The 529,076-nt window shown below is 42.6% G+C and overlaps 72 protein-coding genes and 1 long non-coding RNA gene across 117 annotated transcripts; 43 read left to right on the forward strand and 30 right to left on the reverse strand.

Moving 5' to 3' along the window:
• Positions 1-2,749: 2,749 nt before the first annotated feature.
• On the forward strand, positions 2,750-56,468 carry LOC117138012 (semaphorin-2A). Of its 2 annotated transcripts, XR_004459175.1 has the most exons (16): positions 2,750-2,962; positions 15,217-15,809; positions 36,499-36,586; positions 46,466-46,517; positions 47,478-47,546; positions 47,816-47,926; positions 48,238-48,375; positions 48,793-48,925; positions 49,027-49,383; positions 50,471-50,699; positions 51,267-51,770; positions 52,495-52,647; positions 53,166-53,274; positions 53,474-53,567; positions 54,069-54,200; positions 54,317-56,468. XR_004459175.1 is itself a non-coding variant. In XM_033299813.1 (15 exons), exons 2-14 carry the CDS (start codon positions 15,482-15,484, stop codon positions 53,558-53,560), a joined length of 2,358 nt encoding a protein of 785 aa, XP_033155704.1. In that variant the 5' UTR covers positions 2,750-2,962; positions 15,217-15,481; the 3' UTR covers positions 53,561-53,567; positions 54,317-56,468. The 2 variants fall into 2 exon arrangements, 1 of the variants encoding a protein (XP_033155704.1); XM_033299813.1 differs by lacking the exon at positions 54,069-54,200.
• Positions 30,995-33,334, reverse strand: LOC117138014 (NADP-dependent malic enzyme). The gene is made up of 4 exons (XM_033299815.1): positions 33,170-33,334; positions 31,912-33,108; positions 31,550-31,844; positions 30,995-31,473 (listed from the first exon to the last, which is right to left on the reverse strand). Exons 1-4 carry the CDS (start codon positions 33,314-33,316, stop codon positions 31,316-31,318), a joined length of 1,797 nt encoding a protein of 598 aa, XP_033155706.1. The 5' UTR covers positions 33,317-33,334; the 3' UTR covers positions 30,995-31,315.
• LOC117138013 (NADP-dependent malic enzyme) lies at positions 33,382-35,427 on the reverse strand. Its single transcript, XM_033299814.1, has 4 exons — positions 35,231-35,427; positions 33,978-35,177; positions 33,626-33,920; positions 33,382-33,569 (listed from the first exon to the last, which is right to left on the reverse strand). The coding sequence occupies exons 1-4, from the start codon at positions 35,399-35,401 to the stop codon at positions 33,403-33,405; spliced, it is 1,833 nt and encodes a 610-aa protein (XP_033155705.1). The 5' UTR covers positions 35,402-35,427; the 3' UTR covers positions 33,382-33,402.
• A 465-nt stretch (positions 56,469-56,933) lies between the features above and the next one.
• Positions 56,934-57,887, forward strand: LOC117136935. The gene is made up of 2 exons (XM_033298078.1): positions 56,934-57,618; positions 57,722-57,887. Exons 1-2 carry the CDS (start codon positions 57,025-57,027, stop codon positions 57,833-57,835), a joined length of 708 nt encoding a protein of 235 aa, XP_033153969.1. The 5' UTR covers positions 56,934-57,024; the 3' UTR covers positions 57,836-57,887.
• Positions 57,888-58,560: 673 nt separating this feature from the next.
• On the reverse strand, positions 58,561-60,627 carry LOC117136933 (NADP-dependent malic enzyme). Its single transcript, XM_033298077.1, has one exon. It carries the CDS (start codon positions 60,505-60,507, stop codon positions 58,606-58,608), a length of 1,902 nt encoding a protein of 633 aa, XP_033153968.1. The 5' UTR covers positions 60,508-60,627; the 3' UTR covers positions 58,561-58,605.
• A 7,349-nt stretch (positions 60,628-67,976) lies between these two features.
• Positions 67,977-71,383, forward strand: LOC117136936. Its single transcript, XM_033298079.1, has 3 exons — positions 67,977-68,594; positions 68,742-68,956; positions 71,227-71,383. Exons 1-3 carry the CDS (start codon positions 68,087-68,089, stop codon positions 71,332-71,334), a joined length of 831 nt encoding a protein of 276 aa, XP_033153970.1. The 5' UTR covers positions 67,977-68,086; the 3' UTR covers positions 71,335-71,383.
• A 1,135-nt stretch (positions 71,384-72,518) lies between these two features.
• LOC117136621 (protein mono-ADP-ribosyltransferase Parp16) lies at positions 72,519-74,031 on the forward strand. The gene has a single exon (XM_033297609.1). It carries the CDS (start codon positions 72,794-72,796, stop codon positions 73,871-73,873), a length of 1,080 nt encoding a protein of 359 aa, XP_033153500.1. The 5' UTR covers positions 72,519-72,793; the 3' UTR covers positions 73,874-74,031.
• An 18,895-nt stretch (positions 74,032-92,926) lies between these two features.
• Positions 92,927-93,769, forward strand: LOC117137724. Its single transcript, XM_033299298.1, has 4 exons — positions 92,927-93,163; positions 93,230-93,406; positions 93,461-93,625; positions 93,695-93,769. Exons 1-4 carry the CDS (start codon positions 92,927-92,929, stop codon positions 93,701-93,703), a joined length of 588 nt encoding a protein of 195 aa, XP_033155189.1. The 3' UTR covers positions 93,704-93,769.
• Positions 93,770-94,433: 664 nt separating this feature from the next.
• Positions 94,434-95,161, forward strand: LOC117137789. Its single transcript, XM_033299445.1, has 3 exons — positions 94,434-94,696; positions 94,751-94,927; positions 94,982-95,161. The coding sequence occupies exons 1-3, from the start codon at positions 94,439-94,441 to the stop codon at positions 95,159-95,161; spliced, it is 615 nt and encodes a 204-aa protein (XP_033155336.1). The 5' UTR covers positions 94,434-94,438.
• Positions 95,162-110,790: 15,629 nt separating this feature from the next.
• On the reverse strand, positions 110,791-111,490 carry LOC117136352 (protein G12). The gene is made up of 2 exons (XM_033297218.1): positions 110,960-111,490; positions 110,791-110,904 (listed from the first exon to the last, which is right to left on the reverse strand). Exons 1-2 carry the CDS (start codon positions 111,488-111,490, stop codon positions 110,791-110,793), a joined length of 645 nt encoding a protein of 214 aa, XP_033153109.1.
• A 1,107-nt stretch (positions 111,491-112,597) lies between these two features.
• Positions 112,598-113,749, forward strand: LOC117136351 (serine protease grass). Its single transcript, XM_033297217.1, has 4 exons — positions 112,598-112,829; positions 112,953-113,001; positions 113,060-113,235; positions 113,291-113,749. Exons 1-4 carry the CDS (start codon positions 112,613-112,615, stop codon positions 113,698-113,700), a joined length of 852 nt encoding a protein of 283 aa, XP_033153108.1. The 5' UTR covers positions 112,598-112,612; the 3' UTR covers positions 113,701-113,749.
• Positions 113,750-113,956: 207 nt separating this feature from the next.
• Positions 113,957-115,124, forward strand: LOC117136350 (chymotrypsin-like protease CTRL-1). The gene is made up of 4 exons (XM_033297216.1): positions 113,957-114,205; positions 114,265-114,313; positions 114,381-114,556; positions 114,617-115,124. The coding sequence occupies exons 1-4, from the start codon at positions 113,980-113,982 to the stop codon at positions 115,039-115,041; spliced, it is 876 nt and encodes a 291-aa protein (XP_033153107.1). The 5' UTR covers positions 113,957-113,979; the 3' UTR covers positions 115,042-115,124.
• Positions 115,125-116,978: 1,854 nt separating this feature from the next.
• Positions 116,979-119,092, forward strand: LOC117137896 (cytosol aminopeptidase). The gene is made up of 2 exons (XM_033299634.1): positions 116,979-117,259; positions 117,354-119,092. Exons 1-2 carry the CDS (start codon positions 117,158-117,160, stop codon positions 118,854-118,856), a joined length of 1,605 nt encoding a protein of 534 aa, XP_033155525.1. The 5' UTR covers positions 116,979-117,157; the 3' UTR covers positions 118,857-119,092.
• A 3,714-nt stretch (positions 119,093-122,806) lies between these two features.
• On the reverse strand, positions 122,807-125,374 carry LOC117137999 (protein piccolo). Its single transcript, XM_033299785.1, has 2 exons — positions 125,115-125,374; positions 122,807-124,925 (listed from the first exon to the last, which is right to left on the reverse strand). Exons 1-2 carry the CDS (start codon positions 125,276-125,278, stop codon positions 122,891-122,893), a joined length of 2,199 nt encoding a protein of 732 aa, XP_033155676.1. The 5' UTR covers positions 125,279-125,374; the 3' UTR covers positions 122,807-122,890.
• A 4,150-nt stretch (positions 125,375-129,524) lies between these two features.
• On the forward strand, positions 129,525-158,559 carry LOC117135944 (semaphorin-2A). 5 transcript variants are annotated; one of them, XM_033296529.1, is made up of 15 exons: positions 141,901-142,009; positions 142,776-143,098; positions 151,017-151,104; positions 151,352-151,403; positions 153,256-153,324; positions 154,162-154,269; positions 154,504-154,641; positions 154,713-154,845; positions 154,963-155,319; positions 155,855-156,083; positions 156,345-156,681; positions 156,851-157,014; positions 157,078-157,230; positions 157,435-157,543; positions 157,960-158,559. In XM_033296529.1, the coding sequence occupies exons 2-15, from the start codon at positions 142,933-142,935 to the stop codon at positions 158,029-158,031; spliced, it is 2,175 nt and encodes a 724-aa protein (XP_033152420.1). In that variant the 5' UTR covers positions 141,901-142,009; positions 142,776-142,932; the 3' UTR covers positions 158,032-158,559. The 5 variants fall into 5 exon arrangements, with proteins under 5 accessions (XP_033152421.1, XP_033152420.1, XP_033152419.1 ...); XM_033296528.1 differs by having other exon boundaries at positions 141,902-142,009; positions 142,709-143,098; XM_033296526.1 differs by having other exon boundaries at positions 141,905-142,009; positions 142,638-143,098.
• A 1,931-nt stretch (positions 158,560-160,490) lies between these two features.
• LOC117137846 (cytosol aminopeptidase) lies at positions 160,491-162,519 on the forward strand. Its single transcript, XM_033299548.1, has one exon. The coding sequence runs from the start codon at positions 160,712-160,714 to the stop codon at positions 162,290-162,292; it is 1,581 nt and encodes a 526-aa protein (XP_033155439.1). The 5' UTR covers positions 160,491-160,711; the 3' UTR covers positions 162,293-162,519.
• Positions 162,520-172,341: 9,822 nt separating this feature from the next.
• LOC117137552 (gamma-1-syntrophin) lies at positions 172,342-178,457 on the forward strand. 4 transcript variants are annotated; one of them, XM_033299051.1, is made up of 10 exons: positions 172,342-172,670; positions 174,648-174,712; positions 174,779-174,928; positions 174,987-175,272; positions 175,334-175,498; positions 175,620-175,804; positions 175,859-176,017; positions 176,081-176,305; positions 176,373-176,576; positions 176,634-178,457. In XM_033299051.1, the coding sequence occupies exons 2-10, from the start codon at positions 174,653-174,655 to the stop codon at positions 176,742-176,744; spliced, it is 1,545 nt and encodes a 514-aa protein (XP_033154942.1). In that variant the 5' UTR covers positions 172,342-172,670; positions 174,648-174,652; the 3' UTR covers positions 176,745-178,457. The 4 variants fall into 4 exon arrangements, with proteins under 4 accessions (XP_033154942.1, XP_033154943.1, XP_033154944.1 ...); XM_033299052.1 differs by having other exon boundaries at positions 172,342-172,478; XM_033299053.1 differs by lacking the exon at positions 172,342-172,670 and adding an exon at positions 174,319-174,337.
• Positions 178,458-178,547: 90 nt separating this feature from the next.
• LOC117136394 (sodium-dependent dopamine transporter) lies at positions 178,548-185,316 on the reverse strand. 2 transcript variants are annotated; one of them, XM_033297287.1, is made up of 8 exons: positions 184,898-185,316; positions 183,671-183,924; positions 181,211-181,345; positions 180,993-181,147; positions 180,759-180,931; positions 180,321-180,698; positions 180,020-180,257; positions 178,548-179,961 (listed from the first exon to the last, which is right to left on the reverse strand). In XM_033297287.1, the coding sequence occupies exons 2-8, from the start codon at positions 183,855-183,857 to the stop codon at positions 179,332-179,334; spliced, it is 1,896 nt and encodes a 631-aa protein (XP_033153178.1). In that variant the 5' UTR covers positions 183,858-183,924; positions 184,898-185,316; the 3' UTR covers positions 178,548-179,331. The 2 variants fall into 2 exon arrangements, with proteins under 2 accessions (XP_033153178.1, XP_033153179.1); XM_033297288.1 differs by having other exon boundaries at positions 183,671-183,941.
• Positions 185,317-186,014: 698 nt separating this feature from the next.
• Positions 186,015-190,273, forward strand: LOC117136395 (serine/threonine-protein kinase SBK1). 4 transcript variants are annotated; one of them, XM_033297289.1, is made up of 7 exons: positions 186,015-186,240; positions 186,748-186,998; positions 187,781-188,042; positions 188,102-188,201; positions 188,339-188,521; positions 188,583-189,069; positions 189,230-190,018. In XM_033297289.1, the coding sequence occupies exons 2-7, from the start codon at positions 186,942-186,944 to the stop codon at positions 189,872-189,874; spliced, it is 1,734 nt and encodes a 577-aa protein (XP_033153180.1). In that variant the 5' UTR covers positions 186,015-186,240; positions 186,748-186,941; the 3' UTR covers positions 189,875-190,018. The 4 variants fall into 4 exon arrangements, with proteins under 4 accessions (XP_033153180.1, XP_033153181.1, XP_033153182.1 ...); XM_033297290.1 differs by having other exon boundaries at positions 186,832-186,998; XM_033297291.1 differs by lacking the exon at positions 186,015-186,240 and having other exon boundaries at positions 186,584-186,998; positions 189,230-189,599; positions 189,925-190,273.
• On the reverse strand, positions 190,247-191,403 carry LOC117136396 (40S ribosomal protein S15). Its single transcript, XM_033297293.1, has 4 exons — positions 191,311-191,403; positions 191,041-191,129; positions 190,751-190,973; positions 190,247-190,442 (listed from the first exon to the last, which is right to left on the reverse strand). The coding sequence occupies exons 1-4, from the start codon at positions 191,317-191,319 to the stop codon at positions 190,317-190,319; spliced, it is 447 nt and encodes a 148-aa protein (XP_033153184.1). The 5' UTR covers positions 191,320-191,403; the 3' UTR covers positions 190,247-190,316.
• A 758-nt stretch (positions 191,404-192,161) lies between these two features.
• LOC117137978 (serine protease snake) lies at positions 192,162-194,245 on the forward strand. Its single transcript, XM_033299751.1, has 3 exons — positions 192,162-192,455; positions 192,533-192,740; positions 193,313-194,245. Exons 1-3 carry the CDS (start codon positions 192,398-192,400, stop codon positions 193,929-193,931), a joined length of 885 nt encoding a protein of 294 aa, XP_033155642.1. The 5' UTR covers positions 192,162-192,397; the 3' UTR covers positions 193,932-194,245.
• Positions 194,246-194,619: 374 nt separating this feature from the next.
• LOC117137721 lies at positions 194,620-196,603 on the reverse strand. The gene is made up of 2 exons (XM_033299293.1): positions 196,253-196,603; positions 194,620-195,335 (listed from the first exon to the last, which is right to left on the reverse strand). The coding sequence occupies exons 1-2, from the start codon at positions 196,274-196,276 to the stop codon at positions 194,940-194,942; spliced, it is 420 nt and encodes a 139-aa protein (XP_033155184.1). The 5' UTR covers positions 196,277-196,603; the 3' UTR covers positions 194,620-194,939.
• A 2,800-nt stretch (positions 196,604-199,403) lies between these two features.
• On the forward strand, positions 199,404-205,479 carry LOC117136855 (cyclin-dependent kinase 4). Of its 2 annotated transcripts, none has more exons than XM_033297954.1 (7): positions 199,404-199,492; positions 200,769-200,943; positions 202,974-203,139; positions 204,221-204,356; positions 204,416-204,744; positions 204,808-204,943; positions 205,011-205,479. In XM_033297954.1, exons 2-7 carry the CDS (start codon positions 200,841-200,843, stop codon positions 205,092-205,094), a joined length of 954 nt encoding a protein of 317 aa, XP_033153845.1. In that variant the 5' UTR covers positions 199,404-199,492; positions 200,769-200,840; the 3' UTR covers positions 205,095-205,479. The 2 variants fall into 2 exon arrangements, with proteins under 2 accessions (XP_033153845.1, XP_033153846.1); XM_033297955.1 differs by lacking the exon at positions 199,404-199,492 and adding an exon at positions 199,503-199,888.
• Positions 205,480-206,164: 685 nt separating this feature from the next.
• Positions 206,165-206,753, forward strand: LOC117136143 (60S acidic ribosomal protein P2). Its single transcript, XM_033296848.1, has one exon. It carries the CDS (start codon positions 206,261-206,263, stop codon positions 206,600-206,602), a length of 342 nt encoding a protein of 113 aa, XP_033152739.1. The 5' UTR covers positions 206,165-206,260; the 3' UTR covers positions 206,603-206,753.
• A 459-nt stretch (positions 206,754-207,212) lies between these two features.
• Positions 207,213-209,245, reverse strand: LOC117136141 (dolichol kinase). Its single transcript, XM_033296847.1, has 4 exons — positions 208,951-209,245; positions 208,386-208,875; positions 207,664-208,315; positions 207,213-207,556 (listed from the first exon to the last, which is right to left on the reverse strand). Exons 1-4 carry the CDS (start codon positions 209,100-209,102, stop codon positions 207,339-207,341), a joined length of 1,512 nt encoding a protein of 503 aa, XP_033152738.1. The 5' UTR covers positions 209,103-209,245; the 3' UTR covers positions 207,213-207,338.
• Positions 209,246-209,540: 295 nt separating this feature from the next.
• Positions 209,541-214,436, reverse strand: LOC117136140 (putative fatty acyl-CoA reductase CG8306). The gene is made up of 6 exons (XM_033296846.1): positions 214,038-214,436; positions 210,840-211,424; positions 210,675-210,784; positions 210,160-210,610; positions 209,841-210,098; positions 209,541-209,784 (listed from the first exon to the last, which is right to left on the reverse strand). The coding sequence occupies exons 1-6, from the start codon at positions 214,043-214,045 to the stop codon at positions 209,646-209,648; spliced, it is 1,551 nt and encodes a 516-aa protein (XP_033152737.1). The 5' UTR covers positions 214,046-214,436; the 3' UTR covers positions 209,541-209,645.
• A 587-nt stretch (positions 214,437-215,023) lies between these two features.
• Positions 215,024-224,206, reverse strand: LOC117137062 (putative fatty acyl-CoA reductase CG8303). Its single transcript, XM_033298275.1, has 6 exons — positions 224,089-224,206; positions 217,893-218,249; positions 216,440-216,944; positions 215,934-216,375; positions 215,617-215,874; positions 215,024-215,544 (listed from the first exon to the last, which is right to left on the reverse strand). The coding sequence occupies exons 2-6, from the start codon at positions 218,181-218,183 to the stop codon at positions 215,412-215,414; spliced, it is 1,629 nt and encodes a 542-aa protein (XP_033154166.1). The 5' UTR covers positions 218,184-218,249; positions 224,089-224,206; the 3' UTR covers positions 215,024-215,411.
• LOC117137061 lies at positions 218,747-220,396 on the forward strand. Its single transcript, XM_033298274.1, has one exon. It carries the CDS (start codon positions 218,957-218,959, stop codon positions 220,259-220,261), a length of 1,305 nt encoding a protein of 434 aa, XP_033154165.1. The 5' UTR covers positions 218,747-218,956; the 3' UTR covers positions 220,262-220,396.
• A 7,717-nt stretch (positions 224,207-231,923) lies between the features above and the next one.
• Positions 231,924-238,779, forward strand: LOC117136940. 2 transcript variants are annotated; one of them, XR_004459119.1, is made up of 3 exons: positions 231,924-232,007; positions 232,348-232,588; positions 238,698-238,779. It is a non-coding gene; the product is annotated as an uncharacterized LOC117136940 (long non-coding RNA). The 2 variants fall into 2 exon arrangements; XR_004459118.1 differs by having other exon boundaries at positions 231,927-232,272.
• Positions 238,780-238,788: 9 nt separating this feature from the next.
• Positions 238,789-243,717, forward strand: LOC117136939 (putative fatty acyl-CoA reductase CG5065). Its single transcript, XM_033298088.1, has 10 exons — positions 238,789-239,563; positions 241,156-241,272; positions 241,338-241,442; positions 241,510-241,653; positions 241,721-241,855; positions 241,919-242,039; positions 242,102-242,401; positions 242,474-242,606; positions 242,668-242,925; positions 242,991-243,717. The coding sequence occupies exons 1-10, from the start codon at positions 239,147-239,149 to the stop codon at positions 243,136-243,138; spliced, it is 1,878 nt and encodes a 625-aa protein (XP_033153979.1). The 5' UTR covers positions 238,789-239,146; the 3' UTR covers positions 243,139-243,717.
• A 4,683-nt stretch (positions 243,718-248,400) lies between these two features.
• LOC117136780 (ALK tyrosine kinase receptor) lies at positions 248,401-259,521 on the reverse strand. Of its 2 annotated transcripts, none has more exons than XM_033297830.1 (9): positions 259,272-259,521; positions 253,456-254,496; positions 252,664-253,357; positions 252,105-252,597; positions 251,851-252,038; positions 251,607-251,784; positions 250,506-251,539; positions 250,241-250,448; positions 248,401-250,175 (listed from the first exon to the last, which is right to left on the reverse strand). In XM_033297830.1, exons 2-9 carry the CDS (start codon positions 254,248-254,250, stop codon positions 248,660-248,662), a joined length of 5,106 nt encoding a protein of 1,701 aa, XP_033153721.1. In that variant the 5' UTR covers positions 254,251-254,496; positions 259,272-259,521; the 3' UTR covers positions 248,401-248,659. The 2 variants fall into 2 exon arrangements, with proteins under 2 accessions (XP_033153721.1, XP_033153722.1); XM_033297831.1 differs by lacking the exon at positions 259,272-259,521 and adding an exon at positions 257,280-257,350.
• Positions 259,522-259,611: 90 nt separating this feature from the next.
• Positions 259,612-271,003, forward strand: LOC117136967 (serine-enriched protein). 6 transcript variants are annotated; one of them, XM_033298136.1, is made up of 10 exons: positions 260,713-261,179; positions 261,552-261,687; positions 262,757-262,936; positions 263,309-263,467; positions 263,853-263,891; positions 264,602-264,719; positions 264,777-265,108; positions 265,172-265,312; positions 265,512-265,562; positions 265,737-271,003. In XM_033298136.1, exons 3-10 carry the CDS (start codon positions 262,766-262,768, stop codon positions 268,632-268,634), a joined length of 3,909 nt encoding a protein of 1,302 aa, XP_033154027.1. In that variant the 5' UTR covers positions 260,713-261,179; positions 261,552-261,687; positions 262,757-262,765; the 3' UTR covers positions 268,635-271,003. The 6 variants fall into 6 exon arrangements, with proteins under 6 accessions (XP_033154024.1, XP_033154027.1, XP_033154023.1 ...); XM_033298131.1 differs by having other exon boundaries at positions 260,727-260,801; positions 265,512-265,786; XM_033298133.1 differs by lacking the exons at positions 260,713-261,179; positions 261,552-261,687 and adding an exon at positions 259,612-259,640 and having other exon boundaries at positions 265,512-265,786.
• On the reverse strand, positions 270,969-272,544 carry LOC117136966 (alpha-amylase-related protein). The gene is made up of 2 exons (XM_033298130.1): positions 271,891-272,544; positions 270,969-271,832 (listed from the first exon to the last, which is right to left on the reverse strand). Exons 1-2 carry the CDS (start codon positions 272,542-272,544, stop codon positions 271,005-271,007), a joined length of 1,482 nt encoding a protein of 493 aa, XP_033154021.1. The 3' UTR covers positions 270,969-271,004.
• A 520-nt stretch (positions 272,545-273,064) lies between these two features.
• On the reverse strand, positions 273,065-274,894 carry LOC117137790 (sodium channel protein Nach). Its single transcript, XM_033299446.1, has 6 exons — positions 274,533-274,894; positions 274,183-274,473; positions 273,677-274,125; positions 273,499-273,625; positions 273,338-273,441; positions 273,065-273,282 (listed from the first exon to the last, which is right to left on the reverse strand). Exons 1-6 carry the CDS (start codon positions 274,892-274,894, stop codon positions 273,065-273,067), a joined length of 1,551 nt encoding a protein of 516 aa, XP_033155337.1.
• A 450-nt stretch (positions 274,895-275,344) lies between these two features.
• On the reverse strand, positions 275,345-287,435 carry LOC117137445 (putative inorganic phosphate cotransporter). Of its 2 annotated transcripts, XM_033298884.1 has the most exons (6): positions 287,315-287,435; positions 283,297-283,983; positions 277,084-277,259; positions 276,451-277,014; positions 275,856-276,386; positions 275,345-275,793 (listed from the first exon to the last, which is right to left on the reverse strand). In XM_033298884.1, exons 2-6 carry the CDS (start codon positions 283,358-283,360, stop codon positions 275,578-275,580), a joined length of 1,551 nt encoding a protein of 516 aa, XP_033154775.1. In that variant the 5' UTR covers positions 283,361-283,983; positions 287,315-287,435; the 3' UTR covers positions 275,345-275,577. The 2 variants fall into 2 exon arrangements, with proteins under 2 accessions (XP_033154775.1, XP_033154774.1); XM_033298883.1 differs by lacking the exons at positions 283,297-283,983; positions 287,315-287,435 and adding an exon at positions 278,531-278,905.
• Positions 287,436-290,174: 2,739 nt separating this feature from the next.
• On the forward strand, positions 290,175-291,614 carry LOC117136746 (cilia- and flagella-associated protein 161). Its single transcript, XM_033297777.1, has 4 exons — positions 290,175-290,377; positions 290,437-290,952; positions 291,011-291,115; positions 291,170-291,614. Exons 1-4 carry the CDS (start codon positions 290,282-290,284, stop codon positions 291,377-291,379), a joined length of 927 nt encoding a protein of 308 aa, XP_033153668.1. The 5' UTR covers positions 290,175-290,281; the 3' UTR covers positions 291,380-291,614.
• A 206-nt stretch (positions 291,615-291,820) lies between these two features.
• On the forward strand, positions 291,821-292,594 carry LOC117136843 (trypsin-1). The gene has a single exon (XM_033297927.1). The coding sequence runs from the start codon at positions 291,821-291,823 to the stop codon at positions 292,592-292,594; it is 774 nt and encodes a 257-aa protein (XP_033153818.1).
• A 914-nt stretch (positions 292,595-293,508) lies between these two features.
• On the reverse strand, positions 293,509-350,599 carry LOC117138561 (putative polypeptide N-acetylgalactosaminyltransferase 9). 2 transcript variants are annotated; one of them, XM_033300722.1, is made up of 12 exons: positions 350,137-350,599; positions 335,558-335,615; positions 325,059-325,831; positions 318,769-319,137; positions 318,540-318,704; positions 317,554-317,747; positions 300,777-300,995; positions 299,021-299,163; positions 298,869-298,959; positions 298,301-298,402; positions 295,036-295,143; positions 293,509-294,770 (listed from the first exon to the last, which is right to left on the reverse strand). In XM_033300722.1, exons 3-12 carry the CDS (start codon positions 325,447-325,449, stop codon positions 294,609-294,611), a joined length of 1,944 nt encoding a protein of 647 aa, XP_033156613.1. In that variant the 5' UTR covers positions 325,450-325,831; positions 335,558-335,615; positions 350,137-350,599; the 3' UTR covers positions 293,509-294,608. The 2 variants fall into 2 exon arrangements, with proteins under 2 accessions (XP_033156613.1, XP_033156611.1); XM_033300720.1 differs by lacking the exon at positions 298,301-298,402 and adding an exon at positions 298,637-298,747.
• On the forward strand, positions 311,311-313,339 carry LOC117138563 (imaginal disk growth factor 6). Its single transcript, XM_033300723.1, has 3 exons — positions 311,311-311,501; positions 311,948-312,523; positions 312,586-313,339. The coding sequence occupies exons 1-3, from the start codon at positions 311,372-311,374 to the stop codon at positions 313,236-313,238; spliced, it is 1,359 nt and encodes a 452-aa protein (XP_033156614.1). The 5' UTR covers positions 311,311-311,371; the 3' UTR covers positions 313,239-313,339.
• Positions 350,600-363,360: 12,761 nt separating the features above from the next.
• On the reverse strand, positions 363,361-363,956 carry LOC117137091. The gene has a single exon (XM_033298373.1). It carries the CDS (start codon positions 363,954-363,956, stop codon positions 363,483-363,485), a length of 474 nt encoding a protein of 157 aa, XP_033154264.1. The 3' UTR covers positions 363,361-363,482.
• Positions 363,957-364,155: 199 nt separating this feature from the next.
• LOC117135460 lies at positions 364,156-365,539 on the reverse strand. The gene is made up of 2 exons (XM_033295654.1): positions 365,006-365,539; positions 364,156-364,946 (listed from the first exon to the last, which is right to left on the reverse strand). Exons 1-2 carry the CDS (start codon positions 365,338-365,340, stop codon positions 364,613-364,615), a joined length of 669 nt encoding a protein of 222 aa, XP_033151545.1. The 5' UTR covers positions 365,341-365,539; the 3' UTR covers positions 364,156-364,612.
• Positions 365,540-366,936: 1,397 nt separating this feature from the next.
• On the reverse strand, positions 366,937-367,492 carry LOC117135465 (accessory gland protein Acp53Ea). Its single transcript, XM_033295661.1, has 2 exons — positions 367,393-367,492; positions 366,937-367,340 (listed from the first exon to the last, which is right to left on the reverse strand). The coding sequence occupies exons 1-2, from the start codon at positions 367,432-367,434 to the stop codon at positions 367,017-367,019; spliced, it is 366 nt and encodes a 121-aa protein (XP_033151552.1). The 5' UTR covers positions 367,435-367,492; the 3' UTR covers positions 366,937-367,016.
• A 268-nt stretch (positions 367,493-367,760) lies between these two features.
• Positions 367,761-368,347, reverse strand: LOC117135462. Its single transcript, XM_033295657.1, has 2 exons — positions 368,258-368,347; positions 367,761-368,186 (listed from the first exon to the last, which is right to left on the reverse strand). Exons 1-2 carry the CDS (start codon positions 368,297-368,299, stop codon positions 367,830-367,832), a joined length of 399 nt encoding a protein of 132 aa, XP_033151548.1. The 5' UTR covers positions 368,300-368,347; the 3' UTR covers positions 367,761-367,829.
• A 351-nt stretch (positions 368,348-368,698) lies between these two features.
• LOC117135466 (accessory gland protein Acp53Ea) lies at positions 368,699-369,249 on the reverse strand. The gene is made up of 2 exons (XM_033295662.1): positions 369,144-369,249; positions 368,699-369,081 (listed from the first exon to the last, which is right to left on the reverse strand). The coding sequence occupies exons 1-2, from the start codon at positions 369,183-369,185 to the stop codon at positions 368,761-368,763; spliced, it is 363 nt and encodes a 120-aa protein (XP_033151553.1). The 5' UTR covers positions 369,186-369,249; the 3' UTR covers positions 368,699-368,760.
• A 430-nt stretch (positions 369,250-369,679) lies between these two features.
• Positions 369,680-370,345, reverse strand: LOC117135463. 2 transcript variants are annotated; one of them, XM_033295658.1, is made up of 3 exons: positions 370,285-370,345; positions 370,097-370,177; positions 369,680-370,039 (listed from the first exon to the last, which is right to left on the reverse strand). In XM_033295658.1, exons 2-3 carry the CDS (start codon positions 370,136-370,138, stop codon positions 369,707-369,709), a joined length of 375 nt encoding a protein of 124 aa, XP_033151549.1. In that variant the 5' UTR covers positions 370,139-370,177; positions 370,285-370,345; the 3' UTR covers positions 369,680-369,706. The 2 variants fall into 2 exon arrangements, with proteins under 2 accessions (XP_033151549.1, XP_033151550.1); XM_033295659.1 differs by having other exon boundaries at positions 370,097-370,170; positions 370,285-370,302.
• Positions 370,326-391,218, reverse strand: LOC117135458 (kinesin-like protein unc-104). Of its 7 annotated transcripts, XM_033295643.1 has the most exons (28): positions 390,842-391,218; positions 381,985-382,124; positions 381,838-381,920; positions 381,540-381,779; positions 381,299-381,483; positions 380,972-381,227; positions 380,881-380,883; positions 380,654-380,817; positions 380,452-380,591; positions 380,198-380,239; positions 379,401-379,517; positions 378,539-379,321; positions 378,314-378,480; positions 378,048-378,238; positions 377,427-377,633; positions 376,795-377,204; positions 376,548-376,725; positions 376,397-376,487; positions 376,032-376,328; positions 375,601-375,963; positions 375,356-375,545; positions 374,858-375,250; positions 374,687-374,798; positions 373,067-373,093; positions 372,787-372,976; positions 372,590-372,726; positions 372,423-372,524; positions 370,326-372,363 (listed from the first exon to the last, which is right to left on the reverse strand). In XM_033295643.1, exons 2-28 carry the CDS (start codon positions 382,082-382,084, stop codon positions 372,267-372,269), a joined length of 5,265 nt encoding a protein of 1,754 aa, XP_033151534.1. In that variant the 5' UTR covers positions 382,085-382,124; positions 390,842-391,218; the 3' UTR covers positions 370,326-372,266. The 7 variants fall into 7 exon arrangements, with proteins under 7 accessions (XP_033151534.1, XP_033151535.1, XP_033151537.1 ...); XM_033295644.1 differs by lacking the exons at positions 380,198-380,239; positions 380,881-380,883; positions 390,842-391,218 and adding an exon at positions 382,906-382,993 and having other exon boundaries at positions 372,267-372,363; XM_033295646.1 differs by lacking the exons at positions 377,427-377,633; positions 380,881-380,883; positions 390,842-391,218 and adding an exon at positions 382,906-382,993 and having other exon boundaries at positions 372,267-372,363; positions 375,365-375,545.
• On the forward strand, positions 373,331-373,757 carry LOC117135464. Its single transcript, XM_033295660.1, has one exon. The coding sequence runs from the start codon at positions 373,331-373,333 to the stop codon at positions 373,697-373,699; it is 369 nt and encodes a 122-aa protein (XP_033151551.1). The 3' UTR covers positions 373,700-373,757.
• Positions 373,911-374,693, forward strand: LOC117135461. Its single transcript, XM_033295655.1, has one exon. It carries the CDS (start codon positions 373,911-373,913, stop codon positions 374,514-374,516), a length of 606 nt encoding a protein of 201 aa, XP_033151546.1. The 3' UTR covers positions 374,517-374,693.
• On the reverse strand, positions 383,067-384,664 carry LOC117135467. Its single transcript, XM_033295663.1, has 3 exons — positions 384,593-384,664; positions 384,079-384,392; positions 383,067-383,151 (listed from the first exon to the last, which is right to left on the reverse strand). The coding sequence occupies exon 2, from the start codon at positions 384,363-384,365 to the stop codon at positions 384,141-384,143; it is 225 nt and encodes a 74-aa protein (XP_033151554.1). The 5' UTR covers positions 384,366-384,392; positions 384,593-384,664; the 3' UTR covers positions 383,067-383,151; positions 384,079-384,140.
• Positions 385,550-387,837, forward strand: LOC117135459 (mitochondrial sodium/calcium exchanger protein). 3 transcript variants are annotated; one of them, XM_033295651.1, is made up of 7 exons: positions 385,552-385,895; positions 385,948-386,279; positions 386,348-386,422; positions 386,481-386,963; positions 387,015-387,163; positions 387,226-387,460; positions 387,513-387,837. In XM_033295651.1, the coding sequence occupies exons 1-7, from the start codon at positions 385,585-385,587 to the stop codon at positions 387,800-387,802; spliced, it is 1,875 nt and encodes a 624-aa protein (XP_033151542.1). In that variant the 5' UTR covers positions 385,552-385,584; the 3' UTR covers positions 387,803-387,837. The 3 variants fall into 3 exon arrangements, with proteins under 3 accessions (XP_033151544.1, XP_033151543.1, XP_033151542.1); XM_033295653.1 differs by lacking the exons at positions 387,226-387,460; positions 387,513-387,837 and having other exon boundaries at positions 385,550-385,895; positions 387,028-387,106; XM_033295652.1 differs by lacking the exons at positions 387,226-387,460; positions 387,513-387,837 and having other exon boundaries at positions 385,550-385,895; positions 386,481-386,961; positions 387,015-387,105.
• Positions 391,219-391,472: 254 nt separating the features above from the next.
• Positions 391,473-392,508, reverse strand: LOC117137597 (superoxide dismutase [Mn], mitochondrial). 2 transcript variants are annotated; one of them, XM_033299109.1, is made up of 3 exons: positions 392,434-392,508; positions 392,325-392,376; positions 391,473-392,197 (listed from the first exon to the last, which is right to left on the reverse strand). In XM_033299109.1, the coding sequence occupies exons 2-3, from the start codon at positions 392,357-392,359 to the stop codon at positions 391,579-391,581; spliced, it is 654 nt and encodes a 217-aa protein (XP_033155000.1). In that variant the 5' UTR covers positions 392,360-392,376; positions 392,434-392,508; the 3' UTR covers positions 391,473-391,578. The 2 variants fall into 2 exon arrangements, with proteins under 2 accessions (XP_033155000.1, XP_033154999.1); XM_033299108.1 differs by having other exon boundaries at positions 392,325-392,475.
• Positions 392,509-392,811: 303 nt separating this feature from the next.
• Positions 392,812-394,294, forward strand: LOC117137377 (actin-like protein 53D). The gene is made up of 2 exons (XM_033298789.1): positions 392,812-392,905; positions 392,959-394,294. Exons 1-2 carry the CDS (start codon positions 392,818-392,820, stop codon positions 394,104-394,106), a joined length of 1,236 nt encoding a protein of 411 aa, XP_033154680.1. The 5' UTR covers positions 392,812-392,817; the 3' UTR covers positions 394,107-394,294.
• A 1,445-nt stretch (positions 394,295-395,739) lies between these two features.
• Positions 395,740-398,057, forward strand: LOC117137835 (vitamin K epoxide reductase complex subunit 1). Of its 3 annotated transcripts, XR_004459170.1 has the most exons (5): positions 395,740-396,225; positions 396,281-396,687; positions 396,743-396,837; positions 396,890-397,158; positions 397,213-398,057. XR_004459170.1 is itself a non-coding variant. In XM_033299525.1 (4 exons), the coding sequence occupies exons 2-4, from the start codon at positions 396,518-396,520 to the stop codon at positions 397,081-397,083; spliced, it is 459 nt and encodes a 152-aa protein (XP_033155416.1). In that variant the 5' UTR covers positions 395,740-396,225; positions 396,281-396,517; the 3' UTR covers positions 397,084-398,057. The 3 variants fall into 3 exon arrangements, 2 of the variants coding, with proteins under 2 accessions (XP_033155416.1, XP_033155417.1); XM_033299525.1 differs by having other exon boundaries at positions 396,890-398,057; XM_033299526.1 differs by having other exon boundaries at positions 396,294-396,687; positions 396,890-398,057.
• Positions 398,058-398,219: 162 nt separating this feature from the next.
• LOC117137834 (pro-resilin) lies at positions 398,220-401,257 on the forward strand. 2 transcript variants are annotated; one of them, XM_033299523.1, is made up of 3 exons: positions 398,220-399,681; positions 400,022-400,156; positions 400,283-401,257. In XM_033299523.1, the coding sequence occupies exons 1-3, from the start codon at positions 398,662-398,664 to the stop codon at positions 400,997-400,999; spliced, it is 1,872 nt and encodes a 623-aa protein (XP_033155414.1). In that variant the 5' UTR covers positions 398,220-398,661; the 3' UTR covers positions 401,000-401,257. The 2 variants fall into 2 exon arrangements, with proteins under 2 accessions (XP_033155414.1, XP_033155415.1); XM_033299524.1 differs by lacking the exon at positions 400,022-400,156 and having other exon boundaries at positions 398,227-399,681.
• Positions 401,258-401,835: 578 nt separating this feature from the next.
• On the forward strand, positions 401,836-410,565 carry LOC117136347 (ras-specific guanine nucleotide-releasing factor RalGPS1). Of its 2 annotated transcripts, XM_033297211.1 has the most exons (8): positions 401,836-402,048; positions 406,268-406,373; positions 406,439-406,779; positions 406,915-407,242; positions 407,304-407,755; positions 407,825-408,028; positions 408,266-408,376; positions 408,848-410,565. In XM_033297211.1, the coding sequence occupies exons 2-8, from the start codon at positions 406,314-406,316 to the stop codon at positions 409,458-409,460; spliced, it is 2,109 nt and encodes a 702-aa protein (XP_033153102.1). In that variant the 5' UTR covers positions 401,836-402,048; positions 406,268-406,313; the 3' UTR covers positions 409,461-410,565. The 2 variants fall into 2 exon arrangements, with proteins under 2 accessions (XP_033153102.1, XP_033153104.1); XM_033297213.1 differs by lacking the exon at positions 408,266-408,376 and having other exon boundaries at positions 408,848-410,564.
• Positions 410,566-410,730: 165 nt separating this feature from the next.
• LOC117136349 lies at positions 410,731-411,285 on the forward strand. The gene is made up of 2 exons (XM_033297215.1): positions 410,731-410,883; positions 410,975-411,285. The coding sequence occupies exons 1-2, from the start codon at positions 410,759-410,761 to the stop codon at positions 411,186-411,188; spliced, it is 339 nt and encodes a 112-aa protein (XP_033153106.1). The 5' UTR covers positions 410,731-410,758; the 3' UTR covers positions 411,189-411,285.
• LOC117136348 lies at positions 411,219-414,521 on the reverse strand. Its single transcript, XM_033297214.1, has 7 exons — positions 414,354-414,521; positions 412,493-412,798; positions 412,340-412,411; positions 412,193-412,282; positions 412,057-412,134; positions 411,848-411,991; positions 411,219-411,788 (listed from the first exon to the last, which is right to left on the reverse strand). Exons 1-7 carry the CDS (start codon positions 414,375-414,377, stop codon positions 411,411-411,413), a joined length of 1,092 nt encoding a protein of 363 aa, XP_033153105.1. The 5' UTR covers positions 414,378-414,521; the 3' UTR covers positions 411,219-411,410.
• A 20,265-nt stretch (positions 414,522-434,786) lies between these two features.
• On the forward strand, positions 434,787-435,682 carry LOC117138082 (ficolin-1). Its single transcript, XM_033299907.1, has 2 exons — positions 434,787-435,418; positions 435,480-435,682. Exons 1-2 carry the CDS (start codon positions 434,811-434,813, stop codon positions 435,610-435,612), a joined length of 741 nt encoding a protein of 246 aa, XP_033155798.1. The 5' UTR covers positions 434,787-434,810; the 3' UTR covers positions 435,613-435,682.
• Positions 435,683-443,546: 7,864 nt separating this feature from the next.
• On the forward strand, positions 443,547-444,783 carry LOC117136517. Its single transcript, XM_033297461.1, has 2 exons — positions 443,547-443,815; positions 443,874-444,783. The coding sequence occupies exons 1-2, from the start codon at positions 443,738-443,740 to the stop codon at positions 444,708-444,710; spliced, it is 915 nt and encodes a 304-aa protein (XP_033153352.1). The 5' UTR covers positions 443,547-443,737; the 3' UTR covers positions 444,711-444,783.
• Positions 444,784-445,012: 229 nt separating this feature from the next.
• On the forward strand, positions 445,013-445,905 carry LOC117137195. The gene is made up of 3 exons (XM_033298522.1): positions 445,013-445,118; positions 445,175-445,292; positions 445,407-445,905. The coding sequence occupies exons 1-3, from the start codon at positions 445,031-445,033 to the stop codon at positions 445,801-445,803; spliced, it is 603 nt and encodes a 200-aa protein (XP_033154413.1). The 5' UTR covers positions 445,013-445,030; the 3' UTR covers positions 445,804-445,905.
• Positions 445,906-463,015: 17,110 nt separating this feature from the next.
• LOC117138566 (UDP-glucuronosyltransferase 2B15) lies at positions 463,016-463,940 on the reverse strand. Its single transcript, XM_033300726.1, is given in 2 exon segments — positions 463,016-463,250; positions 463,252-463,940. Coding segments are annotated over 2 exon segments (924 nt in total).
• A 5,271-nt stretch (positions 463,941-469,211) lies between these two features.
• LOC117136503 (integrator complex subunit 8) lies at positions 469,212-472,868 on the forward strand. Its single transcript, XM_033297447.1, has 7 exons — positions 469,212-469,408; positions 469,477-469,896; positions 469,955-470,072; positions 470,128-471,050; positions 471,113-471,977; positions 472,036-472,498; positions 472,567-472,868. The coding sequence occupies exons 1-7, from the start codon at positions 469,294-469,296 to the stop codon at positions 472,684-472,686; spliced, it is 3,024 nt and encodes a 1,007-aa protein (XP_033153338.1). The 5' UTR covers positions 469,212-469,293; the 3' UTR covers positions 472,687-472,868.
• On the reverse strand, positions 472,781-474,221 carry LOC117136504 (flap endonuclease 1). The gene is made up of 2 exons (XM_033297448.1): positions 474,018-474,221; positions 472,781-473,956 (listed from the first exon to the last, which is right to left on the reverse strand). Exons 1-2 carry the CDS (start codon positions 474,097-474,099, stop codon positions 472,881-472,883), a joined length of 1,158 nt encoding a protein of 385 aa, XP_033153339.1. The 5' UTR covers positions 474,100-474,221; the 3' UTR covers positions 472,781-472,880.
• Positions 474,222-475,007: 786 nt separating this feature from the next.
• On the forward strand, positions 475,008-479,372 carry LOC117137905 (protein DEK). Of its 3 annotated transcripts, none has more exons than XM_033299650.1 (11): positions 475,008-475,097; positions 475,600-475,846; positions 476,427-476,908; positions 476,972-477,392; positions 477,454-477,554; positions 477,617-477,790; positions 477,853-478,041; positions 478,104-478,188; positions 478,244-478,365; positions 478,425-478,577; positions 478,638-479,372. In XM_033299650.1, the coding sequence occupies exons 1-11, from the start codon at positions 475,095-475,097 to the stop codon at positions 478,650-478,652; spliced, it is 1,992 nt and encodes a 663-aa protein (XP_033155541.1). In that variant the 5' UTR covers positions 475,008-475,094; the 3' UTR covers positions 478,653-479,372. The 3 variants fall into 3 exon arrangements, with proteins under 3 accessions (XP_033155541.1, XP_033155540.1, XP_033155539.1); XM_033299649.1 differs by having other exon boundaries at positions 475,021-475,109; XM_033299648.1 differs by lacking the exon at positions 475,008-475,097 and having other exon boundaries at positions 475,454-475,846.
• Positions 479,373-481,488: 2,116 nt separating this feature from the next.
• On the reverse strand, positions 481,489-486,567 carry LOC117137904 (far upstream element-binding protein 3). Of its 4 annotated transcripts, none has more exons than XM_033299647.1 (8): positions 486,425-486,567; positions 486,184-486,368; positions 485,019-486,104; positions 484,808-484,960; positions 484,258-484,745; positions 483,947-484,193; positions 483,411-483,881; positions 481,489-482,951 (listed from the first exon to the last, which is right to left on the reverse strand). In XM_033299647.1, the coding sequence occupies exons 2-7, from the start codon at positions 486,256-486,258 to the stop codon at positions 483,528-483,530; spliced, it is 2,403 nt and encodes an 800-aa protein (XP_033155538.1). In that variant the 5' UTR covers positions 486,259-486,368; positions 486,425-486,567; the 3' UTR covers positions 481,489-482,951; positions 483,411-483,527. The 4 variants fall into 4 exon arrangements, with proteins under 4 accessions (XP_033155538.1, XP_033155536.1, XP_033155534.1 ...); XM_033299645.1 differs by having other exon boundaries at positions 481,489-482,900; positions 483,411-483,884; XM_033299643.1 differs by having other exon boundaries at positions 483,411-483,884.
• Positions 486,568-487,087: 520 nt separating this feature from the next.
• LOC117137907 (probable elongation factor 1-beta) lies at positions 487,088-487,996 on the forward strand. Its single transcript, XM_033299652.1, has 2 exons — positions 487,088-487,264; positions 487,355-487,996. Exons 1-2 carry the CDS (start codon positions 487,185-487,187, stop codon positions 487,941-487,943), a joined length of 669 nt encoding a protein of 222 aa, XP_033155543.1. The 5' UTR covers positions 487,088-487,184; the 3' UTR covers positions 487,944-487,996.
• A 236-nt stretch (positions 487,997-488,232) lies between these two features.
• On the forward strand, positions 488,233-490,666 carry LOC117137906 (lysozyme). Its single transcript, XM_033299651.1, has 3 exons — positions 488,233-488,443; positions 490,136-490,306; positions 490,378-490,666. Exons 1-3 carry the CDS (start codon positions 488,362-488,364, stop codon positions 490,608-490,610), a joined length of 486 nt encoding a protein of 161 aa, XP_033155542.1. The 5' UTR covers positions 488,233-488,361; the 3' UTR covers positions 490,611-490,666.
• A 614-nt stretch (positions 490,667-491,280) lies between these two features.
• Positions 491,281-491,938, forward strand: LOC117136920 (lysozyme). Its single transcript, XM_033298056.1, has 2 exons — positions 491,281-491,408; positions 491,467-491,938. Exons 1-2 carry the CDS (start codon positions 491,339-491,341, stop codon positions 491,880-491,882), a joined length of 486 nt encoding a protein of 161 aa, XP_033153947.1. The 5' UTR covers positions 491,281-491,338; the 3' UTR covers positions 491,883-491,938.
• Positions 491,939-492,038: 100 nt separating this feature from the next.
• Positions 492,039-492,775, forward strand: LOC117136921 (lysozyme 2). The gene is made up of 2 exons (XM_033298057.1): positions 492,039-492,357; positions 492,424-492,775. Exons 1-2 carry the CDS (start codon positions 492,114-492,116, stop codon positions 492,657-492,659), a joined length of 480 nt encoding a protein of 159 aa, XP_033153948.1. The 5' UTR covers positions 492,039-492,113; the 3' UTR covers positions 492,660-492,775.
• Positions 492,776-492,813: 38 nt separating this feature from the next.
• On the forward strand, positions 492,814-493,833 carry LOC117136919 (lysozyme). The gene is made up of 3 exons (XM_033298055.1): positions 492,814-492,897; positions 493,242-493,418; positions 493,476-493,833. The coding sequence occupies exons 1-3, from the start codon at positions 492,840-492,842 to the stop codon at positions 493,730-493,732; spliced, it is 492 nt and encodes a 163-aa protein (XP_033153946.1). The 5' UTR covers positions 492,814-492,839; the 3' UTR covers positions 493,733-493,833.
• Positions 493,834-493,890: 57 nt separating this feature from the next.
• On the reverse strand, positions 493,891-514,299 carry LOC117136917 (chromatin-remodeling ATPase INO80). Of its 3 annotated transcripts, none has more exons than XM_033298050.1 (6): positions 514,218-514,299; positions 512,799-513,378; positions 496,023-497,056; positions 495,530-495,951; positions 495,351-495,442; positions 493,891-494,992 (listed from the first exon to the last, which is right to left on the reverse strand). In XM_033298050.1, the coding sequence occupies exons 2-6, from the start codon at positions 512,946-512,948 to the stop codon at positions 494,867-494,869; spliced, it is 1,824 nt and encodes a 607-aa protein (XP_033153941.1). In that variant the 5' UTR covers positions 512,949-513,378; positions 514,218-514,299; the 3' UTR covers positions 493,891-494,866. The 3 variants fall into 3 exon arrangements, with proteins under 3 accessions (XP_033153941.1, XP_033153943.1, XP_033153942.1); XM_033298052.1 differs by having other exon boundaries at positions 512,799-513,307; positions 514,218-514,297; XM_033298051.1 differs by having other exon boundaries at positions 512,799-513,307; positions 513,548-514,291.
• On the forward strand, positions 499,695-503,629 carry LOC117136918 (pancreatic lipase-related protein 2). The gene is made up of 6 exons (XM_033298053.1): positions 499,695-499,982; positions 501,948-502,047; positions 502,131-502,285; positions 502,361-502,831; positions 502,974-503,130; positions 503,188-503,629. The coding sequence occupies exons 1-6, from the start codon at positions 499,931-499,933 to the stop codon at positions 503,420-503,422; spliced, it is 1,170 nt and encodes a 389-aa protein (XP_033153944.1). The 5' UTR covers positions 499,695-499,930; the 3' UTR covers positions 503,423-503,629.
• A 2,865-nt stretch (positions 514,300-517,164) lies between the features above and the next one.
• Positions 517,165-520,211, forward strand: LOC117137771 (protein kinase C, eye isozyme). Of its 2 annotated transcripts, XM_033299393.1 has the most exons (11): positions 517,166-517,523; positions 517,686-517,717; positions 517,792-517,986; positions 518,047-518,175; positions 518,237-518,393; positions 518,453-518,681; positions 518,736-519,133; positions 519,198-519,399; positions 519,459-519,647; positions 519,705-519,845; positions 519,907-520,211. In XM_033299393.1, exons 1-11 carry the CDS (start codon positions 517,246-517,248, stop codon positions 520,057-520,059), a joined length of 2,103 nt encoding a protein of 700 aa, XP_033155284.1. In that variant the 5' UTR covers positions 517,166-517,245; the 3' UTR covers positions 520,060-520,211. The 2 variants fall into 2 exon arrangements, with proteins under 2 accessions (XP_033155283.1, XP_033155284.1); XM_033299392.1 differs by having other exon boundaries at positions 517,165-517,523; positions 518,453-519,133.
• Positions 520,212-529,076: the final 8,865 nt, after the last annotated feature.

Consider the following 529,076-nt stretch of genomic DNA (forward strand, 5'->3'; position numbering starts at 1 on the left):
AATGCCGGAGCAGGCGCCGCCAAGTATGCAATGGAATTCGGCGCACGCAGCGGCAGGTGAGCTCGTGTGGCTGCTCCACTTGTTGTTGTGTTAATGCGAACGAGCGTGTGAGTGTGTGTGCCAACGCACAATTACATACAACAATTTGTGCTTTGTTTGGCCGCATGTGTATATGCGTGTGTGTTGGCAGGGAATCCAAATCACCAAAGAGCAATCGTGGAGCAGCAACATGGCCAGCGGAATCAAGATGGAGGTGGATACTGTAAATGCACTCGAAGAAATCACAAGGAACTCAAGGCAAAAAGTACAAAAATTACTTTGTACCTAGGAACTCAGATATCAAAACGAAATATTTCAGTAACATTGAATTACTCAACACTCTTTTTGTTGCACACAACACTAATACGTATTTTTCCAGTGCTCAGCGAACCCGAGTTGGCCTGCGGAAATCCAGTTGGCTTTGTGCCGCTGACACCTCCCACCGGAGGACCCATCCCACATCCCCTCTCCCCGTGGCCCCACTCAAATTGGAAGCCCAAATATGAAGTCGAAAAGTGTGTGGGGGGAGGGGGTTTAAAAGGGTTTGGCTAGGGACGGATGATACTATTGAGGGGCGGCTCTATCGTTCCTCCGCTTAGTTAGCGCTTAGTTTTCAATGTGAAAATTGAGAAAAATTGCCAAACGAGTTGGTAAGCGATATTCTCGGCTCCGCCTGCCGTTTGGTCCGATGCCAGGTGATGCAGTTGGGCCATTGTTGGCCCAAACCCACCTTGGCCCAAACCGACTCCATCTTTGCCAGCCGTAGAGATGTCTGCCTCTCCACTCACTTATTGTTAGTTTCGCTCGCTTTGTTTTGACAACTTCTGGAGGAATGCTCTGTGAACTGAACGCTTCGTCAAATAAAAACGAGAATTTTTGGCTTCAGTTTACTTCCGTTTGCTTTGACTGCCTGCTATGCCTTCACTTGGCCACCCCGGCAATTGGAGACCCAAGAAGCTGCTGGCAGCCATAAAATTACGATCCAGCAGAGAGCAAATGACGCGAAACAGTCGCACGGACATGGCCAAGAGCCTCCGAGCCAAAAGGGGCTGGGGCAGCAACAACACGTTCCTTGCATAAAAATCGTGCAGGCCATGCTAAAAACGTTTATCCCTTTTAGCCCCAAGTTCGGCTCTGGAGGAGTCCTGCCAGCTCCCGCAGAACAATGGCGGCGAAACACTGAGAAAAATAAAGTCAAATCCTTATGCATATTAGACTGTTAAGGAAAGTTGAAGTAGAATAGCAAAGTGAGTTATTCTGGAATATTTGTTGTTTCGAAAGAACTTGTTTACAAGATGTATAAATATTTTGTTATGTTTTGCAGTGCCTCGGATTTTTTCCAGTGCACTGAAAGAACAATTTCTTCGTCTTTAGTTTCAATGGGCCCCACGACGGACCGAAAACCATTTTAAATGGAACGTAAGCCGAGACTGATGGCCAGCAGTGGAATACGAGGAGCTGGCGGCAGGAGTGGGAGTGGCGGGCAGATAAATGCCGCATCATTGGTTATTTATATGCGTGCGGATCTCAGGTGGATGGCCCTGGCCTCAAACGATATATTTATTTGATTTTATTGATATACAAGCGGGCGTAAGTAGTGCATATCCATCTCGGCCAACGAGTGGCTTAAGTCCTGGCCCGTCCTGTCATTACGGAACGATACCAGTTTCAGGTGAATGTCGGCATGGGAAATTAATTAAATCGCATTCAAATGATTGGCTACGTGCCATTATTAATTCGAGCATAAATTATTCCACATGCCCTAATTCCAAGCGATTTTACCAACCCCCGCCCCCGCACAATCTGTGGTCAATCACTTGATTGGCTGGCCGCTCAACGAATGGATCTGAAAGTTTAATGCAACACGTATTGGCACTTCCAATTTATGGCAATTAAGTGAAAGTTCTATAATCGCCAAAGAAGGTGTTGGAGAAAGGACTCTTGCAGCTCACCACATCAATTACTAACCAGGGCTAATTGCGAATGTGCGGCAGTTGTCATTTTTCCTTGTGGATTTGCAATTTGGATTTTGACTCGAAATTGTCCGCGTACATGAAATACGTTTTAAGCAGCATTAGCAATATACATATGTATATGTATATTTCAAATAAAAACTGCTAAGAGCAAGTTATACTGTCAAAATCAATGCTTTAGTTACAATTCTTAAAATTTGAGATAAATCTGTACTAAAAGTATTAGCCTAGATAAAGAAGTTGTTAACACCTTACAAACATAGAAACAATAGTACTTTCTAAAAAAATCTTAAATATGGTCAGAAAACAGTATTTTGAAAATCACGTATGTAAATGGCTCTTAAAAAAATAAACAGGAGTAAGCAGACATTATGAAATAAATAAAAATCTATAGAAATTTCTATGTGATATTCATTTAATTTTTGTACAAAAGATTTCATCTTGAAACCAAAAATTTTTCAGGGACAATGTTAACATTTTTTAGACTGTTCCCACAGAGCAAGTCTGTAGGCTCAACAGCAAAACAAACTGTTAAAAATGCCGGTAGGCGCTGAGAAGTGTTCCCAGTAACAGTTGCAACGGCATTGCCAGCTCGAAACTCGTTGCTTCGACGAACTTCAGCGACTGCCAAACGAATGAGAGCAAAGCCGAAAGCCCAAAAAGCCGAAGTTACGAAGATACGAGAAAACTTCGGCGGCGGCGAAGCAACAGCGACAGATTGTTCAGTTTGTCTTTAAATCGCGACTCGAACGGTCATCGTGTGCGGATGTTGAGCGGGAAAGTGGAAAAGCGGAAAAGCGCAGTCAGAAAAACCCAGCTGAGAAAACTCGTGCAACTCGCTAGCAGTGCCCAGAAACAACAAACAAGAAGAATAAATGCGAAATATATATGAAAAACACAGGTTTCAGTTTCAGTGACAAGTGTGCAACATAACTCTCGGCAGCAGTGAGGTGAATATACAAATCTCGATCCCCAAAACGACTGTGCAACGCTCTCCTCCAATCCGAATCCAATCAGAATCCCACCTGAGCTGAGCGCTACCTGCCAAGCGTGTTTCACTTTGCATTACCCGCGCTGACCAGTTGATCCCAACTTGTTTGCAACCCGTTCTCTTTCGCGGCTCAGACTGCAGAAAAGAGTGCGGATGGCGGAGTGCGGAATGCAGCGTGTGGAAGACAAAGGAGTTATTTTTGGCCATCAGTTTGCCATTTGCATTTGTGCAGCCAGCCAAGTTGGCCCATTCAACACATAAATTGCGAATGCAAACGGCCAAATTGTTATTGCCACTTAGAACAGCTCTAAGCGCAATTCTCTCGCCTTTTTTTTCATACCGAGCAAAGTGTGCAATATCTTGGCCGTAACAGTAGCCACCTGGTCGCAACTTGCAGCAAGCGATTCGCGATTTGCGACTCGCGGCTACCAACAGAAAAAAAACAAAATTGAGAAAAAAACGCCACCAAGACACAAAAGCTGTTTGAAAAAAGTGCTGGCGATTGCATCGCATGTCGAGGTTGTTTCGCATGCCCTTGCCCCTCCACCGCCCCCTCCGTGACCCACCATGCCTCTTTTGCCACGCCTCTGCATACCCCCCTTGGGTTGCCCAAGAGCGAACAATGCGAACAGAAAGAACTTCAAAAGCACTCCGACCCTCCGTCTGTTTTTTGGTGATTATGAGCGCAGAACTGCAGCATAGGGTCAAGAAAAAGTGCAACCAAGTCGACAGTTGGATGACCTAACATTTTGAAAGCAAAATATATTTCAATACTAAAAGAAAATAGTTAGGTTGAGTTCTTGTTGTTCTTTATATATTTAATATATTAATATGATGGGTAAAGTTGTCTATATGATCGAAATAATTAAAGTTGGTTCTAACTATTGTTAGGCTATACAGACAAAAAACTATGTATTCGGTAGGACGCCATTAAAAAACTTACATACTTACAGAAGGACTTATGTTCATAATATTTGAATGTCTCAATTAAACATACCGCATTGTTTTTTTTATTTATTTTGTAATTGCATATAATTAAAGAGTTGCGCTTTTTAAAAGAGTGTGATACTATCAAAACCTTTTTAGAAATTCCCCGCTTAAAACAGAGGCATAATTATTTCACAAAGGGTTAAAAAACGCAATGGAATTTCTGCCGCAGTCAGTTAGGGTATTAAATGCAGGGGGCACAAAAAGCGTTTCAGCTCGTTTCGCGGCGCACAATGGAACCTGAGAAGATTGGCCAGAGCCGAAAAAAGTGGCCAAAGAACCTGGCCAAAAAGAAGAAAGTGCCTCGTTGGCCAAAGAAGAAGCGGGGCAGGCGGCAGGCTCAAAGCATTTAAGCGCCTTTGACACTCAGCTGGTGGCGTAAAAAGGGGGCATGGTCTTCTGGATTAGGGGTTTGGTGGGTCATGTGAGACAGCTGCCAATCAATGGCAGACTAGGCCCATCACTTTGCGGCCATTTTGCCTCGTGTGGCATGTTGCATGTGTGTTACAATCGACAAAATAAACGGATAAATAAAACAAGAGCCAAGAGAAAATCGAAAAAGGAAAATAGAAGAGGGAAAACGTTTTCAGAAATCGCTTCGAACTTCCCTTTTGGGCCAGGCAATGAGGAAATTATGCGCTAATGGCAGCCAAAGTTCAATTTCATAAATAGTTAACTTCAAAGTTGGTTACATTCTCCCAGGAAAAGTCAGTAAATTACACACACCGTGTGTACACACACTCAATTGCCGGATAGAGAGAGACATTTTCAGCTTATTAAATGGAATTAAGCAATTTCTGCGTTATTACCATGAATATTTGAAATCGGGGGCAAATACCTAAGCCAGGGGATTAGTTATGCCCTGACTTTACTTGCGCACTTTTATTCTTATTGATTCTTAGGCGGCAAATTAATGTTTTCATTGCGTTTTCCGTGCTCCGCCGCCTGTCCAACGGAAGTGTCGTGTGGCCCAATCAAACAAATACTCATACTCCGAGAAAGAAAAAACATGGCCGAGAAAAAGGAGCCTAAATTACGCCTAATGGTTTTTTAATTGTAACAATAATTGCCGTCGCCATTGCATGAACAGCAGCAGCAGCAGCAATCAGAGCCCTTAAGAAGGGTGAAAATGGCCGAGGGGGTAGGCATCTGACCCTCCTATTAATGAGAGCTCTTGGAAATCATTTAGATGCCTCTGCAAATTGCCAGGCACTCATACAGTACGGAAAAATGTTTTTATATATAAGGAAAATGGGTATTTATGTGATATAAATTGGCAGAATAATCAGAAATATGCGTAGTTTTTTACAATTCTTTCACGTTTTTTAACTAACCTTTTATGAGTTTTTCTTGTAGATTGAAAAACATAAATAAATGGCGTACTGATTTCTATTTCATGACTGCCTTGTAGGCACTTTTCTTTAAATATTCAATAAAATAATCAACATAAAAGTTTACCTAAAATCAATGTCCTAAAATTACTGATATTACTTAAATACTATAAACTTAAAAGATACTTAGATACTTGTGATTTTTGAATCTAATGAGTCTTGTCACAGATTGAGACTTTCCAAAGCCCTGACTTTTTGAATAATCAATTTTAGCTATTTACACATATTACACAAAATGCATTATTTCATAATTGAAATTAAAGAGTGTTTTCTTTCTGTGCATTACAACGAATTGGAGGCTCATGTTTCTGCTGCGCTCGACTGTTGCTGCTGTGCAGAAGGCAGCATAATTGTTCGCTTCATGTTTGCGACTGAGTGTGCTCGTGTGCGTGTCTATAATTAAGGCCAAAAAGGCGAAATGGGAAAAAAAGTGCTGGCCTAAGCTATGCCAACGACTAAACAAAAGCCAGCAATGAGACGCTGAACCTTGAACTTGCCGCCGCTGATGTGGTTGGTGCTGCTGAACTCGGCTGCTATTTGGGTTTGTTTGATTCTATTCATTGTTCACTCGCCGGCAGTTGATTATGAGTGTTATTTTTTTGCTTTTTGTTTCGTGTTTCTATTTGCTATTTGTTGGCTGTTTTTGCGAGCTGGCTTGTTGCTCTTTTGCTCTTTGGTCGTTTTCGGTTAGCCAACATAGCCTGAAATGGCCAAGCGTAGCATACTTCTGTGCGCCGAGGGTCTCTAATGTGCGCCATTTTGGTTTTATGCGGGGTCGGTGCCAGTGTGTGTGTGTGTGCGAGTGCGAGTGTGCGTGTTGGCCCATTTGCCCAGAGGTCATTATAGACGCTTCCTTGGTCCGCTCGGCACGTTGTGGCCGCCAACTTCCGGTCTTGTTGCTCTTGATGTTGCTGTTGTGGCATCTGCAAGTGTTGCTGATGTTGCTGTTGCCACTTTGAGCCTTTTGGCTTTTGGCCTGGTCCAGCTCTCTAAAGTGGCAATTTGTCTAGTTCTGTAAGCGCCTCTTTTAACGATAATGATGATTGCGCATTGTTGCGTTTTTATTTCAGTGCACAACCTGTTCACACACAGACAAATCTACTTGGAGTTATGCTTTTTTTTCTGTCCTTGTCTGTTTGCTTAGCATTTTCCGATTTTCATTCATAGCCGCACCGTTTCCCGTTTCATCCTTTTTCGACCGTGTTCTTTCATTCGGGACTTTTATTATTTTCATTGCCATTTCTTATTCCATTTGGCCGTCTGTCAGTTGTCTGTCTTTTGGTTTATGCCTTTTGCTTTCTCTCACTTTTCCCATTTTTTCCCACATTTTTCGCCCCCCCTTTTGGCCAAAACGTGTCGTCGCCGTTGTTAATTTTTAGTGTAGGACGAATGTTCGCATTTGCTTTATTGGCCATGGCCGAAATGCAATACCGTCTAGACGCCGCGTTTGTCCAGTGAGAGGCTTTTCGGGGGCCAGGCCAACAGCCCGAACCAATCGTTTGATGTTCCTATTTGTTTTGGCCGAACTATTTTGATTTGCTATTTGGCTACAGTCGGTTTTGTTTTGGCCAATTCGGCATGACTGCTTTCGGTTTGATTTATTTTACATATTTTTTCTATTTGCCATTTGTTGGGTAAATAAAATCTAAAAGTTTCCATACAGTTTTCGTCAATTTTTAACCACATAAAATGCATTTCACATCGCTCTGTGTGTGTGTGTGCGTGCGTGCGTTTGTGCCTCTGTGTCTGTGTGTGTGTCGTAAATAATCAATAAACATTTTGCGGTTACCGACGGTCAGTGTCGTGGCCCCAGTTGACATCCATCGATGGCTATCGCACTCTGGACTCTGGACTTTGGCCGACGGCATCAGCTGATTACTTTATCACAAAAGCGTAAAATGAGGGGCCGAACGGCAGAGGGCTAACACACACGCACACATGCATAACTTAGCCGGCATTCACGTGCTGCACCGAATGACTTTATCGACTGCTAAACGTCGCTTGGCCATTTGATGCGGACATCGATGTGCACACGTTTAACCCACTGGCAAGTATTCACACAAACGGAGCACTCGGAAAAAAAAGATTGTGCAAGAGATAAGGAATCAAAAATGGGAAATTTATATTATCATTTTGTAAACTGTCAATTTTAGTTGCAGGCTGAAATACCTCAAAAACTATAACATTCGAAACTGAACTTATCTGGAACTATCAAGAACTGAAACTATTCGCTATTAATGTATCTCAATAAACAGCTTAAATGGCTTAAAAAAAGATACTTCTCAAAAAGGAAGTACTTTTATTTCGAGTTGTAAAAAGTCCTGATAATTATCAAAGGATAGTCAAGTCAATATGCACATTAAGTACCATAAGGTATGTAAGATTCGGTATAGCTATCGCATTTTTTTCTAACAGTGTACTTTAGTGAGCAGCACACACACTCTGCGATAATTTTTCTGCTTTGTCGTGTGCCCTGGCTTTGCTCATGGCTCCAGTTCACATCGTCCTGGGCCCTGAGTCCTGAGTCCCGAGCTCCGAGTCCTGAGCCCCCTAAATGTTTATTGCTTCATTCTGTTCATTCTGTTGCGCAATTTAATCGATGTCTGGCTGCTGGGCTGACTGCGCTCCACTCCACGCCACTCCACTACACTTCACCCCGTTTCCTGATCCCTGATTTTAAAGAGCGGCTAATGTAAAGCGTTGAATTATGGCAATTTGCGATTTAATGAAACTTTATTCAGCCGGCAATCAGAAGTGCTCCATATATATGTATGTACATGCGCTGCCTGTCCATCTTGATGGGGCTGCTGGTGGTGTCGTTCGGAGCGGAGATTGCGACTCACTCCCCCCAAGGATTTTGATCCTTTTAAGCAATTATCTTATAACACAATCCTGTGGGGGTCAATCCGTGCCTCATTTTGCGCTCGAATGCGCCGCACAAAGTATTTAAGTAACTCAAGCCGTTACCAACAAAACAGATTTGGCTGAAGGAGAACGGATAGTGGCTATGGGATTTGGTAGCTCGGGATTGGACCAGAGGTGGGGACGGGGTTAACCCTTTTTGTTTGCCCTCCTGGATTATGTATTTGTGTTTATCTTCAGTTTTTGTCTGCTCTGTTTTGCTGCCGCTGCTGCGAAAGAGAGAGCTTACCGCAAAAAAAGGGGGGGAAAAAAATAGAAAGCCGTAATGAAATGCAAAATCGCTTAAGTTCGCCGGCAGGGGAAGCACACAGCTGCCCCGCCTCCCCAAAGCAGCCGCCCCTTTTTGTTGACAGCGTGTTAGTGGAAACTAAATGAAATTTTCTTCATGCTCTAGCTTTGTGGGTTTTTGTTTTTCCCCCCACCCTTTTTCATGGCTCTGTGTCGGCTGTGTGTTAATGTGTTTGGGGGTGTCTATTAAGGGTGCTACATGTACATCAGGACAGACATCATTCTCATCATCGTTACGTCCTTGTGATCATCATTACCATCGGTGTGGTGGCTGCATTTGTAGTTGTAGTTGTACTTGCCGCCGTTACCTTGGCCCCATTGCCATTGTCCTGTGCATAATTGAATGCTCAGACGCTTTTCAAATTCCACTTAATTCCCGGGGTGCAATATGTATGGTTACATTGTGAAAAATCAGCGATCTATATGCGGCACAGTAAAATATATTTAATAGAATATTCTATTAATATCTAAAACAAGGCAAAGTTAGCTTTGTTAAATGGATTTAAATGGAGCAAAGTAGCTTACCACTCACTACCTTATTTTTCTCTGTGCATATGTGTAGGAGTTACCTCCTCAATGACTTCCGCATAAGTGTTTAATTTCCTGTGTATTAACATGCTTAGCACAACAGAGAGAAGCGAATAAGCTACAAAACGCATTGCAGATATGAAAAAGGGGTTGCAAAAAATGAAAACCAGAAAAGGTGCGTTCTGTGAACCCCCCTCTGAGTGGGCTGGCATAACGATTTGTGCCAACAAATTTATTTAAAAAGGATTATCAGCAGCTAAGCGCCATGCTGGCACACTTCAAAGGCCGCCACGCTTTTCCATCGGAAAATTTTTGGGGGTGGGAAGTGGGGTGTGGGCCTGGGGAGCACAGAGAAACAAAGAGCAAACAAAACACGTAAGCGCCGCCATGGCATATGCAAATTTCAATGTCAGACTCAGTCTGAATTTGAATTTGAACTCGAGTATGAATTTGACATTCAATTTTGTTTTTTATGCGTTGGGGGGAAAGGATCGTGGGCTAAGTGGCTTTATTTTTGATGATTATGGCTGGGGACAGGGTTTAAATAATCAAAATTCCGACCATTTCAAGATTAAGTCCGAAGTTCCAGTAATTCGATGCGCTCACAAAAATCGAGTTCTAGGATGTCTTTTCATTTTATGAAATTCCTGCGATAACCTTTCGCTTAACATGAACTTGATGACATTTATATGCTTTTAAGGGGGTTCGCCGCCGGGTTCATATCGAGTTTAAAAATACCGAAAAAATTGTAGCAACCGAATGAGAAGGCGTGAGAAATTCAATTTGTTGTCACGTCCATCAGGTTAAAATGAAAGTGGCGGGAGTTATTTTGTGGAGCAGGGTTGGCATTTTCATGTTATTGAATACTTTAAAAGGTTTTGCGACTACCCCTCCCCCTTCCCCTCCTCATACAGCTCCGAAAATTCGAATCTTTCTCAATTTTCAGTCGTGTTCGCCGGGTCCTTTGTGGATTTCTGGGGTTGGTAAAATTCTAGTTGAAACATTTTATTTACTAATTGCTCAGAATTTGCTGTATATGTGCGTACATATTTTGGGGAAATTTGTTTCTCCTTCAATGAGTGCCTGTGCGCGTGTGTGTGTGTGTGCATGTGCGGAAGTTCACACACGCCTGAACACTCAGAGCCTGTCAAACGCACTGCTGGAAAATCCCCTTGCAGTTTTCCCTTTCGAAGTTGGCTGAAAATTTTCAAATTTCCGGCCCGCCCACTCCTCCGTGCCGAAGGAAATTGTCTACGCATGTTTCTGGCACTTTTAAGCGGATATAGTATATGTGGGAAACTATTCTGCCAGCTAAGTCTGCTCCTTATCCATTATTAATACACGGCCCAAAGTGTTCAACACAAATTTGCAATTTGCTCAAGATTCGCTGGGTGGCGGGGAGGGGGCGTGAATTAGCCCGGCCAGCCCGATAAGCATTTCCCTTCGCCAAATTCACCCTCCAACTTCGACTAAATGGCATATGGATTTCCGTTGTCCGTTCGTGCCTTATCTCATTGCCATTGGCAATGTCTGTCTGATGTGATAATCCGCAGGAATTAATAAATAAACCATTAACAAATAAACTAGAGCTCAGTCCATGCACACACAGCATTGCATTGTGATGGGGTGGTGGGTGGTTGGGTGGTTGGGTGGCTGTGTGGCTGGGTGGCAGTCGATGGTCGGTGGCCTTTGGGCAAATGTGCGTGCCGCTGGGAAACCCTTATCAAGGACTTACCAACAGCGCCAGGCAGGTCCAACCCTGACTTGACTTTCTGCAAACATCAGCAAACAAAAGCGGAAGGCTCACTCCAACACCTCACTCTTAGGATTTTTCCTTGGACAGTGGCACAAATCCTTTAATGTGGTCGAACAATTTGCAAGAATGGAAACCTTTACACTTTTTAATAATAGAATAATAAATGTTCACCCTCCTTCAACTTCCCTCTTATGCGTTAGCTATTATTTGATTTTTATACCCCCAAACTAAAGGTCAATGCTTTGGCAATAAATTTCATTTGAGGGCGTGCCTACAAAAAAATGGGAGTATCCAATGCAAATGGCATTTGTGCGTGTGTCGCCTGAAATTTCAGTCAATTAAATGAAAATAAATGAATTATTGATAGTTTTCATGGCTCTCGTACAACTTGAACTAAACCTTGGCCAAATGTAATTAGGGGATGAGTCGACGGCACAGCCAGTGGAAGAATGTCATTTGAATAATTTAAACTGTTAGACGCGCTGGCCGTTCGATTGCCAGGCACAGGACATAGGACATCGGAACATCAGGAGCACAGGACACCGGGCGGTGCATGGTGGGCGGTGGGCTCTGGAGTCCTGCTCCTGACCGGAGCCACAATGACGTTAATGACAGTGACGAGCGGTTGTTTGCTTCAGTTCTCGACCAAACATTCGGCGCAAACAAACAAACAAACAAATGCACGCACGTACGCCGTGTGACGCACACTCACACTCACTCATAAAAAACAATCAAAATGCAAAACGGAACCAGGCAGACGACACTCCATGGGGAAAGACTTTGTGTGTGCATGTGTGTGTAGGTACACTGCAAGAAAAATTGTATACAAGTTAAAGTTATAACTTGGCATGTTGGATTGCACTTGATTAGAACTTACAATAAGCTCAAGCTATTGACTTTCTTTTCAACAAGTAACTTCTTGTTCTTGTGTTGCATCTCCTTACTACCTGATCCTTTTCTCTCAGTGCACGTGCGTGAGCCTTGCACCAGGAGGATCAACGACAAACACAAATGGCTCCTGATTGCAGGCAGGAAGCAACAGCTAAGGGGATGTGGCGGTTGGACCGGGGATTGAGGGGTTTCTACGTCTGTCTGGCTATGCGACTAGAATTCAACATTTTGCCGCCATTAAAATCAAATTGCACTTTCGTGCAGCACAGGCCAGGATACTAAGCCGGAAAATCGGGTGGAGGGGGTATGGAATGGGTAGTGGGGTGGCGAAGCAACGGAGGTCACGAGCCGCGTCAACGTTTTTGGCAATTTTGGCGAAATATTGCTCTCGTTCCTCTGTAGCTATGCTTTTTTTATGATTAATAAAAGCAAATGTAAATAGTCGCAAATAAAAAGCAGCTAAACGAAATGAAAGCAAGCGTTGCAAAGGCGACCTTCAGCAGGGTGGTGCAGGTGGTTGCATTGGTTGGAGTGGGGGTGGCTGGTGGCTGATGGCTGGTTGGTTGGTTTGCTGGGAAAGCACTCTCTCCTCGCCCCTCTCTGGTCCCACAAACTTTCGCTTAATTTCTATTAGCATTGCTGTCGCTTCGTTTTCATTGCTGCGGCACGCTCCGCAGGTTGCTGAGGTTACCCAAGGGTTGGACGGGGTGGCGAAAGTTGCTGCAGGGGTGAATTAGTGGGTGAGGGGTGGCGCGGTGGCAAGGTGACCGGGGAACGCTGAGGGAATGCAACTGTCTGCCCGGCTTGATTGTTTGTATTTCTCATGGCACTCGATGTCAGTCAAAATCGCTTCGTTTTCCCCCACTTTCAAAACAGTCAAGCTGGCACAGATCGAACCACATTCCATTTGGGAGTTACAAAGCTAATTCTACGAAAAACATTATTTTTGACATTCTTTTCTTACTCAAAGAAGATTCACTTGTAATTTCATTAAATGGAATAAATGGATCACAAGCTTTCCACTTAAATTACGTTTGAAGGACATCTATACGCTGTACAAAAAGTCTGTAAAGTTTAGCTATAAAACGCTATTGCCACACAATTTTCGTTAGAGCTGCAGAGAATTCAACTTAGGGAACTTTGACTGTAAACCCATTCCATTTGTAACCCCAAAAAAGTATGCACCATCCCATCCACCGAACCCACCCACTTTGTACAGCTGTTTGTTTTACAACGTTTTTAACTTGTTTGCAAGGATTAGGTAAGCAACTCAAACAAGAGCGAGTGCCCAGGACATCCAGCCAGCCAGGATGCAATGCGAACTCATAAAAATAGACAAAGACATGGCCTGCCAATTTTCAGTGGGAAAATGATAGCTGGGGCGTATGGGGTGCGGTGGTTAGTTGGGGAAACTCCCCGACCAGTTGCCATAGACTGATTTCCATTCAGCAACCGTTGCCAACATTAAATGCATCGAATTACATTTTCTATTAACCAACTTTAAGAGGGACGGGGTGGTTGTTTGGGATCGTGTGGCTACTTTGTGTGTGGAAAGGGGGAGAGGGCTTGAGGCTAAATGGGGGTCCTGTTGTGCCAGCCCTGAGCGAATGTTGCTCGTTTGTTTGCTGCTTGTTTTACAATTCGCTTTTTTAACGCTTTCGCGCTGTGATTCCTTCGTCCTGCCAGCGGGTCCCTGACATTGTTGTGCGGCGCCTTGAACCTTTTGCAGTCCCTGGTCCTTGAGCCCCCGCATTCTCCATCCAAGCCGCAATCCCCAACCCGTGGCACACAGCCACCCCCTGCTAACCCGTCTTGATTGCAGAAGTTTTTGTACTGCGCTTTGGCTAAGAAGCCGCTGGCTGCACGCCGTTTAGACCAGCTTTTACTCCTACTCCACCTCCAGCTTTCTGGCTTTAAGTTATGAAAACTTTTGTCGTTGTTTTTCCTGCCCGCCTTTTCTTTTGCCGCTATGTTTCTCCACCTCGCTGTTCAGGTTTTTCCACGTATTTGGTTCCTCTTTAAGCGCACATTAATCAAAGTTTTTCGCCGGGCTTAGCCGAAGTTTGAGGGCATTTATAAGGCAATTGTGGAGCTCGTTTCGTTGGCCACGACAGGTGTGTGTGGGTGCCGGCTACTTGGCCCGTTTCTTTGACGGCTGCATTGGACATTGAAGCCATATGGCATTGTGGCCTTACATTCAGGAGCGCGATAAGAAAAGCGGAAGGTATAAGGCATAATGAATATTAGCTAGTTGTTCAACAAATACATCAAGAGAGTTGTGGGAAAGTTAAAGATCCCTTCCCTTCTTAAAACGCAGGAAATACTTTCATTATTTTACAGGGTGGTGATTCATTGAATGGTAAATACTATGTTATATTATGTGGATTTTGGAAGTATAAAATCTCTTTTATTACCAAATCGATAGTTTTGTAAGCCCAAATACATTGACTACTCCAATGATTCTATATTTGACTTTCCTTTAAGCTAATTCTTGCCACAGTGCAGCTGGACAAACCTGTCAAACAAAAGTCTCCGAAAATTCCTGAAAACTTTCTCGTTCCCCGAGAACTGACCAGAGTTCTGGTTTCCAACTCCCTCCCCTGCTAACTCCTATTTATGCTGCTCTGCCAGTGGAAGCAAGTCGAAGGGCTGGGACGGCAAAAGTAAGCTGCAAGACATTCCAAAGAGCCGACTGTCTGAAGGTTACCGCACACTCACACAATGCCTAATTGTCTTTGGGCTCGACTCTGTCTGGCCGACGGCCCCTGCCCCACCGCCGCCCCCCATTTTCCGCTTTTCCCGCACAGCACCGATTCGCCCCGCCCCCTCAGGGCCTGTCTGAGTGACTTATGTCTGGCTTTAGAGAACTTTTTGCAGCATACAATGTTGCATTGCAAATTGAAACACGCGACGCTACGCGATGCGGAGCATTGGGAAAAAAAGAAGAGAATTTCCCAGACACACACACACATACACACGAAACTACGGGCATATGCATAAATAATAATGCACGAGCATACTTTAAGTGCAGGCGTCTGCTAGGCTCAAAGCCCCGATTCTCTGTTATATTCCGGTTGAAGTTACCAAGCCCATACCCATTTCCATTTCCACTCCCGATCCCGGTCCCTTTCCATCTGAAAACCCTTCACTCGTCTAGCCGTCTGCTCTCGCTTTGGGCTGTCCGGTTTTACCAGGAGTTGGGCAGTGGGTGGCTTGTATGCACTTCAGTTGCTCGCTCGAAAGTGTCTGCTGCATTTACCCTTGAAAATGTAGCCGCTGCAGACTCCGCTGCACGTTGCACGTTGCACATTGCCCGTTGCAAATGAGTTCAATACACTTGGCATAAACACAAACATTACTGGGAAATCCACTCATCGCGCGGTACATTTCCCACTGCGCCGGCGTCGCATTTCCCAACTAATAATGCTCTCGACATTCTCGCTCTTTCAGGTTTTTACCGAACTCACAGCCGAACCATCGCTGCCAAGACGAGCGAAGCCCAAAGCGAGTGTGTTTATTTAACACACTTCCTCGTGGCGAAAGCCTTCAGTTCGTGTCTGCTGCTCGCGAAGTGCGCGCCACAGTGAAGAGGGAAAGCGGAAACGGAAGCGAGTGCGTCGCAAGCGATAACGGAAACGGAAGCGAAGGAACATGTGTGTGTGACGGGACGATCTCTGCTCCCTGAATTTAGAATAGATCGTATAGATCGCAGCCAATGCCGCTCAATGCCCAGTTAAAGATTGCTCAATCAGTGAACAAAGTGACATCCGCGAAAGTCAGTGACTTAAACTGCTGTGCTAAAAAACAACAAAAATACTCTATTGCCGACTTTAGCCAGGCCAAAAGGCAGGCAGGCAGCATGTGTGCCACGGGGAAGGGTAAGCACAGGCTCTGTAGCCTCAGTGTCCTGCTCCTCGTCCTGGTCGCCCAAACAGTGCACGTGGAATACGCCGGGGCGGATTATGAGAACACCTGGAATCTATATTACGAGCCGCCCTGCTGCACGGGCTCATCTGCTGCCCATCATCTGCGCCACCACAAAGGTAGGTCCCTCCAGTAACTCAGTGCCATCCTCCTTCACCCACCTCAACCCGCTGTTTCAGTCAAGGTAAGTCTAAGTGGTGGCCAAGGCTAAGGAGTCCCGACTAATTTGCTGCCGGATTAGGGTGGGTTTATATGGCAACTAAATTCACTTTGACTACGTGCTGCACTGCGAGATAAAAAGACACTCTCTGTGCTTAGTGTTTAGTTCTCCAGATCATAGTTTCTATAATATAATATATTACTAGGCAGTGTTTTTTTAAGATATTCTGTATAGTCCAAGGTGGTCGGGGAAAAAACAGTTATCTAAAGCACAACTACAAGGTATTAAGTAGTGACAAACATATTTTCTCTTGTTACAGTTTCCTAGAAACACATGCAAAATACTTTGGCGCAGGTTATAGTTGCTGTTCTTAGAATTCTTTATATTATGATACCATAGCAAAAGAAAATGCAACATCAAACAAGCAGTTTTCTTTTAAAAAAATCTTGTCAGAGCGTTAAAATGAGATATTTTTTCTAGTGCCCTCGTCCAGAGATATGCGAAATACAAATAGAATGGCTTAAACGTTTTCCTCACTTTGTTCGGCCTCGAATTCCCAGCCAGCTAAGCCCCGGCAAACAAAACTATTCACAACAATGGGCTGAGGGCCGAAATCGAAGTTTTGGGAAATAAGTCAACAGCTTACATAGCCGCGAATGCCAAGAAGCCGAAATAGATGTGGCTGCGAGTGTCTGTGTGTGTATGTATGTGTGTGGGACGCGGGGGTTTCCCTTTTTATGGCCGAAAGGAATAATTTTCACTTTAAGCGGATTTGCCGCCCACGCCCCACGCCCCATGCTCCTTTTCTTGATTTGCCATTTCGGTCCACTTCCGTCGGCGACGTCTGTTATCCTTTTTCACCCGGCTCTCTGGCCATTTGGCATCCAGAACTCGTTCGCATTGCCATTGTTTTGCCATTGTTTTATTTCATCGGCAAGACATTTCTCTTCCGCATTGTGTGAAGTCGATAGGGGCTTCCAGGGAATCGGCGAGATAGGGGGGGTTTTTCTCCAGAACTTATAGACTCATTCGCGCGCAGCAGCCTGTGCTTCCTTGTACTTTACTTTTCCGCCAGTACTCGAGCAAAATTAAAAACTTTTGCCCGGCTGCACGGACTTCGTTTCGTTGTTTGTTCAACGGCAGGACCTCTCAACCGCGCCACCACCTCACCACCGACTTACCCCCATCTTGACCGTCACTTCCGCCACTTAAGATGTGTTTTATTTTACCCGAGCTGTGCGGCGCTTTTTTTTTTCTGCACCCCAACTATTAGTGTTTAATTAGTTTTCAAGTGGACTTTATATGGACTGAAAGCCGAGCTAAGCCCAACACAGATTCCCGTTTTACTGAGCTGTCGCTGAATAATTAAAACTCATTTCGCATATCGGATGAATGTGAGTAAGTAATCCGCTTTAACCAACAAAGTGCAGGAAATACTATTCGCAGCAGCAATGCAAAACTTTTTAATGCTCATCAGAAATTATGACTAGCCGGGGCTATTATGTGTGAAAATTCGCCTTTGTCTCGCATTTTTATTTACATAAACAATTTGGACTTACGCAAAGATTCTCATCCTTACAATTATTGCAATCTGGGTAGGGATTTTCCAACCGCAGAAATGTAAACAGAAACGAGTTTTAAGCGCTCAAACTTTTCCGGCGACCCACAAAAATAAAAAAAAAAAGGGAAAGAAGGATATTTTCAACTTCATAAAGGTTTTCCGAGACGCCAAAGTAAGCAACAAAAACCAGACCAAATAAAAATAACCGAAAAGGGAAAACAAGAAGGAAAGTACGAGGCGAAAAGCGTTGGGATAGCATATCAGATGTTTGCGTTGTTAATTAAAGAAAAACAAGCAAAAGTTTAATGGCGAATATTAGCGCTCCCCCGCTGAAATGACCCCCAGAAAAGCCCCCAGACGCAACCTCGATATCCACCTGGTTTTTGGACCAAAGTTGCGGACATTGCGTAAATAGAAACAGCACAAAAGGGGTGCAAAGGCACACACACACACAAAAACTTTGCTCCTTATTTCCCTCACGCACGCAAAGCCGAAAAAAACAGCACAAAAAAACAGGAAAAGCGGGAAAACAGGAAAATGGCCGGGGGAGCCGTAAAGCAGGGAAATGAAAACTGTTCACAAATGTTCATTCCTCTCGTAAACTTAAAGAATTTCGAGCATTTAGCGCTGGCAGCCAACAAAAGTTTGTTGTTTCAGCCAGCACTTCCCTTTTTTTTTGGGGCTGAAAACGAGGAAACTTTTACGTTCGACCAGCAGGTGGATGTAGTACGCTGAGCTGTGGGCAGCCATCGTCGGCTAAATTAGCCAACCCAGCTCAGCAATTAAGCAGCAATTTTCAGCTGTAAGCGCCAAAGGAGGGCTAAAAGTTTTTGGCAAGATTTCTTGCCAGGCATTTCATAAGTCCATCAGCAAATTCACACAATTGAAGTCAAGTCAAAGGTACAATTGGCCAAAAGCGAACGAAAAGCACACACGCAAGCACAATCAATGAATGTGCCACCAACAGGGCGTATACGCAATTTGGGGGGATGATGTAGCTCGGGGCCGGAATTTAAGAAAATCAATACAGGTCTGCGCTCCCTTTCATGTGTGTAGCTGCCATAAATAGCAGATTCACCTGTGTGTTTGGGTTTTTGGGCCAAATCCAAAGCCGACTAAGCCATAATTTACAATCGCTTTGACCTGATTTCCGGCCTGAGGATTCATTAGCCAGCCAGTGCCAACTGTAACTGCAACTCCAAGTGCCATAATTCAGTTCGCTTGGCCGCAAGTACAAATGCTTGTTTGACACACAGAGTGTGTAATTTATCTTAATGCAAAAAGCAGAGTCGTAGCGCCTGTGACCTTCCCAAGGATCAGATGCGGCAGACCCAGATACAAAGATACAATGGTGCGGATATAAATACACCAGCACCCACACGGGTTGCGGTTTCTTGTTCCCTACGAACAAAAGCCAGACGAGTGTGTGTGTGTGCGTTTATGTGTTTCTGTTTGTGTGTGAATCGACACCTCGAAGGATAGGGCTCCTCGACCGCAAGCGAAAGGAGGAGCCAAGGATGCGCCTACTCGAGGACTTTTCCGGCCAGCTCTCCTCACGTTTCAAAGCCACTCGCATTTCGACTCGAGTTAATGACGACAAATTAATTAAACCAGAAATGTCTGCGCCACTAAATTTGATTATAAAAGTTTACGTTTTCCATTCCAATTTCCCTCCGACTGTGGCTGAGTGTGTGGCTTTTGCCATAAATTCGTTAACATAATGATGCTATACTTGTACGCATTAACACACAAAAAAAATAAAAAAAAAACAGCAAACAAACAAATACGCATTAAAACTTTGGTCTTTCAACTTTTCTTTGGGGCCTTTCAAACGACAATGGCAACTTGTTTATAGTTTTGGTTTAACAACTTACGGCAAGCCTATTAAAATTAATTTCGTTTTATGTTAATGCCGAGTTTATTCAATTTATTTAAAACACATGTCGCTTGATTTAATTAACTTTACATGACCGTTGCGGCTTTTGTTGCATGCACCATGTTGCTGCTGCGACCGACGTTGCTCCCGTGGCTGTTGCTGCTGCAACTTGTGCTGCTGCTGCTGCGGGTGACACATGATGGGCGAACGCCCGATGGCCATAACACGGACCTGACAATATTACGCCGCTATTGTTGTCAGCCGTGTGTTTTTATTTAAACACTTTAAACCACAAGGACGAGGCTTAAACAGCTTTTAATTATAAAGAATTAACAGAAGAGCCTATCATAAAATGCAATTATTAAGCAGAAACTCTAACTATTCTGGCTTGCCAATGTAATTATTATGCTTTGTATTAGCATGGAACAGAATTACACTCTTGAACATTTAAATATTAAGTTAGGCCCAATTTCTGGCTATTATCATGATGCATCTTGACCTCGCATGACCTCAACAAGTATCGCCCTTTACTCATTAGTGATGGCCATTACAAGCATACTGGAAACTTCAGTCCTCGCCAGGATGTCATAAACATAAATAATCATTAAAACTAGACATAAATTGCAAACTTTGATCTTCAGGCATGGCATTAACGTTTCGCTAAGCACTGTACACACTCGAACACACACGAACACCTCGCCGTGCACTTACTTACACTCGATTTCAATTATCTGCTCGTATTTAGATACACCAACCACAAGGATAACAACAAGGGAAAAGGCAAAGGCAAAGGAAATAATATGAACAGCCGAAATATGTTCATTCATTAAGAGAGAATGAGGGGATGAGGGTGTGTGTGTGTCCGTCAGAAATAATTCGTAGTGAAATATATTAAAGTTATGGCCTGACCCCCGGGCACATGTGGTGGTCTGGTGGTGGTTGGTCGAGTTGCCCCCTTTTCTGTTTTCTGGGGAATTTATATATGGAATAGCGTGAAATTGGGGGAAGACCCGCCGCACGAGTTCGTTTGTGCTGGATTTTTAGAGTGGACACCGAACTATTTTGACCGAAAGCATAAGGCTGGTAAAAGTTGTGGGGGGCTGGGCGGTCTGTCGGCATTTTCCCGGGGGTTGCTGCTGTCCAGCATATTGCAAAAGTTAAATTGGTTTATTGTCCATTTTTATGACACAGAAATAACTTTGTGCCATGCCAAATAATTGCATTAAGTGCAGCCTTCCTCCCTTTCGGACTCGACTTGCATGGGAATTGTCTGATTTAAATGGATGTATCGGAGCTTTTTTGCATGATATATATATGTATATTGCGGATGGAATGCCAGGGAGGGGTGAAAAATTAACACATCATTTAATCGACGCACAATGGAAAGCGATAACAAAGCAATCAGACGGATGAAGTTTCACTGCAGGGGTATGTGGGTGGAAAGCCCATTTCTAATTAATGCTCAGATAGCACAGCTTGTCCGTGTGTTTGTGTTTGAAAATTGTGTTCACAATGAAACGCCTACGAAGTGGCAGAGAAGACAGAAACGGGAGCACAAGGCAGGAAAAAAGAATGGAATCGATTGACCTGTTTCCCTTACAGATACAGCTACAGATACTCCCAACTGAAGGTTCTGAAACGGAGTCGGATCCCAACTCAATATCGGTATTTAAGCGGTATGCTCTGCCCTGTCCGTGTGTGCAGTCATTTATAATAAATAATAAACCTGAAACAAAGGACTCACACACACACTCGCACGCACAAAGCAGCAGACAAAGGAAAGTTATGGCCAAACAACTTCTTCATATGGATATTCAATATTTATTACGCATACGCCGTGTGGTACTGTGGCGTCCTGCAGTCACGCTATTTGAAATCAATGCGAGAAAATATACACTTCATCTGTATATATAGCACTTGCAGGGGAGAGAGAGAGAGAGCACGAGATAGCGAGCGCAAAAGAGAAAGACAAAGTATTTATGATAAACAAATACTTTTTACATTTTCTGCGTCAGGCTTCCAATGAATTGGGACATGTATAAGTTCTTATATGTACTGCACATGACGTAAATTTATGGAGAGTGGATTGATATCTTTAAATATAAATTAGTAACACAGAATAATTTCCACCCTCACAAGTTAAAAAACTTTCGGGCTTATACTTCAATTTTTGGAGAACTTCAAAACCATTCCAATAATTCAGTAAGCATCCATTGAAAGCGTCTTAATGCGGCGTCGCGCACCGTTCGCTTATAAGGACCGACACATATAATCATATAAAGTCATTTCCATGAAAAATGAACTTTCCCTCTGCGGTGAGCAGAGGTGTGTTTGTTTGCTGGGGGGAAAAGGGACGATGGCGACGCGCCTTGTTTGGCCCGGCAAATGTGGCTTAATAGCAAAATATAAATCTCAACTCGGTTCGTGGATATTTTGCATTCGCATTGCGAGTATTTCAATTGTTACGCAAAAATTATGCGTGGAGCATAAAACCGCACACGGAGCGCAGATGGCAAAAAGGACATGGGTGGGGGCACATTAAATTGCAATAGCGCACAAAAGTATGCAATAAAATTTGGCTAATGCGTACAACAAGCAGACTGTCTGTGGCTGTAAGTGTGCGTATGCCTCTGTAGTGGTGTGTTTGCGGGTGTGTGCAAATATTAGTCATGCCACAGCGCACACACCCACGCGAGCCATCCTGCATACATTGCCATTTCGAATTGCACATAAAACCGCCAATTTAAAAATGAAAACTGCCGGCCAGGCTGTCATGAGATGCGGCTGTGGGATGAGGGTTTTCCAACAGGGTGGAGGGGGAGGTAAAACTTCAGTCTGCCGCATAATTCACTTTTTGTGTGTGCGTTGTTTTTGTTGCTTCCCGCCGCGGTAACCGCTCAATTGCTGGCTGCTACCTTTTGGCGCAAAGCCCGAGCAAAAGTGAAATTTAGCGGCTACAATTACCGTGCAATTTTTGGGCCAAATTTCCTTCAGGGGTGGTGCGCGGCTTCTGTGGGCCAGAGGAGCGGGAGGCGGTCTCTTTGCGCCGTGCAATTTGCCACACTTTCGAATTAGTCGAGATACAAGGGGAGGCAGTGGCGCGGTGTTGCGCTGTGTGCAGCGAAGGTGGGTAGAATTTAAAATTCCCCACCATAAATAAGTGCTGAGGTGTTGGCCGATATTCCTCCCAGGGGGTGGATTCCGCCGGTCTGTCTTCTCCTGCTGCCCTTCTGCCTTTCTGCCAGCTGTCTACGGTCAACTGCAACCTTGCCATTACACTGAAACCACCCATTTCCCCATTCCCATGCCACCCCCTCGTCTAACTCTCTAATTTATGCACCCTTCTGAAAGCAGCGGCGCAACCTGCTGCGTTGCATGTGCTCCCCTCGGAGTTGCCTTTATGCGATTTTTTAGTGCTACACGAGTTTTATAGAAGAAGCTTTTATTTTTTCTGGTTTACCCAATTGAGGTGAAACGGAAATGAGCTGCCGGAAACGGCAAACCTACACATATACAGGCAGAGATACAGACACAAGCGCACACACATACACACGGCACAGTTGCGGATTAGGGCAGCAAGGTGCTGTCCTGTAATTTGAAACAATTTAGGCCACGCGTCGTCAAAGAAATGCGTCCAATTCATCCTCCTTATTCCGAGAAAAAAGACGAAGGCCCAAAGGAAGCTGCGTGTGATTGCTTTAAGGGAATTCTTTAAGTCCTGTTCAACAGGAAGAAAAAGATCTTAGCAAAAGGAGAAGCACACGAACAGTGTAGCTTTAAGTTCATTACATCGATTGGCAAAACCATAAATAATAATTATTAAAACAAATATTTATAAGTATAAAGCAATTTATTTATAGTCTCTGTTTTTATTTAATCGTTTTGCGATATGCGTCACACGGCCATAAAATCGAATTGCCAACCCTTTTGTATGATATTTTTTCGCTCTGTAAAAATGTGTGTCGCACGCACTTCGGCGGCGTCTGGTCGAGGTGCAAAGTTATGCGCATACCAAACGCAAAAAGGCTCAAAGGATACTCCACTTCGTCCTTAACACTCCACGACATGTGCGTGCTGCATGGCGTTAGCATACTTTTTTCCATCGTTTTTTTTTTTGCCAGGTGGTAGTCGTAGTCTTCTTGGTCCAAAGTGAAGTTATAGTGGGGAAAGTTAAAGTTGCCTTTTGTCACGAAATAGATACTCCTTTGTCGGAGCACCCGAAGGCAAAGGCGTGTCCGGAAAAGAAATGCCTCAAAGGGAAAGCGGCAAACGTGTTGAAAATTAAGAAAATAGCAGGCAACCAGCCGAAAAAACCCCCAAATTCAAGCTGCCAATCAACGTCGAGGCCAGTTGCTGTTGCTTCCATTTGGCCGGAGAAAATTCTGCTGACGCAGGAGGAGAGTAACCGAATCAGGGGACACTGTTGACACAAAAGGTGTAGGCTGGAAATAAGCATATTATTATGTCCTTTGTGTTATGAAAGCGAGAGAAAGCCGGGCGCCAACAGAGACACTGTGCGAATGGCCCAAATCTAATGAGTAAATGAAGAGAGGGCCGTGCTGGGCAGGGCAAACAAGTCAAATGATTTATGTGCTCACCCGGCAAAGGACACGAAGGACCCGCCAGCCGAAGAAAGGACATAAAAACTTAAATAATATCTACGATACAGAGGTGGAGGGGCTCACCTTGCGTGCCGAATGGCTTCTTGTTTGTCTTTTATGATGATTATTTTTCAACATTTTTACGATTTATATGATGGCAGTAGCCGGAGCAGCTGGAGCAGCAGTAGCAGCACAGCCAGTGGAAGTAGTTCGGTGCTCCGAATGCAATTATAGTGCACGCACGGACACCGAACACAATAAAACGATCGTAAAGGAGAATCGGACTTCTATATATCAAGCGGGCGGACCAACTGTGTCAGAGCGTGTCTGTCTAATTAGACGAGAGCTGCTGACCCCCGCCTCCTCCCTCCTGCGATTTCATGTCTCAGTTATGTGGGTAATTAAACTTACAGCTTGGTGCCATTGTATGTATATAGTGCCCATCTAAGGCTCCAGTTCCAGCTCCAGCTTCATCTCCATCCTCACTTTGTATTTGTGTTGCCAGCAGGAGAGCTTCAGGAGCTCACTCCCAGCCAGCTATCATTATGCCACACACACACACTAAAGGACGCTCGAAGTTTCGGCAAGGCGGTGTGGATTTATGGCTGTTACCCACTGTAACAGTGCGGCCCCGGTAACTGCCACCTCACCTGGCAGCTCACCTGCTACCCGAACATAATTCTTGCCGCATAATTGCAGCATTAACAGGGTTAATGGCGCCGCCACTGTCTTGGCATGTTTTTACGAAAATGTTGCCTATTATGATGAGCAAATGTGTTATAAACAATAACATGAAGTGGGCCACACGGGACATTGTGAAAAGGGTTGAGCAGGGTGCTCTGTCGGTTCTTGCCGGGCGAAGTTTCAACCGCATCTGCATTCGTTCAACTAATTAGCAAAACTTTCACGTGCGCTTATTAAGTGGATAGTTTATAAATTTATGTGCAAAAGAGGCTAAAGTCGCATAAATAAATATAATAAGGAAAAGTTAACATTTACATGGTCTCACTAGTGCCAATAGCAGAAGATTTTTGTTGTGGTATAAAAATATATTAAATGTATATACTTAACTGTAACGAAATTACTCACCTGTCCCACATTTCCGACCCCCATTGGCACATCTCTATTGGCACACCACCCTGTGGAAAATCCAGCTAGTCGTGTGTTTTTGTTTAGTTTTTCCTTTTCGCCACATAATTAACATGCAGACAGGCACACACCCGTTCTACAAACTCGTGACCCTCGTCCGCTTGCCTCTTGCCACGCCAACGACAGGGGTTAAGGCAACAATGTTGCAGTTATTAAACCAAGATGGGAAGCACTTCAAACCGGGTGAGAGTGCACCACCACCCAAATGCGGAGCCACCACCACGTCGCAATACGGACTACACATAATGGCCAATAAAATGCATGCAATTTCCTACGTTTCGAGAAACTTTTGACGCTGCATTAACATTTAAATGAGTTTATCAGTGCGTGTGCGATCGCAAATGGGGTGCGGGAAGCGGGAAGTGGGGTGTGGAAAGTGGAAAGTATTACAAATATTTATGTTGAGTCCCGCAAGGGCACTAAAAAGCCATCTGGCCCAAAGGACATGAACGCGTAGAGACAGCCGCAATGATTCAGACTGATTTATGTGTTTTTGAACTTTTTCCTCTGCGTAATTTAATTAATGGCCATCAGGGCAAGGGGTAGTAGTCCTGTATCCTGAACGCCGGGGGTGTGAGCACTCACTTCAGTCACTTCCAGTCACTTCATATCGCCGAAGTAGTGTGTACCTGGCCTAAGATTAATTAGCACTTGCAACGCACCGAAGGTGTCGAGGGAAAGCCCCCTTTAGCCCCAAATCCGCCGACTTGTTTAGCAGCTGAAAACAAATTGCGGCCAATTGCGCACTGGGCGCTTGAGTGGGTGAGTGATGGGCGTGGCTGCTGGGCGGCTTGGGCTGAGCTTTGGGGAAATCAAGGTAAAGTGCCGCCGCTCTGGTTACTTTCGGCTTTCCTTTTTTTATTCCCACCCGCCCGTTTCACTCATCCAGCTCACATGGCGTCCTTTGGCTCGGCATGCAAACGTGGCATTGCCTTCCAATGTCACGTGGCCGCAGGGATTTGGTGGGCAGCAGGGAAAGTGCTCTCTGGGCCACATTCATGGCCAGAGATATTCAGCTGGAAGCTTGCTCAACACGCTGACACACAGCCCCGGGGATAAGCTGGGCAAAATTTAGTGCCCTTCCCCTTCCCTCTTTAAAAAATTCAAATCACCTAAAAAATATGCAAGAGATTTATCCCCCATTCCATGTACATAGTAAAAGCTTATCCACTGCACTCGCAGCTTAATGTAAATATATTTGAGCACTGCACAAAATATTCAGTTCGCTACAATTTTAATTTTGGTTTATCTAATCAAGTTCGAAAGTAGATTAAAACTGCATTTTAGGCTCAAGTTTAGATCAAGATTTGTTTATTCTGGTATATATAAATAAATAGTATACCTTAAATATCATCATTATCATTTTGTGTTTCAGTGTACTTAGACGTGTGTGACTTGCAGCTATGCGAATGCCAAGCACCCACACTTTGTGTGGCTCTCACGTTTAGTTTTCATAAATTTTCGCCATAAATATTTATGCGGGCGCTTTGAAATATGGAAAATTGGTAATTGGAAAATTTTTATCATGGCGGTGGAAAGTTTTGCCACACACTCGAACCACAAGCCCCGGGGTGTAGCACTGGTATTTGTTGTAATTTCAGGTGGTGACCCCGACGTGGTTAGATATCGAATTCCAATTATGCGCTGTAATTAAAAACGCTTCAAAGCGCAGATCGCTTGATGAATTCCAGGGAAATTTTAGTCCGCCCACTCTTCGGCTTTTCTCGCCATTTTCCGCTCCTCCACACGCCCTCTCACGGTTTTCCCCTTAAGCTTTTACCACAAATACATGTGTCGTTACATTGAAATGGAAATGTAAAACTCGGAAATGCATTCCAAGTGGAAGGAAAGCTGCGCGGGCCAAGGGGAAGGCTGTGAAAATTCGGGCAGAAGTAAGTCGAGACGCGTATTTTTCAGCATATTAAAACAAGCCAAGAGGTTCAAATGCTCCTGGTGGTCGTGGTCCTGTTTCTGCTCCTTTTTTGGCTCAGATCCTTTTGGGAGTTCGCTGGCTGTCTGCCGGGCTGTCAGACCACGTCGACTTCATCGTCTGCTTGACGTCTCATTTTTTCCCAGTTTTCTCAGTTTTCCGGCTCCTTTCGTTCGAGTACATATCCTTTTGGTCCTGCTGCACGTTTTTTCGGCCTTCCCCGCCGCACCGCCTGCACTTCGCTGCCGCACTTGCCAGTGTTGCTGACGCATGACGTAGGTGTCTAGACTTGCTAATGTTTCCTCTCGCTGCTGCAGTTGCAACATGCAGCTTCCGATGGAGTCGTAAAACTCATCCGCTGAATTATGTTGCCTCAATTTTTGACCAGTTTCGGCATCCCAGCGCATATCCCTGGGATTTGGCTTTAAAAATGGTAGCTCGTTGAGTGCTTTAAGTTGGTATATCCTTGCTTTTCCCTTCGCTTCTCCCGAAGCCACTGACACACTTCCCTTGTAAACCAACTTGTAATATATTCCCACGCCATTTCGTGTCGAGAGTGTGCACACACACACATGGATATTACGTATACGTACTGGGTGCTCAACCACATTTGCAGTGAGCAGAGAATTGCACGTTTGTGTTTCTAGATTACAGCATTGTCTGGCTATCCAGGACATCGGAGAGTCCTGGTGAGCCTGCAGGGGACTCAAGTGCCGGTGCCAGCCATGTCTATGGCTTTATTTTTACTATACCACACCGTACTATATACACTTCTGTGTCGCGATTTCTTTTCTCTCTCTTTTTCTTTCTCTGTCTCCCTCGCGGTGCCCAATTTCTTTCCCGCTTTTTTACGGTGCTGCCATCATAAACTGGCATAAAGAAGGGCCTGAAGAGACACACGGAATGAAACCAAAAGCGCAGCCCAGTAAAATGAAGTCTAAGCTAAATCCCACATAAGGTACGAACGTGCTCAACACAAATGCCAGGTGCTTACACAAACACACACACACACACACACACACACTGTGGCATGGCAGGCTGTTTGCCGTTTACCTTATTGGGTTTTTACAGCCCACACCGAACAAAAAACTATGGTAGTAGTGCAGTAGCATTAATGTGGCATGCAACTTACGTGGTAATTGTATTGTTTATTTTGGTTGCCACAAATTTGGTAAGCTTATTAAGCATGGCTGCTTAACCAAAAACATAAAAATATGTGTGCTTGCTGAACACTTAAACAAAAGCATGCCGGAATGCGTGATACCTTGCAACTAATAATAAGTAAAATCACATAATTTGCTACACTTTTTCGCTCAGTGCTTCTGCTATTTGTTCGTGGCCTCCGGGCGAGTTCTGTGCGCAAACTTGCCCTAAAGCCTGAGCCAAATTTAAGCCTGGCCAACAGCGGCGGCAGTTCACTTTGCATACATATGTCTCGTCTGCATCGGCGACTCCGGGATCTCCTTCTACTCCTCCGCCGGCAGTCGCAGTCGCAGTCTGCTTGGCCGGCGCATTCGACTGGAAGCTGTTAAATATCGAACACATATTTATATGTAGCCAGGATGCAGGTGCTGTGGCCAGGACATTGGCAAATGGCTTCGAGATTTGTGCGACAGTTTCTGCTGCTGGAAGCGAGATAAGCTTGATGCATGGCCACGACCCCGAGCTTTACATTTCCGGATCCACAAAACTACATAATGCACACGAACGAAATTTAACGTACTTCCTGATGATTATTTTGCCTTTGAAGAAGGATGCTTTCTCCAACGTAAATAAAAAGAATATTTCATTTGTCTCAAGAGCAAAAAACAACTGACATAGCAGCACAGATTTGCTTTCCTTTCGGCTGTTGAAAAGCCAATCATTGTTAAATTAACGCCATAAAAAATTACGCACTGCCTGCCACTCGGCTTCCATCTACGGTGGAGTGAAGTGAAGCGTAGCGCAGTACAGTGAAGCCAAGTCAAGCAACCGCAACGCAACTGAGACAGAATCAAATAAAAATTAAGTGCTGACTCAGTTCGTCTGGAAAAAAAGCGAAAAGGAAACGGAGGCAAAACAGTGTGCGGCATGCAAAGTGGAGATAAGAAAAAATGCTCCACAATAACAACAACAATGCGGCGGCGTCACGGGGCGTGGGCGGGTGGTGGGCGTGGCAGGGCATTTACATGGCCGCAAAACACAACAATGGAAGTCGCAGCCAAACAAAACGTTTCACTGTGTGCGTGTGTGAGGGGGGGAAAGTACAACCACAATTTTCATATGGGTAGTGTGAAACAGAAGTTGGACCGAAAACTGTGACCATATGCAAGGCAGGTGTTTTCTGCGTATGTATGTGCTTATGTATGAGTGTGTGTGTGTGTGGGTGGCTGTTTGGTTGGTGTGGGTGAGATAGGAAAGGAGATCCTTAGCCTGGCTAAGACAAATGATGCAAAATACATTTGGACCCCGCGCACCACGAAAATGGAGGCAAATTTTTCATTTACCTGCTGCCAGGCTCAGACTTTCGTCCTTCGTCCTTGCCCCAGCTTCAAGCCCCCCTTCCAGCATCCTTGCCACCCCACCATTTGCCGTTGCCATTGGAAGTTAAGTATACGTAACGTAAACGCAAATTTAATGCTTGAAAAATTCGCTTAAATGGATTTAAGTGCCGCTTTCTCTTCCCATTTTTTTTGTACTTTCTGCCGATTTTTTTTCTTGCCTTACTTTTATTTCTGGCCTGCCTGCCTGTTTTATCTTGGCCAGCAGATAAATGAAAATCTTCAAAAAGATGAAGTAGCGGTCGGCGAAAAGCAACAGAGGCCGAGCTGAGTAGACTTTTGTGTTTATTGGGGCTACTTATCGACTGAGCACAGTCAAGTGAGCTTTGGCCCCCAACTTTGACCCATTTGGGTCTTAGTCTTGGCCAGATAGATAACACTGAGGCTTAGGCAAAACCAATTCCAATGGAGGCCTGAGCAAAAAAAAAACCTTCAATTAACCGCAAAGAAAGGCATTGAAAACGTTTATTGAACTAAACTAGGTTTGCACTTATCAGGAAAAGCCAAGCAAATATTTTGAGGCCAATGATTACAATGAAAGCATGGCAAATAAATATTTATCTTGTTGTTCAGCTGTAAATCACTCGATATCAAATATTATTCATTGCCTTTTGCAATTTATTTGTCATTTTATAACCGAGTTAAACGTGCTTATAAACATAAAACATAAAAACCTTAAGTTTCCCTTCAACTGACTTTGTTTAGCTGCCTTTTATCTGGCTTATCTGCCCTATAATTTATATGCTGACGCATCATATAATCTTTATCCCAGAGTTGAGGGGGAAAAAAAAGCAGGAAAACCCTTAACCTTTGCCGCTGGCATTTAAATTTAGAGCCCTATCGTGGGGCGTAAATCGATGCGGAAAACTGGCAGGAGGGAAATTTACGATTTACGGCTACAGCTTGCCACGTTCAACAAGCCGCATACATTTTTATGGCCAATTAAATTCCATAAGCCAGGCTAACCGAAACGAAACCGACCGACGCCTCAAGATCTCGTTTCGGCCTTAAGTTTTCCCGCTGCCATTAAAGAGTCGAATGTGGTCAACATGGATTTCCTTTGCCGAGTGTTAAGTGTGAAGTAATGAATATTAAAATGAAATTTACGGAGGACAAGGACACACGCAGCGGCAGAAGCCACGCAGCCATCGACAGAGAGCAAATATTTTGACAGCTGTCAGTCGAGGGAAATGATTTCGCATTTCTGTTGCTTCCACTTTTTCCCGGGGCTTCTTTGCATGGGGAAAGCGGCGGCTAGGGGCAAGTTTCCCGAGGAAAAGCTCTCCGCCCGTAGGGAGAATCGAGGGGGAGCCGAAGGAATGGGTGGGGCACATGCCAATGCCAAACTGATAGACAGGCAGACAACGTGCGACTGCCGCCTGACTGCTCTTTTAACACCAATTGCTTTTTAATGCATGCACGTTCTCTCGTCCTGCCCCCATCACCCCCCCCCCCCCCCACCTCACCAAAAAAAAAGGAGAAAAATGTCTAAAAGGAGCGCAAAGGAGGCTAAGAAATTGATTGACATTTTTGGTGAGCAGACATTTCGTCCTATTTTATATGCAAATCAGCTGGATACACAAACACACACACAGGCGCACGAGCATGTCAACTGGCTTCCCGTTGACAGGACAATAATAACGTTAAAATGTCGGGCATTTATCGTGCCAGCTTGTATATGTCTTTGTGTATGTAGGTCTTTGTACGCTTGCATCTGCAACTAATTACACGCAGGGCTCCTTTCTCGGCTGAGAATCAGGTCAAAAGGGTTCGATAAAAATGAATCCCGGCCAAGTTCACTTCGTGCTTTATTCCTTCGGCTTCGATTTGGGTTTGGGTTTCGGCGCTGGCGGTTCCTCGGGATAATCCCAAGTAGTTGGCAGGGAGTTTCTGTAATCGAAACTATACAGACTTCTCTTGACAAACTCACAGATATCATCGGGCTTTGGGTAAATATTTGAAAGATCTGCGAGAGCACAGTTAGCAATCAGAGGATAAGTAAGGACATTTAGGCGCAGTTTCTAGGAAAAAATATATCTTACCATTATCAATTAGATACTGAGTCATGGCAACGCCCACATTGAAGGCCACTCTGTTTGCATCCTTGATGGGCGGAAACAGAGTGCCCTCGTCGAGCAGTTCCTGCGGTGTATTCCTGGCCAGCTCGTGCGACACTACGGAAAACACTTCCTTTGGCAGATATCGCGCCTTGGCCGTAATGGCGGCCAATGCGATGCCCGGAAAAGTCAGACAGTTGTTGGCCTGGGCGGGGCGATATCTTTTGCCATTGATGACCACTGGTGGAAAAGGCGATCCGGAACCGAAAAGCACGCGACCCTGTATGAAATACAAAGCATAGGTCTTGCATAATTAAAGGACATACCCCTCAGATACTCAATCTAACCTCAGTGTGTGTGAAGGCCTGTTCGGCGGTGCATTCCGAGTTGGCAGTTGGATTCGAGAGCGGAAAAACTGCAGGACGTTCGTGATTTTTTGCCATGGTTTTCAGTACTTCTTCGTTGAAAATTCCACCCACGCCAGTGGCTCCAACAAGTACGGATGGCTTAAGTTTCTCCAGCACGGCCATAATATCCTTCATGGGCTCCATGGGCTTTATAAATATTTTACCCATCTCCGGTGGATTAGGTGACTCCGGGGTCAAAATACCATTGACATCCATTAGGTAGATGTTTTTGGTTGCCTCCTCAGCAGGAATACCGCGTACCTCCAGTTCCATTTCCAGCATATTGGCGATACCCAATGCCGCACTCCCAGCTCCCACGAAGAGGAATACTGTGTCCTCCAATTTACGGCCAGTGATGCGTTCCACATTGATGAACGCGGCCAGACCAGTGGCTCCCGTTCCCTGGATATCATCGTTGAAGCAACAGTACTTGTACTGGTATTTTTCCAAGAACCTCAAGGCATTTGGAGTGGCAAAGTCCTCGAAGTGGATAAAGGTGTTGTTCCCGAAGCATTTAACCGCCGACTCCATGAATTCATCCACCAGTTCATCGTACTCCGGTCCCGTGACCCGCGGTATTCGTGATCCAACATAAAGGGGATCCTGCAGTAGGGCCTGATTATCGGTACCCACGTCCAGGCAAACGGGCATTAGTGTGCTGGGCGGAATGCTACCCAAAGCCGTATACAGGATCATTTTGCCCAAACTAATGCCCATCGCATTGGCACCCATGTCCCCGAGACCCAGGACCCTTCCGCCATCCGTCACACAGATGGCCTTAACGCCCTCGTCCACCCAGTTGTGCATGAGATCCCGGATGTGGCCCTTGTCGTGAATGCTGATGAACAGGCTGATGGCCTGCTGGAAGTTCAGTCCATAGGTGGCCACCACATCGCCCACCGTTGGTGTATAAACAATGGGTAGCGATTTCTCGATGTTCTCCTTGATAAACCGGTAGTACAGTCGCCGGTGTCGATGGTGGACAGCGCTCAAGTATGTAAATCGGGCGATATCGGTGGGTCTGGCCTCAAAATTCGTCAGGGCGGCATTCATCTGGTCTTCCATGGAGCGCACGGAGCAGGGCATCAATCCCATGATGCCCAAACGTTGCCGTTCCTTAATGGTGAACGCAAGGCCCTAGAAGGCATATATATACAATTAGTTTTGGGCATTCCATGGCATAGGGATCCTTACCCACCTTATTATACTTTCCATTCATAACAACATGCCAGTCAGGTCTTGTTATTTGATCCATTTCGTCATCATAGACGCTGGCCCGCCTACAAGAACCCAAAAGAGGACGGGATGCAAGGCGCAGCAATGGATGCAACCGGCGAAATTCCATGGCTAAAATTTTTTTTGCAACTCCGAATTTTTTATGGAGACCTTTTCATTTGGGAATTTTGAGATGTTAAATTTTCACCGAAACGCCTACTTTTTCTTTTGATCTTTATTCTCATGGCCCGCTGTACTTGGATGCGGTTTCATCTTTGGATACGCCCAAGTCTCAGCCAGCGAACTGCCATAGGTCAGCTTATAGCTATTCTTTTCGATATACTCCTCAACATCTTCTGGCTCCAAAGTGCGCTTAGCATAACCTAAACAATTAAAAAGATATTAATAAAATGGATTATATGTAAGTGTAGGCTCTCACCGTTTTCTATCAGAAACTTGGCCACTTTCACGCCAATTTTGTAGGCCACTTCATTGGCCTGCTTCACCAGAGGATAGATACGTCCACTCTGTATCTCCTCATTTGTTGGAAATTCAGCGAGCTCGTGGGCGGCTAAAAGGAATATCTCGTCTGGCATTCGAGTGGCCAAAACAGTCATGGTGGCCAAAACCAAAGCGGGAAAAGCAAAACAGTTGTTAGCTTGACCAGGAGTTAGCCTCTTGCCATTGAATTCGACGGGCGGGAAAGGAGATCCTGCCGAAAATATAGCCTTTCCCTAGACAAATGCCGAAAATAAAATGGGAAGTATTCCACAAGTATTTAGGACACTTACATCTGAGAATTTGTAGGCCTGTTCGGCAGTGCACTCAGATTTGATGGTGGGATTGGAGAAGGCAAAGATGCCAGGACGCTCGTGACTCGCCGCCATCGTGCGTATTATTTTCTCTGAGAAAAGTCCTGGTGCCGAGGTGGCACCCATAATAATTGAGGGCTTCACTTGCTCGACCAACGTCTCCAGGGACTTGGTTTCCTTCATGTTCTTGGCGAAAACGCACAGAATGTCCGGTATGCTCTTCCTGGTTGTGGTCAATACACCGTCTTGATCGTAAAAATATATGTTTTTGGCAGCATCAGCCTCGGAGAGACCCCTGGACATCAGCTCCATTTTAAGCAAATAGGCGATGCCCATGGCAGCGCTTCCCGCTCCAGCGAAGAGAATGACATGCTCCTCCAGCGGCTTCTTGGTGATCCTCTGGATGCCAAGCAATCCACCCAAGCCCACAGCGGCAGTGCCCTGAATGTCGTCATTGAAATGGCAGTAGCAATTCTGATACCTATTCAGAAACATAAAGGCATTGGGTGTCGCAAAGTCCTCGAAGTGGATGAGCGTTTGATCTCCGAAGGTGGATACCACAGCCTCCATGAACTCATCCACAAAGCACACGTACTCATCGCCCTTTAAGCGCTCATCCCTTAGACCGATGTACAGGGGATCCTCGTGGAGCGCTTTGTTATTTGTGCCCACATCCAGGCAAATTGGCAACAACATGCTCGGCGGAATTCCGGCCAGGGCTGTGTACAGTTCCATTTTTCCCACTGCTATGCCCATGCCATTGGCACCCAGGTCACCCAACCCCAGGATACGTTGGCCGTCGGTCACACAGATGGCTTTCACCGATTTACGCATCGGCCAGTTGGACAGGATCTGCTGCATGTGTCCTCGATCATGCTTGGTAATGTGAATCCCGGTCATGCCACGGTACAACATGCCGTACACCGTGCAGGCCAAGCCCACAGTGGGCGTGTAGATAATGGGCAGCACCGCGTTAACGTTCTTCGACACGAATTGGAAGTACAGCCTCTCGTAACCCTGGCGCAGGGCCCTCAAATAGCGATATCTGCTCACATTCGATTCGAAGGAGTGAAAGTTGGACTCGATGGCCAGCATCTGCTCATCGTAGGTTCGCACGCAGGCCGGCATGAGTCCATGGATACACAAACGCTGGCGTTCCTCCAAAGTGAAGGCCAAGGCCTATCAGGAGCTATTGTCATGACTTAGTCAGCATGGAACTCAGCATAAGTTACCTTATTGCACTTGTCGGAAAACACCACCTCTATGGGAACTCGGATTGTGTCGTGGGATGAGAATGGACGAATTTTAATTAAATTGGGACTACATTCGCAATTTGATTGATGTGTCTTCGACATCGAAGCTCCTCGTGTAATGCCAAAGTTCAATAACCTGAAGAGACTCATCTTGAAAGGGACTACAAATTTAATAAAATTACAGGTAGTTTAGTTTCAGAAAATTAAATGATTTTTGATTCACAGCCGCTTTTGGTATTTTTAGCTATGGCAATAATTAATTTTAATTCTTTAGATGTGACCTTCTTAAAGCAGCAGATACACCAGATAAAACAGCCATTAAAACTAATGGAATAATTTGTGTTTAGGAAACAACAAAGAAAACATAACAAAACTCCTGGCTATTTCGGGGAAAATTGTGCCAAAAAAGCGACACAGTCGAAATGAGGGCTAATTTGCATGAGGTCACAGGCAGTTCCGTATCTATCACTCATTATGCATTATTATGGAAATCACTTTTGTAACTGCTATTGTTGTTGGCCGGCCATTAGGGTTGTCAATGACCAGAGCGAGAGGCCGGAGGACAAAGGAGCGGGCCAAGTCAGCACAAATGACTCTTAGCGCGGCCATCAAAGGATTTGCTCGGGCTTTGGCCCAAAAATAAAAACTTGTCCTTGCCCACTGTCCTTTCCTTTGTCCTAATGTTTGTGTGTGTGTGTGAGAGAGAGTTTATGCCTCTCTGTTTGTGTGTCTCACTGGGTTTGTTTGTGTGCACTGTGTTCTTGTTGTTTCACTAATTGTGCCAAATTAGTTGACAACTTAATGTCGTAAAAATTTCAGCTAAATGCCTCAATCTTTTGTTAATGACATTGACAGCGGTGCAACTTTTTCGACTTGTGTTTGTTTTTTTTTTTCTTCTTTTTTTTTGGGGTCCAAGCTCCGGCTTTGAGCACGTGACATCGCTGGCTGGAGTACGTGACACTGTCAGTGTCAAATGTGCAAGGACATGGATGAGAATGAGGACGAGGATGGGGACGAGATGCCGTGTCCTTATGCTCTGTTGTATTTACTCAGGCCCCCATAAATTAACTTTGTGTTTGTTGAGCCGAAATTATAATAGTTTAATTAGTTCATTTCGCTTTTTTGGCCCATCCAACTGCTGCTGACAGTTTCATTAGGCTTTAATTAACTGTCTCAACTTTTGTTAATCAATGTACAATGTACACGCTGCGTATACTCAATATCGTCTGTTTCCTCATCTTTTGCAGAACATGTGCAGGACTTCAGTTGCGGGCCGCTGCACTACAAGACTTTCTACATGGATGAGCGCAACAATGCGCTGTATGTGGGTGCCATGTAAGTACATCTAGAGTTTTTTGGGAAACTCGAAAATATATGAAATAATTATCAACCCGAAAGAACATTTAAAATGAAAATTAATTTGAAAGTTACACTTTGTTTTCAGTTGTAAGCCATTTACCTTGAAACAAGTCCATGTATTATTAACACAAATAGTTTTCAGCTGGCCGCAATAAATATTTAGGGCTTAGTGAGACCTTTTTAATGTTGAGAAATATGCCATAATTTGGGGAAACTTTCTTTTCCGGTTGCAGACAATTAGAAAGTTCCGCTTGGGGCAGCATGTGGCTCCCTACTTGGCAACCCGAACGCATTTGGGGCTGCATATTTCATTTTTCCAGCAAGCTCTTGGCCACACTGTCGGCATACATAATTATGAATTAATGCCACCGACGAGGGGGCAAAGTCTGAAGGTTCTGGGCTCTGCAATTTGACAGGGAGCGCACCCGTCTGCTCATTTGTCTGCGGCAAGTTGAACACGGCCGCATTTTCACAGTTTTGCGGCTGCCGAGAGAGGAGTTTTGGAAAAACGCAAGGAAAATGCGGGGGTGCGCCTAAAAGCGGGCAAACAAAGTAACCAAAATTACCACTTGACTTGAGAGGCACCGATCCCAACGAACCGGCGAACCACCGGCAATCCAGCAACGACGACGACCCCACGCAACCACAGCTGGCGGCTCTCGTCAGCGATTGTGGGGCTCCTAGAGCCGGCAGGGAAATGAAGATTAATGGTCTCGCAGTTTGTAAAATCCCAAATAAGAAGACTTTACTCGTTGAGTTTTTGTAAGAAACTGGTTTTATTTGGAAATATCTTCGGTTTAGATAGGTGACATGAGAATCGCATCTTAAAGTAAATGGCCTACGCAGAGGCCTAAGTAAATAGTCCCCGCCTTATCGAGGTCCCACGCTCGGGCACATCTGCCTATCTTGAGCGGCGAGGACCTTATCTGTGGTCTCCCACTAAGGGACTATTTTAGGAGGCGGGGAACGATCTCAAGTGACTGACTCATGTAGTGTGCACTTAAATTACATGTTTTTGAGCAATGCACCCATGTCGCCTTAGATAACAAAATCCTAAATATAATTTATCGCTCTCGATTCATTTACATAAGATATGAACGGAGCCCAAAATTGTAAGTCTTTAAATATATTCGTGTTCATGTGTGAACATTCTGCCAAAGGGCCAGCAAAGCTGAGATGTACATTAGTATATTAGTTGCATTTATAACAGTAGTGGACTGTATTTATTTGATATATGTTCATTTATTTTGCAACTAAGATTTCAATGGGCCTAGTTTTTCTGGCTTTTAATTTTATTGGATTACAATTATGGTTTATATTATTTTTAATTCAACAATTTGTACTCAATTAACTTATTTTAAACATTTTGCTTTTTCTATGTAGAAGTACATTTTCTATTAAACAACGATATAGTGGACTGTATATTTTTATTTGTTATATTATTTTATTGTTTAGTTACTATTGATATTTATAGTACTGGCAACGGACCTGCAAAGGTTATTGCTTGCATTCTTTGTTGCACAGCACATTCCGTATGAAATATATTATTAATATTATCATTAGTATTAAGGCAATAATTAATCCAGCATGTCCGGAAATATGATGGAAATGTAAATCTTTCAATTTTTGATGGTTCTCTTTCATAAATTTAATTTCATTATTCAATCGTTCAAATTCCTCAGTATGATTTAATATTGATAGTTTCAGCGGATCCCAAATAATCTTCGGCACTTCACTAACTTCTCCTATATAAGGTGTTGATAATAATTCTTCACTTTCGGACTGAATGTTATGGTGGGCAACTAGAATTTTATCGTCGGTTCTTGCCGTACAATATGGCGCAATGCTTAAAACTCCTTGCTGAGGCAAATCAAACAATTCAATTTGAGAGCCAGTACATTGCAGACGGACTTTTGAATTCGCAGGAACCTTACCTGAGAATATTTGTATTTAGCCTACCGTGATTAATATCAATCAACAGGCTTATAATGCCTGCTTGAATTTTTTCGCCTTCTTCAATCAATGAGTGTAGCTGTTTCGTAATCATAAAGAATTTTATTGATTCCTTATAAACATAATAATTTTCTTTAAGAACTTCTGTCATGTTCTCAATTCTTATTTGCATACTTCTAAAATTGGAGTTAACATCTTCTGTTGTTCTCTTTAATAGATTAGAAGTTGAATCAACCACAGATGTTTGTTTTTGAATTAGTTTATCAAGGTTGTTCTGGTTATCTAACAAATTCTTCATATTTTCTTCTAATTGCTCTCTATCATCTTCATCCATTATACCAAATAAAATATGATACAAGGAACCCATAAATTCGAAAGGAGCACGCTTGCTTCTAGATCTAGACTGCATCATAAACAATTTATTGTTTTCTTCAAGTTCCGATAACTGACTTTGCATATTATCTAAGACTAGACTACATTGCTCTTCAAAGCTATGAAGTCTTTCGCAAACTTTCCTCATACTTTGTATAAGCGCATTACCCTTTGTTAACATTTTAAAATATGGATCCATTTTATAATAGATAACCAAATTCCAAGAAGTACTCACAATCTCAACATCTCCTAGCGGGTCTAGATATATTGCTGAGGTTTTATTTATTTTGTCTATAGAATATCTTGGTGCTATATCTTTAGGTAATGCGCTAGAAACTTGACAACTTAACACAAACAACAACATTGCCATAATGATTCCGATCTTGGACATTCCCGATGTCGCTCTAGTTCGTCTTTTTTGGCTCTTGGTCAGCCTCATTTTTGTCAACAGACTTTATTCCTTCCAAGGGACAAATTTTAGTAATGGGTCTAGTGATATATCCTTCCTGCATCTTTACTTTAGCCACTCGGACCTTATCATCATTCCCCTTATGCACCTTTTCCACCCTTCCTAAAGGCCATCTTGCAGGATGACAATTCTCATCCTTTAATAAAACTATTTGCCCTTCTTCTATATTAGGAATTTCCTTTTTCCATTTATTCCTTTGCTGGAGCGTATGCAAATATTCACTTTTCCACTTAACCCAGAAATCTTTCTTCATTTTTTGGATAAGTCTCCACCTATCCAAATTTCCGATTTTTTCATCTTCCATTGGTTCGACTATTTCTAAAGGTGGTCTTCCAATTAAAAAATGACCTGGTGTTAAAACTTCTTGTTGGTCCTTCTCACTAACTATAGTGTATAATGGCCTTGAATTTAAGCATGCTTCTATTTGACATAAAAGAGTTGACATTTCTTCGTAAGTCAAAATAGTGTCGCCGATTATACGCTTTAAATGGTATTTCATTGACTTAACTCCAGCTTCCCAAATACCTCCGAAGTGAGGTCCTGCCGGGGGAATAAAATGCCAATCAATCCTGTCCTTTTCAAGCTGCGCTGCAATCGTTATATTTTCTTGTATTGCATTAAATAACTCTTGATCTAATTTTCTTGCAGCTCCTACAAAATTTGTTCCGTTGTCTGAATAGATATTGGAACATTTTCCCCGTCTAGCAATAAATCTTCTGAGTGCTGCTAAAAATGCGTCTGAAGTTAGATCGCTTACCATTTCTAAGTGTATGGCTTTGGTGGCCATGCAAACGAATACAGCAACGTATCCTTTAAATGTTTTTTGGCCACGATTTTTTGAACATTTAACATAATAAGGACCTGCGTAATCTATTCCAGTATTAAGAAACGGGAATGTCATCGTCACTCTATATTTTGGCAAGTTACCCATTATTTGCTGAGCTGTATTTTGTTTATACCTTGCACACGTTACACATTCTCTTAAATACTTTTTCAACGAATTTTTCAACCCGAAAATCCAATACTTTCTTTGGATATAGTTTCGCATTAGGTTTATCCCTCCATGCAATGTTTCCTTATGAGCATTTTTTATTAATAAGCTTGTTAGGTGGCATTTTTCTAAAATGATTGGATGTTTAACATTAAATTCTGCATTGGAATTTTGCAATCTTCCTCCAACTCTTAGAACCCCATCCTTGTCCAAAAATGGATTCAATGACAATATTTTATTATTTGTCTTGATTTCCTTTTTGATTTTAAGGCACTTTATCTCTTGCCTAAACTGGTATTCTTGTTGTTTCTTAATAACAATTGTTTCCGCTATTCTTATCTCCTTTACTGAAATAATTGATGAATAGGCTTTATTTCTTGTTTTCATCTGCACGAATCTATTTATGTATGCTATTATACGTATAAGTTTTTCTATACTGGAATACCTTTCTATTAATTCGTAAATAGGATCATCTATTTTGTCATTTAATACCGTATTTATTAAGACAGGTTCTTCTACAGACTGCTGCCGAGGCCAAAGTTCTTTTGGGTCTGCTAGCCATTTCGGACCTTTCCACCAAAAATCACAGTTGATCAACTGGTTAGAATCCACTCCCCTGGATGCTAAATCTGCTGGATTATCCTCTGACTTAACATGATTCCATTCAGTATTTTTTAATTTCCGAATGTCATCCGTTCTTCTTTTTATAAATTTGATCTTACTTTGACCACTGTTAATCCATGCTAAGGTAATCGTGGAATCACTCCAAGCATAGATCTCCATTATATTGTCAATTGATCCTTTTAGTCTTTGGATTAATTCACTAAGCAGGTGAGCTGCACACAGCTCGAGTTTGGGAATTGTCTTCCTATTTTTTATAGGGTTGACTCTACTTTTGCTAGCTATTATATTAACATGAGGTCCTACTTTAGCATAGACTACTGCAGCATATGCTTTTTCGGAGGCGTCCGCAAATCCGTGAATCTGAATGACTGAAGAACTGTTTGAATTAATCCACCTTGGGATTCGAATATTCTCTAACAATAATAAATTTTCTTTATATTTTTCCCAATAATTTTTATCTTCTATGGATAATTCCTGATCCCATTCACTTTTATTTATCCAAAGTTTTTGAATAAAAAGTTTTCCTGAAACCGTGACTGGTGCCAACCATCCTAACGGATCAAATATTTTTGCTAGCGTTGATAACACAACGCGCTTATTTATATTTTTTGATTCATCATTACAATTTACGCTGAACTTAAATAAATCATTTTGAGGTTCCCATTTTAGTCCTAAAGTTTTAACACATTCATTTTCGATAATATTGAGAACCTTATTGTCCCCTGTGTCCTCCACAGTGGTTAATATTTTGGAATTGTTGGAAATCCATTTCCTTAAGTTGAATCCAACTTTCTGCAATTCATGGAGAATTAATGTTATTAATTTATTAGCTTCTTCTACCGAATCAGCTCCAGTCATTAGGTCATCCATATAGAAATCATTCCTAATTATTGCACTAATAACTTGGTTTTTACATTTATCTGCAATATCTACCAGAACCCTGGTAGCCAAATATGGTGCAGATGCAGTTCCGTAAGTGACTGTGGTTAATTTATATGTTTTAATTTTTTCTTTTGGAGAATTTCTCCATAAAATATATTGATATTTTTGATCATTATTATCTATTTTAATTTGTCGGTACATCTTTTCAATGTCTGCCGAAACAACAAATTCCCATTTTCTCCATTTAATAATAATGTCAAAAATATCTTTTTGAACTCGTGGCCCAACCCACATTATGTCGTTCAAACTTTTGTTATTCGTAGTTTTTGCTGAAGCATCAAAAACTACTCTCAATTTGGTCGTAAGGCTTGAATCTCTAATCACTGCCTGGTGCGGTAAAAAATATTTGCCTTCATCACTCACTTCAATCATGTGTCCTAAATCCATGTATTCATTCATGAATTTAGTGTAGTCAACCTTAAGTTTTTCATTTCTTTTTAGTTTTTTCTCCAGATTCATGTAACGAGCTATCGCTTGTTTCTTTGAATCTCCTAAGGTGACATCCTCCTTGAATGGAATTGACACAATGTATCGCCCATCTGAATCTTTTTTTGTCGTTTTGATAAATTTATTTTCACAGATTTCAGACTCGATATCATCTTTTTCTTCTTCTTCCACTTCCCAGTAGCGATCTAACTCTTTTATTTCTATTGTTGTGGCTACAATGGTTTCTTTTCCTTTGGATTTTTTACATCCAGAAACTATCCACCCGAAATCAGTTTTTTGCCCAAGGAGACCGTCTATTTTTATAACTCCATTTTGCAGAATGTGAGTATATACGTCTGCTCCAATGATTAGATCAATGCGACCCGGTTTATTAAAATCGGGGTCGGCTAATCTAAAGTTCTTCCATTTTTTCTGATCAACATTAATCGTGTTGACTGGAAGTGCCTTCATAAGTTTTGGGAGAATAATTGCTTCAATTTCTAAATTTTTCGGAGAATTTCTTATCGAAATAACCGCTTTGTGCTTGGAGATGCACGTTCCTGTGGAAGATACTCCACTTATTTCAGTATGAGACCGAAATTTTTTCAATTTTAGAATCTGTGCAGACTCTTCTGAAATAATTGTGCTTTGAGAGCCACTATCAATCAATGCTCTTAATTGTTCAAAGCCTCCATACCTCGACTTTACTTGAATCAAGGCCGTGGCCAACAAGGCTTGACCTGTTGTTCTACACGTATTCACTTTTTCTGGATTATGACCTGCAAAGTGAAGTAACGTGTGGTGAGGTTTACGACAAGTCGAACAAAGCTGCTCGCTTATACATTTTTTACCAAACGGATGCCTCAGACATCTTAGGCAAATCCCATTTTTTCTTACCCAGTCAGACCGTTCTGCTGGATTCATTATTTTAAATTTATGGCATTGAATTAAATAATGCCCTGGTAGTTTGCAATATGCACAATTGTCACTATAATTTTTATTCTTGTTATTATTAATCATTTTCTTTACAGGTTTTACTTCCTGTGAGAATGATGATATAGAATTGAGCCTTTGCTCTAAAAAGTCCATGACATCAGAAAGTGCCTGTATTTCTTTTGTCTTTTTAACATGGCTTTCATATAAATTGAGTGATTCTTTATTGAATTTCCGAAGAATTATGTGAGCGAAAATTGCATCCACATCTTCTGGTAATTGTGCCTTTAATTTTATAATATAAATTGACTCGTTAATCGTGTCAATAAATGTCTTTATTTGCTTATTGGATTCTAAATTTAAATTTGGCATATCCATAAGCCTATTCATATGATCTGAGAATATGTTTCTTTTATTCTCATATCGCTTGGTCAAAAACTCCCAAGTGGCTTCATAATTTTCTCCAGAGCCGAGCAGTAAATGAGTAACCACATTTCTGGCTTCTCCTTTTAATGCTGACTTTAGATAATTAAATTTGAGAGAAGGACTGAGATCCTCTCTCACATGTATGAGCTCTGTAAAGAGTTCATTAAAAAGATCCCATTCTTTGGAATCACCAAAGAAAGTGGGAATCTGTATTTTAGGCAGGGTTGGTAACTCCTCCGCCTTAACAACCGTCGACATTTCAGCTTTATTTATTGTGCCACTGAGTCGACTATTAATGGCTGTAATAATATTTTGTTTGTCAAATTCAAGTTCGCTAATTTCTTCTTCGAATAGCGAGCTCTCAAAATGACTATTCACCTGTTCAATCAGGTTATCTATTTTATGCCATAAAAATTCAATTTTATTTTTCCTTATTTTAAGGAAATCTGGACTACTGTCTATTAGTTTAGACGTATCTTCTAGATATACTCGAAATTGGCCAACATTATTTCGAAATGCCTGCTCTACTGTTAAAGCGTTGTTTTGTGCTATACCCTCTTTTTCAGGGTGACCACACATTTCAAGGTTTAATGTAGGGGGAGGGTTTGATTTAGGGACAGTGTTTGATTTAGGGAAAGTGTTTTCTACCGACTCGCCCTTAATTTTTTCATTTTTATTTTTAATTTTTTCTAACACCATCATTATTAAATCATACTGCTTCGCGTTAAAATATTCATGATCGACAACGCCGATCTTTAACAAATTGCTATGATTAGCAATGAAACATTTTTGAAGCTCATTTAATTTTAGAATTTCTACATCTGTTAATGTTGGTTTTACTTCCAACTTTCTAATTTCCAAAATAATTTCGGACTGCTTCTTAAGGAATTGAATAGTCTTTTCTGACATCATTTTGAAAATTTTTTGTAATTTCTTAATATATATAGTACGTGTATATGTATTTTATATGTATTTATATATATATGTGTGTTTGGATAAACAGAAAATTCTTGTTTTGACTTAGCTGATGTCGTTGTTGTTGCTGCTGCTGTTGCTGCTGTTGTTGCTGCTGTTGCTACTGCTGTTGCTGCTTCTGCTGCTGCTGTTGTTGCTGCTTCTGCTGCTGGTAGAGGCTCCTTTGAATTTGACTTCCTTCTCTTCTTTAAGGCTCCGTCGATGTTTAAAGATGATTTTTTTTTTTTTTTTATTTGGCACGTTTTATTATTTTTGTAGTCCAGTCAGATTTTTTGTTTTTTAGCTATTTATTTCGGCATTTATGCTCTTTTGGCATATACACTGCACTCTATTTATGAGCTGATTTAATGCTATTAGAGCATTTATAAGGCACTGTTTTCAGGCACTTTTTATTTAATTTATGCTCTTATGGCATATACACTGCACTCTATTTATGAGCTGATTTAATGCTATTAGAGCATTTATAAGGCACTTTTGTTATGCACTTTTTAATTTCACAATTGCTGATGTATGGCCTCAAGCACGCCTTACCACAATTTATAATGGTACACAAAGCAACCTTTAGCTATAGACTATAAGGTGCTTGTTTTAAAACATAAAAGATTCTTTTGTATCTTTTTGCTTTTTATATTTATACTCTGTTCCTTACCTTTGGTAGGGGGAAACAAGAGTCACTTATTTTTGCTACCTTTAGCTGTAAGATGCTTAAAGGAGCTGGCCTTTCTCTGAGTTCCTTACCTTTGGTAGGGGGAAACTGCAGAGTCGATTAAAGGCTCGATTGACCAAATGTAAAATCCCAAATAAGAAGACTTTACTCGTTGAGTTTTTGTAAGAAACTGGTTTTATTTGGAAATATCTTCGGTTTAGATAGGTGACATGAGAATCGCATCTTAAAGTAAATGGCCTACGCAGAGGCCTAAGTAAATAGTCCCCGCCTTATCGAGGTCCCACGCTCGGGCACATCTGCCTATCTTGAGCGGCGAGGACCTTATCTGTGGTCTCCCACTAAGGGACTATTTTAGGAGGCGGGGAACGATCTCAAGTGACTGACTCATGTAGTGTGCACTTAAATTACATGTTTTTGAGCAATGCACCCATGTTGCCTTAGATAACAAAATCCTAAATATAATTTATCGCTCTCGATTCATTTACATAAGATATGAACGGAGCCCAAAATTGTAAGTCTTTAAATATATTCGTGTTCATGTGTGAACACAGTTGTCGAGGGAAAGCTACCAAAAACTCTGCCAGTAACTACATAAAACACACTTTAGACCGCCGCTGCCCCTTTGCGTTTTCCTTTTGTTTTCCACGGCGCCACAAAAGTTTCGAGTGGCCGGAAAATGGCGAGAGCTGGGCCGCCGTTGGGCCGCTTAAAGTTCCGTTCTGTTCTTTTCAGTTGTGTTCTGTCTGTGTGGCAGGCAATATTGCCACATTCGACGTATCAATCAATCAGGGCACACTGACTGCAATAAGTACGCTGGCAGGCCCCCTGACAGCTCAGTGCACAGCAGGTGTGTGCGGCTGACAACGATTTTTCAAGCCAGAAGAACACAGAGACGGGCACAGAAAAAATGTCAATGAGCTGAAGTTTACCGGGGCCAGACAGCTGGCAACTGGCAACTGGTGTGGCATTAACTTATCGCATGAGGGGGCACGACTCGGGGATTAACTCGAGTGCCGGGGGATGACAAAGTTTTCCTCTTTACCATGCTAATTCATTTATTTGCCCCTTCTCTTCCAGGGATCGCATATTTCGGCTCAATCTGCGCAACATCAGTCAATCGATTTGTGAGGTAAGAAATGCTGCATTTAACTACAAATATACATATTTAAAATAAGGACCTACAAAAGTATTTAGGAAGTTGCAAATTTATTTAATGCTAGTCAATTTGTTGGTAGTAAAGAAACTTTTCCATAAATGAACACTTACTTAGCCTGCTTACATTTGGATATTAAAATCGATAAATTCACGGGCCATTGATGGGAGATAAAAGAAGAAACGCCTTGAAACCCACCCTTTGCATTTCTGAGTGACCAACTTGTCACTGACAGCTCGCAATTGCTCTTTAATGATTCCATCTTCAACTATCAATATCCGCCTCTGTCCGTTCAACCGTTTTCCGCCGCTTTTTTTTCGTCCTTGGAAGCTGCAGTCCAGGATGGAGCCCAGTGCACTATCGCCACCTCCTGAGACGTAGCAAATGCTTTTAACAGCAATTATTTGTGCTGACTTCTGGGCGAGCGGCGGGCAAAAAGGAGGGCCATTTCAAGTCGATTCCCAGCACTTAGACCTTATACGCCGGCCAAAAGGAACTGACACTTGGGGCAAGTGGAAATAAAAGTGGAAAGTGCATCCACAGAGTCACCGGATATTGTGTCTATATGTCAAGCATAAAAATTGTCAGTCGATGGCTTTTGCTCCCCCGCCATTGATTTGTGGCTTTCACTTAGGCAAAAGTATGTGCAGCAATACAAACACCGAAAGCAGATTCCTTGTCGATTCAAGTGCCGACCAAAAAAAAAAAATAAATAAATAAAAAAAGGAAGAACGAATCGAATTAAATAAACAAATGTCCAACGTGAGCCACATACACAATACAATCGGGATGAAAACGCGACATGCGGGTATACCAAAAAATTGTGGCGCGTGCTCTCGGTTGAACATGCTCCATTGCCGGGGACGCATTCCAGCACGCTTTCAATAAACTTGGCCAACATAAATTTAAACCGAATGCCATTTCTCATGCTTCCAGCGCGATGTCCTCATACTGGAGCCCACCGGATCGGATATCCTGAATTGTGTGTCCAAGGGAAAACGGGAGGTGAGTGGCTCGTCAATTTCTATAACCATTAAAATCCTTTCAAAGCATGTGCAAAATTTTCTATCGATATCAACGAATTTGTGAACTTAACTCATGCCACCGTCCTGCCCACTTTATTTCCATTTGCATTTCGAAAACCACAAACCCACAAAAACCACCATATGATTTCCTTACGGCTATTATTTTCTAACATTTATTACAATTACACAAAACAAAACAAAACAAAAACTACAAATCGAATGCAATTGCATTTTCTGGCGCTTGACAAGAAGGTGGAATGCCGAAATCACATAAGGGTTATCCAGCCGATGAACTTCAATGGCCAGAAGCTATATGTTTGCGGGACCAACGCCCACAATCCCAAGGATTACGTAATAAACGTAAGTACACAGTAAAGATGGCTATAATGTCCTATTTTTAAAGACTGCTTTAATAGTCAAGAAATGAATTTCAAACCTTGAGGGCATTCTGAGTCCTTTGGCATAAATTAAAAATCCTTTTTTGTAGGAAAATGGGGTTCTCCAGCGACTTCATCAATGTGCCTAATTGTGAATGTCAGTCAAGTTTTTGAAGTTAATTTCAGCCCAGCGGGCGACCAAAATTAAAGTCAACTAATGCGCTTTTCGTTCGTTTGCTTTTTCTCTCTCCCTAACCCACCCGCTACTGAACCACCGCCTCATTTGACCCGCAGGCAAACTTAACACATTTACCCAGATCCCAGTACGTGCCCGGCATTGGCCTGGGCATTGGCAAGTGTCCCTACGATCCTGCTGACAACTCAACCGCCGTCTATGTGGAGAACGGAAATCCCTTCGGCCTGCCCGCCCTGGTAAGTTCGACCCGAAAAGCGGAAGTGGAATAAAAGTACGGATAAAGGAAGGCGCAAATAAAAAGAAAAATGTCAATTGTAATAAAATTACAAAAGTAAAGCGGGGCCCAAAGACGAAGGAAGTTGGCAAAGTTGTGTTTGGGACGAGGCAAGAAAATTTTAAAGACGGCAAAAACAGAGAAAGGCAGCAATAAAGCGGCTCAAATTAAATTAGAGCACAAGGCACACACACACACATACACATGAGCAGATGAGTTCACTCAGAGAGGGAGGCACGTGCGTACACTTTATGCGTAATTGTGTGCGTGCGTGCCCTGGCTTACTGGGCGTATGCGTGATGTTCGAGCCTTATCAACAGTTGCCCCCTTGCTAACAATGTCTGTCATTTCTCTCCCCCCGCGTTAACCCAAAATGCAGTACGCCGGCACAAATGCCGAGTTCACCAAAGCGGATTCCGTCATATTCCGCTCGGATCTGTACAACCTGACGAATGGACGCAAGGAGGCCAACTTCAAGAGAACCGTGAAGTACGACTCCAAGCTGCTGGACAGTAAGTAGTGGCCATAAAGCATATGTTGCTAAGAGTACTTTTAAATCTGTGAAATCCAAATAATATGTAAAAATCTCACACATTATTCGCTTCATTTTCAGAGCCCAACTTCGTCGGCTCCTTTGAGATTGGTGAATTTGTGTACTTCTTCTTCCGCGAACATGCCGTTGAGTACATAAATTGCGGAAAAGCCGTCTACTCCCGCGTGGCTCGGGTATGCAAGAACGACCGCGGTGGCAAGTACATGATCAGCCAGAATTGGGCCACGTATCTGAAGGCGCGGATGAACTGCAGCATCTCCAGCGAATTTCCCTTCTACTTCAACGAGATACAATCCGTCTACAAGATGCCAACGGACGATACCAAGTTCTACGCCACGTTCACAACGAATACGAATGGTCTGATTGGATCGGCAGTGTGCAGCTACGACATCCGGGACATCAATGCGGCCTTCGACGGTGAGTATTCACTGTGGATATAGGTCGTTGTCTGTGTGTGTGTGGGGGTGTGTGGGATGCTCGTGTGATTTATTGCAGTGTCCATAATTCTTCGGGGGATTCCTTTTCTCCGGCGACGGATGCGGATGGAATTACGCGCACAGGTGGAGGCCTTTTCCCTGGAATTTGAGCGTTAAATGGTGCGCATTGAATTGATGGTGGCAGTTGCAAACGCCCACCCTCGCCCACTTCTTTCATGGAAACCGCCTGGCAGCTGAATTTCTTTAACTGCAGGACCTCCGGTCCAAGTAATGAGTACAGTCAACACTCTCTGCCCAGCCCACTTGCCCCCGGAAAGTTCATTAACACCATAAAGTCGGGCTCTGGCTGCAAGTGTGGAGCGGTGCCAAGACTGACAGGCAGACAATCGGGCAGACAGATCCTGCCACACAGACACTGCCACCGGGCAAAGTGGTGCAAAAAATCTGGCATACACTTAAAATTCATTACGAAAAGTTTGCGGGCATGTTGCACAGACAGCGGCGAGTGTGATAAAAAAAATGTGGAAAGCCACAGCAATTAATTATGGCCACAAACGATTATGGAGCCGCTCTCGAAGGCCAGAATGTGATTCTTAAATTGTATTCCATGCTTGCCGGTAATCATGCTCTTGCGGGAATCTGAAAATAATAATATGCAAATATTCACAGGGAAACACTGCGAGATTTAACGTAAAAATGTGAACTTGTAGTGCCAGTAGAAAAAAACGATTTCTTTTTTATTTTATGCATATAAATGGGCTATCTATAATATATCAAATCCTCATGTTTTTATAGCTAAGAAAGTTTATAAAAAAAGCTTGGTTTCGTATGTGTGGCAGAAAAAGTTTTTAAATATTACAATCCGATTGCCGCGTTGTTGCACGAACATTAAAGCACTGTTCGTGTCTCTTAAATTGTATTTTTTATTTACCGACTGCGAGTGCGAGTGCCACAAATCAGCTGGCGCGCAGTACTGACACACATAAATTAAGAGCAGCATTCTCCGGCACTCAACACTGTACTGATGCGCCCATCTCCATTCTCCGTTTATTCCACTCCCCATCCAGGCAAATTCAAGGAGCAGGCCACCTCGAACAGCGCCTGGCTGCCCGTGCTGAACTCCAAAGTGCCGGAGCCACGTCCTGGCACTTGCCACAACGACACCGCCACGCTGCCGGACTCCGTGCTGAATTTCATTCGCAAACATCCGCTAATGGACAAGGCGGTCGATCATGAATTTGGCAATCCGGTCTTCTTCAAGCGGGACGTCATACTCACCAAGCTGGTGGTGGACAAGTAAGTGAGAACTCTATTCATTAGCGCCGCCAGCCAGCCAGTTGCCAGTTGACTGTCGGTCGGTCTGGCAAGGAGCCAGGAGCACGGGTACTCCGTATCCTTGTTGACATTCGTCCGACCAATGTATGTATGTGTGCACTGACAGCAAAAATTAATCGGTTCAATAACAAATTAATAATAATTTGCTAATAAGGAGCATGAGCCGTATGAACTTCAGGGCATTGCCTGTTTATCAAATATCAAATTTGTTTATTTATCAAATATATAATAGTTTATCAAAACGTAACTTAAATTTAAAACTTGGAAATGACCTAAAAGATACTTAGAAAGATACTAAGCTTCCTCTAGATTTATTTAGCTGGAAATGTTGAAACACCATTTGTTTTTCTCTCAGTGCACAGCATCCTGGGCTGGCTGTGTGCTGTCAGTTGTTCTGGCAGCGAAAAATGTTTTGTCTTGGCCGGAACTTGTGAACAAAGTGCCGCAGGATGTGTTTTCAGCTAAGCGCTTTCCACTGACGCTGCCATTCTTGTTTTTTTTTTTTCTCCTCGCTCTTTTTCGCCGCAGGATACGGATCGACAAGCTGAACCAGGAGTTCCTAGTGTACTTTGTGGCCACGACGTCTGGCCACATCTACAAGATAGTGCAGTTCATGCACTACGGCCAGCGGCACTCGAATCTGGTGGACATATTCGAGGCCTCGCCGCACAACGAACCCATCCGGGAGATGACCCTCAGCCACAAGACAGGATCCCTGTACGTGGCCACCGATCACCAGGTGAAGCAGATCGACATTGCCATGTGCGCCCGCCGCTACGACAGCTGCTTCCGGTGCGTCTCGGATCCCTACTGCGGCTGGGACAAGGACGTCAATGCCTGCCGACCCTACCAGCTGGGTCTGCTGCAGGATGTGGCCAACGAGACGTCCGGGATCTGCGACACCAGTGTGCTGCGCAAGAAGGTCACCTCCTCCTACGGCCAAACACTGCACCTCTCCTGCTTTGTCAAAATGCCGGAAGTGCTGCGGAAGAAGCAGACACGCTGGTACCATCACTCCACCGAAAAAGGACGGTGAGTATTGCGGAATGGCATCTTTCATATAGTATTGGTACTATATGTATACAAATGTATATGGTTATTAAAAATATACAGGATTTCCACTATCTAAATAGGATCTCTGTTATTTGAGGCACATTCTTTGATATCTATTGATATCCGTTGACTAAAAACACTAACATTTTTTTAGAAATATGATATGAGACAAATATAACACTGTTTCATGACGTGCAAGCCCATTAGTTTCAACAATAGGGAACATTTCAAACACAAATAACTTTAAAGCGCGAAGACCATCGTATTTGGAGCTATTTTTGGGGGAAACCCTACACCATTCGCGCTTATCCGAATCGCAGATCTCTGGGAAAATTGAAAGCGAATAACGGCGGGGAAAATGTGTAAGCGATACGCCGCTTCATCTCACTTAGCCGTGCCAATGCTGCGGTAAATTGACACTTTAAAATGCGCTCGAAGTCTGCTTTTTGGCGTTTTCGCCGCTGCCGGTGCCCAAGTAATGGAAAAACTTTCAACTTTCCAACTGAATAGTCGACGCAGTCGAAGTTGAAGTCGAAGTCTGTGTGTCTCGCGCACACACTTTATATTGATTTTTATTGTGCGTCCTCTCAATGCGAATAGAAATTGGAAAATCCCCTGCGCTATCGCAGCAGCCATCTGAAAAGCCATCTCTCTACATCTGTCCCTATCTCTTGTCTCCCATCTCTTTTTCTCTCTGTGTCAGCTACGAGGTGCGCTACACCCCCACCAAATACATCGACACCAACGAAGGCGGTCTGGTCCTCCTGGCGGTGAACGAGGGCGACGGCGGGCGGTACGACAGCTACTTGGACGGCACCCTGCTCTGCAGCTACGGCGTCACCGTGGACGCCCACAGGTGAGTCAGCTCGGGAATCGCAAGTGAGGTGGCCAGTGGTGCCAACTGGCGCTGGCCAAGACGGGGTTGGAAATGCCAATGATAAGATACTTTGGAGAAACTAACAAATTCATGAGTTCTCATGGCATATTACTAGCTTACATTAAAGATAATTGAACTTTAACTATCTAGTATAAAAACAGTAAAAATATCTACTTGTGAACTACTTCAATACAATTAATTTTATAACTAGATAGTTAGTTATAAACAAAAATAAATTAGCCCTATCTTGATATCATAAATATTTGAATATTCCAATTCAATAACTAGTTTTTAGTTGTAAAAAAGGTGACTGAATGAGTCACCACATTAAAACCATATTCCAAGCAGTTCCAACTCTATAAATATTAGAATAAAGCTATTTTCAAATCGGAAAATATCCAACTTGGCAACCCTGCCGACACGTGATTTCCCACTCCCTTATCCAAGCCTAATTTCCGCGAAATGTCAGAAACTTATTGTTCGCTTTTCCCATTCAGATGCTCGCCGCCGTCGCAGAAGCAGGACTACCAGAAAATCTACTCGCACTGGTGCAACGAGTTCGAGAAATACAAGTCGGCCATGAAGCAGTGGCAGGCCAAACAGGAGGTGAGTATCCTGGGAATATATATATGTATATACGTATATATTTGGGCTTGGGCGCTAGCTGCCGTTAATTGTTTTAATTAATTTTTCGGCGTCAGGTGCGGGGGTGCCTTTTGAGTTTTAATTATTTTGTAATTCGCTGGCAGAGATCTAAGTGTTTTTTCCCCTTCCTCTCACTCTCTTTCGATTTGCGCCTTATTAGCAATGCGGCCTCAAGGACAAAACAGGACCAGTCAGCAGCAATGGAAAGCATGTGAATGATGTGTTCAGCAACGATGCTTTGGTCTGACCCAGAAGTGAGTATCCTTGAGTCACAGAAAATAGGACAACACATGCTATCTTTGGTCCCTGCATAATCAGAGTACTGGAAAAAACATTTCTAAATCATGAATAGGTTCTTTTAAGATGTAAGGTAAAAAAATCAATAACAGAATTTTACATTTCGAGATAGAATGAAGACTTCCAAAATATGCACTACATACTTTTAGACACTCTTTTGAAATATTTTAAATAATTTCACTAAGAGATAATTGTTGTTTAAATTTTTAAATGAAAGTAAATATATTTTACATACATAACTTTTGAAATTCATGATATTAGCAGTGTTTTTTCGCAGTACACCCACCCATCATCGACTGTCCCCGCATAACCAACCAGTAGTTGTAGTTCTAGCAGTAGTAGACCCTGACGAAATCTAACCAAAAATGTCCTTTGTCCATCCCCCCCGCCACCCCCTTTTCGGCCGCTGCTCCTGCTGATGATGCGCCCCACAACTTGTTGTTGTTGCCGCTGCCCAGAGTACTTGTACAGCTTTGAGTTCTTGTCGTCGGCGACGGAGGGCGTGGCCAGCGCCCACCGCAAATTGTACATTTTCGTGTTCGTGCTTACCATATTTGCTCGCTTCTAAAGTTTCTAGTTAAAATGTAAATGTAAGTTGAGTGCCCATGTAAGACAACCCACACGAACCTCCTTTTCCTCCACTTTCCGATCTCACTTTCCATATATCTAAACATATTTGCTTTATTTGGACTTATTCTGATTGCAGGCGCAGAAAAGCAGTAAGCAACCGAGGAAAATGTGAAGAACAAGTATGAAAATGGGACAAGAGCCGGGCTGAGGAAAAACTATGAGTAAAGAAAATGATTATGGAATGGAAAAACAACCACTACAAAGACTGAAATTTTTAAGCTTTTAAAATCGACAATATTTCTGATAATTTCGATGCGTTTTTTGGTCATGCTTTCGTTTCGTTTTGAGATGTTGTCAGCGTCAAACTGAATAATTTTCGACATTAACTAACTGATATACAAAGATGGAGTAAACGAGAAAAGTTACTAGCAAAAGGATCCTGCCATACGTCAAATGGAAATTACGGTTTTACACTCACACAAAGACACACCTACAGAAGAAACTATTTCTATTTCGAGCTAAGGTTAAGCTAATCTAACGATACGGATACAGATATGGATACGCATACAGAAACCGAAAAAAGATACAGATACAGATACAGATTGAGATACAGACACAGATGGAACTGCAACCACCTAAGTGAGAATCTGACCTAAGGCAATGTATTTACCAAGCTCATGAGGCGCAACGCAACGATTCGATTATGTTTTCCATTTGCTTCAGTTTCCGGCAACTCGTCGCTTGGCCATTTCGGGTTTGGGGTTGGGAAGATCTTAAACGAATTTGTATATTACTTAGCCATATTTGTTCGACTAAACTAGCCTAAGATATACATATACACGATTAGCAGTCCCTGTTTAGGTCATAGACAAGTACCGAACCAACTCAATACGATAGCCAAAACCAGAAACGGAAATAAAGTTTCGGAAAACAAATGACGCACAGCATGAACGGCTACATGGATATGAAACTAATTAGCTTAGGGCGACTTGTACATAGAAGAGCTTTAGACGATAAGTATGAACCAGCGTTAGTTTTGATTTTTACTCGGCTCCGATTATGATTTGGAATTCTCTATTCGGCATTAACTCGCTCTTGTATAGATTGTGCGTTGGCCTAATGTTTACGATAAGCAATACATAGTTATATATGCATATGCGTAATTATAAATAAATATAGGACACATGAAGTTACTGCATTGAGACCAACATGCTCATGGTTACTTACCCGTACTTAGCGTAGGTAAGTTGGTGTGGCGCGTCATTTTTTTTAGTAATATTGCAGAAATTCATTCTTACAAAAGAAAAAGAAAAATTGAAAAAACTCAAACACGACTCGTTGCATTTAGTAAACATATTTATATCCGCGAAAACTGCCATAATAAAGCAAAAATCAAGGAAAACCCAAACGCTTCACTCAGCCCGAATCTAAAATAGGTTTGTTCAACAGAAAAATAAAATTAAATAAAATCATGGGGAATAATGGAACGAAAATCTTAAGCATTATTCTCACCCACACACACACTCTAAATATTTTTCTAAGGATTTTCTCTGCAAAAGTTTTTAATGTTTTCATCTTAGGACAACAAAAGGAAAAAAATAAACATTTTAGCATTGCAAACTGGCATTGCCATTGTAAATGAACTAAACGGAAACCACAGAAAAATAACTATTAAACAACAGATATTTAAAAGCTACTAATGCTCTGAGCTTCTAACTTTAATGGATGAAATGTTTTTGCGTTGCCTTTAGTAGTGTTTTTTTGTTTGGACGATTATTGTAAATAATTTAAAGATTATGTGAAATGTTTTGTATGACAATCACATGATGTTGAGTAAAAAATATAACAAAAACAAAGCAAAGGAGGAAATTGAATGAAAACTCTAAAAACAAAGGAAAAAAACACGGAAAAAATATGAATCCAATTGCCAGTGCGCAATTAAGAATGAAAATAAATATTAATTGAGTACTTAACGAAACATTCACTGTAAAAATATTAATACAAAGTAAATAAATATTCGCGGTAAATATATATATACATAAATAGATAAACGACTTTTACAAAGTATTCATACAATAAAAGAAGATTTGCGCTTAACCATCATTCGAATATACCAAGTTCAAGGTTCCATTTGAATCATTTCAAACGCAGATTCCCGAACTATTGAAATAATTTCGGAGAACCACAAATCAGAAAAAATGAAAGAAATTATGAAAACAAATTAGGTGTAAACACATAAAAAGTAAAATGCAGTAAATAAATGTGATAAGATTCTTTAATAAGCAAAACTGAAACTGGTGTGGACTTTAATTTCGGGAGGCGACTGTAGAAGGGGAAGCAAGGGAAACTGTTCTTAGTCGAATTCGACTTCGAACGCTCAAAAAACACAGCCTTTATTCATTTCGAACGAGCAATGTTTTCTGGAGAGCAGTAAGTCACAGCGATAGCAAGAGAGTCTTGAAATGAACATTGTGTTTCACTAGTCGACTTTCTGATGCCCTTTTACAAATATAGATTCCATTGGTAAGTAACAGTCAAAGGATTTTAAAGGAATTACTAGCGCAATCATTTCAACAAGCATTGCATTTGGTCATATATCATATAATATTGAGTTGATTAAAATTAATAATAAAAATTATTAGATTAATAAACCTTAGTATCCCCTGCGACAAACGCTTCATTATAGTAGGCTAATCCCAACTTCAACGAGTAAGAGCAATACTAAAACATATACATGCCGTATACAAATTTTAATCTCATTTTCAATTTTACTGTGTAGTATTAAACAAACCGCTGCGACGCATTGATCATAATTATATATGTACAAGTAAAAAATTCACAAATATGAGTACTTTGAGACTGGTGCTGCAATTCATGCTCCTCAGTTTGGTGCTGGTTTCGGGAAAGTTTCTCTATCACCGGAGATACAAATACTCCCCGGAGCTGATAGCCGAACTGAAAGACTTCGAAAAGCTGATTCCCACGGTTACCATCGACGAAGTGGTCGCCGAGCATATGATTACGGATTCCGGGTTCCGCAAGGCCATTAAGTTTTTGCGCAGCTCCGATTTCAAGAGGCTGCAACAGCGCATTGAATCTCTGCCAGAAGTTGTGGATCTGATTAATTTCGTGCACCTAAATGACACGACCCAAGGAACTGTGGAAAAGTACTGGTTTCGTAATAACACATACAACAGGCTTCGCAGGTCGGTTTATCACGACCTTAGGGAGCAGATTGTCTTGGTGCTTTTCGAATCGGGTTCAGAGGTCAGACAGTTGAGTTCGTTCACCAGTTTCGTGCAGGAAATACTGACGCATTTGCCCCGTGATCGATTTGTCGCCCTGATCAATGAAAAGCGCCAGAAGAGTGCCTTATTCGCCAAGTTCTATCAGGCACTGAAAAGTGCAGAGTTCAAGGCGAAATCCGAAGCGGCATGGGTAAGATAAGATAAAAAAAATAAGATATTGCTTGTATGAGCTTTAAGAATCTCTTCTTTTTGGAAGTTTTTTTTTTAAAATTCCTTCATTTTCCTTATTTTAGAAAACCAGCAATGTACAGAGCGTCATTCAAGAACTATCGCGACATTCCATCGATGCCCAGGATCTGAAAACCATCGGCTACGAAGTCATCTCTTGGGGTCCGAACATAGTATGAGAAATTCCCTTCGAGTTAAGGCCAATAAAACTTTGCGGTGAAGCTAAAACGACTTGGAAAACGGTCCAGTTCTATTGGCTAGTACAAAAACTATATACATATATGTGGCTATTGAAAACTCCAGCTGAACTCCGTTCTGGCCAAAGGGCCAACTGATAAACGCTAGCCAGAAAGTGGTGTAAAAAACCTAAGCAAATAATTCAATATGACAAAGAGCAAACCGACACAATGCCGGGTTGCATTTCATTTTCCGTATTGATAAATGGAATGGAATATCGCTGCTTTCGCTCAGACGCACACCTGTCAAAGCCAGACGCACACACTCGTGCAATTTAATTTGTCTGCATTTTTGCTGTGGCTATGTTTCCTGCCATTTCATGGTGGTTGTTTCAATTATTTTATTGTCGTACTGCGATAGTTTCGAATGCACTCCCCGGAGAATTCTGAAACCCAGCCCGAAACACCACCCACACATGCAACCGTAGACCATGTGCGTGCATACGTACATACATACATGTATGCATGTAGTATATGCGAGTATAGTCACACAGCATGAGTTGACACATGAAAATTGCATGCAATTAATTGCCCGCTGGCGTACTTGTACTCCGACTTTGGTTCGAATCGAAATCAATATGCAGACTGGGCAAACAACTGTTATTAGACATGATATGCCATGCAATTTGCCCCCAGTTACACTGGCCCATAATCCCAGCTTTCAGCCCTCTGGTTTAGTTCATTTAATAATGGCCTAAGCGTAAGTACAGGTCCTAGATATCAAGCGTGTAGTACTTGCGGGATTCCGTGGTGGCGATACTACGGTTTTGCATGCAGTAAACGTCAACGATGTTCATTCGGTACTCCGGGTTGTACATCGAGTTCTTGATGTATTCCATTGGGTTTTCCGGCTGCGGATACAAAGTGGCCAGGCCGCGTCCAAAGGCGTACGTGAATATGGCCTCGGCAATCTGCAGGCTGATGCACTGGATCTTCCTCATCGGCGGATACACATTCCGCTTCTCCAGGTCACAGGGCCAGACCAGGCTGGCCAAACGCTCGGCGGCCACGCAGAATGCCTCATCCGGAATGGTGGTGAATCCGGCCAAGATCACGCCGCAACTTATTCCAGCTACCAAATAGCTACTAGTGCAATGACCCGGCTGATACCATTTGTTGGCATACTTCAGAGGGGGGAGCTTCGAACCCGAGATGAAGATGCAATGACCCTTCGTGTAGGAGAAGGCATCCTCCGCAGAGCACTCGGCTTGCTCTAGGGGTCTTGATAATGCAAATATCACAGGTTGGTCGGCGCTCTTCTCCATGGCACGCAGGACATCGGGGGTAAAGGTATTCGGCAGCGATGACCCACCCACCAGGATGTTGGGCTTCAACTCCTGAATGGCCTCGACCAGGTCGAAGATCGGATCCCTTTGGTTGGCAAATTCCAGCAGCTCTTCGGGTATGTCCTTCCTGCCCAGTACTATCAATCCGTTGGCATCGAAGAACCAAATCTTCTCCCTGGCCTTCATTTCGATGAGACCCTCACGTTTCAGCAGGACCATACACAATCGAGCCATGCCAATGTTTATGGCTTCGGCGCCGTAGAACAGGAATACGTTGGATGAGAAGAAGACTCTCTTCAATCGGTTGCAGACAATCACACCGGCCAGAGCAACTGCAGCGAAGCACTGAAAGTCCAAGTCCACGATGCACTGGCGTGCGCGGTACAGCTCCAATTGCTTCTTGGCCTTCTGGGCCTCAAAGTCCTTGCACAGGATCAGGGCACGTGGTCCATACTGCTGCATCACGGACAGTGTGAATTCCTCGAACAGCTGGTCGTACAGTTTCTCTGAGCAACGGCGCTCCTTCAGGCCCGTATAAATCGGATCTTGCAACAGTTCCTCGTTGTTGGTGCCCACATCCAACATTACGGCCAAACAATAAGCCGGATGAATGCCGCCATAGACCACATTCTGGTGCAAGTTGGAGAACAGTATGGGCATCTCATCGACACCCAAGTCACCCACACTCAGAACAGAGGCACCATTGCTCACCAGCAGGCAGCGAACGCAGCGGTGTGGCCAATTGCACAGGATTTGCGACACGTGCCCCAGATCCTTAATGCAAATGTACAGACCCTGACCCATCGAGTGGAGCATCCTGTGGACCGTTAGCAGATCTAACGAGCCCGAGACATCCGTCATGGGCACATAGCGATCGGGATTGGACAGCAAAAGGGAGTAGAATAGTCGCCTATTTCGACGAGACAGATAGGTCAGATATATATACTGTTGCACGTTATTGGTAAATGTCGCGAGGAGATTTTTGCAGACCTCCACCTGTTCACCCATTGTTCGCACTGCCACCGGAAGTAGTCCGTGAATGGACAGCACACGTCTTTCGTTCAGCGTGAAGGCCAGTCCCTTGTTGTAGTTGGACTGGTTGAGCATCCATAGACCATTCACCTTCGATCCGCTCAGCCGCGTGTCCATTTTCCAGAAGGTGTCCATATATCGGGGCATATAGTCGAGTATCTCGGTCTTGTCATAGTTGCTCACGCACTTTAGCTCCTTGTTCTTCTCCAAGTCTACTTCCGCCTTCTCCTTCTTTTCATCCTCCTTAATTTTCTTTTTTCCGTCCGACAGGCGGCTCATCCTGGGCGACTTCTGCATGGTGTCCTTGGGCAGGACGATGTTTTCGGCTGGGATGTGTTATTGGATATGTACGCTCCAGAGAAAACGGGGAGGTGTCTGCGTGTGGGTTATTACTGTCCGAACAAGACCTGAACCAATACTGACTAAGATAGGGTCGCCTGCTTGTTCATCACCCGCTCATTTACATACACTGAGCAAATAAATGTACAAAGTATTTGGCAATGCCTTCGGGTGTCAGCATTTCTAATCAAAGGTATTCCAGAATGTCCTCATGTGAAGGGATATTAATTTTAAAATAACAGAAATAGTTCAGTTTTAAAAGTTTCATTTCAAAAGTGTATTAGTCAAACTAATCCTATTGTAGTTAAGATTATTAGAGCTTTACAGTAAATTATCTTGTTAGCAATATGAATTATTTAAAGCCAGATTAAGTGCAATCCACATACTTTACAAATGGTAGATTTAATAATGCACGCTCGTAATGGGATCACCACTTTAAATGTAATTAATTTATATTTTCCCCCAGTGCAGCAACCCGAAACGTAGACCGAATTCTAGACCGCATCCAGCATCGCCATTCCCCGCGCTTCGCCGCATCCACGTCCACATCCACATCCGCATCCACATCCAAATTCACATCCACATCCGCAGCCACATCCATCCGTCCCACCGGGCATTATGCAAATTGTGTTGCGCACTTTGCGGCGACCTCAAACTCGGAGTGACATCCTAAAATGTCGCCACTTCCGCTTCGGATCTATACCCCCATCCCTTTGCCACCCCCCTTCCCCGTGACGGACAAGTTTGTCAGAATTTTGATGCAAAATATCAACAATGTCGTGGGCTTTTGGGGGGGTGAGGAGGGGTTTGGGGTAACATCAAAAGCCCGCAGACCGTGCCAAAGTCTTGGCCGCACCTTTTATGCTAAATACGCGCGACAGACAACACAGCCATTGCCATTTGTGGCCATCAGAAGTGCACTTGGCCAGCGGAATCTTAAGTGGAATGGCAACCGAGTAATATTTTTTGGCCCCAAACGGAAGGGGGCGGCAGGGGGTTTTGAACAGAAACCGAGCTGGGGAGCATGGCTGAGCATTAAAAAACAAAAGGAACCGAATGGCCCGGCCATAAGCGGCTTAATTTCCTGGGAAAATGTCTGGATCTGGGGTTGTCCAGCCGCCCAGATGCCACCCATTCCCCCATTCACCGCACCCCACTTCCACATTCCGATAAGACTAACTGGGGGGAATACAAAAATTTAAATACAGCAAAATTCCATAACTAATTGGAAGTGGAAAAGCACAATACACACTACGGACTGGAGTCCTTCCGAAATCCAATTATCTACTGAGATGCACAAAACTCTGTGGGAAAGCAAAGGAAAGCCGGCTGGTGTTGAAGGATATGTGGTTGGGCCGTAGGTTGGGGGTGGCTCTGGTGGCTTTGGTGGTTTGGGTGGGTAGATGAATGTGCATCACAAGTTCATAATGAAATCAATTTTCAATCAATCGTTCGCATTGCAAAGTAGCAGGAGCAGCAGCAGCCAGGTTGTGTTCTTCCCAGCTCTCCTGGGGGATACTTTTGCTCCTGGCTTGTATCGGTTTATTTGACTGCCTGCTCCTTGCTCCTTCGTCCTTCTGCTTCCTGCGTCCTTGGTCCTTTGGCCAGTCGGACATTTGCACTTTTTTCGCATTTGCAGTTCCAGTGGCTTGCTTTTTTTTAGCCCTCCGCTTTCGGCCACGGATGTGCTACAAATTGAATTTCTGCCGCGGGACACATTAAGCGATCGCCTGCCTACGGCCTTTGGCATTTGAACATAAAAATTTATGCGATTCGAGCGGGATCGAAATGGGAATGGTTGGTGGGTGTGGGTGTGAGTTTGGGGACTTGGGATGTGGGGATGTGGGGAATGGGGCTGAAGGTGCAGGTCCTGCACAAAGAATGTTTATGCGTCGTTTATACCGAACAATTTGAATATTTTATGGACAAAATTCGATTTCGGCTCCCTCTCGTCCAGTACGTGCACTAAAAAAGTTTTGCATATGGAAATTGATTTCCTTTGACCACACATACCCGTAGTACCCGTGCATGCGATAGTCGATAGTCCTGCTATAAATACTTGTGCGTCCATTTCCATGTCCATGTCCAGTTTTTGGTCATTCACACGCACGCTTAGGCAATGCCAAAAACTCTGGTCAATTCGACGCTTGACAGTTGTCAGCCAAATAGAAAAAAAGGCAAATATACGCCGAGAGCAAACAAAAAAGAACAAAAGTAATTTGCACCTCTACGAAAAAGTTGCGAGACCTGGCAATTTATATGCACCACGTGGCACTTTTTTAGAGACACACTAGCTCACAAAATGCACACACAAAAAAAAGTGGTTATTTCAAATTATTAAGCAAATTTTGTTTCAATAAAAAAATATACCAATGAAAATATATTAGTGACTAATTGAAAAGATTTGCTTAGTTTATATGGTAATCATTATAGGTAATGACTTTTAAATAGTCTTCAAGATGTGGCATTTTAAATTGATAATATGTACATTTATTTCCATAAATTGATGAGGTAAAATTCTATTATTTTTTCTTAATTTTAATGTCATTTAATATTGAATCAGCTCTAATTTTCTCTACGTGTGCTTGCACACAAACAAAAGCTGGCCGGCATCTTATTATCGAAATGGTCGAAATTGGTAAAATTTTTACTTTGAAAACTTTAGCAGGCCACAAATCAAATCGAATAAACTCTATATGGATTTAGTCGCATTTCCAGCTAAAATATTCGCCAACCTAATACAGGCAAAAAAAAAAAACAGAAAAAAGTGGGAGGAGAAAAAAGTGGTAAGCCCTTGGGGAAATTGTTGCAGTTTATCAAATGTTTTCGCATCGCATGTCGTGGGCAGTGCATTTTGGCATTTTTATTGAAATTCCCATTTATCCAGCGCTCTGGGCATTTAATGAATGTGTCACACTATTTCACAATTTCGGCATTAACAATTTGGATAATTTATGGGCCTCGACGGGTTAGCGGTCGCAAGCGTTGGCTTAAAGTCTGGCGCTTAAATCATTTAACTAAAATGCGAAATTGAAATGCTCCTGGCGCAACACTCAAATAAATGTCACATGACTGTCGCTGCTGCTGCTCCTGTTTGCCTTTGGGCCCCCAGGACTCGCACCAAACGGCTCAAAGTGAAAAGTCTTAAATAAAAAATTTATAAGCTTAATAAAAGCGATGCAGCAAACTCCGATGCTCGGCGCGCAGTGCTGCGAATTTCTGTCGATTCCTTGTTGTTCCTATATATGTATATATATATATATATATATATAAACATATGTATATAAACATATACGCAGCACACACGACAAACTTTCAAATCGGGAGCTACGTGCGTCAAAGCCAAAAAGCCCCAACTTTATATCGCGCTATTTGCCCGCTTTTCCCAACCTCCTTTCCATTTTTACCCCTGCTTTTACTTTGGCAACTTCAAAAGACTTTTAGCTTATTTTTTAAGTCCCCTCTTTCTTTTCGATGCTGCTGCTGCCGCTTCTGCTTCTGCTATTTTATTTAATTTTATTTTATTTTATATACTTCTTTTGGCCAAGTTTCCGCTGCAACCGAGTGGCCGGGTGTCGTTGCCTATTAAGACGGAATTTAGTGTTTATTTGGTTTATATCGGAAGTCCCAATGCCCGCGCCATAAATATGGCGGGTGAAAGCAGGAAAGGCGAGTGCAGGCTGAATTATGTAATTAACTTGTTGCACGCTTGCAAAATGGAGAGCGAAAACTATTCGCAATCTGGGCAAAACTAATCGCATGTATCCGGCAAATAATTCCGCCGCAAACGGAGCCGCATTAGTGGCGAATTAAAGGACCCATAAACACGAAATCAGCGCATGCCAAGCGCTTCCAAGGAGCCAAGTCCGCATAAAAATTGTTAACGGAAGCGAAAATTAATTAAGCCACAGGCCAAGGGCAAAGCACGCACTGCCACGCGATGGAAGGGGTTGGGGAAAATCAGTGGTGGGAGGGGGGTTGAGTTGGCTGTGGCAAGCGGTGGAAATCGGTCATCTGAGGCTGCGGCGCTTGTCGTGGAAAATATTGAACGCCTGCCTGCGCTCTGGAGACCGAAACGCGCTTTTAGACGTGCTCAAATATTTGCCAAACGTGTCAAAAGCGCCGGAACACTCTGCTCTCCACTTCGAAGGACCTGGCCGGACCGAACTGGGATGCCATGGAATGGCATGGGGGGCATCCCCAGTTATCCACTTTGGCATAGCCCACTACCACCGAAAATAGCGAAAACCCCAATTGATTGAAGGTTGCGCAGGCGGGGTCGGCAGTCAGCAGTCATCAGTCGCCGCTGACCTGTGTGTAAGGACATAATTTCTGTTTTTGTTACGGTTTACTGACATCCTTCGCCGGGACAGGAGATGGAAATCAAAGCCAAGCCCGAAATATTGATTGACAAGTGACGGTGGGACAAGTCGGCGCGGATAAAGCGCATATCGATTGATCTGTCCGTCTATAAATAACCAATATCGTAATCAAAACGTCACGGTGCGGGGGAAAAATGTCACAGATAAATAGGCATTTATTAAAGTTAGCTACCGCGCCCGAAAATAAATACATTAATGCAATTGGTGGAGTTTAAGTTGCATGAACTCTGTTATTCATATGCATGACAAGGCATATGAATAATTATGAACCTTATTTAATTTACTGATATATATATAACATACTATAATGTAAGATTGAATAATTAGAAAAGCAAACTCTGAATTTAATATTAGCATTGTTGTTCGACTGTATATATGTATCTTTGTCTTGCTTTAAGTATCTTACTAATCTGCTGACGTTTCGATTTCGGGGACGTGTACCCAATTAAACAACGCTTTTTGCGACGTGCAACAAAAGTGGAAACCAGGCTGGCAAACGAAAACATTAAGTGTGAAACAGATTACAAGGCGCCCAAAATAAAAGAGGCATGCGGCTGCTCCAGCTGCTGAATGTGGCAAGAAGTTTTGGGGACAGGCCGCCGCCCGGCAAGGAATCGGGCCTAGACAAGTTAATTTATGGCAGTCAGTGAACCATCCCAGATACTACAGGCAACGTCTGCTGATGCCACAACTCAAAGTGCTCCCTGCAGCCCGGTTGGCTCCCCTCCATTTGCCTTGGGCCTTCCCACCATGCAATCCCTGCAATCGGATTTACCACTTTGCTCCGCCACTCTTCCCTGCTCTACGATTTTATTTCATTTTTTTCTTTTGTTTTCCTGCGCTGCGGCTGTTTGTGCGAAAACTTTTGCTAATTTGCGGTAATGTTAATGCTGAACTTTGCACAAAATTAGTCAAGTTCTTGGCGCGGCCAAGTCGACTTGGCGCTGCGGATTAAGCGCCATGTTACGCCAAAAGTGTTAAGTTGGAAATAAATGTTGACACTTGCGGTAAAGCGGCGCTCTTATGCCGCAACATAAACAAAGGGCGCCTGGCCAAGAAAATCACTTTAAAACACATGGCGTCGGGGGGCTAAAGCCAGGCAGCATGAAATTAACTGGCCTACGCGTCCGCATCCTGCCAGGATGCACTGCACCCTGGCCCCCATACCCATACCCATCGTACTCGGCGACGGCCCCAGGTGCGTGTGTACCGCTGACTTCGCCGGACTGCAGTTAATTAAGTCGCCGCCAACTTGGGCCGAAGCCACCTTTATGGCAGCTGAGGTATGCCAGGAGCTCGCTGAAGTATTCTGGTTGGGGCAAAATTAATTTATAAGTTCGGTCCGCTCGACACACTTGGGAAAAACTCCATTAAAGTGGCTCGGATATATACATATATGTTCAATTTACCAGATAAATACTTTAGCTTTTAAAATGGTATTGTTTTTTAAATCGGATTTTATTACCTTAAATTTCCAATTGGAAAAACGTTCTGTGCCTAATAAATTTAAAACAGCATTTATCGTTTACAAAGCCTCTTTAAGCCAATTAACATTTAAGCCACCAAAACAGTTTATCAGCAAGGAATTTGGGATTTTAAGTTATGATTTAAAAATCAACAATAATACATAAATTAACTTAATATGAAATATTTAAGCGGTAGTGTTCAAACTTGTAATTAAGATATGTGTTTTCCTTTGAATGCTTATTAAATTATACTGATTTGAGTATTTAATCATGTAACTTTTCCCTAGCTTAGGTGAAACATATTGAATTGGATCACGTTCACATGGTCTCAACTAATTAAACAATTATGAGCGACTTAAATCGAATTAGCTGCAATTTCTCGGAGTGCAGGATAACTGGCATGGCCAATTGTTTACGGCTCCCACCGACAAACCGACACCGGCAAAGTTTGAGCCCTCGAAACTTTGCGCTCCAAATTCATAAAGTGTCATACGTTACGCTGGAGTCGGTGGAGTGCCTTAGTCTGGGCCAAGTTTTAATCAAGTTGGGGGCTTAGTCAAATAATTTATGTAAAAAATTGCGGTGCAACTAAAGTTCGGCCGGCTGACGTTGACGACGATGGGATACAATTATTATTGGTTTGTAGGCAGAACAATTTACAGGCTGCGGCTGTTGGGATGGTTGTAATAAATCAAGCCAAGTGAATAAATCATATCTGAAAACGCGTTGCGACGAGTGTGGAGAGTGTGTCACAGTTGACACATACGGCAAACGGCGACGACGACATGAAATAATGACATGAAAATTGACAATTTTATTCCTACTTAACTTGCTGAATGAGCAAATGAATACATCAGCCGGAATGTGAGTGTGCGGGCACATATGCATGTATTCACATATTTTATGCACAGTTTGACAAGCGAGCGAGCTGGAAACGAGACCTGAATGGGCGCCTGAATGAGCGATTGACTGACTGACTGGCTGAATGACTAAATGACTGAATGGCTGGTTGACTGAGTGACACACACACACACAGTGACTAACCGGGTGACATTCCCGCCAGCTGTCAAAGTGTGAGTAGTATCACACTCAAACACCCGCTAAACAGGGGTGTGTTTCGGGTGCGCTTTTCTTTGATTTGCATCGGCGGAAATGCAGTGGTCCAAACCGCCCACAGGATACCCGCCCATTTCCATAATTTACGAGTCCGCGGGCTCCTAAGGCAGCAAGTCGTGTTTTATGGCCTATTCGAAGCGAACGATAAGCCACATAAATCAATATTTTATATACTTAAGCTATAGCATGCACTTAAAAAATTGCAAGTAACATTACATTTGATAGCAGTAAAAAATACATTAAAAAGTTAATTCTGTTTGCATTTTCCCTCTATCAGCTTTTATAACTTAAATATTCTTTCTATTAATAACTTTAAGCAGTACGCACTCACATTTTTTTCATTTTATTTTCCGAGTGTTGTGACCTCACTTAGCTGCACCTCGGTCATGAATTCCCCCAAACAACTGAGTGTTTTCGTTGAACGTTACTGATTAAATTAAATAATCGCTCGGACAAAACGATTGTCACAGTCTGGAATGGTCTCCAAAGTCTCCACAAATCTGCGGGCGAAAAAGTACCGTGAGAAGAGACTGTCAGAAGTTCAGAATCGGTACAGAAGCTCACATCGCCAGTATGAATCCCGGCCAGCTGTTAGTTTTGGCCATTTTTGCCACTGCAATTTCCCTTTCGATGGGTTTTCCCCAGGACGATCTAATTAAGCCGGGTAGTGACGAATCGGACGTGAGTGGCATTGGCTTCGTGACGCTCGACGGAACCGCCAGCGAAGAGAGTGACGAAAGCGACCAAGGCAATGCGTCCGATGATTTGATATTTTTGAGTCGCCAAAAGCCAAATCCGGCCAACAATTCCGTCGATTTGAGCGCCTTTGTGGCACTGATTCCTCTGCAAGAAGTCCAGTCCATTGCTGCCCACTATTATCACCACGATGCGGAGTTTCAAAGGGCCTATGCCTTCCTCGCCAGCAGCGATTTTGCGGACATCAAGCGGAAAATACTTCAGCTGCCGGAAGTGCTGGAGTTCACCAACTATCTGGGTGCCAATGGTCTAGATGTGGTCAAGGTGATGCATTCTGTGGCAGGCGTATTCAAACCGTCCATTCTGAGCGCCGCAGCGGTCAACGGTGCGTATGAGTATTGTTTTTTGTCTAGGTAAAGATTCCGTTTAATTATAGGTATTTTTGTTCATAAAATCCACAAAACAGGAAATGAATATTGAATTACCATTTATCCTTCTGAAATCTAATGAGTACTATTTCCGCATTTTTCAGAGCCAACTAAAGCCACAACCACCGAAGATGGCAGCTCCGGCGCTGGAGAAGCACAAACTGGACTCCATGGAATGGTGGAGAGGGTCCTGGAAATTCTGCCGCAGGACCAACTGTACGCCCTATTCTTCGACGAGTTTGAGAGCAACAAACAGTTCGCAGCATTTGTCGACAGCATTAGCAGTCCAAAGTTTGCCAAGATTTTGAGCGGTTTGCAGGTGAGCTGGGAAATCCGGGGTCCACCATGTGGTAATTGTATTTCAGCCAGGGGACACGCTTTGTTTGCTCGCTGGCCCCACTCCTGGCTACGCGTGTGTTGGGGGAAAATTGTTTAAAGGAATTCCAATCGACTGCCAGCACCATAATAATTTCCAAGAGGGACGTGAGAAAAATTCCCGATTGCTTTATTGAGTTTTGGCCAGAAAGGTATAGGTTAAAAGTGGGCAACCTTTATATGCGATTCCGTATACAAATCAACTTCCGTTGATGCCTACGAATTTTCAAGTGCCACCGCCTTTTCTTATGCTTTTTTCGGCCGCTTTTCCCAGTGCTTTCTTTTCCTTTCGCCTCGCTTCTAATTGGCAATTGAGCTGGCCTACGTGAGGCACATATTTATGAAATCAAATCGACAGCCAGCAGGCAATTTATATTTATTTTTCCCAGCCCCGTAACCATATACAGTCATGGTCAAAATTATTTTCACAAAGTGCATTTTTGTGCATGGGTCACAAACAGTTGCTTGTGCAGCAAGTGGGGGGAGGTGAAATGCAAAAAAACTTTTGCTTTTGCAAATTCAAACCTATGCAGAGTCAGATGAAAGAAGAATTGAAAAAATAACTGTTCCTATGCGCAAGGAAGAGGCAAATGAAGATTTCTTTATCAGTTGTCAGAAGTATTTGCACACGGTTTCGTCGCATCACAATTATTTTCACAACGCAATTTCTTCTTCAGTGATTGGTTTAGAGTGACAAGTGCCGGTTTGTTTGCTTAAATACATTTAAATTATTGAATAAAAATTAGATTTAATCATTTTCCTATTACAGTTATTAAATAAAATGCCCAAAACAAAAGAGTTAACAGTTGAGGCCCGGGCTGGTATTGTTGCTAGGTTTAAAGCCGGTACACCTGCGGCCAAAATAGCTGAAATATATCAAATTTCGCGTAGAACTGTCTACTACTTAATAAAAAAGTTTGATACAGTTGGCACATTAAAAAATAAAAAAAGATCAGGCCGAAAACCTGTGCTGGACCAAAGGCAATGCAGGCAAATACTTGGAGTTGTGGCGAAGAATCCTAGTGCCAGTCCGGTAAAAATTGCCTTAGAATCAAAAAATACAATTGGCAAACAAGTTAGTAGTTCTACAATTCGTCGCAGGCTAAAAGAAGCTGATTTTAAGACATACGTTGTTCGCAAAACGATTGAGATCACACCAACCAACAAAACAAAACGTCTTCGATTTGCGTTGGAATATGTTAAGAAGCCTCTTGACTTTTGGTTTAATATTTTATGGACTGATGAGTCTGCATTTCAGTACCAGGGGTCATACAGCAAGCATTTTATGCATTTGAAAAATAATCAAAAGCATTTGGCAGCCCAGCCAACCAATAGATTTGGTGGGGGCACAGTCATGTTTTGGGGATGTCTTTCCTATTATGGATTCGGAGACTTGGTACCGATAGAAGGAACTTTAAATCAGAACGGATACCTTCTTATCTTAAACAACCATGCTTTTACGTCTGGAAATAGACTTTTTCCAACTACTGAATGGATTCTTCAGCAGGACAATGCTCCATGCCATAAGGGTAGGATACCAACAAAATTTTTAAACGACCTTAATCTGGCGGTTCTTCCGTGGCCCCCCCAAAGCCCAGACCTTAATATCATTGAAAACGTTTGGGCTTTTATTAAAAACCAACGAACTATTGATAAAAATAGAAAACGAGAGGGAGCCATCATTGAAATAGCGGAGATTTGGTCCAAATTGACATTAGAATTTGCACAAACTTTGGTAAGGTCAATACCAAAAAGACTTCAAGCAGTTATTGATGCCAAAGGTGGTGTTACAAAATATTAGTATTGTATTTATATAAAATAAAGAAATTCTTATGTTGAAATTAGATGTTAAGCTGAAATTTACTAAATTAAGTTGAGTGAAAATACTTTTGAAGCGCAATAAACATGTGAAAATACTATTGACAACTTGCATGCATATTTTCTTTTGCTTTAAGCTTTGTACTATGAACCGTTATCTTTCGTATTTCTTTTCGACTACCTTCTGCATAGATCAAGCTAAGCGATAAGAACTATTTCAGGCAAATCGGACAACAACAAGAAGAAATATAACAAAAAGAAGTTGAAGTTTGCAAATATTGTGCGTTGTGAAAATACTTTTGACCACCTCTGTATATTTATCAGCAATTCCGATGGAGAGTGTTTCTGATAATTGATTTCGCCGCACTGATTCACGTCTCATTTTCATCATTTCAGAACTCAATGCCGCTGCGAAATCTGCTATTTGTCCTGCACAACAACAGTATCTATGTGGAGCGGATTGTGGAGTCCGTAAAATCGTATCTATCCATCTCCAGTTTTTAGTTTGCCTAAGTCTTAAATGTGGCAAATAAACTGTATGAATTAGACAAACCAACTCAAGTATATGACCTACTGAATATAAAATATCATTTCACCCTCATTTTGTTGACTAACAATTTGGTAAGTATCTTATCACTGAGTGTCCCGTTTATCTGCCACTTTTTGCCCACCACGAGCATATGAAAATGGGCCCCCCATTCAGTGTGTAATAAACGGAAGGGGAATCCTTTAAAGACATTCGTTTGTCCTGGTGGCGGGAAATCGATGGGAAGTGGAATTATTTAGCAGCAAGCGCGGCGGCCTCCGGGGAATTGACAACGCCAAAAGAAACTTGGGCATATTAATAACATTGCAGGCATCCCCGAAAAGGCAGGCAAAAACAAGAGGGTTAAATGACGTCAAAAGTTTATCTGCGAAAAAAGTTGCCACGGCTGTTGGCCCTGATTTATGCCGCCGAATGCCAGGAGACGCCTTCAACGGCGCAACGCAACAGTTGCAACTCTCTTAATGTCGGCGTTTATTTGAATAAACTCCAACTTTGATTTCACAGGCAGCGAGCACGGCAAAAAGTTGCAAACTTTTTCGGTTAACTGATTTCCACACAGACCCACACCTGCAGCCGCCTCGCGCTTTTCCGCTTTTCCGGGCGGCGCGAGAAGCGGAGCGGGTAAAACAAAAAATTATTTCCTTCTCGCGCCCCCCAGGAGACTCATAATTTAGCCCGAGTATATCAATAAATTACGCATGCAGCAGCAGGTGGAGTACCCAACCCAACCAATGGGGTTGCTGCCGGAGATAAAAGTATTGAAAAAGTATCCAATTAACTGCGTAGCTATGATGCAACTTTGACCATTCCATCTCTGCTCCGTTGGCGAGGCAGTGGGGGTTGTTGGTCGGTAGCTGGTGGGTGGTGGGTGTTCCCATCTCATCTCGGGTCGACCCAGGTTAAGTCACCCCCGACATAAGGTGAGCGTCAGCCATCAAGCGGCAGACAGCAGGCATCAGGCATTCGACATCAGGCTCCATTAATCAATTACAGACCAACCAGCCAGCCACCCAACCATAACCCATCCAGAGATCACACTTGCCAACTGTTACTATGCATGCACTCGAAAAAAATACTCATTGTTTCAGTATTTCGAAGCGAAGTTCCTCGAAGTGAGTACTATAAAATAGACTTTCTTGTCAAAATTAGCTGTATAAGTTTATTTTTCCAATATTATTTACAGCAAAAGTGAAATACAAAATCCCCTTGTTATTTTTTCGAGTGCATTCGAGGACGAAATTCAATCTCCTGCAACCAGTCCGGGGCAATCATCCGACCTGCGACCTGAGCGACACACTTCATTCGATTGTCGAGATTTTCGGAGGCTTAGGTTGATGCCCGACGGCTTGCCGAAAACTCTGCAGAACTACAATTTCCAAATTTCAGTCTCGGGAGGGAAATCGAAATCCAGGGGAAATGACTCGGCTGTCGAGCGCCACCTCGGTGGGGTATCCCAGTCAAATGCCGGCGAAAAGGATCAGCTGGCGGCGTTTGGCGGCACTACTGCCGAATTCCATAGGTCTGTCATTAAAGCCGGTGACGCCTCATTTGAGGGACCTACATCTCGTCCAGCGCCGCCTGCAGGAGGATTTTCTGGGCTGTGAGGCTCTGTGGACGATTTTTGTGGCAGCCGCCTGGAGTTATCGCTACAGAACGCGGCTGAGACCATTGCCCAGCCACTGGAATACCATAGATTTGGTTTTTAATACGCTGGCTGATGCACCCAGACTGGAGGTGCTACAGCAACAGCTCATGCACTGCGACTATCAGGCCTGCTCCCCCAATGTGGTTCGTTTGCTAACGGACATCCTGGTGGATCAGGCCGATCGCGTGTCCTTGAGCTCCCTGCGACCCTGCGAGTTCGAGGAGCTGTACGCCCACCTGGGCATGTCGCCTCCCAAGCGGTCACCCACCCAGATCTTTGAGGTGCGAACGGGCAAGGGCAACGAGAAAGGGGAGGCATATGCGCGTTTGCGGCAGGAGAACAAGGAATCCGTTCGCCTGGGCTTCTATGGCTGCAAGCTGGAGAAAGTCTATTCGCTTCTGAATTCCCAGGATTTCCTGGACAATGGAAAGTATCTGGAGCTAACCTGCGACATCAATGAAGCCCTGGCCAGAAGTAAGCCCCAGGCTGGTGTGGGTGGCTCCCGTTGCGGATCGATCCTGCGATGTGTGGCTCTGGTGGAGTTCGTCTTCCAGGACAATGAAACCAGCCGCGATAGGAAGCAAGTGATCATCAAGTATGCGAACACCATGCAGGTATCGTATCTACTAATGTATGGCCAAAGCTGCAAAGAATACGCAATGGAGCGGCAGATCAAGCTGATGGCGGAGCCAGCTCGAGAGCTGCTCATCTGGCTGGAGAGATACCACGAAAAAGCCATATCCTTGGGCGTTGGCCTGCTGATCGTTTCCTCGATGGCTCATTTCGGAAGCACTTTCTTTCGCCTGTTTGCTCGCACTGGCTTCCACGTATTCAAGCGAGGTCTTCTGTGAATGCAAAATGTGATAATCGTTATATAATCGTTTATCCTGTGACCTTGAACTGCAGCAGAGCTCTGTTGCCGACTTCAGTTTGATATCCCACTGCAGTCGGCAACAGAACTCAGTGACAGGCATCTGTAATGTGTGAAATGAAATCGATTTGTGTCTTAACTCCACTCAGAGATTCTATCTTCTCGGTGGGAATTTCAAGGGGTTGGAAGGGATAAAGTGGCGGACCTTGGTGTTTCAGTGCCCACATAAATAACAACAATTTAGCATTCACAAGTGACGCAGTAAAAATTTATGCGCTCTCGCACATTTTCAATTTTCTGCAATTTTTCTAGCAATTGTGTGAAATTCCTTGCGGCCATTGGGCAACAGCAGCAGCTTCAGCAGACGTTGCATGTGGCAAGGACACAGACAGATTTGTGTGTGTGCGTGTGAGTGGGCACTGCACTTGGAGAAATAACACACTATCTGTTGCAAGCACAAGTGCATTTAAAGTGCATTATATACCTGTACCAATGTGTTTAGCTTGTCTTATTAAAATGAGTTATCAAAGTTAGCTTACTATTTCCATATTTACACTATCTAAATTTAAGTTCACCCTCACTTTTGCTTTATGTGCACGTTCTGTGAGCATTATGTGCCGCTGGACACTTTTAGGGCCACACAATTTAGAGACTTGGCTGGGCTAGATTTTCCATTCCATTTTTTCTAGCACGCTTTTCCCACTTTTCTTTTTTTTTTGTGCCATGGAAACCCGCCAGCAATGTGTGTTCGTGTGTACTTATGTGTCGCTGGCTGGCTCCGCTTTTTACATATGCTCGTCTGCTCGTTGCTGCTAGAAGTTATGCCTGGAATTCCAAGCTGCCGTTCGATGGCCGGACTTTTCCGCCGCTGGTCAGATGGTCACATGGTCACATGGCCACATGGTCGTCCGTTCAGATGTTCAGATCGTCGGCGGGAGGAACGGACGGCGCATTGCTGGCATTTTGAGGCGTTGCTTGTGCGAGGCATTTTTGCAAGCCATATTTCATTGAATTTACATGCCCCCAGCTCGAAGGGAGTTTTCGCCCCTGTTTGTGCTGCAATTACCGTAAACTCTCAGCCGACGCTCTATCAGTGCTGATTTAGACCCCGTTTCTCCCAACCAAAGCCCACTTCAGCCGACAGTTCGCAGCTACCATTAATAAAGGCACACATCAAAGTTGGCATTCGCCACATAAAATTCAATTTAGTGGCAGCGACACCAAAATAAAAAGGACATCCCCTGAGCAGAAAGCTAAGCCGAGATGCACATTAGCATGAGAGCACAGAAAGAAAAGGTTGCAGCTTTATAAAAATAAGTAAGAGTAATAAGTAATGTACAACTTTGTCATTTAAAATATGATTATTTATAATAAATAAATGTATTTTCTGACATTATTAAAGAGCACGTTTTCTTATCTCGCAGACACTATAATTCGGCAATTTAAAAATATTTAAATAAAGGATTTTGGTTTTTGCTCAGTGTATCAAGGGGCTGGGGGGTGTTAAACAGGTTGGAGTGGATAACAGATGAAGGAAAATAGAAAGTTCACCCACTTAGGTTCTGCACTCGAAACTGAAATCAAAATAAATGTCAACGCTGCTGTCACACAAAGCCAAACCGATTTCTCCACCGCTTTCTCCATTTTCCGAGCTTTTCCGGAGCGAAAGGGAGTAGCATCCCCCGATTTTGCCCAGTTCACCGCTTGGGGTCGAAGTTTTTGACTTCCTTAATGACAGAGTGTGGTGACGTTGGCTTCCCTGCATCCAGACGATGGAGCTGATGATGGTGATGATGATGATGTCGATCACAATGCGGCAAGGACGTTGATGATGCAATTTCCCTGGCCGGAGTGGGTGGTGAACGGCCCACCCCATTGTTCGTTTTGTTAATCTAGCAAAATTGATAAGGTGTGAAATTCTTGATTTTATTTTCTGCGTCGTGCACAGCAAAATGTTTTTCTTTCTTCGAACCACCGTTTTTCCTTCGCCTCGCTTTTGATTTTCCTCCCCTCCTGGTTATTTTTGGGGTTTTTACTGTTTTTTATTTTCGGGGGGCGTCCTTTGATGTACTTTGATGAGGTGTTTGTTTAGTTTTCCCAGCGTTCGGTGATTCTTTTTCGTTTCTTTTTTTTTGATGTTACGCCGTTGTAAACGCAATTTGGATACGATTCAGGCGGCAAAAGCCCAACCTGTCTATCACGCTTTTTTCCATTTACATTTTAAACGAAATTTAATCCAGTTTGTGGCAGCGCAACAACACCTTCTGTCATTTGCTTTGAAATTTAAATAAGCAAGGAAATTGACTTTGCAACGACAGCAGAGTCATAAGAACAGGCCACATAAACGGGCCAGACAGCCGGTCTGCAGGGACAGTGGTACATTCCGTTTTCCGTGAGTTTTCCATGAGTTTTCCATGCGTTTTCCGAGCGTTTTCCCTGGGCTCCGGCTTAATTATTGGCCCGTCAATTGCACAAAGAGAACCAGAAACGGAAACCGAAACAGAAACAGAAATTGTTCAAACGTTGGCCGGGCATAAATTGATTTGTACCGGCGTGGCTAACGAAAAAAAAAAAGAAAAAAACATAAAGTGTGGCCACCGATAGTCAGTGGGCAGCGAGAAACCCCTGCCGGCGAAATCCGGGTAAAGTGCAACGTGCCCCGCGCAGGAAGCTCCCCCAACGAACTGCCAAGTTCTCCATTTCGATTCAATTCAATGGGATTCGGTCGGTGCGATTCAATGGATTCAAGTGGGGGAGTATCCAATTCCGTATTGGGGGATTGTTTAATTATTGGAAATACTCGCACCGAACTCAAAGGATACCCCACCTCCAGCGCGTGTGTGTGCACCTTGCTAATCAGTGCATTAGCTGCATCCGCCATTATGGCCAAATGCAAACTTCAAGTACTTGGTCCTTAATCAGGTGTCCATATCCATTGCTTAGTGACCACAACATGAAGAGCCCGATGGCCGAGCTCAATCAAGATTTCACTGGAATGAAGCACTGAAAAGTAAAATTTGATTCTATAGCTTAACAACAATAAATTATATGTATTTCCTTTAATTCACAATGCCTTACTAGTCGAGTGTAATCTTGATTACTTGATTTGATTATTATATTTATTATTAATCATGGAGTTCTTCAAATAGTTTAGTATTTTGCTCGGTGTCGTGCTGGGCCTGCGATTGGTTGAATCTCAGGTGGAAGGAAGTGTGGGGTGCTGAGATCAAAGTGCCCCTTTGAGTCGCTCAAGTGGCCACGCAGATAATGCCCGACACAAAGGGTCGTGGTCTTGTGATGGCCTGGGCCAACTAATCGCATCGCCAGCAGCATATGGACCAGCTGCCACAGCTGCAGATTGCGCATACGCAGTGTGGTCGTTCCGCTTAGGTTTATTTGTCACGCAGCTTGGCCACCCAATTGATTTAAAATCCGCCTGATGGCAGCATAATTCGCTGTCGGACGGAGGAGCTAACATTTTGGTGAATTTCATTTGCGCTGCAAAACCAGTTAGTTGGCAGAGTTGGGTTGAAAGTTTCGCTCTCTCAGTTTGTTGCATGTGCATTAATGCTGGCAGTTAACTTAATTTTGTCGCATTTACCCACACATTAAAGAGGCGGCGACGAACGAGGCAGCTGCCGAGCTTGCAGCGCTCCAAACTCGCAAGACAAACAATGCCACGCGAGACAAATAACTGATGGGCGGCGTCCGTGGCAGGTTGAAAAGTCTGCGCCGCGAAGTATGCAACGCACAGAGCTCATCAGCGCAGCCCGCTCGCAAACGCAATTTGCAACACACTGAGGGAAATTTCAAAGCCATAGTTGGTTTCAAATAATAATTACAAAATTAAAAGTATAAATAAAAAAAGCATACACTTCTTTTTGTGTTTTATCGTGGGAGTGGTTTGGAAACCAACAATCTAACATTATCCATGCTGATAGTATAGTTCCAGAGATTTCTGACAGAAGAACCAGAATATTTTCCTCAGTGAAAGCAAAGGTCCTGAAGAAGGGTGCGTGGGGTGCTAAGTGAGTGAGTGATGCATACCGTAGACGATGCAAGTTGAAGGAAAAATGGTAAATTACGTTGACAACGCGGGCAGTGGGCGGGGAAAATCCCATTGTGTCGCGGTTTGGTTCTTGGCCCCCAATTTGCATGCAAGTATTCTAGATGCGTGCTGTTTATTTATGATTGCATTCAGTGCCCTGTGCCCTTTGCCCCTTCCACACGCGTTTCTCAACCTCTCTGGCTTTATAGATATAGTTATACCCCTTCTCGCAAATGACATATATGTACAGCCGCCGTTGATGGTGCTCTTGAACCGATTAAATATAAATTATTGTACAGCATTTGCATATAGATTGCATGGTATTTAGTAGATTCCACCACATTTTAAATGTATACAAATATTTTACGTTTTAACTCTGGCGTATATCATTTAAAGATCTTTAAGCTAATTCAAAAGTATATAATTAACAATTTGCATAGCTTTAAGTTCCATATAAAAACTTTTCACTTTAGTGGAAATTCTGTTGATGTTTTTCACATGCTCCTGCTGTTGAAAACTCAAACGACCACCGGCGCTGTCATCGAGCATGTCAAAACAAACATTATAATCCATAAACTCCACCCCGAACCCATCCATCCCATTTTCCAACCACATAGCCCATGTGCGTTGCTCCATGGGGGTGGCATATTTTTAATGCGTTTATGCTAATCGAGCGGATTTCGATGCGGCTTGCCTTGTTAAATGTGCCAAGGCTGGACGTGTCCGTAGAATAGGAATTCCGATGGCAGGGGCTCGGCCTCAGATCAGTTCAGTTCAGTTCAGTTCGGTTCGGTTCAGTTGAGTTCAGTTCCGACCCGGCTGTCAACACACACATTCTGCTGATTGCCATGTGCGTTGTCTTTCCCAGCGAATTTGCATAAATTGCGTTCAAGTCGAATTTGGGGTTTTTGGCGTGGAAGCCACGGTCATGGGGACTCGAAAGTGATGAGTAAGGAGCCGGAAAAACGTCGCGTCATTCGGGAGAACCCTCGTCCTTGGCAATTACAGGGCCTCAGGTAATTACGTAACTGGCAGCCTCAAGTGTCCTTCACACTCACGCCAAGGCCCACAAAATTATGCACCGACATTGAAATTGAATGACTCTGCTGAATTTGACATCAAGTTTAAATTACTTTGGCAACACATACACACTCATCCACACACACACACACACAGACACAACCACTTTCGAAAGTTGCAGGGGTATAATCAAGTGCCACGTCAATGGTCAAACAAAATTTTCGCAATCAACGTGGCCTTTCCCCTTTTTTGGGCCACCAAAAATTTTCAATTATGCGAAATTTGGTTTCTTTTGTTGCACCCGCTGCTGCCGCCTCTGTGCCGAATTAGGCACAAAAATTCTCAATTGAATTGGCCTGATAATGACAACTTCATGCATTATGCCTGCCCCCGGGGCACGGGGAATACGGACATATGGACCATGCACCATGGGCCCAGACCCAGGACCAAGGACCAAGGACCTCGTCCACAGTTTGAACGACAGCGACAGCCGCTGAGCCACTGAAGCATTCAAAAACTTGACAATTTCGTTCACCGTCCTCCTGCCACAAATATGCGATTGCCTTGTTCTGGTGCAAATGAATGGACCCCCCGAATCTCCGGGACCGGGCTTGGGTCCGGAGCCCCCCAGAAAACCCCTACCCCGCGAATGCCCAGGCCCAGAGCCAACGAAACGCGCCAGTTTGTGCAGTTCGTTCATTTTTTCGTTAAGGGGGCATCCCCCTGGGGTGGACGAGGTGTACGGGGGATGGCGGGCGGCTGATGGCGCTATGTGGTGCAAATTTTCACAAAAATGTACCAAACATTTCGCTGTACATCGAGCATGGTGCTTGCAACCCGCTCCGCTCTGCACCTCCCCCCTTGTCAGTCCGATCCTGTGGCATGTGTGCAGGCGTTGCCGCTGACGGCTGGATGGCCCAGCAGCCCCCATTTCCACGCCCTTTCACCATTTCAGCCGTGCAAACCGACCAAATGCACGTCAGAAGGCTTTCCCTTTTACAGAGAGCTATATTACTATGCAAAAATATAGCAAAATATTTTAATAAACAAATTACAGTGTAAAGTGCTGCATCGCTCTTGAAAAAATTAGCTTAAATTAGACCTGCAAAATATAGTAAGGTCACATCATTTTGTCGAAAATAATCTAATTATATTAAAACTGTATGAGAATAAAATGCAAAGTTTGTTTTGAGAATATATGTTATGACTGATGAAAGTTATAGTGACAAATCGGAATATTTTCCCTCAGTGTATGTACCCCTTTTCCACGGCACTCGTGAGCGGCTGACTTATGCATTCATCCATCCAGCCAGCCGCCAGGATGCCCCGGCGTGCAAAAGAGCGGGCGAGTGTGTGTGGTTCACTTTTAATAAATTCATAAATATTTATGTATGCAAAATTCGGGCCAAAATGCTGCCAGCAAGCGACTGCGTCTGCGGCTGGTCCACCTAGCAATCTATTCAATTTGCCAGCAGGAGCAGGAGCAGGAGCATCGCAGTCCACATGGCTGGTAAAAGATCGAACAGGACTACTATATCCTGGCAGGCAGCATCACCACATCGAGGCCCAAACACGAGAGACAGCAAAATGGCGATGGATTGATGCGGCATGTCACAAAAACCGCAACAGCAACTGCAGGTGAGAAACGAGGTGGGACATGGTGACATGTCCTAGGCTGAGACATGAGCAATTTCCATATTTTGTGACTGAGCGAGTAAATCATGGGCCAGGATCCAGGCAACACTACACAGACTACTCTACACCGTCGAACTATGCAAAATGGCAAAATGCCTCTTGCCAAAGATTACAAGAATGTAAACGGGGTTGAGCACAGCTGACTTCCGCTGCACCCACTCACCCACTCCTCCTCCACACACACACACACACACAACTCCCAAAGTTGCGAATCAATTTTGGCCAAAGAGTGTGCAGCAACATGTTAATAATATCTTGAGCTACCCTGTCCAGCTGTGGGGGAATCCCCCGCAAAAAATTGAATACTTTCCTGCCCTTCTGGCTCGGGGCAACTCTGATGTGACATCATGAGGATGGATGATGGAGCTTGGAGGTTGGACGTCGGAGGATGGATGCCAAATGGGAACGAGGCGTATAAATCACAGCAGGCGGCACTCACGAAGCACTCCTATTTTAATCTCGTTTTTGAATACTCGTTAACTTGCCTTTTGTTATTCTTGCCTTATTTATTTTTTTTGATTTTCACGCGTATTTGCATACAAATGCGACGGACTGAGTTGGCAACCCTGGCAATGGCGTTTGCGCGCTGCCTACACGCTGCTGAAATGATTTAAAATCAATTTATTTTTTTCTATTATCCCTATGTAAATCATTTCACGACAGACAAACCGACGGACCGGGAATGAAGAAAGTTTCCATGCAAATAAATCAACTTGATGCGTGGCCATAGAAAAAGGAGCATGGCGATGCTAGAAAAAAGTCGAGTGAATGAATTTGGAATTATTTACAAATTCGCAAACAAATTTGCACATGACAAGCGATTGCGATAAGTGGGGATGGATTATGGTCGGGGAAAGTGGCTTTAAGGGCGACTCGATTCCGAGAATCTTCGATTGACTGCCCCAAATTGAAATATTAAATTAAAATGGAACTTAAGAAGCAGATAAGTGGCATTCAACTTACACTCGAATGCTTCTCTGAATTCTATTATCAACTTGGTAGTTTTGTTGCGGTGGCAATAATAACTAGTGATTTTGATAATTATATTATCAAGTATGTAGAGCTGTAAAATTAATAAAAATGATTAAGTATTTTTTTAAGAATATGGTTATGTTGTAAGCTGTTCGATTAATTTAAATTTACCCCTTCCATTTTATATGTGTTCAAAACATGATTTTATTTGGCACTTAGCCACGTTTATTGCTTTATAAGTACTTCCAAATTTACATAGCTTCGAATCAGTGCCACAAAATATGATAATGGTTGACATTATGCCATTACTGCATTCGCCAAAACAGATATGACATCCAGCTAATGACATTTAAATGAGCACTAAGTTTAAACAGACCAAGCGAAACTCATTAATATTTATGCGCAGAAATTATTCCATTCGGGTCAATGTGTGACAAATGGGCAATCAAATATTTATTTGCCACAGACAAAATGCAAAAAATCACAAATGCAGTACACATTTTTAATATGTATAACTGCATTTAATGGCCACTGAATATTTATAGAAAAAATTACGCACAAATGCAATAATAGCGAAACGAAAATTAAAGGCGTAAAAACAACTAATGCGCGCCCGAAAAAATATTCAACTCAATATGAATAACAAATCGTGATGAAATTTACATTGAAATGGCCGCAAAATGCAAACAAATAGAAAACAGCCTGCGAAAATATCAAATTGCATAAATAACTAATTAAATTTAAATTTGCAATTTAATGAGCGCAATTTGCGAACGTGCGAAGACTTCAAAATTCATTTTGGATGCCGTCATGTTTTGTTTCAACAATTCTGAGCTTTTCGTCCTTTCTATTACGCTCATTATACATACAAACAATTCCCTATATGAAGCCCTGTGATCTGTGTGACATTTTTATACCCGTACGTAAAAAGGTATACCAGATTCGTTAAGAAGTATGTCACAGGATCACTAGCCGTGTAAAGACGTTTGTCTGTTCGTCTGTCCGTTTTTCTGTCCGTATGAAGACAGTGACACAATAAAGGACATACTTTTGTTCAGGCTTAGCTGAGTGGATGTGAATTTTCTCTATATATCTAGCACTTGACTATCTGAGTAACGGGTATCTAATAGTCGCGACACTTACCTATGACGTCCTCTCTTGTTTTTGCTGTTTTTTTTTTTACGTTACTCGCTCTGGAAACTTTCCTTTCAAATAAGTTTTTCTTTGGCGTAAAGTTGGGCGTAATTAAAAATTTTCGCTTTTTATTCAAGATCAGGCTAATTAAAAAGTTTTGACCAAACCAAAGGGGATTGAGAGCAAGGTATTTAAAACTTATAAGAAGCTTGCCAAGGCCCTCGAAACCAAGGATATGAAATTCCCTGGGTGACAACAGAATAAACAAATAAAATGAAATAGAAATGTGAAATTATTGTAGAGTAAGAGAGTACCTTTGGCCAACGAGGGTATTGTCGAATGGACTCCGAGTAAATATCACAGCAATCGCAATTTTCATGAACAAATAAGAAGCCCTAAACTGGGCTGGCGAACTGGAGCATCTCGGCTGGAACAAAAATTAAATAAAAATAGCTTCGAGCCATATGCCAGCAAACTACTTGAGTTGGCAAGCAGTTGCTAACCCTCAACTAGCTAAACTCAGTTGAGTTCAGGGGTTGACGACGACCACGGAGACACTGCATCATTTCCAAATGAAATAAATCAAAATAGACAAACAAGCAAATAAATAAACAAACAAACAAAGCCAGCCAAGCGAACAAGGGGAGTACAGTGGAGACTGGACAGGCGGCACCACTCACTTGGAAGACAGTAAACAATCTGCACTTAACTAGAGTGCACTGTTAATGGATGTATCTGCAAGACAGGCACTAATCTAATTGAATTTTATAAGAATAGAATAAGCTACCAAAACTGTTCAAACTATTATGTTAAGCAAACATTGTTCTCTAGTCCATATTGAAAGTCAAAATTCCTTTTTTCATTTCAAAATTTGTCTAAAATTATCACATCTAGTGTTAAAATAATCATTCACAAAATGTAGGATTCTGTAAATATAAACTAGACAATCTAACTAGGTCAAGGAAATTAATTTTGAGTTTAATTGCGTCACTGACGTATTTTAATCAATTTAAGGATAAACGCTTTAATATCAGTTCTATAAAAATGTAATAATCATTTGGGGTTTCAGATTACAAGTGGAATTAGTCTGGACAATTACATTTTTTATTAGATAGGATTTTGTTGGCCCTTTGCAAGGCATAAAACTGTATAAGGACATCCACACAGAGCCACTCACACTTGAGGGTCCGAAAGGACTGAGAAGTTAAGCATTTTTATGGCTAGCGGCATTATGATAATGAAAGGCAACAAAGAAGCGGCGCCATTGACACTTAAAATTTAATGTGTGTGGCATTATGTTAAGCACCTGGCTCCGAATGCAACCCTTTTGGACGCGACCCACACTCGAAAAACACACATACATATACTGCAACGATCCGCAGCACATAAGCATATTAATAACGCCTTTATGCCGCAACAAAGGCAGCTGCGAGTTGGAAGTTGGGGCTGGGAGCTGGGTCAAAGTTGGGATGATGCGATGATGGGGCAGACGTGTGGCGCCGTGGCGGTTTAATTTAATTAAACAACATCAATCCGCTGTATACGGACGACCACCTTTGGCCCCTCTAATAATGTGACTGAGTAGATGCCACACTTAAAAAAAAAATATTCCAAATATTTTAAATTTTGAAAAAACGTATTTAAACCCACGTGCTTTAAGGTTTATATGTTGCTAAAATTGTAATCTAAATGTAAGGTCTCTTGGTTTTATTTGTGTTCCCTGCATGCTTTTTTCTCAGTGCACACTCCTTAATCCCCCACCAAATCACCCAACTCGCTTAATAAGAGGGATTTACAACTTTTCCGTAATAATTTTCAATTAAAAAACGCACTTCAACCCCGGGCAACGAAACAACAGCGAGTTTTGTTACTCATTTTTCGGGTACTGTGACGTGGCACTTGACAAACAAGATTTGCATGTCACACACATACGCACGCTTGAGCATGGTGTTCCTGTCATATTAACGGTACTCTGCACACACACACGTGCCTAAAAGGATTTGAGTCCTTCAGCGTACCTCGCACGAATGCCTTCTGTCATCGCTGCGCCCCTCGGAAAATGTTCCCTTTTTCCATCGCTCGCTGGCTGCAAATATTTGATTAGCTAGACAAAAGTTGCCAACTTTTTCCCACTCTTTAAAGCTCTTCGTTACTCTTCTTTTTTTGTGCGTTTTATGACAGATCCCGCCTGTCAGAGTTGCCACTCTTTGGCAGACATTTGATGAAGAGACTACGGATTGGATCCCGAAATGTTTGCTCGGATATCTGAGACACTCGGTGCGAGTTGCTGGCAAATTATTTTCGCAAAGTTGGACTCCTAAGCTGAGTTTGAGAGTTGGCAGTTGGGCGAACTAATGTGTAGTAGGCCGTTGTTCGCAAAGATCTCGAGTTTCAGTTGCGAAATGATTTCGAAAGTTTTCTTAAGACAACTTTTCAAGCGTTAAAGCCGCAATAAGTCTCCAGACGCCGCACTCTACACAGACATATATATTTAGGAAAGAAAGCCGCTTCTACGAATCCATTAGTTAGCATAAGTCTAACTGATATATTATAAACATTATGAAAGCAGGGAAAAATATTACGAACAGTGAAATCGGATTGTAGCAATTAAAGCAGTTATATGCATATATTACACAAAGATATTGCAGTATCGTATCCTTTTAGGATACCAACATCAAAATTATAAGTTTAAGCATGAGAGCTATGATATTTTTGAAAATTTCAAGGCTATATAAATCGTTGTTTATCCTCTTTTTTGAGGCATAACTGTTTTGTGCGGCAAGGCCTCGCACGCCGCAGTCTTTGCCACAGCAGCCGTAGCACTTTTAATTTTCGCCAATTTTTTTACTCGTTTTCCCATAAAGTGCTACAAAGTTGCCGCTGACGTTGACGCCACAGCAAATGCGTGTAACTTTTTAATCAAATTATGTGAAAATTTTCTTTGGCAGTAATTTTTAGTACAATTTTGCACAAAATTACTGGCGAGACAGTAGCTGCTGCAAGCTTGCTAGTCTTTTTAATGCTCGACTCTGGCTTGTATTTCATTTTGCATGCGGCCAGTCAGCTTATGCCATATGCCTCGGCTCCACGCTCTCCTGCCACATCGGAAAATCCCCCAATCTGCCAGAGAGCCCGCATTATTTTTAATTGAATTTTAAAGTTTTTCGCCAAGCCAAAAGACGAAATATTTTTGTTTTTCCGCCAAAGTTTTCTGCTCGTTGGGGCTCTGGCAATTTAATTAGAAAATCATTTTGACTGCCGCTGTCTTTGCCACTTTGCCAGAAATTTATAAAGTAAATTTTCCCAAGCACAAATCACATTGGGTTGTCTGCAGATTTAGTTTGGGTGTTGCCACATTAGTAGCCAAGTTTATTTCATTTCATTTCGTGGCGCCCAACGGGGGGCATCCGGTGGCTGCATGTGCGGATGCGAATGGGTTTGCATTTGCTAGCACGTATTGTCCGTCCTTCTGGTCGTTTTTTGTAATTTGCAACAGACACATTAATCAAAAAACTGCTACTCGCCACGAGGCCCAGCCTCTCTAGTCAGTCACACATGCCAAATGGCATTGGTCAACTGCCGCTGGACAGGCTTTGTCCACTCCTCCCCCACCACCGCACTCCTTTCCAGGGTTATTAAGTGGTGGAGGTAATTGAAATGTCAGCGGAAGTGTTGCTGGCCGCACACACAGCCTGCGGTTCCAGGGGATTCAGATGAGATGGGCCCAGCCGCCGCCAGGAGACAGTCTCTGAAAAAGTGATTCCACATTTCCACATGCCTGACCGAAGCGTTTCCATGGGGCCACCGGATATAGGAGACCGTAACGAGCATTAACGAGCCCAGTAGTGGTTAATTATGTTGGAATTGGGGCCTTTTGTGGTCGCGCAATTGCAAGACGCAGCAGTCGGTCCTGAGAAGCGATTATAATCCACGAATTTTGATCCCCAGTTTGATCATGTTTCTGCTATGGGAAAGTCGTAATTTGTCTAAGAAAATAAAATGTTGAACAAATTTACTGTGACTAAAAGCACATGATATAAGTATAGAAAAGTTGAAATATTTTATTGCACACATTTATAATTTTCTTTTCAGAAACTTCGCTCTACTTTCCAACTTTCATCAGTAATCACTTGTCGCATTTAGAACTGGCAACATTTTCCAACCAATTTCAATTTGATAATTTCCGCAGCAGTTGGCTTACTTGAATAACGCTAAACGAATTATCGAATCGCACATGTACACTGGGCTCCATTTTCCGCATAGCTATATAAGAACATATATATCTATATACCATATATATATACATATCGGAAGTAGGTGTGGGCGTTGCGGAACTTTTTTTCGGAAGGACAGGCGACAGGTTTTTGCGCTGCTTTCAGCTTACCTTCGAATTTCCTCAAACTTTTTCGCTGCCAGAACTTTTTCATTACATTTTGACTGGTACGATTCTCTATCTGCTGTTGTTTTTCTTGAATTTTTTTTTCGGCTGCAATTGCTGGACCTGCTTCTGTGTTGTTTATGAGCTAATTACATAAGCTCGTTATTAGGCGAATTACTTGTTTCTTCATTTGCAGCAGCAACAGCAGCAGCAGCAGCAGCATAAGCTACAGCAACAGCAAATAAGAAAACTTTTTTAATTATAACCTCATTTAGATTTGACGTTGCCGTCGCTCGCGCTTCCTTTTGGCCAAGTTGGCTTGTGGGTGGTAGTACTCGGAGATTGTGCTACTTTCACATCAGCCCAGCCATCTAATCAGCGGGCATATTTAATTTGATCTGATTTGGCCAGGTTCGGTAAGCGAAGCCAGTGCAGTGAGGCCTGGCTAACGTGGATGCACCTTAATCGCTTCCCTTTTTGGGATCAGTGGAATACCATACCTTCCAGCTCAGCGGAAATCGTTGTCAATGCATCCGGATATCCGTGTGCGCTGGCTCCTCCACTCAGCAGAATTTATATATTCTTTATTCCGATGAAGCGTAAAAATACGTCTTACCTCGCTCCTTTTGCTCCACAGAAATAAATATGCTGAATTTTGTTTATGCTGCATTTGCATACATCTTTGTGAGTTCAATTCTCGAGCGGGGAATCTCAGACGGAAGGCAAATAAGGAGGCAAAATGCTTTTTTAGTTGTTGACTGCAATTTCCTTGGCATGATTTCCACATTTCTTTTTTGCCTCCTCCTTGCATTTTCCTCCTCGAACTCCTTTCTCTTAGCTATTTGTGCAACTGTCTGTGTGTGTCTTGCTGAGTGTGTGTTGGGAAAATATTTGATTTACGTCAAATTGACACGCATGAGTTAATCAAAAAATGATTTGTTATTGCTTACAAATGCATCCGTAATTTCCATATTTTCCAAAACCAAAAGAAAGTTGCATTAAGTGTATATTTCAAGTAGCTTTCATTGCGGAAAGTTTTCCAGGCTTGTATAACTTTACAGCTGTAAAGTTCTTTTTATTGAAAATATATATTTTAACCTGGGGCTGCCCTAATTATATTTTTTATGCTTCTAACTTACCCTTCTCTTTTGAGGTATTATTTATATACCTTCGGAACTCTTTCTTTCTTTAGGGAGAGAAACCCCAGAGATCTGGCCATAGAGTTTTGAACACATATGGAGGATTAAAACTGGTTTTGGAAACGCAAGAGCAGTACATGATTTTAGCCCCCAGAGGTTTGGCGAACATTCCATTTGAGTTCAGATTAAGCTGGAGAATGCCTTCTCAGATGTTATTCATTTGAACACCTTGCCAGGCGGAGAGCTTGGCCACCTTGAGGCATCTTCTCGGTTAAACAAGATAAATGGGAAATGTGAAAATGAAACATCACCTTGCCGGCCTGCCCTTTTCAGCCCTAAGGACCACAGGACAGGGCCAAGATATATTCAGTATTTATATTTCATCCTGTTGCCCAACTACCCAAGTAGAAGATAACATTTTAATAGGGCAGCGCCACCTATTGGCGAGTGGGTAGGTGAGCGAGGTCCTTGGGGCCTCGCCCACTGCCACGCCCCTCCCAGGATGTCTGTCCATTAGGTTAATGTGCACTTCAAACGAAATTAAGATGAATTGATTAAAATTACCAGAGTGCAGAGTGTTTGCTTTGGCTTCGGTTTGAGTTCAGTTGAGTCGAGTCGAGCTGAGCTGAGCTGCGCCGAGTTGAGTTGAGTTGAGTCGAGTTTGTGGCAAAGTTCAGGGAGCAAGATTAAGTGCTTTCATTTGCCTTCGCTTGAAAAATGATGCAGCCCTGAAGTCCTGCAAACCGAACAGGCCAAGAGGAAACGGAAACCGATGGCAAATAATGAAAGTTTCGGTCGGCAAGTGCAGGTTGCAAAATAATGAATGGGGCCTGCATTTATTAATGTATTTGGAAAGCGTTCGCAAATTAATTGCCATTTAATTTGTTATGCTAACTACACTCACACACCGAACGACTAATTGGTTTAGCTGGCAACATTTTGCGTAGCTTTAATTAAATTGTAAATTTCCCGTTTAGCCAGCAGGAAGTCGAGTCGAGAGAGCAGCGAAAATTGCAATTAAGATAATTATCTGGCAAAAGCAAAAGTGTAAATCCTTTGCGCTCCAAGGATTATGCAACTGCAGTCTGCTGCGCAGCGCTGTTGCCTTTGCTGCTGTGTGCCGCACTTAATTTGCATAAATTTCAAATGAATCCAATGGCCAAGAAAGCGCAGCTAAACAATTGCCACTGATGAAGCAGCAGCAGAGCCAAAAATACACAGCGCAAAAATGTGGGTGCAACATTAAAACTGGTTGGAAAACCAGATAAAGAAGAGTTGATATCAAAATATGTCCATTACTTGAATGGCTTGCTTGAATAAAATTATCGGAGATAATTTTAAAAAATATTTAAAATATACGCTAAAAGACTATTTTTTTATGTACACCAAAATAGTTTTAGATCGAACTAATTTCCATAAAAATTATAGTCAAGAACAAACATTCTCAACATTTTTTCTCAGTGCAGATGCAGCTGAAAACTGCAGCTTGGGGCGCTTACTTTGTCTGTGCCACATGACGCCCCGCCTGCCCCTCGTTTTCAGGTGCCACAATCACCAGGAAAGACGTCGCAGGATAATCGAAGTACAGGGAGCGGGTCCAAAAGCACAGAGCCAGCGGAATGGAGAGAAGGAGCCGAGAATTTTGTGTTATTCTTACGGATTTTCTACTTTGTTGGCAATGTAAGCAAAGCAACCCCGCCCCTTCAACAATCCGGCTTTCCGCTTTCATTTGCTCTGCGCAAAGTTGACGCTTTTGTTTGATTCGTGTCACCCAGCTGACCAACGCCCTTGCCACCCAGTCCGATTTCCCATCGCCCATTTCCCACCCACTGCAACCGTAGTACTCCCACTCCCACTCAAGGTTCGCCCAAGCCCAAGGTTCCCTCTATCGTTCCACTCTGTTGGAGTTACTTTGCTTCGAATTATGCAAAACACAGAAGCGGGCAAACGGGAAAGAAACACAAAACAAATAGAAGAACGGAATTGTCAAATGAGATTCAATGTTCTGCTCAAGTGGCTCTCGTCTCCGGTTTTCCACCGAGCGGAGTGAATTTTAATAATAAATTTTCGTGTGACCACCGAGCAAAGTTGCAGCAGCTCACATGCAATTTTCCAGAATTTACTGCTGCGTGAAACTTTGGCAATTCGGCACCGAATGCTGAATACCGAATGCCGAATGGCGGGATGGCCAACAAAGTTGGCCAAAAGCGTAGCTAGTCTTGGCCAACTGGGAGCGCCTTGCGTGTCCAGGCACAAGCTGAAGGCAAATGAAGCTACAATTACGTCTACAAATACACATAAAAGGGGAAGTAATTTGCAATTAAATTACGACGAAATGGGCAATAGAAAAGGAATTAATTGTCCACGAAATGCAATTATGCTTCCCCTCGCTTATTCCGCCTTTTTTTATGCGCTGCAAACTGAATGTGCGAATAAATGAACGAATGAATGGCATCGCAAAGTGGGACAGCCCAGCAGTTCAACTTTGGTTGCAGCTTAATGGAATTGCATATTAAGAACTTGTCAAAATGATAACTTTCCTCGGTGCCATCGTCAAAACTGAAACGAGCAACATGGCAGTTCGCACTCGCAAAGTAAGTGGGTTTCTGCCGAAAACTTTAATATTGAATGGCCCAAATGGGGGAGGCTGGTTACCAACTGGTTCACCCTAATAAATTACGAATGTTCCTTTTATTGAACTTAATTTCCCCTTTTTTTTGTGAGAGCTTCCAGGAAAGCAAAGTAAAAGCCGCTGCAAAGGAGATATATGACCGCAGTCAAAGATTACATTTAGTGCAGACACTAAGAAAAAATTCGATTTATTTAGAAATGTTTAGATTTTAAATAGAAGTAGTAGTAGAATAATAAACCCCTTTGGGAATAGGAGTGAAAAAACTAAAGCATCATATTAATATGTGAAAATTGGGAGACCTCAGACTTCAATGAACTAATTTAAAATATTGAAAGGCTTCATTTAAGGCTTATAAATCTTTTGAGTAGGTATAGCAATTTGTTAATATAAAGAAATATATTTTTTCGAGTGCACACACACTCAGTGATTTTTAGTGCACTCGGAGCTGCAGCCCAAGGTTGAGTGCCTCAAGCAAGCCGCAAGCAGCCAAATGCGATGCCTTTCAAAGCTGGCTAACGATCGGCAAATAGACGAAAGACGGGTTGGCAGTGGAGGAGCGGGGGTCCTTTGGCAGGATTGAAGCAATGGAGATGGTCAGCATTTTCGGGTACCATGGGCTTTGGCTTTGAGCGTGGCACGCAGCAAATGCGTTTGCATTACGGTCAGATGTTTGCGGCGAGCCCCAGTCCGCAAACTTACAGGCACACCCAAACAAACTTGTTTGCGCCTTTATGGCAGCCAAAGTTTGACCACATTTTGCTAACAAAAATATTACAACAATGCCAGCCTTGAAGTCTGCTTGTGGCCAGAGGACCACAGACTCGCCCAACAGACCGTCAGCCCGCCAGCCCGCCCGTCCACTATGCCGCCCACAAAAAGGATGCAATTAATTTCGCAAAAGGACAACTTCATCTGACAGCAATAATGTATTGCAAATACCAGAAGCGCACAATGGCCGAAGAAATGCATAAATTGCCTGCTGAAGGCAACGAAATAAGTGCGGAAATTGGTAGGGGATTAAATGGCCTAAACAGTTGCCGCGGCATTAGGCTGATCGGTTGGGCTTGAACCCTTCACCCCTTTTCCCTTCACCCAAAAACCAGCAAGCCATTGGATTCGATGTCGTCCAGCAAACTTTTCACTTTGCATGAACATAAAATACATACCAAATAGAACAACAACACCAGCCATGCAGCTGCAAAAACAACACAAAAAAAAGGGGGGAAACTTTTTAATTTATATTTAAACTTTTTCAAAGTGTTGAGCAAGGGGCGTTATCTACTGGCGCTGCGACTTACCGCCTCGACTCCCAAATAGCCATAAAACACCAAATGTGCCTTTCCACGCAGAAGTGTGTAAACCAGGCTAACAAGCTCTGCAACCCGTTTAAAGCCGAGCGGTTGGTAGTTGAGGTCAGTCGGGGATTACCGCACATGAGTCGGCGGCAGGGGCTGCCTGTTCTGCTGGGGTAATCATTTATTAATAGTTGATTATGTTAATAAAGGTTTGGGTCTAAAGCCAGTTATATAGTATTTGAAACTTTCATCTGAGCGTTGCTTACAATTAAAAAGATTATAATAATAACTAAGTATCTTGCTTGCTCAACACATATGTGTGAGAAGTAATTGATTCAAGCGCATATTAGAAATATTAAATATAATGTGGCTAAGCAAAAAAGATGTAATAACTTTCCTGGTCATCTTGTAATATATTTAATAACTGATATAGCAACAGTTTAATCATCATCATAACATCTGCTTGTATAGAAAATAAGAATTAAATAATAAATATACCAGAAAATGTGTTTTCTACAGAAGTGATTGTAGTGATGGCCATTTAATCAATCTGCAAATTATACGTTTGGCTTTTATAAACCCAGAAAAATCGTGTTTTTTTTTTTAATCACAAGCTGTTTTATAACAAACGCAATGGAAATGTAATATAAAAACGGTTGAACATCGAAAATAGAAGCTTATTTGAAGATCAGTGGAAAAATGCAGTGGAAAACATGTTGGATGTTGCAACTAATGCTAATATTGAAAGTGGTCCACTTATCGATGCAAATCAGCTACGAATTCGAGATTGAAGACGAATCCATCTACTCCGAATGCAGCGACGTTCCACCCGGAACTCTCGACATAAGTGGGCTGTTCGACTTGACCAATTATACCACCACAGCGACACCGGATGGAATTGCCGTGTCGGGAAGCATGACATCCGTGTTTAAAGCCGAGCCAACGGATCGCATCGAGGTTTTTGCCTAGGGTAATATCAAAACCTATGTTCATAATTAATATTTTTGTTATTTTTCATTTCAGTTGACTGGAAACCTGCTCTATTTCGACCGAGGTGCCTGGCAACCGACCACATTGAATATGATGGTGCGCGATTTCTGCGCAGTTATGTACGACAAAAAGCAGCTTTGGTACTCAGATTGGTCCTCCCACGTTGCAAATAGCGATGAGATCAAGGACAACTGCATCAAGGTGCCCGGTGTAGGTAACATATCAAGGCCATATTTGCATTGTGTAATATGTTTTGCTTTTTAGACTCTATTCCTTATAGAAACCTATAACCTGAAGCTAGTTTTTGGCAGTGGTATACCATTAGGTACTGGCCGTTACAGCATTCGCGTGCAGGTATTTGCATATGACCAGAAGGGCAAAAAGCGACCCAATGATGTCTGCTACGAAGTTAAAGGCAGTTTCTATAAGGTGGAACCGAATTATTTGTATATTTAAATAAATAATTAATTATATTAATTACCATTAATGTACTTGCAGAGAACCTAAAAACATCGATGTCCTGTGCAAATCGTGTAAATATATATTTAAAAAAAATAAAATGTAAACTTGTTGCTTTAATAAAACTAAATGTTTAAATGTTTCTAAAAAAAAATATGTATACTAATAAATTAAAAACATGCAAAATATATTAAATGCTATTATTAAAACACAATTTAAAAGAATCATAGAGAACTCTGAACTACTTTTCCAGTTTAGTTGTTTTTGCCCACATGTGGCTGTACATGTTTTTTAGAATAAGTTACATATGAGTTTATAAAAAATATGTGTAAATTAAATTAAAGAAGTCAAATTTAAGATAAAGGAATATTTAAATTTTCACATACATTCGCATTTTATTCCACCGGCTCAAAACTTAAAATCAAACATTTTTTTCATGATCACCTCGTTAAGAAGTACATGTGCCTAATTTATATTTAGTTAAGCTGAAATTGTCAATTAACAAAGTTATATCAAGTATTTTCTTCCAAGGTTATCGGTAATCTTTTAGTTTATTTTTTATATATTGTAGGTACAATTAATTGGAAGATTGTTATCAGAAAATTGTACGTTGTCGGCTTATATAAATGAAAAGGGCGTTTAATTACAGGTTCGCCACTTCCGAAAACAATTTCGAACGGCGCTCATACAATAATAATAATTAAATTTACTTTGCTGGATTAAATAAATAGCGTTAAAAGTGACCCTATTCCAAATTACCCATTACTGTTTTCTAAAACCAAGATGAATCAACAGCTATTTAGGATATGGCAGCTTCTAGTCCTGATGGCATTTATCCCACATTCAATTGAAGTGAACTACGAGTTTTCATTGGAGGATGAGCGTGTTACCAGTGATTGCCAAAACGAACCACCCGAAACACTGAACATCGATGGATTGTTCGACATGTCAAATATGAACTTTGAAATGACTGAGGACGGAGTGACACTATCGGGATACAAGACCGTCGTGTGGGATATTCAGCCAACAGATCGAGTTGAAGTATAAATATCCGTCATATTACTATAATAGTACTCATAGAAGGTTGTCTTTTAGCTACAAGGAAGCGTTCTGTACTACGATCGTGGCACCTGGCAACCAACCACCCTCAACATGTTGGTCAAGGACATTTGCCACGTTTTGTTCGATAAGAAGCAGGTGTGGTACAATGCGTATAGTAAGCATATAACCAATTTCGCACACATAAATGACACCTGCTTTAGAGTGAAAGGAGTGAGTGATAATAGAAGATAATGTAATAGATACAACTAACACCTTTCGTTGCAGAGTGTCATCGAATTTGAAACCTATACGATCAGTTTGGAATTCGGCAGTGGAATGACATTGCAAAGAGGCCGCTATGCAATCCGTTTGAAGTTCAGGGCGTTTGATAAAAATGGAAAGATAAGGCCAAACGAAATTTGTTTTGAAATCAAGGGTCAGTTCTCTAAGAAAAGTTTTGGCTAAAACGAATATGATTAATAAAACGATTGCATAAACTTGGAACAACTTAGTATTTCTATTTTTGGGGCCTTTGTTCTATAATTAAGTAAATTACAAATTAGGTCACAGAGTTTAACAGCTTAGCACCCTAAATCTAATAGTAGATGTATTTTTTGTTTTAAGTACAAAACTGAAACTGTTCATTTCTGCGCACTGGTTGCCATTTTTCGCTGGCATTCCCGCAAATGGTGCGCATTCATTTATCAATATTTATTGCATTTAATGTGCAATTTGCATTTCTTAATGAAATTACACAGAAATTATATATAAATCAGCAGCATTTGAGCAACGTGCACCGTGGCACGTACCACTGCATGCCATGCGGCAAGTATCGATATCTCGCTGGCCATGTAATTTCCGCTTAATTTGCTGCCATTACCACAAAAATGCATTAAATGAGCATGTGTATGTGTGTGCAGGAGGGCGCGGCGATAGCCTTTAAATGCGCTGCAATTATTTGCATTGCCATTTTAATTGAGTGTTAAAATATTTGCGGCCACCTGGTGCCGGGACCCATGAAATATGCCATCTCCTGTTCTTTTGGGCCACAATCCAAAAATCTAAGCCGTGATTTCTGCCGGAAGCCTCGAAGGAGCTGCAAATTTTGGTCCACAACCCTTTTTGCCCGGCGATCAGCCGCCATTTGCTACCATGGTGATGCCACTTTCCTGGTCATCCTCCGTGAATGCAATCCCAGTGACTTAGCAGCGCTGCATCCAAAGGTCGGCTGTGCGGGTGCATTAATAAATTGAGTTGGGTCCATAGTGCAGCTTGCAACTGCAACCGACTTGCACACAGTGAAAAATGTGGAAAATTATGATATATATATTGTGATTTCTAATTTCCAAGATAAAACATTATCTTAACCGCTAATACTTAGCATTAATGTGCCAAAGTTTCATTTATCTTTCCATAAAAGCACTAGGCATTTCTTGCAGTGCACCCATGCACACATATGCACAATGGCTGGGAACGGGCCTGTCGATTTCATTTGATATGCGCCTTTGGGCCATAAAATTTGACACAAACGCAGGACACACACTGGGCCCAGTGCCGGATTACGAGAGGATGAGGAGCAGGTCCTTGGACCAGGACGACGATTGGTAGCGGGAGTGGGAGTGGCAGGGCTTGTGCGAGTGCTGGGCAAAGCGTTGCTCATTTGCAGTCGTTATTAAATTGCGTTTTTCAAATGGAACCGAACGGATGCTGCAAACTGGAGGACTGGACTTTGGCAGGGGGGCCATTGGCATTTTAATGAACTGATGCATTTGGCCAGCTGCATTCGGCCCGAATCTGCCCCTTTGTGCATTTATTTGTTTGCTCTGGCACTGATTGTATTTGCATTCGTGTGTGTGCGGGTGCGTGTGTGCGCGTGTGTGTGTGTGCCATTGGCAAACGTTCGATTTGGTGTAATGAAATTTTCTAATCAAAGCGTTTTGTTTATTTGCATTTGGTCATGCCGCTCCGCCTCCTGCCGCTCCTGCTGATCCTTCGGCTCCTGTTTGGTCGAATCGGTTTTGTTTGGCTTGTTGACTGCCCGCCGCACGCTGTTGTTGTTGTCCGCCATTGTTTACATTGGGTCAAAGGTTGTCACTTGTGCAAATACTAATTAGTTGTAATTAGGTTTTACATATGCACACCAACCGCAAAACAATTGCTCAGAAAGTGAGTGGGCCTTTTCTCATTAATCAATGGATTAATCTTCGGGCAAATCGCATTGCAATGGAGCTGAAATTAAATTACCCCAAAATAGGCAAATGCCTCGCTGAAAGCATTCATAAGCTGTTATAATATATCCTTTTATCCTTTTTTGAGATTGTGTTGATTTTCTTGGCATATAATAATACCGCCCTTTTAATTTCGCAATTAGTTGGCCGGTTGTCTTAGCCCTTCGATTTAATCTAGGCAGTACTTTTCATCCGGCTTAGCTGTGCTCACTTTGATCTGGTCTCAAATTAAATGGCATTTTGTGTGGCCAATTTGCATATTTTGGGCATGGCAGAAATGGAAACAATAAGCCATAATTTTTATATAATTAACTGTATTCCCAGCTTGGCGCCGCATAAAGTCTTTGAAAACTCATTTGAATATGAAATTCATATTCAAATTCAAATTTTCGCAGCTCCAGCTTCTCCCCTTGGCATCCTGGCGGCAGCCAGCGAGTTCAATGAGGTGTTAAACCATAATTTGCACAAACGCTTCGCTGAGCCAACCGCCCACCGCCTGCCGCCCATCAGGCAAAGAGCCACGCCCCCATTCCCAGCGACTCCCCCACCGCACATTTGCATTTTGCGCGCTTTAATTTTTACTTTATTTCATTTCAGTTTTTTGCCGCATCTTTTTTAGAAATATTTTCAAGCCCCATTGTTCCTTCGCCCCAAAGTGTTTGGCCACAATTACGCAATGAAGGCGAACCGGTGGTTTTGGCTGGGTTTGGGGAGCTTTGATGCATGCACCGCCATCACAGTTAATCGCCATGAAATTTGTGGGCCATAAAATGGACACTGGCCAAGCGTAATAGCCAAATTTTATTAGCTTCAATTTAACAATTTGTGGCCAAGGCCTCTCCACGGACTTTATTAATATTTAAACAAGGCAAACATTAGACTTATGACCGCTGTGCTCAACTGTGCCATGCCTCATGCCTCACCAGAAAAAAAAAAAAAAAAACAGGACCTCATTTCACCTGGCCCGGCTGCTGTTACTGATGAGGATTCAGCCCGAACAAAGGAGCCACACCATTTTAATTTTTCACTTGGCTGAGTGCAGAATTAAGACATTAAACGAATGCGTCGCACTGTCCCCCGCCCCTTGGCTTATAATGAAGTTGGGGCTGGCGCAGCTGTGCCAAATCCTCCACTTCCCAGCCTCCGACCAGCCGTACAGCCCATCACCATCCATGGCTGTCTGGCCAAAAGAAGACAGTACCCCCGAACAACTGATTTTAATAACAGTCATCCGCTGCCGCTGTGCATAACGATGCGTAACCGTCGAGCAAGGAGGAGGAGGAGGGGGCGGAGGAGCGGGGTGGTCCGTTTTAGCCACGTTATGACTTTGATTCATCAGGAGGGAAAGTGGCTGGGAACCTGCGACAGCCGCTGACCTGCACTGCCAAAGAAATGTGCGAGAATCGTAGCAGGATACAATCATCCACTAAAACATTTGTTAGCATACAAGTGATAAAAAAAATATAAGTAAAAAAGCATGTCCAAAAAAGTATCTTAATAACTAAATATAATATATAGATGTAATTATAAGAAGTGTATTTAATCTTAGAAATAACTAAATATTCAAAATATCTCCCTCTCAAAACTGAACATTTCCGACATCAATTATTAATGTAATAAGATAAGTTTTTTTGCCAAGTGCCTGCGCGCCATTTGCATACAAATGGGCGTTGGACTTTGACGCATAAGTTCGCTGGCAATTTGCTTATAAAACGTATTCTAATTGCCAGCAATTTCGACGCGGCGACAGGAGCAGGTGCAGGTGGAGCTCCTTCTCGTTGCGTCGGCGGCATTTGAGGGTTAATCGCTCAGCGGACTTAACCCAACCAAATCCCCAAGCATGCCGCACTCACTGGATTCTGCGGAAAAATGAAAGAGGCAGCCCGCCACCCTTGTCAGCGTTAGTAATAAAACTTTATTGAATTGTATTAATTTTAAAATTATTACCATTGAGGCGGAAGTAATGCAATGTAGCCGCGTGCATATGTGTGAGTGTGAGTATGTGTCTCGGTGGCTGCGTTTTACGTGTGTGTGTGTGTGTGTGAGCGCTGGAGTGTGTTCTAGCAACGGCTGTTGGAATTTAACAAACAACAACATTTTCATTATTGTGTGCAGCTCAGTGCAGAGAAAGAAAAAAAAACGAATAAACCGAACCCAAACAAAGGGCTCAGTGAAAGGGGGTCGTGTATTGTGCGATTTGGCAGGGGGGTGCAGGGGACCCACAACCACCCCTTCGGAAATCCCCTTTGTCGTCGTCTCAAGTGCTTAACTTTCCATTTCGCTGTGTGCGCTGCAAAGTAGGCAACGTTTTCTTGAAACGCAACACACACACGCAGGATTCCCTTTGCTTTTAATGAAAACCTAACGTTTATTGTAATTTTTCCTCTGTTTTTCTCTGGCACTTTTTCCCCTCAATTTTGTTTTGTTTTATTTTACCCGGCTTGCCGTCGATGTTGGGTATTATTCGAGTTTGGTTTGGCACGTGCACAAATGCAGCTAATCGAGTGTGAAAATCGTTCTGGGCTGCCCCAAGAATTCGCTTTTTAAAGTTTAGCTCCAATCTGTGCTTTAATATGCCGCGGTAGTTACAATATATGTGCATATATCTGGAAATCTAGAAGGATGTGGAGTTGAAGGAAACTAATAGTTCGACTAAACATTTTCCTTAATAATTGAAAATATTAGTTCTAGAATTTAATCTTATTAGGTCAATTCTAGCTTTATCTACCATTAAGTGTGATATAACTGGCAGTTGCAATGCATTGGTAAATACTCTTCGAGATTGTTTTGGGCACTGCCCACCACTCCACTTCCGGATATGCAAATCCATTCGTGGAACTAGTTCCGCTGGGCAGCCGCAAAAGCCAGCTCTCAGAGCCTGCCAATTCATTTCTATTCATGTTATGCAATTGAATTGCCCAAGTTGCCCGGTCGCAGGCAGCGCAAAGGCTTTCCTTGCCCGCTTATGCATATGCACACAGGACATGGCCTGGCCGGCGTTATCCTTTTCTTTTTTTTACCCGCACACTTGCTCACCTGTTCACCTGTTACGGCCAGCTAAACGTACCTGTGGTCGCCTCCAGCTGCTGCCTGTGGCGAAAGCCCCGTTTGCTGGCTCCTAACTGAGAGCTGAGCCACAGTTTCAGATGGTTGCATCCCCTGGCAGCCACACCGTGTTTCCCCCCAGACTTTCGAGCAGCTTTCCCCAGGATTTTCCTGTTGTGTCTTTCCCTCCAGCTTTTACCCTATTTTGCCCTTGTCGTGTAAAGACAGCACTTGCGGTTGAGTTGATCTGACCGCTTGTCCGGCAAGCCATAATTATGCAATTTCTTGTCAACATGCTCTGGACGGGAAATGCACAACGTGGCCGAAAGTGTGTGCGCCAGTATGTGTGTGTGTGGGTCGAAACAAAGACTTGAATGTTTTAGCTTCTTGAAATTGCCAGACATTTAAAGGCAATTATGCAGAGTGAGTGCTGTCTCCCTAACTCACAACTTTTTGCGGTGTTGTCGAATGGACACAAGAGGCATAAGCAAGGACATAAATTATTCATGGCTGCATTTTCGGGTCCCCAATCAGAAGCCTAATTTGCCATGCTTAGCCCAAAACGAAATGCTCCAATGAATCCTACACTCAGTTTAACACACTGCAGGAAAACTAAGATTGTTGATCTAAGATGAGCACATTGTGGTAATGTAACAAATTTGTAATTACACATTTTACAATAATTAAAATGTAATATTATACATCTGGCATGTCTGGAATGATGCATATAGACAAAGTATCTTTTATATTATGATATGTAAAATCGTTATAACCTCTCTCGAGATTTTTGTAATATCCAATATGAATTTATTCTTGTGAATCGCTTTTCCATTGATTTTGTGAAGTTTATCTTGATTTTAGAACGATTTATTTTCTGAGTGAGCTGCGCAACATGCATGTATTTATATTCCTCAGATTGGCAGTGTGTGTGTGTGAGTAAACATTGTAGGAAATTCGCTCTTTTTATGCTCATGAAACCTAATCACACACACCCGCCCACTGCCAAAAGCCCATTAAGAGGTGGCAGGCTAAGCCAGTGCGTTTGACTGTATTGGAGTGGAGAGTTGCTTGCATGGGTGTGGGTTTGTGGCAAGTGTCTTATCTACTTCCTGCTGATATGTTTATGATGCCAATGCCACTGATTATCAACTGCACAAGCCAGATGAAGATTCAGACCGGGAAGAGCTCTATAAGAAGAGCAGCCACCCGCCCAACCAGCAGCCAAGAAAACGAAAAGTTATTGCAATGCGTTCGTTGCCTCAGCGGAAAGTTGTCATGACAACGTCGTATTCGCAAGTAGGGGAGTGCCATTGCCCACAGATTATGATTGAGTTTGTTGCACACACATACACTTGGCCAAAAAAGGTGTGAGAATAAACAAAATTCTAGAAGTTGCATCATGACGCATGCTAGTACAATATCGCTGGCTCATTGTTCCTCTTTTGCAAATAGTGCAAATATTTCTTATGAATTTCCTAATCTACATATACTGTTTTTTGGCTGAGTGTACAAAGGACATCCGCGCTGAATAGCGTCATTTGTTTCCCTGCAATGTCGTGGAACAGGGAGACATGCAAAGTTATGGCGGTGAGGAAGGTTCCTCCGTTGTCGTCAAGCCATAACGCGCATCATTATTAGGCGAAAATTATTATGGCACCCGCTGGATATCAAACGGCATCTACATCCCATTTTCCCTGCCCCTGCCAAGCCATCGTCACTCCTCAAGTTTGATGGCATAACGACTTTGGCCAAAAAGGGCGCTTGGCGGGGAGGGGTGGTGCCGCGGCCAAATGCAAATCTCATCAGTTGGATTTATGACACGCATAATTTTTATTGTGTTTGAACTGCCAGCGCCGAACACATCAGAAATTGGCACATGTCCTGGCATTTTGGGCCCTGCTAATTCGGGTCTCCAAGATTTTGTACTTTTATGTGCTCCAGCACAAACATTGCAAATTCTGCATTTGCTCGGTGCCCTGGCGCTGCTCCTTAATGGCGCCATAAACAGAGCCGCCCGAAGGCAGTCTTTGATTATATAACATAATGGATGGGCGATAATGGGCGGTGGAGCATGGTGTGTGGTGTGTGAAGGCAGTTGCCCAGAGCATTCTGCGAGTGTAATTAACAGGCTTCCGACACGACGTGTTTCTAATGCGAATCCGAGTGCATGTATTTATGCCAGCGCCTGAGGTATTCACCTGATCCTGTGTGTGTGTGTGTTGGTGCTGCAGTTGCAGCTGCATTCGCATTAAGCCGCTTATTGTTACAGAGAGAAAAAAGGGTTAAGCCCGTAAGATCCTCGAACGCCACGCCCAAGGGGAACTCAACCACAGAGTATTTTTAAGGATTATAGATTTAAATTACGGTATCCGAGCTCATGAGATTCATTTATCCTTTATGTGCAATGCTTATTGTATTATAAAAAACTATTAATATAAATCCATTAAAAAAGATTTTTCCATACATATAAAAATATTAAATAATATTATTTCTTTAGCTATTATAGTTTGAAAATTGAGAAAACATCATTTGTAATTAAGTGGCACCTGTGTACGAGTGTATTGTACAGTGAAACATGTACAATGGCAGCCGCAGGCTCACCAAAAGACATTGGTTGTGTTCGGGGCAAGCTTTGTGGGTCGATTGGAAAGGGTCTCCTATCCCACTATCCCACTCCAGGCGGTATGCTAATTGTATTCGATAAAAGAGCAACGGACACTTCCGGGGTCTCCACTCGAGGAGGTGACAGCTCCGGATGCAGTGACGCAGCACCAGCTGATCGAACCGGGAGAGCCGTTTTCATGGCCGGCTAATAAGTTAACAGCGGCATAATGGCCTGTTTCCTGCATGAATTGCCAATTATAGTTGTACCCCGTCCAGTCCAAAAAAGTTTCTCTGCCCACCTGTCCGATTTTCGAACCCCCGGGGGGATTCGATGAAAAAAGTGCACTGTCAGCCGGCTGGGGGTTTCTGGTTCGCGTGCCACAGTGATTGATGATCATCAGGATATGTGTATATACAGGACATAGTGTTTGTGTGGGTGTGTGTGTGTGTGTGGGTTTGTGTGCCACCTAATAGAACAAGTGGCAATTGCCATATCAATGATGTTGCCATGCAAAACTAATTTTGGGGGGAGCTAGCTTAACGAAATATAGTTGTGAATTATTTAACAATGAAATCGGCCTCAATTAAATGCACAGATAATTGGATTGGACAGAGAACCAATTTGCTCGAAAATCGGAAATATGAAACTGGAAAGCCTTTAAGTTATCAACGTAGCAGAGAAGTTAATAATATGGAAATGGAATTTGTCATTTCAAACAAACCGTTTAAATACGTGCTTAAGTTATGCATTTAAATTGATTACAGTTTCAGTGCGTTTAGAATCACTTGAGTAGTCCACATTTTGATAGCATTTAGGTAAGTTAGATTGGGAAAAAAATATTCTTCAGCAATTTTAGATAATTCTTCAATTTATACTAAAGATAGTTTTTGACGCATAGAGTTCGAAAACTTTTTTAAGTAAAATCAAACACAATATTTTATACTGGTGAAGTTTTAAATAATTTCTTGAAAGGTAATTATCCACATTATTTCAACCATACCAAAACAACCTTTCAAAATGTAGTTATAATTTTTCAACAAATTTGCTTGAAATATTTAGTTCAAGAGGTTCATTAGGAGAGCCCAATAGAGAGGGATTCGTTTTAATTAAACACGAAATAAAACCATTTTTGGAGCACCGAAATACGTAGCCGCAGAAATAAATCACTCTTTTCGCCACTCACCTAGTTGTGAAACGTAGCGCAACATTTAAAAATCTTTTAAGCATGCAACTAAGCCCGTAAATTCCGATCGAATTGAATTAGTTACAGCTAAAAGCCCCCGTGGCACGCACGCACAAATTGCTGCCACCCCGCAGCAACATCGGCATCAACATCAGCAACATTCGCAGCAGCGGCAGCAGCAGCAGCAGCGGCAGCATGCCGCAGGCAAAGCCAGTAAAATCCATTAACAGCCTCCAAACTGGCCGCAGTGTTAATGATTGCCGCTTATCTGTTTCTCGAAACGATTTTGGGCGGCAAATGGCACGCCCCGCCGCCCACTACACGCTGGTGTTACTTATTAATTACAAGGTTTTAAATTAATTACGCAGCTTAAAATATTAACACCGCTGCCAGGGTAACCCCAGCTTACTTCATGCCGCAGCGTTTCGCAGGAGTAAGTAAAACTGTGGCAGATTGATTTGGCAGCACAACGGACTGCGGACTGAATACCAAAACGAATTTCCCAGCCAGTTGCTTCGTGGGTAACCATTAATCAGCGGAGCAAAAGAAAAACGCCGGAAAATGCGAGTACGAGTATCTACTGCGGATCGGCGGATAATACTGCTTGCTCCGTTTTCACACATCAACGGACACAGGAGTAAACTTTTGAAACTGTCAAATTGCTGTGTGATTTGCTGGCAAATAATAAACATGTTTAGCGAATAAATTCATCAAAACTAGCGCGCGAAAGGAGCGCCAGCAGTTGGGGCAAATCAACCGACAGGACTAACGAGGAGCCAACAACACACACACACACACACGCACACACCTTCGCGCATACGGAATGCAAACAAATGGAAAACGTCGACGGCACACGCAGGTGCCGCACGCAAGTCCCAGTGGGTGGTTGGGTGGTTTGCTGTGGGTGGTGCTTGGTGGCGGCTCCACAATAAACAGAACTAACGAAGAGTTGGCTTCAATCGCTGCCGCCGCCGCTGCTACTGTCACATAAAATGCAGCGATTTCAGCATTCCGAATAAACACACTTGCACAGCAACAAAAAATATAATTAATTATGTTAAATCTAAAAATGTTTTAAAATAAATAAGAAATCAGTACTCTTCAACAAGTATGGTATAAGTATATAAAGTATTTCAAATAATATGTTAAAAGTATCTCATCGGATAAATAAAATATAGCTTAAGAATTTAGTAAGTCATTTGATTTTTGCCTAAATTGCTTAAGAAAGTTAACTTTTTTCTTTGCGTGCCACTACTGTGTTTCGTTATGGATTTGCAAACAGTTTGTTATGGCGCAGTGTGTACTGTAGATGGGGTGATTAGTTCCTGCTGTTAGTATTGTTACTCCTGTTAGTCCTTTACACAGCTACTTTCGGTGTGTCCCTTTTCATTGGCTGATAACTTTGCCTGCCGGCCGGCCTTTAGTTTTCTCTTTGATTTTCTTTTTACCAGGGCTTTTGCCCGTCTGGATTTGGTGGCCTACAGATTGAGCGCTTAATTTGTTAAGCTCGAAAAGTAGAAACTCAAACAAATCAGAATATCTGACCGAGAGTCAAGGCGTATTTGCCTTTCTACCTATGTTTGTGTTCATTTTGCTTTTTTCTGGGCTATTTCGGGGGGATTCTGTGGGTGCCCAAATGTCTGGTGGCTTCCATCAGAGGAGCAGCTTCAATCAGGCGGCCCACAGGAGCACCCCCATTCGCATAGAGAAACGGAATTTGTGCGGCTGACATCGGGGGCACGTTGTTTGTTCGTTACGTTTTTACCCATTTTGAATCCTTTTTGCCCCGTCCGAAGCTGAAACTCACCTGTTCGACCCGCTGGCCTTTTGCGAACGCTTTGGCTGCTCTATTTTTGGCTTTTGATGTGCAGGAAGCTCATCATCAAAGGATCCCCCAGCGGACGTCGTGATAATTGTGCTTGTGTTTGTATGTGTGTGTGTGTGTGTTTTTTTTTTTTTACCCATTTATGCTACCTGCATGTCGCATTTTCTTCGGCCCCCCGTCGCTCGATTTTCCGGACATTTTTTTTATCCTGTTGTTTGCACTTGACTTTTTGCCGGTTTCTTTTGCCTTTTGGTCGTGGCCATGTGTGATTTTTCCCTTTTTTTTTTGTATTGGTGTTTCTGTTTACAACTGGCAAATATTGACCCGCATTGATTGTCGTTTTTCCGCTTGTAAATTACTGAACTGAGGGGAATGAATGATGATTTCGAGCTAAAGATCAAGGTGGGACCTGACCTATAAGATACTTTCACTATTTAAGCCTTAAGCGATGTAGTTTGATTTGACTTTGTTGATAATTGGTAATTAATTGGTCAGCGATTGATTTCGTTTATTTCCTTCGTAAGAAAAAAAACCAACAAAATAAACTAACTGCGTGGGATTAACTTATGTTATTACTTCTGGCCAGACTTTCGCTTTTCCGGCTGAAAAGAAAGTAATTGGCTGAAGCTGGAAGTTCGGTAGCCCACTAAGGCCATTTAACAGTTACAGTTATGACTGGCACTGCCACAATATTGAGCCATTTTATGTATATTTTTTGTGCGATTCGACTTTATTTCATTTTCGGCGTCATCGTTAAAATGGCTTTTATTATTTCCGTTGGCAGCGTTATTAATGTTGTTGTTCTGCTTTTGACTTCACTTCCGGCCCGCACACACACACGCTCATTTTCCCACGCATGTGGCCGTGTGTATGTGTGTGTGTGGGCCAACAATTTATATTTTTCAATTAAGCAGCAAAAATTTTACGCTTTGTTTCATACAAGTGTAATAAATTTCAACTACCCTTATTGCCTCCCTTTTTGCTCATGTTTCACTTCATTTGGCCGCATATGTACTGGCATTTCGATTGGGGTTTGTTGCCATTGTAGCCGCTGTTATTTTCCAGCTTTTCATCTTGTTCTTATTGTTGCTCGCACAATTTTCGCGTTATGGTTTAATTTTTGGAACACGCGTGTAATTGATAGCCGCCCTCGGCTTAATTAATATTATCGTGAAATTCGAACATGCAGGAAAGTTGTAGTTTTTAGGGAATAGTAAAGCATTTAGCTGATTTCAGCTGCGAAGGTTTAATTGCAAGGCAGATGGTGGGATTTGAGATGGAAATGGAAGCTAGAAAGGCAGATAGAGAGCATAAATCATCAAAATTAGACGAAGTAGTGATGCATTCCTGAGCTAATGTGGCTAAGAAGGCTGTCTTCTATAAACATACTAGATAAACTAAAGGTCCTGCTCAATCTCTCATCTTAGTATACTATCTTTAAGCTTATCCAATGAAATGAAATTCCTGCTCACCCCTGGACTTCTATGATTCACCACGGACAAACACAGCATGCAAAGATACACTGCTATATGTGCGGTGTCCACAAACACATCCCCAACCAACGGAGCTCCCCAACAGCCAGTTTCATTAAACAGCTCTTGTTGGCTGTAAAGTGCTCGTTTAGCACAACGCTTGGCTTTTTGTTTTTGTTGTGCAATCATCAAACGGTTTAGCTGTAAAACTAATTGCATTACATCAATTTTTCTGTTAAAAGTCAATAACCAATCAAACCCCAGACCCCGCAGTCACCAGGAAACGAATGGATGGAAGTACGAGCTCGACGGACGGACGGATGGACTTTCGGAATGGAGCGCGGTTCAAAGTTCGAAAACGTGCAGTTAAATGCACACAGACACGCACAAACCGACGAATGTGTGTACGTTGATATACAGAATGATATGGGGCTGGGTAGACAACCGGTCGGTGGTCAATTTAATGGCAGCGGGCTGGGGTTTTACGGGGTGCGGATCCATTGAAGAGACGGATGTAGCGACGAAATAATGACAGGAGTAATCACATTAGCCCCCAACAAATACTTTTGCAGGCGGCGCAGGGTTGCCAACGCCCCCGAATAATTGTTTCAAATGGAAGTGGTACGCTGGCAATCAAGAATGAGATTGCCATTTGCAGATTATCGAATTTCGCTTGGGGTTGCCTTCAATTCGCCCAATTCCGTGGGTGGACGAGCTAAGAGGATCTGCCAGCGAGATGACAGCCCTGTCACTATGCTCAGCTTACACACTGAGAAAAATACTAACTTAGAAGTCATGAGCATAGGTAATAATCTTTTGAAATATGTATATTTTGAATCTAATTTCAAAGACGAATATGTTGTATACAGAATAGGACTGGAATCAATATGCCCTATGCTAGGGTACACACAAAATCGGTAAAGTAGAAGTATCCTTATTATGTTTTTACTTAATAGGTATTTGAAAAAAGAATTGAAACTTAGAATTTATTTTGTTTCAGTGCACTTGCATACACAAAGACAAGCGCGAGTTTCCCCCCAAAACGCAGCCACGATGACGTGTCCATGCAGCCCCTGTCAACATGACCCCCAACCTTCGACCCCATACACAAACAAAACCTATCAGTGGGGGGGCGGAAATGGGGCGGCTGGGAAACGGGGCGCCAAATGCTGACGGCGCAGAGTGACCAGTTGACCAGCCCTAGACGAACGTTAAATCGTTAATTGATTACGGGACAACATTGATTGTTGTTGTTGATTTTTATTCTTCCTTTTTTTTTTGCCAATTTCGCTGGCAGTTTTTTTCGTGCACTTTTGACGCTTGGTTTGGAGTGGGAAGCTTTATTTGGCCGAAGGATTACGCCGCGGGCTCTGCAGGGAGTAGATGTAACCCCCAGCTCTAATGAGTACCAGGACGAGTCGGAGTACAAGAACTGGATATGTCCTGCAGCGTTTTAAAACTAATTGTTAAGCAAGCAGGCATCCCAGTCGAACGAACATCCATGTCACGTACGCACAAACCGCAAATACAGACAATCTGGTCGAAATATAACCGGCAGCCAGTGAACAGGATGGAATCGGGTTATGGGATGGCTGGGTGCTGGGGGTTTTTTGTGGGTGCCATAAGGATGCTTTGAAATAGAGAACGCCAGCACTGACTCCTGTAACTGATATTGCAGTTAAGGCGGTAACGAGTCTGCCGCCCAAGGAGCAAAAAAACAAATCGACCACTCCTGCTGCTGCTGCTACTGCTGCTGCCACTCAAAATTCTGGCCACCCGAAAAAAAGGCCAAAGGGCTGTTGGCCAAGCATGAAAACAAAATACGAATGAGGTAGCAGCGAGCGGTACTCCTGACGAGCATTTTAAGCAGCAATTATTTACTTTTACTTGATGCCGAATGACAACAACAGCAGCAGCAGCAACAGCAGCAGCAGCAGCATGGAGTTGGCATAACAAGAGCCTCGTAGCATAAAATTCAATTTAACTATTTTGCAAAATTCATTTCCAAAATTCGTAGCATAAATTCCAGTTGTATGAATGCATTTTGAGGAGCATGTCTAAGGGCTGGACATCGGGAAGGTAGGGAAGGGAGTGAGTCGAAGAGCCAGGGCACCACTAGCAGAAGTGGGACAACATTGTCTAGGTTACTAATTGATATACTAGAGTGCACTGTATAACACGTGTAGAACTAGTTTCCCAACAAATGCCAAGCCAGTAACTAACCAAGTCAATGCACTGAAAACAATTGCAGTCATAGTAGTTGCTAGAAAAAGGAGATTTAAAGTATCTTTGTTCACTTTGTAACTCTCACTCTCTATGTATGTATATTATAATGTTTTCAATAATGTAATAAATGCTTAAAAAATAATATTAATAACGACATGTTATATACATGTTTAACAAGCAAATAAGAAAGCCGCTCGTTTTTCTTGCCCGTGTAGTTGCCGCCACGTAGAGCTTGTTATTTTAATTTCCGCCTAAAAGTATGCAACAAATTGAAAGGATTACACAAAAGTTTATGCAATGCAGCAAGAGCAGCAGCAGCAGCAGCAGTAGCAGCAGTAGCAGCAACAGCCAACTTAAAACGGCAAGACAAATGCGACAATTTAAGCGCGTTTTGGACCGCTGGCACGCCAGCAACATGGCATAAAATTAATGTCAAGCAAAATGGGGAAACAGCAAAAGCAGCAGGAGGAGCAGCGGAAGTAGGAGGGGGAGCACGAGGAGCAGCAAGAGCAGCAAATAGGAGCCGCAGGGGGCCAAATGCCAGCTGAGGCATCGCATTCGTTCCCATTCGCCGCCTCTGCATCTCTGTCAGCCAAAAACTGCTGCAAAATGATGTGGGCCGTGCCGGATCGGCTTGGCTTCGCTTGGCTTTCCAGCTGGCCATATGTGTGTGTGTGTGGGTGTGTGTTGTGGGCGTTGCGAGTGCAACAACTTTTGTTGCATATTCAGCAGCAATGGCTGCAACATCAACGGCAACAACAGCAAACAGCGATGGCGGGCGCAATTTGGTTCATTCGAAATAAACTTGGCAACGCTTATATGGCCGCATTTTGTGGCAAATAAACTTGCAACTGCCAGCCATAAAAACTATGTCGATGTCGACAAATTATGCAGCAAACACGACAGCATAAAGTCCTCATTCTGCTGAAATTTATCACCGACTTGTCAGTGGGACTTTTAGGCATCCGATATCAGTCCATAACTGGGCCCAAAAGCCGAATCAATGAGGCATTCTCTGCAAATTGCGTCAGCAAGATGCATTGCCACCCCACCAGAAGATTCACCAGATTTTTGTCATCGTGAAACGACCTGGATTCCTGTTGCACTAATGATGGCATATTGTGCGTGTGTGCCAGCATATGACGACAAGGATTTTCCCTTTTGCTGATTTTCGACATTGTACTGACTGCACATCACGTGAAGAGGTTGCAGCTAAGTCCCAAAGGTCATGTCTATATGATGATTTTGCAATTGTCTATTTACACAAGGAAAATGGTACGAAGTTTTAAATAGGAGACTAAAATGTAAGAAATAATATAAAAATACAATATAATATATATTTACACATATTTCCATGAACCACACAGTAACATATTAGTAAAAAAAAAACCAATAGTTCATTTTCAAAAGATTTTTAAAATTACTTATTTTATAAAATAAAACAATCCTAATATTTCAAGAATTATTGCAAAATTTCAAGAACATGTTTTAATAGTCAAATCAACCGAACCTAGGAAGTCTTGGGACCCCAACTGATTACCTCAAACACGATTTGAAGTATTTCATCCACGTTGATGCTCTTCTGACTCAACTTTTTTATAGGATCCTGGAGATCTCTGGAAAGCTGAGATAAAGAGGAGCGTTAGAAATACTCGACAGGATACATTTAAAATACTTACTCTGGCCCGCTGCACCAGCTCCCTGAACTCCTTATCCCTCAAAGCCTTGTAGAGTTTGGCGAATTCAGGGCTCTGTTTCGACTTCTGTGCTATCAAGGAATAGATTCTGGTCCTGGGCAAACTATGCATAACCTCCCAAAGGAAGGTGGTCAAATCGCGTCGCAGCATCAGTTCCACGGGTACAGTGCGCGACAGCTGATAGGCTCGCAAACGAGTTGGCAAGCTGTCCACCAGTGTGGTAATATCGTAGCCCGACCCGTAATCGCTCACATAGTTAATAATATTCACAAAATCCGGAGCGGCACGAACTTGCTGCCAAGTGGCTATGAACTCATCGCTGCGCACAAACTCCACTGCCTGGCGAAACTTGGGATCGAAGATATAGTATCTGGCGGATATATAACCAATTCTGCGACGGGGAACCAAGGCTACGAAATCCTTGAGATCTTCTCGCAAGCCGCCAAAAGCTGTTGCCCAGCAACTGATTGCCGAGATGAAAAGAATAACCGACACGGAGGTGGAGAAAGTCATTATGAGACTCTTAGAGTTTTGGTAGCGGCCAAGCTTTTTATACTTTTGTGGGTACAATATTTACCAATGGCTTTGGCGGCGGGGGTGTGCCAGGTGCTAATTGTCAACTGTCACCAGTCTCATCAACTATTTGGACCGCACAAACTATTACACAGCCGAAAAATCTGGCCAAATATATAAACCTTTTAGATATTATTTGGATAGATATCATTCTAATATCATATCTTTATATAGATAGCTTTCATGAAAAATGTAACTCTTGCAAAAAATGTATTAAGAGGCATATGTGTATTAATGAATTATTTTAATGAAAACCATATTATTATTATTTTTTCCACTGCACACTTTCGCTTTCACCGGCACTGGGAATAAGTACACAAGCCACAATCTGTAGCCAGTATTCAAAGCAGCGACTTCGCACATGATAAACAAGATGCATGGTCAACAAACGTTGGCCAAACCTCGATAAATCAAGTGAGACATTCTTTTGTCTGGCCCAAACTGACTGTAATTGCTCCCATTTGTGCATTAAAAATAATGATTGATTCAGACTCGGAATGCATTTCCTATCCCAGTCCGCCACAGCACACAAGCTTGAATACATTGTTCTGTTGTGTCTGCAGAAGTCGAAAAATTAGAATTCAATTGCGTGATTTATGCATTCGGCAAATTTACGAGCCTTCTGAGAATTCCATGCCTATTCACCCACCACCACCTCGAACCGAAGAAAGCCAGACTTCATTGGAGTAAACCACAGAACATTTGCGTGGTCACACAATTTATTAAAGCGAAAGCTAATGTAGATTATAATTAATTGCTCAAATTTATGCTCGCACTGCCAAAATGCTGGAAGAACCAAATTGCACATGGCACATTTGAATGATAATCATTTTTACACATTAAATAGTAAGTTATTACATAAATTACAACACACTCTATAAATATAAAAAGATATTTGCAGCTATAAGTGTATAACGTTAGTACGAATATGCTTCCATTAAAACCTTTGACTCACAATCAGAGTTTACTCATAAGTATATTTCTGATAAGTGAATCGTTTTTACTGCAGAATTTTATTTACAGCATTGCAATCATTGGTCAGTTGCATTCGACAGCTTCGAGATGAAACAAACGCTTATTCCTGTACTGCTGGCTTTTCTTATCCTGGGACACCGAATATCTATAGGATATTCGTATCTTCTGGAATGGGATTGCGGCCTTTCGAAATACACCTACCGGATAACTGGCGGCAGAGATAGTCCGTTGATGCTCCATCCATGGGTGGCCTATTTGCATGTTAACTCCAAATTCATTTGTGGTGGCTCGCTTCTCAATCATTGTAAGTACCAGAGTGTAGAAATTATTCAACTGGAGGCAAGTTTTTGAATCCAGAATATAGAAATAAGTAAACTAAAGTAAGTTATTGAATCCATCGATTTAATAAGTTTTTTTCGATTTTTAGGGTTTGTGTTGACTGCTGCCCATTGTTTTAGAGATACGAATGCTAAGGTGTAAGTAATATCTTAATATGGAAAATTTAATTATTAATACCTAATAATATTATTAAAGCTTAGTTCGATTGGGCGAGAACGATGCTAGTCAGAAAGTTGATTGCAATGAGGTTGAATGTGCGGACCAACATTTAGAGTTTATGATTACGCAAAAGTTGATCCATCCGCTATACAGAACAGCACACTATTACGATATAGCGCTGGCAAAACTCAACCGATATGTTGCATACACAGGTAAATCCCTTGACTATGCCCCTAAACGGTATGACTAATTACTTAATTACCTTAGATAGCATACGTCCGATTTGCTTGATGCTGAATCCAAACTGGCAGGGATATCTGGACACCATCAAATACTTTATTATAACCGGCTGGGGTGCCACCAATGCATCCGAAGTGAGCGACAAGCTGCAACTGACAAGAATCCCCCAAATCGATCGATTCACATGTCGCTACCGGTTTGGATACATGGTTGATCGTACCCACATTTGTGCTGGCGAAAGTAAACATTATGTGGGCAAGGGCGATTCTGGAGGTCCGCTGGGAATCATGGTGGATTATAATTACGCCAAGCGTTTCTTTCAATTCGGAATCGTTAGCCATCTTCGGCAACCCTTTCAAGGTGTTTCTGTATTCACGAATATTTTGAGCTACTCGAATTGGATCCATCGAACCATAATCTCGAATAGCGGGTATTGAGAAAGGAAACAATCGAAACTAACTTCCTAAATAAAGAGAAATAAATAAATAATTAAAAAAATGTATATACTCGGGAACTTCAGTAGAAGTCAGTAGAAAGAAGGCTTTTATAGAGTTTCAAGCGATAGCTTTATACCCTCTGCAAGGGTATAAAAATTCCATGAATCTACATTTCTTATAATGGTCACTGATAATGGATCATTAAAAAACCCACTGAGCAGCCGAAACAACTGATAAGAACGTGGAATTACTTTGAAGCTAAATCTTCTCTCAGTTGCAATGTCGAGCCTGAAGATGAAGTACATGCCGTGCTTACTGGTTTCATTTATTATTGCCAACCAACTTCCCTATGGACTCACCTTTTTACTTGAACCCAATTGTGGCCAAAAAGCGTTTCAAATGCGCATCTTAGGCGGACAGGATGCTGTGCTAAGCTCAACACCATGGATGGCTTTTCTGCACAATCACTTGCAGTTCGTGTGCGGCGGTTCACTTATTACGAGAGGTGTGTGCTAATATTAAATATTATTAAATAAATTCAGACAAAATAAAAAATTCTTTCAGAATTCGTGCTCACCGCTGCGCATTGTGTGATGCCCACTCCCAAAAACTTGTTGGTATTCCCGAGAGCTTTTTGAAATATATATGGTGTATTAATGATTGTCGTTTTACGACTTTAGAATGGTTCGACTGGGAGAGTATGATTTGACCAGACAATGGGATTGCATTAATGACGTCTGTGCCCCGAAGTACAGGGAATACATGGTAACTAGGATCTACACGCACCCCAGTTATAGGTCGATTGCAGCCTATGATTTAGCATTACTGAAACTGAATCAGTCAGTTGAATATACAGGTAATAGACTCTTTAGCTTAAAGTTCTGCCAATAAATTGGGAAATAATTATATTTTGCAGGTGCCATTCGTCCAATATGCTTGGTAATGCCTGAAAAATTCCACGAATGGTATCGGTTTGTGGATTCTGTTAAAGAATTCACTCTTACCGGCTGGGGTGTGACCGAAACTGAGCCTGTTAGCCATGTACTCCAAACCGCCAATCTCACCCAGATCAATCGGGGAACCTGCCACGACCAGCACGGATTTTTCGTCGATCATACCCACATCTGTGCCGGAAGTAGCGATTCATTTGCCTGCGTCGGGGACTCTGGCAGCCCACTTGGAATGGAGGTGGAGCACAATGGAAGAAACGTCTACGCTCAAGTGGGGATTGTTAGCCGTGGGCCCAAGTATTGTGATGGGGTTACCGTCTTCACAAACGTTCTAAGCTTCACCGAGTGGATTTTCAGAACCATTTTATACGACGCGAAATACATGTCCTAAACAGAACACATGTCCCAGTGCCAGCACAACTATTTAACTTTAAACTATTAAATATACCCCTAAAATTCTTGTGTATTTCGTAATTTTGCGATTGAAATGACAATGCCTTTCAGTGTTATTAAATTTGTTTTTCAATGCCATAACTTTAAAGCAGCTTCTTGTAATCAATTCTAGCTCAAGAATTTATGCTTAAGTCCCAAATCAGTTTTAGAATCTCTTTTAATCTGAAAAGCCGCACAAAAGGCAGACGGCAATAAATTTGCATCAATATCGATGCTGCAACAATTGGCAATATTCTGTGGCCAAAGCAAACAAATAACCGAGCCGAAGGTGAGTGTTCGATTGTAAAAGGATCTTCCGCCCAGGACGAGGACGAGGCCAGCAAAGTTACGTGTGTTTTGCGGGGCATTTGCTGCTATTGAGGACAAAAAACGGAAATGGAAATGGCAACGAACGCGTTACGTGTGTTTTTTGGGCTGGGATGGGATGGGATGGGGGTGTTGGCCCAAAAGTCGACTGGAGGCCTCAGTCCGTAACGAATCGCACCACCCACGGAGCCATCAGGTCCCGTGGAGCTGAATTGCTGCGGTTGCCGGGTTGCCAGTTTAACCAGTTAACTGGCTATCGTGCGTAATAAGCTGCAAAACGCTTTTGGGCCCCGTCTTTTTGGCCATTGTCCACCTTTGAAGTTTGTTTATGATTTTCGGATGCTGCACGCACACGGCAAAAAGCGTTAACCGCATTAGATTTAGATTTGGCGCTTGTTGTGCGTACTAGTGAGATTTATGCATTTAGGAAATTAAACATCCTGTGCGGCTGGACATTTTTAAAGTTCGCTACCCTCGTTTCGCTGGCTTAAAGGTGTGTGTACACTGAGCGCTCCGCCGTTCGGCTGTCATTAATTTGAAATCATGCGTGAAATCGCGTAATGTCGCCAACACGCCCATACCCTTTGGCCACATCCACAATCCGGATCCAGATTCACCGCCATGGCTACATACAGTCGAACATATAACCATGGCAATGGCAATGGCCATGTCCCTCGCCATCCTCAACATCCTTCTGGCGCGCTCATTTGTATACAAAAAATGAATGTTTTTGCTTGTTTTTATGCGCCGCCTACTTGGCAGTGTACTCATGTGTGTGACTCTGCGAGCACTGAGCGAAAAACTGCAGACTATGCTAAAACTTATAGTTAATTAAAGTTAATTATATAAAGTATATATATAATATATATAGTTGTTAATTGAATTTAAAGTTAAAGTTTCGAATCGTCTTAAGTTTGTTGCCCTCGAACAAAACTATCTACCGCAAGTATCTCTAGTTTTGTTTCAGTGTATTTCTGCGTCTGTGACTGTGTGTTGACTGTTTTTTATTTGGCCCCATCAGCACGTTGGTTGGCCCGCTCGACTCGGCGGAAATGCGTCGACCACATCAATCACGCGACATTGACAAATGTGAATATTTTTGTTGAAAATTATATGCGGTGGGTGGTGGTGGGTGGTGGGTGGTGGACGGGTGTTGGCTGAAGGGGTCCTGCACCAGAAAAGCGGCCAAGTGGCTGTGCAAATTATTGGCTACAATAGTGCTTCAAATTGGGCAATTTATTGCTTTATTGCTTTTACGTGTTTCGTCTGCGGCTTGGTTGCAATTTTTATATATTTACCCCTTCTGCAATTCGCTTTTTCATTATGTCGCCTGCAGAAATGCACTTGTTGCCGATAATTGCAAATTTAATCATCACATAAAGTTTCAAGTGCGGCCAGGTTATTCGCGGGTTAATAAATAAGTAACCCACCGCTGTCAACTGAAAGGCAATTTACTATTCGGTTAAGAGTTCTCGTTTTTCTATAAAAGCAAAAGAAAAAAATTTGATCCTAGCAATCGTCTCTTAAAATTTTCAAAATGTCAGTAGCTTAACATATGGGTTTAGTTCAGTTTCTCGATTCCAGCTCAACGAAGCTAACACATTTTTTTTTTAAATAATAAGCACGATTTTTTTTATTTTCCACTTCAGTGTTTAGTTTTCCCCACTCGGTCGCCATACCAAATTGTTCTATAGTACAGAGCAAATAGTGAAAATCTTTAGCGAAGTTTACCCAAATTTCTACGCAAAATGACTCGATCGCAGATAATCTCCAGCCTGCGCCGTTCTACCCTGGGATTGTTCAGGTGCCACAAGGCGCTCATTTTTGCCAGAATTCCAGCTTTTCAGCAGGTAGGACGTGAATCTGTGAAATGGCCATTCCATTAATTTATATAATATTTTGACACTTACTTACACCTTACTAATTTTCTTGAAAAACTCACAGGTGAGATGCAAGAGTGAGGATGGCAGCTGCAACACCTGCAACTTGCAGGGAGTAGTGGTTGGCCTGTATGCCAAGGATGGTGATAAGGGGCTCAAGTTGTCCCCGGGTGGCGAGAAGTTCGACGACCGTGTCGGCGGCAAGATCACGGAACTAATCAAGGAATCTGGACTCAATGGTGAGCTCGGAGTGGGTCGACTATATCAGAATATCGATAAGGAGTACTGGGCCGTGGCGGTTGTGGGCCTGGGCAAGGAAGGAGCTGGCTTCAATGCCGAGGAAGTCATCGACGAGGGCATGGAGAACGTGAGGGTGTGCGCCGCTGTGGGTGCCCGAGCTCTTCAGCTGCAGGGCTGCACCACCTGCCATGTGGATGGCATGGAGTATCCGGAGCAGGCTGCCGAAGGCGCCGCCATGGCCGTGTGGCGTTACAATGTGAACAAGCGCAAGAAGAACCGCATTGCCATACCGAAACTGGAACTGTACGGATCCACAGATCAGGATGCCTGGACGAGGGGGCTGTTCAAGGCCGAATCGCAGAATTTGGCACGCCGTTTGTCGGACACGCCCGCCAACCAGATGACGCCATCCATTTTCGCCCAGGCCACCGTGGATGCATTGTGTCCCTGTGGTGTTTCAGTCGAAGTGCGTTCGATGGATTGGATTGAGACGCAGAACCTAAACTCCTTCCTCATGGTGGCCAAGGGCTCGTGCGAGCCACCCATTATCCTGGAAGTCAGCTATTGCGGCACCTCGCCGGAGGAGCGACCCATTCTTATGCTCGGCAAGGGACTGACCTTCAACAGCGGTGGCCTATGCCTGCATCCGAAAAGGGGAATGGACGAGTACCGTGGAGCAGTTTCCGGAGCTGCAGTCTGCGTGGCCGCCATTCGAGCGGCAGCCGCACTATCGCTGCCTATTAATGTGTCCGCCGTGTTACCCCTGTGTGAAAATATGCCATCGGGAATGGCCACCAAGCCGGGCGATGTGGTCACACTACTGAACGGCAAGACCATGCGCATCAAGGATATCTCACTGGCCGGCACTGTCCTCCTGGCGGATCCCCTGCTATACGCCCAGTCGACTTTTAAGCCCAAGTTGGTGGTGGAGGTGGGCTCGATGGCCAGCGGCATTCGCAAAGGACTGGGAGCCTCGGCCACTGGCCTGTGGACCAATAACTCCTTCCTCTGGAAGAACTTCCAAAAGGCCGGAGCTCTCACTGGCGATCGTTTGTGGCGCATGCCCCTGTGGAGGTACTTCCGCAAACTAGTGGCCCCCCGTGCATCCTACGATATATGCAGCACGGGAGAGGGACACGCATCCTCCTGCTTGGCGGCTGCTATCCTTTACGAACTGGTTCCCTGCTCCGACTGGGTGCACCTGGATACCCACGGCACCGGCATGCTGGCCAAGCACGGAGTTCCTCCGTATTTGCTCAAGGATTGCATGACTGGTCGTCCGACCCGATCGATCATCCAGTTCCTCTACCAGATGGCCTGCAAATAATGCATCTTTAATTTGCACTTGACAAGGGATACGCGGCATCCCGATAATACGTGTCTGTCTGAAAATTCAGTGTCCTTTATGTGCTCGGTCACTTGTTCTATATTATCCATTTGACGCGCCCATGTTCGGGTTAATTTCTAGTCGGTATAGTGATTATCCTGTACCTTAAAGATGTATTCCGTGATATCAGTATGGTTGTAAACTTAAATAGAATAAAATTCAGGTAGCGAATGTAATATTTCTTTTTCTTTTAAAGAGAGACTTCCATTGTCCGCATGGCAACCTGCTCCTCAGCCACCTTTATGGACCGACCTCCATTAGCCAGCACTAAGTGCTGACCGGCAGTACGCGCTTACATATGCCTAATTAGTGCCGGAGAAGAAAGCGTATTCGGTTATTTCGGCACAGGCCTAATTGCTCCAAGAAAACACTGGAAGCGTACGTGCCGAAAGGCGATGTGAGTCCTGGCGCACATTCCTTATTAATGCGCACATGTTTTGCATGGGCAATGGAAAGCGTGACGAAGGTTCTACCTCAATATTCTGCGCATCATGGCGGGCTAATATGTGCTCCAGCAACTTCAGATGCCAACCTCGTCTATTTTTACATTTTTAGAGACATGCAAAGGTAGACTTTTTTATCTAGGCGGAATTTGAAATTTTTGTAAAAATATTTACCTATTTAGGTTATATTCCAATATCTAAGGTCCAGCGAGACAGTTCCATCACTCTCCCAGCTTATCTGATAAAATGGCCCTCCCAAATTACACAAAGTAGAAAAGAACCACCTCAAATAGAACCGTCTTGCTTCGGCTTTTTTAATGAATTTTCCAGCATGGTCCTTGCGAATTGATTTAATTTTACCTCGGGTGGCTTCCTCCCTTTTTCTTTTGCCGATTCGTGCGCGTTTTTATCGCAACAACTGTGGACTGAGTTCGAGTCTCAGTTTCGTTTTTGGTATCTTGTTTGTTGCTTAATTGGAAGGAAATTAAAAAATAAACAAGCAGCGCCAAAAGCAAATACTACACGCTGGCGATTACCTGGACAGCAACGCCACCACCGCCGCCCACCTGAACAACAACCACCGCTTTTGGGTGGAAAATTACACCCCACCCGCCGACAGAGGCCCACGGGTGTTTGGAATTTAATTTTCATTTCCCCACCACCCCAGACTCCGCAAGAAGAGCGTTAATTTTATCTTGGAAATAGATTTTCAGGTTGTTTGTTATTTTAGGACCAGCTTGCGTAAGAATTCCTCGCGCCGAAAACTTTACAACCGCCTGGCTCTGGGCTCAGTATTTGCCTTGAATTAATTAAAATCGACAATGCCCACCAATTGGCAGCAGCCGCCGAAGAAGGACCATCAGCAATTGGCTAATTGAAGCGAATTGCAAGGATGAGGAATATTCCTGCAGCAACCGACAACCCACATATCAGTGGGCACACACGCGGGGCTCCGAATAACAAATTGAAATTCAGGGCAACAGTTGAGCCAGGCAAACAGAATTTGGCCATTGATGAGACGCCAGTCGGGAGACCAAGTTTCGGCTTGCCCCTGGCCATGGAAAGTGTCTCCCAGTCTAGCGGTGCGTGTCCTAAAACTGGGTTTGCCTTTGGCCAGGATGCCCAGGATCCCATACCTCCACTGGAAAAAATTTCCAAAAAATATGAATATAAGAAATCTGTGTAATAAAGCCATTGATAATATTTAAAAGGTGATAATACTTACGTAGTAAGAAAATTAACTTTTCAAAGCTTAAATTAAAATATTTTAAATAAATATCTACAATTTTAATAATTTTGATATTGTTTGAAATGTTTTAAAATTCAACCTTTTTATTCCAGAATATTTTGATTACTACTCTGGCTTTGTAAAGTTTACAAATATTTGTTACTAGCCAAATTTGTCAAACTGTAGAACGGTATAACTAATAAGACACTTATTATGCGATGGCGGTCTGGTAACGTTAGACCAAGTTTAACGATATCACGTACATACGTTAACTAACGCTAACTACGTCGTTAAGTGGGGGTACGAGTGAGCTGGTGAGCTGGTGTGTTTGCCAGTGTTTGTGGAGGGACACGCGCCGAGTACCAGGACACGGATACGGATCCGGACACGAGACGCCGCAGTGCCGGAGACTCGGAGAGCCGGAGTCGGTGGCATATACTAATCAAGCTTGCCAGCTATATTGCCTTCCCGCTGCGAGCGAGCAGAAAATTTACATTTTCAATGTCCTGGGTCGCGGGCACTCAGGTGAAGTTGGGTCCTTCATGCTCTCGTTGCTGTTGTTGTTGGTGTAATAATCAGGATCACGTCGCCAAAACATGAGGCTTAGTTAAATGCCGCTAATTAGGCCCTTTTGTGCGCATTCCTGGCCGGGCTATTAAAAACTGTGCTAGCCATAAAAGCCAACCGTTAATCAGCTGCACATACCGGAAACGGCGAGGGGGTGTCCATAAAAACACTCGTAATGCCCGTAAGGAAAAGTTATTGGCCGTCTGCGGGAAAATCGCGGTCGGGTGCGAGGATTTCTAATTATGTTTGGGTCAGTGCCAGTTGAACTCGCATGCGAGCGCGCTTGCCAAAAGAATCTATTTCGATTGAAAATTGCCAGAGACAGAAAACAATAAACATAAGCGCAATATTTTATATTTCCGCAACAAGAAACAGCGGGAAATTGTCAACGAGCACATGAAACTAGTCAGCAAAAGTTTCGCTGGGGGGGTGGGAGTGGAAAATGTCCAGATCCTGCCAAATGGCCAATTCCATCGATGTTGCCTTGGCTCTGACTTTAAGCCGTGCCCCCACCGGCACTTTGTAGCTCATGAATAATCCTTTTCAGCTTAATCGACTAACCTTTGCAGGGGTTAAAATCAGTTTGAAAATCCAAATAAATATGCAAATTCCGCAAGGGGCCAGAAAAGGTGTCCCAAAAGGTACATTAGGCCCTGAAAACCCCGCTTACCCCGCCTATCCCGAACTTCCCGTCGCACTTGGTAAAATGGGTTTTGTCACCTACGTAATCGATTAAGCGATAAGGTGGATACAATGAAAACTCACAAAAAGCGGCAGACAAAGCGCTTTCAAATTGAATTTATATGGCTTGTTTAACGTCGCTTAAGTTAACAAATATATAGGTATGCATTTATATACCTAGCTGTGTTGGCCAATGAATACACATAAATTAAAGCAGGGTTTAAGCGAAATGTTTACATTGCCCGCCAAAAAGCAGACCGAACCATTGTTAAGTGCGAACAAAAGGAATGTTTCAGCTTAAAGCTTATAACAAACTATCAAACTGGAATTAAACACGCACCAGCAGTAACAGTACTCACACACACACACAACACACACACCCACACACTTACACAAGCAGGACCAGCTAATTATGCAAATGTGTTTGATTGCAGAAACCCTGCGCCAAAATGTAGGCAACACTTTTCGAACGGCTGCTTTGAAATGCCAAACAAAATGGAGAAACTAAAAAGTGGAGATGTTTGACTGGGTTATACCCTGCTTTTTCACAGGTAAGAACGGAATAAGGTAGGGTATATAGGGTACATGGTATATATGAAACTCACTTTCAATTATTGTAAAATAATCAATATCAAATGCAGATACTTGTTAAAAATGTAAAAACATGTTTGATAATTCTGTAAACTCACCTTTCCATATCCGCACAGTATACCCTTTTTTCACTTGGCGGGTGGATAAACAACAAAATTAGCATAATTATGCAATCTACGAACGCCTCACACACATTTCGCTGGCAAAATCCAAATAGAAAAGTTTTTAGCCGCAGCAGCAAACCGAAGCTGGTGGAAAAGAATAAATTTATTGCCCATGCCCAGCAACAAACTTTTGGTCAGCAAAGCTGGCCTGGAAAAAAATTTGCATAAAAACAAACGTAACGATTCGAAATCAAATGAAAGCGAAACTTTGAACGGTAAACAAATGTAACATAAAATTTAATGCGAAAAACAACTAAACAAAAATTGGTAGAAAATCATTACGAAATGTGTTTGTGCTGATTACTCTTTCTTCTTAAGATCCTTGAGAACTCGAGCGATCTCGTCCTTCAAGGCCACTGCACGTCCGGCCAGCATTTTGGCCAAAATGGCATGCTTTTCGGCCATTTCCAAGGCCTCGCGGTCGCGGCTGCTCACTTCCCCAGTTTGTTCGGCAGATCTCTGGGCTAAATTGTTGGCGGCTTCCACGGCCTTCGATGCCTCGGCCAGAGCTCCTTGGGCCTGTCTTTGGGCCGAAGTGTAGGCCTGTTCCAGTGCCTCCAGACGAGCCTCCTTCTTCTTCTTTAAGTCCTCCAGTGTGTTGGTGGCTTCTGTCAGCAGAGTAGCAGCTCCCGAGGCCATTATGAACACCTGCTTGGCCATATCCTTGGGCGACTTTTGGGTTTCAGCGTCTTGCTTGACTTGATCGCCCTTCGGATTGGCTGATATCTCTAGCTTGGGATATATGGTAATTGGTTTGTCATCTTCGGGTTTCTGGGCTTCTTCAATTATAACTGGTTTTTCCTTTTTCTGCACTAGCAGCTCTGCCAGTTGATTGGGATCTGTATACACAGGACCAATTTCCTTTGCGCCTTCAATACTAGCTTTTTGATCCTTTTTAGAGTCCTTGGATTCTGTAATCTGCAAGCCAAGCACGGGTTTTTGATCTGATCCTTGTGGAATTTCTGACAGTGATGCCTTTTCCTTGGGCTTCCCCGAATCACCTGACTTCTTTTCTTCCTGCTTAGCGAGATTCTTGCTGCACTCGGATATGTTGATGAAGACCTGGTCCTGCTGCTTGGATTTTGTCGAACCGCCTTCATTGTCACCACCGAATTGGTAATCTCCATCGCATTTCGGCTTCTTCTTGCAAGGATCCTCCTCATCTTCACAGGAGCCTTCTTCGTCCTTCGGCTTACAAGGATCGGGCTTGCAAACGTCTTCTTCTTTCTCCTGCTGGCAAGGATCTGGCTTACAGACTGCTTCTTCTTTCGCTTTGCAAGGATCTGGCTTGCAAACGGGTTCCTCTTCCACGAGCTTGCAAGGATCAGTTTCCTTTTCGGCGGCACACGGATCTTTCTTGGTCTTGTATTTTTCCCATTCCTCCGCCTCTTTTAATTGTCTCTTGCGCTCCAATGTCCTAGCTATCTCCCTGGCTCTCTCCTCCTGGGCATCGCAAGGATCCGCCTCAATGGAGAGGTTAGTATGCCTGGCCTTAACCTCCGGATTGGCCTCTGCCTCCTCGCTGCGTATTATAGTTTGGTTGCAGATGTTCGGTCCAGACTCTCGTTCCGTAATGCTATCCAGTGACTTGGTTGGTGCGGATTTAGGCGTTGCGGATTTGCCGGCAGTTTCGGAACGCGCAGCTTTGGCGGCGTCTGCCTTTTTCTGAACGTTCTTGGCCAGACCCGACATCTTCTCTTTAAGACTGTTAAAAAGAACAATAGCTTTGGCGATCAAATCTTTGGCAATTGAAGTGGCCTTTTCGGCCAACTGAGAGGTGTCCACGACGGGTTCTGTTGGCTTCTTTGGAGCCGCAGCTGCCATAGGCTTTGCTTCTCCACTAGGCTTATCCGTTGGTTTTTCGGGAGTTGGTTTCTTTGGCGGTTCGGGCTCCTCTTCGTGATGCAATGCAGCTGCTGCCTCTGGATCCGATGGACCTGGCATTTGCTCTTCGGGAGTGTGTGGCCAGAAAGTGGGCTTGTTGATGAAATCGGGTGCCAAGTGCGGACGGGCAAAACAAAATTCCTCCATGGTCATTTCGTCGTAGGGACGCATGGCCTTAACGAACTCCAACTTTTCGGTTAGCTCCTTGATTCTTTTGTCGGACTCCGCCTTGTATTCGCTAATACACTGAGTTACCACCGTCTTTTCTTCATCTACAAGATCAAAGTATCGTTTGTGATCTACTATGGCATGTCGATTCTCGAACAAGGAATGCAGCTTATCATACTTGGTCTCGTATCCCTTCACCCAATCTACAAACTCTTCTCGCACATTCTGACGGTAGTACTCCCAGTCGATTGTCGGCATCGATTCCGGATATTTACGAACGCGGCTAGGAAAAATATTTATATTATTCTCTAAAAAAAAAAAAAAAAATGGGAAATATACGCATATAGAGCAACTTAAGCTGATAAATAAAATAATTAGAAAAGACCCTATCCTTCTAAGGTAGGTTTAATTCACGCTCCCCTATTTTTTTGCCTGGTGACCCCAATTCCCTGTCTTTGTTGACCCCACTTACTCCTTGTACTCCTCGTGTTTCTTGGCAAACATTTTGAACTTGTGCATCTGGTTCGGCGGCACCTGTTTCATCAGATCCGCCAGTTCGACAACTTGGCAGCTTACATTCTTGACGCCACCATTACCACCATTGCTCTTGATGCAGTTCACCAGCTTTTCCCACATCCTTCGGATTCTTTAGCAGTATTTTTATAGATTTGTATATGTATGTTCAAGTGTGTTCACATTGGCCTCTAGTCTGTTCTATAACTTGTACAAATATGTGAGTTCGTCGTGTGTGTGTGTTGAAAACTCCTAAGGAGCCAACTGAGAGCCATTAAAAGTGAAAATTCCAAAAGGCTATAAAAAAATAGGGGGGGCGTTCGGCGGAGAAATCGAGATTTCAATTTATAGCCCGAAATTGCATATTCATGCAGTTTCAATTAAATCAGAGTCAGGCGCAGCGACAGCTAAGCAAGTGGGTTTGACTAACTGACAATAAAATCGAAAATTAATTCCAACCCAGCAGACTGCTCAAGGAAAGTTAAATGTAATTGCATGGAGATGGGGGTGTTTTGGGGTGGTATTGCCAGCTGGGTGGGGTGGGTGGAAATGTAAAATCACACCCAGGATATGCGTGTGTGTTTGGGACCTCGAGTCTGCGAAAGCTCCAAAGTGACAAACGCAATTTATAACGCAACGAAAATGGGCTAATGCCAATTCTCCAGGTAATTGTCGTCTGCTCTCTCTCTCTCCCTCTCGCTCTACTCTCTTTCTCTAGAGAATCATAGTGCGAGAGGGGGTGTGCGAATTGCAACCCCTGCTGGAATCGCAGGATATGCTCCTTTAAACGTTTTGGAACGAAACGAAACAAGCGCCTGCGCTCTGCGAATGTTTCGCTGTCATTTTGACAGTTGCCAAAGTCCTCTCACCACCAAAAAGGACCTTTCCCTACAGGACTCGAACAGCTGCCTCGCTCTCGCAGGACGAAACGCATGGAAAGAGGAACGGCGAGAGAGAGACCAAGAGATTGTCTGCTCCGTTTGACAGCAAAATTCGAGCGTCTGTAAATTTGTATGCCTATTTTTCTGTGTTTTCGCATTTAAAATATTTAAAACTCGAGTGAAACTTAAGAATTATGAATCCAAATAGTGAACAATGGTTGTGATTACGTTGGCGCCCCTCTATAAACACAAATAAGCCCATAGTCAACTCATCTTCATCTGTGTTCATGTTCCTTTTCGCGTGTTTGTGTGTACCATACAAAAGTGTGTTTACATTTTTTCATTCATCCTAACCAACAACTAAACAATAGAATATATGGTTTAAAAACATTTTCGCAGGACTGGCACATTAACAATACCAAGTAAGTTGCCTAACTTAGATCTAAAGTCCATGTTATCTGAAATCCTATGTTCCTATGAAATATAAATAAAAATCATCGTGTATGTGATTGTTTGAGAGTGTATGTGTACATGTACACAATCACATCTATGTAAGTGTGTGTGGAAAAGGACATACCTGTGCAAGCTGGGCCAAGGATTCTATGTGGGCTGGCCTGAATGGGCTAAAGTAAAGAAAACAAATACAAGCGCCAAAATATACATTGTAATATTAAAACAGAATAAATGAATATGTTTGAGCAGCTAAAATATTTAAAAAAACATGATATTTTTAGACTTAAAAAGAAGGTAACAGAAATATAAAGAGACACTAAATTCTGACAGGCAACGCATTTAAAATATAAAATACTATATTCAATAACTTCCATATGTTTAAAACTGTTTTTTGTTTTTAAAATACCTTTAATCATATTGAAACTTGCAAAAAAAAAGTAATCACATAAATTAAGCCCAAAATAATGGCCATAAGAGCAGTGGTCATAGTAACACTCACCCACTTTTCGGCTCAAATTTATTTGAAAACTTAATGAAACTCATCAAAATTCCCTCGGACCGAAATGAAATTCTGCAAATGAACTAATTGACTCGAATGATACTTTACAACTTTGCCGGGGCTAAGCCCGGATCCCAACTCTTAACCCCACGAAGAAGAAAATAGAGTTTTGCGGCAAGCGGCGAATAATGTGGAAAAATAAATTTCCAAAGCTCGCTGGCTGATGGCTTAGAATTTTAATGTAATTTATTTTTGGTAGCAAGGGGGCGGTGCGAACTGGCTGAAAACCAAACGGAGGCCAGAAACAAATAAAGTATGGACCAACATAAAAATTTATATGCAGCGTAATGGCAATATATATATATATATATATATACAGCCTGCCATAGGCCATGTCGGTGCTTTGTTAAGCCCTTCTTCTCGCATTTCCCCTTGTTCTTTGGGGGTTGGGGAAAACTTTTAAAGTGTGCAATTTAAATGAAAATTTCCCGAGCTGAGGCCCGCATTTTCCGCAGAGCGTAGAGCGTGTCAGGCCACGCGGGCTGACTAGCAAGTAGTTACACACACCCGAACACACCCAAAACTACTTATTTATGAAGGGGGCTAGGGGTTGCGAACGGTGCAGGTTGCCAGGATCCTACCCCCTTTTCCACTGGGCCAAGTGATTTTATGCTAATATTATGGGTCATTGGGATTTGCGCAGAGCAAAGTGCTTGTTAAACATTTCATTAGACTTAGTGTAAATACCCGCGGTTAACAGGACCTCGTAAAACCTTGCCAATCCGCCACTCCCCCCACAAGCGCCACCCACTCGACCCCTTTTTCTCCGCCGCCCGTGTGTATGTGTGTGTGTGCTTGTATGTGTGGTGTAGGTGGCCCAAAAGTTTCCTTTTGAAATTGAAAGTGTTGATGGGAGCCACTGAGCCGCGTCTTGGGTCATATGCTAACATATGGTGCTTATGTATAGTCAGTTTCGCAACTGAATGTTTTCACAGGGATTAATCAATCGTAGGGACAAGGTTGTAAACTTAGGCTAAAAGGATGTAAGCGTTTTATTAATTTCTTCTGTGCAGAAATGATTGAAAATCGTAGATTATATTTGATATTCTTGAAACTTCGCCAGAAGTTGTGTATCTACTAATAGTCGCTTTCGAAAGTATAGAAACATTTCCAATATGTTTCATGGCTTTATGTCTTATAGTATATTCAAAAAGTTTCTAAACTTATGAACCGCACTGTCCACCTAACCCTAGCCTGTCCGCCACCTTTTGTGTATACGTAATTATTCAGCAGCTGCTGCCAGTCTAAAATAAAAGTGAATTTTGCCAACCAAAAGAATGTACAGACCTTAAATAAGCCAAAAACTGAAAGGGCTCACACACAGAAGCCGTCCGAAAAATGACTTTCGGTTTAATGCCAAAATCATGTCAGTCGCAGATGCGACCACATTACATATTGCACTACTTAGAATGTATATATTTTCGGTAGCGTTGGCGTTCTTTATTGGATTCGTGTCCACATGCGGCTGACAGAATGAGTTTTTGATCAACTGACTGACGACGACGTCACTCAAAATTTTGCAATTAGTTATTGATGATTCGGGGAATCTCGGTGCCTGAACGGAACCATGAATGAAATATGAGCATTGTCGCACTTTAAAGCGTTAAATGTTCCTTTTTCTTTTTTTTTTTGTGTGGTGTGCGTTCTGTTGACGCCGATGCTGCTGTTGCCGGCGGCAATAATTGGAAAAATTTCCATTTGTCCTTTTTTGCCCTTGTGCGGGAACCACGAAGCCGTACGTTGTCATGGCCCAACTGGACCAAGGATCAAGGATTCCTCTCCAGCAGCGGCGGACAAACGAGACCTTAGGCGCATTTGCCATCTGTCACTCTGGCACTCGTGATGAATGTGTTTGACGTGTGGCTCAGGGCACGCCCCCCAATCGCTCGCCTTTGCCCTTGGCGTTGCCTTTACGTAGTTTTCCACCCATTTTACGAACTCCAGACCAGAGAACTGCAGCAAGCCACTGGCACTCTAAGTGCACCCGCTAAACACTGGGTGTCTAGGCACCCGGGTGTTTTTTGACACTCTACTTGCGGCAATCAAAAATATCCGAGTCTTTTGGCACCCTGGTGTTTTGTGGTCAAGTACTGGTCCCGTACTGGTCTTGAACTGGAACCGTTCGGTAATATGCTCTTGTATAATAATGTGCGTCGGAGCTGCTGCCTGTCGATGGTGGTAATCTTAATGGCAAATTGCTGAGATGTAGCCATATAGCTGGTATATATGTACATATAAGTAATTACACCGCGCATAAATGTAGCAATTAAGCACTATATTTCTAGACGTATCAATAGAAGCAATATATATTATCCAAGGCAGCATAGATAGCATATGTTTAAAGTGTTATATTTCATATTAGTTTATTACAGTCAACTGTATTTCTTGTCTAAGCTTGTCTAGCCAGTATTCAATTAAAAATTAATTTATCCTTTTTTGCCATTCCAGATTGAATTCCAAGAAAGAAAGTCGAAACTAAAGTGTTGCCACAATGAACGGGGTACATTGGCTTCTGTTTGGCAGTTGCCTCATGCTAATTTCGCAAATAGAGGCAGTCACCGAAGAACTTTCACCAGGTGAGTTTCCCAACTGGGCAGAAGTGGGGTATTTCAATGTTTTCGTTGAACTGATGGGCTGATTAAACCCAGCTTTGCCGTCTGGGCACAAGTTGAACAGTCTCTTGCATTATGCAAAAAGAAATTGCAGCACGATTGTAGCATGCAGATGAACAGTAGGTCAAAACAACGTACCACCTTCTATGTATATACACAGTGAAAAAATATTAGTAAATATTTTTATTTCATTTGGATAAGAAATATTTTACATTTATTGTTTGAGATGCGAAATCTAAGGCATTTTAGAAGAGATTTTCCTATGAAAACCAAGAGGATTACTACTTTATTTGAATCACTTGATTTTCTAGCAGTGTAATCCCTCCACTCACTCGCTCCTACGATTCCTGTGTGTCGATCTATAATGCAAATTTATGCGCTCCTCAACTTGGGCAACTCAATCAGCGCACTAGTTGCTGGGATTATAAATAAACAATGGACAAGTCGGACAGCCCTTTCGATGGAGCTGCAAGTACACAAGTACACAAGTACGGTCTTCACTGGCAGCATTAACATCAATTTTAATTATGCAAATGTCCGAAGCGTCTTCTGACTTTGACTTCGACTTTGGGGCCCGAGCCCAACCCAAATCAGGGACATCCAATCCAATTGGCTTAGAGCTCATTATAACTGCATTAGCATTAGGCAAAAGTGTCAGTTGTTGTTGCCGCCCAGCCAGCAGCTCCATTATGAGTGGAGTAGTCCCTGGGACTACCCACAAAAAAAAAAGAAAAACCAAAATGAAAATGAAAACAAAATAATAAACGAACGACAGAGAGAAATTTTCAATTTCCCCGTGGCCCGTTGGAAATCCTCCTGCAAATGATGATGAATGCGCCCTGGCTGTGACCCAAATAAATTTGTCAATTTATCATTTGCCTAAAATAAGATGACATTGGTCTGGCTATGTCATTGGATTTATGAACCCACCCCCTCCCCACACACACACCACCCATGCCCAACCGAGTTTTCCGAGGAGTGGAGCAACAATTGTGTGTGCGTGTGGATCTGTATCTGAAGATGCAGATGAAGGCTTTCAGATATTTGAAAATTCTCCACACTCGAAAGGAGGAGGGCTTCTTCTTGTATCAACAATAGCAAAGCAGTCGGCTTGGGCGAGAATGTGGCTGTGAGTCGGGATAAGTGTCGGCTTATGCTTCTTGTTAAACAATAATAATTGCAAATCAAGTTAGGTTCCATCTCTCGTCTGGCACTTGATATTTTGAGGTTTTTGGTTTTGATTTGAATGGAGCCAACTTGTTTTAACCCCAAAGCTAATCGAATCACAAGCACACACACTCGCACACTCCTTGCTCTGAACTCTCAACTTTTGCATTTTGTGTGAATTTTCACCAGCCAGCACTTTTTGTCTTAGCCAAAAGCAAAGGCTTAGAAACTCGCCCTAACAAGCTGACAACTTGAAGTTCTACACCTTTGTGCCAAACTCACAATTCACAACTTAGAGCCAAAAACATCCGCACGGGAAACTGAACAATGAAATGTGATGTTAAAAGTTGTGAGCGCTTCTTTCGTTCAGAAGTTTTGCGGTTATCTATCAAATTAGTAAATAACTCACTTGACTGCATTAATATTACTTTGCCAGCGCATTTGTGGAATTTTTTACTCCTTATTAATGATCTATTACAAGGCGAACCGCAACGGGCAAATACTTAAGATTATTTGCCTGCAAAAAGAGGGATGCACACAGATGAAAATTAATGACTTAAAGAGAGCAAGCGAAGGGCCATGCACTGCGCGAAAAAAGGTGATTTCGCATTAATTACACCAGCTGATTAATGATGGCACATTTGGCTGTGGTAAAAGAAAATTATGAAAGATTAAATTAATTTTGCTTAACGATTAGAAAGCATGGCATTAAGCTTTACAACCGTTTTGTTCTCAGAGTAGGAAGGGTACCCAGAGTTTTGTTTCAGTGGACAATGCAGCACTCGAACATCTCCCAATTGGGCAAGGGTATACGCATCCCCCAGCCATTTCCCTTATATTATTATTAATGAGCGGAGCAAAAAAGGTGAACGCGCACACCTTTTTGCTGCTGCGATGGGAAATTATAAAAGTCGCTGGATAATGGAAAATGTTTCGGGATGATGGGGCGGTCATAGCAGACAGCTTATTATCATGGCGGCAATAATAAAAGGGAATTATTAATATGACAAAAGACAAATGACTGAAATCGAGTTTGAAATGACTGGCGTGGAGTGTGGGGCATTTTGGGTTGGATGGCTATGGCTTAAGGGTTGGGGTAGTGGGCTGACAAACAAGTGCCAAGGGGCAACACACACACAGATACACACACGCACATGGGCAGACCGCAAAGACAAACGAATGGATCCCTGGCCTTTGTGACTCCAAGTTGGCTCCTTTTACTGCTGACCCTTGTGGCAAAATTGAAAATGTGGTCTGTGCACTGTGGGTTGATGGTGGGGCAAGGGGGATCTAACCCTCTGGAATGACAAAAGGTCAGAAATACATTATGTGCTAATGCAAAGTCCATGTTAATAAATGTTGATTGAAATAATGATGATTAATATTTAGTATTTTGACATTTTGGCTTGCGGCGGCTTCCGCTGTCGCAAAAACACTTGGCCAACAATAGTTGGCCGGGCTATTATCATTTATTTTGTGCGCGCTCTGCTCTGATGTTTCGTTAGCAAATTGAAAAAATCCTTTTGTTCGCCATTTGCCGCTGCTCAAGTTGATTTATTGTGTGCACAATTATTCCCGGGAGGAAGTCTTCCATACACTTGCCGACTCCCTTTTTTTTATTTTTTTTTCTTTCTGTTTATTTTGCGACAACAATTTATAGCTGCAAATTCTTGGCTAGCAAGATTGAGAGCGGGAAATCGGTGGGTTGCGATGGGGTGTGCTGGCACCTGACATCCTTGTGCCGCTCACATGGTCGAATTTTTCGCAATTTCATGTTTTATTTAGTGCATTTTCCACTGCCAGCCCCCCCTCAGTTACCTGTGCCCCTCCTCCACCTGAGCCAATAATTCCCAGGCTATCCGCTCCTTCTCCTCAGCGTTTTTTTTTTTTTTTTCGCTCTGTGTGTGTGTACGCTGCATTGGCATTTTTCGATTATTGGTTTTCTTTCATTTGATTGCACATTTACACATTTTTGTTGTTTGCTTTTTATTTTTGCCATCGGTCCGGCTTTTACCACTTTTTGCACTCGGCTTTGCTTGCACCACAAAATTTCGAACGTGTCGATACCCTGTCGCATATCGGGCATGTTAGGCTATGTTAGAAAATGGTAAAAACAAGAAACTATATATAAAATACATACATGAAATAAAGCATGATAACTAGTATCTACAAAATGCAAGAACCTATTATGACAGGTAACTCACAACTCATATGAAGCTTTTCCTTTTTCGAGGTGCCTAAAAAAAGAACGTACTAATTTCTAAAACAATATTTTTCACCCAGTTGAGCCAACTTTCTCTTAGTTTATAAAGAATCTTCAAAACATAAACCATAAATCCCCGTTGCTGGGGTATTCAAGTTTTGATCAGCGAAAAGTTTGCTTGCGTGTTTATCTTTTGTTTCGATTTAACTTCTTTTGGAGTTTCTGCTGCTGGAAGCTGTGATTCTATTTGTTGTTGGCATTTTCTAGCCCACCTTTTCCCAAATTTTCCACCTTTTTTTTTGGCTCTGCTGACGCTGTCAAGTGTTTTGTCGCTTGTCAACGATTTTTCGCCGTACTTCCGCAAAAGCCAAAAATGCTTGCCAAATCGTTCGTTTCCGTGTATGTGTGTGTGTGTGTGTTTGGCAATTGCAATTTTGGATATTTATTGCAAAATGCAGTGACTGTAAAGGAGGGCGTAACAGGGTGCGGTGCGGGGGGATTGGGGTCTCTAAACCAGTCTGGGGCTAAAACATCAAGCCACACAGCCCCAAACTCCGCCCCCTAATTGGGCACTTTGTAGACCAACTGAGGACCTGATCCTGGCAAAATGTTACATGTTATTAAATTAACGGCAGACGTTCTGCGCTTTGCATATGAAAAGTGACAGTAAGTGCAGCAGTTTTCCCCGGGAAAAACGAGAGCATGTTAGTCTACCCCACAGATGGAAATGGTCGGGCTCTTTGGTGGGTAGCTCCATAAACTTAAAAGCCTTGTCATGTTTGCTTAACATTCATTTTTACCCCGGCAAAGCCCGTTTAATTGTGTTAGTGAGCGTTTTATTATGGCACGGAGTGCCTGGACCACCATAACCCCTAAACCCCCCCAATCCCTCCCCACTGCTTTTTCCAACCCCCCCACCGGCTTTTCCGGTGCCCACAGTCCTTTAAATTGTCGCTGGCATCTGTCCCGTGTAAGGAAATAAATTGAAAGCGAAATAAAGTGAAAATTTTTGCATAGAGAAAAGTGTTTCGTAATTTTTACGCCTGAAAGAGAGAAATAAAAAAAACAAGAATTTAATGAGTCATTTGAGCTACGCCCGAAGGCCTGAAATTTCCGGTAGAAACGAGCGAGTGAAAAGTTTTTCCCAGCTCCTCAGGCTTTTGCCCTTGCACTTCAAAGCGAGCCCAGCTGGATTTCAATTTGAACTTTGGAAATGCTCCAGGCCAGGCCGAAATAATAATTATTTTGATTTTGGTTTCTCCTCATTGCCGGTTCATAATTATTCATAGTTGATAATCAACGGCTATATGCATTGTTCTATATAAGTTCCCATGCAAAAAGGATTTAAAAGCAATTTTAAATTTAACTTGTAGCAACTTCTTTCTGAATTTACTCAGTTCGACAGTGATTCCTGATTGTGGCCTTAAAATATTGCAAAATAGCGCATAAATCCCATAGATACATGTTCGGAAAAATGCCTTGCAATCAAATTCTTCATGCAGGACACATTTCTCCTTTTAAGCATTCTAAAACTAAAGCAGCAGTGTGCTCCTTCCCCCCAAAAAAAAGGTTTTCCACTGGCAACAAATACTCCAAATAAACAAAGGCTATAGAAAGCCACTTGGGAGGGGGAAAATGGTGAAAATGCGGGGTGAGCGGAAAACGGGGACAGGGACACAGACAGTTTGATGGAAATTGTTAGGCAAGAACAAGCCAACAACAATGGAAAATACAAAATACTTTTGGGAATCAACACCAAAGCAAACAACACACAGATACAGATACAGATACGGCCGACAAGTGCATATGTCTTTTCGTTTGAGAGACATCCGAAAAAGGAAAGAAGCGTGTACTATAGCTTTGCAAAATTAGAGGAGCTACGAGAGCGAAGGCAAATGAGCCAGAGACACGTAGAGGATATAGGGATACATAAGGATAAGAGGGGGGTGTCAGCTGGGTGGCATAGACACAGTTACTTAGCACGTCAATTGCATGTGGCATGTGGATATACGCTCCCAAGTGGCCTTGCCAGCCGGAAAAGGAAAAGCCAAAAACCCGGTCTCGAACTTCAACTTCAAAGCTCGGCACTTGTGCACAGCGAACAATGGCACAATGGAGCTCCTCCTAATGCGAACATTATAAAATACTTAGAAAACTATAATATACAGGATATCAATATATTATATACATACTATCTTCAACAAGTTTTAAAGCTATAGCCAGTTCCATTCAACATTTTTAAAGCACTTATACTTTTCTTGAATAATATAATATGCACAAAATAAATCTATAATATATAATGCTTGCTTCATTTATTTGCATAATTTTATTAATTATAGTTTTATTATTATATAGTTTTTCTCTTTCCTTTTTGGAAGCTGGAATTATATGAAAAATGCACAGCACACACACAGCCAAACAACTGAGCAAACAGACGTTAAACGTATAGATACGTACATATATGCGAATGCAATGAGCCGGAAAAAAGATCCTGGCAAACGGCAGCTCAAGTGGCCAATTGGACCAAGTGTGTCCTTCGCAGGGAGTTGAGTTCCATTTTCGATTCAGGTTGCACCTTGCCTTGCCTTGCCGCTCCACCTTTTGTGTGCTGTTCGGCAATCAGGCGATGCTAGCTGTAAATTGATAATACTTAACGTGCAGCACATTTCCCCCCATCACCCCAGTTTTCACCGCCATCCACTTGCTTATTTGCACTTGACTTTGCAGTGGCAAGCAGTAGTGTCGAGCAGTACAGCCACTTGAGGCACGCAACATCGTTTAAAATTGCATTTTTAACCTTTGATGGTATAAAGTGCATCATGCATGGCACGATTACTAGGGCTTATCTTTAAATGTGTGTTATTAAAAATCAGATCAGGAAGTATTATAAAAGCATTGGCTATTCAATATAATTCCTAACCATCTTATTAAAAATATTGTTTGCCACGATTGTTGTTAATATTGTTTAACAATTTCAAGTTGAGCAGGATCAAAGTGTCTACAAAAATGTAGGATTAGATGTTTTCTATTCCATTCAAGATCGAATGCCGACTGCACTTGGGGCTGAAAGTGCGCTCCTTGTCTTTGGCAGCCAAAATCCCACCTTCGCATCGAACCAATTCTAATGCGCTTAATTTTGAACAAAAGAGCCAAATGGCAGAAATGGCGAGATGGCGAGATGGCAGCGGCTGCAACTTAGTAAGCCTACTTACTTAATGGCAACAAAGGAGCAATCCTTTGTTTGTTCAAAGGCGCAATCAGACGAGGGGGCGTGGCATGGCATTCAGTCTGGCGGCAACAATAACAAACGCTGAAGGAAGTCCTCTGGGTCTGAATCAGTGCCTGTTTGCACTTAGTATTTGTGTTTGTGCAATTAATAATGGCAAGACTGAAAGGAAGCGCCATGCCCCCTATCCCCCATCCACCACAAATGTATGCAAAGTCTTTTCCATAATTTTCCGACTTTTTCTCTTAATGAGGTGGGGGATGTGGGGGGCAGACAACGGTCAGTTATCTAGTTGAGAGCATCTCAAATATGCAAAACTAAACTCAATTCTTGGCTAATACAAATGTGCAGCTCGTAGCTGGGAATGTTTAACTTTTGCTCTAATCTGACATAATGAAAATGAAGTGCAGAAATGGTAGATGCATCTCAATCAATTAGGGATCGGACTTGGGTTAACTGCACAGTAAAAAAAAACTAAGCCACATTCAATTCGGTATTTCTATTTTATTAGCTCCAAGTGTTGGCAAAACATAAATTTTGTTCGGTGCACGGAAAATGTAATAAACTTAAGTATGCATGCTGGAATATGTATTTCGAATATATTTGCATAAATGCAACTACTGCACATGCAATCCAGGCAAACATGAACAACAATGGCTCAGCGGAAACAGGAAATGCAAATGTCTCACAAGGGCGGAAATCTATTTCAATAAACTTGCGACATTGATAAATTATTAAACTGACATTTTCCAGTTGTTGTTGTCGTTGTTGCGCCATGCTCTTGTTTCGCCTTTCTGCCCCACAGCAGTTGCAACTTTTGAAATTCAATTATCCCGATTCAGTTCTGACAAGCACATTTGCCAAGCATTTTCCTGAGGTCAGCCGAAATGGCTGGAAAAAAATCAGAAAGCCTCCAATGACTAACGAGTGGCAATCGGAAAAATGTTGCCATAACTGAAGCGAAGCTCCCATACTCGTGCAACTCGATGTGGCATCGACAGGACAGGGCTTTGTGATGTTTCCAACTGACAGCTGGAATTAAAATTTCTCCTCGACGAGCCGATTTATGCCTCCTGTGACTCCAGTGCCTCTCCTCCGATGGGCGGGGGCTGCAATCTGCTCCAGCCGAATCAAAAGCCGGTTTCCCCATCCAAAAGTCTGTTAATTGTTGTGTGGTTCTGCACCTGATGTCGCCAAAGAGAAAGGGCGGTGGAAAACTCTGGGCCAAAAGAGTTGACAGCGAGTGCGTTGCGGTGCGGGGGAAAACTTCGAGCCGGATTTTCCCAGACTTTGCTGACATGCGGCTTGGAGCTGCGGCTTCTGACCCATCAGAAAACTCAGCTTTGCTGCGGTCTCACCGTAGCTAAGCGATAAAATTATCCACCTTTTTTAAGCCTTTTAAACCTTTTAAGCCTTTAAACAAATGGCAGCTGACATCGCAGAGCACTTGGAAAATTAACCAGAAGTAGTTGCTTTCTTTTTGGGCCATCAAAGTGTTTACACATGCCAATAGAACGTTTAATATAATGGAAGTTTTGCATTTATTAACTTGATTGCCAGTAGTAATATATTTCGATTAAGTTTTTCTCTTTGTGCATTCGTTGAGTAGAAAGTTGTGGGGGTCAAAGTGTAGGTGTGGCCACACTTTAAAGTGCTTAATTTTGTCCCCAGTTCGGCAGGCACTTCTTCTAGTCTGTTGCACGCGATCAAAAGGCTTGCCGCTTTGTTTTCCCCCCAATTCAAAATGCAACGAATTCTGCACCGTCTGCTGCATTCGCATTTGCATTCGCATTTCGCAGTCGCATTGAGTGACACAATATAAATCCGAAAGTAGTTGAACCCCGTCTCGCTGGCGACCAAAATGCTTTTTTAATTATGCACATGGAAGGGAGACAAAACGAGCGGCGGAGGAGCAAAAACTGCCGGCAAGTTTTGTTTGCCGACGAGTTAGACTCTGAAGCTGCCAAGCCAACTTCCTGACTAGTCTGAAGTCTGTCTCTGTCTCTGGCTCTGGCTCTGGCTCTTATCCTCGTCGTTGTCCTCCATCCTGGTAGTACTATCGCCACTGGTACCCACTCCCTCAATCACTGTGGCCCTCTCCGGCTAGACAAGATTTGTTTATCTGGCTCTTTCTGCACTTGTTCTGCAATTCTTGTTGCTGCATTTTGCCGCAATCTGTCTGTTTGATGTGACACTAATCCCGGAAAATCCCAGCTGACTTCTGCGACACCCACTTGGAAGGCAGGTGATCTGATCTGTGGGATCTACGCTTAAGTTTAGTCAATCTAATCGTGGTCACAATATGGTCACCATCTATGCATTATTTCAATATAAATATATAAAGAATTATCAATGAATGCTACTCCTTATCGCTACTTTCAAGTTCGTCCTTACAGTAGGCCTAATACATCTTACAGATACGAAGTCTGCAACTTGCAGATACATTTGAGGTCAAGTAGGGTAAAAGGAAAAGCTTGTCCGCCATCGTTAAGGTGACGTCATAATGTCTGCAATACGAATACATGCAATTATGTTTTGTGTGCGATAACTTGTCATTATGCAAAATATGCTGCATTATTTATAGCATAAACACAGGCGCTGACATTGCATGTCAGGCCAAAGTTGAATCCGAATGGCGTAAAAAGGCAAAAACTGCAGAGCTTGGCCCAAAGGCAGGCAAAACACACACCGAGTGCAGAGTCGTTGTAAACAAACGAGTGGAGGCACAACAATGTGCAACACAATTGCTGCCGCACTTAAAATTAATTGAACTTGAAACAAGTGCAGCCGCAGCCGCAGCGCCAACTCATGAGAAATTCTGTGGTCGAGCCAAAAGGCAAAAACTTTTAGACCGCACACACACACACACACACACGCACACCATCACGCCTCACACTTGCAGAAAGCTTTCATTAGTTCTGGCCGGCCAAGTTTTCCTCGTAGTTTACTTTTTCTGGTCAAGTTCCAACGGCAAACTTAATATTTAGTGCCATTTGCTTGCTCTGACAGTTTCCAGAAGTCAAATCGTTCTTGTTCTTGTTCGTCGCCGATGCCACTGCCTCTGTACAGTCAACACACGGTAACAGGAACCTGTTTGCTTTTTTGGCAAGAGCACCTTGATAGTTGGGAGAACTTATTAAGTTAATTAAAGCAGTCCCTCAATGCTTGAAACAAAATACCGTTCTTAGTTGCAATTATATCTGTGAATTTATATAAATTTTAGGACAAAAAAACATATTCATAACATTTATAAAATCAAGCACAGAATTCCAAAAGAACGCAAAATTATAGTTTTTGCCGGAAATAAAACTCATTTCCTTAAATGTTCCATACTTTCAAAGAGATTCTTTTAAGTACTTATATTCTAAACTTATCTTATAAACTTTAGATTACAAAAGTAAATTACTTTTTCCTAGTAGAACCAAATCTTCCATAGGCTTATTTCACTGTAGTTGTTGTTGCTGCTCTTGTTGGTCAGTCCAGTTTTTATTTTTCTTTTGGCTTTTTGGCTTTCTGCGCGAACAAGTTGGTAGGAAGAAAGTGCATTGAAATCTTTGTAAGTAACTTGAGTAAGCCAACTTGGGACGACAACAACACAACAAAGGACAAGCAGCAGAACAACAAATAACAAAACAGGACATTCACAACAAATGGTTTTTATCGCTTCCCCAAGCTGTGTATGTGTGTGTGTGTGTGGTTGTCTGTCAGTGTGTTGGTGTGGTTCGCTGCTGGTTATTTGGCCAACTTTTTATATAATGCATGAAAGTTGCCGGCCGCTGACAAGTTGAGCGACCAACAATGTTTGGCGAGACAAGTTCCATGTATTATTTGGCATAATCAAAATGCTATTTAGGCACTCTCCCACGCTGTCAGCCCCCCTTTCTCCACCCTCCCCTTGAACATACTAGTATTAAGTAATAAATTGCATCACAAAATAATAAGCAAAAAGAATGCTCGTTTTTATGTTTATACGAAGGTTGATTGGCAACTATTTCACTTGAATTTTCCTTTTCGTCCTTTAAATTGTTGCATGACTTCTTAAGGAATGACATGTCCTTTTTAGATTTTGAAATTATTATTTAATTGACCGCAACTGAAGGATCAAGAGAAGAAGAAAGCGAAAGAACTGAGCACAACACACCCCATCCCTTTCACACACAAACATGTGTGTGAGTATGTGCTACGTGTGTGTGTGCGTTGTGCCTTTGTTTGTGTACGTGTTGGGGCATACGCGCTGTGCAAAGTGCGCTAAATTAAGCTGTCATTAAGGACTTAATTAAAGTCCTTTGTTGAAAGTTGACATTGTGTGAAAGAAACGTTTGCGAAAACAAATGACAATGGCGACGTTGTCGCTGCTGCACTTGAAAGGCTATCCCCCGAAAAAGGGAAAAAACCCAAAAATGGCACCCAACATCAAAGCAACTACAAAGCGGCAACAACAATGCGGGCTAGGAAGAGAGGGAGAGAGGGAGTGAAATAGGGGGATAGAGTGAGTGAACATGTGTCAAAAATTTTCAACAGTATCATGATGCAAGTGCTCCTTTGGTCGCACGGTCGGGTGCGAGGGGGACGACTAGTGTGGTGATTCTGCGAAAACTCATTAGCAGGCAAACAGAGAGAAAAGGCCAGGCAGACAATCAACCAGGGGCGTGGGCAAGGATTTCTTGCGGGGGTTAGCCAATTGCGATCAAAACTTTTGATTATTAAATTTTAGTTGGAGACGTTGTTACTATATTATATGTTTCTTATTTTATTTTTTGATGAGCACGTACTACCTGTGCTGATCAGTGCACCAAACAATCATCATTACCATCTCAGCTGCATAAATGAATAAACTACGCCCCTGACGGAAACGAAAGCACGCACAGGTGGCGCCCGTACAATAGAAAATATCAAGGAGATGCGAAAACATAACCGACTTGCTTTTTAATTAAATATTTTGCCAAGCAGACACTCAAATGCCAGAGACACTAGCAAACTGCGTTTAATTGCCGCTCGAGGCTGCTAAATGCAAGGATTCGTCTGCATACCTGCCATCCATCCACCCATCCATCCATCCTGCCGCCCGTTTTGTGTGTCTGGCTTGGCAAATGTTTGCCTATTGCCAAAATTGTCGTTGTCCTTGTTGTCCTTGCTAAAAATCACTTTGCCGCTTCCGCACGGTGGAGTACGAAAATTGAATACCGCCATTCTGCAACGGCATTTTGTGGCAAGGATTATTTCGACAAATGAAAATCCACGACGCTCCACGAATATTAAACAAAGTTTTGTGTCAACAGTTTTGACCTTTTTTTCAGAGGAATTTAACAAATGGTTAAAATCGGCTTGGATATGTCCAAGAAAACATTATTTTAAATATAATAAGACGAAAATAAGAAATCATTTCTAAAAGTTTACCAAACGAAAAACTAAAACACATTTATATCCCTTTTCTTATTGTGTTCTCAAGCATTTAAGGTATGAAAATAACTTTAAAGTGAAATTAGATATATTTTAAGTATTATTTTCAAACACGATCACCATTGTTGGTATATACCAAATACAAAACAAAACAAAACAGTGACTGCGATAGTCACGCGACTTAAACGCGCTAGTGCCTTTCTCACAACTGCGCGATCGGAGCGATCGTGCGTTGTTGTTGTTCTTCTCGATTCTACTTGTTGTCGGTTCTTCTTTTGTGTTTGGTGTTTCCGCTCGAGTTTCTTGGGCATTTTACAAGTGTTCAGTTTTGTGGCGGAACTTGTTTCGCATCGGTAAAATATCTAAAATGCATTAGGATCGCAACTATCTAATTGGCGTTTTGCAGTTCATTCAATTCGGAGTTCGATTTTCGAAATTCCAATAAACCGAAACTCCCAACAACAACAACTCAAGTGTGTATCTCTGGCTTTGTTGTTGCGTATGTGTGTGTGTGTGTGTGAGTGCGTGAGCAAGTGTGTGTGCGTGTGCTGGTTAAGGGCAAATTTTAAACTGAAAGCAAGGAAATATTTGCAGATTAATCATTTATTTATTGAGGCAGTGCCTTGTAAATTGTTTAAACTTTAAGAAACGCGCTCGTTCACCTTTCTTGTCTCTTTCCCACCCCTTCAGAGTAGAGGAATTTTCATTGTTTCCCAATATTGTTTCTTTTTTTTGTTTTTCCAATGCGTGGGCATGTAATAAACCAGTTTAAATTTTCCTTTTGCCTTTATCTTCATATCGCACATGCTTTCCGATGGCTAAATGCGTTGAAATCGAATTGAAAACCGAATTGAACACAGAACTGTGTAAAATGCATTACGCCTTTATGCGCCTGCAACGCATACATAATTAATCCGAAACGAAATTGGCACTACGACTGCGGGTCCAAAAAAAAAACATATATGTACATATATATAAAAGGAGAAAAAAATTGCAGAGGGGTGCTATAAATCGCCCGAGGAAAGAAGTTTATTTTAAAATCCATTTGCCAGTGAAATCAATTCCATTGCAATTGCCGCAAAAGTGTGTAAAAATAATACAAGTTAAATGTGTTAACAGTTATTCGTGGGAAAAAACGTGCCGGTTTTTATTCATCAAACGGTAAAATCAACAAGCAACCGCCTCTCGCTCGCTCTTGCACTTTAATCCAATTGAGGTTGTGGGGTCGCTTTCGCACCCCCCTTCGTCCACCTCTCTCGCTTGCACCGCCCTCGCAATGCCGCTCCTACAGCTAACGCCACTCCTCGCACTCCTGCTACTCCTCTGCAGCAGTGTGAGCGAGACGGCTGCGGACTACGAGAACACCTGGAACTTCTACTACGAGCGTCCCTGTTGCACTGGAAACGATCAGGGAAACAACAATTACGGGAAACACGGCGCAGGTAACTAGCCAACTAACGGGATAAAAAGGGGCGGGAACACGGATTAAAACACACTTGTTAAATAAATTTTCACTTTTTGTGCGCCTTTCTCGGGGGGCTTTAAAAATTAAAAAAAAAATGTTAACAAAATCTCTTACATCTATGTACATTTATTCGTAAAAACTATGGGAAATGCATGTTAATGTTCAATACACTTGAAAACTTAAAAATGCAAATATTATTATTATAAAACGCTATTTTAAAACTTGATCGTAATTTAAGCATTAAAATTGATTAGCATTACTTATATTTGGTACAGGGTACTTAAATCGTCGGCTTACACGAATAAGACAGCCTTTTCCCGTTTTTTAACTGCGGCCAATATTATTTTTCAATCTTTCAGGCAACAACAAATTTGTAATTTATTTGCCATAATATTCGCACATGTTCTTTGTGCCTTTATTATTTATCTCGTTTGGTTCGATTTCAATTGCAACTATATTTTTTTCGTTTCGGTTTGGGCCATTTTCCATTTCTGGCTCGGAGCATTGTTATTGTTGTTGTTTTTTATAATTTGCATATTAATGCGGTGCATTCATAGTGAATATTGCTGGTCTGCGCAATTGTGAATTGTTGCTATTCATATGCATATTTCATGTTTAAACAAATACCAATAATGTAATCATATTTTAACCATATGCAGCCCCATAATCCACAGAGATAAATCCTGAATGATATATAATTGACTGGGTTCCCTTAATTCCCACCCCCTCCCCTCAAAAGAATGTGAATGCTTTACCATTTAAATGTTCAATCTACCTTGATTTTCCTCTGTTTCATAGACCTGGCCACCTTTATTGAGTCATTAAGGCCTAAAAGTATTTAAAATTCATCTACGAGCGGCCACAAACAGGTTATTCACTTCTCTACCTCTGAGCTTGTTGGATTTTGCCTAATAATTTTGGGCAGCATTAATTTATCATCGTGCGGTTGATTGAAAAGTTCCCCAGCATCCATTGAATGTGGCTAGAGAACAGCAAAAAGCCATCAAGAACGCTGAAAATGTTGTATAAAAAATTTAAATCTCATTTAGCCGGGCTGGCCTGGCTAAACAACAACAACAACAGCAATCGGGTCAAGACCAGTAAACATTTTCTAATAGTCCACGTTCCGGAATGCCTGGCATGCCGGGGCCCCCTTGTCTCCACTATATCTTTAACTATAAGCCATAAGTGCAGCATAAAACTTCACGTGCCGACAACAAGTTTTTGGTCCTTGCCGCATGCGGCGCTGTAAACTCAATAGCTAAGCACTTGCCCTAAAGGAGAACGTGAGACGATTAGGGAATCGTTCAAGCTGCTTGCGCATACTTTTCCGGGAGCTATATAGCAAAATCATCTATATGGGATAAGTCCGAAAAACATGCAGAAGGAGCCACAAAGTTCGAAGGTTGCACCAGATGCACTGTATATAAACCGATCGGCGGGCCATAAATTAAGGTAGTTAAACCACAAAAGCCACCACCGAACTGACTAACAACAAAACTCTAAAATGTCAACTATAAATTCCCCCGTTGATGCGGAATATTTATTGCATGTTTTTTTTTCTTCTTTTGCCCGTCTGTAAATGAAAAAGCACTATTTTCATTGATTTAAATGAAATTAATTGCACTTTATTTTAGGGTAGTACTAAATTTATGCCTCTTCATGGCATTTGTGAGTGCCACTATGGCCGCACCGTCCTCTGTCGCCACCTCGCCCACTTCAATTGGTTGACTCAGCGGTTTGACAGATGTTTCCACCACTCTGTTCCCTAAAAATTCTATTTATATCTGCCGGATAGCTCTTCCCCTTTGTTTTCTCTCGCAAAAGATACACAGATACAAAGATACAAAGTTACAAAGATACGCACAAGGTGCTGCGACTTCATTATTAAGGCCAAACCCCTGATTATTGACTCATTTTTGACCGGCAGGTAGCCAAAGGTTGAATTGTTTTTGTAGTCAAAAAAAAAAGTGTAGGAAAAATAGAAACTGACTGATAAATTCACACATTTCACAGCACTTAGTGTTGTTCAAAGCATTTACAGCCAACTAACTAACTAATACAGTGTTAACAAGCTTGTAAGTACTGGAAACTCTTAAGATTCTTTCATTTTAAACAATACTTTCCATAGTTTTCTTTATGCTTAAAATACGTATCAAATATACAAAGCCAGTGGAGTAATGAACTCATTTGCTCTAAACTGCATCTCGCAAAAAGTGCAGCAAATAAAACTGAGCGCAGCGCACTTGGCCAAGTGAGACAGTTTAGAATTATAGCAGTCATTTCTTATTTATTTTCAACTCTTGGCATCTAGTTTTTATTGCCACAAATGGTGGATGGAGCCTGGGATTAATGGCTTTCGCGTTGTCTGATTTCTGGCCAAATGCAACAGCTTTAAGAGCTTCGCACTCGCTCGTGGTCTTTGTCAAGCTGTAGGCACACACTGCTGACCCATTAAAACGACAAAAGCGATAAAGGGATAGCCGAGTTCTTGCCCCCGGCTTTTATATTTCCTTCTTCTAGTATTTTTTTTTTTTTTTAGAGCCAGTAGCTAGGGTGGGGCTTCAGCTGTGCGTTCCACTTCATCATGACGGCAATGTCAAAAGCTGTTCACATAGCGGGTCGAATGGAGCCCACCCCTTTCCTGTTGAGCCGGGCGGTTGGCTGTTGGGTTGTTGGGTGGGGATTTACCTGGCTTTGAGCCGGGATTCTAGCCGAGCACCGGGGAACCACCCAAAGCATGTCGTCAGCACGGCGGAGCAACGTGGAGCTGCCTCACAATGGAAACTTTGCCGCGAAATTGAATTTCAATGCAATACAGTGCAGTGCAGTGCAGTGCAGCTCCCGACACCTCCAGTTGCAAGTGGGGCTTAATATTGCTTCCCTGCGAAAGGAGAAGCTACAAGCGGCGGCGGCAACATCATTAAAAGTGTGTTTAAAGCGGACCCTTTTGGCCAAGTTTTAGTTGGCCAGCGAACGAACGGAGGGAAAATCACGTTTCGCCTTGGACAAGTTTGCCAAGTCCACTTGGAGAAAGGGGCATTCTCGAAATAGTAGCTGAAATAAAAACTTTCTATAGTCGAGTGTTTCGACTCTAATTATTAATATTTAATGTTAAGTGCGAGAAGTACAAGTAGTGCTACTTTTTGAGTAACTAAGGGGTGTTTGCAGGGGTTTTTTAGATAAGCTAAATGAAGAACTTTTTCGCGCACCCCAAATCACTCAAAAATCCAACAGGAAGTTGCCATTTTTTGTCGCAGTGCTTTGGCAAATATGTGCATAGTTATGTAACATCCGATTGATAGAACCCACTTAATGTAGGCGTTGCTGATTACAGCTGAGGAAGTGCGCTTATCGCTCGCAGGGCGATGGAGAAACGCCGAGAACAGAGAGAGAAGAAAAGCGGGAAAGGAAAGCGGAAAACTGTGGCCGATAGCCGAGTGTCGCAAAATGTTGCAAAAGCAATTAGCACAGGCAACGGGGCCAAATGCAATCAATCAACTGCAAATGCAGTTAGGCCACAGATTTTGTCGTTTGCCATAATTCAATCACCTTAAATTGATGCAAATAACTCGCTTAACGTTAATTTCAATTTGCCCATCATTTTAAGGTGAAATTTAATTAAATTTTCATTCATTGCCTGCCTGGTGGCGTATGTTTGTATGTATGTATGTGAGCTAGTTCGTATTTGTGCTGGCCTAATTGACTCAGGCTAAGCATGCTAAAGACCAGAATTTGCATTCCCTTTTGTCTGGCCAAAATATGTTGCATATGGCAGGGAACTTGCGGCTTTGTGCGCACTTAAGTGGCAACAAGACGTGCAGCTCTGGACTCTGTGAAATCATGGAAAATTAAGCGAGCCGCAGAATGTTTTAGTTGCTGGGCAATTTGCCCATAAAGGTGGCCAAAACAAGAAAAAAATTAAATGAATACCAACTGGGTAAAAAGGGATAAGTGTAATAGAGCTGTAAATACTCTTACCTAATTGTGGACTTAAATAATAAATCATATATAATCAGATCATTCAAATATCTTTAATGAAATCCAAACTTTTTTAACGGAAATGCCAGATATTTTCAATCAATAAAAACAAAAGATTTATCTAATATGCCATACGACTTGGTGTTCGATTACAATAATTTGTGCAACTATCCACTAATATAATAATATTCAGTTGTTTTCTTTTACCTGTCCACATTTTTTCGCTCATTAAACTTCATTGTATATATACCCTGTACAAGGGTATAAAAAGTGTGGGTTTTAAAACTATTTGAAGCGTTTATGTGGCGCACTCACACATGAGCCATCAAATGAAGTTGCACTGGGTAGCAACTACCTCTGCTACCACCTCGTTTTTAACCAAAAATGAAACAAATACCGCATCCGCATTTTGTTGCGTTTTTGTTGGCAGCTTTTGGATGCGATGTCCAGGCCATATAACTAGGATACTCGGATGCTGGGCTACTGGGATGTCTAGTGCTGTTTTGACTGCTCTTTTGATGCTTTTTTATGAGTGCGCTCTTCGGGTTTTTCCTTTTTTTTTTTGTTGCATTTCGCTATTTTGCAACAAAATGAACTTGCGCAGCGCATTGCTGCTGCCATAAAATGAACTAAATTGAGTTGAAAATGTTTTGCACAACGCTCCGCCCCCCAAAAATTTCCTCTACAGTCTGAAACATTTTCCCTGCATTTCATTCATGGCTGCAGTGTGGAATTAAAGCTGCATCCCGATGCCCCGGGGCATTTCAGACGGCTTACAGTGCTGACAATAAGTGTATTTACCATGCATATGCGTTTTAATTATACACACAGACAATCAAAGGGAGACAACCACCTCTGGGTTGTGGGGCCATTGTGTTGTCTTGTGCAAATGAAATGGTAACCGCTTTGGCTAAGCATTTTGGCTTACTCCCCACACTCCACTTCACTGCCACCCCCCTCCTGCCATGCACTTCCTATTCTTCTTTGGCTTTCTCAGCCACGCCCCTGCCCCGCAACGCCCTTTTCGCATTCAGTTTGCAACACAGGTGCAGACGTCTAGACGGCTTTCGAGTGCTTAGAGCCGACGTGAATTTCTCATAATTAGCAGAGCACTGAAATAACTGGGAATTTTCAACAGGGAAATTCTGGTTGGGCAATGCAAAGCAGGGAAATTAAAAGCAGTAAAATATATTTATTTTTTAAGTATGCTTTTAACTAAGTTTTCTCTATTTTTCTTTTATTCTAAGTAACCTGCAGTCATTTTCTCTATTTTTTATTTCCATTTCTGCCGATTAGTCTGCCCTCTCCCCCTTTTTCACATCCTTGCAATCTCTTTATTGTCTAGACTTTCTACGGAATGTTTAGCTGCAAAAGACCGGAGAATTATCAAAGGAAATTTTGGGTTCTCCCAGTTTAAAGGCCATTTGCATAGCCAGCTGGATGAAGCTAAAAGCAGCTGCAGGGTATTGATTCGACATGAAAGCCTTGAGTACACGTTCCAGTCTGTGTGTCATCTTTTGCGACAAATTTGGAATATACCTTAACATTTCAAAGGTAAATGTCAGCCGGGGACCGTGCACCTGCAACTGACATGGTCGTGTATATTTGCGTATATATACATATGTGTGTGGTACCTTCATCTGCCCGGGGCACGGTCAAATGGGCGGCTTGAGTGGGTGGGGCACGACATTAAATGTACAATATGCTCATTGCCAACCCTTCGACCGCCCCTCGTGGCCAGCACTCGCATTTGATTTGATAATAACGTTTTCGAAAATGACATTTTCTCCCTGCCAGAAATTGATTTGACTGCCTCATCTTGGCTCTTTGCGCTCCGTTTTGCCACGTGGGGTTGCTCGTAAAAGGCAAACGCATATTTATGAAGAGCATAAAAATTATTGACATATATGGCGGAGTCATAAATGCTCATACACATAAGCACTCTTCCACTTCGCCCAGTGAAAATCCCAAAAGAAAATTGCCAAGCCAAAAAAAAAAGGGAATATAAAATTTGGCGTTTGTTGTTTTTTTTTTTACGTCACTCAAAGGCAGCTCGTAAATGCAATTTGATTTTGATTGGACTTGGATTAAAAGCAAATAAAGTTCACATCTTAAATGTCAAATTTGAAAAGGATTCTTACAGTTGCCTCTGGGTAAACTTTAGCCCATACGATGGGGAATTTCTATTGAAGACTTACAGATATGGCGAAATTTTTTAAATCACCTACTTAGTGTAAAGTTAATGGACATCTTAAAAATCAAGTTTCCTTTTCAAGACGAAAGGAATATATTTTAATTTTACCAACAACTTGAAAGGTTTTCTTTTCCCAGTCCCACAAAGCGCAAAAACCGATTGAATGACCTCGTTTCGCTAGAGTTCACGTCCCTTGGTGCCATCAATTTTATGTTAATATTTGCCATATTTTTATTGGCTTAATCCAGTCATGAAATCGTGGCAATATGTTTTTACTGGCTGCCGATGACAATTGGCCGCCATAAACAATTTCGCAAATCGTTGTGCGCCGTTGAGATTTAACCATTTCCGCAGACTCCATGAAACATTTATAGTTTTCTGGCTCAAAGGCCACATCGAATATATGTATGTGACTCAATGTGGTCAATTAAGTTGCTCAAATGCAAATTATTTATTAGTTCATTCGGTTCGTTGTTACTAAGCCTTAAAGAGTGAGTTTTTCTCGCTTCAAGATGCGAACGAGCGAAAAAAATAAACTTTGAAAAGGTTGTGCCAAAAAAATAAAAAAGGCAAAGGGAAAACTCGAAGAAAAAGCAGGAAAGTTCGACAGGCATTCACAATAAAAATATGTACAAAAGCATTTCAAGCGTACACAAGTCGACTTCCTGTTTGGCAAGGACATTCTATTCGAAATGTGCATGCAAACAAGGATACGCGCAAGTGTGTGTGTATGTGCGCACTTCTATTGTAGTTGGCCAATAGGTTGCTCCTTGTTTTCCCCCCATTTACCCAAAAAAAAAATATTCTCTCGAAATCGGAAATCAAAAATAGCTACATTTCTGCCGGTGGGGTCTTCGGTTTCCTTTCCGTATTTACATATCCCATTGTTGAGCATGAGCATAAATCGGATGCCAGTTTGGGTTTTGTTTGGGTTGGTTGCGCTTGGATTTGAGTTGGAGTTTTGGATGCCCTGCCCTTTGTTTGCTCCATTGCTGACCTCTGTCATACTTTCGCCCATTGTCCGGCTTCTGCTGAGGGGGATAATGCCTCGGTCATCCATATTACTTGAACGACATTTGACACTTTTGTGTGGCACAGCTTCCCGCACCACTGCAAATTCATAATTCCCATCAGCAGCTCCTTGGCGGCAAAATTAATTGCTGATGATATTGAAGCAGTGATGAGTGACAGGCGGCAAATACAAATTAGTTTAATTAAAGAATTGTGTGCTCAGCATTTAGCAATATAACCACATAGTAACCACACATGCACACATCATCCCGCTGGGCAAACAATTTGCAGACAAAGCGACGTCACTGAAATTAACATAATACAATACTTATAATTAATGGCTCTTGTTTGTCCGGGGGCTTTGGAAAGGCATTTCGTGTCCTAAACCCTCCTTATTTTCTGCTTTGCCACGCGGAAAACTTCAATGTAAATAAACAGGACCATTTTCAAGCTCTCTCTTCTTTTTATTTTTTGCACAAAAACGCCGTTTGATTGAAATGGGATATCTGTATCTGTATCTTTGGGGTGCCCGACTGGGCTTCGTGCTACTGTTTGTCTGTGGCCAAAACTGTCCGCCATTCTGTGCGGGAATGGAAACTTTGTTGACACTATCTAGACACTGTGTCCGGCGTCTGCGAACTCGGTTCACTTAGGGAAAATTTCTTGTGCAAATATTGAGTTTACTTAACGAAAATGTTTTCTTTTACAGATCATGTGCGGGAGTTCAACTGCGGCAAGCTGTACTATCGTACATTCCATATGAACGAAGATCGAGATACGCTCTATGTGGGAGCCATGTAAGTACAGATGCTATAGAACTTCAAAAGTTGAAACAAAATATTAATATTTAGGTTTATTTTTGATAGACAAGTACACCATTTGATTGCCACTTTGGGCATAAATGTCTAAATAAATAAAGACATTGATTGCCAACTATTACCTATCACTAACCAAATTCTAGTTAGAAACCCATCCTCTTAGCTGTAATTCAATAATGCCCTTCTGCAGCAGAACTACAATGAATTGTATATTTCTTAATTCCAGGGATCGCGTATTCCGTGTGAACCTGCAGAATATCTCCTCATCCAATTGTAATGTAAGTATGGCTGCCATGACTTCGGCTCTGGTTGTGCTAAATGCCTTAAATATGATAATCCTGGAGCACGCTTTTAGGCTAAGTCCTTTCGTCGCCAAAGGTCACCAATGGGAATGGAGGAGGATGTGGCAGGTTGTCGAGAGTCGGGCCACAAATCTAGATGACAGTAAGGGGGGAAAAAATCGTGAAAAGCTTTTGGGCTAAACAACTTTGCTTGCGGCCGTTGCTGTTGGTGCTCTGTGGCATATTGTTAAAAATTCATTATACGCCACGTTGCCACTGGGCAGGGTGTTGTTGTATATGTGTGTGTATATGTTTGCCATAGTTTCCAAATGGCCGCTAAGCTTCTTGCAGCCTTTTGTGGCCATAAAGCGCCATCTAAACGTTGTCAGCACAATACACCGGCTTAGCAGCCTTTTAGGCGCACTTCAAATGGCAACAACGACGTCGACAGCCACAAATCTTCGATTCCCACGGCGCAGCGGCTGAAAAAAAAAGAATGTTTATTTTAGTTAACCCAAAGGTTTCGCCCACGCCAAACTTCCAGCACGACAAAAAAAAAGAAGGACCAAAAAGCATATTTAATATGCACTCTCTTGTCCGGACATTATGTTCCTGGCGTATTCCCCGAACTGGTTCGGTTCTGCAGGCTCAGGTTTATGCGTTGCCCAGATATAAATTTTTGGGGAGACACGCCACATACGCGAACTTGCCACAACATTTGCGAGGCAATTCGATTACAGGAAGTGCTACCCCGTGTCTTGGGTCTCAAGCTTGGGCTCGGTCTTGGGCTGTTTATGAATTTATGACTTGCAAAAGTTTGTTTTATGAGCACCACACACCTGACTTGGTGTTCTCCTCACAGGACCCGTCCTCTATTCCACACCACACCAAACCAAACCATTCCATTTTGAGCCCTGCAAACGCATCTCCGGGCCGAATCGTAAAAGTCTAAGAGGTTATATTTCCTTGTAGCATGCTCGCCAGCCAGGATACGTCAATATATTTTATGCGGTTAAGTGCGAATACATTCGCCGTGGGCATCATTTGGTTCTGGCCTATACACATGGAGTTACACTGAGGAAAAGAACGAGCTAGGAAGCTCAACTAACCATAGAGAGATTGAACTCCAATACTTCAATTTGTTAACTCTGATATGCACAATGGATTAAAGATGTTCATATAGTCCATATGTCATTTTGTCCATATATAAAAATGTTGCATGGCGTAAACGTTCTCATTTTTGTCTCAGTGTACCCGTGTGCCTCGTTTGCTCCCAACTCCTGCACCTGTTCCTCCTCCGGTGCCTCGGCTCCTCGTAGCACTGCTCCCGCTGCTTTATGCGCCAAATGCAAATTCAACTAAATAATACATGATTTTGGTTTTATATGAACGCTCTGCTGCGACTGCCTGCCTCCCAAGTGGGCGGGAATAGGTGGTTGGGTGGCTGGGTGGCTAGGTGGTTGGGTTTGGAGCACGTTGGTGAAGATGGCTGGGTGGGTGGCTGCGCCGGCAATGGAGCAATGGAGGTTGGTGCGTGAAAATATTTCGTGTGTGCTCGGGTAACATTACGTGATTTATAAATAAATTTAGTTGAAAGCATTCTGAAGGTGCCACGGACGAACGCTAGTTGTAGTTTATGCCGCATGAGGCAGACGCAGCATCCTCCCCCCGTTCAGCATTTGCAATATACAATTTTTGTATTTTGGCTTTTTTGAGTAAATTGAATTTTTGAATTGATAGAAGCCACGGCACGTGAGCTTTTAACCTAATGGTTAATGGTTGCCAGGTGCACGCGATTTGATTTGGTATATATTTAGCTAATTTATCCCGGGCTTACTCTTCGTTCCAGCGGGATGTGATCAACTTGGAGCCAACACGGGATGATGTGGTTAGCTGCGTCTCCAAAGGAAAAAGTCAGGTGAGTAAAAAACGTATAGAAAATAAGTCATTTAAGATATGACACTCATTCATTATAATATTTTTATTCGAAACTTCCAAGAGAAATTCCACAAATTGTTCCATTCATAAAACCCCCTTTTTATACTGATTTCATAACAACTTTTCCGAATATCTTAACCACAATTGTTTTACCTTCTCCTGTTAAATTCCTTTGTGCATCTGCAACTACTTTATGTATTCTACATATGTATATACTCTCAAATAAATCACATCCCTGTGGAGGTATTTCAGTAACTCGATTGCAGTTTAAAACCAAGAAAATCCCATCGACTGGCAATGTGGCAGACGCTTCTGTTGCAACTCGTTTATAATGTGACAGCAAATCCTTTCATTCGAAATCAATTTCAAGTTATTCGTGGCAGGAACAGTAGAAGCAGTAGCAGCACCACCACCAGCAGCAGCAGCAGCATGTTGCATGTTGCACACACACACACACACGTGAGCAAGATGGGGGCCACATGGGCATCCTGCTTAAGTCATCATAAAGCTGACTGTGTGCCACTGGTGCAGGCAGTAATTTCTGCAGCGTTTCGTTGCATTGTTGCCAATTGATTTAGCTTCGGCAGCGACGCGTGCTATTGCAATTTGTCCACATTTCTGCCACAAATTCGCTGCTGCATTACGGAACACACTCGAAACTATTTCGATTTCGCTGTGTTTGGGGAGCAAAACAGATGATGCCGTTCGCCGTACCATAAATTGAAAAGAACAACCCACTACATTGTCAACCCGGCCAGCGTTCTTTTGTTTTTCCTGTATCCTCGTCTCTATAATCGATATGTGTGTGTTTTTGCAGATCTTCGACTGCAAGAACCATGTGCGTGTCATCCAGTCAATGGACGAGGGGGATAGGCTCTATGTGTGCGGCACCAACGCCCACAATCCCAAGGATTATGTTATCTATGTAAGTTGGCCAGATTGGGAAGCCGTACGCCGTACGCCGTATGGCATATGCTTCCATTCATGTCGCCCATGAAAAGATTGCCACCGACAGTTGACTTTAGATGCCAATCAACAGTTGCTCATTCAGCCTTTGACATCTGTTCATAGATAAAGCACCTAAACTAAAGTCAAACACTCGAAGGGTAATCTTTTGTGCCCAGCATTTCACTTATTCACCCATCTCTCCATCCTTAAGGCGAATCTAACCCACCTGCCGCGCTCGGAATATGTGATTGGCGTGGGTCTGGGCATCGCCAAGTGCCCCTACGATCCCCTCGACAACTCAACTGCTATTTATGTGGAGAATGGCAATCCGGGTGGTCTGCCCGGCCTGGTAAGCAAATTGCTCTCATAAACCAAAACTTTCTCGGACCTTAACTGAGGCTGTAAATTGCTCCTCCACAGTACTCCGGCACCAATGCGGAGTTCACCAAGGCGGATACGGTTATTTTCCGCACTGATCTGTATAATACTTCGGCTAAACGTTTGGAATATAAATTCAAGAGGACTCTGAAATACGACTCCAAGTGGTTGGACAGTAAGTATGAAATAAGCATATATCCTTCTGAGTGCAATTTACTCTTATACTTTTACAGAGCTGCAAGTAAATGGGTTTATCTTACTAACGTTTAATTTTCTCTTTTCCAATTCACAGAACCAAACTTTGTCGGCTCCTTCGACATTGGGGAGTACGTGTACTTCTTTTTCCGTGAAACCGCCGTGGAATACATCAACTGCGGCAAGGCTGTCTATTCGCGCATCGCACGGGTGTGCAAGAAGGATGTGGGTGGAAAGAACCTGCTGGCCCACAACTGGGCCACCTACCTGAAGGCCAGACTCAACTGCAGCATCTCCGGCGAATTTCCGTTCTATTTCAACGAGATCCAATCGGTCTACCAGCTGCCCTCCGATAAGAGTCGATTCTTCGCCACATTCACGACGAGCACTAATGGCCTGATTGGATCTGCCGTATGCAGTTTCCACATTAACGAGATTCAGGCTGCCTTCAATGGTAAGCCCACCGCCTTTCGGGGCGATCCGCACATCCCGTTGACATGCAATTTTCTGTGCTTGTCCATTGTCCCCCAAGTGGATTGGGTGGCACTGACTTGAAATTGGAAACGGAAACGGAAACGAAAATGGAAATGGCGCATGCAACTTATTGGCAAATTTTATTTGCAATCTATACATTTGTTTTATCCATTCGATAGCACCGCTACCCCACTGTGTGTGTTGAGTGTTTTGTAATTTCAGTCCAGTTCAGTTCAGTTCAGTTGGGTTCCGTTCGATTCGTTGCCGTGCGCAACATAAATCGCATTAGAAAATCCATTTGAATGGATTATGGCCACACACTCACACACTTGGTGGCTCTTTTTATTTTCCACTGGCTGACAGCTTAGAGGAGAACCAGCTGACACCTTTGGTCGTAGATTTAAGTCTTCAATTGCAGCTCAGCACTCCGAGCTTGATAAACTTTTTTCCATTCCCTGCCATCTCATATGAGCAATTGTTTTTGTGCTCTTTTACTTTTTATCCCGCGCGCGCAGGCAAATTCAAGGAGCAATCTTCATCGAATTCCGCATGGCTGCCGGTGCTTAACTCCCGGGTGCCGGAACCACGGCCGGGTACATGCGTCAACGATACATCAAACCTGCCCGATACCGTACTGAATTTCATCAGATCCCATCCACTTATGGACAAAGCCGTAAATCACGAGCACAACAATCCAGTCTATTATAAAAGGGATTTGGTCTTCACCAAGCTCGTCGTTGACAAGTGAGTTGGAAACAAATATATATTTCCTATTTGCAGGTGCGATACTTGACTGTTTGTATTACTAGTTTAATCCGTTCGTTATTCAGAAATGTAATCGAGTAAAATATAAGAACAATTTGGTGAATTATTAGCCAATTTAAATCAAGCTCATGTAAGCTCATTAAAATAATGCCTTTAAAATGAATGAATCACGTAATACGCTTTAAAAGTATAAAGTTAATTCTATGTACTCATATGCCTATTAAAACATCCTTATTTCAGAATCCGCATTGACATCCTCAATCAGGAATACATTGTGTACTATGTGGGCACCAATCTGGGTCGCATTTATAAAATCGTGCAGTATTACCGCAACGGCGAGTCGCTGTCCAAGCTGCTGGATATCTTCGAGGTGGCTCCGAACGAGGCCATCCAAGTGATGGAAATCAGCCAGACACGTAAGAGCCTCTACATTGGCACCGATCATCGCATCAAGCAAATCGACCTGGCCATGTGCAATCGCCGTTACGACAACTGCTTCCGCTGCGTCCGTGATCCCTACTGCGGCTGGGATAAGGAGGCCAATACGTGCCGACCATACGAGCTGGATTTACTGCAGGTGGGTGATTTAAAGCCAGCATATATACTAAATTCATGAAGCGAGTGGCTTCCTTATCATCCTAATACCAACTATGAAACGAATTGCCACAAACCCATCTCCTTATTATTTCAATTGACTCAAAATCAAAGCGAAAACGGATTGATTAATTTCACTTTTCATTCTGCAGGATGTGGCCAATGAAACGAGCGACATTTGCGATTCGAGTGTGCTGAAAAAGAAGATTGTGGTGACCTATGGCCAGAGTGTTCATCTGGGCTGTTTCGTCAAAATCCCCGAAGTGCTGAAGAATGAGCAAGTGACCTGGTATCATCATTCCAAGGACAAGGGACGGTGAGTGGAATATATAATTTGCTTTGATTCACCGACAACCAATCGAATGGATTTCTTTCGTAGCTACGAGATACGTTACTCGCCGACCAAATACATTGAGACCACCGAACGTGGCCTGGTTGTGGTTTCCGTGAACGAAGCGGATGGTGGTCGGTACGATTGCCATTTGGGGGGCTCGCTTTTGTGCAGCTACAACATTACGGTGGATGCCCACAGGTAAGCCAATAGACTCTGTCGATATTAAAAGCCTAACTCACAAGCACCACAATATATTACTCAAAGGCTTTGCGGCATTTTCTAGCAAGAAATACAAGTTTAACACATTTTGCCTTATCGATTAGCATAGTGTGAACCCATATACAACTCAATTACATTTAGATAATAATATCTAACAAACATTGTTTTCTATTTTTGGAACAGATGCACTCCGCCGAACAAGAGTAATGACTATCAGAAAATCTACTCGGACTGGTGCCACGAGTTCGAGAAGTACAAAACAGCAATGAAGTCCTGGGAAAAGAAGCAAGCGGTAAGTGATAATGAGGACCAACGCCCTTGGGGGTGGATTTGTGGTAAAATGAGGTTGGTGGAATGGTCGTGCTTGGTGGTTCCGGTGGGCCCGAGGGCAGACACACACCATAATAAACGATTTGAATGGCAATTATTTTAATAGCCTTCGAGCTGGGCGGCTGTCCAGGCTGACACCGCAGCGTCAAATCAAAGGGAAAATAATAATAAAAGCGGTGTAAGGTAGTTAAGTTGTCATTATCCAAGCACCCCACCTGTGGTGTGACCCAAATGCAAGGTAATTGCCCACCCGGGTGGGAGATGCAATGGAAATGTAATTAAAATGCAATCACTTTCGGCTGTGTATCTGTACCTTCGCAATCATATTTACTAATTGTGTGTGTCTTATGTTCATTTTTTCTTATTATTCGTTTCCAGCAATGCTCGACACGGCAGAACTTCAGCAGCAATCAGCATCCGAATGAGATTTTCCGCAAGCCCAATGTCTGATATCACGAAGAGAGTATCGCCCTAAAAATGCCGTCATCGTCGTCCAATCAGTTTTAGTTAATCGAAAGCGAAGAGGATAATAACAGTGCGGATTAGAAAGCCCAGCCCTGGGGATCGGACGAGAAGAACTCATTATAATCATTATTATCAGCGACATCATCATAGACATACTTTCTTCAGCAATGAACAGAAAACTCTTCCTAAAGGATTATGCATTTACCGAGGCATTTACAATGCATCCATTGACTTAGACTTAGACATTAGGGTATTATCGCATGACACAGCTCCTCCCATACGGTGCAATTCACCCACTTAAATCGATTCACATAAAATACGATAACAAAAGCCACAACCCATAGTTAGTTACGACAATTGAACAATGGAGATACTTAAACAACTGCCGCAGAATCGCACATTCATATCGTTATTTGAATCTAGACTTTGATCAGTTTCAGCATAACAACGTACGAGTAAATATACTTATATCCAAACTTTGAACTTTCAAGGCTTACATATAAATATGGCAAACTAAATGTAATCGAAGAAGCAATGTGATGTTAAGTTTTGATAAATTTATTAACAGCCTAACTACATAATCGCGATGAACTCGGTTTGAATGTACTATAGCGACACAATAATAAAGATTGTACACACATGCATGCACACCATACTGATATATGAATCAGCCCCAAATCGAATCTAATTCTAAAAGTTACAGGAGCGATCCTTAGATAAACCTCAATCACAAGCAATACTCGCCTAACGTGCATCTACATAAATAACTCGAATCGGTCCATAGCTTATATACTACACGATATCTAACAGTGTTCAGTTATATCTTATATGTAATGTGTACTTCAAATGCCAGTTTATATTGTAAAACCCATTCCCATCTTGCCCACAAAAAACGAATTTCGATTATGATTTTTAGTGACTTGCACTCTCTTCACACTAAATGTACTTAAGGTAATTTGCAAAAACCTTTAGTTCTTAAGCGTTTAGTTATAATAAAATGAGACAAAAACCATTTTAATAAAAAATATCTAAAATTAAAAACGAATTTGTGTGTTATATGTTTCATGAAGTTATTATACAATAAATGTTATTATTGGTTTGAGAATCCTTATGTAAGAACATGGAATACAGCCCTGCAAACACTTGGCAATAATAGAATGTGTATCAAAGGTGTGAGGAAGACCTGTCCAAATAATAATTTCAATTTCATTGCATCTCTCAGCTTATCTCTGAACACATTGCATAATTCCAACCGAGTGCGCAAAGACAAATGTTAATTTTAAATCAAATACTTTGAACTATTCAACTTGGACAAATATTTTATAACGAGGAAACCCAAGCCGGACATCGGCCAAAGTTAGCCACCCCGTCTGTGTGTGTGTGTGAGGGAGTATCTGTGTGTTGTTGGAGACAAAGTTTGTCGTGCCTGGGACTTCGGCCTTTCGGTCAGGTCAAGCGCAAAGGCGAGAAATAACCAAATTTCCAATTTGGTTTTCGGGCTGTGTGTTTGCCGACCCTTCGGTTCACCTTGCTCAAAGCCAAAAGGCAAACATTTGAGCTGAGTGTGTGTGTGAGTGGCTGGGAAAAGATTTGCATATTTCTGCGACACCGGGGCAACATTAAATTGAATTCCATATTCAAATAGTCGGGAGATAAGCGTGAGCATACTTTCCAATTATAGATGGCCCGCCCGCAGACAAATAGAATTAAAGTGCAACATTTTTGCATAATAATATCTTGGTTGTAAAATGCGCCTGCTGTTCGCACCTTAATTAGTTATGCAGCACCAAAAATTAAGCTTAATTAGCGTTGACTCACTGGTTTGGAAAATTAATTATTTCCACTCGCCGTTATTATTATCGCTGTGCACTTGGCCGAAGCATCAGGGGCTCAGCTTCCGCCCTGGACCCGCTTGTTGACTACTTAATTGAAATTCATATGATTTTTTTCCTTTGCACTCTCCACTTTTGTCATTATCATTTAAATAGCGTTGAGGGTGCTATAATCCTGGCCAGAATGCTGGGCCGGGTGGGTCTGACGTTGACAGGATTCCTTGCGAGGCTCAAGCTCGCAGCTTTGGGTCCGTTGTTTAAATGAAATTAATGCATATTAGTGGGCTGCGGTTGAGCCATTGTAAGGCGACTTAAAAACTAAATTATATTATCACAACTTAACTATTATCCTTGTGCGCCCAAACCCTTCATAATAAATACGACTAATTCTTAAGAAATTGAAACAACTTTTATTTTAATTCAATACAAAGGGTTTGGTGGTAATAATACAAAAGAAATTCATTATATAACTGAATTTTCAAAGCCTGCTCATTCGCAAATATATCTTTTGTACGAATAATACCCGAAAAAAGTACAGATCTAGGTAATCCATGAAATCCGACTGACAGGCTGTGATTCGAGTCACTAGCTCGGTGCCAGGAAAAGTTCAGTTTACTTTAGCATTTCGTACGGGTCACAGATCAGCTGGCAATAGAAATACGAAACAAAATTCTCAGTGTTAACAAAAAAAATTGTGGAAAAATACGCGTGACCAAATTTTAGAGTTACGTGGCTCGGTGACCAACTAATTAATATTATAGAAACATTGTTAGTTGAACAAAATTAGCTATTCGTGTTCATTGTAATTCTCAATTTGATATTGATATTGAAAAATGCCTTCGTACAAGAACATGTCCTTGGTGCGCGCTGGCCTGCGTTTGGTGCCCCAAAATCGTTCTGGACAATCTGTGATACCGTCATATCGCCGCTATGCGACATCCTGCAAGAGTCCCAAGGGCGTTGTGGTTGGTGTTTACTCCAAGGATGGCGACAAGCCACCAAAGACCACCGCAAATGCAGTGTCCTTGGATGATGCTCTGGGTGGCAAGTTGTTAACCCTGATCCGTGAACGTGGAATGGACGGAACACCCGGAAAGGGTCTGCTCTTCAGTGGCTTCGAGGGTGAATACCAGGCGGTAGCCGTTGTCGGAGTTGGCAAACAGGGAGCAGCCTACAATGAAAACGAGGAACTGGACGAGGGCATGGAGAATGTGCGAGTGGCAGCGGGCACTGGAGCCCGAGCCCTGCAGCTCCAGGGCATGTATGAGGTGCACGTGGATGCCATGGACTATCCGGAGCAGGCGGCCGAGGGAGCCGCGCTGGCCGTGTGGCGCTACAATGCCAACAAGAGGAAGAAGAATCGCATTCAGACCCCCAAGCTCGATATGTACGGCAAGGGCGACCGGGATGCCTGGGTGCGTGGTCTGTTCAAGGCGGAATCCCAGAATCTGGCCAGACGGTTGTCCGACACGCCTGCCAACATGATGACGCCCTCGATATTCGCACAGGCCGCCGTGGATGCCTTGTGCCCGTGCGGCGTTTCCGTGGAGGTGCGCTCCATGGACTGGATCGAGGACATGAACCTCAACTCCTTCCTGATGATCGCCAAGGGATCGTGTGAGCCGCCCCTCCTGCTGGAGTGCAGCTACTGCGGCACCACGCCCGAGGATCGTCCCGTTCTGCTGCTCGGCCAGGGTCTGACCTTCCACAGTGGTGGCTTGTGCCTGAAGCCCAAGACGGGTATGGACCAGTACCGCGGCGCCATGGCCGGAGCTGCTGTTTGTGTGGGTGTTCTCCGTGCCGCCGCCGCCCTATCGCTCCCGATGAACATCACGGCCGTGATGCCGCTCTGCGAGCACATGCCCTCTGGAATGGCCGTCAAGTGCGGCGATGTGGTGACCCTGCTCAATGGCACCACAATGGGCATCAAGAATGTGGACAAAGCACCGGTGGTGCAGCTGGCCGACCCGCTGCTTTACGCCCAGGCCACGTACAAGCCCAAACTGGTCATCGATATCGGAACCGTGGCCATGGGCGTTAACTATGGCCTTGGCGGCGGTGCCAGTGGCTTGTGGACCACCTCCAAGTCTGTGTGGCAAAACTTCCGCAAGTCCGGTGGTCTGACTGGCGATCGCGTCTGGCGGTTCCCCCTGTTCAAGTACTACAAGCAGATCGTGAACAAGAACATCACCTATGATCTGTGCAACACCGGCCGAGGTCCTGCCAGTTCCTGCCTGGCGGCTGCCATCCTTCACACCCTGGTTCCGTGCGCGGAATGGGCCCATCTGGACATCCGCGGCACCGGCATGACTACCACAATCAACCCCAGGCCCTACCTCCTCAAGGGCTCGATGACCGGACGCCCGACGCGCACTGTTATCCAGTTCATGTACCAGATGGCCTGCTCCAGCTAGTAGAGTCCATGCCATGTAGATACCTTTCTTGTGGGCCTCCATGTTGGCCCATGTATTCGATATTTGATTCTTTGGTACAGTGTTTGCACAGAAAAACATCCTGGTCTGGAGAAGCCATCCTCGTAAAGGTGCACTTTAATATCGTTGGCAATAAATTGTATAAATTATGAGAATTTCAAGTTGGAACCAAATTGTATTGATGTTTTTGGAAAATTAGCTATTATACATAGTACCAAATTTTAGCAAAATTGTAATATATTCACCGATTAAAAGTATTCAATCAAGCAAAATATGCAAACTTGAGTAATTTCACCTTGGTTTTGAGCTACCACCTTTGGAACCGACCTGTCGAATCAAAATTTGATTTTCAATCGTATAAATATGGCCTGATTTTCCAACTCGATTGATGGCAGCATTGCGGATTTTCCTGGCTTTGATGTGCGATGTGATTATGTTGACTATAAAATATTTACCTTTTGGCTGGAGTGACGGGAAAATTGCCTTTGATGTCTGAGGTGTGCGGTGGGGATGCCAATCAATGGAATTCGGCAAATGGCATTATGAGGTTGACTTGATTGTCCACATATACTTATTCATACTCCTACGAATGCAGGACGCACTTACTTACGTGCCAGCATTTATCCGGCAGAATGTTATGGCTAATTGCAAACGGAGCACGAAATGGCAAATGTCTCTCTCAATATTTAATTGGTCCCTGCCAGGCTTAGATGCTCAACTGCGTCCATTTCGTCCTGCCAAGGACCAGGTGAGCATGAGCATTTGACTGCAAGCCATGTAACTGCAGTTGGCAAATGTTGGCTAAACGATGCTGTTTTATGTGTGTGTGTGTGCCTTTGACTCGGATTGTTTGCGGGCGTTTGGCCAGTCAAATTTAATTTTGCCCTCTCGAATGCGAAATGGCATACTTCTGGATTATATATTACACACACAAACACACATACAGTGTCCCTGGGGCCTCGGTTCAGACCCTTAGCACTGCACTTAACGCATACAGCTGCGCACAATGTCCTATTTGCCCAAGGATTTGAGAACCCAGCCACCCACCCACCTGCCACCAGCTGCTTGGCCCTTCTTCTTGCCATTTATTACCTTGATTAGCTAATGCTAATTTGGGGATTTGCAATTTCCTCTGCTTGTTTATTTATGCCTCGGCTTGTATTTGTGTGTATTTCAAGTTGTAATACCGAAACTCGATTGAATTCCGTGTTCAGTTAGGTGGGCAAATATTTTATAAAATCTGTGGATACGCAAAACATTAAGCAGATAAATTATTATGAAATTATTGTATGAATTAATTTGAGTTATTGAATTTGCAATTTATTAAACTAATTTCAAATGATTTTGAACAAAAAGGTTACACGTGTAATGACTTTAACAAAGTATTTATAAATTGCATTTGAAATGCAAACTAACATTTCATGCCAAAAGTATTTGTTTTAAGCTAATCAGAGGCCATTTGATTTCGCAACTCCCCCATGAAAACAAAAGCCATTCACAACCATCCACCTCCAAGTCCCAGATGGCCAGATTGCCCTCAGCTGAACCCATTGACATTGGCCATTATCGGGAGCAGAATAAAAAAAAATTAAAAAACATAAACGTCTCATTTGAACACAGAATGGCAATTTGCTCAAGACAACACAGAAAAGGCTGCCCCCGTGGGCGGCTGGGGGTTAAGTGGGCGGGGCCAGGACTTGGACACGGACTAAGGAAATGCACGGATTTTATTGCTTATTTGTTAAATGGCTCGAAAAAGTTAATCAAGCGTGATTTTGATACGCCCCAGAGATAACGAATTATCCTAGGTGGAGGGACCTTACCCCCTGCATACACATACATATATGCATTTGGCTTTGTCTGTATTGCTGTTCGTTTGTTTGTGTGTGTGCGTTTTCCTGCACTGCTATTGTTTTTATTGGTAATTTGGGTACAGAAATTTTCAAATTTCACCGCCTGACTTTGAAGAACATAAAAAAGAAATCCCCAGTTCAGACATATCGTCAACGGCACCTGGCGTTTGTCGTTTTATGAATTAATAAAGACGTCAGGTCGGTGAAAAGTCGCTGTACCACATAGTCCTATACCCCTTAAACACCCGGAACTCGAAAACATAATGCGAGTGGGATAATACAAGCCGTCTTGTAGCTTATTAAACGTATTTTTACAGCATGCTTTGCAGGAATTCTCACTTTATATGCAAACATGTGAAACACTATAAACAAAGGACCCCAATTTGCACACGCACACACATACGCACCGTTGCCCCCCACGAAACTCACACATACGCAGCTGTTGTGGGGCAAAATTCGCTTTCTATTAAATTTTACAGTAAACTGAATTTACGCCCGCTGAACCGGGGGGGCGTGGCTGGGGCGGAAAAGCTGGAAAAGCAGCAGCACTTTTCTCATATAAACACAAAATTGCAGAAAATGGCGACACCTGCTGTTGCAAATTAGAAAAATAAGATGTTTCATAAAAATGAAATGTCAGTTTTGGGGGAAGCTAAGGCAAAATAAAAGTGGGGAAAACCGAGGCCCAGCACAGCAGGAAAATCATCAACAACAACAGGTGACAGGGTGGGGAAAGTGTGTTACCGAAACTCACGCAAATATGCCGTATTCTAATTGAACACTCGGAACAAATTGAAGGCCATACTTGCTAATATTACAAAAAAATTAGTTGATATAAAGCTAAGAAAGTGGGGATATGTATGTTTTGTTGGAGTTTTTTAATATTTTAATTATAATAAACATTAATGGGTAATATTTACGTAGTATTGTTTTTCTTCAATGTTTCTTATGTGTTTGCCAAATTCTGGATTTTAAGTTAAGATTTTACTTCTGTGCAACATCAAGAGTAAAATTTCCAAAACCTTACAAAACCTCACCCCGAGATGATGGGGCCAGTTTTCTTATGACTTATGCCTATACAAATTTATGGGGGGATAGCTACCATTTGAAGGTAACACGTCTCTTATCACACACTTTGCTCACAGCGATTGGGCACAAAAGTCATTTAAAGTTTGCCAAACAGTTCGATGCTGCAACAGTGGCGGGAAAATGCTGGAGAAACGGCAGCAGAAGCCGTAAACAAACACAGGGCCAAAAGGAAACAAATCTAATAAAATCAGCAGATGATGGTCATTAGACCGAAAAGTAATTTCATTTATTCGCAAACTCGATTTGTTGCTTTGTAGCACGAAGTGCGCACGAGTGCTGCTCCTGTTTCTGTTTCTGCTTCAGTTTCAGTTTGCCTTCTGTCCCGGCCAAGGACTCCGGCTGGAGTGTCCTGCAATGGCCAAGATAAAGGTCAGGGGATCCCGTTCCCGGCGGCCAGGGGAGTATTAGTCGGCTAAGCAAGGCAAATCAAAGCAGCGAAGCGTTCAACCAGCGTCGCGCATAAAAACCAAAAAGAAACAACAACAAACTGGCAAAACGAAGCACAAACAATGGCTGCAGCCAAAAGCAGACAATGTGAAAAATCACCGGCACTGAAAAAAAATATGTATATTAAGGTGTATTCCTAAGTGCTAGATGCCTGAAAACTTGAAAAGATTTAATTCCAATACCACAGAAATTGTATATGTTATTCCAAAATTAATTAAGCACAATCAACGAAAATAAAATATACAGTAACAGAAAAGTTATCCCAAAACCTATATTTTAAATAATTGCACTAACTATTTCTCTTATCCTTATTTCAAACCAGTTATATATATTTACCTAAATTGCCTTTTAATCAATCTTGCTCCATATAAAAGCCCCAAAAAGTATGCTATACATTTTTTGATTTGTATTTTACGCATGTATCGCGATGAGCCAAGAACTTCTTGTATAAAAACATTTCTTGAGGCACCTACAAAATATAATTCCCATCCGAGAAAGCTTACACCTGTGTACAATTTTATGCAGCAAAGATCACTAATTTTTTTCGGTGCACTCGAATGGCTGTAAAGGGGAGCCCCAAAAGCAATAAGAAAATGTGCTGCGCTCTTATAGATTTCTTAAACAAATTCCGAAGATGCGTCGTTAAAATTTGGCCGCCACTAAAAGCACAAACGGATTAGGAAGCCCATCAGGAGCCGAGACGGAGTATCCTGCGCGGATTGCCTTACCGTTGGGGTCATAAAAGTGTTTTTGGGGGCCCGCACACACAGACACACACAGACACACTCGCACCTGTAATAATGGCGAAACAATAAAATTTGCCGGCGGAAAAGTTTTTCGCTTCGAAATTTCAATGGCAAAATCAAATGGACAAAATGTAAATGAAAATGCTTTTAAAATGAAATTTAGCGTTACCCAAGCGCTTCATTGTTGCGCAGCATGGACCGCGTTTCCTGTCTCTGTCTTTCGCCATCGCTCTGCACTGCTCTCTCCCTCGCCCGTGCAAAACGAATGGCATTTGGAGCGGCACCTAAACGGAAATGAAATTAAGCACAAAATGTGCCATTTGCCAGCTGGCAGTTGTTGTTGCTCGCCCCTGTTTCAGTTTCAGCCATTACTTTCGCCCGGCCAGCAGTAATTGAAAAGTTGGTAGGAGCCACTCGAAGCGGAGGCCCAAATCCAGAGGACTCCCATGTTTGCCCTTCAGGCTCTCGGATTTTCCTTGGTCCAAGCTGATTTGTGGAATGCCATTAAGCCTTTAGTCCGTTTGTTAAGAAGATGGTGTCAGATATCAGTAAACTGGAAATTAGTCAAATGCAAGTGTAAGCTAAACTTGGCTTATCTATGTCGAGCTAAAAGCGATATAAGAAACTTGATCTATAACATCTATATATCTTCTTAAACTACCCATAACAAACACTAGATTACCTTTAACTGGAAAATACCTCCAGTTATTAAGGTTTTCCCACACATCTAGATACTCAAAATACTCTGTGTACTCATAGTGTCTGTGTTATCTCACACTTTCAGTTATCACGAATGTGGCAAATAGTCAGACACTTATGTTGGTCTACGAGTGCGATGGCCAAAAGGATCGCTCACAGCCTGCCACGCCCACTCGGCCAGCTGGTACTAGATGTTCGTACATCTCGGGGCATATGGTACTTCATAATTTTGATGGTCCAACGGAAAAGTTTACTTTCCATCTCCACTTTTCCTGCGGTCAGTGGACGACGAACTTCGGTGCTATAAAATGTGGCAAAGTGAACGTCTATTTGTCAGAGTTTTTATACACTTAGACCGAGTTTACTGTGCGCTGCCTTTTGCTTACATTATTTGATTAGCAATATTTAATCAAATTGTCATAGTTAGACAAACGTCCATATGTCCCCCGGATTGCGGCATCATAATTCCTGAGCAAACTTACGATGAAGTTAGATAATGAGGGAATCCCGGACAATAAGAGGAACTTTATGCTAACTTTGGCAAACTCTCCGACTTGCCATCAATTCATCGGTGCGATGGGGAATAGAACGTAATTGCATTGGCCGCATGAAAGGAAATCATTAATGACATACCGCCGCGCTGGTCGAGGGGGTGGTGAGAATGGGCGGGGTTGGTGTAAGTCGTCCTTGCAACGCATTTTATGAACAATTCACGCTTTTCCTACCGAGAAGAGAACAAAGTTTAGTCGGTTGGAAGTGCAAGTGCAAGGAGGAAATTAAGCTGAACAATAAATTTTCTTCGGCAAGTGCAGCGCCAGCATCCGCCCAACTTGGCCGCCCCCTCACCCCCTCCCCCCTCTGACTATCCACCGCCCGCGCTCTTATTAGCAGCGTTCTTGTTTGCCTTTTTCCATTTTTTGCTTGGTCCTTTTTTCGCGCTCTTGTTGTGGTTATGCTTGCACTGCTTGGCCCTGTGTAGGCAGCTACACTGAGAAAAACTTATGATTATGTTATTGGAAAAAAATAAACTTCAAGAAATGCCTGGAAAACAAATGATACCGTTCTAAAGTCAAGTGAAGCTCACCGTAGTATATGATGTAATCCTAAAAGCTATCTTTCATAGTTCAAATATGTTTTTTAATGTAAATTGAGCCATTGAAGCACAGGACCAAAGCGCGAATTACCGCCATTTTGTGCACTTTGAACGCCATGTTGCCGTTTTTATCGCTGCGGTCCTTCTCATCCTTCTTCGTCCTTGTGCCCTGCAGTCCGCCTTTCAGGACCTCTTGTCATTGCAGCTGCCAAGTAATTTTCGCAGCGCCAAAGAGTGCTGCGCGTCTCATTGAGGCGGGTAATTGATTTATGTATTTATACTGATTTTTTAATTAATTTATAAGCTTTGCTCTGGAGTGGCGGGAAGCCCAAAATGCTATTTAATGGCAAAGTGCGTAAATCAATTGGCGATGGATGCCTGCTGTAATAATAACCTCTTTCAGTGCTTATTACTGAAACTATTTCTATGGATCGTAAATCAGGCTGAGTGCCAGTGTAAGTGGGCATATTCAATTAAATCTTTCCAAGATAAATGCATTCAACTCAACTGGTAATTGATTTAACACTTCTCTGAATTAAAATGACATTGGGTAAAGTGATGGAAATATCATTGTAGTTAAATAGTTTGCTATCAAATGTATATAATATTGTATACAAACGTTCTTCTAGCTATATTGGGTTTTAAAAATATTTATTTACTTTTTGAATCAAAGAAACCCTGTTTATTCCGAGTGAATATAAATATTTTTTAAAATATTTTCAAATCAAATGCATCAATATTCATGTTTTATTAGCAAACCGCAGCGGTGTGCAAATGCTCAATATGTGCAAACAACATCTAATTTCTTTCATAAGCGAGTCTTAACAATATTCCGACCGCCACTGTGCGGTGGGCGTGGCATTGGCTGTCCACTCTTTATTAGCAATACAAATGCAAACATGCTGCACAAACATCGAGGCATGTGTGTGTGAGTTCATTTCCGGTGTGGGACGTTGCATTTTAATGCTTGTTGTTGCTGCTGTTGTAGAGGTCCTTGTTGCGTTTGCGTGCATATGAAAATTAAAATTGTTGACAATTGTCATTTTTTTCGCATTGCTGCTGTTGTTGTCATTGTGTTGTCAGCATTGTTACCGCGGTTGTTGCGGCTCAAGCCGCCCACTGTCGTATTTTCGCCCGGCTTTACCCCTTGCCTTTCCACAACCCGCGATGTTGCTGCTGCCACACGCAACTAACCGCATTTTGATTGCCATGCATTCGACCGAATCGTGCTCGTTGCTAAATTGAAAGCATTTTCCGTGCCGTGAATCTCGGTTGGCAGCGGCAAAAAATAACAACAAAAAATGCATTTTTGCAGAAACCGGAGAAAGAACGGAAGTTGTCGCTGGCGTGTTGCATGCGTGGTCTGCATCCAGTGGCACTGTGCCCCTGCCACGCCCAGCCACGCCCTCCGCAGATCCTCGGCCTGCTTATCCTTAGCGCCAACAGGCTGTGCGATTTGTTTGCTTGCTCAGCTCAGTTCATCTTATCGCTGCGCGGAGTGTGAAACTGCATTAAAATTGGTTATCCTGTAGGCGACAACCATCCAATCAATCGGAACATACATATATACATCTCATTTATGCATACACTTAGCGAAACCAAGTACAATCTTCACTAACATAAGTATTCAATTATTGAGAAAACTATCTACAAATCTATCTTAAGACTGAGATAACTGACACTAACTAACTAACACTCAATAGTAACTTAAATATTCACTACTCACTATGATTTTTATCTGTGTGCACATACCATGAGACTTTGCCTCCGCCTAACTCAATTGATTTGCTAATGTTCCGGAGGTGCTAAGACCAGAATCAGGCTTAATTAAATTTTTGTGTTGCTGCCGCTTCGGTAGATTGTGTGTATGTGTAGCCTTAAGGCGCTGACAGACGCGCACATCTTGTATCTGTATCGTGTACGAGTAGTATCTTGCAGATACCAAGCTGAATCTGGCCAGTGGTGGCAGCTGTCAGACGGAAATCTCGCAAGTTCATTCAGCCACACAATAACATAATTATTCAATTATACGATGTTGCTTGTTGATTTCGCTTGAGTTTAAAAAAAAAAATAGGAGGGAAATTCCGTAAGACGCCTAGGAACGTAATCGCTACGACCAAAATCAACAAGCAAACGGCTAATGCAATTACAGGAATCCAGGCGGATATTCGCAGAACGAAAAGGGCAAACTCTTGGCAAAATTGTGAATGGTAGACCAACATTTGCACAGGCCATAAATTTCCAACATTCGCCAATGCCAATAAGTTGGGGCCGGGGTCTAAAGTTTTACATTGGTAACCGAAAAATATGCAAAGCAGTCATAATTTTACTTTAGAACCGAAATATTTTCGAACGAAATTGTTAGCAAACAAACTTTTTTATGCATCAACTAATTTCAATCAGCTAACAAAAATGTGCTTGCTGCCCTTTTCCCGCAACCGCAGAGCGAGCAAGATGGAGAGACTGAGCAAAAGCGCCGAAAACAAACAGAAAACTTTTGTCAATAATGCCGACGACGTTGTTGTGGCTTCAGTTTTCCTTGTTGTCCCGGCTGCCCTTCTTATTGCAGTTGCCATCGCCGCCAATGTCTTAAATCCCAACTGATTGTGCTGAGTGGCAGTGACAATCGGTGGTTCGGGGGTCGCGGCTTAGACACTACCTGGGCAACTGCGAATGATCCGATGCACCTGACCCGCCTTTCGCCTTGGAAACCAGTTCCACAATCAACTTCTCCGTCTGAAGTCGGAAATACGCTGAAGGCACAGGGATGAACTGGCCATTTGCAAAAACCCCTTTACTTAAAACTGGTTTGTTTTAACTGGTTTAATGAAAATCCTAATTAGGAACAGAATTGTTACAGGCTGCATTTCAATCGGGCCCTAATGTAATCTGTGGTCCTATGAGCCGGATCTCGAAATATATAAATCTTATAAAATCTGAATTATTTATTAAAAAAGAGCATTTAACTAATAGACTGCCTTATTCGCAATAAATGCATTAATAATTTACCACAAAAGCGATGGCAAATTAAGGACTTCCCGGATATCTCTTTAATAACTAGCTAGAGCTGCTTACTCCAAAGCATCAACCACTATGCTTTAACTTGGCTAATACATTAATTAACTTTACCTCCGACCATTGTGTTTGAACGCCACTTATTCGTGGGCTTATCATTGAGCCCGGCGAAGGGTGGGGTTGAAAAACAAATACTCAAACGTTACCCTGACCCCATGTATTTTGGTTAACAATCACAACAAAAATAGGCGCGCAAAACTTTTAATGAGCTAACGCCGCTGATTCAGCGTTGTAATTAACATTTAACGAGCACTCCGTCCTACTTTCACAGGAATGGGACTTAATACGTCGACCTTACAGAATATTATTTGCAGGTGAGCAACAGATTTTTGTGCCGAACGCGGGGTTCCTGGAAATTATTTAATTTCGGCATTCATTTGCTAGATTTATGAGATCGTTTTTGGCTAAATTATTGCTTTGACGACAAACTAATTATTTGGGTCAGTTTTTATTAAAAATACTTTAGATTTTGAAACCGCTTTGGAATCTTGAAATGAAATGTTATTCTCAATTTGTTCCTACCCTTTTTTGAAAATACAAAATGTAGAGGTCGTTTGACTCATGTCCACTTATACCCATTTATAACTTTCAACTTGACTCATTTGCACTTTAAAACTTTCAATTCTTTATTATATCATATAATAATAATTACAAGGTCTTACAGATTATTTTACAAACATTCTACATAGCGCATACGCCACACATCACGTATACGTCGGATGCGAGAACTACAAGATATCAACCCCCATACAAAAGAGCGCCATCTAGAAGATATAATACTGAGTATGTAGCTTTCCAACACTAAAATTGACCCAAGCTTTTGGGGGTGGAACTCGGAAAGAAAGTGACACCGGCTGAAGCTCCGCATCTGGGGGCAACTCTGCGACCCAAAACATATGTCCCGCAGGCTGCACAAAGCTGCGCTGCTGAGAGCGCGGCGAGAGAGGACTGCGTGCCGCTTCGCTGTTTACTGTCCGCTGGCGAAGTGTTTATAACGGAACTCTCAGTTCACTCGCGCTGAGGCTCTGGGAACGTTGTGCTCTGGACCGCCGAAGGAGCAGCTCCACGCTGGGAGTACAGCCAGCCAGTTTATATATATATACATGTACATTTGGCCTGAAGTGGGCAAAAGTGTGACAAACAGAACGGAAAGTTAGCATACTTTTGTGAGTGACGACTTGGCCAAATCGCGAGTTCAAGCCCCTCTATTCAGGATATCGAATATGTGAAAATGTGACCCAATTGAAAACGCGAAAACGGGTCGCAACTACACATAAACTGCATATATTTATATACACGCATATACATATATCTGTATGTGTGCGGGCGAGCATAAGTACATCTGTCAATACAAGGAGGTAATCCCCCAAGTCGATCCGATATACTGGGTGCGGTAGAGTTGTTTAGCAAACACACATAAATTAATAATCAACGTTTTTGGGCCTCGGGCACAAAAGTATCGGTTATGCGAGGGTGTGCGTGTGTTTGTTTTACTCCACAGCCAGAGCTGCAAAAAAAGAAAGTTCAATCGCTGAAACTTCAGGCAAAACAGCCCGAAACGTTGCGCCTGCTGCTGCTGCTGCTTCTACTGCTCTTTTCGTGGCTCTGGCACAGCTGATTGTCCAAGGCCCCACGCCGAACATGTTGGCTTGTTTGGTTTGAAGCTAAGGACCTGCACTTCTCGACACCCCCCACCGAAAAAAAAACCAGAGTACTCTGGGCCTAGCTTCACGGTTTTACGGCTCTGAAGCACGCACCCAAAAGGGCAGCGCAGCGTGCACACGTAATAATAAAGCCATAATCAAAGGTAACCCGGGACAACGGAGCGTATGCGTGTTCCGCCAGGTCGGTGGCCTGACCAGCAGCTAATTGCTACGACACGCGGAATGCCAAGGATTCAGGGATTCGTGGGCCAAATATGCGACACTTTTTGCACTCTATTGCAACTATTGCAGGCACTATAGAACATTCTGGGTTGATAAAACTATTTTTTAGATTTTGGAATGTATAATTAACCTTAATTATAATTATTTTCTGTTAATTATGTTCAGTAAAGTAACTCAGTTTATATATATTTGCTTTTAATTTAATTTCAAAAACTTATTGTTGATAACAGATAAGCTCATGCCTCAACATTTTACTCAGATTATATTCCGTGCACCATTATATCATTTAATTATTATTATTTAAATATGTTTTTAATTAACAAGCATTAACAATCAAAACAATTGAATTTACTTTGACCATGAATCAAAGCACAGAAAGCGAGAAAAGTGAAAGTGTTTCCCCTCGAATTCGGAATTTCTCAATCTCAGATGGCACCATATGCACATATTTGGCGCTCAAATCGAAACCCCCCCTCTCCAAGAACTCTCAACCCCCCAGGCAAAACACCTATTTATGGAGCACAAGTGGTTATCCAAAATACATATGCCACTCTCCCATTCCGGAGGAGCAGTTGCGGCCACACTTCGGCACTCAGCACCAGGGAAAACCACAAACAACGTCTGCAGATGGGGCACACTTCAATGTGTTTTCACTCATATCTAGTTTTCCGGTAGCATATTTATTTTCCACTTTAATGGAAAACATATGCCGAGGCATCAGTTCAGTGGAAAAGGCACTTGGCCAAGGTATAACCATGTATCGTTTCCATCTAGATGCCTTCTATTACATTTTGCGGCAGCCTGATTACGCTTAATTGTTTCTAATTGCATGTGTAATTTAATTAAGGCAATTGCCACAGTTCACCTTGAACTATCGGCTCATCGGTGGGCCAGTGTGCAAACGTAATTCGATATGCGATGATTGCAATTGCGTTGCTTTCGCCTTACTGCTGTCTGCTCAGTGGAAAAATAAAATGGCAATCGATAAAGGCCACGGAGCCGGCTTCCCCGAATTGATTGCAGTTCTTTCGCAGTCCATTGCCATGGCCACCATTATGTTTAAAAAAAAGGAAAATAGCGGAAAGTTCTCAGAAATCGCCTGATTACTTGGCCAACTTGATTGGCGGCCATCCGATTTGGTAACAAGGGTAGACATCCCGTTATTGCCACAAATCAGGCAACACTTCAACCTTTTCAGACCCTTTGCTCTGAATTATTCATTCCTAGAAATCAATCAACGCATTTAATTTAACGCCTCTAGAAATATTGATAAAGCTCCAAGTATAGTCAAGATATCTAGAAGATACATTATGTTATGATTATAAGAAAATAATCTCTAAAGTCCCTGGATTTGTATTTTATATTGGTTCATAATTCATTTTTGAATGCTATCACTTTAAGCACGATCATAAATCACATTCAAGATCCCTCTTCTCTGAATGATTTTAGGAATTATGAAGCTCTCTGACACCATGGCCACGCCCATAGAAGAAAAACTCGACCAAAACCTGAAGGTAATGCTAAGATCTTCCATATTTAAAAATATACATCTATTAAACATTAAATGATTACAATTTTAGGTGCGAACTGGAATGGTGCACGTGAGCGATGGCAAGAGCAGACCAGAACCCCTTCGACTTAATCTTACCATGGAGTTGCTTTCGCTGCAGAAGCTGGAAGTGGTGACCCCAAGCAGTTGTCATCCCAATGGACCACCCATGGAATCAAAGGTATATTATACTCTACCCTATAATATATAGCTTATTTATGAAATAATTAATCTTTCAGGAACGCATGGTTCAAATAACGCGCCAAAAACAAGGCGGCCTAGGACTGAGCATAAAAGGCGGCGCCGAGCACAAACTACCCATTTTGATTTCGCGTATCTATAAGGATCAGGCTGCGGACATAACGGGCCAGCTATTTGTGGGCGATGCCATCATCAAGGTCAACGGAGAGTACATCACGGCATGTCCTCACGATGATGCCGTCAATATATTGAGAAACGCTGGCGATATTGTTGTGCTCACTGTTAAGCATTATCGCGCAGCCACGCCTTTCCTTCAGAAGCAACGTGAGTAGTAGTGGCATAGCACGGTAAATAAGTATTGAATAACCCTCCTCCAAAATCCCAGTGACCAAGGACACGCCCGACTCTGACAACGATGTCACATGTGCCGAGCTGAAGGCTGACGAGGGCTACAAGTCATCCGTCAATAGTGGAACCATCAGTCGCAGTTGTAGTCGCCCCATGTCAATCTGCTCGGAGCCGGAGAAGCGCTGGACCGACGTGGTTGCCGGTGAGCCTTATTTATAAATAGGTTAACTAATTGTTCATTGATTATGTCTTAAGATAAGAGATATGTATCTTATATCTCCATAAGGGAATTGCTAATGAATTCATATATTTATACCTTGCAGTACCTCTAATGATGGCATATGTGACGAGGTACATCTATGGCACCGACAAGCTGCGCCAAAATGCCTTCGAAGTTCGCGGTCTTAATGGAATTTCCACAGGTGTCATACACTGCGACGAACTGGCCATACTTAGTCAGTGGCTGAAATTGATAACGGACAATGTTGTGGGCCTAACGCATTTACAGGTAGGAGAATTAAATGCACATATATCTATAAATTAATAAGTTGTTTTCTCATAGATGAAACTATATAATAGAAACTTTGCTGTGGGCGAGCGCATTGAGTACATGGGCTGGGTGAATGAAGGTGTCATTAACAACAATATATCGTGGCAGAGTTATAAGCCCAGGTTTCTACTGCTCAAAGGCACTGAAGTGATGCTCTTTGAAACACCACCAGTGAGTAGCAATTAATTTTTATAAGTTTCAATTATCTTCATAGTTTTTCTTTTAAATTATTAGCTTAATGTGGCTGGCATTAGCAAGGCTTTGGTGGTCTACAAGGTCTACCAGACCATGTTCCGCATTGTCAAGGAATCCGAGACTGTGGATAGTCGTCAGCACTGTTTCCTGCTGCAAAGTTCGGGTCATGAACCGCGCTATTTGAGCGTGGAAACCCGCCAGGAGCTTTTGAGGATCGAGAATAGCTGGAATGCGGCCATTGTGACAAGTGTCATCAAACTGGGCGTAGGTTTCACTCATATCTCATACCGGCACTTTCTATTTATATGCTAATTTTCCTCATTTTCCACAGCGTAAGACCTTTGCCGTGTCACATCATGGAAAAAGTGGTGGACTCACGCTGGACTGGCAAGCTGGATTTTCACTAACTGAAGGAGCAGAATCCGCCACAGTTTGGCAGTATAAATTCTCACAGCTGAGGGGATCCAGTGATGATGGTAAATCGAAGCTGAAGCTGCATTTTCAGGATCACGATAGCCGTGCAATAGAAACCAAGGTAAGCTAAGATACAATTAATATATACAAATTTATTATACTATTTAATATCCTGCAGGAGCTGGAATGCCAAGTCCTGCAAAGTCTGCTGTTCTGCATGCACGCGTTTCTCACGGCCAAGGTGGCATCGGTGGATCCAGCATTTTTGAGCTCAATACAGCAGACTTAAATCAAAATATGGACAAGAATTCACATGGACTCACACTCAAAATGATATATAATGAATATTCGTAAAGTGCATAGCAAATAATTCGAATATGAATGTTGGACTATAGGTATCGCATACATGATTGTCTGCTTGGAGTTATTATAAACGAGTACGCGCATATACATATGTATGTTGATCTGAATGATTGTAATTGTAATTGGATACTGATATGGGTATATTTATAGCGCTGATAAAACTGAAAGTGAAATCTCTTGGTGCATTACAGTAAATTTTAAGCATACATAAGGCAATTACTTTAGGCATTTTTCCTATTACGTAGACTTGGTACTTACAAATTGACAACAAATTTATATTGTTTATAATCGATCGTTTCCGAATGTAGCCTTTAAAGTTAAATTACTTACCCCTACCTAACTTACGGATTGTTAAAACCACATAGGTCTGCCGATTCTGAATGTCAGAGCAACTAATCGCTTTTGCTATTAGCCGAAAAGATTATAATGAGTGGCCTTAAAGGCTTTATCCCGTGCTGTATCCTCTAGACATATATTTCTCCGGCGGTTTAACGAAAATTGATCGAAAAAGATGAAAACCGTGTTTTGTGTGCGCTCTAATGAAAATTTAATTTTCGAAAAAAACGAATGCTTTAAGGTCGGATTAACTGTTATTTTCTACTGAAGTAATAGCTGATGTCATAATAGATATATACATATATATAAAAATACCTTATAAATTAATATATATATAACATCCACCGAACAAATCTCAATGCACAGACGTAACATGAACTAGATTTTATAACTGTTATACATTTACTCAGAGCCAGTTAAGTGATTTCATCAGACACTCACTTAGGTCATTTGTCAATTCAGAACGTGTCTTTCGGTGGCAAGATCGCATTTGTTGCTAGCATATTGCATTGTACGTATTGATTTTAGGAGTTATTGCACAACATACAACTACACATTATCGAATTAGTTAGCGAATCATCGACGAGCACAAAAGATCATATATCTACACACAAATATCAAGTTGGCGCATACGCAAATTGCAAAATCCCAAACAGCATAAGCAGAATATCTCTAAAAATATGCAAGTATCTATAATCCATATACCACAGCTGAAAACAGAATCAAAAATATTTACTGTACATATGCTTAGCTCTATTGGGTTAGAATCCGCTCCTAGCTCCACAAAGTATATATGTATATGTATGCCATAGCCGCAGAAATAATATTTGCATACAAACCGATCCTAGTTGCACCCAAATCGCAATCCTAACACTCCAAACCCGACCAACATACGTAATCTGCAAACACCGCAACATGTTATACGAGTATCAATTACCAGGGAATTAGAGCTCCCTCATCAGAACTAACCTACATACCATACATACATACATATATTTTTAATGCGAAGCTTACATAGTGCTGTATGAAGTACACGACATACAGATATATACATACATATATATGCCACACACACACACATATGTTCCCCGAACTAAGGATACTACTCAAAAACTGCGATTCTGTAATAAAGTTCAATATTCATCCGGAACTGCGCTACTTGAACAAAAATTCAACGATATGAAAACCATTTGAGTTGGTTTAGTTATGGTTCCCTATTTACTTTTATGCGTTTGCTAATTGAAATTATTGTACAAGAAAACCAAAGCATTCGAATTGGAATAAAATCTGAATATCTATCATAATCAAGAACAACAATTTGTACTTCTTTCTTTCGACTTTATTCCGCCCCAATAAAACTTCACTTTTTAGTAACTCAAAGTATAATAATTTATTTCAACAAATTGAAACAGAACTCATGGCTGTTAGTTCCGCTTCATCGTGAAAGAAACTCTTAAAACAATGCTAAAATATCATACATCTATGTACAGAAATGAGTTTTTAAAAGGGAATGTGTTGCGATAACTCTCAGTTGTTTGCTCAAAATGGCTGCTTTAAGCAAACAATTGTAGTTTTTTGGATGGGGTTAATTAGTCTAGAACAAACCTTTGCATATGACAAAATCCCCTCATGGCTGTTTGAGCGGATTTTGTAGTTCAACTCTGGCAGCTTTTGCTTCAGTTCCATGAGATATCCTATAACGTGTTTAAAGCTTTTACATCATCGACTTGTGTATGTACAGATTCTGTGCCCAACAATTTGAGCCTCGATCGTGTCGTTAATTCCATTGGCATATGCAAACATTCTTTCACGGAGTTCTTGGTGGATTAACTGACGATTGTTTCGCACTTTCGGACTTGATATTATCTACACAGCATCGTAAATATGAGTATGCTATAACTGGCATTAACCATACGAACTACAAGCTAATCTTAACTTAGAACTTATGGTTTGAAGCTGCGTTAGCTTGTGGGTTTTCTCCTTTTTTTTTTTTTTTGGTGCCGAAACCTAAGTACGTTGTTTGCGAAATTTGCCGATCCTGCTGCGGACCTGCGCCAAATGTCGAACCAAAAACACAAACTCTCCTGCAATGCCACAATCTACATACGTGAACATCGGTTGTTGGTAAATTTCCAAATCTAAACGTAGTAAATTTGAAAACGGGCCACTGGTCGAACTCAGACATCGACGGGTTCTTTGGCGGTCTCCGTGTCGGTTAATCGCACCACGGTGACCTCGGTGGTGACCCCGTTCAGCACCATTGCCATCGATTGCTGATCCCGCCACGGTGTGGTCAAAATGGTGAACCGCTGACGCAGACTTCCCGGCGTGGAAAGGAGTTTGAATATCGCCACGGCAGGAATCATCACAACCGAGGAACCAGCTATGCACCAACCCAGCGCATTGGCCCAACTGGGATACACGTAGTCCGCATAGGTCAGTGGCTCGTAGCCAATCAACCCGTACACCGTGATGAAGAGCAGGAAAATGGGTGCCACAAATCGCCAGCACACCTGCCAGTATCTTCCCGGTGGAAAACCAATCATGTCCCGTATATCCTCGCTAAATCGATTGGTTCCGTAGATCCAGGACACGGCGATTGCCTCAAAGAACACGGCCACTAGAATCGAGTAGCCGGCAGCATATCGATCCAGCAGGTGGAAGAAATAGAAGCCACCCTGGGTGCAACTGGCCAAACCGACCACGAAGTACAGGGAAAACAGTCCAGCCACAAACAGCTCTCGGTTTCTTTTGATCTTGGGGAACTCGTCGCTCAAAGCTGTGATTATAGCCTCTGAACCACCAAACTGTAAGAGTTGTACAAATAAGTTTAAGACTTCCCTATAGTGTATAGGTTATAACTACCGAACTATCCAATCCCAAAGTGAGCAGCATCATAAAGAATATTAGAGCCCAGAAAGTGCTGGCCGGCATGGTGGCAATGGCAGCTGGATAGACCACGAAAACCAGACCAGGTCCTTCGGTGGCAACATCTTCAATTCTTACACCCAGAGTGTGGGCCATGTAACCCAGCACGGAGAATATCACAAAGCCGGCTATAAAGCTGGTAGCCGAGTTAATGAAACTGGTTAACAAGGCATCCCTGTAATAAAGTTTAGTTATAATTTAAGTGATGAGCTATAGAAGTATTAGACTTGCAACCTACTTGTATACATTATTATGGTATTTATTGTAGGATGCATAGGCCAGCAGCACTCCAAATCCTGGACCCAACGAGAAAAACACCTGAGTGGCTGCATCCACCCAGACTTCAGCCTTGTAGATGGCACTAAAGTTGGGCGTGAGATAATACTGAATGCCCAGAAACGATCCGGGCAGTGTGAGGCCTCTGATTAGAAGAATCAATAGCACTGCATAGGGAAAGAGGGCAGTAAACCACACAACCTTGCCCGAAGTGCTGATACCCTTCCACAGGGAGAAGTAACAGATTAAGTAGACAATTAGAAGGCACAGCGCCATGTCCCATTTAATGGCGCCCAAGTCATGGATTCCCTCGCTGCGGTTCAGCTCCAAAATGTAGCGGCTATACGAGAAATTAAATGTAACTACAAGTTTGAAAGCTTAAGATACTAATATAACTCACTTAAAATATTCTGATGCTGCGGACTGAAAACCCTCCACATGGCCAACTGCTGACGTATCCAAGCTCGAACCATTCATATAAGTCTCATTGTAGAGCAGGCTTTGATTTCCCATGACATACAAGTCACTATAGTTACCAATTACCGGAACACGAGATGCATTTTGGCTCTCAAACTGATAAGAATTTAAAGTTAATGAGTATTAATTTGATTTAATTGGTTATGTATCTAGTTACCGGTCTACAGTTTGGTGTATTCCAAATATTATTACACGACGTCCAAGGCAGCGAGTTGGTGAAGGATGCAAAAAAGAAACGCAACGACCAGGCAATAATCACATTGTAGTAGAAGTCCACATAGAAGGCTATCAGCACCACGGCATATCCAATTCCTGTAAGTTAGAGTGCTTATCCATAAAGTTCTTGTGATTAATTAGTTAGTAGTTAGTAATTACCTTTGAAGAGGGGCACCAAGCGACCCCAGCAGGTTATGGCTCCCTTACGATTGTGCTGACCCAGGGCCAATTCCATGTAGAACAGAGGAATGCCACCGACCACCAACATAATGCCGTAGGGCACAAGAAAAGCGCCTAAAATTTGCAGATATTTTTAAGTTAAATCTAGTCGAAGGACACACGGATACATTAGAATTGGATTATATTTGAATGAACCAGAAGATACAATTCCAAATCACAATCTTAGATATTATACTTTCACCTTCGCATTACTTCTCTTGCTATTTACCAACTTATTTGCGAGCTGTGGAAACAATCAATATGTTTTGTATGTTAATGATTGCATAACCGCCACATATTGAGACTGACCCGTGTCACAATCTCTGCATTGTTCGCGCTGCCCCCGGTCGACAAACATAATTACACACACATTTTCTACATAGACACACCCGACCTTTATGTATGTTCGATGGCACACAAAATCAAATTGTTTTACAAGTGCCACTCTAAGGACATTTTAAAAACATTAACAGCAGCAGCAGCAAGCTGGCGGATGAGAGGCGGAAAATGCGGGGAAGGCCCGACTCGGCTGTCTCCTGCAGTCATCGCCGTCATCTCCGTCACCTCCGGAAAAGCCGAGCCAAAGTTACACGCCCCTTTTGGGCCAGACAATTGGTAGAGTGCCATCGATACTTTGTCGAGTGGCAGGGGATGATGTTCTATGATTTGATTATGTCTATTAGCAGGCAAAGTGGCCGACGACAAAGTCGTCTAGGGCCAAAACCCACATTACACCCCACTGTATGCAAGGGCGTTCGGTGCAAAGTATATCTACAAAGGGTCTGCCAGCTACGGTGCTTCCTTCTGTCGTGTCAATTATGTCGGAAATTTAAAACAAAACCGTCTAAACTGAAGTCGGGGCATCCATGACGCTGGTCTCTGTTGTTGAAGCCATAATTTCCGTTGCTTCAAGTGCATTTCCCCCATTTTCCAGCAGCTCGTCGGGGACACTGTGCAAATATGTGCCTCTAATTCCATTCCCATCCCGTAATTCGGTCAAAATTTGTCCAATTTTAAACGGCCAAGTGTTGGTTATAGCTTGACTAGCAAATTGATATTCTATTGAATTATTGAAAGTTATGCCTACTTAAATGGTTGTGAATAACTTTTTAAATGTATTTGTTTAAGAACTGAGGCGCAAGATGAGGTGCAAAGTGCTCCTTCCCACCATTCCAAATAGTTTCAAATAGAAACCTTTATTTTTAAACAAATTTAAGACAGAAGTGAATATTATAATCAAATGCATAGTTAAGCCAAGTACATTCAAGTAAGCGCTGCGTATGTACGATCTTAGTTTGAAAAAGAAGAGAGGCAGCTCCTTGGGTTTTAGCCCTAATCCAGGACAATGTGGATGGCACAGCCTGTTGCTGCCACCAAAGCTTCCACTTCCGAGTTGCAGGCAGCGGGAAAATGGGAAACAGAATAAATAATACCGACTAAGCTGTGGTAATAATCGCAACCTGAGCGAGTTGCTGCCCCTGGCAACGGACATAAAATGGAACTTAAGCTGGAGATGGAGCTGGAACCACTGATTGAACGCAATGAAGCGTATAAATATAACAATTTATTATTATGATTTTAAAGCAGCAGCAGCAGCGACCGGGGGTGAGGAGGAGGAAAAAAAAACTCATAAAATAGTAATAACTATATCGAAGGCTCTGTGTGCCACATCCATTCACGACGCATCAGCGGGAAAGTGCCGCAATCAGTGGGAAAATGGGGAGGTGGAGCTGGAGACATGTTTCGCACATGAATTTCCCACAATGCGATGGTGGAAAGTGCTCCAGCAACAAAAGCCTAGAGAACTCCACATAAGCAGGCTGACATATTGCCAAGAAAATGGGGTGAAAAAGAGTGACAGAGGGTAAGCAGGCCAAATGCGATTATGACTGCCAGATTTAGTTGTCATACAGAAGCACTTAACTTTTGGAATTGTTTTGAATGATGGCGTTGGCAATGAGGATCAGGAAGCGAAGTAAGTGTTCGCCTGTGTGTCCTATGCCGCTCTTTTAGCGGGGAAAAGCCCTGCAATTTGACAAAGGAACCATTCCCATTCACCACCCAGCGACAGCACTTCGCACCACTTTGACAAAGTGTTAACAAGGCCGAAAGGGAAATTCAGGAAGCGGAAAGAGAAAAGCGACGGGTTCCGTGGCGAGCCCAATGATGTGTAAAGCCATATAAATTATATTCACTCAGCCAGAGCGATTGACGAAATGTCTTTAGCCCCTAATTGGCCAGTTCACACGGAGAAAAATCACCCCCATTGGATGAAAGTATCTTAAATAAAGTATAAAGAAAGTATCTTAAAGGCATGATATGGTTTAAAGATTATCATAAGCACATTTAATAGTGATCTTCTTCTGTTTAATAGTGTAGGATCTAAAAGAGTATACTTACCACCGCCATTTTTGTAGCACAAATAGGGAAATCTCCAGACGTTTGCTAAATCGACGGCGAATCCAATAACCGATAATAAAAAATCCACTTTGCCGCTCCATGTTTCGCGCTCGTCGCTGATGCTATTGTTATCGTTATCGTGTGGCGTGGGCGTCTTTGATTTGGATATATGTCCGGTTGGTGACATCTGCGACTATATAACCCGTCGTGTCCTTGACCCAAAATGTGGAGATCCCGCCGCCGCACTTTGAAATCTGTGAAAATCGCAGCACTTCAATGGGTCAGTTGTGCAGATATGCCAGAAATATGAACCATATTCAATGATTTAAATCCCAGTTGCCCACCACCCCAAAAAATCCAAAACCCTTCACCAATCAATGGGCTTCAATGAGTGTGTGTCCAGGGCACTTGAAACCTGTTTGGCAACGACATGTGCTTACCCAGCCCTTGAAGAGCTCGTTGGCACATTACGCATACGACAGGTGGCATGTTCAAACACACTGGGCAGCAAGCACTTGACCATCCACACCACAGAACAAGCACATACATATATCCGCCTATATGTGCCCAACTCTCGGGCATCTTTGCGTGTAATGAAACCACAAACACGTCAAACAATTAATCTGATCTACTTAATTCCTCCCCGCTGACTTTAATTGCCCTGAGTTGCGATCAATTAAGCGAAATGCAGATTGAGTGCTTAAAGTGTTCGGAGCTGCGCTGGGTTAATTTATGACTGGAATCCATCTTTTTATTCCAGATTCGATGGCAATCTTAGTTGGCCAGCTTACAAAGTATTACAGTAATAACTATTATTAACTAATATTAGGAACTGGGCTCTTTATTTCAATGTGTTCAAATGAACTACTTTAAATGATTGTTTGAAGTTTACATTCCTTCTTTATTGCTTTCTTATCAAACATACAACACATTTTGAAGTTATCAGTATTTCCATCTGTAATCATTCACATTTTAAATTTACTCTGTGCTTGGCCATATTTTGCATTTTACAACTATTTTTTAACACCACGCCTAACATGATACAGCTACTGAATATTTCATTTTTGATCTGTGTCAGCTGCACTTGAAAACTAGGTTCTTAAAAATATTATGTTGTTTATTTGTTGCTCGCTTTAAATTATTCAGTTATTCAACTCATTAGATTTTATAATTCCCATCGTAGTTATTTTAGTACATACCTAAAAACTGGTTTATATGCTTACTTACCTAATAAATACCAAGCTCAAATCATGTAGTTGCTCCAATCCATTGTTAAATAATCCTTGAGACTTTTGAAAAATATCCAGAAAACTTAGAAAAAAGCTCCACACAACCAATGCCGAATGCCAAACCCGAATTTCACTTCACATTCACATGGGCGGATGTGTTTAAATTTTTTGGAAAACTTTCAACTTGAGGGCCGTGTTGGGAATTTCAAAATCGGAGCTGTTGCGCCTTCGGTGACATGCGAGCGTTTGCAAATGGCTGCTGGCCAGCGGCTGCTTTTATAGCCCGCGACAAGTGGTTACCGTTACGTCGGCTGCATCTCTTATCACACACACACACACACCCCGAACACTCGCCAACACACACACACAGCAGCACCACTTATGTGCGGAAAAGTTTTGTGTGTGTGTCAAGCGCAGCGGTGAAGTTGAACCTCTAGAGCTGAAATCCCAATTCTGAAAGCCAGAAGTCGCATGCGCCAAGGAAACGTCGACGAAACCGGAACGGAAGTGACCAATTAGAGTTGCCTTATATATACAGCGACAACGTGGCGTATACGCGATGTGCGTGTACTGGTGCAGGCTGTCTCTGTGTGCGAGAGCATTCGCTGTACGTGTGCGCTGTTAACTGGGGATGCTGCTGTTAACTTGAGAGACTTTTCTGCTGGGCCATGTTTACCCGCTGTTTTCTTTGAATTGTTGGACAAAATTGTTTGTGAGCTTATTTATTAAATAAATTTAAATTTTATATTATTTTTTTTTATTTGAAAAAGACAACATTTATCTTCGTATTAAATAGCGCATTAAATATATGTTATATAAGTTACATACGTAGAAATGGAACATTGTATGGAAAAGTGTTTTAACAATAAGTAAGATTCCTTTTCCATTTTCTCATTTTAAGCGGAATGTATATCTTCTTGGCAACTAGAGGGTTAAGCACTGTTAGCACCGCTTCTGTTGGCCCCACTCTATTTTGGCTTTCATCTTGTGCAATCCCCTGCTCTGGTTCACACTCTTTCCCAATATTCCCACATCTGACTCGCAAACATATTTTGAAAACTTTTCGAAAACGCTCGCGTGCATTGCTCAGAATATCTTTTTTTAAATCCCAACCGAGAGCAGTTGGCAACGAGCGGTCGTGTACTACGGATGCGTGAACGACCAATCCGCGGATTTCGTCTAAAAGTGCAGCCGTATAAATACATACAAAATTACATATGTATGTAGAAAGCCAGGGCACTTAAGGATTTTCGCTAGAGTGCGTGTGGCTACGTTTCGCTGGACAAATTCTTCGCGAATCTACGCTGGCAGAAAAAAAGAAATTCCGACACTATCGCAAAGGTTTTTATATAAGAGGCAAGCGGGCATTATTTTTAATTTAGCTGTTGATATTATGCATAAAGCGAAGAGAGAAAACAAACATCAAAACAGAATAGAATCAGCGAAGCCGGGAGAGTGCCGAGAAGAATTCTACGGCCTGGTTCTGAAATCTTTTTTCCTCAAATTCCGTCCCGTGTGTGTACGTGTCAAAATATTTATACGCGCACACGCTCCTCGGATTATTTGTTTGGTGAATTTCCACCAGGCACAGTCCATCTACATATATCCACATATGTCCGTTTACCAGGAAGCGAATATACAAATCCGAATTCAGCCGATCAATTAATCTCTTAATTTACTTTAGCCGCGTGCAGGAACAGCAACAAAAGATACATCCATTAATGCAGATACTAGCGCGTACAAAATAAAGGAATCGTACAGATATAGAAATGCTTTCCTTTGGTGTTTCTGTTGCTCTTTCTGCTGCTGTCGCTATAAATATTTACAACGCCCGCCTTGTGTACAAAGTGTAAATATGTAGATACAATCTGGTAGATACATTCGCGTACATAAACTGTTTCAATTGTTTTATTGGCCCGCTCATGGACAAAGCTGCGCAGAATTGAAAGTGAATCAAGTGCTATGAACCAGTACATTAAATAAAAACTGAGTTGCAACCAAATTTTCGAAGCCAAAAATCGCCTATGTAAACAGCAGCCAAAATGTCTAAGAAGCCACGTGGAAACATTCACAAGATACGAGAGTTCGAATTGGAGAAGGTGAGTGATCGGATATGATTCAATCCCAAATCGAATTGTAATACTCATTCATTTCCGCGCGACTTGTGACCCATTATTTTTTTTATGTTTTACCGCGCCGCCATAAACAAATATGCAGATAGAGAAAGGTATTAAGACTTCGTCTTGGCCCAGTCGGTATGATGGGCAATCTGCCAATTGTCTCTTCCCCGGGAAATCGTCTACAATACAACTGGGAAAATGCCATGTTAACGATTAGATTTCTGATCATTAAACACAAACAGCAATGGGCAGCGTCTCGATCGCGAATACAGTAATGTTTAATAGGTCTAGGTAACGCATTCTATATAGTATCTATGCAGTATAGACACATGTCGCCCAGTGCATTTGCACACTTAATTGTTCAGATTTAGTTGAGGTGGGTCTTTAACGAGGCGAGGCACTTCGCAAGAAGCTCTCTTTGATTTTTCCGCATAGGAGGCAAAATGTATAAGTGAGTCAATTAGTTCGTTAATAATGGAATGCTGTTCATGAACACGTGTTGCATACTAAAACTATTTGAAAACAGCAAGTGCTGCAAGTCAAGAATATATACTTTGAGTTCCAGAACATAAGGTCTAAACTAACTATATATAGTAACTTCTACATAACCTATTTTCATTAGCAATATATGTGCCCACCAATAATCTTTATTTAATTATAAAGATATTATGATTCCATGAAGTTTCTTTATCCACATTGAATACATCTATGCATAGTTCCCCTCGCAATCGCAGCTGTTTTAATATGCCATCTATATATAGATCCAGCTTGTGGACGAGTTTGATATCATACAGATCGTTGGCGAAGGATGGTTCGGGAAGATTCTGCTGGTGGAGCATCGGGGATCACAGACGGAGATGGTCCTGAAAGCTGTGCCCAAACCATATGTGACACTGCGTGACTTTTACCGGGAATTCCACTACGGACTCCACCTAGGAGTTCATCGACACATTGTGACCACCTACGACGTGGCCTTCGAGACAGCGGGCTTCTACGTTTTTACCCAGGAGTATGCTCCACTAGGTGGGTATCCTTTGTAATGAATCTAGCTATATCTAATAACTAATATCTGTAAATTGCAGGGGATCTCACATCGAACGTGACCGATTCGGGCGTGGGTGAGGTTTACAGCAAGCGGGTGGCGAAACAGTTGGCCTCGGCCATTGACTACATGCATTCAAAGTAAGTTTCACTGTATCTCAAGTGGAGCAATCTCTGGCAAGAAAAGGATCTTTTTCTAGACTTCGCTAGATTATAAGAAAAGTGCTCCTTTACCCTACTCTTTAGGCATCTTAGTAATATTTCCCATTCCACCACAGAGACATAGTGCATCGGGACATAAAGCTAGACAATGTGCTCATCTATCGCTCGGACTTCCAGCGCATCAAGCTCTGCGATTTCGGCGAGTCCTTTCCCACAGGCTCCACTGTAGAGCGACGCAACGAGTGGCTGCCCTACAGTCCGCCAGAAGTATTAGAAATCAAGCCCGAGGGCAGTTACAAGTAACTACTACAAACCTTTCCAAAATCCTTCGATATGAGACCAATATTTACCCATTTCCAGAGCCGATCCCAGCCACGATGTTTGGCAGTTTGGCATTGTGATCTTTGTGTGTCTAACTGGCTGTTTGCCCTGGCAGAAGGCTGCCTCCGATGATCCGCGCTATGTGCGCTATCTGGCCTGGCAGGGCGGACTTATGATGATGCCGCTGCGGCGAACTCCACGACTCTTCAAGCTGCTCACCTCGAATGCGCAGCGGATGTTCAAGCGCTTCTTTGCCAGGATCTCCAACCGACCCAAGAGCCTGGCCGACGTTACCAAGTTCCTAGACGACCGCTGGCTGGCCAAGACCGCCCAGAAGGAGATGGCCGAGTACGAGACGGACGAGCTGTGCCCCTCCATGTACTCCTTCCACAGCAGCCCGGATGAGAAGAACAAGCTGCTCTACACCTTGGCCGACTGCGGTATCGAGACCAATGTGGACCGGCAGCAGAAGAAGAACCGCATCAAAGACTGGATAGAGTCGTCCATTATCACGGAGGAGGACGAGGTGAGAGTTGCCATTAGAAATGGGTTTCTTATTGGGGAGGTGAAGGAACTAGACAGAAATACCTTCATTTTAATTATGAGGAACAAGTTCCCAACCTCTTCAACTAAGCATTGTAGCATAATGATTGGTTATATGTTAATGGCTGCCAACTTCGTTGCAGGAGGAGAACGAGGAGACCAATTCGGCATCCCCATCCTCGTCGGTCTCGCGGGAGCCGCTGCCCGGTCACATATCCTCGCTGCGCAAGCCCACAAGTCCGGCGGAGAGCGCCAAGGAGATCAACAGCACCCTGAAGGACGCCACTCAGAAGCACTTTGATCCGCGCACTGGTGCACTGCAGCAGGGACCCAGCGAGATGGGTCAGGTGGCCATGGCGTATTCCAAGTCGGCCAGTCCCGCCTCCAACTACAGCACCACAGCGTCCACGCTGAACAACGCGGACAGCCTGATGACACTGGGCTCGCGGCAGGATCTGCTGGCCAGCAACCTGACCATGTACACGTCCATGGAGACCGAACTGAATCGTCTAGGTGAGGCTGATCCACGGCTGAACCAGCGCACCCAGAGCAACAATCCCCTGCTAACCACCTTCGATGTGAACACCAATCCCACCGCCAAGAACTCGATTGGAGTGGGCACCCGCGGCTCCAGTCGCAGCATCCTCAAATCCTCCATAGCCACCGCCGCTTATCCCGCTTTGGGCGCTTTTAACCACGGCCAGAGCCACAGCCTGCAGCAGCTGAACCAGCACCTCCAAACATCCACGGGCCTAACACCCAGCAAGAGCTCCTTCTTTCGGCGATGACAAGACCGCCGACTAATTGTCACTAATAGTCATCCTTGCCGCACTTTCAGAGCTTCGCGATGCCCGGCACTCGAGCTACGCTAATCTCCCATATGCTTCTCAAGTTAAAGACAGTGCCTACGGATCGGTCGATGTCAGCGAGATGGCGGCGGCGGCCAGCAGGAGTCCCTCGCTGATGAAGGACACCGCCTACGATCGCACCACCAGCTCCAGCAGCCACAACATCGCCCGGCGACAGCGCAGATAGCTTCCCAGGCGGACAGACGAGCAGCCACTGATTTAAAAGTTCCAATAAATAGATAACGTACATTTCTTAAGTGGCGACCACTCCTTTACTTTTCGAACGGCATTAGATGGAAAACGCAACGCAGATGTTCTTATAAAAGTACGTTTCATTTATTCACGCATCATTCATCTCAACAACCCAGAAGAGGAGCAGCGCTCACTTCAGAGGAATGAAACGGGAGCTGTGGGTGGCACCGATACCAGGACGACCGTGCTTGACGGGCTTGTAGGTCAGGGCGAACTCGCCCAGGTAGTGACCGATCATCTCGGGCTTGACCTCCACCTGTGGATGGGGAAAAATGGGTGTTAGTTGTTGATGGGTGCATTGAGAGGGGCCAATCTTTTAGAGCTTTCTACCTAGTTTGTCAATCTCTAATCCAACATTCCTGGTCTATGAAATCGATTTGGGAATACCCATGATGACTTTATATATGTGCACCTTATCCACTTTTGGATATCGAAGCTTAGAAGGCTGCTTCTGAACAAACTAACCAAGATGCATGTGGAGCATCTTGGCGGGAACAATGATTAGCGATTGACACACCATGTAGTGCTACAAAAACAGGTCCTCCTCCCCCGTTTCGCTCTTACCTGTCCAAAGTCCTTGCCGTTGTAGACACCAATGATGGAGCCGGTCATCTCGGGTACGATGATCATGTTCCTCAGGTGGGTCTTGACGATCTCGGGCTTCTCATTTGGCGGTGCCTCCTTCTTGGCCTTGCGCAGCTTCTTGATCAGAGCCATTGGCTTGCGCTTCAGTCCGCGGGAGAAACGCCTGCGGGCACGGCTGTGCATCAGCTCCACCAGCTGGTTGCTAAATTGGGCGAAGGAATCACGTTTATTTGGGGATTGCAGTTGGGGATGTGGGGCTGGCAACTCACTTGGGCATGTCCAGAAGCTGGTCCAAGTCGACACCGCGGTAGGTGAACTTCTTGAAGGTACGCTTCTTCTTCAGACTTTCATCGACTTGCTGCATAGAACGAAAAAAACACCGACATTAGTTTCCATTTAGCCGGTAAATCGCGCTGCGAAACTCCAGAATAACATCAGCAGCCGTGCAACGGAGTCTTCTAATTGTGTTTCGTTTGGCATTTTGTTTGATTCCCGCACGGATGCCGAGTTTTTCATTGGATTTTGTATTAGATATTTACATCGGCCATCTTTTTTGGTTGCGCACAAAAACGGAAAGAGATTTAAGGCAGTGTGACCGCGCAAACGTATATAAAAAATACCAGCTGAAACGTGAAAATATACTATTAATACCAGCGTGATATATTAGACATACCGACACAAAACATAAAATCAGATTCTACATATACAAATTTATTTATTATATATAACACAAGAAAGAGATTACTTTTATATATTTAGCAAGTCAAAAATCAAACACGATTGAATGCATTTAAGTTCTTTTTTATTTTCAATATTTATGCTATGAATTAATATTTCACGCTGCTTGCTAAGTTTGTAAAACTAGATATTTGCAGTGGCTTTCGGCTGCATATAAATTATATTAATTTCTTATTCTAAGATCATACTTGTTGGCAGTTATTAACTAATTCAATGGCTAGAAATGTGGGTAACAAAAATGTTTTTTTTAACATATATAAGTTATAAATATTTCAATTTATTTTGCATGCTTCTTTTGCCAATTATTTAATTTGCCACGAACGGTCTGCCTAATTTTAGGGTAGGGTGGAACAATAAGAATAGTTGTCGATTTCATCAATGTTTCCAACCATTCTGCTTGCCTGGCAAAAGGAGAGGCATCACTGGCAAGGGTGTGTGTATTCGCTAACTAAAAAGTTTAAAAATATTGTTAACATGTCAAATAAGCAGAATTAATAATACCATTAAAACAATGAAATCTTACTTTAGATTCTGCTACTATTTCATTTAATGGTTTTAGCGCTAAATAATTCCCTAACAAAAAATGGCAATATGGTTAGGTTGCTCAATTCATTTTATTGCTTATCAACAAACTTTCCAACTTTTTATTTTCGGAGCTCAGTTTTGAAATAGTCGTCGGCTGAAATGCAAGTGATATTCGGGATCCTGCTAATATTGGCAGTAATACGCAGTGTTTTATCCGAATTCTGCGATAATGGAACTGGAGAGTGCAAGGAACTGAGTGCCACGGATTGCCCGTCTGTATTCTTCGATCTGCACCTAATCTGAAGATTTGTGAAATATTGCGACAAATCCAACGGCATTGTTTGCTGTCCACTGCCCATCAATATGCAAGCTCAATCGCAGCAGTTCTCCGCAGATATTGGCCTCAGGAGATTCGAAAAGGGTCAGTTTCGAGCTGCACTGCAAAGAAATCTTGAAACAAATCATCAGTAAAAATATGATATTTATGCACCCAAACAGAATGCCGTCGCTTCAACGAGATAAGAACTTCCTGCCGCACCACCCCCTTCATTGTGGGTGGCGCCAAGGCCGCTGGCCGGGAATTTCCCTTCATGGCGCTGCTGGGTCAGCGCGGGAAAAACCCATCCCAAATCGACTGGGACTGCGGGGCCATCATCATCCATCCCAAGTTCGTGCTCACCGCCGCCCACTGCCTGGAAACTAGCGAGTGAGTGTTATTTATTTGAAAATCCCAATCAATCAGAAGAACATTTATATCACTTAGAAGTTGATTAAAATAACAGTGTAATCAAGACCAAACATAAATAGTAATAAAAATTCAACAAAAGCCAAATTAAATAAATTCCTTTCTTAAAAACATCTTTCTTTATTTAGCTACTAGCTTTAATTAATATAAAGCACTACTCTTTGTCATTTCATTTATTAAAATAATGTTAGACTAGTAGCCCAGCATATAACTCTAATTTATTTAGAGCAGCCTCTTATTTGTCGCTTGGAATTTAGTTCAGAAAAACAAAAAATCAGCATAAATTCGCATTTGATTATCTGAATATCTATTCGTCACTGCGGCATAAATTAATTCGCATAATGGTGTAGAAAATAATGGTCTAAACACAGAAAAAACATCATGTTTTAAACATTATGTTTCCGAAAATCTTTCCTACGTGGAAATCGGAATTTGTAATAATCCAGTTTTGACACTTTATCAATTAAAAAAGCATCAATCATTCATCCAACTCAAATAGTGATTTAATGACTCCTTTGGTTGATTAATCTCAGGACCAAGGAGCAGCGTCTGGATCCCAACTACGATTCCCCCAAGTACGTGGTCCGACTGGGCGAACTGGACTACAACAGCACCACGGATGATGCCCAGCCGCAGGACTTCCGGGTGGTCAACTATGTGCTGCATCCGGCGTACGGCGAAGATGATGACACGGGCAGTCGCAAGAACGACATTGCCGTGGTGGAGCTGGAAAAGGAGGCGACTTTCAGCGAGTATGTGGCACCTGCCTGCCTGCCGCTCGATGGCGGAAATGAGCAACTGCAAGTGGCTGCCGCAGGATGGGGCGCCACCTCGGAGGGTGGACACGCCTCGTCGCATCTGCTCAAGGTGAGCCTCGATAGATTCGATGTCAGCCAGTGCAGCCAGCGGCTGGAGCACCAGATCGATGAGCGCACCCAGTTGTGTGCGGGATCGCGGCACACCAGTGCGGATACTTGTTATGGCGACTCCGGCGGCCCGCTCTTCGTGCAGCATCCCACCTACTCGTGCCTGAAGCAGGTGATTGGCATCACCTCCTACGGCCTGGTCTGCGGTGTCCGCGGGCTGCCCAGTGTGTACACCAAGGTCCATCTGTACACCGACTGGATCGAGAATATCGTGTGGGGCGAGTAGGCGTCAAAATATTTGCCCAACTCATTCGCAACTCCAACTGATATTTACTTAATGAAGATTCGATATAAATGAAGATATTTCATGAATATACATTCTCGGCATTCGACATTCAATCAAGATACGCGATGATTGGTGGCAAGTAAACGTGTGCTTCATTGGATCATAAATATTTATAGTGAGTTGTGGCCATGCCATGTGGCACAACTCACTTCCTTGTTTTCTACAGCATAATACATTTTAAAATACAATTCAAAGTGCATAATTATAGAACATTAGTTACCATAGCAATAAAATCTATACTCATCTATCTACTAGCTATTTCAGCATGATTTCAATTTGTTTTATAACCAGCTGCAACTAACTGCAAGTGAGTTTTGAGTTTTTTTTTATATTAAAGATTATAATTTATGATGTTTTGCTGCTGACGCAAAAAAAAAAGGCGAAAGCCTCAAACATTTCGGAGGATCGAAGTACTTTTGACTGCAAAAGTCCAAATTTCATATGCTAAACGAATTCAGAAAGTAAAAACCTGAACGGTAGCGTGATTAAAAACCCAGTGAAGATCCGGTTAATAGCCTTTCCAAGTGCAATGCGACCAAAACTAGATCTCCAGCCGGTCACATGAGTTCATCTCACTCATACCGATGATTCGGATGAGTAAGTCCCCCAGAATGAAAGTAAGCAGCTATTGCATTTTGATATCAGTTTTGTTGGCTTTAATCAAACGTCGCGATAACAAGTGACATAACAAACAACTGGCCTTAATCTACGAGGATGTGGGTGGGTGGTTGGTGTGCTGGTGCGAATGTGTATATATATTATATAATATTTGATATGATGAGTGCTCCTCCTCTCTCCTTCTCTTTTCGTGCTGCAGTGCATTTGACTTAGGGCTAGGACGCATCGAAAGTGGCTAAGTGGCTAAGTGCTAGAGGACCCTGTAGAAGGCCAACCCAACCCGGGTTGGCTGGATGGACACTGGATTCGATTGGATTGCTCCTGCGAGTACTACACCCGCTGCAGGCGGTTCAGATCGTGGCGCCTCTGGGCGTTCCTGTCCCGGATCTCCTGCTTCCGGATCTCCTGCTGCTTGTACACGAACAGCGGCCGAAAGACGATGGCCCGGCGAGGACGTCTCAGCTTCTGGACATCCGCGTCCCTGCGCTGGCGCACCGAATACGGCCGGAACAGATTCGACTTGGCCGTGTCGTGGGCATACAGGGTGCTCAGGAAGTCGAAGTACGGCTTGGATCGCAGGCTATCCGGCTGGGCCAGCGGCGAGGGACTGTAGTTGAACTGATTGGGCGTCTCGATGTCCAGCAGGGCGTGGGGCACCTCCTGCTGCTGCGGTGCAGCCATCGTCGTCATCGTTGTCGCCAGGACGACCAGGACCAGTGGAGCGAGCTGCAAGGGAACAAGGAAGGAAGGGATGGGGCCCAAGTCAGTCAGAGGTGTGAATAGCTGGTGGAGGCCAGTGGCTGCGCCGGCCAGAACCTGTCTGCTCTTAGCGCTTATGCTGCGAATTAGCATACAATAATTAATTTAAATTAACCAACTGGCGGCGAAGGGGATGCGATCCATGATATAACCGCAATCAAATCTAATTTATAGTCGCACGTAAAATATTCATGAGCACGTCGTCGCGATTTTGGTGGGCGTCATCGGGCATGAGCCCGAGAATCCAGCTGATCTCTAGGCGCCACCCAACCGGATGCATCGCTGGCATAGCCCAATCCATTCCCGCCTGGATCACCCGTCTGCTGAGCCAAGTGTAATTGTGCTACGTTTTTCGGTGGTTTTTGAATTATGTAAAACCTTAATCGCAGTCAAAACAAATTAATTACAATCAGCAGCGAGGCAGAAGGAGAAGATCGAGATCGAAATCGAGACTGTAACCGGTTGCGTTTCATGTGGTTCAGGGTTAAGAGCTCGACTTTGTAAACGGTATCAAGGCTCCCAGCAGGATGGATGGTCATCTGCGGATGAGCCCAAGATCAAGTGCAAAGTGCCATGGGCACGAAATAAAGCCATTTTACGACACTTCCTCATCGAGATGATCACAAGATCGAATCGGAATGGAAATGGAAATAGAAACGGCTATAAGATATAGAAATAGAATAACTTGATTCGATAATGCGTTCGGCCTTGTCCGGCGGCGAAAAAATCAGAGTACGCTGTCCGTTTGCAGCCTTAATTTGTGAATTTTTGGTTTTTGGTTTTTGGTCGAAAATGAAAATGTTAATCGACGAAACTCGTTTCTTTGTTGGCCTGTGTTGTGTTTGGCTCATAAATTTCGAGCTGCGAGAAGCAATAATACTCACTTGCCAAGTGTGCGCAAACATCATTGCTGGGTATGCGGTAGTCGGGTTGCGTTCGGTAGCCTAAATGAGTGGAGTATCCTGTTTTTGAGGCTGCACTTTGTCACTTGTTCCGATTCGGATGGAAGATTGTAGATTGTAGATTGTAGATTGCAGATCGTAGATTGCAGATTGTAGATTGAGGATTGCACTCGCGTAAAGTCGAAACCGTTCTGATCGATCGTTAGTTAGCTAGTTTGTTATCAGAGATCGCTTAACACCTTGTTGGCCCCCGGGGCTGTGGATTAGCTTTTATCTGCTTCGATTCTCGATGCTGTCGCCGCTGAGCGTGCGCTTCGACTGTTCAGAATTTTTGTGACAATTCACTTTTATACGGCCCGATTCGATGCCCTCGCCCCGCGGAACTGGTTTGGACCCGGGTTTCGCTAAATATTGCCGATATCGCGGCGTGCGTAGCAGCCCCCAACCCAGGGTTCCAGTTCCAGTGTTTTGTGGCCAAGTTGCCAAATTGCTGGCACTGGCTGCATTTTGGCCGCTCCAGCTGGTCACGTAATTAACGCTTCTGCGGCTTCCCAGGGGTATCAATTCAATTCAATTCAAATCGAGTCACAGCGAATCACATATGCGTCACATAAGCCGTGTTTGTTTGCGCTTGGCATTAACCGATCTTCGATCTTCGGCGGGAACTAATTAAACTTTTTCCATGACGCACTTACTCATCAAGAAGACACTAATCCCGCGGAGAGCGGATAAAACGATCGCATCATCGCAGGATGAGTTTGAGACTGGGGATTAGGATGGGGAACTGGCGCCACACACACGGAAGCCACCATGGAGTCGTAAAGTTTTTCAAGATCTAGAGCTGTAGAGATCGCAAGATCTCGAGATCCCGCGCCGAGATCACGGCATCGGATCGGAACCAATTTGGAGATCATTATGCAAATCGCTGTGCGGTGCGGTGACGCATGTTTGGATGGATGCTTGGAAAACTGTCAACCCAGCACTTGAGCTTGGCTTTCATGCTTGACGGGGAACACGTAATCCCAAGGTCGCGAGTTCTTGTTTAATGCCAATGGTAATGAGCCGCGCTCGACTGGATCGGATCTCCGGATACCGCTGGCCAAAAAGAAAACCCCCTTCTTGCCGCACGTGATCAGTGGATCAGATCTCAGATCTCCGATCGAAGGGGTTCGGGTTTGGGACTAGTGTGTTCGATTCGTTGGGCCAGTGACGTTGTTGGCCAAGTGGCATTAGTTTGTCGATTTCGAGACCCGTCTTGGCCGTGTCAATGGCCAACCGGTTGCTGCGGCAGACTGCCGCGCTGCTGCTGGCTGATTTATTCAATTGGCTAACATTTAGCCAAATTGCCCGTCAACACCCCCGAACAAAAAAAAAAAAAAACGGGCTTAGAACGCGATTCATTTGGACTCTTTGTTTGGCTTGGCATTTTCTTGCGTATTTTTAGCCAGAACCAAGCCATTTTGACCATAATATTTGCACAATAAATTTAATTTAATTAGTTTTTTGGCTCGCAGCCGGTTTGAAACGCAATAAGATTAATCGCCAGCGCCGATAAGCGCCGTCGTCACTGGCCGACAAAATGTCAGAGAGTGAAAAACAAAATATAAATGCTTATCAGCGACTTGCGTCTATTCGCCGATCGCTGAATTTCAGATCCGACCGGATCCTAACGGTACACATAATCCCATTATTCCGGCAACGATCTAGACATTCAAACTAATGCAAATTAAGTGGCTAATTCGATGGCAGCTTCCTCGGGAATTATTGGTTGAAAGACAAAGCCGATTATGAAACCCAGAAATCCTGATAGCGCACTCATCATTATTCATTCATGTTTTCTAAGTTCAGATGAATCAGTTGGCTGGGAGTCGGAAATGCAGGTGTTCTAATTGGACGAGGTATGCTCCACGGCTGGGCGTTGACTTCCGCGGAGGAGTACGACTCATCGAGGTGCTAAGTGGCCAAGATGGGCTGCAGCAATTGAATCACAAATGCCAATCGCCGACTGGCGCCACCAAAGGTGAGAAAGGGGGCACGTTCCGGTTGTCTGGGAAAGTGATATTTCCATTTCCCACCAACCACTGCCATCCTGACCATTCGCATTCGCACTCGCTGTTTGCCCTTTCACTTTGAGCCGGAAAGGCGTACGTCATGCATAATTTAGGTGCCTGATACCCGCTGGTGGTAATTAACACTTGGCTGACTTCGTCACCGTGCTCTAATTTGATTTCGTTACTAATTAATCGCGCTTTTTCCCCAAAAGCCATGGAAATTTTCGCCAATCCAATTGGTAACATTATTGATAGGCGGTGTTAAAGGAGGTTGTTGGTTTCACAATGTTTTTGCAACATTGCTTTTAAATTTACGCGCCCCACTGGGAATGCCTTGATTCGATTTCGAAATTGGCAGTCCGGCCAGATCGCTGGAAATCGGTAAGCAAGCTTTCACTCAAAAAAAAAAGGTTGAGTGACTTTTGGCATTCAACTCATGTCAATAAATTATACAGAGGTGGTCAAAAGTATTTACACAACGAGCTTTTTTTTCAATTAGTTGACAATTGAAAAAAAAGCTCGTTGTGTAAATACTTTTGACCACCTCTGTACATTCCACGAGTGACTTTATCGCCGGATTGAGTTACAAATTGATTTATCAATCTAGAACATTAAAACAGTTTATTCAAGATTTTTTTTATTATTTTGCAGGTTTATAAAAATGTAAAACTAAAACTTATAAAAATGTAAAACAAATCCTAAAAATGCTAAAAGCCAATGACACACATGTTTGGACCAATTGTAGTTGACCACAACAGTTTTACATTTTCACATTTTATTATAAGTAATAAAATAAAATTGTTTAAATATTTTTTTCATTCACTTATTATACATATATTAATTCCTGAAATTCGCATGGCAAAAATAATAATTTTGGGCATTAATACAAGTTGAAAATATCAAGTTACCAGAAATCAATAACATTAGTATAACGCAATCCCACTAAGGATATCAAATTAGAATAACATTTCAATAACGATCGCTGACAGCAATTTCGGAATTAACCGGTTAACCGATTGGCCGTCTACAGCACACTGTTAGCGGCCGTCTGTTTGCTAACAGCGGGCGATAACAGGCGAAGAGAAACCGCTGTTAAGTAGACCATCTAAAACAGTTTCGAGAGCTGTGCCATCAACGAAAACACAAAATCACTCAGCTCTTACGAATATTGGTAAAAATTTATAAGACGTTTTAAAAACTTAATTAAAGTGCGACTGCCGGGCAACTGAACCGTGTTCGCACCAAAAATTCGCGTCGCGTTGCTCCTATCGTGCGGTTCTTGCTGGATTATCAACAAATGCCAAAATTTCGTCAAAGCGAATAAAAATCGTATATGTATTCATAATACCTGCGCCTGTGTGTGTGTACCACTCCGATGTGTGTGTGTGTGTGAGGTGTTGTGTGTGCAAGACCGATCTCTCAAGCGAAATCACTTAGCGTCGTTTTTGTGTGTGTGTTCGAGTCTCTGGGCAAATAAAAACCACATTTTCTTAATATTTAACTAATATTTCGCACAACGGTTGAGAGAAAAACGACAAAATTGGCATTGAAGCTCACCGAAAAAAAAGTAAAGTGAAGCCCAAATTTCCTTATCAGTAGAACGCAAATGTTGAGCGAGAGAGGGACGGAGAGAGGGGGCGAAAACTAGTGCAACAATAACTATGTACATATTTTAGACCTACATATACACCTCGCAATTCCTTTCCGAATTCCCATTTGTACCCACTCTCTTTCTATCCAGTTTGGTGTCTGTGTCGCTTATTATTGTTGTTTCGCTTGTCCCGCGATTAGAATTAATTGACAAATGGCAGCAACAAAACACATTGTATTCGGGTTCTTTTTTGCGGTGCCCATACTTTCTGCTGGCAGAAAAGTAGTAGTACTCTAGATAGGAGAGAATATCGTACCACGCCAACTACAGATCACCAGTACAGCGTCACAGGCAAGCTCGAGTAAGAGCAACAGGATGCACGAACGAAGCGGCAAAGGGGAGACGGCGAGCAGCGTCACGAAAGAACATGAATAAGTCATAACTAGTGTTGGCCTTTGCCGTTCTGCGATTGGTTAGACATAAAAACGGAGTATGTACGAAATGAAAGAAAATATTAAACGCGGTTCAACGACCGCCGCCATCTACATAAATGTATGTATGTAGTTGTCCATGTTTTCGGTTCTCGGAGATAGAAAAGCATAGCGGAGCATATAGCCAGACTTCTTACATTAGCGCACCTGTCACACCAGTCTTTATCGCGGGTTTTGGGGTTATCTAGAAAAGGCAACAGGTATGAAATCAGGTAAGGCCCTCCCTCTCTCTCACACTCTCCCTCTCTCGCTCGCGCCCTCTCACGCTGCGATCTGTGTGAACTATCGCTTGGGGCACAAGGACATATCGATACGCGACATGCAGATGATCGATAACCAAAAAAAAAACACCCCCTCACTTCCAGCTGGTGCAACTAACGGTGTCCATTACCCGGAATATTAGAGCAAAACGCAAATAACAGTGAAAATCCAGCTAAATGTCATATGTACGCCAGCTGAAGCGGCAGAAAATGTCCCAGGGGAAGAAGTTCGGCGATGGCGATCCGTTCAACTACCAGGAGCTCAACATCATCGGCGAAGGTGAGCAACTTGGGTATTTGATAATGGGTATGTGGATGCTTTGTTGTTGGGATAGGTCGGCTCTCTTCACACGGCTGGCTTCGTTCGCTGGCCGCTTGTTGTTAGCGTTTGATAACTTTAATTTGCTTACAAAGTCTGGGCTATTTGGTTTCACTACTGTTTACTTTTCTTTACGATCAATCGGGGGTTCCACCATTTTATGAAGCTGAAATGACAAGTGCACTTGGCCGAATGTCTTTTTACCCCCTTTACTAATTAAGCGTGGAAATTCCGCTAAAAGGGGAAATATTGGATGTCAGCATGGAATGCTCCTACCCACACCTTCCTGCATACTTTTAGGTCCACTCTCGCCGGACCACGTGTTTCAGCCGATCTCACATCCATAATGATCTGACAAGTGGCTCATGGTCTTTGTTTTTTTTTTTGTGGTCAGCAATTACGATCGCTTGTTTGCTGTAAATAAAGCCCAAATCAATTACGTCACCGATCTCTGGGCAGGCGAATGCTAATGATGGATATTGTTACTGGTTTTTGTGCGAGTCATGGGCTCAGCCCAGGCAATTGAAAGGGGGCGGGGAGGGGGTCAAAGCCTTAAAGCCGGAAGGTAAACCTTTCATGGAGCCCTTCCCCTCCGCGCAATTTCATCTGTTATACAACACACACTCTCAAACTTTCAGCTGTCTGCCTTTCTGTGCCCATTCATTCAATTATTATTCGCTTTCGCTCAAAGTTTCATTGTTGCTACTTTGCACTATGGGAAATTTGACCACTTTTTCTGGCCAAAATTAAGAACTTCAGAACGGAGCAAGATGCTAAGATAATTTTTGCATTTTGCATTGGCTTAAACTAGCTCATATCTTTAATGATGTATAATAAATATGTATATATATATATTTATTTAATAGTTAGTTAGGAGATAGTTATTTAATTAACTTTTTTCTATTGTCTTACACTAGTCACCGTTGTGGCGCCATATATATATATAATTGTGGTATGCAGAACTGGCAGAATTGACCCATTTTCAGAAAATTTCGGTTTTCGGCCAGAAAAAGTGTATAAATTTCCCATAGTGCATTGCTTTTTTGGTTTCTGTGCGCAATTTCGCGAGTTTATTTTGTTTGTAAATTTGTATATTTTTTTGACAATTCCAATTGGACAGACCGGTAGCCGACGTTCAAAAACGAGTCGAGCTCACGGCCTTGTGCTTGACTGTGGCAACAGCGGCACAGTTCACGAGCCAAAACCCACCCTCCACCTCCCCCCAATCCATTTCCATTTATTTCGGGTGTATCTGTATCTGCTGTTTCTATGTATGTCAGTGTCAACCGAAATAGCTGCTGCCTTCTCGCCTTTCTACCCCACGCATGTCTACTATGCACATAGGTATGTCTCTGTCCGTCCGTCTGTCCGCCGTCCGTCCGTCCGTCCGTCCGTTTGTCCGTTTGTCCGTACGGGTGATAAATTTTCGGTGACAACATTTAGTCTCTGGCATTTGATTCTGATTGGGAATTGCTCGTCTCTTGTCGCATTTCTCCGCCCGTGCAAATAGAGATCACTTTGTACCTGAAACAACAGCAGTTTCATGAGGAAATAAGTCGGAATTTCGTGCAATATTTTGACTAATTTTGAGTGCATATATCTGCTCAATTTATGCATGTATTGCATTGCCACTTGTTTATATATTTTATGATGTTGATCAATTTGTGTAAATCATTATGAACCAATAAATCAAGTCACTTCAATCGTAAGGGCTATAAATACGATGATGAATACGAAAAGTATAAATACACCATAATGATATGAAGGAGCTAAGTGGCCCCTTTCGATGCCAAATCGGCGATCCAAGAGAAAGGTTAATTTCTCTCTCTCGCCTCTCTGCATTTCTGCAATCAACCTATCTTATCGGCGCACAGCTGACTTTGGCCTAGCCTTTCGCTGTCTTTCGCTTATATTTCCCGTTGTTTTGGGCGGCCCCTCATTTTTGATATTCCGATAAGCATTTGATGTGCAATTTCGATCCCCTTTTGCAGGTGCCTATGGAACGGTTTACAGAGCCCGGGATGTGGTCACCGGCAACATAGTGGCGCTGAAGAAGGTGAGGATATCGCTGAACGAGAACGGAGTGCCCATGTCCACGCTGCGTGAGATCTCGCTGCTGAAGCAGCTGAATGCCAGCAATCATGCGAATATTGTTAAGTGAGTATGGCTAGTATAATCCGCCACAAGGGCTTCTAAATGGCCTTGGAGTTGAGTACTTTTTGTAGAACTATAGCTAGCTGTATACGAGGGTTGTTATCACGCGCCATTGGGGCCAAGTGGCGGCGCCACAATTATTTGCCAAACTCATTTGTAAAGAGCCGCCTTGCAATGTCAGCGCGCTTGTGTTTATCTGTGCACGCTATAGCCGCAATATTCCGACTATTTGCCCCCGGCGCACGCCCTCGCTTCTGACATATGCCAGTCAAGCAAGTCGCTCCGCTCCCGCTGATAACTGATCACTGCAGGCCGCAGATCCGGAAATTTTGTATTGGCATTAAGTCGCTTGCGGCGGCCGTTAAGAATTTGAATTAGCAGAGCAGCTCGATAACCACATGTTGCTGTCGCGCGTTATCGATGTGCGTGCTCGCTTGCACTTTAGCAGTGTGAGAGCGCGATCCGAATGTCATATGTACAGTACAAGAGCGCGAGAGAGTGAGAGCTCTCGCACAACAGAATGTTAAGTTAAGTTGCAGATGGCTACAAAGTTGCAGCTGTTATTTTGTTTGAAGCCAAAAGTATTTTTTAGCGGTTGGAGGGGTACAATAACTAAATCAATGGTAAATTTAGTTTCTTGTACTTGTGTGTATTTTTAAAAGTCCGACGTGCCAGCTGCTAAAACAAGTACAACTGTTGAAGGTTTCAATAGAAGTGCACCGCCTTAAGCAATTCAAAGGCAATGTTAAAATAACTGCCCGAAATGCTTCTAACATAATGCTAACATAACATAATGCTAGTCTGCTCTGCTAACGTTTACGTTTTGCCTCTGTCCGAAAACGATCTGTAGCCTCTCTTACTTGTTGCGCTCTTTGGCTCTTTGATCGCCGTGTGCGCATGTGTTTGTCTCGAGTGCTTCGCGTAGTTCCCGAAACGAGCTAAGTATGGCCAATGGCGCCACCGTAACCAGCAGCATTTTATGCCACTTTTTCTATATCTCTCAACATTTCCGCCATACATCGCGCTCTGTCGCACAAAGTCACACAATTTATACATACAAATTGCTCTTCCCCTACTTTTTCAGACTGTACGAAGTATGCCAGTTTCTGGAGCGCGACGGCCAACTGCTGATTCTGCTGGTTTTCGAGCATGTGGAGCAGGACCTGTCGGATCTTATAGACAGACTTCCCAAATCGGGCATGTCGCCGCCCACAATTCAGGTGGGTCTCAAAATGATAACAAATTTCATAGTATGCTATATAATTATTTATTATTGCAGCGCTTGTCGAGGGAACTACTGACCGGTGTGGACTTCTTACACTCACACCGCATCATCCATCGGGATCTGAAGCCGCAGAACCTGCTGGTCTCCTCGCAGGGCCACCTCAAGATCGCCGACTTTGGCCTGGCCAAGACCTACGGTTCGGAGATGAAGCTCACCTCCGTGGTGGTCACCTTGTGGTACCGCGCACCCGAGGTTCTGCTCGCCCAGCCCTACAACAGCACCGTGGACATCTGGAGCGCCGCCTGCATCATCTTCGAGATGTTCAATAGGCGCGCCCTGTTCCCGGGCACCTCCGAGAAGAATCAGCTGGACCGCATCTTCGAGTGAGCGCACAATCCTGCCGTTGAATTCGGAGATTTTAATTACATTTATCCGATTTCTCGCAGACTGACTGGCAGACCCACCGAGCAACAGTGGCCACAGACCATTTCCGTGGCCCTGGAACACTTTCCCCAGCGGCATCCAAAGAGACCAAAAGACTTTTGCCCACACCTGTGCAAGTACGCCGATGATCTGTTGAATGTGAGTATGAAACTGAATATATCTTGTTGCATGGTCTAGACTAACGCACACCCTTGTTCCTTCACAGAAAATGCTTTCCTACGACCTCCACTTGCGACCATCCGCCTTGGCCTGTTTGGAGCACGACTACTTCCAGCAGGAACCCCTATAGTCCCGATGCCCAGAATGGATAATGGATAATGGATTATGGATGTGGAAGTGGACTGATCATTGCGGCCGCGCTTCGTTCTTGTTACAATGTTCCTTTAAGTGTAGTGAAGCATTTTGTTTATTTTTTCGCGACAGTCCAGTTATTGTGTCCGGATACGGATCCGGAATAAAGAATACCTTAATATGTTTGTAGTCGTAAGCTAAGTGTGAATACTACTGCCGATCAACTATCTGATGACCATTACATGTGAAACGATTCTCGAGGGCGTTTTAAGGCCCTCCAAATCGAAATGTGATACACAAAGTTCAGGAATGCATTATACAATTTCAAAATTTTGTACAACAATCATTTATATATGCAATTATATATACAGCATACAATAAGAGTGGTCTCATGTTTTTTCTGAAATTTATTTTGGGTGGGGTGCAACTTAAATTTAAAGTGGAAGAATAACAAATATTTGTTAATATTTAAATATCTTATATATCAAAATTAACAAAATTTTCCAAAAGTAATTTAATTTTTACTTTTTTATGAAACAGTTTTTAAAATGTAGCTTATAAGAATTGTGTGTATATGTACATAAATACCAGTTAAGTTCTGCTGTTAAAGCCATTATCATGTAAACCATCGATAACCAGCTGTTAACTTTTGCGCATCCCTACTTCCGTCTCTTAACTTACGATCGCTCTCATTTTCCTCTCTTCCTATCATTTAACAGCATGTTAGGCCTCACTTAACAGAACCGTTTCAAATAGTGTGACCCAATACTGCAAAAGCAAAAAGCAGTCCACTATTACGTTAGTCAAGTTCGAAACCCAGTGTTGCAAATGATAAAATTTCCAAGCTGCATATATTTATATAGTTTTTGCTGTTGTAAATATAAAAAAACCCACAAAATTGTTTACAAATTATTAATATTGCTCCAACTTTTACTTAAAACCAAAATTGAAAATAATATTATTATTTATCGGTTCATTAGGGGTATTGCTAGATAAGGAATTGGTATATTTTGGTATATATACGTATGAGCTGGTATTTTCGAGCCTCGACCGCGCGGCCACACTGACTTCCGCCTCTTTTTCGACTACAACTTGCGAAGGAAAGTTGTGTTTTTCGTACATTTTGCCAATTCACGTTTCGTGTCAAGAACCCAAGACTTAAACATGCGTTACGTGGCTGCTTACCTTCTGGCCGTCCTCGGTGGCAAGGACTCGCCCGCCAACGGCGATCTGGAGAAGATCCTCAGCTCCGTGGGCGTTGAGGTTGACGCCGAGCGTCTGACCAAGGTCATCAAGGAGCTGGCTGGCAAGAGCATCGACGACCTGATCAAGGAGGGTCGCGAGAAGCTCTCCTCGATGCCGGTGGGCGGCGGTGGTGCCGTCGCAGCCGCTGATGCCGCACCCGCTGCCGCCGCCGGTGGCGACAAGAAGGAGGCCAAGAAGGAAGAGAAGAAGGAGGAGTCCGAGTCCGAGGACGACGACATGGGCTTCGCTCTCTTCGAATAAGCGGTTGAATGGGCGAATATACTGTGCAACACACTTGCGAGGCGAGAAAGCAGCGTTTTGGAGCAGCCAGTCTACACACTTGTGTAGCAGCCATCCGTTCACCATTTCTACGTAATAAAAATCAGCAGTGTTTGCACTTTATATAAACCAAGTGAAATTGTGTTTTTTGTGCCGTTTGCGCGGTTATTTTCATGGTTTTTGTGACGTTTTTTCACCCATAACAGTGGACCCACGTGTTGGCTAACATTCTGTTGGACGCCCGCGCAGTGGATTATGTTAACTTAACAGTCGGCGGGGTGCGCTGTTAAGTCGGCGCATTCTTATTGGATTTATAGATCTTCTTTAGTCTTTGTGAAATTGGATGAAAATTAGTAACTACCATTTCAGAAGGGTACAAATCCATCAGAAGACGAGATGTCATTGGTGATCAATAAAAAATAATATAAGGAATATATAATCACCTGCTGTCCGGTTCTAAAGATTTCGCATTTATACATGTTATTTAGACTAAACTAAATATCAAACTTAAAGTTTATGTGTTGGTTTAGAAAAGTAGTTTATACATTTTCAGAGAAGTATTTCTTTTTAGACCCATAAAAGTCCGTCTAAATGTGATATGGAATATACAGTTTTATAAACTTTCTTATTAAACACTTAGTTAAACCGCGCAATTTTATATATAAATACACCGAGGAATGCGTACACTACAACTAATTTACATCAATATGCATTCTATTTAGGCCAGGCCCACAATGGTATAGAATATCAGTGGTAGTACCAGGTTATCCACCTGGTCGGTGAATGCCTCCACCAGAGCCGAATTCAGTGCTGCGAATATGGTGGCGAACCACTTGGCCTGGCTCATGGCCACCAGGCCGGAAATCTCCAGCAGCCAGACGGCCGTGAGAATGGACACCACGAACGCAATGGTGCCTTCCAGGGATCGGGAAGATCCTAGAAGTATGACACATGTGTTAAGATAGAATCTTATATATGCGAATGAACTCATTGAGAGATTAGTATATCTCAAAATAGACATCCTTTTAGTTCATTTTACTTACTTCCCCACTTGTTGCGTCCCAGCTTGGAGCCCACTACACTGGCTGCAGTGTCTCCAACGCCGACTGCTAGAATCCCCGAAAGCAAGGCCAGAGTATTGTCGCCAGAGCACGGGCATGGTGTCATCCAAATGGGCATTGAGCAGCCGATGAGCAGGCAGAACGGAGTTAGAGCCAACTCTCCGGCGTCCTTTTCGTCCTTGAATGTGCTGAAGGCCACAGCTAGTCTATCGGCCAATGGCGGAATCTTCAGCAGACGCAGCAGCTCCAGGACCACGAAAGCAGCCAACGCCACGCCAGTGGCCAAGTAGAGCAGGGCGCACTCGAAGATCAATCCGGGTATATAGACCATAATAATGAGCAGGTGGAAGATCTTGCGCACACGTGTATTGGCCTTCGCGGAGCTTCCAATTTGCCAGGCGACTGTGAGGCAGGTTAGCACAACCAGCAGCATGTAGAAGACCAAGATGGCCAGTCTTTCCTGATCGCGGAGCAGGAACTGCACTAGTGCCAGCAGAGGAAGAGGTCGCGTCACCGGCATGCAGGTGACAGCCAAGAGGAGCATCACCGTCCACAAGTAGAAGCGGTAAGGCTTCCTCAGCGATGGGAAGAGGACGAGAGCCACGCAGAACACCAGCAGGCAAAATAGGGCATTCTGTAGATCCAATGCAAGCGGGTTAGTAAAAGTTTGTTCCATTCCATTCAACACTCCTAGCCTCACTTACCACCATGATTATGTCGAGCGTCTCAAATTCCTCGCTTGGCCAAGAACCGCCGCAGAAGAATCCACCTAGTCGGTGGATGGCACTCAAAGCGAAGAGCACCAGTCCCTGGACGAAAACCGAGGCTTCTCCATATGTAAAGGACCTCTGGAAGCCACGTAGCGTATAGATATAGATTTGCTGATACGCAGAGGTCATCACGAATCCCACGATGATGGCGAAGGTCAGCGAGGTGTCCACCAGCAGATAGAAGCTCATACTGGTGGCCACTCCGGGCAGCAGGCTCACCAGGCATTTAACCAAAATGCCCGTCTTCACAAAGGCATAGATGAAGAAACACAGTGTTTCGAGTGCCATTCCTCCGGCGGCCACCGTGAGGAGCCACTGCATCCTGGCCTGGTCCTTGCATGCTGGCGTGGCGTGGTGCAACAGGCGGACAGTCAAGGCCAGCGGCAGCAGTAGACATAACCAGCCGCCGGGTCCGGCATTGGGTCTTCGAAAGGGTCAGATTAGATTACAGATAAGCTGGAACTTTGGACTCTCCTCGGAGACTCAGCCACTGACTCACCTAGGCGCCATGGCCTTGAGGCTAAAGACATCCGGCCGCTGGGTGCTCCGTCGCTGGTGGCGCACCGCGCCCAATCCACTGGACTGACTGTCCGTGGTGGAGCCGACGGAGTCCGTTTCCGAGTGCTCACTGTCCGTTTCTGGGCTCCGCATCCTCGGTTGGCTCTCAGTACATGACTTCTCTGAGCTCGGCAAGCGTTTGTGTGTCCGCAAATGGGTCAAGTGCGGAGAAAAGCCCTCGCTTTTCCAGCACACTTCGGCCAATTGATGAAGTTTTGCATGCACTGGACCAGCTGGTCGTTTGCTGCTGTTGTTTTTGTTGGGAAACTGTTGATTCGGGTTTGGGATGCACTTGGGTATTAGATGGCGTCCGCTGGTGAGGTCACACTAAATTCGATGTGACCATGTTTAATGCAGTTTGGTGGGAAGTTCAAAAACTTACATGCGTGGAAATGTTACACTTTTTAAATATGGATAAAGTACTATAATTAGCATGCAAGATCTAATTGTAGACCAGATTTTAACAATCAATAGTATCCTCCTTATGTTTTTCCTATAATAAACATTTATTTTAAATCAAAGAAGAGCTGCGCTTGTTTTTGTATTTATATTGTAAAACCAAACCTCATACAAAGTGCATTAAGCATAAATAACATTGAGAAAATGTTGAACTATGTGGGTATATTCCTCGGCTTCTTAAAGCAGTCCAAACAGGTAGTAAAGGACGGGCAGGACCAGAGCTGCTTTAGCCGTCGAGATTCCGGTGAGGCACACGATCAACTTGAACACTCCATACCAGAATGAGAGCTGCAGCGCAACATGAAGACCCAGGAGACTATAAATGGTATGGGTTAGTATGGTATCTTACATAGAATTAATAAAGATATTCACATTTTGTCCTTGCGGCGTGCCTTCTCCAGGTTCTTGATGGGCTCCTTGCTGAGATACTGGCGCACGCCCAGGATCGTGTTGGAAAAGTACTCATCCCACGCCAGCTCCCCGATGTCGATGAAGAACTTCTTCTTGTCCACTATGTTCAAGGTCTTCGATAGCGCCAATAGACGCTTGCTGTCAAAGTGCCACTCGGTGAAGATGAACTTTTCCAGGGTATTCAGTGAGTTCCAGACGTTCTTGTGCAGACGAACCAAGCTAAAAGTTAATTGAAATCATGTAGGTTATGAGGGAATAGGTGTACCAATATTTTGCTTACATGGGCCTGCCGCCTCCAATTTTCGTGACCAGATCCAGGATAATAGCAGGTATGAAATGGAACAGAATGGCGCTCAGTCGGAAGACCCAGAGGCTCTTGACCAGACGCAGGTTGGGATACCAGACGGCACTGTTCAGAGGATAGTCGTGTAGGTAGCTGTTGATCTTGTCCGTCATCAGCTCGAATCGGAAGGGTTTGTATGTGCTGGAGGTCAGGTGGAAGATCTGCAGATCGGCCGGGCGTCCTCCGTTCTTCGCCTGCAGCGAGTTGACATAGTAGCCAGTGGATATGATGCCATTGACCACCACATCGATGGGTATGTAGTCCATGATGATGCTGGGATCCAGGGGAAGGCGACGCAGTACGCCCTTGGAGGCGCCCATGAAGAAGCCCTGGGGACCGTTCTTCGAAATGGTCCATCCGGGAATGGGTTCCTTCCAAGCGGCAGTGACTTTAGCACGTTACAAAGAATCATTAGTTTCTGCCAGAAAGTTATTAGTCTACCTAATACTCACTCATACTGGGACGAACGATGCCACAGGGGAACTTGCTGGCCACATTGGCCACCTCGTGCTCCGCCAGATGCTTCGTAAAGGTATAGGTATTGGGGTGATCCTTCAGAAGTCTGGAAGATGATAATTCATAAGCATAAACCCTTTAGTTTGTTAAGAGCCACTCACTTTGGTTCCAGTTCCTTGAGGGCATCATCGTTGAGCGTCTCCGAGAGCTGGATGATCTTCTCGGGATCTTCGGGCGCGGGATATAGCTTCTCCTCGACCTTGGTCAAATAGGCATTCACATAGGCGCTGGACACGTGGACCAAAGCATCCAGGTTCTTGATCTGCTGGCACAGCTCCACCACTCGCCGAGTGCCCCGCAAGTTGATGTTGGTGGTCTCCTTCAGAGATTGGAAGAAGTCCAAGGTGGCAGCCGAGTGAAAGACAACATTCACGTTGTCGATCAGGGTCTGGCGATCCTTCGGCGAGATGCCCAGATGCTCCAAGCCCACATCGCCCTCGATGGGCACGATCTTGGAGAGACGCGACTCCAGCTGCAGCTCCTTGAACTTGTCGAACACGGAGTTCTTCTTCAGCTCCTCCAGTCGCTCCTGCACACTCTTGCCCTTCTTGGCCCGCATCAGCAGGTACAGTGTGCCCACGTTGGGAACATCGCGCAGCAGTTTCTCCACAATGGTGACGCCCACGAAGCCAGTGGCGCCCGTGATGAAGACATTGCGACCCGCATAGAAGTCTGTGATGGGTGAGCTGAAATATGAAGGGTTTTCCAATCAGTTCACTGCCGTCCATTGTGCTTATATAACTTATGCGACCAAATTTACAGACGTCATAAAAGATGAAGCAAACTTTCTCTCGTCGCCCATTCAAATGGTCCAATGGAGCCACCATTGTGCTTACGACACTCGTTCACCCGTAAAAACCTTCGGGGGAGCGCATCTTGGCTGTTTGTCCCGCTAAAAACCCGTTTTACTCGTGGGCTCCCAGTTCTGAGTGCCCATTGTGTGTCTTCTAATATTGATACAACTAATGATTACTGAGCAGGTGCCGACTGGCGGGTCAATGCCGGAATGCAAAGCGATCTCGTGGATGTCTCTGGTTTCTTGGCACTTTGATTGGAATCAAGTCGTAAGCTCATAAATCAAATGCTTTGATCTCTAAAGATATTTTAGTTTCTAGCAATAAATAGCATTTTAGCCTACTTTTTTTGATTCATTATTCATCCAAGTCATATAGTCGAACTATTACCGATTCTTGAATATACATATCATGCTGCCTTTTAACAATAAATAAACTTTGTTTTTTCCTTCAAATCAGCTTAGTTAAGCTCCTTAGCTTTGGGGAATTCCCATTTCCACTTTGCTATCGCCTAATTTTCGAACAGTTTCGATCAAATTACAAAACGTATTGGAGCTCCAACAAACACGCAACATGTTCATTCAATTAGCCAAGTCTGGCGCATTTCTCTTTTAATGACCTCCAGTCGCTGTCTCCACTGTATTTTTTTTTATGCCAAATGATTTTATAATGACGAACATTGAAGATGATTTCTTTGGTTTTTACTACCCTCTAACGATGCGTGATATAATTTCTGCATAACAAATGTGTTGCATTTACATTTCCCATATTTGAATATGAAAAAAAAAAAAATAATATGCGAAATGCAAATTTTCTTTTGAGCAATTAAAGGAGACCCTCGAGTTTGCAGAGCCGTCACAAGTAAATAAAGTGCAGTTGAAGCCTTTGCAGGTGCTCGTATTTGCACACACGAATTGGCAAGTCATAGTTTTAGCCAGGCTCACAGTTCAAACGCTCGCTTGTTAGCCAAGTTGAGCTTTCACTTTGTGGACCAGCGAATTTGGGGTGAAAAGGGACAGGTGACCCAATCAACACAAATGGCTAATAACTCATCGAGCGTTTGGCTTAAGGTTTCCAATTCACCTCTTTCTTCGGCCAACTCTTCGAAATTAACTTTCTTATCAGCTGTAAATCAACTACTGAGATTAGATTTTCAGTTGGCCAGTTCGGTGCTTATCTGGTTTAATTAAGTGAGCCGATTTATGGTGGCAGTGCTACTTGAAATTTGTTTCAAATTATGGTTTTGCTTTGCCTTGGAACTGATATTACTATATTTAATGGAACTTAGCTGCAAGTGAGGAAATCAGTAATAAAGTGGGGTGTTATTTGAGAAATCCAGCTTAGTGCCTTAATGCCCTGCATAATGCGATATCATTTGCCACAGTTTACCGCATTCCGCTGAGACTGGCGTTAAGAACCCCCATATCATTAGCATTGCACATAAACTTAAATGCTTGCCCACCCCGGCAATTAAGCCACTCGACTTTGAGTAACTGACCCTACCAACTGCAATCAACCTTGTGAGCGGCCATAAATCTCTGGCATATTATTATTATTGATATTCGTCCCGAAAATGTTTCGAGCAACCTGTCAGGATGCGATGGCCACAATATGTAATGATCTTGTTTCCACTGCGGTTCCTTTTCATTCCGATAACCTGTAATTTTCCGCTCGATTTCCGGCATGCCCACGACTGCATCATTGACGTCATTTGGCTGAAAAGGCGGCTTTTGACTTGCAAAAGAGGGTATTCGAACGGGTCAAAGATTTATCGTGGAAACTGGAATGTCTAGCCCTGTTTGCATCTCCCTCTCCAATTGGCTAGCACTGCATAGCCACCTTCAACGGGTTGATGAAAAATTTCCATTGTTTTCCCATTGCAGGTGACTCTCAGGTGATGGATTCTCGCTGGCGAAAGTGTCCGGCCAAATGACCCACTGTCAGCTCGTAATGAAGTAGAATTAGCCGCCGACGCAAGTGTTAATTATAGTACAGTGTGACCTCAATAGTTTCAACTATTATGTTATGCATTAAACTTTTGCATTAAGTTCCAAAAGCAAAGGCTATATGAGATTATAGATCACTAATTCCATTTGAAGCAAATGTGCTTTAATGATGATCTAGTTTTAGAGGAGTTTAAAGTTCAAGTTTGGGAAAGTTGGAATGTGTTGATCCACTGGAATTTTGGCTTATATGGATGAAATGTGAAAATCAAAGCACACATATCCTTAATTTTAGGTAAGTAAGTGTTTTGAAAGAAGATTCTACATCTAATGGACAGTCTAGGTGATCTAGATGATCTTTAGCTCGATGGCTTGTGTTCTCTACGCCAGATTTTTGTCGCATTTCGAACTTTGCTCCGTCTTTCTAACCTCACAAAAGGCTTCGAAAGCGGGGAAAGAAAAAAAAGAAGCAGGTTGAAAGTTGTCAAACATGCTACCAAAATTAAATACAACCAAAATTGAGCAGAAGCCGTTGCTTAGAGCCAAATGTAGTGGAACTTACCTGGCCATGGTTTCTCAGCAGGTGTGGTAATCGCCAATAATAATAATGCCAGTTGCAGTCTATTCGCTCGTTCTGATTATTTGTTTAAGACTAAAACTCGGCTTAGAACGTCGAAATTTCTCTTTTCCACGTAGCTCTCTTTCTTTTTATCGGCCTCCTCTTCTTATTTATTCCGTCTTTCTATCTTTTACTCCACTGCTTTTGTTGTTGTTGCGATGCGACTGTAAACAAATTACCAACACCAGTGCAACTGCACGTGTGTGTGCCACAACGAACGTGCGTGTGTGTGTGTCGGCGTGTGCGAGCGAGGCAGCTGAATGGGCGAGTTTATCTTTATCTGCGTTTCTCCGATCCTCCGATTTTCGAACGTTAGCCGGCAACAGTAAAACTTCAACTGAATCTTTATGCCGTCAATGGCCACCGAAATGTGCTCGGCAGCAGGCCGACTGTTCGTGGATGATCATTTACTACGCTCCGCGGATCGTCATAATAACGATCACGATTGTCGGCCAAACCAGTTAGTCAGTGGCGTCTCAAAGGGGAGTGCCTACTTGGTTTGGTCCCCCACATATGTTTACTTTCTTATCTCAGCACATGCAATATGGTTAGCTCACTGAGTTTGCGGATACATATTTCGCTATCTTGCAGATACATTTTTCGCTATCTTGCTGATACTTTTTTCATTATTTCAGCTGCATATGTTTTCTCTTCTCGAAAGAGAATTCTCTTTAGCTAGCGCCCCTGTCGGTATATTACCGAACTTATTTATTTTACATCACCTAGATGTCGCCACTGAGCATTGTAGAAAACAAAGTGCATAACCAAGTTCAATTTAAATGTTATCTCATTAGCAAAGAATATTAAGAAACACAATATATAATGTCTAAAAAATGTAAAAATTCCATGTCCACATCCCCCATAAATCCGTTCCCACACAAACCATACCAATAAAAACACACACATCCTTTCCTTAATATAAAAATCATATTTATTTGAATAATAGTTACATATTTAATCATTTAAAGTTTAGTTCTCGTATTCTTCGACTATTTGACTATAAACCGGTTGATAATTACAACAATCTAGAATTGTTCATTACTTTTACATTACGTGTTTAGTTAAAGTGACTAAGTTTTGGGCTACTTTTGCATTGCTGTGTGAATAGATTCGTGTCTAGTGTTGCTTCGATTGTTGTTGATTCATATGATACATTTCGCTGACTTGTACTTGGCTTGTGTGAAAGAACTTAAAAGTAAAATACATGATACCCTACTAGAACAAACTACGGATGGAAACGAACAACCATGTGTGGTAGGATCGCACTTGGAGCGGAAATATTGCACAATCCAACAGTTGGCGATTCATATCCAGCCACTACAACCAGACGAGGAATCCCCAGATCAGAACCGCCAACGTAAGTCCGATCTGCAGGCCCAAAGTTAAAGTGAGGGCAAAGTAGAGGACGGCGAAGATGACCACATAGCCCGCATAGTACAGGAAGTTAAAGCTATAGACAGGGCGGAAATGAAATGAAAATTGATTCCATGTGCTTTAGATCGGTGGGATGAGTCACACTTACACCTTCCAGTAGTTGCGATGCCACTCCGTGGTCACTGCCGACTCCTTAAAGTAGAAACGCCGGATTCCTATCAGACACCGATCGATGAACTCCGACCAATCGCACTGACTGGCATCGAAGTTATAGCGCCGTCGATCGCTTTCCGGTATTAATGCCGATATACGCAGCGCGTTCTTTAAGGAGTACCGGAAGTCCTTGTCCAGGAAGTAGTCAAAGGCCTTGGTGCCTTTCTGGAACACCCGCATGTACTCGTAGGCTCTAAAGTAGATAAATATTATGGTTACAACTTAAGTAGATCCACCTTTTTTAGTACTTACGTGTGCTGTGGCATTCCGATTCCGAATAGCTTCTCTGGTATGATAAAGACCATCGCTGGCAGCAAATGGAACAGATAGAAGAACAGATTGTAACGCCATCCGTTGCGCAACTTCGTCACCGGCTTCCAAACAAAACTATTCGGCGGATGCCGCTCCACACTATCGTTGATGATCGTGCAGAACTCGGCGAGATTCAGAGGATTAACCTCTCCCGACGTGCAATGTATGATCTCCGGCTGCTCCACCTTCCGGGTGCCCACGTACCAGCCCATAACCAGTGATGAGTTGATCACATAGTCGCATGGTATGATGTCGATCACAGCATTAGCATTCCCGCACATGGTGCGGAAAATTCCCTTCACGAAACCGGCCAAGAAGCCCAGGTGACCAGAGTTTGCATTACCCACCCAGCCCTTCATCGGGTTCTCCAGGGTTCCATAAACTAGAAATGAAATGTTATTGATTAAGACATTTTCCTGCCGCTTGGAATCCCAATGGCATCTCACCAATCGATGGCCTAACTATGGCTGCTGGCAGTCCGGACATCTCGGCCATCAGCAGATTCTCCGACAGATTCTTGGTGAACGTATACGTATTGGGATGATCCCGGATATAGCCCTTGCACTTCTGATCGGTGAAATCCTCCCAGGCGGAGTCATCTTCGGCCATCTTCATCATCTCGTACGGATCGAACTGTGACTTGTACACCTCCTCGGCAATCAGACCACGATTGTTGCTGTTGCAGAAGGCCGTGGAGCAATAGATGTAGGCCGCCAGATGCTTCAATTGCTTGGCCAGCTCAATGGTGCGCATCGTTCCCGTGAGATTGGTGCGAATGGCGGTGCGCAGCGGGGAGCTGAACTTGATGGTGGCCGCACTGTGGTAGATCACATTGACCCGATCGATCAGCTCCTGCAGGAGCTCAGGGCCAAAGCCAAAGTTCGGTTCGCTCAGTTCGCCAACCACTGGGACCACCTTCGATAGAGTCTTCTCCGAGTACTTCTCGAAAATCTGTAATTAAATCATAATTTACATTTGCAACATTAAACAAACATTTTATTGAATATAATCTCATGCATCGTAAACTTTTGATAACTCTAACCAAAAGGATATGGTCATTAATTGGTAGCATAAAAACCTTCAAGCTATAAGTGATTTTATGACTTGCAACAGCAGCAAATAAAAGTTGTATATACATTACTTCGATATTTTTCAACAAGTTGGAGGAGACCTATTTTTTCCCCTCTAAAGACGGATGTTGAAAATTAATTTCACTACTGTTCGGAGGTTGGGTTGCTAACCATACACGCCCACATTATGGCCAACAAATTATGATTGTTAGCGATGAGTGCTTTTTTCGGTACTTTTACCTTTTTGGGAAACACTCGTAAGTAAGCAATTTTCAAAGCAAACAACATATGATGTTAGCTGCTTTTTGTTGTGCCATTAAAAATGCGTTTAAAAATAAAATAAATTAACGAGTTGTGAAGAGGGCCTAAAAAAATTAGGAAAAAACAAAAGACTTTTTGTTGAACCGAAAATTTAAGCACTCTCTAAATATAATTTATATGATTTAAAGGCATTACTTGTATAAACTTATGTTGATTGAATTGATTGAAAGAGCTAAATAATTCAAAAATATAATAATAAGTTACGTTATTCCAAAGTTTGTAATTAAAGAAAATAACTTTTTAAATATTTTCAAAAATCCCAAAAGAGTATTGCACACTGGTAGTTAAAAAAAAGATGAAAACAAAAGAAAATGAAAGCCCCACGGATCGCGGCTCGCAACGGAAGAGGTCGGCCAGGTTACGACTTTGACAAATTAACGCTCCATAAAGAGACTCGTAATTGGCTTTAATTATATACCTGCAGACGGCGCGTCGGGGGCAGGTTCGTGTCAGGGGGCGTGGCCGGTCGACCGGTCAAACAATCTAAAACAAATGCCACCAGACTTACCGGCTTCTGGAGCAGGCGACGAATCCGCTCGTTCGGATCGAACTTGCGCTTGCCCCGGACCAAGACGTAGATGGTTCCAATGTCGGGATGTGTGTCCAGCAGAGCCTCGATGAGAACGGTGCCCAGGAATCCAGTGCCGCCGGTGACGAAGATGTTCTTGTGGGCAAAGAACTCCGGTATGGTCAGCGAGGTGCTCAACTGGTGGCCATTGACCCGGAGCTTTCCGTTTCCGATGCTGTTGTTGTTTTCCGGGGAAGAGGTGGTGCCGCCATGTTCCGTGATGACAGCCATGGTGTAGGGCTCAAGATTCGTCGGCGGCGCCAATTTGCTGCTGAGATTCGAAGACGGTGCGGCAAGCTGTGGCAGAGAAATAAGAGGAAAGGAAACGCGCCGTGACATCGGTTAGTTCAAGTTCATTAGTCCAACTGGATCGCTGCGATTATGAAACCAAAGCCGGCGATCGAAAAACGAATCGAAAAAAACCAGACAAACTTCTCAGTGTGTCAAGTTTAGCTAGCGGCGGAAGTGCATCATAAATCTGTTATCAAAATTAGATGGAAGTGGAGTGCACGATGCGGAAGGCAGACAACCTCCAACGAAGACAAATGCTGCATATTTACGCTTTCCACACTTTCCCATTTGGGTGTGAAACCTAATGGATAGGTACTTCAAAGGTTAACCGCTTGGCATGGTCAGGAAACCTCCAAATGAGCACATCATTTCTGAGTGCATTTTCGAAGATTGTTTCTAGTATTGGGTTAACGAAAGTTGAAGGCCAAGTAGGTCATGAGTACCACCTCGATTTTTTGAGTTCAACTGGGATAGCATTGCTTTTTACTTCCTGGGAAAAAGTCATCAGCGTTATCATAATATTCCCAGTTTGCGAAGCGTTCAGTTCACAAAATTTCGGTCTTTAATTTTTGGAGTTAAAAATTTGTAGCTTACAAAATTGAAAATTCAAAAATTTGGTTCGGAATTTTATTTTCAGACAACACCCTCTCGTGCACGCATCAAAATTATTAGTTCTGATAAGGGAGTTCAATCCAAGACGAATCAATAGCAAGATGAATACCACTTTTAAAATGGCTCGAATGAGCCTGAATCATTCCTGGCGGTTTGTTAGTAACAAATCCAAGGGGCAATTTTCCAGTTTGCGGCGATTACCTGCAGTTAGCAGCCAAAACCGTCGTTACGCAGACCGATATACCTTCGATGACCAAACTCAAGCACAAATCCAGGGCATCAAGAAGATGAAGGAGATGGGCGAGGTGCCCCAGGAGTCTCCTTGGCGTGACAGCGAATGGTCTCCCGATTTTCCCGAGCGTTTGGATGAGATGGGCTATGAGTCCCACTGCAACGATCGCCTGTATATAGCCAAGAACAAATTACGTCACGAGCAACAAAAATATGAATTGGAACGTGAAGAGCGTCGCAAGAAGGCCCAAAGAAGAATCAGTAGTCACTTCGCTAAAGGTCAGGCAGAACCGGAAACATTGCGCCGGCGTACCATCTCACAGGATCCGGCCGAACACCAAAGGCGTCAGGAGGCGATTATCGAGCAGAATCGCCGACGGTGGCAAAATCGACCGGAATCTAGAAGGGAAACTAATACCTCCGGCATTACCTATCGTCCGGATAAGCGAAAGGAAACGTATACTGAGACCACTGAGAAAATGCAAAGGGAATCGGAGGACTACCAGCGCCAAAGACGCAATACAGAGAGCTCAGAGGAAGCTCAAGACAGCCAGACAGTGGTCTACGATTCCAATCGTCCCACGGCCGAGTGGTTGAGGAAGCGCCAGGAGGAGAACGAGGCGGAGTACTGGCATTCGTGGCAAACATGCCCATGCTCCCGGGAGTCGGAGACCACAGAGGAGGTGAAGCCCCACCTGAAGCGCAAGAAGGTAGTGGGCATTCCACCTGCATATCCAAGGGATTACCAACGACGCGGCTACCATCAGATATCCCCACCTGCGTATGCACTGAAGGCCAAGACTATAGTGATGATACCAAAGCGGCGACCCTCTGGCATCGATAAGCAGTACCACAAGTTTGCCAGGAAACAGGCGGCTCTATGGCAACAGGACTTCGACGAGATCCAGGGCAACGGGCAACCACTTCAGATGCCCAAGAAGGAGGAAAAGAAGAAGCCCAAGAGGAAGGAGGATCGTCGATCCGTAGAACCGCCCCGTTTCCGAATAGTCGTCAAGACCCGTGCTCCCGCTATCCGCCCCTCTACTCCCGTGTTCAATTACTCTGGCCAGATGGATATGCCGCCAGCCATCGCTGGACCCAGTGCCTACATGGGATCTCACCGCAAATCTGAAGGCGAATCCTGGCGCAACTTCTTCAGGGCCAGCAGCTCATAAATGGAGCTCATTTTACTACAGCGTTGTGAATTGCCTTTTTATCCAGAGTTATTATTTGAAAATGAATACTTGCTGAGCTCCTGGCAAAGTTCTGGGATATTATAGTAAAATTTAATATAATTGACGTTGAATGAATTCTTTTAACTAATCAGTGAATCACAATTGGGGGTTATAGTAAGAAAATTCCACTCGGGAATCTACAAAAAACCGACATATTTCCACAGTCAGCAAACCAATTAATATAGAAGTAGTTGGGTGATATGGACAAAATGTAGCAAATGAGCAACCTGCTTTTTATAAGTCAAGTAATTAATTCCGACTAGTAATGGCAATTAAAGTTGACGCGTATAGCTGTTGCCTATGACATGTGTTGGGGTTCCCATATTTCTGGAATAGTTTTGATAATTCCTATTAAACTCGTAATGGAATTTGCCTGTACTTATCCCAGCATTTACATTCCAACACTGAACTTGAAGAAAACCAACTGCACAATTTGAGGGCTAATTTACCCTTTAAACTTTCCCACACTTAAGGCCCATTAACCTTTTACTTTAATCACCAAGTGGATTAGAGTGGCTAAGCTTACGTTAATTAATACCCCCAAACTTTCGACTTGTCACACTGCCACAATCGGACCCATGGCCGTTGCCCAACACTGTTAACTGTACTTTCCCGGCCAACTGCAAAACCATTCACAAAGCCGCCTTTTGTTCGCTCCATCCGAGACCATCAATAGCTCGACTAATTAATGGCAAATGACGCGTATATCCGAAAAAAAAGAAACCGAAAAGCCTCGACAAGTTAAAAAAAGAAATCAAACCAAGGTATGTATAGCCAATGTAGTTAGATCTCACACGGCACATTGCCCAAGCATCGAGTACAGGTGGAAAACATAATTAACGAAATGCGTAACAATTTGTTGGAGGAGAGATTAATTTCGGACATTTTTCGTGTGATTCCAAATTTGTGTCAAGGCCGCCCAGGCGGAGATCTCGAGTGGAGTTGTCTGGTTCGAGGAGGTGGAGATCTATATAGGCCCACAAACACCATTAATATTCGGAGTTTGGCCAGCCAAACAAAAAAAGCTCAGCTCAATCAAAATGCACGGTCACGGTCAAATCTCGGTTGATCTCTAGAGATCGTCGTGCTGCGTTGTCTTCGTATGCATATGAGTCCAATGGATCGAACATCGAACAGATCTCTCGGATACAGATACAAAGTGGTTAAAATGGCGCGATTTCAGTGTTTTTCGGTGCCTAACACCCGGGTGCTAATTGATTCGCTTGTAATTGACCAACTGACAGATCGGACAACCTCCAAAAATCCGCACTGGCTTTTCCTGACTCAACACATTTTGTTCAATGGCATTTCGCTTTCGAAAATAATCCGACATGTGGCCCGATCCGAAACCCAGAATTATGCAAATTAAGTTCTCCGGATCAGAGACAGAATGCCGCCAGCTTGGCCAACATTGAATTGATCGTAGTTAACTGGTTTCGGTTGCTCTTGGCCTGGCCCCCATCCAAATGATTTGCATTTAGTTTCCTCGAACGCGGAGTCACAGAGATTCATCGCCATTTTGCCCTGGCCCAGCAACATTTTTGTCATATTTTCATCGCTGATTGGTAAGACCTTTGTTTGGACTCCCAAAGTTCTTCGCTAGATTGGGCCAACAGGTTTTAAGATCGTGCATTTGGGATTGACGGCTTGAGTAATTGATGGTCTGTGGTAGGGCTAACAGATCGTTGAACTTGTCATTTTCTTGGCTTATATAAAATGGGGCCACTAACTTGTTGAGAACATAAGGTTTTTGGGCCCTTGAACAAGACCTTACCTTGAAATAGTTTGAAAATTGATTTGTTTCAGAGATTTTTCTTGTAGTCATTCAGATTCTCATCAACAACATTAATTTGATAAGGATACAAAAGAATGTTTCTTATTTGAAAATTATATATGTATATACTAAATTGAAATATTTATATATTTTTTTTATATACCTTTTTTATTTATCACATCTGAAAAATGCAAGAGGGCACTTAGAAAAATGCTTGTTGTTATGGCGTTTGCGCATTGCTCATTTCCTATTTTGCATTTTTGATGGAGAAGCACATGGACAATACTATATATATATAGATAAACAGTATATATAAATATTTACAGATGTAGCTGTGGCTGTATGCGCCCTAAGATTTGCATAATTTTGCTACGTCTGCGTTTTGCTTTGTTCGTAATTTCTGTTTAGACAAATGACTGAAACCCAGCTGGGTCTTTAGTTCCCCCCGTATTGGTGAGTATCTCTGTGTGTGCCGCTGTATATACAAACTGTTTCTGCATATTAAATATTTGGAAATTTCTTTCCCAGTCCTAAAATGGCTAATATCGCATTTCGAGCCCTAGGCGAAAACAAAAACTAAGCAAAGCCCTAATGAACAAATTATCAGAAATTTGGCAAGTTAGCTGAGCAACTCTGGCTTGGACGTGAGGGTATCCTCTAACTGTGACGAATTTTTAGGTTTTGTTTATGAGCGAAGATCCATTTTGGTCACTTTCTATTTTACGACGAACAGATCTCTCTCATCTCGGTTCGCGCCATTGATTTCTCTTCATGTGCTGTTATGATTTTATTCCATTCAAATCGATTTTATTTGACAACCTTTTTGCTTTATTTAATTTCCGCCTTGGCAACCAAATGTGTAACAATAATTCTGTTTTGTTTATGCTAGGCATGAACATTTTGGCGACGGAGGAGCAAAGGGGGAATTCGATTCAATGCGCCATAAAAGACCGAATCAAAAAAAACGTCGAAAAAGTCGCACTTGTGCTGGGCATTAGCATTAAATGGCTGTGTAGACCTTAACATTGAAAGTTCCACAAAATAAACAGAAACAAAGCAGGCTGATTGATCCTCTTTTCGGTGGGGAATTTCAATAATTGAATTCCATTGAAAGGCAAACCAAAGATTCAAGAAACCAACTTGGCAGTAGAGCATCAATCAAAAGAATGAAGAAACAAACTTGCGTGTAGAGTTTCAATCAAATGACTGAAGAAACGAACTTCATCTGCGCTTGTTACTTTGCTTACAATTTTGGACAGTTGACATTTGCTCGCTTATTTGTTATGCCCATTAAGAAGTTCTACACAACTATTGTCTAAATTATTTGTGATTCCAGGAGTTTGGCAAACCGGTTTGCGGCTAAAAAATTCGATGTCAGCCACGCAAAAAAAAAAGTAATAAATTATGGAAGAAGTGCCTGACAGAAATTAGCCACGCGTCAAATCCAGAGACAATAAAACTAAACATTAACAAGAGCTTCTTGCGTTTAACAAATTCTTCAACGCATAACCATAACAACGATTTTTGTTTGTTTTGCTGCCCATGAATTTTCCAGCAAGCGCTGGAAAAACCGCATGGGAAAACTTACTCAATCGGTGTCGCGAAAATCTAAACCAACTCGAAACACATACACAAGTTAACTCACGCAAAGAGAGCGGCTGAGAGCGAGGAAACTGGAAAAGCTATGAAAACAAACATTTAAGTGAAAATCAAAGAGCTAAGTCAGCAGCTTTTCCAATGGTTTTTCCGCAAGCCGAGCCCAACAAAATAACAAAGGTTTATTTCGCACTTTTCTAACCAATCAGAATTATTTCATCACTTCCGCTTGTATTGTTTGGCAATCGATTTGCAATAACCGCGATTATTATTATTATTATTATTTTGTATTATCGATTGCACCACCCACCCAGTGGGGCGTTTCACTTTGCACTTGATTTAAAAGTTTTGGAGCACGACTTGGTGGGGCAGATGTTAAGGCGAAGTGCAAACTAACCAATAGTGTCGGGGGCGAAAGAGAGATCGGGGGATAAGTTGGCCACTGAGGAGGATCCGCTTTTAGCCAACTTGCTGCCAATGCCGACGCACGCTCACTTAAGACTGATTGCGGGCTCTGAAAGTAATGCGATCGCAGCTAGTGCTGAAAAGCACTCACTCGCCAGTTCCTGAGTTTCTGAGTTTCACAGTTTCACAGTTTCTGAGTTTCAGCGTTTCCGAGTTCAGCTCGCCAAGACTTCGGGGCACGTAATGAAAATCGGAACAGAAAATAATCAAGAGGCAGCCCGAGAAACAAAAACCCGCGAACTCAGCACACAGCAAAAATAATATTCATAAAAGAAGGCTGAGAGAGCTTTGAGTGGCCAGCGATGTTTGACTTTTTGGTAACTGAGAAAGCTGCCTCTCCAAATTGGATCTATTACGAGTGCGTGGTATCTGTTGAGTGGATCTGGCAATGCCATTGGCTCGGAGAGAGCGGGGGCTAGCTACTTGAGCGAAAATACTGGGGTAAAAGTAATCCAAGGAACCAAATAAAAGTAAAGCTTAGGATATAGAGTAATTTTTAGGTTAAATGAGATGAGTATGATCATTTTTATAAATATTTAAGATAGAGTCGTAGAAATGTGCAACTATGTAAAATATCTATGTGTTCAGTGCTTTACTTCGTTTGCCTATCAATTTAAAATTTTCGCTTTTGAAGCAAATAATACCCCAATTGGAGTTTATAGTCATGTTTAACAATACTATAATAAAACTATCATAATATTATTCGGTTATGGTCGCTGATAAAATTAATGTGCAGAAAAAGTTAAACATAGTATTATTTTAAATATGTACACGTGCACATCATGTAAAATCATTACGAGAATTGAAATATGCCAATATATAGAAAGCCTTACCCTCTAGTTTGAGCTCCACAGCAATTATTCTACAATTTTGAAAACAAAGTCTCTTGTTGAATTGCAGCAAATTTTGCGAAATTTCCACTTTGCTACCTTGCTTCCTGTTCTTTTATTTGCAGGCACACGAAAAAGTTTGCTGACATCTCGAATTTATTGCGGCCAGGTAATACATACGATACATACGATATTCTGCTGATTTTGATAATTTGATTTTGGTGTCAATGAGGGCATTATAAGGTAGGAAAATTACCGGTAAATCGCATGAGGTGTTGCCAATCACGATATTTATTGTCTAATTATGCAAACTGACTAATTGAGTGATGGCCCCTTGATAAATCCAGCGCGAAATGCAAATCAGTGGGCGGGGTATTACAAAACTGTCAGCCAAACGATAATTCATCTGTTTGCAGAGACAAACTTTCTAAGCTCTTTCCCCTCCGACGGGTTCAATTGCAGTTGACCTAGATGTTGGTAAAAAGCCAACATCATAAAATGGTAAATACTGAAACCAGAGTATTGGGCCTAAGCAGCCGAAAACTCCAAAGCCAAAGCGCCTCGGGTGTACACACACCTGAACACCTGTAATTACGACTCTTCGCCTAACTGAAAAAAAGAATTGTCAAAATTGGCAATAATTTGGGGGACACGCAAATGAAAAGCGGTCATATGTGGTCAAAATGAGTGAAGAAGGGTCGAAAGGGGAAAATTATAAGGAAGGGGAAACCGCAGCTGGAAACTGACAACGCAAAACAATCGTGTTGTTTTGATCTATCAGGGAAGAACCTCAACAACTACAATCTATTGAATTAACATAATACGTAATATATGTGCATATGTGTTGAAAGCACCGCTATAATATACTGTTACTAAATCTTTCTTTATTTGTGCGCTATAATTGGTTTTTTAATTTAACCTTTATTAATTTAAATTTTATTTAAAATTTATCAACTACATTTTTTTGAATTCCGTTCGTGAATTCTTCTCAACAGCTATGTAAAATATCATAAAAATATATTTTTTCTCTGTAGAAAAGAATGTCAATTACCCATTGTTGTCAATTTGAATGCTCATACGAAATACTTTTATTTGCCTTTGTACATTTTCCCTCAACTCTACGAGCATCTCAGCCGAAGCCTCATGCAAATCAATTAGGCTCATTAGCCATGCAATTTCCAATCATATCAATCTCAAGTGCCTGCCAACGTGTCTTCAATTTAATTTCCCTACAATAAACTTCAACACCCAACTTCGGTAGCAAAAAAGGCTCTTGTTAGTTAATCGCACTTAGTCAGCGCTACTTGGCTGCTAGTCATGACGACTAGCTGCTATTTTTCATGGCTCGCTCGCATTTTTTAATGCCCCGTCATCGCAACTCAGTTGCAGTGGAGCAGGTTAAGAAGTGGCGCTGAAGATGGGGGATCTTGGGCAGCAAGCGAGTTGGGGCTTGGTCAAAAGCCCCCTTTGGGCCACAAAAACGACGTCATCCAGTGCGCATGAGTAATGAGCTTGGCGTCGGTTTTCATTTCATATTCGTTTTTGTCTGTTTGTCTGTTTGCCGATGTCTCACCTATTTGTTATCGTTTTAAAGTCGCTTGTCTCCAGTAATACCCTCTTTTGGGAATCCGTTGAAGGGGTACGCTAAAATAATAATGGATTTGGCATATCCGTGAAGCTTCAAGCTGCTTACAACATTTTAATTTGACTTTTTTTGAATAAAACCTCTTGAAACCATTGTAATAAGATATTATGCCAATTTTTCTTTACTTACTCCTTATTTTTTTTCATAAGTTAACTAAGATTTTTAAAACATTTTTAATAATACGCTAATTTAACAAAGAAGGAGTTATTATATGTGTTAATTAATATAGTATTATGACTTAGATGCACGTATTAACCGTTTTCATTTATTGTTTTCGTGATATATCAATTATTTTCCCCCTAAGAGCATTGAACATTTCCACCTGAATATTTCCCTATTCATTTGTCTTAATGTATTTTAAAGTTGATTAATATGCAGAGTGGCAGGGCAGTCATCAACCCACACCCCTTTACCTATATATCCGACAACTTAAGGCCCCGCCGTCCCCAAATGACAATGCATTTTTGGTTTGTTTTTGTCCCCTTTATGTTTTGATTTTCACATTTATGTTGCGTGCACTGCAATCGGCTGGCGGCCTTGCTTATTGTCCAAATATTTGGTTCGCCGAAGGTTGTGACATCAAGATTCCTATAAAATAGAGATCTGTGATCAAATATATTCTTAGATAAATGTGGGAAAAACATATTTTTTTTAAATAATGCAAAATAATCATCAAATAAATTAATTCTACCTAATAATCTTTTTATATTAAAGTTTGTATGTTGGGTACATGTAGAACATGAACATTTTAATGTTTTTGTAATGTAGTAAAGACGTTTACATGTTATAAGTCAGAATAAAACATAATAAATAAAAGAAAATAACTTTTATGACTTTCGTAACCGAAAATTGTTTATTGATTTCTTCTAATTCCCATCAATTAAAAGTTTTAAAGGGAATTACGTTCCAAACTGTTCAGATGCTGAAATGCTTTTGTTTGAACTTCCCGCGCAATGGCAACGTCGCTTTAGCAGCAGGGTGGCAGCACTGGCGGTTGTTTGAAATCGCAGCAAGCAGTGATTTGAGTGCCTCTTTGACTATTTGTGCGGCACAAATGTGCGAAAGTGCAAGAAATCCGTTTCTGTGTTTGCTGCCCGACAATCGGCTATTTTAGTTGGCCAACGCAGGCGCAGGAAAAGCGGCAAGAAGAAGCACAGGAGCGGAAAGGAAGAAGAACTAGACCAAAGTGGATTTCATTCAATAGAAAAAACGGCCAAGGTGGTGGAAAAATCATAGCAATATCAGCCCCCAGAAACCGAAAGAGAGCGTGTTTGTATTGCCGTTAACGCACCACCGAAAAAAAAGGGAGAAGAACCGTTACCGCAGAGGGTGGAGAAAGGAGAAAGCATAGTGAGAGCTACAGTGAGAGGTGAGAGAGAGCGGTATTAATGGTGAGAATCGCAGGCGGCTCGGTCGCCAGAAGCTTCTTCTTTCTGCCTCAGTCACATTTCGCATTTCGAGCAGTGCTGCTCTCTTCTTTCCGCCGAAGGAAACGGTACATTTCCCCCACTAAACGACATAAGGCTGTTCAAAGGGAAAAATAAAATAGTTATTGTTAGAAAAAGGAAGCAATCGCGACGCGAAATGCCTGGTAACGTGTGTGAGTGAGTGTGATGCCAAATAGCAAGCAAATAATTACAGCCAGCAAATAGGAAATTCCCAGCCATCCCGGATAAATCCAGTTCAGTTCAAATCGCCGCAGCATCCGCACACGTTCCTAACCTCACTTTCGTTTTAGAGCCGGTACGTACACGCCCTAAAAAGGAAAAAAAAGAAACTGGGGTCTTTCCCGAACCCAAAAGACCCCATTTTCATTTCCTCCTTTATTTTTAGCGAATTTTTGTGGCCTAGTTTGAGCATATTTTCGTGTCCCATTTTTTTTGCTCGCCGTTTATTTTTAGCCCCCTTTTAGCAGCAGCCCCTGCCTTTGGGGACCCCCTCGCTCCCTATAAAAAAATGTATGTCGCTGGGTTTATTATCTCATCCGGAGAATGTCTCTGCTTTTTGGCGTCGATGGTTGTAAAAAATTTAGCAGAAAATCTGACATTTCCGTTTCGCGTTTCCGCCAAAGAGCAGACCAGCTTTCCGGAAAGAGAGCGTGTCAGGAGAAAGCCAGCGAAGAGCTAGTGAAAAGCCAGTGTTGCTGAGTTTTGATGCGCGGAAAACAGACATTCAGCCTGAAACTATGCCTAATATTGCAACGAGTTTTCCTAGAAAATTACTTAATTAACCACCGTTGTATGTGGCCCTAAAATTGAACTGATAGAGCCGACAGATAAAGCTCTATCTTATCGGAAAACCAATAGAGCTGTTGAGTCAGCTGGTTAGCCATTATATAAGCAACCAACAACCCCCCGGAAAAGCCGGCAGACGCCCAGGAAAATAGTAGCAGAAAATGGTAGCCAAAGAGTGAATTTCTCTCTTCTCCGGGACGAATTCTTCTCTTGAGACTCTGCCACAAATCTCTCTCGAAACGAGAGCAGGCGCGTGAAATAATCTTGGGGAGCTTGGCAGGAAAAAAATGAAACAGGCATTTTCCAATTGATTTTCAAGGCGGTCGACGCGAGTATTTCCCCCGAAAGTTTCATCATATATCTCAAAGAAAATTAAATAAAATTCAGATAACGCTAACATTATTCCCAAAACGTTGAAAATGTTTCCTAAAAAACGTGAAAAGTGCAGAAAAAATTCCAAAGACTGAGCTGCTATTGCATAAAAAAGAAACGATGTGTGAGTAGTGGCATCGCGCCCGGAAAACTTTTTGGGGAAATTCAGAAGGGGTGTTGGTGTGTGCTCGGCCCGAAAGTATGCCCCAAGATGAATAGAGCTGCTGACAACCTGCCCATTAATGGGTCTCATAAATAATCTGTATTTAATCCGAATTTTTCCGACCAGTGTGTGCAAGTGTGTGTATGTGTGTGTGTGTGCGAGTGTATTATTGCACTCGACAGCAAGGCGATAACATTTCAAGTGCATTATGTCATTTTCCCCGTTTTGTTGTCTACCTCCCCCTCGATTTTACTATTCCACCCCAAGCCCCGCTCCCCTTTGACCATGTGTGTGAGTGTTTGCCATTTCACAGCCGAGAAAATGGAAAAATAAAAAGGACGAGGACGAGCATGAGAATGAGCAGGTCCTGTCAACAGGGCGCCATCTAATGCCGTAACTTTGTGTAATTAAAAAAAATATAAAAATGAACAAAGCACTTGATGAGGGGTGCTGGATGGGCTGTATGTACATACATTAAGCCTCCAAAGTGTGGCATTTGAGTGACAACGATGAAAACCATGCTATTTACGAAAAATTATTATGTTTCATACCTGATTCATCTGAAATCAAAATAGACATTATGCAGCAATATTAATGATCCATAAATCTTACAATAAATTATACAACATTTAAATAGGAAGCATAAAAACTTTTATGGGCCATTAATTTTTCTGAATTTTCCATAAATACAATTTTGCGGAAATTCCCCTTTTTAATGTGAGTATTGCCTGTCACTGACGAAAGTTTTGTTTTATGCTGGCCCATTTCCGGTCAGATGAGAATTTATTAGCTCGGCCTAAAAGTAGGCAATCGATTGGTTTTCCGCCCAGCCTCTTCGTTTCCAGCCATTCCCATTTTCCCTTTTCATCTTCTGCAAGAAAGAAATTTCATGGGTTGGCCTCGGGTTTGGGTTTGGGTTTACCTCGCCGTGCGAAATCTACGATTTTGAGACTAGTTTCCGCTTTTAGTTGGCTTATTTTTGGGATGGTGCTTGAACAGAAACCGCAAAATGTGAGAAGTGTGTGCACAATCAATTAAAAACTCAAATGTTTGCCAGTGCACTTAGAGGGATTTTGGGGGCACGTGGCAGTCAAATCTACGAAACACACCCACCGCACACCAAAAAATTATTTCCGTGCGCCCTTTAATGTAGAAAACAAACACTTTTGTATGCCTTAGTCATGTAGTTATAAACACTCCGTCGTCTATGTAAGCATCTTAAACATATTATTTTGAAATTTTGAATATATATTATACCTGAGCTCGCTATTTCGCTAAAAGGTATTGATGACGTACGTAAATCGCTGATATTTTTCTCACTAAGTGATTCATTGTGGAGCTATTTTTTAAAGTGTTTGTTTGCATGGACTCTCTTAGCTTTCAATGAGCAAAATAGTAGGGCTGACTGTTGAATATGAATGAAAGTAGCTACGCCAATGCCAAAGTGCAAATGTTTCCTGGTAATTGGTAATGAAAGTGCTTAACCTTCAAATATTGGCTACTTTTTATATGTTGTCAAAGTCGTTAAACTCATATTAAGCTGTATATTAACTAATTACCCATATTACATATTTGGTAATTAAAATAAACAGATAAAGCATAATTGAATATTAATCACTTTACCCACTACAATTTCAAATACTTAATTATTCTACTCATCTTTTATAAATGATTATTGATTTTAGTACCTGGCAAAGAATTTCAGAGCACTAGCATATTGCTTAAAATTATTAATACATAAATATTGAACTTAATGTGAATTTAAAGAATTGCAAGAAAAGTTTTAAACTTGATGCCAGACTTAAAACTATTAATATGTATTCCACCTTAAAAACTTGCGCAAGGGTTAATGCCATTTTCTAGGAACACTTTAGAATTTCCTAACACTTGTTTTCCAGTGTAGTCGATTAGTTCTTGCCGTTAACTGTGGTGAATTAATCACCTCCCCGTCCCCTCGTTTACCCTTTTTCCAACCGCAAGTGTGACGTGCCTTTCAATTAGACACGAAAGTTTTTTTTGGTCAATTTGGCCGTTGGTGCGTGGTTATGTTTTTGTGTTAACTGTTACCTGGTGGCAAGTGCAAGATTATGCATGCACACGCACACGAAGGCAGTGGCAGATACCTGATACTGCTGAAGTGTACTTTGACCTCTTTTGGCTCTGCCAACGTCGCTGCCGGCGTCTGTGTGAGTGGTCAATGTCAGTGCCTGACCACATATCCAATTTCTTCTCTTTCTCCTCCGGTTTTCCGTTTTCCACGACTTGTTTTCCACACACACCGTTCTTTTGCGGCTTTTTCAATTAAAGCTTGTTGCACGCTGCCTCAGTCGACGTTGCTCTCTTTTTCGCTCTCTTCTGGCGATCTCAAATACATATGGCATCACACATCTCGCAACCGAAATCTACGTGTCCGCCGCTCTCTCTTCGCGCTGCTTTCTTTTGTGCGCCTTTCTTGGCAGCGCAGCTTTGGAGCCGACTGCATAAATCTTTCACTTCTTTGAGGGCCAAGTTTAGTTCAGTTCCAAACGGCCGACGAAGCGGACGCGTCGCTAAAGATCACACCTTGTATATATATATGTGTATATGTGTGTGAACATATAGTATATGGTAAAGAAAAGCAGTTAAAAAAGTTAAGAAAGCGATCAAAGAACGGTCAACTCTCTCACGCGCTCTCCCTCTCTCCGTCGCTGGATTTCTTTGCGCCTGCGCAACGGTCATTCTTCGTCTTTCCTCTCTTCGCACTCTCTCGCAAAAGTGAAAATATTTGGAGAAATTTCTTGGGGGCAACCAAAGAAGAAGAAGCAGCAGCAACAGAAGAAGCAGAATTTCGGTCTCGAGTTTTTTAGTGTGTCAGGAGTGGGCATAGTTATCGGTATCATCGTATCTTGCCTTGCCAGTAGTGTCAACAACGAAATAAAGAATTGTCTATATCAATTGTCGTTCTCAGTTTTTTTCAACGCGATCGAACGGCCCGCAAAAACAACGCAAGTGTCAAAAGTTCCGCAAAACCGGAAACCATAACAAACGAATTCGCAAGTCGCCCAATGTCAATGACCTAAATTCGGGGCTTTTCGGAAAAACAAAGTGGGAAAAATCAAATCCAGTCAATGCAAACACGAATTGCGGCTGCAGCATCTTCAGCGACTTCGATTAGAGCCAATAGCATCGGCTTTGTGTTTGCCTGACATGTAAGTGCAAGCCAGGCTTGGCCCACAAATATTTGAGCTGTTTCCTTTTTGGTCGGATTATGCAATTTCAGCTTTAGCTAATATTTGACCCACGTTAAAACGTTCAATTACAGTACTGCTTCGAAAATAAGTCGCGCGGTTCTCAGTCGTTTTATAATATGTTTCTTGAAATGTGTGAAGATATTCTCAGACAATGACCCAATTTGAAATTGGCGCCTAAATTAAGATGCGGTTTTGATATATACAAAAGCTCACTAGGTTAAAAGCCATTAATTTCATTTCATTAAATTAAATAACTATATAAGATTTGTCTCACATGAAATTGATTTATAGGTCATGGGTTCTTGAACTCCATAAGTTCAAAAAACGACAAGATTAGAAAATACCAGTCACGTGTAGGTTCAGTTTATAGAAGTTTGCCTGTAGTAATATGCAGGCTGTTGCTGCGAGAAAGTTTCAAGAGGCAACTAATATTTTCGAAATTTTTGTTGCTGTATATTTGTAAAATTAATCATTGCATATTTACAAATAAAATTTGCACACAGACGAGACAACGATTAGCGACAACGAAAACGAAAATGAAAACGATAACGACAGCAGAAAGACGATGGAGCATAATAAATAAACATGGATCATGGCCACACACACACATACACACACTTACTGCCACAAAGATACTACATCTCAGGTTGCAAAAAAGAAAAACCAAAAACCGAAATAAAAAACCAAATAGCCGAAAAGCCCTCCAAAAACACAGCAGTAAAATGAGTGGGGCAGCGTTCGGTCGATTGTTTATTTAATTTTTACATTTACAAATATCATTACACCGATTTCTGCTTTTTGTGGGCTAAATATCTGTCTCTCGGACGCGGACAATGTGTCATAATTGCGAACCCACATTGACTTGACCCACATTTCTGGCTGGGAGTGGAATGGAGCGAAGTGAAATGAGTGGACGCATGCGCAAATGCATCGACAGCAAGCGCTGAGCTCAGCCGAAATTGTTGCCACAGTCAATACGGCGTGGTCGAAAACGTTAATATACATATAGCCTATAGCACTGGCATATAGTATCGGTATTTTTCAGTATCGGCAATCGTATCTCCGACTTCGAGAAGGCGACATATTTCTATTGATTACGTGCCTGGCCTACCAGAGCGCCACATCGAATTTCTTTTTCACTTTCGCAACTTTGGGCTAGATTCATTCTACTTGGCCACCGGGGCTAATGGTCGTACTCAAAATGGGTTACGGAGCCATTAAGCCAGCCACTTGGCATTCAGATCGATTGTTTATTGAGCTCACACTTTCGCAGGCCTGTGACGTAAAGCAACGAGGTTTTTTAGGTGGGAATCTGGGGAGGAATCTTACTCGAAACCTCTTAATTTTGACGACTTCGTGTACCACAGATATTGTATTTCTCTGTAAATGAAGCCCGGAAATACCCATATTGTGTCAACCACTTCATTGTTTACCTGGTATATTTACCAATAGGTATACCAATAGGTTACATTTCTCGTATTTCTTTAACAAGTAAAAAATTCTTAAGAGATTATCATAAGTTCTTATATGTATATGAATCTTACATTTTTAGATAATTACCCAGGCTTGTTGTTATTAGCTATAAAGCTGAATTTTTGCTGTTACGATCTAGTTTAAACATCCGCATTTGTTTTGAGATTCCATCACCTAACACATGGCACGTGTACTGTGTGCCCTTCTAATTGCACTTTGGATTATCTACTAAGTTGTCACCTAATTGTTATGCATTTTGAAGCCGTGACTTGAACTCGCATGTGAATGGACCCAGTTTCACAACTCACAGCTTAAAAGAAATGGGTCTTATCTTAAGGTCTAGTCCTCCATAAATCTTCATCTTACAATTGCAAAGCCCAAATTGTTTTTGATTATTCAAATTGGCCGACTGCGACCACTTTTAATTACGGCCCGACTAAAAGAATGTTTTAATTGAGCCAGTAGACATTTCGTCTTAGCTCATGTGACCGGACTAAAAATAAGATGAACTGTATATTAAAATTGTGAATTATTTAATATCTAGCGAGCGCGTGGGTGCGAGCGGGATGGAGGCCGAGCTTTTAAATTGGGTAGATAATCTGCTGACTACCTCCGAATGGGGGGGTTCCACCGACAGGTGTGGGGCGGGGGAGCCCCCATTATATACACAGTTAAATTTAACTTTTATGCTGTAAACTGCGAGATCGCTTTTGTTTGTTAATCAAGCCACACGAATTATGGGCAGTGGGAGGGAGACAGATCCGAGATCCATTCTATCCAACCCCCTACAGATTTATTCAATTACACACAAAGCATAGATAGCTTACGATAACCATAAGAGCAGACATAGTCGACCACCGGCCAGTGACAACCGGACAGGCCACAATTCCAGAGCCTCACTCAAAGGTTCAATAGAATAGAGGGCACAGACCCATTATGCGCACTCACACACTAATGGGTCCATACATCCATATATCCACACATCTGTCCAGCATCCGCCGTGGCTCGAGGTCTACTGGGTTTACATAATGAGGGGCCTCCCATTGTTGAAAAGTGAAAATGCATATTTGAACTTTCGTTTGTGGTCAATTCAGTTCGATTCGATGCGGTCCGCGGCGAAAGAAACCCATCCGAAAACGAGACGAGCTACCAAATTGCCAAAACAAACAGGTTGACACCACCGCCAAGGGATACAAATACACCTCAGAATCGCACGGTTCGTACGACTATATCTTAGCGGCCATCCTATAGACGATAGTCCGCATGCGGAAGCATTCGATGCGGCTGTAGGTTTATATATGTGTTATATGGCGAAGGCCTGAGTGCTAAAGACTCGTAATCCGAAAGCAACAAGCTCCAAATGAGGAAACAGCAGGGCCCGAAGAGAGGAGACAGTGTAGAAAAGAGCAAAGAAGAAACGCGGCTAAAGACGGGTCTTCGACCATGGGAGAAGGCACATCATTACCACCGTGGATGTGGTCGAAACACGGAATACCCTTGAGGAAGTTCCAATCACGACAAGTGAAATCTAAGATTCTCAAAGTGTATCGCGTAATTTGTAGTAGGCGGTTAACAGACGCCCTCAAATTGAACAACACTTGTTTTCGCACGTTATAAGTGTGTTAAAGGTCAAATGAGTTGCTAATCTGTAAACAGAATGAGTGGTTTTTATAATCATTATCCATATTTGCCATCGTTGATTAGCTCATTGGATACTAATTAATTACGGGCGATAATGATTTATTGCTTGTTGACCTACTTAATTTTATAGATTTATTTAAGTTTATAATGGCTTTCATTGTAAAATAATACTTTTCGAACTTATTTTAAGTTCTCTCTCCCTTGCACAATTCTTTCCTATATTATACTTTACTATTTTTGAAGTTCCTTGACATGGTCAGCTATCCCTGGTCAGCCCCAAAAGGGGTAGGGTATGGGTAGGGTACAATTTGTGAAGCGGTCGCTTCCAAATGTCCGGCAAGTCGATGCTGATGACGATGACGAGGTTGCTGATGATGATAATGCGGCACGATTATAGGAAATGGGTCAGACAATACACGGGCAGCGAAGACTGGTGTGTAACTACCTTGTCAAGGCAGGTTGAATGTTGAATGTTTACCGTTTAACAGCACACACGCAGATACATTTCGGTCTTCATGTTTGGTTAACACGCTCCGTGGGGCGGTGGGCGGGAGGCGGGAGGCGGTCGGGTGTGAGGAGCGGCGGTGGGGCAGGGGCGTGGCTGGGCCAAAGCGATGGTTCGATGGTCGTCGGTTCATTTGCCTCTTGTCGCTGGCGCGCAAATTTTCGTTGCAGTTGGTAAGAGGAGCAGTGAAGAAGAGGAGGGTGAGCAGGGGGAGGGCGAGAAAAAGTTGATTTTCAAGAAATTTCACTTTAGAATGAAGAGGAACCAGTCGGCGAAGTTGGCCAGGTCTCAGCGTCTCGAGGCTTCATTGATAAATTTACAGTTACGTGATGAGGCCGCCGTGATTGCCGCGTCGCAAAGTGGTTTAAACTTTAATTATAGAGCCGCAACACAACTAGTTCAGCGGATATGGCCGGCCCTCTGCGATTTGATAACATCGCCGAACAACGATAATGCCCGGTCGAAAGACAAACAACCAATGTGCCAATTTCTTAACACATTTCTTGGCCACATGGGGTAACAGCAACAGGGCAGCGCCGTATTTTTTCCGAAATCCGCGAAAGAAACCCTCAAATGCAAATGACCGAAAAAGTATAAGTAGTGCCAGCCATCAGTGGCGGTAGATTTTGGTACAAACTAAAAAATTGAAAACGAAAGTTTAACCAAGAAAAAAAAATAGCCGACAACAACAAAAACAAATTTAAATACATGGACGGAAAAAAAATATTGCGGAATTTAGATATTTGAAAAAGAAGAAAAAAATCAGAGGAGACCTACAAAAGATTCGAAAAATAAAAAGTGAAAGTCATGGGCAGCCGCAGTTTGAACCCCCAAAAAATTCGTTCAAGAGACGACGACGCCACGCTTTAAGCCAACATCATCATCAACGTGACTATCATCGCAGAATGACGTCACACCCCATAAGTATATCCAACTACCAATCAATCTAGCCAGATACAAAGATACACACTCACTCCCCTGCTTCCTGGTTACGATCAATATTTGGTCAACAATAAATTTGAAATTCAATTAGCAAGGCCTTTGGCGAATTACATCGCAGAATGGGCTATACTATCTGATGCAGGGGGTTCGAAGGTCAAACCCTTCCCGGCCAAACAAATACTGCGATTTTTAGCGGCGAAACAAATACGATTTGTTGTTTATTTGATATGTTTTTTCTTTTTAGCCAGAGCCCTGTTGATTCACTTGTTACCCACGCTTGTTGACAAATTCATTAGGGATTTTTTTACAACCCTACAGTCAGGAACTACGTCGGTAGAACCGAGCCGTTTGTTTGGATTGGCTAAGTGTGCTGCCCCTTTTACGCGAAGGTTAATAATACCTATATAGGTTTATAAGTATTTCCTGGGAACCACCAGCAGCAGCACCACCCCAAGTACACCCAATCTTTCACCATTTAATGTGTCTCTCTGTCTTGGGGGCTGTAGATCTTTGATTTCACAACGCAGGGCTATTTTGGACCTGCGGAGATATTGTGACGTGTGAAACACACTTAAGTGGCACTTGATCATGCGGGTCGCCATATAGCAATAGAATCTCTCGGCTCAGCTCAGCGCAGCTAAGCGCAGCTCCACTCGGCTCATGTAAAAATCGTTTAATATAGAATGAAGTGTTCCCAGTGGGCATTCGCCAACTGTCACTGCTATCGACAGTATCGTCTCCTCGGTTCGTTTCGACGGGTCTTCAGTACTCAGTTCTCGGTTTTCCGTTTTCCGTTCTCAGTTGTCGCCTTGTAAGCCGATTTAAGCATTAAGCGGATTTCGTTTTCTTAGCTCTATTGTGCGTTAAATTCAATTGCGGCCCATTGGATAAACTTTATTCGAAATCTCGTTGGTTGTGGAGTGTTCCCTTACATACATCCTTCGACGTCATTTGCATATCCTTTTTCGTGATGGCCGATTGCCAAGCTCTTAGACGTCATAGCTCGGATTTAGGTTGCCAATCAGATGCGGCTCAAAATGATTGCTAATTTTAGCCCGGTCCCAAGGATAAATGACGTTTTGATAGAAGATAGATGGATATATAATTTGATAGGTGGATGGATGGAAGGCTGGGCGGATTATTGCTAGCACTTTGATTTGGTTTTGGAGGGATATTTTACTTTGACACAAATTTGTTGTTCGTAGCTTATTGGGTAAAGAAGCTAATAGGGAATGAAGAGGGTTAATGATTGTGTCAATGGATTACATGCTACACGTATGAGCACGGATAACAAAAAATCATTAAAGGATAATCGACCGGCCATAATTGAATTAAAATTTTGTGTGCTAAAGGATTTGGCATTTTTATTGTGCTCTAGTGCTAACTACTATTTTTATTCAGTAATTTATAACTATTCATTTTATAAAAACCTGCATAGACTGAAAAGCATTCAAATATGAAACACCTTCAATTAATATGTTAAATTTGTTTCGGTTTGTCTTACAGTTCAGAAGAGCACTAAACCTCGGAAGTTGTAAGAAATCGGTCTTGTTCACCCCCACCCAACCCACAGGATACACCTGCTGAACACTTTTTGTACAAAACTAACCGAAAGCAACCTCCAGGACAAGCGACTCATGGAAACATGGACAGACGCTCAACGGCGACAGAAGGATTTTCAACTAGCTTTTCGAAGGACTTAATTGAATAAATTTTTATGAACAATTCAGCAGCTTCCAAATAGGGAAAATCAGAGTAAGCACTTCCAAACCGAAAATATACCTATTAGACGGCAAGAAGGAATATAAGGGATCTACCGCCCTTGGAAACTTGAACGCACACTGCAAATGACAAAGAACTGCTTCCTACTTTAACATAAGCGCAGGATTATAGCACACAAAAAGGATAAAGAAGAGAAAACACACACAGACAAAACACACAGACAACAATCGAACATGTCACACGCGGCAGCCAACAAAACGGAAACGGAAGCAGCGCCAAACAGCAGCCTCAAACAGTCCGCAGCCCCCCAGCCCGCAAACAGTCACGATGCCAAGCTGCTCAACGGCACCTTGGCCCGAACCAACGGACTAACCCATGCCGCCAGCGTGGCCAACTCCTCCTCCGGCAGCTACGGCAGTTCGAGTGCGGCCGGGTCCAACGCGGGCTCCGGCGGAGCCGCCTCATCCGCGTCCTTATCCTTAGCGGCGGCGGTGGCGTCCTCGACGGCCCTGCCCTTGCCGCCCAGCAGCAACGGCCTTCAGATGCCCTACGAGCGTTTCCGGGCGGACGACACCAGCTACGTGCCCATCGCCCAGTTTTACGCGGGACGTAGTGTCTTCATCACTGGCGGAACTGGATTTATGGGCAAGGTGAGTTCTGAAATATTAGCCATTTCTAAACGTATGAAACAAACTGGTGAATCGGGGAAATTGAATTAATTTCTGTTTAGATATCTGATTAGTTGAGTACGTATTAAATAAGCACGTAAGTGCACATAACTAGCATTTCTAATTTGCGGATGATTACCATATTCAACTCATTTAATCATTTCTTAGATTGTTGCCAATTTAGTTTGTGTAAACGCCATTTAAATATTTTAGTTAAAATTGAATGTAATTTCGTGCGTCAGAGTAAATAGTTTTAAATTGGTAAATTATCTTTGTGATTTATTAAATGTAAATTGATTGAGATAACTTAACCTTGTAAGCATGAGATTTTCACATTATTTTCCCCAGTACATGTGAAGATTCTCGGCCCAACTAACCCACCTTTTACTCCATTATTCCATTTTTACGCCCAAAAACCCCACACGCCCACTTTCGTTGCATACTTTTGTGGGCCATTGGCTAGCCACTTTCATTCACGTCACGCATACGCCTCGTGTTTATTGACTCCGAATTGAACTATTGAACCCGACGACGGCCTGGTTGGGCTCGATTGAAAACTTCAAGTGTTTCTCAGTCATAAAATATGCACAAATATTTGTGTGCGCGCTGATAAACAAAAAGTCGTGGAATGGAGTGGAGTGCTGGGTGGGTGGTTTCGATGGTTAGCCACCCTGAATTTTAGATGCACTTTTTTTATTAGCTGTTTGCGTGCCATGTGCGTGTGAGCTTGACTTGGTTTGCTTGTTTTTTTTTTTAACATTTGATTTTTAAAGCCGTAATGCTTGAGTTACGTTGAGCTGGCTCCACTAGACGATGTTGACTCATCGTCGCCTGCCATGCGAAAACTTCATAATGCCGAGTATGCATTTGCGTCTATGCATCTGGTGTGGCTGGTTTTCCTACTCCGAGTTCCGCTTAATTGTTCTTAAAGTGGTGCAGCGGAATACCCGTTTCACTGTTCCGAATATATCCTCCGGCTGTTGTGCCAATTTTTGTGCCAGCTTTTGTTAAACACATGCACGGAGAGAAAAAGCGATGTGTAGTTTGTTAACAGAATTTTATACTTAAAAGTATTTAAATCTCAATTTTAAAACGTAAGAAGGTAAAGGTAGTTTCTGTTTTCATCTCAGTATGCAGAACTTGGTCCCCATTTTTTCCTCTGTAAATATTGCATGTCGGTGGCTCCTGGCTGCGTCATTATGACATGAAATCGCAGTGGCGCCGCCCAGACTCTGAGCTCGCAGTGGTGCTGTGTGTTGTTCATCGATTTTGTGCTCCTGCCGCGCCCACCACCCACCGAACCACCCACTTAACGGGCCACAGTTCCCACCCACTACCCCTTTTGTCTGCCTGCTTGATTCCAGTACAATTCTCACATCGTTTTCGGGGCGGGGTTCCCATTCCCTGCGCCCACGACCAACTGGAGTCAAGTAAAGCCAAACCGCAGACACCACTGAAGTGGGTCAAGTGTGCCCTTGTGGGTGTAACAATAATCGTTTACATGGTTAATGGCTATATTCAATGACTGAGGGGCTATTAATTATTCGATTTCTGATGTATGTACGCTTTTGCAGGTCCTGGTGGAGAAGTTGCTGCGCTCATGTCCGGAAATAAGGAATATATATCTACTGATACGACCGAAACGCGGTCAAGAAGTGTCAGCACGACTCACGGAACTACTGAATGCACCAGTGAGTAAAGGAGTTGTGGAGGAGTTTAATACATTGTATTAATATGTTTCATATATATTCCTAAGCTCTTCGAATCACTGCGTCAGGAGAAGCCCAAGGAACTCAGCAAAGTCATACCCATTTCGGGCGACATAACTTCCGAGGAACTGGGTATTTCAGAAAAGGATCAGGTGCGTAGTCTCTTCGCACTTCAAATTGAATGCACTTTCATAGAGAACCTACCTTCCGTTTTTTTAGAACCTACTGTGTCGCAATGTTTCCGTTGTCTTTCACTCGGCTGCCACAGTGAAATTCGATGAGAAGCTCAAACTGTCAGTCACAATCAATATGCTGGGCACGAAACGCCTCGTCGAGCTCTGCCATCGCATGCTGTCACTGGACGTAAGACTTGGATATATATAGAGAACGGCTACGGGGCGATTTCTAAATCAATTAACCCTTTTTACAGGCACTAATCCATGTATCCACTGCCTATTGCAATTGCGATAGAACCGATGTGTCCGAGGTTATCTACGCACCGCCCTACAACCCCGATGATATCATTTCACTAATCAACTGGCTTCCGGAGGATATACTCGATCAGGTCGGTTACACTGAGTATTATATTTTGGCATTATTTAATTGAATTGAATTTTATATATTTAAGCTTACACCGCGCCTGATTGGCAAGCGTCCCAATACGTACACGTTTACAAAAGCCTTAGCGGAGCATATGTTACTTAAGGAGGCTGGTAATCTGCCCGTTGCCATTGTGAGGCCATCGATTGGTGAGTGGAGCGATATATAGATATATAGATCCAATAACTTGATATACGATATTATTATGCAGTGACTGCCAGTCTGAATGAGCCGTTTGCCGGTTGGGTGGACAACTTCAATGGGCCAACGGGCCTGGTTTCGGCGCTGGCCAAGGGCATGTTCCGCACGATGATGTGCGAGAAGAACTATGTGGCTGATATGGTACCTGTCGATATTGTGATTAACCTGATGATCGCCGCCGCCTGGCGCACAGCGACCCGCAAGTCAAACAACCTACTCATCTACAATTGTTGCACCGGCCAGCGCAATCCCATCATCTGGTCGGAGTTTGTCAAACACGCCATGACGAGTGTGCGCAAGCATCCCCTGGGTGAGCACAGATAATATGCGCCTAATGTGACCATTATAATTACACGAAAATTGTTTTCTGTTTCTTCCCCAGAGGGCTGCCTGTGGTATCCGACTGGCGACCTGCGCATGAACCGCCCCATGAACACGCTGAATTGTATAGCCAAGCACTTTTTACCGGCCTACATACTGGACGGAGTGGCTAGAATCATGGGCAAGAAGCCATTGTAAGTTGGGCCGGCCACTCCCCCCATCGCTACTACTATTATATATATATGCATATTACAGCGTTGTCAACGTACAAAATAAAATTGCCAAAGCTGTGGAATGCCTCGAGTACTTTGCCACACGCCAATGGCGCTTCAAGGACGACAACGTTCACGCCCTGCTGCACACGCTGAGTCCCAAGGATCGCGAGATCTTCGTCTTCGACGTGCGCCACATCAACTGGGACAAGTATGTGGAGCGCTACGTTCTGGGCTTCAGGGAGTTCCTGTTCAAGCAGCGACCCGAATCGCTGCCGGCCAGCAGAAAACGCATGCTCAGGTGAGAAAATATGAAGAGTAGGTTGATCCAGAAAGGTTTTAAAATTCTATATATTTCCACCTCAGGCTCTACTATCTGCATCAGCTGACCAAACTGGTGGCGGTGCTGCTCACCTGGCGCTTTTTGATGTCGCGCTCGAAGCGCCTGAACGACTTGTGGAGCTCCTTCCTGGAGAACGCGCTCAGGATGGCACGCTTGATACCCTTTTTGTAATTAAATGCGTATGGCGACCGGTGTGGAAGCTTGGAGACAGCAGTTGCGTACATATGTATATGTGCTGTGATCTGGCGGTAACTGGCAGGAGCTGTCAGGATCGGCGAGGATCCACTTCTTTGCGATTGCTAAATGCTTTAACATGGCGTACATCTTAGAGGTTTTTAGCAAATAGTTATATTCATATTTTTTATATATGTTACAAATGCGTAAACAGCAGAAGCCCACAACAACACATCCAAACAACCACGAGACACAAGGAGCGTCAGCAAACTAACATTAAAATATTGACATTACGCAATGGGGTAACTAAATGGCATCCATCACATTTATTCAGGTGCAATTATGAGGTCACAGGTTGAGAGGGCCCGGTGTCGGTTGTTGTCTCCACTTATCTCTCTCCTTCTGCGAGATTGTACAATTTTTGTGAAATAATTTAAACGCGCAAGGAGAAAGCCCAAAGTCGAGGAGAATTCCACAATTTTGCAAATTGAGATAGAGAATCGAGTGAATTTATTGTCGGGACTCGTCGACGATGAAGCATGAATTAGTACATCCAAAACTATACGAAAAAACAAATTTGAAAAGACAAAAACAAAAACAAAACCGATTAATTCAGCAATGATTAGTGAGGAAAGATAAATGAAATTGAAATAAATGGCTTGTTATTGCTTTAAAAATTACATAAACGTAACGTAAACTATGCTAATTAATTAATATTAATTATAAATATTATTACGTAACGAGCGAAACATTGCATATAAATAATACGACAAGAGAAAAACCAACATTATTTATAATTGAATGTAGTTTTAACATTTTTACATTTACAATTAAGTTTTCAATTTATATAAAACAAAAAGCAGAAGGAGCGAAATTATATACGTCGGGAGACAAAATTCGAGATATACAAAATTCAATTTATGTATATGTATATGAAAAAAGCCGAAACACAAGCAAAAAACTACAAAAAAAAAAAATCATACCGATAATAAATTAATGAAAACAACAAATATATTTATATATAAACATCAGAAACATAATTTCTTAGCATTTGCAGCCTAAAAACTAAATCTAAGCGTAGCCAGAAATGGAGTTTCCAAAAAATAACAAACTATGAATGAAGTTTTTTGAGGGAAACGCAATTAGAGAATCATGATTATGAAATTTATATTTGAATGCGATAAATTGAAAAATAAAAGAACACAACACACACACTAATATACAGAAACCAAGACACATATAGTAAGAACATTCCATCCAGTCAGTAGGAAAATCGGGTCATCAACCAACTCTTCCTCCACTTTGGACTTTTGCTTCCCGTCTCGTTTGATCGATATGGGCCAGTTAATATTGGCCGGGTTACGGCCAGGATATATAGTTCGTTCTCGGGTTCGTTTTCGTGCAATTATGAAATATCTTATGTTATGCCTAGAATTTATTATGTTTTATTTCTAAAGCGATTTGTAAATTGCAGTGCATCAATAAAATACACTTCCAAAATAATAATACAAATATACCAACGCGTTCTCTCTTTATTTTTGCCCAAATAGAAACGTTTACTTAGCCAACTTAGGAAAATAGAAAAAAACTATCCAAAAATACAATTTCGTGACAGGGGCGAGAAACTAAAACTATACAAACCAAATGTAAGCTATATGAAGTTTTAGTTCTCATTGGCCATGGCAAGAATTTGACTTTAGTAATGAAATGAATGAAAATTAATTGAAAAAAGGAACGAATTCCGATCTAAAAAATGGATTTAATAAATGAAAATTACAAAGAAAATTCGACGGAAATGGCTTTTCAATAGCAGCGGAACAAGTGAAAACGCATTTTTTATTGTTTTTGTACACATGAATTTCATTTTTATTATTTCTCTCGGTTTCTCAGTTTTTGTCATTTCGCATTTCCAGCGCTTAAACGCTACCAACTTTAAAATTGTTATCCACTCCATAGCGCCAAATATATATATGCATTAAGATATACTTATACTTTTTTTCGATTTTGCTTTGTGAAATGTGTGTGCTTATGCTTAGATAATTCAAAACTAGTCCTCGCGACTCACAGCGGAGGAAAAGCAAAGAAAATGTGAAAATCCCAAGTTGAGAGTGGGTAGTGAGTTGGAGTAGTGAGGGGTGGGTGGGGGGTAAGTAGCGACGGGAAAGTGTGAGTTATACGTTTCTTAGCTGGTATTTTTCTATAGCTTAGACCGAATCGAAAATTATACTATGTGAGTGGAGTTCTCAAGTTCTGGTTCGCGTTCGCCATTTTTCTTCAGCAAGTTATGACATTGGATTCGTTTTGCTTTCGAGTGTGGTAGTTGCTCTAAATGGACATTTTGCTGTTTGGTTTGCTTATGCTGTTATGCTATTATATATATAACTTGCCACCAATCCATCACTCAATCGATCCAGCTTACAAAATGTGGTTCTAGTCTTTGCGTTTCTGTTTTTCTTTTTGTTTATTATTCACTTAATTCCTCTTCTTTACCCATTAAGTGTAACAAAATAATTTACGATTTTTAAATGAAAACCATTAATTTTGTATTTATTTTAGTTATACTTTATAGCTAGAGCTAAGTTTAAGCCTGTTTTGTTTGCATGCACTAAACTTGCATTCCATTTTTTTGTCCTTTGGTTTTTTTTCGTTTTTTTCTGGGTTTTTTTTGTAGTATATAAAAATACCATTTATTGTGTGATCGTTTTCTTATTTCTTCTTCTTAAGTTTTATTTTCTGTTTAAACATATATTTAGTACATATCATTTGCGTTTATTTCTCTAAACTTCGTTGCGAATTTGTTATTGTTGAGAAATGAAGTGTTTGCAAAGCTACTGATATTCCCATCAAAATCGTGTATGCCAGCAATTTATCTCTTCGGAAGTAAATGCCTTGACCTGGTTCTGAGCTTCAAAATCATTCAGATCCCCATCAGCATCTGAATCTACATCCTTTGAAAACATCTCAAGCTGTTGCCGAACTACCGAATCGTAACGATTCCACACATTCATTAAGTTCCTAACTTAGCAATCACAAACCGATCTGCAATGGAATTGCAGGAATTCCCTTGCCCGAATCAAAGACCCAAAATCTCGACCTGCTCCATGGGGCCAACAATCAATCAATCAACAACGATCCGTGGATATATGCATATGTAACTCTTCTCTTTCAGGTTGTGGGCTTTAGGTACACAAGGTAATGTCTTCAGGGTACAAAAATGTGTGGGAGTCCTGTGCGCAGGCGTCTGTGTTTTATACATATGTATGCATGTATACGGAAAGGATCTGAAGGAGATGTCTGTGTGAGTGTGTGTGTATGCACTTCGGTAAGATATATATTCATATATTCTTACTTTAGATGCCGCGGCACAACCATAATAGGTAAAAGTAAAAAAAGAAGTACTGATTAAGTGTTAAGACTAGGTGTAAAGCCGTGGATGCTGAGATATATATATTCGTTTATATTCGTACACTTATTGAGCCTTCGATTGTGAGCATTCATTGGTAGATTTGTATTTTTATTTCTGTCCTTTTTTTAAATTTGTTTTCCTCGTTTGTACATTTTTTGTTTGGGATCCGGTATTTCTTTGTGACAAGTCGCATGTAAAGTATAATGTAAATTGTATAGTCAGCCGTTCTTTTGTTTCTATCTTGTTAAGATACTTTGTAAAATAAAACGAACGAAATTTATAACTTAAGTTTGAGTGCAATACATGCACAAATTATGGTAATTTCAAATTCGGATTTTCAATACAAAATATATTTTTAAATATTTTTCTTGCTATGGATATTAGAATTAAAACAAAAGCTCGGCTGACTATTGATGTAATACCTATGCAATTATAATTGTAATATACACGATTTTTGATTCTCGCGTATTCAGCATTTTAATTTACGGTTCGCTATAGTCGCACATACATATCGGATATATAAGTTGATTATACATATGTTTATATACGAGAATATGTTTGCGTGTATATAGATGTATGCGCATTTAACAGTAGACTTGTACATAAAGCAAAACATAGACATAACGTTTATCCTCTTATATATTTTACGGTATCATTATCTAAATATGTATATATTTATATTTTTTTCGATTTGTTGTTTTAAACACACACTCAATTGTCTTAGAACTAATTATACATACATAAATGCATATGCATGTATACCTACCTCAATATATAGTAAATTAAATTTGGCTCTTGAGAGCCTCGTTCTTGTATAATTTATTTACTTCTGCTTGGTTAAATATTATGTTGTCGCCTCACTTGTATATCGTTAATATATCTTTATAAAAATTATATAATTTAAAGCTTGTTTGTTACGTTTCAACTAAATTTACATAATTTCGAATTCCGATCAACGCCTGATAAAAAAGAGCATTAATGATGATGAACAAATACAGGGCTGTGCTGAAAGAATATTGTACAACATTTTAAGCAACTCACGTCGAGCTGAAAGTCGTTGCGTCACCTTTTGTTTTGTTAATGCTAGTTTTTGTTTTTCAAACATACAACTGAATTTTCATAAAAATCACCCTGTAAATTGTAGTTTTTCATTAATCGCATTACACGCTACTGTTTTTTTTTCATTTATTTGCCTTAGGTCTAATCAAATACATACAATATACGTAATTCGCTACGACGGAAGCTTGTTATTTACACTAAATGTAATTTGTTCGGAGTAAACAATACGGGAATCGAGAATCCTAAATTAAAAAATATCCTATGTTAAAAACATATGTGTTGGCATATCTGTTTGACTACATTTGTGGTATTATTGCGAACTTTAAATGAGCAGCTTTGACACTTTGAACTACTTTGAGTTGGCATCTTGGTTCCCGATTCTGGACTGCGTTTTAAAAATAAGCTAACGTTTCGCACTTTCTTTTTTACTTTAGGAATATTGTTTGGCATTTCAGTCATCAGCTTAAAACGTTAACGAAGGGTATGGTAACTAAAGGTACAAAAAATAGTTAATTTAAATTATGGGTAATTGTAAAACTTAGATACAATTAATATATACAACCTCTCACAAAATGTGTAACTTCCGTAAATTTTTTTGTTTCTTGCAAAACTAATATTTGGTAAAAAACTAAACTATACATATATTCCAACTAAGTTTACGTGTTAGTTGCAGTTTTTTTTGTAGTCCGACGTTGGTTTTTCATTCTACGCAATACAAATTTAAGATTAAAATACAATACAATTTTTTTGAGAAGTTCTCACTCGTTTTTTGTTATCTCAATTTTCTTTTTTTCTCTTTGTGATTCGAGAGTAAATTTATTTAATGCGCCAGTGAGGCGCCAGCAAATTGTGATTGCTCCAACACAAGACGAATTTTTGGGGATCGCGAAGTGTTCTAAAATCAGTAATCTTACCCAGAAGTTTAGATTTGACTTACACCGTTTCGCTTTTTATAAAGATTTTAAAAATCTTTATAAAATATACGATACGGCTCTCTTCTGTTTTGAAATCCAAATGATTTATGTTCTTGATGTACCAAACTTTCGAGTGCTTTTAACAACTGATTTCGGAATGATTGTTGTTGTCCTTATATCGCTCCGCGTAACCCTGAATGGTGAAAGGTGAATCGGCACCACCCGATCCCGTCGAGACGTCCCCGTTCATCACCGTTCCATTGCCAACCACCCCATTGATGACCTTGGCCTCGGCTTCGCTTTTCACCTGAACATTGGCATACGACTGCTTGGCATTTCCGTTGGGCAAACTCTTGGTCAGTGCCGAGGGATCCAACGTGATGCCATCCAGCTGGGAGGCGAAGGACAGCGGTGGCTGGATGGTCGTTGGTGTGGGCTGTGGTGTGTCCAAGCTGATCAGTTTGGCCTCCTCGCCGCCGGCCAATGGAACATCGTGGCCACTTCCAGCCACTGGTGGTTCCACCTTCGAGTTCGGTAGTATAAATGACGTCTCCCAGCAATCTCCGCTGGTCGGTGCGATATTCTCCACCGGTCTTGGATGTGGTGCGGCGGGAGATGTGACCGCCGGCGGAGTGCAGGAGCTCATCTGCTGGCGTTGCAATTCGGGCACGTAGCCCGAACCACTGGCCACCGATGGATTGTTGCTGCCGCCGGGTGGCAAAGGTACCAGGTAATCCGGCACCGCCAAACAGAACTCTTCGCCATTGGGCGGCCGGATGACTGTGTCGTCCCGTTCGGAGGCTGTGGGTCCCAGAATATTGGGCAGAGGAGCGTTCATTATGCTGGCATCCTGGGTGCAGGCTGTCAAATGCTCCAGCAAGGTAATGAATGTGGGCCGATCCTCGGGCGTGGGATTCCAGCAGTCGGCCATAACCTTGTATATGGAGACGGGACATTCGGTGGGCGATCCCAATCGACCGCCACGCACCACCAGCTCCATTACCTGGGTGTTATGCTGGCCGGGATATGGTGAACGACCCAGACTGAAGACTTCCCACAGGAGAATGCCAAAGGACCAGACATCTGTCTTCGAGGTGAATATGCCATCGAGGAAGGCTTCCGGCGGCATCCATTTGATGGGTAGCATAGCCTTGCCTCCCTTGCGATAGTAGTCCGATCGGTAGATATCCCGGGACATGCCAAAATCGGCGATTTTCACAACGCGACCAGGACCCTTACTGCTCAGCAGACAGTTTCTGGCGGCGATATCCCGATGGATGAAGCGTTTACTCTCCATGTAACGGCATCCTTTGGCCACGTCGAGGGCACAGAAAAGCAGGTCCTTCATGGTCAAGAGGGAGGGACGCTCTGGAGTATTCCTGTTTTCTCTCAAAAACTTCTGTAGATCCCCTCCAGCAAGGAGTTCCAGCACAATATAGTACGGTTGACGGTCAAAGCAGACTCCTATTAAATGGACCATGTTCGGATGATTAAACTTGGCCATTATGGCCGCCTCCTTCAGGAAATCCTCCTCCTTTTCCCGCTTGGGATCTTCCCTCAGTGTTTTCACTGCCACGCCCATTTCCACAGCATCTCCGTCTCGATGGCGATATAATGCCATATATACCTCTCCGAAAGCACCTTTGCCCAGGGCACTGCAAATGAAATTGAATCACATTTGTAGATCACATTTGGTTATTTATTAGATTAAGTTACTCACTTGACCAATTGCAGACTATCGCGTGCCACCTGGGGCAAACTGTTGACATCAATGTGACCATTGAGAATGCCATCGCATCCATAGTTGGGGTTGAAGTTGTTCAGATTGGAGTCGTCGATATTGTTGCGCAAACGGGTAAGTTGAAGATCCTGCTCCACGAGCATCTTGTGGCGCTTCTTCGATTGTTTCTTCCGTTGGTAGCGATTATCTGATGTAAAAAATAATATAATTTCCATTCAGAAAACAGAATTTCTTGAATACTTACATAGCATAAAGATGAGCGCAGCTATGCAGATGAAGAGCACGGCAAGCGAGATCATTAGGATGGAAACGAGATACTGGAAGGAGGACTTGCCCGCCTCCTCGCGGATCTCGCAGGCGGTGTGATTGTCCCGTTTTAAGCTCCAGCCATCCGGGCAGATGCACCGCACCTTCGATCGGAACTCATCCAAGGCCACGCACCTATAGTCGCATCCACAGCCCTCAATCGCTGGAATAATGATGATGGCACCTGGTCCACTGCTGGCTCCGGCATGTATTTCACTAATTTCCCGGAGACTTCGACTGGGGCTGATGTACGAACTTCCACCCTCTCCATTCGACTCGGTGAGGTAGACATCTCCGCCAGCGTAGCCGCCACCGCCTCCTCCAGTATTGCAGCCACCTCCGCCACCACCAAATCCGCCTTGGCCATGTCTGTGAACAGAAGTTCCATTGTCCGCCAGTTCCACATAACAGGAGTGGCCACCTCGACCGCCCTGGAGAAGGGCAGCTCCATAGGTGGGACTCAGGGCCTGGTCCTCTTTAGCTCTCCATCCACCACCTGGACCAGCTGTCTTTTTATTCAAGGGCTCTCCGTTGATCTGTCCACTTTCTGGAGCCTGAAGGGGCTTCGCCTTTTGCCCATGCTGGAAGTCCTCGTCTATGTATTGGCCTATTCCCAGACCTCCTCCACCGCCAGCTACCAGAAGAGGGACTGCCTCGTTTTTGGCCTGATTGAGGAGGAACACGTAGGAGCCACCACCACCGCCGCCGGCACCATTTTCGATATAGATATTCTTGACCATATCCTGTTTGGAACGGAAGCTATATTGGGCTAAGTCCAAATCGTGATCGGTGCCGCAACCAGCTTCCTTCAGAACTCCCATGGACTTGATGCAGGCGTTCTCGCCCTGCTGACCCACGAGGAAATATAGTTCCTCATGCTTGTGCAGTTCCAGAATGGCCACAGCCACAGATCCTCGAGAGCTGCCTACGCCACCCGAACCCAGTCCTCCACTGGCGCCTTTGGCAATGATTCTGCAAAAGGAATGCGTTACATTAGATTTAGGATAAAGGTGAGAATTTAACAATGAGCTATGCTTACGTGTAGTGTCCTTCGTGGGGTACCTTCCACTTCTGCATGCCCTTATAGCTGCTCTGGTCCTCAACCACATGGACTTCCCGCAGTACATGCGTTTTATTTTGCTCCCTGTAGGCAGCTTCACATTGCGCCTGGGAAGGTCCTATCATGCCACGAGTGTCACAGCTGGTTAACTCAAGATCTGAAAAGAGGGGTGTACATTTCATTTGAAACTTCTCATCAATTGGTATCTGAATTCTCAACTTACAGTTGGTATATTCAAAGTCTTTATAGGTTGGACTCTTTAGATTCTGTCGGACATCCCAGTAGTTATAGCCACCTAAATGATCTTCTGGTATATTGAGGCCAAAACATTCGGGACTCAGTGAGAAGTCGTCCACAGCCACATCTGAGTAGATTCTCATGCCCATGCGAGCTTCAAACTGAAGATAGTATCTAAAGAAGTTTGACAATAAATTGATTAACTCAGTTCTAAAATGTGATTTGGATTATGACACTTACTTGGACGTTATGTTAGGCAGTACATATTCCGCTCTCATCCAATCACTGCCCTGGTTTTTAGTGCTCCACCACAGTGTGGTGGTGATGTTCTCCTTTTCCTTCATCTCCACCACGGAGAGATTGATACTGCCCGGATTCTTGCCGAATTGGTGGATGAAAAACCTCACAACACACGAGTTACGATAGGGAGAGTCCGGGTTTCCATGCACCGATGGCGGCGGATTGAAGGTCTTGCTAACCATGATCGCATTGCTGGCAAATCCAATAATGGAATTCTTTTCCGAGTTGTTCATATGCTGATTCATATTGACCAGCATATAGTATCCACTAGTGTTGTTCTGCAGGTGCTGCATTGTGTGATCCCCATCCGGTCCCGTATCGTGGGTGGGAGATGATCCCGTATGCCTTGACCACGTGAGCGTGGTCTTTCCCGAGTCCCGCCAACCGCACCAGTCATCCTCGAAGTCACAACGACCACCATAGGGTATTTTATCTGAAATATATCCAAGGCAATGACTTTTATATATAATTTTATGTATTAGTAATCATTTTTACGTACCACATGACTGCTGCTCGTCCTCCGCCTCATCACAGTCCCTGGTAATGTCGCAGATTCGTGGTAGATGGATGCACACGGGCACCTTGCTGGAGGTGCACTTCACCTGCGAGGTGCTGCACTTCTCCGACTTTGTACCCTCGGGAAAACAGTTAACCATGCGTAGGTTGTCCAACGCCACATGACCCTTCTGGCCTACTCTCAGATCGGGAACCACCTCGAAAACGATGCGGAAATCGCGCGAAACGCGACCCAGGCGATATACCTTCCTAGTCCATTGGCGCACATTATCGCCCAGAATCTCGGCCGGAACCCAACTGCTCTCCGCCGTGTGGAGTAGTTCCACCACCACCCGTGAAAGTCCGTGACTCATGTCGCTCTGGTGCATGTAGACCTCTAAAAAGCACTTCTCCATCGTGGTGCTGAACTCCGGCGAGGTGAGATTCAAGGGTCTTGAAGACGGGTTCACGCGGGCGTACAGGAAGTGCCCGTTCGCATCGTCGATACTATCGGCTGCAGGACCTGGCAGTAATCCTGTGAGATTCCTCTTCGACAATTCCGTGCCAGTTATAACTTGGAAGCCATCCGAATAGTTTCCCCAGGTCCAGCTGCACGGGGTCTCGAAGTTGCACTTTACGCCAAGTTCGTACTCGTACTCTGATGACGGTGTGGCATCCGTGTGGGGAGCATAGGTGTTCTAAAAATCAAAACAGAATGCATTGGTCAGTACTATTCATAAATTATAGCTATCAGATAAAAGCTATCTCAGCTAAAAACTTATTTAAAATAACTCACCGCATTTGGTGATGTATCTCGTATACGATCCTTGATTTCTTGCAGTGGATCCGCCGACGAGGGCTGTGGATCTCCTTCAAAGTTTCCATGCGTCACCCCGCCAGCAGGTTCATCCGCCTGATTGAGGGCTTTCTTCAGCTTGTAGAGCTCGCTGATTGAGTTCTTCCGATTTGAGCGCTTGGGCTGGTCGTCCACACCGGCGTACAAAGGAGGGAACCTTGTCGAGTAGGGTCCTCCAAGGGGACCGGCTGTCATGGCAGCCATTCCACTGGGTTGCCTCAGCTGGTCGTATATCGCTCCGTACCGATCCGCAGATCCAAGGCCCTGACCCAGGCCATCTATTCGTCCAATGGAAGAGGTCGCGGAGTACGAAGGATAGCCGGCTCCTCCGCCGGAAATACCTCCGCCCGGACCACCAACCGATGGATTCATAAGCTCCTTTCGAAGGGACTCCATGCCTCGCCGCCCGCCATTTCCGCTGCCTGGCCGTTGGGCCATCTGAGCCAGTCGCCGTTTGTTATCCCTTCGCGATCCTGGTGGTGCCGCCTCGTAGTCCTCGTACTGTGTGGCCACCGGCAAAGTGGGTTGTGGCAGGGGCAAAGGCTGCTCATGGAGCCTGCCATTGCGCAGTTGCTTTCCCCCGGATGCACTTGGCCAGCTGTTGAAACTGGGATGCTGGGACATCGGCAGGGAGCTGAAGGTGTGGTTCATGATCAGCGGCCGCTGGGCGAACGAGGGATCCACCAGAAGGGACAGGATGGCCAGGACCACCACCAGCTGCCTAAGCTGTGGCATATTTGAAGCCACTCCTTTTAAACGACTTTTTACAGAAGTTGGGTAAAGAATTCTTTCCGAGAAATCCCTTTAAATGTATGATTCGTTTTTATGGTATGATATTCCGCTGCTTAACTCCTCGATAAAGATTGCGACCACTTGGCGCATTTGAAGTTCTTCAAGTGCAGACAGCTCATTGCTAAAAACCCTTCACCCAAAGGTGGGTATTTCCTCTCGTCCTAATTAATTGCCTCCTCTGTCGTGATTCTGTCGATAAAATGTGAAATTTGTTAACTAAAATGTACAATTAATCAACCCTAATTGACTTTTGACTTTTGAGCAGAGATAAAGCAGCCCACGTAATGACATTTCATAATGCACGGGGTTTTAGGATTTGGCCAACCCACACATCCACATGCGTGCTCTTTCAAAGGACCAGCACACGAACCCCTCGTCCTGGCGACGGATCAATGAAAGTGCTGCCCCCTGCAGGCAAACATTTTGACAATAGAAGCCCAAGGCCCTAAAATCCAATAGGGAAGCCACCATGTGAAAATGTGTTTTTCGTGGAAAAACGAATTTTCCCTCTGGCTAAAAGGAACCAATCGATGGCAGGCCCTCTGATTACCTGGCGAAATTTGAAGTATATGCAATCTGTTGGCCCAAGTGCACATGCCGATTGCGGTATTCAATTAACTTTGCTCTAGTTGGCTTTCTAGTACATTTTGCGTGTATTGTTGTGCCGCTTGATTTTGCCAAAGTGCTTGGGAAATTCGTTGTAATGGATTCGCGGAATTGGCGTGGTACTTAAGCCAAAGTATAATTTTTCTTATGTGGCAGATAATATTCATTTCACTCAAAATTTAATGGAAAAGTATTCGATTATTGTATAAATTGGCTTATTGTTCGGGGTTCGAAAGTCGTTTTTTTAGTTGTCTGATTTATTTGAACGAAATAATTGGTTTACAGATTGCTGTTGTGATTTTAAAATGTTGCCAGCAGCCTGAATTACAATTTCTCTACATCCATATACCTTCAATTGCCTAAACCCACATATCCAAATGGATTTTCTCAGAATTATTTCTATTCCTGAGCGAATCAATCTACCTCGCTGTATAGACCCAGACATTTTCATCTGCTAAAGGGGCGTCATACAAAATCACTTTTAACATTTCGCTTTTCCACAAACACACAGACATAATGCTATTTAGCCACATTTTCTTTTTATGATTTATTTCACTTGCATTCATTTTGTTTGATTTTGTAGCTTAAATTTGTCTTTCTAATTTCCTTTAATTTCAAATATCTTTATAAGTATACCAGCGAGTAAAAGGAAAAAAAGAGAGATGCTAATGTGTAAGAGAGGAAGAGATAGGGAGATGAAAGAAAGTGATATTGTTGTGGCTGACTAGCCTTTCGTTTTTTCGCATTTTCTATTATTTTGGCCAAGCGAAGACCACGAGAAATAAGGCAAATATATATATTCCATATTGGGAAAGCGAAAAAGTCGGGAAATTTTCCACACAAATAAAAAGAAAGTTTCTTGGTATGTGTGTGTGTAACTTCATAGTACGCAAAGTATGCAATACAAAATGGCTGTCGCGAAAACAACAACAAAACAGAATTGTAAATACACGCTCAAAGAGAGCCAAAACACGCCTCGTAAAAAGCAAAAAAAAACGAAAATCGTAAAGTAGCGAGAGCTCGATGGCTTCCACCCCCCATCCACTCTCTTTGGAGATGTGCAGCGAGTGCAGAAAACGGAAACGCAACTGAAGCTGAAAGTCCTGCGAGTAACGGTAAAGCGGGAAAGCGGTAAGCCAACTAGCTGAAACTACACATGAAAAAGGACCTTCCCCTGCCACCGTTTCAACAGGAAGCCAACTCGAGTTGAGGCAAAAGTTCAAGACACGGACAAGTGGCAGAGTTACGGGGGTTACGATGCTGAGCGAAGCCCACTCGAAAACTAGAATTTGCGGGAATTTTGTCATCTGGAGTATAATTGGGCAAGCACCAAATAGATATATGTATGTACCTATAATAAAGATCAAGTTTAAACTATATATTGGGCCAACATTTTGAACAAATTTTGAGTTATAAACGTTATAAATGTTGATTTAAATAAGGTAAGAAGTCTGAAGTCTGTCATAACTTTTTAGTGCCGGATACTACACTCGGTCTAATCTTTGATTTTAATGTAACTAAATATAAAGAGCTTGCATATTTTATCTAAGAGGGTAATTCTTTAAGTTTGAATTATACTTATAAGGTAAACTTTATATAAGAGTTTTGGTAATCAAAAAATATTCTTATATAAAACATTGTAAAATATCTAATATTATGTTATTTCAGTGTAGGTGCACATTGAGTTATTACCCGAATTAATACAGATATTACTCGACTCCAGTAAAGGAAATAATAAAAATGTTATTGTGTTCTCAACCGAAGTTTTCCAGAAATAATAAAAAGAAAATTAAATGGAAGCCACAATAATATAGTCCGAATTTCGAAGTGAAGCAACAAAAGAGCGCTAGCACATGGACAGTATCCTTGGTCTGTATTTCGTATTTTGCAGATACACACACATTGCCGCCATAGGAGCAGGACCAGCAACAACAACAACAACTACATTAGAAGGAGCGAGTGGGGGCTGCGTCAACGTCGCAAATATTGCGCTGCCCTCTGTGCCCGACTCCAATTTAGATGGCGATGGTGGCAAGGATTTGCCAGGATGCGAGACGCAGCCTCGGTATCGTTGACTGCGCAGGATACACACACACATAGGACACTCTTCGCTACTAATGGCGCAGACAAATTGTTTTGCGTATCTCACAGATACAGAGCAGCCGAGGCGCACAAAAGATACTACACAAAAAAACACACCACACACACACACACACACGCGCATTCAAGCTTGGAAGTAACGAAATTTTTCCTGCAGCTCAACAAATTTTTCATTCGATTTTTTCACTGCTCATCATTATTTCAAATTGAAAGCAATGATTTCGCTTTTCAATTTCGAATATGTAATCACTTTTACCATTACGCACAGATTTGTGGCTCTTCCAAAATTTTCTGAAGCTCTGCTTCTCTTAAATTATGTATCGTTCGGGGAAAAATATGGTTTTTATTTGAAGAAAATGAAGTTTTCAGCTACACTTTTCACGTTTCCTTTTCTTTTTCATTTGCTGCTGCTTGTGTTTGCTCCCTTTTGTAGTATTAACTTTTCTAGCACTGTTGTTGGTGGTACTACATATATTGTTTTTCTTCAGATTTATCTTGTTTTTTTTGGGTATATCTTGTTGTTTTTTGGAGGCCGTCTATCCGCGTTTCTGAGGGATACTTGCGCGCACGACGCTCGGCAAACGAAGACTGAAATGTGGGGAAATTCGTTAAAGCCCGGCCAGCATCCTAGGCATCGGCATCGGCATCTCGCGTCGGTGGCTAAACGAATATCCTGCGCCTGAAATCGAGCCACAGGATACACGAGCGCACAGTTACAGATGCGTTTGGAAATTGAGGAAATTTCTTCTCCGACTCGCTGGATTTTCCACAGAGCTCACTCGTTCTCCCCACATTTCAGCCAGCGAAAGCTGTTGCTGTTTCAGATTGCATGTGAAAGTGAGAAAAATGTGATGGAAAGGGAAAGGGGGGAATGGCTGCGACAGTGGCGCACTCTGGCGGTCGGCATAAGCCGGGAAATTAATGCAAACTACTGGAAATTGAATTTAGCTCCATCAGCCGCTGCAGTGGCGAACCCCCCCTTTCCGAGGGGGCCGATGTGCCTGCTTGTGCGTCAGTTTCAGTCCTAGCTGCGTTTCCTCTTTCAATTTGCAGTGCATTAAGGACCCCATCCTGCGCCTCCTGCGTCTCCTTCGTCCGGCGATGTAATATCACCTAATCAGAGTCACGGATGCGACACAAATGCATTTATCTTGGTCCTGTTTCGCCCCTCGGAGATTGTGAAGTGCTGGCTTATAAGCCGGACACTTGTAATTTAAGTAAGCCTGGTCTTAACGCAAGGTGCGTTTGCCTCGCCACCAACAGGTGCCATTGGCCAGGTTTCCAACGGCCAGACTTGCACTTCGCGGGAACATAATTGAATTTTCTGCTTTTCAATGGTAATTTGTAAATGAAATCATGATGCATGAGGAAAGGTCAAATGGTTACTCGCTGAATATTGAAGGGTCTTTGGGGTCGTTTAAAAACTTGTGTACATAAGACTCGTAGATGTTTGAAAGAAATCGGAATCATATAATAAATGTTCATTGTATAAACACTAATTAGTGTTTTATAAACTGGAGTGGTATAAATATTTAAGTATTAAAGCAAGTACCAACATAATGTTTCATATACAACATATTTCTAAGAAAATTCGCTAATACAAAACCGTATTTTCTTTTGCAGAAATAATATTTTTATTTGGCATAAACAACATCAATTAATGACGACAACAAACGGAAATGGGCAACACAGACATAGCGACAAGTAAGCGAAAATTAATATAGAATCGCGCAGATAAGTGTACATGTGCAGATATATGTACATACGTATATCTGTAGAACACGCTAATATATGCAAATATATTTATAAGTGTCGTCGGCAGCTGTAGGAAATCGCAGACAACAAAAAGCAATCGAGAGAAGAGAGAAGAAAAGCGGGCATGATCAGATGAAAACTCAGCATCAACTTTGACGACTACGAGCGTGTTGAATTTTAAATTTAGTCCGAAAACGGCGGTAAAAAGTCTATATTGTGCCAAAGAATCAAGTAAATCAAATATACACAACATCTTGAACTAAATATTATTTGTTCATAAGCACAGCCGAGTAGGTTTCCTTCTATCATTTATAAAAATATAATTGCCATTCGTTGATGTTTTCCTTATTTTGCCAAAGCAAACGGGCCCGTAAAATGTTTAGGGATGCGTAAATTGGCACATAAAATATTCAGTATTCGCAGTTTGCATCTAGCAGATGCACTTCACCATAATATATATATATTTAAAAATAGTTTTTCGATTTTTAAGGGGTAAAACTCACTCAGTTCTTCGAAAGGGGAAAAGTGTGACCGGCACGTGTCGCGGCTGAAGAAAGAGTTTATCCAACTATTTATATCACTTGGTCTTCAATTATATTCACTTAAAGCTGCGCACACGAGCGTGTATCTTGCGGATACCACGGATTTCGCTTTCAGTTTCTCTATGGAATCGCGTGAATATCTGTGTAGTTCCTGTGCTGCAACATCCGCTGGGCGACTGAGAGATGCGACTGTTCGATGAATACTGAATACCAGCAGGCGGCTGAGATCGGCCAGAAGCTAAAGACCGATGCGGAGGCGTCGACCGAAGAACTGGCTACCCGAACTGAGTCCATCTCATCTGGCGTCTGCTGAACGAGATATATCTGCTGGTGCGTTCTTCGTGTTTATTTTTTCTCACGGCTGCCGCATCCTTGGGTTCGTGTGTGTTTGTTTATTTGTTTTCGTCGCGACGTGTCAAGTGGTAATGCAATTGGAATTGACTTGTGCGTTTCACCAATCGCCGCGGGGATGTGGCGTCACGGCCTGGACATTGTGCAGCCTTTAGTCTGACCCCTGACCTCCGGCTGGCCTACCTGCTGCCGCTGCGACTGCTGCTGCCGTTCGAGGTGGCTAGTCCGATCAGCCGGAAGATTTATGTTATGTGCGCTGTGCCGCAAGGGGAGATATTTTTAGCCGGCACTGCGACTGCTGCTTTTCGCTTGGGGTAGCTGCGAAAGTAATTAATGATTCTGCGGCTGAAGCTGCAATCTCTGAAGCAAAACGGAAGTTCGGAAAACGGAGCTCTGAAGATCACAGTGGGGCAAATCAGGCTATAATGGCACAAGTTAAAGCCGAAGGAGTATTTTTTTGTACAGGGTAATGACTTTCGATTTACATAGTTATTCATTTGTTAGAATAAAACAATCAGCTTCTCAGAAAGAAAGTAGTTCTTGCACTTATAGAAAAGGATTGCGACGCGATCAAAAAATAAACTTAGGAAAAAGTAGTGTACAATTGTTGCCCTCGTTTAATTCAAGGAATTTAATTGTTTTTAAGCTATGGAATTGTATGAATTTCGTAATTCATTGTATCTTCTGTGCGGTCTGTGGTCTTTTTTTCAAGTGCCTCGAGGGTTGCCACCGCACGCCGAAGTCCGAAGCCCTGGGCGGTCGACTGGAGGCGGCGGTGCAAGGAGCGCATGTCAAGTGTTTCGATAGCCCAACTGTCAACTGTCATGGGTTAACTGTCATCCATTAGGCTTGGACATTGTTTATGTTTGGCGGCGCCTGCGCGTTGGCGGGATAAACACGCGATGATGCAAACAAGTGGCTGTGGGCCACGTTGCGCTGGCCAGGATTAAGGTGGTCTGGGTAGCTGGTGGCCACCACCGTCGAGGCGGATCGATGGCCGTGAGACATGCGCAGAGGCTGCTGACTCGAAAAAGGACTCCTCCTCAGAGGTAGACACGAATATTTTGGCCAGAACGCTTCTGTGCCTCGTTCAAAACGGTTCATTTCTCGTCCAGCAAAACGCTTCTGCTTTCTGTGTGGGTGTGTGAGTGTGCGTGTTGGCCGAATGCCTGAGTAGAGAAAAATCTAATTATTGTTAACGGTCCTCAGCTTCAGCACAGCACTTTGTTTTTTGCGTTTAGAAATATTTACGGCCTGCGGCAAAGTCCAATTGCCCTTTTTTGGACAGAAACGTTTGTGTGACTGCAAGGACGAGTGATTGTGCTCGGTGTTGCTTCTGTTGCCTTGGTTGTGTCACCAATACATACACGCAAATAACACACAAGCACACATCATACACACACAAGCACACACACAGCGCAATCCTTGGAGAAAAGTGAAAGTGAGACGCCCCAGCGACCCGGAAATCGGACAGCTTGGTATTTTTCGCATTTGGCGCACAACTTGGCTGGGAAAAAAGTTAGTGGAAAACCCTCAGCTGCAAAAGTTTCAAACATTTTCCACACGTTAACCGAAATCCAATCAAATTTTACCCCCTCGCTCGACCTTCTCTTTTACTCTCTCTGATTTATGCGTGGCATTTTCGTATTCCCTTCTTACATTTTTTTTTTTTTGGCACACATTATACACAGCACAATTTTTTGGTATCCAAAAGCCCCGCGCCCTTCGTCTCTTTAACCTTCAGTTTCTGGCATGCTGTAAATTGTACTGTGAACACGAGAACTTTTCGTAATCCTTTATCCGTACAACTCTGTAAATATTTTTAAAAAGTGTCTTGGCAAGCGTTTCTTTATTCCATTTTTCTTAATTTACTCGATTTTGGAATTGCAGTCGAAATGATTTAATATTAAGCTAGCAAACGGATTTAACTAATCCGTTGCTAACAACAAAAACTGTATGTGTAAAATTCAACTTACAAAAAATTTCAAGAAGAGGTGCCAGAGAATCTGATTTCACCCTGCAACAGGTAAGTTGGCTATGTGGGTGAGTTGCACATATGAAAAGAAAACTTTACAAGTCATTTTATTTGATCGATATTTGTTAATGAGCGAACAGGTAAATTAATCTTTGCTTCGGGACAACTTTGACCCGAACAAAAGTTTTCCAATTTTCAATGCATGCTCTCCTCGCCGTTTCACGTAAAGTTTCCCCAAAGTATGCAGCAAATTTCTGCATTGTCTGGAGTCCGCCCACCACCCACAAACCACCGCCCACCACCCAACGCCCACGCAAGGCTGCTGCCACGCCCACTCGCTGTTCTTTGTTGTTGTTTTGTGCGTAGTTGATTGCGACAGGACCTTGTCTGCTGGCATTTGAGGTTGCCTTTTTACCTTTTTACCTTTAGCCCTTTCCTTTGCCATCCTCATGGTAATTGTAATTTAGTTGTGATTCAGCCATGTTCAAGGACACAATCTGTGACAGAGGCTGTGCGGTTTCTTTGCTCTTTGGATCAACGTGTTTTTTGCTTACCTCCAAAGGGGGAGGTGGCAAATATTGGCAGGCGCAGATGCGCGCCTGGGGGATGCCAGACTGTGTGTGGGGGCTTAAAGTTGAAGTGAATTACAATTTAATTACTGCCAGCTCTCAACGGCTCAGTGCTAAAAAATATTTATAGAAATTTCAATTACGCTTAGGATAGCTTATATCAATTCTTAAGACTTTTTAAAGATGCTTTAAAATAATTGTTAACTTAAAACAGAAGAACTCTGAATGAAGATTGCTCAATTAATTACTTTTTTGAAATATTTTCTTATATATATGTGTCTTAAAAGAGAAATACTAATTTACTACGAATATTTCGGCTCTGATATCTTTCAATTAGTTTTCTATCTAGTTAAAATTCAGAATGTTATACACAAAAAGGAAGTAGGAAAATAGGAAAAAGGTGCCGAGCCTTGCAATGCATGAAATATACTCCTTTAACCTTTTATTTATTTCAAAAATTAAAGAAGATTGTACTCCACAAACGAGATGAATAACATCGATAGATGCTTTCAATACCGTCATTATTTATAAATAACTACACATGATTGCAGTAAACCCAGATGCCCGAGGCATTGATTCTACCCGGCATGGCTGACGCAGAGCCGGACCTCTCGACGTTCGAGAACAAGACGGGGCTGGCGGAGGACATGAAGTTCCTGGCCTCCATGCCCGAGCTGTGTGACGTAACCTTCCTGGTGGGCGATACCCGCGAACCCGTCTGCGCCGTCAAGGTTTGTGCCATGTACTCCCCATTTTTTATTGTGTACCATCCTCTGGGTCCAGAAATCAGGTCACTGCGTAATCGACGTCCTGGCCGCCTAAATAATTGAGTCCTTTGTATAACGCAGGATGCGTTTCCTTTCATATTTTACTAGTGGCTACATAACATCACGCATTCAGCCGTGCAATAGCATTAAAATAGCAACATTCTTGTAGCGAAGTTTTTTAAAGTCTTTCATGTTTTAAGAAAATAGTAACTTATTCTTTTTTATTAGAAAACTATTATGTTAAATGAAAATGTATAGATCTTGTTACGAAAATATATAATATATGGCAATGGAGATGATTCTGAATATTGGTCTAATAGATTTCCCTCTATACAGGCTGTGTTGGCATCCCGATCCCGAGTGTTTGCCAAAATGCTCTATGCTGCCCCCTCGCCCCAGCGGAAGAGGGAAACCTCCACCAAGGAGAACAAGCTGCGCCTCTTCCTCAAACGCTCCTCGGAGCCCCTGCTCAATCTGCAGAATGCCGCACAACAGGTTCGTATTCGCAGATGTGTTCTATATTCATCCATAATCGATTACCCAGCGGGGGGATTACGTGCGTATGTATGTATGTATGTGATGTGTGTGGTGTGTGTGTGTGAGTGCCGGTGTGATTTTGCATTTTGCCGTGTGGGGTCTGCATCATTGGGGTTATTTTCGTAACCACCTTTTGAGTTCCCTTGAGTTCAATTCAGTTCGGTTCGGTATCATTATTTTCCGTATGGTTTTCATCCTCTTTTATGTGTAAATACGTCGTGAGCCAGCAAATGCCATTTAACTGATATCAATGTTCTCGTGCCTTTTCTGTTGTGACAACCACCATTCCTCATCGTACTCGTACTCGTCCTCGTTACCCCGCAACCCATATCCGTAATCATAGAGAACCGGTTATACCCAACAATTAGCTCCGATACCCGAGGTAACCAAGCATCAAATACTACCTCTGTGCGTGTATGTGTATCTGTAGTCGCTGTCGCTGTAACTCTAACTGTAACTGTGTGGGTGTCGTAATTGATGGATGTCCTTTTGATGTCCTTGCAGAGAGAAGCAGAGCAATGCAAACGTAGCAAAATAAATACAAGTAAACACTGCTGATGCTCTGAACGAAAAACAGTTGAATATCTTATGTAGAGCATTTCTTAAAAATATATCTGCAAGGATATTTAGAACTTCGGTCCTTCGAAGGTTGTGCTACGTTCGTATAAGAACTTTATGCATTTCCGTTGTAATTGGCTAAATGTAGATGTATTGCTGAGTGTGCATCTAATATTATTAATGTTTAAATAAAGGAATGTGATGCCCAGAATGATTGGGGTGGCTTAAAAACTAGTTGTGCTATTTTCTGACATTTTTCCCAACTAATCCTAGCTTCATTTCAAAGTAATTGTGCGCTGAACCTCTGTTGTTGAATCTATTTCTCCTATGCAAAACCTACAAATCGTTCTAAAACTTAACTTCGTTTAAAATACTATCTGACCTTTAAGCTTAAAAAACGAACTATCTGAAATAGTTAATCACAATTGGAATGGCTATGAGAAATTATGTACTTGCACCTGTTGTTGTTATGTTCTCCTCTAGCTGCTTCAACATTATCTTAGTTTTACCAATGCTGACATATTTTGAATTTAGCCCTCAGGTCAGCAGCATCAGACGCTAATTATTGAGGAGTTTGAGCCCGACGTGTTCCGTCAACTGATTGAGTATATTCACACGGGCTGTGTGACCCTCCAACCTCGCACTCTGCTGGGTAAATTTTAAAATGATATGTAATTGCATTTGGAATTTATAAGAGTGACTTTTTAAGGCGTCATGAATGCCGCTGATTACTACGGCCTCGAGGAACTGCGTCGTGCCTGTGCAGGATTTGTGCAGTGCTGCATCAATGTGGATACCGTATGCGCCCTGTTGGCCTCGGCCGAGCGTTACATTCAGTACAAGTGCACGAAGACCTTGGTTCAAAAGGTACTGGAGTTCGTGGATGAGCATGGAACCGAGGTACTGAACCTGGGCAGCTTCACGCTGCTGCCACAGCACGTGGTTCGCCTGATCCTGGCCAGGGAAGAGCTGCGGGCTGACGAATTCACCAAATTCCAAGCGGCACTAATGTGGAGCAAGAAGTATTATGATAACAATCCGGTAAGGGTTTTCGACCAAGGAGTTTTAAAGATATTTTTATTGACCTCTTTGCTTGCATCGCAGAACATCGACATTAAGGAGATCCTGGGCACTTTCTGCGAGTACATCCAGTTCCATAAGATACCGGCCAATGTGCTGATGCGGGAGATCCATCCGCTGAACCTCGTTCCGTATGCCATCATCATGAACGCGCTGGCTTACCAGGTGGGTTGCATTGTGCTTCTAGATTGCTTTGCGCTGCTTCCTTGGTGTTTAACTCAGTCACTCACGCCATCATCTGTCCATCTATCTGTCCGCCTGTCTTTCTCTCCGTCCATCCATCCAACCATCCGCCGCCACCCATGCGCTCCATTCCGTCCATCCATCCTGTTGTCCCCTTTATGTCTGATTCTACACATTGCAGGCAGACCCAGAAAGCATCGACCCCGGAAAGCTGTCTCCCAACTCTAGCCGAGTGAGGCGTGCGCGTCAGAACCAAGGTCGCTCGATGTCGGTCCAGAGCTCCCTAGATCCGTACGGATCGAACACCACCCTCAGTTCCAGCGGCAGCAGCGACCCGACGAGTGGACCGCACCACAGCAACTAACATAAGTTGAACGGCCCCTCCTCCTCCTCGTCGTCCCAGCAGCAACACCACCGCCACCGTCACCACCACCAGTCGCTGCCCAAGATCCGGAAAGCGAAGTCGCAGTCCTTCCGCACGCGACGCAGTCCCTCGGAGCGACGAAGTCCCAATAATGCACCCAATCTGACTCTGAATACCTCGTTGACCTCCGGAAATGGAGAGAAGAAGCGCAGCCCCCTGACGCCGAAGAGTCCGGTCATGCCAGTGCCGGAGTCCAAAAGTCCGGGCAGCAGTTCCCAGAAGACGCCCACATCGCTTTCGCGCCAGGGCACACTCCGGGCATCTAATCGCAGGAAGAATAGCGGACAGCTCTCCATATCGCTGGGCACCCAGGGCAGACGAAGTCCTGTGGGTCTCAACGATCGCAGTCCCCAAGGACGCCGGAGTCCGCTCTTCCCGAGCAGCGGATTGAGGTCACCGAACGATCCGCTGACTAGTCCCACAGTTAGAAGTCCAACTGGGGAGCCCCGAAGAAGTAGCCCCACATTCAGCGTGCACACACAGGAACGTCGATCGCCGTTGGGAGCAGTGGCTCCCACAGACTTCGGCTGCCAATTCGGAGTTCCGGGTACCCGAAGGAGTCCCACATCCACGGTTCACGTCCAAGACATGGCCACTGAACCAGAAGAAGCTGGTTTCGTCGGCCTCAAGCGGCCTTCGATAAGCCTCTTCACACCAATATATTTCGCCAGTGAGAAGCGTTCGCCCATGGGCCCGATACCCCCGATAACCGTATCCAATCCCGCCGAGACTTACAAGAGTGCGGAACGAGAACGGGAGGCGGCGGAGGCTGCTGCCCGGGAAAGGGAAAAGGAGAAGGAAAAGGAGGCAGCCCAGCCGCAGGAGAAGAAAAGCGTGATGCGTGAGATCCTGGCCTTTGTGAGGAAGCCCTCTAAGCATCTGAGCAGCCGAACCAACCGCTTTGCAAATGCCTTCACCCGAGCGGAATCCGGGTCCTCCGGTGGTCCTCTCATCCGGCAGAGCACCTTCTCAGCCAGTCCAGCGGCATCCTCTACGGCCGCCAAGAGCGCTGTCCAAAAGCAAATGTCCGAGGTGGGCTTTGAGCCGAAGATATCCCAGAAATTTACCCACTACGCCAAGATGTCCCTGCGGCTCAGGAGGTCGACGAAACGCGACGACGAGGAAAAGGAGAAGCAGAAGCAGAGTTCAGCTTCCGGATCCAAAAGACCCAGTGCTGACTTAAGTCAGACCAACGCGGATCAACAGGTAGGTGGATCGTCGGACGAACTGCCCTTCGAGCTGGCCAATGTCCACTTCGAGAAGGTAGGTGAGTCCTATATCAAGCATGAGAGGCTCCGCGAATTGCAAGAACCAGAGGTAGTAAAGGAAGAGGACACAGAAAAAGATGCGGAAGCGGAAACGGAGGTGGAACAAACCGATGCCGCCATGGCCCAGTTCGTGGAGGAGGTCACCAATTCCCTAAAAGTGGTGGCCCTCAACGGAGAAGGCGGAACAGTTGCAGGGCATCACTTCACACGACGATCGGAGAGCAGGGAACCCATAGAGCCGCGAATCAGCGAGGAACGGGAATCAGATTCCAACGACCTAATGATACCAGATGACATGCGCGCCGAGCTGGTAGAGATCTTGAAAGCCTATCCCCCAGAACCAGTTTATGTGAATCTGCAGGCACTGCGGCGGGAGACCGAAGATGCGGATCTGGCCATCGCCCAAGCTGAAGCCGCAGCTTTGGCGGCAGCCGAGCCCGCAAAGAAGCCGCTCCAGTGTCCTACCATTGAGTTTGAGCCGCCGTCGCGCCGCTCCTCCTTCGATCCGCCGCGTTCTCCTTTTTTGGAGCAGCTCCGCAGTCCCGGGGTGGACACGGAAACCGATCTCATAAACCTACAGCGTCTGGATTCGGGGGGCGACAGCTTCGAGCTGGTGGAAAGTAAGTGGAGCAAGTCCAGTCGGGGGGAGTCCAGTTTCGATTGCCCCTATTCGTCCAGAGATACCAGCTTTGACGTTTCCATTTCGCGGTATCAGTCCACTAGCTACGAGGATCAGACCTCCAGCTTTGAGATTGTAGATACCGATGAAAAAGGCCAGGGCAGACGAGCCGTTGATCTGAGGAAGAGCTCCATTGAGCTTGTGGATGCGGAGACCTTCCAAAGATCTGGCTCTTCCTGCGGAGGCCGCAAGTCCTCGCTGGAGACTCACTTTGACTACACACCCACCGAGGGCGGTGGTCGATCGCCCAGCCTTCCGTTTCCGGCGATGAGCAAGAAGCAGCGCACGGAGAATTTCCGCCAGCTGCACGTCTCCCAATTCAGTGCCTTCTCCCGGGCACGCAGTCCGCTGTCCCAGCAGACTTCCTCGAACTATAGCTCCAGGGATAGCTACGACTCCAGTGGGTCATATCCCCACGGCTATGGCTATCCCCCGGAACCCCAGAGAAGTCCATACGGGGATCCCAGTCGCAAACACTTTCCCCTGACTGTCCGGCAAAAAGGCGAGGAGGAGCGAGAGGTGCGCACCTTCCTCTGCACTGATCAGAGATGTGCCTCCATCTTCGAGCCGCGACCCAGTTCCGTGCTTACCCAGCAGCTGTCCACCGGGTCCATGTCCACCCCATCGGGCTATACAAACGGCACGCCCAGAGTTCCTGGTGCTGCTCCGGTCGGACCAGTTCCCCTGCCCCACCCCAGCGCTCCGCTATCCTCCTGCGGCTTCTCCAGCGGCAGTGAATTCGAGCCACCTTCACCGAGACGAGCAGCCAGCGCCTCGCCCAAGCACACCTTCACATTCCGCATCGTGATGAAGAAGGTGGACAGCTCGCCGGAGGCATTGTGCCCGGAAAGGCATCGCTCGAGGATTATAGATCGTTACAGGAGGCGCGACAGTCGCCGGAAGCGCATCCATGATGCGGGAAAGAGCTTCTAGGGGACAGGGGGAAATATTTATGGCAATAGTGGAAACCAGTGATGGGGCTAGTACTTAGATAGAAAACAATGCCAAAAGAGTGGCGTATACTTAGTAAAAAGTAATGTGCTGGAAATATATGGCATATAAATCTAATTTAATTAACTGATCAAATTAATTCTCAAACTCAACAATAACTGCCCTTTACATACTGATGTCTTAGTACGTTATTTCAAAAATACTTAATGTTTGTACCATAACGAGAATATCTCAAATTAAATCAAATGCTGTAAATTTAAAGCCGAATTGCCCTATAACGATAAAACATTACCTATTTTAATGTTCCATATGCATAAAATAGTCCTGATTAAGAAACATAGTAAATCAATATCAAGTACCTGTAATTGCATATATGTATTTTCTGAAGTAATAATCACAGCAGTATATGAATACAATATGACATGCCAGGTAATATTATAAACAGAATTTCTATAAAATATATGTGTATAATATTTTTTGTTTAGTTAGTCCATCGCCTCCCATCACTGGTACCAAAACAAAGCAAACCTCATAAACACTGGCGGCAATCTATTGATATCTGTACGATACGCATATATTTTTGACAATCTCGGTGTTGAATCTTTGTGGATCCCAATCGCAATCTCTTAGGCTTAAGGGTGTCACCGAACAGAGGGCGTTTGGTAATCAAACTTTATAAAATGGTTCTGGTTTTTAGGCCGTTTCAAAAGCTCTACCAAAGGCGCTCGCTTCGGGCCACCGAAGTTGATTAATCCAGTTCCCGTAACTTCGGGTGTTTGGTATGACTTATGATCTCTGCTGATTTGTGAAGCAACCCTCGTTCGAACCGTGGTTGCAAACTAATCGCTTGCCTAGGCAGCTAATGAAATACAGATGAAGTCAAAATGTATATTCTAAATCATTAACAAACTTATGCGCAACAATAATTCCTCCCACGATTTACCTGACTACTATTTAAACAACAATAGATCAAAAGTTTATATGTATACATGTGCATAAGAGCTCACACTTTGATGTTGTAATTAATGTGGAAACCGAAATCAGAAAGCGATAATGTTCTAAGTATTTGTGCATTTTTACGTGGTTCCTGTTATATAGCTATAATTATATGCGTTAGCAAACGCGAGTATTACAAATTTTTGATGGCATAATATAATCAATATACATTGTATGATTCTAAATAACCTAAGATGATGATTAAAATCTAAATGTAACCGAACTGCGCTGCTATTGCAAAAGGTGAGACAAGATTTTCTAGTTAGCTCCTAAGACTAAGATCAAAGCAAAATTATGCGCATCTGGGTGTGCGCACAAGTTTGTATATTAAAGCTGGACTTGGGGCCGTACTTAAATCTTAAAATTTAGGAAAAGCATTTGCTTTTGTGCCGCGCAAAGAGTGGAAAAATTGTATTACTAAATTAATTAATAATTATTGTTAAACTTTGAGCAACATTTTTGGACTCTGTGTTTGTTAGTCAAATAGTGTAACCCTGAGTAAAGCAAGCCTAAATTTAAGCCGAGTATCTAAAGAATCATAGTTTACAAAGTATACACAGATGTATGTTATATTCTAAGTGGAGTAAGAAACGTTTTAGCGCGATACTCCTAAGAAGCAAGATATCAGCATTTTACAGGTAATTACGCTTCATAAGCATTTAATTCCAATCAAATGGTAACTAATCGTACCGATAACCACACATCAATTGCCACCAGCCGACATCTTGGATCTGGGAGAGTCATCGATCCAGAACTACACACTCGTAACACTCGTAATCGGAATGCCAGTAGAAACGTTGCTATTTTGATTTGTAGTTGCTTGTTTTGAAACTAACCAAACAGTCGCTGACCAAATCGCTTACCAATTACATATTTTCGATCGATTTTCCATTGCGCCTCTGAATGCTTGTGAGAGGTGGTGGTCGCCAATGGAGCCAATTGTAGCGATTCGGATTCGATTCCGGCCAGAACACCCAACTACAATTTCACAATGCCAACTTCTTCTATTTGCAGAGCGGGCTTACGTTCACAGTGTGCCAGCTGGATCGGATGTGGATGTAGGCCCAATTGGCCCAGCTTATATACTGAATACTACATATGTATATATATTTAGTATTCCCATTTCCGGGTGTTTATTCAGAGGATGTCGTTGTCGTGGCATTTGTTAGACTAAGTCCAATTAAAATCGAATCGAATCGAATCGCGTTAAATACCTTACTTTGCATTTTTATTGCTATTGTTACCGCTCACAAACATACTCGAATAGTTAGAGCTAATACCTCCAAACATTATGTGCGTTCGTTTTTATTGTAATTTGAGACAAAAATAAAGCCCAGATTTCTGTGTTACCTTTACTTAAACTTTGGCATCCACATGCAGGGCCAGTACACCGTCAAAGTCATCGGATCCGATGTGGATATAGCCATAACCATTATCGTTCACAGTGACCGATTTGCCGGTGCAGGATCCGTCGATCAGGCTGCCGGAAATCACATCGCAGTAGGTTCCGGCGGGCAGGCAGGTGTTCAGATCCTGCGACAGATCGTAAAGGTTGTTGTTGAACGCCAGGAAGCCCTTGTTGCCGCGACAGAAGGAGATCTGGTTGTCTCCATTGTCCCACCAACCGGTGATCTCCGTATCCCGCACGGCGTTCTTGAAACCCACCATCGCGTAGATCTGACGCCAACGGTGCTCGCAAATCCAGCCGTTCACACAGGCTCCATCCTCATCGAACTCGGGCGAAATAATCCTCTCCTGCGCATCCTGCGGCGGCGGGGTATCGTGGTCATCGAAGGCGAACGAGCTCATCACCCGACTGATGCCGTAGGGATAGGCCAAATGGAAGGCGGTTGCCATCTTGTACTGCCTGGGCGACTTGTAGTTCAGCACGGCACCCGCATCTCTCTGGTTATCGTGGTTGTCCACAAAGGTCAAGGCCTGACCCGAGGGCAAGAATCCCCAACCCGTGCCCCAGCTCTGCAGCCACTTCAGTGCGTTGTTGCCACGGAAGGCGTTGCCAATCTCCTCGGAGAATCGGAACTCGGTGACGGCACCCAGATCCTTGTACTCATCACGAGACACGGTTTCGTGACCGTGATCAATTACCTCCTGGAAGATGAAGGGGCGGGAGTTGTGGGGAAATCCGTGATCGATGTTCAGGTTGCTCAGGCTGCTGTAGATGTACTGTGGAAAAAAAACACCATTAGCTCATAGTTCCACACCGGAAAAAGTCCCAACTCACCTCTAGATCCTCCGATGCCATGTGCTTGGCGGCATCCACCCGGAAACCAGCAACACCCAGTTCAATGAGGTGATCCAGGAACTCAATTAGCTTGCTTCTCACCCAGTCGCTGCTCTGGTCGAGATCCTTGAGGCCAACCAGTTCGCACTGTTGCACCTGGAAGCGATCGTTCCAGTCGGTAATCTCGCAGGTGGGATGGAAGTCCTGAGCGGTGTATGGAACTCCTGGGAAAGATTTCTTCCTGGGTTCCGCCTCTGTTCCGGCAGTGCCCACAGCCACACCGTCAAAATCTCCGGACATGTGATTCAACAGCACATCCACATAGATACGAACACCCACATCGTTGCAACGACGCACCATGTCACCGAATTCCTCCTCGTTACCAGACCGAGTGGTCAGCTTGTACGAGATGGGTTGGTATCGCTCCCACCATGGACGACCCGCCGCTATGATGTTCTCATTAACGGGGCTCACTTGCACGCCGGCGAATCCTCGGGGTCCCAGAAAACTCTCACACTCCTGGGCAATGTCCGACCACTTCCACTCGAACAAGTGGACGATGGTGTTGCGATTGCCCCACCAATGGGGATTGTGCTGGGCCAGCGAAAGGCTGCCCGCCAAGCAAAGCGTCAGGGTCAAAGCGAACTTGAACATGACCGTATATACTGTGAGTAATCTTCCCAGCAATTTCTCCTTTTATACCCCACGGACAATCTTATCGCGGATTTGCTTCGCTTGGGTCCAATTTACGACCAGCAGATGGTCGCCCCCAGATTGGGGCAGATTTACAATGGCCATCGGCTGACCTATGGCAATATGCGATAGTAGGATAGATATTTGCAACTCGCTGGTATCTTGGCTTTTCCAAAAGATCATGATTGGATTAGTTGGTAGTTAGGATACTCTACCAGGCTGCTTCATTACCATATATGTAATATTTATTGTTAGGCTAAGTTTTAATCATACTATATGAGGATTCAAAGGAAAATTCTTCAAGGCCATAGAATAAAAGTGTGTGTAATTTAGTAAATTTAATAGATTTAAGAAACACCCTTCCTATCGATGATTTTTAAGAGTATTACAAAGTTCATTCGGACCTCATATTCAGTTTGAAATCGATTTTATTGCTCTAATTTATGGCAATATTTTTTTTTGCATTCGCCCATCGTGCTGATTACGATTTGTGAATTATGAAAACAGATTTCTGCTGTTTACTGTGAGTGTCATTAGCTTTGGGCCACGCGAACTTCGGCTTCTTGCGAAGCATCTGACTGCGAGTTTCGCATTCCATTTTGTAGTTCTTGCGTAGAATTACTGAAAAATAGTAGATAATTTCCACCACCGAGAGCATGCTCATGCCCACAAAAAGACTGAAGGCGCTGCCTAGATTAGCTGGAAATTGACATTTTTAATACAAATTGATAAAGGAGTATTTTGATCAACTTACACACCAAAGTAACCATATTGGAAAGCAAGTCACGTCGCAATCGGCGGTAGCTAAACGAATTGATAAGAACATGCAATACACCATCGTTTTTGGCTAAGCCCGAACTGAAATAAAAAGTTGTTAATAAAAAGCTGAACCAGCATTTCTTTTACAATATTTACTAGAACTTATCGGCCACCGGCATGTTCAGTTCCAGGGGAAAATTGGATATCTGTACGTTGTAATCAATGTGTTCACAGGTAAGCGGACAGTAGCACTGGGTACTTTTCTTCCTTGTAATTATATTAGCTGAAAGCAAGTTATTAAAATCGCTACATTTTGAGCAAATCAATAACCCACCGAAATTATCCACCAGACAGGGTATATCTCTAAAAGTACAAATTCGATCGCTAGTGCGATTAAAGGCAAAAAAGTACGTGTGACAACCGCAGAACTTGACCATATTCGTTACTCTACAATTTAGCTCGCAGTTAGGGTATACGTAATCGGAAAAGTAACGCATGGGAAACTCATTTTGGAAAACGCAATTTCTCTCCTCGATGGTTAAAGCTTTCACAGCAGAAGAGCAAAAGGTTTCTTGAGGTCTAACTGCAGCAAATGTCTCCGAATTGAAGGCAATAAATTTAGCTGCAGAATGGGCACTGGGAAAGGCATCTGCTTCCTGGATCAATAGTTTTACGCCATATGAATACGATTGCAATGGATCGTAGCTGTCGTCTTTATACCGCAAAACCACTGACAGCCCATATCTAAGTCCACCTATTGCTCGTTGGGCAGTAAAGTTCAAACTGTTTAAAGGGAAAACTTTAGAACTCTTTCAATGATTTAGTTAGATCATTACCCACCCTTTTTGTCTCAAATTGAATGAACAGCAATGGCCAAAAAACGTCTTGGATAGCTGAAATATCTTGGAACAATCCATTATTTCACCATTAAACCTACAGCGATACAGAATTTCGTCACAATTCCAGCGTAAGTGTTCTACAAATTCTGGAATTGTGAGATTATTCAGGAACAGAAGGGCTTCCATTTGCTCGATGTCCTCCGCCGAATAGCGTTCATCATCTAGCATAAAACCGTAGAAAATGTGAAGTTTGCGTAGAATGCCCCTTAAGTCGGCTCCTTGCGGAAGTCGCCTGGCGGAATAAATCAAGTGGCACATCCTTGTACAGACCTTTAAATAATATCCACTTACATAGTGTTCAGAAAGGCCTCAGATTTTTGCATGTTGAAGAGTGCATCTGGACAAATTGTGACAGGTGGAAAGTAGAGTCTATTAACCGGCGTGTGATCACTTTCCACATTCATACGCGTCGGACTGCTGCGGTAGTCCATGTAGAAGGTGTGCGCCATAACAACAGCACAAATGAACATCACCAGCGATATCAAGAGCCACACCAGATGCACAATCTTATTCGTATCCTCATCGCGGGTGTATTTCAATCCATGGATACTGCTGGTGGCACAGAAGTCGCTCCAAGTGCGTCGCAGGGAGCCCACAAAGGGGGTTACTTTCAGATCCACTTGCTCCGGCTTCAGCTCCTCATGGTGACCCATTGTAACTGCTAACTAAATCCTTCTGCCTCGTAGCAGGCATTTAAGTACCTGATAGACGAGATGGCTTCACTTGATATCCTGACAACTGCTTATTATTTACGAATTAACCATCAAGGGTGAAAGAGTAACCAATGTTGTTAAGAAAGCTTATTGTTGGCTTTAAGAGAATACAGCAATGCTTCTTTAAGCTGAAAAATATAAGTTTTGAAGCTTAATATATTCCCATTAATAAATGCTTAGGTGTTTTTTGTTTCTTAAACTAGTAGTTTTTAATGGTTTTCATACATTTGGTTGTTTGCTTAACAATGTTCGCTTGAGCGGATCATTTAATTTCAAAACAAATCAGTGAGAGAAGTAAACTCTTTCGCTATCACAATAAGATAAGAAAACTACACATTTGCAATGGTAGACCTCGATTTACCTAACTAAAGTTGACGTTTTGTGCTCGACTTGGTGTGGGTTCGGTTTCAGTTCCCAATTTATTTACAATTGGAAGATTAGTGTCTTTTTAGCGGTGTTTATGCAGATGTAGGAATAAATCAAAGGCTAACTATCAATATTAACAACTTTTGGCTTATCAAATAATTAGACTAAAACAAGGACTAAGCTACGCATATCGTATAGTGTACGGATTAATGGTTAATGACGCACGACTACGGCTAATACTACTTCCATTTGGAGTCCTAGGAACTCGAGATGGCCGCTGGTGCCGTGCTGCCGTTGCTCAGCCTTGCTGGGGAGGTGGTGACGGTCGTCTGGAGGGCCGGCTTCTGCTCATCGTCCTCGGGATTGTCCCAGTACTGACGCTCACCGGATCCGAAGATGTTGTAGAAGGTACCGCAGATGATGTACACAAAGGCAGCGATGAAGAACACGATCTGCCACTGACCCATCATGGGCTGAAATGGAAATAAGTCGTTATAGTATCTGTTTTCCAACTCAAATAGATTTCCGAACTCACCTTGCTGGGATCAGAAATGAGGTGGCCCGCAGCAATGGGCGCCAAAAGACCAGCCAAATTGGCTGAGCAGTTCGTGATCGACATTAGGAAGCCGGCGAAACGCGGTGTGAGGTCCAAGTGGTTGATCTTGAAGCCGGAGTAGATACCTCCATTAAGACCCACTCCGATGGTGAGGATAGCCAGCGTCAGTGCTCTGTCGCAGCCCGTGTAGGAGGCGGCGATCAGGGCGACTCCTGGTCCATACTGGCCAATACTGTTGATCAGCTTCCTGGTGGCCGTGTGCGAGAATCTCTTCGAGCTAATCATCCAATCGGCGACCACCGAAATGAACATGGAGAAGAGCCACATGGCCAGGTAGGGCAGGGAGCTCAGCAGACCGTTCGACTTCAGGGAGAAGCGGAGCACCTGCTTCATGTAGGTGGGCAGCTCGGTCATCAGAGTCTCATAGCCGTAGTTGTGACCCATGTGGGCGAACAGAATGGCGTAGAAGGGCAGCGACTTGATGATGGCCTTGAAGGGAATGGGAGGGCTCTAAAAAGTAAGAATACCAAATTATAATTTCCGCCTAAAATTGTTAATTATTTCCAAATCCCACCTTAACAACATCAGTTCCCCAGAGGGAATCGTTAATGTACTTCTTCTCGCGCTCATCAATAGAGGGATGCGAAGAGGGATCCTCGTGCACGAAGATCAGGAAGGCGATGGACCAGACGGTTCCCACAACTCCAAAGACGTAGAAGATCGATGGCCAGCCGCCATCGAATCCGTATTCAGCCAGCAGGCCAGAAAGTGGCATCGAGATGATGGTTCCAAACTGAGCACCCGCATACACGGCGGCACCCATTCGTGATCTCTCGTTGGGCGGGATCCATTTGGCCAACATGGCGTGGGTGCAGGGCACGATGGGACCCTCACCCAGACCTTGGATGAAACGCACTGCACACAGACCCCAAACACCTCCACCGCGGGCAGCCACCGGTACCAGGAAGGCAAACACGGAGTTGATCAACATGCCGTAGCCGAGGAAGCGCATGGAACCGTACTTCTTGGCCAAGATGCCAAAGGGAATCTGTGTGATGACATAGCCGTAGAAGAAGGACGACAGGATGTAGCCCTGCAGAGCTGAGCTCCAGGGAAATTCCCCATCCTGGGAGTCATCCTGAAATTGCGAATTGAGAAGAATTCATCAGCATAAATTGAGTTTTCTTATTGTATAAAACCAACTTACAATGGGAATATCCCGATCTCCGCACTCATCGTCGTACTCCTCTGCCTCTCCAGACTTGATGGCCGTGTGGTTCACCATGGCCACAATGGCCACCGACATGTTGGTGCGCATCACATAGGCATTGGCCATGCCTAGGAAAAGCATAAAGGTCACAAAGTACCGGGTGGCAAAGCATCCTAGAAAAAGCCAAGAAAATCGAGAGCATTAGCAAAGGTACTACCAAAATATTCCTCTCAGAGAGTATGGCAAACTAAAATATTTCACTAAATCTGTAAATGCGTCAGAAAAAGCCAAAAGATATAATTTATCTGCGCCAAGCGGATGTCTTGTCGACAACTATTAATGCTAGCTAACCAATTATATGTTTCGGAAATGCAGAAATAAACCAAATATATCGCGGCTAAAAGCGAGATATGAAGATATAATCTTGTCTGCGGTTTGCTCAGCTCCAAGGTTCGTTGGTCGGAGATAAGATTCTCGGATTCTAGGTTTGCTAAGTGAATCATAGATAGAAGATATCGGGCCCTACAAATGTTTTTCTAGTTGCTTATTATTTTAAAAGTGATTACTTATCGCATTACAATAACTGAGAATCAACTGATTTCTTCTTAAATTTCACAATCAACTTTTTCAATTGAGAGTTCTACTCTCCTTATTTGATTCTATTGCCCAAGAGTCAATTTCGTGATCGCGTTTTGTAACTACGACGAAAGCAATTGTTTACATTTGGCTCGGTAAGTGTCATTTGTCAAACGTGAATTGCCGCAATTCCAGCAATTTTCACGGCCACTTGGGACACGTGAGCTTACCTAGAATTCCTAATTTTGAGTACAGTTGCGCTTACTTTCTAGGATTTGGTTTAATTAAGGGGTGACGCATAGAAAGTTCAAGGCTGGTAAGCGATCAGAAATAGTTGAGCCAATTTACTTTCAAAACCAATGAACTTTGCCCACCTGTAGCCAATTGAAAAAAGTGAATGATAAGCAATTTGTGTTCAATAACCCGGTGGATTCATTGGAATTCAGTTCCACATAAATTTGGAAATAAACAATTGTCCGAATCCGCAAATATGCTGATTCAAATTTGAATTTAAAAATATTTTTATTCGCTTGCTGTGTACTTTTGCTCACGCAGCACTAAATCGAACAGTCTGCTCGCTTTTCCCCCGATTTCCCCACATATTTCCACCAACGTCTCGTGTTGCACAATTGCCGAGTTTGCTTAAGTTGGCAGCTATCTGGCGATGAGGAGAAGCACGTGCATATCACGCGAAATGAGCACAAGGGGAAGAAAACCGGTCTAAATAGCAAAATTATCCCACTAATATAACGCATACGCAGCGTGGTCGCAAAGGAAAGCGACGAAATGGTGGAGAAAACAATTATATGCAACTAATTGGAAAAAGGACCAACTTGTGCTGGCTTATCCTTTTAGATTTCGGTCTTACTCTGCGGCTGTTGCTCCAGAGATTCGTGGAGATTCCTCTGGTTCCACACCAAAACATGGCCATCGCGATGCCGATGATTCAGACTGCTGCGTCGGAAGGGCATAGTGTTCGATTGTGGCCTTAACTTAAGCAAATTATCTAAATTTTATCTAGCACACGTTTCACTCGAGTTCAAGACTTTTTGCGCACACGCTTAAACCATTTCATTGTCTATCTGTCGACTTGGCCGGCTGAAGACCGTAACATATCGCGCGCTGGGAAAACTCAAAGGGTTCGCTTGAGGAAAAACTGGCGACAATTTATCGCTGTGTTCTGCCACCGACGTTGAACGGTCAACTGAGTGGGTACTTTTTGCAACCGCCAGCTGCTTTCAGCTTTTTCCTACTGAGCGCCAACTGTTGCGCCGCCTTCATTTATAAACTGCGGCCACGGCTGTGGGTATATCGCATATGAGTGTATCTGCGGCTATTGGGTTCGGATTCGGATATAGAACGACTGAGGTGCGGTGCGGTGCGGTACTATACTGCGCCGGCGTTGCTCTCTCCGCCGCCGTTGGGTGATTACATCAGTTTTAGTGTTCAGATTTCGACTAATTAAGTGAGACGATGGAAAATTCTCCCCTTGCACCATGCATCATTTTCGGACCCGGCGATTGATGTCAATTGATAGAGTGAACTTTTCAGTCGCTGCTAAGTCAAAGAGATTGGTCGAACCACCTCTCGATATAGTATATATGTCTAATTATATCGGATGGACGTAAGCATGCCACACATTCACATCTCGTGACTTTCGGCACATGGAAGGCGAAGTACACGCGCTGTCTAAAATATGCACAGCTAAGTGATTATGGTAACATCGCGAGTATCCGCTGCGGACTTTGAAAGATTGTCAAATAATTTTGGTATCTTATATGGAAGGGGTGTTGTTGGGCTACTGGGCTTCATACTATCATTAAGATAATCTCTACCCTAACCATACCCAACAAACGAAAATGGGACAGACACATGTCTGTGTAGCTAGACTAGGGATGAAGTCATACAAATGCGACGACACTAAGTGGAGGCGAACCCACTAGGTGCACACCATACATATATATTCTGAGTAGTTACTGGTCACGCCAAAATATATACCCTATTTTAATCACTTTGACATGTTGTTGCTAACTTTGACAAAATCCTAAAATGTGAACAAAACCCTTTGGAATTTTGTTCATTGTTTTGGATTAATAATCGCTGATAATCGTAAAGCGAAACCAAAGTTAAAACTGTACAAATAGCTACAGTCACGCTTGAATCGCACAAGTGATTGTTTATATATGTGTTGGAGCCCGCTCTGAAAATTGCCGCCGGCTGAGAAAAACACGTGTTTGTCGCCTGCCTTCGCTCGCAAGTTCCAATTACCCAACGATATGATCGCAACGACGTCTGAATGATCTACATATCGAAATTGGATATCGCTTTGGATTTTAAAAACGAAATGTTATGAAGGCAAGCTCATTCTATTATTATCATGGATATGTGCAAATATATAAAATATTATTTTATTTAGTTTGATCCTTTTTTAGCGTTCATGGCTCCTTGACCACATCCAGATTTTCGCAAACCCCTGCTCTATAAAATTTATTTCTTTTGTGTTAATTGCGGTTTGCCGCCATTGAGCGTGTCTGTCGAGCTCTCGTGACAATGAAGAGAAACCATTGACACTGTCTGTTTTGATGTGTGCCATATTCTAATTATTTAAGTGTATGTAGGGTGTATTTTTGGCAAATCCCCTAATGGAATACTTTATGGCTAGGCTGCGGTACAGTTGTGCGCGGCCAAAGCAATTAAGTGATTTTTCATTTTGTCTGCCAACTATTCCCATTCGCTTCCGTCTTCCGAATGGAATGAAAGCAATTCGTATTTATATTTATTAATTATTCATGGGTATTTGAAAGAGTTAACTATTTTACATACTCTCTACATGAGCTCTACAAGCTTCCATTACATTTTCATTGCATGCTTTTGGGGTGAGCTTTGCTGCGTAACGTCACACAGTTACGTAGTTACGTAAGCAACTTCAAATACGACTTTTACTGGGATTTCAATGGAAGATCGGCTTTCTTCTCCCATTAAGTTGCAAATAAACAATTGTATAGGAAGATTCTGGGGAATTCTGGATGTACTTAAACCCCCGATATGCTATTGCGAGACAGAATAATAAAGTACAATTGGCATTAGCTTGGCTTTCAAGTCAATTTGAACATAAACAACGAGTGCTTGTCGTTTGAGAGTTCGTTCCTGGTATCGGGTATCTTGAAAGGTGCAAAAGAGTAGCGCAAATATTTGCGGCCATTAAAGAGGCAGCATTGTTTTCCAGAAGGTCGCAGTCAGTCGGAGATTATTTGCCCAACTTTATTAGATACTTTATCAGATTGTTCGAATTCAGCTAGTCACAACTGTGGCATTGGGCTAATCGTTCTGTAATTTCTATTTCAATTTCCCCTTTGCAGGTAGGTCAGTAGATAGCACTCTCTGAATGAATGTCTCGGCTATTTTCGTGGTAAGTGTAATCTATAAAAATAGTAACATGCACGCCAAGAGATGAGATGAGTAATTTGCATGCCACTCACTGTCGCAAGAAAAAAAATATAAAAAATAAGCTACTATTCCGCGAAAAAGTTGCTAAAGTCACGATCTTACAAAAGTAAGGAATTTCAACTGTCCAAATTGAAAAGTTTATAGTGTTTGCCATCTCACTTGCTCGCATTAAAATTTCAACCTACTTTGTAAAGCAATTTTTCAATTTAGCAAGCCGCACTGAGATGGGTCGCAAATCGGATTACGCCAGTACCGCCCGAGACGTCAACGCCAACAATAAATACTATATAGTATGTTCTATATAGTAGATATATCCCATGGAAATATAGAGCGGATATGGTGCTCCAGTCGAGCGCATCGCTTATTTCGTACTCTGCCTCCCTATTGTTAAATTACTGGGGGTTTTTTTTTGAGCCACCCACCTCCACATACGATTCCAAACTGCGGGGGCGTTTCCTGGGAAATTGAATAGATAATGTATTCACTGTTCCATCCAATTAACCGATGGCATGTAGCAAGATGACAAAACCAGAGGGCCACCAATTCAAGTGTCAATATCAGGGCCAAAAGCCAAACAACTCGCTGAAAAAACTCGGCAATCTGCCAGACCGAAAATCGCCCCATTTTCGCAATTCTCGACACGAAAAGCTAACATTGCTCTGCAATCGCTAATGAAAGTAAAAAGTGAAAAGATCTCGTCGGAATCCCAAGGCGAGAGTGCTTTTCCCCAACTAACCTTAACCGCGAATTTTGGGCTAGAGATTCGAGTTTTGACTTCTTGCCTTGCAGAGTTCATTTGCACAGTTATACACGTACTGTATTTGGAATTTGTTGCGATTTATGGCTTTGTTTTTTCGGCCAGTTTGTTTTTGCCGGTAACCAGTTTTGGTTGCTTGAAACGGCGCTACTTGGCCACGAAAAAGGTAAAGCGGGAACTCAAACAAATTGTGTCAAGTGCTGAGCAGATGATGACTTCTGTGCAAGATATAATAAGGAAGCACTTAAAGCGTAAACAAAACACTTGTTCTATCCGAAAATGGAGTTCTTGACCTAACTGATTAAACAAATACAACTTAGCTTAACTATAATATCTGTTGAAGAAGGAGATCAGTAGGGGAAAGCTAGTTTGGGAAATAGAAAGGCAGTTGATAAACCAACATGACCTGAAACTGCTGAATTGATATAATTCCTGTTAATTCACATATAATACAAAATATGATTGTTTGTCACAATAAATTTTCCCTTGCTAAGTTCGAATTAATTGTGAATTTGGCTCACGCATTGGCGACTTTTGTCACTAATGGATTTTATTTTTCTCCTCATTTTCGTTGCATAACAAATAACTTCCGTTTAGCGGCAACCTTCTCATCCATTTTCGGGCGGATTTCGCTTATTTAAATCAAGTGGATCCCCAGTGAAGCAATGAGAAGCCCATTCAATCGACTTGAAACGTACTTTCTGAGTTTAACGATTGCAAAATAGGCGGGCGAGAACGTGTGTTCGCGTTTTTTTGTTCAGTTTCTGTTCTGCTAATTTGCTTAGTATTTCGAGCAACTGATAAATATAAATTATATGGCTCAGCACTCGGCTGAGTGAATTGTCATTTGCAATAAATGGGGCAATTACCCGGCAACTGAAATCATAGACTGGGTGGTGTGCATCATATGGAAAACAGCCGCAGCAAGTCAATTACTTGAAGAAAGGAAAGGTGAGACGTAAATGCATATAGCTGGGATCACCGATCATTATTGTGGGATCAGCATTAATTATGTGGTTTCTGAAGGTGCATTATTTCCTAAGACTACCTATATTCTACTTTCAATATAAATCTAAGAAATGTTTTGTATGATTCTTTTAAAAATAGCAAAGAGCTTGAACTGTTTATTCTATATAGATTTAAAAGAAAAATATTAAATATATAGTAAGAAATATATCTTTACTGCATAGTATTTATTTATATATTAGCCCTTCTATTTATGATGTTTTTGTCATTTGCCCTATCAAAACCTTAATAATTGGCGAGCAAAGAACGCAATTGCAAATGCAATTTATCTCGGCCATAAGTGTAATGACAATTGTGATATATCACGGCTATAATTAGTAAATATGACACCTTTTCACTGTGCTATCTGGCGCACTCCCACACATTTCTCCTGTTTCATATGATGCCCTCTTGCGGAAACTCACCCAATGCCGGCTTCTCCAGATCCTTCTCCGTGCTCCCGCAAATCGCCTCCTTCGACGCTGACATCTTGAGAATTGTTTTATTGGGCGGGCTTTGTGGCTTTGTGGCTTTAAGGGCCTTTTGTTAGGGTTAAACACAGAGTGTTAAAACAAATTGATTACGACGCTGAACGACGTTTAAATATCACAATACTGCATGTACAATGCAGGAAAATAAACTTTGTCGGTGGTGTAATTGCATGTAAGTGTTTGCAGTTGAACTGTTGTGTTTGTGCAAGATGTCCGGGAATTTTCCCCCACCGGTGGATATCGTATATGCTATTTGCACGACTATCTTATGCTATATCTTCAGAGACTTTCTTCTGGTTTCTTCGGATTTCTTCACTCGCGATCTGCTGCCGCCGGCAGCTTGAATAGTTCTGATTGACAGACAGCGGGTAGCGGACCTTTAAATAAGCCCCGATTCAGGTTCGGACCGTCTGCTGTCTGAGTTCTGCTATTTGCACGATTTATTCGCCGTTTTTGCCCGGCTTGTTGACACTCGGCTCTTCTCTTCGGGGCTACGGATGGGGGCGGGCGGACCCTTGGCGCTTCTCCAGCAGGTTCCTCACTCTTCTGGCGATCGGATAGCAGATAGCAGATAGCAGATCACTGATCACAGCTCGCAGATCGGCAGATCAAGTTGTTAATCTGAAAGCAGAGAGCGGTAAACAAATTAGTTTGATAAATTTAGCAGGCTATCGGCTTCAATTGGTTAGGCAAACGCTAAGTGTCGCCGAATGCGAAAAAGTCCACCGTCATTCCGTCGCGATTGGCATTTGATATCGAGATCTCACGAGTCCGTCTCCCTACGCACGTTTTCCCAGTTAACAACGACCGGCGATCAAATATTTGACACCGTGATTTGACGAATACCATATTGTATATATCTATACCCAGATCAGAGATCCGATCCAAGTGGGGTACAGTTTGCCAACCGATTTCTTAGCCAGTTCTGCGAGCAGACCTTGGCTGCTTTTTTCATGTGTCGCATGTGCAAGGCTAGCTTAATATTTGCATTTATATCGCACACTCGCAATGTAATTAACCTTACGACTCTACTTATCTCGCTCGAAGCCTATCCACTCACATATTGACAATTTCGGCTCCCTGATGATGTAATGTGTTTGTTGATTTTACGCTTGTTGTTTTGGTTTCTTGGCAAAACTACCAGAAATCAAGACAATGTTTCCCTTTTCACGAAACTGGTTACGTTGTTTTGCGCGGCGAAATTCCAAGTATTTTGATCATAACAGGGCTTTGATTCTACATGTAGTTAAATTTAAAAAGCCGAACTTCATATAACAAATAACACAGTTGCGCACTCGAATGCCTTTTGTGTGAGCCGAATTTCAATTGTTGTTCGAATTGTTTGCACGTCAGAGCAGTCCCAAAAAAAACGTTTTTGGAAAGTTTCATAAGCTGTTGACTGGGCAACCTGTTGATTTGTTTGCGCAGATTTCTTAGAAATTAAGCCCACACAAAGCCTTAATTGGGCTGTTTTGAATGTCAAAGTCGGGCAAACAAAAAAGTGACTATAAACCATGTCAAGTGGGCACCTCACTAATCACAGTAGAAATTCTTTATTTCTTAGTAAATATAAGATCGTGCTATTAAATAAATGAATATAAATTTTATCACTTAGCTCGCTTTATTTAAATATAATGGCTTCAAATATGCACATCCTATTTGCATTACTGCCTAACATTTTTATCACATTTAATATTCAATGCATTGTCTTCCAAATGAGGCTATTTATATGCCTTAATTTATATATTTATAAGCCGGTGATTGGAAATGAAAACGTGATCTCTATGATTACTCAATAAGATCACCCAATAAAGTAGCGCAAATCTCGAGTTTCCTCTGCCGTATTTCTGTCTCAAATATTGATCAATTTAAACAATTAGCAATCTGTCATTTGGGTAAACATTTGGTCTACCAGGCTTAGACGAAGTGATTTTGCATTTTCAGTCTGCTAAACAACCGCAGTTAGTCGGAATCAGTTGAAAGCGATGGTTGTCCTACTCCTAACTATTTTGTACACCCCGATGTCATATAACTTAAATAAATTCAATTCGACAAATACTAGTTATGTTGAATTTATGATAGTTATAAAAACCCCCTAAGGGTCTAGGGATCTCTAAAGTTCTATAAATAATGTAATAAATGAACATAGCAAGTTATTATGGCTAATTGTTGATTGCGCCGCAACTGTAAGTTGTCTGTAGTTTACAACTGCATTTGCCTGGCATTAAAAGTGCATTAGTAAATAATAGTAAAAACCCAAAAAATTTATAGAGGGCCACAAAACCATATTTAATGCACTGGAGGGGCCAACAAAAATTTATGAATCTAATCGCTATCGCTAACGCCTCTTAATCGGATTGAAGAGGTACTACCAATTCGCAGATTGTCGGAAATTTCGGCAAGATAAGTGGGCTAACAGTGGTAGAGAAGCTGCCAAAGTTCGTTTCGGCCAATAGAATACTTCTGTCGCAAAACCCAATGATCATAAATTCCCAGTCTGATAGATTTATTGCCAAATATCCCTTCGATCTCTTCTCCGAATCCACCGAATAGGTTGCCATGAGGAGCGCCAGTTGTCGTAAATCAAATTCGCTTATCTAAGCGTTCCCGTTGAGTGGGGGACCTCTCATAGATTGCACGGCAATACGAACTCCGGACTCGAAACCAGATACTTCCTCTCGGCTAAAGAAAACACGTGCTAATTACACTTCATTCACCCTTTTTTCGGCTGACTGGGAGATGCCGCCATAAAGGAGGCCAAGACGTCTGATATCAGATTGCCTTAATTATGTCATAATTGGGCAGTATCGCTGGCTCATAAAGCAGCTTTCGTCACTTATACGAGGGATCCGTGACAAGGCAGTGGCAAATTTTCCACCCGTGCTTCAGTTTCTACGACCGTAGATTGGCATTTTAATGGGAATGGGCTTCTCTTAATTTATGTTAATGTTATACGCTAGTTGTGCCAATTGTTGGCAACATTTCCACACCATTTCCAGTTCGAAATCAATTTTCATTTTTCACTGGCAGCCGCATGCAGTGTTTGCATTCAGCTTTTCAAGTTCAAGTTCAGGCCCGAGATTCAACCTCAACTCACATTCGATGCGGCCGAGTGGCTGTACACTCAGCGAAATTGTATACTGTGTGTTACAAGCTATTTTCGGGGTAAAACTTGTCTATGCTAGACCCAATAATCACTTATGTCTAAAATTTCAATTGAGATATCAAAACTGCTGACTAGAAAGTGCGTTAATCGATTAAGTGCCGTTTTGTAACAGTGTAGTGGCTATTATCAGATTCTTCACATTGTTTTCGCTATTCTAGAGCGATGGGAAACTGTTGGGATCCGTGGACTAGTGGGTCTCAAGGGGTATGTCTCTTGGCCAGGCTTATCTGCTTATCGGCGCGCATTTTTGCACTTGAGTTGGCCATTGAATTGGTATTGGGATTCGAAATGAAAGTAAATAGGTGTTGTAATCTCATTAATCACCCAACCACTTGTCTGCGTGGAAGTGAATGTTACGGTTACACAAAAAGCAATGCTTAATATGTGATCGTAAATCATTCGATTAAATCGAGTTCCTCGACAATAAAGAGCTGATCTCTTATTCTGTTTACTTAACTCGTATTCAGTTGCCTTTGTTTAATTTTTTCGCGAAAACATATTTTTTTTATTTTTGTGGATTTAATTGCAAGTGCGGTTTTAAGCAGAAACTCACTCACCTCACACACACACGCGCAACCGAACAGAAGAAACAACTTTTCAAAAATACAAATCAGCTGTTTTGAGTTCTGCTCACTTGAAAAGGCTATTCGCACTCGTTCATTTCTTACAGTGATGCGAATTAACTGCAGATCAGCGATTTTGCGGACAAAAACAAAGGGGACGAAATGCGTGAAACTGACTGCACAACGGAATTCTATCAACTTAAAGTCTATATTTACCACTCACATTCATGGACTGCCGTCGCAATTTGACGTGTTAGCTGAGTTTTCCACGCACTGCCAGCCGATGGAAAGCTTTTCACTGGAGTTTTTCACTCGCTCTTTTCGCCACGAGCGTTGGCACTGTAATGACTTACTACCTCGGCTAATTGAATGTTTTTATAATTCTGTTTCTGTTTCAGTTTCAGTTTTTTTTTCGCTCGCCGTGCGGCGCAGTCGACGAGGCAGCGACGTCGGCGCCAGAAAACACGAAGCGCTCGAATTTGATTCACCGGCCGAGCTTCGTTTGGCTGATAAATACCTGTGCGCCAGGTGATAATGGCCCAATTGTGATAATAAAACAGCGCTATAAACCACTGGCAACTGGTATACTGAAGCTGCCCTTCGAGGATCTCACTCCTTCTCGTTCACACCATCGGTTGGTTCGGTTTTGAGTTAGGGAAAAGAGAGTGGCAGTCCGCTCTATAGAGAGTATTCGCATATCGTGTGCCGCTCACGTGAGCACACTCGCACTTTCTGGCAAATTACTCTAAATTAATCTCTCGCCCGCATGAGAGACACATGGGCGATGGGCGAAAAAGACTTTACGATATTGACAAATTGACAAAGCCCCATAAGGAGATTTACGATGGGGGGATACTAAAGTTCCAGAATTGACGTCAGGTGGCGGCTATATGTAGGCTCAGGAGTCATAATCCATCTAACGTGTAGACAACCTTAACAATTTCGCACTTAAACGATATTTCCACCAGACTACCAATATATAGTTAGAAGTATCTCAGATTCATATCGAAAATATTCGCACAGGATAGCTGTACTAATTTTTATGACAATCGCATACAGTTCGCAGTGTACCAATGTTCCATAAACCGACTATGGTCAGCGATAAGACTAAGGCTGGTTCGTTTCTGTTCTTCAGGTAGCCAATATCAACTGATTTCGGGTCTATAAAGAGTTGTAAAACACAATCTTGACCAGCGGTAGTCAGGTCCGGTATATACTATATGTATATATAGACCCGGCCAATGAATGGGCCATCCACCTAAACCGGGAATTTCGTGGTCACATGACTCGGATTGTGGTTGGGCGGGCGGATTAGCCGAACAACCGACTCTGTATAACCTTTCAGAGATCTCTTATCACCGGTGCTATAAGTATGACAGCTTCGAGTGCGATACAATTGCCCATGCCAAATCATATTTAAGCGATCCGTTTCGGTTCGTATTGCCGGTATTATCTCGTAAATAATTGTATTTGAATCTTAAGATAGGACACAGCCCGTTTAGTGACGGAATTGGGCAATCGATGAAGATATTTCAGCGCCGCATTTGATCTGCAAAATCTTTCGAGGCTCGTCGTTTGACGCAACTGATCCGGGCATGGTATTTTTTTTACTTTTTGCCAAGATAACTATTAGTGTTTTGTGGCCTGCAAACAATTAGAGAATATATGGCATTTATTTCAGGTGCAAAACAAAGGTAAACGAATTTTTATTTGATTATTTGCAATTATCTTAGATGGGATTCCAAGTTATTTTCCACGAAATCAAAAGTTGAGTCACCCACTACATTGAAGAGATTGGAAATCAAGAAACATTTAAAATGAAACCAATTACCTTGCAATAATATCTTATCGGAATATAAGAGCAGACAATTTGGTAATACATAGACCAAAGTATATTTTTATGGGGCAATTTAATTAAAGTACTCAGTCTTTTTTAATAAATAAATAAAAAGGTTGACTTCATTTATGATAACACACAAAGCCACACGAAGCCACAAATTAAATTAACTGGCAGAAGCAATTCTTTATTATTTTTATATTTATAAGGACGTTTAATCTGATGGCAAGTGCTTTAAGCTTTAAAAATATAGTAAATCACAGTATTTATGGGCTTTATATATTTACATTTAAAATAATATCCTTTGATTCGCATGTGACATTTAATTTAAGATTAAGATTTATATTTTGTAGTATGGTTTTTTTTATATTTCGCTTACTTAGGTATAGGACTATAGAGGCAATCAAACACGATCCTTGCTACCAACTGTAGTCTGTTTTAACTCAACCATATGCTCGAAAATATCTATTAAATTCCCTAGTTGGCAAAAACGCGAAATAAATCAGAGTCAAGCTGAACGTTGGATGTCTCGATTAGAAGGTGTGCCCTGCAGCGGACGTAAATATGGTCATAAAACTTGGAGCCCCGGCGACAATATCGCGTATAGCCCCCAATGCAATCGAGTGGCTAGATAAGGAACGTGCCGCAAATCGGCCGAGCAGCTAGCGCACGTTCACGTGATGGGCACGCCGATCCACCCGGCCAGGTACATTTACCCACCGACAGGTAAATCACTAAACTGGTACAACCACAACAATCCACCGACGTGGGCGATAATGAATAACGAGCACAATTAACAGCGGGCGATGTGCTAAATGTTGATACAAATGGCTTATCTTGTCACCGATATTTGGCATCAGACAACCGGCAGATTTGCTAATGATCATGTTCTGCCCCAAGATTTCAGACTCCCTCAGACTTCTGGTATAAATGGACTTAGCAGGGTTGGCTGACAGCAAACATGGCCAATAACCGCTGTCTGAGTTGTCCGAGAGCGGCAAATAGATAACTTGGTGCCTGGAAATGTGTGCCAGTGAAAAATATTGAATCTGTCATTACTCATCCGCCATGTGTGCTTAGCAGAGCACTTCGAACAGAAGCGGTACAGATAACATTTGCTATGAATGCCCAAAAGTAGGCAACGTTTCGAAAAGTGGTGAAATTGTGGGATTGAGGGCTTGTTAACATTGTTGTGAATAAAAAGCCTTTGCTTTAGAAATATGTTTTTCTGGTCAGGGTATCTAGTAGCCATTAAATTTATAGACCAAGCACAAAATTTATTACATCATATACAAACTACACAACTGCTTTAGATATTAAACACCTTTATTTAGCTACCATCAACACAACAAAATGCCTTGCAGTGTCGGCGATATAGATTCTATTTCCGCTCGGTTTCAGCCCAGTGTTAGAATTGGCAATTGGGTGGAAGAAAATTGCCTTGAAGAGGTGAGTCACTGAATATGAAAAAGTAAGTAAATAGTTGGTAAGCATACCATATTTTTCAGGACAAAATAGTAAACTTTAAGAAACAACGCGATCGCGGTGAACTTTTGGTGGAAAAAGCACGCACTTTGTATGACAATTTCCACAAGGAGATCGTTTTGGCTGCTCCCAAGCAAACCATTATATTCGGAGCTATTGTGCAACTAATGCCCATCCATATAAACATCAGTGATATGGATACAACCGATCTGAATGCCGCCTTGTCGGTGGTGATCAACGAAAAGGTGGTGCGAAAAAGCCAGTCAATCAATGAGGACTGTGAGCTATCCGTGGCGCCTTCGAAGCGGCCTTGTGTGCGAAACTCCTTCAAAATAGTCAGTGGAGATGGTCGGGATCGCACTGGGGAGAACATCAAGTATGGGCAGCGATTCCAGCTGCAGTGCATGGCTTCGGAACACGATCCCATAGTACTGTACAGTGGGCCCAAGCGGTGCAATCTGCAGCAGGGTGTCCATGCCACCTATTTGTCGCACAAAAACGGGGAGCTCAATCTCAACCTGGGACTTGTGCACCGCAGTGTAACTAACTCCTAAAAATACCATAGTTTATTTATATCTAAATATGGTTTTCCTATAGAAATTGTCATGCCCGGACTACGATATACCCATAGCATACACGAATTGGTTCTGCAGACATGTAGATCCAAAGCAGCGTTTTGAAAGCGAAGGAGAAGATATACCTGTAATTATTAACTTTTATTTATTTAATAGCAATATTTATCAACTATAACCGCAGAGCAATTCCCCTTTGGTAATCGTGCATGCAACCACAAATCGAAATCTAGCTGCCGAAAATGTTCTAATCCAAACCCTTTTTGGCCCCGAATTTCTGGTGTCCGTGCAAAACTATCGCAATATCTACAGACATGAGATTTGGAAGAACGTATGGATGATTAGCAACGGACACCAGACTGGATCAAAGTCTGCAAATTCTACGTCTCATTAATTTAGCTTTCAAGCAGCTAGGTGTGTTATGTGAACTTGATTTTTATGTGGCGTACATTTAAATTTCGCACATTGACTTTGTCGAGCCGAGCCCCTACTGTTTGGCCTAGATAGAAATTGGCACTTCACAGCTAGTTAGGGGAGAAAAAGTGGGACGGCACTTAAGATTATTGGTTAATGAGCATTAAGGTTCTATGTATTCAAATCCTAGAAGTGTTATAAAATAAATGCTTGGAAATGCAATTTTGTTTTTGTTTTTCGCAGAATTAATAAAGTGAGTTGACAACCAAAATATCGACCCCCCACCTACGGCCCCACTTAACGGGGTCTCTTCCCCTGCAAAAGTGTGTCGTTTGGGCGATAAAACCACTCGAAAATAACACCATACCAGTCCTATAAATAGAGAACAACTGCAGCACAATCGACACACTCAACCTTTGCCATGTCTTCGGTTAACAATCTAGTGAAACTATCGATCCTGCTCCTAGCTGTGACTTTTGTTCACAGCGATATGGATGTGGCGGAAGAGTCACGCATTATTGGTGGCCAGTTTGCTGCTCCGGGACAATTTCCCCATCAGGTGTCCCTCCAGCTAAATGGACGCCATCACTGCGGTGGTTCCCTGATCTCCGACACGATGATCGTGACAGCTGCCCACTGCACTGTAGGCCAGAATCCCGGTCAGATGAAGGCGATTGTGGGAACAAACGATCTGAGCGCCGGAAATGGTCAGACCTTCAACATTGCCCAGTTCATCATACATCCTCGCTACAATCCGCAGAGTCAAGACTTTGATATGTCGCTGATTAAGTTGAGCAGCCCGGTTCCGATGGGAGGAGCTGTCCAAACCATTCAACTGGCAGATTCGGACTCCAACTATGCCGCAGATACGATGGCTATGATTAGCGGATTCGGTGCCATCAATCAAAACTTGCAGCTGCCCAACCGTTTGAAGTTCGCCCAGGTGCAATTGTGGAGCCGTGATTACTGCAATTCCCAAAACATTCCCGGCCTCACGGATCGCATGGTATGTGCAGGACATCCCAGTGGCCAAGTAAGCTCCTGCCAGGGTGACTCCGGTGGTCCACTGACCGTAGATGGCAAGCTCTTCGGTGTGGTGTCTTGGGGATTCGGTTGCGGAGCCAAGGGACGTCCGGCCATGTACACCTATGTGGGTGCCCTCAGGTCCTGGATCAAACAGAATGCCAATGTGTAAATGGAAAATGATTTTGTCAAGAAAATAAACCCGCTATACAGCTTGAGTAAACATCTGCAATGTTACACAACTGCGTTTTATAATTTATATAACCCTTTAAAAAGTTTATTTTGTTTCAGTATATTAATATTTCTTAAAAGTTTATATGCATGCTTTGCACTATTTTGTTGCATATGCCCAATCTTCCAAAACAATCAAAAATTGTGTAAGATTCAAAAATATTTCAGGTCCTCTGTTATTTACTTACACTCATGTAAAATAGTATTCCAATAGAATTTTTACACTGTAAAAGAAAAACCTTCCACTAGATGGCTCTTAGTTCTGCAAACGACCCATAGATGGTCACAGCATATCTGATGTTTGTTAATATTCCAATTTTCTTTTAAGTAAGTTGTTTTAAGTCTCTTTTCAGCAGGCTCGACAAATTATGAATTGGATCAACTTAAAAAACGTTACAGTTTAATATTGGTATAGACCCTATTTTCCGGTCTCTAAGCAAATCAGATGTAACTTCCAAAACAACGCAGTACAAACACATTTTCAATTCACATATTTTATTTATAACTGTATCTTATTCCTTGCACAATATTTGCGTTTTTACTACACATTTACTACGCGCTTAGTTAACTATTGTAAGTTTAGTTTAAAAAAGATTATCGACCACTTCCTATGGCTTTTGGTTTCGTACGTAAAATGTAAATGCAGCCTACAGTGAAGCTCGCTGGCTGGAATAAAACAAAGCAAATGAAAAACAATGCGCAACTGTTGGCTATCGTATTGATATAATATGTACGTTTTAGTCTTGAATAAAACAGTATTTAATCATAGTTATGTACACATTCTGCAGGATGCGATATGAAATTGTATAGTTTAGTATATACACAGTCGCTGTGATTGTGACCTAGCCTAATTCTACAAGAGTTCGATGAACGGTTACAATAGCATATGTGTAAGAATGCGTCCGTTATAAATAGAAGGCACTATGCACATTTGCATTAAGGTCTAACTACTAGGGCCTAGCGCTATATATATATTTATCTCGTGTGATATCGGTAGATTGGAAACTGATATATGTAAGTACTACAAGCTGGCTTTGTCCAACAAATAGGATATGTTGTTGTTTTGAGAATCCATCAATAGGAAATGCAACGGATTTGGATTTTCAAAGAGAACACAAAGTTACCCGAAATCTAAAGATCTAAACGTAATTTGGCAACGCTCCTCATCTAAAAAATAAGCAACACAAGACTGTACCTAAATCGTACGAAAATAAATAAAATCAAAAAAATTTGGTTCGCCATTTCAAGGGATTTGCAGAAAGATGGGTATAAGAATTCATATAAACGGGAATGCTCGGGATCTTGGGCGAAACAAAGGCTATCACCAAATGCTTTCCAACTTAGACTTAGCCTAGGGCTTACCAGCTAAAACATATATTTGGAATGAGGCTTTCGCAGAGCCATTTGATGACATTTGTAAAATTCATAAATAATTCGGACACAGAGTCAAGGTTCACACTTTCCGTAAATTGTGCTAAATGTTTACAAATTTAAATGCAATAATTGCGCTACGACTTCGCTTTGTTGGCCAGCACTGGTCCTTGGCCGGGCTCCATTAACCTAATCCTAAGTGCTGCGACTTAGGGCTAGAAATCTTATCAACTTATAGCTACTGTACAGCAGTCGTTCTTTTTTCAGTGTCTGTTTGTCTAGTCTGTGGATGTGTGGTACTTAGGGCTAAGTAACGTCTACTCTGTTGTCTGGAAACATATAAATTTTTTATAATATATATAGATAGCATGGCAAGTGATGCTGGTGCTGCTGCTGCTGCCATCCGATCGTCCCTCTGTCACTCCCACTATTGCACATGCCTCGGGGGAATCTAACTACTCCAACTCCTGTCGCCACTTCATGTCCTGCCTCTGCTTCCACTTCTCGTCCTGCTGCTATGCATGTGGTTGTTGGTGTCGCCGCGAAGTGGGCAACAGGAGGTTGCCCCTCGCATAGAAGTAGCCTCACAACTTCGAACTGTCGTAGTTCTCGAGGGTCCACTGTTGGCGACTCAGGCTCGCGCTGCACTCCTCCATCAGCAGCTTGTCCTTGCTCTCGCTGATGGCCAGACACTTGCCGGAGGTGCCGTGATGCAGCTGCTTTGTGTTCTCGCGGTACGTCCAGAACTGAAAGTAGAGGATTCGATTAAATGACTATCACTCTACATCCTAGTTGTATAATTTTCTTAAGTTATGTATAATATATATATGAAAAATTTAGGTGCCTTTGCCGAAAGAAATGACTTTAAGGTCACATTGAACTATTTATGTTATCACAGTCTATTTTAATCTTACATGCAAGTGAAACACATCGCTCAAAAACATGAAATACATTTTAGAGGAATATTTTCATAGTACCTCCTACCCTTACACATATTTTTTATCCACTCACCTGATTTCCTTTGCCACCGTGGCAGCCGAACAGCGTCACATCCTTGCCGGCATAATCGAGACAGGAGTCGTCGCGACGGATTTCACCCGCCTTGCTGAGCATCCAGTACTGGGAAAATCGAGGGAAACACATTAATATAAATTGTAATGGCGGGCAATGCGTTTGCCAGTTGCCAAAAGTTTTTCCAGGGCTACAAGCGCACAACTTATTACACACTAATGTTTTATTCAATTAAATGCCAAAAAGCAGCTTCGCTCGTGACTGTGTTTGAGTTTAAGTGTATATATATCGTATCCTGTGTGTGTGTGTGTGAGTAAGGGTGGTCGTGTCTGTTTGCGTGAGTCTGGGTTTTGTCTGAAACTCACTGGCCATGATTATTTATAATTTAAAACACGTTGCCAATGCCAGATGGCCTGAGCTCGGTTCAGATTCTGCTGGTGACTGGAATTGCCTTTGTTTGCCCTGTTCCTGCCACGCCCCCTGATCCGCGCGCGCCCCCACTCTCGCAGCCAGGTCGTGACCAGCCGCCATTTTGTGTTACCATTTCCGTTTCCGCACCGCCTGCCCGGATGGACCACCATCTTTATTTTGTTTATAATGATGCCAGGACTGGAATAATGATGAGACTGGTCAGCGCAGAGGAGGCCTGCAGGTTTTGTGCCATGAATAATTACTGTTATTGTATGAACGTTCAATTAGGGCAGTTTTAAGGAGCATTCGTTAAGAACTGGCTGGTACTACACGCTATTTATATCGGAAAAACTGGATTCTTCAAAAGGAAATGATTGTGTTCAATATATGGGAATTTTTATAGTATTTTAAAACTTTAAGACCACTGATTTTTACATTATTTTGTCTTCGATATACTTTTAGTCCTGGAGGTCTTGCAGCTTGGCCCGCATAATCGGAATATTCAGCCTAATGCACACTTTTTCCACTGGCTCGCCAAGGACTTTCCCTTTGCAGCTCCTGCTCATCCTCGCTTATTGTTTAGACTTGCAGCCCATCTCCCCCCGCGATGCCAACGTCCTTGGCGGTCTCAATTTGCATTTCTTTTATCAGCGCTTTCTCTTTTCCCTCGCGATTGTTTTGTGTTTTCTCTGTGTGCGTGTGCGCGAGATGCGTTTTTAATTACGTTTTTTCATTTATCACTACACAGTTTTTATCTAGTGCACTCTTTTTCATTCAACTCCATGCTTTGTCCACCCCCCCGGTGAAAATGTGTTTGCGGGCTGCTGAAAAATATTTTTGCTAGCCTAGACGCGTTTTTCTTCCGCGTGAGCGAAATACTTTCATTATGTGGACAGTACAACCGACGCCACGTTTTCCCACCCTTATCCGTTTTTTTTGGTGTGCATATCCTTTGACGTGGTAGTCAAAAGCGTTTTATTTTCCCCTTTACCCATTTGGCTGGATTCGCTTGCTAAATTTTACGATGTGCGAAATTAAAATTTGCGTGCAGAGGAGTGAAAATGTCCACGTTTTTGCTTCGCAAATGTTGATTATTTTAACCGCATTTCCGAGTGCATACAAACATTTGGCGAAATCTTTTTCGTAATTCCCCCCCCTTTTAAATGCGCCTTTCATTTTGTTGCATTGTGTGTCGTGTGTCCGTGGAAAGGGCGTGAGCTTGGGGCTTTAGGCAGTGGGCGTGGCAGTTGTCTGTCTGGGGCGATTTTAGGGCAAGCGGAACGAGGTCAACACGTTTCCCCCACTTTAAATGTTGAATATACAATATCCCCACACATCCGCAGCGTATCTGTGTGAGCGTAAAAGTATCTCAGCTCGTTTTTAATACAGATATTATCTGTATGTGTAAGTTAATCAACGTTTTAGTTTAGTAAAATATATGCATGGAATTTGATTTTATGTTTTTATGGCATAAAAGGTTAGCTAGCAAATTGGCATAGGGTATCTTGTAGGCGTGACCCTATAAAATGGCATTCCTTCCAGTTTTGTTGTCAGCTCGTGTGATTGTGAAGGGTTCTATTGTTGCAGTTCATTTATTTGTTTGTTTCCTTATTGTAGTTCAAAATACTTGTCGTAAGTAAGCTTTTTGTAGTATGCCCATTGTAAATGTGTTCCTTTTTTCTGTCTGAATGCATAATAAACGGAAAAGCTGAAGCCAAAGCCAATGCCATGCAAATGATTTATCATTTGACATTATATTTATGATTGTGTTTTAATTAATTTTTGTGACATGGCATAAATCGACCGAAGTACCCAAATATATGCAACTCTTTGTATTTGTGTAAGTATTGGTACGTGCGTGCGTGTGTATGTGTGTGTGTGTGTTGTGTTGGCACGCTTGTTTGCATCCTGTAAAACTGTTAAATTGTCAACGCAATTTCAGTTGGCAACTTTTATTGATATATACTTTCACTTATGCTAGGCAAATAAATTGAATATGAGTTGTTTGCCAGAGAGCAATAAATCCAATATATTTATGTACTCTACAGATATTTGTTATTGTAGCCACAAACTCCGTCAAAATTAGTGCTCAAAACCGCAGGACTTTCACAAGGGTAGAATTTAACAACGGCAATAATATTATTGTTGTCTGATTTTGTAAGGAGGGGTCCACTTTGAAAACCATTTACTTAAGGAAAGGGACTTCCCATCAGGCACCAAAAATCAAAAGAAATATACAAGAAAAACTTTTCTCACAAAGGAAAAAAAATTAGTTGAAGAATTTAGAAAATTGGGTTTTAACTAAGAGTATTTTGGGAAAGTTTTAATGAGCAGAGTTGAGAATTGTAGAAAAACGTGAAGCTAAGTTAAGGGATAAGAAGCAGACCAAAATCATTAAAATATAAATAATAAATAGATAAGTAAAATGGTTCCGGAAGATTGTGATTCGGAAGTTGTAAAATCAATATTATTTTGAGTTACTTCTAGTTTTTTAATAAAAGTTGATAATGGTACCAACTGGATTCATTCACAACCTGAACCTTTTGTAACTTGGTTAAGCGATGATGATGTTATGTGATATGACTGGTGGAAGTAGTTTATCTAGTGTGAAATTGGGTTTGGATATAGGTTAAAGTTAATTAAGCAAGCGGAAACTTAACAAAAGGATACCAATACTTGAAAATAAAGTGCGAAAAGCGTTAAATCAAAGTCAGAAAAGAATACATCCGCAGCAGAAAAGCGATTGGAAAATAATTTCATAAAGCAACGAGATCGAGAAATCGGTAATCAGGGACTCTGAATCGCCGCCTCCTCCTTTTCTCAGTTCTGAAGATGTGGACATGGAGGTGGATACCTGATTTCCTCCTTGGCCATGGCACTCATAAATGGAAACCGGCGTTTCCTCTTCGGATTTTTCTTTTGCATCCAGACACATGCCGTTGGGCACATTCGCGATCTGTAAATTAAGTTCACTATATAGCGGATCTGACAACTTGCAAAAAAATTGAGAAATTAGGGGGAAGTAAAACCCAATCGCCCAAAAGAGTGTTTAGTTTGGGTTCACAGTTTTTAGTAGAAGTTTCGAAAAGAGCGAAAAGTGAAAAAGAGTTCGTTGTTCCTGGCGCGGATTTCTTGAGGCTGGACGGAGTTTGTGGCGGTCGCAGTGCTGCCGAGATGGGGGTCAACAAACCTGGTTTCCACCCTGCCGATGGCAGGGATACGTGCCCACGGCCTTCTTCTGGTGCTTCTTGCCAGCCGGTGCGTCCAAGCAGGTGCGACCGCCATAACCTAGGTTTCTTATCTGTGGATTGGATGGTGTTTATGGGTTGTCGTTGGTTTGGATTGGTATTAGATTGGGGATGTTTAGTTGGGTCAAGGGATTGGTTAAGGGTTAAGCATCTTATGCAACTCTGGGAACTTACCTCGCCATGGGCCACCGAATCGCCGGGAATGAAGAGCTCGGGGTAAATGTTGTCTAGATACCACTTGAAGCTTTTGCACTTGAGATCGTTACTATTTGGAAAGTTGTAGATATGAAAGATCTGAGAAAATGGTAATTATTGGTAGCACTTACCGGAGCTTCCTGCGATCGCTGACATCGCCCCAGTCGCCCTTGTCGTTGCCGATGCGATGGTAGTAGTACTGCGAGTACTCATCCATCCAAACCTCGGCCAACCGCACGGAGTTCTTCTTCAGCACATTCACGCCAGAACGCCACTGCAATTAAGGGAGAACAGGACCAGGATGGCCATGAGTGGGTGGTCAACGGGGCGGCAGGGCGCAATCAATGGGCGGCAGCCGGTGTGCCCGAGTCAATGGAAATATTTGGTCAGCAAACAGAGGCGAGTGGCGGAGTTTCAGGGGGGACCCGGCGGAGTGGACAACAAAGCCTAATTACCTGAATGAGTAGCTTTTGCTTAGTGGCATTAGGTGGCTCCAGTGGCAGCCAGTTCTCAGCCCTTTTGCGGTTTTGTCCTGGCCAGCTGGCCATCTGTCTTGGCCCCTCCCTTTGTGTCTTTTCCGCCCTTTGTCCCCAGTATGCGAACAATGTCCGCCTGTTGTGTGTCTTGTTTTGTGTTCGTGTGTCCACTGTACAGGTGTCTGTGCTTGTGCATTGCTGCATCCTCGACGGCACCAGGAAAGTACTTGGCCCAGAGGGGAAGTGTAATCACCAATGGAATGGAATCACCAGCTTTGCGATAAATACAACGATCTGTGGCGATTCCTTTGAAGCCATCAGAGATTTTGTTGCCTACAGGTGCAAAATCCTATTGATTTGTTCTGCATTGTTTATAATTCTTTTTTTGAGTGAGATTAATTATAGTAATGCGTGTAGAATTGGACTACATATGGAGTTAGGTTGCTCGTATTTATTTGTTTGGCTTTTTATTATGTTTTATTTGATTTAAATTCTATTGTTTCTGTGAGTTATTTTATTGCATTGTACAACACGGTAATTAAAATCTATAATTCGCTACTGCAAACTAACTTTCATAGAGATATAAAATTATTGAGTGCCATTAGATTAGCCATTGTTATATATTTGGCATTAATTTGAAAAATATTTCATTCTGAATATTCTTCACCCTGTCTAATATATATTGTTCCCTATAGAATATATCTGGAAAGGTCAACCCCCTTTGGGTTTTACTGGTGATTATCGAGGCCCAACCAACTCCGCTGGGAATTGGCAGGTGACCAATTGGTTAGTTCCACTCTAGGGATATTCGGGCTTTTGTATGTGTTACGCCATTGACATCAAAACAGTTGCCAAACTTTTGTCAAGCGAAAACCGTTGATAATTGAAGCTGCTCCAAAAACTGAAGATCCGGGGGAATAATGGATGGTTGTGGTTGGGGAAAGGGGGTTCTCGTTGGAGCGGGTAAACTCGACAAATATACACACACTAACAAACACCATCACAATCACTAGATACCATGCTGCAAGGACAGCCGCAGTGCATGTCCATGTCAGTGAGCGGGTGTGTGTTTGTGTGTGTGTGTGAGAGGAGAGTCCTTGTGAGTCCATGTCTGTGCCATGTGTGCCATGTTGCAGCTCTGCGGCTACTATTCGAGAGAAAGGAGGGACGGGCGGCGCGGGGTCACCAGGATTGGGCTACTGTTTACCAAACACGAAGCTCTGGACCGGATTGGTAACTGGTCCTGAGGCTACCCACTCATGTGGGCCAGGAGTTTTAAATTCCAGCAGACCCACTGCCGTTCCTTAATGAGCAGTGGGCTCTGTCCATCGGAATTGGTTTTGTGTCTGTCCGCCATGATTTGCCATTTTCTGTTCGGGTTTCTTTTCAATAATTGATCGATAGCACTTACCTTGTAGGGCGAACGTTTCCGGAATATGTGACCCACGTGAGAGCAGGGCACTATCTCCAGGGTGCCGCCACACATCCAGGTCTTGAAGGATAGCTCCAGATTCTCGCCGCCCCAAATATCAAATCCAGAGTCATAGGTGCCCAGTCGATCGAAGAACTCCCTGTCGATGGAGAAAAGTCCGCCGGCCATTGTGGGTGAGTAGACGGGTTCGGCGGTGCTCTGGAAAATATGAGGGAGGAAGAACCAAAGGTAAGAGCAATTTCATTTGGCTAATTGATACTCGCCAGCACTGAACCTGAGATAAACACTGAGGAGGATGTGCCACAAGTGGCATAGCACCTGAGCAAACTTTTCGCAGTCAGCCACCCAACATTTTCAGCCATCTTTTTTGGGTAGCAAAAAGTTTTCTTTCTCCCCCCGTTTTTTTTTTTTGGTTACTTTCAACAACTTGCCACAAAATACTTGAGGCTACGTTTTATTTAGTACAACATTCTCATTTCTCCCCCGCCTCGAAAGTCCCTCTCTTTCTATCTTCTAAGGGCTATCTCTTTCACACTTTCCATCTGCTTTCACAATGGAGAATTCGGTTGTAATTGAATATTTGGTCTGGGGCCCTGGATTTCGCTACTGGTAGCATTTAATTGGAGAATTTCATTCTATACTGGAGTGCAATTTAATACCTTTGCTTTTGCCTGAATTTGTAGTTTTGCTTGTGCTGGTGCTGTGTTTGCACTTTTGTTGATGCCAGCCACCAGCTGTTATAAAATAATTAAAAATAAATAAAGTTTTGCACTGGTATTTACTTTGTTTTGCTCATTTGTGTGCTGCAGTGGAAAATAAATTTTTAGGCTAAATAATTCAGAAAGTTGTAATAGCACGTTATTCTCTCCTGAATCCTGATGGCCAAGTAGTTTTTTGGACACTCCTCATGTTTTGTAGTGTGTCTTTTGTTTAGCTTAGAGCTTCATTGAGGTTTTGCTAAGAGATTTGCACTTGGTTGTAATTGTTTTAATAAATTTCAACCAGAAAGTTGTGCAGTAATTATTAATCAATTATCTGGGAATGAGCATTTTTATTCACATAATATATTTATTGTGATTGCTGTACATTGAATGGATTGTTCTCTGGGGAGACATCATAACAATTTTCTTTATTACGGAACAATGCGAAATATGCGACATTGGTTGCCACCAGTAATTATTGCGTATACGCAACGTGGGAAAGGCCAAAAGGATACAACCAGGAATGCCCGGCTAAGTTAACATACACAATTGCAGGTCATGTAATTGAGTTTCATGAGCGAAAAAAAAGAACGCTGACAAACGTAAAACAGAAAATGGCGAAATAAATGAAATTGTCACAGCAAAGGCCCAAGGGGAAAAGCCGGCAAAAACCGGGCAGCCAGGATGAGTGGAAGACAGCTAAAAACGTGTAACTTAAAGTCAACAAAAAGTGGGTGATCCAAAAAGAAAAAACATCCGGCTACCGGGCAACCAAGTGAAATCTCCAAACGCGACAAGTGCCACTGTTTTCGGGCGCAGGGAAAACCCGCAGCGGAGGGGTTAGGGTCCGTCGGAAAATTCGCAGTGTGACATTTAATAAACGCCTGCAACGGCTCGCCGAAAACGGGAGATGGCTCAAAAACTAAAGCGACAGGCCCAACAATGTGAACGAATATGCGAAACGCACCGACTGGCGGGGGGCAGTGGAAAATGGCGGGCAGGAAGGGGATAAAGTTGTACTGGCATGCGGGCGGCCATTTTTTGTTGCCACCGGAAGTGACAGAACAAATAGCAAAAGTGAAAAGCTTCAAGGTGGTTCCGGGGGGTCGAAGTCGTGGTTTTCTGCATGCGAGTGTAAAAAAGATTTCTTTTGTTGTTATTACCCAAACAAGCTTCGGTTCTGTTCTTTTTTTTTACGCTTTTCCTGTGTGTGTATCCGCTTTTGCTTTCCGTTTTCTCCGCTCGGGAAATGGAAGTAAAAGGCACAAACACTATATACATATATATATTTGTATATGTATTGAAAAAAAAAACAAAAAAAGTTTCTCCATAACGGGAATAAACTGAAATGAAATAAAATGCAGAGCTGAATAAATAAATATACACGAAAATATGAGTGAAGCGTGCTGCCGCCGCTGCTGCAGTTGCACTTGCTGTTTGTGCAAACAACGCGGCAGAACTTTTCGCTTTTCCAAGCCCTCGCACCCACGTTTTCCCATTTTCCTGTTGGCCCGCATTTGTGTGTGTTTGCCGTTGGCTGCATATAATGCAGCTTAAATGATTTAAAAGCGGGCAAATAAACGCAATTTTTATGGCCGTGTCATGTGGCGTTTGAAGGGGGCGGAAAATAAAAATGAAAATCGTGGCAGGAACCAAAGAAAATTGGCAAATAAATTTTGAATTGCAACCGCAACTAAATAATTTTAAATTTATAGATTCTAAACCGAATCTTAGATTTTATATAGCAAAAAAAATAATTATAAGCAAATAATATAGTTTTAATTATTTAAATAACATTCCACAAGGACTGCATTTTATTTACGCATGAAAAGCTATTTTTTGTACCATTTATAAACAAAGTGGCAATTAATTGCGTTTTTAATTGTTTGTTTTAAGCAAACCTTTGATCGCACGTTTAAATCAATCAATTGCGTATTTAAGCGGACAAAGTATTTTTAAATCAACCAATAAGACCGCAAAGTACACAATGAATTTTCGAAATAAATTTTCAGTAAGCCCTTTTGTTCACGTTGCTTTCCTTTTGGGGGAGTATATTTTTTACCTCTAATCCTGCCACAAGGCCACTTTGCGTAACTTTGCGTAACGTGGCAGAGCCAGGAGCTTAAATAAAAATTCCTGGCCACGAACAATCAATTATTCGAGAGCATCTCATATAAACAACAAGCGAAGGAATAAAACAAATTTCCCAGGCTGCGAAATAGAGCTTAAAATGACAAAATGTCAAAAGTAACTCCAGCACATTTCTCTTTCGCTTGGCAATTTGGATATCAAAATAAATCACCGGGCATTCATAATGGTTAAAGTGTGTGACACACTTTATGATGAGAAATGAGGGGCGCTTCTCACAGGGTTGTCGTCCGCCCTTCGAGGACCGATTCAACCGCAAATTAAGCAAGCGAAACCTCAGAATGCGGTTCGGTTTTAAAGGCCTGGCTTTGTGAATAATGTGCTAACCTGCTGTGGCTTTCAAGCCAAGACGCCTGAGAAAACCCAACCACCCGGCGTCCTTCAGCCGTAAAACCTCTTTAGCGGAGGTGAATGTGGGAGTGGCGCATCAGCGTATCCACATTAACATCAAATAAAACAGTCACGTCGAGCGGCAGGAGGCGACCAAAAAAAAAATATGCCCAGGAATATCGTAAATGTCAGTGGAGCCTTTCGACTGGCTGGTTCTCGGATGTCTTAGGAACGAGGCGCTCTGGATTCCCCCCGGGCACGCACCAAGTGCCGATGGGTCTCTTAGCGCACAGCAGGCAGCGGGCCAGGGGGTAGCAGGCGATGATAATGTTTAAAAAATGCAACACCTAGGGGATGCCAGGGAGAAGATACCCTGTAAATAATTGGCATACTTGCAGCAGAGAAGTATTATTATCCTCTTTACTCTAGATTCCACAATTATTATGAATAAAAATAGTTTCCAAATACATATGTTAGCCAAATTATATACCCTCTGCTACCCTGTACGCTGCTATTTGTAATGCTCGAAAAAAAAAAATAAAGAAGACGTTGTCGGTAGGAAGCAAGACAGCCACGCGCGGAAAAAATGAATATAACGCTGCTTGACATAACGTGAAGTTGACTTTGACAAGTGCCTGTGCCGCACCACGCCCCCAAAGGAGGCGGCACCGCAAACACCCATACACACACACACACACGCGCGGGTACATGGAGGCTTGGAGCCAGGATACAAGGATACAGGATACAGTACACAGGCAGTATCTGTGAGACGGTGGCAAAGTGGCAACTTAGCGGGGCCAACTTGAGAGCTTCATACGCCCGAGTTGCTATTTGCATTTCGAGCCAAGCACCAAAAAGTCGCAATCTTGGCCAAAGTTAATAGTTGAGGAGTGCTTCAGGTCAATGGGCGGCTGACTGAAGAGCAGCGGAAGCGGAAATGGAAGTGGATTCGGTATAAGTAGCCCTGCATCTGCATGGATCTATTCGGGAGCTACAGTTTGGCTTATTGCTCGAGTGCTGCAAGTCCCATCCGTTCCTTTGACTCCTCGGAAATCTGGCTGCTTAAAAACGCATTTAAATGTTTAATGTAGCGAACAAACACACGCACACATACACCCGCATACAGCCCCACGTGTACGGGGAACGGGGGGTTAAGGTGTGGTACAAATTAGCATAAAAAAGTTGTTTCAGTGCTTTGCTGATTTTGCTTTGATTACCGGTTCACTGGACTGTTAGCAAATGCTTAACCGCCCCAAGTCCCCTCCACAAGCCCCTTAAACAATACCATCAGCGTGTTAAGGAGGATGATAAAAAGTCAGGGGCGTAGCAGATTTAGTGTTAAGCCGTGATTTCAAGTTAAATTCCCAGTGTATACTATAATTTTTTTAATTTTAAACTTTAAGAAAAGCAGATAACTCGCCGTGCGCCCTTGAAAGCTATCGATGCTTAGTTTCGCTGAATGTCAGCTTGGCAAAGTTCCAAGAAAGGATTTGCAACTATAAAAGCGGAATTAAGTCCCCCACCGTTTCCATTTACCTAAATCCTTTCGGTACCCCTCTTTCGTGGCGCTCATGGCAACAAAGGGGCTGCAATAAAACGCAGCAGCGATTTTCAGGCGCGAAAGCGCGTGCACAAAACTTTGTACGTTTTTACAACGCAGCGCATCCTGGCACAAAGGTCCTGGAGCCGTCGGCAGATCCCCTGGACCAAGTGCAATAAAAACCAAAGTGCAACTTTGCGTATTAAGCAGTAAAATCTGGTGGCGAGAAACGCGCAAGACGGAGGGCGGCTTAACTGTTGGAAAATTAAAAGAAAATGCCAAATGCTCGCCGGCAGGCAGGAAGGCAGGCTGGCAAGCAGTCCACTTGAAACCTTCAACTTAGCCGTCCCCAGGACATTACTAAATTACGCTGTCAAAATGGCAGAAGCCTGGCCAACAGCACGTGCTTGACCCAGCCAAGGACGAGCCGAAAATCCACGCTTATTTAATTTGTTCTGATGTTATTTAAGCTCTTAAGCTCGCGAAAGTTGGCTACACAGCGAAATAAATGGCCAAAAAATTTACACGTGTCGCCAGTATTAGATGGTAATTTTCATATTTTCTAATGGCTTCATTTAAATTCCTCTCTTGTATGATTCTTAAGCCACAAGAGAGTACTGTTTCATCTTGGTAAAAGTTAATTTTTTCCTAGGTGCATGCGTATTTGCCTCTAAGCTGAATATTATACCATTATCCCAAAGTAAGGACCACGTTTACCTTTGGCCTTGTCCGCATCCGTGGGCAGTAACCTCCCATTTTCCACCTCTTAATTCCCCCACTTCCAAGGACTCAACCGAAACTTGATGAAAGTGTAATTTTTGGTTATGCGAAACGCGTGCCCAATTTGCATGGCAGCTGGGCAGATGGATGCTTGATAGATGGGAAAGTTGGCTGGGAAATGGTTGGGCGGCCCTTGGTTGCCCTCCAAGTACGTGCTTACATCCAGTTGATGAGCGAATATGGACGCTGGTCTCAAGTCCTGCATAAATTATGCATGCAATTTGACGGTACGGCGATTGCCGGAAAATATGCACCTATTAGCAGTTAACAAAATGCAGATGGCTCACTTACTGCGACCCATTTACATGCATTCCCTAAGCAGTTATGTAGATTTTAATGGGTCTAGCAAAGCTGATGTATCTGTATTTGCTTGGTTTAACAATCCCAATTGAATAAGAAAGTTTTTACGAGATATATAAATTGTGTTAGTTTTTATTCCAGTTTTACTTTGTTCGCTTAAACAGCAGGTTTTCTCACCAAATCCTTCCGCACAACCAAATGCAAAAAAGACAACAAACGCGCCCCTAATTCTCTCACATTTATCATTTCGCGAATGTCATTTAGAATGCCCCACATCCATTAGTTGCTGTAAATGGGGCTTAAGACATATTTCCCAAAAATGACGCTATGCAAATGAAGCCCAGTTTGTGCCCGTTTGGATTGGGTTAAATGGCAATTTGCTGTTGGCACTGGCCAGGATCCCGCAACCAGAGTTTATAGTCCACCGCCGCTAACCAGAACAAATGTGCCACGGACATGACGACATAGTGGCTCTGCTCCTCCGCTCCCCCGCTCCACCACTGCTCTGGATGGAATGGCAGCTAATTAATAATACGAAATTGCGCTGCCGGCAACTGGCGATGAAAACCAAACATGGCCTGTCGCTTCCGATTGCCTGACCACCACGAGGGAAACGAGGATGCAGGATATGCAGCTCCTGATAGCGACGAGCGACTGCGGCTGAGAAAAGCAGCTTTGCCTAAATTCTATGGATGTGCACTTAAAAAAAGTTGTAGATACAATCAGACAACAGATACATTAAGTTCTCGCTTGAAAAACAACTGTATCTGTACCGAAAGATGCTGTTTTCAATTTTATACATTAAAACATTCTGAAAAACCAGGATGTGAGCAATCTTCGTTAAAAATACAATACTCTTCCTTTTTTTTATATTTTCTTATTCATGCAGTTTTATGTTCGAGCTTAGATGGAATAGTTATTTCCACTCTTCATATATTGTGCATGCACCCCATTCGGAGTGGCATGAGTTTTGGCCCTCGCATCGTTTGCGAAAATTGCTTAAAAATGAACCCGACGCTGACAGTTGATGGATGGTCTGAAAAATTTGGCTCGCAGCCGATCGTCCTTCTATATGTATGTGCCACGCCACGCCCACAACTCTCATCATCCGCGACTAAGTGTTTGCTTGAGGGGGGCGTGGAATGGGGCAAGGGGGCGGGTGGCAGGAAAACGACTGTGCCTGCAACGGGTTAAGAGTTGCTGTGGAAGCTTTAAAAATTTCATATCTATTTTTAGTGCTTCTGTTGTTAGTGCTTCTTTCACTTCCTGTGCCTCTGCCTCTGCTTATTTCCATAGTTATTTTTCATGCATTTTTGCAGCAGCGGCATAGTGGGTGATATCATACTGTTGCTGCTCTGCCTTTGATGTGTTGTGCTTCTTTTTTCCAACGCCCCTCTATTTATACCCGCTTTTCGTAGAGTGAAAGGGTATATTCGTTTCAGATCTTTTAAAGTGTATCTGGTCCGTCCGTATGAACTTAGATGGTAAATCGTTTTCTTATCAATGTCAACATAGATGCAAGCAATTGGCAATTATGTGACCGCCGCTAGGTGGAGCTCGAGTGCAATCGCCACTCTTCCGCCGACTGAGTGAAGGGTATCTGATAGTCGATACACTGACTATAGAATTCCTTCTTGCTTTTTTTCGTGATCGTTGAGTGTGCTGTGCATTTTTACGAGCGTTTTTTAATAAATCATGCGCCACGTAAGCTGACTTTCATGCACAGGATACGTTTCCCTGCTGCTTTACGTAAATATATACAACCATACGAACATACATATATGAAAGTGTGTATTTCGTGTGCGGCTGAGTGAGTGATTTGCATATGTTGTGAGGGCCAGGGCTGGAAAATTGCAGGCCACAAATGCACTTTGGCCCAATTAGTTACCCGAAATGAACTGAGCCGAAAATTGCTTCGCTTTCGGCAAGAGCTTCAATCTGCATCTCATCGTATGCCATCGGCCATCCCTGGTCACCATCTGTCTTATACAGCCACAAATCACTCCGGCCACGCCCCCGAAGCCCATCGAAATGGTCGTTAGTCTCGGGTTTTCGGGGTTTTTATCCCCCTGGGAAAAATTTTCTGTTGTGCCTCGGCATTGGGTGCAAATTAATACACTCGCAAAGTACGAGGCAAAATTGCGAAGCGATCTTGTTGCTGCTCCTGCTGCTGTTGCACTTGCTGCGGTTTTCCTGCTATCATGGGTTAAGGGTAGGGATAGGGGTAGGGGAAACAAACGAGCAGCCAACAAAGTTTTCTCTGTTTACTGGTGTGTGCTGGTTTTTGCCCTATGCCCAGGGCTTAATATGCAGGGATATGCTGGGTAAAAAGACGCAGAGTTTGAGAGGCGATACAGTTGAAATTCGATAGATATGTCTGTTCTCAGAACCATATACAGTTTTAAATGCTATTACTTTCTTCCTAAGCCCAGCTACTATCTCAGAAATACAAATAATTTAAAATGGAGAGGAAAAACACTAAAATACCATTTAAATCATATAACATAAATGCCTGCTTATCTTTCACAAGAAGTTCTATCGTACATGCATGGCTCACCCTTTCTCCTCCCTGCTGACTGGCTAGTTATAGCCGCCTTCAGTGGCTATTCTCATAATATTTTTGGAATATTATTAATACCGGCCAAAAAGCAGGCAACACACTGCTGGCCATCTGCCAAGCGGTCTCGCTTCAATCCACAAAAGTGTATCATACTTCGGGGTCGCTCATAAATATCAAATGCAAACGTGTGTGAGTGTGTCTGCTGGCTCCGCTTTTAATTAAAGAGCACCGGCTTTCAGCTCGATATAATAAACTGAATTATAGACAGAACAGCAGGCTAGCGAAGGGGGTGGGGGTAGCGGAAAAGGGGCAAGCGGGAAGAAATTTTATAAATTGCCATGACAAGCCCTCAGGCCCCGGGCCCTAGTTCCACTCAGCTCTCCGCAGAAAACCCCTTTTTTGCCATATTTTGCCATATTTTCCTTCATTTTCCACCCCCACCTCCTATCTCAACCATCAACTCTTGTTACAACATTTCAATTAAAAGTTAAACGTGCACGTAATTATGCGGACTACAAGGAAAATGTGTAAGTAATATTCCGCTGGCGCTGACTGAGCGAAAAGCGCATGGCGAAAATTAATTAACCAAAATGCGTTAGGCGAAAAAAGAAAAAGCTTCCGTAAAAATTAGACGACGACAAAAAAAGACTGGGAAAACTCCTGCGACCTAAAATGAAACCTTTTTTCCACGACCCTGCGTTTTTATTTATTTAATTCGGCCAAAAGCGCTCGTGCATGTGATTGGTTTTTCGAAGCTAAAGCTTAACCCCGATTTTTTCACTCACTTTCCGTGAATTAACACCCACAAAAGCCGGCAAAAAGAGATCAAATCAAGACTGTTAATTGATAATGTAAAAAATTGAAATTGCAGCAAAAATAATTGAGTGCCAGACCAACAGACTTCTTCCTAAATTCAAATAAACCGAAGGGAGATGTAAAAATTGAATGTCAATTCCATTTGCCCTGCGATGTAACACTCCATATACATACATACACATGTCCATGAATTCTAAAAAACAATTCCTCAAGTTACATACTTGAAAAACTAGAAAGGGCAACACGTACTAAGTAACTGAAATCGATGGAGCACACACTCCACTTCAAAAGCATGAATTATTAAAAAAGAGAAGACATGTCCAACACTGAAACAAAAATTCAACTCGTTTTCAAATCATAAAAATAAGCTAAACACGCCATTTTTAAGATAGTAACAATTTTAGGGTTCTTACATTTATTTTTAAAATAGCTTTAAAAAGTGTAGAAAAAAACACGATAACAAGAATTTTTAATTTTTTAATGAGGCGAGAAATATAATAATATTACTATACATTTTTACTAGTACTCCATTTTTTTAAATGCAGAACCTGGAAATCAGCATGTGTGACCAAAAGAGATTCAGAACAAAGAGGAGGCGAGTGGATTGAACAGCGATTAGGGCAAGCAAACACAAGAATTATGCCAAAATCAACAAGAAGGAAACTGGGGGAAACAAAGAAGAGACTGGAAACGAGAAGCCCAGGCTTAGGGTTCAGAACAAAAACCCCAAATCGAGGTCGGGAATTGATAACAGCGGAGCAGCTGTAGCCTAAAAGCTCGAATTTGGCGATGCCGAGGCAAAAAAAATTCATGAGCAGCAGCAAACAAGAAAAGAAAACAAACCAATGATAAGTGAGTTGAGGAAAAAGAAGCAAAAATAAAATTTGTCGACATCTAAGTCGTAAAAATTTAAATATGTTTGTGCGAAGCCCACACAAAAGTACTGGAATTAATACAGTGGAAACAAGCTTTGAAGGAAGAATTACATGTACAAGTCTACTCTTGCAAAGAAGTTTAAACCAGTTAAGGCCTATTAAACTGTCATTCAAGATGAGTGAAATGTGAAATAAATTTTTTTAAATTTTATAGTTTGGTGAGTAGAAAAATAAGCATAAAAAAAGTATTTATTTGAAATGAGCAATTAGCAGTAGTTTATCTTATTCAATCTCCACTGTATTTATTTCTAATGATCGCGTCCGAGCTTAGCTTTGTTTATCAGCTCACACTTTGCTCTCAACCCACAACAGCAAAAAAAAAAAAAAATAACAAGAACAACAATGACGACCACGTCTCAACCTTCGACAAGCTGGGATGCGAAGTAAAGCCCCAGTTTCAGTTCCCAGTCGACACTTGAGCGGCGCACAACTCAACGGAATCAAGTGAAATCCGCGTATCAAAGATGATCATTAAAGCCCTAGCGATCGTTTCGCTGTGCCTGGCCAGCATTCAGGCCTCCAAGGTGGGACCTCCGCAGGTGCCCAAGAAGCACCTGGTCTGCTACTACGATTCCGCCAGTTTTGTCAAGGAAGGTGGGTATATTCCGCGCAATACATGATTTTAGTTACTTTGTAATACACTTTGCACTCTAAAATATTATATAACCTCCAGTGGAAGTTGCTAATTAGAAAAAGCAAAAAAAAAAAGAAAACGAAATCGAAAACAACGACTAGGCTTATCAACAAATACTCGGAACTCGATTTGTTTAGTTTGTTTGCAATTTGGGTCGAGTGTGGAAGCGATAATCGAAAAGTAAATCTCACCGAGACTGGTCGTAAATCTAAAATAATTGGCATAACTAAAAGCTTTTAAATTGCAACAAAAAACGGTGTGCTACAGGAAAGAAGTTTTAATTTATTTTAAAATAGATAACATAAACTATGTATTTAATGATGATGATGACACTATTAGACAAAGCCTAGGGTTTTCCCAGTGCGTAAATCCCTCCACCTAATCTTCGAATCCGCTCTTAATCTAGGTCTGGGCAAGCTGGTGATCGATGAACTGGAACCGGCTCTGCAATTCTGCGACTATCTGATCTATGGCTACGCCGGAATCGAGCGCGATTCGCACAAGGCGGTGAGTCTGAACCAGCAGTTGGATTTGGATTTGGGCAAGGGACTGTACCGCACGGTGACCCGCTTGAAGCGCAAGTACCCCAATGTCAAGATCCTGCTGAGTGTGGGTGGTGACAAGGACATTGAGCTGGACAAGGACGCCAAGGAGCTGCCCAACAAGTACCTCGAGCTGCTGGAGAGCCCCACAGGTCGCACACGTTTCGTGAACACCGTCTACTCGCTGGTGAAGACCTACGGATTCGATGGCTTGGATGTCGCCTGGCAGTTCCCCAAGAACAAGCCGAAGAAGGTGCACAGTGGAATTGGCAGCCTGTGGAAGGGCTTCAAGAAGGTCTTCTCCGGCGACTCCATCGTCGATGAGAAGTCCGAGGAGCACAAGGAGCAGTTCACCGCTCTGCTCCGCGATGTTAAGAACGCCTTCCGTCCGGACAACCTGCTGCTCTCCACCACTGTTCTGCCCAATGTGAACTCATCCCGTTAGTATTCCCACTCGCAATGTCTAGAGATTTACATTTTAAAATGGTTTCTATCACCTCAGTGTTCTACGACATTCCCGCTGTGGTCAACTATTTGGACTTTGTGAATCTGGGTGCCTTCGATTTCTTCACACCCCAGCGTAATCCCGAAGTGGCCGACTATGCCGCACCCATTTTTGAACTGAGCGAACGCAATCCCGAGTTCAATGTGGCTGCTCAGGTTAAGTACTGGTTGCGCAACAGCTGTCCCGCCAGCAAGATCAATGTGGGCGTGGCCACCTACGGTCGCCCATGGAAACTGACCGATGACTCTGGCGACACTGGTGTTCCCCCGGTGAAGGATGTCAAGGACGAGGCTCCAGTGGGCGGAAACACTCAGGTGCCTGGCATCTACAGCTGGCCAGAGGTCTGCGCCCTGCTGCCCAACCAGAACAACGCCTATTCAAAGGGCGCCAATGCTCCGCTGATCAAGGTTCAGGATCCCGCCAAGCGTTTCGGCTCTTATGCCTACAGGGCAGCCGATAAGAAGGGCGACAATGGCATCTGGGTGAGCTTCGAGGATCCCGATACCGCCGCCGATAAGGCCGGCTATGTGCGCACCGAAAATCTGGGTGGAGTCGCGCTATTCGACCTGTCCTACGACGATTTCCGAGGACTCTGCACCAACGAGAAGTACCCCATCCTGAGGGCCGTTAAGTACCGTCTGACCAACTAAATTTGATTTATGTATAACTGACCATGTGAGGAAAATGCTTGATCAAGAAATATTTGTCCCATTTATATTTGTAATGTCATAAAGTGCCCCAGAACACATAATGGTTTCAGTTCATTTTTGGGTGTCAAAGGAAACATGCTTGGGTTAATTTACATATATCAGTTATGTGCTACTGTGGAGTTTGGCATACAAATTCCAAATATAATATTCATTTTGAATTTGGCAAATAATTATTGATTCGATACCGAATTCATGTTCCAAATATAAACTTGGCTATCGCATCTTCTTGGTTACGCAATTTTATGTATCGATTGTGCGTTTCAATACAGCAATAATTTCCGACACGCTGTTCATAAATAACACAATCAGAAGTCCCAGGGGAATATTTAGGCATTCGCTGTGGCTTGTGCGCCAATGCTGTTTATGCTCTGATGAATAGCCGGAATCCAATTGACTTTGACAGAAAATACTTAATCGGCTTCATTATTAAAGCAACCAGAGTGGCTAACACCCCCGAGCATCGAGTACCCAACCCAACGAAGCTGGCAACGAAAGCTCCAAATTGACTGCTCAACATTTGTCATTGAAGCGAAAACGTCGAAAATTTCGCATACGCAGCGTATTACACATCCGGAACTCGTAAGCTATAGCTCTGTGCTATGCACGATTTCACAACTACAACCACTGGCAGACAAAGGCACAAAAAGGCTCTCGAATGGGACCCAACAATCCGAACGAACGAAAGAAATGAAATGAAACGTGATGAGAGCAGCAGCTCTATCTTTAGTCCTTCAACCCCCCAATCCAACCACTTTCCCATTTCACATCATCTCCTGGGGTATTAGAAAGCATTTACCTTTCCCACACAGGCCCCATTTCACATGCACATATATACGGCAGGTTGGGATTGGAAGCGACGAGCCACGACGACAGCCTAAACAGTTTTTTAAGCTAAACTTTGCCCACAATTTCCTATTTACGGAAGAGCTTCTATGGGGCGAACATAAAAACTTTACTGTGTAATGGCGGAAGAACAAGGCACTCAACAATCAACAATTTTGCTAAGATGTTTAGATTCTACTTTAAAAAAAATGCATATATAAATGGAGGATATATAATTTTGATATTTTTTGCATTATACTACCCTCTAAACGCTAAAGTCTATCAATTTCCAATAAATTTCTAGTTACACCGAAAATTCGACTCACGTTCAGGTTACAGAAGTCCTCCTGTATTTCGGCTCAGATACAAGTAGGGATATACCATATATGGTTATCAAGAGGGAGGAATGGAGAGCGCGTGCTGCGAGGATTTGGCACTTCAGGCATACTCTTCTTTATGTATATTTGGCCTCTCTATGTACAGTTAAACGCTTTGGCCAACATTGCGTATGAGTGCTCTGTGTGCGTTTGCCTTTGGCTCCTGCAGCACGCATATTGCGCATACGCCCTGGCCACGCTATCAAATAAGTTTTTACTATATCTGCTCCTGCTGCTGCTGCTGATGCTGCCGCTTCTGCTACTCTTTATACTAAAATAATTGGATTAGTATTTCAGCGCCCTTCGCACAGCAGCCAACTACCTCCCGCCCCCTGAGATCTGCTCTATGAGAATTTTTTGCACCCGTAGTTTTATTCCAGATTTTTTTCTCGTTGCGGGGATTAGTTTTCACTGCTCTGCCACATACAAATGTTCGTATATATGGAAGCCTGCGGTGTTCTGCCAACCAAGCGAATTAATTTTCATGTTATGTGCAGTGGTTTCGGGAATATTTAAATTTATAAATATACATAGCTTTGAGTCGGCCAATATGGTGAAAATGAAAAAATACATAACATTTTATTGGATATTAGTATAAAGCTGTGATTTTATCCGACTTTAAATCCGTTGGCAAGAAAAAAATTATGAATAATATTTCAACGAAAATTCACCACTTAAGAAAGCCTTCGGAGATGATTAGCTGCGACAGATTTGGAGGAATTTTTCTTTATAAAATTGGATTTGATTGATTTGCTGATGGAAAGGGAGGCCATTAGCCGAGTTCACAAGCTCCTTTGCCAATCCAATGCGAGGATTTTGCGATGGAATATAAAAATATATGTATATGCTGCCAGCTGAAAGCAGCACAACTTTTACCTTGCAGCAGCATCAGGATCCGCCAAGGAAATACAAACAAAAGCTGAAGTAGCAACTTTGAGTGCAGGGGAAATGGCACTGGCCATAACGAATATGTATTTTTGATTCCCCATGCTAGTCTGATTATTGTTGCTGTTGCTGTTGCTTCACTGCTGCTGGCAACTCGTAACAAGTTAAGCAACTTTGGACAGACATCAGAAGTTGCTGGAAGGATTTTCGTTCAGGCAGCTTTGGGACTGTCAACATCTGTGCCCGTCGGCAGCCGAAAATCCCTCGAAAGGGGGATGGAGTTTATATCCCCAGCAGTTGAGCTTTGTTTGTGCCACCTGGCGTGGCATAGCTCAAATAGATATTAGAAATTAGCAATCGGTTGAGAGCATAGCTTAAACATTTTCTTGTCGCAGCCACTTTAACCTACATTTTAAAGCAACAACTTTTCACTTTTCGTGTGCAGGAGAAGGAAAATGGAAAATTCTCCGCGTTGCCCATTATCTTCTCCCTCGGAAAAGCACACACACACATACACACACACACATGGCGGGGAAGAACATTTATGCGTTCCAGCAGCAGTTGCCTTCCGCCGGTCGGTCGGCAAATTGCCAATGTTGCTGCAGACGGGAAATGCTTTACTTGATTTAGCTGCTAAGTGCAACTTGAGGCGAGGATGGAGACAGAATTTACCACGCCGCATGCTGCCAGGAAGCAGCAACAATTCCGGCCTGCGCTGGGATTTTTCGGCAACAATCCTGCCATAAATCCCCCTGGCGCTTGTAAAAACAATTATGCCAGATATTTACGCCGCAAAACGGCGATGCAACAGAAACTGAAACGGAAACGAAGGAACCGACGACGAAAATTTGCTGTTAACATTTTTGGCTTTTAATTGCAGTGTCATGGACCGTTTTTTCGCTCCCCTCGCTCCTACTCCTCAGCCATTTGCAATTTGTGGCCTTGCCACAGGCGGCGTATGCGTAATATATCGCCTCCATACGCCGGGTATTAAGGCAATTCGCACACAAGAATCAAGGGAGAGCACGGTGTAATTATGAACTTTTAATTAAAGCGTTAAACAAATAGTAAATTGAAACGGCCTGCATTTTACCTCTGTATGTATGCCAGGTGAAAAGCGGAAAACGGCTTTGGCAAGCAGCAGGACTTTCACCCGCTTTTACACATGCGGCAGCAGCTGTCGACGGATCTGAAAACCCATCGACAGTTTCGAATGGCCATTTGTGAAGCTCCTTTTGCCCCCTTCAACAAGCGCGGGAGTATCTAATTGCTTGTCAGTGTATGGGAAAAGTTTGTACGTGTTGGGCGCAGGTGGTCATAAAATAAGAAAGTGCTCTGTGAAAAAGTTGAAGGGATAGATAGAAAGGTGGAAACTTTTAAACTTTTAAGGAAGTGCAAAAACCCTGGGACAATTAAAATATTAATACCGGGAAATTGTGATGTATTTTAGAATTATCGTATGGAAATTCAAAAGACCAGTTTTTACTCGTTAGTATTCACTTTGATGATGTCCATATATCACATTATTCTTATTCCAAGAAATAGGGCACATAGACCTTAAGAACGCTCTGTTTTACGGTTATAGCCTTTATAGCTCTTTAAAAATTGCGGAATGCTTTACGGCTATTCGCCACTATCCGCCCGTATACATACATAACTAAGCAAGGCTATAACTTTTCCACTAACTTCAGCCCAACTAGAGTATGAATTTGCAAGCTCATCTGCGCGAGGGAAACGACTCTTAGTTCTAATAGCTCATATTGCGAACGACACTTTTGTGGCCTGTACGTGAGAATGGGTGTTTGTTTCCGTTTCCCACTTTGCCGTTGGTACGTGAATGTGTGTGTTTGTATTGACAGCCGCATTCCCTTTTCACGGCAAACATTCCGTTTTTGTAGTCACGTTCGAGCGCTTTAAGCGGCTTCATGTTTTTGGCATTCCGATGGGAAAAACTGCCCGAATGGAGTTAGAAAGCAAAGTTGGAGGATATGGCTATAACCCTGGCAACGTAAAACAAACATAACTAAAAGCAAACATTGCGGTATAAATGGTCATGTATGTTTAAGTCAACCGCACAAAAACCACTCATTCCATGGTGCCTAATATCCTTTCTACACCGCAAGAAATTACAGCTGAACGGGTAAAATATGTAAAGCTCTAAATTCACTTACATTGTGGCGCTTCCTCTCACGTTCGGGAACCGGATGCCAGCTGAACTGAAGATTCCAATCGAATCCTCCGACATTAACTCCGCCAGAATCACGATAGTGGTACTCCAGGGTCTCGTCGCTAATGACATCAATAACGGGACACACGACCGTGGTGGAATTACGTGCAATTCGGTCCAAAAGCGGTTCAAGCCATCCTGCGAAGGGATACCATTTAATATTAAATCATAAATCATCGTAGAGGGATCAAAATAATATGGAAAAAATGTTTGTTTGCAGTCTGGTTTAATTGCTTTTTTCCACCCATCAACGAAAGAGAAAAATGTATTTCACTTTGTGCTGATTTTGTTTACTTTTCGGCAATCATCTGTCAACTTTCCCAATAAACTAAATTGATTGTATTTTTCGTAGCTCTATGCTTTGTCTTTTGGCATCAGCTTAATAAAAGGAGAAAATGAGAGGCAAAAATGGTAACAGAGTCGGCCTAATGCCGAAGATTAAGTGATTTTTCTAGAGCTAGGCTCTTGTTTTATTGGCATTGTGTGCGTCCCAACGGATTTCCTTTGATGGCCATCAAAATTGAGCAAAGGCAAAGAGCAGTATACTCGACATTAAACGAGAAATGACGTGAATCCGTTGGGAAATGGACAAATCTCAGCTAACAGAAAAACGATTGTTAGAAAAAGAATCTTTAACGCGCCACTCAAATTTGCCGTTTGAATGTTTAACTCTTAAATTCGGCCGAACGCTGTCATATATCTACATATATTTCAAATATTTATTTAACCTGAATTTTTTATGGACCAGCACACTGGCTAACAAAAGTTGGTTAGTCAATTAAGAGCTTAATTTGGGCAATTAGCATATTGACAATATTGCAAATTGAAATGGAAATGCCAAAAAAAGAAAGGTGGAAAAGTTGTGGTCGAAAAAAAGTGCAGTATACTTTTAGGCAGCCGGTATATTTAATTCACTTATTTCCAACTCACCTTCGGTGCACTCGCAGTGGGAATCCAAATAGGTGAGAACAGGTGACTTGGCATGGTTGGCACCCAAAATTCGGGCTCGGATCAGACCCTCTCGCTTTTGGCCACGGATTATCTGGACTTTGGGATAGGCGGCAAAGTAATCCTCCAGCTGCCTCTTCAAATGAGCTATAGTATAAGGATAATACAATAAGAACTCAAGTAGAATGCGGAAAGATCAGTCCAAACTCACGCATATCGCTGTAGTCATCGACGAGGATAATCTTCCCTATAAGATGTTCCGGCGACCTGTCCAGAACTGAGTGAACTGTTCGCAACAGCACAGTCCAGGCTTCGTTGTGGAAGCAGATGATGACATCGGTCTTTGGCAGATCGGTTAGATAGCGCGCCTCGTCCTTGCACCAGGCATCTCGAGGATCGGGCAGAGTTCGATGAACGGATATGAGATCCGAAACATATTGATTGAAGGCGTTTTTGGTCCAGCCATCGTCAACGGCCTTCTTCATCTCGTCGGACATTTCCTTGGGCAGACGCACGGGTTTTCCCAGCTCGCCAGGATTCTCCTCAAAGTTCGCCGGCGGATCAATCACTTTTTTGCTATCTGCAAAATAAATAAGCGGCAACAGGAAAATGGTAAGTGTCGGCATTACTTTATATTTTCACCCAAATTGTGAGTCAAAGGTAAACTGAGCACCCGGCAGGATGAAGATAAAGCTCTGTTATGCGTGAAATTTACGACAAAATACAAGGACAAACACTCAGCTCCTAGGTGCATTGCACATGAAAAGTCGCCATCATCAGAGGAAGCTGCTTCACAGGGTCATGAAAAATCGTTTGCCTTGCAAATTTGCGCATATGTGTGTGAGTGTGACTCTGTTTTCCCAGCCCCATTTTCCACCCTCTCATGCGAGTCCTGTGCTATCAGTGTTTTTCTCCTTGCTGTGCATTTTATTATTTTGTTATTTGCATTTGCATGGAAATATGAATTCCCTGTTCTCAGCTGCTAACTCCACTCCAGCTTTGCCACCATACAAAGCCACACTCCTCGTGGTCCTGAATCTACATCTGCTTTTTATGTGATTTGTCAACCACAACAGACACTTATTGGCGCTGTGTGCGTGCTCGTTGTCCTTCGGAAAAAGGGACAACATTAATGGAAAATTCTGCGAAAACTTGCTAACACACAACCTGAGTCGCTGCTTGGGGGGATTACACATTTAATTAAAAGAATTTTCCTTGCTTAAACTAAATTTTATTTAACTTTCAAACGGTTTTAAGACACTTACACACTTACTTACATCGCGACAAGAGAACGGTACACATCAATAAGTAATTTAAAGTTTAAAAAATGATCCTTTCAAATATTTTATTTTATCTCTGCACATCACGACTATAAAAGAGGTCTTTGATTTTTATTTCTGTTAAGACAAAGGTCTAATGAATTTTACAATGCGAAAATTAAAGATTTTATAGCAACCTATTAAAGTTCGAACCTAAGTTTAACATTAGGTTTTGAAATACGAATTGCAAGCCAAACCGGTTAATTTAAAAACCCATAAGAACCTAACAGAGTTCTTAATGACTCAATGGTCGTGTTAACTGGTTTTCTTCTGGCTAAAGTCATCTCCCGATTCGAGCCAAATTAAGAAGCATATTTTTTCTGAACCATCGGACGCATTCTAGACATTCCCAGTGGCCGGCCAACTTTCAGGCATGCAAAAACATTTCAATTACCACAATCATTTCAATTTCAATAAGCATAAAAAAGCTAGCTGGGAAAATAAAAAGCCATAAAAGGCTAGGATACGAATAAGTGCAAACGGGGGTCGGGGATCCATCGAGGATACCAACCGCATTATGCCACAGAGGGGCCTAACCAAGAGGCCAATCAGCCGACAATAAATTCGCTTGCACAAAAATGGAAAATAAGAGAAAAACCATTAAATTGCCCAGAGGCGGCTGGCTTAAAAGATAGGGGAAGCAGGGTGGGCAGGGGGCCAGTCAGCCCGGCTCATAAATTTTATGATTTGTCGCCGGTTGCCGTTGTTACAACTTCATTGCGAAATATTCACGCGTGCGCCAAGGACTCTAGCTCGGAATATCCTTAGTTCCGGGGGGACTCCTTGTTTGCCCACACCCAAATCCTAACCCACACCACTTCGTAATGAACTTTTTTGCATGCTGGGCTCGCACACGCATCATCATAATAAAAAACAATAAAAAATATATATGCCGAGGGCTCGGGGGCGGGACTGTAACTGGATTTTATGCCTTTTATTGATTCACTGTAGCATATTTATGGTCTCTTTCGATATTAATGATTCCGCCCAACAGCGCTGGCGTTCTCTTTCCCACCCATTGTTGTCCCTTTTTGCGTCCGGCGAACCTCGATCGAAATAACCCAATTATGGTCACGCCCTTTGGACAAAGGTGAGTCCTACAAAGTTGTATTTTATTTGCAGCTCTTCGTTCTTCTACATCGCTATAAATCTCAAGCTGTGTCTGATATGGGTGGACATTATTTGCAGTTCGCCCAAAAGGCACTTCTCTCACATAAAATCTTAATTAATCAATGTGTTTTCTGACGTGTTCTTCAATTATGCCCCCTTGAGTTCAGTCTTTTACATTTAATAAATCAAACTTGACAATTCACTCAGTGTTGCAAACTTACAAACTATTTGCTGTCTTTTTTCTTAAGTATGTCAACATAAATCAACATAAATGGATAGGCAATATTTCTGCCTCTTAAATATTTTGAAGTAATGCAATCAAAATAGTTGAAAGAAAAACAATGGGCTTAACTTATTCATTTGCTTTGTCATCAAATAAATACGATTTTCATATTAACTACTATTTTTTTATTAATTACTCTTTAAATATTAAAGCTTATTATAGTTTCATTTCATTCATTGTAAAGTATCTCTTAAAAAACATGTTTTCTTCTTAGCTTATCCCAATAAAGTTAAGTGATAATTGATCAATCAGTTGTCAACTTTTTCCGTACGACATTTGTACACCAATTCACCTTCAACTTTCCTGCGTTTGGCAAATCGAACTTGACAATTTTTTGTCGGTGCTGTTGGCTGTTCAGCGCGGCGTATGCGTTATATTTCGATGTGCCACAAGAGGGGCACGAGTGCAAGGGGGGGAGGGAATTCGGTGGGGTGTGTGGCAAGACAAAAGGAGACAATCGCAGCGAACAGAGCTCCAGGGACACGCCTGAGCGTGACAGGAAGCTATAAATGTTTTGTTATAGACAGCGACAGCAGGTGGAAAATGGGGGCTGTACGGATATATAACGAAGAGGAAGGGGGCGTGGCCACATGACAAATGCTATCGTGTGTGTGTGTGAGTGCGCGGGGGGGGGGGGGGGGGAAGTGACGTATCGGGTGTTTTGCCTGCGTGCCTGCGTTTCATCATCATGTTTTCCGCATAAAAGTAACATAATATGCCAAAGTACCGTTATTTCGCCTAATGCCGAGGGATTTTCCGAAAGGGATACGTATATGTATACGTATAGATATTGGGTGTGCGTGTGCGAGTGTGTGTGTGTGTGGGCCATAAATAGCAATAGACATGCGAAGAACATGAAACAAATCAAGAACTGGGATTAGCTTTGATTAAAAGCAACGGGGGAAGACGCACAGGCACAGGCTCAAATCAATCTGGCCCAAAAGGGGGCGTGACCATACTGCCGTGTATATATAAAATCATTATCGCTGCTAAATTGTAAAAACAAGAATTATGCATATATGAGAAGCAGAACGAACAACAAAAAAAAACTAAAAAAAAAGACTCAAGGCGATCGGGAGGTAAAAGGTGGCCAGGGAAAACGGGCCAACGATCAAGATAACATGGCCAGAAGGCTGGTTCCCTTGGTGCATTATACGTATGGTAGGGTCCGATATGCCGGGATGCGCAGGGAGGGGTATGTTGGGGGTTAGTAGTTGCCTCAAGAATCCGATGCGAGCGCGCGATAAACGTCGTGTTGCAGCCACTCGCAACCTCTTCCCATTTTAGCCATTTCGGTGGTGGTAACGCGCCCCAAGGCCAAAGCCAATAAGTACAACAACACTAATTACCAGCTATGAACACAGAGCCGAGAAACTTTAAGGCCCAGCAAGATCCCCCCGATGAAGCAGTATGCCACAGTGGTCACCTTCAATAGCCCCCCATGGGGAGCAACTTAAAGTTATGGCCCTCGAAAGAATGATCTATTTCCAGACCATAACCCCATTCTTAGTTGATCCACATGCGAAGTTGTAAAACGATCTAGGCTCTAGATCTAGAAGAGATGTCTGAAGCACTTGGCTTGTCTTTCAGAGCCATAAACCAAAGTTAATGGTTGCTTTCAGGAGATTCTTTAATGATTCATATAGGTGAAATGGGTTCCGTCAAATGCAAAACATCACAATCAAGCCTTATATAGACACCATTAGTATTCCATTATATCAGGCGTGTAATAAAACGTGTTGATTTGCTTGTTTTACTAGAAGCTTAAAGTTCCGTTGGGAACTTGTTTCGATTTTGTTAGATGAGTAACGTTTTTGCGTAAGCTCAGCTCTGTAATTATTTCTAATACATTGATTAACGCTAATTAGTATGAAATTTATGAGCAGTACGCGTTGCTAATAAAAGACACCGAAAATACGATATTCTAATCATTGAAATTTATCAGGGATATAAACACAATCAGATTTTTACGCCGTGCAATATACATTTCATTAGATAAATGCGATGATAGCGATTGGTGCGTGTTTTCGGCCAATTCAATTATTAACTTTTAGGAAAACCTTTGGCATGCTCGTAAAACCCCATCTAGATTTTCTCAGTCTTAAATTACCGTATTGGCCTCACTGTGCCTGAAAATCAATAGTTCGCCCTGTGCGAGCCCTTTTCCTGGGAGTGTTGGTAAACGTTTGTAGGCTTGCACACAATTTTGACGCCATGGGGCAGCTGCTGATGCCTCCGATGTTGCGGATCTGCCGACTTGCTGCCCAGGATCGGGGTCCAACTTGTAGCTTTGCCACCTCAACGCTGATGAGCAGATGCAGCACCACGACGGCGAGGATGATGATAATGACGAAGGGGCATGGAATGGGCATGGATGATGATGAAGAAGCAGCAAGGAGCGAGGAGCGAGAGATGCAAACATGATATGCGAAATTGCAAATACGTGCATTGTCTGCCAGGGAGACTAGATCTCCCAGCTGAGCTCCTCCATCACCCGTATCCCCTTTCGCCCCACCGAACGACCACATGCTGATGCAATCTTAAATGCTTGTTCCACATGCGAGGCAATAGAAGAAGGAGGGTCTTCGGTACAGGAAGCTACGAGCTACGGACCCCGTCGCCTAGGCCCCATCCAATTCCCATAGCCCATTTGGATCTGGTCGCAGCCCCTTCCCGCCTCGAAATTCATGGCTGGTTGGCTTTGGTCTGGCTTCATTGATTTGCCTGGGCGGCCAGTCAAGTGTCCATTGAGTAAAATCCCAGGGCCAGCTCCTAAGCATTGACTTGATTAGTAAGTAACATTATTTTTTGTTCCCCGCCAAATGCTTAATGCGAATATCTATCTCGGCGTAGCCCCCGCTCTGGATTCCCTCGCCCTGACATTGAAAATGCTGTTTGGCAGCAATTCCAAGTTGTTAAGTGCTGCATGTTGTTGTCCGGGCTGTTCGGGTTGTTCGGATTGTTAGTGTGCGCCGCTGGCATCATCGACATTGTTGTAAAACTTGTTAGAAATTTTCTTAAAGGCACAAAGGCGGTGGCCAAAAGAAGGAAGTGTGACAGCAGCAAGTTTTCCTCGCAGCGCAGGGGGGAAAGCTCTCGGGCTGGGGAGCGGGGGGAATGGCGAACACAGGAAAGCAATATGTGTTATTATCCCCCGTTTGGTACGCTTCTTTCAGCATCTTGTATCGAAACGGGCTAGTGACCCAAAATGCAATCTCCCAAACAAGGATTGAGGATGTGTGACCGTAAAAAAACGAGCTGGAAAACTCATAGCGTGGGGAAAAATGGGTGGAAAAGAGGAGGAGATCTCGCCTGCGTGTGCATTGAATTGATGGGAATTAGTTGCAAGCGATTGCGTGGAAATGAAGTGCAAAAAACTCCACTCGTGGATGCAAAACGGGGGCGGCAGCCTTGGACGAGGAAAAATAGAATCTCTGGCGTCGATAACAAGACCGGAAAAATTCAGCTGAATAGTTTGGCGAGCAGCGGGTGAAATCGCAGGGATCTGAGTCGGAAATAAATGTGCAACTGATTTCAATATAAATGCTTATTGTTGAGCACAGAACAGAGGGATTCCGATATGCAAAGTGCAATGGGCACTAATGGTCCGAGAATGCGGGATATCCTGCAAATCCCTCGATAAATATTTTTGGAAAATGAGAATAGCCTGGTTGGCTTATTGTATAAGTTTCTGTTATATTTCAGGTAAATTTTGTGCGACAAACTCTTACATAAAGTATTCTTACTATAAACAGGGCAAAAAATGTTGTTAAAAACAGATAGACTCACCTTCTTGTGGCTTTTTCTTTGGCTGCTCGGCCGCCTTCTTCCGCATCCTTTCCGCCTGTAGGTCGGCCTTATGTTTTCCCACAGTGGGTGGGATGTCGGCCTCATCGTGCGCCTGCTTCTGTCCTCCTCCGCCGATGACATTCCCATTGATGCCAAAGTCCTCGCCGGCAGGCTCGTTTCTCAGAGCCAAGGCAATGGGATCACCCAGTCCTCCTGCTCCGCCGCCCACTCCGGGAGCACTGCCTCCTCCACTGGCACCAGCCCCCTCCTGGGCGGCTCTACGCCGAGTGTCGTCCGTGTAGACCAGAAAGGCAATGCAGAACCAAATGGCCAGGGCGAAGGCCACCAGCTTCACAATCGTCGTAGAACGTCGCCGCCAGATGAAGGCCATCTTTGGTTTCTGGATTTGTGGTCTCAACCGGTGCTGCTGATGGAGATGTTGATTGTAACCCAGAAGGTGCTAATGGAAGCCGGTTCCGAATATCTCTACTTTTTGAGCGATTTGAGCTTTCACTTAGTTAGAGTACAAGTCGTTGGCCGACAACATTGCGTATACGCAACATTAATCAAAGCCTGGCAATGATTTATGATGCAGGATATGTTTTTCTCCCTTGCAATCGTTTGTTATGGTTTTTGCCTCCTTCTGATATGCGTTGTTTTCTTGGAAGATTACGTCTATGTTTTCTAGCAGTCTCTGCAGTTAATCGGTCCGAAGCGCCTGGATATGTGTAAACGAATATAACTATCAGAACGAATGAATCCTTGGAAAGAGCCTGTGAACGAGAGATGCAAAAATGTCCATCAGGTGGTGATTCAATTTTACAGACCAGCACAGCACTTCAAGGCCTGGTGAATGCCGCATCTGCTGCTGCATTTTGCAATTAAGCTCAAAGCTAGAACCAGCCCTCGATCTCCGGCCTCGTCGTAAACATAAAGCGACGGCCAACATGCAACTAATGTCAATATTATATAATTGCAGCAAAAACCGCATCAGAACTTTGTACCGATCCGCAGAGTCCAACGAGCCCCGTACCCCGTGCACCTGTCCACTTGCCACTTGAGTGGCTGCCAGGTAAATGACATGGACACGCCACTTGAGCCCCAAGCCAACGAATCAGAACGGGACAGAGGTGGACCTACACAGCAGTGGAGTCCATGTCCGAAACAGACCAGCATGGTCAATATGCTGGGAAAATTGCACCTAAATTAAGCATTAATTAGGGCGTTCTCGCAACAACAAAATGTTCTTCTCTGTGACAGTTATAAGCATAACTAAATTATGCGACACTATTATGCATGATAACAAACAGAAATACGTTCGATCTGCAAAAGTTAGACCAATAGATACATAGATACATTTTGCCCTTTTGAGTGCATGATTTTTCCCAGTGTACTGTGGAGTGTGGTATGGTGAGGAGCCGCAGCTCAAGTGGTTGGCCCACAGAGAGTAAAGTTGCGTGTCAGGTTGGTGCAGTGCATCCGGCAAGCAGAAGAAGAAGCAGCAGCGGCGGCAGAAGCGTCATCATACGCAGCAAACAAGAAGTTGTGGTTCTTTCGCCTGCTAACCGCAGTTGAATACCCTTCGATGCTAATCCAATTAGCGAATGCTTCTCCGCCCGCAGAGTGGATTATGTGAATGGCGAATGGTAAAGGTTGCGTTTGATATTGTTTTCAATTGAATTAGTGCCAGGATTATATCACCGACTCTAGTCAGCCATTTCGAGCAATGTTTGATTTCCAGCTTTCCAGCATTTAAGTCTATATTCTATTCGTAGCTTTCGTTGCCGTATGCATTTGATTTCCTTGTTGAGGTCATAATAAACCATCTAAATATAAAAATCGATAAATAAACAAGTACTTGATATGGTGCGATTTATGTGGGAAATCCAGTCATACGTTATTCTAGACACATTTATCAGCTTGAAAGATGTTTTTACTATCGAGTGCAACGAAGTAAATAGAAGCCAAAACTTTTTGCAACGTGTAAGCCCAGTAGCAAAACTAATTTACTATTGCTTCGAGCGAGCCGTCTATTAAGGAAAATGTGTATATATAGGGAGAATGAAAACTAATAAACATTAGTCGGGGCCTTGATCGGCACTCTCATTCAAGGCTTCTTGACCACCGTGACGGACCGAGACTGCAGTTCTGTGCCCTAAGTAATCGCCTGCACATGCTGGCCAAAACGATGTGGAGTCCAGAGGGCCAGGCGATCCAACTTGGAGCTTATCAATTAGAGGGCAGCATCAACCACTCCACGCTCGGTCTTCGCCCATAGCAAACTAGCCATGGCAACTATGTGTGCATACAATAAATACAAGTTAATTACTTCGTGTGCCTTTTGTTATGGCTCGTTGGGTTCAAGTGCCATCCAGCCATCCACCCATTCACCCATCCAGCTATCCAGCCCGCAAGCCCCATGTGATTTCCCCCCGCCATGTTGGCAATTTCCGTTGTATGCGCTTATAAATTGAAAACAAAAGAGAAGACTTTGGGATGAGGTGGGTTCGCAGGGGTCGTAACCAGCATGTCATGTCCTCACTCAGCTGTAAAAACAGCAACGCAACAACACAAACTCTGCCGGAGTTTGCGCTCGCAAAATAGAGCGATTAAAGTTGGCAGACACAGCAAATCGAAGGGGGGGTAGGAAAACGTCAAAACCAAATGTTGACAATCTCAATTATTATTTCGGAACCGGCCCAAAAAACACAACCACGACACGCTAATTATTGGCGTTTTGCCGTCAGATTCGTCAGTTTTCCCCATCTAATTTTAGTTTATCAGATCCAAATAGACGCATGGTTCAGTCACTTCAAAATCCTTATCGTTTATCGAACCACCTTCAAAATAAAATTCCCGACAGGCTATAATTGATGACTTGTTTGATAGATTGCAGGCAGCAACTTGAAATTCGCCCCGCTTAAATGTTTATATTAATTAAAATGCACTTCTGTCGCTGCGGCATTCGTTTGGCTGCGGTGCACGCGGCGTATGCGCAATGTTTGGTTTGGGTTTTGGTCTTTCTGCGGTGGGATGTTATTTGAAATGCAGCTATTTGGCCATAGATATCATAGTATCTGCCATTCGGGGAGTTTGCTCCACTCTAAATGGGTATTTAATTTATTTGGATTTTCGCATCGAAAATTCGAATGGTTATTAGGGTTTCTATGGATAATTCACCATAATGGCTGCTTTTTAATTAGCCTATATTGGATTCTCTTTCTGATATATTCACATAAAACCAATTCATAGCGCATTTAAGAATGTTTTAAGGTTCTAAGCACCAGATTAGTATGCTCCTTTGTTGCTGTTTATTATATATATCTGTCAGTTTTTAGAGTGCAGAGGCAATGGCATTCCCTTCGCAATTACAAACCTATTTATGTGACTTTCACTGGAAACTAATCGAAAATAAATTATGTTTTATCACCAATTATATTGTTTTAAAAATCTTGAGTACCCATCAGGCTTTTGCGGGTGTGGGTTTGATGAGTTGCCCGTCAGATTGTGTGCCCGAAACGATCCAATTTCCGGCTTGATAGTGGATTGAAACTTTTATTATTCCTGCGATAGGGAAACACTACCAAGACCTAAAAACTGCAGGAACAGAGCTGAAAAAGCAAGGGAAGGAAGTAATCGTAGGCCTGATAAGTGTTCCTATTGTTAAAGTGACGGCCAGACTTCTACCTAGTTGATTTTCCCCCGGAGGCTTCTTGTCTTCGCCTTTCCACCTGTATTTACCTGCAATTTCGCTTCGTGTTGCCCCTTATCGCCTGGCTAATTGACTGATAAGCGAGTCGAACAATTTGTGCGCTCCCGATGAGTCTAGTTAAGTTCAGCTCTGTTCCGCTGCCCAGATAAGATACAATTAAATTCAATAGGCTGCTAGCTTGTTGGGGAATGAGAAAAGAATGAGCATAAATGGTTACCTCGCAGATTGCTTTTAGTTCGGTGCGGTCTTATCTATGCTCTGCATTAATCAGAGCCTTCAGAAATAATTGCCGAGATAATTCGTCGAACACTTAACTGCAAATTAAAGGCGCGCCTGCGGAACAACCACGTTTCGGTTCGCAGTAAGAAACCTCAAATTACGCATAACAAAGTCCAAGAATTTTTCGCATTTTCTTTGAACGGAGAAGAGCAGGAAAAACGGGTAAGAAAAGTTTATTGTCACGGTTTCAGCTTGCATCTTTTTTTCTGCTGTTCTTCCAGCTACTTTTTGAATACTTTTGCCCGGCGATCATTTGTCATTTTCTTATGCAGAAACTTTTCGTGGGTGGAGGAAGGAATTTTCCGGGCTGTGCATTTTCACGCTGGTTGCGGTTCACACAGTTTATAATCATTATTATTTATGTAGACTTAATCCACAGTTATTAAAACGCAGCCACAAGGAACTCACATTCCCGCTTCCCCCTCTTTTAATATTCATTTGCATTCGCTGGCAAATGAAAACTTTTCAGTTTCTAATGAGTTCGTGGTTCTCGAGTGCATTGGAATGAAGTCGCTGTGTCTGAATAGGTCAGACTTAAGCCTGAACTTTGGGCCATAATTTTTGGGAATTATGTCCATTCGTAAGTCAAGTTCGAGGATACGGCTAAACGTGTTTGATATTCTGAGGGGAAAACTGGAGAAACTCACACACACACTCTAAATGCGAGCCCCCAAAGTGGCTAAGAACAGCAGAGCCAGAAAACTGGGAGATGGATGCTATTGCCACTGCCATTGCCACTGCCACTGCCACTGCTATTTCCACTGCTGATGATGATGAGGTTTTGCCGCTGCAGTTGCAGGCAGCTTCGCTTCGTGGAAAGAAAGTTGCCATGGAGAAAATTTAATCAAAATATTTGCACATCCGCCAGCAGCGCGAAGTTGCCAAGGCGACTAGAATTACCAGTCTAAGAAGCAGACCAGCATCTTGCCACGTTCGGTGGGCAGGGATGTGGATGGGTTTTGCTGCCAGCAGACAGACAGACAGACGGACGGACGAACAGATAGAAAGACAGACAGGTCTTCTTTCCGAGCAGGTACAGTGAGAATCAGAATCGCAGGCAACCAGCCAGCCAGCCAGCCACACCACACAAATTGAAATCTCAACGGATGGTAATTGAATTCGACTTGGTCTGCGCTTCTGATGCTGCGGGACCAACTTGGTTCTTTGCCAGAAAATATCAGTATTAAATGCAATAACGCTGATTAGCCTGCGGCGGTACTTTCGTAGATATCTGAGAATATTTGGAAAATTGAATTTAATCTAGGAAACATTTTTAACAAGATAACTGATTAGAACAGTGCTCGCAATTAGTCGTTTCAAGGATTTGAATTCAATGGTAGGTGGAGTGAACTCTAACTGATACCATCATATTTTTATTTAAACCATATGCAACACTCCTTTTTTTGATTTTTTTTCGAAATTAACTAACAACTTTCTAACTATTACTGATATTGTGGATAATACAAGATTAGGATCAAAACTTTAAGCTATAGCTTGATACCCAATTTTCAAATATATACTTATATGTCTTTTCTCAGCCTTCGAAGCGGAGCTTTACTGTATTTGGCAGAACTCCTTTTGGGCATTTGGTTCATGTCACGGAAACCAGTCAAACCTCATTTGCGATGGCAAATGCAACCGGCGCGCGACTTCGCCTTCATCTTCAGCTTTTCCTGAGATCGGTGCATCACGAAACGCTTTATATTTTATTTATCTTCTTTTTTTTGCAGGTTGAACGGCTGGCAGGCAGCATCTTTGGACTGGTTGTTGTCTTTGACAATTATTTACCGTTGGCGCTTAACTGTTAATTTGCGAGGCAGTCCGCCGCCAGGTAACCAGTTCGAATCGCTCCATCGAGGAGGACCTGTTCGAGCCGCATCCTCACCTGCATCCTCACCAGTCCGACAATTGGTCACATGCCACGCATTTTTTATGGCTCTTAATTTGACAAACGGGGGCACCAGGAATGCTTTTCCACACACATCTAGAAAATGTAATTAAATGTTTTTCCTCTAACATCTGTTTCTTTCCATCTGGCTGAGTGTGTGTGTGAGTGTGTTTCGGCTTTTTGCCGTTTTTGTGTGCACTTTTCATTGTTCGAAAATAAATTACAGGATGAGCGAGTGGGGGGGGAGTGCTATTAAACTGCAATTAAATAATTGCCAGTCAACAAGATTCATGGAGTTTTCTTCTTTCTCTCTTGTGCATATCGAGTTTTGATTGCCAATTTGCATGGAAACTCATTAGAGATGTCATTACGATTTTGGAAAGTTTTACTGCCGAAAATTTCCTCGAGTTTCTAGAGTTGAACAAACTTGCCCGTCTGATATCATCATCATCGTCATCATCATTATTGGACGCCCATAAACTAGAAATCAAATCAAACTATTTGTTTTCCCATTTCTTTGCCGGCAGACTTGATTTGATAATCTATGACAACTGGCCACAAATCGTTTCCTTTGTTGCCAGCAAACTTGTCAAAAAGTCGGGCTAGATTTTTGCCTAATTCATTCAACAAACTGTCCGAAAGAAACTTGACAAACTTGTTGGCCCAGCCCAAAAAAAAAAAAAAAAACTACGGCGAGAAATGCGAGAAGAATTCAAATAAAACGCAATCAGAATTCCCCAGATCCAGCTTTGGTTTTTGGTCCAGCCAAGTTCGCTGCTCTGATTCCAATGCGGGTATTTCGGGTATCTGTTTTGTGCTTTTCGGCTGACCTTGCACTTGCACAGCCCGAAAAGAAGGTCAACATTCCACTGTCTAATGCCTTGCCAAAAGCAAGCAGAACCCACAAACTAATTTGGGGGTCAAGCAAGTCGGCCAAAAAAAATAAATGGTAAAAACAGCGCAGCAAATCGCAAGAGCGAAAGAGCAAAAGGCCGCGTTTAAAGGAAAATTCGATTCAAATAAAACTTGAAATGAGCCGCAAGGAAATCAATTGTTCATTTGCATATGCATGCATTTTCCACCTGCAGTGTAGACTGCTCCACTCCCCATGCGGCGTTTTCTCTCTGTTTTATTGCACGACCCCAATATTTATTTGTTTGCCTCTTTTTTTCCAGTTTCAGTTTGAAGTCAAAGCCATTTCGCCGGGCCCTCAATTCCAATTCCCTGCCATGCCCGGCCATTTTGCCATTTTTCAACCTGACCAGTTGGCGGCATCTTCACGATTTTCACGGTTCTTTCCTTGAATTTTTTTTTTTTATTTTAGCCTTTTCGGCTTTTGTTTGAGTTTCGATTTTTGTTGGTTTTTCGGTGCACTTCAGAGCGGGAATTGCATTTTGCCGCTTTCAATACGCCTGGCTCTTGGCCATTTGACCATCAACTTTGGCAAATTGAATAAGAAACTAATTTCGAAGAAACTTAAATATTTATCAGCGATAATAGATATTACTGACAACTGAAGTTGATTGAAACATTCGTTATTTCTTTAAACCACGTCTCAGTCAGCAAGTTTACTCGTCTATTTATGATTTGATTTATTTGTTGACTTATATACAAATAATATCATACTCTAAAAAAAAAATGGGTTGGTCTATGCAAATTAATTTGACCCTGATATTATTTAGCACCTCTATTTGGGGCAAAGCTCTTTTCCATTTATCACATTTCCACAGACACCACAACTCTAATTCGTTAGCAAAACTCGGCTAAAACAAACCGTGTCGCTGTAACTGTTTGCCAAAACTACTGAAAAAGAACGAACCACACACACACACACAACAAGTTATCAGCGTTAATTTTGTTTGTTCAGGTTTTCCCAGAGCAAACAAAAAGAACTAACAACAAAAACACCAGCGAAAGAGGGAAAAATTAATTTATTGCCTGCAACTGGGACTATAAAAAAAGGGAAGACGGGCGGGAAAAGTGCGGCTCGTAAACAGATTTAGATTTAATCAAATGATAGCCCAGAGCTAGATTTGAGTTGTGAGCGGCTGCTGGATTTGGTAATGCACTCAATATATTTCAATGTGGCCGCTCGATTAAATATTCCACACCATCGCAGTTGCCAGTTGCCCAGTAGATTGGCAGGCTTGTGGAAATTTGGGCAAAAATGTTTTGTGAGCCGGGGCAGCGAAACATGAGAAATGGCAACAGATTTGGGGACACACATCCACATCCGCCTACTCTGTTGGCTATATAAACTAACATCGTCGGATTTTGATATAGATTTTTTTTGTTTGGGGTCACCGAAGGACATCAGACATTTTATTTCTTTTATGTTTTTTGTGCCGCCCTTTTTTCTAGGCAGATAATTCGGTTGCGTTGTGGCGGAAAATGACAAGCATAGGTCTAGAAAAATCGAAAACGTTACGCCTGAAAATTGCCTGTCAAATGACAAAAATGGTTTCATTTTTCCGAATGTGGGCTCCAACGCCTTTGTCATCCCCCCAACCCTCCACTTGCAACGCCTATTGGTCATTTTTCCATGTCTATGCCCATTACATGCTGCTATTATATACATATTTCTGGTCCCTTTTTCGACTGCTCATTTTGGCTGGCATCAGATTAGGGCCCACATTTTGTGGCCAAGATACGGATGGAGAAAGGAGCAAATACTAGGAAGGATAAAACTTGTGCAGCTAGATGAAATTGAAAATAACATTTGTTGGAATTTTTCGCTGAGGTTTGCCATGTCCAACAATTTGTTCCTAGCAAAAGTTTTTATATTTTTGGCAAAGGTCGCATGAAGGGGAAATGGAGATGAGTCAAATTAGATCATAAATGATATTGCATAAAAAGTTTATGGAAATTGACTGGACTTTGAACCTGTCAAGAAGTTTGCTTGTTTTGGGAAAAGTTGTTGCCTGAACTTTAGGACTTAGCTTTTGAAATTAAAATTCCTATCAGAAAGTTCATGTGAAAAGTTTCCGAGTCTTTAAAATTGATACATTTATAAGGTTGATATGTTTATATGAATAAATCATAAAATTGATATGTTTATTGAAATAAATCACAAATCTTTCACTATTTGCATTCGATATAAAATGCTTCAGCTTGCTCAAGGCCTAGCTAGCATGGGCACACTGTGATTTTAGTGTGGCCCACCGATTATAATAAGCTACCTATAAATAGGATATATAGCACATGCTTTCCAATTTCTTAGTTCCTTCTGATTAATTCCAGCAGTGGAAGCTAACATCCCAGCTCCTCATTAAATACGTTTGCACCTCAGCCGTTTTAATTCGGTTCGTTAAGGTAAAATCAATTTGAAATCCTCTGGGAGCTAAGCTCCCTGCTCCGGACCGAAACTCAGAACCCTTTGGTGCTTCCTGCCACTAGTCGGTGGATTACACTGCTTGTACGTTGGACGAACGGCAATTACAAACTGCTTAAAAGCAAATAAATCCCTGCCAGGCAATTGCATCGACGATGGCCAAAGGATAACGAGTATTTGTGGGGCGAGAGTGGCCAGCACATAAATATATATAAACATTTGCCGCTCCATTTAATGAGGCTGCAAGGAAAACATTTCAGCTGCCTGCAGCTCGTTATCGTCGGACAACGCGTATCTGGTCTTGTATCTGTATCTGCTGCTGTTGCTGTATCTGTATCTGGGCGACATAAAACTGTCAAAAAGTCGCCTATATAAATCGCTAAACTAAATGCCTTTCATAGTTTAATGCCACCTCGAGGGATTTGAAGGAGCGAATGGAAGGATCTGTGGAGGACCAGACAACGTGTCTCTATCCAAGTCCACTATCCACGCCTCGATGTCATTAAAACCGAATGAATTATGCAGTAGCCCAAGTGAACTACTTGCAGTCCGCCCCTGAAAAGCAGAACACAAAAGTGCACAGAGGCAAAAGCCATGTCACTATTTCTTAAATATATATTTCTGAAATATATTTCCAAAGTAAATATCAACTTATCGGGGATCCTCTATTTCAAATTGAATTTATTCCCATTTATACATATGAACGAACATCAGGCTCAAGCTGAGACTTTTTCTTAACTATAAAAGAACCAACTATGATTTTGTCTCCGTGTAGCTAACTTCAAAGCGCTGAAAAGGACAAACTGCGAAGAAAGAAGAGGACCATTGAGGCAGTTGACCAGTTCTTGTCGCGACTGCAGTTGTTTGTTGTTTTAATTAACTAATTAAGATTTTTCTATGTCGCGCCTAGGTAGAAGAAGCAGCCGTCCAAGTGCCTCTGGAATGCCAGCATTATTTGTTGCAGGAGAGTTGCTAAGGACCCAATTAACCTTTTATGGCCATTTGGCACAATAACGAGGCCAAGAGCGAGAGCCGGGTCCGACAGCCGTGGACACACACAAAAAAAAAACAAAAGTTAAGGAAAATAAATACATATATAAACGACAACCACAGACACACACAATCGAGACAATGAAACTCAGGTCTCTTGGCCAGTTAGTTGGCCATAAGTAGCAGGCCATGTTCAGTGAAATTGTTAGCCATATTTGGCGCACCAAACAATGGCTATCATAAATTCCGACTACAAATTGACATTGAAAATTTGTTTGTTTTCCCTGCAGTTTGCTCACCTTTGCATGAGTTTCCTTCCCCGCTTCCTGATTTTTGCTGGGAGCGTGACCACAAGAGCTGCAATTACAGAAAAAATATGCACACAGAATATTAGGCGGAGCTTTGATACATTTTCCACTATCATAGTTCTAGATCACTATGCATTTAATTATTTTTGTAAGGCCATGAATTTATGGCACTAAGTCCATATGTTTGTCGGGGGTGTATTCATTTCCGTGTTGGCCACGCACGTGGAAAATTTCCCATAGTGAAGGGTTTTATTATAGTTCGGTTGGTGCGTTAAATGTGAAATTAATATTCGAAATTTATGGGCGTAGAAATGGTAAACGCTTGTTCAGGAGACAGCAATTAAGTGTAATATTTATGGGGTGTTGTTAACATAATTAAAGTCGAACTTAACTAAAAAGAATTTTCAGTTTTCAGCAGGCAACATTTCTTCATAGCTGTTAAAATTTAGCATGCATATTCCCTGATCCCCATTTTTGCCAACAAGATTCTGGATTCCGCATTTTCCCAACATTTTCATTTTGGGGTCACCGGCTAATCAATATGGTTTAGTGTCCCCCAACGGGGTTTCCGACATTTCTCTTCTCCTCCACTTTACCTGGCTTTCTCTCGGGTTCAATTCAAACGCCCACATACTATGTATTATCGCATATTTTTCCTGCTTTTTGCCATTTTGCCCTGTGCTCTGCCAAACCGGTTAGGTGTTGGCCGTTGTCTGCCGATATGCAGCAGCTACTTCAAGGCATACGAGAACAGACAAGCCTGGCCAAGAACCCCGATCCAATCGCATGACGTTGAGCTATATGACGTTGAGCTATATGGTGTGGGCAGTCGATGTGGATGGGGATGTCGATGTGGATGGGGATGTCGATGTGGATGTGGATATATGGTGACCAACTCACCCAGATAGATGGGCAAAGCCAAAGTCCCATCTCGACGACACATCGGTGGGCTAATTGAAATGGCAAAACTAATTAGCGATGCTTTGAGAGCAGACGACTGCATTTCCCCCGGCCAAAAACCTACATACAATGTTGGCCCGAAAGCCAGATAAAACCCAAGCTGATGCAACTGGAAAACAAAACACAGAAGCGAGAACAAAATGTTGTGGCGATCGACTTTAAGCTACTTACAGGAATTGACCACCCAAACTGTTGAAAACCTCGATGGCAGTTCATTAAGGTAAATGGTGGTTCATAAACTTTAAGCCGATTACAAGAACGATTCGCTTTTGCCGAAAGGTATTCCAGCTCCGCTCCACTCTGCCCTGGCTTCCAAAATAAATGGCGTAAATTATTTGCTAATGATCGACGGACAAAGTGCTGGGATTACGTCATGGAGACTGGAGCTATCATCGTCAGCATCATCATCACCATCGGATATGGGAGTTAATTTTGTGCAATTGTCTTGAACCGTTTTGAGTGGTCAATGCTATATCCCGCATAATCATCGATGAGCGAAGGTCGTGTGGCCATAACTAAACACGCGATGCTTCTTTTTTGCGTTGTGTATTAACTAAAGTCGGAGAGTGGATTTACATAGCTGGAAAACCAGTTATCACGGCGTCTCGTCATCGCAACAACAAGCAGAGCCACCTCATTGGGAAACATTCAAAGGTTTAGATAAAGTCGGGTTTTACTCAAATGTTACCCTTGCACACGACATTTAATTACAATACAATAAAAATTGCTGACTAGCAATAAAGGACCGAAAAAGATAAACACGCTGGCCAATAATTCTTCGTCAGTTGTTTTTTCCTCATAAAAATCCGAATTATTTGCGGAACTACCATGGAGACATGGACAGGAATGCCCTTTACCCCATTCCAGGCAATGTCCCCCACTTCTCCCCACTGCCAAGGGACATGGGACTCCAGTGTTGTTGTCGTGTCAGCAGCATCCGGGGAATGCAAACTGCAGGTTTGGCGAGGAGATGCAGTCCACAAATTGCAGAATCATGCAATTTGTGGGCACTTCGAATGCAATCAACAAAACTGTTTGATTTATGATCATTTGCAGTTTGCACTAATTTTTCAAATCACAAAAGGCACCAGCAACAACAAAAGCCCACAAAACCTGACTTGACACAAAAATTAATCATAGCACTGAAAATGGATAGATGGAGGCCAAGAGGATGCAGACATGAAGGATGGGGCCCAAGGAATCATTACAATCAATAACTAAAATCGATTTGGGCCTGCAAAGGGTTTCAGTAGCTGTCCGTTTTTAAATAGAAATGACCTCGTGACACGACGGAAATAGGTAAAAATGTCATAGAACTATTATCATACACAGTCAATAGGGATAGATAATACCAGTTCTAATACCCAAACAATAAACAAAATACATTAGTCAAGCGTATTTAAAGCTAGTTAAGCTTAAATAAGCATAGTTTAAGCCATAAAAAATCGTCACGCATTAAAACTATATATGTTGGCTTGCAACCATGATTGAAAGTTATGCGAATATTTTTAGAATTTAAAATGAACTCTTTTCCCCATGTGTCCGCCATTTTGAATCTCGTGTCCCGTGGGCACCACTCAAATGTCCATAGAAAGAGGCGGAGACGTCCGGGCCAGGTCTTGAGAGATGTAATTATGCGCAGACTTCCTTTGGAATCTCGGGGAGCAACCTCCTCCTTTTGGGTGGACCCGCGGACCGGCTCCTTTTGGAAGCCCCATTTTTGCATTGTGATAAACGAGCACTCCCTTTGTCTAGACTTTGGAGCGATCGCTCCTTACAACATCTTCATTATGAATTATGTTCGCCGCGGTTGTTCCAGCAACGCATTCTCGTTCCCATGGGACATAACTTTTGTTTTATCACTCCAAACGAGGCGAGGACTTATCTCTGCCCACTCGAGTGCTTAAACTTTTGCCAACATGTTGCAACTAATTACACAAAGCGACACGTGCACGTTGTAATTTTATTTGTTACATCGCGAAATTAGCATGAATTTGCTAATTAGCTGCGATTGTAAAAGTTGCAGGCGAGGCGGCTGCGATTTTATAGTGACGCCAACGATGGCCTCGAAGAATTGTTGCTGCACTTTCCTGTATCTGCGTGTGTGTGGGTAGTATCTGTATCTACAAGTTTGTCGTCGCTACCCACATCCACAGATACTTTACAGTTTCAATCAAAATATGTGCGCAAACTAGCAACACACATTTTGCAGGAAAAAGAATTCACTACTCTATTAGTCATATACATAGGGTAGGTCTGAACTCATGTAAATAGGTATTAAATTAAATAGTTCTTAAATTTTTTGTTAAGTTATTAAATTAAGAGCTTAATTTTAATGCTGATCTCACCAACAAACCCCTGCTATGATTTCTTATCAGTATTTCCAAAATGTATATCAGATATACAAATTCTTAGAAGACTATCAACAAATTTGACTCAAAAATTGAAATTAATTTAATCTGTGGGCAGATAACTAAGGAAACCACATATCTTAACTATTCTAGGAAAACATAATCAAGCACTTGGCTCTCTTTGGAAACAAAGATATACAAAGTTTAATTTAATTGAATGACGACAAGTTGGCTAAACTTGGTTAACCTTTTAAAGTGCCAACTTCATTTATCAGTAAAATATGTATCTTTTTCTGCTCCTTCTCCGTTTGTTTACCGCTGGTCCCGGCGGAAACGCAACTCATTAAGCGAGTCTTATCAACACGCGATTATCGATTAAAGAGAATTTAAAATAGAAATAATACTGTCATCTTATCAATCAACAAACGAGTTTGGCATTCTAGTAGAAAAGCTGGACAGTTTTTCACATTATCGAAACCGGAATCGAAGAAAAGTCAGATCGATGGTCCACGTGGATGTTTTAGCAAATATTGAGATATAAATACCGAATGAAACACAAGCTTGTAAATTCATTGCACTCGATGCGGCAATTATTTGCACACATTCATTACGGATAACAAAACAGAATATTTGCACCTTGCCGCAATTCTTTGTTTAGTTCCCCCCCACCTCCCTTTCCCAATGGCCATTCATTTTACATTTTCCATTCATTATACACACACATATGTACACTTTGTTAACAAATATTTGACCATTCGTTGCCAAAAATGTTTACATTTTACGTATTTACATACGAGCAACTGCTGTGCAAAGGGCATTTTTTCTGTTTCAGTTTTTGTTGTTGGTTGGATTTATGCACATCAAAAGTTTGACAAAAATGATTTTACAAATGAATTTTGATATTCGGCTTGTGCATCATAACAGCAAAAAAGATAAAACCAAGAGAAAAACATGCACGAATTACAAAGGGAATGAAAAGCACTGGCCTACATAAAAAATATAATAAACATTTATCGCATTTATTCATTGATGATATCAACACTGCAAAAACTAAATATGCCTATAAAAACAAAATGCGAAACAGCCCCGGGGGAACCAATGACAGTGAAAGTGATCCAACGGATAGATGATGACGATGACGATGGCGGCAGATGATGATGATGGCAAAAAATATCTGAATGAACCAAAGCCAGAGCTACCGGCATCGATGGAGCGGGCATTAAGTTTACATAACTTCGAGCAATACAAAAAATTAGCCAGAGTTCAAAGGAAAAAAAAATATGAGAGATATATAATCATGACTTATGAAAGATGGAACGGGAAATGTTCCGTGAATTTTAATAAAAGTTATGCAAAGAAAGCGTTACCAGAATCATCGTAAGTTGCTTATGATGTATTCAAAAATCATGGACGTATGTACAAATATTCAAAGTCGCACTTTTCACACTGAACCATGCAGTCAAGCGCGCTTAATTAAGTAAAATAATAATAATGAAACAGCAGCTTCCATGCAAATTACTTAATTACACTGAAATAAAGTATAAAATATGCACCCATAATAATTCAATTTCAATTCATTTGCAGCTTCAGTTGGTTAAACCCTAATTGCAGCAGCACGAGATATTCCGCTGTTGTTTAAATTACTTTTTCTACAAACTTTCTTTGTTTATAAACAAAAAGGAAAACAACAAACACAATTAGAGTGCTCGACATGTTGGCAGATAAAAAGAAAGAAAAAATTAAGAAAAATCAGGTGCCTTTGGCCACTGGAAAGAGGAGTACAAATAAAAAAAGGAAAGAGTCAGCAGCGGAGAGAGTGAAAGAGAGGGCGCGAGACCGGCATAAGTAAATAGCTGTAAAGATCCCCAAAAGGCAATCAGACGGTTGTTCACCTGGCCTTTTCGGTCGGCGGTGGTCACCTCAACACCTCTTGGACCGTGCCCAGTTTTCGCTTTATTCGATGGTTATGGTTTTCATTCTGGTGCCTCTGTTCTTCTTTTTTTTATATTTTTTCTTTATTTATAACGCATACGGTATACAGTACACCGCCTTTTTGGTTAATTTCCAACGTGCCTGGAATGCCAGTTTATGACTCGCTGGCATTCATTTCAAATTGACTGCCTTTGGCTGGGAGTTTTTCAAATTATACTTTTATCTGCGCATATATCTGTAACACATTTTTGCGGGTGTTGATTACCAGGCGACCCACATAACCACTGACAACTCGGCTACATCTAATTAGACTTGCAACACACACACTCCGCCAGGTGAAAAAGAAGTAAATAAGAGTGGAGAAAAACCCGACAAGATCCAATCCGATGAAGCAGCCGCCTAATTACAGCTCAATCAGCTTCAGATTCAGCTGTTGGATGTTGAATGTTGGTAGTTGGTGGTTGGATGTTGCGGCTGCTGCAGGGCTCGGAAAATTGGCCCATGGCGAACCATCCGTTGGGCTTACATAACTTCCAGCTTAATGACTTCACTAAACTCAGAGATTGTGTGCCCCGTTGGCATGCTTTAAATATTTTGCGGCACCTGAATGCATTTCACAAATTTTCTGTTGCAACCCGTGATAAATTGCAGTCGCCGGAGAGTGCAGCCCGTTTCTTTTTCTTTTTTCGGGCTCAACCCACTGCTGTTGCACTTTGATCACACTGACATTTTGCTGGTTAGGCTGACTCATGAACTGCACCTTCGCATAGGCCTGGCTATAACCATTAGCATTTCAAACTTAAAGGCTAAACGCAGGCACAGCGAACAATTTCAAGAACTACTTTTAGCCAAAAGATATAAATATTTTACTACAAATTGAAAAACTGCATTTTTCCTCATTAGTCTTATATGAAGACTAAATATAGCTTTTATCACTTTTTTAGACCTATTTTTCGCAGTATATGGCTGATGAAAAAATGGGAGAAGCTATTGCTGTCATCATCTCCTGCATTTGCATTTGAAAGTGTCGATTTGCGACATAGTGAGGGCAAAAGAAGTGGAAAGCTTGTGCTCCACAGAAGATGCGGGGTGTACTCTTGTGGATGGGGGACCACAGGCCCCAACCAAGCGAAACATCATCACCGATTGTACTGCTGTTGCCGCGGTCGTTTTGTATTAATGATGATGCAACATTTGCCACAAATGTAAAAAGTTTGGAGTAGAAAAGATACCCCAAGCTCCAATGGCTGAGTAAAGTTTATTGCCCGAAGGCCAAAAGCGCGTTTGACTCTCTGGTGGTTAACACTTTTTTCTTTTTTTGTTTTTGGCCCACAGTTGTAAACTGAAACCTTTTTTTGCGCTTGATAGCTGACGAGGATCGGGTTGTAAAGAGTTGAACATCTCTTCAAAAGAACCCCGGGGTGTGACTTATTTAATGGCAATTTTAGCCATTTGCTGTTAGACATAAAAACAATTAACATTGGTACTCACTTAAAATCGAATAACCACTTTAATTGAATCGCAAAAAACCCATTTGTTTGGCCTATTTTGAGCCGTGAAAATAAACATAAATAGCTAAGTTCTGAGCTCTTAGTTTTATCTAAACAATTTTTTACAGCCGTATTGATTGATGTGTACAAGTTTCAAAACATTCTTTAAACAACTCTTTTAGTACTTTGTTTTGCATTTAGAAACCACATGGAATGGCAACTACGTATATGTATGTACATTTTAGTTATTTTTGAAAGGGCACTCTGACTTCGTTTTCGATTTGGCCGACATTGGCGCCTTCCTGGTTAAATGCCACTGATATGGCCAACTCTCGAGTTGGCTCGAGGTGACTTCAGCTCACCTGAGGCATTTGCATTGGCATTTGCGGCAATGTGCGGCTCAGGTGAGCTCGAGAGCTTGACAACTTCTGGTGATTCTGCTGCTGCTTCTGCTGCTGCGGTTACGGTTTAATGAACATTCATGTCTCCTAATGCCGAACCGAAACAGAGGAAAAACTGTGAACAAGAGCCGGCAGAACACACCACTGTGGCATTGCAACAAAAAACCACGAGTAGTTTTGTATATAAAACAAAGCGCTGAAAAGCATAAAGCTAACAAAACCCGTCGCCGTTGGAGGCAAACTCAGCGAATTGCAACAGGTTTCTCTCGATTGGCCTTTCGGTGTCGGTATGGTGTGGTTTATTAAATCTTCTGCTGGCCATTGTATTTGTATTTTATATTTTTGTCCATATATTTATTTTTCATTTTTCTACCGCCACTTCTGACAGCCGTGATTTGTTGCCGAAGGTTAGTTCAAGTCATTAGAGCTGCTGCCTTTGCTGCTTCTGTAGCCATAAATTGAAGATGTTTTTGCCTTTTGGTCTCTTTGTGATCTAGGCAATTAAATGCTTCGAAAGTCTATTGTTTATTCAATTAAAATAGTTGGATATTATCTGAGGCGATGAATAAAAGATGATTTGCTGGCGAATCGTTTCGGCTTATAAACAAAAATAAACTAAAAGGCTGATGTTCGATATTAACGACTTTGAACAATTTGGAATTGCCACATGTTAATTTGTATGCTTTTGATTTTAAGCAATTGAAAATATTTCATTTGATTATTTATGTAAAATTTAGAGGTCGATACAAGGTCTATTTTAAATGGTTTATTTTGTTTCAATATTTATGGGTTACATATTTGAATGCTGCTTTCAAAGTACTATGATTTTAGCTTTATATTTATATTTCTATAAGATATCTTCAACTAAATGTAGCCTTTTAAGTTTACCCTGATCAACTTATACAGCAGAATGGCCACAAACTGATTCGCATTCAAAACTCTTCTTTCGCACAACGTATTTATAGTGATTTCCCCCCATTCATTTCCCCCCATCTGCCATTTCAGGCATTTGTGCCATTTCAGGCACTTCAGCAAATGACGGCAATTAAAACTTAGATGCCTGACTGTTAGTGTCGCTTAGTGGCCATCAGTGCTTTGGCTACATTTAATTATAACTTGAGCACTAATTGTGCGTTGTCCACAATTAAAAATATCTTTTGGCAAGTGGATGGGGCGACCAGAGCACTGATTTGTCACAGACGATGGGGCAAGTGGAGCAGAGTCCGCTGCTAATTGCCGACCGACCAGGTCCAAAACAAGGCATCCTCCGGCCTATGCCAACTATAAAACTATGCAAACAAAATAAAAAAAACAAAAAAAAAATAAAAACAATGACAAGACAAATGTTGGGACAAGCAGCAACAACAAATCAACACGACTGCAACATGCGGCCTACAAGTTTTGTGGGCCTACAAAAGAAACTTTTTTATGCAGCTAATCCAATTCGAAAGCAATTTCTGGGATTGGACGATGGGATGGTAAATGGTGACTGCTGGATGGTGGATGGTAGATGGTGGGTTGTTGAGAACCCCCATTTACATGGCCTAAGACCATGTCTGGGATCTGCCCACTTAGCCCGGCAGACGGCGGAGCCAACTTAGAAGACGAGTTCATTGAATTCTTCGCGCTGGGTATTCGCCAAACTCGTAAATTTTCAACATACAAGAAAAAATGAGAGGAAAAAAGAAGCCAAATCCCAAACCAAACAGGTTCTTCTGCATCCACCAAAAACAAAGATATGCACAGCGAAAAATGGGGCAAAAAGATTGTAAAGGAAATCGATTTTAATTATAAAAAAATTCAAGAAAATTTGCTTAAAACTATTTCATTGTATCTTAAATAAGAGCAATAGCAATGGTTAGTTTTTTTTACAGATAAAACTAGAAACTTTGAAGAGAGAAGCATTCTCTCAGTGTACCCAAAGACCAGACTTTGGCTTACACATGTACGAGTGTGTGTGGTTTTTTTGGGGCCTGCAGCATCTTTTGAGTGGAATGCGGCAGTCAACTGCCCTGAAAACTGAGACGACTCATCTTGGGTTTCGAATCTGGAGTCCGTGTCTGGGTTTTGGTTTTGGTTTTGGTCAGCTGCAAATGCATAAAAATCTGCGCAGCATTTCACTTTAGACTGCGGCTACTTCGATTAAGTAGCTGTCAGTATGTGTATCTTGTATCTCGTATCTCGCCACTCGAGAGTTGGGTGAAAGCGTTCGCATCTTTTCACATTGCACTTTCAGGCCACTGGCGACCCACTTCCATCCATTTCCATTACCAGTTAGAGCCTTATCGATGTGTCAAACAGTTGACCAAACAAACTAATTGACCCAGAACAGGAATGGTAATCTAATACCAGAGCACAGCAGAAACACCAGCTAAAAAGAACGGCTCAAAAAGATTGGTATCTCGGTGGCATACAAAAGGGCAGAACAACTCAATTCGAGGGATAATCTGTGTGAATTCCTTTTGTTGGCACCAACAAAAGATGAGGGATTGCTGCCAGTCATTCCAGTGACCTTTCAGGCTCTCTAACCCAAAACATCAATCAATCAAAAATCTTAGACAACAGAAGACAAAAATAAAAGATTTTTTAAAACGGAAATGAATCCACGCTTTGGACATTAACCGCAATTGCGCAGACAAACACGCGATAGATACACATACATATGTATCTATATCTCATGACGCACAAAAACGGGTTCATGCTCGGGGGTCCTGATCCCCACTCTTTTGCCACCCACTTCCACTCCCACTCGCACTCGCAGTGCCCCCCGGCCCACTTAATGACCTTGTAACTCAACTGTCAACTGTCAGCACACGCAGCAGCAGAATGCAACAGCAAATCAATAGCTCGGCCACAATTTATAGTATCCATGGCCATAAATTGGCCAGCAGCCCGCTTGTTGCCCCGCCACATGTCACGGGCTTTTGGCCAACGGAAGGCAAGGAATTCTGGCCAAAATAGGCTGAAAAGCAGGCGAAATACATACATAGATTGGATGGAATAGTCTGGGAGAAATCAGCAGAAATCAGCAGAAACCGCACAGAGGCGCAGTGGGCACTCATTATCATATAAACAAAAGGGTTCCTCCATATAAATATACACATGCCAAATGTAAACTGTCGGCGAATTTATGTTTATGAAATTTTATGAATTTATGAAGAAAGCCTTCGCATGTGGGCCTGACATAATGGTTAAACAATGTATTCATTTGGAATATATGACCCCAAGGATCCCGCACTGGGAATACTCCTCAGCAACTTGTGAATACGAAATGAGCAGCGAAATATTTAAGTGAAGATCTGGCCGATTTAGGGATTTATTTATATTCAGCTTGTGTGGATTATATGCGTATAAATTTTCCAAACTAAATATTATGCGGGCAAGCATTTTTAATAGGATTCCTTACACTTCAAATAAATATATAATGAAATAAAAAATATAATTCAATTATTTGTAGAGGTACTCAAAAGTCGGTACTAAAGTATCTGCAAAATCTTTCGCTGTTTGTTGAGGACACAAAGGTGTGGCAAAAGGTTCAAAGAGAGTCAACAGGTCAAAAACCTTTGAAGTCAACGTAAAATAAATATTGTTCTGTGTAATGTTATACCCACTAAAATTTTAGCAATCTTGTTCATTCATACTTTTAAGTGTTATGTAGTGAAGTTCGTGACGAACGGAAGTAAGTATATCCACTTGTATTTGAAGCAAGAAACGGCTTATCATCACACTGGAACATTTTTGTGCTGGCTTTGTTTACACTATGCCGCTATTTAAGTTGAATTAGGCATATATGGGGAGATTGCAGATTGAGGCAGGCAGGCAGATTAGAGAAGACGACCAGCGAGTAGCTAGTTAAGTGCGAGCAGCAGAGAAAATACAAGTAGTTTGTGCGATATCGCGTGGCGGAAACTTCCGCAAACCCTCAGAGGGCCAGGGAAACGCAAAAGCTGCGACTTAAGGCCCCAGAACAAACCGAACCCTCAACAAGTAATGAATTACGCGTCAGACTTTCCGCACTCCTTTCAAGAGCTACAACAAACTGAAAGCAGTTGCCAAAATGTTCTACCAACATTGAGATGGAGTGGAGTGGCTCCACAATGAATTAGTGTACGTGTGGGCAAAGTACGGGTACATATAAAAGCCTGCTAAAAAGTTTTGTTTTGCATTGTTATCAGCCAAGGGAAGCCGAATTATAAAGGGGCCAGTCAGAAGCAAACAAAACATAAAACATGAAAAATAAACCCCAAATCAGCAGAAGACCAAAGCAAAGCAAGTTTTGACAAAAGATCTCGTTTTGTTAGCAGGAAGGAGTTACGGTTCAGCTTTTGTGTGTAAAGGATTCGCCGAAGGAGCAACTTTCTTGGAGAGATAAATTAGTAGGTCAGTTGTAAATAGATTGCAGCGAAAGAGAAAAACAACAAGAGTTGGGGCAATTGAGAAGAATCTTGTAGAAAGGTATGTAAAAATAAAATCACAAAGCAAACACATGTGCAAAACAACGATGATTAATTCACTACATTACATTTGATGTATCTTTTCCTAACAAGTTAGTAACCAGGAATTCAAACGACGTGTCACTTGTCTGTCCAAATTGGATACTTCCATCCATCCGACCACTCGAAGAACTTATCAGAAGTGCTCCTAACTGGGTTAGGGTTAAGTTTATCAGTACCGCCTATCCACTTGAACGTGCCGCATAGCATTTCCGTTTGACAACCGATCCGGCCTGGCACTCCGCCCCCATCTTGGGCACGCCCATCAATCCCTTCAGCATTCCGCCGTACATTAGAGATACCAGCTGGCAATTCGATGCGAAGTCGAAACGTGCAACCAGCCAGAAGAGACAAAGAATATTGTATAACACTTTTTTTCCCATGTACCACATTTTGACAACTGTTTTTGCTCGTTTTTTTTTTTTTTTGCTGCAAACTAAACTGTTTTCCTAGTTCTAGTTTTTCTTCACTATTTGCTTATATCCAATAGAGAACGTGCAGACGTGCGAAATTCGAGCGAAGAAGCGGCCGTACGAGAAGAATTGGAACTTCAGCTCGCACCTGCTCGATATTATACCACAACTATAGTATATAGTATAAGCCATGATATCACGAAGCGCAGGCCGAAAAGAATGGAGCCCATGATGTAAGCCAAAAGTCAAAAGACATGCTAATATGCGGAGTGATTAATTCATCGAAATTAACATAAATGGCAATAGCTTCAACTTTTGCCGCCTGATCACCACCACAGGTGGCCGTCTATATCTTTGGTCATACCTTTGGCCCAACCTTTACCCTTTCTTCCTCACCCTGACGCCAGTGGCCGACATAAATAATTAAATTTGATTGCCGTTGCTGCTTCTTAATGATGCAGCCAAGCATCAAACGAGTCAAAGAGCCGAAAAGACCTCTGCAATCGGGCATTTTCTCACCTGAAACCCGTTCCTATGAAAATGGAAATGAAATTAAACGCAGACCTCGTCGGCACTGGCAACCAACGACAAGTGACAGCGATGAAGGTGAATTTTATGAAATTAAGCAAATACTAAATGGGTATATAGGCCAAGAAGAAAGGATATGAAAAAGGGGGTTTTCCATTAACAAAAGCGACATTTTCCCTTGTCACAGGGACTCGGCTTAATTGAAATGGCTACATTTAGGGAATGATTACTGGAAATAAAAATGTAACGAACTTCCAAATTAAGCAGAAAAAAACAAACACTGAAAAAGTTAGCATTGCAAGGACAGCAGAGTCTTAAAAGTAAATATAAATATGAATGCATATATCATGCGGCTTTTATATAAATATTGATAAACATAATCAGCTAATTGCTTGGCAATAAAGGACAGATGAGGAATTGTCTTTTTTTAGCTAACAAAATATTCCACAGTGATGACTTTCCGACTATGGCAAAAAGATAAGCCTTGCCCCCAAAGATATATGTACGAACGTATATAAGCAATCTAATCTTATCTAATCTAATTTTACACAAGACCGACTGGCAAAGACAGTCGCCCCACAAACCAGTTGAAAATAATACTTGACCAGCTGAACTGGTTCCTATTTATGCCAAAAAAAAAACATACTATCTTAAATATATAATAAAAATTTCTGATTAATTAGACGGCTGTATAGGTGAAGCCTCCCACTTCAGCCGTGACACCAATCCATGCCACAATCAACTGTCTAATCTAGGCGGCTCCGGCTAACAGCCAACAGTCTTGGATAATTAATAACAAAAGAGGAAGAAATTCTGGCTTCTTGCCTTTTGTGCCTGCGATTCTAGGCCAAAGAGTTTTTCCAGCCAAAACCAAAACAAAAACCGGCAAAACGCACGCAGCCAGACAGGCCAACCAACCAACCAACCAGGCTAAAAGAGTGGGAGTTGAAGAGGTGGCTTAAGTGCTGCCATGGCAAAGCCAGAGGCAAAAACAAAGCGGACCCATTCAAGGGTTTTTCTCGCACAGAAATACACAAATATACAAAAGCCAAACACGGGGCACAGCTGCTAGCGGAGCAGAAGGCGACTATAAAAATCAAATGAAATTTATTGATTTTTCTTTGCAAAAGTGCCCAAAAAAAAACGGGGAGAGTCGGCAAAGTCAAGGAAATGGCCAATAAAAAGTAATTTGCAAACAAAACCTCACATTTCTTCCGCACACAACTTTTTAAACCCTCGTCAAGTACGACGAAGCCAATTTTATCTAGCCCTCTAAAAACTATACTCCCACTTCGATTGTTATAAATTTAAATAACTATAGGAATATGAAAGTAAAAAAATTTAAGCATTTGCAAAATACTAAACAAAATAAATGTAGTTTTGACGGTTTAAAAAACCTGACATACATGTTTATTCCTTTTTTTTAATGAAAAATAATATTTATTCCATGTCAGGTTTTTAAGCCGCAAAAGCTGCCCAATGAAATATATTATTTTCATTTGAAAAACCTAAATATAAATATAAATAATATTTTCCGGCGTGTAACAACTATCTCAGATGGAATGCATATTTATGTTTCGTTTTGTTTTTGTTTTTAGCCCGCAGACAGAGTCGAAAGCCCGTTGAAAAGTTGAAAATGAGGAAGTGAGTTTACATGGGACCAATACTAACACTAAGACAAGAGGAAGAACAAGAACACGAACAAGAACTGAAAGAAGAAGAAGAGGTGGCGAAAGAAGCGGGGAAGCATTGTAAAATGTCGGCCCAAGCTAACGGTGCATGAGCACCAAGGCAACAAACAAACAAACAACACTGCAAACATGAATGTTTTGTTTGATATGCTGTCAGGCGGGAAAGAGATGGCGCCAGGGGGCGGAAAAGGGAGAGGACTAGGACCGAAGGGAGAGCGACAGGTGCAAGGTGAGTGGGAAAGGGACGGCATGCTGCCGGGTCGCGTGTTTACAAGCTCTTCTCCGTTAGTTCTAAAAAAAAATCAACTTACCCGCCTTTCGCTCTCCGCTTTGCTCCTTGATTCTGCTGTCAAAAATTCCCAAGTTCCAGTTCAGTTGGCGAGTTTCACAAAAAAATTATACCCAGCGGCTGTTTTTTGTATGCTTTGATTTTTACTCAGTTGCTTTTTGAGCTATTTCGATTAGCATGCTTTAATTTGTGTATGAATTTTTCACACTATTAATTTGTAATTTCTGCTTATTTTTGCCATTTGCATATATGATTTCACACATTGAAAGAAACTTCACAGCTGACTGTGATTTGTGTTGCTGTTGTTGTTATTTCGTTATTTCATTATTTCACACACACAGCCAGACAGGCACGCACACGCACACACCTCTGCGTAGGTGTGAAGAGTGGAAGAGGAAGAGAAATGCAACGGATTCACAATTCACCTTAGCACGCGCGCTCTCCCACTCGCACTAACGGACCGACCGCAACCTGCTGATTTGACGGTCAAAAATCGACTGAGTATTTTCCATTGGAGTTTTAGCCGGCAACAGTGGCTCGCAACATGTTCGCAGCACCAGGTTCGATGTTCGAGTTGCAAGTGGGTTGGGGGGGTTGTTGTGTGGGTCACTTCGCTCCTTCTGATAAACACTCGCTGATAAGCGCAGACACACACACACAGCAAGACTCTTTGTTGTTGCCCCAGACATTGTTGTTCTCAGCCTGTGAATGACAAATGAGCCCGTATACGCCAAATGGAATGGATATGGAATTTGAAATGGGATTGCAAGAGCGGTCCACCCTCGTGGGTTATTAGGCGCGGGGGAGGAGGAGACTGACGGAGACTGTCATGTCGCAAAGACGGGATAAGATTTTCCCAGAAGGTCCTCTCTTTTCATTCGGGGAATGCCCAATAAAATGTTTAAATTCAAGCAAGCCAAAAATAACACAAAAATACCAAGCGAGGTTAACTAAACTGAAGACTAACTAATACTAAAACTAACTATTATAAATTAATATATTCAGAACGTGTCGATATGTTTAATAAGCGCTTCTAACTAGGCAATCTTGACACAATATAGCTTTAACCGAATATATATTTTACACCAAAATTTTTATATGAGCGACTAGCCTTTAGTTGTACTAACTTTCTTTAGCTTTTAGTGGGCTGCGCTGCTCATCACTGTTGCAACATCGAACTCGTTCGCGACTCTTAAGCCGGCTGGCAACTGCAACTCGAACTGCAACTCGAACGTGTTGGTCACTGCACTTGTCGTTGGCCATCTTCAAATCGGCTTGCACGTGGCTCATTTGCATATTGAAGTTGTTTGCCTTGTTTTTGCTTTTGCGGGGGGTGGGGATGGAACGATGAGGGCGGTTTTGCCTCAGGAAAGTAACCATATTTTTGTGGAAATTTAATAAAGACTAATATGAATGAACTTTATTTAATCGACATTTTTTTAGAAGTTGACGACAGAATCTATTTGCGTTTGGCTACCAACATTCACTGCATTTGACATAGCAATTGTGATGTGTAAAGAACGGACCACGAAATTGACAATTTGCAACACCGACGGAAGCTGTTTTTCAATTGCTTCGCTTTGGCACCACCCCCCCTATTTTCCGCATTTTCCACCCGCCGTTCGTTATGGACTTTTCATTGGTTTTGTTTGGCTCTTTCAATTGAAACATGGCCAAGTTTTGGGCCAGCATGGGTGGAGGATTGGGTGAATGCTGGGACGACACCAATCAACTTTTTCCTCTGCGCCGCATTTTTCATTAGTTTTTCTTATGCAGCGAAAAAGTTTTCTTGGCCTCAAAACAAGTCTCGAGTTTTTCGCTGCTTATTGTCATATATTGATAGCTCAAGTTTCTGTTTGCACAACTGCATTTGGCCATAAACAAATGCATCGCATTGCAAATATTGGCAATAAATGGATGAGCTAGTGTGATCATGTGCAGCTTGATAATAATACTTTCACCTTAAAGCTAATAAATAGTATCAATATAACAACATTTTCAAGGCTTACGGAAGTTCGATAAATTCTATTTAAAGTTGAAATATTTCATGACATTTCCTTGATTATATTTTCACTGTTTGTTATTATAGAATTTGAATTTCCTTCGCTTATTTAGGTTAATTAAGTCTGCTATTTCAATTGATGAAACAATCCCCTTTTGGGGTCGAAAACATTTTTAAAATGATGCTCGGTTCCCAAATTGCTGGAAAATGCCAATTTCAATACAGCTGTGCCACCTGTGATTTTGATTTGATGGCTGCTTTCGTTGGCGCTGCCAATTTGCCGACCAATTGAAAATGCAATGCACGCCCCAGACAAAAACTCATTTGCAACACTTCACGCAACGCCGGCGATTTCGATTTAGCCAAGATCAAGGGCGATAATGCCCGCAGCAGCAACGGCAGCAGCAGCAGCAGCAACAACAGCAGCAGATGCAACAACAACTGCTGCGGCAGCAACATTGGTACATTACATTGCGTGCAACAACGTGCTGCAGATATAAATAGCCAGCGGCAAGAGCAACCGGGCCCTTATCCATTTTGGCTGATCTTTACGCACAGGAGGCACCGGCAGTAACTGCTGCTGCTGCAACATCTGCAACACAAACACAAGCTGCAACAACAACATTCCTTTCGACATTTAATTAACGATCGCGATTGCAATCAAAGCAGCTCTCCCACACCCCGATTTCCCCGTACCACCGCGCCCGTTGTTTTGAATGGATCCTGGCCAGATTGCAGGTTTACTGGTGGCCAGTTAGTTAGTTAGCCGGGCTAAGCTGACAAATACTGTAATTAATTTTAATTGCAGCGATTGGCGCTCGCTTTCCGTCTCATTACAGACTGCACTGCTCCCTTTTTTTCAGCTGGCGTTGATTTTCGCTATGATAAACCCACCGATTCCGCAGTATGCCCTGGTATTCCGCTCGCCATTCTTGGCTACGTGTTTTTACGCCTAATTGCTGGAAATGTCGCGTGGCAAATATTTTGTCGCCTTCACAAGGGCGCTCAATAAGCGAACAGCAGCAGCAGAAGAAAAAAAGAACGTATTTTAATAAATACACTGGGACTGGGAAGTACATTAAAATGTATATTTATTACAAGCAGATTCAAAATAAAAATCCAAAAAAATTGAGGCATACTACCAGTTATATTTAAAAACCTATTTAAAAGTAATTTTATTCTCGTTTACTTAGTTTCATAACCTGATTATTTGCCCACTGTAGTTGCTCTCTTGCATATTTTGCAAACACTTGCACTTCGGTTTAATGGAGTATGGCAAGTGCAAAATGGAAATAAAAATGTTCATTTCTCGGGTCCCCGGAGGCTCCCAGACGAATAATCATATAAAACACTTTTCGTTTGCAGTTCATTGAGTGAGCACAAATCCAATTAGATTTTGAGTCGGCTTAGCTAGGCAGCGCCAACTCCCCCCGCCCCCTCAAATTCACTGGAAAACACCCGAAAACAAACACACAAACATAAATGGAGTGCCGAAAAATCGTTGCATACTTTGCAGCAAAAAATGTTCTCAAGTCAATTTGCCTGCCATAACTCTTGACTCAAGTTTTGTTTCCGTTTATTGGTGTGAGTGAGCGGAAGTTTTCGTGTGTGCGAGTGTGTGTACTTAGCTGGTGTTTGTGTTAGTTTAGAGAATTTAACTTGTGGGCCGCAGGTCGGTTCGCAACTGGTTTGACACACATAAATAGTTTATGCCGCATTGCTGATTATTGATTTTGCAACCAATTAAAATTCCAGCACAAACAGGACGGCCTGCAAAGCAATTTGATCCCTCTGGGAATCAAGCATAAGCTCACAAATAATCTAAGAGACTTAAAACGACATCAAAAGCTCTGGCTTAATTATTCAAACCGAAGCATGTTATGGTAAAAGTTAAACTATTAAGGTCTAATTTCATAAACGACTTTTAATGAAAGCCAAGTTCCTTGGCCATCGTACGATTTTATGTAATATATCAATCTGGCTCAATAAATACGTTTTGTATACGCAGTTTGTAATTTATTAGTGCTAAATTAAATGAAAATAAATTAAGTATACATTTTAAACCTTCCCGTGAGATTCAATTTCGCATTTGTATTCACTCTTCCATAATCAATTCAGTCCACATAGTGTCCTTATTTATCCCAGTTAATCATCCCATCAATAGTTGTGTTCATTGCATTTATGCACAATTAAGCTGCTCAATTATGCCAACCCATCAGACATTGAATGGATAAAAACATTTTAATTATTTTTAAAAACAATATTCATGGTAGGAATATGTGCAAACATGACGGGTAATTAATCAATATTAATATCAACCTGATTACGGGAATTTATCGCAGCCCTCCGCCGACAACTGAGATTAACGTAAACTGTCAAAGTCACGGAAATATTAAAAAAAACTATCCGAACCGGAAAAGTTTTTGCCCAGGACACACAATTAAGAAGCCATAAACACATGGGCAAAAAGCCAGGGGTGTTGGTCTGGATCTGGAAAAAAAACGTGGCGCTGGCAGCCAAAAGTTGAAAAGTGCAATTTGAAAAACAGTAAATATAAGTCGCGAATGGGGAAAACTAGTGGGGGCGGTAGGGACGAGGGGGTCGTCCCAACACGTAGTTGGCACAGAGTCACGAAGGTATTTTCGCATACGAGTTGCCTCGTATCCTGGCGCAGGATCTCTGCGTGTATGTAGATGAGCAGGCAGTGACATGACTTGGCAGCTATTCCTATTCGGATACTCCGTGCTCCTTCCGAAAACCGCCCCCCTTCGCTGACAAATGGCTCTAGCAGCGGGGCGTGGCAGTACAGGTGTTTTGCGGTGGGTAAAGGCGAAAATGTTGGGTAAATGGTAAGATGTAAAGGTGCAGCTGACGAAAATTTATGATGGTCCCCGACTCTGGGGCTGAGTTCTTTATTGAATTGCAAAGGGCTGAGGATGGGGCCCGGCGATTTGTTACCAAGTTGAATTGAAATACCCAGGGGTTATCGTTCGGAAGGTGCTTGAAGTTTGGCCAAGTATATAGGGGTTAAATACAGTTGGTCCAAATGGGGTTCTTCGTGATGAGTTGCCCAACAAAGGTCGATAATTGGAGGTTAACTTTAAAAAAGGGATTGATAAATGTGCTAGAAAGGGTGTCCTAATTACATACCATTTCCTATGGGTTGTGTTTAGTAAGTAATTAAATAACTTGTTAATTAAGAACTTAAGTACAAATAAAAGCATACAAAATTTCGTACAAGGTGAAATAATGAAAGCCAGCCAGAAAAGGCAGCAACTTTAAAAAGAAAATGCAACAAGAAGTCCGAGTAGCTGAGCAAAAACAGGAGAAGGATTACTATTTAATTAGCTGGCTGAAAAGAAGATTAAAGATGGCTCATGGAATAGTTCACTTCCAGCTCAAGCTGAAATCTCTCCAAAAAGGTACATATATCCTTTCTCCGAGTGCGCCATTTATTGGAGTTGTGAGAATCCTCTTAACTCACAGGCATCGGCTTATGCACACGTATACGCACAGGAGGATATATTCATCTGGCTGATGCAGGAGCAAGGACGAACAGACGCTTCAATGTCCTTGCCATGCCACCGCAATCATAATTAGTATCCTGTGAAGACATGTGTGTGTGATGCATGTTATACGCCACAACACCAACACTGTGGAGAGTAGTTCGCACAGTGCTGGCTAAAATATTAGTACTACATACTTAGTACTTTTTAATATACAAAATATATTGAAGATTTAAGACTATCATTAGTTAATAAACAAAAACATTTAAAACGTTTTTAATCATCATTCCAATACATATTTCTCAGCAAACTAAAAATATTACAAATTGGGCATATAATATGTATTTCATCATACAAAACTGTATGTTAGCCACGTTTGTGCTAAAATCGTGCAGAAGGAAACCGGCGTTGTTAGCCAGTGATATATTGGCATTTAAGCCGGGTCAGAACAACGACTGGGTGGCAGGCCATATCGCCGGCCTTAGCCAGAGCTTTAAAGGACAGTGAATGAATAATGCCAACCAATTTGCCCAGGTGACAGGTAACGAAAGGACGAACGGAGCGACGGACAGAGGAACGCCCTGCAGCCCAAGGACTTCATTAAACTGCAAAAATAGAATTAGAGCACATGGCAAAAGGCCGAGCTGCTTAATTACAGCTTAGACCTCAATTAAAAAGCCCCCAAAGGCAGAGCTCATCGTTCGGTACAGAGTGTTGGAAAAGCAAACCGAAGAAAAAGTAAACATTTCCACGTTGCCGGACAACAATCCACTTCGTAGTGCCACGGCTCCTTCATCCGATGACTGTAATAGTGGACAGAGAGGGCGAGTCGATGGTGATGACCATAAAACACCTTGGCTAATTTCCGCAAATTGTTACAGACAAAACAAGCCACTAAAACGAAAAAAGAAGAGACAAATAACAGAAGGACAAGATATACAGAAAACAGTCGAAAATAAGACTCGTAAATCTGGAGTGGAATATCTGGTCAAGGAATGAAGGGAAAAGGATTACGATTAATGATAATATTAGTGAACAGTTAAGATATCTTGAGTTGAAAGGCTTAATATCCCGTGGGACAAGTTGTGTTCACGGTAAAATCAGGGCCAATATTAAAGATCAGTCTCAGGAACTTGAAAAAAACCCAGTGGTGAGATCAAGAATCCTTGGTTATCGATCATCTTGGAACCAACGTGATTTTATAGCTATCCGGCAAAGTTCTTGCCCCATTGCTCCTTGACTCAGCTGTTTCTTCTACGTCGTCGAGCTGCTCAGCCAAGAAAATGCCGAAGAGGAATGGCTAGTAATCCAATGAAAGCCGCCATGATTCGTCTTGAACTGCCCGAAATCCATTGACTTTCCAGGTCGACATCGATTGGGCGAGGTGATTGCATAAGCGTTCCCAGTAATGCCTTTATCGCTTTTCGCTTTACTTTAAATTTTGCACGCTCCTCGCTCGACGACGACGATATCCGCGGAATACGTGCACTTGCCTCTCAGGGGTTTCGACTTCGCTCGAGTGACGCTATAAATTTGCAGCGCCAAAGTGATAATGAAAGTGTTTCCTTCCGTTTTGGCCAAACAATGTGCCAAGAAAAGCGATGCCAGGCGGGCAAAAATCCCTAAGGAGAAGGGTACAGCAAAATACTTTAGTTAGGGCCACTTAACAGATACCCTCCTTTTCGCGAGTGAAAAGTTTTTAATATGATTTTCCCTTTTTAATCGAATTATTTGAAGAAGATAATGTATAAACCATGGCACAGTTGTAGCATACTTGAAAAATAATTTTTCAAATATATATAATTTACAAAAAAAAATCTTTTTTACAACACCGACCAACATATCAACTTTACCCATTTGCGAGGAGCAGCATAAAACAAAAATCAGTCCGAGGGCAACGTGGCGTATACGCAACTTGGTTACCTTGGTTTCCTTCCGCGCACTTTCTTTCCTTTCTCTCCTCCTTCGACCATCCATCCTTTTTTTTCTCTTTCTCTCCGCTGCGCTCCGTCGCCTTTCACTTGGCTTGTTTATTGTTTTCCGCTGAGCGAGAGAGAAATTCAATTTCGGCGGCAAACACAGGGCAACAAACAAACAAGCAAACAAACACAAACGCGCGGGTGAAGCAAATGAAACGTAGCAATTGCATCAATTGCATTGCTCGCAGTGTAAATCCAGCGATTTATGCCTCGGGAAATTTTCCCTTCCTTGAGCTTTTCTTTGTGCCACTTAAACATTTAATTGTGCATTTAAGCCCTCGCTCTGGACCATCGGTAAAAAAATGAAAAATAATTAAAGGCTCTGCCTTTTCCTTCGGAAAAGTCAAGGTTCAGCGAAAGAAAAACAAATGCCACGCAGTTTCCTGGTTGCTTTCCACTTTTGGTGGGAAAAGAAGAAGGCCAAAATGACCGACTGTCCTCGGGGAATTTTTTTTTTTTTTTCGGGGAAATGCGAGGAAAATAGGATGCAGTGGATCGGACTGAAACACTTTGCGCAAAATGGCTGCCAGCCAGTTTTAAGTTTTGTTTGCTCACTCCTGAACGCTTTCGAACCCCTTCCTCTTGGCAAATGTTGCTTTTGTTATTTGCGTGACATTTTTCCGTTCTGGAAAACTTGAGAGCTGGGAAAGCGGGAAAGGAACGGAGTTGGCAGAGGGTCACCAAAATGGAACTGCTGGGAAACTATGACAAAAGATTTTAGTGGCAAAAGTTTGCAGCAACGTTAATTAATTTCGCGTTCGCCGGAGCCTGAATTTCGAGAACTGGAGAACTGGAGTTCAGAGTTCAAGTCGCTTGCCAAGCCAAAATTCATTTATATGGCATTAATGAGGTGCGCTAAGATGAAGGTTTGGCCAAATGGCCAGATGATTAAGTGTGCCCGGTTTAAGGCCAGGATTCCTTTAGGCATGCGTAGTTAAAAAAAGGAAATAAGTAAAGCTTGTTACATTTTTTAAACCAATTATAAATACCTAGGAAGGAGAGTTTCTAGAAAGAATTATAAATTTACAGAAATTGTAATAAATTAGGAATTTTTCAAGATACTCTTTCGTCTAAACTGCTGTAGAAGCTTAAGTCGCTGAGTATGAATTACCTGCTGTTCTGATTTATCATAGAGAAGTTCTATCTATCCATGAACTATGCTTTTGACAAAATATTATTGATTAATTTAATATAAGAATTAGCTTTGCTTTGCACCGGATTTAAGAATAACGAGAACCAATTTTATTCCTCAAACGAAATAGACAGCAAACTATTTAGGTTGTAACTTCCTAACGAAGCATGAAGTGTCAACATGAAGTGTAACTTAGTTTTGCTTGCTGGTTCTGCTCTCAAAAATGTAAATCTTGAATTTCAGATAAAGTCTTTCATTAGTTGGTCTCTTATTTACCATTTGTGCAAAACGAAGGGAAAATACACAGATATCCAGTGAGCAGACATCAGAGATCCAGAGGATGCCTAATATGCCATTCACCTCCTTTCCTTGCTCTGAAACCCCTTTATCAGTTGTCGAATGGAAAAACTAGGAACAGTTTAAACATTAAAGGTTCGTTGGCAGTGAAAAAGGCAGGAGTTGTGAATTTCTTGATATGGCCCAAAGTTCAGGACTTTAGAACAGTACTAGTTGCAACAATTAACATATCCGATTTGGAAATTATGGATTTTGTGACCATCTTGTAGATTGACAGATTGGTAAGGAAACTAATCTAAACAAGGACACCCAGATGATTTTGATGCCAGAGTGAAAAATTCCATTTCCAGGGAAAATATTAGAAATATTAGCCGAAATGTAGTGGAAGACTTCCCACTTATCAAATAAATGACACTAAAATTTAAATTAAAGTACATGTACTAAGTAAGAAAGGAAATTCCCAGCTCAAGTTTGCATATCCCCAAATACAGTAATTAATTAGTTGAAGATATGCTCCCAAAATGAAACATCATCTTCACGATATTTAATCTGTGACTCGTTGCCCTGATGGATCTTAATTTCCGGCTCCTGCCGCTCCATCCACCGACTGGCTTTCGGGGTCGAAATGACCCACATTAGGAATGTGTAATTAAGAGCATCGCTGGCCAGCAAAATTCCCCCGCCCCCTGTATGCTAATGACCAAACGGAATTGTTGCTGTTGTGCTGGCGTTGTTGTTGTGGCTCCTTGATGTTGCTGCTCCTTGTTGTTGTTGCTGGCGGGAATTCCTGACAGCGATAAAAATGTTTCGCTTCGGCCGCCCACTGCCACGCCCCCTCCCCCCGGTGGCATGTTTAGTCAGCGGCTTATGCGACGTATGCGTAATGTTAAGGCTATGGCCAGTGGGAAAAAGGGGTGGGCGATGGGGGGGTGGTGCGATTTAGCATGTACATACACATGTACACACGCACACACGATTGTCCCAAAGTCAAGGGGTCTCTCGTCTGCATGAATTGATTGACACGGGAATCGGTGGCATCGGTGGCATCAACGGCAACAAAATGTGTCTGCCAAACAACTTTATTTGTGAGAAATGGCATTCATGAAATATTCATGCAGGCAAAAAAAACCCGGCTCACTGCGATGCCAATGCTGTCAGCCTGGAGGAGTTGCTCCCGCTCAGAATTTCAGTATATCCAGGCCAGAACCTGGAGCTGACATCGAGGGGCATCAGGATTTATTGGGCTGCCAGGCGGAGTGGATGAAAATTGAAGAGTGCAGTGCAGTCGGCAATTGTTGCAATTCGATGACGGAATTGTTCAGAACGGCGGCCGAGTAGCGCGTAATCCATAAATCAGGGGAAATCAAGTATTCTAGGAATTTCAAAAAATTGTAATTTTAAGCTCATGTTATCCATAATGCATAGGATTATAGAATAAAGAATAATTTACATTCATCGAATGTTTTCATTTTAAAAGCAATGGTTTCCTTTCTAAAAACATGTTATTCACTTTTATTAAATAAAACCCGTCGAAAGTGATTTCAAATGCATTTTTTTTACAAAGGGCCCTTTAGCACAGAAAATAATCTGTTCTTACACTTCTTCCTCGTTTTTTACCATTTCTTTTTTTTTCATTTGAGTTTTTTTATCCAGCTTCAAAACCAATTCAATCTCATCTGGCCTCTTTGCTGCACGACTAGCTCCTGGATTCGGACAAATCGTTTATTTGGTTAGCTTAAGAGTGACCCACATTTGACACAACTCAAGTTTCCCCCGCCGCTGGAATACACGGCGCATAGGTACACCCATGTTTGTCCAAGTTGATAGTCCCAGCCACCAGATCTCGGCTCACAGCTCACCTCACGACCTTGTTGGTTAGCATTGGGAAAAAGCAGCAGCTGAATCCAGAAGAAAATCACACGCAGAAAAACTACATATTTATAATTCCTTTGTAAAGAGTAAAAAATTAAATTAAATCCATCTAATTCCTAGCATCATTTGGTAAACTAAAAAGCGAATGAACACGCGTAACTTTAAGTCGACGTAACTTTACTATAAAGTTGAAAACTAGTTGTAGAGCGCTGAAAAATCTTGAAAATTATTTCGAAAATGTGTGGTGCAAGTTCGAGAACCCATAACTAAGGATTTCGTGGTTTATGGTTCCAGTTGCAGCACTTTGACTTTGTTTTTCTGTGTGCAGAGGCAGGAGGCAAACTTTTAAGCGTCCAAGCCGATGGCATTGGGAAAACAGCATCGATGTCGCCCGGCACCACACAAACTATAAATTGGCTTAAGCCCCGGACCAGCTCTGTCGACCAGTTTGGAGTGTGTTCCCATTTTCGAGCTCGAGTCCCCCCCCGAAGTGGGTTCCATATTCGGTGGAATCCGGAGGAGAAGGTGGATGGGGAGGGAAAGAAGGTGGCTACAACGTTTGACACTTTTGAACTTTGATGTACGGCACTCAATCTCTGACTTGGGATGCCGGCTCAAAAGTTTCTTTGTGGCCTGTCATGTCTCCCATTTGATTTGCAATGATTTTTGCTAATTTTCCATGGCATTCGCTTTGACAAGTTTTCAGCTTTTATCTGGCCAAGATTCCCACGACATCCGCAGCGAGTTCGGGGCATCATCATCGTCATCGGCATTGGAAAAAAATTTTACCCAATCTCGAGGGCGAACCTGTTTTTCATTTTCCCCCCCAACTTGTGGCTTCAAAGATTGCATTTTGGTGGTTTTTTATAAGTGCCAGGCCGAGCCCCATTATTATTATTGTGATTAGGATGAAATTAGTTTTTTGTCACGCCAATTTTATCGCCGAATCATCTGCCGAAAAGTGAAAACTTTAACGACCAGTGAAAATCTATGGCATTACTTTGCACATTGCTGATTTCGTTCTTCATAAAAAATTAAGGAGGAGAAAAGTGAAAAATGGTTCGATTTCCATCAATTTGGCTTCGATTAAAGCATTAATCAAAACTCTGCTCGAACGGAAAGTCAAAATGAAAATTCGCATTCATCATCGTCATCATTAGGGGCGCCAACTTGACTTCCCTCGGCATTCGTTCGCCAATTAAAAATTCATTCGCGGAATTTCCATTTTTATTTCCCAATCCTTAACAACCACCACTAACCCCTTTTCGTTTGATATTCGTTTTAAATTAATATTAATTGCGATTCTGATTCGGATTCCGTTTGCTTTGGCACGCCATTGTGGTGGCTTTAACCCTTTGCTGACTGGCCTCCTTCATTATGCTTTCTGCTCCACACAAAAGTGGCATCGAAATGGCTGAAACCCGCACGTTAGGGTTAAGAACTTCTTCAACTTGGAATCCTGTGCTTTTCATTCAATTAAGTGCAGCAAAAGCACGCTGAAATGGTTTCTTCTTGTTCCGGCCTAGCAAATCACTGAAAGAAAATGGAAAAATGGTTTAGTAGTGTTTAAGGATTCATTGCAATAACACTATAAAGGCTTTTATCGTAAAAATGCAAGGTAATGGCCTATTCCATTAGTCTTCATTAGCAAATAAAGTGCTAGAATTGTATTCCCCTGAGAGCTCATATAGATATTCCCTTTTTTCCAAGTGAACATAATGCGGATTGTGCCTTGTGTATGCCGCCTTATTATTTAAAGCCACCGGTCTAGAGTATCCTGGAAACCCAACAAGGAGCAGAGCAACAACAACAACTACCCTCCCTTCCATTAAATAATGAGAATTGAATTATATGCTTAATAAAGCTTTCCATAGAAAGTTGCTCCAGATCTCGGAGGAAACTGGAGCTAAATGAGACGAGACTTGCTCGATTTGCATTTCAGCCGCCTACTAATTTGGCCAACATAACATTTCTGATTTATGGCTGTGTATATACGTAGCTATATATGTGTATTGTGTGCACTTGGCTTAAAGCAGCAATTAGCATTTTGTTAATTGAAGAAAATGTGGGAGGCTTGTGCACAAATTCATGTTGCCAAAGCAGCGTTCATTTAAGTTATCGAATTTCAAATAAATATGTCTGAAAACTGTTAACTTAATTTTTCGTTTAATATAGATTTCTTTAACTTTTTAATGTGGTTGGATCTGAGCTAACAACATTGCCATTAAAGACAGTATAACAAAAAAGAAGGCAATTGAAATTTATCCGTAAGCAATATTTATTAGCATTGGAAGCTATTAGTTTAAGTAATGGAAAAGCCTGCGGTGTCTCAATTAGAGTAAGTCGCTTTTCTTCATTACAATTGAATAAGTTCAATTTACGTTCATTAATTGCTGTATCCACATACTTGTTTATTTTTGAGCAATAAAATTAATTCGTATATCTTTACTTGAACGTTAAACAATAAAATTTATTTATGTTTATTATGGTTTTTATTTCAAGTTAAAAAGGTACGAAAATACAAACTTTAAACACAGTAGAAACTGGGTTAATCAGTATCGGATTTGGACTTGGATCACTTTAGATTGCATCTACTGCTGGCTTGGGATCAGCATCCTCCAAAGGACTCTCCGGCGGCACTTCGTTCGGCTGTTCCACGCTTTTCATCTCACCCGATTTGTTTTCATCCAAACCATCTATGGTTGGGGGGTGATTTTCATTTACATTATTATTTGCCGGGTCGTCCCAATGCGCTGTTACGTATTTCTCAGCTAACTCGTTATTTTCAACGGATAGGGAATCATCTTCCTTGTCGCAAATCTTTATTCTTCTGCATCCTCCATTGTTCCTCACGATTGAGCCTTCGATGCATCCGCATCCTTTCTCGCAGTAATGAATGCAGTCGACTGGGTTATCCTTGCATCCTTTGTTACAATATGAATAACAATCCGGGAAAGTGTTCTCGCCACACCTCCTGTGAGCGATTTTATGCTCATAGGCACCAATTTCCAGGACAATCTGGCCGACGAGAACCAGCAAAATAATTTGTTTCATTTCAAGAGCCAAACAGAACATAAATGATAAGATCTGAGTGATACGAATTACTTAATCGAATAATAAGTGGAACTAACTGATTACAAGCCCATTTACTTAACAATATGTCTCATTTTGAATAATTTCAATATCATATTTCAAAAAATATATTTTATTTTTGTATAACTATACTTAGTCTTTAAAAAAATCGTTTTGAAAAATAATTAAATTCAATTTAGGTTTTTGGAATTTTAGATTGATATTATAGTTATTTTCTAGAACACATAGGAGGTAGTTTATATCCTTGAAGGATAATAATAGTTTCTATCACCAGATGTATGGTTAGCATTTTGACAGAGTTCCTTGAGAACTCTTCTCCAAATTTCTAACCCAAAGCACTGCAACTGTTTTCTACAGATGCCTGCCAGCTATGGCTTTAAATTATCCATTAATAAAGTTTTCCGCTTATTTCTGGGCAGGATTAAGACATGGTTCTTAGGAAAACCCTCTTCGAAATCTTTTCCCGGCATTTGTGTGGCACTTCAACTGTATATTCAGCTGTCTGCCTTCTTTTGAGTGAATAGTCCTTGAAGGTCCTGATGCACTGCAGCGGATTCAGCACTGCCTGCAACTCCTTGTGACTTGGTCAACACCATCTTTCCATTTAGATCGCTGTCCTAATCCCTTGGCGGTGGTCCACGTGGCCTGAGCACAGTCTCGAGAAGATTCGGACCTGGTTGATTCTTCGGCCTGGGAGTGGGCGTCAAGGAGCGAGTGTGTGGAGCCAGATCATCCTTCTTATGAACAGCTGAGGTGACAGCACGTCTCGCCCGAATCTTCTCCTCCATTTTGCTGGGCACCATGAAGCAGTTGGACTCCTTGTAGACAGGCTTGCGACGATCGTTCCAGGGGAATGTCCATTGAATGGGTGTGAAGTCACGACGCCAGGGCTTCCTGGGCTTAAACCAGCAATCGCAGGTCCAATCCTCCTCACCGGGAGCATCGTCATCACTAAAGAACCAAATGAGTTAAGTAACTATGGTGCTAATCAAGTTAAATGTTAAACTTACCCCCTAACGTAGACACGAACGTATCGCGAATTCTTTCGGAACATTTGCAGGGCCTCATTGAAGGTCATCTCCAGGGCCGGCACATCATTGATCTGGGTGATCTCGTCGCCCACTCGCATGCCTCCTCTCTTCGCCAGGCCAGTGGGTGACACATTCACAATGGTCAGCGGCTCGAACTGATCAATGCCGCCAGTCACCTCCATGCCCCACATGGCGTCGTAGAAGCTCATGATCCGGCGATCCGTCTCCAGAGTGTACGTCATCTGCAGCTCGTACGCGACATTGTCGAACGCATCCGAGTCGTACTTGGGCACCCTAATCTTTGAGTCGAACATTGTGGCGAACTCAACAAGTAAGTGTGGCCCCCTAGAAACTGGTAAGATGAAACTGAATCCCAAGCCGGTTGAAACGGACAGAAGGTACTTTATCGTCTGGCGCTGCTCGAGTTGATCACTTGCTTTTATAGCCGATAATTTGGCAACTAAAGCGGATGCGGATACAGGGACAATGTCAAGGGGTTTACCAAATGGATGTGCCAAGTACAGGGAAAGGTGACTAAAATATAATTAACGAACAAATATAAATATTTAAGTAATAATAAAGTTGTTATCGTTTTGTAAGACTGCAAACAGATTAAAAGTAAATTTATAATCAAATAGAATATCTGATTCTGAACAAATATACCAAGTTGAATTATTTATTGGTGGTGTAGTGAAGTATCTCTGGTGCTCGCAAGTAATGCCTACTGTGTATTGGGGTAAAATCAATGCAATTGATTTGCATTTAATTGTTGTCTATTTTTAGTGGCAGTGATTTTGGCTGACGGAAACCAAAGCGACCGGCCAAACGACGAGGAAGATCCCATGGCCGCTTTTGGCCACTGAAAGTGGAGCCGACGCGAGAGCCCAGGGAGCAGCCAAGCAGCTCCAAGTCCAGTTCCTCCACACACCGCTGGGCAAGTGCTAAGCACTTGGTCGGATCTATTTGATTTCACTGACCTCAATTATGGCTGCAACCGAGATGGTCCGAGGTTCGCAAGTAGGGAGACCCTCGGACCAGAGGCTTCTGTTGCCGCACTACCGGATTATTGAATTATTCATTTTGAAAATGGTAGGAAACGTTGGTGGAAGAGAAACCCGCCAACAAAAGTCCATAAAATGCTATTGCCGGGGGAGCAGCGGCCAAATGGCAAAAGGCAAACAGTAGCGACAACTTGCCTAATTACAGCAGATATTCTGGTATGGATGTGCGTCCTTCAAAAGTTAGTATACTCCATATTCTCCTCATCCTCTTACTCCAGAAGCACTTAGCAGCTTGTCGGGGCTTGTGAAATGGCATTCTGCATGGGATTTGCATCACTGAGCTTGGCCAGCTTTGGTTGTCATGGAATTTCATAGCCACAATGAAAAGGATTTCGACCATGGAATTGAGGTAATTACTTAGCAGGTGCTGCTGGCAAGTGGAGGATTACCTGGCCAAGTGGAGCTCTTGTTGGCGTAGCTATCTTGAACTTAGTCACGTTGCCAGTGCAAAATTTCAGACATATAATTGTTTCTGGTCTTTATCTAAAAATGAAGCAGTCACGATTCCATGTCGACTGTGCTATATAAATCGGCCAACTAACTAACTGAAATGCACTTTTAAATAACTAGCAATGAAGCTTTTTCTACGTCTGCGTAAGTACTAGACATACAACAATTACACTCTTTTTTTTGTTTTAAATAATTTATATTTTAGTTATTTTTACGCTAATACTGATCCTGGCCGACGATCAGAAGATAAATCGAATTTTGTATATAAAAAAACGTATAACCTCCAGTTGATATGTAGAGTTAATAAACATTACTTTAAAATAACAATGGTTGCCATTTTTATTTCCCATTTCAAATTTAAATGTAATTAAAAAATGAGAATAAAACAAATTAAGATGGTTCTGATCCGTTTGCTTGGCCAGGCAAACTTTCGGTATACTCTGAACATTTATTCAAACTATAAGTTACGTGGGTTTGTCTTACTCATCAAAGCACCTCAAGCTATCAAACTTGGCTATAATCGGTCTGATCAGTCCGACTCCGGTGGTAAAGGTTTGGACGAGGCATTCCGGTCGGTCGTATATCGCCTTCTTGCCAAACTGATGGGCCACTCTAATAAATCTGAGAATACTACCAGTTAGTTTGAGTTTCGGCTGAAAGTCAACGCAATCGGATAGAAGGCTTATGGCCGTTATAGAATTCTCGATCATCAGGGCACCGGCATCAGTCACCACTTCCAAGCATCTGAGATAGTGATCGAGTTCCGAACTTATGGCGGCTTGAACTTGCGACTTTTGGCATAACTAAATTGCGATATGGTTGAGAAATAATCCGGTTAAAGGTCGACGTACTTACAGCCAAAAAGCTCAGTAACAAGGCGATCTTAATCAAATGCATTGGGGTTCTTTTTCAGTAGCTTTTGATCCAACTTTGTGGGCCATGTGGAAATATTGCCCTATATATATAGGCCTCAGGATAATCACTTTAGTAATGCTGTCGACCATCACTGATAGCCAATGTAGCGCCTTTAAACTGTTATACCCAAAATATGGTTGTAATCCGAAGCTAATCTTACTAATTTCTAGACCGTGGCCATTATTATCAATATTCTTTTGATTTAATCATAGGTATAACATTAAATCACTTAACATGTATGTGCTTAGCCAACTTTAACTTCCAAATGCAATAGTTATTTTGTAAAATCATAGTTTATAAGAAATACATTTTCCTTGCTGACATTTGAGACCCCATATTGCTCTCGATTTATTTATGTAATGTGCACACTTTTCTTTTTAAATGATATAATCTTCTTCGTCCAAGCAACCCAGTCCCGATATCTGCTCGGCAAATGGTTTGATTGTGGCACCTAACTTGGTCAGTAGACTGCGCAGACATTTGGGCTCGTCAAAGACCAGTTTCTTGAAGAACTCATAGGATACCTTAAGGTACCAGGTAATCTTCCTGTCTTTGCCGTTTGGCGGTTCCAAAGATACGTATCCGGAGCATTGTTTCAACTCATAAACGGTCGGGACGATTTTGTTGGCCAGGCTGGTCAGTGTTTCGATGCCCACCTGAGTACACTTGCCCAACCTTCCCCAGCTTTCACCAATAGTGGCCTGGGCCTCCGTTTCCCGTGGGATGAGGCAGACCTATGGAGAGTGGTAAGTATATATATATAGAGTAATCTACAGATTATGGTAAGTGCGCCATAAGTACTCACAGCCAAAATACTGAGCAGAAATATGGACTTGATCACGCTCATTCTCCTGTTTTAAGCAGCGATTATGACCAGAAAAAACTTAGAATATTTATGAGAGCGCTGTCCTATATATAGGATTACAGGTTAATTTTAATTTCATCCGCCCAAGCAGTGCTAAAAAAATTGGTTACAGTTAAAACCCATAATCAATTTTGCGCTTAATACATGTCAATGCGTTTAGAAGTAAAACAATTTTCAAATGCAATACAACAAAATAATTTGTCCCGTATATAAAATATTTCAGCCAATTGAATCCAAACAAAAATGTGCTTTTAGTTTCGGTAATATCATAAGTATATTTTATTGAAACATAATATAAATACAAATTTTTCAATTTGAGAAAAACAAAACTGCACTTAACTTACATTAAGATTAATTTGGAAGGTATATTAAAAAAATGCATTCTTTATTGCTGTGCTTTATTAATGCTCAGAAATTTATTTTATTATGGCCAAAATAGTGATTTATTCACCCAAGCATTTGTTGGTCTCAAGCGATTTTATAAAAGGCCTGAGTAGTCTCACTGATTCCTTGAGTGGCACAATCAAACACTGAGTCTTGTCAAGCGCACCTCGCTTGAGTAGCTCATAGTACAACTTAAGTTTTGAAAGGTAACTATTTCCAATATCGGTGGGTGGATTATAGTCAATGCAGTTCAGCAAATTGCGAACGGTTGGGATTGTTTCTCTCAGCAGACTGCCAAGGGCTTTAGTACCAATTCTATTGCATGTCAGCCATTTCTCCCATATTGGATTTTGTGCCTCGGTTTGGGCCACAAATACGAGCTGTTAAGCAAAGTTTATCTATTAGTATGCCCAAAAAGATCATATTTAAATACTGTACTTACAGCCAGTAAGCTGAACACTAGGGTAACCTTTATCAGTTTCATTGGAAGCCTTATCTGTGTGCTTTTGACTAAACGGCTGAAGATCAAACTTTCGGAGCAACGGGGTTACATGCCCTATTTATAGGCCCCAGGATAATCGAATCAGCACGGTTTATTAGAAGCTTTAAAAACAGATTATACGCAGATATACAGATTATTCAAAGTGAGTGTGTAGTTTTTCGCATGTTCATTCATTTTATGTAATAACAGTTTATAAAAGGTTACAAGAAGGAGGCATACAATTGAAACTGAATTCAAAAACAGTTCAGTTTCCACTTATTCGTCACAAATTCTAGAACCACTAAGTAATCTTAAGCTTGAAATTTCCTTATCGGTAACTTTATGATTATATAGATTTTATTGGCTCCCATAAAATCTCGGCATTGTATTCCTGTGGCTCAAGCAACTGATATGTATATCACTGATATACATCAACGTTGAAGGGCTTAAAAATATATTTCTATATCAGAGGCAAAATTAAGAATTTAAAAACAAAATAAAGTTGTTGCATATGTATATATTGTTTAGCTGAGCCCTGGTAGGCAATTCTCACTAATAAGTTTGTCAATGTATGGCGAAACAGCATCGTAGCCTTCTTTCAAGGTGATCAATAGACATCTTTGGTTGTTCACGACCTTTTGCAGATATTGATAGCCCAAGAGGGCCAGTCCGGTAATATCAAGGTCCTTAGTCTTAATGGCTCGAAAGTCAGCACACTTTGCCAATTTTTTTACACATGGTATCGCCCTCGAGATCAACGTGGCGGCTACTTTCAATCCCGATTCTGTGCACTCCGACAGCTTATTAAGATCTACTTTTAAGGACTCCACTTCGTTTGGCAGCAAGGATCCCAGCAGCTTAAAAATTTAAAAATTATAGTCAGTAGAAATTTTTAAGCAAACATTAAAACTCACAAGCAAGCTCAAGGCGATGTAAAATACTTGGTTGGACTTCATGGCTGACAGACTTCAGTAAACACAGAGGTTTCCTGTAAACTAAACACCACTTATAGTGCTTCCAAGTTGCAGAATGTAAATGGTTTAACTACGCTTATTTAATGTTTGAGACCGCTTAACAGTTTTCAGAAACAACTCTAGCTTACCTTTCTTTGAACAGCCCAATCAATATAAGCCAACCCGATAGTTTACAGATTTTATTTAAAGCCGTTTTATTTTATATTTCTTTAATAGTGATACGCCCTGGCAAATATCAATTTGTTTTGGATTATACATACACATAGCATAGGTTTTCCCTCATTTTCCACGCGTTGGTTCTGCTCTTCTCATTTTCATCTGTCATTGGAAACGGTTGCCAGGCAATCATCTCTTACATACATTGATATATAGCCGATGTACATATTTAAATCGATTTTGAAATGTATTGTACCATATACGCATATATAAGTTGAGTTTCTTGCTCGTTAACTCGCTTCGCTAATATATAGCTCTATATTTTTGGTGTGTGCAATTCTTTGTTGGTAAATTCAAACTGGGCCAAAATAGGTTATTACATACATAGATATCATATAATATGCTTGTAAAATGATTATTGTAATTACAATTCTCTAATATGTTACAATTGGAAATTAATTCAATAGTTTAACAAATGTTTACATTTCGCTACAATTAACTCAAAACCCAAAACGCCGACTCAGTTCCGAAACGATTTCTAAAAGAATACGTATTCCTCGATCCAGCAACGATCGCTTAACGTTCCGTGTCCATTTTTGCGACACAAACGAAAGCGATCCCTTCAACAACTTTGGGAGCTTCGAGGCTTGTGATCCTGGCACAAGTGAAGCTCCAATTGATCCATTAACCTGACCTAAGCTCGTGCATCAACCGATGGCGAAACGCAAATTAAATTCAAAGTTCTTTTCGCAAGCAAAGCAAAATGTCGGTTTCATTTTCAGTTGGGAAATATACAGGTGGCCATTGCGTACTAGTTTAAGACTCTTATCAAAACTACAATTGGTTGTTCCGTAACGTGTTGCTTGAAGCTTTAGCAGGTGGTTCCGAGAGGGAGCATTTAGAAGCGAAACTGTTTGGTATTTTTGGGGGGAGTCTGTGGGGGAGAAGCCTTAAAAGCCGTCAACAGTTGACAATGTGGGGCAGCTGAGTTATAGCAGCGCCGATTTCATGGTTCGTAACTCTGGTGTGTAAAATAGTTTCATTCGCATATAGTTCTGTTTGCTTGTATATATATATATATAGATCTAACAATAATCGTTACCTTTATAGAGATTTCGCAATTCTGCTGAGCTTATACCTCACGTCTCCTATATCCTATATACTGTACGGTCTTTCTTTAACACACACACATATTTTTGGTATCATAATTTTCTCTGGCGGTTACCTGCTCTTTTTAAGTTAAACAATACAAGTACATGAAAATTTGTGTATAAACAGCAAATATATAGGGTTTTATACATTAATTCATTACATATAGTTCCTCATTTATATATATGTCTGTATTTTGCTTTAGTTTGCTCCATTAAAATGCATATACGTGTGTGTTTGTTTGCATTACAAGCTTTACATATTTGTCGCATACTTGAGAAAAAATACATACTCTAACTGATCAACATAATATCACGTGGGAACTGAAACTAAACGGTCCGTTAACTAATACCAAATATTTATACAATCGAATCAAACGAAGGCTATTTACAAAATTGTCCAATAAACCTAACCGAAGGGGATTCTAAAAAGTGGGCTACCGTATCTGATTGGAGCTGCTAGTGCCTACTCTTTGGGCCGTGGCCAACTAATCACGAAATGTAATATAATCCATAAACTGGGTTGTTGAACTACTTAATAATTACGTACGCTTTGCATTTGGTTTCTTTCTGCTCATTATCTCTGATTTTTGCATTCGATTAAGATGTGCCACCACAGCAACAATCATCTATTTCATTTCCCTCTTCCGATGGAATCCTTCAAGCTATATCAATCAGTTGCCAGCTGCTGTCCCTGCCATTTGTTGTGATCTCCGCCTGACCAGTCGTCTGGCGATACTCAGGCGCTGCAGCCAGCCATAGCCTGCGTCTCAGTAAACCAAAACGGACTCCATCGTGATCGTATCTCATTTGCTCGCACTGTTGGCGTTCGCCGCATTGGTGGCCTGGATCTGGGAAGCCGTCTGGCTAGCAGGCTCCAAAGTCCGTCGCGCCAGCCTGGATCTATTAAAAATACGATATAATTATTATTTATAAAATGCTGTATTCAGTTTTCCACTTACTTTATCTGCCCAGCAAGCAATGGATTGATAGCATACAGCCAGTCGTGTACTTCCTTGTCACCAAGGGTTTGCAACAGATAGCCACGATGCTTGGTCACCACACTAAAGAAAAACCGAAGTAATATTTAGCAATGCATGTCTACTTCTAAAGTGGCAATCAAACTGACCTGAATGTGTTGGGTATCTTGACCATGGCCGCCTGGTCCTCGCTGCACTCCACATGCGCAGTGGCCAGATTAAGGACAGCCCGTTCAACGGGATCCTTCTCCGAGCGGTAGATAAACACGTAAGGACGACGGACGATCTATTTAACCCAAACTCAAGGTTAGACTACACTTTAAAACATTCAGGGTGGAATACATACCACCCAGCGCTTCTTCCAGCCGGAACCGCCGTGCTCCAGGACATTCAACAGACCCTTGCGAGCCACCACAGGACTCACGCGAATCTCCTCCAGTTCCGGCACATAGAGACGGAGGGGAAGAGCCGGCTGAGTAGCCGGAGCAGGTGCCTCCCAGCCGTTTGGAGCATCAGCTCGATCCGGTGAACATAATCTGATTGGGGAAATTAAAGGTTGTTAGTCAAACGCCTCGCTTAAGAGTTGGTTTAGATTTATAGGTTCTCTGGATAGAACAGAAAATTACCTGCGTCGAATTACAAATTTGTTGTTTCTAATTGTGTAAAAGAAAACCGAAAGGAAAATAAACAAATAAAGTATTGGAAGTTTCGTTTTTGAGTATCTCGAGTTATTAGGAAAATGTATGGTGGTGTGTGGTTATCGTTAGTTTTTGCACTGCGATGATCGAATGGTGGGCAATTACAGGGAAGCAGCTGGCAGCAGAAGCAATAAAGGCTGGGAAACAAGTGGAAATGGTTGTTAACAGCTTCAGTTGCTTTTGGTTTGTAGGATGGTTTGGTTTAAATCCCTCTGCTTGCTGCTGCTGCCGGCCTTGCTGATGATTTCGGTCATGGCAACGGGCATCGACGAGGATCATATCCTGAACCATGATGTGGACCCGGATCCGGGCCGCATGAAGTACATATGGAATCCGTTTTCGGGATTTTGCGGCGAGAATGCCACCATGGTGAGGTGTGCTGGAGTTTGCCCCGAAACCTGTGCCTTCAAATCGCTCAAGTGTCCTAAATATTGCGGTGTAAATTGCGTATGCAAACCTGACTATGTCTTTGACGAAAAATTGCAACTGTGCATCCTAAAAACTGATTGTCCTCCAGACATGAACCAATTGGTTGTGGAAACTCATCGCGTTTTTCAGTAAAAACCACAAAATATTTCTGTGTTATAATAAGACAATAAACAAATGCTTGCAACTAAAAGAAGTAATCTAGTCTTATGAAATCTCTAGCTGCGAATGACTTATAAGCAATAGTAATTAGTGCTTGGTGACCCTAACAAATTGCCATTTTACAGCAATTCTAACACAGTCCTAATGTGGAACACTTTTCTCAGTTTATTATTATAATTTTTCAATGATGGCATGGCCGAGAGTTTATTTGGTCGTACAGCTTATTGGAATTCTCCTTCAAAAACATGTACTGATAGCAGATAATTCTGCAGAGGACCAGATTACCTGGCCGGACGACGTTGGAGAGCCTAACTTGGAATCTGAGTTGACCTGGCCCAATGAACTTCCAGTAACAGTAACGAGTGGCATGACTTTTCGCACCGCTCGAACCTTAGATCATTTCGATGCTTTGAGAGACGATGACGAGTTCATGGAGAACCCGCATAAAAAGGTTTTTGACGAATTCGATAGCCTGGAGCAAAGATACCACATCGTTCATCCAATAGGTGAAGAAATAGCCCTCAAGCGGATGCCGATCCCTGAGGAGAAGTATATCAAACAGCCCTTCAAATTCGGCTGCTGTCACAACTCCACAAATGTGGGATGTGCTGGCGTTTGTCCGGAGACTTGTGAGTACCGCTCCAAATACTGCGTACCGCTTTGCGGACCGCCCTGTCGCTGTAAGCGTGGATATGTCTACAATATTCCACACAACGCATGCACTCTGCGCTCCGACTGTCCCAAGGGGATCGTTCAGAGTAAGAACGGGATATACAGGGTGTTTTTGTGAGGTGGAGGATGTGAGGGAGTGATTTGGGTTAGTGTGGTGGACTGATATGTGCTGTGGTGTCGTGCCAATTTCGTTTGTTCCAATAAACCAAGAAAGCCGAATGGATGCAAGCTAACTAAGATGGGTGGTGCTGGTGTGGTGTTTATACGGGTGGTAAAACGACTACTCACTCCATGGAATTGCTGGAGATGCAGCTAACGGTCATGTCGGCACATCCCTCATCGCTAGGCGAAACATCCGACTGAGTTTGTGTATCGTTGGCCTCGCTCTTAGTATAGCGTCCTTCAATGAATTTAGAATTGAGTGAATGGAACGCTTGGTAAGTCTCAGTTTTAACTCACCCTGCACCAACTTTAAGCACTTAAGCATGAGATCCTGCTCTCGTTGGTTGTACTCGCGTTCTGGAATGATTTGCTGTGGGTCCTTGACCGGAGTCTGCGGCGATTGTGGAATGACCATATGTACGGGTGATGTGGCTGCCCGAGCTGCTAGATTGCATACATCCTTCTCGGTCTTGGTGGTCGGATTCGGGTTGGTGTCCATGCCCAGACGTTCGCGCAGCAAAAGCAAGTGCCGCATGCGTCCAACCTCTTCAAGTCTGGTGAGTTTCTCCAACTCCCACTGGTGGTCGAAGATCAGGGAGTCACCCCTTGGTCTCCAGCCGTGAAGATTCTCCTCGCCGCGCACATAAGTAGAGCTGGTGTCCAGCACTCGACGTTGACGCCTTTGTACACCTGCAAAGGCACCAAGAATTTGGGTAAGTGGGGGTCAGCTCTGAAGATTCGACAAGCGAGTGCAAGCGGACTGAGTACGAGTACAACTACATTGAGAATTGCTACCTGGACTACCTGCTTCGGATGCTCTGCGCAGTGCTAGCTCGTAAACCCCGGTTAGGCGATTGGCCTCCGGATTTCGGTACTGTCCCGAAAACAGATGCTTCAGAGAGCGCGGTCCGGTACGGGCGTCGCGTCCATAGATTACCATGCTCAGGTCCTTGGTAATTATGGCCGGGCGGGCGCAGTTCTCCAGCTAAGGAGTACATATACATTAAAAATGAACATTAAATTAAAATATACTAACTTACCTCCAAGTAAGCGCTCAGGGTGATGTAGATGGTCTCACCGCCTTGAGAAACGCGGTTGAGCAGTGCCGAGTTGTGCAGACTAGAGTCCCAGGCAGCCTCAAAACGGTAGAACGATCTATCATCTCCGGGCACCTCCAAAGCCTCGCCTGGGAACAAGCCCAAAGATAAGACACAGGCGTCTTCATCCTGCTCATCGGATGACTCCGGAGTATTGCGGATACGTCCAACCACCAACTCATTTATGTCCTTCCACTTCACCTCGGTTGTGGGCTCATGTACAATAGTAATACGAATGCGCCGCTGGATGCCCTGATGCAAGAGGAACAGTCCGCGGCAGGGAAGATCATCGCTGTGCTCCACCACCTGTTTACAAATTTAAGTTTGGATTATTGCGTGTGAGACTGGGATGATTACATTTGCGCCAAACTAACCGATGGCACATATTCTCCATTGGGAGCCAATTCACAGATTTCAAACCAAACCAGAACATCGTGCTTAGCCAAAACCGTAGACGTGGGTGCACAAGGTAGTGGTCCAAACTTGGGACTACGCACTGGCTGACTGATCGGTATGCTCGGTGGCAACATGCGACGTGGTGGTGGCCGGGAAACGAAATCCTGTTTGGCATCCTTATGCAATGGGTGCGTCTGGTAGTGCCCAAAGATCTTGAACATTATGGGTTGCGTTTTTAAATACTCGATGAAGGATTTGGTTACGGGTACAGTTATCTACAAAAGAGATAGCAGTTAATAATTGATATGGTGGAAAGCTCTTGGTATTGTAATCTTCCACTTACGTTCTGCACATGGTAGAAGCCTAGAGGAGCACCCGATGCCGAATTCTTGACGGGTTCGGTGGAGAACGCCTCCTCATGACGATGCAAAAAGCTGTGAAGATAACAGTTTATAAATCACAAGCCTAAAGTTAATTTCCAAAAGATTACTTACTTGAACTGGCAGAAGATATCGGCATATTCAGCCCCAATGCCAGTGGCCTGCAGAACAGTGACCCGGAAAGTAAACTCCTTGCCCACCTGCAGGTGCTCGCCAGGCTCCTCCGAATTTTCATGGCACTCGGATGCGGAGTTAGAGTCTATGCCACGACCAGAGTCCACATCCTCAAGTTCTTTTACAAATAATGAATATGAACTGTTAGTGATAACACTAGTGATATATATAGTGCGTAGAAACTCACCCTCCAACTTGCTGTCCAAACCACCATTGTCAATATAGCGCTGCACATCATCCTTTTCATTGAGAGCTCGGTACTTGGGCTTGGCATCATCCTCATTGAAAACCAAGCGAGCTGACTGCTTGACACCATTATTGAAATCAATGGACTCCTCATCCAGAACGGGCTGCACAGCAATCCTTAGGTATCCACGCACATCTCCGCGTTCATTGACAATGGCCACCTTGTGGACCAATGGCACTGGGTAGAGCAGGTTGCTCAGATAGATGAAGGAGCGACCCACCATGCGGAACCAGGGGAAGCGATCGTAGAAGGGATCTCCACCAGTGAGGCTCTCCACATTATAATCCGGTGAAGTGGGACTCATTTCGGCTTCGTTGTGGTACATCTCGCGCATCAGCTCCAAACGTTGCCTGAAAAACAGATACAAGAAATTAGAATCATGAAGTTAACATTGTATTTGTATTGGGTATATATTATTAAAATATTGCATAGATAGAGAAGTGCGGGGAGAGCGCCACAGCAAGCTTAAGCCCAGATCCCAGATCAGAAGACAATATGGAAAGCCATGCAACTACAACTAAGGATAGTTTCTACACGTCTATATACAAATGAAACCTGCGGTCAAAGCAAACCTAGAAGGTATCAGATTGGCCAATGTGAGACGGCCCCGTTCGCTTTCGACTGGTGGCTCCACTGGGAGCAGCTGCGCCTGCTGGCCAGGATGATGGCTGGGTGGTGAGATCCATCCGCTCAATGCCTCCATGCCGGACGTATCGAACAGCATGGACGATGGTGGGCTCTCGACATTGTATATTTGTCTCATCAGCTCGAGGCGATAGCTTGTTTGTGTACGAAAATGATTTTGGGTGGGATTTGGGTTTCAGGGTTTGTCGGTGTGGATTTGGGATTCGTAGTAAAAGAACCGAAAAAGTACAAATCAACATTGGTTCAAACAAACCTAACAAGATGTCGGGGCTTTTGGCGAATGATGGCGATGAGACTTGAGTCGTAAATGGTGGCGGCGTGATCTTCGCTTTGTTTACAGCCAAAGTTATAAAATTAACCAACAAATTCTAGAGCGTTTGATAGAAACTAGAATCCATGAACTACAACCACCATGCACGTATTATTCAAATAATATTCAACTCAAATCAAAAGCCAGCTTTTTTTAAATTTTAACCAAAGTGCAGAGAAGAATGAATGTGAGGAAGTAGCAGGAATTCACATGGATGTCCGGATTTGAAAGAACCTACCGTAACTTCTCCAGGGACCAGTGGTGAGTGGCTCCGTTCTTAGTATCGGTAACTTCGACGGCCACCAAGGTCTTAGAAACAGGTGGAGCTCCGAACTCATCCTCCTGATGCAAAGGAGCCACAGTGGAGGCCAGCTCAGGCGGCAAAGGGGAGTACAAGGTGTCGGTCAAGAGAGTAAATTGGAATTGTACCTGAAATGGATATTTAAGTAAATTAATTCCATATGTCAAATCTATTAAGTTAACTATTAGGCGTAAGCTCTGTACCTTCTTCTTTAACTCAACGGAAATGGCATTGGCTTCCTTAAGGAATATAGCATTGCCCCAGAGATCGTCTCGCAGGGAGGTGAATTGGTGGTAACGCCACTTGCGGAAAGCCCAGGCAGCCAAGCCAGCCTCTCTGGCTGTCCAGCAGGACTCGTACATAGGATTGTCTAAGGATTTTAGAATAATTACTAAATTGTTGTCTTAAATTCGTTGTCATGCACATACTATAGACGTCCTCCTCCTGGTGGAAATCCTCCGGCGAGTAGCTGCTGTACATTGACATTGTCATGGATTGCTCCTCCACTTGCTTCTGCAAAGCATCGATGCGAGCCTCGTACGTTTTGCGCTGCTCCTCGAACTGCTGATCGGCCTGAAGTTTCTCCCGCTTGTATTGCTCCTCCAAGTTGTCCAAACGCTTCTTCATTTCAGCTTTGAGATCAATGCCTTGCTTCTCGAGCAATTCGCACTGGGCAAAGTTCCAGTCCACCTGCTGGGTGTCTGTCTTCTCCACTTCGTTCTCAGCCTCATTTTCGGTCTCGATCTTATCCCGCAATTCGCGTGCCTGTTCCGGATTGGTAAAGCGGAAAACGTGGTTCTTTCCGAGAATCACGCGAGAGCCGGTCTTAAGAACCTCCGGCTCAACCAACTTGCGTCCATTTACATAGATGATGGCATCCTTGTGCGGCAGCAGGGTCACCGTGCTGTTCTTGTTCTCAAAGGTGCAGTGCTCCTTGAGGATGTGCGATCCGGAGAGCTGAATGTCCTGGGGAACATTTGCTTCATGGGTACCCAGCCGAGTTAGACCCTCCTTGATGTAGTAAAGCAGACACTCAGACAGATTGGGATCCTCGTTTAGGTTGACCAAATGCGGAGTCTTCTTGGGCGAGAATACGCCAACTGTTATGCCGTCTTCCTTGACAGCCACGCCCATTTCGGCGAAGACCGCCTCTCGCTGCACGCGAATCTCCTCGGTGCGCTTAAGTTTCTCCTCCCAGGTCTCGTTGAGTTCTGCGATGGATATGGGCATTTAAAGATTGGTATTTTAATGATTAGGTTTGGTAAAAGGGTGTTAGATTATCCCACTCACCTGCAATGAGTTTCTCGCTGGCCTGCAGCTGATCCACAGCCATCTCCGTTGTGGATCCATTGCGATTACGTGACTTAGTGGGCGACTTAATCACCGTGGACTTGGTGAGCTCATCCTCTGCAAATGCAAAAGTGGTATCAGAACAAAAAACATCTGACCATTTAGCGGTCACAAGCGCAGTGATAAGCGTGCTAGTTTTTAAAGGTATGATATACATAAAGATATATTGGATACAATATTTTTGATACGAAACGAAGCAGATGCCAATGGGATATGGTTATTTGGGGACTACTGCATAACTCGGGCATGTCCACTTTCTAGCCTTTAAGCAGTGCGGACTGCGAGGAGTTGGTGCCAGTCTTGTTTTGGACTTGGGCAACTGAAATTAACTATTTGGAAACTTATATCAGTCTCTTTGGTGTTTTATATGGCAACATAAAGAGGACTCGACTGTGATTATAGTATGGGTTATATAAGATTTTATTCGTCCTGAAGCGTATTGTTTAGAAGCTTTGACGGTACAGCACAATACAAATTCACACACAGAGAGAAATGTATTTTTATTGGCAGTGGTTAGATTACAAAAGCAGTGCGTTTCATAACTTTAAATTAATTGCGAGGAAGTTTAATGAAAATTGAAGATGAAACGCAACCTTTTTAAGTATAGTTAACAAATATAAGCTTGCATTAGTCTCTGAAACGCACTGTACATTTTTGCATATTTATTGAATAACATTTGTTGCATGTGAAGCCTTTGGTTTTTCTTATAGCGCTGAGTTTCATATGACTTTACTTACTATTCGCATCGCGCTTCTCACACACCACTTTGCCATCGGGTCCTAAACGAAATAGGTTTGGTTTTGGGATCGGTTTTGCTTTTTTCTAGTATTTATAACTAGACTAGGACTAGAACTACCTTAGGCAGGGGTTTTTGGTTTGTTTTTCAAGTGTAGCGAGTAGTTTTGGAATGTGTGGCTGGGTTTAATGTACTCTAGCTTAGTTGAATATATTTTAACCAGATCTAGACTAGGTAAGACTACTTCCAACTTACCTTCCTGCACTTCAATGCCCTCGGCTTTGAGTAAGTCCCGCAGCTTCTGGATCTCCTCCTTGAGTTCGCGAATCAGCTTGGCATTGGCATCTTCATTGACCACAGCCTTGCAAACAATTTGCTTGGCACGATCCGCATAGCTATACAAAATTGGTATTAAGCATTGGGTCTCATATTTATTTAAATAATAATTATAAATTACCGCAGTGTGCTGAGGGTTTCATCGTAGTTAATATCTGCTGGCGAGATAGCTGCAATCATAGCTGTCTTCGAGTTTCCTCCCAAGTTTTCACGTAACAGCCAGGTCAAGGCCGAATCACGGTACGGAATAAAATCTGCCTTCTTCGCGTTCTTTTTCTTGGAAGCCTTCCAAAATTAATAAATATATTAGCAACAATAAAAGGGTTTTAGAGATAAAGATAAACTTACAGACTATTGAATACCCAGGCAGCAAGAAAATGCATTTATTTTATTAGCATAAAGTTAGTTTAAAATTGAGATATAGACTTTGAGAACTTACCACTTCCGCCAAAGCTGAAATAACTTTGCCCAATGTGGTCAAGGACTTGTTAATGTTGGCTCCCTCCTTCAAGCGGGTGCCCTTAGCACCAGTGGAATCCGCTCGTTCCGACCCGGCCAAGTCCACCAAGCTAATCTTGGATACCTTTTCTGTGGTCAAATTGGTCATCAGATCATGACGACGTTGGGTAAAGAAGATTGTAAAGACGGCATGAGAGCGGGAACTGGTTTCGTTCATGTTAGTGGCTGCCACAGTTCTGAAAGTTATTTTAAGTTATAATATAATGAAATATGAAAAGATGCAAAACATTATTATAATAATACTCACCGAGCTTTGTTGCCTTCATCAATGAGATCGTGAATGTCTTGGTAATCGGTAACGGCCAGTTTGGACAGATCCTCCACATAGGGACCCAAAAGAGGATGCTCCCTCACACGCAGATTGCCCTTATTTTTCGGATTCAGCAAATCCCTGACTCTCTCGCAATAGATTTCCATATAGGACACCTCAACCTAAAGTAATTGTTAAATTAGATGCTGGAAAATGAAAGATTGTTAAAAAGACGCACCGAGTACTTAAGGTCATCGGTCTCAGTATCCTGTATGCGAGTGAACAGATCCTTGCATATCATGGGTATTATGCCCTCTTGCTGCTCCTCCTGCCTGCCCATCATGGTATACGACTTTCCAGCTCCAGTCTGGCCGTAGGCAAAGATACAGACATTGTATCCATCGAAGGAGTGCTGTAACATCTCCTCGCCAATGTCCTTGTACACCATCGATTGTGTGGAGAAATCGGCATCGTGGTGCTGCGATACGAAAATGAATTTAAGTATAATTTTTTCTTGGATTCGAAATAAAACTTACATCATGTGACCAGTAGGAATAGTCAAAGTTGAAGCGCTTTACTGAATCGCTTGTGTTGGGCGGCACCTTTGGATTGGTGATGGCTGTCAGGACATAAGATGAAAGTATTTAATTAAGCAAAATCTAGAGTGTTTATGGGATTCTCACCCGTTGTGGCTCCTGCCATCTCGATGATGCATTTCGACTCCCTGGCTATTTCCCGCGAGTTGAAGGGGCGCACTCGCACCGCCACCTTAACCGACGACATCTTGTCCTTCCTCTCTGTGGGTGTCCTGGTTTCCGGTTAACTGGAGTGGAAATAGAGGAACGGGAATACTTTATAGACATTCGAGTCATTCGAGTGGGCTGCAAATTGGCCAGAGACTGCCACTGCCATCACTGACATTTTATAATTGCCCCAACTTTATGGTTATGTACTCGTCCACGATTTGTTTCTGTGGTAGCTCGAAGCTATGAGTCATGCCCCCGGCAACTCGCCAGGGAAATTTGAATTGAAGCCAGGGGTGGGGCTAAGAATTTATTATTTGCTGTCCTATATGTGCTATAAGTCGAAGACTAAGCCGAGTACATTGGCAACTATTTTATAATACATATTTCTTATGAAACAATAGACGTAAATTAAGTTTTTATTGCTCGCGAAATATTTTAAGTGCGTTCTTTTTCATCTCTTGGTTTTGAATAAGTAGTAACAAAGTTATAAATTCGTTACAATTTTGTTTGATTTAAGTTTTGTTTTTCAGTAATTTTATCACTTATCGTAATGGATTTTAATGCAAATAGTTTTCTTTGACCCGCAACCCTCTTGACTCACACACACGCACATCCACTCACACACTTGAAGCAGGGGGAAACATTCCACAATCCACAATGCTTCCAATAAAAACGCAGACGAGTGTCGGCCAATAGTCGAATGAGTCATCGAGCAAATACAAAAGCCAGAATAAAGAAAAGTACTCACACCCCAAAAAAGAAAGAAAGGTCCCTTTAAAGGCGATGTATTACGCGTATTTTCAATATATTTCTTAACTTTCTTGAAACAAATAACTACCTTTTATGGGAATAAATTACCTTTAGTTAAGGCCAAACGATTGCTGGCTTATAGGGCGGCTATATCCTTAAAGCTCATTATAGCACAAGTTGTAAGGGATCTTAGCACTTTTTCGATTGCACTTATCTGTGATTTGAATTTTAGTTAATGTTTGATAAGGCAAAATAGATTTTTTCGTTTGTCACTCTTTGTTTTATTTATTAACTTTCTAGTGGTAATTTCACTTGACCAACTGAGAAATTCTTTCACTCGCGTACACTAGCGTCCTGAAATATTGTGAAACCAAGTTTAGAAACCATTCCAATGCGCAGCTGTGAGAATTTCTCTCTCTTTCTCGTCCTTTCTCTCTCTTTGTTTACCTGACCAAAATACTTTTGTTTATGTTATTTTTTCTGTCCTTTCAATTTTCCGAACAAACTGTCAAAGCAAATGTGCAACAGCCTGCAGTAAAAAGTCTCCACAGAAAGATTAGCGCAGAAGCGCGAGACAGGAGAAATGCGGAGAGAAGACAGAGAAAGGCGAGAGAATTATAGAGAGTGTGGGAGCGAAAGTGGGATAGGATATGCTAAATATTTGTGTTATGTATTTTATTTATTTTTTATGATATGCAGACTGACGCTGGTTGAAGGCGCACGAAACGATAAAAGAACGTCTTTAAGAAATCAAAATCAGGCTATATCCTTTTCGAGAATGTCCACTTCTCAACGTCCTGGGCTCGTTTTACCTGACCAGGCTCTTGAAAATTTATTCGACACAGTCAACCCTCATTTGCACTTGAGAAACGAACTAAGCACTCGAGGTCCTCGCTTTTGTTGCCTTCTGCGTCATATTTTTTATGGCTTCCTGCGGGGCAACACGGCGGGCACTTAATACCGTATGCAGGACCTCTCACCACACTCATATGCGCGCCCGTCTCATTCGTGGGTAATATCCTTCGCTTGCGTTCTTCTTGACCTTTATTAATAAATTTTCAAGTTGCCTTTGCCATGGACACCGAGCCAGGAAATCTCTACACTCTACACACACACTATGCACACTACTCTGGAGGCCACTGTACACTAGATGATGGGGGGCAAAAAGTAGCGAATCAAAATTATGTAAAACGTAATTATGGGCTATGTTTTATCGAGAATTTTGAAATGTTTGGTCGAGCGAATTGATGAAATTTTGCAAATATATTTTGAAGCATTTACCAATTGATTTTCTGTTTCGTTTTATTATTTTTCGGGGCATTATACTCATTAACCCATGGAACTCAAAATATTTTCTGTTTTAGGAACATTTGTGGTTGTTGCTGATAGTCCGTTGGTTGTTGTTGTTGCTGCATTTCTTGGTCTGGCTGGTGTTCTTGTGTGTAATTGAATACTAGTACAAAGCTATCCAACATGGATCGCTTGGAGGTGGTTGCGAAAATAATGGACAGCACCAGAATTGTTGTTAACAATAGGGCGAAAAACAATAGGTAACCAAAAGCGCACATTCGCGTAGCTTCTTCTTCTTGACTTGGCTAAAGGATTCTTGAACATATATTATATATATAGATATATATATGTAGGCTCTCGTATATGTGTATATATGTGTAGGGGTCTGCCTTTCTGTATAACAGCGAAAAATTTTCACTCCATTTTTTGGGGGACAAATAATTGATAAAGTTTTAGTTTGCCACTGTATCGAATTGTTTTATTTGAAACTTGTTAGTTGCTTTACTTGGCTGCGCTTTGTTTAAACGGTTGGGCAACTTTTCGCTGATGAAAACTCTGGGCTTTTCTGCACAAAATCGATGGCCAGTCAGCGGAAGGCCTTAGGAAATGAAATTCGCGCACGACTCGAGACCAGAACGAACTGCACCCGTTAAGGGTAGACGACACAGTGAGCAGCTCTGGGAAAGTTCAGAGGATACGACGACGACCAGCCCACCAGCAGGACGCATGCGCCGCAATCCGGGCAAGAAACTGGAAGGGCAGCAACTGTGTGGGCTGCGAGGTGTATATGGGTATGCGAAAAATATTTTATAAATTTCATACACATAGCGTAAAAGGTCCGCAATAACAAAACGAACGCCTGTCATCCGCGGGCACAAGGAATTTCATTATTAGCGCAAGGTGTCCACTTTTTCGGACAGCCACTGTGGCGACCCCCCAATTTTCCCCCGATGTTTGATCTTATTATGAGCCATTTCAGATAGCGCTGCCGGCACAGTGGCTATAGCGACGGCTTTATCCACCAGCTGATGACGTAAAGTGAATTCTTTTTATTGATTTCCCATCGCACCGAGACGCAGGACAAGCTTAGGCTTTTTATGTTACTCGGTAGTAGGTATTTGTATACTATATATTCTACGGCGTAATTACATTGACATTGAAATCTGACGGCGAGGCTGGGAGGGCAGTAAAAAGCTGGAGGTTGTGGCTTTGGTAGGGAAATGTTAAAGGATGGGGCTTGGTAAAAGAATGTGCTGGAAGCTGAAGGTCCCTATTTGGGGGTAATCTGTTATCATTAATAAATAACAAACTTAACAAGTGATTAAAAATGTTAATAAATAACTATTATCATCATCGAATACAACTATTTAAGCTTTAATTATTTTTTGAATTTGTTTTTTTCTGATAGCTTTTAAAAAATCAAAGTAATCCCAGAACTAGTTTCACTTTTACCTAATACATCTCAAATATTTCGAATTACCAACAATAAATACTAAAATGTCAGCCACCAACACAAAAACCACCAAATCCGATGTTTTTTTCGTGCCAAACGCGATGGACGCGGAATTTGACAATTTTTGGAAAACGGTTAGCTGTTTCGCGGCCAACAACTTTCCGTTCGAGGAGCGATGTGAGTTCGTAAAGAAAGCGGTGGACTGCAATTCGAGCACGAATGTAATTCCATACATGAGACTGCTGGCCTGCGATCTGAAGTGTATCAATCAGTTCCAGGAAATGATCTTCATCGCCTTGTTCGTGGCGTTCTGCTTTCAGATTTTGGTTATACTAATCTACACGATCAATGTTTAGTAAGTAGCTATCTCTTAGATTGAAATTGAGTGATTTGAATTGCATTTGCAGCTATAGTCCTGCTCTGAAGGCCGTATCCCGATTCCTTCATATGAACGAGCATTTGGCGGGAGTTACCCTGATGGCCTTTGGAAACACTTCCGCCGACCTATTCGCCAACTTGGCCAGCGTTGAACGTCATGTTCCGGTTTTTGCCAACAACTTGTCGTCAGCCCTGTTTGTGATTACGATTTCCGGTGGCCTAATATGCTACATTTCCCCCTTCAAGATGAATTCCTACGAAACGGTCCGCGACATTTTATTTCTTCTCTTAGCGACTTTATTGATGGATTACTTTGCATCGAACCATTTCACATTGAGCTATGATGAGTTGAAATTTTTAAGTAAGCATAATAGCCCAAGTCGATTCCTCTTTTCCGCAAAATTGTAATGGCCTTGGCTTAAAATTTAGTTGTACTCTTGGTTTACATTAGCTACATCATTATCAACGTGGCAGATGTGTACTTATTGCAAAAGACCATAGCCTGTGAGTATTCATATTCATATTCATATACATTTGTATTGTTAACAAAGTAAGTTGCTAGCAACGCGTGCCAAAATGCAAAAACTTCTGGATGAGAAGGAAACACCTGAAATAGCATTGAAACTCCAAGAACTCGAGAGAAAGCTGGAGTATTATTCACAGGATACGAGGGTGGAGATTTTGGAAAAAAGCAGTAGTATCTCGATAACCAGAATACGCTACACCACAATGAGAATGATTCGAAATCCCCGTGTTAGCGTTAATCGACGCTACACCCGAACTATGATGCTTGATTACACGCAATCGAAGAACCAAGGGATCTTCAGGGATTTCTTCCTTGCCCTCAGGCCCATCAAGTGCCAGGCTTGGAAGCAGGCGGAACTTCTTAACCGGGTCCTACTGTTGATCAGGGCTCCGGCCGTCGTCATCTGCACCCTCTATATTCCCCTGGTGGACTACGAATTGGAGAAACATGGCTGGAACAAGCTACTAAACGCCATCAATGTAGTAGTCAATCCTGCCCTATCAATATCGATATTTTTGTGTGAGTAGTTAACACTAATAATAATTAATAATATACTCTTCCCGATTGCAGCTTTTATGCATAGGAAAGCGAACGTTCTATGGTATATAAGCCTGCAGAACACCCTGATGTATGGAGCCTATTCCTTCGTACTCACTGTGCCATTTGCCGTGTTCATTCTCTTCCATTCACGGACTGATGTGCCACCATCTTATCACTGGGTGAGCTACAGTGAAGATAATGCGCCAAGAAATCGAAATAAATCCTCAATACTCCTTTTCAGGTGTTTACCATAATGAATCTAACAGGATCGATGTTCTTAATCTTTCTCTGCGCCACGGAAATCGATACAGTCCTCGAGGTGATTGGAAACATATTGTCCATAGATGACAACTACATGGGCGCCACTGTGAAGGCATTTACAGGGAATCTGGGCACACTATTCGCGAACACCGCTGTGGCCATTCATGGCTATCCAAAAATGGCTTTTGCATCCGCCATAGGAGGATCTTTTTTCAGTGAGTACCTCAAACAATTTGCCCTATAGTAATATCTAAACTGATCCTTTAGCTATCGTCGTCACTGGGAACACTGTGGCCTACGTAAGAAGTCTGGTGGGCAATCGATGTGATGACCACATAGAAGAATATGGTGAAATCGCCTTCATATTTCTCAACATGGCACTCTTTACCATTTTGCTCTGGTCCACAACGTTGGGATTTTTCGCCCGTCGTTCAATGGGTTTGTATTCGATTGGGCTATACGTTGTCTACTTGTTGTTCGTCACTCTGGTTCATGAGGAAGTCATTCATTCGTTTAGTAAAGACGTTCGGGTGAAATCAGCATTTGGTGATATTTAGTTGATAAAGTGTAAATTATTGAAGAGCTCGAAATTCAGGAAGGATACATTTTATACATTTATACTTTTTGTACTTTACAAAAATTGAAAGAATATTTTTGAAAAAAATTTAATTTCCTATGATTTCCGAGTTTCTGAAACGCACCTTGCTGGGAAATTTAAGCTAGTTTACTGCGCAGAATTTTCTAAGGCAATGAAAAGCACGCACAGACTGAAACGAAACCAAAATATCGAGTTGTGGGAAAATTGGGGAAGAGCGGGAAAAGCGGTCGTTGACGTTTTTTGTTGGCTGCGCAATTACTGCTTTTCCACCAACGACTTTAAGGATTTTCCACTGGGCGAATGTCAATGACAGTTCATGCGCCAAAACATTTCAATTTTCCGCTGCATCATGCGAGTTCGCTGACTCTTGGCCATGATCAAGCAATTAAAATGTAACACTCCAGCAGACAACACTGCGTATGAGTCATCTGAGCATTATTCTTTTTTGCTTAGCTGCGGGCCGGTCTTGAAATTAAATTTAAATTCAATTTTCAAGTCCGCGGCGCAAATGACATTTATGGCCAACGTGGCGGAGGAGGATAAAAGAGCTCTTGAAATGGCAGACACGTGTATATAAAAACCCCTTGATATGCCTCCGTTTTTTTCCGAAAGCCCCCAGGACACTTAAAGCTCGAAATGTTTGAGTGTTGGTGTCCTCCATTAAGTCTAGAACATAAACGATAAATGCGATTTGGTTATTTAAGTCATTGCAACGAAAGCGTGGGGAAAATGGGAAAATATAGTGGAAGAAATAAGGAGAGCGGGAGATGGAGAAAGCCTGCCCCACGCAAAAGGCACAAACACAGTCGAGCTACACCACTACAAACGCACAGGGAAATGGCTGATGACTCATCCGAGGAAAACGCTTGTATGTGAGTGTGGAACCTGGCCACAGTCGCGTCCCAACGAAGTGGGAATGCCAAAGAGCGGAGGGCAAGGAACAGGACATCGAAAAGGAAGGAAGGAAGAGCGAGCCCGATGGTGAATCATCTTTCAAGAGGCAAACATTCGACGGGCCCTGCTTTTCCACCCACTTCGCAATTTTTTGTTTCTCATAATTTCAAGGTTTGTTTACTCAGTGATTTCTGATACAGAGAAAAATTAAATATACGTTTATTCTTGGGATTATTACTATATGACAAAAATATCTATATATTAAAAATATGAAATATATATACAATTGTATTATATTTACAAATGTTCCAGGAACTGCACTTAGTGTACAATTTGGAACAATCCGTACAAATGAAATATCACTGCGGATACTTTTTCTCCACTTTTTTTGGTCACGCAGGACCTCCCGATGTTGGCGTGGAATGTTGTAACTTTCGGTGCCTAGCTGTCGCTCTATATATATGTAGCATATAATTTGCAAGCACGCGGCTGCCAGGAAACGTTGATTAGCAAGTGATTTCCATTTCGAGCCGTTTTTGTTGCCTACTTTTGTGGGTAGCTGACCACACGTGATGGAGTAGACCGCACTGGGCGACGGCCACGCCCGAAAAATAACAAGGAACTGCATTGGGGAACACTTAAAAGTGCAGCGCACAGGTAACATAAATCATTTGGGACAACCACAAGCTTTTGGTCCTTTGCCTTGCCGAACACAATTAATAATAAAGAAGGGGCAAATTGTCAGAAGAGGAAGCCATTTCGCGGTCAGGTAAAATGCTGCCTCACACTTTCCATTTTCCCTCTTAATGCTGCTCAGCGGAAATTTATGTTTATTGCTTAGCCCCCCCCACTGGGCACTCTTTTTTCCAAAGGATACGGCGCACTTTGCTCCTTTTTTGTTTAAGTATTTTGCCTTATTTATTCATGACACTTTGGAAAGCCACTTTATGTGGGGGTTGGCGAGCTGCGACTTATTAAAGCCGCCGCTTTGGTCAGTCCTTTGTTTAGGAGCAACTGCACCAGCTTGGCTCGAAATTTAAGCTGGTGAAGCCCATATGCTCCCAGGGGCCTTGCCTCAGATTTACCCTATTATTAGAACAGCAAACAACAATCGCAAGCAAACAAGATGCTCAATTCCCATGCAATCCACTGAAACCTTAATCTCTCAATCAAGCTGGTCACTATAATCACACCACAGTGGAGCTGGACATGACGCACAATATTACACAGAGAAGAAAACAGAATTAGTACCCCTCGTTTTCAAAATGAATCCTAAGGATTATATACATCGTCATAGATAAGCTTAAATAAATAAATAAATAAGAAGTATACTCAAATCCACTTGAACGTATCATCTTAAAGTAAGATTTCTTTTCTAATAGATATATTTATTCAAGATTGATTTTTGTTCAGTAGAAAAACCAAGGGAACTTCGAAGGCAAACCCTTTGCCCACGCACAACAATCAGACAGTGGGGACACGCTATATGCGAAGGACCAAGCGACCTCCCACGCAAATGTGCCACTTGAATGGGGCAACGCTGGCTGAGTAGCAGCGAGGTGAAGGTTGTGCCTTCAGACTCCTTCTACTCAAAGGTCAGAGGTTGACCGTCGGCAAACATTTGATGTTGATTTGGCTGGATAGAGACAACACCGACAATTGGAACTTCCCTGGTAACTAGATTACCCTCCCTGACGTCAATTGGCCAGACGATAAAACCGTGGGTGTTGTTGCGCATAAATGTGTCTGTTGTGGATGTTCCATATCTACTATTTTGAAACGCGCTGAATGACAGGTTGCATCCATATGCTCGGGGAAATTCGCAAACAAGAGCGGAGAGGTTTTATTTATAGAATCCACTGGGGGCGGACAGCTGCTGAAGGACCTCAAGCAGGATCCGCAACAGGACGAAAGTTGGAAAAGTTCCCGAAGGGAGATGCGTGCGCACTTCTGGGGCAACTGGCTGTGGAATATTGATTTTTCACACATTTTCCCGAATACCGTCAAGTGGAGTTTTTCACAAACTAATCGAAAATAGTTTTAATTGAATCCCAATCTCATATTTTCTTATCAAGTTTTGTGTTTTGTTTGGTAGCTTACTTACGTTTATAAGTTTAATTCCTTGATGGGCGTCAACAGTTTTCCTCACACACTCACAATCACAGTTGTTTATTAAATTATTATTGCACTCAATTGGTTTGTTTTGTATGTTTTTCATTCGCCACCGCCCTCAGGAAATTAAATGATTTTTCCTTTGTTTCGTGCTGGTCTCTCGATTTCAAAACTGCGGGCGATTTTCGAGGATGGCCATTACGCGAACAGGCAACAAACGACTCTGCCAGCGGCTGGCCATTTGTCCCACCATTCGGATACGCGTGCTGGAAAATTGTTTGCAGCTGCGCGCACGCAAGCTCGGGAAAACTCGGTGGAAATGTCAATTTTCCTCCCCCGATTTCGCGGCAGGCTGACTTTTGTTTTGTTTTTGTTTGGCTCGCGCACAGCTGATTAGCTAGAGATGGCACCATGGGCGGCAGTGTTGAAAAACATTTACAGTACTTGCGATATTTTAATTTAATATGAAAATTAATTACTTTGAAGCGTAATAAAATTGATTAAGTATAGTATATTTTTTAGTTCCTCAATGAAGTGATAGTTTCAAATCACCTTTGTGAGACGTTTTCTTGTTTATTACTATGTTTTAAATAGTTTTATTCCCATTCATACAATGATAAAAATTAGTTGCTAGCTGGTACCAATTTATTAGCCGCAACTTAGACTACAATTTAGGATCTCCGATCCGCAGATGCTTATAGATTAAACATAGACAATCTCCGGCTGTGCTTAGCACCCGAGCTTCTTGGCCTCCTGGAAGCGGCACGAGATGTCGTCCCAGTTGGCGATGTCCCAGATGGCCTCCACGTAGGAGGGACGCACGTTCTTGTACTGCAGATAGTAGGCGTGCTCCCAGACATCGATGCCGAAGAGGGGGATCAGGCCGGTGGAGGCCTCCAGGGGATCCTGGTTGGGCAGGGCGGCCAGTTGCAGTTTGCCCGACTTCTTGTTGAAGCCCAGCCAGCCCCAGCCGGAGCCCTGGACCGCCACGGTCAGCGTGGTCAGCTCCTTCTTGAACTCCTCGAGGCTCTTCCACTGCGACTCGATGGCCTTCTTCAGTTCGTCGCTGGGTTGGCTCTTGTTGGGCGAGAGGTTCTGCCAGAAGATGGTGTGGTTGATGTGGCCACCGCCATTGAAACGCAGGGCAGGAGCCAGCTGAATCAGCTTGGTGGTGTCGCTCTTCGACTTGGCCTCCTCCAGCTGCTCCTCGGCGGCATTCAAATTGTTGACGTAGGTCTGGTGGTGCTTCTGGTGGTGCAGCTCCATGATCTCCCGGCAGATGATGGGCTCCAGGGCGGCATAGTCGTATGGCAGCTTCGGCAGGGTGTGCTTGCCACGCACCGCCAGGCTGCAAAGGGTTAAGTGTGTCTTGTTTTATAATATCCTCAAGATCAGGGTCGCCATTTGTTGCTATTTATGTAATCAGCCGGCATCGATTTTGGCATACTTTTCTTCGCTTTCCCCGTGCAACTTACCTTGCTGTTTGCGAAATTTTACGGGCCACGAACATCTCTGCGATTTATTCGACTGCAAACAAGGCTAAGTCCTGATATCAGATTTTATATCAAATAAAACAAGGCTTACGTTCTCGTTATTTTGCTTGATCTTTTTGAACAATTTACTGCTAGAGATGAGCAGATGAGCGGATGAAAATATCGAAGGGCCACAATCAGTTAGTGATGTGAGATCAACTCTTATATATTGAAGTTAAAAAGTAAAACTAAAAGAATTTTTAAACTATTTTTCAAGGGCACTGAAACATATTGAATTTATATTGAAGATTTGTTTAATATATTATTTTAGTGACTATTAGCTTTTTCTAGCTGCTTACGTATCGATTGCTTACATTCGATTGATACTGGATTAATCGATTTTGCCGCTGTATTTCATGGCGCCAAATTTGAAATAAACCAAGAAATTAAAGTCATAAGTTTAAAAATCCAACTGGAACACATCACAGCACACAACATGTCTACATTTCAAATACCTTCCCGAATCAAAATCGATATAACAGATAAACGGGCACAGAATATTCTTCACAAATATCTTCATATACGTAAGTTGCTTAAATAGGTTAAAGATTTAATGGTTTGACGAACATTTGTTCAGCAACCTCTTGTGGAGACATGAGCAGCGGGGTAGATGGTAATTCACACCAAGCCGCAGTGGTTATTGACAACGGATCTGGAGTATGTAAGGCTGGATTCTCCCCAGAAGACACTCCCCGCGTGGTCTTCCCGTCGATTGTGGGCAGACCTCGTCACCTAAACGTCCTGCTCGATTCCTTGATCGGTGAAACTGTTATTGGCGAGGCGGCAGCTCGAAAAAGGGGAATACTAACCCTGAAGTATCCCATCGAGCACGGAATGGTCAAGAACTGGGATGATATGGAGATGGTTTGGAAGCACACGTACGAGCTCTTGCGGGCGGATCCAATGGACTTGCCGGCTCTACTCACCGAAGCGCCTATGAATCCGAAGAAGAATAGAGAGAAGATGACGGAGATTATGTTCGAACACTTTCAGGTGCCAGCTTTCTATGTAGCAGTTCAGGCAGTGCTCTCACTTTACGCCACCGGGCGTACCGTGGGCATTGTGGTGGACTCGGGTGATGGTGTGACGCACACGGTTCCGATCTACGAAGGATTTGCCCTGCCCCACGCCTGTGTACGAGTTGATCTGGCCGGCAGGGACCTCACCGATTATCTGTGCAAGCTGCTTCTGGAGAGGGGTGTTACAATGGGCACCTCTGCTGAACGGGAAATCGTGCGGGACATCAAGGAGAAACTCTGCTATGTGTCGATGAACTATGCCAAGGAAATGGATCTCCACGGGAAGGACGAAACCTATGAGCTGCCAGATGGGCAGAAAATCGTTTTGGGCAGCGAGAGATTCCGCTGCCCGGAGGCTCTCTTCCAGCCCAGTTTGCTGGGTCAGGAGGTGATGGGCATCCACGAGGCCACCTATCACTCGATCACCAACTGCGACATGGATCTGCGAAAGGATATGTATGCGAACATTGTGCTCTCCGGCGGAACGACCATGTTTCGTAACATCGAGCACAGATTCCTGCAAGACCTAACCGAAATGGCTCCACCATCCATCCGCATCAAGGTTAACGCTAGTCCAGACCGCAGATTCTCCGTTTGGACGGGTGGTTCCGTCTTGGCCTCACTCACTAGCTTCCAAAACATGTGGATCGACAGCTCGGAGTACGACGAAGTTGGTTCTGCCATAGTCCATCGAAAGTGTTTTTAGTTGAGGAGGGTGTTAGCATTTTCGTTATGAGAATAATTATTATATATTTTCTATTTGCTAATGAATTCAATGTTCATGGAATTTCTTAAACAAAACAATTTGATATAAAATAAATAAAAAGGGGGTTAACTACACAAAAATTAGTTGCATAAACACTAACCACTAGAGAAAAACCCATTGAACCTAACTAATAACTGCTAAGCTCATATTCTGATTAATTTCGAATGTTTTAAGCCAAATGAATATACAAATGTATTCGTTTGTAAAATCTCGGCGGGAATCACCACAATGCAGTAACCTTAACTTCAATTCAGTTGCACGTGCACCGGGCGACAACAAAATCCAAGTTTCAACTCTCGAAGCATTCGCCATCATAATTGTCAAGCTCCATCATTTCGCAGTCGGATGCACTTGGGCATAAGACGCTTTTGTTTAAGAGCTTGACAAGATTTCGATCACGGATCTAACCGCGGAATTGTTTAAACTAAACAGCACAACAACAGCTGCAAAGTCGGCACGTCGGATTATAGGCATTGAAACTTCGCTCTTTCGATTGGAAGGTAAGGATAAGAAATTTATCCTGCCTTATATAACAACTTTCGGATTGTTTTCCGAATTCCAGATGTTCGAGGAACTGCGACTGAATGTTTCAAAACTGCAGTTAAACTTGCAGCAGCGTGGCTCTGAATTAAAAAAATACTTTAAGCTTTAAAGTTAGCGTAGCAAATGGCCAAATAATATATTCAAGTAATGTTTAAAATTAGCACGTCATTATGCTGCACTTTGATTCAAATTAATTGCGAATTTATTAAGCCAAATGATGCATACAAATGTGTGTGATTGCCACATCTCAAAGCAGCAACCTTCCTTCCAGTTGCACGTGCACCACCAGATTCGAGGCATTCACCTTCATAATCGTATTCATAATTGTCTAGACTCATCATTTCGCAGTCAGTTGGTTTTGGGCACCCAAGGCGCCTTTTGTTGGGGCACTTCACCAGATTTCGATCACGTATCAATGACAAACCTCGTTGGAGACAAATAACACAACGCGTGCTTGAGGAGATGCACCTGCAACATGGATTACCCTTCTAAACTCATTCGAGATTTTTTCATCAGGAAGTTGGAACGAAATCAGAACTCTTTATATCTGCATTGTTTGAGATTGCCCATTTTCTGCATAAATGATTATCTACTACAAATTATTCTTATTCTGCACCTTTTTTCGTTGAAGGTCGCTACGATAATAATGGTTAAAAGTAGTTACATAGATATTGTGGTTTCGTTTGTATTGGCCCATTTCCAGTAGCACATTATTACGCGATTGGAGCAACTGAGTCCGGGTTTTGAGCCAGAATCGAATTGACAGCCGCTTGAAAGGGTTTTCCATATCAAATGGATATCTGTGCCAAGTCGCTGGCTGAGGTGACTGTTTTCATTTTTTTTCTTTTTATTTTATATGGCAGAGTAGCGACGCCAAGGTTGCGTGAATTCATCACTTCACTTCACTCCTGGGGGCTGAGCTACTGCAATTTTGTAAATTGTTTCCATTCGGTTACCTCATCATGGCTAACGTGGATTTATATATCACTTTTGGATGGGCCCAGCTACTTTTGGATATTTATTTTTTATTAAACACCCGAACACAGAATAATTCAAATTCGTGAGGCTATAAATTAAAAAGGGACACGGAACGAGCGAGTGGGTGGGGGGCCAAAGATGTGACCGCAGTTGGAGTTGTAGGCATCATTGTGTCATGCCGAGAGTAGCGGCTCTACATGAGCTCGTCTAGTCTGATTTGGCCGGGCAGAGATGTCTCTTGGTCGTCTTCGACTTGGATGATGTTGTCGCAGTCGCTAGTTTCATATGCATGCAATGGAGCGTGGCCTAATGCGATGTTGTTTGCCGCAGATTCATGTGCACGTTCGTCGGTTAAGAGGTGATAGTTCCCAGACTAAAGGAGCTTCACCTTCTCCGGTAAAACCCACTTTTATAGTTCGATTTGGTCACCAACCCCGAGTTGTTCTGTTTGCTTAAATTACCTGTTGCCTTTGCCCAACTGTCACATCAAATTAAATTGGAGCGAGAATTTATGCGAGACCAGCTGAGAAAAGAAGGGGTAGTTAGCATACCCTTAAATACCCTATCAAAAATGTATGTTAATAAAACCTCAGTTTTCTTTTTCAGGGACCCATTGAAAAGTACATTATATATTAATCATATAAAGGCTGGCAGTTGCCTTTGTTATTTATTAACAAAATATTATTATGTATTAGGTATATTGTAAAACTCAGACACCCACTGTAAGAGTATCCTGTTGACAACCCATTGCGCAGCTGCAAACAGTGTTATTCCTAAATCTGAGCTGGAATATCTTGCTGCAATGAGCTCATTACCCAAGGAGCAAGACAATGGAACAGGCGTACAGTACAGCTTCCCGACTGCGATGGATTTGCGTTTGTGGATTGGCCATTTCGGTGTATTCACTGTATGTCAAAATGAAACTGAAAGAGGATGAGAACTATAGGCCAATGTGCGATGTAAATGAGAATATAAGCTGCTCGCTAGTTTTTAAATCGGGGTATGTAAGATTACTATATATACAATATAAATTTAATAAATTATTTTAACATCAGCTATGGCGATGGCTTTGGTCTGGCTAACATAACCCAAGTAAATGCGCCCAACGGAGCCATCGGTTGTATATTTTATATCCTGTACTTCCTGAGTTGTAAGTAAATATCTTAGTACAAATAACTAAAATTAATAAACATTATTTGCAGCTTTCTTCAATCATCGTTGGCTGTGCCTGTTCCAATTGATCATATGCACTCTGACATTACTTCTTTGCGTTTATCTGGGTTTCCTGCTGCTTTTCGTGTTTTACGATTGCTGTTTGGTGTGCGTGACCATCTATTTCATACACACATGGCTCTTTCAGGAAGTCCTAAGGCGATATAGACGGCTTTATATGTAAGATTTGTTAACAACAATGTTAAGACATGCTAAGCTGAAATTATGAAGATAAATCCCTGAGATGAGCTACTAACCAGTGAGTTATTTTAAACTGTCAACGTGCCATGGCGAATATCTCAATCTTCATCAGTCGTTTTTTGACCCACACGTCTGGCTAAAAGCAGGATGCTGAGCCGGCAGCTACCATTCCAACTCCCATGACCAAGCACGTAGTGGGGCAATTAATTCTGCACGTTCCCATTTGCCGGCGAAGGCTGTGATCTGCGATCCATAATCCGCGAATGGCGCTACTGCCAAGTGAAGTTAACCAAGCTAGCCAAGTTAATACGGTGGGCGGACTGCGAAAACTCGTCGCAATTAATTTCCCATAAGTTCGGGAATCCCTTTGTGTGGGGGCTGCTGTTCCGATTTGGATGGGCTGAGTAACTAAATCAATGGATGTGTGGCAATCTGTACTGTGTGGATGATGTATCGCATACCCTTGCAGATTTTAGTATCTATGATGAAAATAGTTGGAGATAAAAGAAAGATATGAACATGAATCTCAACTTTATAGAATCTTCGTTTTAAGCATCACTCATAGCTTGAAATTGTATCTTACAACTCGCACAGATGATCAATCTTGAAGAATTGCCATGAAGATTGAGCTGTCATTTGGTTACACCAAGCTGCTCTGGATCTAGTTGGAACATAATCAATGCAATTAGTCTCAGTGATTCCAGTTTACATATTATCTACATACCCTTCATTTTCAATTGATTCTCTGATCTTTGAGCCATCGCCACAATCTCCAATCTGCGATCGACTCGACCCTTCTACACCCATCAGACGCATCTGGGGATCCTACACCCAATTGGGGTCGTCGTTGGCACGATCGTCTTCAATGTATCGCTGGGCTTTTTATTATTATTTTTCCTTTTTCGTCGCTGACAAGACAAGGCAAACAAATGCAAACTTTGGCGCTTGTCATAGTAACCACTCGCTTGGGAGAGTGAACCGCGGCAGACGCCGCCGACACATTCACCCAGTGGAGTAGACCGAGTAGACTACTTTGGGCCAACGCAACGGCGGATGCAAAAGGCTTGGGGCCCGGGCACAATCACCACCTCGCCGCGCCTCGAGAAGATGTGCACCGAAAGAAGGCAAATCAGCCCGAGACCCAAGACCGAGGCACCCTTCACGTGGCAATCTGGCGCAGATCGGGGTGGTGGAGTGTTGGCAAGCAAGCTCAGTGATTGAGATTTTTGCTTTGGGCCGCATAGAATCAGCCACCGCTTCTCTGAAGACGATCGTATGTGGCAGCTGCATCAGCTGCATCAACAGCAGCAGCAGCAGCAGCAGCTGTTGCGCCGGTTGCCACACGCTCCACAAAACCACCTCCAACTCATTGTCGAGTTCGTGTGTGTGCATCCTAGACTTTCAGTTTTTCGGTTTTGCCTCATATAAATACGCCATGTGGCAGCTACCACAGATCAGTCAGAATTCGGCGCTGCTTCCAAGCGCTAGTCTCATCCCAAAGATTCCGATCAGTCCGTAGCACAGCTTCAGTTCCAGCTCCAGCTTCAGATACCAGTGGAATATGTTCAAGTTACTCGGCTTGACGCTGCTCATGGCGATGGTGGTCCTTGGGCGACCGGAGCCACCAGTTAACTCGTATCTACCTCCGTCCGATAGCTATGGAGCACCGGGTCAGAGTGGTCCCGGCGGCAGGCCGTCGGATACCTATGGAGCTCCTGGTGGTGGAAACGGCGGACGACCCTCAGACAGCTATGGCGCACCAGGCCAGGGTCAAGGACAGGGACAAGGACAAGGTGGATATGGAGGCAAGCCCTCAGATTCCTATGGAGCTCCTGGTGGTGGAAATGGCAACGGAGGTCGTCCATCGAGCAGCTATGGCGCTCCTGGCGGCGGAAACGGCGGTCGTCCTTCGGATACCTACGGTGCTCCTGGTGGCGGAAATGGTGGACGCCCATCGGACACTTACGGTGCTCCTGGTGGTGGTGGAAATGGCAACAACGGTCGACCTTCAAGCAGCTATGGAGCTCCTGGTCAAGGACAAGGCAACGGAAATGGCGGTCGCCCATCGAGCAGCTATGGTGCTCCTGGCGGTGGAAACGGCGGTCGTCCTTCGGATACCTACGGTGCTCCTGGTGGTGGAAACGGTGGTCGTCCTTCGGACACTTACGGCGCTCCTGGTGGCGGCAATAATGGCGGTCGTCCTTCAAGCAGCTACGGCGCTCCTGGTGGTGGAAACGGTGGTCGTCCATCTGACACCTACGGCGCTCCTGGTGGCGGAAACGGAAACGGCAGCGGTGGTCGTCCTTCAAGCAGCTATGGAGCTCCTGGTCAGGGCCAAGGTGGATTTGGTGGTCGCCCATCGGACTCTTATGGTGCTCCTGGTCAGAACCAAAAGCCTTCTGATTCATATGGCGCCCCTGGTGGCGGCAATGGCAGCGGCGGACGTCCTTCGAGCAGCTATGGAGCTCCAGGCTCAGGACCTGGTGGCCGACCCTCCGACTCCTACGGACCCCCAGCCTCTGGATCGGGAGCAGGTGGCGCTGGAGGCAGTGGACCCGGCGGCGCTGACTACGATAACGATGTGAGTATTTGATAGCTTAGCAAATAGGGTATATGGTATGGTAAGGATTTGTATTCGGGGATCACTGGGTGGAAATGACCACAAGGGAACACCGCTCCACCGCCCACACCGCTGCACACTTGCCCCCTTGCAAATCTTTGGTAGACTCGTTATCGCTCACCTGCACAGCCATCGGCGTTTAAAGCTTGCATCCCCACAGAAAACTGAATTCTTGATCCCAGACACTCTATCTCTCTGTGTTTCTCTCTTTCTCCACACGCCCCAATCCGTTCTCCATTCTCCATGATCCGCTGTCCATGATCCATGCTCCATGCTCCATGATCCGTTGTACGGCGTTTAGGAGCCCGCCAAGTACGAATTTAATTACCAGGTTGAGGACGCGCCCAGCGGACTCTCGTTCGGGCATTCAGAGATGCGCGACGGTGACTTCACCACCGGCCAGTACAATGTCCTGTTGCCCGACGGAAGGAAGCAAGTAAGCGGCGGCGGCAGCGATGGCGGGCAGCAGGAGGCGATGTGGAACCACATACTGCTCCACCACCTCATCCTCCTGTCACGGCTAACATTGTTATATCGTTCTCTTTCTCTCTGTCTTTCCTAGATTGTGGAGTATGAGGCCGACCAGCAGGGCTACCGGCCACAGATCCGCTACGAAGGCGATGCCAACGATGGCAGTGGTCCCAGCGGTCCCAGCGGACCTGGAGGTCCTGGCGGTCAGAATCTGGGTGCTGATGGCTACTCCAGCGGTCGTCCCGGCAATGGAAATGGCAACGGAAATGGCGGTTACTCCGGCGGACGTCCAGGTGGCCAGGATCTGGGACCCAGTGGATATTCCGGTGGTCGTCCAGGCGGTCAGGATCTAGGCGCCGGTGGCTACTCCAATGGCAAGCCGGGCGACCAAGACTTGGGACCAGGCGGTTACTCCGGCGGTCGCCCTGGCGGGCAGGACTTGGGTCGAGACGGCTACTCCGGTGGACGTCCAGGTGGTCAGGACCTCGGTGCCGGCGGCTACTCCAATGGCAGGCCAGGCGGCAATGGCAATGGTGGATCCGATGGCGGTCGTGTGATCATCGGTGGACGTGTGATAGGCGGCCAGGATGGCGGTGATCAGGGCTACTCCGGCGGACGTCCCGGTGGTCAGGATCTGGGCCGTGATGGCTACTCCAGCGGTCGTCCTGGTGGTCGTCCAGGCGGTAATGGCCAGGATAGTCAGGATGGCCAAGGATACTCGAGCGGCAGGCCGGGTCAGGGTGGCCGGAATGGATTCGGACCCGGTGGTCAGAACGGTGACAACGATGGCAGCGGTTATCGGTACTAGGAACGACTCACAGACACATTTAGCTAGATTCCCCGAACATATAGCAATACCTAGTGTTAAGTCCTTCTAGAACTATGTCCCCTACCTTTGCCCCTCATCCTTCCGCATCTATTCGTGCCCATTCTATCCCACTTCTTGCTGTCTTCCGCCCATCCATTCAGCCTGCTCAATTCCTCGTAGTCGTAAGTCCCTGTTGATCTAAATGCAAGTGCGAAAAATAACCCAAAAAAAGGAATGAAATGATAAAGCTACTTCCGATGTAAGTAAAGAAATTAAATATATATTTTTTATAAAAGACATGGATTTTCATTGATTGGCAAAAGGTTGGATTTTTGGCTAGTGTGCTTTTTATAATTATATGGGTATTATAATCTAATAAGTGACAATAGTTCGTTTTTATCAATGCTAACAAGTTTCTAAAATAAATTTAAAAAAATGTTCAATACTGAGTTTTTTGGACATAAGGTTCGTGTCAATGCTACATTGCTCTCAAGGTTTCCAACCATTTTCTAAAAATGTTTTAATAATAAAATAAAAATAAATTAAATTAATTCACTATGACAAGGACACACAAAAAAATTTATAAAAATTAATAATTAAAGAAAATAATTTTAAACAGCTTAAATTATAAATATCTCATATACCCAACGCTGGCGTTTCAAAATTCAGAGCTAAAAACGGAGTATCAATAAAAATGTGACCGAAAATAAATTTGGATTGATTGGAATCTGATTAAAATAAAATGATCTTTAAATTTATATTTAAGTAGTATATTTTACCGTTCGGCTTATATTAGTACATTTTCGTGATTGGTATTTCAAGCCAAAAGCCACCCGGTCACACTGTACGTTGGCGTCGGCGTCGCGCGCGGATCGTTTTTCTGTTAATTCGCTGCAGAATTTTCGCTGTTCTTGAGTTTTAAACAAACGAACGAAAGAAGAAGCCAATAAGCGTGGTGAATAGTAATTAAAAGAGCGCGACGCAGCGGCTGTCATCGCATGTACATCGATTAGTTGAGCTAAAAAATGCACCAGCAGCTGGAGCACGAAGTGAGTTGAAAGTGCGGGTTACATAGGCGGGGCGGGGAAAGCCTATAAATAACAATATGCATTGCTATTTCGGATTTGGGCGGCGCTATCTTGGTCCATTTTTCGCCCCAAATGCTCCAAGATCCAAGTGCAATGCGTTGTGCCTTTTTGTTTTTTGTAGTTTGTCGGGGACTGATTACGAAACTACGCCCAAGTGGGTGGTGGGTGGGTGGTGAGTGGGCGCCACACTTTGCATACAATGAGCTTAGAACCCCAACGAAAGCAAATTGCGTGAGTGGCTGGCTGCCTGTGTATCCGTGTTTATGTTCGGCTTCCCGTTTTCCGCTTTTCGCGTTCAATGCTATCGATTTGTTTCCACCGCGAAACAAACATTCATTATACATTAGTACATACTCGTAAATGTCTCGAAATGTGAATCATCGGGCGGCGGCCAGCGAAACCCACTTGGCACTTCCTTTCGGCATTAGATCAGGTGATAAGCGTCGTGATAAGAAGATACTCGCAGTCGCAGGCAACGCCTCTGGATTCTCAAGCTGCCAGCTGCTGTTGATAAGCACCGCAAAAAACGATGTGCTCCATTCGTATCGTATCCCAAATAAATAATACATGTAAACACTGCAAAATGTGATATTCATCATGAAATTTGTGGTCTGCCGTTCAAAATTCCATATGTACTTGTATTAATTACAAGTACTAATTGCAACTTTGCTCTTCTTGGAAATCTAGGATTATATTATAAAAACATTTCGAACTATTTGCAGTATCTTCCTTATTCCAAATTCACATCAAGTACGAAATATGTACTAAATATGCAAACTCCATGCAATTTTCTTTCGGTGCATCTGTTTTGCCTGGACTCGTCCAACAGGATATGAGTGACAGATGTTTTTGAATGCGTTGCCAAGATGCTGAAATGCTGCATTTCAAGGTTTCTCGCCCGTTTCCAATTGCCTTTTGTTCATGCTTATTCCTTGGACTTAAGTACAGCCACTCGAAGCAGAAATTGGGTAAGTGGCTCAGTTCTAGGCTCGCTGCTCCGACTGGCTGGCTGGATGCTCACCAAGTGACCCACTTTGGTGGCTCACATGTGCCGTGGATCGTATGTACATACATATATGTATAAGCAGCTCATGGAACAAATACAAAACACGAGAATAGGAGATGAAAGAAGAAACCCCAGCTCGATTGCTTGGCCTTCCTTGGCATTGTTTTTGTTCAAGCTACTACCCTGCAAGTGGGTATTATAATTGCACGCATAAGTTGGCAACGTTGTGCTGCAACGGAGAAATCTTAGCAGTCGTATCTTGCATTTGAATATACTTATCTACCTAGCCAAAAATCTGGTATCTACCTGTTATTCCTCGAAAACAGATCTTCAAATCGAAATGCCATCTGTTTGAAAATGTGCACAAATTTGTATACAAATGCGGAGCAACCGGAAACGGATGACTATATCACTGGCCTGCCATAAATAACAATTTACGACTTGTTTATGTGGTATTGTTATTAAGGGTATGTTTATGAGTATGTTGTGTTTAAGGATGGTGTAGGACAAAAGTTGCGAAGATCAAAAGTGGGCTAAAAGTTCTCTCACAAATTGGCTCTGAATGGGATAATATATAGAATTGTGCTAATTTTATCTCATACATAAAGATGCCTCTAGGGTACTCCACCTTCGATCCTCGAAAGCGGGCTTTCTTGCCTTGCTGCTGCTTTGGCACCTTTCCATTTGTAGTTTCTCTCTTTGTTGTTAACCAGCGTAATTACATGTATTTATTCTGGCGTGCATGTGTAAGCAAATAGTTAGACGACTGTCTGATAACGCCCCTCGCTTTTCAATGCGAGATTAGCTAAATGTTTTCCCACTCGTGTAGAAAACCCAAGTCGAAGGCTGATCGTAATAAAGTCAAGTATTCAGTTTTAATCGCAATCTTTCGAGGCGGTTATTGAACCTGTCAGTTGAATATTTCAATCGCGAATATCACCGGGCGACAGCCACTCGCTCGCCGTTGACCTTGCGAAACGGTCGCTTCTGTAAATATGCATTTCGCCACCCCGCTTCTGAACGGCAAAGAAAGCTGCTCTAGAGATCTTTAACCCACCATTCTAGAGCTGGAGGTCAGTGCGAGTCAGCGAATGGGTTGAACTGCAAATTCCCTTGATGGTCAGTCATCACTTGTCATCATTGCAAATTCCAGAGCTACCAACAAGTTGAAGAATTTATCAATGGAAAATGCCAACACAAGAAGAAAACGAGAAATCTCACCGAGTTTCCTCGAGATTATGTAGAAATGTGTGCTCGTCAGTGTATTGTATTGTATTTTATTTAAATACAATTGCAAGTCTGATAAACAAAAAAACAAGAATCGACAACGCGAGGAGGCAAATGTGATTTCCTTGAATTCTACAGCTGCGTTGTTTGTTTTCCTTTTGAGAAATTTGTGTAAAAGCAATAAACACACTGAATTCTCTGTGGGAGTATCGATATAGTGGGCGATGTTTTTGCCTCCACACAGGCATAAATATGTACATATTTCGCCATATCATTGACCACGAAAAAAACAATCAGTATTCATTTGCCCATCAAAAGTTTACAAATTCGCATTAAAGGAGCGCGCTGTCTGGCAGGAATTATTTACATATGCCATGGATTAAATTGTACCCAGTGGGTGGAACTTTACGAGCCCTCAGATGAGGCAAGTAAATCGTTTGGCTTTTAATTGCATTGGATGATATCTCCATTAAAACGCCGACCAGGCGAAGGGAAATCCAGAAGAAAAATGGCACAGATTGGCGCAGATACAGATACATATATGTATGCATGGCCATATATAAAAATTCAATAAGGAGAGAAGTGATGTGTATATGGGGAATAGTTCAAATAGTCAATAAAGTCCATTTGCTCAAAATCTTGAGGCAGTCGTCTGGCATTTTGGAATATAATTCGAATTCGCCTGGTGTCTTGTCTACATCTTGTTTCTGTTCTTGTTGCCTTTCCGCCCAATTTGTTTTCAATTCATCTGTATACTACATGTCTAAAATATATAGGACTGTATTTTTTTAATTCTTTCGCTGCAATAGAGATATGTATATGTAGATTTAATCCCAACTGAGCACAATGAGTTTGAAACGACTTAGAATGGAATTCATAATAGATAAGAATAAAAACAATATCGCTCCCCGACCGATTTTATTTGCATCCGTCTTGGGAATGTATCTTATAGGTTTCGCCCACACTAGTCTCGAGATATTTGCGCTGTTACTTCAGAGTCGGATAATTCAATTTGCTCAAACGGAAAAGCGCAAAATAATCGAAGGAAACCGCAGACAGAAGCCCAGATACCAATGACAATGTGTGGACGTCATTGCTTTTGATCAGCTTTTGCTTTCAAATGATTATATCTTAATTGAAATTAATTAGACGGGGTCAAAACAGTCAGTCTTATGTAAGAATGTAAGATACTTATGTGTATATAGGTTGGTGCAATGATGGTAAATAAATGAAAAGTGGTTTTTGGAAGGTTGTACATATATGCCGATAAGGATCTGTGGTTACTTTTGTTTTCATTTCATAAGGCACTTTATATCATATTTCAAATGAATATGTTTCTCCTTTGATCACGTAAATGTATATGTACACATTGTGTCATCTCTTGATTGTATATTTTGCACTTAAGCGATTGCATTTTGTTTTGTGTTTTTGTGGAAATGAGAAAAATGCCGGAAACGAATGGGTTATTTTATTTAAATTTTCATTTTCTATGCCTTGGTCGACGAGTTCATTGAACTGGGCTAAAAACCAATTTGGTTTCTAAACGGGTGACTTGTTTTCCAACCAAACTTTCCGCTGACCGCTGCAGCCCGTGACTTTTTATCAGCGGCTTGCACCCCCGAAAAGCCATTTGACCACTTGAGAGCTACCATAAAAGAGCATGGAATGGTTTCCTCGCACCGCTCGTGACTCACATGGCCCGCTCCATTGGAAATCGAGCAGCGAAGCGTGCCAGAAGCTTCGTTTCGGCTTGCCACCAGTTTTTTCCTCAACTTTTTTGTTTTTTATTTTTTTTTTATTGTTACCACTGTTCGTGCAACACAAAAGCCACAATGCAGAACTGAGGAAAACAAACTCGGTTTCAGTCAACAAAAAGTCTGCCCAGTGTGCGGAACACCGAGAGCCAAAACCTAATCACGAAGTTAACTTGAGTCTCGTCCATTGCAGTTTTGAAGAGCTTGTCGAAGTGCAACGACAGCCGGAGTTGGCTGCCATGATGCGATACTCGGAAATCTCACGCGACCTGTCCACGGATAATCTGCGCTACTCAGAGGTGACTATCTATACCTTCTACCCACTCGATTGTACTTCGATATTAAAGGTTTCTCGTTATTTCAGTTAAGCAGAAAGCCCACCTCGGACTATAATGGATATACGGGTCAGGCCTATGCCGCGACTCAATTCAAGCAGAGCTCACCTCCTCCTCCTCCTTCGCAACAGCAGCAGCAGCCAACTCGGGTGTCCAAGCAACGAAGTCCGAATACCAATGGTAGTGCCCACACCATGGCCTGTTTGCGTCAGGAGAAGACCCACAAGGAGCAGCAAATGGAACCGCCCAGTATGCAACCGCAGGCCAGCAAAACTCTGAATATCAAGAGCACGCGCCGCAAGAACTCCATCGGTTGTTTAAATAGTTTCTCCTCCTCGCCAGATTCGCCTGGTTGCTACTACACTATAGCGTAAGTAATCAGCAGTTAGAGCTCCTCATATTTCTTCGTATATGTATGTAGTAGCTACTCGGCTTCCAAAGTTTCAGTTTCAATTGAATCTCCTATTGAGCACAGTTCTAATTATGTTTTACTTTCAATTTGTAGAGCCTCGGCAGCACCACCGTCCAAGTCGCAAAGTTTACCAGCCCACGCCTCCATCAAGCAGTTGGATGCGGTTATTTTGAGCGCGTTACGTGTACCCGCCGATGTGTTGGCTAATCAGATTACTTTACTGGATTTCCCAGTCTTTGCCCAGATTCAGCCGGATGAGCTGAGTAGTTGTGCGTGGACGAAAAAGGATAAGCATGTCAATACCCCGAACATTGTGGCATTTACCAAACGATTCAACCACACGAGCTTTTGGACAGTGCAGGAGATTCTCAATGCCGAGCAGCCAAAGCAGAGAGCCGAGATTATTACACACTTTATAAAGGTGAGAAGACTTGAGTCCCCAAGTCATTAGTCGGTTCATTGATTAAATGTTTCCCTTTCAGGTGGCGAAAAAACTCCATGAGCTCAACAATCTGCACTCGCTGTTTGCCATTATTTCGGCCATGCAAAGCGCCAGCATATATCGGCTCACTAAAACCTGGGCTTGCTTATCGAAAAAGGATCGAAATGCATTCGATCGCCTCAGCGATATATTCAGTGACCAGGACAACTGGGCGAATCTGCGCTCCTACCTCGAGAGCCTCCGCCTGCCCTGCATCCCCTATCTGGGCCTCTTTCTCACCGATCTGATCTACATCGATTTGGCCCACCCACACAAGGGCGGGTTGGAGCCGGAGCAGCGTCGCAATAAGATGAACAATATATTGCGTGTAATCTCGAACTATCAGCAGTCGAACTATAAGCATCTGCAGAAGCATGAAGCTACACAGAAGTATCTGACTTCGATAAGGTATATAGAAGAGTTGCAGAACATATTCGAGGAGGATCAGTACAAGTAAGATTATACTCTTGAGTCCAAGCTGTTTTCTTATCCATTATACTAATATACTCATTTACCTTTAAGGCGCTCTCTAAACCTGGAACCTGCGTCGCCCTCTGGACCCAGCTCATCGTCCTGCAGCTCAAAGGAGTCCTTTAATGTGGAAGTAGTTACTCCGGCCCTTGGATGCCTAAATCTCTCGCCGGCCAAAACCATTGGCTCCATGCGAATGGCAAGCGGCACAAAATTTGTGCCAGGCCATCGCAAGTGTCGCAGTCTGGGCACCAAGTAAGTAAAGGAATCCCCCGTGCCGAGAGCCACCACGTGGCTTCCCTTCTTAACCACCTGTTTGATATCCACCACCTCGAATCACTGCGCAAGAATTGGACATTTGTACACTGGGTCCTTATTAATCGTTTAAATCTCTATGTCTCTCACTTCTACCGTTTTGCTTTTGTCTTATGCTTTCGTTTTGTGTGTGTTCGTTAATTGTCAAACATCCGCCTCTGCCCAAAACGAATGAAGATTTCGCAGCAGCAGCTTGCCGCGAAACTTTGCCGAGAAGTGCCAATGTTGCATCGTCATGATTGCGCCGGGCATCGGCACCATCTCCAACAAGCGTTGCAGATGCCGTCGGTGAGTCCAGAACAGAGTCCTGTAGCTAGGATATGTGTGTATTACCAGCCTGATACTGAATACTACTGATTCGATGCGTTATCCTCATTTTAACATTTGATGTATTCAGTTGTCGTCTCCTCATTTTCCTTTCTTTTGCACGGACCCGAGTTGAAAAAGCTTCGTATGAAATACACAAATACACGACCCAACACTTGACTCATTTCATTTGATTTTGATTTGGGAAACCATCATTACTCACCATACGCACACAACTTTCCCGAACATATTAGAAGGTTCTATCGCATTTATTTTGAACGAGAAACCTTAGTCAATTCTATGCTGAGAATAAATCGATATAACCTACAAATACAAATCGCAGTTCACCCTTGTTTGCCTTTTTGCAATTTCATTTCTTCTCATTTGTATGAACAGCATGAATGGCTCCAACCCCCAAGAATATCAAGACTAAACCATATTCTCCATTTACAGCATTTTTGGCAAGATTGCGACGCACAACCACAGCGATGGACATCCTCACCACCTGCACCTGGAACTTGATCCGAGCCAAGTGCAGCCTCGTCACCATCTGCTGGATGATTCGGTCTTGGAGCACAGCGACGCCCTATCCCAAGCGGATCTAACTTCGTTGGAAAGTGCAGAGGGAATTATGTGCGATTTTACCGGCAGCGATTGCGATTTGATGTCGCCAGAGGCAGCAGCCGCCATGCAGGGATGCGTCCGGCGTAAAACAGTCCAGAAGGAGGGAAGGAAGCCAGCGGTGGCATCTTGGCAACGATACTGGCTACAGATTTGGGCCAACTCGCTGGTGTATTTTCCACCAAAATCCTTCAAAGGAAGCGAACGCAGCGACTTTAAGCGGGAACCGTGCAAAGTGTGTCCATTGGATGGATGGTATGCCCACGTGAGCGATAATACCAAGCACAAGAACACCTTCGAACTGTGCCACCGAACCCTGGGCACCGTCTATCGCTTCCGGACGGACAGTCCCCAGATGACGCATCTCTGGTCGAATGCCATTTGCAAACTGGCCACCATGCGAGTGCCCAAACCTCTGCCCACCAACCTAATGTCCTTTGAATAAGCCGGCGCCCAAGAACACACAGAAACTCGAATATATATAGTACTCATTGTAGCCTAGTTTATCTAGTTTAGTTAGCTTTAACCCTTGAAACGTGCACAGCCAAAAAAAAACACCCACCCACCACATCGCTCACTCACTCCCTGAAACGAGGCAACCACAGAACATTCCCGCAACCACAACGAACGAACAAATTGCAGCTTGCATCAGATGAATCGATTTCAAAATGGTATTTCAAAAGACTGACACCGAATGAGAACACGAAGATATAGTAAAGGAGGAGCAGTACTACGAGAGTAGCCACACAATCACAACAACAACAACAGACTAAACCGACAACGCAGGGAAATTAGAATCCCAAATTTGTAATGGCCCTGTTATAAAAGTCCAATTTTATTTGAATGTATCGGAAACGGAATTGATAAAACGGCTTGTCATCGAATATATATTTATTTTAAGATTGTTCAGTGACCCAGAATTTAGAAATGTAGTAAAATCTTTAAATGAGATCCACTACTACTAGCTAATAACATGTTTATTTCCGAATTCACTTGGCTTGGCAACAGGGCTGTCTTTTTGTTAATGTGCTGTCTTTGCTGTACTTTGTATTTGTAAAATGTAATATTAAGTAAATTACTTGGACATTTATTCAACTTAATTTTGCGCAGATTGTGCCATATTAGTTTATAAATTTATGTGTCTACACAATCACTGTTGGCCAGCAAACGAATCCAAATTCGATTTGCCCAGCTCCTAACTTTGTAACGAAAAATCAAAAATCCAACGAACTTTCTACGCGTAACTAAGGGCTTTAATATTGTATCGCTACCACTATCATGATCAACATCCGTTAATCTGTATATCTGCCTTAAGTTGATGCACTAGACATAAAATAGAGCTATAAAGTACATATGTACGTATCCAACAAATGCATGCGTAAATTATAGGAAACGAAAGTAATGTTAGTGTTTCTGTTTCTTTCTTTCGGTTGAGACGGCCTCATGAATTGTAACTCCTAAGCTTTGTCACACATACAGATTATCATTTGCAGCGTTTTACATTACATTTAAGAAAGAAATGCAACAAAAACAAAATAAACTACAAAATGAAAGAAAAGAAATGTGCGTTATATAAGGCATCTAGGGTTATTCACAACCCAATCAGATCGTGCAAAGTGCGGGAATTTGCAATTCATTTGCACAGACGCACTGAATCACAATTAGGGAGCTCGGCTTGCCGTGAAACTGGAGGCCTTTAAAACGTGAAGATTGGCTAATAGCCTCGCCAGTCGATTGCGAAACATGAAAGCGGCGAAAAGTGGCGACAGGATGGCGTATCCATGGATTAAAATGAGGCCCCTGTTGATGCTGACACTATTATTGGTCATTTTCTTCAGCTACTGCCTGGCCGGCAAGACGACCACCATGTGAGAGGATTACGCAACTAGCCAGCCACTAGACCACATTCACTAACTAATCCACTAATCCATCCTCCTTTCTCCCTTTCGAAAAACCCAGCGTTAGCCACACAGACACCCTCGATCCGCAGGCCGATGGCTTCTGGGCCAACAAGACGACGTGGAACGCTCGCTGGGTAAAGTACTGGCGGGCCAAGAAGATCTACGAGCCGGTGTGGAAAAAGGTCTGGACACCCACCATTCACAACGAGTGGGTGCCATTGCCCAATGTGCCCAATGAATGGGAGGCGGAAAAGGATCGCTCCTACAAATAGCAATGAGACTGAAAACATAGGCTAAGATTATTTATGGTTTAGTTGTTTATATTTTATTTTGTATTCACTGGTAATTAAAGTCTAGAGATAATTTAAAGTGGCGCCAAGGCAAATGGAAGTGGAAATGGATGGCCTTATGAGCTAGCGACTGGTTTACGACTATTTACAAGGAGCTTGGAACCGGGCGTTGTTATGCAACCGTTTAGGTGATGCAATGACCTCCTACGCGCCGGGAAACTTGAATGACTGCGAGGTGGCGGCCACCGAGGCGGCGGGCGCTGCTACGGGGGATTTGGCTGCCTCCAGAGACTTGGCCTGGAAGTCGGCGCTGGCCACTGGCTGCAGCATTGTTGGCTTGCCAGCGGCATTGGTGTCATCTCGTTTCCAGACCACCTTATCTTTGCCATCGGCCGACCTGGTGGCTGTGACACCTGTGTCCTTGCGATCCCAGTCATGGTGCTCATGATGGTGATGATCGTGGTGATCGGGCGAGGGGAACCACTCTGAAATGACCACTGGCTTCCAGATCTTTTTCCAACCAGGCACCCAGATCTCCTTCCAGCCGGGCACCCAAATCTGCTTCCATGCCTCCTTCCATTCCTGAAAAGAGTTGGAATATTTAGTTCCGATTTTATTTCTAATTAGTATGATAAACCTACCAATTTATCGGTCCAGATTTCCTTCTTCGCTGGCTTCCAGTACTGCTTCCATGCCTCCTTCCACTCCAGTTTCTTCTCTGGCACCCAGATTTGCTTCTTGGCTGGCTTCCAGATTTTCTTCCAGTGCGACTTCCAGACCACTTTCTAAACATTCGGGATTTCAGTGATTAATTAACATCCTTAATCTTTAAATATATTTTACAACCAACCTTCTTCCACAAATCGTGGCTGGTGTACTCCCAACCTTCGTGATCCTTGCCCAAATATTTTTCACCGGGAATGCCAACCTTTAAATTAACAGGATTTTTAGCTACATACATCTCAAAAATGTAGATTCCATTATACCTTGACTAGTTCTGGTGTCCAAATCTGCTTGTAATCGGGTACTTGAATATCCTTCCAGGCTGGCACTAAAATCTCTTTCCAGTGAGGAACCTAAGGCACAGCATATAGTTAAGTGCACTTCCATAGAGAGTTAAATTTAGAACGTACCCAAATTTGCTTCCAAGCGGGAACCTGTATTTCCTTCCAGCCGGGCACTTTCACCCAATGTGGCTTCCAGATCTGTGATAGGCATAATACATAGTTAAAAGTGTACTCAAGAATATTAGGAACAATAATTTTATTATAGACTAAGCTCCTTACCTTTTTCCATGAAGGATTCCAGATTTGTTTCTTAGCCGGATTCCAAATTTTCTTCCATCCCTCCTTCCAGGTGACCTTCTTCTTCCAGTACCCGGGGTCATGGTGCTCGTGATGATGTTCGTGATGTTCGATTATGTGCTCGTGATGGTGGTCGTGGATCAGGGCATCACCCAGACCCAATCCCAGATCGATTCTCTGCTGCGCGACACTTTTGCTGTCCACCTGGGAAGCGGCAGGCTGCTGATCCACCACAGCCTTGGATTGACTGCCTCCGATGGCCAAACAGAGCACACCGAGCAGACCCAACTGAAATGAGCGTGGAAGTATATGCTTGTTGTTAACACCCGAACATTTAACAGATACAAATCAAAAGACTGAGACAACGAACTCGGGCATGAAGAAAGCTTGTTTAAATTGAATTCGCAACGATCATGTTAATGAATTCCATATTCTCCAAAGAAAGGTGAGTGACTGGAAACAAGTTTTAAGTGGGTCACAGTCTGGCATTGTTTTTTTGGGCGACCGACAGAGAAATGTTGCATAACCCCAGATGTTTATAATTTCATACAATGCCTGACCTGGGTCAAGAGAGCTAGCTGATGACAAATCATGCCGGGCCAAAGACTTTTCGGGTCTGGGCCCTCTTTATTTGGCCAATTTGTTTTATTATGTAAATAGGCTTGTGTATTATTCGGATAAATATGGAACTGTTGAATAAATGACGCAAGCCATCTCTGCATTTGGAGAATCCAACAAGGTCAGGAAACGCCTTCGTGATTTCGCAAAATTAGCCCGATTTGTAGTTACAATTTCAAAATCCCCACAACCAAAGCCCAATCCCAATCAATTTGCGCATAAATGTCAACGAGACCCGGACCGATTATGAAATGAAAATTAGCGCCAGCAAAAATTATCTCATCGGATAGTGCTAATTGTAGCAGATCGATCGTGTCAGCTTCCTCACGTTGGGTGGGCAGTGAAAGCTACGCAGACTGGTTTCGCCTGCAGTTGGATCATCGGTCGTGAGGGAAAAGAGTTGGCGACTCCGCGCTGCACCCCACGGATATATACTATATGTATATATCTATATAGTATTCCCCCTGGTCGCTAATGAAACGATCGCGATTTTAATTGTTGACAATGTGGCTCAAGTCGGAAGGGAATCGCCGGGCAGTCATGGGGTCCACTGAAGACTAATGAAAAATGCATGGATCGTGATGTTGACAAATGCAGACCGACAGGAAGAAAGTGTTTTTCTTGCTTCGTTTTACATTCCCTAAACAAAAGATAAATCAAATTTATCCTAAGTTTCAGCAAATGAAATGCATATCCTATACAGAGAAAAATTAGGAAGTATTTACTATTAAAGAGCTTTAAACAAACGTATCTATTTATACCAATTTAAATTTCGTTAGAAAGTCAAATACTTGATATATGCTTTAATTCGTCTTTAATTCCATTTATTTGTTAGTAGAAATAGCTATCTCTTCTACTAAACATCTAATTCTTGTTATTATTACAGCTTTTGCTTAAATTGCAAACATATAAACTACATGATTACCTAACAATTTAGATAGATATAACCAAATTGCAAATCACCTTGCAAGCGCAAGGCTTAACAATTTTCTTAGAAAAGTGCACTGAAGCAGACATCCCTTAAATTTATTGCCACACCAACGCGACAGCCTATGCAAACTAAGTGAAATAATTGCCAACTTTTGGCTAAGTACACCATCAGTTCCACTTGTGCAGCCAGGCACCCGCAACCCCAATTCCATGTTAATTTCCATTTCGCGACACTTTTTCACAATTTTTGTTGGCTTCTTTAGTCATTTCTTTATTTTTTTTTTTGAGTAATTACCACAAAATGCCGATGGATCCTCATGGCTCCCGATTACAGCTGGTGAAACGCTTAAGCTAAGGCACTATCGGTATATGCACTATTTGGCGGTCTCTTTTGAATATATATATTGATCACTTTGAGCCACTGGGGATGGGTTGTTACCACCACTTTGGCCACTTTCGTGGAATCGACTGTCGCGCTGAAGATTGGGCACCTACGGTTAAATACACAACGCGCAGGTGCAGCCGGCGAAATGAGAGTGGTTAGCTCTCCAAATCTCTGACTCTCTGCTGTCGGTGAAAATGAGAGTTAAAAGCCAGTCAGACCTTGAATTTTGATAACGGTTTCGTGTGTAAACAATGACGAAGCTTGCGCTCGCAAAGCTTAAGCCGGCTTACCAATTTTTTCTCTCCATGGAAACCTCTCTGGTTTCCCGTACAACCCACTATCTTGGCCATTTTTTTGAGACCTGGAGACGTGACTTGGTCTGCAGTCTGCTCCAAATGTTGTAATCGCCCCGCAAGCTTATGGCCATAAATGTTATAAATCTCAATAATGGAAAGAGAAAAAAGAGTTAAAAATCAACGACTACATTTGGGCAATGCAAATTAATAGCACGCAATGTGAAATAAACGAAACAAACAAACCGAAGAAAAAATGAAGTCCAAGCCTATTGCGTTTGTCTTCGGGGTTTTGTGATTATTGTTTTTTGGGAATTCTTATTGTTCAATCGGCCAGAAATCGAAGGTCGTCACGTCTGCGTTTTGATATTCCCAGTGGTGTCGCATTAATTAGATGGTTTTTAATGTAATTTATTGTCCATTGAGGCCCAACTCGGTTAAGGGCAATGGTCGTGGACGTGTCTATGGCTCAGATCCCCATAAAACTATTGCATTTTTGCATGTGCAACCCCAGCATTTTCCGATTCATTTCCTGCCACATTTTCAATGGGATCCGCAACGGCAAGACATGCGGAATACCGCTCCGTAAATGGTTCGATTCATTTGGCCAAAAGCAAGTTAATTGCATGTTGATTTAATTTCAAATGAATGAGCAGCGGATAGCTCACCTGTTGGCCAGCATATGGAGTTCCAGGTGCGTGTCTGTGCCTGGTCTGGTTCCGTTTCACTTAGTGGGAAGTAATCACTTGCATAACGTCGGTGGATCAATAAATATAAATATTTACCATGGGTTGCATGTGTGTGCCATTAAATGTATGCAGTTCCCAGAGAACCAACCACCTGACAGGACTTTCACCGCAGCCTTTCTCCCTTAATAGCTGGCCATCATTTTCCGCCATTTGACAGCTAGTTCCACCCTCCGTACAAGGAAGTGCCAAACATGATGCACACACCAGCAGCCAAAATGAAATCATATTAATATTCATCAGCCTGAGATACACATAGAGTGGCCGCCTGTGTGTCCCCTTTCAGGAAGTGGAGTCACAAAACTGGACTGAAATGCGTAACAACTTGCCCATGGCCATGCGTTCGGCTTAGACCATGTCCTCCGCCTCCTCAACGCCACTGCGAACTCCAAGCTCTGTGATCCAAACGGCAAACTACAAAACTCCAGACGGTGTTGAACCACTTTTACTTTCCCCCACTCCGTTTGGCGAACAGCGTGATGTGGCGTTTTATTTATTTATTTATGCCTTTCATGATTATTCATCTTATCGTCGGCGGTAATCGGTCAATATATGCTGAGCTCTACTATAAAGCCATAAGGGTGTGCTTTTCGTTGCACAGAAAACAAAGAAGTTGGTCATTTTGGGGAAACATCTTAAATTTTATTAGTGCTGATATTAAACAATAATTTTCAAAGATATAAATCTGGCATTTTCAAGTTTCGTTTTCTTCAGATAAAAATAGTGTTTTAAGATTAACAATTTTAAATTTTTTTTCTCTGTGCCCGCCATCTGTAATTGGTTCCGGCATGAAAATTGGAGCAACATTTGGCATGCATTTCCTAGCTCTAGCGGCGCTGCGTTGGCTGATTTGCATTGCCAAAACGATTGCCAAAGCGATCACAGATTGTCGGCCTGTTTGGGATTGCAAGTGGGAGTGGGTGGTGGCCACATAACTCTGTCAGCCCCCCAAGAGGTGGATGGGGCGTGGCTGCCGCCCACACTGTCACATTGGCCAGGCAATCACACTTGCCAATCGCAACACATGCTGCCAATGAACTGACACCTTTTTTTATTGTGGTCCCCTAACTTCCGATCGAGATCGGCTTCCTGCTTGTCCACCGAAAAATAAGCAAATACCGCCAAGGAAGCTGGACGAACTGCTCTGACAAAATGCGTGTGCATTGCCAAGAGTCGAGATGTCGTGTTGTCATCGCTCTTGTTTCTGGCCATATTTGGCGAATTTGGTCCGCCAGTTTGGGTGCCTCAATTGAAATCGATTTCCCACTTCCTACAGTTTCCGCACAGTCCCAATTGAGTATGGTGCAAATCATGGATTTCACAAGCCCATTTAATACTCCTTTTCCCTTGAAGGTCAGCTGCAATATGTTGACACCGTTTCGAGCAAAACAAAAGACTTAACGCACGAACCTCTCATGCAACGCATTTCCATAAGAAAGCAAGTGCATGACTTATGTCTTTATTATGGCCCACTGCCATCGGCGGCGCTTCGATTTGCCATTTGCATACATAAGCAGTCGAATGGCTATTAATTTGATCGGCGTTTCAATTCAGCGATCGCATAATGAGACGTACTGGCGCCTTGGGTCACTTGGACAGGAAAGACTTGCGGAAATGCAGGCGACCAAACTGGTTCACTTCGAGTTCACTGACCCAGCGCAACGAAAAGTAAACATAGGCGAGCTGTGGATATCATTTCAGCATCTCAATTTGCCAATAATATTAAAAATAAAAGTATGTCAGAAATAATCCTACACATCTTTTTAATTAGATAATCTACATTTTTTAATTGAATAAAAATAAGGTGAAGATGAAGATGAATAAAAGTAAACAATGCTACTGAGATATTTTTATATCTAAAAGTACAGAATTAGATTAAACAAGAAAAATTCAAGAAAATGTGAATTGATTTCCTTAAATTTACCGATTCATGCTTTCATAAATATATGTATATTAATGTATAAATCCCAGAAATAAACAAACGCCGCTTCATTGCGAGTATTTGGCAGATTAGCCGCTAAATATCTGGATCAACGGAGATGGCGAGTTCCATAAGCTATAGTAGATTTAGGTGATTTACTTCACTCGGTCAGCTGCAGTCACGCTCGCCAATTGACTGGGACATGCAAACGACTGGCCAACGCCGATTGCATAATTGTACAACTTTCTGGCGTCGGCGGTGGCGTTACAGTCGGCGGAGCTCAAAATTTTGCACACCACATGTGCCAATCAATTTCGTTTCCGTTCATCTGGCAAGCCATCCAGTTTTCCATTTGGCGATATTTAAAAAATCCCCTGGCAAGGGGAAGGTTCACACCGCCGTCTAGCTCCGGAAAATCCGGTTGAGTTTTCCTTGTTATGTCACAGTATTCCATCTATCACTTGCTTTTAGTTGATAATAAATAGAGTAGTGTATTAAACGTCATCCTTGTTGAATTAATTACGGTCCTCACATCGCCGACCTTTACTTGTACATGTTTTATACCAGTTTTGGAATTACGTGGCCTTTAATTTTTGTCGATGTCTTTGTTACTGCTATCAAAGATAATGTTATATAGTAATATTATATGCTGCAATGCATTTAACCAACAATTTGTTTAGAATGCTTTTGAATATGCTTATTTATAAATTTTTACAATGAACTTGAACCTTATCTAGGCGCTAAGATATTTTGTTTCCCAAAGCGCCTTGAAAACTTGTGAATTTCCACGGATCCCCAAAATGGTCAAAAATTCCACTACAGTCAAGGCTCTTATATTTTACTTATATTATACATTATACATATTATGTTAAACTAAAACTGTACTGGCGCCACCTGAGACTGAATTAAATTAAGAACTAGATGTCGCTGATAAAAAAGCTGAAATATATTTCGAGTAGGTGGCGCCACTTTAATTTAGATATATAATAAATTCAAACTATTTAACATTCAACATTAGTATAGTTTAATCATATGTATCCAAATAATTAAAAGCATAAAGCATTTGCTTATCTACTTTATGTCAATAATTATTTACTAGCCAAAGTGAATTATTTATAACCTATTAAAAGAATATATCTATAAAGGCTGTAATATTAAATAAAAACTAAATGGGGTTGTCGTATACGAAATGAATTGGGTAAACTTGATGGAGCACAGCCAAAGTGGGACCGCCCCACTGGGTATTGGTATTGGGTGTGTCCTGTCTAGTGTCGCCGCACCGGAGCGAAAAGTTCAACAGGCTGCCCCACTAAATCAACAAAAAACCAAACCGCAAACAGCCGATAAGCGCCGCAACATAAAGGGGTGGCCACCACAGCCACTAGCACCACTGGCAGCACCGCCCAAAGCAGGCAACATGCCCGCAGGTCCACCCATAATAACCCAGAGTGGACAGGAAACCAACTGACCCGCATAGAGGCAACTTTCCGACACACCAGCAAAACAAACAAATGGATCTCACATTAAAATGAACGGCAGCGGAAATATTAGCGAAAATGTTGAAAATTTGTGTATGCCAGAGGACTCACAGGGTGGATGTGGTGTGGGGTAGTTGGAAAAACCGGAGGGATTGGAGTGGCGGCCGGGAAAGCCAAAAAGAGGGGACACTTAACAGGCTTCGTTTGTTGCTATTTGGCCAGGCCAAACAAACAGGAGTTGGGGTCCTCCAAAAGGACCCCCTTCAGAGGTTGTTCTGCAGCCCAAAATGGATATGCGTTGACAACTGGCAGTCGGCGTTGTTTTTGTGTTATATATGTATATACATATATCCTTGCTACAAAGTCCTGGCCAATATGCACGCTGAACATGCAAAGCGAACCGAAAGCGACCCACGATTAGGGGCGGGTTCTATTCAGCCCGCTATAACTGAAAAACTCTGTTTGAAATTAGGTACCCAGTAAGTTTTTCCCTTGGCGAGGGTTAGGAATAAAACTATGTCAACGTTTTGGGTTCGAGCTTGGGTCCTTTGGGTCGGTGGGGGATGAGTAAAAGTGGTAACTAGTCGGATCGTTTAAATAAAAATCGGTTGGCATGCAATTTGACTGAATATCGTAGTCATGACGTGGGCAAATCTACTTTCATAGCTTTATCAATCGAAATGGTAGATGGAATCAGCTTGTTAAGTCATTTATAGTGTAAGATGTGCTGCTACGTACGCCGAATATCAGATAAAAATTAGGAACTTTGTTAGCAATATTGTTTTAATTGAAATGAATATAAGTGCTTGATTAACTATATAATTAAATATATAAAAATTTTTTAGGTGAAACTTTAATATCCAAAGCATAGCTCTTTAATAAAACTACAAATTTGAATAAGAAAGGTGTTTTTTAAGGCCAAATGGCCAATAGAAATCGAAACAAGATGCCGTTGAGGTGCGGGGGAATTTTTTGACATCTGTTTGCCAGTTAAAATGAGTGGCTGGGAGCTTTGGCAACTCCATTTGGCGATTTGAGCCCGGTTCGAAGTGTTGATTTTGCCCTGCTTTGTTTCACTTGCTCGTGCCGCATTTGGGTCTAGGGTAGTTAAAGTTTATCTACACTCATTTGCCGTGTTTGTGTTTTTCTACCCATAAACCTAGTTTACGGTCTGGAAAAAAATTCAAATACTGTTTGCTGCCTTTTGTTTGTCGCCTTCGACTTTTATTCAATTTGAGTTCATTCGGTTTATTTATTGATTCAGTCAGTTGCTAAAGTCTTTTAATAGGTTTTCACACTCACATTGGTCATTAGATAAAGATGCAAAGCTGCGGAATATAACATATTTAAGGAAACTCACGCACACTTGAACTATAAATTCGCTGGCCCACAATATTCACATAAATCAGTTGACATTTTTAATGACAAATTTTTTGTTGCTGCCTCGGTGTGCCAACAACTTTCCTCAAGGGAAAATCGACAACGGAATGCGAAGGTTGCAAAAAGAAGAACGTATATAAATATTAAAAAAAAAATACTTCGAGTTTCCTCCAAGGCATTAACTTAATTGCGGCTGAATCATCATTGTCTTAATTTCAATGCCGTAGGAGAACCAAGTAGTTCTGCTACTAAATCTTAACCCTGCCATGCCTGATTACACTTTCAGCTGTTCGCCGGGTAATTGATGGATGCCAACGAGGGCGGATCCAGGAGTATCGGCTATATAGAGCCATCCAAATGCCGCCCACACACCGCAGGCACCAAATCCGTATTTTTTTTGTCGTTTTTATCTCGTTGTCTATTTTTGAAACAACAAACAAATTATGAGAATGAGAGTAAAAATGGGCGACAGAGATTCGGGCAACATGCATGCGTTGCCCATAGACAGGGCCATATATCGTACTATCTATAGATTGCCTAAGTATTTTGTGATTTTTCTTAATCATCATAAATTTGTGTTGCCTTTACCGTCAAACAGCAAAAGGAAAAAAAAAAAACAAAAAGGAAAAGCAACACGAACAGAGCGAAAGACATTTGGCAGTTGGACAAGAACTTTCCCGGCGACGGAAACATCAATAAATTAGAAATGTTTAGCTCAACTTTGATGGCTGAGGGGGTGGTTCAGTCGGTTCGGGGGGTGGGTTCAGTGGGTGGTGTGGCTATGGGGGCCACAACTTATTGTCTGCGCCTTGTTGAATAATTTTGTGTGTGTCAAAGGAATTCGTAGATGTCGCACTGCGTTGCCTTTGGTCATAAGTCGGAGCATTTAATGGTCGCCATTGGTTGGGCATCCAATGATGTGATTTCTGGAAATTTCGGGGATGCTGCTGCTCCAGAGGGTGGAATGCAAGGTATCCTGCGCAGACGCAATCCCAAAATCACAGGGATGCTGAATTTGCAAAATGGTGTAATTGTGGTTGCCATCATGATTTCTATTTTTATATTATTATTATATATATATTTAAATATAATTTATATTATATTTTTATTATTATATATATTTATAATTCTTCTGATATATAATATACCAACAAATGGAGATATTATTAAGAGGAATCAAATTAAATTAAATCTATATATATGCTTTCATGCACATGTGGGTCAACTTCGCGCCTGTAATTTCATATTCAGTTGAACTCTGGTGGGCGACAACGTCACCACCGCCACCAACTGGCCAGCCCCAAGCCACCGGAACCACCCACTGACCCGCCACCCGCTGCCAATTAACGTAATTAAATGATGCGTAGGGAGTCAACAGTTGGAGTACTCTGCACTACGAACACATACACGCCCAGGTCCTTGCTGTCACGTTGGGTATCTTATCCTTCTGCTTAATTAATTTGGGACATGGAATAAAAAAATGGTGTAGTTGGGAGTTGCACTCGCAGGCGTTTAATGCTTCAATGGGGAGTTGGCGGCGAAATTGTAGAGACTACGAAGCAGTCCATCGATAATTGAAACGCAGCGAAGCCAAACAAAACGAACCGGAAAACCCACAAAAATGTGTGTACATTGAGTGGTGAAAAACCCAACGTCATCTGTCAGCATAAGTTAGAAATCCTGCAAGTTGTACGAGAAATCATCCAGCACTTCCTTCGTAATTTCCCCAAGGGCCTCACGTAAGGGGAATAGCCAGAAGTGGTGACCCAAATTTTTGGCCACATTTGGCACGCCCGCACGAAAGGTCAACGCAAATTATGCTAATCATGGCCCACTCGGCATCATCTCTCTCACTTGGCCACCGTTAATGACCGGTATTTGGCAATCTGCTCTCTTTATGGAGCAGTAGCACTGGCCCGTAATTCTTTTGTTAGCCTCTGGCTTTAATTAAACTAATTACAACAATTTAACAGTCAAAATGTCGGGAAATGTAATCTAAACTTGGCTGGGGCAGTACTCGTATTTCATTTAGCCATGATTCATGGTGGGATTTGGTTTTGTTAGGACCCAAAGTCTTTTATTCTTAAAAATGAGAAAGGATATTTAGAAGCTTAAAAGTATAACTGTCATTAGTTGCTATTTGTCATACCTTCTTGTAAAGTATTTCTTTAACTTTTTGTCTCAAAAGTCTTGGCTCCTTAAAAGCCTTACATACCTTTGTAAGTTTTGTTATATAAATAACTCAATGCTATTAAACCAATTATCGTTGGCATGTGTCACCGAAATGATTTATTTGAACAGCACGCGCATGCATTTATCATAAATCGTACTAATTCCGAACAATATTTCCTTTCAATTACGTATCCTCTCGCCATTTCACATTGATTTGCATAAATTCATATTGGCAGGCGAAATCATTGCCTACTTTCAGGCCATCCACAACGGCATGTTTCCACTGGGACAGGGTCAACAACTCCTGCCAATGCCTATAGAAATTTTATGGAAATGGGAGTAAATGCCAAAATATGCAAAACAAAATGCGCGACAAACGAAATAAATTCAAATGCGTTTTCGACGGCCCCCAAATGTATGCCAGGTCCCAAAAATTAATTACAGGCAATAAGGTAATTTCAGCCAGGAGCTGTGCTTTTTGTGGCCCAAAGGATAACGATGGCCAAGGCGTATTCGCCAGTGTTGCCAAAAACAACTGTTAAATAGAGGAAACGACAGTGGCGACGCAGCGCCAAAGGAAATATAAATGCGACATACTTTCGTTGAGCGCCGCCAGGTAAAACAACAATTGCGTGTAACTGGGCGATTAACATGATATGCGGAAATTTTTCCCGTATTGCAAATGCAAATAAATGTTGGCAAACTCCTCAGCACATTGCGCAGGCGTCGAAACCGCCCCACCGTAGGGTACCTACAGTATACGAGTAGTGTACCCACATACCAACTCAGCCTGTCCGAAGTACTCGTCATAGTCATCGTATTTGGCCCCGGACACACTACTACATACTACATTGCATGCGGAACTTGAACGAGTCCTTGGGCCTGATAGGCAAAGACTTCGTGCCCGGACAGTTGGCAGGATGTCAGTCAGTCGCCGCAGATCCTCCTGGCTGAAATGAACCCAGTAGCCAGCGGTGTGAACCACTCGAAATTAGCAAGCTGAACTTGAAAAAGAACAAATCGCTCAGGAAATCACACAACATTATCCGTACTGACAAATTCCCAGCAAATTGCTGCCAAATTATGTCATCCCAAACGGGCGAGACCAGCCACATTTTTCATCAGATTTTTCTAGCAAACACATTGTGCAAATCCCGCCTGTGACAATCGAAATCGCTGGCAAATAAACTAAAATCAAGCTAAAATAACACAAATAGTATAATACAACAAAATACCAGCTACTAATCTTTGCTAATAAATAGTCAAGCAAAATAATTTCAACAATAACAACTAACAAGCAGAGCGGCGAGACAAAGATGAAAAGTTCTTAGACAAAAATCTTAAATAGTTTTTGGCCGTTTCGACTTTTTGAGGCCGCAAAGAATTCCAGAGGTGAGTAAAGTTTATTATATAAATAAATTTGACATTTTCGTGTTTCACTTTTAATTTCCCTCAACTATTAAAGCCGTCGTGTGGGCGTTTTGTGCGTGTGTGTTGATTCATTCTCTTGTTGCATTCTTTAACAATAAATAATTCTACATTTTTGGGGTATGATGGTACAGGCACACAGCTTACAACATTTTGAAAATATTTTATTTCCTGACCAATAGTAAAGTTATACAAATCAATATACGAAAACCCATTTAGCTATATTTTCCAAGTTCACATATTGATTTTTTGTATTTAAAAAGTCTCATAAAAATGCCTAATAAATTCCATAAAATTCCTAAGATAATAGGTTTTGTTAATTAAACTCCATAAACAGGGGTATTAAAAATACTGTTCAATAGCCCGCACCCTAAAATGTTGTTTCCATTTCATAAACACTAAAAACATTTATTGTCAAGTCCCAAAGTTTTATGTCCGCGCGTATTTATAGAGACGCACTAAAAGGCCAGAAAAACGAACTGTTCGTGGTTGGTAAAACATGCCATCAGGTGAGGAAAATGGGTTATTCGATAGCTTTCATCAAAGAATTGTGCAATTTTATGAATCCCATAAAATTAATTACTCGGGGGAAATAAATTATTTGTACGAGTATTGTTTCAACCAATCAACGCATCTCTATCGTCAATTTATATCTATATTTACTCGTATCTGTGGTCCATGACTAAAGCAACAGCATATATGTAAGCCATAATCTCATTAGACTTATCTTAGCTGGTATCTGCTCTTCCAGCGGCGAACAGCTGTTAGGAAAGCGAATCGAACTAAAATGCCAACCGGTTTAGTTTTCGACATGGACCCGAATCGGTTTCAGGTGTTTGTGTCAAGAATGCATGGACACAGAAATATTTTTACATAAAAGGCAAATCAAGAGCTATAATCGAATAAAATAAAACAGAAATCAAAAATACACAACGAAATGGAAAAAGAAATACTAATGTCAATAAATTAAGTCAACAAAAGTGACCAACGAAAGCGGACCGCTATAAAAGTTAACTAATAGAGGGGGGAAATCGAATCGGTGGGGGGAGGGGGGTTCTCCACCGAAACCGAGCTGATCTCAAAATCAGAACGGGTTTTGTTTCTGTTTCTATTTCCTTCGGCTAACAAAGAAAATTAAACCTCAATTTGGATTCAAACGGTTCGAATTCAGATTTTGTGCTCAATGTATCTGGTATCTGTATCTCGTGGCTTTTCGGTTTTCGGTGTTTCTTTCATTTACATTTTGTGGTCTGTGGCACCTTTTCGCCTCCTCCTTCAATAAAACCCCCCCTCCTCTCCCAGCAAATCACCTGTATCAAAAGCTGTTTCTTTAATTTATTCTAATTGCCTCGACGCTGCTTAGATACGGATTCAGATACTTGCCCAGAAGCAGCTGCAACGGTAGGTAGCTCGTGGATCGTTCGGATGTCGGGAGCTGGTGGGTGAAACAGTCTACACCCTGATTGTTAATTTGTCATATTGGGAATGCAAGTGCTTTGATTGCCACCTGTTAGTTTAGAAGGGTTCACTGGATTATTGGCGTAACCGGAAATTTGTAATATTTATGCAAACAACATTGGGAGTGTCTAATCATGAGAGCGATACTAAACGCACAATATGAATTTGAATAAAGCTATTAGGCACGAGATTATAAGCTATTTTCCATTTTTAATTGTTAATATAGATTAAAATGAATAGCGATTAAAAGCGGCGTATGTAAAATACAAGTTTTTTTACATTCCACTAGATTTTAATCTTACAGTTCTATATTGGTTCTAACATTTTTGTGTAACTACCACAATTTATTTACCAGATATAGAACTAATTATATCTTTTGTAAGAATTCCATTTCTCCAGTACCTTCTCACGTAAATAGGCCAAATGTCTTTGCAACTATCTGGGGCCCAATTTAAATGGCCTACGCCCAGGTATGGGCGCATCTTTTAATTGGTGTCGAGTACAATTTATGGACATATTTTTGGTAATTTGTAGTAAGTTATTTATTAGTTATTTATGGATATAGCGTGCAGCACAGCACGTGCTGTGGCTGAATTTAAAGCCAGAGGTATTTTATGAGCCCGGCAGATACATACGTACGTACAACTGGCCATGCCTCTTTGTTTGGCTTTGTTAAAGAGCTAAAACTTATGTGTCTATGCTGAGTAAATTATTATGACTTTCACGCCCCGGGCTCCAAAAGAAGAGGGGATGCGGAGGGGGCTCGAAAATATTTTACAACGTCACACGTAAATGATTAATAACTCGCACGGTCATAATTCTTTAGCCCCACGGACATGGAAAAAAAGCAAATACTCGGGGATAGCCAGTTACTAGCCAACAATTAAGAGTTTTCATTACTTTTATTCCGCTGTTTATTGTTTTTATTATCGGTGGCGAATGCAGCCAAGAAGCCAATGAACCGCTCAACTGGTTGACAGCTGTAGTTATTGTTAGCAGTAGAGAAGATCCCGTGATGGGAACTATCTATACTATAAGAGTCTCTTGAGAAAATAAAGTAAACGATAGTCAAAATTATAGAAATACATAAGAACTGTAACAAAGCTGCATAAAAGTATGCTACAATTTACAAAAAAAAATAGGCAGACATCTAGTTATATCCGCTCACGAGGCCAACTCTAGAATTTTGAGCTTGTATCTATAACTGTCAATTGTTGTTATTATTGACGTACTGTTCTGCCATCTAGGAGTACGTGTATCTGTATCCGAGTGCGGAGTATCTGGTGAGCATGTCGTGAAAGTGAAAACCTACAAGTGCCCAAGCTCGGAGGCCTCGAGAAGCAAAGTTAATACGAGTTGGAGCCGCCACATAATTGAGTTAGCCAAATGCCACATATTTTCGAAAGTTGACTCGACCGGCGGCGCTATAATGACGATCCCATTAAAGCATTAACTATTCATTTCATATTCCAATTGGATCATATGACAATTTGTGACAATCGGCTTAATCAATTCAGACAATTAGCACAGCGCGCACACAACACAATTACTGGCGGAACTTTCTTCTCGGCCAGATACATTCGGCCTGTCATGTTCCCAATCGTTTTGACCGGAGCAAATCCAATTCGAAACGGGGCTCAATGCAATTCAATTCAATTCGATTCAATTCAATTTCGTTCGTTTTATTTACCAGCAAGTTTAGCTGACGCTTTGCATACGCAATTCCTTGCCTAAAATGCAATTTGGTGACCGTGTTTTATGGCCCTGCAATTGCATTGAATTGAATCTTAATTATGGTTCAACAGAATAGCTACACTCAATAAAAAAGGGCCCACAAAAACATGGGACAACCTGGCTTAGAATTGATTTCACATTCAGCTCATTTACCATAAATCCAGAGGGGTGGGTGCCCATGCCCCTCCGCTTGCTTGTTTATGTAAAACGCGTAGATTTGTATTCACAAACTGACCAAGTGGGCCTGCATACGCAATTTATAACGCACACTCACGCGGTGTGGAATTGAAATTTGTCTCAGTCCAGTTCGGTCCCCCGGGCTTCAGGTCCCCAAAGACCCAAAGACCCGGCCCTTCTTGCTTTTCAATCGACTAAAAGCTATGAAACCGAAATACCGCAATGAATCAATGAGCAGCCGAGTTAGGGTCTGAAATTCTTATGAATCCCCTATATGTCAGCCGAGGAATCATGCTCCAAATTATGGGTTATCATTTTGTATTTGACCTGTAAAGATATCTCTCATGAACTCTTCTAATATTATGACATTGTTCTGGAAGGATCATTGTTTAAGGACACTCTTTTTTGACCAGTTTCCTTTCTCGGTAATCCTATGTTTCCCAGTGTTTTTCAACACCAGAACTCCCAGCAATACCAATATGCCCAACACAACGAATGCGTAGGGCACTCCTCCTCCATTTCGTATGCAGAGTTTTGAAATGTATTTTAAAATACTGGGCCGCCAAATAATTGATATGCCAACAGAAACGAGACGAGGAGAGAAACGGCGAATAGTTCACTGTTCATTGAAATGTTAAATGGTTTCGCTTTGAGCAGTGCATTAAAGCACTTGGTCGTTGCATCGAATTAGTGAAACATTTGGGTGCAAAGGTTTCTTCTCGAGCTTTCTGAACTCCGCCCGAAAACGAAAATGTGGCGTTCAGTTTCCGCTTTTTACGCGCCCAAAAGATAAAGCCCATTCCCATTCCGATTTCGCCAGAATGTTATTCATACATTTTTGTTAGTTTGCCAACAGAAGAAGCCGAAAAGTCGTTGGAAACGAGTCACATTTCAAAATTGACACTTCAAACGCAACGTTGCCAAGTTTTCTTTTTTTGGTCTAGGGTATGTCAGCTATGCCAACTGCATAGATATTTAAATTTTTTCCCATTTCGTTTTATTTCTGTTTCACTTTAGGTGTCGCTGTCGGTTTGGTTTGGTATGGTATAGTATAGTATAGTATAGTATAGTATGGTATGGTATGGTTTCGGTTCTGGGGAGGACAGCATCGAAAAAGACCCAAAACAATTAACGAGCAGATAAGCGGCGAAAGAGCCATTTGCCGTTGTCCCATCGAACTACTTAAATGCTATAGTTTCTTGAGGAATAATCATAGACGGGGCAGGGAAACTGGGAAGGGGGATAGCCAGTTCAATGACCAACTCTTGGGTCGCTTTCAGCTTTCATCAATGGTTGCGCTACATTGGCCACAAGGCAGCGACAGCGACGCGACGCTCTGATAGATACAGATACTCGTATGTACATACATGCCCATCAGCCTCAGTTTCAGATACATCAGCAGCAACAGCTCTACGGCTACAGCAACAGATACAGATACAGCTGCTGCCGTTTTTCTATGGCTGCAGGAGAAAAAATGTCACACGCAGTCGCCACATTTAGTTCAATTGCATTACAAAAGATACAGATGCACAGATTGAGAGATACATTTATAAAAAGACCCATACACGCCGCACTCCACACACTGCACACAAATCAAACTGAGCAAGGCAAAGCATTGCTATTCAGCGGCAACAGCTATTTCAACTGTTGACATTCTATTGAAAAGTATTTCGGAAATTGTAACGCCGAAATGTATCTGCTCTCGCGCATCAGCATCCGCAGCTCGGATCTTGCGCTTAGCATCTCGCATATTTGCAAAAGTTAAAGAAGTAGAATAGGCAGCAAAAGTAGCGACGGCGTCATCGACAACAAACACACACACACACACAATGGCAACGGAGAAAATACCTTTCGAATTGAATCACTCACGCGGTCTGACTTGTATCTTGTCACCGGCCACATTGAGATACTTTTGCCCCCGTCCACCTTGACGACTTCTTGGCAATACTCTTGGACAGCCCAGCGTCTTCCGTGACTCACGTTCAACGCCCAGAATAAACGCAGAGATCTTTAGCTTTCAGTTTCCCTATTTACATCAAGGATAACTGACAAGATCCAAGGGGAGCTGGCACTTAGTCATCAATGGGAAAATGTTTGTAAACAGATTCTTCAGTTATTATTTTCGAACTTTTTTAATGTATTTTTATCTACCTTTTCTAAGGAACATGAAAACAATATTTTATTTACATAAATTGTAAGTTTTAAGCTTTTTTAAAGTTCGTATAGAATTTGTAAATTTGTAGTAAGTACGTTAACTGAATGAAAAACATTTGGATAGAATTGCCCGATTTATTGGTAAGATGTTGTTCCACAAAAAGCAAGCTTGATTTATGACATATATATCAGTATAAAAAACTTGAAAACATATATAGCCCCGATTTAGCTCTGCATGGGGGCAGTTTGTTTTGGACTCAGCTTGTATTGGTTTCTGCTCCACTTACAAAATACAAAAGTCAGCCCCATAAATATGCGACCTTTGGCGACCTTTGCCTGGCAACTGCCGCAGTAAAGCCACAACGAAATGCAAAACACAAAAAATACAAAAAAAAGTGGAGTATAGGGTAGCAGGAGGGCCGAGGAAGTGGAAGTGGAGCCCAAGCCTATCAATAAATTTCCTACAGGAGAATGGGTGTTGGTGCATATGTTACATATGCAACATTTAATTTGAATTTGTCTCAGCGTCGTCCGCAGCGGAAGTTGTGGCAAAAGTTCAGCAGAACTGCATATTATATGAGGCAAGGGAGGAGGGAAGTGAAACCACTGCCAGCCGAATGAAATGCTTATGAAATGTTTGCGGATTGCAAACTGCAGCATGAATTGGCACAATTCACAGCTAATCCAATCAGCTGCGGCCACGGAGAGCAATGTCCTGTCTCCAGGCCAGTCTCTTCCGGTTCTCTAGGCCGGGCCAAACACCTGCAAGCCGTTTGGGCCGGCTCCAGTCCCCCAGTCCCCCAGTCCCCCCGTCCCCCACAATCTCCTCCACCGGACACCTCCCCACTCGATCCCGTCCAGCGTTGGCCGGTTCGCAGTGGCCGTTTCATTTGATTGCGAGCCCGTCAGCCGTGTATTAATTTCTGCATGTGCGCAAATACAGGCGAAAATCGAAATATTACATTTTAAAATTGGACATATTTTAATAAAATAAATAATTAATAAAATCAGAAATTTATTTTGAGTTAATATTCCTTACTTTTCTGAATCAGCTAAAAGCTTTTTGTGATTCAATCACATCAATTTTATCCCATCCTATAAATCATCCAACTTTTGGAGTACTGATTCGAAGTACCACTGTACCCGGACTTCATAAGTTGGTACTTGTATTTGTGCAACAAGTTGCTGTTGCAGTGTGTGTGTTTTGTTTTTTTCTTCATTTTCCTTTAATATGCAGATTGTGTCGCGCTGACTTTAATACTTTGCAACGTCGTCGATCATTTCGTTGGGATGCGAGTGTGAGTGCGAGCTGAGGAAAAAGGAGAAACAGGCATGTTGAACAAGCGATGTCGCCCGTCTTGTAAAACCTGCAACACATGCAACATGCAACTTGCAACTTGCATCAGGAACGCCAGCAAGGCACCCAACCAGTGGGGCATCGGGGGATCCAGCGTGCGGACCGAGAGCATGAGGGGTTTCCTTCCACACCGAAGCGCGCACAAATTTCCGCGGCCACAATTTTAATTAAAAATCAAAAATATTTACAACGGACAACAACGAACAGCCAATGCGCTTTTCTATATGTATACACAAAAATTCATCAACTTACTTTATTTTTTAAATTATTTAACAAAAAGTGCTTAGCATTTTGAACCTATCATTTTGGCTGTAAATGTGAGCTTAAAAATGTGAATTTTAGGGCATATTTCCAAATCGACTTTATTCGCCAGCAATGTCCTCTGGATTGCATAAATTTCACAAAACAAAAATAAAACTTGGTAATAGACCTAATGCCTAGCAACAAATAAAAATGAATTAATAGAAAAGTATGAACTTTTTGTAGTTGCCGTCTAGCGATGGCAATTTGATGGGTATGCAATAAACGTATCTCATTGAAAGGAAAAGAAGTTGGTAGAGAAAGCCATATTATCTATATTTTACATTTTTGGTTAAAAATTAAATTGTGTTTTCTATTATATTTATTTTACAATGGTTCCTTGCAAGTAATCTTGAACAAGAAGACGTTTCCCACCGCCATCGATACAATTGGCCAAGTTCCCAGCAGTGGACATCCCGTTGCTTATTAATTCGCGCGGCTTTTTCAGTGTTTTTTTTTTTTTTTTCGTTTGGCGAGTTTGAGTTACGCTTTACAGGATTTTACAGATTGCCAACATTAATTTTCATACATTGCCGGGCACGTAAGTGTTGGGGGTCCATCCAGGCCACCGAAACAACCAGACCAGACCCCTCCTGCCCCCAATAAATATGCCCCACCGTGTCTTTTGCAGAGACTTCCATTTCTTTTCTCCGCTCATCTGTGGGGCATTTGGAAATTATGTACGGGGCGTGGTCCACAAAAAGGGGAACATGTGCAGTTATGTGAGTGCAGTCATATACATACATACATATATATGTGGATGTACTCCCGACCCGATACCCCTTATCATCATTTGGCGGTGGGTTCAAATTTGAGGGGGCCACAGTCCCCGAAATGCGGCGACCCCAAACGAATATAATGTCGACCGCTCTTTACATAATTGAAGCGCTAACAAGAAATCCAAAGCTGGAAAAAAACAATCCGAAACAGAAAGCCAAAGAACCCAAATGAGAAAATCGTTTAAAAATGCAAATGGCCCGCACATCGTTGGCAAGCGATGTATTCAAATCAGTCCATCGGTCGGTTTGGTCGCCTTGGTTTTGTGTGGTTGTCGTTTCCTGGCGCTGCATTTGTCAAACGCCGCGGAATTAATGAACCGCAACAGCACCGCCGATTTGTATCTAATGGAGACCAAATAACCCAACAACCCAGCAATCCAGAAATCCAGCAATCCCGCAGCTAGTGGAGCTCCGCAATCACAAATTGTTGCCCACAGCCCATTATTTGCCCTACCACGTGTGAAATATTTTCACATGCCACTTCATTTATTTACTTTAGCACTGCGCCAAAAAAGTACTCAAAAAGGGGTCAAAAATTCAGGCGTGTGCCTAATAAATCAAGTAAAAAGAAAAACTTAAATAACTACAAATTATTATTTTAAAAAAATTTCAAAAACCTTTTTTTCACTTTTTTTTGAGCTTAGAACACGACTTTTTTGCTTAAAAAAGAGTAGTATAAACTTAAATAACAACAAATTATTATTTTTTAAAAAATTCAAAAACCTTTTTTTTATTTTTTTTCGCGGTTAAAACACGACTTTTTTTTACTTAAGTCCGGAATCGGCTCGTTCCCAGGTGTTTGGAGCATGCTGGTCACCTTTTGCTCTCTTTGGTGAACTCGATCATAAATTTTCTTTATTTTCCTGTTCTGTTGGATTCGAAACGTTCGTTAGTTTCGCACTCCCCTCGCTGTCAATTTGTTTGGCGATATTTGACAGGCGGCGTCCCGTACTTCTAATAATTTTCGGTTTTTACCTGGTTTTACTTGGATTTTGCTTATGGGTCTGGTTGATTCGTATCGATTCAGTTCTCATACGCGTAGGCATGCCAAGAATTTATGCCATTTTCCACCTTTAATTTATATTCCGTTGTCATCGGCAGAACGGAAAATGGGCTAGGTAGGGTCTATGGGGCAAATATCGTTTATGCCACAGCTGGCGACGTGATCGCGATAATCGATTGCGCATGAACTCCAGGGAGCTGACCACCACGTGTCGCCTGTCAATCATCTGAACAAGTTGATATTGATATGGAGCTGGGGTATTCTATCTGTGTTGTCTATCTCTGGCTCCATTAGATAACCCCAATGGCTCTCGGTTAAGTCGGTTTAAAGCTGCCTTATTTATCAGCCAAACGCACACACAATTGTCGCTGCTGCTGCTGCAATCAATTTCAAAACTGTCACTTTGACACTTGAATTCTGTTCTGTTTTCCTGGCTCCCCAACTCCTATTCCCATTCCGGTCGTCTCCATTCCTCATCGCTGTGCCAAATGCCGCAGACAACACGTCTATTGCCTATATAACATGCACTGAAAAAAACAGGAGTCTTAAAATACAATTCAGTTTACCTTTACAAATTCGCAATTTGGATTACTTTTACTACTATAACAACTGCTTAAACAACGTAATATTTTGAATCCAGATCAATATGATATACTTTTTTCCCAGTGTTCTATATGCGTTACTGAATGAGTGGGTAAACATCGAGTATTATGTATTTATCATAAATGCCATTTTATCGTTCTTCAGGCTCCCAGTCGTCTTCCTTGTGGGTTTGTCTTTCTCGCTCTTTGTGGCAAATATTTGTTCATTTGTTTGTTTGTTTGTTGCTTGGAATAATGGTGTGGCATATGTTGGGGGCACGAGATATGGTAGTAGAAACCAATGGGAGTGGGGGAGTAGGGTATTTGTGTACACTTTGTAGGTGGCTCTTATTTCTGCTGTCATTCGAGTTGTCACCTCTCCATAGTAGTTTCTTTCCGCCGGCGGTGCAACTTTGGTAGCCGACAGGCCCTGTCACATTATTCCAAAAGTTGTCAAAAACCAAAAAAAAAAAAAAAACTAAAAAAAACATAACACCTTAGGTGACACCTTTTGACACTTGTCCAAAGTGCATCCAACTGCCTAGAAACCGGAAATGGGCAATGGATTCTTCGTAAATATTTGTAAAACGCTACGAACGAAGTTTTTCCGACTCTGCAATGTATTATGTTCTATTTCCTGGCAAAATCAGCAGTCCAATCTATACGGAGAAATGTGATTGCTTATATTAAGCTTCTCGTATATTTAGAGTTCTCGATAAAAAGTGATTTATACCAGCCGGGTAATTTGCTACTAATAAACTCGTGGCGCCATGGTGCAAGTTATAGAAGTCTAAAATTTTTCTTCCAATTTGCTGATAACCTAATGTTTTACTGATCAATTTCAAATATAATAAATATGGGCTAATAATTTGTAAGCCCCTTTGTACTTTAAATATACTGCTTTGTTTATGAAACTTATTATGAAAATCATTAAGGTGCGATCATATTTCATGCCACATGCTTAGAGATTTAAATCGCACTTCCTTCTAAGATTAGGTGGTTTGAACAATATAACGTACCTGAAACCTTGAAAGGAGCTTCATATCCTTTGGAAGGACTTTAATCGAATGCCTCAATATGTCTTTCATTTCATACAGCAAAACTTTGTTATACCCAAAAATAACATGGGGTTCACCTTGGAATTATCAACGTTGTCAAAATGTAAAGATTGTAGATAGCATGTTCCAAGAAAACTCCCCCATAAAGATGACTAACTGTCTGAATAGTAGTTTCTTATCTCTTGCCCAAATTAGTTACTAACAGATCGTAGAGGGGATTTAATCTAGAGCGTTTATCAATTGGCTGGTCGAAAATGACCAATAGTAAAAATATGATAAGAGGTAAACAACTGATATAAAATGAAGTGTCTTGGCCAACTGATTTAATAGTCGTTTCGAGCCAAGACAATGAAACCCATTTGCTTCGCACTCTGCGTATTTTCGCTAGGCCTTTTCTATTTGGCCAGTGCTGAGATCGGCGAAAATGTGAAGATCCAGACGTACAAGAAGTACAGTTCATCCTGCAAGGAGTTGAACCCCAAGAAGAGCGGTGTCCAGAAGATCCAAGTGGGCTCCGATGTAATCGAAGTGTACTGCGATGTGACAATCGCCGGAAAGGGCTGGCTGGTCGTCCAGCGAAGAGTCAGTGTGGAGGAGAACTTCTATCGCAATTGGACCTCTTATCAGACGGGTTTCGGTGACCTTAAGGGTAACTTCTTCATCGGCTTGAATAATCTGAACAAGATTTCGTCCCTGCAACCCCAAGAGTTGTACATTGAGTTGGTGGACTTTGCTGGCGAGAAGCGGTATGCCCACTACAGTGTGTTCCACGTGGGCAACGTGTACAGTAACTACCCAATAACCCAGCTGGGCGCGTACAGTGGAACCGCCGGAGACAGTCTGAGCTATCATCTGTACCAGCCTTTCAGCACCTTCGATAGGGATAACGACAATGCCACCATCAACTGTGCCGCCAGATACATGGGAGCCTGGTGGTACAGGGAATGTCTTAGCAGGTAAGGTTTTTGACCTTTTCCGCATCCCAAGATCGTAGTACTCATCTATAATCCTTTGCAGCAATTTGAACGGTGCCTATCTGGGTGGAAACCACACCGATCCCGCGCTGTTTGGGTCTGGAATCGTTTGGGGAGAATGGAAGGGCTTCACATACAGCTACAAGACTGTTAACATTATGGTGCGACCGAAATAAGTTCTTGATACTTTAGAAGTACTTGTTAAATAATAGTGAAATCCTACCAATATCTATACATTTATTTTATTTATTTACCTATTTTAATTATGTAAATATATCTAAATAGATTGAACAGCTTTTGTTTTATTGGCCTAAATATTTGAAACATAGAGAGCAAACATTGTCCATTTATTTGATCGCTATAAGTTTGGAATAATATTGCTTACTTCTTGTAAATCGCATAGTGCTGATAAGAAACTTTTTCTCGCATTCGTATCGCCGTTCAAGTTCAAGTTCTCAAGTTATGTTTGCAGATATCAAATTGTGGTTTATGAGAAACATTTGTCGAGCAGTCCAGTTCCTGCCCAAGCCCCCAAGTCCCGCGTTTCCAAAGTTCTGTTGGGGAGTGTTGTATATCCGCTTGTGTATCCCATAACCGCAGCGCAGCCCCCAAATGCTTTTGTTATTTATTATCGGGCTCTTGGACTCTGGTGCACGGATAATGGTGATGACTCAATTGACGTACAATGGCCAACTTTCAAGTGAAGGAATTAAAGGCAAAGTATCATATCAAGTTCTCCCCATTCATATTCATGTTGGGACCGCGGCAAATCAGCTGATCTCGGCGGTTTTCTCGACTCACGGCATATGGGAGTATGACAAATGTATCGCATATCGCTATATAGCTCCACGATCATTGTGTGCGAAACCCCGATAGCCCCACTTAGAAAGAAATATGCCATATACCGCAGTTTTGGGTCTGGGAATGTTGGTGGGAACGATTTGATTTGGGCACTTTTTTCAATTCAGCTGCGGAAGTATCAATTCGTTATAGGAACCGGCAGGATTGAATTTCCCCCAGGAATTTTCATTGGAATATGCAACGGATTTTCTCGAAGGCCTGCTGCACCTACCGTTACAGACCAAGTGCAGCTCATTCCACACCCATCCACGATGACTGGGCGGCTGACTTTGGTGACATTTGCATCTGCCGCACAAGCGTGGAAATGCCGCCATTGCACATATAGAAACACACTCACTGGGGAATGGTTGGAAAAAATTCTCATTAACTAAATAAAATTATGATAGATGGAATATACGGCTGACGGGCATTAATTGCATACTCACGCAAAACAAGTTTCCCAGATATCCGCCCGTCCCGGCAAAATCATTTAGCAAATTAAATTTGCATTGCACAAAGTGTTCGTTTGCAGCTACAAAATATTATAGGGAGGTGAATCAGTGCGTTATGAGTTCAAATTTTTTGATAAAATGAAATCTCAGCTGCCGAGAAGAGTTAAAAATATTTAAATTTTGTTTTAATAAACTCCAGTGGAATCCTATTAAAGTAGCTTTATAAATTTAAGTTTGCTTTGAAAGCATAAAAACCTATATTAAATTCCATGATAGTCTCGAGAGTGCTATATGTGCTATATTTACTTGAGCTCTGACGTTTCTATCGCTTAAACCTATTATTTGCTGTTATTTGCCACTTGTTCGCTTGAGTCACCCTTTCCGCTGGCAGAGCAATTGAAGGTCGCAGCAGCCGGACACGGCAGCAAGATCGGCAAAAGCACAGCAAAAGCAAAGCAAAGCAAAAGCACCAGCGACCGAGCACGCATTTCGAAATGCGAGTGCGAGTGTCGGAGGCAATTGAAATGCTTTGCAGCAAAAGCAAATCGAACTGCACTGAATGCTTTTATAATGAGTTAATAAGCGCTGTTCGGAAAGCACCTGTTGCCGTCTACGAGTGCAAACTGCCAAGTAATTAAGAGATTTGCCGGCTAGCCTGGCCCAGATGCACTCAGCTGGTTTTGTTTTTCCATTTGCTTCTTTTTGCATTTTTTTTTTGTTTTTTTTTTGCAATTTTAATTGCTAATCAAAACGATTTGTAATTCTGCGTTGTCTAAGTAATTTATTGACCATTACACAGTGCCGCGATTTTCGCTACGCTCGGCGAATGCACAAAAGCAAGCTAACCCCTTTGATCTACGCCCCTTTTGGTGGTCGGGGGGTTGAGTTGAGGTGGCGCCAAATGTCGCCGCCGCATGTTTTCAAAATGAATTTCCGCCAAAGTGCAGCGCAAAGTGCGGATTGAAATTCTAGGGGTATGGTATGTTTTTCACTTAGTGGTTATTAAGTATAAATGATCGATGGCATTAGCTGATTGTATTCCTACTTTGATTTGACATTGATTAACTACAAAGTGAAGCTGTTGATATTGCTAAATATATTTGATTATTAAGGTGTCATTAAATTCAAATCATGAAAATTATGATTATTTAATATATGGTATGATGATGAATATATGATATGATTATCAAGCACCATAATGTGTGCGGATGATAAAATCTATGTTCTAAGTTAATTAGATAAAATTCATCTAAATTGCGTTTTTATTTCTCAAATAACATTTTTGTGACTTGGGAGCAGCGTTTTTTTTATAAATGGCCTAACAAACTTTACACAGACAGCACGAATTTGTTTGCTGTCGAAAATATTACAGTTTTCATTTGTAAGTTTTATTCGCATGCCCAAACAAAAAGTGCCAAAAATATAATCAAAATTAAAATAAATCCGCTCGCGGCATCGAAACAGGAAAATTGGACATGGATGCTCAGATACATTTACAGATACAGATACAAATCACAGACAGTCATATGTGGCAGATACTTTTTAGCCACTTTGACTAAAGCAATAACATTAGCGCTCGGCTAGCCCAACTATTTTTGGCAGAAAAAAAAGACGAGAAAAAATAATTGAAAATGTATTTGTTTTTCGTTTTGTCTTATTTTGGAAAAAACATAGAAGGAAAAGGGGAAGAAAACTGAAAACCGAAAGTGCAAAGCATACAATTTTGAACTTGGCACGAGGGAGAACAACAGCGAGTGGATGGATGGGATTTTTGGGTGCACCCAGATAGCTGGTTAGGATGCAAATGCATCTGCCAGTACGCGTATCTGTATCTGCATGTCTGTAGTAAAGTAAAGTGTAAGTGCGGTACGGTCAATGCACAGCGACGTAGACGGCCAGACAAATATTTGTTTGCTTTTTGTTGGCTTTGTCATCGGTGGGTGGGGTGGGTGGATGGTTGAGCACGTAGGCGGGGGGTGTGGCGTAGAGTGGGTGGGACAGGGTGAGGTGCTTGGTCGGAATGACCACGTCACCCAGCCGGGCCTCATCTTCAACGTCGTCGTCGTCGCAGTCGTCATCCATATGGCAAACTATTTTTAAATATGTTTTAATTATTTGCTGGCATATTCCTTAAAGCGTTGACTAGTCGGCGTCTCTGTCTGCTGACTGGCCCCGCCCCCCGGCGCAGCCTCCTCCGCCTCCTTGAAGCCCCCACACCCCTTCACCCGCAATACTAAAAACCAACAAAAAAAAAAAAACTGGGGGTGTGCCACACATGCAACTACTTTCGAGGTTTTCTCTGTTAGACTTTGGCTTGCTCCATATTTTATTTGTTTCTTTTTCTTGGAACACTCTTTCAAATGCCACTTTTGTTTTCTACAAAATAATATTAGCTCCTAGGTTTAATTATTAACACGAAACAAATTCCAGGCACAGATCATAATATCCTATAACCATATCCTCTTTTATTTTAGGCAAAAGGAAATATAGTAACTGAGTAAGAAGTGTTTTATTATTACTTTAAGTTAATACGTTATTTTTATACTTATTGTACAATTTTTTATTTAGCTTGGCTGTGCAGTAGAGTAATCTGAACTTCGTTGTTTAGCTATTTTTGCTTAGCGACTCTTTGCAGAGTACATTAAGTGTGAAGTTTTTCGCCAATAGAAATATTATTGTCGCGTCGCGCATAATGTGTCGCAGCTTGCATGTAATTTTCTAGATTTTGCAGTCGACGCGGCTGACATACTCGCATAAAAACCAAATAGAAAAATAGAAAAATGAGCCGAACACGAAACCAACAAACAAACAAATACAGAAAGAAAATCCTGTCTCCTATTGCAGAATACCCAAAGAAAATAGTTTATTTGCCAAGCCATTTGCAGATCAACTTGCTCTGTGTCGCCTATGCTACTTAAAAAATGTTGAAAACAAACCCATAAAGATTTCTATTAAGTTCTACCTTTTTTTACACATATATATTTCGATCGTGTTCTTTTGGAGTGGACCGCACCCATGGTCATCGCCAGCGATCGAAGTGTAGAGCTAGTCAAACATGGAACAATCGGTCAGCGGCAATGAAAATGCCAAGAGCGCGAGTTCGAGTAGCTTTTTTCCTGGCGCTGCGCGGCATTCGAACAATATTTTTAGTTGTACTTTTCATTTTCTATTTATTTTAACTGGCAGACTTGAGTCGGCCAACAAACCGCATGCACGCTCGCTTTACAGGCTTCTTCTTACCACGGAAAATGTGGTTGTAAAGGAGGTGGGGGGGTGGGAGGCTTTGTGGACAGTTGGGAGGAGGAAAAGTGGGGCGGGGCTTTTCCAGACGAGACGGGACGCCAATGAAGCGAGAAAAATTACTGTTTGTAAAGTGAGTTTGTCAACATAAGGCGTGTGCATCGCAGAACCAGACAAAAGCCAGATACAGATACAGATACAAATACAGATACAGATAAAAATACGAATACGAATACGTATATGCATACTGATACAAACAAGTATCATTAACGCAATGCCCAAACCGTTAGAGAGGCATGCATTCGAGCTGAAGTTGGAGTTGGTGGCATCTTTACCTGGAAACCGACTCCAAAAAGTCCATAACTCCAAGTATTTTTCTGCAGAACTTTTCGTTTGGCTCGGAATGACGGCCCAGAAGTAGCAGGAGGATGACTTGGTTGAGTGGAGATGGGGAGATCAGCCAAGGGGGCAAAAGTGCGGGGACATGGGCATTGTAATTGAATACCTGGCATACTCATCTTTTCCACCACTTCAACCATGTTTACATTGGCATACCCTCACTCCTCGATGGGATTATGCTTGTTTGTCGGCACTTGAAGACCATTTTGTTGGCTAGCACCATGAATTAGCTTAAGATACCAGGATTTCTTGAGGATTTCAGGTTTTATGGCTATAAAAGTATTATAGAGTCAAAGAAATAATAATCTTGCTAAGTGCGTGCAGTTAGCGTCTTTTAAGGGAAACTAAGAATATATGCCTTACATAAATCAATCCTGTTAGAAATAAATCAATAAATCAATCACACCAACGAAATAAAATTCATAAATAAAATAAATTATTATAACATTTTGTAATGCCCAATGATATGATATGATCTTTAAGATAGCAGCTATATCTCGTTTATATTAAGGTATACACAGTTCGATCAACTTCAACTGTTAGTTTTTTTGGGTTTTGTTTATCTAGGCGGACATTTATGGTTTGTTGTCCTGGCTGAAAATGGCACTGGACCCATCTCAGATGGAGGCCAAGAAAGTCGTAGCCAAGGCTACTGGACAAGGTCTGCAGCGTTGTCAGCAATTACTCATTTATGGCTCGGCCCGGCATTTCTCGCTCTCGGCTTCTGTGTGAGCTGGTATCTGTGTTTGCTGCCATCTACAGATTGAGCACTGAGAAAAATGGGAAGTTACTTCGTATTAATGTTCTAATATTACCAGAGAACTTCATTTCGCTTTGATAAATATGTAAACATCTATAGTAGTTACCCACCCACTATATTATATATGCTATTATATTACTATTTACTAGGCCATAAAATAATTTTAAATATAATATCCAATAACTTATCATATTTTTTCACGGTGCACCTATTGATTTATGCATTCGACTCGTACTTGGGTTCGTGTGCTGCACTTTTTTATTGGATGCTCGAGGATCCGCGCCGGTTATTGGCTTTTGCGCCGGCCGCTTCTATTTATAAAGATTACGTGTAATTAAAATCGGTTCCCCAGCATCCTCCGCTGCACATCTCGTTACGCTTGTCACCCTCCCGTTACTTGCGAAATAAAGCGGATCGAAGTTAAGTTGCAGTTGCAATCGAGGATCGAGGAAATCTGGTTCCAGCAAAACTTGACTGGGTGGCGCAGCAGGTTGAGTCCGAGATTCTCTGTGACATCATATAATTGGAGCGTTTTCCTCTAGGAAATATTGATTGCATTATAATGGACATGATATGTGGCCAGGGAGGATTCCACCCGGGTAACTGCGCTTGACAGGAGAAATTTGAGTTATACATAATCGAGAAGCCACCCAGAACTTAAATTGTATTATGCCATATAACAAAATATAGAAATGTTTATCAATTTTAAGAGATATGTTCCTTATCATGCATGCCACCAGTTTCATATGCTAAAGAATCCCTTTAGAAATTTGATACGATTGATAGGGATTGATCTGCGTAACTGTTCGTTTCACTCCATTAAAAACCGAAACAGTTCTCCCGATTCGGACCAATCAGGGCAATTAGATGTGCTCATTATCTCGACAGCAGATAATGGACTGGCAGGGGTCAAAGGTGCACGCCGGAGGAGGGTGGGCAATGTGAACTTTGACATACCCAGTACGCCGCGCTCTAGGCAACAGTCCTCCACCAGCGTGGCGATAAGCAAATTGATTTCTGAACACGCGTAATCACATTTCGAAATTCTATTTTAATAGGGCATTTAAATATACATATGATCGCGAACCATGTGGATGCCGTCGTAGGATTATCAGTTAAGAGTGGTTTTCATGACCTCGACGTCAGTGTTATCGAAACCCAAATACTCCCCAATGCAAGTTGGTGTTATTTTTCATCCGACGAAATCGGAATCTTTATGTGCCATTTGACACAGTTGGACAGGCACTGGTTCACTTATGCAATCGAATCGTCCGACGACTGCTATCAGCATTTCCAAGTGATTTCCACAGAGTGGAGCCTCTAATCTCGATGATGCCCTGCGATCCTCTCTGCCCCTCCCTTTTCCCCAAAAACGGTCATGTTATGAGCACATGAATCCCATCGTGGAACAAGATGTGTAGTCTATTCTTGAACCGCGCTGAACTTTGGGCTACAAAATGCAACTAATTCACATTTCATTTATATTTCGATTATATTGATTGCTGATTATTTCGTCTTACCCAAAATAGGGCAATAATTTTTAAAAAATAATATGTATGAAACTGAGATCGATAATTTGTATTAGAAAATAATCATATCAACCTATGGCGATAATAAGAATATTTTATTATGTTAAGTTTTTTCTTTTGAATAAAATTCTTAACAAATTTATTGTTGCTTTAATATAATACTAAGCTTTTGTTTTGCGTTCTACTGAACTTTGATAATGTATACATTTTTTGGCGTTCCGTTTAACTTTTATTTTTAAGACTCTGACATTTTGCCGAATAGACAATGCGAACCGACAATCGGCGGCGTCGAAGACGTTCCTTTCCCTCTTAAATGGCGCTCCTAAATCTATTTTCACCCTCCGTCCGACCATTTGTCCGTTTGTCCGCGAGTGTGTCTCCCGTGTCCGTCCGTTCGTCCGTCAAATTGTCAGTCCGTCCGGATTCGTTTGTGTCCACCTCTGTCTAGCCGTCAGTTTGCGGTGCGCTTTCAGTTTTAGCATTTACTTCTAGCATAGCTGGCATTTTTGTAGCAATTCGTGTCTATATGGTTTGTTTCCACCTCATGCCTCTCCGACTTTCGCATTCTATATTCTATTCGATGCTCTCTTTGTTATGGGTCCCCGGGTCCGTAAATGCCGCGTGCTCATCACTCGCAGACACTTTAGAATGCAGCCAGTATCTTTGAGATGCGAAAGATGGACGGAGATCTTAAGTGGCGTAAAAGCGAAAAACCGGCTGATTCGGGTTTTCCTTAATCCGCTTTAGTCTGAAGTTAAATTGCTTGACATGATACGTTGTGCACATATATCTTTAGATTTCAAATTGGTTTTTGATAATCTGGAATTATTTTTATTCTGAAAATTATGCATACCCATTCTGCCATTAATCGTATGTGGAAAGGATGGTCTTATATCTATTTTTTGATGTTTTAATATCACTGAAATTTGGCCGGGATATCAGTAGAGTTCCAAGTTTTCAGCACAGAAACGGTTTTGGTATACAAAAAGGGGGTATACATGTTTTGGGTTTAGTTAGCTTTGAACTAAAATTCATCATCAAATCGAATGAAATCCATAGCGAATACAATCCAACTATCTTCATGCGAATACGTGGAGTATTGGCCATGTATCTGATGTTCCTCCGCCTGCTACTCCACTGCACCACCGGTCACACATTGGTTAGGGCAAGTGATTCACTAGATCTCGAACTTCTTCAACTGGTTTTTGGTCTTACAGCCTCAGCGACACTGCCCCCAGCACAAGCGAATGATCGATCCCCGTGAGCTCTTAAACGATTTTGCTGCAATCAAGGAACCAGGAACCAGCGAAGTTGCTCCAAAGAATTCTGGTAGATCAGTTACTTTCTACGAAGCTGGAGGAGCGATGCCAGGATCAGGAGGAACGGCACCGGGACCTGGAACAGATCATTCCAAGTCGGCCTCCAAAGAGCAATGCGATCCGCAGGCAAAGTGCAATGTAAAGACGATCATAACCCCCGGAGATCCCAAGCAGAAATCCTCAATGATCGCCATGAAGGCTGCACAGGATGCGAAGGCGGCCAGTGAAGCACAATCGGCCGCTGGCCAGGCTGCTGCCCAGCACATTAAGATGGAACTCGCTGAGAAGGCCTTTCAATCGGCCAAGGCGGCCGAGGCTGCTCTGATGGGCAAGCAGATGATGGTCGATCAACTGGAGCAGGAGGTCCAGGAAGCCAGTGCCGTGGTCGAGGAGGAGTCCAATTCGATCCACCACACGGAGGCGAATATGAATGCCGCCGTGGAAGCTGTCAAAGTGGCCGTGCAGCAATTCGAAACCATCAACGAGCTGCAGAAGACCGCCAGGGAGTCACTGACCAATATCCAGACAGTGGCCATGGGATCGCAGCAGGAAATGGCCGCCAAGACACAGCTCCTGGAGGCCGCTCGCAACCGGATGGCCATGCTCCAGAAGCAACTGGTGAGTGCCCACGACGACTATGAGAAGACCAAGCAGGCCGCCTACAAGGCTGCCTGTGCCGCCGTGGAAGCCAAACAGAGGGCTGGACCCCCTATACCACGTTACTATATTTTTTAAATAAATACACCTTGAGGTAGCTTTTATATGCAATTAATCCAACTAAGGACAATGAAAATGTGTGTCTATTAAACTTTAGAAACATTCAAACTTTATTTATTATTATAAAGTGAAGTCTTTTCCAATTAAGTGAAAAGTATACAAAGCGATTTGCTTACTCCGATACATAAACATTGTTTTATAGAAACTATGTACAATGATTTCTGGATACTCTTCGTACAATAGCAGCTGTGACTGATATCAGGTAACACCTTTTAAGGGCTATAAAAGCTTCCATCAGTAGGAGTAGTTCGCAAAGTAAGCCCATTACTCCGATTGAGATGAAGTGCCTCCTGGTGACGATAGCCTGTTTGATCACTTGCTCCAGTGTGGGTGCCCTCGTGCACTATATGAAACTGGAAAAAGGAAGTATGTGTTAGAAAATATCTATAAAAATCGACACAGTAAGCTGAAATTAATTTCAGAAAACGGATGCAAATCACCCAAGGGTGCAGAGATGGCTGTGGGTGATGTGGAGCAGGATGAAAAGACTTGTGGAGCTCTAACTTGTCAAAATACGGAAGGGGATGCCTTTATCCACTAGTATGTTATGTGCTAATGTGTTTACAAATCAAATAACTAAATTTCTTCCAAGCTTAATTGTAATATTTTATCATATTATTTTAAATATCCGTTCCACCTTCGGAATCCTTTTAGCTGTCAGATACCTGCCACTTTTGCGGAATGTGTGGAGACTGCTGTTCTGACAAACGTTGACTTTCCACAATGCTGTTGGACCTGTGCCGCTTGGGCGAACTGCGATGGAGGAGGAGCTGCAGCAGGGGGTGCGGCTCCTGCTGCCCCTGGAGCAGCTGGAGATGCTCCGGCGGATGGTGCTGCACCACCTCCTGCTGCAAGAACCCATGCAAGAAATTCTAAGTACCAGGCAACTACAACCGATACTACGGAAAGTGAAAGGCTACGCAACAGAGGCAAATGGGGTTCCAAGAGGAGCACTACCACCACATCCGATGAATCCGAGTTTCCCGAGGGAGTCAATATAAGGTTTGGCGGTGGAACACCGATCTCCAAGTTTGGCGAAGACAGCATTTAAGCTCAGATGCCGGGATATGTATTGAGAAGGATCCCTAGTTATTAATTTAATGCTCGATTCCGATCATAAATAAATGACACGGCAATGTACACATCATTTGTCTCCTCGCAAAACTGACCCACATATAGAGGAACGTCAGATCGGGAGTGATACATATCTTTGCCGGCATATTTCTGGTTTTCGTGTGATTGTTGTTCCTGCTGCTGCCGCTGCTGCTGGATTTTTTTCTTTGGTTTTTTAATTAGCCGCCGCTGGCGAACAAATCGGGCCGAAAAACAGGAAAAGGGTTTCTTCGATCGGGTCCTTCAACCCGAGTGAAAAGATTCAAAAACCATAAAGCGAAGACGACAGCAGCGCGCATACGAGAAAAATTGAAAACCAGATCTCCGCGCCAGTTTCGGGTTTGAGAATAGTCAGGGGCATGGGCATGGGATTGGACTTGGAATCGAGAGCTTGAGCAGGTAGGGCCTGTTCCCTTCCGCAGAACACTCCACCCTGGAGTAAAACAGATTCGGCATGATGTACATTAAACGGGAAAGACAAGAATAAACCCCAAACAAAAAATGAAATGAAATGAAGCACCGAAATCCCAAAAGCTTTTTCGGCCACATAATTTGTGAGTGCGGCTGCAGTTGACACCGAAAAACCCCTACGGCCACCAATGCGCACATAATTACATACAAATAATTATATACAAACACGCATCCTGAGCCGAATTTTGATCCTAGCTGCGAAATGGCGAATCCCAGGGATTCAGATTGAAAAGTTACGCAACTACAGTCAAGCAATCTGTATCTCAACAAAAAGAAACATCATTTGTAGTTTTTTAAATATGTATTCTTTTTACCATCAAATCTAACAATTGTACATGCTCTTTTTCAAGACAATTGACTAAACTTAGTAAATGTTTATTTTCAAAGTAGGGTATCAACTGCTCTGCCGCTGCGCTGCTCTTATTAATTGAGTGAGCATGTCCATTTTGAGGACAGCCTGCCAGAAGGGAGGGGGAACGGAAAAGAAATTACAATATGAGTCAAAAAAGAAGATAACACGAAAAGAAGATGGGCCAGATTTTTTTTTCAAAAAAATATCAACGAACTGAAATCAATGGTTACGTCTTATTCAGGAGTAACGTAACCAGTTAAACACGTAAAAGGCCAACGTGACAAAGTTTCGAAAACCATGCGGTTGCAACATGTTCGGTGCGAGCGAGATGCCAATAGGATTAGGCGCAACAGGCCGGCCAGTGGCGAGCGAGAGTGGGACGCCGCTACCGACCGGCGTTGGCTAATAGAAATGCGACAACAAATAACAAGAGCCCCGGCGTGTGAGAGCGAGCAGGAGGGACAGACGGCGGAACAGCTGTGCGGGATGCAACAAGTTCGACGTCGCGCTGCCGCCGCTTCGACGTAACGCTCCGGACAGAGAACGAAGATATAGTTTCCCCAAATCTAAGCGTTATTATGAATACAGTTGATCGTGGGCCTCGTGCGCCAATGGACGTGAAGTTCCAGGAAAATATAAATAAAAAGCAAGAAATAAGAAAATAGAAACCAGTAAATAAAACAAGAGAAAAGAAAGAACCCTTGAGGAAATCAAAAGTCAAGATGAGCGGACAAGTGCAACCGTTCGAAACTCGGTCAAGTGTTAAGAGAAATTCCAAATAACTTCTAATGAATTCTAATTCATAACGGGTGTGTGTGTGTGTGTGCCGATCGGGAGCCAAACGATATTTTTAACACCTACCGGGCTTTACGCGTGTTTCACACATTTCCAGCACCACAAGCACCCAGCACCGATGAACGCGGATCCGATCCCGATCATTCACTCTTCACCCAACTTCAGTTCACTGGGAAAAAAAGGAGGCACGAAATAAACGCGCGAATTAAAGCTCGGCTTGCAGTAATTTTACACGTGTCACTGCGCTTTGTTGTATTCCCAAAAATTATAGGCAATTAAGCAAATTTTCCACAATTGATTATCATTGGAATACGGCAATGCCAAAAGCAATGTGCTAATGAAAGTCTCAGCCAAAAAAAAAGAACAAAGATATCTGTAATCGTGGACGGAAGCTAAACTTCATGTCATGATTTAATAATCACAAAAGGGCCCACGGAAACGCAAAGGTAACAGGTGTCAGCTAGACTTAACCAAAGAAAAAGCTAAAATCTTTAGAAAACTTTAAAAAAATGTGGATGTATTGGGCCACGCTTAAACAAAACAGTATCGTCTTAAAAATTCTATGTTGGGATCTTCTGAGAACATATTTCAAGTCTTCATTCCAAAGTTAACCTGGTAAATCTTCACCGTCACCCAGTAGTTTGTATTAACAAATTCAAATTCTATTTTTGAACTCTTAGAGCAATAACTATTATAAAAAGTTGTCTATTTTAATTCGTACAAACATAACCATGAATAAGTCGTTTATTTCTTTTGAGATGCTCAGGCCCCCTTTTTCGCAGCTCAATTTCACTTTGATTAATCAATGAAAGCACGTAAAAGTTAAATCGGACGGTTAAGCGAAAGATGGGGGGAACACCTAATTGATAAAAGCAATAGTGGCGGCAGAGAAGCGACAGAGCGCCAAAAAGGAAGCCGTGAAACCGTTACAATATACACGACAAAGGAATGCGTCACAGTTAAAAATCAAATCACACGTTAACGTAACGGCAGCGACGAACAAGGTTCGCCTGCGTTGCAACATGTTTGAAGCAGCGCTGTCGACGCCAAGATCGCGACTAGAGATGGTCGCGTGCGGCAAACATGCTTAGTCTGAAGTGCTAGTTGCTTTAATTGTTTTAACAGATAACATTAATGACATAAGTAATTGCATAAGTGTAATGTAGCTTTCCAAACTGGAACCATTTCCCTAAACCAATGACTTTTGAACTTCTAGAATAGAAACGACTTACTTACACAAACACACGTGGTTTGGGCAGCGTGCTCGTGTCACGCAGCAAACATCGTGCCGCGCTGCCACCTCTAGCCGCGGGCAGCGCAGCCGTCGGCGGAGCTCGTTGGCGCCGCAGCTTTCAATTCTTTTTTGGTGCTCGATCGTGACGGTTTGCTCGCGCTCTCCGCTGCGCCGCTCTTTCCGGTGCATGTGTGTGCGGGCGTTATTGTGCATGTTTCCGGTGGCCGAAAAAAATAGTAAAATAAAATATAGAAAACAGAAACCAAGAATAATAACAGCCACACGATAAACAGTGTGCCAAAGTGTGTGTGTGTGTGTGGTTGTGTGCATCTCGCGTAACAACAATAATTGCATTTATCGGATGGCGCCAGCTTCAATTTAATTATAAATAACATGTTCAACTTTTTATACGATTTTCCCTGCGTCAAAGTGGGCGTTGCAACTGCCCCCGGAAAATCACGCGCCCCGGTTCAAAGTTAAAGTTTGTTGGGTAACGCAACGCACACACACACACACGCACACTCACACACACTCGGTCACACGCACATTTCAATAAACTAATGGAGCCTGGCTTTGTTTTTGTTTTATTTCCAACCCACTTGAGCACACAGCGCACACACAGAGAGAAAAATCAATACTCGTTATGGGATTAAATTTACAAAGCGCAAAGCAAAGCGACAAACAAAATTCACAAAAGAAAGCAACACTCAAATAAACTCACAAAGAATTCCTTATCGCCAAGAGGGGGCCAATGTTCCAAGGTTCTTTCGCCTTGAGAACTTTGAGCTTCCTCTGGCAAAGGAGATTATAATGTACAAATAATGTTGCAATAACCAGTTGAATCCCATGGAATACCGAATCTTGCTAATTAGCAAGGACATCTGTTCACATCTTACCGGGCAGCATTAGATCCTTTTTATAACTCTAATACTGTCAGGTAAAGATGTCGTCCGTGTCCTTAACCTTCAGTACCACCAACAGCAGCAGCAAAAAAAAAAAAAATGAGTAAAAATCCAAACAAATCATAAAAGTCGAAGGAAAAACAAGTTTTTCAATTGTGCGTCGCGCCAAGGAGCTGGTCAAAAAAAAAGAAAAAAAGAGTGGATAATGCGGAGACAAGCGGCTGAAAATTGGTCATAAATTCTTATTTTTTGCAGCGGCACAACGACGCGTTTTGGGATGACATCAGTTGAATAAGTAAAAAAAAAAATAATAAAAGATATAAAAGCCGAGGCGAGATCGTTCCCAATTCCCATTATTTTACCCTTCCCGGTGCCCGGCGGAGTCTGCAGGTAAACCCACTATACACCACATATACTACTGTATTCTCTATATAGGGAAAGACAGATCGTATAAAAAATATATTTTATGATTCTGATGCTGCTTTCTGCTGGTTTCTTAATTTAATCGCGGCGGCAGCGTTTAGTGACAAAAATCGTCTTCTTTTATGATGTCCCCCGACAACAACTAACTCTATAGCCGCAAATTTACGATTATAGTCAACTAGCCAAGACAGCAGGTTGCTTGAGTTTCATTTCGGTTCGTTTGGTTTGGTTTGCTTTCGTTACTCGTTTTTTTTGCCCCGCCCCAAATGCTCATGATTTGAAATTAGAGAAATGTGAAATATGAAACCACGGGCAAGAGCTAGCCGGCCGTAATCAAACAATTAAATGCTTATAAATCGCCGAAACGTGAGCGGGTAAAACGCAGCTCAGTTAATATGATTTATACGAGGAGGACATGTGCTTGCGGTTGCCTTAATTGGGCGGAACTTCAAGTTTTATTCAAGGAAATTATCGCACCTGTTGGACATTACATAGCTGAAAGATTTTTAGCAAAGAGCAGGAAGTTGAGCGTATAATTTACCTAAGCAGGGCCATTATTGTCTAGATTAAAATGATAGTCTTAATTAGCGCACGTTTACAAAAAAAACGTTGTATAAGTTTCGATTTCTGCTATTAAGTCGTAACTATTTCATTACACTTAATATATGTATGTAGTAGTTATATATGTGCCACTAGTCGAATTCAAAACTGACACCCGATCAGATAGACATTCTTATCTGCCTAAAATCTATTATAACCCCGTTTTAGTTTAATATTCCTATCGTCATCCACTCAGTTTCTGGCATTCAAAGTTATTGATAAGACGCTGCGTAGACTAGATAAGCACTGAAGGGAAGCTGATCCCGAGCAGAGATTGTGCGTGGTGCTTTCGAATCTGTCTTTATCTACCGCTTTTCGTGACAACATCAATCCGCTGAGTCGAGTCTGTAATAACATACAAAGCAAATACAAATTCCAGCGAGTGCCACCTGGCAAACAAGCGACTTAATTGTCAAGAGTGTCCAGAGTTACTGCCGGCATACCTATATTTATACGAATATATGGCTACGATATGTGGCTGAGCCCACACATTCGAGAGAGACTCTGTTTATATAGCGACCCACCGACAGCGGATAGATGATATATACGCCAGTACATATATGTATATGTACTGTATATAGTATGTGTGTGGTGAAGGAATAGGGATCGTAAACGCGTTTACAGGGCCTTTAAATTTTACAGTTTCTTGCCCCAGTGGGTATAGTCTCAAATTCTTGTCGTTTCTAGGCCGATGGGGTGGCAAGGGGTTAATCTAATCAGGAAAACAGAAAAAATGCGTTAGTCTCGGTCTAGCCTGGTCGAAACGATCCCCGTAAGGCGGAACGACCAACGTAACCAGAACGAATATAACACCTGTTAATGAACTTAGCAGTGACTCTAATTAAATGTGCACACCTTCGGCTTGGTGCAAGTACCAGTGCCAGTAAACTTCCTTCGCTGGCCTTTTCCTGCTCTTGTTGGGTCGTAAACGCAAACCCATTCTGACTCTTTCAATAAAAGACTGCATAAATCAATTAAATCCACGGGATACGAAACCCCGCCCGAACAAAGCCCCTTTGAATAATGCATAACTAGTTGATCCGCTGCATTTAATGCCCAGTAATTTATTCCGGATTAGAGTTCGTAGTAAGCAATGAATTGGCTGTTTTTAAAACCCAAATGAGTGTAAATGTGTCACAATGCATTTACCCACCCATAAATTTGTTATGATTTCGATGGAGATGAGGTTATTTCATAATGCCATAGAACATTCTAATGGTCAAAAACCTAAAATAAAAACTGCACAGTCACCAATCGTGTGACAATTTCACAACCAACAACTAATTGCGGCCAAGCGGGAGACTGTGTGTGTGTGTATGTGTGTTGGCCAATCTACAATTTAAATCGGCCAATAGAGGGTCCAGTTCTGATAGGAAAACACTCCACAAACGCCGATGGCGCGAGTGGTAATCAGAGTAGTGGCGAGAGCACTTGATATCCACATGGCTCCGCACGATAATGTCACGTTCACACCATCTAGCCCGAACAACACCCCCTACTTGAGCGAAACAAAAAGAAAAAAACAATAACGATCGATTGAAACTCTCTCACATAGCCAAACCAAGCTAGACAATCGATTCTGTCAGTGGCCAGCGGCTGAAATGTTGAAATTAATTTCATATGGTAGCGCATATCTCACCTCCGACATCTGATTGGTGTTGGCCAGGTGTGCGTTTGTAGAATGAGATACTTCTAGTGTGCGCTGACAACTGGGTTTGGCCCACAGAGATTTCGTTACTAATTATTTGTAACTGATTGGAAAACTAATCAACGCTGACCAATAAAAGTCGACTGGCATGGGATGGGGTTTTAAATTTACCATCTCTAGCCAGTTCACTGAAAATCTAATCAGCCTAAGCTCATAAAATTCCCCAAAAGACCGGTGGGAAAGGGCCGACGTGTAAGGTTTCTTTTACCACATCCAGTTGCCTAGAAACTCGGAAGAAGAAACGTCCTAAGCGTCGTCGTATTTGAGTACTTTATTTGGTGTATGGAGAGAGCTACTATATCTAATCAAAACCCCAAGGCGAGTGTATCTAATCAAGTGCGTGAGGAGAGTATCTAATCGTCCAGGGGCAGGAGATACTGCAAGTGGACAGCCGGCAGTATGTATAGATACATATATATTTCTTAACAAGGGATTACGTTATGCGCTAAACTAAATTTCAACTATAATTCTCTATAAAAATTCTTCGTCCTCATTAGTGCCATTAGTATTAAGTACACACTGCAAAACTACTATTAAGTGTTACCTTAAATAAGTTTCAATTACAATCTACCAATAAAGACACTATCGCTTTCTATGTCTGACTTTCCGTCTTATTTTCCACAGTAATTATGGAGTGGGTTGAATGATTGTGTCTGTGGACACTGGAAGTGAGCTGAAATCAAAATATTGAGCATGATTTATAAATAATAACATAATACGCCTTGACATGATAATAAAGGCGAGACCAATGAGAAAAAGAAAAGCGGCAATGAACTGCAGCGATAAAGGAGCTGAATGGTTTTGGGGAGGGATGGGGGGTACTCCAAATGGGCGTAAATCAATTAACAGCTAACAAAGCAATCAAGCTATATTAATAAAATCGAAGGCTCTTGGGGGTTTTCGAAGAAGTACGAGTATCAAAAAAACGGCTTATGCGAAGTCATGCCCTGTCACTCGTTTAATTGATTGTGTCACAGTCGCGAGGGGAAGTGCCGAAAATGCATTCGATAGCCGCTCAGTTTGAAAACATTATTATTTCACACTCATTCAGGTTGGATGTCCCCTAATGAACTTACCATGTTGCATACCCAGAGAGATTGGTAATTGGAGCTCTTTCGATTCCGGATTTTTCCTCATTTCTGTGCATTAATTAGTCATACACTAATTTCCAATTCCGATTTCAGTCATGCAAATGTTAATTGACCACTTAAGTTAAAACTTCATAATGATCGTTAATAATACCGATGGGGGCACATCTGGAGAGGATGTCGTGGCTACGACAACTATGGCCAAAAGAACAGGTTCAAAACCCTAACTAACCAGGTCCGAAACTCGTAAAAGATATGCAACCAATACAGTCTTAACTCTGCCACTCTGCCTCACTATGCGATCTTGTGAAACCCAAGCTTCGCTCCTCTGGAGCCCCGGGCTTTTAACTGTGCATTAATGATCTTCTCAGCCAGCTCATTTATATACTTTAGGCAGCGACAAGGTGGAATCTCTGGGCTTAAATAATTTGTAACTGCGGTGTAAGAAATAGCACGGGTTGGCAAAGATATGTGGCAGCCTAGGAACCAAGTAGGCTACCTAAGTAAACTACTTCATATGCAGTAAATAGATCAGGGTAAAGTATCTACCTAAATTGTAAAATTTGATTAGCTTCCATACTCACATCTTAAACTCATTCCAACAACGTATGTATGTGATTAAAGTGCTACATTAAGCTGGCATTTCATAAACGCAATCAGTTGCATTTGAAGCCTGCTACCATTTTGTTTAGAAAATACAATTGAATTCCCAGCAGTTATCTAAATTGATCGGGCGAGTGGAACTCCAAGTGCAAGCTCATGGCTCATAATCAAGGGCGTATGAAAGCGATTTCCTGCTGGCCCAACTTGATTGCACTGATTGGCCGCAAGGAGGAGAAGCTCCGGGACTGGACTGGTGACTGGTGACTCGTGCCGCCGAAACAATGCCGCCAGGAAGAGTCTCCCAGTTTCAGGTTGCCAGTTTTGCCAGAGCTAGCGCAACTAACTCAGCGCCTCTTGGCCACAGGTAATTGAACGCTGCCCCCATTCTAGCAACTCCACCTGAGCTACTGTGTATCCCTATGCCATGGGTATTCGACACGCCTGCTCTTTAGCAATGCACTGAGAGAAAATGGGATGTACCTTGCAAAAAACCATTTAAGTATTTACCCAAGTGCCACTATTAGTGATTCAGTTAATATGTTATATATTTCAGATTCAGTATATAATAAAAAGTTATTTTAAAAAGAACCCATAAATTTGATATATACTTTACTGTGTGGTAACTGGAAGGGGCATGTTCATCGGTTGGCTGATTCAGCATCGTTGGGGTGCATCAAATTAGCATTGTTCCCAGAGCCACTGGGCTTTCAAGTCTGGCAGGAAACTCTGGGAAACTTAAACTCCAGAATAGTTGCAATGTGACTGGCGACATCTAAAATGATATGGGATCAAACGCATAGAACGTCTTAAAAACTCCAAATAAATACGTTGAAAAATTCTTTTGAAATGCACTAATCCTATTACGAGCAGTCATAGAGTTCAAGCTTCAAATTCCATTATTGTGGAAAAAACATATTTATTACAGAGTCGAGCATTAATAACCCGGCTAGCAATTTGCATTCGCGTTATCCAATAGTTGTGGATATATTTATGGATTGGGGCCAAACAAGCGCCACCTGGCGGGGCTAATCGGCCCCGTCCGTTCGGTCTGGTAATTAAAAAATAAAGTTCACTTTTTCAGCTCGTTTTCTCCGCTCAGCCCCCAGCTCAGTGTATCTTACAAACCAATGGAGTAATTAGCCTTAACGTGGTTAAACCAATTATTATCTTGGCCTGACACAAGCTGATGGCTACGTGCACTCCGACGAAATATGTCCCCTACTTTTACCGATTCGCTGGCCAGCTCACTGAGCAATTAACTGCGGGAATAATGATCTGGAGGCTGGTCCCATCATGGTCATGAATATGCATGGACAACTGCTTTATAAGTGAACTTTACGCCCCTCACTATATGGCGATATAGCATCTGGATATATACATATATACACATGTACAGCTGCGGTTAAAATAATAGCACTACTGCAGGTGGAAAGTTGATTTCCTAAAAAAAGGTATTGAATGTTTATTTTTTTAAAAGTCTGATTGCATGAATAATAAGTACCATATGTTGTCTCTCTAAGCAAGAAATTTTGACTCTCTTAATGTAACGGTTCTTTTTGTTTTTGGGCACTTTCTGCAAAAGGGCGCTAAATGAGGCGGTAACAAAAATAGCACTGACCACGTTTTTGCTAAATAAAACTAATAGGAGTGATTGCTTTGGGTTTTTTTTCGACATATTTTGAAAAAAGGAGTTGCATTAAAGGTTTTAATTGAATTTTTTTCAAAAGAAGACCAAAAATTCTATAGTTATGGGTCGGGGAAAGCATTCTACCGTCGAAAAAAGGAATTTGATTAAAAACATGATCTCTGAAGGTAAAACCTACGCTAAAATGGGACGGTTTGTTGGTTTTTCAAACAAAATGATCCGCAACGCACTTCTGTTTGTCGAAAATAACGAAAAACGTGGAAGAAAGCCCTCTATGTCCAACGTGGAGATCAATCGCTTGGTTCGGCAAAGCAAGAAGGAGCCTTTTAAGCCGGCGACGAAACTGAAGAAGGAGCTTCAGATAGCTGAAAGCGTGGAAACAGTTCGCAAACACTTAAGACAAAACAACCATAATGTGTGCAGTCCCAGAAAAGTCCCGCTTCTGACTGCGAAGCATGTGGCAAAGCGAATCTTATATGCCAAGATACGCAAGGACTGGCCTGTGGAGAAGTGGCGCCACATTTTTGTGGTCAGATGAGAGCAAAATTGTGTTTTTTGGTTGGAAAGGCTCTCGGTCTTATGTTCCGCGTCCACCACGAACTGAAAAAAATCCTCGCTTCACCTTTAAGACGGTAAATCACGGGGGATCCAACATCATGGTATGGGCGTGCTTTTCATACTATGGAGTAGATCCGATTCATATGATTCAAGGCATCATGGATCAGCACATTTAATCAGATATCCCGGAAAATGTGATGGGGACATATGCCGAGGATGAAATGCCGTTTTTTTGGACATTTCAACAGGATAACGACCCAAAACACACGAGGAAGAAGGCTCGAAAGTGGTTTGAGCAGAAATCGATCCGAGGAATGAAATGGCCTGCTCAGTCACCCAACTTGAATCCAATCGAAAAACTTTGTACGGACGTGAAAAAAAGGTTTCTGAAGCCAAACCCAACCATAACGAGGAACTTTGGATTCATGGGGGATCGAGGATCAAGGATTCATGGAGCAAAATTCCTCAAAAACGGTACCAGGACTTGGTGGACTTCATGCCAAGAGGATGCGCAGCTGTCATTGCCTACAATGGTCACGCAACCAAATATTATGATTCTTTAAACATAGTTCTTAAGATATAATCCATTTGTTGAACTCTTATTTTATTTTTTTAGTTAGTTTTAGCAAAATACGAGAAACAGTGCTATTTTTGTTACCGCCTAAATTTGGAGGTTTTTTTTTGTTTTACCAATTATTTTTAAAATATCCATTAGATCTGTTACCAATTTTATTATTTCGATTGAAAATCATTGTAGTATTTAAGATTAGTGGAAAAAATGATGAAAAAATGTCAGAAAATAGAGAAACGCTGGGGCAAACACGAAATGTGCTTTTGGTGCTATTATTGTTACCGCAACTGTATGTACATTGTACACATATGCCAAACGACTTTTGTAAAGCTGCATCAAGTGCGGCTATGTACGTATTCGTTTAACACGTACAAAATTATATAAATTTGCATAGAAATTGCAATGAACCTTAACTCGAATGTGGAAGAACATCTAAGCAACAGGTTGGTGGTAACACTGGTCAGTCAGTAAGTTGGCATTGAAAACACTTTGTATTGATCAAACTGAAAAACATTGCCTATAAAATCTAGATTGTACCATTAAAAGATCAAAGATACTTAAAAGAAAACGTGTTTTTTAAATCATAAATTATTTTGAGAAAAGTCTAACTTTGCTGTCTAGTGTAACCATTAAGTAGTAGTCGCTCAAGCAGTTGTTGTAATTATTAGCATGCCATTTGTTGTTGGCAACAGCAGACTTTTGAACCCGCTGACTTTTAACGAATACAGAGCTCGGCGTAAGTGTATTTTAACAAAATGGAAAATATAGCGAGCAAATAAAGAGAGAAATTAAACAAATTTCTGTTCATTTACTCCAGCCAGCTACTGTGTTGGCCAGCACGGTGTGCATTTCGGCCAAATTGTTTTTCTTATTGTACCATTTCGCCTGTTATTTATAGCGCAGAATTCTGTAGCATGTTTGCCGCCATCGAGGAGTCCCAAGTGGAGTCAAGAGACCAAGTTGTTTGGGATATTCGAAGTCGCAGCGCGGCCAACAGAGCAACAGAGTTATTAATGCTTGGAATTTTCATAATCGAAACGAGTTTTCAAGCGGCAGGCAGTCAGGCAAGGAAGCACGCGCGTCTTGGCCAGACTAGCAACCTGGCTCTTGGCCGCCTTAATAACTAACCCCTCCCCCTCTCTCCCCTCGCAGGGGCTGCGAAAGTCAAGGAGCGGAGTGGTGGCAGTGCAGGGGGCAGGTCGCAGAGTTATGGCCATGGCAAGACAAGCCAAGCACACGCCTTGCGCGAACAGGTGAAGCGTTTAACTGTGGGACTGGGAGACCTGGGCTTCGGATCAGGATTTTACTCTGACGGAGCACGGAAAAATCAGGCATAACTATTAGTTTACTATATAGCAGTTTAAAAAGTTATTACTTGAAAATTAAGAGAAATATAATGAAGTCATTAAATTTAAAATGTTAGCAAGTGCATATGTTTTTAACTAATAATTTCATTTTTATTTAAATTGTTTGGATTTTTTTTTCTGAGTGTGGAACTCCAACTCCCCAAGCTCGACTCCAATTGGCCTGAGTGCCCCCTGGTTGGACTTTGTGCACATGGCTAGCTGATGTTGCACAGCAAAAGTTATGATCGCATCACTAATTTGTTGAATTTGACAGAGCGAGATTTTATTTTTGGATAGTTTCCCATTAGAGCAAACATAATAAACATAGCAATGCACTAAACACTCCGCTTTTGACTTTAATTTAGAATTTAATAGTTAGATTTTGCTAGCAACTAAAAGCTCAATTGCCTACTATTCGAACCTTCTGCAGGACCTGTTTTATTGATCAAACCATGAGGTACTGGGAATCGCTGATAGCATAGAAAGCTGGACGCCGAGATCCGGTCCAGAAATAGCAATGACTTATGCAAATGCTGGACAATCGCTTTCCATCGAGAGCATTGCATGCGAACCACATAATGCCATCGCCAGTGGCTATCCAGGTAGCCGAATGCAGAATGAATGAACAACCTGCTCGGGCAGAGCCAAGACTGTAATTTGCTTAAAAGCAGCGAACAAATAAAGGGTTTCAATGGATCTCCGCGAACCCCAGAGACACGCGGAGATAATGAATGGCAGGAGGGATCTGGAACTGCGTGGCTTCTTGCCTGTCCTCTTATGAGTCCGGACGACAGCTGCCCGCCTGGGCACAGACAGTTCATGTCAGTCTAGGACAAGGATCATCATACATGGATTTAATTAGGGGCACATGATGGGGTGTACTGCTGGGTAGCTGTACCCCATTCTTAACTATTTATAATAAAATTAACATAGATCCATCCCCATTTGCTGCTAAAATATTTAAATCTACTGAAATATGGGCTTAAATGCACATAGATCTCTTACCACTTTTAAACAATTTACATTAATTTATTAATTTATTTTATTTTTATTTATTTATTGTTTTACTTATGTTTTCACTTAGATTCACATTTGGTTTGTTCTCTGTTTTAATATCGACTGCTCCAGACCCTGGAGATTGTTACACCGTTCAGAAAACAAGAGATTTCCAAAGGTCCGAAAATAAAAAGGGGCGATAACAGTTTCCGCAGAAATTGGAAATCAATTGGGGGACTGGGACCCACAGCGGCGCCCGAGAAACTCCGATCAGAAATCCATTTAAATGTCGAAGTCGAGAAATCGAGGGGTAAGGGGTACTCCATCGCTTGATATTGGAGGGGGGAGCGGGGGCTTTGCTGATAAATGCCCAAGGGCTGCCAAGCGCGACGTCGATAAAACAAATGAAGAAAACCCAAACGGCGCTACGCTCAACAAGTGGAAAAGTGGTGGTGGGCAGGGCGGTTGGTAATTTCGTTTGGCTTATCGCAAATACGCGGCGAATGAGCCAGGAATTTATTCATAAGCATAAATATTCCCGGGTGCCGGGACTCGGGTACCGGGAACAGGTCCGCAAGTCGAGTTCACTTGAACTCCAGTTCACGCAATAAAATTGCACAGAGGAGCATTGCGGCCAGAGGAGCTGGCACCGAAGTTTATTTAAGTATTTATTAAATTGCGGCTCTCCCAAGTGGCCGGCAGACGATGGCCAATCTGCACGATAATCATGGGGTGTGAAAAATTTATGGGAGCCGCCGACGCGCACGCGCAAAAATGGAAAGCCCATCCGAAAACCAGGAGAAGCTAGCTCAAGCGCCAAAGAATCTGACAGCACCATGGAATCCATATATGTATGAATCTGCATAGGGGTGGGATTATTTAAGGCTCATAACAAAAGAGTACACAGAGTTGCTCGACCATCAGATACCCCTTACTCTGCTTGTGCACTCCATCTTTTGCGGAGTGAGCGTGGCATAAACATGAGCCACCCCAATGAATCTGCACACCTGTCAAAACCATAGAAGCTCTCTCAGAACGTTTGATTTCTTTTTCAGCGGATCGATGGATGGACCACTTGGGCCATCGAACGGGCTAAGTGGCCCCAGCTCCGCTATTCTTTTCGCCAGGCTGAGCAGATTTATGGCCTGTTAAAACGTCTGCCGCCAAGTGTCAGGCAATTGGTTAAGAGCAACAAGCGCCCAAGATGCAACACGACCGATAACAAAGGCCGAAACAAACGGACAAAAGGGGGGAATAAAAGCCGCATGAGGAACGCGCCGCATGTCCAAAAAAGGATCCGCAAGGAGTCGTTTCGGAGTTCATAAATAAAAGATGGCAAAAGCCATCGAAAAGGGCTTAAACAATGGACCACAATGCCTTTCGAATCGAAATCCCTAAGATGAAACCAAAAGCAGTGGCTCCATTCGCAGTTCGAAACCCAAATATTCAGACGTGACTTATTTACGACAAATTGTTTGATTTACGTTTAGCAATAAAAATAATAATGGAAAAGGATTGGGTTTTGGTCAGAAAAGATGATCAGGTTGATTTACCAAAGAACCAGTGAAAATAATTGAAAGATATAGTGGAGAACATCTTTTAATATAGAGGAAAATCAGCAACTAGATTAGTAACTATGGATCAATTTTATGATCTTACAAGTTTTATCTTTCTATTTACTTGATTATTATTTATTTAATTGCCTATGTGTAGATCTACCCGAAACATCTGTCGCATTTAAAGAGATTTTCTCACGCAGCAAAGCAGTTCTATCCCCAAACCAAAAAAAAAACCCATCGGAGTCCTCTCATCATATACACATAGTCGATAACTGGCTGCGATGAGGAGGGGTTGAAGTAACTTGACACCTTCGAGACGTCGCCTAGAACCAGTGTCTACGTGGAAGATTAGGTTGTGGAAAGAAGAACATGAGGCAGGACACGCATGATTTGGGTAGAGGGAACCAATTGGAGAATCGGAGGAGAGAAGATCGTTGGTCCGCATCGAAGTCGATTTACAATCATCGATGATCGGGGAACTGGTCCTGTGGCATTACTTATTTACGAGTCACTTGGTACGTCCCAGTATCATAGTATCAAGTCAGCCAGACCCACATTCTACCTCTAGCTCATTTTGAATGTATAATTCCATGACACTCATGCGGTTCCTCAAACCAACTCGACTATCAGATACCCATTTCCTAACGATTGAACATACGAACATGGCTAGATCGACAAGGTTAGTAAATATAATTATGACAATATATACGCTATAAAGTCGAATAAAGAAATAAAGAATTGTTTGCCTGTTACTAACTTTTGTTCGAATCTAGCATACCCTGTTTTAGTTTAGCGTTTAAATACCCCCCAACTCTTGGTGAGATATTCGTTTTTGGCTGCTTGGGGCATAATTAAAATTTATGGCCACTGCGCTTCGAGTCAATTCATTAGTCGCCCTCTAGACGGAGCCTAATTAAAAAGTTTCATAAATTCCCAAACTCCAGCCACCTGTTGATCGTCTATTAAGCGTTAGTGTGTGTGACCAATTCTTTGAACTATAAAGTGTTTTGAGTAGGGTCAAAGTTGATCAAGCCGGACAAATTGCAGGTCGAATGGGGTTAATGGTTTATAGATACACAAAAACAAAGCTAGCATTAAATGATTAGGATGGATGGATCTTAGTAACTATATTTCATTCCATAATACAATTAGCTTAAATTATGATATTATATTCATACTCAGTGTATTGTATTGATATTATATTGTAACTTATTATATCAGTAACAGGATTCAACACTGATGTATTACACATAATAAATCATATATTAACAAATATTACAAAAAAACTCTTGTTTAGCTACAGAATCATAGAGAGAACTGGTTATTAGCTGTCCTCCAAATCCTGTTTCTTCTCACCCAACCACGATGCCCATTCGTTATTGGATTTTAATGAGGAATATACAAATTATGATGGGCCATCCCGGGCGATGGAAGCCAAGCAAAGAAGCGGAGACAGGGAGTGGAATGTCAAGTGGCAAGTGCAACATGACCCCCCTCCGCAAGCATGCCCCTCCAAGATGCCGTGGTCATTAGCATGCGAAAGGCAACCACGAAAGGCAGCCAGATCCAACGAGGAGACACCACTAACCACCAACCACCAGCCACCAACCAGTTGACAGTTGTCAAATCCACTTACGCTCTTCATGGTAAACAGTTTCTGACGAGCCTGCTGAAGGATTTATTTAAGTGCAGACAGACTAACAGACTAATAAGTGCGGCACGGCTCTTCCCGCCAAACATATTCATATTCACATAGTATTCATACATATGTGTAGTACATATGACGACAAAAGTGGAGGAGGGGCGGGGGGAGTGGCTGGCTTTTACTACCTGTTTCTACCTGCTCTTTTGTCAGCCCGAGCTTTATTTCAATTTTAACGGACAGCGCCTGACTGGGAAAGTTTCCGTTTGATTTCTATTTTATGCCACGAACGGGAAATTAAACTTCGGCTTTAACAGCTTTGCTGGGCTGCAGAAACTGAATTTGGCGTTTTTTTAACTAATTTCAAAAATAAATTACATTCGAGCAGACCAACAAAGCAGAAAAATCTTTAGGGCGTTTCTAGAAATTTAAGGATTTCAAGATATATGCTTTTTTTATTTCTTTTGCATTTGCAGAGCTCATGATTGATTTAAAACATTTAAATTTTGTGTAAACTTTTTATTGGTAATTGTAGTTTTAAGCTATACTTAATATACTTTACAATCAACATAAAAAAGTAAGCCCAATTTGTACCTCCATAAACTGCAATTTTTATACGTTTTTATGTTGAGCTGCACTTTAAATATACATTAATAACTATTGTATCTTCTTTCTTGCTGGAACTTTAGCTTTTCCCAGTAGCTTTCTAAGCAAAGATTTCACAGCTAGCTGAGTTATGAATACTAAGAACATCAGGATCGCAAGCACCAAGGCGCAGATATCCAAGTTGTGCAGCTCAACAAATCCCATGTGCACCGCTGGACTCTGCAAATTGGGGGCACCACGATGCCTCAGAACGTAATTCACCCAGAAAAGAACAGATTGTCTGGGTGTACAGAGCGGAGAATTTGCGAACCGCTTGAGTGTACTTCTCATTTTCCAGCACTTCGTTGATGGCCTCGCGGAATGTATCTTCGGTGATGGTCTGCAAATCGAGTGAAACGCCATATCCCGAATTTACCATTAGAGCCGCATTCAATGGTTGGTCACCGAAAATGGGCAGTGCCACCATTGGGACACCATGGTACTGGGATTCGGTGATGCTGTCCTTGCCGGCATGTGTGACAAAGAGTTTGGTGTTCGGATGTGCCAGGATATCATCTTGTGGCAGCCAGTCCTTGTAGAAAATGTTGGAGGCATTGCCTGGCGTATTCTCTAGATCCTCCCATTTCCAAATAACATTCTGTTTCAGGCCGGAGAGCACTTTGAACATGATTTCAACGATTTCCGGCTTAACCATGTAACTCTCTATGTTGGAACCAAATGACAGAAATATCGCTCCTTGGCTGGATGTATCCAAGAACTGTGCAGTGTCCTGGGGCAGCGGATCTGGCTGCTTCTTCACCTGTATACCTCCAACTTCAATAATAGCTGCATCATCGATACCACGGTGACATTGTGTCCTGCCTCGGCCAGAGCCTTGGCCGTGGACATATGGATGATCAGATGCGATGGACTCAGGGCACTGTAGACACCCAGTATATTTGCTCCTTGGCTGGGAGATGCCACTGCGAGAAGCCATATAATCATTCTTTTCTTAAAAACAATCTCATTAACTATTCAGATTAACATAAATTGGAACGATAAAGAAAATCATTTAGCCGAACGGCATATACTCTGGCATTATACATCCTACGACAATATAAATTTGACATAGATATTGGTATAAAAAATGACGTGTTAAGTAATTTCGATAATTGTATGATTGTATATATCTTGTTTTCATATTCAAAAATAGTTTCTTTGCCCCAGATACGAAGTCAGCTCTGAATGATCGAGGAAACACGCTTGACAAATAGCGAAAACCTAAAGGTATGGGGCAGAAACAACAACAAAAAAGCGGGAAAAGCAGGTTGATCGAACAGGTTCATTCGCCGTGGAGTTAAGTTAAATCTATGAAACACAGTGGAGAACAGGTCCAACCAAACCAACTGTTTCAATAGCGATTAAACAAATGAGTTGGCTCCTTCGTTTGTTCGGTCCCAGATGTTTTCGGCTGGCTTGTCAATCGGCTCCAAGTTAAATGGATTGTAGTTGGTACCCTGTCTCAGGGTCTAGCGTAATATTTGCTCGCAAACAAAAAGGCGAACAGAACAATCGAAATACTTGAAGGCTCCCCAAAAACAAAAAAAAACGAAAAAACTAAATAAAAAAGAAAACCGAGACTCGTGACTTAACAAGGCCAAGAAGCTAAAATGGAGGGGAATGACGATGGATTTGTATGGATGATGAATGGCGAGAGCAGCAATTGTGCAACCATTTCCACACCATCAGCGGGAAATCCATCAGGTTGGATTAGAATAATATTTCTACCATGAAACAAAAATATGTCACCACTATACACATTTAACCACCAACCTGCGAATTGAATTTATTAACATGAAGTATTATAGATACTTTTATTAAATAGAGATAACAACGTTCTCTCTTTGCATATATTTGAATTATTTCAAAAATGGGATTCTCAATGATTTGGGAATTTTTTCTGTGTGTACTTGAAAATGTTCAATACGATCACCTCCTGTTTGCCAATTGACAATTGATGGGCCGCACATTTGTCTTTCACTTGTCGCCTTGCCGTCTTGTCTTGCACCTTCATCAGCCATCTCTTTCATTGTGCGCATACCCATCTCTCTCTCTGCAGCTCGATTTCTTTCCCTTTCTCGCGGGCTCTTTTGAAGTGAACCCGTTTTGACAAATGTGTGTCATTGCTGGGCCATCAAAAGACACGATCTTTGGAGTCTTTTGCTCTCCGAATTCGATTTTGTTTGGCAAGGTAAGGTGTATTTTCGGGCTATTAATGCTGCCGCAAACGGTAAAACCGAATCAAGTGACTGGCGGCAATCTGAAGATGATCGTCATCATTGTCGAGATCAACAAAAAGCATTCGTTGCCGAAGAAACTTTCAATGAATGGAAATTCATTGAGTGTGAGTGGTTTCCAGTACAAAAGGTCTTAGCAATCCACTTCGATTTATCTTAAAGATATTTTCTAAACTAGTGCATACGTAGCATTGGAAAAATGGCTTTGATCTGCTTTATCCAAGCCACGCTGACAGTTTCTTTTTTGGTCGATTGATCCGCATTTCCGTGTGAATTCTTTAGAATTTTTTTGTCTGTGACACTTCTTAGTGACACATTTGTCATTTCGTCTATTGAAGCCATTACATGGTAAATGATTCCAATAAACAGACCAGGACAATCCGGGGCATGACTTTTTGGACACCAAAAAAAAAAAAGAGAGGTGGCAGCCAAGAAGCTCCGAATGTCTGCGTGGGGATATTTAACAGCTCTCATTGTGGCGACAGCGATGAAATTCTAAAATAATGCCATCACATTTTGAAATTCTTTCCAATTCCAAAAAACATCCACGAAAGAAACCGTGGCGGCGACAAAGATGTCTTATTTACACTCAAATTGCCAGTGTGGCAAAGTTACTTTAGCCGAACTGTCAGATATTAAACATTTTCCAAAAACCTTGTAACTAAAATCAGATCAAATGGAATATAAGCTTTAAATGATTATATAAAGGGAAAAATGTACTACTATTTCATAAAAAACACTTGATACTGATACTGCAGGGTATTGCTCATTCGACTGTATGGCTAATGCCTCGAAATTAGGAGGAGAATTTCCCAACATTCGGTTTTGCATTATTTCAGAAGCCATCAGCGGCGACACGGCGGCCGAAAAGCTCGCCACAATTTTCATTTAATTTTCTCTTTCCGCCGGGGAGCCATTCTCCGGACCACAGCCCCTCAACCAAAACCCCCCCTTCCACCCAAAGAACATCAGCCCCAGCACATCCCCGACTTTCCGAAGAAGTTGCGTAGGTGTCCGGGTTGCTCGTCCGGGTGTGTCAACTGCTGCTGAAAGATTTTCGTGTCGTCGTTTCCATTCCGCCCGCCCGCAGACGACAGACACGAATTCTTTCGACAAGAAAACACATTTCAAAACTTTTCCCCGTGCGCCTTCAACTTTTCTTTTTTTTTCGAATTTTTTTTTTCAATTTTTTTCGTTGATATTTTCTTGGCGGTGTCGCAGTGCGTAAGTAAAAAGATTTAGCAATAGCAATGAATTTAGTTAATTTATGGCATTATTAATAACATCAAGAAGAAAACGAATATAAAGCGAGGAACTCACAAATATATTTTAGAAAATTTTAAAGAACTACCAAAATTACGAATGCTGCTATACCCTTAAAAACATAAACTACATATATTCATAATAATAAGTTAAATTTAATACTAGACCATATTCGATAAAATGTTAACAGTTGGTTGAGAACTAAAAAATATGCTATAAATATGAATGATTGGTTACGAAATCCAGAGCTTGCAACCCTTTGGAAAGAGTATTAGTTTCGAACCATGCGTAATCACTGGTCATATGACCATTTAAAAAAATATGTTTTCCCCATGATACATTTTTGTTTGTATGACAATTTGGCTTAGTAGAGAGATCTAATTAGGCTGCATTCATTTCAAAGATCTGCCTATGGGACAATGGAGAAATTCAGTGGGTCAGCTTAGTTATGCGGAGATTATTGAATGATAGCTAGGCCAAAGCCATAAATACTTGGCCCTGTGTGTATCGATGTTTGTGAATGGCACGAGCTCAACATCAACCTGCATAAAATGCAAATAAGCCCGACAAAAGACGCGCCAGAAACCCCCAAAACCAAACAAATTTACGACCCAATCAATAGACTTCGAAAAGCTGTTTTCGGCCTTTGTTTCCCCATTTTTTTTTGTTTTTTTTTTCGGTTTGTTTGAGCCTCACTAACTTTGAGACGTTTCTGGTTTTCTACGACCAAAGGTGTTCCACTTGCCCCAAAACGAAATTTACATTAATTTGTGAGCAAAGTATGGCATATTATGCAAATATTGAACAGGCTCCAACCTCTGGCATTTCCCCTAGCAACTGAATGAGAACTGTTTTCGGGGATATTTTCAAAAGCGGTCAACACTGCGTATACTTGTTCAATTAAATTCCTAATCATACCCTGTACTACTCGCTTCAGTTTTAAACGCCACCCTGACCGCATCTGTCGAAAATGATTTTTTCAACGGAACGATAACCCGGTTGACTCGCTTTCGAAATCAGGCAGCTAATCAGTGTTATTTAGCAATGACTTAGCAAACGTTTATATTCTAATAGTCCCAAGTCGAATCGTCAAAACAGGCGCATTCCTTGAGGGCAACTTTGAACCCGAAGGAGATAAGCCATTTCGCTGAATCGGAACTATTGAAAGTGCTAAATAGATCAGATCATTCCCTAGGAATATTGGTTGCGTCAAAAAAAAAGGCATGAATGAATAGCTATATAGAGAAAATTCCCCAAAGACTTCAAGGCGAAATCTAAATTTAGCCAACGGTTTATTCTTTTTCGATGACAATTTATTATTAAAATTTATGACGATATTAACACGAATTTCGGAATAATACTTTTACGCATTTGACGTTTTTATAGGCCACCCCCTTAACACCTTTTCCAACACAATTTTCATCTTCGAGAAGACGACTAAAAAAGATTTGTATCAATTCTTATGCGAAGAAGCGTTTGAAAATTAAGTCTCTTTGCCGCGTTATTTATTGCATAATTATAGGAAAAACGGCGACACAACAAAGTATGTAGAAAGATTATCGCACATTTTGACCCCAGAAATAAAATATATTTCTTCTTGAAATTCTATTTGTCTGGGGCTTCTAGAAAAGAAGCCTTGACGAGCCCAGCATCCCATCCAATAGAAACCAATGATCATAAGCAGATGAAAAATGCCATAAACACACATATGCATATGTATTAAGTGGAAACGTGTAATTTGCATAAAATCACCTGATTAAACGTTAAATATTTTATTTAAGATTCAGATTATGGAGTCGAGAAATGCTCATAAAGATCAAAATCCAACGGCTTTAAGAAAAAAGGTGCACAATAAAAAAAAGACCTCGAATGTTCCCCAAAACATCAACTATAAACTATACCATTTTGTAATAGATTTCTTTCAGTGTCTGCATCGAAATCAAACTGAAAGAGAGAGATAACCCAACTTTAGAGCACCTGACTCCATATACAACAAACAGAATATTTGCATAAATTACCCAAAAAGTTTTTGAGGCTACTTTACATTTTTAATGAACAACTATAAAATAGTCTTAGGCATATTGAAATGATTAGGTACTCCCCTTTTGGTCGTTTTTGTTTGTGTTTTTCCGATCAATGTGCAAAGGTGATGGAGTTAAACATTTTATGACACTAATGGAGTATGGATAAAATAAAAATAAACTTATACAGTAAAATGAAAGAAGTAATAAATTGAAAATCGTTTAAGGGAAATCGTTGAAATTGAAATAATATTTTGTTATTACAGCTGAATTTAAAAATCTTAATTTGCGATTATTATTGGGTTAAAAGATGTTTATTATTGTAAAATTTAAGGTAAAGGCTTCTAATAAATGACCAATAAATAAACGTATAACTAATTAATTATCTGACAGCAAAATTGTGCATAAGCAGAAAGTGGACACTTTTTTTAGACGAAATACTTCTCTGTGTCCCAAACAAATAAGTAGAACTTAAGTTGCCAACATGAAGCTCAACAAGATACCAGTACTTTCTGATCCTGGTCTATTTAAAAAAAAAGATTTAAATATTTAAATTTAACAGCATCTTGAAAAACTAACGGCCGTCTTTCGATTGTCCATAAAACGAGTTGGCAGTGCTATCGATGACAGAAATCAGATTATTTGGCACAAGTATCGAAACCTTTCTATCGCCCATCGATACACATCGATTGTAAAGCCACAGCCAGCTGGTCTCCCTTCGCCATTCTTTAATTTTTGTTTTGATTGGTGAATTTTGGCAGGGATTAGCATGGACGATCCTCTTAAGCCCAAGCCAGTTCCACTGGCTGCCGAAACGGTACTGTGGTTCGAGTTCCTGCTCGATCCGCACAAGATTACGCACCATCTGCAGCGCCCGCATCCCGGTATGTTCGACTCACTTGTGGAATCCGGCCGACAATTCGAGATTACAATCCATGCCCACCATTTACAGAGCCCAGCGCCATGGAGCTGATCGTCCAGTTCATCAGCATGACGCCGAACACGGCGCAGGAATCAGTTGGGACGCCTGGCAGTGATTTGCAGAATTTGAACCAGACGCCACTGAATTCGGGACCCATTCCCGGCGTGGTTGGTGGTGCCCCTGCGCCGACAACGCCCAATGCCTCCGGTGGAGTGGGCATGCCCCATAGCCCACAGAGGCCCGCGGAGAAGGGCCTGCAATTGAACCGCAAGCAGTTAGCACTTAAAATCCTCGAGCTGAAGGTAGCCACTTGGCTGAAGTGGGATCTGGATGCATTGGAGAAGAACCTGCCTGTGATTATGCAGCTGGCCCTGCTGCGCGATCTGTGCACCATAAGCTACGGCTGCTCTTTGAGTATTCCCCTGCCCAATGATTTTGACGCGAGAATTTGTATGTTGATTTCTAGCCTCCCCATATACTCCTCTATATCCTCTATGAATCCTTTCAGCCGCTGCTGGAAACGAAAGAGCAGCAAGATTCGCATTGACCATATACCACCGCCTGCTGCTGCGAATGCAACTGATCAAGGAGCAAGCGTTAAAAGCGCCACGTCCTCAAAATACAATGTAATATGTGGTTAAATTATACAAACTGTAATGCTCAAATAAGGCTCAATTATAGGTACCAAACTGTGGACCAGCTTCAGCAGTTTCTGGACACACCGACTCAACCATCCATCGAGTATTTGCAACAGCTGTGCGCATCGACAAAACCTTTCTACATATTTCACTACGACACCTTTGTCCCGCTGCGATGTGATGATCTGGGCACTGGCCAAAACTACGATGTTATGCACCTAATTACACCCCAGGAATTGAGAGCCCAACTGCACTACGAGCTCGCCCAATATTACCTGTACACCAAACAGTATGTTTTGGCCCGGGAAGCGGCCGCCGCGTGTAATACTAATCTGCAGGCAATCCCGCCACAGACAACTCTATATTACTGCCACATACGACCGTCAGAACTGGAAGGCCTACTGCAGGCCTGTGGAATTAGCGCCGAGGAGCAGTCACTCCTGGAGAAGTTCCAGCAATCGCTACTTAACAACTACACAGACATTGTGTCCATACTGCGATTGGACAACAGAAGGCGAGAAATCCCCTTTATAAGCCGGCGGCAACTGGAACTGGACATTGAGGGTTCCATCTCCACGGGCATACTCAAGGAAACAGTTCAGCTGCAGTTGCAGGTGGCTGCCTTGAATGTTGTGCGCAACATCTTTGAGTGGGGCAGCATCTTCGGTAGCGTTGAGTACTTTGAGAAGTACAGGGAACTGGACTGCCTGCCCCCGCTGGTGGAGGGTTTGCAGGAAATGCTGCCCCACTGTACTTTCAAAGAACAAGCGGCACTCAAGCACTTCCTCATCGACTGTTTGCTTCATCAGGGCGGGCAGTCGCGACAGTTGCTACAAACGGTGCGAGGATTTGGACTGTTCTCGTCAGACGAACTCCAGGATATTGACGAACAGATGCTGCAGGCGGCGCCGCCGGTGCCCACCAACTCGTTGGCCTCGCTTTCCGACTGGATGTGTCACTCCAAGAGTAAGAGATATTTCTTTCTTGTAACTAAATTCATTAATTATATTTGAATTTACCCCTTCTAGTAAGCAGAGTTGACGTGGGCGCTCTGGAGCGACAATTGATAAGCTGCACTAATGCCAACACAGTGAGGATTCTGCTAGTGAAATTATGCGCAACTGCACCCGGAAAACCTCTGTGGGCCATTAATCCCAGTTGGGACGTACCGCAGCCGCTGAAAACACTTATTATGGCCATGCCGGTTAGCTTTTTGCAAGACTTCAGCTATGTTCTGCTCGGCAAGGCGCGAGAATTGGCCACCAGAGGCAACTACATCGATGCCGTTTCTATGCTGAGTGTACTGAAGTCGGAAAATCAGCGTCAGGAGATGGCGGCGAATGTGCAGCTGATGTGTAAGCTGCTCACCTGGGAAATCCTGCACATTCAGATAACACAGTGCCTGGAGGAGTGGCACCAGAAGCCACTAGATCTGCAATCCCTGGGAGGAAGATGCAAGCAATGTTTGGGAGCCCTGCAGGCAGGAGATTCAATCGTTCCACGTCCGGATATCCTAGAGAGTTGCGCTATCATGCTACTTAACCTCACAGAATTTCCACCTCTCCTTTACCTGGATAAACGGGCGGGTCCCCTGGAACTACCCTTGGCCTTCGCCGCCACATTCATCGAGATGGAGAAGATGAAGGGCCCCAAGAAGGTATGCCGCGATGCCTGGGAACTGATGCTAAGCATGTTCCTCAACGTTCCGAAGCGTGGCTCCTCAGGAGTTGGCGGTATTAGTTCCCTGCAGGCCTTCCTACAGCGAATCCGCCACCAAAGCGTTTTCGGACTCGCCATCTCCATGATCGGTAAAGTCCACAACATACTTAAGGATGACCCTAACCATGATTTAAGCTGCGAGTACATGCAGCTGTGGCCTACCAGCATTAACAAGTGAGTAGACAGTGATATAGTTTGCTTTAAAATAATAACTCTTTAATGCGCCTTTCAGCCCCATAAGCTACAGTTTGAGAAGCGTCTGCGAGACCCTTCAATGGCTTCTTTCCGAGGCTCTGTCCTACTATCCGCAAACCATTTCTTGGCTGAAGATGAAAGGCGATCTAGATCTAGCCATCGGCAATAATGAGTCTGCAATGCGTTGCTACGTAAATGCGCTGGTTACTGGCACAGACTACTGCACCATGCCGCTGCAGAGGAATGTGGCCGATGACTACGTGATCCGCAAGATGATTCGATGTGCCGCCAATCTGGGCTGTCACATGCAGGCCACCGTTCTGTGTCAGTTCCTTGATGAGATCGACTACGGCATTGTGTTCAAGAATCTCAGCGAGAAATCGTCGAATTTCACTGACGCCATGGATGCATACTACAGCTGCATCTGGGATACCACTCTGCTGGAGTTCATCGTCAATCTGCACGCTAAGCGAGGAGAACACAGTCGGAAACTTGAAGCGGTAGGAATCTATTACTCGGTGTTCTTTTGCGGGTATTCATTAATCTTTATCAACTTTTTAAAAAACAGATTTCTATGATGGGCACTCTGGAGCTGAATGCAAACAACAATGAGGAGATCAAACGAGAATCTGCCATGGTGCGGAAATCGAGATTTCTGCGTGCCCTGGCCAAGCAGTATTTGCTGTAGTCGCAGCCCCCACAGTCCAAACTCTAATTCAAAATCCAATATCCATAATCAAACACCCCAACCTCACCCGCACCCACAAGCAGACCAACTAGCATTAAGCTCAAAGATGTAGTTTTTATTGTATGCATAGGCTTTAAATACGGTTAAGTTAAGATTAAAGAATTGTACGTTTTTCCAGATAAGACACGAATGAACTACTTGGGTCGCCGGCCTCGTCCTCCGCCGCTGGTCTTGGCCTTTTTATTATTGGCGCTCTTCTTTGCTTCCTCGGCTTTTCGTTTGGCAGCATTTGAGGCATTCGGGGTGCTGGGCAGTGTCTTAAAGAAGCTATCGAGTCTCACCTGAGTCTGGGCCTGCTTGGATTTCATCAGCTTTTTGGCACCGTTGCGAACGCGCTCTTCGTTGAACTGCCGGTCGCCGCACAGAAATTTGACAAGACCTTCCTCATCCGGCTCGACCCATTTGAGGTCTATGGAGTCGGCATTGGCTACCTCCGGTTCGATGAAGAGTTCCCGCGCCACCTTGTAGTTCCAGTTCTCGGGCACTGTGTATTTGCTAGAGTCTAGGTTATCCAGAATGGTCTCTATATCCCGATAGGTGTTGATCAGTTCGATCGCCCGCTTGGGTCCAATACCCTTGATGCTCTCACAGTAATCGCAACCCAGCAGAATACATAGATCAATGAACTCTCGGTTGTTAATGGACAGACCTTCCAACAGCTTGTCGTAGCTAAACTCCTTGACGGGCATCTTTCGCGCCTCGCTGTAGGTAAGGTATCTCAACAGTTTTGTAGATCCGAATGTGAGGGCGTCCATATCCTCCGTGGCGGTGGCATAGACCTTTCCTGCTTTCACCAGAGCGGCACACTGGGCCTCCGCTTCGCACGGTGCATCAACATAAGGCACACCCATTAGCGTGAGCAGTTCCTTGGCCTCTTTGGCGTGCTCCTTGGTCACCCGGACCAATCGGCGATTGAACTTCTCAATACCGGCGTCATCTCCCGCATCGGTGGCTGCCTTCAGTGCCTTCTCCGCTTCCTCCCGCCGCTCGGCGCGCTTCGCCAGCTCACCGGACTTTAGATCTGGTGGTTTTCCATCGAATACATATACCGGCTTGATTCCGTTGTCCAGCAATCGGATGGTGCGGTAGAACATGCCCATTAAGTGGGACGTGGGATCACCATTTACGGTGGCCAACTGGGCGCCTTCGGAGCGCACGGCGATGAGGAACTGGTACAGGCACATACTGGCATCGATTGCCACCTTGCGACCTTCGAAATGTAAGCGTTCTATTTAAGTTTTGTTTATATTTAGCAATAGAACAGGACTCACCGAAAAAATGCTTCATCTCACTTTCGCGAATCGCCTGTGGCGCCAGATCGGCAATGAGCTTAGATAAGCCCAAAATTCCCATGGCGATGTATGTGAACTTAACACTTGTTATTAATTAAATATATGATTATATCAAGTAAAGCCGGGGGTTTATCAAATTGTTTTGTTTGTGAAAACACGCCGCGCGCTTTTTTGGCAACAAGTGTGACCGCCTTTTTAATACTTAAATAAATACCAGAACGGATTTACCATTTGTATGGTAAACATTTTTTATTCGCTAAAGTGTTTGTTTTTACATAATTAAACTCGCACCATTGTCCATTTTCATTTAAAATGTTCTAAATAAATATATATATATATATATATATTTATCTATATGTAAATAAGATCAATGTGACTGATGCATTAGAATATTACTACCGGTCAGCAAATATAACAAAATTATATGGTTTTGGTTAACACTTCATTTAAAAGAGAAAGTGTCTCCTTTAAATATTTTTACTTGCATATATAAATATTTTAGTCCGAAGCATTAGAAAGCAAAATATATCATAAATAAATAGGACTGGTTAATAATTCATTTAAAAAGAAAGTATCTTGTTCGACTATTTTAATTTGCGTTATACATTAAAATATGATTACCAGTAATCAATATATACCAGAATTAAATAGTTAATTAGGTAACTATCCAAATTCAATAAAAAATAAAGATTTTCTTTTGAATACTTTTATTTGCGTATATAAATATTTTAGTGAGATCAGTCTAAAAGATGCATTAGAATATGATTACAGGTAAGCAATATAGTTAGCTTAGGATAATAGCGACACCATCAATAAAGACTTTTGAATGCATTTTGAAATAAAGAATAATAACATGGTATTAGCAACTGAACATATATACCAACTTTATCCCCTTGTAAAAAGCCCGCCAAAAGTGAGCAATGAAAAGGGCACCCATTATTTGGCCGGGTATTTTTTAGTGCTTGTCGACCGCGATACTATCGATTGTGACACCTCTTCTAGTGAGCAGATTGAATGTGTGTCGGCTGACGGAAAAACAGAAAAGCCATTAGAAATATGGTATGTAAAAAGGTGAAAAATGTGGGAAAAAGCGCCGGAAAGTGTTCGCCAGCGAGGTAAAATGAAAACGGCGGGATTGCTAACGTATTTTGTGTGTAAATAGAGCGCAACAAATTATCCGCGAGGCTAACTGTCCGACTATCGGTTCTCTCCCGCCGTTCGGTTGTGTGTATAAACATGGCGTCGTTGTGGCTCGAGATGCCGATGCGAGTGGGTGCGAGCGGGACGACTATTGTGTGTGTGTGCGCCTCATAGATTTGCAATGTTGTTTTTTCTATCGCCTCTCTCGTTTCTCACTCCCTCTCTCACTTGCTCGCTCGCTCGGCGAAGAAGACACGCATACACAAACTCGCAATCGCCGAAGACCTAACTCACACTCAAATTGCGATTCGATTAAAAAAGAAATAGGCGCACCGAAACCCATCGTATTGGCCGCCAAAAAATTTGCAAGTGTAATCCAATTGTGACTTTGTATCTTTCCATGCCATCGCCGCACGAAAAGGATGCTAACAAAGCGGCAGAAATGGCAGCCAAAGAAAATGCCGCCGATAAGGTAAGCGATGTGGAGAATGCATCGGTCGCTGCGGGGGTGGCGAAAGCCGAGGGGGCTCACCCGGAAAGGGGCTCCAAAGATGCAGCCGAAACCCCCGCCGATGCCGACGCCGCTGCCTCTGTTGCTACTGATGACGTCGCTGATAAAAAAGCCAAAGGAGACTCAACGGCAGTTTCAAATGCCGAATCGGATGCAGGTAAATAAAAATTAAAAGGCAAAGCCACGCGAACACACAATCATAACCAACAGTGTGTGTGAAGAACGAGAGAGAAAAACAAAAATCAAAGTGAATTTAGCGCGCATTTCAAAAAACCCGCCGAACTCTTGCGCTCTCTCTTCGGGAAAGTTCTTTTCCTCTCTCGTCCTCTTGTTCGCTTTCGGTTACTTATTGGGAGAGTTCCGATGTGGCGCTGCGGTCTAAAGCGTCGCTCCTTGTGTCTCTCTTGTTTACCGCGCTATGCTGATGTTGGCATGTGGTTCGATCCCTCTCCGTGCCGATGTTTACAAAACCATTATTAGAATTGATTGTTTTCTTTATACTTCACTTACTTCCTTCCTTCCTTCCTTGGCTTTTGTTCATGCTAAATCCTTTAAATGGGTTCTGCGTAGTTTAATGCCGAGGTACAGCAAAACTTCAATATTCATGTTCCCTTGCGCTCCCAAACAAACTTAGCATTGGACTTCCCAAGGTTGAAGACATTTTATTTTTTAACTCCTTTTTTATTTTATTACATTTAAACTTTTACAAATAATAATAACTACAATTAATTTTATAGCTGCAGCGGACAAAAAGGAGAAATCTCCCTCGCCGGCCATAAAGAAGTCCAACAATAAGGATGCTAAAAAGGAGGACAGTTCCGAAAAGGACGAGGAGAACTCGGAAGACGGCGATGAACCAGAGGAGGAGGGTGATGAGAAAGCTAGCGATGAAGAGAGCGAGAAGAAGAAACCGAAATTAGATGCAGAGGACAAGAAAAAGGATGCCACTGATGAGTCCAAGCCAAAGTCCGGAGCCGATAAACCCAAGAAACCCGAGCCCAAGGCCAAGAATGGCAAGGTGGCCAAGGAGGAGGACGACGACGAAGAGGACGAGGATGATGAGGATGCCGAAGATGATGATGGAGAGGAAAACGATGGCCTGGACAAGAATAACGAGGTGGCCGAGGATGATGAGAATGTCGTGGCTCTCGCTGAAATTGATCGCATCAATGAGAATATTAACAAGACTCGTGTAGATGGTCTGCAAACATTGCATGCAGTAAGTTAGCTGACGAACATTTTTATCAAAAACTTGTCCCTAATTTTACATTTACATTTACAGATCTGCTTTGGCGCCCAAGGCAAGAACAATGTGGTCAAGAAGAACTTGCGCTCCTTCGCCGGTTTCGAATTTGCCAAGGATTCAGCGGAGTACAACAAAAAGCTGGAGGCCATTAAAAAGGTGGATAATAAGGGCCTGCGCAGCATCTGCGAGATCCTTACCCTCGATCGCAAGGGCAGCAAGAACGAGACTGTCCTGCGCGTGCTCAAATTCCTAATGGAACCAGACGAGTCGCTTTGCTTGGAGCAGGGCGACGAGGAGGAGGAGGAAGATCCCGAAGACGAGGATCTGGATGAAGATGAGGAGGACCCGCCCAGTGAAGAGGACAAGAAGCGAAAGAGCGGAAAGTCTAGCGGCGGCGCTGGCAGAGGCTCTGCACGCAATTCCACCGGACGTCCCCGGCGCGCGACGGCAGGAAAGAGTATGTTCATCTAAATCAAAAGTACTTCATATATCTAAACATGTTTACGTTTTACTTTCAGAAATGTCCGCATATGTAGATTTCTCCAGCTCTGACGATAGCGAGCAGAAAGTTGCAGTTCCCAAAAGGAGAAGAAATGATGACTCCGAGTCGGGCTCAGATGTAAGTATCCTTCGCCCAGAGACCATGTACACAAATTGGCTCATATGTCGTTTTGATTACAGTACAATCCTTCTGCCAATTCCGACTCTGATGGTGGTCGTGGTGGTGGTGCTGGTGCAGCAGGTCGCAAAGTCCCAAGCCGAGGTGGTCGCGGGCGTCCTGCGCGCAAAAGTCGCAGAAGAAACTCTGATTCCGAGGAAGAAGAGGAATCAGAAGTTTCCGATGCCGATAGTGATGTATGTATTACTACTATAAACTTATGACCAAGTGACCTGTATTAAAATACCCAAATCCTCAGGTCCCAAAACGCAAACGTGGTTCCGTTGGAAAACGTGGACGACCGGCAGCTCCTGCGTCAGCCGGACGAAGGGGTAGAGGGCGAGGTGCAGCTTCCCGCAAGCGTAAAGATTCAGATAGCGAAGATGAGGATGTATCCGAGGATGAAGAGGAGGAGGATGTCTCCGATTTTGCCAGTGATCAAAGCGAAGTATGTAAATTTAATTAATATCGAGCGTTTGGTGTTTTATCATATATATGCCAATTTCAAAGGAGGAACGTCCCAAAAAGAGCAAGAAGCCCATTACGCCTGCGAAAAATAGCAAAGCTAACAACAAGTCAAAACCAGCTGGAAAGGGTAAGTTCAAGAAAATATGAAAACCGTATGAAATAACAATTAATGTAATCCGTAGCCGATAGTCGATCGAAAAAATCAAAGAAGGAATCGTCCGAGGAAGATGATGATGTCGATGACAAGGATGAATCCGACGAGGATGAGCCACTAACCAAAAAGGGCAAACAGGCATTCCCAACGGTTGGTAGCCAGTAATCGAAATCGTAATGTGTTATCCTCATCGAACGTTTAATTTGCAGGACGAACAAATACGCGGATATGTCAAAGAGATTCTGGATAAAGCCAATCTGGAGGAGATTACCATGAAAACGGTGTGCAAGCAAGTGTATGCAAAATATCCAGACTTTGACCTTACAGACAAGAAAGACTTCATCAAGGCGACAGTGAAAGCGGTAAGTTACATATTTATAATTTCTGTTTTCCTTAAACTCAATTTATTTCCCAATTCTCAGTTAATTGCGACATAAAACGACGCGTTGACAAGGCCACTTTAAAGTCGAAGAAGGGTCCAGGCTCTGTACACATACAAAAGAAAACAGGCGACAGCAAAGTCAGGACGTTGTACGCCAAAACAGAAAGAAGTTGGGCATGGTTCGCGAAATGTAACTCCTAGTAGTTGTCTCCTATAAGTATATGATTTGTACTCCTATCCTAAAAGCTATCTGCAGTTCACCTTAATCCTAACGTCAGCGGCAGTCGACTATCCATTCTTATATATATTCATCTGTATATATAACTTTTTATTTGTCCAACCGTGCGCACGCACGCACATCATTTTCTATTTTCCTGAAAGTGTGTGCTAACGACAGCTCTGCGAAGTGTGTAAATTAAGCAAAGAGAAACTTGTAAAAATCCGATAAAAAAGAAACACCTAAACTGTAGTGCATTTTGATTTGACGTTCAACAAGAAAAGATGTATTTAACCTTAAGGCACAAGAAATAATAAACAAAAAGCAAAATTACAAATTTATAAAAGCGTGAAATATATGAAATTTCACACACTGGCAGCAGTACAAAAACAAACGAAAATGGAAAACCATTTTAAATTTACACGATTACAAAACGTTTTTGGCCAATGTAAAAAAAATAATGTATCTTTTTTGGGCGAGTAATTTTAAGGCACACTTGAGCGGAGCTCCTGAGTCAAATGTTTAACTGCTGTTCCCAAAATATATCCTTGAAACCCACTTTGATTTTGATGTCTCCATCGCATCCCAACTCCTGCTGTTCAACCCAAATGCTCGGGCCCCAGTGTGATTGAAGATAGGAAGGTTTCTCGGCTTATTAACTAGAGACAAGCTCACAGCAAATTGTGAGTAAAATAAACAAACAGAAGATTGAATGTGGAATGAGGAAAGGAATAAAGTTAAATATTATAAATATTAGATATTTACAAGGTAATAATAGATGTATGTTAATTTTAAAAGAACAAATGAATAGAAAAAACCGAAACGTTTAATTGCCAGCAAGAGAAAAGTAAAAGAACAAAATCCGTTTCAATATTATCACAGTCGCATCTCAATGGAAGTTTTCCCGTAGTAAACTCGTAAATGAATATCAAAAACAACACTAATAAAGCTCCACAAAATTAGTTTAGTCCCAGAAATTGGCAACTAAGCTATATACTCTTGTGCATTCTGTTCTGTTTCAATTTCAAATGTTTGCTAAAAAAAAGCTAAATGGAATGCAGTAATAAAGTGCTACAAATTAAGAGAAACCTTATCGATTTTCTAAATGGGTTGGAATTATTAAAATGGATCAAAATTCCAGTGGCGGAAGTAATCTGATTTTTTTTTTTCTAAAAACGTTCTTTTTAAGTAGTCCATATATATTCTGACTTAATTTGAAGGAAACATATGCTTTATTTTGGGTTGTAGAATGGGAAGTTTATTTGAAATGTAAAATTGTTCAATTAGGACATTTTCTACAATTGAATTTAACAAATATCTATACGATTTAAGAAAATAATTAAACTAATTTCTGTCGGGGATTTACCGGGTGGTAATTGAAAGCTGTCGAGTGGACAAAACGCTGAAACATACAGATAGTCAGTTATGATTCAGATATAATATATATATATATATATTGTCAAAAATGGTTAATATATGTTAAAAAAAACAATGTAAATATCAATTTCGGGACAAAAATACATATATCAATGAGAAGTGTGGATAATACGGGAGAAGGAATCAACTTTTCTCTCAATTGTTCCTGCAAATAGATCAAAGCACGTAATTTAAATGAAACGAATGGAAATGTATGCAGAAATGTAAATTTCAAAAATATCATTTGATTGCAAAATAAACGGCTTGACATTGGACCCAAAAGAAATGCTCAACGAAATGGGTTATTGAACGTTCTACTTTTAATATTTGGTTGGGTCATACTTACCTTGGACGATATAGGATACGCAGGATGTCCTTAAAAACCTTTGCTAGAATGAAAAAAGAAAATCGACTTCCCACAACCATAGAAAATTGGGTTCTTCTCTTTCAAACTGCCATATTATTCGGATATTTTTTTTAATTCTAGACCTGAATCGCTCTTATTATACGAAATATATTCAATATATTATAGTACACAAAATGGAATAGTATAAATTAGGGATTGGCTTGGGAGCCAATGTAAACCGCTTATAGAGCAAGCAAATGATACCTTTAAACGATATTTTACAAATATGTATACAGCACAGAATTTATCAATAGGGAGCACTGTTCGGGAAATCAAATATCGTTCGTTTTGCTAGGCAATTATTGAGAAATACGTATATAAATATATGCATATATATAGTCAATTGTCAAGGAATAGTATGTAGTATAAAAAATATTCAGGATAATCAGTTATGGGTATAATATATGTGCAGTTTGATATTAAAATTGTACTCCAATGTGGTTCCAAGCATACCCAATAATGTGGCAATCAATCGACCATCCCTGGGAAAAGTCAAAAGCCCGTCCCGATCCCCAAGATCTCTTCCACGAGCAAGAACGACCAGAACCTCTGAAAATACGCTCAATAAACGATTTTCATATGTGGCATAAACAATCAGCTGGATATATAAATCAAGAGCGATACAGTCGAGTCCCGACTATCTGATACCCGTTACTATTCATTAATGTTTTGGTTTAGGATGAGGGAACTTGAAAATGTAGTGGCATATCATGCATCATTTAGCGGAATATATAGACAACTAACTTGAAAAATATATATACTATATATGCCAAGACAAGTAACGGGTATAAATGTAATTAATAGAAACGCAATAGGACACACAGCACAGAAATGCTCCGTGCTGGCAATATGTATGTTGAAATATATTATATGGTATATTAAATGTTTATTCAATGCTTTGCCGGCCGCAGGACGGAGATCAGGATTTGGATGGTAGTCCCGAACTGATCCTGCGTGGCCGAACAACGGTTACAATATGGTTGATCTGCTGTTGCAACAATCAGATATTTGGGGAGACGTAAAACTTAGATTATATATCGGTATTAAGACTAAATTATGGTAGACCTACATTCATTGGGTAAGTTTCATTGTTTCAATTGCAATATGTTTAATAGACAGTAATAACAACACACAATCTTACCAAGTTTGACACTTTTACAATATATGTATGGTTCGTATTTCATCGTGTTTTTTTTTTGTTTTTTGTTTTGTTATAGTGTGAAAAAGTTTTGGGGTTTGATTTCGTATTTCTGCTATTAACTGGTCTGAAGAGCGGCCTCTGAAAATAACATACTTTATGTTTGCATTCGGTGAAATAGATATTAAAGCAAGCATGATTATCCTGCGCGTTCGTTTAAAGGTAAATATTGCAAGTATATTCAAACCAGGTTTATAATTTAAAAAAATATTATAGAGCACGAAATAATTTAAAAGTCAGTTCAGTTTCACCTTAGTGCTACAAAAATGATTTCATGGATTCTCCAGAACTGAAAGATGAAAATATTGTTATGCAAGATGTTAAATATCAATTAAAGAAGATAACCTTTTGTACCAGGCCCTCACTTGAATCAAATTGAATAGAAAGGTTCGATCAAATCTTTTAAATCTTACCAGATCAGCAGACATATGTATATATGATCAAGTGTAAATGTCGATCATATATAGTTCAAATGGCTTCTAGTACAACTAAGCTAAGCTAAGTACGTGAAAATGAGTTCGTGTATATAAAACGTTCGATTTGTTTATTGCTACCATTAAAGTTGAGAAGTTTAACAAAGGGTGCCTTTAATTACTAGAACGCCCATTGCAGATTGGTTGCCTGATTTGACGGTGAAAGAACCTATATATGCGATGTATATATATGTATATATGTATATATATAACTATATATATGCAGATGTGTATAAAAAATGAAAAAAACACCCAAAACGGATTCAATTAGCGTCTCTTAGTATGTCTGTGCAAGTGGTGATCATGAACAGCAAGAGCATTATGTTTCAATCGGTCGGAGTTATATGTTATAAGGTAAAAGTAGACTTAGGATCTCGGGATAATCGCTTACAAGCTAGTGGTGAAATTATATGCAGTATCCAAATAATAGACAGTGTTAATAGAATTAATTTACAATTCTGCAAAAGCTTAACGTTCTCCGATTTATCCGGGTCCTCGCCTGATGTCCGCCTTCATCCCATGGTGATGCTTCTGCTTTTGCTTTTGCTGTTGTTATTGCAATTAAAAATCATTTGCTTTTCATTTCTGATTTGCTAGTTTTGTGGGGGGATAAAAGACATAGGACATAGTAGAACAATAGATCACTGCAAAGAGTTTTACGCATGGTAAACAAGATTTGGTTAGGCTATTACAAGTCATAATGTAGGCAATGGATCACACTATTTTCCAATTGAGTCAACAAACTTAGATTTGGAGGAAAATGATAATCATCTGCAAGCAAACAACCCATCCGATGTGGGCCATTACTATGACACATGATTGTCATTGCCTAAAATCCTTTCCGAAAAATTGATCTCGACCAAAATACAAATTCGTACCAACATAATTGGAAAATGTGAACCCAAAATTGTATAGTGTAAAAATATTTGTAATGCAGATGAGGAGTATTGATTTTCTAAAATAAATCGATCATTTTTAAGCAGATGGACAAAGCAAAAATACGTAATGCATATAATTTATAGGCGGCAATTCAATTTCAATAGAATATACATAAACACACTCCTCTGACAACTACTGGAAATGTTTTTAGCTTAAAAACTCACCCCATTCAAGGCACCTGCATCGTCCTCAACCCGCAGCATCTTCCACTTCGGCGTTCGCTTCCACTCCCACATACACCTCCTTCCCGCCACCGACGATTCCGATCCCGCCGAACGTCCTCAGTGATTGTCGTTTTTGTGCGATTTCTGCTGCTGTTGGCCCGGCGCACCGGGATAGCCGCCGTAGCCAGCGCCCGGATAATTGCCAGGATAGTTGCCCGGCGGACCACCGCCCTGCCCTCCACCGGGCTGAGGCGCTCCCTGGGGCTGACCACCAGCTGCAGCCGCAGCTGCATAATACTGCGAATACTGTGCATACTGAGTGGGCGTCATGCTCTGGCCATAACCACCGGCCGCCGCTGCAGCAGCAGCTGCTGCCGCCGCCGCCGCAGCGGGATTGGGCTGCTGCTGGCCGGTGCTGGGGCCGCCCTGGCTGGAATTCGGCGTACTGCTCTGTCCACCAGCTCCGTTCTGCTGCTAATTTTAAGTATTTTCATTATATAGATAATATTGTATCGAAGGGATGGCATTCCACCCACCTTATTCTTTAATGTCTTTTCGATGGCCTCAGCTTCTTCAATCTTGCCCACGCTGCGATAGTACTCCGCCCACTGGGCACTGTAGTCGGCTCCTCCGGCACCAGCGCCTCCTGGCTGCTGCTGGGACTGTTGCTGCTGTTGGGGTTGTTGCTGCTGTTGCGGCTGGACAGGACCGGAGGAGCCGCCCGCCTGCTTGGCCTTCATTTGCTGCTCGATCATTTCAGCCTCACGATGGCATCCCATTTGTCTAAATTGGAAGGATATAGGTTTATATAAAGATATTTATGAAAGCGTTGTTGGTGAATGCTTACTTGTAGTACTCGATCCACTGAGCCGAGTAGTCTTGGCCACCGGAAGCTCCTCCAGCAGCAGCGCCTCCTTGATTAGCCATGGCCATTTGCTGCTGTTGACCGGACGGATCCCAACCCTGCTGCCCGTAAGGTCCACCCCAAGGCTGTTGTTGGTAGCCAGCTCCCGAGTTGGGATCGCCTCCCTGCATTTGATTCTGGCCACCATAGCCGCCTTGCTGCTGATTGTGGTGGGAGTTGTTCTGGCCACCGCCAGAATTTCCGCCACCACCGCCGGGACCGCCACCGATGGGCTTGCGAGAAATGACATTCAGCTCCATGTTGATCTTCTCGGAAATCATTTGGCGGGCAGCCTCCACCTGGTCGGTGGTGCCCTTAGATTTGAAGAGCTTCTCGTTGGGGGGATTGCTGGCATTGCGATCCATTTCAGTGTGCGCTCCAGATTGCTGGTTGATCAGCTTGATGGTCTCACCGCCGCGACCAATAACAATCTGCATGGAAATGGGTAACGTTTAGAGAGCTTGATACTCTGGCGCCATGTTTCTAAACCTACTCCACATTTGGAAGCGGGAACTAGGAATGTAATTTCCTCCCGTCCACCTTGGGCGTGATTAACACCGTATCCATAGCCGTAGTTTGAGTTGCCAGAGTCTCCTCCTGGGCCACCGCCTCCTCCATTGCCATTTCGATTCATGCCGTTCCGTTGCTATCGCATTAGATATAGGTAATGTATTTGCCTTTTTAAAAAAATACTTTCGACTCACCATCACGTTTTCAATTAGCCCATCAATGGTGCGCTTTGCATCGTCGACCTGCTGGCGAGTGCCCTGAATGACGCACCTGCGGTCGCCCATTTCGTCGTTCTTTCCCTGGATGAACTGCAGTTTGCAGCCGCACTCAGTTTGTATTTTTCGTATCATGTCGCCGCCTTTGCCGATCACCACGCCAACTGCAATTTTGGGCACAAAGACTTCGGTGCTCTCGCCGCCGTTGCCATTATTAAAGTTATTGAATCCCATGCCTGGACCGCCGCCACCTCCTCCGCTGCCCCGACCACCCTGCTGCTGACCCTGTGCGTCCTTCTGGGCAATCAGGTCGAGCACCATCTGCTTGGCGTGCTCTATCTTCTGTGCCTCGCCGGAAATGCGAAGGGGCTTGATTAGCTCCTGGTTTGGTCCGTCCTGGATGATGATCATTTTGGCTCCGGTCTTCTCCTGCAGCTGTTTAATCGTATCGCCGCCCTTGCCAATGACCAAGCCCACCTTGGCGCCCGGAATCATGATCTCCTGGTAAGGTGGATACCCGCTAGGTCCCGGCGGCGGCATGTTGATCGTCAACAGCACCTCAACCTGTCCCCCGCCAGCCCGATTGGCCATGTTCTGAATCATTTCGCGGCCCTTGGTGACTGTATCCCTTTGACCACGCAGCATGATAACGCGATCTTGATCCTGCATAACCTGCACTTTTACACCGGACTCGGCCTGGATGTGGGTGATGGTGTCGTTGCTGGAACGACCCATAAAGGCGCCGGCCACCGATTCGGGCAGACGGATCTGCTCCTCACAGCTTGTTCCCGCCGAGGCGGCCAAACGAGCGGCTACCGCAGCAGCCTGGGCGATTGCCTGAGTAATGCTGGCACCGCCAGGACCTCCGCCACCCCCACCCCCGCTGCCGCTGCTCATGTTGGAGCTATTGTTGGCGTATTCCGGACTGCCCAAGGAGCGTTTGGACTCCGGACCGCTGTCGCCGTCGTCGTTGATACGCTTAAAGCTGGGTGCTCCACCCGAAGACGGTGGCGATGGACCCGCTGTGGCGCCGCCCTGCTGGCTGGGCTGGATCTTGGCTGCGATCTGGTTTGGGGATTGGGGCAAAAGAAGCCGAATCAATGCCCACTTCCGCTTCTTCCTCTTCCAAGTGGTGGGAACTCACCTGCTTGGCACGCTGAATTGCCTGGGCGAGTGCCTGCGATTGATTGATGCCGCCTTGTTGCTGGAACTCGCTCATAGTTGTGGGTTTTTAATAAGTATGTAATTCGGTTCTTTATGATTTTTTTTTCTGTTTGACCGCACGCGTTGAAAATTCAATAGCCGAAAGCGATGATTGTTTCACAAAGGCTGAGAAAATACTATGAATGTTATATGTGGCTTCCTACTAAGTTCGTTTTAGTTACTTTTGATTGCCAACTCTGCCTTATAGTTGAGCTGTTATTTTTTCGTGCTCTTCTACGTTTTCTTAATCTTTTCTTTCGGCTTTTCTGTGAAAATTATGCGTTTGCAAAAAAATTGTGTAGCATTATGCTCGACTGGTGGCGTTTTTTTCACCCTCAAGATTTTCACTGCATTTGGTCAACGGTAACACTGCGCATAAGGTATTCACGGTTTGAGTCCGCGCTTTTGGTATAATTGTGTTAAATTTTATATTAAATGACTTATTTAAATTTATTTGAAAATGAAGGGTGTACTCAAATTATATGACATTCAAACTCTATTTCTATTAAGCCTTAGGTCTCTATTTGTGTGAATTTGCTCAATGAAATGTAAATTATCTTCACAAGTTTCAAAGTAGAAGCATAAAATATGTATATATAGAAATATCAAACGTAATTGTTTGGCCATAAAATTTAGCTACCTTAATAAGGTATTAATTATATATTGTTTTCTTATATTAATTATCCGTATGTTTTATTAAAAATAAAATACAAATAAACGTTACAAGTTTATTTTTATGTATGGTATATTTGAACGATATTTATTTACATTGCGAGTCACCCTGTGTTACGACTGCTTGAAATACTAGAAGTCAGTATTCATCACATCTTTAAAGACCTGTTCCCGCGAAGGTCACTCTGTTCTTCTTTCGTCGGCAACGTTGCGCAGAGCACGGCTACAGATTTGTTAAACGCGAATTTACCCCACAAAAACGCATTTAAAATGGCTTTCGGTGATGTGACCACCCCGCAGGGACTGAAGGAGCTGAACGCCTTCCTGGCCGACAACAGCTACATCAGCGGGTAAGCACGCGTTATTAAATGTGAGGTTATGTACGACCTCACCACGTCGGCAGACGTACTGATCGAATAATTTTCTACCCATTTCTGTAGATATACTCCCAGCAAGGCCGATCTGTCCGTGTTCGATGCTCTGGGCAAGGCCCCCTCCGCCGACAATGTGAATGTGGCCCGCTGGTACCGCCACATCGCCTCCTTCGATGCCGCTGAGCGCGCCGCCTGGTCGGGTACTCCTCTGCCACAGTTGGCCGGTGGAAAGCCCACTGTGGCTGCTGCTGCCAAGCCCGCCGCCGACGATGACGACGATGTGGATCTATTCGGATCCGACGATGAGGAGGACGAGGAGGCCGAGCGCATCAAGCAGGAGCGAGTTGCCGCTTACGCCGCCAAGAAGTCCAAGAAACCCGCCCTCATTGCCAAGTCGTCGGTGCTCCTTGATGTCAAGCCCTGGGATGACGAGACCGACATGAAGGAGATGGAGAACCATGTCCGCACCATCGAAATGGACGGTCTGCTGTGGGGCGCCTCCAAACTGGTCCCAGTCGGCTATGGCATCAACAAGTTGCAGATCATGTGCGTCATTGAGGACGACAAGGTGTCCATCGATTTGCTGCAGGAGAAGATCGAGGAGTTCGAGGACTTCGTACAGTCTGTCGACATTGCTGCCTTCAACAAGATCTAAACATCTGAGATTCTTATATTAACAATAAACTTGAGCAAAGCGAACTACGCAAATATAGTTGTCTTCATATTTAAATGAAATATGATAATTCAGATTGTAAAAACACATCAGTTATATTGAAATAATGATTAAGATACTTTAAATTTTCACCAAAAAGTATACTTTTATAATTGGTAAAAATCATTAATCTCTTAAGCTGGCTTGCCGGCTCTCTCAAGTTCTCAGCTTAAGTCTTCCGTTTTGAAGCTTTTGCCGAGCTTTTGTCAACAAAAAAGGGAAGCTCGTAGCACTTTCAGCTCAGTTGATCGGGCAGCTCGATAGAGTTCGGTTGTTTACAGATAGATAGTTGTGATACTGTTGAGCGACTTTTCAATTGCATTTGCAAACAAATATTTTTCGGACACAAGTACTGCTTATAATGGCTGCCAACAAATTGTGCTGCACTTTGGCTATTGGCGCTCTTTTGTGCCTGGGATTCGCGGCCCTCATTCAAGCTCAGGGTGAGTTAAATACATCGAAAACCATATATTTACATTATATAGCCGAGAACATTTCCGTTCTTGTTATTGTTCGCGGGACGTATTTGTTACGCATTTGCTGAGATTTGCTTTTAACACGAAATATACAAATACCTGATCGTCTGCATTCATTAACATTAATTAGCAATTGTATAGATATTTGTGTCTTTTGTTCTGCGCCAAGACATGTTTCGTTCTTGAGCGGATTTCCCAGATATATTTATCCATCCATCGTGTTTGTCGCGATTTGCATACGACAAGTAACTGGAGGTTGACAAACGTCCATTTAAACTCGGAGATTTCTGATTGGTTTCAGATTCCATAATCGAACATCTATCATCTAAAACACGGGCAGTTGACATCGTTAGTTTTCAATAACGCATCATTGCCATTGAAATTACTTCCGATTAGTATACATCCATTACATTGGCGGAAATTAATTGGTATTAAGTTTGAAAATCTATTAATCGTTGGCAGTTATTTGAGGTGAGCTCTTTGCTTCTCTGTTTAATAAACTAATTGTCTAAATGGTAAATTAGCGCAAATCAAGTCGTTAACTTTGCATTATTCGTGAAAAGGATGTAGTTTTACTGGAGATTTCCCCGAATCCGCAACAGCATTTTGCAGTGCACATCGTTATTCTCCATTGTTTAGACCTCAAAAATCCCACTTTCGTGACAATTTGCTGCGTGTGGGTTATCTCTGGGTTAGGAAAACCCCGTGAAAAGGTGTTTATATAAACTAAAATATGCACTGATATCAAATGTTATAGAAAGGTGGGAATAGATAAAACGTTTTTAGTATTGACCCAATTTTTATGCCTTTGAAGATTACTTTGCATAGGTCACTGAACTTAGAAACCTCCGAGTTTTGCTCGTGTGTTGGTGTGGGTGAGCCAGAAGGCTAGATGACATGCTGTGCTTCACGCTTCTTTCGATCTTTTCGCATTGGCAAAATGCCGATACTCGTTAAAAATACAAAATTTAATTACAAGAACAAGGTCTTGATAACGCCGATTAATTGACTCATCCTCGCCTACGGGCTGCCGGATTTTGTTCTACGGAGATGCTTCAATGTTTCCACTGAAAGTTGCAAAACTAGTTCGGTACAAAATGGGATGGGAACGTGAGGCCGATGGATTTCAGGTTCATGGGCGTGCAAGCAACGGAATTGCTTTTCGTTTCTTGGATATATTTTATAATTTTATTGAATTTTTAAAACTTAACCTGCGCGCACCGGGAAAACACAGATAACATTCTAGGATTAGTTTTAGTACCTGTTTCATTGAAAGTTATCTTGCACGGAAATCTCTTCCGTTGGAATTTATAATAATTAATGTATGCATTTTAAAAGAATTGGTTACAAGTTTAAGATAAATATATAAACCAATTTGCTTAACTGGAATTTTCGTCTAATTAGTTTCCTACTTCATTTTTCTGTGAGCTGTTAAAATTCCACAGTCTTCAACTTGTTATAACTCTCAAAAATTCAAAACATTACCAAATGCTCTGAATAAAGCGATGACATGATCTGAGCAAAAATGTGTGACACAATTCGAGTTTTGCTCTCGCATTGCTAACGCTCTTTTCAGGCTAATCTTAAAAGAAATAAAATAAAATTGAACTGAACTGATTTGATTTGACTTGATTTGAATGATCTTTAAACCCGAAACAGATAAGCCGGTGACTGATGTGTGCCTGGGATGCATCTGCGAGGCCATCAGTGGATGTAACCAGACACGTTACTGCGGCGGCGGAGTCTGCGGCCTGTTTCGCATCACCTGGGCATATTGGGCCGACGGCGGCAAGCTGACCTTGGGCAACGAGAGTCCCCAGTCGGAGGATGGTGAGTGTCCCATCCATTACCCCATGCAATAAACCTTATCATACATCTGGTGCACATTAATCTCGCTGCAGCCTATGCCAACTGCGTGAACGATCCCTACTGCGCGGCCAACACGATCCAGAATTACATGACCAAGTTCGGCCAGGACTGCAATGGAGACAACGCCATCGATTGCTACGACTTCGCTGCCATCCACAAGCTGGGCGGCTATGGGTGCAAGGGCGAGCTGAGCTACCAGTACCAGACGCAGCTGACCAACTGCCTCAATTCGTTCCAGCAGATCGATGTGCGCTCTAGCAAATAAACCCATTAACTTGCTAAATTTATGTTGTAATTAAATTTAAATAATGTAATAATTAATTATTTATGGCAATGCATTTGAATTCGATTCAGAATAAATGACAATACAAGCAAATATTTTTATACTTTTAAGTGCTTCACACATGTTTCATATATTAAGTGAAGCATTTAAAATGAACAACAAATATGGACCTTGTAATGAATTTTACTTCATTGGTAGGATTATTCGTGTAAAATACATTTTACATTCCTTGCTTACTTACATATTTTCTACATTTTAGCTTGAAAGACAGCAAAATTAAACTAGTCTTTAACACACGCTTTAAAATGTTTAGAAGTCGCAATGTAGCATACTTTTTGTTGTGAGTTTTAAAAATAACAATTTACTTGTAAGCTATAAACAAAAACAAAAGAAAATAGGTTTTCTCTATTCCCTAATGAAACTTAGTTTGACCTCTGTTTTCAACTCACTAAGTTTAAAAGTAAAATCAACGCATTAATTAATATATTCAATTATCGGTTATGATTTTAATAGTTTTAACTAGGAGTCAGTGAGTGGGGGTATGCGGTAAAACTATTCTTAACACTTTGTGTGGATGCGCCCTATAAACCGGTATTACCCGCTAGATTGGCGTATTTACCGGGTGAGTACTCAGTCCATGGGAATCGCTAGAACCATTTGCAGTTTCAGGGGCAGAGGTATTGGATGTTATTACTTTAACCTGCCGGAAAATGCGAGTTTTCCTGCTATATTCTATATATCTGCTGCTGGTGTTGTCGCCATCATTGGTTCAAGGCCAAGGTACGTTTTTTGGTAAAAAAAATATGTGTGCTATATGTTCAAACAATTGTATAAACAGGTCATGTGCTGGATAAGCCCGTAACGGAGCTGTGTCTCACCTGCATTTGTGAGGCCATCAGTGGCTGCAATGCCACAGCGATTTGCACCAGTCCAGAAAAGGGAACCTGCGGCATATTCCGCATCACCTGGGGATACTGGGTGGATGCTGGCAAGCTGACGGTTAATGGAGAGCATCCCGATTCGGAGAAGGCCTTCATCAACTGCGCCAATGATCCGCACTGTGCCGCCGACTTGGTGCAAAACTATATGAAGAAGTTCAATCAGGATTGCAACGATGATGGCGAGATGGATTGCCACGACTATGCTCGAATCCATAAACTGGGAGCTTATGGCTGCCAAGCGGATATGCCCTACAAATTCCAGAGCGTGTTCGAGGAGTGCATCGAGAAGTACGAGGATGAGGGATTTCAGTAAATAAAATATAAACATTATATATACATATATGTCAATAAACTTAATATTTTTATTTACACGGGGATCACCGCTGATTGGAAACCAGATCGGTGCATTTCCTATAACTGAAATTAGTCACCTTCGATGGCGCTCATTTTCGATAATAAAAACCAGTAGTTACTGCTGAAATCGTTTCAGTGGTTGAACAATCGCGAAAGGCATCGAATCGGAAGTGAATACACAACTCGAGCTATGCATAGTGCACATATAGTATTTTTTGTACTGGGGCTCACAGTTGGTGGCAATTGGGTGCAAGCCGACGTCCAAAAACCCATCACGGAACAATGCCTGATCTGTATGTGTGAGGCATTGAGTGGCTGCAACGCGACGGCTGTGTGCGTGAATGGGGCATGCGGCATATTCAGGATCACCTGGGATCAGTGGGTGGACTCAGGCCGATTGACCATACCCGGTGACTCGCCATTGACGGATAGTTGTAAGAACTAGAGATTTTCTGTCAATTTAGTGCATTTACTTACCTTTGAATTTGCAATATACACAGCTTTTACCAACTGCGCCAACGATCCGTATTGTGCAGCCGATACTTTGCAGAGTTATATGGTGAAGTACGGACAGGATTGCAATGATGATCAGATGGAAAACTGTTACGATTATGGTGCTATTCACTACATGGGTCCCTTTAACTGCAAGGCGGATATGCCCTACACCTACGAGAGCATTTTCAAACGATGTTTGAGGAACGCCATGCGGGATGACAAGCGTCAGAAGTCCAGCTAATCTAGTATTTAGCAACTAACTTATGAGGAAGAGTCGGTGTAATTTATGTGCGAATAACTTATAGCTAATATAGGCGTTAATTTCGATTAATAAACTAGTGGCTTGGAGTCAACTGAGATCAGTTGTTTGGTCAACACGGCACTTGCAGGTCGGGTTCTCGATCGGATTCAAAGCTCAGTTATGCTTCGATTGCTAGTTTGTTTGTGGCTACTGGTGTACAGTGGTTCCAGCTATGAGGGTAAGTGCTACCCACCTACACAAGCCATCAATCCCGTAGCATTTGTACCTTATTACCACTGTGTTACGTAGTTGAGAGTGCTCTATAATTATGGTAATCCATCTGGGTTCGCTGTAAACCAAAGCCAGTTTATAGGAATAGCTTTATACTATAAAGCCGGCTGTAACATCCGCCCATTTCAACTTTTCTCGTACACTGAATATAATTTATATGATATAATTCCATAATATAATACTAATTTGATATTTAAAAGATCTGCTTAAGATAAATCACATTTTTTGTATTAAAGTATCTCTTTTTTGAAATAAGTATATATTGATTAGTATTTTTTTCTGTGTATTTAGTGCCAAACAAACCCGTCACGGAAGATTGCCTAGACTGTCTGTGCGAAACAATGAGTGGCTGCAATGCATCCGCAATTTGCGTAAATGGGGCCTGCGGTATATTCCGGATCACTTGGGGCTACTGGGTGGAGGCGGGCAAACTAACTTTGCCCACGGATACAGCTCTCTCCGAAGACGGTATGTTCAGGATATCCGAGTTATAGATCCATTTGAATTCCACTGTCCTTTTCTCAGCCTTTACGAACTGCGTTAATCAGCCCCACTGTGCAGCGAATACGGTGCAGAATTATATGTTCAAGCATGGCCAGGATTGCAATGGAGATGAGCACATCGATTGCCTGGATTTCGGAGCACTCCACAAACTAGGCAATCTGAAGTGCCAGGAAGAGTTGCCGTACATCTTTGCCAAGGTCTTCAATCGATGTTTGAAATCCAAGGAGCGAAAGGCGGAGGAAAAGATCATCCAGGAGCAGGAAACGGTTTCAACATAATTGATTCTTTATTGGGTTTCATCGTTCCCCACATTTCGGGGATATCTTTGTCTGTTTTTAAAACAATCCTGTTAACACATATACACGTACATACATCGAAACATTGCTTATGTTTGCGTTTGAACAGTTTCCAATATAGTTATGGATTCTATAGATTTAGTTACAGATACAGATATATATATAATATATATATAGAGGGGTATATGAAAACTACTTTAATATGCTCTCCCTTTTTGTAATTTGTTAGTCAACATGTTAACATACTGGTAGTACATAGTTATTAATTTATTCAGATTCTGGCTTACGTTTGCTAAAGCTTGGCTCTAACATTGGTTTGCCTTTCAGTGGTCATGGTTCTATATCTCGAGATGAGGTTCTCTCTATTAAGGGGTATTCTGTTTGGTAGTCTAGTATTCGGAAACTTGAAAGTAAAAAGGACTATTACGGATATTTTCATCAGAATCTGTTCAATTGAAATTGTTTCAACAACCTTTTGAATTGGTAATGGATTCATGATGAGACTGAAAGACTGAGGCAATGTCGAACGAAAGGCAGCAATATCATCCTATTCTTATCATATCTCTAGACGGTGAAGAGTTATGAAAGTGGGCAGTGAACGTAATGACAACTAAGTGGAAGTTTCTGCTTACAACTATGAATAATATGAAAGCAAAATATTAGTGAAAAAATCAGTGCTTGCCAAAGGTTTATCATTCAAATACAAATGTTTGGCATAGTTTTTCTTCGGAACTAAAAGCATTAAATGCCAAAAACGCCCACAGAAAAGTAATTATGCAGACACAAGTACAATGAAGGTGATTTCAATATCAGGAGTCTACAGTGAATTCTTCTTTTAAGAAACTATTTTTAAATATTTGGCTTCTCTATTTTCTATTTCGAGTAAAAAATGATGGAAATGATTGAGGCCTAACTGACAAATTACGTTCATAAAATTACAATCAAGCTCGATTCATGCGGGGGGGTGTTGAGGTGTGTGAGTTGGAGGTCTGATTCCATCCGATCCTATCTGGCTCTTGATATAGTACGGTTACACGGGTACTTGGTGATGGTCTTACATGGCTAGAATTGCAACTGGAAATATGCGTTTTTGTTGGCTAATTGGGTGCCCTCCCCTCACTTCTTGCTGTTCCCATCGTTGGCCAACAGCAGCTCCTTGGCCTCCTTCTTGCCCCGCTTCTTCTCCTCCTTGGCGTGCAGCTTGGCCAGACGCTCCTCCTCCTTGGCCAGTCGCTTTTCCTCCTGCAAAATTGAGAGTGAATAACTTGGCTTGCATTTGCATGCAGTGGAAATCATAAACAAGAAAATCGGAATTGCCGGCGCTTTATGAGCCAGCCGTGCTCATAAGTTTGGAAATTTATGCTTTGCCGGCACAAAAGGTTCAGCATTTCCCCGCCAATTTCCCTAAGCCCTTTCGCCCGCGATTAATGAAAAACTTTTCCAAAACAGTTGGTAAAAAGAAAAAAGGGGAACGAGGCCAATTACAAACAATGCAAATATGCACAGGCTGGTTCAGAAAGTCTTAAGGGTGGGGGAAAACAATGCATCCTGCTAACAAAAAGGAACGGGGGTTCACCGGATTCTCTGCAATTTCACCCACCTTTCTGGCTTCCTTCTCAGCCTTCAGCTTGAGCTTTTCCTCCTTTTTCTTGCGCTCAACAGACTCGTTCTTCTTATTGTCAGCCTTCTCTCCTGGAATTTAAAGTTTTTAAAACGAGTTTTATATCATAATCAGATGAAGATGATTTTCGATATTAAAACCACTTATTTGAAACTCACTCTGATTGCTGGCGGCGGAGAAAAGCGGAAAACTGCGACTGGAAGAGCTTGACGAGGGTTTCGGATTACTAGCCGATCCAGCTCCAGTTGATCCTGAATTGGTGGCAGAACATCCAGCTGAGGCTCTCGAACAGCCTGCTCCTTGTGGAGTCGACTTGGAGGCAGTACCAGTGGCTTTCCCTTGCGGAACAGAAGCTGGCGGCTTTTTGTCCTTGGGCATCACGTAAGCGTTTTTCGGCAGCGAGTTCTTCGAGGTCAGTGGGCAGATCTTTGCCCCGCCCGCCTTCAAAGGGGGCGGGGCCAGTGCGGAGCAGCTCAGCTGGATGTTCATCGGACTGGGGCGACGTGGCGGAGGCGACGATCCGGATTCACGCAGCAACGGAGCCAGTTCATGGGCACTGGACTTTGTATAAGTGGAGTAACTGCAAGGAGAGATCGATAACCATTTATTTCATATATATTCATATTTTACGGTAGGTAGCACTACACCCACCGAAATCTGGGATTGCTGACGTGCACGGGAGAAGGATGCGGCACTTTGGCCGGACTGCGGAACTCCTTGATCGGCGGCAGGCGGTTCTGGATGTCCATCAGACGGTTCTTTACATGCCTTCGGCCAGGATACGTATGCGTAGGCGTCATCATTCCACTGGGTATACTACCGTTTCCGCCCACTCCTCCTCCCCCACTTCCGCTCGACGATGAACCGGAGATGGGTGTGGAGGAGCTATTGGTGAGCGTGTGGAGCGGTTTTCTTGGCACGGCACCGGAGCAACCAATGGGACACCCACCATGATGCGAATGTGAAGTTCCATTTTCCCGCGGTGAGAGGGAACTGCCCGATGATCCCGATGGAGTGGGTGAGGCCAGACTATGACTGTGATGGTGGGTGGTGGGCGATGGCGGTGCCAGGTGATTGGAGCTGGAAGCCACGGCCGGCGAGGCCGGTGAGCAGGGACCGTTGCTCGATATGGAAGACGTCTTGGAGTAGTGCGAATAGCCGGAGGCCGATGAAGCCGCCGATCCCGTCGAGCTCATCGAGTACAGGCTGTCCGACTGGGAGACTCGAGCATGGGCTGATCCTCGGGCGGCGTAATGATGCGGGTGGTGCCGTCCCACCGCCGACTTGTGCAGCGTGGGCTGGTGGAACGAGTGGTGCCCGCTGTGCGCATCGTTCATCGAGTAGGAGCTGGCCGAGGGTACCACACCGCCGGCGGCCACTCCGGCGGAGGCCCAACTCTTGGCGCCCATCGAGTAGCTGCTGGCCGACTCCTGGATTCGCCAAGTTCCCGAGGACGAGGTCAGACGATTGACCCGCGCTCGGCAAATGACGCAGCGCAGGGGCAACAGGCGTTGGGCCACCGCACTCTGAATGGTCTTCACAAAGCAGCGGCGGCAGACGACGCGGTGGCCACATGGCGAGGTCTGCATGGTGGCCCGGGCATTGATGCAGATCACACACTCGTCCTCTTGGGAGGTTGGAGGATCCGGCTCGCTCTCCTCCTCCAGTTTACTCAGTAGTTTGTCCTGGAAGGGGAAATGAAATTAAGCCCTCAAGTAGTCTTTTAACTAGCGTCTCGAAATTGGTTATAATTGTTAGCCATAAAGTATGCAAGTTTTTCCATTAAATGCAGTATAGTTTAAAGTTTATAAAATATTCAATCCCAAGAAAACTGGTAATCTATTTCGTTTAAATTTAAAGATTCATAAAGATAAATTTATTCTTTAATATTTTTGTTATTAAGTAGGAGTAGTGATAAAAGTAACGCTTCTTGTCTGCGGTAACAAAAATTGTTTGCAGCTGCTGTTTAAGTTAGTGATCATAAGGAATTTGTTAAACTTAATGACTTAATGCAAGTGCTAAATGAACATTCACTTTTTGTTTTAATTATCTGAAAGTTTATGGAGACAAAAGTGATCTAAGTCGTCCTAAATGAGGAAAGTTTAATAATAATACCTGCTTAAGTTCGGCATTCTTTTAAGTTGAGTGAAGTAATTTTTAATTTTTACCAGAACATACATACTGCATGAATTAGTCTAATAAACATGTAATTGATTAAATTTTAATTGGTCTTTGAAGTTTTACTGTAACCGTGATAACTTTTAAAATCATAAAACTCCTAAAGTAACTGTTCAGATATTGATCGACCAAGTTTATTGGGTCAGTTGCTGATTAGGTGTAAATTATGGCAGCTTATTGTCAAGCATTTTGCCCAGAAGCTATTTCACAGATCCATAAAAATTAGGCAAAGTATTACCCATGGAACAAGACCTTTTCATTGCCTTACGGTCTGATTTCATATCGAATTAGCAAGTGATTATGCAAATTTATGATGAGCTGAGCTCGCTAAGATCGTATCTCCATATCTTAATATCTGCATAGACGCCTTCTGAGGTCAGTTTGGGTGCTCGACCTCAGTCTGAGAGATGATCGTTAAACATATGATACTTGTTATTGATTTCGAATCTTTCCATTTATAAGAACCGCGCATTGTTGACCATCCCCTCGGGTAATTAATTTTGTGATTCAGCAGCTTTTTAAGCGCTGATTGAATGAACTGGTTAACGATCGCATTAAGCTATTAATAGTTACTATGGCTATTTTTGGGAACTGCTCCCTTTGTTCGATTCCAAATTTATTTATTATTTGCAAGCCGACGGCTGGCCAAGGCTTTATGAAGTTGTAAAATTATTCTCATAGTCTTTTTTTTTGCACAACTGCGGGTGTAAGTACGGCTAATTAGTTTGCTCTTGATTTAGAACCTAGAATACATGGCTAAGTATATTTCCTTGACTGTGTGGCTTTGAGGTTGAGCCCTTGCACTTGATGGCTTTTCAATGTCACATCGAAAGCCGTGCAAATGGTTCGCCATCGAAGGTATCTGCGGTTTAATTGCATATATGCGAGGTAGGTATACATTTAATTGGAATTTCGTGGCTTTGCAAGCAATGGCAAATCAATCAAGTGTTCGATTGGCAACCACAAATGTCCAAAGAATCTTTATGCAATTATCTCCTGCCATCTGTATCAACAGCTGAGGGATTTACGGTTGACTGGTCATCGCTTTGGCTACCATGACAAGCTGTCATGACAAAGATTTCAATGGCTTTGTACCTTTCGGACTTAAGTTAAATATTCACGCTGTACGTAATGTAATAGTATTTTAAAACATTGCGTAGAAACATATATTTCTTTACTTTAATTAGCATTGAATGTTTGTTATGATATACCCTTTAAGCCACCACTGAATTCAACGTATTTATCGACAGCCGAGAGACGTTGGCGAAAAAAGCCGCGAAATCGCACGCCCACAAATTATGTGATCGAAGTTCGAATGCTCTGACTATGCTAAGATAATCAAGATCTTCCATTTCATTTTAAACCTTGCATATATATATATTTGGAGTGATTGATGAATAAATCAGCGCCATACTAATTGATCTGCACAAACTACAGGGTTTCGATCCACAAAGAATGGGTCAGATAAAATTAAATACGACTAAAAGGAGTGGCTGTCCTTCGTTAATTTTAATAACTATTTATTGGGATCATTTAAATTAGTTAAAACTGTTAGTTAAAAATAAGTTCTCCCACTAGAGAAAAAGAATGTAGTTCATTTCATGTTAGTTGGAATTTAAGCCGCAAAAATGTAACGGCATATTCTTCATTGCTTATACCAACGACTTAAGCGATTTGTCTTAATTCAAGATGTATCTGCCCCTTTGTAGCTGTCGGAGGTTGGATGCGATCGAGAGGCGATAAGTGAATTGAAACGGAAAGTCTCATCTGGTCAAGGTGAGCTGCCTGTCAGATGGATCCGGCTGAACTTTTGAATTGCCTTTTCCCCCGGCTAAGATCACTTGGGTGGGCCGCTCATTGCGAATGCCCGGCATGAAATGGGTGGCGGTGGGTGGGTGTTGGACGCACGACGATCAGGAAACCGAAAACTATTTTACGATCTCGGCCGGCTTTTGCATGCCTGATTAACTCATTTAAATACGGAACGCATTATAGCTTACAGGCGCGCTAAAGTTTGCTGCCTGAGTCTTTCGTTTTAGGGCCGCGCAAATTCTGTTTATCAGATTGCCGGCGAAGGAAGCAGAGACGTCAGCAGCGCCGTCGACTGAGACAGAGAGTATAGCTCGACAGATCGGGAGTTGCGATCGTTCAGTCAGTATTGGCAGCTCGTTGAGAACAGAGCGTTTTCTTTATCGATCGTAGTCGTGATTTGTTTAGCTAAGCCAGGCAAAGAAATACATAAACAAATGCGGAAACCGATTTGAATGTTAATTTTCGCGTACGAAAGTGAATTGGAATTGTACGCCCAAATTCGGCGGTTCATTGAACGCAAGCCGTCGCAGAACTTGAACTAATATTTAAACTAATTTATTATATTTGCCATGGTGTTACCCACTGCCTCGACATTATGCAATGTATTTACATTTCTGCTGGGTAAGCTGAGACATCGCCGTGGAGTGGAAACTTAGGCTGAAACCGAAAGTGGCATCTATTAGCATTGATTCTGCCTCAATGTCAGCTGGAAAATCGTGTCCCAAGTGGGCGGTTGGGGCGTAACTATGCACATAAGTTCAAGGCGGAACGGCTTGTAAGCCAAACAAGCTAACGTCTTTGTTGATACGCGCACTCAAAAGATTCAATTGTTGACCATCGGCAATATTTGACTTGGGGTAGGTCAGCTTGGATGGCCAGTGAGCTGTGAAAGAAGGTTGTCAAAAAAAAAAAACGAAGGGTTGGGCTCAAAGGAGATAGTTACTATCCAAACAAATCATCAATATATATCAGACTTGTGTAGTCTTCCTCTTTATGTTCGCTATTATATAGATCATTATAGTCTTGCATAGTTCTTTACGCTATTCTTAATGACGTGAACCACACCGTTTTCAATGTCAGGCGGGGAATCACTTGGCTAGAATCATAAAGCCGGTACCCGTAAAGTTCTTAGTGCAACCATAACGAGCACCATGGCTTAAAGCTGCTAATTAAGTGCCAGCCACACGTACATTTAAATTAAAGCCAGCAGTGCGATAATTAAAAAAAAGAAATACAAATTAAATGCACGGCATGACGTCGCGAAACAACGTGGAAACAAAGCCAATCCAAGCAAAACAAAGAAGACGAAAAGTATTATTAAGTGGCTATATCAGCAACAACTATGAAACATTCCTCATAAATAAGCGCGACAAACTCTTCCGCTCTGTACAAAAAAAATATATATATGAATGCAGACCCCACATTTACATAAATAAAAGATATTTAAGCTACATTCATAATATTTGGAGTACGATTAAAGCCACGAAAGGCACTACAAAAGCGAATGGGAAACACTCTAACTTTAAATTGATTATTAATGTTTTCTAATGTTTATAATAACCATGCACCTAAATAATATTATTTTAACCATCAGAATAATCCTAACCTATTTATTATATTTATTTAAATAAGCATGCTTCGATGATATATACTTTCTTAGCTTAAAGAACATATTTCCAAGTAACTTATTAAATTTAGGAATTAATTACTATTAGAAACCCAGGGTAGGAAGATCATTCCCAAGTTGATATGGTTTTTTATTGAGCAAAACGGAAGGTGATAAGTGGACGGAATCGCAAATGAGTCCGGCAGTGAGTAAGGTCAACGTCATTGTTAGTTGGCATCTAATCAAGTGTATTATCCGTATGCATTCGCAGCTGACGATAAGAATGTGTAGCAAAACAGAGAGTGCGAAAAAGCCGTCATTGACATCCCAATGTGGTTGACCCACTGGCGGTGGTGCTGCCACTTTAGGACACCACCCACTCGCGAATCGATCTGATTAAGCACTTGGCCGTGTGAACATCGAAAACCTGATGGAAATGAAAACTTGTTTTCATTTTGCCCCCGCTGCTACGTAACACGCGGCGTATGCGTCACGTGCTGCCTTGTGGCTACTGCCACTTGTGTTTTTTTTTTTTTTGTTGGCCCCACAAAACATGCCATTCCACTCGATTTCATTTACTCCCTCCAAGTTCACGGCCAAGTTGGTCTTCGTTAGGCCAGTTTCGATTTCTTTGCTACTGTTTTTGTTTGGCTTTTGGTTTTCATCTTTGTTATTACTGTTTTTGATTGTTATGTTATGGCGGCGGCTACCTGGCAGTTGGACGCGTTGCCAGTGGGTTAATGAAGCTAATGAATCAATTAGTTTTGTATTCCAAGCTCTAAACAAATTGGCTGGCGCTTGCCACTTGACAAATTCGATTTCCGCCTTTATTTCGTGGCGATGTTGTAAGAAGTTGCAGAGCAATTTGCTTACAAACATTTAGTTAATTGGTTTCCTCTCAGTGAGTCTTTTGACAAAATAACTTCTTATTTCTTTAATTATTTCCTATTTTGATTGTGTATTTTTTCTGTATATCCCAGCTGGTTCGCCAATTTTCTACAGCGCCGCTCCGCGTGGATCCTGCTCCACTTGCTGTGCCATTAAAGAGCGCGAGGACATAAAGTTCATGCTGTACACCAGGTAAGCAAGCAGCGACCCATCTTCATTTCATCCCAGCTCATGCATATTGAGGGGCCATCAAAAATGGGTCCACCTTTTTGCAGCCGGAACCGCAATTCCGCACAACTGCTCCACCTGAGCGACGATGCCCGGCTGGCACAGAGCAATTTCAATTTCAATTACCCGCTGGCCATCTATCTGCACGGCTTCTCGGAATCGGCCACCGGCGAACGGCAGAGCAGCCAGGAGCTAAAGGACGGTGAGTGGGGACTTCCTGCCACCTCGACCAAAAAAATGTATACCCTGTCCATCTTCATTTCGATTTCCCCGGCAGCGTTTCTCAGGAGGGGCAACTACAATGTCATCCTCATCGACTGGAGCGCGATGACAGCGGTGCCCTGGTACTCGAATGCCGTGGAGAATCTGCCGGTGTCGGGTCGCTATTTGGCCAGGTTCCTGCGATTCCTGGTGGACAAGGGTTACCCAGCGAAGTACATCCACTTGATTGGCTTCAGTCTGGGCGCCGAGGTGGCTGGTTTTGCGGGCAAGCAGCTGCAGGAGTGGGGAATCAAGCTGCCCAGGATAACGGCTCTCGATCCAGCTCTTCCGCTTTTCGAGGGCAACAGCTCCAATCGCCGCTTGAGTCCCAGCGACGCTAGGTTCGTGGATGTCATCCACACCGATGGTGGCCTTCTGGGCAATCCAGCGCCCATGGGTCATGCGGACTTCTATCCGAATGGGGGACGACCACTGCAGCCGGGTTGCGCCAAACAGAATATTGCCCATAACTGGCTGGGAATTATTGGTGAGCATTAGTCACACATAAAGAAAGAGGTTTAGAGGAAAAAAAATATTTTGATATTTTATTATTAGCACTTTGGCAAAAACTTTCCGGTTAAACATTTTTAAATGATTCTTACAGCTAATTGCTCCATTTTCCTTTGCAGTTGGCTGCAGTCACCAGCGTGCCTGGGAATACTTCGTGGAGAGCATAGCCCAGCCTCGAGGTTTTCCCGCCCAACGTTGCGAGCCCTCCGAAATGTTCGGCATCTGCCGTGAACCAGGAGGCCGGCCCGCCTTCATGGGCATGGGGGCGGATCCCAGGTGAGTAGTTGGAAATCGCTCAATCTCAGCAAATCCATCTGATAACGCTGGATACAGGATTCGTGGCAAATTCTATCTGGATACGAACGATGCCAAGCCGTTTGGGAGGAACAGCCGGGCGAGGGCAATTGTCTCTCTGGCTCCTCGGCTGCCTATTGCCTACAAATTGCCACCTAATGCCACCAGACAGCCATCTGTCAGTCGGTGGGCCATTGGCCAAAAAGAGCAGGACGACGAGGACGAGGACAACAACGCGCTGAGCAACAACATTGACAGGTTCTCACTGACGTGATGGAATTTGCACGGTTCTCGAAGGATACGGGCAAGGGTAATTTCCCACACCCAAGAGTGTCCTTCGGCATCGGATGAGATTTATGTGGGCTGCTATGTTGCATTCGTGGGCAACAGTTCTTGTGATCTTTATTTTAAGTATTTCTAGCACGTAATCAGGGCATTTGTAAGCCGTTAAATAAATATCCCTAAGTATAAATAGTTTAAACGAGGGAGGTTTTATGATAGCAAAGGAAATTGGAAAGGATACTCAAAGGTACTTTTCATCATGACTTTGCAGATGGTGCTAAGAGCCAATATAAAAAGATTGAACTTGCAATTGTCCTAAGGTATTGCTGATATAAAAAGTCAAGAGATGATGATTTTTTATATTTTTCATCTCAGTAATTTGAACAATAAGCTCCACATTCTCCCCTCTTAACACATCTTTAAAAATTCAGGTAGCAACACGACCATCAGCAGAGCCTTCGTCATTCCGAAAAAAAATTAAAAAAAAGGGCAGCGGAGGCTCAATTTGCACATTTTTGGCCGTGACTCATCATGACAATCGCTCTAAAAGGCAAGTAATTTAATTTAGTTGGCCCAGACCCTCAGTAAAATACACCCCTGCCGAGCCGAGGGACATGCAAAGTGGATACGCCTATGACGCAAGGGGAAACCTTAGAAAGAAACACCCGAAATACGAGTATACCAGCAATATATCAAGTATACGCACCGAGGACCGAGCGAAATAAAGCGAAAAAGTATTTTGCTCGAAGTTGAGCTATTGCCCGTGCAATTAAAAAGTAATTAATGAATAATGCGCGGCAAAGGAGGCGCCTCCTTCGCCCCACGGAGCGAAAATTGTTTATTAACTTGGGTTGCAGCCGCCGCCTGTAATTATGCAAGGCCTGGTGCAAAAAAAAAAACAAAAAACAAAAATAAAACAGCACTGAAAAAGAGCAACTGAAGCCATACAGGACGTGGGCCATAATGTGCAATGAATGTCGGAGCTCATTTCACGAGCCATCGCCTAACGAGCAGCGGAAGTCGCGGCAAGTTGGGGAAGTTCGGGAAGTGGAAGTTGGTGTGGCCAGCCGGAAGGGCAAATGGGGCACGACGTGGTTCGTTCGGGAACATGAAGCTTCATATGGCCGGCTGCATTAATAATGAGACAGACTTTGGGCCAACTGAATGCAGATGCAATTTCCCCATCACTCATCGCCGATACCGGTATTGCATGACCCGCCGGCTCAATGATTTGTGAGTTTTAGGTTTTTGGACCTACTGGTTCAGCTCAGGTCCCCAGTCGAGTGGCTTTTTGGGTCAACTGCAGATGGCCGAGTGCCTGTCGAATTTATATTTAATGGCCGCCAGGCCTTGATGAGCGGACACATCTAAATGGTTTTGGCTCGAATCGATAAAGAGTTGCACAATCCCTGGGGCACGGTAGCGGAAAACGCCCCGTTGAAAGTCCTTGTTATTCTGATGTTTAAGGTTTGAGTAATTGCCTGTAAAACTTAATCTGTTTTTATGACCCTATTACTGCCATTCAATTGAAATCTCTAGTTGGGGTTAGTGGTTCAAATGGGCAGTAAAAATATTCCAAATTAATCAGATATATTTCTGATTTTACTGTGCAGAACTAAATAGAAATAAAATGGATTTAAGTGATCTAAGCATATATTAACCTAATCAGAAAATAATCTCCAAAGGAGGGCATAATAAGGTGTAGAATATTTATATAAATACCATTCAATTTGCCTATTGAGCAATCAAATAAATTCACTGTGATTGTGCATTCATCAATTTCCCGTCGTAATTTCCAGCGTATTTCTATCGGACTGTCAATTATGGACATTTGCGCGGCGGGTGGCCAGGTAAAGTAGGCTAATAATAAAAAAAACACTCCTTAGCCCGGCTTAACCCCTCGTTGCCCCTGTCCCGGAATTCGCCCCTTCTATATGGCAGTTAGGCATGCCATGGAAAACCAGGCGACAACTTCGCGAGACACGTGCGAACAACTCGCTGCTGACTCACAAAAAATGTGGTGGCTAATGAGGCTCAGAAAGGAGCAGGCAGGAGCGACAAGGATAAGGGGATTACTCTGGCTTCGAGGAGGAATTCCTGGAGCTGTCAATGAGCGTTTGCTGATTGATTGAGGTTGGAATTGATTATAAATGCCGTGACTGGTCTCTATTCTTGTTTACCTTAACTTGAACACACATGTGAGTAAAAGTGGGCTCCTTTTTCGGTTAACTAAACCAGGTGGGGTCAGAACAAGGGTCTAGTTTCTAATCTTACATTGATCTAAAATGGCTATAAACATGCCATTTATAGTGGAGACAACCTATGAATGAAATAAAAGAATGGCGGGGAAAAAACCATATAAGGTTCTTAAATGTTTTGTAGAAAATGATGTATACCCACAAAAAGTACTTTCCAAGTCTAAATCATGAAAAATACTTACACTTACTAGCAGTATTAGTTCTCTATTGTTTTTCAGGGATTAAAACAAAGCAGGTGCCACACCACTTCAGGCATTTTGACACCTGAAAGTAGGTGACCTCATATAACTTGGATACCAACAACAAACACTCAGCCAGTCAAGCAATCATTCTTGCAGTTTTCGGCACCTGCAGCCTTTTTAAGGAAAGCAAAATTAATTAAATCGATACAGGACTTTCCCACTTTTCGCCCACTCTTCACAGCGATTCTGTGGGAAAGTGCTGGCATATGACTTTCCTGATGTTGATGTTTCTGTTGTTCTTCATTACTGCGCCGCTGCATTCCCCTTTTCATGCATCGATAATTGTGAAGTGGAGGCAACAATTCCATTTAGACCTGCACACGACCTACCCCATTTTCCACATTTTCCCCCTACCAACCACCAGCCACCAAGCACCACCCACATTTCCAGCCCATTCCACAGCACTTGACTGCTTTATTTGAAGCACGCTCGATGGGAAAACATTGTCATGATGCGAAATAGCATTTGTATCGGGCGTCGTTTAAGTGCCAGTGAGTTTTTTTTTTGAGTGTATATATGTGCTGCCGCTAAGTGAATTTATTGCATTTAATATGTTTTCCGTGTCACTCCTCAATGGCTGAGCATAAATCAAGCGTTTATATCGCGAAAACTTTATGGCGGCCACCAAAGAATGCTTTATGGTAGAATGGAATCTTTAAGATGTCCCACTTCTCGCCACTGGCTGCTAATTTCCGGCCACATTAAAAACCAATTATAAACCATAAAAGTCAAATCAAACAATATGTGTGTGCAGTGGTAAGGGCGGAATGTCATGTCGACAACTAATTGAGGACAGGCAATCTGCGCCAGGGCTTGTATGGGTTTCCAGGGAGCACCATGGTGCTCATCCTCCGCCGAATGCCATCAATTGTCAGGCTCTGGGCTAATTGCGAAACTCTGGCCAACACAAACAGGCAAAACACAGCCATGATTGCAGCTTCTGTGCCCGGGCCACAATAGCAACAAAAACCACAGGAGGACAGGACTCACACAGCAGCAGTACACCGAAAAAATTTGCAAGGATATGAAACTATCATACTAATTTTTGCTAAATTTAAACCTACAGAATCGTCAATAAAAATATGGTTTTTAAAATTATGAAATACCCGAATATGATTTTAAAGCACTAAGAAATGAAAACTACACAAAGTTAACATGTGTGTACTTCACTTTTTTTCTTCCTGTGCATCATAGTTGTTTGCCAACCATACAGAATTATGAGAAAAGTGTCAAATTTGCCAACTAGACTCATGTGGGCCAGGATTTGTGGGTGGTCGCAAGGTGGAAAGCTGCTGAGAGTGTAATTAGGGCTTTTAACACAAAAGTGCAAAGTGAAACCGAAGCGATGCCATTTTCGGATGGAAACTCATTGAAATCAAAATGACGGCGGTGAAGGGAAGCGGGGAGCAGTTGTGGGATGCAGTTGGACAGGTGAGTTGGCAAGGGGAGATACAGGTGTGCGGGCATATGCCTTTGAAAGTTTCCCTTTGGTTATTTATATTTCCAGGCTGCTTTCAGGGCAGCTCATGTGTGGAACAAGTTGTTTTCGTTTTTCCTCCTGGCATTCGTTGTTTTTTTGTAAGTGTTCATTGGCCGTGGTTGAATGCCCCTTCACCCTTTGCACGTTATTGAGAAGAGTTCCCAGATGAAGTGTTGGCCTGTAAAGCGATTTTTCCACGAACATGTGTGCGTGTTCATAAATCGCAGGGGATCCATTGAGTGGCGAGTATTTAGTAACTGTTGAAAGGCCATTCTTTCTGAGGAGGAGGGTGGCGCCCACAGAAACTAATGCGTTGGGCGCCATTTAAAAATAAATCTCGCATTTCAATTTATTATTTTTCAATTTATTTCGCTTTCGTTTTGGCACAAACAATAAATTTTAATTGAAATCTGGCCTTGAGCCGAAACCAAAACGCATTGCTTGGGGCTGGAGTTTTCTGTGTGTGTGTTGGTGGGTGGGTGGTTGATCGTGTGTGTGTGTGCGTGTAGTGGCAACTGTGTTGGTGCACTGGGCTCAGTTCCAATTTCGCATCCGCCTTCTGTGTTTCCCTTTTTGCAATATATTGTACTTTTTTGTTCAGCCACATTTTTCGCTGTGCCTGCCATTTTTTATTATCCTGCCTGAATTTTTGTATTTATTCTTTTTAGCATAGAACCCACTCGGCAGGGGATAAAACTTTTTGCGGGCTTATCTCGAGTGCGCCGCGTAATGAAATGTGACAATGGTCAAAGCAAAGAGTTGCGAAAATCTATGAATGTGAGCTTGTGTAAACTGCGTGGTATATTGAATAGAGTGCTCTGGCCTTAACCCATTTAACTTGTCTAAACTTAAATCAGTTCGATGTGCACAGTAGCTGAAACTTTAAATTAAATTACGCAGGACTACGAGATAGCTGTATATATTTGAATATATTAATTTAAATAACCAAAACACACACAAATTTTTTACACATTTTCCATTTTTCGCTCTGTAAATAATTACAATCCTAATGTGTGACTTGGAGAGCCTTCGAAAATAATTGCATATACATATCGTATCGCGTTCCACATCGACTGGCCACTCTAAATGCTCCAATCAATGCAATTAAGGTAAACGTCTGCGTTGGAAAACAACCCCCCCTTATAAATATACCATATACCCTGATTCCAGCTTGTCTTCTATGCACGTTTGTGTGTACAGACTATATAGTATAATGGTGCAGACATCGCGTGACCTGCGCTAATGCATGGCCGCGCCCCAAGAGACCGAGGATGGTTGGAAAATATGTCGGGGGGTGGGGGCTGGACTTGGCACAACCCTTTTTTTTCGATGCAGCACGTGATGGCCCAAGAAAATCTGGCAGCAACAAAGGGAACAACAAGCCAACCCATGGGTAAACACTAAAGTTTAATGCACTCTAATTGAGAGCGGGGAAACGGAAGTGAAGAGGCGGAAGTTCGCAGACGACAAAGGAGCACACGCTGACATTTTCGCATATAAAGTTAAATATGGCGGGCAGTCGGAGGAATAGGGGGGAACGAGGTGGGGAAAGGCGACAGCGTCGCTTGCCATTATCCTGCAGAAAGTTGCGTGTCTACTGCGACACAAAAGTTCAATTACTTCTTGGAAAGTGGGAGTCGAATAAACACCCAGCGGATATCCGGCTCCTGCATTGCGTGCCCAATTCAGGGACCTCCGCGGACCTCTTTAATGACCATTTCCCGCTAAATGGCAATGGCTCAGCGACCATCAAATTGACTAATGCCCGATCTTAATGATTTATTTCAAGTGTCCAGCCATGGAAATCGCCAGCTTGCAAAAGGGCAAGTGACCAGGTGGCACAAACAGCTTCTGATTGGCGCTGGTTCGGTGCAAGGTAAACCGATCCCAAAACGACACCCAAGGCGCTATGTCGAGCACACCGAAAGCGGGCACTCAAAATGGAATTACTTTCAAATGCTTTTTGTGTCTGATTTATGGTCAAGCGATTCCGATTCCAATTCCGGGCGGGTGGTAAAATGCAATGGCAAATATTTGCACTGACCACAAAAGAACGGCAACTGAAAGGATTATATATCAATATGGTATGTATGATATATGTATATGAAATCAAGAGGAATATGTTTAAAAAGCAACTGCACTTTATGCTGCACTATCTGTACTAAATTTATAACTTTTTGCTTTTTAGATACCGACTGTTTGTTTTAAAAAGGACAAGCAAATATTATTTTTGTCACTCTTAAAAATAAAAACAAATGAGTTTCTTGGTAAATCGTGAGCTGAGAAGGAAATTTACCTAATTCAGTGCAGACTATTCTATCCTTCCAAAAGCTACAGCCAATGCCAAGGTAACTCAAAAGGACTTGCAAGGAAAGGCAAGCCGTTGACCAAAGCCCAGGCCAAAAACCAGTGTTGGCCAAACCAACTGTTTTGGCATTTGGATGACTAAGCTGGATTCTTTTTACCAATTTTTTTTGTGTGCACGTTGCAAGTGCCAAGTCAAATTGTGCGGTCATTTATTGCTAAAGACCCACAAAGGGGCATAGAAAGAGACGGCTGCAGGGAGGTCAAGCGCCAGCTGGGTGGGAGAGAGAGCGAGAAAGGGAGAAGGTAAATGCAAAAGGACATTCGACTGCAGGAACTGCAGCAGCTAATAATCATGTATCAGCTTGCCTACATTTCAATTTAGTTTTAAACACAGAAAGGGGGAAAAATACCAGGCAAAGGGCAGAGTTTGACCTTTGCGACAAGCTGAGGATTCATTAATTTGCACCTATTTCCAATGCCACGCCAGGTGACAACTTCCGCCCGCTGTCCTTTCTGCAAAGTAAATTATAAATTTCACTTCCCATTGCCTGACCGAAAATGTCCAGTTAGAGGTCCTGGCCAGAGGTCTCGTTTCGGGGTTTTCCAGTTTCTGTGTTTTTTCGGCCTGATGTTGGATAGTCACGCGACTTCCTTCGGCGGGATGGGGCTAGTTTTGACAGCATTTCCCTTTTAACCACGAAAAGGATTGTCTGTCTGCCGGGGCACAAACCCATTACTCTATGGCTCTATTCCCCTTGCGCTCAGCTAATCAACTTGTTATATATTATGCGTATTTGCATTAATAACATATCGCGAAAGACTCGCTACTGCGCCGCGTTTTTAGGCCCGCTTCTTGCCGGTCCTCTCAGCACGGAGTAAATGACAATTTTGTCGCTGCATACTTTTGGGGATTACGAAACGACACCATGTGTGCGTGTCTCGCCTGTTTCTGTGTGAGTGTGTGTGTGTGTGCCTTTCCTTGGGTGTGTGAGTGCGGTGTCCTCTTCTCTGCGGGATTACATCGGCTTAGCTTGGCTCAGCTGGAAAACTTGCGTGGTGTGTGTGAGGTTCTTATGAGACATGTTTATGGCCAGGATCTGTAGCTTATTCGGCATAACCCTTCGAATTTCGATATAGATTCGTTAACTTTGTAATTCATACAATATCATACCGAACTGCTTATCTGTCATAATATTTTCTTAATTTTCATTGTAAAAATTTTGTTATAATTATAATATTTGTTTATATTTATTGGGACTGATAACTTTAAATACCAATCCATTTTTGCTTAGCTCATGTTTATAATGATTTTATGTTGTATATATGCGATTTTGTTATCTTGCAAAGCCAATTTTTTTAACTCCGAACCTTAAACACTTTCATACCTTTAGTTTAAAGGACCTTTCAGTATAATTAGCCCTAATTCGCAAATTAAAAATTTCCAGCCAAGGGCCATTTAATTGTGAAAGCATTTTTCGAAGGCAGTCTGGTCAGGCTTTTGTGAATTTTAATGTGGCATAAAAGCATTTTTCGTGTATTTGCCCAGTTTTGCTAATGTATCGGGCTGCTTGCTGGTGTGCGTGTGTGCTAGTGTGTGTGAGCTGCTTTTCAAGGTCGGCGTAGAGAAATTACAGTCACGCGTCAGATTTTATGCAAAACAGTTGAGCCTAGCTTAGTGCTGCCAGGACTTTTTTCCTGTTTGTGCACTTGGCAATTGTTGTTGCTGCTGCTCTCCTTATATAAGTGCCCAAGTGCGAACTAGAGTGTGCTGATGTGTGTGTAAGAGACTGAGTGTGTTTGGCAAGTGGGCGTGGCAGTCTATGGCTTTGAAAGTCATAAATTTCAAAAACAAGTCTACTAAAATCCCAAGTGAACTTAGCCTTTTGCAGTTGGCCGCGCTGCACATTTCGGTCCTGTTGCGAATGCAAATGAGTTGTGCCTTAAAACTTAATGTTCTCATACGGCGGGTATATATTTAATGATGCTGACTAATAAGAATATTAATTATTCGCTGTAAATTGGATAATTGATGCAATTACTGGCTATTTATGGCTTCCCCCAATTAATAAATACTGTATAAGACTTAATTAAATTATACAATGAAGCAACCATAATAGTTATATTTACTTTTTTATGACCAAGATCAAATTGTGTATCTCATAAGAAAGCCAAATGTTACGGCAAATGGCCCAAGAAATCTGAAATAAAAAACTTTTCTGCGACTCTGCCTCTTCTAGCTCTCTTGTACATTTTTTATTGACCCTTAAAATGCAAATAAGTTTAGGCGGACACACACATGTGAACTATCGCACAAGTTATGGCGTTTTTTATTGCCTACTTTTGCGGGCCATGACAAACCGAGCTGAGTCGGGCCTCACCTTGTTTTGATGTGTTTGATGTGTTGTGTGTGCCTTTTATTTTTATAACTATTTGCCAGCTGTAAATGTGAGAGGCCGGAGCCAAAACAAACAGGAAAAGCAGGAAGAGCGCCACTTTAAAAAGGCTCAAGAGCTGGGTAGCCCACCCATCGAACCACGCGGCTAATGATGCCTGACTTTCGTCCGCCTTTTGCCTGCTTTTGATAAACAGCCAGCGCTGTTTTCCAGTTTTCGCTTCTTTTATTGCGTTTCTTTTTATGGGTCGCAGGCGAAGTCGAAAAGCCGAAAGGACCAAACCGGAACATAAACAAAAAGCCAAGAACAACTTCTGAGGATAATGGGTCAAGTACCCTGCACTGCAATATGTTCAAAGTTTTCAAGTTTCCTCAGAGTCTCTTCATAGCATGGTGGAGTATAATGGTGCTGATGGCAGTTTTACAGATTAAGGGATTTTTTAACAGATTTTTTGGTTACTTGATTATTTTATTAAATAAGAGAGTGCATCGGATTCGTCTCATCATTTAAAAACGTAACCCTAACTTTCATTTCAAACTTTAGTGTTCTATCATCATATTTTGTTAAACGTTCTGTCTTTTTGAGAATCTCATTTTTTCGCCGGATGTGCTTCCGTGTTTCAGAAGCAACCCAACCCGTTGACGTACAGAAATGACTTTGTTTTCCGAAGCTCGCCATTTGTACTCACGATTTTATGGTGCAGCGCCGAGAGTTCGCGCTCGGTGACCCGTCGGCTGGCGGCCTCCCGGCGGCGCTGGCGGAACTGGCTGTACTTGTAGGCGAGCATGACGCCGGGCAGGGCCAGAGCCTCCAGCGGGGACTTGCGGCCGAAGGGCATCCTCCTGCGGCTCCTCACGCTCCTCGTTATCCTGCAGATGGAGGGCTGGTCCTTAGGCTTTTGCTTCGCCTTCTACTTCGGCTGAGTTAGTGGCGGCGAGTTGAGATATGGCTGCCGCCTGGTGGCTTACATACACACTTGGGACTTCTCCTTGGACTTTGACTTTCAGCAGCGTCTCATTATGTAATCACAACATGGACACGAACAACAACGCGGCACTAACAGCATTTCGCACGGCACAATTGGCACTAAAGTCGGATTGGGTTCCTTGGCGCTATCATTACACTTTTCTTTTTCCTTCGCATGCTGTTTTCGGTTTGCCCAAATTGCCGCTGATGCGCTGCAATCAATTTTGCATTCTGTAAAGGGAGTTCGATGATTGCAAATCTTGGTGCAAATGGCTTTTCGAATGTTATATTTTATTCAGACCCTAAGGGAAATTGTAAGGGTATGGGAAAATCGAAAAGGAAGAACTAAAAATTACAAACAATTACATTACAATTTCTAAAACATATAAATAATAAAAATCAGTGCCCTGGGGAGCTGCTCTCACTCGACTCCCAAAGGTGATTCTATTTTCCCTGGACAATATTTCACACCTGGCTGTCACATATCAATTTGTGAGATGAATTTCGCCAAACTTTGAGTGATATTTGTCCCCGGGGTGACACTTTAATAAAGCAAAGTGCCGCGATTTCTTCAAGATTAAATGCGGGGCATTAGTGTTATTTCAGAGCTGCGAAACCGGAATTACAGAGCCAACCCGCACAATGATCATTAATTTCAATTACACGGTGAAAAGTTGCACAAAAGCCGAATCACAGGGCTCGCAAAATTCGCGCACTGGAGGTTGGGAAAATTGGCTGGCTGATTACAGAGGATGCTTTTGGATTTATTTATGGTAAATTCTATAGTCTGATGCTCTTGGTGCTCGGGGTGAAATGGCACCGAAGCTGAAAGCTGGCCCACGTGCACTTGGGGCCAACTCAGAACGGTGAATGTCGCAGAGCAGATTCGCCAGTTTCCCACGAAACCGTCTTGGAAGCTGCGTGAGTCTGACGCAACTTCCAGGCAGAGCGATAGATGGCTCTTCCAGTGCTTTGGACACGTTTTGTTTACGCCAACTGCCCTGTGCACGAAATCAAATAAATTTGGCACGCGAATTAGGTGAGTCAGTCGACCACCAGTGGGGGGTTTTAATTGATGAGGAAAATGTTTGGGCCTGAGGCACCATGTTAAGAGACAGGCGTGCACCTTCACTCGACTCACGAAAAAATCTTGTCCTTTTCCACGTTACGTATACGCCGCGTATGCTGCCGTATCAAGCAACCTGCCCCGTAGCGCCTGCGAGTGCGACTGGCTGCAAGGATTTTCCAGAGTCACTTTTTGGGATAGTTTTCCCACTGGCTGGATGGCGCATGCGCTTTTCACCACTTGCCGGCGACTTTTTGGTATAACACATTGCGTATACGACCCGTGCTCCGCCTCCATCAGCATGCTGGCAATTTGTTGTTTAGCCCGCCACTCTGTCTATTTTATTTCCTTACTGTCCATCTCTCCTTACTCGTAGGGCCAAACGTCATGACTTTGCTGAGAGAGCCGTATAAACAAATCACAAAGTTTGAGGGCAGTTTTCCCAGCTCATCCCCTATGGCAAACGGATAATGTCCAGTTTGCCGTTTTGTTGCGGTTTTGTCAGCTCGCACAATTGTGTTCGTTCAACTTTATGGGCCACTGTTAATTATGGTTGGCCATTTGCCTCTTGTTCGGCTAATTGTTGTGGTTTTTACCACCATATAGGTGTACGTGCGATTTGTTGCTTAGGCGAATATATTTGCATTTTAAAAAGACAACAATTGTAAATTGGTGGAAATTTGGCGCAATTTGGCAGCACAAATTTTGCAGCTGGCAAATAAAATGTTATCTGTATACATTTCTTAATTTAACAATTGCTGTGCCAATTTAGTTTTATTAAATTTAGGATATTTGAAAAATAATTTTTTGATCCAACCACGATTTCAACGGCTTTTATTTCAATTACATCAATTAAAAATACTTTCTTTTTTAATTATTTATCGGTCTATGATTTTATTGTTATATTATTCTAGCTAAAATCAAATTTATAATTGTATAATTGATGATTGCCAGTTGGTGATCCCTTTACCTTTATTAAAGCCTGTTAGCCATTTCCTCAACTACAATCCAAATGCTTTTGGCTAGTAACGATCACAAATGCCTTGGTCCAAAGGTCGTTATAACTCACGACAGGTGCGCTGCAGATCAATAGGTGTTAAGGGCGCAGGTCAAAAACAAGACGGTCGGCTAACAAGTAGCCAAGCGGAATTGCCAAATGTTGAAATGGCGAACAACAGAAAGAGGAAAACAAAGCCTAGGCCAAAAGCAAACGAAGCCAGAGGAAAGTAAAGCAAAGTAAAGTCAGAGTAAATAACCTGGAAGTAAAAGCTAAACAAAAAAGTGTTATACGCGGAGAGCTCTCTGGCTCTCTGGCTCTTTGCGGCTTGGCCTGCTTTTGTGAAATGGCCAAGAGGGAAAAATGGAGGGGAAAATTGTTTGGCGACGCCATGGAAATGATGACGTAAATTGAAAGCCAAAGCTGCCACGGCAACGAAATCTATTTGCAATTCCCGCTGCTCGCCGCAACCCCCTTGCCAATGCCTTTCAACCGACAGGTGTGCAGTTCTGTAGTTCTGGGCAATCTGCGAGTGCATATTTGTCGACTCACTGAGTGCACTTCTGAGATACAGATACGCGTGCCGCTGCAGATACTTAGATACTTTGACTTGGACCTGCTCTAATGGCGTTTTTCAACGACAAAGGTCCTACATTTCCGCTTTAATGCATTTTCCAACCCATTTCATCGCTGCTTTCGGTAGCGTTTTTAGTTGTTTCAGCTTGGATTTCAGCTAACCGCTTTTATTTTGTTTGCCTTGCCAGCGTGTGTCCTTCTGTGTCCTGTGTGCACTTTGTGCTCAATTCTGCGTTTTCTATTTCTATTTTTAGACCTGCACTGAAAGCCAGCTGGCTTGCAGGGGCGGCGCTTAAATGGGGGGTTCTTTTACGGAAAACGTGCTCTGCCAGCAATTGCATAAATTAATCAAAACTGCCACACAGTATAAATACTCAATCGACAATAGTCACACAGAGAAGCTTTCGCACATCACCATTTTCCGAAACCCCGCCGCCCACTTTTCCAATTTTATTGCATTGACGTCACAACTGCAGTTGTCCGGAGCAATGCCTCCGATGATGATTATGTTTGTCTTCTGGCCAGGTAAGCACCTTCTTGACCTTTCCCAAGCTGTTTACACTTATCGCTGGTAAGGGCCCAAAGACGAGAGTTCTTGGCACTCAGCTTTCAGCTTTCACTCTTCGGTCCTCCGTTCGATTGACGTGCCGCCGTTGAGTGGTTTTTCCTGGGGGACAATTGCGATGGGGGCTAACTGCCGAACTAACTGAATCAGCGTGAATAAGTGCTGATTACCCAGGCAGAGCAAATGGTTGCGTGGCAACTTAGGTGAGATCTATAGGGACTAGTTATGCACTAAGTATGCTTTGGACATGGCTTTCATTGTTATGAAATTGTAAAAAGCATTAAATGGACACATTTATTAAATACCTAGAAATTGGCAGAAAATAATCATACAAAGTCTCGAACATTTCATATCTGTTTAACACCGATTTACGCCGACAAAGACACAATTTAAGTGTGGTAAATTGTTCCACAAATGTCCAAAGGCATTTTTTTTAAATAATTGAATAAACAGGCAATAAAGAGGCTATCAAATATTATTCACTTTGATGTGTGCATTATTAACATTTAACATTCGCGTGATTACTCATTTATATTTTTCTTTTAGCTGTTATAAATGTGCAAAAATATTTTTTAAATCAGAAGGGCATTTCTCTGAAAAATTTTTTTATGGTTTTGTTATGATATGTATGTGCATTATTATTTTGTAATTAATTTTTTTATTTAAAAAAATGTATTGGGATATGGCGGTTTCTATAAGCTAGGAACAAATACATTTCTGGAAAATTTATGAATGAAATTTCGTCTTATGCACTATTGCATAAGCCCAAACTGTCGCCCGTTTGCATCACTCTGTGTCATTTTCTCGCCTTCAACTTTGTGTGTGCACTTTGTGGGCTTCCAAGTTGCTTCTTTTAGGGTCTTCACCTGACCGTCCGGGTCAGTTTCTAGACGGGCTTGAAACCGTGCGGTCTGAGTCAGCTTTTTCTCTTCACTCGCTATCCGATTCCGTGATATTATCTTTTAATGGCTGCGGCTGCTGTTGCAACACCGGGGGCCACTGTGCTCCCTCCCTCGGCTCCCAGTGCCGCTCCAGGGGCCAAGGCTCCAGCGGCTGGAGCTGGCAAAGGTCCAGGAAATCTGCTGGAGATCACTGGCGAAGCAAACATCATCAACTATATGAAGAATCGCCTGAGGAAGGGTGCGATGAAGCGAAAGGGTCTCGAAATGGTCAATGGTCATCGTTTCGGAGTGAGATTCTTTAAGAATCCAACCTACTGTGGTCACTGCAAGGATTTCATCTGGTGAGATATTCCGTTTTCAGTTTTTTGCTGGCATTTCAGCGTTCCTATCGTTAATTTAATTAGTGCCTTCGTTGCTGACACACTTTTCGTTGTTTTTTCTATATTTTTTACGCTGTTCTTCCGTTTCGCATTGTTGCATTCACGGATTCGTGCCGGGATTAGGGGCTTTGGCAAGCAAGGTTTTCAGTGCGAGGGTAGGTGGAAAAGTTCGCGTTTGACAATTGTTGTTTACAATTATAAAAATCTTTTAAAATATTTGCAAACGCAGAGTGCCGCTTCAACATTCACCAGAAGTGCTGTAAGTTTGTGGTGTTCAAGTGTCCTGGTAAGGACACGGACTTCGATGCCGACTGCGCCAAGGTGAAGCACGGCTGGATCTCCACCACCTACACCACACCGACATTCTGCGACGAGTGCGGACTGCTGCTCCATGGAGTCGCCCATCAGGGCGTCAAGTGCGAGAGTAAATTCCGGAATAAACACGAGCCCTATTGCTTTCAAGCTATTAACCCAAGTATTTCAGATTGCAACCTCAATGTGCATCATGCCTGCCAGGAGACAGTGCCACCGATGTGCGGTGCGGACATCAGCGAGGTGAGGGGTAAGCTACTACTCTACGTCGAACTTAAGGGCAATAACTTGAAAGTTGATAGTAAGTTATCACTTAAAGTTTATATACCCACATAAAGATTAATGTTTCTTTCATATCGCAGTTAAGGAGGCGGCTAACCTCATTCCCATGGATACCAACGGGTTTAGCGACCCCTATATTGCAGTGCAAATGCATCCGGACCGTTCGGGCCGCACCAAGAAGAAGACCAAGACCATTCAGAAAAACCTCAATCCAGTGTTCAACGAGACCTTTACTTTGTAATATTTGAAAATTAATCCGCTAAATAGACATACTTACGTTTTTTTTTTAATCCCAGTGAGTTGCAGCCGCAGGATCGTGACAAGCGTTTGCTCATCGAGGTCTGGGATTGGGATCGCACTTCTCGCAATGACTTTATGGGTTCGTTCTCGTTCAGCCTGGAGGAACTGCAAAAGGAGCCAGTTGATGGCTGGTACAAGTTCCTGTCGCAAGTGGAGGGTGAACATTATAACATACCCTGTGTGGATGCCTTTAATGATATAGCTCGCTTAAGGGATGAAGTTAGGGTAAGCGGATGTCATCACCAGATTTGCCATATATTAAATATTCCTGATTTTCAGCACGATCGTCGTCCGATTGAAAAGCGTCGCATGGACAACAAGGATATGCCGCATAACATGAGCAAACGCGATATGATTCGAGCTGCTGATTTCAACTTTGTAAAAGTTATTGGCAAGGGATCCTTTGGCAAAGTCCTGCTGGCCGAGCGGCGTGGCACGGATGAGCTGTATGCCGTGAAGGTCCTGCGAAAGGATGTCATTATCCAAACGGACGACATGGAGCTGCCCATGAATGAGAAGAGAATTCTAGCCCTATCCGGACGTCCTCCTTTCCTCGTCTCCATGCACTCATGTTTCCAGACTATGGACCGATTATTCTTCGTAATGGAGTACTGTAAGGGTGGAGATCTTATGTACCATATGCAGCAGTATGGAAGGTTCAAGGAGTCTGTGGCTATGTGAGTTCAAATATTTTGTATTTCAGTTCAAAACTTCGTAGTCTTATATATGTAATGCTCTTAGTTTTTACGCTGTGGAAGTGGCTATTGCTCTGTTTTTCCTCCACGAGCGTGATATTATCTATAGAGATCTGAAACTGGACAACATTTTACTGGATGGTGAGGGACATGTAAAGCTGGTTGACTTTGGATTGAGCAAAGAGGGCGTTACCGAGCGGCAGACCACGCGAACTTTTTGTGGTACTCCGAATTATATGGCTCCTGAAGTAAGTAAATCAGCCGTAAATAATAAGTGTGTAAATAATCAGCTTAAAAATAATTTAAGATTGTTAGCTACGATCCGTACTCCATCGCCGCTGACTGGTGGTCTTTTGGTGTATTGCTTTTCGAATTCATGGCAGGCCAGGCTCCATTCGAAGGAGATGATGAAAATACCGTCTTTAGGAACATAAAGGACAAGAAGGCTGTGTTTCCAAAGCATTTCAGCGTGGAGGCCATGGATATAATAACGAGCGTAAGTGTTGGATTTCGAAAACATAAGAATCTAATTTTATAGATTTGTATTCCAAAGTTCCTGACTAAAAAGCCGAACAATAGATTGGGTGCAGGGCGCTATGCCAGGCAGGAGATTACCACGCATCCTTTCTTCCGGAATGTGGACTGGGATAAGGCAGAGGCATGCGAAATGGAGCCACCTATTAAGCCAAAGATAGTACGCTAAACCAGGAGCCCTACTAGGAAATCATTTAATTGTAATCTTGGGTACATTTCAGAAACATCGCAAGGATATAAGCAACTTTGATGATGCCTTTACCAAGGAGAAGACGGACTTAACTCCCACGGATAAGCTTTTCATGATGAATCTGGACCAGAACGATTTTATCGGATTCTCTTTCATGAATCCCGAGTTCATAACCATCATTTAAAAAGGTCTAAAAAAGCTTTGAGAAAAGTTTATAGGCTTCCTCGAAAAACTAGGCTTTTGCAGGTTAATTTACCCAAATTTATTTATTGTATCCTTCGCTAAAAGCCATCTAAATGTTCATTAAAGCTTTAACGCTTAAAGCTCTGATATTTAGTAGGTGGATTTTTCTTTCGGCTTTCTCTCTTTTAAGAGAAAGCTTTTCAACACTAACATTAACATTTCCTCTGAAGCCCAGATAGTAAAAGAAAACAGAGAAAGTTCCGGACCAGCAGCTGATTGCTCTCTCTTTCTCTCTTTTGGGAAGGGGAAATCCTTTTGGGAAACTCACCACTCGAGAGCACCTGAATTAGTTACGCATACGCCGCGTGTGCTCCACTCAAGGAAACCCTGACAGGAAGTTTCAAGATTGCCAGTGGGCTAACTAGCCAACTTTGGTTAAAATCTAAACTCATCAACAGGCTTGAAAGTTTTCAGTTATGTATGTCGAATGTCAAAGTTGCTCACAAGGCCATAACTTGTTGCCGTTCATGTGGGCATGATGAAAATTTTTCGAACATTTTTGCCCAAATCCATCTTGTGTGTCGAGCGTAAAATTCAACGGGATGAAAAGCGGTTTAACGGGTCGCCAAATAGTTTTCCTGTGGCAGGGCAAATATGTCTTATGACACATTTTAATATGAAATTTCACTACCGGGATTTCCCCGGATATTTTTAATTTTGGGGCGCTCATCTAATCGACTGTCAAAAGCATTTCAAGGCGAATGCTATTTTCCGCTGCCCTGGCTCTAAATGAATTTCCACGATTTACAGCTTCCCTTTTCGAAGGCAACATCCTGCTCAGAACTGTTTGCACTCTATTAGCGGCAATTTGCGGGTTTACGTGCACTTTTCACGGCTTTTAGACACGTTCCACTGTCTCTGGCCGGCTGCGCCGGTTGCAGAGTGCATTCGACGATGTCCTTGTGCAGCATTTCCTCTATCCATCCCCAATCAGCGCTTTCCACTTCCTGCCGACGCCACCGCAACATGTGCCTTTGGGCTGCGCTCTTTGGTCCGTGGTTCGTTTCGTGTTGGCCCCGTTTGGAGTTTGGCTTAGGTATTAGGATGTACCAAAGTGCTTAGCACAATATAAATAATGGCCCGAACGGACGGAGAAGTGATAAAACGCAGCGGAATCTCATCGGTTCCCATAGTTCGCCATGTCCTTGCGATCTCAGTCTCTCCTTTTTTTGCGGTATAATGAAGCCATGAACGTTGTCCTTGAATGTGGGCCGTTAGAGGAGGTTGTCGTTGAGTGGCTAAATTGTCAGCTTATAAATCAGCCGTCTGGGATCTCGATAAGCATGAAAGGAAAGCTCTAAAAATGAGCCATTCAATGGGGGAGTTGATTCAGGAAGTGGGTGGTGATGCTAAAGTTTGCGGTTTAACTGCTCAGAACCCCCATTCTGTTCGATTATATATGTATATCTTACAAATCTCCCCCGAATGGGTTAATAATGTAGTGTAACCTCTCTTCTGCATATTTAAATTGGAAATTGCGACCGAGTCCAGAAATGGATTGCATAGTTTAACATTTGATTTTTAAGCTATAATTGAGTGACACTCCTCCTCACTCAATAGCACTTTGAAAACCAAACTATTAAATATTTTCATTTCAACTTGTCTGTGACAAGACATTCTGATGGACTACATCGTAGTGATGATGTTGACCTCGGCACTGGCTTTTAACTTATTCCATCATGGTTGCCATCAAATGGGCTTGGCTTACAAATTGGCCAGCATTAAAGACTCAAAGACAACCGCAATTTCTCCCCCAAAACAATCAACTCCTTGAGCTAAGTTATTTATGCCGGGTCTATGCCAATCTGTTTGCCACACTTCGTTGGCCGTTTTGTTGCCTCAATTTCAATGCAAATTTATATATGTTTGTAATAAATACATGTATGTATGTATATACGGCTGTGCGTTGAAGGTCCTAACACGATAACGATGAAATCGTTACGCTTTAGCAAGTGCGTTTCTTATTCATGTCTATTTTGTGCGGCTCTTGTACACCTAATACCTGTGGTTGCCTGGTGTCCCTGCTCCAGCATCTGCTCCTGCTCCTTACCATACCCATCCCCGCATCCTTGGCAGGACCCTCTCGCATTCCTTCGCTATCTGTCTGTTTCATACACTGTCACTTCCGCTTCCGCCCGAGCACCCATTCTGAATGAGCCCCCTCCCTACACTCCTCGTTGGCCACATTTTTTGCTGCCACTAACTGCTCCGGTACTTGGCCACTCCCCCCGCCCGGAATACCTCGGCCTTATGAGCTGCTGATGGCCATTTGGGGCAGCAGCACGGACGGCAATGACATGCATATGGCTTGGGCCGTTGGCTAGGCTCATAAAAGCCACAAAAGCCGCTGAATATTGTCATGAATTAGCTGGTAAACTGGGCAAGCACTGAGCGAAAATGGCATCCTATTAGTTCCTATTTAATATTAAGCTCAAGTTTGAAAATATATATATCTTCATTGGAAACTTTACTGTCACACTAAATGGACTGAACTTTAGTTCGAAAATCCAATGAAATATTTATCTTACGTTGATGTAGTGAATTCTTCGAGTGTAATATATTCGCTCTATAAGCTGATGAATTCCGCTTACGCCTAATTTCATTGTTGTCCGGATGGCGGCGCGGATTTATCAGCTAAGTGAGTCTCTCGGCCGGGCTAAATATTTAACCTGCCTCCCAGGTGGCCAGGAGGCATGGTGGACTCCTCCTGCTGCACTTCCCCGGCCGGCGGACTCTCACTCATTCAAAATGCAAACATGGCCCGCGGAGCTGTTGGCAGCTGCACGTGGCGCCAGTTTCGAGCACTTAAACAAACAAACTGTTGCCCCTCGATCCTGGGGGGGTGTAAGTGTGTGTTTGGCAGTCATTGTCCGTGCCTTCACGTATCCTTTCCGAGTGTTGCTTTTTCACAGCTGTGTGCCATTTGGCAGTCGCCCAGATGCAAAGTGCAGGCAACAATTTAAGCCATTTTCTGGCTTCAATGATTTGGCGCGCGGGCTGGGGAAACTAAGTTTCCTACTCCACATTCCCCAGCTGGCATTTTATTCCCATTTTCGTCCATAATCAAATAAATTCTGGACCAAGTCAGGCGCACAGATGAAATGAACGAAATAGAAGAAAAAGCGTCCAAGAAACAGTGCTGAAATAAATGTATATTTACATAATCCAGGAAAACCGCAATAAAAAGTACCCAAATAAAAACAAATTTCAATGAGCCAACATAAAAGTAAAGTAGGATACAAACTAGCGATGTGTGAGATTTTTACAACCATTTTTTAAGTTTTACGACTTAAGTGCTAGGAAACATACATTTTTGTAAAAACATATATAAAAACATACTTTTCTAGAGTCTTATTTGATTTCCGTGGTATAGAAGTTAAGCTCTATTCAAACGAAATCGTGTTGTTCTCTCCTTGATGAATACTTAAAAATGTATAAAGAGCAGTTTGTTCAAAAAGTGTAGAATATTTTTTAAAGACTTTTCCCAACGCCGAAAAGGTGGATTTCCACTTAAAGCGAATCCGCAGCGAATGTCTTTTGGCACATGCCATCAATCTCTAGACACACAGGCGACTAATAAACACAAACAAAATACACAAATAGAAGGAGGAAAAACGTGTGCATATATGAATGTTTATGTATATGTACACAAACACACGGTGAAAGCTGCTTTTATAGACCAAACGTGATGGCTGAGTGAAAGCCAGGGATCCAGGGGCGTAGTGGCCATGGGGACGAACTCTAAATTTAACTTCTATTAGAAGAACTTTATGGAACAACTTGTCGTTTCTGAAAAAAAAGTATAAACTTTAAGTTTACAACTTGACAACCCCCAGGAAAAAGATTCTGCGGCGACACCACAAAACTTTTACACACACCAGTGAAAACATATGGGCCAGGCTTTAGTCCCTTCGCATTTGTCCACCATCCTCTTTCCATTTCGGCCCACTGGAGTTCGGCTATTCCCAATGCAAACAGCGCGCATGAAATAATTATTGCGACTCTCGTCCTTCAAATGGATGCGAGTGTATGCTAGGCGCTGAGGATTCAGGTGAGGGATTTCGATGGACATCTAGCAGGGCAATATGAAATATATGTATATGGGGTATTTATTTTTAATGTTACGCTCAGCCTTTCGCTTCGCATACATGCACGATTTTTACATTCTCTTTCTTAAGTTCGATCAGAGCTGAGAAACACTGAAAAGCATATCAGATTGTAAAGTCCTTGAGCTTAAGGCTTATAAAATCTTTAAAGTAAAATAGCTCATAAAAACATCAAAAATATGGTCAAATTCGGCAATATATTTAATAGAAAAAATAATAATATAAATCTAAACATATCATCCTTTATTTAATAAATTGTATGCTTTTCCAAGAGCAGGAAGAGTATGAAAATAGACCGATAAACCGATGTGAAATATGTTAGTACATGTACACGATACCTTATCCTCTTAACTAGGGTATGCGATATCTGAGCAATGAGTTATCCGGAAAGTAAAGTAGACCTGCGATTGCCGAGCTCGTGCTCCAATTAATAAGCGATGGAGCGAGGTCCTGGCGGCGAATGGGGCTTTAACGGCACAGTCCGCTGCCTCGCGTCGTAAACTACAATGAAAATGAAAATAAAAATAAAGATGGGGATAAAACTGTTGCGCGCCAACGCAGCCTTTTGTCCAATGAAATAGACAAAGTAAGTCGCTTAAGTCGGTCGCTTCCTCTACTTTCACCCAGTCCCGCCCCCTCCCTGTTACCCCTTCCCCCACTTAAGGGTCCTTTCCCTTTTCCCTGCCGCTTCGGCTTTTACTTTCCCTGCCGGTCGTTGCGCTCGTTCCGCTTCAGTGCAATTCAAAAGCGCAGTACGCGTGTGTCCGTGACTGTCTTTGTGTGTGTGTGTGCGTGTGTGTGTGAGTCCTGGTGTCCTGTTCTGCGCACCAGTGTGTGTCCTGAGTGTGTCCTTCTGATTGTCTTCCACCTAACGGTTAAAGTGTGATGCTCCGCTTCCCTCTGTTTCTTCTACGTTATGGCATGCATCAAAGCGAATTCCTTCGCCGCCCAGCTTTCCATTCCATTTTGATTTCCAAAGCACAAGGATTCCGGGTTGTTAGGGCTTGGAAAAACACTATAAAAGTATGAAAACTAAGGTAATTTGGAGAGTTTGTATAAGACTCTTAGGAAATCCTTTCGCTAACTAGCAAAAAGGCAGAAAAGTGATGCATGCTCGATGGACACAATTGTATGATATTTTAAGTAACAAAATTATATAAAATATGTTTAAGCTTCAGTACGTAACTACCGCACAGCCAACGCAACTTGTAAGTTAATCTCGATTGATTTATTACAAAAATCTTGGCTTATAGGTAATTCCATTGTACCATCATGCTATCCAGCACAAACATCGTTTGTTTTTAATTTCCCCCGGAAAAGCCTAATCAAGCGCAAAAACAAGGATATTTTTGGTTTGCCAGAGACCTTCAGCTGGGTCCAAAAATGTGGATACGCCGGAGCTAAACAGTTTAATCAAAATGTACATAAATTGTGGAGCTCAACAACAGTGCGCATTTTTTTTTTGTTTTGTGAAGCAAAAACAGGGCCACAAACGTGGAATATGGGCAGATTTTTCGCCATTTCCAGCCACTTAAGTGGCCAATTGTTTGGCGTTTATTGCCACAGCGTTGATGATGCCACATTATGCATTGCTGGCAATAAATTTCAGGGACCCGTTCGCGGAAATCGTTTATTCGCATTATTTGCAAATTGACAGGGACAAGGACACCTAATTACTCCCCGCCGAGCACTTGAGATCGCATCAGTCCATCCCCATCGCGCACTTCATTTAAGCCGGGCTGCCAATTTGCCGTTGACAAAAATGCCACGCAGCTAGACAATTTTTTTCAATTTCGCGTACGTTTTCCCTCGGGCAACGAAGAATCTCTTCAGGGAGTGTCCCACTTACGTGCGGTGCATACAAATGAGCTGGAGGGTAAATAAATTGTTCTGGTTTTCTCCAATCGAGGAGATTTGGGTGCGGATTAAGTGATAATAGTAATATAAATCATTTTGTTTATGGACCAACTTAAGGGTTAACTTTGGCAAAGCATTCACGAAGGTGGACACTTCAAAGTGTTTATTGGAATATCATAGATATATATAAAATTCCAAGTACAATTTTTTAAAAAATCAAAAAAACATGGGAACAAACCATAGAGTTCATATAATAAAACCATAAATTCGGAACATCCCTTACACATTTTTGCGACACACTCAAATAGACATGCGAATCCCACACGAGTAATTTGGCCGAGGTGTTGGGGGGAATAATAAGAATGTGGGCGTAATAAGTGAGTAGAACAAGCGACTCTTTCGAATAAGCCACATAACTCTCATTCTAATAACCCCAACTACTGGCTGAAACACGTGCCACATGTGCTGATGCCGATTGCGTTCCGTTTGATTAAAAATTCATGTCATACAACGAAAGTTGTGCCGGAACTAAGTATACTGGCATTTCCTGGGAATTGTGTGCCCAAGTGAATGCCGCACGGAATTAGCCGAGGAGCGAATTCAGATTCACATAATTATCCCTGACTCTGGCCAAATGTGGCGTGCAAATACTAAAAAAGGCTCGAACCCAAAAATCTAGAAGTCACAAAAAGGTCAAGTGTAAAAACAAACACAAATACTCGGCGGCATAGGGAAAAGGGGTTGGGTGAAAATCACCGGGAAAATCGCTCTATTTGTCTGGCATAATTGCAAAAGGCAGAGATGAAAGGAGTGCCAAAGTAAATATTTAAATAATAGCAGGCGATGGCAGAGAGATAGCATAAAAAAGGACCTTTATTGACCCAAGCCAAAGGTATGCCAAAGGCAATTTGCCCTCAATTCCCATAGAATGAATATCTTCTGGTATGGGGTGTTTATGGTGGAATTGCCCCATTCGACCCCCGTCCACGCCATAAAAGTTTGCGTCCATCAAGGATAATCTGCAATTTTCTTGCATAAATCGCTTAAAGAGCAATTGCCAAGTTTCCCCCACCAAACAAATCGCTGCCAGCAACTATAAAAACTTTCAACTGAAACCGGAATTGAATATGAATCCTGATCATCGTCGCTGTCAAAGGGAAAAAGTGAGAAAAAAAAAAAGAATCTGGGTTTGCTGCATCAGCTGCTGCCTCTGTGATTGAAGCTAAAAATTCGGCATTTTGGTTGTCTTTTTTTGCGTCCTCTTTTCACTTGGCTTTTATAAGCAGAAATTGCTCAATTGAAAGCGAGAACGGCAGCAGCCACCGACGACGACCTTTCACTGAAAAAACGGAAAACTTTTCCTTTCGGAAATAGAAAAGTTTTCGTTTTTACCGAAAACGTGTAGGGTTCTATAAAATAAGAGGGTGGCACGTGATGGAATTTTTCACGAAACATAAATTCCCAGTGGGAATCTGGCATCTTAGTCCGGAATTAATTAATATTGGCAATCATGTACACGTGGTATGTTTGCTTTATAATTTAATTCATTGAACCAAAATATTCTAGCAATATTATCATTATTTTCCCCAAACATTAAAGCTAGTCACGTTTCTCGCACCGATAGGGAATATATGTGTATCCTCTGCAGCGCAGGAGCAACAATTGAAGTATATGAAAACGTGCTGGGGTCCAAAATGAAAAAAAAAAAAAACGAGCCACAAATAAAAAACTGAATAAATTAAACTTTCCCCGCTCTGCGCGAAAATCAATAGGGAAAATCCGTAGCAATCATGAGAAACGTTCGCCTTAAACATTTAAAATATTTATATGACCGTTGAAGAGGGTGCATTACGAATATTGCAATAAATAATTGCAAGACGGGCCAAAATTAAATGACTTTCGAGTTAATTGAGGGAAAGGGGCGGATGTTGATGGGAAAAGCGGATGGAGCAGGTGGCAGCTACCGAACGAGATACGATTGGAGGTGTATAGGCAACAAAAACAGTTGCCAACAGCTCGGCCGGGCGGAAACGGAAATGAGTAGGGAGTAACTGGAAGGCAGGGCGAAAAAGAAAGCGGAAACGAGGCAGAAACTGAGCGGGGCATTTCACGAAGCAACAGTTCAACTGTAAAGCATTAAATGAAAATGAGGCCCAGTGCAGAAGGGAAATGGGGGAGTGTGGGCGGCTCAAGGACGGGCATTCGTAACAAGGACGCCAGTCTCTACCCCACGGTATTTGTGTGTAGCTGTGGGCAAACAACGGCCAACAACGTACAAGCCCAGTTAGTAAGCAAAACATGTTAGCTTGTGTCAAGTCAGAGACGTAGCTGGAAAGAAACAACAAAAAAACTGGGAAAATGGATGCGAAAAACGAAAACCGAACGCCTCAATGCCGAATGAGTATTGAGGGAGGGAAAACCAGGAAAACCGAACCACAAAAAAACTGGAGAGACCGCAGCTGCTAAGCCAACTATTGCAGAGAGGGGAAGCACTTCAAAGAATGCCTGTCAGTGTGCATGACTGTAATCCAACCCGTTTGCAGCCGGAAAAACTAACTCAATCATAAACAAAAACTTTAGCAAAAGCAAAACCGAGCCAAGTGTAAAATCATTACCAAACGCTGTTAAGTGGAGAATAAGCCTGTAAGCAAATCTTATGAAAGCAAAATCAATTTTAGCTATATGCAGTCAACATTGAACAGAAAGTTCTTTATTTATTTACTTAACATTTAATTTAAAAACTTGCTCTTTTTAGTTGAAGGTTAAATCAAAATCGTCGTATCAATAAGTTTATATTAGATCAAATCTTAATGGAATGAACTAAACATTTAAGCTATACTTTAAGGTATTTTGGTTTTGGTTACTTAACAACCAGGATGTGCCTTGAATCGACATCAGAGTCGAAACAATTGCTTTGCCAGCCACCAGAGATGCGTCCAGAGGCGTTGCCAATGCCAACTTTTGGACGGCTGCCAGCATGATGTTCATTTGCGGT

This window comes from Drosophila mauritiana, chromosome 2R (genome assembly GCF_004382145.1).
Source record: "Drosophila mauritiana strain mau12 chromosome 2R, ASM438214v1, whole genome shotgun sequence".
NCBI classification, from domain to species: domain Eukaryota; kingdom Metazoa; phylum Arthropoda; class Insecta; order Diptera; family Drosophilidae; genus Drosophila; species Drosophila mauritiana.

What these genes read in the sequence shown, in the direction of transcription:
- LOC117138012 (XM_033299813.1), top strand. Translation starts at nt 15,482, where the DNA reads ATGCCGCTCAATGCCCAGTTAAAGATTGCTCAATCAGTGAACAAAGTG. An exon ending in CGACTCCAAGCTGCTGGACA is followed by an intron (nt 48,926 to 49,026) that starts GTAAGTAGTGGC and finishes CTTCATTTTCAG; the next exon opens with AGCCCAACTTCGTCGGCTCC. An exon ending in CACTCCACCGAAAAAGGACG is followed by an intron (nt 51,771 to 52,494) that starts GTGAGTATTGCG and finishes TCTCTGTGTCAG; the next exon opens with CTACGAGGTGCGCTACACCC.
- LOC117138014 (XM_033299815.1), bottom strand. Translation starts at nt 33,316, where the DNA reads ATGGAATTTCGCCGGTTGCATCCATTGCTGCGCCTTGCATCCCGTCCT. An exon ending in AGGCCTTCACACACACTGAG is followed by an intron (nt 31,845 to 31,911) that starts GTTAGATTGAGT and finishes TATTTCATACAG; the next exon opens with GGTCGCGTGCTTTTCGGTTC. An exon ending in TCAGTATCTAATTGATAATG is followed by an intron (nt 31,474 to 31,549) that starts GTAAGATATATT and finishes GTGCTCTCGCAG; the next exon opens with ATCTTTCAAATATTTACCCA.
- LOC117138013 (XM_033299814.1), bottom strand. Translation starts at nt 35,401, where the DNA reads ATGAGTCTCTTCAGGTTATTGAACTTTGGCATTACACGAGGAGCTTCG. An exon ending in AGGCCTACAAATTCTCAGAT is followed by an intron (nt 33,921 to 33,977) that starts GTAAGTGTCCTA and finishes GCATTTGTCTAG; the next exon opens with GGAAAGGCTATATTTTCGGC. An exon ending in CAAGTTTCTGATAGAAAACG is followed by an intron (nt 33,570 to 33,625) that starts GTGAGAGCCTAC and finishes TTAATTGTTTAG; the next exon opens with GTTATGCTAAGCGCACTTTG.
- LOC117136935 (XM_033298078.1), top strand. Translation starts at nt 57,025, where the DNA reads ATGAGTACTTTGAGACTGGTGCTGCAATTCATGCTCCTCAGTTTGGTG. An exon ending in CGAAATCCGAAGCGGCATGG is followed by an intron (nt 57,619 to 57,721) that starts GTAAGATAAGAT and finishes TCCTTATTTTAG; the next exon opens with AAAACCAGCAATGTACAGAG.
- LOC117136933 (XM_033298077.1), bottom strand. Translation starts at nt 60,507, where the DNA reads ATGCAGAAGTCGCCCAGGATGAGCCGCCTGTCGGACGGAAAAAAGAAA.
- LOC117136936 (XM_033298079.1), top strand. Translation starts at nt 68,087, where the DNA reads ATGAATCCCGGCCAGCTGTTAGTTTTGGCCATTTTTGCCACTGCAATT. An exon ending in GAGCGCCGCAGCGGTCAACG is followed by an intron (nt 68,595 to 68,741) that starts GTGCGTATGAGT and finishes CGCATTTTTCAG; the next exon opens with AGCCAACTAAAGCCACAACC. An exon ending in AGATTTTGAGCGGTTTGCAG is followed by an intron (nt 68,957 to 71,226) that starts GTGAGCTGGGAA and finishes TCATCATTTCAG; the next exon opens with AACTCAATGCCGCTGCGAAA.
- LOC117136621 (XM_033297609.1), top strand. Translation starts at nt 72,794, where the DNA reads ATGACTCGGCTGTCGAGCGCCACCTCGGTGGGGTATCCCAGTCAAATG.
- LOC117137724 (XM_033299298.1), top strand. Translation starts at nt 92,927, where the DNA reads ATGTTGCAACTAATGCTAATATTGAAAGTGGTCCACTTATCGATGCAA. An exon ending in AGCCAACGGATCGCATCGAG is followed by an intron (nt 93,164 to 93,229) that starts GTTTTTGCCTAG and finishes TTTTCATTTCAG; the next exon opens with TTGACTGGAAACCTGCTCTA. An exon ending in ACTGCATCAAGGTGCCCGGT is followed by an intron (nt 93,407 to 93,460) that starts GTAGGTAACATA and finishes TTTGCTTTTTAG; the next exon opens with ACTCTATTCCTTATAGAAAC.
- LOC117137789 (XM_033299445.1), top strand. Translation starts at nt 94,439, where the DNA reads ATGAATCAACAGCTATTTAGGATATGGCAGCTTCTAGTCCTGATGGCA. An exon ending in AGCCAACAGATCGAGTTGAA is followed by an intron (nt 94,697 to 94,750) that starts GTATAAATATCC and finishes GTTGTCTTTTAG; the next exon opens with CTACAAGGAAGCGTTCTGTA. An exon ending in CCTGCTTTAGAGTGAAAGGA is followed by an intron (nt 94,928 to 94,981) that starts GTGAGTGATAAT and finishes CTTTCGTTGCAG; the next exon opens with AGTGTCATCGAATTTGAAAC.
- LOC117136352 (XM_033297218.1), bottom strand. Translation starts at nt 111,490, where the DNA reads ATGACTTTCTCCACCTCCGTGTCGGTTATTCTTTTCATCTCGGCAATC. An exon ending in AGCTGGTGCAGCGGGCCAGA is followed by an intron (nt 110,905 to 110,959) that starts GTAAGTATTTTA and finishes TCTTTATCTCAG; the next exon opens with CTTTCCAGAGATCTCCAGGA.
- LOC117136351 (XM_033297217.1), top strand. Translation starts at nt 112,613, where the DNA reads ATGAAACAAACGCTTATTCCTGTACTGCTGGCTTTTCTTATCCTGGGA. An exon ending in AGAGATACGAATGCTAAGGT is followed by an intron (nt 113,002 to 113,059) that starts GTAAGTAATATC and finishes ATATTATTAAAG; the next exon opens with CTTAGTTCGATTGGGCGAGA. An exon ending in CCGATATGTTGCATACACAG is followed by an intron (nt 113,236 to 113,290) that starts GTAAATCCCTTG and finishes TAATTACCTTAG; the next exon opens with ATAGCATACGTCCGATTTGC.
- LOC117136350 (XM_033297216.1), top strand. Translation starts at nt 113,980, where the DNA reads ATGTCGAGCCTGAAGATGAAGTACATGCCGTGCTTACTGGTTTCATTT. An exon ending in ATGCCCACTCCCAAAAACTT is followed by an intron (nt 114,314 to 114,380) that starts GTTGGTATTCCC and finishes TTACGACTTTAG; the next exon opens with AATGGTTCGACTGGGAGAGT. An exon ending in TCAGTCAGTTGAATATACAG is followed by an intron (nt 114,557 to 114,616) that starts GTAATAGACTCT and finishes TATATTTTGCAG; the next exon opens with GTGCCATTCGTCCAATATGC.
- LOC117137896 (XM_033299634.1), top strand. Translation starts at nt 117,158, where the DNA reads ATGACTCGATCGCAGATAATCTCCAGCCTGCGCCGTTCTACCCTGGGA. An exon ending in GAATTCCAGCTTTTCAGCAG is followed by an intron (nt 117,260 to 117,353) that starts GTAGGACGTGAA and finishes AAAAACTCACAG; the next exon opens with GTGAGATGCAAGAGTGAGGA.
- LOC117137999 (XM_033299785.1), bottom strand. Translation starts at nt 125,278, where the DNA reads ATGTGGGAAAAGCTGGTGAACTGCATCAAGAGCAATGGTGGTAATGGT. An exon ending in AAACACGAGGAGTACAAGGA is followed by an intron (nt 124,926 to 125,114) that starts GTAAGTGGGGTC and finishes TATTTTTCCTAG; the next exon opens with CCGCGTTCGTAAATATCCGG.
- LOC117135944 (XM_033296529.1), top strand. Translation starts at nt 142,933, where the DNA reads ATGCCGCTCCTACAGCTAACGCCACTCCTCGCACTCCTGCTACTCCTC. An exon ending in TTACGGGAAACACGGCGCAG is followed by an intron (nt 143,099 to 151,016) that starts GTAACTAGCCAA and finishes TTTCTTTTACAG; the next exon opens with ATCATGTGCGGGAGTTCAAC. An exon ending in CCTGGGAAAAGAAGCAAGCG is followed by an intron (nt 157,544 to 157,959) that starts GTAAGTGATAAT and finishes ATTCGTTTCCAG; the next exon opens with CAATGCTCGACACGGCAGAA.
- LOC117137846 (XM_033299548.1), top strand. Translation starts at nt 160,712, where the DNA reads ATGCCTTCGTACAAGAACATGTCCTTGGTGCGCGCTGGCCTGCGTTTG.
- LOC117137552 (XM_033299050.1), top strand. Translation starts at nt 174,638, where the DNA reads ATGATTTTAGGAATTATGAAGCTCTCTGACACCATGGCCACGCCCATA. An exon ending in GACCACCCATGGAATCAAAG is followed by an intron (nt 174,929 to 174,986) that starts GTATATTATACT and finishes TTAATCTTTCAG; the next exon opens with GAACGCATGGTTCAAATAAC. An exon ending in CAAGTGTCATCAAACTGGGC is followed by an intron (nt 176,306 to 176,372) that starts GTAGGTTTCACT and finishes CATTTTCCACAG; the next exon opens with CGTAAGACCTTTGCCGTGTC.
- LOC117136394 (XM_033297287.1), bottom strand. Translation starts at nt 183,857, where the DNA reads ATGTCACCAACCGGACATATATCCAAATCAAAGACGCCCACGCCACAC. An exon ending in GCAGCATCAGAATATTTTAA is followed by an intron (nt 180,699 to 180,758) that starts GTGAGTTATATT and finishes TTTCTCGTATAG; the next exon opens with CCGCTACATTTTGGAGCTGA. An exon ending in TACCATAATAATGTATACAA is followed by an intron (nt 180,258 to 180,320) that starts GTAGGTTGCAAG and finishes ACTTTATTACAG; the next exon opens with GGATGCCTTGTTAACCAGTT.
- LOC117136395 (XM_033297289.1), top strand. Translation starts at nt 186,942, where the DNA reads ATGTCTAAGAAGCCACGTGGAAACATTCACAAGATACGAGAGTTCGAA. An exon ending in CCAGGAGTATGCTCCACTAG is followed by an intron (nt 188,043 to 188,101) that starts GTGGGTATCCTT and finishes TGTAAATTGCAG; the next exon opens with GGGATCTCACATCGAACGTG. An exon ending in TTATCACGGAGGAGGACGAG is followed by an intron (nt 189,070 to 189,229) that starts GTGAGAGTTGCC and finishes ACTTCGTTGCAG; the next exon opens with GAGGAGAACGAGGAGACCAA.
- LOC117136396 (XM_033297293.1), bottom strand. An exon ending in CAGCTTCTGGACATGCCCAA is followed by an intron (nt 190,974 to 191,040) that starts GTGAGTTGCCAG and finishes CGCCCAATTTAG; the next exon opens with CAACCAGCTGGTGGAGCTGA. An exon ending in ACGGCAAGGACTTTGGACAG is followed by an intron (nt 190,443 to 190,750) that starts GTAAGAGCGAAA and finishes CCCCATCCACAG; the next exon opens with GTGGAGGTCAAGCCCGAGAT.
- LOC117137978 (XM_033299751.1), top strand. Translation starts at nt 192,398, where the DNA reads ATGCAAGCTCAATCGCAGCAGTTCTCCGCAGATATTGGCCTCAGGAGA. An exon ending in CCTCAGGAGATTCGAAAAGG is followed by an intron (nt 192,456 to 192,532) that starts GTCAGTTTCGAG and finishes GCACCCAAACAG; the next exon opens with AATGCCGTCGCTTCAACGAG. An exon ending in CACTGCCTGGAAACTAGCGA is followed by an intron (nt 192,741 to 193,312) that starts GTGAGTGTTATT and finishes GATTAATCTCAG; the next exon opens with GACCAAGGAGCAGCGTCTGG.
- LOC117137721 (XM_033299293.1), bottom strand. Translation starts at nt 196,276, where the DNA reads ATGATGTTTGCGCACACTTGGCAA. An exon ending in TGTTTGCGCACACTTGGCAA is followed by an intron (nt 195,336 to 196,252) that starts GTGAGTATTATT and finishes GTTCCCTTGCAG; the next exon opens with CTCGCTCCACTGGTCCTGGT.
- LOC117136855 (XM_033297954.1), top strand. Translation starts at nt 200,841, where the DNA reads ATGTCATATGTACGCCAGCTGAAGCGGCAGAAAATGTCCCAGGGGAAG. An exon ending in TGTCGCCGCCCACAATTCAG is followed by an intron (nt 204,357 to 204,415) that starts GTGGGTCTCAAA and finishes TTATTATTGCAG; the next exon opens with CGCTTGTCGAGGGAACTACT. An exon ending in ACGCCGATGATCTGTTGAAT is followed by an intron (nt 204,944 to 205,010) that starts GTGAGTATGAAA and finishes GTTCCTTCACAG; the next exon opens with AAAATGCTTTCCTACGACCT.
- LOC117136143 (XM_033296848.1), top strand. Translation starts at nt 206,261, where the DNA reads ATGCGTTACGTGGCTGCTTACCTTCTGGCCGTCCTCGGTGGCAAGGAC.
- LOC117136141 (XM_033296847.1), bottom strand. Translation starts at nt 209,102, where the DNA reads ATGCGGAGCCCAGAAACGGACAGTGAGCACTCGGAAACGGACTCCGTC. An exon ending in CGCTCGACATAATCATGGTG is followed by an intron (nt 208,316 to 208,385) that starts GTAAGTGAGGCT and finishes TTGGATCTACAG; the next exon opens with AATGCCCTATTTTGCCTGCT. An exon ending in GGGACGCAACAAGTGGGGAA is followed by an intron (nt 207,557 to 207,663) that starts GTAAGTAAAATG and finishes TCATACTTCTAG; the next exon opens with GATCTTCCCGATCCCTGGAA.
- LOC117136140 (XM_033296846.1), bottom strand. An exon ending in CTCAAGGAACTGGAACCAAA is followed by an intron (nt 210,785 to 210,839) that starts GTGAGTGGCTCT and finishes ATCATCTTCCAG; the next exon opens with ACTTCTGAAGGATCACCCCA. An exon ending in CATCGTTCGTCCCAGTATGA is followed by an intron (nt 210,611 to 210,674) that starts GTGAGTATTAGG and finishes AACGTGCTAAAG; the next exon opens with TCACTGCCGCTTGGAAGGAA.
- LOC117137062 (XM_033298275.1), bottom strand. Translation starts at nt 218,183, where the DNA reads ATGGCTGTCATCACGGAACATGGCGGCACCACCTCTTCCCCGGAAAAC. An exon ending in GTCGCCTGCTCCAGAAGCCG is followed by an intron (nt 216,945 to 217,892) that starts GTAAGTCTGGTG and finishes ATTTAATTACAG; the next exon opens with ATTTTCGAGAAGTACTCGGA. An exon ending in ATCGGAATGCCACAGCACAC is followed by an intron (nt 215,875 to 215,933) that starts GTAAGTACTAAA and finishes TATCTACTTTAG; the next exon opens with AGCCTACGAGTACATGCGGG.
- LOC117137061 (XM_033298274.1), top strand. Translation starts at nt 218,957, where the DNA reads ATGAATACCACTTTTAAAATGGCTCGAATGAGCCTGAATCATTCCTGG.
- LOC117136939 (XM_033298088.1), top strand. Translation starts at nt 239,147, where the DNA reads ATGTCACACGCGGCAGCCAACAAAACGGAAACGGAAGCAGCGCCAAAC. An exon ending in GTATTTCAGAAAAGGATCAG is followed by an intron (nt 241,443 to 241,509) that starts GTGCGTAGTCTC and finishes CCGTTTTTTTAG; the next exon opens with AACCTACTGTGTCGCAATGT. An exon ending in CATTGTGAGGCCATCGATTG is followed by an intron (nt 242,040 to 242,101) that starts GTGAGTGGAGCG and finishes ATTATTATGCAG; the next exon opens with TGACTGCCAGTCTGAATGAG.
- LOC117136780 (XM_033297830.1), bottom strand. Translation starts at nt 254,250, where the DNA reads ATGCCACAGCTTAGGCAGCTGGTGGTGGTCCTGGCCATCCTGTCCCTT. An exon ending in AGACTTTGAATATACCAACT is followed by an intron (nt 251,785 to 251,850) that starts GTAAGTTGAGAA and finishes CCCTCTTTTCAG; the next exon opens with ATCTTGAGTTAACCAGCTGT. An exon ending in TGCGCTCATCTTTATGCTAT is followed by an intron (nt 250,449 to 250,505) that starts GTAAGTATTCAA and finishes TTTTTACATCAG; the next exon opens with ATAATCGCTACCAACGGAAG.
- LOC117136967 (XM_033298136.1), top strand. Translation starts at nt 262,766, where the DNA reads ATGCCCGAGGCATTGATTCTACCCGGCATGGCTGACGCAGAGCCGGAC. An exon ending in AGTATTATGATAACAATCCG is followed by an intron (nt 265,109 to 265,171) that starts GTAAGGGTTTTC and finishes CTTGCATCGCAG; the next exon opens with AACATCGACATTAAGGAGAT. An exon ending in TGTCTCCCAACTCTAGCCGA is followed by an intron (nt 265,563 to 265,736) that starts GTGAGGCGTGCG and finishes TCGTCCCAGCAG; the next exon opens with CAACACCACCGCCACCGTCA.
- LOC117136966 (XM_033298130.1), bottom strand. Translation starts at nt 272,544, where the DNA reads ATGTTCAAGTTCGCTTTGACCCTGACGCTTTGCTTGGCGGGCAGCCTT. An exon ending in TGGCATCGGAGGATCTAGAG is followed by an intron (nt 271,833 to 271,890) that starts GTGAGTTGGGAC and finishes TTTTTTCCACAG; the next exon opens with TACATCTACAGCAGCCTGAG.
- LOC117137790 (XM_033299446.1), bottom strand. Translation starts at nt 274,894, where the DNA reads ATGGGTCACCATGAGGAGCTGAAGCCGGAGCAAGTGGATCTGAAAGTA. An exon ending in GAGGCCTTTCTGAACACTAT is followed by an intron (nt 274,474 to 274,532) that starts GTAAGTGGATAT and finishes TTATTCCGCCAG; the next exon opens with GCGACTTCCGCAAGGAGCCG. An exon ending in CAATATGGTTACTTTGGTGT is followed by an intron (nt 273,283 to 273,337) that starts GTAAGTTGATCA and finishes GTCAATTTCCAG; the next exon opens with CTAATCTAGGCAGCGCCTTC.
- LOC117137445 (XM_033298883.1), bottom strand. Translation starts at nt 278,633, where the DNA reads ATGCCCTTCCGACGCAGCAGTCTGAATCATCGGCATCGCGATGGCCAT. An exon ending in GAGATCGGGATATTCCCATT is followed by an intron (nt 277,015 to 277,083) that starts GTAAGTTGGTTT and finishes TCGCAATTTCAG; the next exon opens with GATGACTCCCAGGATGGGGA. An exon ending in GGGGAACTGATGTTGTTAAG is followed by an intron (nt 276,387 to 276,450) that starts GTGGGATTTGGA and finishes CTTACTTTTTAG; the next exon opens with AGCCCTCCCATTCCCTTCAA.
- LOC117136746 (XM_033297777.1), top strand. Translation starts at nt 290,282, where the DNA reads ATGCCTTGCAGTGTCGGCGATATAGATTCTATTTCCGCTCGGTTTCAG. An exon ending in TGGGACTTGTGCACCGCAGT is followed by an intron (nt 290,953 to 291,010) that starts GTAACTAACTCC and finishes GTTTTCCTATAG; the next exon opens with AAATTGTCATGCCCGGACTA. An exon ending in GCGAAGGAGAAGATATACCT is followed by an intron (nt 291,116 to 291,169) that starts GTAATTATTAAC and finishes CTATAACCGCAG; the next exon opens with AGCAATTCCCCTTTGGTAAT.
- LOC117136843 (XM_033297927.1), top strand. Translation starts at nt 291,821, where the DNA reads ATGTCTTCGGTTAACAATCTAGTGAAACTATCGATCCTGCTCCTAGCT.
- LOC117138563 (XM_033300723.1), top strand. Translation starts at nt 311,372, where the DNA reads ATGATCATTAAAGCCCTAGCGATCGTTTCGCTGTGCCTGGCCAGCATT. An exon ending in CGCCAGTTTTGTCAAGGAAG is followed by an intron (nt 311,502 to 311,947) that starts GTGGGTATATTC and finishes CTCTTAATCTAG; the next exon opens with GTCTGGGCAAGCTGGTGATC. An exon ending in GCCCAATGTGAACTCATCCC is followed by an intron (nt 312,524 to 312,585) that starts GTTAGTATTCCC and finishes CTATCACCTCAG; the next exon opens with TGTTCTACGACATTCCCGCT.
- LOC117138561 (XM_033300720.1), bottom strand. Translation starts at nt 325,449, where the DNA reads ATGGCCTTCATCTGGCGGCGACGTTCTACGACGATTGTGAAGCTGGTG. An exon ending in ATTCGGTGGCCCATGGCGAG is followed by an intron (nt 298,748 to 298,868) that starts GTAAGTTCCCAG and finishes TCCAATCCACAG; the next exon opens with ATAAGAAACCTAGGTTATGG. An exon ending in ATCGGCAGGGTGGAAACCAG is followed by an intron (nt 295,144 to 298,636) that starts GTTTGTTGACCC and finishes CGATTTTCCCAG; the next exon opens with TACTGGATGCTCAGCAAGGC.
- LOC117137091 (XM_033298373.1), bottom strand. Translation starts at nt 363,956, where the DNA reads ATGAAACAAATTATTTTGCTGGTTCTCGTCGGCCAGATTGTCCTGGAA.
- LOC117135460 (XM_033295654.1), bottom strand. Translation starts at nt 365,340, where the DNA reads ATGTTCGACTCAAAGATTAGGGTGCCCAAGTACGACTCGGATGCGTTC. An exon ending in GTTCGTGTCTACGTTAGGGG is followed by an intron (nt 364,947 to 365,005) that starts GTAAGTTTAACA and finishes TTGGTTCTTTAG; the next exon opens with TGATGACGATGCTCCCGGTG.
- LOC117135465 (XM_033295661.1), bottom strand. Translation starts at nt 367,434, where the DNA reads ATGCATTTGATTAAGATCGCCTTGTTACTGAGCTTTTTGGCT. An exon ending in TGTTACTGAGCTTTTTGGCT is followed by an intron (nt 367,341 to 367,392) that starts GTAAGTACGTCG and finishes ATCGCAATTTAG; the next exon opens with TTATGCCAAAAGTCGCAAGT.
- LOC117135462 (XM_033295657.1), bottom strand. Translation starts at nt 368,299, where the DNA reads ATGAGCGTGATCAAGTCCATATTTCTGCTCAGTATTTTGGCT. An exon ending in TTCTGCTCAGTATTTTGGCT is followed by an intron (nt 368,187 to 368,257) that starts GTGAGTACTTAT and finishes CACTCTCCATAG; the next exon opens with GTCTGCCTCATCCCACGGGA.
- LOC117135466 (XM_033295662.1), bottom strand. Translation starts at nt 369,185, where the DNA reads ATGAAACTGATAAAGGTTACCCTAGTGTTCAGCTTACTGGCT. An exon ending in TAGTGTTCAGCTTACTGGCT is followed by an intron (nt 369,082 to 369,143) that starts GTAAGTACAGTA and finishes TTTGCTTAACAG; the next exon opens with CTCGTATTTGTGGCCCAAAC.
- LOC117135463 (XM_033295658.1), bottom strand. Translation starts at nt 370,138, where the DNA reads ATGAAGTCCAACCAAGTATTTTACATCGCCTTGAGCTTGCTT. An exon ending in ACATCGCCTTGAGCTTGCTT is followed by an intron (nt 370,040 to 370,096) that starts GTGAGTTTTAAT and finishes TAAATTTTTAAG; the next exon opens with CTGCTGGGATCCTTGCTGCC.
- LOC117135464 (XM_033295660.1), top strand. Translation starts at nt 373,331, where the DNA reads ATGGTTTGGTTTAAATCCCTCTGCTTGCTGCTGCTGCCGGCCTTGCTG.
- LOC117135461 (XM_033295655.1), top strand. Translation starts at nt 373,911, where the DNA reads ATGATGGCATGGCCGAGAGTTTATTTGGTCGTACAGCTTATTGGAATT.
- LOC117135458 (XM_033295643.1), bottom strand. Translation starts at nt 382,084, where the DNA reads ATGTCGTCGGTTAAGGTGGCGGTGCGAGTGCGCCCCTTCAACTCGCGG. An exon ending in GCCAATCTGATACCTTCTAG is followed by an intron (nt 377,205 to 377,426) that starts GTTTGCTTTGAC and finishes TCTGTTTTTCAG; the next exon opens with GCAACGTTTGGAGCTGATGC. An exon ending in AAATTTGTAATTCGACGCAG is followed by an intron (nt 372,977 to 373,066) that starts GTAATTTTCTGT and finishes TTCCCCAATCAG; the next exon opens with ATTATGTTCACCGGATCGAG.
- LOC117135467 (XM_033295663.1), bottom strand. Translation starts at nt 384,365, where the DNA reads ATGTGCGCTTTTGGTTACCTATTGTTTTTCGCCCTATTGTTAACAACA.
- LOC117135459 (XM_033295651.1), top strand. Translation starts at nt 385,585, where the DNA reads ATGTCAGCCACCAACACAAAAACCACCAAATCCGATGTTTTTTTCGTG. An exon ending in ATTGCAAAAGACCATAGCCT is followed by an intron (nt 386,423 to 386,480) that starts GTGAGTATTCAT and finishes GTAAGTTGCTAG; the next exon opens with CAACGCGTGCCAAAATGCAA. An exon ending in TGCCACCATCTTATCACTGG is followed by an intron (nt 387,164 to 387,225) that starts GTGAGCTACAGT and finishes ACTCCTTTTCAG; the next exon opens with GTGTTTACCATAATGAATCT.
- LOC117137597 (XM_033299109.1), bottom strand. Translation starts at nt 392,359, where the DNA reads ATGTTCGTGGCCCGTAAAATTTCGCAAACAGCAAG. An exon ending in AAAATTTCGCAAACAGCAAG is followed by an intron (nt 392,198 to 392,324) that starts GTAAGTTGCACG and finishes AACCCTTTGCAG; the next exon opens with CCTGGCGGTGCGTGGCAAGC.
- LOC117137377 (XM_033298789.1), top strand. Translation starts at nt 392,818, where the DNA reads ATGTCTACATTTCAAATACCTTCCCGAATCAAAATCGATATAACAGAT. An exon ending in TCACAAATATCTTCATATAC is followed by an intron (nt 392,906 to 392,958) that starts GTAAGTTGCTTA and finishes ACATTTGTTCAG; the next exon opens with CAACCTCTTGTGGAGACATG.
- LOC117137835 (XM_033299525.1), top strand. Translation starts at nt 396,518, where the DNA reads ATGGAACAGGCGTACAGTACAGCTTCCCGACTGCGATGGATTTGCGTT. An exon ending in TCGCTAGTTTTTAAATCGGG is followed by an intron (nt 396,688 to 396,742) that starts GTATGTAAGATT and finishes TTTTAACATCAG; the next exon opens with CTATGGCGATGGCTTTGGTC. An exon ending in TATCCTGTACTTCCTGAGTT is followed by an intron (nt 396,838 to 396,889) that starts GTAAGTAAATAT and finishes CATTATTTGCAG; the next exon opens with CTTTCTTCAATCATCGTTGG.
- LOC117137834 (XM_033299523.1), top strand. Translation starts at nt 398,662, where the DNA reads ATGTTCAAGTTACTCGGCTTGACGCTGCTCATGGCGATGGTGGTCCTT. An exon ending in GCGCTGACTACGATAACGAT is followed by an intron (nt 399,682 to 400,021) that starts GTGAGTATTTGA and finishes TACGGCGTTTAG; the next exon opens with GAGCCCGCCAAGTACGAATT. An exon ending in TGCCCGACGGAAGGAAGCAA is followed by an intron (nt 400,157 to 400,282) that starts GTAAGCGGCGGC and finishes TGTCTTTCCTAG; the next exon opens with ATTGTGGAGTATGAGGCCGA.
- LOC117136347 (XM_033297211.1), top strand. Translation starts at nt 406,314, where the DNA reads ATGATGCGATACTCGGAAATCTCACGCGACCTGTCCACGGATAATCTG. An exon ending in TTCGAGGAGGATCAGTACAA is followed by an intron (nt 407,756 to 407,824) that starts GTAAGATTATAC and finishes TTTACCTTTAAG; the next exon opens with GCGCTCTCTAAACCTGGAAC. An exon ending in AAGCGTTGCAGATGCCGTCG is followed by an intron (nt 408,377 to 408,847) that starts GTGAGTCCAGAA and finishes CTCCATTTACAG; the next exon opens with CATTTTTGGCAAGATTGCGA.
- LOC117136349 (XM_033297215.1), top strand. Translation starts at nt 410,759, where the DNA reads ATGAAAGCGGCGAAAAGTGGCGACAGGATGGCGTATCCATGGATTAAA. An exon ending in GCCGGCAAGACGACCACCAT is followed by an intron (nt 410,884 to 410,974) that starts GTGAGAGGATTA and finishes CGAAAAACCCAG; the next exon opens with CGTTAGCCACACAGACACCC.
- LOC117136348 (XM_033297214.1), bottom strand. Translation starts at nt 414,377, where the DNA reads ATGAGGATCCATCGGCATTTTGTG. An exon ending in GGATCCATCGGCATTTTGTG is followed by an intron (nt 412,799 to 414,353) that starts GTAATTACTCAA and finishes CGCTCATTTCAG; the next exon opens with TTGGGTCTGCTCGGTGTGCT. An exon ending in AAATCTGGACCGATAAATTG is followed by an intron (nt 411,789 to 411,847) that starts GTAGGTTTATCA and finishes AACTCTTTTCAG; the next exon opens with GAATGGAAGGAGGCATGGAA.
- LOC117138082 (XM_033299907.1), top strand. Translation starts at nt 434,811, where the DNA reads ATGAAACCCATTTGCTTCGCACTCTGCGTATTTTCGCTAGGCCTTTTC. An exon ending in TACAGGGAATGTCTTAGCAG is followed by an intron (nt 435,419 to 435,479) that starts GTAAGGTTTTTG and finishes AATCCTTTGCAG; the next exon opens with CAATTTGAACGGTGCCTATC.
- LOC117136517 (XM_033297461.1), top strand. Translation starts at nt 443,738, where the DNA reads ATGCGAATACGTGGAGTATTGGCCATGTATCTGATGTTCCTCCGCCTG. An exon ending in GCACCACCGGTCACACATTG is followed by an intron (nt 443,816 to 443,873) that starts GTTAGGGCAAGT and finishes TTGGTCTTACAG; the next exon opens with CCTCAGCGACACTGCCCCCA.
- LOC117137195 (XM_033298522.1), top strand. Translation starts at nt 445,031, where the DNA reads ATGAAGTGCCTCCTGGTGACGATAGCCTGTTTGATCACTTGCTCCAGT. An exon ending in TATGAAACTGGAAAAAGGAA is followed by an intron (nt 445,119 to 445,174) that starts GTATGTGTTAGA and finishes AATTAATTTCAG; the next exon opens with AAAACGGATGCAAATCACCC. An exon ending in GGGGATGCCTTTATCCACTA is followed by an intron (nt 445,293 to 445,406) that starts GTATGTTATGTG and finishes GAATCCTTTTAG; the next exon opens with CTGTCAGATACCTGCCACTT.
- LOC117136503 (XM_033297447.1), top strand. Translation starts at nt 469,294, where the DNA reads ATGGACGATCCTCTTAAGCCCAAGCCAGTTCCACTGGCTGCCGAAACG. An exon ending in CCACGTCCTCAAAATACAAT is followed by an intron (nt 470,073 to 470,127) that starts GTAATATGTGGT and finishes GCTCAATTATAG; the next exon opens with GTACCAAACTGTGGACCAGC. An exon ending in TGGCCTACCAGCATTAACAA is followed by an intron (nt 471,978 to 472,035) that starts GTGAGTAGACAG and finishes TGCGCCTTTCAG; the next exon opens with CCCCATAAGCTACAGTTTGA.
- LOC117136504 (XM_033297448.1), bottom strand. Translation starts at nt 474,099, where the DNA reads ATGGGAATTTTGGGCTTATCTAAGCTCATTGCCGATCTGGCGCCACAG. An exon ending in TGAGATGAAGCATTTTTTCG is followed by an intron (nt 473,957 to 474,017) that starts GTGAGTCCTGTT and finishes TACATTTCGAAG; the next exon opens with GTCGCAAGGTGGCAATCGAT.
- LOC117137905 (XM_033299648.1), top strand. Translation starts at nt 475,579, where the DNA reads ATGCCATCGCCGCACGAAAAGGATGCTAACAAAGCGGCAGAAATGGCA. An exon ending in TTTCCGATGCCGATAGTGAT is followed by an intron (nt 477,791 to 477,852) that starts GTATGTATTACT and finishes CCAAATCCTCAG; the next exon opens with GTCCCAAAACGCAAACGTGG. An exon ending in GTCAAAACCAGCTGGAAAGG is followed by an intron (nt 478,189 to 478,243) that starts GTAAGTTCAAGA and finishes TGTAATCCGTAG; the next exon opens with CCGATAGTCGATCGAAAAAA.
- LOC117137904 (XM_033299645.1), bottom strand. Translation starts at nt 486,258, where the DNA reads ATGAGCGAGTTCCAGCAACAAGGCGGCATCAATCAATCGCAGGCACTC. An exon ending in CAATTCAGCGTGCCAAGCAG is followed by an intron (nt 486,105 to 486,183) that starts GTGAGTTCCCAC and finishes TCCCCAAACCAG; the next exon opens with ATCGCAGCCAAGATCCAGCC. An exon ending in CAGTGGATCGAGTACTACAA is followed by an intron (nt 484,194 to 484,257) that starts GTAAGCATTCAC and finishes CTTCCAATTTAG; the next exon opens with ACAAATGGGATGCCATCGTG.
- LOC117137907 (XM_033299652.1), top strand. Translation starts at nt 487,185, where the DNA reads ATGGCTTTCGGTGATGTGACCACCCCGCAGGGACTGAAGGAGCTGAAC. An exon ending in GACAACAGCTACATCAGCGG is followed by an intron (nt 487,265 to 487,354) that starts GTAAGCACGCGT and finishes CCATTTCTGTAG; the next exon opens with ATATACTCCCAGCAAGGCCG.
- LOC117137906 (XM_033299651.1), top strand. Translation starts at nt 488,362, where the DNA reads ATGGCTGCCAACAAATTGTGCTGCACTTTGGCTATTGGCGCTCTTTTG. An exon ending in GGCCCTCATTCAAGCTCAGG is followed by an intron (nt 488,444 to 490,135) that starts GTGAGTTAAATA and finishes AACCCGAAACAG; the next exon opens with ATAAGCCGGTGACTGATGTG. An exon ending in GAGTCCCCAGTCGGAGGATG is followed by an intron (nt 490,307 to 490,377) that starts GTGAGTGTCCCA and finishes ATCTCGCTGCAG; the next exon opens with CCTATGCCAACTGCGTGAAC.
- LOC117136920 (XM_033298056.1), top strand. Translation starts at nt 491,339, where the DNA reads ATGCGAGTTTTCCTGCTATATTCTATATATCTGCTGCTGGTGTTGTCG. An exon ending in ATCATTGGTTCAAGGCCAAG is followed by an intron (nt 491,409 to 491,466) that starts GTACGTTTTTTG and finishes TTGTATAAACAG; the next exon opens with GTCATGTGCTGGATAAGCCC.
- LOC117136921 (XM_033298057.1), top strand. Translation starts at nt 492,114, where the DNA reads ATGCATAGTGCACATATAGTATTTTTTGTACTGGGGCTCACAGTTGGT. An exon ending in CTCGCCATTGACGGATAGTT is followed by an intron (nt 492,358 to 492,423) that starts GTAAGAACTAGA and finishes CAATATACACAG; the next exon opens with CTTTTACCAACTGCGCCAAC.
- LOC117136919 (XM_033298055.1), top strand. Translation starts at nt 492,840, where the DNA reads ATGCTTCGATTGCTAGTTTGTTTGTGGCTACTGGTGTACAGTGGTTCC. An exon ending in CAGTGGTTCCAGCTATGAGG is followed by an intron (nt 492,898 to 493,241) that starts GTAAGTGCTACC and finishes CTGTGTATTTAG; the next exon opens with TGCCAAACAAACCCGTCACG. An exon ending in TACAGCTCTCTCCGAAGACG is followed by an intron (nt 493,419 to 493,475) that starts GTATGTTCAGGA and finishes TCCTTTTCTCAG; the next exon opens with CCTTTACGAACTGCGTTAAT.
- LOC117136918 (XM_033298053.1), top strand. Translation starts at nt 499,931, where the DNA reads ATGGTGTTACCCACTGCCTCGACATTATGCAATGTATTTACATTTCTG. An exon ending in TGTATTTACATTTCTGCTGG is followed by an intron (nt 499,983 to 501,947) that starts GTAAGCTGAGAC and finishes TGTATATCCCAG; the next exon opens with CTGGTTCGCCAATTTTCTAC. An exon ending in CAGCCAGGAGCTAAAGGACG is followed by an intron (nt 502,286 to 502,360) that starts GTGAGTGGGGAC and finishes TTTCCCCGGCAG; the next exon opens with CGTTTCTCAGGAGGGGCAAC.
- LOC117136917 (XM_033298050.1), bottom strand. Translation starts at nt 512,948, where the DNA reads ATGCCCTTCGGCCGCAAGTCCCCGCTGGAGGCTCTGGCCCTGCCCGGC. An exon ending in GTCAGCAATCCCAGATTTCG is followed by an intron (nt 495,952 to 496,022) that starts GTGGGTGTAGTG and finishes CTCTCCTTGCAG; the next exon opens with TTACTCCACTTATACAAAGT. An exon ending in CTGAGAAGGAAGCCAGAAAG is followed by an intron (nt 494,993 to 495,350) that starts GTGGGTGAAATT and finishes TCAATTTTGCAG; the next exon opens with GAGGAAAAGCGACTGGCCAA.
- LOC117137771 (XM_033299392.1), top strand. Translation starts at nt 517,246, where the DNA reads ATGGCTGCGGCTGCTGTTGCAACACCGGGGGCCACTGTGCTCCCTCCC. An exon ending in TCAGGGCGTCAAGTGCGAGA is followed by an intron (nt 517,987 to 518,046) that starts GTAAATTCCGGA and finishes CAAGTATTTCAG; the next exon opens with ATTGCAACCTCAATGTGCAT. An exon ending in CCATGGATATAATAACGAGC is followed by an intron (nt 519,648 to 519,704) that starts GTAAGTGTTGGA and finishes TGTATTCCAAAG; the next exon opens with TTCCTGACTAAAAAGCCGAA.